This window comes from Lithobates pipiens, unplaced genomic scaffold, assembly GCF_037356315.1.
Source record: "Lithobates pipiens isolate NorthernLeopardFrog02 unplaced genomic scaffold, aLitPip1_a1.2 Scaffold_23, whole genome shotgun sequence".
NCBI classification, from domain to species: domain Eukaryota; kingdom Metazoa; phylum Chordata; class Amphibia; order Anura; family Ranidae; genus Lithobates; species Lithobates pipiens.
In genome coordinates, this window is record NW_027507785.1 from 290,628,873 (window position 1) to 291,205,588 (window position 576,716).

Consider the following 576,716-nt stretch of genomic DNA (forward strand, 5'->3'; position numbering starts at 1 on the left):
GCAGAGAGTATGACAGAGGACATTATGTATGGTAGATGAGTGCTAAGGGTATGACAGTGGACATTATGTATGGTAGAGGAGTGCAGAGGGTATGACAGAGGACATTATGTATGGTAAAGGAGGGCAGAGGGTATGATAGTTGGCAGTACAAGCAGCCCCTGGGTTATGAACAAGATTCTGTAGGTGTGCTCTTAAGTTGAATTTGTATGGAAGAGGAGTGCAGGCGGTATGACAGAGGACATTATAGTAGAGGAGTGCAGAGGGTATGACAGAGGAAATTATGTATGTTAGAGGAGTGCAGATGGTATGGCAGTGGACATTATGTATGGTAGAGGGGTGCAGAGGGTATGACAGAGGACATTATGTATGGTAGAGGAGTGCAGAGGGTATGACAGAGGACATTTTGTATGGTAAAGGAGGGCAGAGGGTATGATAGTTGGCAGTACAAGCAGCCCCTGGGTTATGAACAAGATTCTGTAGGTGTGCTCTTAAGTTGAATTTGTATGGAAGTTGGAACAGGTACATTTTTTAAGTGAAGTCAAAAAATATTTTCAAGTTTAGGATAGCATAGGGAAGAGTGAACTCGGCATGCAGTGATGTGGGATTGCTGACAGGTCTGCCGAACAGTAGGTGGCAGCATTCGATGAGCAGTAAGATGGACGTTGGCGGTTTTCAGGAGATCACGCTGCCTCCGTTCTTGAAGTGATACTAAAGTCAATTTTTCTTTAAATGTAAAAATAACAAATATGTTATATAGAACAGCCCAGATCCTCCTCTTCTTAGGTCCCTCGCCGGCGCTCCTAGCCCCTCCCTCCTTCTGAGTACCCTCAAAACAAGCAGCTTGTAATGGGGGCACCTGAGCTGAGACATTTCTTGGTGTGTCCATTCAGACACACGGAGCCACGGTTCGACCCTGCCCCCTCTCTCTCCTCATTGGCTAACTGACTTTGACAGCAGTGGCGCCCCACTGCTGTCTCAGCCAATAAGGAGGGAGAGTCCCGGGCAGCCAAGACTCTTACAACATCGCTGGATTGAGCATGGGGCTCAGGTAAGTATTAGAGGGGCTGCTGCACACTGACGATTTTTTATCCTAATGTATAGAATGTATCAAGATAAAAAAACTTCTGACTTTAGGACCACTTTTTTGTCTTTTAAATCAAGTAGGTTTTTTTAATTGAAAAGATGCAAGGGGCTGAAAGTGCGGGGCTGGTGACCGAGGGGGGGGGGGGGGGGTAGGGGGGGAATGGTCGCATGGGTGTGGGTGCATTGTTTGCTGCCCCCCCTCAAAAAAAATATACCACCAAATAGCACTGGTAAAGATTACACAAGATTATACCTATAGGGGGAGTATGTGCAGGAGAGAAGTGTGATAGTTATGACTATGGCCACTATCAGCAAAAGAGGAGTGCAGAGGATATGACATTGAATACTATGTGCAGGAGAGGGGAATGCAGATGCTGACAAGGGGGAGGTGTGTGCAGGAGAGGAGTGTAAAGGATATTATGGGGGTTAAATGTGCAGGAGAGGAGCGTAAAGGATATTATGGGGGCTAAATGTGCAGGAGAGGAGTAGAAAAGTAGGACAACCAGCAGAACATTTCATCTTTTGGGTAACAAATGGTAGCTCCTGATTCTTCCATAATTAGCAAAACATGAATTTATGTATATGGCCATAATCACAACTGTGTAAATGGCAGGGAAGTGCTCCCCATAATGCAATTAAGTGTTAATTCATAAAACTGACTAAATATAAACTAATAGCATGATATCCAAGCTCATGCTTGACTCACGTGGGGTTTTACAGAAGAGGAATAGAGGTTAAAATCAGTGTCCAGGCTAAAGTTGAAGCAGGTTATTCTAGGACAGTGGAAGTGGGAGGAATGTGTCAGCCGTACTGTGGTCCTCATAACTGACACATTCCCCACCACTTCCACTGAGGTATTCCTCAGACTGTGAAGGTTGTGAGGAGGACTCAGAATAAAACAGGAGTGTGTGAGTAGAACTGGGGACAATGGAGTTTTGAAAGGTCAACAGAGTGTGGTTTCTGCAGGTGATGGTACAGTGGAGCTAAGATTCCCACTACAATAAAGTCTATGGAACTGAGATTAATATTTGGTGTGTCCTCAATAAATGTGAGGGATTATCTCAACTGTAATGGAACAAAAATGAAATAACTACTACCTACCTCAAGAATGTTTCCCAGCTACCACTGAAATGTTTGATATTAGGTTCCTTTCATCTAAAATAAAAAGTGGGATTTCTACGCTGTGTGTAAAATATTGTCTAAAATCTAGGCGGCTAACACATAAGCAGTATATAATATTTACAGCATAAATAATAGTAGAAGTGTAGGGCCTTTAAACACAGGGGTGCCAATATTCAAACACAAAACACGAGTATTTTTATTAGATTAAAAAAGACAGTCCATGTTTAATGATTCCGTCAAACAGGTAGTATTCCATGATAGAGCCACCAAATGAGTGAGTATACCCTGACGTCAGTGCCAATGGCAAGCCCTGGCACGTTTCACCTGGAAGGACGTTGTCAAGGGGTTCCTTAATCTGTTTGGTCACTTTTGCAGCCAAAAGCCAGCCTTGAATATTGCACAGTGTATGGATAGGCTACAATTCATGTTTGAGTACCAGCTTTCGAGAGCTATGCACTCTTCATCAGTACTACTTTTGATCTGATAAAGAGATTGCAACTCTTGAAAGTCTGTCTAGAAAATGAGACTGATTAACTTGTAAGACGTTACTCTACACACCAGTAAGACTCTCACTTCACTCTAAATTCTTTATAAGCCCTATACGTTTTCTGCAATGATTCATGGCTTCGGCTATTTAACAAGCTCCCCAACAATCTTCCCCTTATAACTGTGCCACCTGCCAACATTGCTGCCAAAGACCACACCTTGCACATTGAATCCACACTATGCTATTTCTAGGCTCTACCATTTTTCTAAATGATATGTGGCTTTCCTAAATACTTGCTTATGTTTTCCCACAGTGCCACCAACCAACGTGACCTCACCTTGTGGACACAGTTAATCCACTTTATGGTATTTCTAGCCTCTCTGACTTCACTCTTAATTATTTAAAGATTCTATAACTTTCCTAAAATACATACCTGGACAACCTGTACTCTTTTATGGCAATTGTTCCAGATCAACACTGGCTCCACTTGAGAGACCCCTTTAGAACCACTAATAGCCAGTCTTAAAGGGGTATTCCTCCATTCACATATATTTCATGCCGCTATGCTCTATTCCAAATGGTGCTGAGCATATGTCCAGCTAGGGGGATATCTGTCCCTACACAACAGGGGTACCGGTCCCCAACACACATTTCTTTTTTCTTGGGCCACTGCTCCAGCTATTTACCAACCTTTCCTTATCACGGTGCCAACCACCATCACAGCTGCCAAAGGCCACACCTTGCAAACACATTGGCTACCCTATGGCATTTCTAGCCTTTCACTTTTCTAAAGAAATTTGGCTTTCCAAAATACTTCCTTATGTTTTCCCCTAACTCTAACAAGGTTTAACAGTAATAGAACACTACAAGCCTAGTTCACATAGATGCTGAAAGATTGTGCAGGGATAGCTTTTCCCAAACATCAGATCGGAAAAGTGACATTTGCATGTTCATCAGCCTGCATTATACTGATCTAAACACTGCATGTAGCTTTTGAGCTTCACTAGGCATTCACTACAGTGGCTTGGGGGCAATAGCAGTGTGACCTGAATGCTTCCTGGATGCTCTTTACCTAAGTATAAAAACAGAACAGTACAGATGAAGTCAACAAGTTTAACACTGAAACAAGATTTTGTGTGGACTTATTACATGCACTCACACACAGTGGTTTTATCCTACTCCCCTCCGTGTACCCATTTAAATTCATGAGAATGACAGTAATACACTTTTAGCACAACTTTAAGTGGTTGTAACCCGAAATAAATAAATAATAAAATGATCCTGTTCCTTTAAAGCACAATATATACAGCACAGTGTTTCTGCAGTGTAATTTATCCAATTCTATGCTTTAAATTACCTGGTTGATCCTGCCTGTTCCTGTGTCCCCCTAAGTGTGCTGACCACAGAAATCATGGCTGCTGATCCATGATACAAGAAACGAACAGAACTCTGGACAGCCGCACTCCGGATTAAGTAAAAAATGAAAATGCCTTTATTTCTTCAAGTGAAAGAACTCCATGTCACACAAAACATAAGTAACCTCTGGCACAAATGATATTTTTAGTTACCTTTAAGAAGGAAATTCTCCAAATATAAGGAGCATTATTCCCAGTGACCATTCTGATAATAATCTGTGTAACCTTAGGGTTCCTCCAGAGATTGCTAGGGGTTCCTTGAGAAATTAGCAATTTCTACCTCTTGATAAATAACCCCTAACACATAATTCTTCCCTGTAACCATTACACTAATTTATTGTGAACTGTAGATATAGTAATAATTAGCATGAGTTCCCAGAGTCCGGAAAGTTATTTCAAGGGTTCCCCCCATGTTCTGGAGGTTGATAAATGCAGCTATAGACCAATGATTCTCAACCTGATTGAGACCAGAGACCAGTACATTCTTCCAAAATCTTCCATACCCCTAAAATTCCGGGGCTGATAGGGAAAAGTTTATACTCAAAACATTAAAAGTATGTGGCTGCAAAATATGTATTGAAATGTTGGAAGCCTTTGGATGGGGCTGAATGTCACTGTAGGGGAGATGGGGGCTTTGAAGGGGGTTAGAGGACTCTATAGCAGACTTGCTAGACCTGTAGGTGATGATGTTTCTGGAGGGAGCTTAGGTTTCTCCAAAAGGCTGGGGGCTTTGCAGGGGCACTGTTGGAGACTGGAGGGAACTGCAGGGGCTGGAGTCAGTTGGGATACTGCTGGTGGTTGAGAACAGACTGGGGCCACTCTATTGGGGGAAACCTAATGTAAGGAGGCACTCTGATGGGAACCTAATGTATGGAAGTACTCTTGCGGGGACACCCGATGTAAGAGGGAACTCTGATAAGGGCACCTGATGGAAGGGGCGCACTCTGATGGAGACACCTGGTGCAAAAGGGAACCTTGATGGGGATAACTGATTATATGTAAGAGGCACTCTGATAGGGACACTGATATAAGGGGAAGCTCTGATGAAGAAATCCAATCCAAGGGGTCAACTCTGATGGGGACTCTGATGTAAGGGGGGGACCCTGGTGGGGAAACCTGATGTAAGGGGGCACTCTGATGGGAACCTAGTGTAAGGGGACATTCTGATGGGGACACCTGATGTGAGAGGACAATCTGATGGGGGCACCTGATGTAAGAGGGCACTGTGATGGAGACACCTGGTGCAAGGGGACACTCTAATGGCAATAACTGATCATATGTAAGGGACACTCTGATGGGGAAATCTGATGCAAGGGGACACTCTTATGGACACCTTGATGTAAGGGGACACACTGATGGGCATAAACAAAGAAGTCAGTGCTACTACCCATACATCACATAGAAAGCAGAGCTCCCAGGTGCTCAAACGACAGTCATTGGCTGAGTAGAGAAATTAGGAAAAGATGATCCGCACTCTGGTGATTGCTCTTAAAAAAATGTAGTATTTATTAACAAGCCACAGTGACCAAACGCAAATAAGAAAGGTTACATAGTTAGTAAGGTTGAATAAGAGCCCATTCACACAGGGGCAACACGACTTGTAGGCGACTTGAGTCAGGCAACTTGGACACGACTTGAGTTAAGATCACAGCGCGACTTGGGACGACTTCAAAACGACTTGTGATGACTTCAAGCCCGACTTGGGACGACTTACAAGTCGCCCCAGGCCAGGCGACTTTTGCCGAGGCCAAGCAGAGAATGAGCTCAAGGGGGAACTCCACGGCAAATTTCTGAAAAAAATTTGGCGTGGGTTCCCCCTCCGAGAGCATACCAGGCCCTTAGGTCTGGTATGGATTCCAAGGGGAACCCCCTACGCCGAAAAAACGGCGTGGGGGTCCCCCCCAGATCCACACCAGACCCTTATCCGAGCACGCTACCCGGCCGGCCAGGAAAGGGGGTGGGGACGAGCGGGCGGCCCCCCCCCTCCTGAGCCGTACCAGGCCGCGTGCCCTCAACATGGGGGGGTGCCTTGGGGGAGGGGGGGCGTGCGGCCCCCCCACCCCAAAGCACCTTGTCCCCATGTCGATGAGGACAAGGGCCTCTTCCCGACAACCCTGGCCGTTGGTTGTCGGGGTCTGCGGGCGGGGGGCTTATCGGAATCCGGGAGCCCCCTTTAATAAGGGGGCCCCCGGATACCGGCCCCCCACCCTATGTGAATGAGTATGGGGTACAATGTACCCCTACCCATTCACCTGTGGAAAAAAAGTACAAAAAAAAAACACAACACAGGGAAAAAATATTTTATTGCACAGCTCCGGTGGTCTTCCGTCTTCGGGGGTCTTCTCGCCGGACTCCTCCGCTATCTTCTTGTAGCTCTTTTACTAGCGGAGGAGTCCGGCTTTCTTCCTCCCCGCCGCCGGCCTCTTCTCCCGACTTCGGGGGTCTTGTCCCCCTCTTCGGTTCTTCTGCCGGGCCACCGCGCCTTCTTATAGCTCTTTTACAGGCGGTGGCCCGGTCTTCTGTCGTCTTCAGCGACTTCAGTAGTGTGCATTAAGACGGCTCTCATTCACTTACATTGCTTTTTAAATGTTGTCCGACCTGAGGCGACTAGGGGCGATCTGAAGTCGGATCAGGAGTTGCCCCTGTGTGAATGGGCTCTAAAGACACCAGCCCATCCAGTTCAACCTGAGTGAGTGTCTGCAATTGTCCCTATCTCAGTACATTGCACACGCACATTGGTCCCTACCCTTAAGGAGCTCATAATCCAAGGTCCCCATATACTAGGGCCAATTTGGGACAGAAGCCAATTAACCTACCTGCATGTCTTTGTAGTGTGGGAGGAAACCGGAGTACCCGGAGGAAACCCACACAGGCACAAAGAGAACATGCAAACTCCAGGCAGGTAGGGTCGTGGTTGGGATTCAAACCAGCAACCCTTTTTACTGCTAGGTGAGAGTGCTAACCACTACACCAGGTTGATGCGTTTCAGCCTATAAGGACTTAGTCATAACCACTGATGGGCACCCCGATGTAAAGGGGTATTCTGATGGCGATAACTGATCATATGTAAGGGACACTTTGATGGGGAAATCTGATGCAAGGAGACACTCTGATGGAAACCCTGATATAGGTGGGCACTCTGATGGGGAAACGTAATGTAAGGGGGCACTCTGATGGAGACCCTGATGCAGGGCTGTCTTTAAGGCAGGGCAAAAGGGGCAGCTGCCCTGGGCCCTGTCATTGTTGTGGGGCCCAAAACAGCTGCCTCATACTTGCCAACTATCCAGGTTTAAATTCTGGTTAAATTCTGCTGCTATTAATAAAGAAAATTAATGCTGCCCATCCCTGCCCTATTGTTGTGTGCAGGTGACTCACCTGCAGACCCTGTGTTTACATGAAAATAACCGGCATTCATATGTAAATAGCTGCAACAATACTAAGTAAATAGCCGCGGCATTGATATGTAAATAAAGGTGGCATTCTTATGTACATCATGCTCCCCTGCTGTGAGGAGGTGATGTGCTGTAACCTCTAGCAACTAATCAGTGAGCCGTAATGTGTGCTGTAACCTCTAGCAACTAGTCAGTAAGCAGTAATGATATGCTGTAACTGCTGGCAACCAATCACAATTGCTGCCTGATCTGATACAGAAAACTGATTTTAAGTCTAGCTGCTATGTATTGTATGTCTCAGAGTAGTTGGAGAGGGAAATTGCATGGGGGGGGGCCAAGAAAATTTTTGCCCAGGGTCCAATCTATATTAAAGACGGCCCTGCCCTGATGTAGGTGGGCACTGATGGGGAAACCTAATGTAAGGGGGTATTCTGATGGGAACCTGATGTAAAGGGGGCTCTGATTAGTACTCATGATGTAAAGGGGGGCTCTGATAAGGACATCTGATATAAGGGGGCACATGTTCTGTTTAATCACCCTAATCTAATGACAGCCTACTACATACAAGGTGTTTTTCTGGGCGGTGACACCGTGTTGAAATCAAGCCCCTTGACTTTTTTTATTTTTTTTTTTACTGCACCCCCTGGGGAAATAGGCTAGATCGGACCCTGCTAGGAGGACCCGGGGCTGGTGGTCTCAGCTGATCCTCAAGAACATGTGGAAGATCCTTTCCATTATTTGCACATCTGCACTCCTTCTGCCCCGGAATGTATTTAACTTCCATGCTGCACACTGAATAGCCTCCAAGTCAGCCCCGACTGTACAGTATGCAATGAGTGGGCTGAGCTCCCCCTGACATACACACACAGTGCCATATAGTACACAGCAGCTGCTGATGTCATCAGGAATCAGTGTGTGCTGAAATCTAACACCACTGGGCAGGATCGTCTCGCAGTCACAGGCGATCAGCACTGAGCGGCTCCTTCTCTGCTTTCTGCCACTTCTGTCTCTCCCCGACTCTCTCTGCCCGGCTCTCTGCCCGACTTTCGCAGGAGCGGAGTCAGCTGCGCGTGCCATGTGTAGGGACTGATGGGTGCCGGTGCCGCCAGCCTGCCAGCCATGCAGAGGTGCCGAAGTGCCTGTCACCACCTCCACCTCTCACTCGCCTTCTGATTTCGACTGGATCCTCGCTGCGCGGACAAATGCAGACAAATGCATTTAGGAGCCCAAAGGACAAGGAGTGGATACATCTCTCCCACTGCAAAAACGTAAGTCCCTGCTGCTCGGGGGGAGGCTGCAGACCCTGGAATGCCCTGACAGCACTTGCTGGGACCTGTAGTTCCCCCCTCCAGTTACTGCTGTATACCCCCCTCAGGGTTGGCTGTGTTCATCCCATGGAATGTCAATGTTTAATGACAGAACATGAACTTTTGGTTACATCTGATAAGTTGTAATTATGAATGTCTGGCTTACATGAGCTGTGTATGGGACTTTGCTCTGACTTGCTGCAGCAAGAGAGGGGGGCTATTTATGAAACTGCAGCCTCACAGCTGGCACCAGGATGAGGAGGGGGCATTGGGACTTTAAAGGGTGCAAATTCTATGGATAGAAGACTACACAGGGCTTGATTTACTAAAACTGTAGAGTGCTAAAATCTGGTGCAGCTCTACATAGTAACCAATCAGCTTCCAGGTTTTATTGTCAAAGCTTAATTGAACAAGCTGAAGTTAGAAGCTGATTGGCTACAGTGCACAGCTGCACCAGATTTTGCGCTTTCCAGTTTTAGTAAATGAACCCTGCTTGTGCAATTTTGTACCATATTCAAGGGGCTACTCATAGCAGCACTCTCGGTCACCTAAATTATTTTGCACCCCTGTGTCTCCTAATGATGCCAGATTTAAAGATATTTTGTATATTTTTTAAAAAAGAAGCAAGAAATCAGGTTGCTATGAGCAACTGGTAGGCTCTTGTTTTTCATTATTATTGAGGCTTGGGTTCCCTAAACCACCAGATCCTGGAATGTGTCGCTGAATTAGAAGTTCTCTGATTTGCTGCAGCAAGAGAGTGAGATTATTTATGAAAATGAAGTTCCACAGCTGGAGCCAGGGTGAAGAGGGGGCATTGGAACTTTAAAAGGATGGAAATGCTATGGATAGAAGTACAGGCATACCCCACTTTTAAGTACATAATGGGGTTTATATACTAAAGCTGGAAAGTGCAAAATCAGGCTTACTTCTGCATAGAAACCAATGAGCTTCTAACCCCAGATTGTTCCATTAAGCTTTGGTAATAAAACCTAGAAGCTCATTTGTTTCTATGCAGAAGTGAGCCTGATTTTACACTTTCCAGCTTTAGTAAATAAACCCCATTGTATACATTGTTGCAATTTTGTATCATGTCCAAGTGGCTACTCTAGAAGCACTCTCTACTATGTATTTTTGGGATAGTGAGGCCAAAATAATTTTTCACCCCAATGTCTGCTTATGAGGCTTTGAGGAAGTTTGGATATTTTCTAAGCGAAGCAAGAAATCAGCTTGCTAAAGGCAACCAATGGGCGCTAGGTTTTCATTATTGTTGAGACTTAAGTTCCTTAAACCACAAGGTCCTGGAATATGTCACTGAATTAGAAGTTCTACTAGCTTCAGCAAGTTAGGGGGTTATTTATGAAACTGGAGTTCCACAGCTGGCACCATAACACTGGCCAGGTTAGAGGGTACTTTGTAACTTTAAAGGATGGAAATGTTATATTTTGGGGGATCACCTAATTAATTCTGTACCCTAGTGTATCCTAAAGACATTGGTTTCGAGGAATTTGGGATATTTTTAGGGTTTCATTCTTGTTGAAGCTTAGGTTCCATAAACCACCAAATCCTGGATTGTGTCACTGAATTAGAAGTTCTTCTGACTTTCTGCAGCAAGAGAGGGGGGTTATTTATGAAACCAGAGTTCCACAGCTGACCTCATACACAGGCCAGGTTAGGGGGAGTTTGGAAATGCTATATATATAGGGGGGGGGGGGGGGTCACCTGATTCATTCTATACTCTAGTGTATCCTAAAGTTGTTGATTTTAAGGAATTTGGGATATTGTTTAGGCTTTCATTCTTGTTGAAGCTTAGGTTCCATTAACCACCAGATCCTGGAATGTGTCACTGAATTAGAAGTCCCTCTGACTTGCTGCAGCAAGTGAGGGGGATTATTTATGAAACCAAAGTTCTAGAGCTGGCACCATACACTCCCAGGTTAGGTAGAGCTGTGTAACTTTAAAGCATGGAAATGCTATGCATAGGAGGGGTCACTTAATTATTTATGTACCCTAGTGTATCCTAATGCGCTGCACAGACTGTTGGTGTTATATACATCCTATATAGAAATAATAATATTAATAATAAAGATGTTAGCTTTGAGGAATTTGGGATATTGTTTAGGTTTACATTATAGCTGAGGCTTAGGTTCTATAAACCACCAGATCCTGGAAAGTGTCACTGAATTAGAAGTTCTTCTGACTTGATGCAGCAAGTGAGGGGGGTTATTTATGAAACCAGAGTTCCGCAGCTGGCACCAGGGTGAGAGGGAGGCATTGTATTCTTTAAAGGATGGAAATGCAATAGATAGTGGGTTCACCTAATTCATTTTTCAGCCCAGTGTCTCCTAATGATGCTGACTTTGAGGAATTTTGGATATTTCTCAAGAGAAGTAAGAAATCAGGTTGCTATGGGCAACCAATGGGCTCTTGGTTTTCCTTATTGTTGAGGCTTAGGTACCCTAAACCACCAGATCCTAGTATGTGTCACTAAATTTGAAGTTCTTCTGACCTGCTGCATGCAAAAGAGGGAGGTTTATTTATGAAACTGGTGTTCCACAGCTGACCCCATACACTGGCCAGGTTAGGGGGGCATTGCAACTTTAAACTGTGGAAATGCTATGTATAGTTGGGTCACCTAATTCATTCTGTACCACCAGTGTCTCCTAAGGATGTAGACTTTAATGGTTTAGGTTTTCATTACTGTTGAAGCTTAGGTTCCCCTAATTGCACCCTAACCCAGGAGATCCTGGAATGTGTCATTGTATTGGAAGTTGCTGTGATTTGCTGCAGCAAGGGGGAAGGGGGTTATTTATTAAAAAGTTCTTCAGCTGGCACTATATACTGGTCTAGTTAGGGTGGGGGGCATTGTAACTTTAAAGAGTGAAAATGCCATGTATAGTGGTGTCACCTCATTCATTTTGTATCCCAGTGTTTCCTAAGGACGTTGGCTTTGAGGAATTTGGGATAGTGTTTAGGAGAAGCAAGTCATCTGTTTGCTATAGGTCTTCCTTATTTTTGAACCTTTGGTTTCCTAATTGCACCCGAAACCAGGAGATCATGGAATGTGTCACTGTATCGGAAATTCCTCTAACTTGCTGAAGCAAGAGAGGGGGGTTTATTTATGACACTGGTGTGGCCAGGTTAGGGGGAGCATTGTAACTTTAAAACATGGAAATGCTGTGTAAAATGGGGTCACCCAATTAATTTTGTACCCCACTGTCTCCTAAAGATGTCAGTTTCGATGAATTTGGGATGTTGTTTAAGAGAAGAAAGCAATCTGGTTGCTGTAGGTTTTCATTATTGTTGAACTTCATGTTCCCTAAGTGGACTCTACACCAGGAGATCCTGGAATGTGTCACTGTGTTGGAAGTTCCTCTGACTTGCTGCAGCAAGAGAGAGGGTTCGTTTATTAATCTGGAGTTTCACAACTGGCATCATATAATAGACAGGTTAGGGGATATTTACTAACTGTGAAGAGGAATGGGGGGGTGGGGGGTACTTTTACTATGAAAATTCTAAGGACATCCAATTCATTCTGCATCCAAATAATGCTGTCTTGGATCATTTTTAAAAGAAGCCAGAAATCTGTTTGTTATGGGCAACAAATGTGCTCTTTTTCATTTTCGATAAGACTTTGCTTCCCTAATTTCACCCTAAACCACAAACTATGCAATGTGTTACTTTGCTTTGCTTCAGCAAGTTAGAGGGGTTTGACTAGTAAGGTCTCCTAATTCATTATGCACCCCAATGTCTTCTAATGATTCATAATTTGAGCACTTTTGGTTCTTTTTTAAGAGAAACAAGAATTCTGATTTCTATGGGCAACAGACACACTCTTGGTTTTCATTACTGTTGAGACTTATTATTAGGTTCCCTAATTGCACCCTAAAGCAGTGGTTCTCAATCTCAGTCCTCAATTACCCCCAACGGACCATGTTTTGGGAACTTCCCTTAGATAAAATAGTTCTTATCAATACCATATCATTAATATTGATTTAAAGCAGCTGTCTGTTGGGAGTACTTGAGGACTGAGGTTGAAAACCACTGCCCTAAACCACAAGATCCGCAATATGCTGAGTATAGTTGGGCCACCTAATTAATTCTGTACCCCAGTGTCTCCTAAGCATGTTGGCTTTGATGACTTTGGGAAATCGTTAGGGTATCATTATTGTTGAAGTTTAGGTTCCCCTAATTGCACCCTAACCCAGGAGATCCTGGAATGTGTCACTTGTATGGGAAGTTTCTCTGACTTGCTGCAGCAAGGTGGGGGTTAATTTATGAAACTGTAGTATTAAGTCTGGCTCTATATATTGGCCAGTGTAGGGGCATTGCAACTTTAAAGGGGAGGTATTCTTAATGGGGAAATGCTATATACAGTATAGTGGGGGCACCTTATGTGCCCCCCGTTGTCTCCAAATGATGCTGGCTACAAAGAATTTTAGAAAACCTTAGGAGACATAACAGGTTGCTATAGGCAACAGATGCATTTTTTTTATTATTTAGATGCCCCTTGTGCAGCTTAGGTTCCCTAATTGCACCCTAAACCACTAGATCTGCAATATGTCACTGTATTGGAAAGTCCTCCGACTTGCTAATGCAAGGTCTGGAAGAGGGGCTGTTATGAAATTGGGGTATCACAGCTGGCTCCACATATTGGTCACGTTGGGGGGGGGGGGGGGGGGGCGATGAAACATTAAAGGGAGGATATTCTTGCTATGGAAATGTTATGTATAATGGGGACATCTGATGCATTCATACCATCCCAGCATCTCCTAATGATGTCGACATTGTGGAATTTTGGATATATTTTAAGAGAAATACAAGGAATTTGGTTGCTATAGGCAACAGAGGCGCTTTTATTTTCCATTATTCTTCAAGTCGCCAATGTGCGGCTTAGGATCCCTAATTGCACCCCCCAACACAAGAGCCGTAACGAGTCACTGATGTTTGGAGATGAATGAAGAAATGTGTAGAAGCAAACATAAGAGTGACATCAACTTTGCTTGTGCAGGTCCCGTGTCCGTGGTACTCGCCCTCTCCTGGGGCCTTTCTCTCTCTTTCTTTTTCTTCTTTCCCCTTTTTATTGCTCCTCTGTCTTTCTTTTCCTCTTCATTCTTGATATGATGGCTATTATATGAAGACTGGGGGACAATACAGTATAACTTGTGCTATTTGCCTTACCTCTGCCCTGACCCTTTTGGGTCTTGGCAACAGTTTAGAGTTATGTTAATCATTCTACGTACATACACTGTTTCTTTTGTATGTGCCTGTTCAATATTGCCCCTGCGTGGGAAAACCATAGCTTGTCATACTCTTTCGAAACTTAATAAAAATTTTGAAACAGAAAAGAGTGACAGCAGAAAAAAGAACAAGCGTTCCATTCAGTCTGCCCCTATTTTGCTTGTTTTGTTATTGTTTTTTGTTTTTGTTTACTTTTCTTGTCTGAGTATTGATCTATGTTTGTCCCAAGCATGTTTAAATTAATTTACTATTGACAGGCTCATTACTTCTGCTGGAAGCCTGTCCCAAACATCAACTACTCTTTTGCCGCGTACACACGATCGGAAATTTCAGCTCGCAAAAGACCGATGAGAGTTTTTCGTCTGAAAATGTGACCGTGTGTATGCTCCATCGGTCTTTTGCTGGCTGAATTCCAGCCAGCAAAAGATTGAGAGGATGCTCTCAATTTTTCGGTCGAGAAAAGTTCCTATCCGAAAATGCGATCGTCTGTGGAAATTCCGATGTGCAAAATTCCTACGCATGCTCGGAAGCATTGAACTTCATTTTCTCGGCTCGTCGTAGTGTTGTACGTCACCGCGTTCTTGATGGTCGTAATTTCAGCAAACTTTTGCGTGACCGTGTGTATGCAAGGCAAACTTGAGCGAAATCCCGTTGAAAAAGCCGTCATATCTTTTTCCGACCAGAAATCCGATCGTGTGTACGCGCCATTTTAGTAAATTAATACTTTCTATTAGTTGTCTGTAGCAACCAATCAAGGTATTGTTTTATTGTAAATTTTTGATACATGGACCTCTCCACATCCACCGACTGTGTCTGATTGGATTGTAGATCTCAATAGGATCATTCTCTTTGAAAAGCATACATATTCCCCAAGGAACTCCCTGAATAAGTTTGATGTTATCTGGTCTAGATGGCTTCAATCTATGACTTAGGTATCATGTGAACCAATGGGTAGTATGTACTTTGTAATACTGGATATTGTTATTCTTTTTTTTTTCTTCTTTTTTTTTGTGTGTCATATATACTCCGAGTGAGCAGGGGGTGGTGGGATGGTGGGGTTTGATGAAGGGGGTGGTCTGTTCTTTTTTTTATTTATTTATTGGGGGTTTTGGGTTGGTGTGATTTCTATTTTTGTGGTTTTGTCTTTATCGTGTCAATGTTGTTTTCATATAAAATAATAAAAAGGATTTGATTAAAAAAAAATGTTTTTGATACATGCAATGGGTTTACTCAGAGTGTGGTTACCCATAGCAACAAAACAGAATGAAATCTAGTTATCAGTGGCAGTGAAATTAATCTTATAAGCTTGCCTTGGGACATTGCGTGCGGAAAATTGATGTCATTTTTCCTGATATTCTTCCTGAATAAACCCAGTGGGGGCCGTGTAAGAAATCTTGCATGCAAAATAACGATGCCATTGCCAGTAGCAATCAAGTCTTCCCTTGTTTTGATATTTTCCAGTGCAGGTTTGAGAATGGAATCTGTAATGTGTGTGGTTGCTATGGGTAACCATCCTTTTTACTCTTAACAAATCCTCTGTGTTGTAATTGAAACCCTTCTATAATGGGATTCTAATGCCGTGGTACACTGACATGGTGTCCACACAACTAGTACAATCAGTCCTTTTCAAGACCTGTTCTTGATAAGGGGAATAACCCTTACCAACCTATCAGAATTCATTCTGCTAAAGTCAGACAAGTCCATGGTGGACTCTAAATGGTTGCTATGGCTTAACGCCAAGCTCACAGCGCATGTTGCAATCTGATTATACCAATCAGATCCTTAAGGGCCGATTTACACTGGCCCCCACTCAGTAAATTGCAGCATTTTACTGTGCGGACTACATAATTTAAAGTGTAACATAGCATAACTTCATGCATATCTCTGCACAGCAATGCAGCCATCCAGTGCACTATGGAAAAAGGCAGATATGCTAGCATTGTGGTGTGAACATGGCACATAAAAATCAAGTGTTTTCTATATGACTTTCTGGTGACTGCCATTTATCCAGTGCGGGAAAAAACGTCAGTTACCGCATATTGTGTAAATGAGCTCTTAGATCTACCAAGTATGTAGTATAAGGGACTGCCTGATTGTATGCAGATTGATTGAATACTTTCAGTAGCTCCTTATAGTATATCGCTTTGTTAAATCTAAAGTTGATTTTAGAGAGATTGTATGGTCAGATTGTATTGTGCATGGTGAGCCATATTAGCTAAAACCAATGGTAACCAGTAGTGTTTTGTATTTTTCTTCGGGTGGTATAGTGACTAAATGGGTGTCGCTCCTCCAGTTTTGGGGTTCTGGGTTCGATTCCCACTAAGGGCACTATCAGTGCATCTGCTCTGGGTGCTACAGTTTTTGTTTTGATGTTCCAAAAAGTTGGTGTTTGGTTAGCTGTCTTCCACCTCAACTGATCCTAGTTTGTGTATTGGTGTACTCACTGGCGTCACTAGGGTTGGTGTCACCTGGTGTGGTAATAAAACACGGTGTCACCCCCCCATGGGGCTCTAAAACATGGTGTCACCCCCCCTCACGTTGGGCTCTAAAACATGGTGTCACCCCCCCTCACGTTGGGCTCTAAAACATGGTGTCATCCAAACCCCCCCCCCCCCCCCCCACACCCCGCCCCCTGCATTGCCATGGATGGGGGTTATACCATTGGGGTCAGATACCACTTCCTCCTTGATGGTGTCATCCCTCTGGCGGGTGTCACCCAGGTGTGGTCTGCACCCCCATAGTGATACCACTGAATGTCCTGGTACATTGGAGAGGCAGCTCCTTCAACTAAGAGATTGAGTTCCGGTGTTCTCGGTAGTTCTGCAGAATTTTTCTGCACTAAATAAATTAGCACCTCCGGATCAGAATGCAAGATCTGGTGGTTCTCACTGACACTAACTGGGCACATTCCAAGTGTTCAGGCTTCCTTGGCCACCTGGGATTGTATTTACAGAATGAGAGTGACTCTACTTCCAGCTTGCTGTGACTAACAAATCATCATCTGCAGGAATCATTTGCTTGTCTATGGGCTCGGCTAGCCGGCTTTAGTCTCCAAACTTTAGCGTGGTTACTCTAAAAGCGTACAAGGTGAAATTTGTATTTGCCTGGTAGAGCGATGATAACCCTCTTGTTTGCCAAACATGGAAACCAGTGATTTGTAAATAAGGTAACACAACGGAAAGGGGTTGATTTCATTCTACTAAGCTATTTAAAACCTCAGCTGTGGCTGAGCCTCTACTCCAGCCTTTCTCAACCTTTTCAACACAGAGGAACCTTTGAAATAGCTCTCCGGTCTCGGGGGGAACCCCTGGTAAAAATTAGAAATCTACAACTCAAGATACATTAGTGTGATGGTCAGTGGGAAGAAAGGTCCTTACACTTGTGGTCATTGGGAAGAATTACTTACCTACAGATAGTTAAAAAGATCAAAGGTGACAGTGGGAACTTATCTGAGAGGGAGAAATTGTCCAATGATGAAGGAACCCCTAGCAACCTCTGGAGGAACCCTGGTTGAGAATCCCTGCTCTAGGCCAAGATCACTAACCCACAGCAACCAATCACCTTCTGTTTTATGGAATTAGAATCAGAGGTGATTTCTGATTGGTTTTTGGGTAAATGCAGGGTGCATAATCATATGTTCCGAAGGTTGAACCACCACATTATATTGCACTTTTTTTTTTTTTGCTCAAACAGGAAAAAGGAACAGATTCCTCCATCCACACAAGCAAGGTGGATGGAGGAATCTCCCTGCTGAGATGAGGGGGTTATTTACTAAAACTGCATGGTGCAAAATCTGGTGCAGCTGTGCGAATAAACCAATCAGCTTCCAGGTTTTATTGTCAAAGCTTAATTGAACGAACCTAATTTAGAAGCTGATTAGCTACTATGCACAGATGCACCATATTCTGAGTGCACCAGTTTTTGTAAATCTCCCCCATAGTATTCTGACAGTAAGGCCGCGTACACACGCGGGGACTGTTCGCTCAACTTTGTTCGTCAAACAGTTTCAGCGGACAGTCCGCTCAAAATTAGCATGGACGGACTTGCCCACACACGACGAACGAACAGTCCGCTGAAACCGTGCGCGATGACGTGAACGGCATGTACGACGGGACTAGAAAACGACGTCCTATACACTGCAATGCAACCTTCGGCATGTAAATTCTTTCTGAGCATGCGCGAGACTTAGTTTGACGAACTAGCCTACACACGGGCGGACTGTCCGCTCAAACCAAGTTTCAGCGGACAGTTTTTCGGAATTTCCGAAAAACTTTGTTCGTCAGACTGTCCGCTGAAACTGTCCGCTGAAGCCCACACACGAGCGGACTGTCCGCCGAAACACTGTTCAGCGGACAAAGTTGAGCGAACAGTCCCCGCGTGTGTACGCGGCCTAAGACTCTCGACAACAAACGGTTTCCATCGTTCTAATGATTGACTTCTCTCAAACAGAAACATGCACATAATGGAAAATTTGGCTGGTCCCTGCTGAACTGGTCGACTTTTGATTTGTCTATGGCCTCTCTTTAGCCTTTAAAGCTGATATGTTATATATGATACACACAATAATGCAGCTATGTAAGCATTAAAGGGTTTGTAAACCCTCGTGTTTTTTCACCTTGATGCATCATATGCATTAAGGTGAAAAAACACCTGGCACTCACCTTGTCACCTCCTCCCATGCTCGCCTCCAGGATTTCTCCAGAGCTTCTCCCATCCTTTGGAACTCCCTACCCCAATCTGTCCAACTGTCCCCTAATCTATCCATCTTTAGACCATCCCTGAAAACCCTTCTCTTTAAAGAAGCCTATCCTGCTTCTAACTAATACACTGTTTTACTTCCTCCATCAGCTCATCGCCCACAGCTATTACCTTTTGTATCAATTGACCCTTCCTCCTAGATTGTAAGCTCTAGCAAGCAGGGCCCTCCGATTCCTCTTGTACCAAATTGTGATGTAACTGTAGTGTCTCCTTCATTTTGTTAAGCGCTGTGCAAACTGTTGGTGCTATATAAATCCTGTATAATAATAATATATAATAATGCTGATAGGAGAGAAAAGAATGGAAGAGAGAGACAGACTCCTGACTGTGCTACATATCCAATCACTGTCCAGTCACATGTCCAGGACAACCTGGGCTCAGAAGAATTGTGTTAAATGCTGTTGTCATCAGACTGAGGACATCTAGTGGCAAAAAAAGGACATCTCTGGATTGAAGGTGAATATTGCAGCAAAAAGCTGGTGGTATTGGTATTGCATCTTTTACAGCTCATTTACACTTTGTTGGTAGGAGGTTGGGGTGGTAAAAACACATGGTTGAGCCACATTTTTACTCCTCCCAATAAGTTGCAAAGGCAGTAGACAGTGTTGTACACATGCCAAGTCTGTAATGCTTTGCTTTACGCCTGTGTCAAAAATGATCTCCCCTTGCAGCACGGTGCTGCGGTATTAACCACTTTCAGACCGGACCATTTTGCTGGTAAATGACCAGAGGTCTTTTTACAATTTCGCACTGCGCTGCTTTAACTGGTAATTGCGCGGTCATGCAATGTTGTACCCAAACAAAATTTGCGTCCTTTTCTTCCCACAAATAGAGCTTTCTTTTGATGCTATTTGATTGCCTCTGCGATTTTTATTTTTTGCGATATAAATGGAAAAAGACCGCAAATTTTGAAAAAAAATGATATTTTCTACTTTTTGTTATTAGAAAAATCCAATAAACTCAATTTTAGTCATACATTTAGGCCAAAATGTATTCAGCCACATGTCTTTGGTAAAAAAAAAAGTCAATAACTGTATATTTATTGGTTTGCGCAAAAGTTGTCACATCTACAAACGAAGGTACGTTTTCTGGAATTTACGCAGCTTTTAGTTTACGACTGCCTATCTCATTTCTTGAGGTGCTAAAATGGCAGGGCAGTACAAACCCCCCCAAATGACCCCATTTTGGAAAGTAGACCCCCTAAGGAAATTGATAAGTGGCATGTTGAGCCCATTGAATATTTTATTTTTTTGCCTCAAGCGATTGAATAATGACAAAAAAATATATATATTTTTTTTTTTACACAAAGTTGTCACTAAATGATATATTGCTCACACATGCTATGGGCATATGTGAAATGACACCCCAAAATAAATTCTGCTGCTTCTCCTGAGTACGGGGATACCACATGTGTGGGATTTTTTGGGAGCCTAGCCGCGTACGGGGCCCCGAAAGCCAAGAACCGCCTTCAGGTTTTCTAAGGGCGTAAATATTTGACTTCACTCCTCACTACCTATTACAGTTTTGAAGGCCATAAAATGCCAAGATGGCACAAAACCCCCACAAATGACCCCATTTTAGAAAGTAGACACCCCAAGCTATTTGCTGAGAGGCATGTTGAGTCCATGGAATATTTTATATTTTGCCACAAGTTGCGGGAAAATTACAAACTTTAATTTTTTTTTAATTTTTTTTCACAAAGTTGTCACTAAATGATATATTGCTCACACATGCCATGGGCATATGTGAAATGACACCCCAAAATAAATTCTGCTGCTTCTCCTGAGTACGGGGATACCACATGTGTGGGTTTTTTTGGAGCCTAGCCGCGTACGGGGCCCCGAAAGCCAAGAACCGCCTTCAGGTTTTCTAAGGGCGTAAATATTTGACTTCACTCCTCACTACCTATTACAGTTTTGAAGGCCATAAAATGCCAAGATGGCACAAAACCCCCACAAATGACCCCATTTTAGAAAGTAGACATCCCAAGCTATTTGCTGAGAGGCATGTTGAGTCCATGGAATATTTTATATTTTGCCACAAGTTGCGGGAAAATTACAAACTTTTTTTATTTATTTTTTCACAAAGTTGTCACTAAATGATATATTGCTCACGCATGCCATGGGCACATGTGAAATGACACCCCAAAATAAATTCTGCTGCTTCTCCTGAGTACGGGGATACCACATATGTGGGACTTTTTGGGAGCCTAGCCGCGTACGGGGCCCCTAAAACCAAGCACCGCCTTCAGGCTTTCTAAGGGCGTTACAGTTTTGAAGGCCATAAAATGCCAAGATGGCACAAACGCCCCCCAAATGACCCCATTTTGGAAAGTAGACACCCCTAAATTTAGGGGTACACTAGTGAGACTAGGTAATAAATGGCGGGTGCCCTGAAACTATAAAAAAATAACTAACCAACCAGCGTCACCTGTAACCGTTATATGGTGATCACTGGTGAAAGGGTTAACTAGGGGGCAATCAGGGGGCTTTATGCGGTAGTATATGGGGGTCCCTGGCGCTATAAAAAGCTGCGGCGAACCTAAATACCTACCTGCCTAACTAGCGTCATCTGTGACACTAATACAGCGATCAGAAAAACGATCGCTTATTAGGCTGGGTTCACACTGGAGCGATGCAGGAACGCCACAAATCCGCGGCGGGTTCCCGCATCGCATGCCTCCCGGTGGCAGTTCACACTGCCCTATGCGAACTGCTGGGAGTGTCAGTGAAATGTTAATGACACCCCCAGATCAGTTCGCATATCGCAGTGCGATCTGCAAACTCGGATCGCATGGTGTGAACACCCATGCGATCCGATTCTGCTGCGGACCAAAAAAAGGGTCCCGTGCGAGTTTGCGGCGGGTGCGGCGGGTGCGACGCAAATTCAGCCATACTATCTGTATGGCTGAACTCGAATCCCACAGAGATCGGATGTGATTTGCACTGCAGTGCGGTGCGAATCACATCCGTTCTCAAACCGCTGCAATGTGAACCCAGCCTTAGTGACACTGGCGACGGGGGGTGATCACGGGGTTAAACCTTTATTGGGGGGGTTAGGGGGGTACCTTAGAACTAAAAGGGGCTAACCCTAACTGCCCTAACAGTTATTACAGTCACAAATGACACCCGCCGGGTGATCAGGGGGTTAAACCTTTATTAGGTAATAAATGGCGGGTGCCCTGAAACTATAAAAAAATAACTAACCAACCAGCGTCACCTGTAACAGTTATATGGTGATCACTGGTGAAAGGGTTAACTAGGGGGCAATCAGGGGGCTTTATGCGGTAGTATATGGGGGTCCCTGGCGCTATAAAAAGTTGCGGCGAACCTAAATACCTACCTGCCTAACTAGCGTCACCTGTGACACTAATACAGCGATCAGAAAAATGATCGCTTATTAGGCTGGGTTCACACTGGAGCGATGCGGGAACGCCACGAATCCGCGGCGGGTTCCCGCATCGCATGCCTCCCGGCGGCAGTTCACACTGCCCTATGCGAACTGCTGGGAGTGTCAGTGAAATGTTAATGACACCCCCAGATCAGTTTGCATATCGCAGTGCGATCTGCAAACTCGGATCGCATGGTGTGAACACCCATGCGATCCGATTCTGCTGCGGACCAAAAAAAGGGTCCCGTGCGAATTTGCGGCGGGTGCGGCGCGAATTCAGACATACTATCTGTATGGCTGAACTCGAATCGCACAGAGATCGGATGTGATTTGCACTGCAGTGCGGTGCGAATCACATTCGTTCTCATAAACCGCTGCAATGTGAACCCAGCCTTAGTGACACTGGCGACGGGGGGTGATCACGGGGTTAAACCTTTATTGGGGGGGTTAGGGGGGCACATTAGAACTAAAGGGGGCTAACCCTAACTGCCCTAACAGTTATTACAGTCACAAATGACACCAATGCAAAAAAAAAAAAAATATGCAATTGGTGTCACTGTGACTGGGGGGGAAGGGGTAATTGGGGGGGTGATCGGGGGGTAAAGGGGGGGTGTGAGTGTGCCTGGCATGTTCTACTGTACGTGTGGTGTGTTGGTGCAACTCACCGATCCTCTCTCCTCGGTGCCGGAACGAAAAATACCGACACGGAGGAGAGATTACATCACTTCCTCTCCTGTGAGGAGAGGAAGTGATGTCACGGAGCATTTCTATTCGTCGGGAGCGATCGCGAGGGGGTGGCCATGAATGAATGGCCGTCCCCTCATCCCGGATCACTCCCGAACGAATGCCGACCGCCGCAGGCACCGGGGGGGGGGGCCCGATCGGGCCCCCCACCCGCGGGAAGGCAGGGACTTATATATACGCCCATATGCCTACCCGTGCCATTCTGCCGACGTATATCGTCGTGCGGCGGTCGGCAAGTGGTTAACAGGTGATGAGGAGGCAGCATATCACCTTCACGGTTGGACTGCTACTGCATCACTGGAAGCTGCATGTGTAAACATACAGGGGCTCAGGAAGAAGCGACATGTTTTCAAACACGTCCCTATCTCCCAGCGCAATCTCAGCGGTGTCAGGCACCCTCTCCATCCGGCCTCTGTCTTCCATCCTTGGTCGGGTTGTCTCCCTGCAGCAGCAGCTCCCTCCTGCCTGTGCTCTACTCTCCCTGCTCACGGCCAAAGTTGGGGTATTCCTCAGCGGCCCCAGGCTCCAGAGGCAGCAGCTTTAACTTTTTCCGCTTTGTGCAAGCTCCTCTTTGTCAGTGCGTTTTCAACTGTTTGCCGACTGCCCCACGTACATGTACTGAGGAGTGGCAGCTTCTCTGGGCAGAATGACGTACACAGAATGACGTACACGGATCTCTGTCTTCCCACAGTTAAAGCACAGTTAAAAAAAAGCACTCCCTAGGGACACTTTTAACCCTTTGATCGCCCCTAATGTTAACCCCTTCCCTGCCAGTGCCATTAGTACAATGCCAGTGCATATTTTTTAGCACTGATCACTGTATTAGTGTCACTGATCCCCCGCTATAAGTCGCTGATCACCGCCATTAATAGTAAATCAAACAAAAAAAATCCATAAAAATATCCCATAGTTTTTGGACGCTATAACTTTTTGTGCAAACCAATCATTATACGCTTATTGTGATTTTTTTCTACTAGAAATATGTAGAAGAATACATATTGGCCTAAATTGATAAAGAAATTAGATTAGAAAAAAAAAATGGGATGTGTTTTATAGTAGAAAGTAAAAAAAAATTATTATTATTTTATTTTTTTTTTCGAAATTGGCGGTCTTTTTTTGCCCACAGAGCAAAATATAAAAAGGTGATCAGAAAGCTCCAATTTTTGGAAAAAAAAATAACATCAGTTTTATTTATTTACAGCGCCACATGACCACGCAATTGTCAGTGCTGTATCGCAAAAATTGCCTGGTCATGAAGGGGGATAAACCTTCCGGATGTCAAGTGGTTATTCATGAATAAATATTGTTCACCTTGTTTACTACACTATGGAGGTTGCGCTTGTCTTTTCCCTTTTGTTTTTCGCATTGTGTAAACATAACCTTAGTGGTACATTAGGGACGTGCAACGTAAAAATGTTGACATCCGGGAAGCCCAGGTGCTTCGTACAGCCGGCCTTAGATTGGACTTCATTGGTGTGAAACATGTTATTTTTGGTGTGAGGAATTTTATCTGGACTACTCATTATTGTTTTGATGTTTTTGGTTGGGGTTCTGCTTTCAAAAAAGGAGTGAGAGACTCTCCCTTATCAGGATGGATTTCCAAGCCCCTGGCTGCTGCCTGTCCATTCATAAGACTGGTGTCACTGAATCCCTTACGGTTATGACGAGGTTAAAGATAAATGCACCACTTGTGGTAACTTGTCGCTTTCAACTTCTCTCGCTCTCCCCCTCGTCTCCTTGGTAGGACGGCTTCTTAAATAAGACAAATATTTGAAAGAGATGACAGCAGATGAATTTGTTTGTATAGCAGCCTGCAAATACACCCCAGAGAGCCATCACAGACATGACAGAGTAAATAGGGACTCACGGGCCCCTCGGGGCTGGAACTGACGGGCAAGCTATGGATGGAAATAGCTGGGAATGAAAGTTTTGGAGGACAAAAATGGGAAGCCTAGGGACCTGCGGTCAGAACACACACCGGCACAGTGTAAAATCTATTTGTGGAGGACAGTCGGTGTCAGTCATATCCATTCTTAGCCCATCTATTTGTGACAGGAATGACACCAGGGTTTGGAAGTCCGGAGGGACACAAGCCCAAAGCCCCCCATATGTTAGCAGTTTTCGAGACGCCATGATTCACATATTTGTATGAACTTGTTGTGAGAGGAACATGGGCTTCAACCACTGGGGGCTTCTCTGATCGTACTATCCTGGAGTCACATTACACACACGCTCCACAGGAACACATACATATAGCTATATGGAAACCCATGTAATGGTCTATAGGAGGTGATTCGTTTAACCACTTCAGCCCCTGCTCAATGACCAGGCCATTTTTTGCGATACGGCACTGCATCGCTTTAACTGACAATTGCGTGGTCGTGTGACGCTGTACCCAAACAAAATTGAAATTGACATCCTTTTTTTCGCCACAAATAGCGCTTTCTCTTGGTGGTATTTGATTATCTCTGCGTTTTTTATTTTTTGCGCTATAAACAAAAAAAGAGCTATAATTTTGAAAAAAACACAATTTTTTGGGCTGTAATAAATAGCCCCAATTTCTTTTTTAAAAAAAAGCTATTTTTTTACTCACTTTAGGCCGATATGTATTCTTCTACATAATTATGCTAATAAAAATTGCAAAAAGTGTATATTGATTGGTTTTCGCAATAGTTATAGCGTGTACAAAATAGGGCATAGATTTATGTCATTTTTATTATTATTATTTGTTTTTACTAGTAATGGGGGCAAACTGCGATTTTTATCGAGACTGACCGCAGGTCCCTAGGCTTCCCATTTTTGTCCCCCAAAACATTATGACAGACTCATCGGACACCTTTGACACATTTTTGAGTCGATTGACAATTATACAGCGATCAGTGCTATAAAAATGCACTGATTACTGTATAAATATCACTGGCGGGGAAGGGGTTAACACTAGGGGGCGATCAAGGGGTTAGCTATGTTCCCTGTGTGTGTGTTCTAACTGTGGGGGGATGGGACTGACTATAGGAGAGGAGAGATCGTGGTTCCCAGCTCGTAGGAACTCATGATCTCTCTTCCTCTCCTCACAGAACTAGGATATGTGTGTTTACACACACATGTCCCCGTTCTGCCTCTAGTGCCCAGGATCACTCGTGGCCAGCGGTCATCATGACTGCCCGTCACAAGCATCGGCACCCCTGCTATGCAGCGGGCGCAGGTGCCTGATATCCCACTTGAAGGGACCGACGTATAGCTACGACAGTTCGCGGGATAGTGCCAACCTGCCGCAGTATAATGAGGGCGGTTGGTCGGCTAGTGGTTAAAGCTGAAATCCAACTAAGCAAATGCTATCTAAATACAAGAGGGTTGTGTCCTTCTTGAATCTTGGTATGCTTTGTGTATTTATTCAGTATCTGTGCAGTAATCCAGTGTGAAGCTTTTCCTCTATGCAGGAGCTTCTTGTTATAAAGACCTGTTACTGTTGCTCTCTCTCCTTTTGCAGGATGACTGGTCTTGTCTCCGCCCCCTCCTGTAGTTAAATATACAACAAAAGCCAGACAACCAGGCATACAGAACAAACAAACAACACAAGACAGCAGCACAAGGCCATCCGTATAACTCCAAGGCTAATACAAATCGCATCTAACACAGTTATATCATTCAGATTCCAACAAAAAATGTATTGAGGATAAAATAGGTATTAAAATCGCTCATCAAGCCACTACAAGTGGCTGCAATCTTAAACCTCCCACCTCTCCCTGATTTCGAGGGACTGTCCCTGATTTGGAGCAATGTCCCTCTGTCCCTCATTCCTCCTCATTTGTCCCTCATTTTGGTCTGATCCATATAGATGTATATAAAATGCACTTTGTATCTAACAAAAAGTGTTTCCCAGTGCTAAACCTTTCATCTGATTTCTAAATTGCTGCATTTGTAAATTCCAAAAGCCAATATAAAGGAATAGTAGTGGTAAAAAAAGCACTTGTGGGTTTAACCAATCTTGTTTTTGTGCACAATTCTCCTTTAAGGGGGCGTGGCAAGGGGTGTGTCCTATGCCTGCATACTTTTGCTGATAGGTGTCCCTCATTCCCATCTCAAAAAGTTGGGAGGTATGCAATCTCCCAGCTTTACCAAAACCTCTAGCTCAAGAAGGACCTCACCAGGGTCTCCGCTGGCTGACCCATTTCGAAGGATGTCCTTCTTTATCAGAGCCCTCTGACGAAGGAGGACATTCGAAAAACACAGCCACTTGTAGTGCCTTGATAAGCAATTTTACTACCTACATTTGCCAGTAGTTACAGTGTGCCCTCTGTTTTTATCTATATCTATCTATATTTTCCACAGTGTTACATAGTTACATAGTAGGTGAGGTCGAAAAGACACAAGTTCATCAAGTCCAACCTATGTTCTGAGGACAACCCCAGTCTTAGAGGGCAGCAAGTCTTTAAAGTAACATCCACTTCTGACTACATAGTTCTCTTCTCATTTGGACACACCTATACGCAGGAGAATATCGTTGATATCGTTCGGAATATGTGAGTCCAAAAATGGTCATAACAGTATTGCAATTTGCCGGCTCCCATACCCAAGAATTACATACTGTACATAAGACAATGACTATTCACACGCCACGTGAACAGTTTATAAATAGTCCCCACGCAGTACGCTGGACATACAGTACATTTTTTACATTAAAGCAGATCTTCACTGCATCTGAGCACCACAAGCCAAAAACAGTATTGCATTTATTTTTTATATTCAAAGCACACTACCCTATCCATCCATGTCTCTATACTTTATTTTGTTAAGAAGTCACTTTGAAAAACTGCCCCTAGCATTTCTGTCTGTGGCCATCTTGAGTAAAAGCAAATGATTCATGTAGCATTTACTTCCTGGAATCCATTGGCCCTTAGCTCAGTCATGCATGCAGGAGGGTGTTATTAGCTGAGAAAACCCCTCCTCCTCTCCTCCCCTCCTGAAGACTCCTGGGATGCATGACATCACTTGCCTAGGCAGGCAAACGGGAAGTAACTGATGTAAAAAAAAAAAACTTTAAAAACAAGTAAATATGATATACTTTCCTATCTATTTACTAATGCTACCGTACCAGCATGGCGATTAAAAATTATGAATGTTGATTGGGAGAGTGAAGTTCTACTTCAGTGCAAGGAATGCATTAAAACATACCCACTAACTTTTTGAGATGGGAACGAGGAACACCTAAAGAAGGACATCCTTCCAAATGGGTCAGCCAGCAGAGACCCTGGTGAGGTCCTTCTTGAGCTAGAGGTTTTAGTAAAGCTGGGAGATTGCATACCTCTCAACTTTTTGAGATGGGAAGGAGGGACACCTATCAGCAAAAGTATGCAGGCACAGGACACACCCCTTGCCACACCCCCTTAAAGAAGACGTGTACAAAAAAAAACAAGATTGGTTAAACCCACAAGCGCTTTTTTACCACTACTATTCCTTCATATTGGCTTTTGGAATTTACAAATGCAGTAATTTAGAAATCAGATGAAAGGTTTAGAACTGGGAAACACTTTTTGATAGATAAAAAGTGCATTTTATATACAACTATATAGATCAGACCAAAATGAGGGACAATGAGGAGGAATGAGGGACAGAGGGACATTGCTTCAAATCAAATCATTTAGTCCATTATAATAAGTAATTATCAAAATATAGCCACTGTAATCCAGCCCAAATCGCATATTACTTACTGTTTAAAGAAACTTTAGAAAACTTGTTTCCAGGGGTTAGGCAGCGCCATCTTAAGTATTGTTTTCTGAGTCCACAGTGGAGTGTATTTCTGCCCTTACATTGAGCACTTCCTGTACTGTTAACCAAGCCTCCTTCTCAATCCAAAGTTTCTATGGCAACCCTGTTTCCCTGTTCATAGCTGATTTGTTTTATTTCATAGTATTTACTTGTGCCGATTGTCTAATGTTTGCCTTTGTCAGTCTTATCAGCTTCAACTCATAAGACTGCAGTAATGGCCAGGTTTACACTGCATGTGATGTCACATGGTCACATGGGGGTGTAGGAGAAAGCTCTGAATGATTCTGCAGCCTCCTGGGATATCAGTGGTGTGCCGTAGGAAGTCCTGATTACAGATAAAGAAGCACATAGAGAGAGTGCCATAAATCAGGGGAGAGAAAAAGGATTACAACAATACTAAGCAAGTAAGGAGATATCTACAAGCAGGGTTTCCTTAGGGTTTTTTATGCTGATTTACATGGGACAAAGTTGTGGGGGAGAGTTTACAACCACTTTAAGATAACAATTGATTTGACTTTATGACATCTTTAATACATCATTAAATGTATATTTTAAATATGAGCATTATAAATAGGTGAATTTGATCTGGTATCAACCTCTTTCAGTTCCTGTACAGCAGAGCTGGAGTGTGAGAGAATAAAGAAGCACAAGGAACCATTTAATCTATGTGCAGACAAGAAGCATACTGATGGGAGGAGAGAGCAGAGTGACAAAGTGATGAGTTCATCACTGTGCTGCTTCTCCTTGCCCTATCTACTCACAGGCTGTGGCCTTCCAGGACGACCTGAGCTCAGAGGAAGTGGATGAATAATGCTGGTAATTAGGCTGAGTATATCTAGTGGCAAAAAGAAGTACTGCATGGGAAATATTGTAGCAAAAGCAGGTTTTGATTAATCTTTTATTGGGCTATTCTTTTTTATCTTGTTATTTTTCTATGGAGTTCTCCTTTAAATTTTAGGTACTGTTCCTTAGCAAGGAGGGGAGATAAAACTGTTAACTGGCTTTTTTTTAAAGTGATTTCAGCTACTTATCATTGAAGACAATGTCTTGCTTTTCCATCAGACAGGAGTCATTTTTTTAGGTGGCAGTTTCATTTGGTTTCTCCCACTCTTTCCTGGAGTTGAGACACATTCCAGATCGTGCATTGAAGGGCGCTCTGGATACCCCTTGGCGTGTCATGAAGCAGGCACCCATACAAACACAGCTGTAAATAACCCTTTCTAATGGCAGGCAGTTAAAATTCTGGAATGAGTGAACAATGTCTGGCCGTTATTATTATACATTATTATACAGGATTTATATAGCTTGTGCTGATTTATGAAGCTGGGTTGCAATGTACATTTCATACAATCTTGGTACAAACTTTCAAGTTTCCTGGAGCTGGTCTTGAAACCTGTTAGGGCAGACAGTGTGCACATCTAGTTTACAGCTGATAATGAAGATCTGCCAGCACAGTACAGGCCATGAATTGTGGTAAACATAACTCCCAAGCCCCCTCAGCATTTTTTGTTTTTCTTAAGTTATGTGAATGTAAACAAAAACATAAACAATATATAAAGTAGGTACTCTCCCACTTTGTCAGCAAAAGTTAATATACACCTTAACACTTGCTGACCACCTAACTGGGAATGAACGGAATGAGCTTGTTGCCATAACCCCAGTATCTTTTTTACCCTTTAGGCGGCGGGCTTTCAGATAAAATTGGTCCCATAAGCGGTGGGAGAGGTTCCCCCTCCCACCACTTCCCGGTTGTTTCCGAGCTTACCGGAGCTGTTGGTAAGCCCGGAACTGATCCGATGTGGCAGATAGCTAGGCAGGAAGTCGAATGAGCCTCCACTTGGCTCTATGCCCTTGGAGGACCTCACTTCCGGGGCTCAACTACTTCCCGACCAGCCACCGCAGTTTTACTGCAGCAGAATGGCACGGCTGGGCGAAACAATGTTATGTTACTTTTCCCTGTGGCCACTAGGGGCGCGCGCACGTCCGCTGCTCTCCTCGGAGCCGATGCGAATGCCCAGCAGGCGCAATGACCGCTGGGCTCCCAAAATCGATTGTGACACAGCGAGAACCGGGATCTGTGTGTGTTAACACACAGATCCCAGTTCTCTGAGGGGAGGAGAGACTGATCATGTGTTCATAGGAAGTACGAACATCGATCTCTATCTTCCCCTAGCAAGTCCCATCCCCCTACAGTTAGAACACAGAGAGGGAACCCATTTAACCTCTTGATCGCCCCCTAGTGTTAACCCCTTCCCTGCCAGTGACATTTTTACAGTAATCAGTGCATTTTTATAGCACTGATCGCTATATAATTGTCAATGGTCCCAAAAAATGTGTCAAAAGTGTCCAATTTGTCCTCCGTAATATCGCAGTGCCGATAAAAATAGCAGATCGCTGCCATTACCAGTAGAAAAATAAATAATAATAAAAATGCCATAAATCTATCCCCTATTTTATAGACGCTATAACTTTTGCACAAACCAATCAATATACGCTTATTGCATTTTTTTTACCAAAAATATGTAGAAGAATACATATCGGCCTAAACTAAGGAAAATAAAAAAATTTTGAAAAAAAAGTGGAATATTTATTATAGAAAAAAGTAAAAAATATTGGGTTTAATTTACTAAAGGCAAATCCACTTTGCACTACAAGTGCACTGCAAGTGAACTTGGAAGTGCAGTCGCTGTAGATGTGAGGGAAGGTTCTGAAATGAGTGGAAGCTCTGCTGATTTTATCATCCAATCATGTACAAGCAAAAATGCAGTTTTTTATTTTCCCTGCATGTCCCCCTCGGATCTACAGAAACTGCACTTCTAAGTTCACTTGCAGTGCATTTGTAGTGAAAAGTGGATTTGCCTTTAGTAAATAAACCCCAATTGTGTATTTTTTCAAAATTGTCACTGTTCTTTTGTTCCACAGAGGTGACCAAATGCCACCAAAAGAAATCTCTATTTGTGGGGAAAAAAGGACACAAATTTTGTTTGGGTACAGCTTCGCACGACCGCGCAATTGTCAGTTAAAGAGACACAGTGGCAAATTGTAAAAAGTGCTTGTCAGGAAGAGGGTAAAATCTTCCAGGGCTGAAGTGGTTAAGTGTCAAAAATGTTTTTTTTTTTTCTTTTGCTTTTAAAGGTAAATGAGAGGTCTGGGATCTTTTTGACCCCAGATCTCTCAATAAAGAGGACCTGTCATGCTTATTCATTGTAAGAGGAATAAAAGTAATAATAAATAAATAAAGGGACAGTGTAAAAATAAAAAGTTAAATAAATAAGATTTTTTTTTTAATGCCCCACCCCTCCGTGCTCGGGGGAGCAGAAGCGAAAGCTTATGTAATTCGCGCCCGCATATGTAAAGGGTGTTCAAACCACACATGTCATATATCACTGTGATCGCTCTTCCTCTGTAACTCTAAACAGGAAACCTGTAAACATTTTTAAATCGTTGCCTATGGAGATTTTTAAAGCAGAGTTCCACCCAAGGGTGGCAGCGCCACTTATCGGACTCCTCCCCCTCTGGTGCCACATTTGGCACCTTTCGAGGGGAATGGTGGGAGCGGGTACCTGTTTTTGACAGGTACCTGTCGCCACTTCTGGGAGATCGGGCCGCAGTCACACTCCTCCTTCTCCTGCCGCCGGCCCATTCAGAAAGCACAGCGAGCTTTGCGCATGCGCAGTAGGGAACCAAATGTGAAGCCATAAGGCCTCACTGCTGGGTTCCCTTACTACGAATGGCGGCGGCAGCACCCGAGAATGCAGAGAACACTCCAAATCGGTATACAAAATACAATCATATAAATACAGCACAGCAAACATGTAGACAATTTATATTTTTGTTGCCTCAAAACGTTGTAGTTGAAAAGGAGTATACGTTTTAGAATGCTTTGAAATGAAGTTGTGTTTATCAGGTGTGATTCAGCCGATAACCGATGCTGATCAAGCTGCTCCTGTGCAGACACCGCCGTCTCAAATCCCTGGCGATCGACAGTTGATGTCAGTATCCCCATTCTTGGCACTCCATTATCTCATGTGTTGTGTCAGCCAATAGGAGGAATGGAGCGCCAATTCTACTTCCCAGCCCCGCTGACAGTTTAAGTAGGAGAGGCCAGGCAAGTATCTGTATTAACTATTCCCAGGCCAGATTCTACAGCAATGTTCAGAAGCCTAATAACCATTTGGTATTTTTTATTTCTTCACTCATCTTGTATCTACAACCATAATGTTTTTATTTGTGGCATGTTTTTATCGCTGTTTGCAGCAGATTTACCTTCTCTATTTATGTTGGCGACCACTATCACTGGATAGAAAGCTATGGAAAATCCAAAATTCTACAGCTGTCACCAGAACAGGAGGTGAGGGATCATTTTCTAATGGGGACATCTGTTCCAATGGCATTTGTCTAAGAGGGGACTTCCTGTTGTGTCTATTAGACAGGAAGTGAAAAGAAATTTCCCAAAGGTACAAAATGAGGGGTTTTAATTATTTATTAAGATCTGTTGTACAAAAAATACCTGTTGATCTTGTCAGAAATGTAGCGAGCGGATAACTTCCCGTGCTCTCTGTGTCTAATGATCAGTACGCATTTTTCTCTACGTTATAGAAAAGAGGAGATGGGGAAATGTTTGGTGTAGCTGCTGACTTTTAATAAACAGACACTCACCTGTCCCACGGGACAGAGATGTGGGCCCCCTACGCTCCTCTCCCCCTCCTCTCTGTGGCGCCATCATAGCAAATGTGGGCACCTGGCCGTGATGCGCCCCGCTGCACTCTGCTATTGGCCAGGCAATCTTCTGGGACCTGTGATGTGTCCAAGAAGATTTCTCGCAGGGAGGGGCCACCCAGGGTGAGAGGAGGAGTCGCCTAGGTGGCCGTGAAGAGGAAGGAGAAGGCACCTACTCCCCCCCCATGCCAAATGACATGCCAAATGTGGCATGTATGGGGGCGAGGAGTGCTTAAAGCGGAAGTTCCACATTTGGGTGGACGCCGCTGGGATAACAATGCTGCTCCTCTTTAGATACAGTACAGTTAGTGAGCATTGTCACTTTAGGACAGGAAGTGTGTTACTGTCAGGATTGCCAGCTGAAAGAAAAAAAAAAGAGGCATGAAAAAAATAAAGCCAACACAGCCACCACTTGTTAGGAGTGATATATACCACATTTTTGTTCTGTTTTGTTGTTGTTTTGTTGTTGTTTTGTTTTTGTTCTTGGGTGCGATTGCCATTAACTTTCATTCTATGCATTAAGGGCCGGTTCACACAGGGGGCGACACGAGGCGACACGACTTGCCGTGCCGCGACCTGACAAGTCGCCCCCGTTCTGTACTACGGAACCGTTCTAAGAGGTGCGACTCGAGTCGCTCCGACTTAGAAAAAAGGTTCCTGTACTACTTTTGGGCGACCTCGGGCGACTTGCATTGACTTCTATACAGAAGTCACCGCTGAGGTCGCGGCACGGCAAGTCGTGTCGCCTCGTGTCGCCCCCTGTGTGAACCGGCCCTAAGGTAAAAAACCTTCTCTGGTGCAGGATTCCCCCTCATTCTTACCTGAGCCTGATCTGATCCAGTGATGTGCATAAGAGCCGCTGTCTCCCTTCTCATTGGGCAGATTAATAGCAGTGAGAACCATTAGCTCCTGCTTCTGTCCATCAACTCCAGTCACGAGGGAGCAGGGGGCAGGGCTGAGTCCCGCTGTCTGTGTCAACTGACGCAGCGGGCTCAGAAGTGTGGGAAGTGGCTTCCCATGGGGGGGCACTAGACAGATAGGAGGAGCCAGGAGCACCAGCGGGGGACCCAAGAAGAGGAGGTTTGGGGCCGCTCTGTGCAATTCAATTGCAGGTAAGTATAGAGATTTTTTTTTTGTTTTTCGTTTTCCTTTCCAATCTCTTTAAATAGACTCTGCCTGACCTAAGATGGCCACCAAGGTCATGTGGGGCATGTGAATCCAATCGCATCACTTACCGATAGCTAAAAAGATCATTGGTGTCAATGGGAACTTATCTGAGAAGTAGAAATTCCTAATAACTCGAAGAACCCCTAGCAAGCTCTGGAGGTACCCTAGGGTTTCATGAAACTTTGGTTGAGAAGCGCTGACTTTGAGTTTTCATTTAGAGTTGATCTATGAGCTATCCTCCCCTTCACTATATTTTACCCAACCACCCCCCTCTAGCTAATCAACCAATTAGATTAAATAAAAAAATAACTAAAAGACCAGAATTCTTACATAAAATTCTAGGTCTGGAGTCTTCTCTTTTATGGACTGCAGTATGGGAAGGTCCTCCTTCAAGCGCTCATTCTGCTACCTGGTAACATGGCTGCTATTTATTGAGTGTAGTATAAGGACATCATGACAAGGGGTGGCAACAAGACCAGCCTGCAGGCCTGGACTGCAGTGGCAGCTCGCCAGTCTTTTACTACCAGAAGAGGTCCCACATGTGTCTTAGAAGTTTATATTTGTATTATTGTGAATGGGTGGGATGGGTTAGGAGATTTTCTTTTACCAGAGATAGGATGTTCTGTCTTGAGCTTGGCTGTGAGATGCAGTATGCATAGCTAGTAGAAGAAATCTAGAAATGTCTTGTAACAACTTTGTGTGAAATCACTGATGGTGGATTGATGTGGTCATAGAATGACAAGTGTGAGCCCACCATAACAGTTTTTTTTAGTGAATGAATGCTGGAAAAGCACACAATGATCATGATGTGTGAAAAGTGTGTCAATGGTAACTTGCACATTGTAGTCACCTTCCTGCCGTCCTATTTAAAGTCAAAGTTTAAAAATAAATATTGGAATCTGATTGATTGCTTTAGGACTAAGCTTGCTGTTAAAAAAAAAGAGGATGCTGACAATGGCTGTGGTTCACATTTATGGGTTTCAGGGTGGGCACCAGATCAAATTCAGTATTTTGTTCCTTTGGTTTGTGTTTGCTTATGAATAGCTCATGAGTGTCTTCACATTGCTTCTTAGTAAGGATGAGCCGAACACCCCCCCCCCCCCCCCCCGGTTCGGTTTGCACCAGAACATGCGAACAGGCAAAAAATTTGGGCGAACACTGTTAAAGTCTATGGGACACGAACATTAAAAGTCAAAAGTGCTAATTTTAAAGGCTTATATGCAAGTTATTGTTATAAAAAGTATTTGGGGACCTGGGTCCTGCCCCAGGGGACATGTTTCAATGCAAAAAAAAAGTTTTAAAAACTGTAGTTTTTTTCGGGAGCAGTGATTTTAAAGGGGTTACTTCAGGTCTGGTATGGATTTTAAGGGGAACCCTGCGCCAAAATAAAAAAATGGCGTAGGGGTCGCCCCCAAAATCCATACCAGACCCTTATCCGAGCATGCAACCTGGCAGGCCGCAGGAAAAGAGGGGGAGACGAGAGAGTACCCACCCTCCTGAACCGTACCAGGCCACATGCCCTCAACATGGGGAGGGTGCTTTGGAGTAGCCTCCCAAAGCACCTTGTCCCCATGTTGATGGGGACAAGGGCCTTACTCCCACAACCGTTGCCCGGTGGTTGTGGGGGTCTGCGGGCTGGGGGCTTATCGGAATTTAACAAGGGGACCCCCAGATCCTGGCCTCCCCCCCATATGAATTGGTAACGGATACATTGGACCCATACCATTTCACAAAAAAAGTGTCAAAAATAGTTAAAAAGACAGGAGACACTTTGGGACAAGTCCTTTATTAAAAGATAAAAAAAATGTAAATGTCCCGTGATGTAAATCCATCTCACGCTGCAGCCGAGCCGGAAAAAAGAAAAAAAAAGCCGCAATAGCTTTGGGAGGCTCTAGCCGAGTGATGCTTCTTCTCGGTGACAGCTGTTATATGGCTGAGAGTGGGGCCACTCAGTGATGTAAACGGGCGTTCTCGCCTTCCTCTGATGTCCTGTTTATTTTACCAGGTGACCCCGCCCTCAACAGCACACTGGGCTCTACCGTGAATGACTCTGCAGCAGGAACTTGTCAGGACAGGCCTGATCATAGCGCTAACACAGATAGAGAACTAACCACAGTGTGCTCTCCTGCTTAGTGTGGTCAGTTTCTAATAGGAAATCAGAGGGACTGGCAGGAACATCTGGGATTGAACACAAAGTAAACAATACAAAGAGAAAAGTACATGGTACAGCAGGCACATATCAGGAATATAAAATGCTGGGACAACAAACACTTTGAAGTTATGCATCAGCCATCAGCAATCACATTCGTTTTATCGCCTTAGGCCCATTTTACTCTTAGGCTGCATTCACACCTGAGCGTAGCGTGTTCGAACGTTTTTACCGGCGTTTTGTCGCGCGACAACGAGCGTTTTGTCACACTACAACGCGCGACAACGAGCGTTTTGTCACACTACAACGCGCGACAACGAGCGTTTTTTAACTTCTGCGTTTTTTTTAGCCAATAGGAAAAATATTTTTCATCTGCTTATTTTTTCTTGAGCAGATACAGCGTCAAAACGCCCGTAGAAACGCTCGTTGTCGCGCTAAACGCTCGAATCGAGCGTTTCCATTAGTTTCTATGGGAATGAAAACGCCCAAATCAGCCCAATTCGCGCGACAAAAAAGGGTCCGGAACTTGTTTGAGCTTCAGGCGTAGGGCTTCAGGCGACATGGAGTGGAGATGTGAACCATCTCCATTGAGAATAATGGATTTTTTCCCCTCCAGCGTTTTGTAGCTTCAGGCGTAGGGCTACAAAACGTTCAGGTGTGAACGGGCTGTTAGCGCAAGTGTATTCAGGTGATTTTCATGCTTTTTTGCATTTTTTTTTCACACTACTTTAGAAGCGTTTTTTCATACAGGAGCTTCTTTGGGACAGAATTACGCATTTGACCCCATAGAAACGATTGTTTCTTTGGTTAGTGTTTGCTTATCATTAGCTTATAAGTTGCTTCATATTGCTTTATAGTTGATTTGAGCTGCTTCAAACTGTTTCAGCTTTGAGCTGTTTTTGCATTTTTGTTGACTTGCATGTTTACAAAAAAATCTTGCCTGCTGCATTTTTGGTTTGATTTCTAGCAAGGGATAAATACTAGTAAGAAGCATAAAACGATGACTGCTAGTAAGAAGCATAAAGAAAACTACCATTGGTAACACAGAGGATTGATATGAACATGTGGCACTTAAGTTCATCTTTCATCCAATCACAGAAGTTTTTTTTCCGCCTTATGCCGCGTACACGCGATCGGATTTTCCGGCGGAAAATGTTTGATGGGAGCTTTTTGTCAGAAATTCTGACCGTGTGTAGGCTTCATCGGCATTTTCCATCGGAATTTCCGCCACACAAAATTGGAGATCTGGATCTCAAATTTTCCGACAACATTATCCGTTTTTGGAAATTCCGATTGTGTGTACACAATTCCGAAGCACAAAGTTCTACGCATGCTCGGAATCAAGCAGAAGAGCCGCACTGGCTATTGAACTTCTATTTTCTCGGCTCGTCGTACGTTAACAGCGTTCTTGACGGTCGGAATGTCTGACAACTTTGTGTGGCCATGTGTATGCAAGACAAGTTTGAGTCAACATCCGTCAGAAAAAATCCCATGGATTTTGTTGTCGGAATGTCCGATCGTGTGTACGCGGCATTTACTCAAAGCGTAAGTGTATGCCGGTGATTTTGAGGCTGTTTTGTTTGTTTTTCTAAATTTTTTTAGGGGAATTGTGCTATACAGGACCTTCTTTGTTATGCATTTTTGGTCCCAAGGATTTCTTTGATTTTTGGTATTTCCAAACATCAGTGGGGTCTGTGTTATGCATTTGGTAAAGTGTCCTCCACTCAGTTCATCATGGACACAGTATTAGATATGCTTTTCCACCAACTTTTAGTGCAGGTCAAATGTTTTACACAACATATGTGTGTCTGTTAATCCACTTTACCTATTCACATGACCAACCCACTTCAACATCCACTGGATCTGTTTGTTGTGATAATGCAGTAGTAAATCATGGTCACCTTTGATCTTTTGACCCTTTGGTATCCTCTGCATCTATGGTCCATGCAGTCACCATAACATACACATTGAGGAAGATGCCAATAACATTTTCAAAACTTAAAAAAAACTAGTGTACAAGTATGGGAAGGTCAGCTACAGACACTCAATGGGTGCCACCCACAGTCTACAGTAATTAAAGGTTGTCATATTTACCTTGGCCACACATGCATTCACATGTATTGGTCAAAACAATTGCAAATTTACTTTTTTAGCAACAACCTTTGGGGGGAACAAAAGCAATTCCCCCTTCTTGGGGGAAGAGAAAAGCAATTGTTTAGAAAAGTCTATTCAGGTAAATTGCCGGCAATGGGTTGCATGAGTGTTTAAGCCATCTAGAGATATCTGAAACAGGAAAATGTTCTTGTATACCAGTAGGCACTTATGAAATGTGTTATATTAAAAAAATTACTCATAGACATGGCATAAAGGTTTGGCAGTCTGTTGGCCTGGCACATAACTACTGGTCAAATGCATTCAGATGGAAACAAACCATTGGGTCAACAAACCATTAATATTCTCTAGTGCTTATATGTTTAGAAACTTCTTATTAAAGGGGGCATATAATGTTTTTTTTTTCTTTAGCCATTAGTTGGTCCTTAGGACTAATAACTAAGGACGTGCAACAGTAAATGGAAGGAAATCATTACAAAATGAGGGGAAATGCCCTCTTAGACAATTGTCAATGGAACAGGCTTTATCCTTACTTCTTGTTGTGGTCGACAACTCCAAAATTTTGAATCCTCCATCACTTTCTGTCCTTGCGACAATGATCAGCAAGACAAGCTAAGAGGGTGAATCTTCCCTGTGGGGACAGAAATATATACCTGTCATAGGTTCTAATCCTTCAGGCTGAACTCCAGGAATTATATTATTTGCATACTCCCAGCTTGCCTTGATAAGTATCCATAGCTGATATCCAGAGGGCTGCTGGTGATGCTGAAAATCACTGTAGTAGTCCACATTACATACCCCCCCTTCTGTACACTGAACAAAAGGGTTTGCTTGCTCGGCAACTGTGCCATTTATAGAATATTGTGTTGTGTTTTTAAAAATGATTTAAAGTGGATGTAAAGTCAGAAGGTTTTTCATCTTAAAGTTTGACCAAGATGGAGAGAGGGCCAGATGATATCCCAGTCTCCAACTCCACCAATCAGAGAGCACCTTGTATTCATGGAAAAAATACAAGGTGTTCTCTGAATGGTGGAGGTGTCAAGTGTGTGACACCCCCATTATCAATATGTAGAGAGGAAGCCACTCTTATGCCGCGTACACACGATCAAACTATCCGGTGGACTTGGACAATCCGCCCGTGTGTGGGCTCCGGCTGACTTTTTTCCCCCAAAAGTCAGGCGGACTTAGAAAGTAGTTTTGACTCAAAAATCATCCGCCGGACAATCCGGCCGTGTGTGTGCTAGTCCGCCGGACTTTTGAAATGAACGGACCTTCCCGCACATGGAGAAAAGTCTGTTTATTTTGAACGCGGCTCCAGGTAGACGGAACTAGCGCAGGAGGTCAATGTCGCCACCTTCGGCGGTGAGATTGACGCGTTGCTGGCCCTGTCACCTGGTATGGACTTAAAGGGGAAGCCCTACGCCAAAAAAACGGCGTGGGGGTCCCCCCAAGGTCCATATAAGACCCTTATCCGAGTACGCAGCCCGGCCGGTCAGGAAAGGGGGTGGGGGCGAGCGAGCGCCCCCCCCCCCTCCTGAGCCGTACCAGGCCGCGTGCCCTCAACATGGGGGGGTACTTTGGGGAAGGGGGGGGCCGTGCGACTCCCCACCCCAAAGCACCTTGTCCCCATGTTGATAAGGACAAGGGCCTCTTCCCGACAACCACGTTGTCGGGGTCTGCATGCGGGGGGCTTATCGGAATCCGGGAGCCCCCTTTAATAAGGATACTGGCCCCCCACCCTATGTGAATGAGTATGGGGTACAATGTACCCCTACCCATTCACCTGGTGAAAAAAAAAAAAAATCACACAAGGGTTTAAAATAATTTATTGCACAGCTCCGGGGGTCTTCTTCCGTCTTGGGGGGTCTTCTCGCCGGACTCCTCTGCTATCTTCTGCTAGCTCTTTTACTGGTGAAGGAGCCCGGCTTTCTTCTTCGTCGCTGCATAGGGTCTTCTTCTGACTTCGGGGGTCTTGTCCCCCTCTTCGGTTCTTCTTGCCGGGCCTCCTCTTTCTTCTCCCAGCTCTTTTACTAGCGGTGGCCCGGTCTTCCGTCACTGCCGCCTTCTCTTCTTCTTCCTTGAGATGTTGACTCGATGCTGTCTCTGGCGGCGACTTATAAAGGGGCAATAGGTGGGGTCACTGGGTGATGTCCCCGCCCCTTATGATGTCACAGTCCCAGAGGATGCTGTGGCCCCCCTTACCCAAAGCACCCCCCATATTGAGGGCATGCGGCCTGGTACGGCTCAGGAGTGGCGGGGCACTCGCTCATCCCCACCCTCTTTCCTGACTGGCCGGGTTGCGTGCTCGGATAAGGGTCTTACATGGACCTTGGGGGGAACCCCCACGCAGTTTTTTCGTAGGGGTTCCGCTTTAAGTCCATACCAGGTGACGAGGCCAGTGACGTGTCAATCTCGGTGGCGACATTGACCTCTTGCACTAGTCCTGTCTACCTGGAGCCGCATTCCTCCATGTGTGGGCAAGTCCGTTCATTTTCAAAAGTACGGCGGACTCCCGACATACGCCGGAAAAATCCGGTTGTGTGGGGGCAGGTCCACTCATTCGGAAAGTCCGTCGGACTTTCCGGCGGTTTGTCCGCCAGACTAAGTCCGCCCGATAGTCTGATAGTGTGTACGCAGCATTACAGAACCCAAAAGATGAAAGCATAAGGCAGGCCATAGATGATGCGATTTTCTTTCCTTCAATCTGTGAAAATCGCTCGATTCCCCCATCAACACAGTCAGTGTCCCTGCCAGAATTCCTCCTGCAGAGCTAATTTTGTTCTCCTGGTCTTGGGGAACAGGGAGCCATACCTGCCCGGAGAACACAATAATTATTGCTAGCGGCGATAATCATATGCTAGAAATCCAACATTCTGGTTGTACCCAAGTCGATCGACACAATCAGCCTGCCCACACATGGAGCAAATCTCAGACAATCCCTGCTGAACCGACCAAGATTCAAACCATCTATGGCCAGCTTAAAGGGGTTGTGAAACCCTCATAGAATGCATTAAGGTGAAAAACCTTCTGTAGTGCTACAGCGCCCCCCCCCCCCCTCAGCCCCCTGGTTTTACTTACCTGAATGCTATCTTCCTCTGGCCGGGAACAAATGCACCAACTCTAGCTGGTGTCTCGTGTCTTGATTGAATAGATTGATAGCATGGTGCAGCCATTGGCTCCTGCTGCTGTCAATCAATCCAGTGACGTGGGCGTCGGGCGGCAGGCCGTGAATACACGCAAAAGCAGGACTCGGGAGAGCGCCCACACAGCTGTCCACCAAGGAGAGCGCTTCTCCAGCGTAGACCAGCCTTTTTCAACCAGGGTGCCTTGAGGTTTCTCAGGGGTGCCTTTGCAAAATGACTACAAATTGGCAAAAAATCATATACAAGTCAACGTGTGGATGAAGACTGTATTTAGTTACACTAAGCCACACGTTTTCATTGTGCACCATTACAACCTTCTAGCTGCCAACGTCCTAATTACCAGTTTATAAGGAGGATATCATTCGCTTCATAGAATACTTGTTTGACCCTCCCCTGTCCCACTCCATCAGCAGTGGGGTCACACTAGCTGAGTGATGGAGAAACATTGGAATACTAGTTAGTACCAGTTTGTAAAAATATTTAAATACATAAATTAGCTTTAGAAGAATAAATCATCTCCAATGTTGGGTGTCCTACTTGGATTTGTGGATGTTGATGCATTATGTAAAACTATTGGAATAGTTTTTCAATTTTAGAATGGGGTGCCCTTGAGGCTGTCCATCATTTTTAAAGGGTGCCTTGACTTAAAAAAGGTTGAGAAACACTGGTGTAGACTACTACAGTGATTTTCAGCATTCCCTGCTGCCCTTCGGATATCAGATACTTACATTGAGTAAAACTGGCCCAATGTAAATATTCAAATAATATAATTTCTGGAGTTCAGCTTCCAATAATGTATCCAAAAAATGTTTGTGCTAAATATACACTTTAAGGAAAAACCAATGACTATTTAGGTACCTTATCTTCTGGCTGGGGGTTTAGATACACTTTTCTATTATCTTTCTAGATATTTATTGATACCAGCTTTATATTTAGACTTTTTTGTTATACAGGACAGACAAATAATTTTAATTAGTGGTATTATCTTACTGAAATTACAGCATTTGTTTTGTATTTTATAGGCAAAATAGTAAAAAATTACTTTTTTCCAGTTTTAACCACTTCCGGAACACTCACTGTCGTTATACGTCGGTACTTTGACGTCAAATCCTGGGGCTATGCCCAGTTATTTTCTTTAACGGCGTGTGATCCGCTTTATGATAAAAGTGGTCTCTGCTGCAAATTCACCACGAGATCACTTTTATCGGCGGCGGGAATGGGGCACCCTCGCCACGTTCCGGTTGTATCCACCGCTTACCAGAGCCATTGGTAGCGGCCGAGATGATCCGTTCCTTTCCCCTTAGAGGAATGATGGTCCCCACTCAACTCAATGAAGTTGAATGACGGAAACATCGTCAAAGGTCATTTTCGTCCAACGAAAAAAAATTACTTATTTTTTTTTAGTTATTATTTTTTATTGCATTTAAGTGTAAATGTTAGATCTGAGGTCTGAGGTCTTTTTAACCCCAGATCTCATATTAAAGAGGTCCTGTCATGCTTTTTTCTCTTACAAGGGATTTTTACATTCCTTGCAATAGGAATAAAAGTGATTCCTTGTAATAGAAATAAAAGTGATTAAAAAATAAAAATAAATAGTAAAATAAATAAGAAAACTTTTTTTTTAAAGTACCCTGTCCTGCCGTGCTCGCACGCAGAAGCGAACGCATGCGTAAGTCGCGCCCACATATGAAAACGATGTTCAAACCACACATGTGAGGTATCACTGCGATCATTGGAGAATTAGTGATAGTAAAAGACCTCCTCTGTAACTCAAAACTGGTAACCTGTAGAAATTTTTAAATGTCGCCTATGGCGATTTTTAAGTGTCAAAGTTTGTCGCCATTCCACGAGCAGGGAAATTTTGAATCATGACATGTTGGTTATCAATTTACTCGGCGTAAAATTATCTTTCACAATATAAAAAAAAAATAATTGGGCTAAATTTACTGTTTTCTTATTTATTTATTTTAAAAAAGTGTATTTTTTCCAAACAAATTGCGTTTGTAAGACAGATAAGCAAATACAGTGTGGCATAAAGTACTGCAACGACCTCCATTTTATTCTCTAGCGTTATTCTCTAGGTTGTCAGAAAAAAATATATAGGGGGGATTCCAAGTAATTTTCTAGCAAAAAAAATAAAAATTATTTTAACTTGTAAACAAGTTTGAAAAATAGGCCTGGTCCTTAAGTGGTTAAACAGGTGGGGTTTTCAAACAATTTTGCAAACAATTTGTTGCTGTTATGTTGCTTGTGATTAGCAAATTCCGGCCAGAGGGTAACCACTATTTGAAGCAGATTGTTTTGCAGTTTCCAGTGTCACTTCCTATTCTCTACTCAGTGGTCAGGAGTGCCCTATATGGTTTTTTACACCGAGGCCCTGAAGGCTCTAGTTACGCCTCTGGCTCTCAATGTGTGAACTTGTTAGGATGACAGCACTGTGCCATGAAAGAACCTGATTAGTTCATGGCACTGACACGTCCACTCCCAGCCTGATTTTTGGTGTGCAGGGTGTTAGTATAAAGGCAGATTTCAGGTAATTAAACATTAATTATTTAAAGCCCACTCCTCTCTCTTTGCAAAAACTAAAAAATAGGTTGCCCAGAGGGTGTAAGTCTTGGTTAACACCTATGAGTTTTTTAATACTTTTTTTTTTTTTCATATTTTATCTTTATTCAATTTCAAAGGCTTGAAATAAAAAAAACACCTATTGGGCATTCCCAGGCTCAATATAATACATAGAATAAAAAAAACAGACTATATATCCTAAGTAACAATTAAATAATTTTCTTCTTTACCTAGTCAACCAAAAAGAAAAAGGTTTTAAAATGAGTTACCTTTTTTTCTATCTGACGTAGAAATTCATCGTTTATGGTCTAAGGGTCCATGCCTCAATAGGTTTGTATTGCTTGTGGTGAAACACAGCAGAATCCCATTGGTCTGCCAACTCTCTTCCCCCTCCTCTACCGCTCCCCCCCCCCCCCCAAAGGAGAGATAAAGGGAGGGGGGGGAAACATCTTTCCCTCCCCCCCGCCCATTTTTCTGTCTCCTCTCTCATATCACATCTACTAAAATGCCATACTTTCCAAAGCTGCTGTACCCAAACAGATCAATGGTCAACCAGCTCCCAATATTTTTTACGGAAGCAGGCTTCTTGTTTATTTAAAAATACCGTAATTTTCTCTGTTCTCATGATTTCATTTACCGCTCTGATCCATTGACCTATAGTAGGAGGGGTTGGGGTATTCCAATGTGTTGGCACACAAACTCTAGCCACATTCAAAACATGCCTCACCACTGATTGTTGATATTTACTTTTTGAGAGAGAACTAAGATGTAGTAGACAGGCTGTTGGATTATGGTCACGTGTTAGGCCAGTAAGATCCTTAAAGTGGAAGTAAAGCCAAACTAAGAAAAAATAAATAGACCCTGCAAGGCAAAGGCATAATGAGCTAGTATGCATATCATACTAGCTCATTATGAATAACTTACCTGAGATGGAAGCCCCAAAGCGACCCTCGTTGTCCTCCTCCGACACCGCCATCTATCCCGGAGTGACTTCCGGTTATCGCGGCTCCGGCAATGTGACTGGCCGGAACCGCGATGATGTCACTCCTGCGCATGCGTGCGGGAGCCACCACTAACGGCATGATTGATGTTAGCAGTGGCATGCTCAGTGCGCCTATCTACAGTGCATGCACTGTAGATAGCGGTGCCTGTCCTTTGCAAATATCTCCTAAACCGTTAGGAGATATTTCTTGCACCTACAGGTAAGCCTTAACCTAGGCCAGTGATGGCAAACCTTGGCACCCCAGATGTTTTGGAACTACATTTCCCATGATGCTTATGCACTGTGCAGTGTAGTTGAGCATCATGGGAAATGTAGTTCCAAAACATGTGGGGTGCCAAGGTTCGCCATCACTGACCTAGGCTTACCTGTAGGTAAAAGTGGTCTGTAAGGGTTTACAACCACTTTAATTATAATACAAATATTTTGCCAGTAGGGGTGTATTTGATGGCATGTCCAGAATATATAGAAGAGGTTTCCCCTATTTGTTCCACAGCGCCAGCAGGTAGGGTCTGCATTTGGAAACAAACGATGCAGTTTCTCTGGTGATCTATACCACCTAGTCATCAACTTATATCCTGATCCTTGTATTCTAGAGGATATGGATGATTTATGTACAAAATGGAATGTAAAATCTCTCTGTTGAACGGAAACTGTTGTGTTTAAGTCTTTTTCCCATGCGCCAATATAAGGTGGGGTGTAATGTGTCCTGGAGAGACACCGCCTACCTGTTTGTCCAGACATACATAGTTGCTCAAAAGTAGTGGGTGTGTCTGCTGTCCTTGGGACAAATGATAGTGAATGATAGTGAAGGTATCATCTTATTTGGATTGCCTGCCACAGTGGAAGGGCTGGTGTAAGCATTAATTGTATATCAGTTATAGATTTCCATCCTCCCGGTCCCTAAATCTTATATTCTTGTAACTGCTTATAAAGTATTAGCTTGCATTTGACTTTAATCAAGTTAGTCAAGTCCATCTAAATCTCCTAGTGCATTTAGCATTACCCAGATTCGGAAATGTGATCCCCAATTATCTTATGGGTAACAACACTACCTAAAACAGTGTATCATGAACCAACATAAATATAACTTATATATAATAGAATGCATTGAGGTGAAAAACCTCTTGCAGTGCAGCAGCCCCCCAGTGCCCCCATTTTACTTACCTGAACCCTCTTTTTCTTGTGCCAGGGATGAGCACACCAGCTCTAGCTGGTGTCTCATGTCCTGATTAGCTAGATTGATAGCAGCGCAGCCAGCCAGCTGTCAATCAAATCCAATGACGCGGGGGCAGGGCTGAATCACACATGTACACATACTATGGACACCGAATGCTGGACTCGGGAGCGCGCCCGCAAGGTAACCCCCTCGGGAGAGCGCTTCTCCTAGGGGGATGTCTGATGGGAGGAGGAGCCACGCGAGCCGCAGGGGGACCCAAGAAGATCAGGATCAGGGCCACTCTATACAAAATGAGCTGCACAGTGGAAGTAAGCATGATGTGTTTGTTATTTAAAAAAAAAAAAAAAACAAACCCGATCGCCGGACAATCATCCCGTGTGTGGGCTCCGGCTGACTTTTTCTTTCCAAAAAAAGAAAGAAGTTTTGACTCAAAATTGTCCACCGGACTCGCCAGACCCTAGGAGAAGCGCTCTCCCGAGGGGGTTACCTTGTGGGCACCCCCCCCCCATGTTGAGAGCACAACGCTTGGTACGGCTCAGTAGGGGGGGCGTCCTCACCCCCTTTCCTGACCGGCCAGGCTTCACGCTCGGATAAGGGTCTGCTATGGACTTTGGGGGGACCCCCACAACGTTTTTTCGGCGTAGGGCTTCCCCTTTAAATCCATACCAGGTGAGGGGGCTAGCAAGGTGTGAATCTCGGCGATGGAGGAGGCAACATTCACTCCTTTTGCTAGTCTCGGCTACCTGGAGCCACGTTCAAAATGAACGGACTTTACTCCGTGTGTGGGCAAGTCCGTTCATTTCCCGCCATAGTCCGGTGGATTGTCCGCCGGAAAAGTCCGGTCAGGTGTGGGCAGCTCTGCTCGTTCGGAAAGTCCGGCGGGACCTCCGCTGCACAGTCAGATAGTCCGATCGTGTGTACGCGGCATTACAATCACTTCAAATTGCATCCATAGCATGGGTATTTTTGTTGATGTTTACCTCTCTCTAGATTGACAGTGCTGCTGTCTAAAGGTGTTTGTGTAGGTCCTCCATCCAGAGTGGATACACTCTATGGCAAGAAGTGTGTTACTGACCAGATCACAGGGTGAAAATACATTTAAAAAGCCTGAAAAAGAAAACCAATGTAGCCATCACATTTAGGGATTATGCTGAAATATACATTATAACATTTTTGATTTGAGATTTAATACCGCTTTAATCAGCTGATTTGTTTGAGCCGTTTATATCTGGCCAGAGTTCAGCTTTAATACATAGCTGGGTCGAAAGTTGGCTTTTCATACTTGCCTGAAGTTCTGCTTGAGTAAGCCCGATAATGTAATTAGTAGAGTGTCTCCCTCTGTTTGGCACAAGTTTTTCTTTCTACATGAAAGTTTGCGGATGGAACGCGCCTCTGCCAGCTTTTTTTTTTTTTGCATCGACATTCCTTGCTGGGAGGCGTATTATTTCTCGAAAGTGTGCATTTCATTAAACATCAGCCCCGGTCAGAGGCAGAGAAGAGATATATGTTGAGGTCTCTATATGTAAACAGCAGACAGCAGAGAGTGATTAAAGCCGCATGTGTGTGCGTTTCATTAGCTTTTTAAGATCAGAAGCTGACTCTGGGATATGTTCCATGGCTCTAGAAATAGCACAGAGTGAGAAATATGCACTTAGTGCTAATAAAATCGACTTCTGCACAAGGCTCTGCAGACCTATTCTATCGTCATCATGTGTATATAGGACTCAGATATTTGGATGGGCCGTCTTGGTAAATTTAGCTTTTCTGCCAGCTGAGGATAAAATATATTGTAAAAATATTCCACTTCCTCTGTTTGTCACCATCCAAGCATGTGACAATCCTACCTTTAAATAGCACCTACAGACTGCAATTAAAACGAGTGAACTGGTAGCGCTATTAAAAACAGCCATTGTACCTAAAGCTATAGTGGAACTAAGGCCAAAATTGCTTTTCTTTTTTCATTTTGGATAGAGTAGGGAAAGGATATAACTAGTGGAGGCCATATGCTGCTCAATAAATAATCAAATTCTTTTTCAATCGATCAATATACAGTAATCGATTTATAGTGGACAACACAAGGGGGAAGTAGAACTCAATTGATAGTTGGAAGTGATCTTAAAGTGATTGTAATGCCGCGTACACACGACCAGACTTAGGTTCGACAGACTTTTGACGGAGTTCTGACGGAGTTCTGACAGAGTTCTGACGGACTTTCCGAATGAACGGACTTCACACACACAATCACACCAAAGTCCGACGGATTCGAATGTGATGACGTACGACCAGACTAGAATAAGGAAGTTCATAGCCAGTAGCCAATAGCTGCCCTCGCATCGGTTTTTGTCCGTCGGACTAGCACACACACGAGCGGATTTCTCGGTAGGAACTGGGTCCGGCGGAGTTCTGGCGGAAAAATTTGAAACATGTTCCATTTCTAAAGTCTGTCAGACTTTTGCAAATCAAAAGTCCGCTGCAGCCCACGCACGATCGAATAGTCTGCCCGGAATCATTCCGTCAGACTTTTGATGTTGAAAAGTCTGGTCGTGTGTACGCGGCATTAAGCTTTCATTTTTTTTCATTAAAATGATAAACATGTTATACTTACCTGCTCTGTGCAGTTGGTTTTGCACAGAGTGGCCTGTATCTTCCGCTTTTCGTGTCCCACGCTGGCGCTCGTGGCTCCTCCCTCCTGTTGGGTGCCCCCAAAGCAAGCAGTCTGTTACGGGGGCACCCAAGCCGCTACTCTGTATGTCCATTCACACACGGAGCCTCAGTTAGGCCCTGCCCTCCCTGTCTCCTGATTGGCACACTGGCTGTGATTGACAGCAGTGGGAGCCGCTGCCAATAGCCAATCAGGAGTATGATGAAGGTAAAAAACCTTGTGTCTACCAATGAGTTGAATGAAAGTTAGTAGAGTGAAAGATCCTGTGTAGGTGATAGAAATACATATAAGCTGTTAAGAAGTAATTATTAAACGAGCATAAAGACTTATCTTATAGGGTTGCAAAGTTATTAACCTATTGCTTGGATGGAAGGTCTAAAGTAACAATGAATTCATAATCTGAAGGTTGCATAGTCTATTAGGATTTTTTTCTTTTATTTATTTAATGTAATTTCAGTTGTTTGGTGGGCATGTATTGTATGTATCAGTATTGGTATGAATTGGAAATTGTAAAAAAAACTTTATCTAATAAAAGTATCTGATTTAAAAAAAAAAAATCTTGTGCCATTACAACCACTTTAAGTTATCCATTGTATCTCTGTAACTCTCCTGTTCCGATTGATTGAAATATGATCAAATTTATGACCAATTCATCTTGGTGCTGCCGACTGATGGAGATTGATTGATAATTTTCTGACTTGACAGATTGATTGAATCCAAACTAAATATAGTCTAATTTGAACAGAATGGAAGTTATGTCTATTTGATTGGTTTCTGATTCAGTTGTTTCGATCAAATCGCACATTGGTTGGATAATAAAATCGAAGTGTGTATGTCCACCATATGGATGAGCTTGGGTTCAATTCTAACCCATGTTTGGCTGAACACACATGCAAGATAATGGCAATGCAAGCCAATAATGCGATCAGGGCCGGCAAGAACTCTCTGTTTCCACTCACTGTGCCTGACTTGCAGTCTCCACTGCACAACACAAGAGTCCTTTGCATTTAGATAAAGTTGGCCAGTTTGGGTGAGTATGGCGATGGATCCCTGGACAGGTAAGTGTCATTTTATTAAAAGTCAGCAGCTAAAGTATTCGTAGCTGCTGACTTTTATTTTTTCTTTCCCTTTTAGGGTGAAGATTTGCTTTAACTAGTGCAGTGTACATTAATTACCTAAGACTAGGTTCACACAATATGCGGCTCTGCGAGACATGTTTTACGCAGGCACGGCAGCCCATTCATATGAATGGGTTTGCATGCCTCCTGAACCGCAGGGAAAAGGTCCCTGCAGCATTTTAGAAATCGCAGCCCACATGGGAACTGCAAGTGCTGTGTGGCTCCCAGTGCAGGTGCGATTTCCAGTGCTTGCGGTGTGCCATTAGGATTAATTGCACCTCCGTGCATCAAGTGCGTTTTTATGTGCAGGTGGTTGCGGCTGCGGGAACAGATGCCGACTCGCACAGTTGTGAACCTAGTCACACTCCTCATTCTTGTTTCTAGACACCTCTTCCTAAGGCCCCATTCACACTGGGGTGGGAGTGGCAGTAAAACGGCGCTCGTTTTAGCACCGCTTTGCCGTAGTTTTAGCGTCGGTTTTCGCCTCTAGCGGGGCGGTTTTACCCCCTGCTAGCAGTCGAGAAAGGGTTAAGACCATCGCAAAACACAGCTGCAGCAGCGCTTTGCCGGTGGTATAGCTATGCTGCCTCATTGATTTCAATGGGCAGGAGCGGTGAAGGAGCGGTGCTAGATGCTGCTAGCAGGACTTTTTTTACCGTCCTGCCAGCTCACCACTCCAGTGTGAATGCCCTCGGGGCTTTCACACTGGAGACACAGCAGTGGCTGTTTCAGGGCGATTTGCAGGTGGTATTTTTAGCGCTGTAGCGCCTGCAAAGGGCCCCAGTGTGAAAGGGGTCTAAGCCATCCTGCAGTGTATGGCTTCATGTACACTGGCAGCTTCTTAATTTGAGTTTAGGAGCTTTTGGCTTATTTTTGGGGGCAAAGCTCCTAAACTCAGCTCCACTTCACAAAGAATACCCATTTACATGCAAGGAAAATAAAAAAACACAATTTTTACTTACACATGATTGGATGATGGAAGTCAGCAGAGTTTCTGCTCATTTACTAATCTCTGGAGCAGCTTCACTTTGCAAAGTGTACGGTCTGTTTGCCTTTGGTAAATCAACCACCATATGCCAATGTACACATAGAAAAGTGAAAATCTGAAAGTGCACTTGGAAGTGCAGTCACTGTAGATCCGAGGGGGACATGCAAGGAAAATAAAAAACAGCATTTTAGCTTGCAATTGATTGGATGATAAAATCAGCAGAGCTTCCTCTCATTTCAGATCTACCCCTTAGATTTAGAGCGACTGCACTTCCAAGCACACTTGCAGGGCAAAGTGGATTTTCCTTTCGTAAATAACCCCCATAGGCTTTTAGCAGAGTTTAGGAGCTGCTGCACTTAGGTGAGGTTCAACCTCCCTAAACCTCCCCCTCCTGAACAAGGGAGAATCGCTTTCAGGATAGGACTGTTTTGACTTCTGACCACAGGCGTATGCAAAACCGCTGCAAAATTAGATTTGTGTTTTCCCGCAGCAGCGGTAAATGACGGTCAAGTGTACATGAATCCTAATGGGTCCAAGTTACAGTTTTACTATATGAGCTGACCTGATTTCCTGCCCAGCCCTGCTCTTTATTTTCTTGCACCGGTCCCCTCACCACAAGTTCTTTTGCCTCTGCGGCCTGGGAGAGAGGACTCGGCCGCTGGGGGTGTTGCCTCCACCAATAAGAGATGTCCATATCATGCAGGCAGTGATGTGGACACCTGTAGAAAGACCCCAGGAAGTAAACAGAGGAAGAGAGAAGGATTGTCACATGAGGTAAAATGGTAAAATGTAAAACAGGGCATTTGGAGGTTTTTTTTTTCCATACCAGAGTTTATTTAGCTTTAGGTTGCTACTATCCTGGAGTTGGGATTGAAGCACTTGTCATTATATGGCGGCAGGTCGGCTCTATTTCGCAAATCGTCGTAGGTGTATGTCGCTCCGTGCAATAGATACACTGGGCGTGCCACCAGCCACCTGCAATAGCTCCACAGAGGGCCAGAACGGGGATCTGTCAATGTAAACAAACAGATCCCCGTTCAACATACGCTTATCGCAATTTTTGTTTACCAAAATATGTAAAAGAACATATATTGGTCTAAACTGATGAAGACATTTTTTTTTTACTTTTTTGAGGGGTATATGTATTAAAAAAAGTCAAAAATATAGTTTTTTTTTTTTTTTTTTAATTGTCTGTCTTTTTTTGTTTATAGTGCAAAAATTAAAAACCGCAGAGGTGATCAAATACCACCAAAAGAAAACTCTATTTGTGGCACGGCCGCACTATTGTCAATTAAAAAAAGGCAGTGCCATATTGCAAAAAATGACCTGGTAATTAAGGGGGCAAATCCTTGCGGTCCTTACATGGTCAAAGAGGAAGTAAAGCGCTGGCTTTTTTTTTTTTCCCCGACCTGCAAAGTAAAGGCATAATGTGCTAGTATGCATCGCATACTAACACACTATGTGAAACTTACCTGCAAACGAAGCCGAAACCACGTGACTATAGGCTTACCTATAGGTACAAACAATCCATAGAAGTTTGCTTCCACTTTAACTTTGATGTTCTCCCGCACCACAGTGTTTGTTGGAGCCCTTAGACATACTTGGTGTTTTCATTAATAATTCAGCATTTGACTTTCTCCCATCATGTGTCATGTGGGGGTCATTTATTTATTTATTACAGCTATTTATTTAGTGCTGACAATTTAGACAGCACTTTACATACTGTACATTTAATGATCTTACAATCTAAAGTCCCTACCTCACATTCATACATACATACATACATACAGGGCTTTTTTTCCAGCAGGAACGAGGGGGAATGCAGTTCCCGCGCCTTCAGAACTGAATATATGTAATGGATTGGCAAGGGGCACTGGGGTGTGCTGTAGGATCTGTTGATGCTGGCTGCTGGGGAATATTGTTGCTGTAGGGCAGTGGTCTCAAAAACTACGGCCCTTTGCTTGCTTTTATCTGGCCCATGCATTATTTCACTCCACTGTCAGTAACAGAGGGGCATAATTCCTCCCATTGACACCAATGATGGCACACTGTTCTTCCCATTTATACAAAAGAAGGGAAACTATTACCCCCCCCCCAATACCAGTCATGGGGCATTGTTTACTCCCTCTGACAGAGGACATTTTCTACTTCCACCACCCACAGTGCGGCCACTCCCAGAGTTTGAGGGGCAGAAAACTGGCCCTTTGTTTAGAAAGTTTGGAGACCCCTGCTGTAGGGGATCTATTTTTGCGGGGGGGGGGGTGTCTATTGTTGCTAGGGAGGTCTTGTGTTGTTCCTGGGGTATCTATTGTTGCTGGGTGGGTCTTGTATTGCTGGGGGATCAGTCATTGCTGGGAAGGATCTACTGTTGAGGGAGGAGTCTTTGTTGCTGGATGATGGAGGGTCTATTTATGCTGGCTACTGGGAAGTCTATTGCTGCTGGAGGGATCTATTTTTGCAGGGGGGTCTGTTGTTGCTTGGGAGGTCCATTGTTGCTGTTGGGAGATCTATTGTTGCTGGGGGGGGGGTTATGTTGCAGGGGGTCAATTGTTGCTGAAAGGGATCTACTGTTGTGAGAGGGGTCTAATGTTGCTGGCTGCTGGAGGGTCTATTGATGCTGGCTGTTGGGAGTCTATTGTTGCTGGGGGTCGATCTATTGTCGCTGAGGTGTCCATTTTTGCTAGATCTATTTTCTATTGCTATGGGGGCACTCAACAACAGCGAGGGGCCAGAAACGCCAGTAAGGGACCCGAGAAGTGAAGCATCAGGGCTGTTCTGTGCAAAACCAACGCACAGAGCAGGTAAGCATTGCATGTTTGGTATTTAAAAAAAAAAAAAACTGCCTTTAATATCACTTTAAACATTGTCCTGTGTGATGTGAGTAATTTCTATTGGCTGTCTAGCAATGGTTCTTCTTAGGCTAGGTTCACACCATACAAGTGTGTCCGAGCAAGTGTGCATTTCTGCATGTTTTCTGCGCACACATCCCAAGTAAGGCAGCCAGTTAATTGCAGTGGGCTGCCCTATGCGCAAGAAAGAAGCAAAAGAAGTCCCTGATCCTTTTTTCAAAATCGCGCTGCATTAAAACCGCATTGTTTACAGGAGTTACAGCAGTCGCATGGGGGTGCCTTTTCTCAATTAATGGTACTGCCATATGTCTGCTAAAGGGTAGTGCGTTTTTGTGTGCGCCAGAAAAGTGCATACGTTTGTGTGTGACCCTAACCTCAGGATCCAGCAGATGACCTCAGGACAAGGGGACTGGTTGGTGCAGGCACAGACTGCAGCGCTGGATCACTGGCCTCAACATCTGGGAGAGGTTCTAGCAGCGGACATGGGTGACAGATGCAGGTAAGTTGAAAACAGCTTTAGAAGAAATTTATAAAAAGGTTATGAACCAGTGGGAGGGAGACATGGGTGAGGGGAGTTATTTGTGCGGAGATGAAGGTTGAAAGTAGCCTAAATGCGATTCTCTCCCTCAGATTGCAGGCAGAAAGGGCAGCACTGAGAGCCAATAAGACTCTACTTTAGTGAAAAGTAAATCTGACACATGCTGATAGGAGGAGTAGATTGTGGAGAGACAGTTTCCATATACACTATACCAGTGGTGTTTGTGGGAACATCACTGCGCACCAGTGCACAAAGCAAGGTCCATAAAGACATGGACGAGTGAGTTTGGGGTGAAGGAACTTGACTGGCCTGTACAGAGTCCTGACCTCAACCCGATAGAACACGTTTGGGATGAATTAGAGCTGAGACTGCAAGCCAGGCCTTCTCGTCCAACATCAGTACCTGACCTCACAAATGCGCTACTGAAAGAATGGTCAAACATTCCCATAGACACACTCCTAAAACTTGTGTACAGCCTTCCCAGAAGAGTTGAAGCTGTTATAGCTGCAAAGGGTGGGCCAACTCAATATTCAACCCTACGGACTAAGGCTGGGATGGCAGTAAAATTCATGTGCGTGTAAAGGCAGGTGTCCCAATACTTTTGACTATATAGTGTGTGTATTTCAGTTGTGTATTGAATTGTGTGATTGAAATTCAGCTTTAAACAAACTCTGTATTTTTTTTTTTTTGTTGTTTTTTTTTCAGTTCTGAAAATCCATTACAGAGCAGTTTTTAATGCTATAATTCCCCGTTCTTCATACATAAAATTACAGAGGAGGTTGGTGATGACAGTATGTAGTCAGAACTGTATATCCATACTAAAATCTGTGTGAGAAAGAAAAACAAAGCAGCTATTTCTGTTGGATCCTGTGATTACTGGAAAGGGGAGGCTCTGCCCCAAGGCAATCAATGTGTTCTTTCATCTTGACACACAAAATATTTGTCTGATAATTGTATTTCACATTCTTCATTTCCGTCTCTGTTATTTGTATGTAGTTAATATAACCCTTTCATTGAGTATGAGTATAGCAATCTGCTTGGATATTTGTAGCTACTAGGGGCCTTTCAGCTCTCCATTATTGCTAATTATATCATCATTGTTATGTTAGTGACGCAATGACATCTGAAGCTAAGGGAGAAGGATGTATTCTGTATTACTCTGTGTATTCATTATATTTAGTTTATCTTCACCCGCCACTCATTAGCCTGCAGTGAGAACTACAGCAAAGAAGAATTCTAGGTATGGCATTTATTATATAGTACAGCTTGGACCAATATAATTATGCATATGCCATACATTTGGTATCCACCTAGAAGAGGGGTGTCAAACTCAATTTCAGTGCAGGCCACATCAGCAGTGTGGTTGCCCTCAAAGGGTCGGTAGTATCTGGAATGCACTATGTACAGTGTGCAGAGTTCAGGAGTGCTTTACATACAGAGTGCAGAGTTCATGATTACGCTACGTGTAGAGTGCAGAGTTCAGGAGTGTGGTACGTACAGAGTGCAGTGTTCAGGAGTGCGTTATGTACAGAGTGCAGAGTTCAGGTGTGCCCTATGTACGGTGTGCAAGGTTTAGGAGTGCACTACATACAGAGTGTGAGGCTCAGGAGTGCGTTATATACAGAGTTCAGAATTCAGGAGTGTGCTACATACAGAGTGTGCAGTTCAGGGGTGTGGCATGTATCTAGCATAGGATATTTGCTGGCCTTCTTCTAGTCTCATCTTATACAACTTTCTTAGTAGAAACAGCTTACTGTTGAGGCTTGAACGCTCATGCAGTTTCTGTAATGAAGTCCACATACCTTTGGCTGTTTTTTCTATCCTTATGGGGATAAGCTGGTCATCTTCCACTAGCAAGCCTATAATCGCTTTTGCTTGTCTATCCTTCCTATCCCATTCCTCCATCTCTCCATTTGTGGGTCTATATTCAGCACTTGCCACAAGTCATTCTTGTTCAAAATCATTTCTAGTTTAAAATTCCACAGCTGGTAATTGTCATTGTTCAGCCTTGCTATTGCAAACTTCACATCTGAACCGCTTGCTATCTTTCAGCTGCTTGCATACAGTACGCACAGGCTCACTGATTTGTAGAATTTTCTTTCCAGTGCCTGCGGGGTGCTTCTGGGTTTGTTACTGCTTGTAGTACCCTCTCCAATGCTTGGATGTGCCTGGGATCATAACCTATTAGCAGGTTATTGAATAATTATGCACTGAAAGCCTGTTGTATGCAGCAGAACACCTTTACTGTCATGGAGGATACATTACATTCCTTTTATCATAGAACAGAAAGAGAACACAAACACGTTCATATAACACAATAAGGATGGTACTTCCTCTGATTACCTTACCATAGATTACACACTATAACAATGCAGTGCCACCTACTGGTATAGATAGGTAGATATATATATATAGTTCACAATAGAGAAAGCTACTCGCTGTAGGACTAAGTCAACTGCATAGTCCGATCGTGTGTACGCGGCATAACTGTTTTCCATACAGTTTTTTAATTAATTGCAATGTCTTGACATGGGACAGGCAAAGTACATAAGTGGTCCATGCGTTTTTGGTTCACCTACTTTAGTGACTCAAAGTATTGAAACTAGACTCAGTCAAGTAGCTAGCACTTTAAAAGAAGGTCAGTCCTACATCGTTCTCTCAGTGTTCTCAAGTGTTTTTTAAAGAATACAATTGATCAACTAATATTATTATTGCAATATTACTACGATGCCAAAGATGGAAAATCCAAATAACCTTCCTTTTTCATTTAAATACTGTAGTCTCAAGTAGCCAGAATTAGGAGGCTTTTCATAGTAGTTTGAGCCTCTTGGCACATTTCTGTGCTAAGCAACCTCCTTCACTCAGAAGAACAGAGGGCAGTACTTTCAAACCGGGGACACATTGGCCTGGATATATAATGGTTTCATGGCCATCCAGTATATAAGGATAAAACCAACTATGGACTATATAAGGATACTGCCAACTGTAGAGGTTTAGCCCTTTGACGGCAAACACTGAAGGTCATCCAGGAGCAGATCAGTAGAAGCTTCTGTTGCTTCATGGAAGCTGACCTTTTCTTCCTCATGGTTACACCTGCTCAACGGTGACACCCTAAAGATAAGGATGAGTGACCAGAAATCCAAATAAAAAAATTAGGATGTATAAACTTGTACCTAGCTTTTTGAGCATGGGGACATGGGGACATCATGTACAAGATTTCCCTTGATAAGTTGTCATTAGTGTCTGCAGCCTGCCTTACTCTCTTCTCAGCATAGTCCAATCACCAAGGATAGGTAGGTAGTGTTTGGCATTTTAAGGTGTTTGAGGGAATGGGCAACATGCCCGCACCCATGGCTGCCCCCTAGTGTCCACAGACACATGCTCATTTTATTGCATTTCATATGATGTTTTTATTAGGTGCTTTTGTAATATGTAGAAATCTGGTGTTGGTTTTCATATATCAGTTAGTGCAACCTTTTTTGTTGTAAATGATTATGTTTTTTTCCAGAAATTTGTCTAAAGGTTGGCTCATAATTGAGCATTGGCATTTCTAAGGTATTTTTCAGGCGTAAGGATCTTTGTTTGAGCCCAATGGAAACCAGGTTGCAAGGAGGAGCAGATTAGTTGCGTTCCACACTTTTTAATTGAAATCTTGCTCCCTTTATTTCTTTGACATGTCAAGCGACAGGGCATAGCTCAGATATGAACATGCCCCATTGAATAAAAAAGAACTCTTATTGTTGAGCATTGTCACATTCCACTTATAACAGGGCTCGACAAATCCCATGGCGTAAGGTTGTCAAGGTGACCAGAAACCGCGCCCCCGCACCTGAGTCCCCGCCAGCTCACCCACTTCATCTTCTCCCCCAATCCCTGCACTCAGGGTCAGGACAAGAAGCAGGAGATGAGAGGAGTGTAAGCGGCAGAGAGGAGCGTTCCGGGAGGAGGTGCGGGCTCCCTCCCATCCTATCAGTGGAGCGCTCCACCAAACTGCGGATTAGGCGGGATTGGTTTTAGCTCGAATGGTACACGGCTTAATTATTCGCCCCATCCACATTTCCGGGAGATGATCAGTGTTTGGAGGAGATTGGGGACGGGTAATCAAGCTGTGTACTGTCCGATGTAAGAGCGATCTTTTGTAATCTGGAGCTCTGTTATGGCAGAAGGGGGAAGAGCATAGAGAGCCTGCATCTCCTTACAACTTCTAGAATTGTGAGATTCTAATGTCATATTTGAGCAGTATTTGAATTAAGTTTTGTAAAACAAAGAAAAGAAACCTTGCACATTACCCAAGTGGTATCTTTAATAATGTATAAAAATAGGTATACTCACAAACACATAAATGATAAAAGCATATCAAAGCCCATAGTAAAGCGACCAGGTCACCAAGACTGTTCCCCAGCAAGTCGGAGGACCTTCCAGATGGTTGACGCATTTCAAGAGGAGCTCCCCTCTTCCTTTAGAGCTCCCCTCGAAGCGCTTCAACCATCTGGAAGGTCCTCCAACTTGCTGTCTGGGTGACCTGGTCACTTGGCGTCTACAATGGACTTTGATATCTTTTTATCATTTATGTGTTTGCGAGTATACCTCTTTTTATACATTATTAAAGATACCACTTGGGTAATGCGCAAGGTTGGTGTGCCCTCTTTTCTTTGTTTTACAGTCTTTCCATTGGGTTTCTTCCCCAACCCTCAGAGGGCAGCAAAACTTGCTTTAATTTGAACCACCAAGAACCTGTGATACATCCAGCCCCTTGATCACAGGAGATTATTACTATTGTACAATTAAAGTTTTGTGCTTGAATAAAGACTTCTAACTGAATTTAGGATATGTTTCCCCAAGCAAATGGATAAGGTGGAGAAAAACGAACTACCAGAGAAACTATACTTTAAGAATTCAGCTTGTAGGAAGAATGGGGGCAGTGAAAGGGGTCATGTTTAGGGGGTTACAGGATGGCAATGAGACCAGAGCAAAGATGGACAGAGGATTCTACTAGAGTAGCTTCCCAACAGTGCAGTGTTGTACTTACAGGTAATGCTGGGGTCAGCAGTCAAAGACCACCCAAGACCAAAGCACACAACGGCCAGCACACAGAGGAACAAACGCCAAGGAGGGGGGTCGTCTGGGTTCAAATGCAAACTGAGGAATTTGGAGCAGCTCAAGTTCCTCAAAGATTCTCAAAACTCACTAGCTGGCTCCACTGCTAGTTTCATCACAGTAATAATTAGTCTCCACCAATCTGGATCGCTCAAGATTATGTTTCATAGAAACTAAAATAAAAAGGATATTTTTACCTTTATATTTATAATATCCTTACATGGGCTTGAGGGACTTTGTGTGTTCAGGCATTTCTGTTTTAAAGGAGAATCACTTCCACCTAAAAAGGTGAAAACTCTTCGATCCGGGTTTAGATGGCCTGTTAATTTATGGACTGGAACTAAGCTGTGTTTTTGGTTGAGGAGGCTTCCCCATTGTGCCTACATTGCTATTGGAGAGAGGATGTCAGAAGAATTGCCTGCTTATTCCCCATATGTATATACAGCCAATATACTATGTAACACATTAAGTACATACTGTTAGCTGGTCACATTATTTCTTGCCTCACAAGAATTTACATGTGCATACCACAGCCAAGGAAGTGGTCACAACATAAACGCTAGTAGGTCAGAACCCAAATAACCTACATGTTTTTGGACTGTGGACAGAAAGCATGCAAATACTGTAAAAAACCAGACCCCCATGCAGATGATGTATCTAGTGGAAGTAAACCCCGAACTCCGCAGTGTCAACCAGTGGATGAGGTGGAGAGGACAGGATGTAAGGTATCCTCTGAATTGCAACCATGTTGAGGGCACGACCAACTGTGGTTACTTTGCGAATGGCAGCTGGTTCACATGGCTCCCAGAAGACCATGGTCATCACTATAGTAGCTTGGGCTACTATTTTTAATTATTTATTACAAGTTCTTATATTACAGTCATTTATAACTTACACAACAGAGGCCAATCAGGTTTTACATATGCATAATTATATTTTGCCAAGCTGGAGCAATCTAATTATAATAATAATATATAATTTCTGGAGTTATATAATAAAGGATATCTGAGGTAATTCCACACCTCCAGCAAAACTGAGAGGTCTGAGAGTCCCATCTACTTAGGGGTAGTGATGGCCGAACGGTTCGCCCGGCGGTCGTTTCGCGGCGAATTTCCGACATTCGCGGTCCGCACGTTCGAACGCCTTTTTCCGTCGTTCGCCGCGGCGGACTTACGTGTTTAATGTATACAAGAACTTTAACCTTTGGTGACACGTTTATCATGTGATACAGGACAGCCAATTGAGACATGACAGCACATGGACACTTGTACATTCCCCCTAACCTATAAATACACCCGATCCGGTGGCCATTTTACATTCTTTCTTCTGTTACGATAGGGACAGGTTCCTGTGTGGAGTAGGGAGAGATAAACCACTAGCTATTTGGTACACAAAAGTTCTTTTCAGGACTGGTATAGGTGTTAGGTGTTGATAGGTTTGCTGTGCTGCTGATTCTTGCAGCAGCCTGAGTGTCTTTTGTTAGTTTAGAGAAAGGGAAAGGACGGTGTATGCTACAGGGACAGCCAGATTAGTCTTTCATCATCATCATCATCATCATCATCATTAGCTGTTACTATCAAGGTCCACAAAAGAGCTGTTCCAGTAACCACTAATCGTTCTCTTTTTTTGCCAATTTGTATAGGGACAGGAAGGAAGCAGTGTTGTCAGGCAGTGAGGGTAATTTTAAAGACTTGCTGTTATTATTAGTTCCACAAAGGTTCTTTTCAGGACTGGTATCAGTGGTACAGTAATAGGCTTGTACATGTATAATATTCTTTCTTCCAAATATAGAAAGGATATTATACTTGACTGCTGCCCTTCTGCTGCAGTCTGCTAAACATTCACAACTCACTTGTTCCACAAAAGTTCTTATAAGGACTGGTAACTTGGTATAGGGTGCTACGGTACATAGGCTTGAGTGCGGTACAGTCTGCTGTTCTGTAAGGACCGCTATCGGTCCACAATAGATAGGGTTGACGTGCACCACTGCTGACCGCTGCCCTATACTGCAGCAGTCCTTCAGCGGTATAGGGACTGACGTACAGTCTGCTAATCACTAACACACAACCTGCTTGTTCCACAAAAGTTCTTATAAGGACTGGTAACTTGGTATAGGGTGCTACGGTACATAGGCTTGAGTGCGGTACAGTCTGCTGTTCTGTAAGGACCGCTATCGGTCCACAATAGATAGGGTTGACGTGCACCACTGCTGACCGCTGCCCTATACTGCAGCAGTCCTTCAGCGGTATAGGGACTGACGTACAGTCTGCTAAACACTAATACACAACCTGCTTGGTCCACAAAAGTTCTTATAAGGACTGGTAACTTGGTATAGGGTGCTACGGTACATAGGCTTGAGTGCGGTACAGTCTGCTGTTCTGTAAGGACCGCTATCGGTCCACAATAGATAGGGTTGACGTGCACCACTGCTGACCGCTCACCTATACTGCAGCAGTCCTTCAGCGGTATAGGGACTGACGTACAGTCTGCTAATCACTAACACACAACCTGCTTGTTCCACAAAAGTTCTTATAAGGACTGGTAACTTGGTATAGGGTGCTACGGTACATAGGCTTGAGTGCGGTACAGTCTGCTGTTCTGTAAGGACCGCTATCGGTCCACAATAGATAGGGTTGACGTGCACCACTGCTGACCGCTGCCCTATACTGCAGCAGTCCTTCAGCGGTATAGGGACTGACGTACAGTCTGCTAAACACTAATACACAACCTGCTTGGTCCACAAAAGTTCTTATAAGGACTGGTAACTTGGTATAGGGTGCTACGGTACATAGGCTTGAGTGCGGTACAGTCTGCTGTTCTGTAAGGACCGCTATCGGTCCACAATAGATAGGGTTGACGTGCACCACTGCTGACCGCTGCCCTATACTGCAGCAGTCCTTCAGCGGTATAGGGACTGACGTACAGTCTGCTAAACACTAATACACAACCTGCTTGGTCCACAAAAGTTCTTATAAGGACTGGTAACTTGGTATAGGGTGCTACGGTACATAGGCTTGAGTGCGGTACAGTCTGCTGTTCTGTAAGGACCGCTATCGGTCCACAATAGATAGGGTTGACGTGCACCACTGCTGACCGCTCACCTATACTGCAGCAGTCCTTCAGCGGTATAGGGACTGACGTACAGTCTGCTAATCACTAACACACAACCTGCTTGTTCCACAAAAGTTCTTATAAGGACTGGTAACTTGGTATAGGGTGCTACGGTACATAGGCTTGAGTGCGGTACAGTCTGCTGTTCTGTAAGGACCGCTATCGGTCCACAATAGATAGGGTTGACGTGCACCACTGCTGACCGCTGCCCTATACTGCAGCAGTCCTTCAGCGGTATAGGGACTGACGTACAGTCTGCTAAACACTAATACACAACCTGCTTGGTCCACAAAAGTTCTTATAAGGACTGGTAACTTGGTATAGGGTGCTACGGTACATAGGCTTGAGTGCGGTACAGTCTGCTGTTCTGTAAGGACCGCTATCGGTCCACAATAGATAGGGTTGACGTGCACCACTGCTGACCGCTCACCTATACTGCAGCAGTCCTTCAGCGGTATAGGGACTGACGTACAGTCTGCTAATCACTAACACACAACCTGCTTGTTCCACAAAAGTTCTTATAAGGACTGGTAACTTGGTATAGGGTGCTACGGTACATAGGCTTGAGTGCGGTACAGTCTGCTGTTCTGTAAGGACCGCTATCGGTCCACAATAGATAGGGTTGACGTGCACCACTGCTGACCGCTGCCCTATACTGCAGCAGTCCTTCAGCGGTATAGGGACTGACGTACAGTCTGCTAAACACTAATACACAACCTGCTTGGTCCACAAAAGTTCTTATAAGGACTGGTAACTTGGTATAGGGTGCTACGGTACATAGGCTTGAGTGCGGTACAGTCTGCTGTTCTGTAAGGACCGCTATCGGTCCACAATAGATAGGGTTGACGTGCACCACTGCTGACCGCTGCCCTATACTGCAGCAGTCCTTCAGCGGTATAGGGACTGACGTACAGTCTGCTAAACACTAATACACAACCTGCTTGGTCCACAAAAGTTCTTATAAGGACTGGTAACTTGGTATAGGGTGCTACGGTACATAGGCTTGAGTGCGGTACAGTCTGCTGTTCTGTAAGGACCGCTATCGGTCCACAATAGATAGGGTTGACGTGCACCACTGCTGACCGCTCACCTATACTGCAGCAGTCCTTCAGCGGTATAGGGACTGACGTACAGTCTGCTAAACACTAATACACAACCTGCTTGGTCCACAAAAGTTCTTATAAGGACTGGTAACTTGGTATAGGGTGCTACGGTACATAGGCTTGAGTGCGGTACAGTCTGCTGTTCTGTAAGGACCGCTATAGGTCCACAATAGATAGGGTTGACGTGCACCACTGCTGACCGCTGCCCTATACTGCAGCAGTCCTTCATCGGTATAGGGACTAAGAGTTTTGTCACAGGGTCATTTAAAAAATGACAGGCAGAGGAAGAGGCAGGCCCTTCCGCAGGGGTGGTAGGGGTAGGGCAGGAGCAACAGGCTTGAGCCAAAGTGGGAAGTTGCAGAAGGTGCGTTCAATTACTTTAAAGGATGCACCAGACTTGGTTGAGTGGCTCGCTCAGCCTTACTCTTCTGCACCCTCCTCATCCTCTCGATCTGCACCCTCTTCTTCACTCTCTGCTATGTGCACCCCCAAAGACACTACCACCAACAACACGACCACCACCACCACCACCACATACCTTCCGCTTGAGTCACTGGAATTATTTTCCGATCCATATCAAGAGGACATTTCTGATGCGCAGCCACTCTTGGTATTGGATCAGGAAGAGGAGGTAGCAACAAGCGCTACTCAGCAGTCTGACGCCAGTACCCAGATCAGCCCAAGGAGGAGGTTGGTCCCCGGTGTTGCTGCCTACTCCGAGATCTCTACTTATAGCGGTGGGGAAGGTGACGTTGATGATGACGTGTCTAGTGATGTCACGTGGGTGCCCACAAGAGAGGAAGAGGAGGGGAGTTCAGAGGGAGATATGGACCAGCAGATAGGGAGGAGAAGCAGCAATGACTTACATTGCACAGCAGGGACAAAGCAGACTGCAAATGTATCAGGAGCGAGTCATCGACCATGTACGGTCACATCTGGCGCTCCCAGGACACCGGCACATGGCTCCGCAGTGTGGGCTTTTTTTAACGTGTCCGCTGCTGACAATAGCGTTGCCATCTGCAATCTTTGCAGTCAACGCGTTAGTCGCGGTAAGCCCAATACTCACCTAGGGACGACCGCCTTAAGAAGGCACATGAGCAGCCATCACCGAGCCCAGTGGGAGCAACGGAACACACAAAGCCACACTGCAGGCTCTCACCGTCCAGCCTCGTCTTCTACTTCTCCTTCTCCTCTCTCCTCACAATTGTCCTCCACTCCACCTTCCATCACGCCAAGCTCACATTTTTCTGCAAAAAGGCAGGCTTCCGTGGGCCTAATGTTTGAGCGTAAAAAAATGATGACGCCGGATAACCCTCTTGCCCAACGGTTGGCGGCTGGCTTGTCAGAACTCATAGCCCGCCAACTACTGCCATATAAACTGGTGGACTCGGAGGCCTTTCGCAAATTTGTGGCCATTGGAACACCACAATGGAAGGTCCCAGGAAGGAAGTATTTCTCAGAGAAGGGCATCCCAGAGCTATATGGCCATGTTCAGCGGCAAGTGAATGTATCTCTGGCACACAGTGTCGGTGCCAAGATACATCTGACCACAGACACGTGGTCTAGCAAACACGGGCAGGGAAGGTATATCAGTTTTACTGCCCACTGGGTGAACCTTCTGACGGCCGTCAAGCATGTAACCCGTGGCACCCGTGTAGATTTGGTTTTACCGCCACGGATTGCATGCAGGCCTGACTCTTCTTCTCCTCCTCCTACTCCATCCTCCTCCCTCTCCTCCTCAGCTGCCTCCTCCTTTTCCGCTGCTAGCGTCTCTTCCACTGCACCGCCCAAGCTCCCCAGAACCTATTCCACATGCCAGGTGAGACGTTGCCATGCCGTGCTGCGTCTGTTGTGCCTGGAAGCAAAGAGCCACACTGGCCCGGCACTCCTTTCAGCTTTGCGTTCACAGGCAGATGAGTGGCTAACACCGCTCAATTTGACAGTTGGTAAAGTGGTGTGTGACAACGGTGCCAATCTGCTTAGCGCATTGAAACAGGGCAAAATCACGCACGTGCCGTGCATGGCACACGTCTTAAACTTGGTCGTGCAGCGATTCCTTGTCAAATACCCTGGGGTCCAGGACATCTTGCGGCAGGCAAGGAAAATCTCGGCCCATTTCAGAAGATCTTACACGGCCATGGCTCGCCTTGCTGACATTCAGCGGCGACACCATCTGCCGGTCAGACGTCTTATTTGCGATTGCCCGACGCGATGGAACTCAACCTTCTATATGCTTGATAGGCTGCTCCAGCAGAAACGTGCAGTTAACGTCTACCTGTATGAACTCTGCGAAAGAAACGGTTCTGGGGAGCTGGGTTTTTTTTCACCGCGCCAGTGGCTGCTCATGCGCGACACATGCAGACTTCTGCGGCCATTTGAGGAGATCACCAAACTGGTCAGTCGCAGCCATGGCGCCATCAGTGACATGGTACCTTATGCCTTCTTTCTGGAGCGTGCATTGCGTCGTGTCATTGATCAGGCTGTGGAGGAGCAGGAGCGGGAAGATGAGGAAGTCGCAATGCTGGATGAATTCCCAGGGGGGGCTACTCTATCTGAGACAAGTCAACAACAGGAGTCTGATGAGGAGTCAGAGGAGGATGGTGCCGGGGCGGATGAGCAGGAGCAAGAAGAGCATGCTTTAAACCTTTCTGGGATCCCTGTTGTGCGAGGATGGGGAGAGGAGAATGAAGAGGACGACATTATCCTGGATGATGAGCAGGAGCCAGGCCACCACACCGCTTCCACTTTAGTGCAAATGGGGGCCTTCATGCTCCAGTGTTTTAATAGGGACCCCCGTATAAAAAGCATGAGGGTCAAGGACCAGTACTGGGTGGCAACGTACTTAGACCCCCGGTACAAACACAAAATGGCGGAAATGTTACCGCCGTCGCAGAGGGCTGTCAGAATGCAGCACTTCCAGGCCTTGCTTCGAGAAATGCTGCATTCTGCTTTTGCGTGCGCTGGCAGAGGAGCAATTCCCACTCCCAGAGAAGGATTTGCGGGTACCAATCCAACAGCGCCTGCAAGAAGAGGCCGGTTTGAAGATGTGTTGGTGACTTCGGATATGAGGTCATTCTTTCAGCCGACCCATCGACAGGTGTCATCCGGATCCAGCATCAGGGAACGCCTAGACCGTCAGGTGTCCGACTACATTGGGTTAACGGCCGATGTGGACGCTCTGAGGAGTGATGAACCCCTAGACTACTGGGTGGGCAGGCTTGACCTCTGGCCAGAGCTTGCCCAATTTGCAATCGAACTGTTGGCTTGCCCCTCATCCAGTGTCCTGTCCGAAAGGACGTTCAGCGCAGCAGGGGGGATTGTGACCGATAAGCGTACTCGCCTAGCTCACCACAGTGTTAACTACCTCACATTTCTAAAAATGAATGAGGCATGGATCTCGGAGGAATTCAACACATGTGACCAGTAGACCATGTATATGTCTATAAACTATTTTTTTAATCAAGCACACAGACCTTCTTAATTCATTTGGCTCACTTCCTTGACCCAAAAAAGCACACCGTACTATATGCCCCTACCCTCCTCTTTGAAGAGGCTGTCAGCGCTGTATGTCACGGTGCTGCTGTCAGCGCTGTATGTCACGGTGCTGCTGTCAGCGCTGTATGTCACGGTGCTGCTGTCAGCGCTGTATGTCACGGTGCTGCTGTCAGCGCTGTATGTCACGGTGCTGCTGTCAGCGCTGTATGTCACGGTGCTGCTGTCAGCGCTGTATGTCACGGTGCTGCTGTCAGCGCTGTATGTCACGGTGCTGCTGTCAGCGCTGTATGTCACGGTGCTGCTGTCAGCGCTGTATGTCACGGTGCTGCTGTCAGTGCTCTGTATTACGGTGCTGCTGTCAGATGCCTCTATCACGGTGCATGTGTCATTCCGGTATGTCACGCTGCTGGTGATCATCTCCTGCACCCTCTTCTTTGCCTACCCTGGTCCCTGACCTTCCCTCTCCTCCATTGCCTTCATTAGCTCCATAGTCCTGAATTGTTAGAACAATTTCCCAAATAAAATAAAAATGCTTGTAGTTATCGATCCCAAATTCACCTCATACATGTATTATGTCATTGTCCAGATGGTGGGACTACGTTTTACCCCCTAATAATTACCACGTGGCCGCAAATTCGACATGAAGGTTTGCAAAGTTCGCCTCCCATTGAAGTCAATGGGGCCCGCGGCGAACGTTCGGTTTCGCGAACGTTTGGGTCCGTTCGCATTTCGCTTTCGCGAAACGTCCCGTCGGAAGTTCGTCCATCACTACTTAGGGGGACTGGGTCCCTATACAGTCACTACCCGATATGTTAGTGCTAATAGAAAAGGAATGGGTCAGTTAGTCAAGAAAACACTTTACCCCAATCTGTTCGACTATCTCCTATTCTATTCACCTTTTGGGCGATCCCTGAAAACCCATCTCGTCAGAGAAGTCTATCCTGCCTTTAACTAATAAACTGAACTTTTACTTTCCCCATTAGCTCATCCCCCACAGTTATTACCTTTTGTATCATTTGACCTTCCCTTTTATATTTCAATTTGTTTTAATCATTTTTTTTCAAACAATACAAAGCAAATGCTCCATGAATGTTACAGAAAAAGTAACATGGTGAACATCTCCTATAAGTAAAGTAGGGATACATTACGTAGCACCCTATAAGCAGGTCAGACACCGCCATAATTACAGCACTCATCATACAGCATGTGCAAGGTATGAACCACAACATATCAAGACCTAACAGGCCCATACTTAGGATAATAAACATATAGGTGGCCCTAACCTCAAAAAGTCCCCCAAAGGCACCAATTAAAAATCAATATCCACTAGGATAGAGTTGGATCACATCCAACAGAAAAGAGGTGGAGAGGTTGGAAAAAGAAGGAAGGAAAGAAAAAGAAGAGAGGGTGTCCCAACAGCGAAAGAGATAAGGGGGCCCGTCCACTCTCAGTTCACAGGGGAAATGTACTTAATCTATGGGCGACCCTCCTTTTTAAATTGCGAGCTCCAGGGAGCAGAGCCCTATAATTCTTCTTGCATTGAATCGTATTGTAATTCTACTGTTTGCCTCTATTTTGTAAAGTGCTATGCAAACTGTTGGCGCTATATAAATCCTAGAAAATAATAATAACAAAGAAAAATTTGAATCTGTGTTCTGAGATGAGACAGTTCAAATTCCCAGTGGGCCAAGTAATCTGGGCCACATATACTACAGCAAGTAGTAGTTTGCACAGTAGTGAGATCCCATAGGAGAACCCTGAGATGGACAAGAATAACCTTTCTAATGGGTTAAGGGAGTTGCAATGGATGTGGAAAGCTTTTGTTGAAATTGTGAAGTTGAAGTTGCTTGCACTCGTGCGTCACATAGTAATTGGATTTGATACATGTTTAGACTCTTATATGGTAGCCTTTAGTTGTACTTTAAGTCTGTTTCATACCTATGAATGCATAGGTGTGCACCTGCCACTGTGCACTTTAAATTACATGCAATAAAAAAGAAGCTTTGCAATGTGCTGCACAAGAAGAAAATCATTCAGATGCTTGCTATTAAGAAATGAATAGGAATGTTCTTGGAAATTAATGAAGCAACACAACTTGTGGTAACGGACATGTTAACATCTGTTAAAATGCATACACATAGATGTGAACGGGCCCTTACATGCTTAAATAACATTATTTGTAGCAGTATTATGTGAGTTTTTTGGAGATCATATTCGAAAACCATGGACAATAATATGGAATCCCCCACCCCTCCTTTGCGTATATAACAGTCTCCACTCTTCCAAAGACTTTCCACAAGATTTTGGAGCGTGTTGTGGGAATTTGTGACCATTTAACCAAAGGAGCATTTGTGAGGTCAGGTATTGACGTTGGATAAGAAGACCTGGCTTGCAAGCAGAATTCCAATTCATCCAATGGTTTTCAATAGGCTTGAGGTCAGGGCTTTGTGCAGGAGACTCAAGTTCCTCTATGCCAAACTCATAAAACCATGTCTTTATGGAGCTGGCTTTGTGCTGAGGGCCACAGTCATGCTGGAACAAAAAAAGGCCTTCCCCAAATTGTTGCGGTGGTTGGAAGCACAATTGTTTAAAATTGTGTTATGCAGTATTAAAAGTGCCCTTCCCTAGAAACAACTGAACTCATTAATTTAGAGGGGTATCTATCTACTTAATGTATAGTGTACATCAAAGCTCTCCACACCACAGCCTGTATCAAAATCCAGCCTGCTACAGGATTGCATAAGGCCTGCAGCAATGGATGTTCTTCTGCAGCTGTGCTGTGATCATCCTGCCAGTTCATTGTTAGGACAGCATACTAGCTACTAATAATGTACTTGCCCCAGCAGGTGGACAGAGCTTCCTTTGTCTATACCTGTTCTGCACCCCGGCCTGATGTTACACTGACTATTTGCAAGGTAAGGGTGAACTACTGATGGGAAATCTGAAATAAGCAGGGTTCTGACAGAGACTGTGATGTAGGGGGGCTCTGATGGGGATCCTGATGTAAGGGGGACTCTGGCAGGGACCATGATGTAAGGAGGGCTCTGATGGTTTCCATGATGATACGAAGGCTCGGATGAGGCTCCTGGTGTAAGAGGGGCTTTGATGGAGACCCTAATGTACGGGGTGTTCTGATGAGGTCTCTGTTGCGGGGGGGAGTCTGATGGGGAGCTAGATTAAGGGGGCTCTGATGAAGACCCTGATATAAGGGGGCTCTGATGGGAACATTGATGTAATAGAGGGTCCGATGTAACTGAGGCTTTGATGGGGACACGGATGTAGGGTAACGTTCTGATGGGGACCCTGATATGTATGGGGTGCTCTGGTAGGGACCCTGATGTAAGAGGGCTCTGATGGGGACCCTGATAAAAAGGGGCCTCTGATGTAAGGAGGAGTCTGATGGGGACCCTGATGTAAGGGGGATCTAATGAGGATCTTGAGATAAGGGGGCTCTGATGGGGACCTTGACATAAGTGGGCTTTGATGGAGACCCTGATGTAAGGGGGTTGTGATGGAGAGGATCTTTAGGTAAGGGGGCTCTGATGGCGATTGTGAAGTAAAGGGGACTTTAGTAAGAATTCTGATTTAAGAGGGAACTCCTAAGGCAGACCCTGACTTAGGTGGGTTGCTGATGGGGACCTTGATGTAAGTGGGCTGTGATGGAGAACCTGATGTAAGGGGGCTGTGATGGAGACCCTGATGTAAGGCGGTCTACGATGTATGGGGGATTATGTTTTGTTTCACTGAATCATACTATGCTATGCTTTTTGTGCGTTGATTCATAAAATGGCCTGCAAATATTTGAAAAATATTTACTGCGGACCTTGTACTAAAATCTTCGGAGACTCCTTAGTGTACATATTACATAATATTCATTTCTTTTAATGCCATTGGTAAGACTAGCTGAATATATGTACATCATAGTTGGCACCGGAATCAGAAGTATGTGGCTTGAATACATGATAGCTGGTGGTCACCCCATTATGCTGGAGGTACCTAAAACTTTGCAGGCAGACATAGGTAACATCTCTAGATATGTTTAACCAATTGTCCCAACTCTTATTTTTATTATATTTCTGCTTCACATTCATTACTTTCTCTGGACTGTACACTGAATATTTGCAGTAATTATTTGCAAATGATCTCAAGACTGCACATTTCCCTAATAATTGTCAGCTTCCTACAAATAGAAGCATAGATGGTATGAGTAGGATGAAGTCTGAATCATATGCAGTATGATTGGCCTGATTTTGGTGGGAATTGTGGTAACTTAATTCACTTAAATTCTCCATAATATGGAATTCCATTTTAGAATAACAATAACATCTGTTTGTTTTCTGAATTTTGTATATAATAACATCTGTTTTGTCCAGCTGCTGCCGGTGGATTATATTCACTTTGGTTTATGGCACTTCATAAAAAGTCTCCTTATTGTCAAGTTTGGCTCGTCGTTTTTGGGCTTTTTCCAAAATGCTCAGGAGGAGATGTTGACAGAATGGTATGCAGCAAACATCAGTCTCTGTAATGTAACATTTTACAAAAAAAATCCCCTAAAGCCCCATACACACTATCAGTTGTTCCTTCAGATTTATCAAAACCACATAATATGAGGTCAAACCTTAGGAGTTTCAATTTGAATGCAATCAGACAGGCCCTTGCACTACATGGTTTTGGGAAAACTCAGCAGAAAAACTGATAGTGTGTATGGGGCTTTAAAGTAAATGTAAATCCTGGACAACATATATTTTGTTAAAGTAGAACTGAGGATAAAACCTTTTTTTTTTTTCATATTGGAAGTAAGGGAGGATTATAACCCTTGTCATTTCCTGTCCTATAGCCAAAACATCCCTCGTTGTCTCCAGAGTGACCAGAACGTGTGTCCCCCATTGGAAGAATACCCCTCTATTCCTGTTTTGGTGACCACTTGCAATCTGCAGTGGGGTAGTGGGTAGCACTCTCGCCTAGCAGTAAAAAGGGTTGCTGGTTTGCATTTCAACCACCACACTACTTGCCTGGAGTTTGCCCGTTCTCCCTGTGCCTGCATGGGTTTCCTCTGGGTACTTCGGTTTCCTCCAATAACTCCAAAGGCATGCAGGTAGGTTAATTAGCTTCTGTCTAAATTGGCCCTAGTATATGAATGTGAGTTAGGGACCTTAGATTGTAAGCTCTTTGAGGGTAGGGACTGATGTGAATGTACAATGTATATGTAATGCGCTGTGTAAATTGACGGTGCTATAGAAGTACCTTAAATAATAATAATTTAGGCTTTTCTTTCACCTTCAATTTTGGTGATAACTGTCTCCAGGACAAATAGAAAGAGTGAATCTGGCAAAGTCTGATTTTCTTGTGCTGCAGTTCGGAAACAATTTTAGGTCTTGTCCCTTCCCCAGCCTGTTATTGGACCATGAAAGAAAAAGCAGCAGACAGATGAGCTCATCTCTCTGTCACTCTGCTCTCTCCTTACATCAGCATGCTCTTTGCACTTCAGCATACCTGAATGGCTTCTCCCTTCTTGCACTTTGGGTTCTGTTGTACTGGGACTCAGTGGACTCAGTGTGGCCCCTAATCTCCATACAGGGCGCTGGACGCATGAATTTCAATGTGTTTTTTTAAGCACATGATTAGAGCCTGAGGCTCTAATTGGCTTCAAAAAGGATGGGCTCGGGGCACAAAGCACTGTGCCCCAAGCCCACCCAGTTGTGTGACATTAGCAAACTAATTTGCTAATGTCTTCATGCTTCTCCTCCCGGCCAATCAGGAAGCGTGTCCTGGGACTCAATTGGCTGGGAGTCCTAGGACCCGATTGGCCAGGAGGAGAAGCGAGTGACAGGACTCGGGAGGAAATACAGGGGGGGTATGCCGCCGAAGCCGTGACCTGGTTGGGGTAAGTGCGGGGCCGGCAGGGGGCCTAACAGGCAATGGGCGAGCAAAGCAGCAATCGAATGGGCGATCGATTGAGTGGCAAGGGGAGGGTGGGTTGGTTTCTGGCTGGGTGGGGGCCACTCCCCCAATAAAATTGAGCACCAGCTGCCACTGCTGGAACTGCAAGAGCCTGATACCAAGCCAAATTCAGGTACCTTACACTGCTTACATTTAAAGTGGTAGTAAACTGCACAAAAAAAAGGCAATGGCAGTTTAATTCATAATGTGCTGGTATGCATCACATATGCATCGCATACTAGCACATTGTAACAGACTTACCTGAAAAGGAAGCCCTTCAGCAGCGCACTGTCACTGCTGAAGGCGCTTCCACCTTCACCTGGTCTTCCTTCTGGGTTCACGGGCTTTGGTGATATGAATGACCAAGCTGGCCATGACGTCACTGTTTACGGTATGGCTCTGAAGGAACGGTACGGGTATATCGTGCCTTCAGAGCACATGCGCCAGTGACATCACCGGCTGCTTATATATATATATATATATATATATATATATATATATATAGTAAATATCTCCTAAATGGTGCACATTAAGAGATATTTGCTGTACCTGTAGGAGAGCCTTATTATAGGCTTAGCTATAGGTAAAAATCATACAAGAGTGTTTACACCTACTTTAAAAAATATGTTTAAAAGTCTACTAATAAATACAGAGCTGCACTAATTTGTGTCTTTAAAGCGGTAGTAAACCCGCAATTTATTTATTTATTTTTTTAAACCTGCAAAGCAAAATGCATAATGAGCTAGTATGCACCGCATACTAGCTCATTATGAAATACTTACCTTAGAACGAGGCCCTGACATCTGGCCCGATCCACGCCAAGGGAGCTGACATGCTCCCTCTGCGTTTCTTCCGGGTATCGCGGCTCCGGCGCTGTGAGTGGCCAGAGCCGCGATATCGTCACTCCCGCGCATGCGTGCGGGAGATTTCAGTCCGGCCGGTCGGCCGCTGCCGGATTTTCAGGCCGAGAATCCCCTTGTGCGCATGCGCCGCTGCAGTCAGCGGCGCATACCGAGGGGAATATCTCCTAAACCGTACAGGTTTAGGAGATATTTTTTTTACCTACAGGTAAGCCTTATTATAGGCTTTCCTGTAGGTAAAAGTTAAAAATTTGGGTATACAACCACTTTAATAGCTACCTGGAGTTCATTAGGTTTTGGTGAATGGATCCTTTTGATTGAATAGTTTGTCAGTGTTTATCCCCGATTATGAATGAAAACAAAGGCAGTAGAAAGTACAGCCTGCTAGACGTTTGTGCACATCAGGAGGCAAGTTTGAGCAAACACCAAATCTGTCAAATCCATTGTGTGACTGTTAAACTGAGACTGTTGTAAAAGGCAATCACCATCAAATTTACAGCTGTTTATCTTATGTTTCAATGCACCCTATGCCCCGTATACACGATCTGACTTTCCGACAACAAAACCGCGTAATTTTGTTCGAAGGTTGTTGGCTCCAACTTGTCTTGCATACACACGGTCACACAAATGTCGGTCAACAATTACAAACGTGGTGACGTACAAGACGTACGACGAAACGAGAAAAAGGAAGTTCAATAGCCAGTCCGGCTCCTTCTGCTTGATTCCGAGCATGCGTGAACTTTTGTGCGTCGGACTTGTGTACACACGATTGGAAATTCCCACAACAAAGTTTTGTTGCCAGAAAATTTGAGACAACAAATGTTCGATGGAGCATACACATGGTCAGACTTTCAGCCAACAAGCTCACCTCCAACATTTGTTGTCGGAAAATCCGATCGTGTGTGCGGGGCATTACAGTGGCCATACATTGCAAGCAGTGTGGCAGAATAAGCAAGTATTGTAAGGATCTGGAAAAAAATTTAATTTAAGGATGATAATGGCACCTACGGTCATATACAGAAAGACTAGCATTGATTGTAATAATCAGACCCATGAGCTAGGAAAAGATTTACTTTTGCAGAAAAAAATAACAGGGATAAATGCTATCCAAGTTTAACTTTATTCAAAACAGCTTCATCTTGAAATTGGATTCCTGAGTATTTAATCCAAGTCGTATTGTCTGCTGTTTTATGTAGACATCAAGCTGACGTCTAACAATTAGGTAAAAGGCAGCTAAAAAGCTTCATTAACTTTTACTGGGTAGTTACTATGGCCCTGTCTAAAATTGTTTTATGAGTGTTCTTCATGCTGCCTGTAAGGGCTTGTTAACACCAGCAGCCGGGTTATACCGGTACATGTCCTCCTATTTTTTTCAACGCACACCACTGAAGCACAAAAATTAGACCTATCTAAATTACTTGTTGGTAATTATGTAGTCAGTAGTACCTGAAGTTCTAAACTGCAGCTGGAGTTGAAAATGTATGCAAATGTAAGCTTAAATAAAACAAGCACATTAGTCGCCATCAATATACACTGCTCAAAAAATGAAAGAAACACTTTGAAAACACATCAGATCTCAATAGGGAAAAATATCTATACTGATATGGACTGGGTAATGTGTTAGAAACAAAAGGATGCCAAAATGATCAACCTACAGAGGGCTGAATTCAAAGACAGCAATAAATCAAAGTGAAAAAGTGATGCAGCAGGCTAGTCCATTTTGGCTGACCTGCCAACTTTGTTGTTCAGTGGTAATTGCCAATCGATCTCCACGGTGCCTAGCAGTGAGCACAGGGCCCATTAGAGGACGCCAGTCCCTCAGACCACCCTCGTGAAGTTTGTTTCTGATTGTTTGGTCAGAGACATTCACACCAGTGGCCTGCTGAAGCTCATTTTGTATGGCTCTGGCAGTTCTCATCCTGTTCCTCCTTGCAGATACCGGTCCTGCTGATGAATTAAGGACCCTCTACAGCCCTGTGCAGCGCTCCTAGAGTGACTAAACCCTGTTTCTTGGAATCTCGTCCATGCTCTGGGAGACACAGCAAACCTTCTGGCAATGGCATGTGTTGATGTGCCACCCTGGAGGAGTTGGACTGACTGTGCAACCCTATAGGGTCTTCTATAGGGTCCAGGTATCTCTGCATGCTACCAGTAGTGACACTGACCCTAGCCAAATGAAAAAATAGTAAAAAATAATCAGAAAAGATGAGTTGGGAAAAAAATGTCAGTGGCCTCCACCTGTGAAATCATTCCTGTTTTGGAGGTTGTTTCAACGTTACCCATCTTGTGCACCTGTTGTTAATTTCAGTAACACCAAAGCAGCTGAAACTGATTAACAACCCACTCTGCTACTTAACCACTACAATACAGGGCACTTTCGCCCCCTTCCTTCCCAGCCCAATTTTCAGCTTTCATCGCTCTAGCGCTTTCAGTGACAATTGCGCGGTCATGCTACACTGTACCCAAATGAAATTTTTATCATTTTGTTCGCACAAATAGAGCTTTATTTTGGTGGTATTTATTCACGACTCCGTTTTTTATTTTTTGCGATATAAGCGCAAAAAAGCGGAAATTTGGAAAAAAAACAATATTTTCTTTTTTCTATTTTAAAAGAAATCCAATAAAATCAAATTTTGTCATAAATTTAAGCCAACATGTATTCTGCTACATGTTTTTGGTAAAAAAAATTCCGTTAAGTGTATAATAATTGGTTTGTGTGATCACGGACATATGTACGCAAATGATCATGTACATATGTGTGCAGGTGATCACGTACATATGTGTGCACATAATCATTGGGACAAGTGATTTTAGTGGGACATATGTGGGGGACATGTTTTTATTATTAGGGACATGTGTTTTTATTTTTTGGGGACATGTATGTTTTGGGGACGTGTGTTATGGGGACATATGTGGGGACTGTGTTTACACTGTGTGGTGTGTTGTGTGTTTACACTAGACTGAAGATCAGTGAGTAAAAAGCTGTAAAAAACAGCTCATACTCACTGATCATCAGCCGGCTGCAGCAATCTGCTCTCTTCTCCTCAGCGATGACTTCTGTGTGAGGAGAGGAGGAGCCGATTGCCTAGCAACCGGCTGTTTGTTTACATCACATGACGGCCGTGATTGGACACGGCCGTCATGTGATCAGGAGGGCCAATCACAGAGCCCTCCTGCCGATCTGAGATGGGCCGTGTCCCGGTGACACGGGCGCATCGGGATCGCGCCGCTGCGCGGGCACGCGGGCGCGCGATCCCGCTCCTCCTGATGGACGTTCCTGAACGTCCTATCAGGAGTAGACGGCTCCCACCCGGCCGTATATGTGCATTGGCCGGGTGGGAAGTGGTTAACTGACCAGATCAATATCCCAGGAGTTTATTTGATTTGATGCTATATTCTGATTAAAAAGTGTTCCTTGTTAATTTTTTTGAGCAATATACAATGTATATATATATGTATATATATATATATATATATTAGAAGGCCCACTCACCTGTGTTCCTTGTCGGTTCCAGTGCACAATACCCTCCCTCCCATCTCCTTTACAGGGCACTTCCTTCACATATCTCCTCTACAATCAACCATTTCTTATCTTGGGTATGCCCCTTTTTGGTGTACCGACCAGCTGACCAGGATACACCTCAGGTCTATGTTATGTTGTGATTCTTGTGGCGTCTTTATGTGGTTTCACGTCTATCTCAGTTGGAGGGCTCCGACCATAACTATATATTAATATATATATAGACTATATAGTGTATATATATATATATATATATATATATATATATGTAGCCCCATTATTATTAAAAACAAACAAACAAGGAAATACCTTTTTTGGAGATCTGAGGGACAGTAGCATGACTGTTCAGTCCCCCTTTTATCCACAGCTTAGTGGCCTTGGGTGGAGAGACTGTAGAGGATTCTTGCATCTTCTTCTGCTATCACTGGTCCCAGGAGACCTTTATCTCTATGGAAATTCCCAAACGGGGCAGGGCATCTCTAATCTGACTTCAAGACTACAGGCATGCTGTGCATTCGGTCCAGTGTTCTGTCATTCCCCAGTCAGAAGAGGATAAGAACAAGTATGTCACCAGCGGACCATGAATCCATTATCAAAAGTTAAAATGTTTATTTAAAGCAATGTGATGAAGAGACAAAAACTGCCAATGCTAGGACATATCTGCTTCTGTACCTAGCGTGGTCAGTACAAACAGGAAAGGATTATATGCTAAATGAACTGGTAGAATCACCAGGTATTTTATGACTTTAGACATCTCTTAGAGAATGCAGACTTTCTCTGAGATTACAGAGAGAATTAAAGGAGTAGTCCCCAATTTACTGATTGAAGATTAACATACACTTAACACTGCCAACAGGAAAGGTGCCAAGGAGAGATGGCTAAATCATTTGTGTGCATGATGCCTGAAACTAGTTTTACGCCGGCCACAGATGGAGCGATTTTCTTTCCTGCAAACACAGGTTACAGGAAAGAAATTGTCTCGATTCCTCTTTTAACACAGTAAGCGATGATGGGGGAATTCCTCCTGTGGAGCCATTTGGGGTTATTTACGAAAGGCAAATCCACTTTGCACTTGCACTTGAAATTGCATTGATAGTGAACTTGGAAGTGCAGTCACTGAGGGGTAGATCTGAAATGAGGAGAAGTTCTGCTGATTTTCTCATCCAATCATGTGCAAGCAAAAATGCTGTTTTTTATTTTCTTGCAAGTCCACCTCGGATCTACAGCGACTGCACTTCCAAGTGCACTTTCAGTGCAATTTGAAGTGCACTTTGCACTTGTAGTTTTCACTTGTAGCACAAAGTGGATTTGCCTTTCGTAAATAACCCCCACTGTGTTCTTCGGGAGTCAGAAGGAGCCATCTTCAACAGGAGAACACAGTGCCTACTGCTAGCGGTTATAATAGCCGCTAGCAATAATCACATGTAAGATCTGATAGACTGGTTGTACATTCACGTATCAAATCTTGGCCGGTCCCTGTTGAACTGGCTGGCTTTAGTATCTAAGGATTTAAGGAAAGCGGAGGACCCCCCAAGGTTATCTTATTAGTACTGCTATCCTATTTTAATGTAATGATATTGAAGTGGGTGATCTGATTCCCAGGGAAGCGGCTTCTACACCCCAGAGTATCTCCACCATTTCCGTGACTTGCAGTGTAATGTAACAAGCATGTGAATTGAAGCACTACACCATGGCTACAAGATCCAGATTCATCTTTATTCCAGTTAACTTCAGGGTCAATCAAAACGAGTACACACATATTTCAGGGGTAAAAAACACCTCCTTCATAAGGGTTTTTCCAGTGTGATTATCTGCACAGGTCTCGTCAGCAGCTAATGTGGCTGTGTAACATTTTTGGTAGTCAGATGCCTGGTCCTCCACTGAGGGTTGTGGTTCTACCCGGTAGTCACTACATAACTACACATTCCCTTTAATTCAGCAAAACGTGAAAAGCCAGGCATGTCCTGGTGTAGGCAAAAGCCACCTTACATTAAAAGAAAAAAATGAATTTAACCCTTATTTTAGTTGGAAATCAACTATAGTTTATGACCAACAAGATGTAACAGATGAGATGTCTAGAAGTCAATTTATCTTTTCTCTTCATCGTTAACAATGTTTTAGTTCTTCATGCCACAGTTGGTGACCATCAGTGGGATCACTTGTAAGCTTTTCCACGCATCTCTGTCTGCATACAAATTGTCTGTCTCAGGTATGGAGCAGATAGCAAGCGCAGGTCCTGCAAACCTTGTATGTTCAAGGCCAGCTGGTAATACTAGACGTATAGTATTCCCGTGACAAAAGGAATGTCAAGTATTTGAAGTGAGATTGACCAAACAGCCCGAGGTATGGTGGGTTTCTTAGTACATTTGTACTTATGAGAAGCCAAACATCTAGCTGACAATTTGTGAAATAAGTGGCATAAGCAGCTACCATAGCTCAGCTTCAGTCCTGCATTTCTGAGTTTGGATGAAGGTTGTACAGAAAACCAATGAGTTATATGCACAGCTTAAATCCCAAATCTGGGAAATCTGAAAATCCTCCCTTGCAGTGCAGACGCACTGCTTGCTTATTCTAGGGGAGAGCAAAAGCACTTTTACCTACCAGATCCACTCCCATATGCTTTGGCAATGGATTATCGCTCAGCATCATAACATCCAGTGCAGGGTTACAGACAGGCAGCACAGTGGTGTAGTGGTTAGCACTTTCACCTAGCAGCAATAGGGTCACTGGTTCAAATCCTGACCATGACTTCATCTGCCTGAGGTTTGCATGTTCTCCCTGTGCCTGTGTGGGTCTCCTCCCGCTACTCCGATTTCCTCCCACACTCCAAAGACTTGCTGGTAGGTCAATTAGACCTTGTCTAAAACAAATAAAAAATATTGGCCTTAATATGTGTATGTGTTTGTAAGTGTGTCAGGACCTTACAGGGTAAAAGGACCACCCAAATCCACAGATGGACTCTGGTGACAAGAAAGTGCTCTGAGGCAATTCAGTTTGCACAGGTAGAGCTATACAAGTCACTCACCGTACATGGATACCATGTAAAAAGGATCAATAAATCTAAAGGTATAGACAGCTTAATTTGTATGAAAATCTTAAAAGAGAAGTTTGAGAATACAAATAAACAAACATTTATACTTACCTAGGTGGATGCAGCATCGATCTGATGCTGCATCTGTTTTCCGCTGCTTCTAAGAATTCGAGAATTGAGCGATCAAAGACCATTGATCGCTTTGTTCTCGGTCTTCGAGAGACGTCACTGGCTTTTTGTTCTGCCCCTATAGTGCTCACTGGAGTGCCATGCTGTGAAGGCGATGTAAGTGACTGGCTCAGTCTCCCAGCTGCTTGCTGAGAGGCTAAGACAGCTGCCTGTCTAGGCATCTGGGTGGATCCCGACTGTAAACTCAGGATCTCTCCAGAGCCTGAACCAGCTCAGTGGCGTCAGCCAGCAGTGGACTTTAGCCCACTGTCAGCTGAAAATGGGTCACAGAAGTGCAGAACGAAGTGCAGTCCTGTTATCCTCAGGAGAAGTTGGGGCCACAAGAGCTTTGTACCTACTTCTCTTTTTAAGGACCCTTTCACACCATAGGTGATGGGTGGTGTTTCCCAACGCAGTTGCAAGGCATAGATGAGGCAATTTGCCTTATGTCTGATAGTTTCAGTTCACATCAAAGTGATGTGCTCTGGAAAAAAGTAGGACAGGATACATTTTTGTGCAGCATGTGCAGAATGTTGTGATTCACTACAATGCATTGTAATGAACTGTGTTTCTATCATGGCAATAAAGTAAAAGAAAAAAAATTGAAAAATATTGTAACAATGCATTGCACCAACCCTTTACATTGTACAGCTGTGTGCGCACGTTATCGGTATCAGTAAAATCTTATGGATTACATCACTTTGCACATCATTATAGCCACCTCACAATGTTATTTATGAGGTTTTCCATGTTCATCTAGGAAATATGAGACACCTCTTTTTGATGGTCTAACAATGAATGAGAGTTCTTTGCTCTTGAGCCCTCACCAAACAGCTGCTCTGCGGGTGAGATAAAACAGCTCAGAGCCGCTTGGCCTTTTTTTTGGCACATTCCAGCTTTTGGATTGGAAAGCCAGTGAAAGCCACAGCTTTCTGAAACTGGCAGAATAAAGCGGCATAGCTTCAAGTGAGTAGCTTTTTCAGGCCTCCAGAACAGCTGATCAGTGGGGGTGTGCGTGATATATCCGCTGGCCTCGACATTGAACCGCTATTTCTGTTTTGAACTAAAAGTAGAAAACCCCTTTAAATAAATATGGTACTGTTCTTATGTTCATTGGCGCAGTGTGTCATTCCTTCTTCTCTTCTGCTGAGTAATTTATCTGCATTGGTCAGAGTGACTAAAAAAGCGACATTTTTGCTGTATTTTGCAAGGGTATTGCATGGGGCAACTGAGGTAATCCTCTAATGGAAGGTTGACAGTATGCTTATGTTTGATATTCCTGGAATTAAAGCAAAACTCCAAACAAAAACAACAACATAAAAATAAATAGGCCATAAAAATATACAAATAACAAAACCTTTTCAACCCCCTCTCTGATTACTCCTCCATCCTTCTCTGCTCAACTTTACACCCAAAACCCCCTTCTCTGCTAAAGTCTCCACCCCAACCCCTCCCCCTGCTACCCTCTGTTCCCAAAACCCCATTTTGACCATCTCTGCATCCCAAACCCACCTCTTTGCTTACCTCTACACTCACCTTTGCACTCCAACCCCCTACCCCGGCTCACATCTACATCCCAACCACCCTCTCATTTAATCTCTGCACCCCTACTTCCCATCTTTCCTAACCTCTACACCACAACCCCTCTCCCTGTGCTAACCTGTGTATTGTCTTGTTGAGAACCTGTGAAGTATTGTTGAGTGTCAGGAAGCTAGTCGTTTATTAATTTGGACAGAGTATAACCCCCAATCCCCATTAAATTAGTGGATACGATGCCAGGCATGTGTGGAGATGCGTCTCGGTGTACCTCTTGTGGCATGTATGTGTTCCTTGATCATCTAATCGAGGCCGAATACTGCTGAGCAAAATGTAAGCACATTGTTTCCCTGGAAGCCCAGGTTCTGAATCTAGGGAAGCAACTGTCAACACTGCCATGGGCTAGGCCTTTTTTTCCCTCAGCCTCGGGCAATTTTTTTTACCAGGCCTCAGGGCCTAGCCGGTACACATGCACGCCCTCTATTTATTTATTTTTCTTCCCTCATGTTTGTCAATTTTTGTACTTTCGTTTGTGTCTTTTTCACTGGATATTGGGTATGGGTTTTTGGGCCTACCCTAAAGTCTAGGGGGAGGATGTGAACTAGGGGAGGAAGGTCTCTCTTTCCCTATAAAAATATGAATCATGTTATACTGCTCTGTTGCAGTGGATTTGCACAGAGCAGCCAGGATCCTCCTCTCCTTGGGTCTTTCTTTGGTGATCCTGGCCCCTTCCTCCTGTTCAGTGCCCCCACAGCAAGCAGTTTGCTATGGGGGCACCCCAGCTGAGTCACAGCTCCCTGTGTCCATTCAGGCAACAAGCCTCGACCCTGCCCCGCCCACTCTCTCCCCGGATTGGCTAGCCGACTTTGATTGACAGCAGCCAATCATGAAGGAGAATCTGGGATGGCTGAGGCATTCATGAACATCGCTGGATAGAGATGGACCTCAGGTAAGTGGGGCTGAGGGAGGCTGCTGAACATAGAATGCATTAAGATTAAAAAACCTTCTGCCTTTACACCCCCTTTAAACGTGTGCTATATGTGTCAAAATCTCGCATTAACTATATACTGCAGGTGCATGTTAGTGTCTGTGTTAGAATTTCTTGCAAATGTGAACAAAGCCTTAGAAAGTCTCCAGTGGAACTCACCAATTATCACATTTCCTGAACTCACTACCCAAGCCACACCTCTTTCAGAGGCCTCTCAGCCCATTTGAGGAGCTCTGTCTGGGGGAAGGTCCGATAAGGAAATCCTTGTCCCTTTCTTACGAAGCTCTACTAGATCTCCATGCGCAATCGGAACCTCCCTTTCTTTCCAAATGGGAAAAAGACCTTCAGGTCACTTTTACGAAACAAGAAGATAGGATTCTCTTTTTCGCTCATAAATCATCGATATGTAGTAAGTACCAGGAAACCACTTACAAAATCATGACAAGGTGGTATAGAACACCATCTGTACTAGCCAAACTATTCCCACAATTGAACGATCGATGCTGGAGATGTGATTCCCACAGGGGCACACTTTTACACATCTTCTGGGAATGCCTGGGCATCCAGCCATTTTGGCTGCAAGTCCTCCAATTGATCCACAAATGTATTTGCATCTCAGTGTCCGGAGACCCTGCAGCAGTTCTTCTTAACCTGACCCCTCTTTCATGGAAAAAATACAATAAATCATTACTTAAAGTGGTGTTGCACAGAAAAAAAAAAAATCATTGAAATTCCTAAAAAAAAAAAAAAAAAAAGAAACTTGAAAAACAATTTTTTTTAAATTCACCTCTAAATGCCTGTTGCTAGGGGGTCCCTTGTGGTCTGCCTCCTTCAGTGCCTGGGCTGGTGACATCACTTCCCCTCGGTGCAGGAAGGGCTCAGCTCTGCCCCCTCCCTCCTGTCAGTCATCAGGCACACGTGACCGGTCCCAAATGATTGTGCGGCCAATCACGTCACGTGGCGCCACTCGTGCATGCACAGTGGGTGCTCAGCTGTGAAGCCACAGCCGGTGCCCACAGTTAGAATGCCACCACCGAGCGAAGTGGGGAACGAGCGGGGCTTCGTTCCCCCGCATCGCTGGACCCTGGGACAGGAAGGTGTCCAATTATTAAAAGTCAGCAGCTGCAGTATTTGTAGCTGCTGACTTTTAATATTTTTTTTTTTAAGGGGAACTCCTCTTTAAACATTTACTTAATGCAGCTAGAGCATTCATTCCAGCCATGTGGAAACAACAGCCTCCTCCTACCCTCGCCCAATGGTTCGCCAGAATGAATGACATAGAAAGCATGGAGAATCTGACCTCCGCTCTTCGGGACAAATCAGAAGAAAACAAAACCAGATGGTTCTACTGGGATCAGTTCTGTTTTTCTGATGAATACTCTCAATACTTATGAAACCAATTTTTATGCCTATTGTGACCTAAATGTTGTGGGGCTGGCAGGGCACTGTCCGCATCCTCTTCCCTACCTCCCCCCACTTCATCCTTTTCTCCCCCCCCTTTTTTTTTTTCCCTTTTTCTTCTCTTTTCCCATTATAATTTTTTCTTAAGCTCAAAAATGTATGCACTTCATCACGGTCGAACGCCGTTTAAGATATAGTCCATCATCTACCAGTTACTACTTTCTCAAAGGTTTTGAAATCTTTATTGATTGCACAAAACTGCTTTTTTCAATTCTATATACAGATAATGTGATACACCATGGCTGTTTGTCTACCTGTAATTGTCATCTTTTGTGCATCTGTCAATAAAAAGATAATTAAAAAAAAAAAGTCTCCAGTGGTACCCAGACAGCAAAGGGGTACACAGGGTCAGACAGTTTCCCACCTTCATGCATATACTCGCTCTTGTAATGCAATGAGAAAATATAGGACCGAATAATTATACAGTATATATATGAACATACTGTATAATTATTCGGGTCCTTAAATGTAAATGGTTGCTTTATGTGTAACTGTTTAACTGAATATATTAATGCTATTTTTTCTTTTGTTTTGTTTTTATAGGATAAAACTCCTCATATTAATTGCATTATGCACAGCTGTTGGAATTGCAGAGAAACAAGCACAAGGTGAGAGTTTTTTTCTATCTAATACATGGGTATTCAGAGATTCTGCAGGCCAAGAATGCCAATCACCCAGTTACACAAAAACTTTTTTTTAGGCCTTAGGATACTGTGCTGCTTTAATATAAGACTTCAGTTTGCAAATTATTGCTAAACGCCCTCAGGGCCTTAATACACTTTTGCGATCAGGTGCCTTGCGGTAACGCGCATCTTCATTTGCTTTACCACAGTGTATGTTAACACGGGTTACTTTGTTACCATGTTATTGTGTCATTCATTGTGAGTGACAGAGAGATGAGCTAATCAGTGTGCTGCTTCTCTTTCACTGTCCAGTCACAAGCTGGGGGAGGGACAAGACGTGTAAGTGTTACTTAAATTAATATTAAAGTATTTTTTTTATTCTATTTTAAAAATAACAAACATGTTATACCTAACTGCTCTGTGCAGTGATTTTGCACAGAGCAGCCCCCGATCCTCTTCTTCTCGGGTCCCTCGCCGGAGCTCCTGGCCCCTTCCGCCTGCCGAGTGTGCCCATGCTTGCTATGGGGGCACCCGAGCCAAGCTGTTGCTCTGTGTGTCCATTCAGACACATGTGGCTTGGCCTCATCTCCTCTCTCTCCTCATTGGCTCACTGACTTTGATTGACAGCAGCAGGAAGGAGAGTCCCGGACAGCCGAGACTATCATGCAACATCGCTGGATAGAGACGGGCTCAGGTAAGTATTAGTGGGGCTGAGGGGGGCCACTGTACACAGAAGGTTGTACATAGAATGCAATAAGATAAAAAAACTTCTGCCTTTACAACCACTTTAAAGTGATATTAAACCTTAACTTTTTTTTTTATTATTAAAATAACAAACATGTTTATACTTACCTGCTCTGTGCAATGCTTTTGCATAGAGCAGCCCCAATCCTCTTCTTCTGGGGTCCCCCACTGGTGCTCCAGGCCCCTTCTGTTCAGCGGGTGCCCCCACGGAATGTCGCTTCTTGTGCACATTGCTGGTTTGGTTTGTAATCAACTGGGGGAGAGATGCAGCACAGAAGGTTTTTCACCTTAATGCATAGAATGCAGTAAGTTGAAAAACCTTAAGGCTTTATAACCACTTTAAAGTGTAATTCTAGGCAAAACTTTTTTCTAGTTTTGAATACCGTGGGTAAAGTTTTGCCATTGGGGAGATTCACCCTCTCTGTTTATACTGGTGACTATTGTTACAAAAAAAAGAAAAATGTGTGTGTGTTTGGGGGGTGGGGTGGGGGGGGGCGGAGTTAGTCCAACATTTTAGAGCTGTACCCAGAAAAAGAGAAGGAAAATCTTAAGCCACATACACACGGTCGGATTTTCTGATGGGAAATGTTCGATGTGAGCTTGTTGTTGGAAAGTCCGATCGTGTGTATATTCCATCGAACATTTGCTGTCGGAATTTCCGCACACAAATGTTTGAGAGCAGGCTCTCAAATTTTCCGCCAACAAAACTTGTTGTCGGAAAGTCCGATCGTGTGTACACAAGTTTGTCGCACAAAAGTCCACGCATGCTCTGAATCAAGCAGAAGGAGCTGCACTGGTTATTGAACTTGCTTTTTCTCAGCTCGTCACATGTGTTATACATCACCGTGTTCTCACAGAATTTTTGGCCAACATTAGTGTGACCGTGTGTCTGCAAGACAAGTTTGAGCCAACATCTTTCGGAAAAAAATCCACGGTTTTGTTGTCGGAAAATCCGATCGCGTGTACAGGGCATAAGAGGGAGATTTCCCTTACTTTGGTAGAGTTCCTCTCGCTTCTTGTTGCAACTCTGGGACGGCAAGTGAAGGAAAATGTCTTCAATGATACATATACACTTTATCTGCAGTAGAATAAAATCAGGTCTACTTTCTTGCCAGACATGGCATTGCTGTGTGGCAGAGCTGTGTCAATCTCAGGATAGAATGGGCAGAAATTATTTGCAAGGAAACAGCTCCTATAAAAAGTATGCATTTAATCCGTGTATTTAGTTGTTTTGCCCGGAGTTCAGCTTTAAATACAAAAAGGGCCGTTTTAGACACAAGTGTTGCTTACTGGAGACCTTCTTTAATTGTTACTTTTCAGCCATGAGAACCAGTGACTCAGTTAGCAGTTGTGACCTTTGGAAAATCTTTTCAACTTGTGACATTTTGTCCATTTGGCGTTCCGCAGCTGCAGAAAGGCTGTGATTGTGACGGCTGCCCCGGTGGGTGTTGTGGGGGTGGAAGTGACACTGTTGTCACGCTTTGAATGACATTGTATCGGAGTGTGTTATTAAACAAATGGAAAAAATAAATAAAGCCGCAGATGCGATTAGAATCATTACAAGGCCTGATTGTGCGCTTGATGATATTTTCCCGGAGATAATGGAATTCTTACATCATTATCTTTTTTTGGGTACCAAAATTTTTTAAATATTGTGATTTAGTCTGGTTGCAATTTTTTTCTGTGTAATTGCAAAAAGTTATGTTTAACATAGATCAGAGGTGCGCAACCTTTTGAAAAGCAAAGGCCACTTAAAGTGATTGTGAAGTCTCGTTTTTTTTTCCTTTAAAAATAACAAACTTGTTATACTTACCTGTTCTGTGCAGTGGTTTTGCACAGAACAGTCCAGGTTATCCTCTTCTGGGGTCCCTCTTCAGTGCTCCTGGCACCTCCCTCCTGTCAAGTGCCCCCACAGCAAGCAGTTTGCTATGGGGGCACCTGAGGCGAGCTGCAGCTTCGTGTGTCCATTCAGACACAGTTCAGCCCCCCCCTCTCTCTCCTGATTGGCTAGCTGACTTTGATTGACAGCAGTGGGAGCCAATGGTGCTGCTGCTGTGTCTCAGTCAATCAGGAGGGAGAGTCACGGACAATCGAGGCACTCGTGGACATTGCTGGAGAGACTTGGCTGGAGAGACATTGCTGGGGCATCTGCTGTACACAGAAGGCTTTTTATCTTAATGCAATAAATGCATTAAGATAAAAAACCTTTTGACTTTACAACCACTTTAAGTGATTTGGTAACCAGTCGTGGGCCACAGTGAACTAAGTCATTTTATGACCCCCCCAAACCACAAATATAAACGGGCCCTTACTGTCTTGAGCGCCCTATAAGGCTGCTTTCACGCTGATGTGCTGCGATTTACCTGCACCACGGGTGTAGTGCGGCTTTCCGCAGTGCACCTGCAGTTGGCTACATTTTTCCATAGACTTCTGTTACATCTTGCGGGTGTGGTAGACTTTCTGAAAGTGCACCAAACCTGCAGGATATAATAGAAGTCTATGGCTCAGTGCAGCTGAACCACAGGAAAGCCACAGGTGCACTGCAGCTGCGATTCAGTGTGAAAGCAGCCTAAGGCCCCTTTCACACGGGCTGTCCGATTAGGTTCACCTGTCAGTTTTTCAGGCGGACCTGTTCGGACCCTGCATGGTCCTCTATGGAGCGGCAGATGTCAGCAGACACCCGCCACCATCCGATCTGATCCTGTCCACCAAAAACAGACGGATGATGGTCCTTTTTTCCATTTGTCTGGCGGATTGGAACGCATAGAATCGGATGAAAATGGACACATGGTCTGTTTTTATCTGATTGCCCCATAGAGGAGAGTGGGACTGTGTCCGTTTCTGCTCTTCATAGCGGAGCAGACACGGACCTGTCATCCACCTGCTCAGTGGGGATCAGCAGAGAGATCCCCCACTGAGCAAGCGGACTTTGTTTAGTGGAGGCGCCCATGTGAAAGGGGCAATATAATACTTTTTTATTCAGAATACTTTATTAATCCTGAAGGAAAATTATCAGTGCTAATATGCCCATTACAAAAGTGCAGTGTATGTGATATTTAGTGCACTGACCTTTTCCTCTTCCTGCTTCTGGAAGCATAAAGGCCCGTACACAGGATCCAAATATCGTACGACAGATCGCATGACCTTTTTCGCTTAATAGTCGCAAGTAGAAATTGAACGGGTAAATAAAGTCACGAAAATTCTCGTACGGCAGCAAAAAAACTGGAAGTGATGTCGTGTTGTAATGTATTTGTATTGTATTTTTGGACGACAACTATACTGACTTAAAGATCTGGCATCGTACAAGGAAAATTTTCGTGCTTGTCTGGTCTAATAATTTCGGATGAACTGACGTGATCGGCTCAAGAAAGTAGTGTACACACGATCCGAAAATCGTACGAATCTTCCTTGGTCAACAGTTTTCGTACAATATTCGTATCGTGTGTACGGGCCATTACTCTCTAGGCTGCTAGTAAGGTGCCAGGTGACGTACACTTGGTATCACTCCACCTGGGACAGGGGCTGGCACTACAGAGGAAGCATTGGCTTATGTGACTCCCGCTCCCTCTGCAGTGACCTGCTTCCTCCTCTTTATCAGCTATTCTCCTGACTCAGACATGGTTTTCAGGTGTGTCTCTAATTAGTAACATACCTTTAAATAGCCTGTGTGGAGAACAGTTTAGTGTTGTGAACAAGCACAGTACATTCGCGTGAAATGTGTCAACTATTGCCGGGTACACACGACCGGAATTTCCGGCAGACTAGGTCCGACGGTCTTCCCGACGGACTTTCAGCGGAGCTCCGATGGACTTCCGAACGAACAGACTTGCCCACACACGAATGGACTAAGTCCGTTCGAAAGTCTGTTCATTTTGAACGTGATGACGTAAGAAGGGACTAGAAAAGTAAGTTCAATAGCCAGTAGCCAATAGCTGCCCTTGTGTTGTATTTGGTCCGTCGGACCAGCATACAGACGAACGGTTTTCCCGATAGGAATTGAGTGCGTCGGACAGATTTGAAACATGTTCTATTTCTAGGACCATTGGATTTTTTAGATGAAAAATGATTGGATTAGCCCACACACTATCGGATTGTCTGACGGACTGATTCAGTCGGACCTAGTCTGGCGGAAAGTCCGGTCGTGTGTACGCGGCATAACTGTAAAGCCCCAAACACACTATCAGATTTTCTGCTGAGTTTTTCCTTCAGATTTAACAAAACCACATAATATGAGGTCAAACCTTAGGAGTTTCAATTTGTATGCAATCAGGTAGGCCCTTCTACTACATGGTTTTGGTAAATCTGAAGGAAAAACTCAACAGAAAATCTGATAGTGTGTATGGAGCTTAACTCTGCGGATGGGGTGGATTTAATTTGAATCAAGTCAATTTAAATCACAATTTAAATCATGATTTAAATCACTAGTAAAAAAACTTGATTTAAATCAACTCGATTTATATCATAATTTTTAAAGAGCACCTGTCATCTCTGTCCCACAGCGACTCCTCCTCTGACCTGCTGTGAACTCACTGACAGTTCCATTCACTTTAATAGGACGGCTGGTGATGCGGCAGTGACACAACAGGGTGAGGGATGGGGCAGCAGCAGGTGAGTGGATGCCCGATAAAAGGCACTGCCATGGGTCTGAAATGACAGGTGCTCTTTAAATGTAAGGACTTATTCTTAGTGGTAGTTAGAATCTTTATTATTTGCAAATAAAATGGTTTCCTATTTAGAATAATAAGCTGTCAGGTTAGTAAAACAGCGATATCGGAACCGATTCAATCATACAGTTTGTAGTGTACATAGATTTGCAAAACAATGGTATAAAGGAATATTCCTGAACTTTGTTTTATCTCATGGTTACTGTGAAATTGTGTGAATGCATCAATCAATCAATAATTTTTTAGATAAAAAAAAAAATCATTGATTTATATCCACCCTGCTCTGCATGTTTGACTGGCATACGACAATAAAGCACTCCTTATCAAGCACTTTGATGGTCCGGTGTGAGACCCATTTCTTCTTTTTTCTTCACCTGCTTCCTCTGCTGCTGACCATGGCTCCATGCACTCTGATGCTCTGGGATGGTGGGTTGGCAACTCATTGATCGCGATCATGGGCATGCGCTTATTTGGTTTGAAGTCAAGGGCCACATCAGAGGGCCACGGGTCGAGCACCCCTGTCATAGATACAGTGAATGCACCTCTGTGGCTTTTACCTTAAAGTGTTGCTAAACCCAGGACAAATGCTCCCACCCTGTCCTCATGACCATAGTCATAACCATGGTTATGGTTATGACTAAGGCCTTATAGGCTGAAACGCCTTAACTGACTTACTCTGCGTTTGTTCACTGTGGCTGTTCAATAAAATGAAGACATTTTAAGAGCAACAACCGGAGTGCGGATAATATTTTCTACATTACTTTACTCAGCCAGCGACTGCGGATCGAGCACCTGGGATCTCTGCTATCTATGTGGTGTATGGGTAGTAGCACAGACTTTTCTGTTTATACTTCATAAATGTAGGCCAAAATGTATTCTACTACATGTCACAAGTGCTGGCAGTGATCAGGGCTTATCCTGCTTACACTGCATTTTTAGGGACACTATATTACTGTATTGGAGACACTAATATAGTTCTGTTTGTGATCAGGATCCTGATCTGTACAGACACTGTACTAGTAAGGGCAGTTATAGTATGACCGTGATAGTGAGGTGGGCAATATAGCGCTAACTGACACTGGCTGGGAGGGACACTAACTAACTGACACTGATGTCGCTAATACAATGATCAGTGATAATACTGTACAATGTACTAATGACACTGGTTGGGTAACAGGAGCGACCAGGAGGGCAACCAAAGGGTTAACTGTGTAACTAACAAGTGAATGCAAGAGGAGTTGGCAGATGGATTGTTTGCCCCCCCCCCCCCAAAAAAAAAGCGGGAACACAAATCTCTGTCTTCCTACAGTGCAACATCCATCACACAGTTAGCAAGCACTCCCAGAGAACACAGTTAACCCTTTGATCATCCCTGACAATGTCATTAGTGCAGTGACAGTGCGTTTCTTTTTAGCACTGTATTGGTGTCACTGGTCCCCAAAAAGTGTCACATAGGGGGGTTGATTTGTTAAAGACAAATAGACTGCAAGTGCAGTGTCTCCAGCACTTAGTAAATGAGGTAAACCTTCACTTTGCAAAGAATAGCCAATCATATGCAAGGGAAATGTAAAAAAACAGCATTTTTGCTTGCACATGATTGGATAATGGAAGTCTAGAGAGCTTCTGCCCATTTACTAAGCTCTGGAACAACTGCCCTTGCAGAGTATAACTGCACTTTTCAAAGTGCACAGTCAATTTGCCTTTAGTAAATCAACCCCTTGGTGTCAGATTCGTCACAGTTCCGCTAAAAATCGTAAAAAAATAAAAATAAATAAATAAAAAGTCCATAAATCTATCCCATAGTTTGTAGACACTATAACGTTTGCACAAACCAATCAATATACCCTTATAGGGATTTTTTAACCAAAAACATGTAGCAGAATACATATTGGCCTAAATTGATGAAGAAATTAGATTTGTTAAAAATGTTTTAATGGATATGTTTTATAGCAGAAAGTAAAAAATATCGTTGTTTTTTTCTAAATCTTCTTTTTGTTTATAGCGCAAAAAATAAAAAACGCAGAGGTGATCAAATACCACGAAAAGAAAGCTCTATTTGTGGGAAAAAAGGAACATAAATTTTATTTGAGTACAGTGTCGCATGATCACGCAATTGTCAGTTAAAGCAACGCAGTGCAGTATCGTAAAAAATGGCCTGGTCAGGAAAGAGTTAAACTTTCCAGAGCTGAAGTGGTTAAATACCACCAAAAGAGAGAGTTTTATTTGTGTAAATTTTTTTTATATAAATTTAATTTGTGTAAAGTGTTGCACGACCACGCAATTGCCAGTTAAAATAGCAAGTGCGGAGTAGTAAAAAATGCTCTGGTTATGAAGGGGGTTAAACCTTTAGGCCGGGTTCACACCGCTGCGATGTGGGAACGCCGCGAATCCTCGGCGTTTTCCCGCATCGCACACCTCCCGCCGGCAGTTCACACTGCCCTATGCGGACGGCTGGGAGTGTCAATGTTATGTTAATGACACCCCCAGATCCGTCCGCATATCGCAGTGCGATCTGCCGACTCGCACAGGAATCGGATCGCATGGTGTGAACCCCCATGCGATCCGATTCTGTTGCGGACCAAAAAAAGGGTCCCGTGCGAGTTTGCTGCGGGAGCGCTGCGAATTCAGCCATACTATCTGTAGCATCGCTACGGAGATCGGATGTGATTTGCGGTGCGAATTACATCCGGATCTCCCCCCCCCGCAGCAGTGTGAACCCAGCCTTAGGAGGTCAAATGATTAATCAGGCTTCATCAGATAAACAGGGTGAAGACAATTGAAAACTGCTTACCTCTAAACTTATCAACTGCTAATCTATGACAGTTGATGGTTGTTCAGGAACCAGGAAAGGAATGGGTCATGTCAGATGGGCCCGGGGCAAATGCCCTTTTTGCCCCTTTATTAAAATGACCCTAATGTAGACTGAGGGGACAGAGCCAAGATATATAGCAGTACGGTTTTTAACCCTCTTTCATGATGAACTGAATTTGACCTGCTGGTATAGAAGGAACAAGAAGTAAGTTAGTGAGACAAGCTGCAACATTATCAGAACGTGCCTGTTATGACGTGTACAGATTTCCTATGTATATTAACGAATGCACTAACATCGCTTCTGGTACTGTTGATGACTGAAATGATTAGAGAGATGTAATCGCTGTAATTTTATTCATCATAAAAAAAAAAATCTATATGCATTTCAGTTATTACACGTTTTAGTAAAGCAGTAAAGTATGGAAACATTTTTCATTTCAAAGCATTTTGAGATATTTGGAACAGAACTGAGGTATGGAGGTAATTCTCAGGTTATGTAAAAGTTACATCCGTTGCGTAAAATGGAAGATATTACTGATGGAAGGTTTAAAGTGGAATCTGTTTTAACAACTTCAGTACCTGTCTGTATATATCCCTTCCTGTCTAGGCCATTTTTTATTTTTCAGTGCTGTGATAGTTTGACTGACAATTACTCAGTCATTCAATACTTTTTGTGGTATATAATAACCACTGGATGTTTTTATTTTTTACTATATGTTTTAACGGAAAAGACTAAAGCCTCGTACATGCGATCGGATTGTTGGCCAACAAAACCGTGGACTTTTGTCCAAAGGACGTTGGCCCAAACTTGTCTTGCAAACACATGGACACACAATTGTTGGCCAACAATCACGAACGTGGTGACGTACTATGTAGTTTTTCAGCTCTTTAGCACTTTGGCACTTTAGCAGTTTAGGTCTTTGGGCTCATTTTGTGCTTTTCATTTCGTGCTATTCAGTTAGTTTCTGAGCGGCCGTTAGTCAACCAAACATGTTGTGGAATCGGAGGCGATAACGTGTTATTTATTTGTGGCCTATGAGTTATTGCTTTGACGTCATTTTTTTGGTTGAATAATGATTTGATTTGGTATATTTTCTATATTTTTGGATGCATAGAATGCACTTTTTGGTTAAGTTCTATTGGCAGATAGCATGTCTAATTTTATTTGTTTTCTTTTTTTAATGCACAATAAAAAAATTGTGGAGAATGATACTTGGCTATATGTTTTACTTCAAATGACAGTTTGGGTGTAGGCAGTTACATTTAAATAAATACAATGTAAAATTGACAAGGGACACCAACATAGTTGTATCTTTGATCTTAAAAACGACTGGATAATGGTGTTGTGGTAACTTGCCCAAAAAAAATAAAATAAATAATATCAAAATTTGTTTGCAATAACTCCATCGGTATCACCAGCAAATCAGCTTCATTATTATCCCATTAAAGAACAAGAGAATATGCGCTGCATTACGGGATTTCATAATTTGCCACGTCACGAATGTTAATTCTCCATTATGAATGCTAGTTTGCAAGACTGACCGATTCTGGCTCGTCCTTGCTTCCGAGCATGCGTGTTGTTACTTTAGACTTTTGTCCGACCGACTTGTATACACGCTCGGAAAATCCGACAACAGACATTTGTCTGTGGAAAATGTTAAAACCTGCCATCCAACATTTGTCCGCGGAAAATCCGACAACAATTGTCCAATGGAGCATACACACGGTTGGATTTTCCACCAACAGCCTGTCATCGAACATTTCTCGTCTGAAAATCTGATCGCGTGCACGTCAATTCAAGAGGAATCAGAAGGATCTGCTCTTGCCTAAGGGTGGATAGAATAGGAGATAGTCGCACAGTTCAGGGTAAGGAGTTCCAAAGGATGGGAGAGGCTCTGGAGAAGTCCTGAAGGTGAGCATGAGAGGAGAGGATGTGATGAGGGAACTAGAAAGCAGGAGGTCTTTGAGGACCGTAGAGAACAGTTTGGTTGGTATTTTAACCACTTTCAGACCGGACCATTTTGCTGGTCAAAGACCAGGCCACTTTTTGCGATTCGGCACTGCGTCGCTTTAACTGACAATTGCGCGGTCGTGTGACGTGGCTCCCAAACAAAATTGACGTCCTTTTTTTCCCACAAATAGAGCTTTCTTTTGGTGGTAGTTGATCACCCCTGCGGTTTTTATTTTTTGCGCTATAAACAAAAATAGAGCGACAATTTTGAAAAAAACTCATTATTTTTTACTTTTTGTTATAATAAATATCCCCCAAAAATATATAAAAAAAAACGTTTTTTTCCCTCAGTTTAGGCCGATACGTATTTTTCTACATATTTTGGGTAAAAAAAACCGCAATAAGCGATTATTGATTGGTTTGCGCAAAAGTTATATCGTTTACAAAATAGGGATAGTTTTATAGCATTTTTATTAATAATTTTTTTTTTTTTTTTTTTTTTTACTAGTAATGACGGGCGATCAGCGATTTTTATTGTAACTGCGACATTGTGGGGGACCCATCGGACATTTTTGACACATTTTTGGGACCATTGTCATTTATACAGTAATCACTGCTATATAAATGCAGTGATTCCTGTGTAAATGACACTGGCAGTGAAGGGGTTAACCAGTGGGTGGCAGTGTAGGGGTTAAGTGTTCCTAGGGATGTGTTACTAACTGTGGGGGGGTTGGGCTTTCATTTAGTGAACACTGATCTCTGCTCCAATCACATGGAGCAGAGATCAGCGTCACTAGTTGCTAGGCAAAATGGAGAAATGTTGTTTACAACGGCATTTCTTCATTCGGCCGCTCCGTGAGACGATCGCAGGGATGCCCGCGGCGATCGAGTCCGCGGGTCCCGTGACCGGACTCACGGGGGTCCCGACCAGCGCGGGAGCGTGCCGCCGGCGGCGCGCTCCCGATGGCAGGGCGGCAAATTTAAAGGGACGTACATGTAGGCCCATTTGCCTGCCCATGCCATTCTGTCGACGTACATCGTCGTGCGCTGGTCGGCAAGTGGTTAAGACAAGGTTAGTGATGTAACTGGTGACAGAGTTATGGATGGTTTTGTAAGTTGTTGTTAGTATTTTTCATTTTATTCATTTGGTGAGTGAAATGGAGGCATCAGTAGAGAGGGGTAGAAGACATTGAATGGCTGGTAAGGTGGATGAGTCTGGCAGCAGCATTCATGATGGACTGAGGAGGGTATAGGCAAACCATAGAGGAGAGAGTTGCATTAGTGGAGGGGAAAGATAACCAGGGAGTGAATTAGAAGCTTTGTAGTGTCGTTGGTTAGGAAGCAGCGTATTTTGGAGATGTGACGGAGGTTGAGAAGGCATGATTTAGACAGCGATTTGATGAAGGGCTGAAAGGAGGGTTCAGAGAGCAGGGTTACACCTAATACCCTGACATGTGGGAATGTACTAATAGTTGGGCCATCAATTTCGAAAGAAAAATCAGGGGAACGGGCACATGGAGGAAATATCATGAGCTCAGTTTTGGGTAGACTGAGTTTCAGAAAGTGATGTGACATCCATAATGATATTGGTGAGCTGAGGAGTAGAATGATAGATTTGGGTGTCGTCAGCAAAGACATGGTACTGGATATAGATTCTATCAGCTGAGCCAGGGAGGAGGTGTAGATCGAGAATAACAGAAGTCCAAAGACAGAACCTTAGGGCACCGCAACAAAAAAAAAGAAAAGGAGAGGAGAAGGTAGAGTTGTAAGTGATACTTAAAATGGAAGTAAACCCTTCCAAACAACTTTGACCTACAGGTAAGCCTAGATTAAGGCTTACCTGTAGGTCCAAGTAATATCTCCTAAACCTATATGGTTTAGGAGATATTTGCCCGAAAATGGGCACCGCTGTCTACGGCGCATGCGCCGTAGACAGCGGCGCGCAGGCGCACTAAATGCGGCAAGTCCAAGAATGGATTTGCCAAATTTGTCTACTCCCGTGCGCATGCGCGGGAGTGACGTCATCGCGGCTCCGGCGAATGGCAGCGTCGGAGCTCCGAGACGCGACTCCCGTGCGCATGCGCGGGAGTGACGTCATCGCGGCTTCTCCGCTGTCATTCGTCGGAGCTGCGAGAGACGCCACAACCAAGATGGATGCGGCGGACTACAGGTAACAGCGGCGACTTCGCTGGCTCCTGTGTCAGGTAAGTGACACATAATGAGCTACTATGCGATGCATAGTAGTCCATTATGCTTTACCTTTGCAGGGAAAAAAAGAGGAAGTAAACCCATCAGGGTTTACTTCCTCTTTAAGCTGAAGGGGGTTTTCTGAGGAGAAGGGGTGATCAACTGTAATAAAGGCTACAGAGATATCCAAGAGTAAGAGTACATTGGTTTTAGCTGTTAGTAATTGCTTGTGAGTTTTAGGAGAGCAGTTTCTATGGAGCGTTGCGGGGCAACATCCAGACTGAAGGGGATCAAGAAGGTTATTCTCAATGAGATGGCAGCTCAGGCGGTTGTAAGACAAAGATAGGCTGGACCACCGCTCCAGGTGACAGACTAGGCATTCAAGGAGTTTGTAGGTAAGGAGATAAGTCTTAGCCCGGTCGGACATTCCGACGGAAAAGGTCAGATCGGACCGTGTTGTTGGATAATCTGACCGTGTGTGGGCTCCATCGGACTTTTTCCGTCGGAATGTCTGACCAACAAAGTTTGAGAGCTGGATATAAATTTTTCCGACAACATGATCTGATCAGACTTTGTCCGATCGCTTGTAGAGAATTTCGATCGGACAAAGGGCCACGCATGCTCAGATCAAATTACGAGACCAAAGCTATTGGCTACTAGCCGCAACATAGTCCCATCGCAACGACCAACCGTTCTGAACGATCGGATTTTCCGACAACTTTGTCCGACCGTGTGTATGCAACACCACTTTCGGACAAAATCCGTCTGAAAAAAATCAGACGGATTTTGTTATCGGAATGTCCGACCGTGTGTACAAGGGCTTAGGGTGTTAAGATTGATGACTTCCAGTGAGGGCTTTTATTGAGGGGATTAGTGCATGTTTTATAGAATTCAAATTGCAGCCCTGGGGCCAGATGCGGGCCTTTGCTTGCCTTTATCCAGCCCTTGGGGATTGTTCCTCCCACTGATACTAGGCACTATTCTGCAAACTGATGTCAACAATGGGTGCCATTTCTCCCACTTACACCAACAATGGGCCACTATTCCTCCCACTGGTAACAAATGTTGTGATATTTACTCCCACTGATGCCAGAAAAAATTCCACTCCCACTGGCCATAGTCTAGCCCCCTAAAGTCTTAAGGACAATAAAATGGCCGTTTGTTTTGAAAGTTTGGAGACCCCTGTTTTATAGGTACAGTAGAGAGGGTAAGATTGAATGTATGATAGAGCTAGAAGGTGAATATTTATGAGGGAATGAGGTCCAGAGGGCAGGTGGTTAGGTAGGCATTAGAAATAAATTTACCGATTTCCTCTATAGTAGCAGGGTTAAACAAGGGAAGTGTGCAGTACGGTTATTTCTGAAGTGATTTGCGATCTCCTGGGTAGTAAGCCGGTTAGAGGGTGAAGGTAACGAAGGACTAAGTAGAGAATTAAAGGTAGAAAAAAAGTTGATGGGGCTGCCTGATAGGGTGTTAATGAGAGTAATATGAGAGTTAATGAGAGTAATAAAATAGGGTATTGGGTGAAGTATTACTGGGGCAGGAGAGTGGCTTTGTTTTTTGAGACTTCTGGTGATGTCTATTTGTCAGGGTTGTCGCAGTCAGGCCTAATTCTGTGTGTAATGAGTCAGTGTGTACAGGGAGGATGACAGAAATTGTTGCAGATAGAAGTAGATGGGTTGGGGAAGGACAGGGGTTAGAATTTGTCATAGAGGCAGTCTGTTGTAAAAAAGAGAAGGGTTACGTGGCAAAGATTTCTACTGGTAACTGTATAATGCCCCTTTCAACGGTCTTTCCGATCAGGTCCATCTGTCAGTTTTTCAGGCGGACCTGATCGAACGTTCCATTCACCTCTATGGAATGGCGGATGTCAGCAGTGACGTATCCGCTGACATCCGCCATTATCCATCTGATACTGTCCGTGAAATCCAGATGGATGGTGGTCCTATTTTCCATCTATCTGAAGGATAGGTTCGGATGGCATCGGATGAAAATGGTGGTTCGTTTTCATCCAATCTCACCATAGAGGAGAGCGGGGCTCTGACAGGTCTGTCTCAGCGCAGTGAGCGGAGATGGACCTGTCACCCGCCTGCTCAGCTGGGATCAAAGCAAAGTCCGGGCACACCACCCTTGAAAGAGCCCTTAGGCAGTTGGAGGGAAAGGAGGAGAATGACAAGGAGAGAATGAAGCTAAGAAGTGATGTAAAAGGGGTTTATGGAAGGAAAAAACACAGCAAGCAAGCATTAAAAATACTTCAAGAGAAAGTGCAAGAAGTGCACATTTTTCAACATATTTCTTAGGTTTCTAGTTTTTAGAGTAATTGGACTTTTTCCAGCTGTTGGTGCTTTGAGTAGTAGCAGATGCACCTGACCATTAAAGCTATATAAGCTTGTTTGACATCACATTTCAAAAACATGGGCATCAATATGGAGTTGCATCCAGGCTATGACGGCCTCCTCTGTTCTAGGAAGGCTCTAGAAGGCATAATGCCCCGTACACACGAGCGGACTTTTCGACATCCAAACTCCGACGGACTGAGTCCGGCGGACTATCCGATCGTGTGTGGGCTGCAACGGACTTTAGCGAAGCTAAAGTCTGACGGACTTTAGAAATGAAGCATGCTTTAAATTTTCCCGACGGAACTCCGCCGGACCCGGTCCCCTTTGAAAAATCCGCTCGTGTGTGTGCTACTCCGACGGACTAAAACCGACGCTAGGGCAGCTATTGGCTACTGTCTAGGAACTTCCTACGTCGAATCCAGTCGTACGTCATCACGTTCGACTCCGTCGGAGTTTGGTGTGATGGTGTGTGGTCAAGTCCGTTCGGTCGAAAAGTCCGCCAGAACTCCGTCGGAACTCCGGCGGAACTCCTTTGGAGGTCTGTCAGACTTAATTCCTCTCGTGTGTACGGGGCATAAGAGTTTTAAGTGTTAAGCTGGCCTTAGATGGATCAACTCTCAGCCTGTTCAGAAGGGACCGTCCGATATTCAATCCATCTATGAGCAGGCTGGTTTTACTGAAGTTGATCCATTGATCGAATCAGTACAACCAGCCAGTCAGATTTTTCTTATGCAATCACTGCCAGCAGTTATAGCAACCAGCAGTAATCATTGTCTTCCTGCTGGCACAGAAGTTTCCCCCCCTGGCAGAACACAATAGTGCTGCAGGAGGCATTCTCCCATCAACATTGACTGTGTTGATGTGGGAATTGAGCAATTTTCTTTCCTTCCACCTGTGTGGAAGGAAATAAAATTGTATAAGCTATGGCCTGCTTAACTGTGGGAATATGTGCCCCAACAGCCCAAGGAGTATCTGTGAGATCAGGTGCCAATGTTGGACCAGTAGACCTGGCTCGAAGTCTGTGTCCAGTAGGGTTGAGGTCAGGGTTCTGTAAAGGCCACTCAAGTTCCTCCACACCAGACTCATCAAACCATATCTGTATAAAGCCGGCTTTGTATAAAAAGACTTTGTATGGTGTAGCACTAACAGTACCATCCAGTGGAAATGCCTGAACTCCATTTTTTTTAGTTTTTCAATCAATCATTTTGGAGAGAGTAAGGGAGGGTTATAGCCTGTTTATTTTTTACCATCCCTGTCCCAATGCAGATATTTCCCTTTACTTCCTTCCCCATAGCCAAACAGGAAGTGAGAGGAAATCTATGCAAATTAAGGGAATCCATTGCCCCCCCCAGGTCCTCAGAAGTAGTGTCCCAACTCGAAAATTTTAGGGTGGGTCTTGGACATCATGGGGTGTGGCCTTGACAGGAAGGGGTGGGTCATATTTAAATTAGGGGGTGTGCGAGTTTAGTCAGGCCTAGGGCAGCACAAAACCTAAATACACTACTGGCTGGAGGGGGGTGTTCACAGGCTGCAGCAAATTTAATCTGGCATGTTGAGTTGCAGGAACACATGCCTTTAAAGCGGGAGTCCGCCGGGACTCCGCGTTTTTTTTTTTTTTTAAAAGCCAGCAGCTACAAATACTGCAGCTGCTGACTTTTAAAATAGTGACACTTACCTGTCCAGCGCGCCCGCGATGTCGGCACCCAAAGCCGATCTCTAGATCGTCTCCCGGGTGCTGCCGCCGCCATCTTGGGTATGGGAATCAGGAAGTGGAGCCTTTCGGCTTCATTTCCCGGTTCCCTACTGCGCATGCGCGAGTCGCGCTGCGCAATAAGGATGGACCCGCTGCCTCTGGGATCTGTGTGTTTCCCAGCAGGCAGTGGGGGGACTTTCGGAAAGGGGCGTAATCTACGCCCCTTTCCGCAGAGAGCTATCCCGGAAGTGGGTGCAGATACCTGTACTGTACAGGTACCTGCACCCCCCTCCCCCCTGAAAGGTGCCAATTGTGGCGCCGGGGGGGGGGAGGGTTCCGATGAGCGGAAGGCCCCCTTTAGGGTGGACCTCCGCTTTAAAGTCAATGGGGCCGCACTGCAACTGCAAGCCTGGCTTGTGGTTGTGGCACATTGCCCCCCATTGAAATTTGCCGCTCAGCCTAAAAAAACAGGCATTCAGGAGGTGGCGGGAGATTTTTTACACAGATTGTTTTTTTATTTTTTAGAGAATATACAAGTGTGAACCTAAGCCTAAATTATTTTTTGACAATTTCTCCCAAAATTGCCCCATTTATAGTAAAGTGGTTTACATTGATTCAAGTCTGATTCTCTTCTAACAATAAATGGTTGGGGAAATATCCTTATAGCATTGTGTATTGGTGTAAGTGGCAAGCGAGGAGTACAGAAACTGGATAAAGGTATACATTTGTTTGTTAGCTCATTGTATATACAGAATGATAAATCACTGTAAAAAAATGCTAAACTCTCCCGTAGTAAACACAGCTAAACAAAGTAACGTTTTGAGGTTAGTATTCTTTTAAACAATCTAGTTTTACAGAGTTTGATGAGTGCTTTTTAAAATAAGTATAGACAAGTATCCCAGGATGTTAAAGCTGAACTCCGGGATAAGTAAATACAATCTAAATACAAGAGCCATGTGTAAGATTACTGGAATCTTGGTGTGCTTTTGTTGCACCAAAAGGCTGCTGATTCACATGGAATGCTAAGTTGAAGGGGTTATGCCTAGACTCCAGTTTAGACCAAAATGTATATTTGCATGTGGTGCATGCATAGCTCCCACCTGTCCCTGATTTCGAGGGACTGTCCCTGATTTCGAGGGACTGTCCCTGATTTCGAGGGACTGTCCCTGATTTCAAGCAATGTCCCTCCCTCCCTCTTTCCTCCTCATTTGTCCCTCATTTTGGTCTGATCTATAGTTGTATATAAAATGCACTTTTTATTTTTCAAAACGTGTTTCCCAGTGCTAAACCTTTCATCCAAATTCTAAATTGCTCCATTTGTACATTTTAAAAACCAATATAAAGGAATAGTAGTGGGAAAAAAAAGCCCTTGTGGATTTAATTAACCTTTTTTTTGGGGTTAATTCTCCTTTAAGTGGGTGTGGCATGGGGCGTGTCCTATGCCTACATACGTTTGATAGTAGGTGTCCCTCATTCCCATCTTAAAATGTTGGGAGTTATGGTGCATGTGTCAGGTTTAGGTACTCCCAGGGTATACTGCAGAGGAATTCTGAGAATTTTTTTTTTTTTTAATTGCAGCTTTTGCGTGTAATGATGGTTTAAAAATAGTTTTCTAACAACAACAACCATCTTCAGTTTTGGTTAAAAATGACCTAAATTAGCCCATGCAAAAAAAAAAAAAAAAACTGACAGGGGTGAAAACTTTCCCTGACTCCATCCAAAATGAAAAAAAAAAGTTTTGCTCATAAGTTAATATTTTTCCTTTTCAATCTGCTGTCAATTTAATTTTATGTAAAGTGCAATATGGCAACTTGGAGGTGTTCTGTACACCACTGTACAGAACGCACCCAGAAATGTATTTTTCTGCTTTTGCAATTGGATTACTTTATTTTCTGAATGTTTACACTAAGATATAAAAAATTTTAGGGTAAAAGGGTTAAATACTTTAAAAAAGGTGTAGATACTTCATCTTTTCCGATTAGAATGCTAAGCGTGCACCAGGTGATTATAATGAACCTCCCTCCCATTTAGATTTATGCAGGTCATACATGGGTCAATTTCCAAATAAAATTTTTGAAAACCAGAAATTTTGTGCGTTTTGCGATCCGATGGTGCCACCTTTGATTTGGAAATTTGACCAACCAAGCCTTAAATTTCACTTCATGTTGCTACAGATAATAGTTTTTGTGGCCAGGAATCTACTTTTCTTTCCGGGAATTTTATTTTCTTGCGCTCAAGAGTATTTATTTTTCGATTTTATTTCTCCCATGAGTCTCCCATCATTGTTTTTTTTTCAAAAAACCTTCAACATGCCTGATCATTTAAATTCGATGGGCACACAAAAATCGCCCATCGCTGCGGCCCACTAATGGTGTAAGATTCGAACGAAAGTTCTAATTTACGGTTTTCAAAAGAACGTTTTTTCGCAATTCGACCGACCTTTAGTCTGCAAAGGACTTGGTAAAACAAACAGCTATTTCTTCAGAGCAGATAAAGGTAGAGAAAAAAAAAAAAGTCTGCAAAAAAGTTTGTTAAAAGTTCTCACAACCAGCATAGATCACTTAGAGGGGATAGTTATTTTTTCTCAACCAAAGTGGAATTATACTTTAAAATGTTACTAAACCCACAACAGTAAAATCACTCTGTATATGCAGTAAAGCATGCTTGTTATAGTCACTGTGACCTAAGGGGTTAATCCTCTGCATTGTGTAAAAAGGCTGTTTGATTCTTTCTTCTCTGATCCTGCCCTTATTTTACTGTCCCAAATCCATCTCCTGATAGAATAGAGTCTTGGGGGCACTCTGCACATGCTCAGTTTGGTGTGTATTGTTAGAGAGTTTTTTTTTTTCTTGGGAGGGTGCATGTGATCAGCACAGGGCCAATCAGCACTGTCCAGACAGAGGGTCAGGCATCATGCAGCCTCATAGGACAGTCAGCGTAGAATGAAAACTCCTCCTACAAGCTTTAACCAGACACTAATAGAAGTCACAAGACTACTATATACTTCTGATGAGAAAAGGTGTTTAGCAGTTTATATTTACTAAAATAATTGCATTTCCATGTTCTGTGTACTGTGGGAGACCAGATATATTGAATGCAGGGTCCTGGGTTTAGTAACACTTTAACCAGTTGCCGACCGCCGCACGCCGATGTACGTCGGTACAATGGCACGGGCAGGCATAAGGACATACATGTACGTCCCTTGCCTCCCGCGGGTCGGGGGCCCGATCGGGCCCCCGCCCGGTGCCTGCGGCGGTCGGTATTCGTTCGGGAGCGATCCCGGACGAGGGGACGGCCATTCATTCATGGCCACCCCCTCGCGATCGCTCCCGACGAATAGAAATCCCCGGTGACATCACTTCCTCTCCTGTAATGTAAACACAGGAGAGGAAGTGATGTATTCTCTCCTCCGTGTCGGTATTTTTCGTTCCGACACGGAGGAGAGCGGATCAGTAAGTTGCACCAACACTCACACACACAGTAGAACATGCCAGGCACACTCACACCCCCCCTTTACCCCCCGATCACCCCCCCAATTACCCCTGCCCCCCAGTCACAGTGACACCAATGTCATTTTTTTTTTTTTTTTTTTTGCATTGGTGTCATTTGTGACTGTAATAACTGTTAGGGCAGTTAGAGTTAGCCCCCTTTAGTTCTAATGTACCCCCCTAACCCCCCCAATAAAGGTTTAACCCCGTGATCACCCCCCGTCGCCAGTGTCACTAAGGCTGGGTTCACATTGCAGCGGTTTATGAGAACGAATGTGATTCGCACCGCACTGCAGTGCAAATCACATCCGATCTCTGTGTGATTCGAGTTCAGCCATTCGCCGCACCCGCCGCACCCGCCACACCCGCCGCACCCGCCGCAAATTCGCACGGGACCCTTTTTTTGGCCCGCAGCAGAATCGGATCGCATGGGTGTTCACACCATGCGATCCGAGTTTGCAGATCGCACTGCGATATGCGAACTGATCTGGGGGTGTCAGTAACATTTCACTGACACTCCCAGCAGTTCGCATAGGGCAGTGTGAACTGCCGCCGGGAGGCATGCGATGCGGGAACCCGCCGCGGATTTGCGGCGTTTCCGCATCGCTCCAGTGTGAACCCAGCCTAATAAGCGATCATTTTTCTGATCGCCGTATTAGTGTCACAGGTGACGCTAGTTAGGCAGGTAGGTATTTAGGTTCGCCGCAGCTTTTTATAGCGCCAGGGACCCCCATATACTACCGCATAAAGCCCCCTGATTGCCCCCTAGTTAACCCTTTCACCAGTGATCACCATATAACTGTTACAGGTGACGCTGGTTGGTTAGTTATTTTTTAATAGTTTCAGGGCACCCGCCATTTATTACCTAATAAAGGTTTAACCCCCTGATCACCCGGCGGGTGTCATTTGTGACTAATAACTGTTAGGGCAGTTAGGGTTAGCCCCCTTTAGTTCTAAGGTACCCCCCTAACCCCCCCAATAAAGGTTTAACCCCGTGATCACCCCCCGTCGCCAGTGTCACTAAGGCTGGGTTCACATTGCAGCGGTTTATGAGAACGGATGTGATTCGCACCGCACTGCAGTGCAAATCACATCCGATCTCTGTGCGATTCGAGTTCAGCCATTCGCCGCACCCGCCGCACCCGCCGCAAATTCGCACGGGACCCTTTTTTTGGCCCGCAGCAGAATCGGATCGCATGGGTGTTCACACCATGCGATCCGAGTTTGCAGATCGCACTGCGATATGCGAACTGATCTGGGGGTGTCAGTAACATTTCACTGACACTCCCAGCAGTTCGCATAGGGCAGTGTGAACTGCCGCCGGGAGGCATGCGATGCGGGAACCCGCCGCGCATTCGTGGCGTTCCCACATCGCTCCAGTGTGAACCCAGCCTAATAAGCGATCGTTTTTCTGATCGCTGTATTAGTGTCACAGGTGACGCTAGTTAGGCAGGTAGGTATTTAGGTTCGCTGCAGCTTTTTATAGCGCCAGGGACCCCCATATACTACCGCATAAAGCCCCCTAATTGCCCCCTAGTTAACCCTTTCACCAGTGATCACCATATAACTGTTACAGGTGACGCTGGTTGGTTAGTTATTTTTTTATAGTTTCAGGGCACCCGCCATTTATTACCTAGTCTCACTAGTGTACCCCTAAATTTAGGGGTGTCTACTTTCCAAAATGGGGTCATTTGGGGGGGGTTTGTGCCATCTTGGCATTTTATGGCCTTCAAAACTGTAACGCCCTTAGAAAGCCTGAAGGCGGTGCTTGGTTTTCGGGGCCCCGTACGCGGCTAGGCTCCCAAAAAGTCCCACATATGTGGTATCCCCATACTCAGGAGAAGCAGCAGAATTTATTTTGGGGTGTCATTTCACATATGCCCATGGCATGCGTGAGCAATATATCATTTAGTGACAACTTTGTGAAAAAAAAAAAAAAAAAAAAAAAGTTTGTAATTTTCCCGCAACTTGTGGCAAAATATAAAATATTCCATGGACTCAACATGCCTCTCAGCAAATAGCTTGGGGTGTCTACTTTCTAAAATGGGGTCATTTGTGGGGGTTTTGTGCCATCTTGGCATTTTATGGCCTTCAAAACTGTAATAGGTAGTGAGGAGTGAAATCAAAAAATTACGCCCTTAGAAAGCCTGAAGGCGGTGCTTGGTTTTCGGGGCCCCGTACGCGGCTAGGCTCCCAAAAAGTCCCACATATGTGGTATCCCCGTACTCAGGAGAAGCAGCAGAATTTATTTTGGGGTGTCATTTCACATATGCCCATGGCATGCATGAGCAATATATCATTTAGTGACAACTTTGTTAAAAAAAAAAAAAAAAAAAAAAAGTTTGTAATTTTCCCGCAACTTGTGGCAAAATATAAAATATTCCATGAACTCAACATGCCTCTCAGCAAATAGCTTGGGGTGTCTACTTTCTAAAATGGGGTCATTTGTGGGGGTTTTGTGCCATCTTGGCATTTTATGGCCTTCAAAACTGTAATAGGTAGTGAGAAGTGAACTCAAAAATTTACGCCCTTAGAAAGCCTGAAGGCGGTGCTTGGTTTTCGGGGCCCCGTACGCGGCTAGGCTCCCAAAAAGTCCCACATATGTGGTATCCCCATACTCAGGAGAAGCAGCAGAATTTATTTTGGGGTGTCATTTCACATACGCCCATAGCATGTGTGAGCAATATATCATTTAGTGACAACTTTGTGTAAAAAAAAAAAAAATTTTTTTTTTTGTCATTATTCAATCGCTTGAGGCAAAAAAATAAAATATTCAATGGGCTCAACATGCCTCTTATCAATTTCCTTAGGGGGTCTACTTTCCAAAATGGGGTCATTTGGGGGGGTTTTGTACTGCCCTGCCATTTTAGCACCTCAAGAAATGAGATAGGCAGTCGTAAACTAAAAGCTGCGTAAATTCCAGAAAACGTACCTTAGTTTGTAGATGTGACAACTTTTGCGCAAACCAATAAATATACAATTATTGACTTTTTTTTTACCAAAGACATGTGGCTGAATACATTTTGGCCTAAATGTATGACTAAAATTGAGTTTATTGGATTTTTCTAATAACAAAAAGTAGAAAATATCATTTTTTTTCAAAATTTGCGGTCTTTTTACGTTTATATCGCAAAAAATAAAAATCGCAGAGGCAATCAAATACCATCAAAAGAAAGCTCTATTTGTGGGAAGAAAAGGACGCAAATTTTGTTTGGGTACAACATTGCATGACCGCGCAATTACCAGTTAAAGCAGCGCAGTGCCAAAGTGTAAAAAGACCTCTGGTCATTTACCAGCAAAATGGTCCGGTCTGAAAGTGGTTAAGTGAGCACAGTACTTGTTTTAACCGACTGTAAGGATCACAGGACCGTTTCTGCGCCTTGCTTTTGTATATCATACGATCAATTCAGATCAGTAGGGGATTGATGTTGAACTTATCTAACGTGTTAAAATCACTGCAGCATGACAACAATTTTGCGTATGTGGGGAAAAATGTAAAGGGCACAAACTTTACTTAATAAAAAGTCAAACCCTATACACAGTAATCTACGGAAAACAATTAGAAATGATCTGTTGTTGTTCTGACTATTCCTAGATTTTCGATTGGTTGCTGCAGATAATTGCACGCCACTGCTCCTTCTATTATTAAAGACATATTTCACAATTAAGTACCCCTGACAGCTCTTGACTTTTATTTTAATTGTGTTTATTGCGGGTTTGATGAATATCCCTCTATGGGACTTTTTTCTGAGTGCGCCACAGATGGCAATATTTACATGAACCTGGCCACCGACAAGAGGATTCGGGAAGATGGAGGTAAACATCCTGGAAATGGTATACACAGCATCATGCAATTATTGATAAGGCAACAGATAATGATGGCTTGTTTTATAAACAGTTTTTTGCCAACCTAATTTTCACTGGACAGAAGAGAAGATGAAATATAAACTGTTTGAATATTTTCTGCTCAGCAACGTCTAGACCTCAACACAAGAGTCTCCATCAAGTGGAGGGGACATGTAATATTTATATCTAAAGAAGGACTCTGCTAAGCACTATGTTTAGAATGTTTTTATATCACATAATCCCAATGGCAATCTCAGATAAACATCAAACCATTGGAAAAAATAACCCCACAGCTGAATGAAATCATAACTCACAAACCATAGTCAGAAGACTCTAGTATGCCTAAGTAGAGGTGCTCAGAATGGACTTTATGGGGTTGATTTACTAAAGGCAAATAGACTGTGCACGTTGCACTCTGCAAGAGCAGTTTCCCCAGAGCTTAGCAAATGAGGAGAAGCTCTACTGACATCCATCATCCAATCATGTGCAAACAGAAATGTTTTTTTTTTTTTCATTTTCCTTGCATGTGATTGGGTATTCTTTGCAAAGTGAAGCTTTACCTCATTTACTAAACTCTGGAGCAACTGCACTTGCAGAGGGCACAGATTTGCCTTTAGTTAAAGCATAGCTCCACCCTAAAGTGGAGCTTCCGCTCATTGGAACCCTTCCCCCCTCCGGCGCCACAATTGGCACCTTTTAGGGGGGAGGGGGGTGCAGGTACCTGTACAGTACAGGTATCTGCACCCACTTCCGGCATAGATATCCGCAGAATCTACGCCCCTTTCCGCAGAATCTACGCCCCTTTCCGCAGGTCCCCCGCTGTCTGCTGGGAAACACACGGATCCCAGAGACAGCCCGGGGACCATCCTTATTGCGCAGCGCGACTCGCGCATGCGCAGTAGGGAACCGGGAAATGAAGCCGCAAGGCTCCACTTCCTGATTCCCATAGCCAAGATGGCGACGGCAGCACCCGAGAGACGATCGAGAGATCGGCTTCGGGTGCCGACATCGCGGGCGCGCTGGGCGGGTAAGTGTTCTTATTTTAAAAGTCAGCAGCTGCAGTATTTGTAGCTGCTGGCTTTAAAAAAAAAAAAAAACGGCGGAACTCCCGCTTTAAGGTGGAGTTCCACCCCCCAAAAAAAAGAAAAAAATTAATGTGCTAAAAAATAAAATAAAAAAAACATTTGGAGAAAATTTTATTTTTACTCACCTCTAAATGCCTGTTGCTAGGGGGTCCCTCGTAGTCTGCCTCCTTCAGCGCCGGAAGGGAGATCACCTCTCCCCCCCTCCCTCCAGGCAATCATCTGGGACACGTGACAGGTGAAATATCATTTTTTAGGGAAGTTAGCAAAATGTAAGCGGTATTGCGCAGGACAAAAGTCCAGCGGGAACAGTGCCATTTTTTTGGTCAGTTCTTGTACTTTACACCAGAATGGCTGAAGAATCAGCAGCAATCAGAGACAGAGGGGAAGAATTTATGCATCAGGTCTGGCGTTCTGTACCAGTGAGTTTTCAGTTTATATCCGTTCTCCTGAACAGAAACATTGAGGGACCCTTTATGGATGTATATGTAGATGGATGCGGTCCCAGCTCTCCTCGTCTGTCTCAGATCCCAGCGCGGGTTCCCAGTAGGAACGTTCCGAGTGCAAGAGTGTGGAAGGTTCTGCGAATAATGACAGATAGAGCATGGAGATGACATGACATTGGGGGGTCGAACGAGTACAGAGCGACTCCAATGTTGTGGGGAGCTTTGTAAAGCCTTGCTTGTGGGACGGGTCCTCTAGGAAATGTTTAAGCTGAATATAGGGCCAGAACAGGAATGCACCCGTGTTAGGAAGTTTAGCAATATCAGTTTGTCCTAGGAAGCGATCTCTTTAGAAGAAGTGTTTAGCTAACATTTCCATCTGTGTCTACTCGGCTCTCAGGAAGAAAGTCAGAGAGTCCTGGGGGAAATCCTGGATTACCTCTTAGGCCGCGTACACACGCGCGGACTGTTCGCCCAACTTTGTCCGCTGAACAGTGTTTGGGCGGACAGTCCGCTCGTGTGTGGGCTTTCAGCGGACAGTTTCAGCGGACAGTTTGACGGACAAGGTTTTTCGGAAATTCCGTAAAACTGTCCGCTGAAACCTTGTTTCAGCGAACAGTCCGCTCGTGTGTAGGCTTGTTCGTCAAACAAAGTTGCGCGCATGCTCAGAAAGGATTTTCACGCCGAAAGCTATAATGCAGTGTATAGGACGTCGTATTTTTCGTCCCGTCGTACGTGCCGTTCACGTCATCGCGCACGGTTTCAGCAAACTGTTCGTCCGTCGTGTGTGGCCATGTCCGTCCATGCTAAGTTTGAGCGGACTGTTTGCCGAAACTGTTGGACGGACAAAGTTGGGCGAACAGTCCGCGCGTGTGTACGCGGCCTTACTGGAGTGATGGGGCAGATTTTAGCTGAGACAGCATGTGCATTACATGCCCTGTCAAATTCATGTAGAATAGCTACTACCAGGGGATGGGTTGAGGTTTGTGGAGAAATGTGTCTTCTAGAATGCCAGGGTGCATGATATAAATCTGAGTTCATCACCAGATATTCTAAAGAGACCCTGTCTTTGCATTGACTGTGTAGTCCCGACATATTTTATATGTTACGGAAATGAGGGAGCAGGGAGGTTGTTGGTAGCCCTAACATACTATTGGCGCCCGCTGCTGTCCATCAAAGTCAGTGAGCCAATGAGGAGAGAGGGGGGGCAAACTGTGGCTCCATGTCTGAATGGACACAGGGAGCAGTGATTCGGCTATGGTGCCCCCATAGCAAGCTGCTTTCTGTGGGGGCACTCAGCAGGAGGGAGGGCGAGGGACCAGAGAAAAGGAGGATCTGTGCAAAACAACTGCACAGAGCAAGTAAGTATAACATGTTGGTTATTTTGAAACAAAAAAAAAACAGAGACTTTAGTATCACTTTAATAACACTCTATTCATCCAAGAAACAAAGGAAGGCTGCTAGCACCGTAAAAAGGGCACCACAGTGTTGTACATTATGCAAAACCACTAATATATATAATAATAAATGGCAATAAATCAGACTGTGTGATAAAAATGCATACTATAAAAAAGTAAATCTTATACATAAACCACATAATGTATCCAAGACAAAAAAAAGCATGATAATGAGAATAAGTCCTTAAATTTGACTGGCACAGGATCGGTGAGAAAAATAAATCCTATTAGAATAAAGCCATATGCACAGAGACACCACCACATAGCACAGACTGACAAAGTGTTCCTTCAGGTCACGGGAGATCCTCCAGCACTCTCCCGATGTATAAATATGATACTTAGGTTATAGGTGGAACCTGATGGGATGTCATATCTTGGCTTATCTGATTTGTGTAATGGTTTTGTGTAATGGAGTAGCTCAGATTCCCCTCTTCTTGGGCCCCTCTATGGCATCAACCCTGTCCTTAAAGCCCACTAACAGGCCAGGTTTGCAAGATAACTGAAATACATCACAGGTGATATCATTTGCTGCTCAGTGATTGCAGTATTCTAGTCTGCATCTCCCCAAGGTAATACATAAAGCCTGGCCTGTTAGTGGGCCCTGAGGACAGGGTTGATGACCAATGCTCTATGGTACTCCTGGCCCCTCCCTCCTGCCAAGTGCCCCCATAGCAAGCAGCTTGCTATGGGGGCACCCAAGCCAAGCTGCTGCTGTCTCCATTCAGACATGGAGCCTCAGCTCGGCCCCTCTCTCTCCTCATTGGCTCACGGACTTTGATTGACAGCAGTGAGCGACAAAGGCGCCCGCTGCTGTGTCTCAGTCAGTCAGGAGGGAAAGCCCCAGATAGCCGAGGCTCTTGTGTAAAATCGCTGTATTAAGATGAGGCTCAGGTAAGTTTTAGGGGAGCTGAGGGGGGCTACTGTACACAGAAGGTTTTTATTTTTTATCTTAATGCATAGAACGCATTAAGATAAAAATCCTTCTACCTTAAGAACCACTTTAAGTCCCACAAGGAACAACAATTAACTTAAGATTTTATAATGAAAATCATAACAGTTATCACATCGAAAGAAAATGCCACTGTCCAAGTAGGTACGCAATCAGTGCCTGCCTTTAAATCAGTGCATACCTGTCTCTCAGTTAACCATTAGAGATATGTCAAGTGATCATACATAGCTAGGAGTGCAAGTACAAGCGCATGGACTGAGTAATTTGTTATACCCTTTAACAGTGAAAAATCTGCAGGGACACTAAAGCCAACAGAGCCAGACCTGGGGTCTGCAACCATGCATCCCACAGCTTTTCAAATCTGCGAGGGGTACCCCTTTGTGGAAAGATGTGGTGTAGCAATAACCTGTACGCACCACTCAATGTTAGGGGGAAGAGGAGACAGCCATTTAGAGGCTTTGCATTTATGTGCCAGAAATATCATTCTGGAAAGAGAGGTTCTAACATATGGGGGGAAAACTTTTTCATCTTAAAATCAAGGCAATAATTTGATGGACTGTGTATTTTCATGGACTGTGTACAACACCTCAATATGAATAATAATATGTATAAAGTGATTGTAAAGGCTCGCTTTAAAAAAAAAAAAAATAACAAACATGATATACTTACCTCCTCTGTGCAGTTGGTTTTGCACAGAGCAGCCCAGATCTTGCTATTCTCAGGTCCCTCTTTGCTGCTCTTGGCCTCTCGCTCCTTTGAGTGCCCCTCAGCCAGCAGCTTGCTACAAGGGGCACCCAAGCCATGTCAGAGCTCCATGTATCCATTCAGATGGAGCCCCAACCTGGTCCGGCCCCCTCTCTCCTCTGATTGGCTGACTTTGATTGACAGCCGTGGGAGCCAATGGCGCCACTGCTCTGTTTCAGGCAATCAAGAGGAGTGTACTGGATGGCTGAGGGGATCGTGGACATCGCTTGGAAAGAGAAGGAGCTCAGGTAGGTAATTGGGGGTGATCGGGAGGGGGGGGGCTGCTACATACAGAAGTTTTTTTTTATCTTAATGCATAGAATGCATTTAGATAAAAAAACCTTCTGCCTTTATAACTCCTTTAATTCATTACTTAGAATACTAATATAGAGAAGCTTCTTTCATTTCATTTTATGCTGCGTACACACGACCAGACTTTTTGACAGCAAAGATCCGACGGAACGAATCCGGTGGACAATTCGATCGTGTGTGGGCTCCATTGGACCTTTTCTGTCCAAAAATCTGACGGACTTTAGAAATAGAACATGTTTCAAAATTTTTCGCCAGAACTCCGTCGGACCCAGTTCCTATTAAGAAATCCGACAGACAAAAAACGACGCTAGGGCAGCTATTGGCTACTGGCTATGAACTTCCTTATTCTAGTCCGGTCGTACATCATCACGTTCGAATCCGTCAGGCCGCGTACACACGCGCGGACTGTTCGCCCAACCTTGTTCGTCAAACAGTTTGACAAACAGTCCGCTCAAAATTAGCATGAGCGGACTTGACCACACACGATGAACGAACAGTCCGCTGAAACCGTGCGCGATGACGTGAACGGCACGTACGACGGGACTAGAAAAATGATGTCCTATACACTGCAATTCAACCTTCGGCGTGTAAATTCTTTCTGAGCATGCGCGAGACTTAGTTTGACGAACAAGCCTACACACGAGCGGACTGTCCGCTCAAACCAAGTTTCAGCGGACAGTTTTACGGGATTTCCGAAAAACTTTGTTCGTCAGACTGTCCGCTGAAACTGTCCGCTGAAGCCCACACACGAGCGGACTGTCCGCTGAAACACTGTTCAGCGGACAAAGTTGGGCGAACAGTCCGCCCGTGTGTACGCGGCCTCAGACTTTGGTGTGATTGTGTGTGGCTAAGTCCGTTCATTTCGGAAAGTCTGTTGGAACTCCGCCGAAAGTCGGTTGGAAAGACAGTCGGACCTAGTCCGTTGAAAAGTCCACTCGTGTGTACGCGGCATTAGGTATTTTTTGTTAAAAAATCTACCTATAAAAAAAAAATTGAAATCTACATGTGTGTTTTTTGTTTTTTTTATACATACGATAAGTAGCTAGAATCATTTTTTTTTTAACACTTTGGTAAACATATTGGGCCATGCTTATAAAACTATGCATACAAATTAGTAATTATTGACTTTTCTCATTATTGTAGGCATACAGACCGTTCAACAGTTACATCGTGGAGAGAGAGAGTCAGTATCATCAAGACCAGTGACAGCCAGGCCGTGGACAGCCGTTCCAGAAGGTCAAGGTCTTCAGTTGGCAGAGTCTGGGGTTGTTCTCAAAGGAGATACAGTCATCGAATATCTTCTAGACAATGATATTCTTTCAAAATTCAGACTCCCATTTTACTTATTAATCAGTCTTCGTTCGGACAGATCAAACAATGCTTTTCTTTTCAGTATTAGAAATAAAAGTAGGCTTTGTTTTGGTGTCCAATTGCTGCCGAGAAAGGTAGTTGTACATACGGGAGGAAAACAGTCTGTTACATTTGACTATTCAGTTCAAGATGGACAGTGGCACAATTTTACCATCGGTGTTGGAGCCAAGTCCATATCCTTGTTTGCAGAATGTGGAAAGAAGTACTTTAGCAAGGAGTCTGTATTTGATATACAGACACTTAGTCCAGGCAGCACGTTTACTTTAGGAAGGATGGCACCTCAATCTGTTCCGTTCGAGGGAGCAATATGCCAACTTGAGATTATGCCTTCGGCAGAAGCATCTGCCAATTATTGTCTTTATGTGCGGAAGCAATGTCGTCACGCTGATACGTATCGATCTCAGCCTGAAGACCTAGGGCAACCATTGTCATCTGCCCATGGGGGGAATAATGTAAATACAAAGGATGAAACAACATCTAAATCGGCCACTGACAAACAACCAGATCTGTTAACAAATGTTACCTCACTACATTGGCAGCAAAATGAACCCCTTAAGAATCTTTCAACGGGCCATGGTGAATCATCGTATGAAGTTGCCATTGATCAATCAAGAAATAACAAAATATCTAATAGTAAAATCCAACAAATGAACCATCGGAAACCAGTAGAGACCATGACAAACTATAGGAATTTTTCTCTAAATGCTACAACACCGTTAGAAACATTGGCATATGAAAAAACATGGAACAGCACCCAAAAGCAAATAACAAAAGAACTACAGGAAGGAGGAATGGAATTTGTGAAGATCTATAACAGAACGTTGTATCAGGAAGAGAGTGACACACACAATGAATACAATGAATATGATCTTTGGGAGGATCCTGACATTGATGAAGGAGATAACTATGAGACTGGAAACAGCTATGAAATTGACATGGAGAACTATGACTACGACTATGAGGAGTTGAATACGCTGTTTGACATGGATCATTTGCATGGAGATAAAGGGGACCCAGGGCCTCCAGTAAGTACATTTTTTTATTATTATACAGGATTTATATAGCGCCAATAGTTTGCACAGCACTTTGAAATATAAAAGGGAGACAGTACAGAAACAATACAATTCAATACAAGAGGGTTAAGAAGGCCCTGTTCCTGGGAGCTTACAATTTATTAACTAATTTTCAAAAAGTTGGACCTGCAAGAGAAGAGACTTTATACTCACCTGTCCTGTCGCCCATTTTTATGATCATCACTGTGTTCAAGAACTTGGGTCCATCTGAAGAATCAACACTTCCAGGAATGTCAGATGCCTGTGTCCCCTGCTGCATACCTTGGTTCTTTCCATTGACCACATTACCACAATGTACTGTAGGTACGTCATAAGGAACCGCAGACTGCAGTTATGGACCCAGCATGGGCATACCCAGAAATGTGTCAGATATGTCAGAGCCGTTGGTCTGCAAGACCATACCTCCCAACTTTTGAAATGGGAATGAGGGGTGCCTGTTAGCAAAAGTATGTAGGCATAGGAAACATCCCATGCCATGCCCCCTTAAAGGAGCATTATACAAAAAATAAAGATTGTATTGTTTTTTCAGGGCAGATACCGATTATTGCCTTTCAGGCTGATAGCCAATAACAGGTGCCGATATTCTGTACATTTAGTAGTTTCCTCTGCCCCCCCCCACACACACACACAAACACAAACCAGTGTGTAGGTAGAACTCTCCTACCTTACCCAGGTGTACAGCAAAGCAGTGACCAGCCAGTGTCACAGTACTGGATGGAGGCGGTAGCTACCGGAGTTAACTTTTCACACTATCACTATATATTTTCACACTGGTGATTGGTTGCTAGGATCACCTGCCAACCAATCACTTGCTGTTTAATGTGAAAAGTTAATGCCAGCATCTCCCGCTCCCACCCCCATCCAACCCTGTGATACCGGCCACTGTCTAGTGAAGGGGAGAGCAGCGGAGGCTTAGGGAAAGGACTGGCAGTACAGGGCTGCCTTTGATATATCCATTGGCTGCCCGTGACCCCAGTTCTACCTAGTGTTGGGTGCAGGAGCACATTCGGCACACCGCTGCGCCTAGCAAGTTTAAGGCACAGGTGATCTGTGACCCAGGATCACAGTCTGTGAGCAATGTGAGTCGGCCCCACTTTGTCCCAGCCCTGCCCACGGCCATGGCCCACCGGGCAAATGACCAATATTGATAATATGGGTTAGTTTTACCAATACTGATTATTTGAAAAACTTTGAATATCGGCCCTAAGAATCCTCCACTCCGATAATCAGTTGACCCCTACTTTTTAACTTCCTGTACACTGAAGTGATATCTCAAATAATCATATTAGTTTACTCAGCTAGCGTACAAAGAATGCCCACCACCATATGTAAATCAGAGAGCAGCCTAGAGTGACAACCATTGCCCCCTCCATAGATACAGTACAGTAAGGGAGCGTAGCCACACTAGGATAGTACGTTTTTTTAGTAGCAGGATCACCAGGTGAAAATAAAGGGAAAAAGGCCAGAAAAAAGGAAACGAGTGAACCAACACATACTGTATAAAGAGTTATAAACTACAATATATAACACTTTGGAGAATAGATATGCTGTAAATCAGCAACAGAGTCACTTTAACTTAATCCTAGAGGAAACAGTTTTGAAATGTTTAATATGTGACAGGGTGCTGGCTTCTGTTCAATGTAGCATCATTATTGGCTCCACAAAGAGATAGTAATTTTTTTTTTCTTTTTGGAACGTTAGTTCAGATGTCTCATATCTCCATGCAGTTGTGCCAAGTATTTCAAGAGGCAGTGGAGCATTTTTCATTCTTAATTTATGAAGCTCAGATTAAAGGGAGTGCATAGCGCCAGCTCCACACTATACACTTCTCTGACACAGTTTTGTCATTTCGGGGAATGTGTGAAATTATTACTATAATGAACTGCAGAACAAACAATGACTCGTACAGTCCAACACCTCCTTTCTGCCCCTTCCCTTTTGATAATTATCATTGGGGTGGCCTTGTTTTCGGGCTGCTTTAGAAAGAGCCTGCCAAATTTTCAAAATAGTTTTTTTTCTCACATATGGAGGTGCCAAAATCTCCACAATGTAAAAATGTACAGCGTTAATTGTATAAAGCTGATAGATATAAGATAAATTACACATCGGGGACCCTTTGCTGTTACGTGAAGTCCTGAATCATGACCTGCTTGGCTTTACCTCTCATCACCTCATAATGTTCTCCATCCTGGAAGCTCCATCCTAAAGCCATAAAAGTTACTCTCACTTTAAAAAAAAAAAAAAAAAAAGTATTGGTACGGTTTTACAAGCTTTTAGAAAACAAGGGTAGTAGGCCTTTGAATGGTCATAATTTACAGTATGACAGATTTAGGCAACCTGCCCACCAATAAGATAAACACATTCCAAACTAGAGAGTGAGGCTCATTTAGGGTGAATGATAACTTCAGATACGATCTGAATCCTGCAAGAATTGGCACCTTTTCTTGTTGAGAGGTGGGCATGGACATTTTTCTTTTGCCCCTAGTATTTGCTTTAAGCTCTGTTTACCTTTCTTGCAACAAAGCTCTGCTGATTTTATCATCCAGTCATGTACAAGCAAAAATGCTGTTATTTATTTTCCTTGCATGTCCCCCTCAGATCTACAATGACTACATTTCCAAGTACACTTCCAAGTGCACTTGCAGTTCACTTGTAGTGCAAAGTGGATTTGCCTTTAGTAAATAAATCCCATTGTCTCACTTTCTTTAACAGAACAGAACTGTGGAAAACCGTCTCCAATCCAGTCCATACTATGGGTACCAGATAGAACATGTAATGACAGGAAATCCCACCATCACAAGTGTAGACGGCCATAAAACATTATAGTAGAGTGGGGGAGGTCTGGCACCTCTGTCAGAATTTTATTGCTGTTTTTGTCCCCCTGAGGGTGACTTTTATTTAGTTTTTGGCTAGGTGACAGGAGTCAAAAAGAATAGGAAGGGATGCAGAATCCGTTCTGTGGGAAAAATTACAATATTTTAAATTGGAAAAAAATTACAATCCATTTCCACTACTAGGGGGACCAGAGTTGGGCTTTAAAGCATCATTGCCCCCCCCCCCCCCCCAACCACCACCATTCTAAGCTACTAGACCTTCCCCAGATGCATACATACCTCCCAAGCCTATGCAATAGTTCCTCATAAGCATCTGGGGAGGGTGGATTAGTTTAAGGCTGAGTTTGCCTTTTCCTGAAAATAGCCTGCAGTGAAGAGTGAAGGGGCCTTGTAGGTAATAAAAAACTGTGTTTTGTAAATGTTTATCAATTTTTGTTTTCATACCTGTAGGCCATTTGGTCTACCCCAGAAGCCTGGCCAAAAAACTCCCAGCTTGCAATTCCAATGTCCTGCCTTGTTACTAGGATAAATAAGCCATTTGTTTTCAATCCTGTAATGCTAGGAATGAGTGTCCAGTAGTCTTCACATCCAAACAACATAGCAGGAAGTAGTGAGTACTGAGGAGTTTTTTTGTGTCAGGCTTCCAGGGTGGCCCATATGGCCTACAGGTGTGACAATGAAATTATTGAACATTTTACAAAGCTGCACTGTCTGTTTTTAACAACTAATGGGGCCCTTTGACTTAAATAGGGTTATTTCTGGAAAAGGTGAACTTAGCCTTTAAATTGGGCCTGTATCCTTTAGGTCTTGTGAATGTCGTCATCTGCAGTGTCACCTCCTTCATTATGGGGCTCAGTGGAATTTGTAGTGTTCACTATTCCCTTTCCTAAGAGTGGAGGAAAGAGCCTACATTGCGACTTTGTGCCTATATACTAATGCCCCGTACACACGATCGGACATTGATCGGCCATTCCGACAACAAAATCCATGCATTTTTTTTCCGATGGATGTTGGCTCAAACTTGTCTTGCATACACACGGTCACACAAAGTTGGTCGGAAATTGCGAACGGCAAGCACGCAGTAATGTACAACACGTACGACGAGCCGAGACAAGTTCAATAGCCAGTGCTGCTCTTCTGCTTGATTCCGAGCATGCTTGGAACTTTGTGCGTCGGAATTGTGTACACGCGATCGGAATTTCCGACAACAAGATTTTGTTGTCGGAAAATTTGAGATCCAGATCTCAAATTTTGTGTGATGGAAATTGCGATGGAAAATTTCCAATGGAGCCTACACACAGTCGGAATTTCAAAAAACTCCCATCGAACATTTTCCGTTGGAAAACCCGACCGTGTGTATGGGGCAATTGAAAATAAGCACTGTGGATTTGGTTATCTTCATAAGTACCCCAGAATTTAAGCATTGTTGTTTTAAATCTAATTCTGAAACACATACAAACATACCAGTCAGGGTAACAATTACCAGTACAGGTAATGTCACACTAAGGGCTGCTGAGATAAAGGACATGATGAAATAGCGTTGATCCTCAATGTCTACAGTGATAGGTGTGGACACTCTAACACTAGTGACAGGCCATAAAGCAATTATAATTATAGCTGAACAAGCAGCAAGTCAAAGCAGTCTGAGTTTTGGCTATTGAAATACAGGCAGAAACCTGAAAGCAGGGGGAAGACAGATAAATAACAGGAACCATGGAAGCAGAGCTGAGGTCAGGAGAATGAAGCTGACGGGACAGAAGGTGAAAGCCAAAACCTCTAAAAGACCAAGCCTAGAAACAGAATACAGAGGCTGGGTTGCATAAATTCTAGGTTCAAAATAGATGTGATCTTTTCCATTATTTATTTTATTATTGTGAGCTGCACAATTGGCAAGGTTACAGTTTGTAAGTTAGAGCCCCATGCTTTTCTCACTCTTGGATGGAGCAGCATTGTTTGTAATGCCTAGATCAACCATTCTCAAACAGGGTTCCTTAAGAGGTGGCTAAGGGTTCCTTCAACCGTTGCTAATTGACCTACCATCTGATGATGTTTATATAGTTCCAGGTCCAACACCACTTGGCAGAGCTATCACCATAACTGCAGGTGTGGTGATCTGACCACCATTGTAAGGGGGGAACATTCTTCCCACTTATCACTAATATCAGCCAACTTTTCCCATTGACTTTACCAATGAACTAGTATTATTTGGAGTTGCCAGAGACCTGAAAATTATTTCAAAGGGTTCTTCTAGAGTAGAATGGGTGAGAAATGCTGGCTTATGTGGTTGCCTGAAAACCACTGATCTGAAACACTGTAAAAGTTATTTTTCCAATAAAGACCGATAAATATGGAAAAAACTTGTATGTTATGGGAAGCTCAAGTCACGCAGTATTTGCACCTGTACTTTAGCTCTCAAACCAATCATTGTTTCTGTCTTTGAGAGCGGTGGATAAATACTGATTTTTTTTCTGGTGATTTGTGAAGGCAGATAAAATACAAGTTCAGCATGTGCCTAGCAGAGAAGAATGTATATGCGGAGACATAGCTCTAAGCTATATATCAGTATGGAATATGCAGGGGGATTGTGACTAATATCCTGTGTCTGCTGCCTGCATGACACCTGAATCAGGTTGTCTGCCAACACTAAACCTACCCCCTCTCATTGAAGGGAACCTGGACTGAGAAAATCCATTGGCTGGTATTACTGAACCCTCTTTTAGAAAATGCTAGTTGTTAGGCTGTTATATTGATTTGATGGCTCCAGTCAGTTTTTGAATCGCTTACTCAAAAGACTACACTTTTTATACAGTTTATTTTTGCTGAAGTTTAGGTATGGAACTGTTTACAGTTAAATGACTCAGCTTGGACCAATATATAAGCATGTATGTGCTGTGGGATCCCTGCGTAAGCTGGAAATCACTGTAGTAGACACCAATATATGGCAATTGCCGCTGGCTTCCCGGTCCCTTGCTGAGTGGCTGATCTGCTGCCTGTTGAACACAGGAGGCTGCCTGCTCAGCATGGGTGCCATTCATAGAACGCTTTGCATCTTCTCAGTGCATACAAAGTGTCCTCTGATTGGATGAGGTTGAGATCATGACTTCCCCGTATCTCCACCTTTTCCAATTAGAGAAAGCTTTGTATCCATTGAGAAATTGCAAACTGTTACCTAGATGGCAGCCATGCCAATTGAGTGGACTTCTGTGTTCCAAATGCAGCAGGGCAAACAAAACCAAAGAAAACTCCAAGTTCAACTTACCAACCAGCTGGAAACCAACCAAATGATTCTGTGTAACAGTATGCATTCAAAAATGGGTTTAGTTTGCACACACATTTGCAAATAAACGCGTTAGGCCGCGTACACACGGGCGGACTGTTCGCTCAACTTTGTCCGCTGAACAGTGTTTCAGCGGACAGTCCGCCCGTGTGTGGGCTTTCAGCGGACAGTTTCAGCAGACAGTTTGACGGACAAAGTCTTTCGGAAATTCCGAAAAACTGTCCGCTGAAACTTTGTTTGAGCGAACAGTCCGCCCGTGTGTAGGCTACTTTCGAAATGAGCAAACTGTTCCCGCTCGGAGGGAAGTCTGCTCATTTCGAGCGCGTGTGAAGGTAGGCGGGCCCGCGACGGAGACGTCGCGGGCTCCGCCGCCTGGAATGGACTTAAAGGGGAACCCCAACGCCGAAAAAAATCGGCGCGGGGGTCCCCCCAAAGTCCACAACAGACCCTTGTCCGAGCACGCTACCCGGCCGACCAGGAAAGGGGGGCGAGCGAGCGCGCCCCCCCTCCTGAGCCGTACCAGGCCGCGTGCCCTCAACATGGGGGGTGCCTTGGGGAAGGGGGGGCCGCGCGGCCCCCCCACCCCAAAGCACCTTGTCCCCATGTTGATGAGGACAAGGGCCTCTTCCCGACAACCCCGGCCGTTGGTTGTCGGGGTCTGCGGGCGGGGGGCTTATCGGAATCCGGGAGCCCCCTTTAATAAGGGGGCCCCCGGATACCGGCCCCCCACCCTATGTGAATGAGTATGGGGTACAATGTACCCCTACCCATTCACCTGTAAAATAAAAGTACCCAAAAAAAAAACACAACACACGAGAAAAAATATTTTATTGCACAGCTCCGGGGGTCTTCCTTCTTCGGGGGTCTTCTCGCCAGACTCCTCCGCTATCTTCGTGTAGCTCTTTTGCTAGCGGAGGAGTCCGGCTTTCTTCCTCCCCGCCGCCGGCCTCTTCTCCCGACTTCGGGGGTCTTGTCCCCCTCTTCGGTTCTTCTGCCGGGCCACCGCGCCTTCTTGTAGCTCTTTTGCAGGCGGTGGCCCGGTCTTCTGTCGCCGCTGTCGCCGTCGCCGCCTTCCGTTCTTCTTCTTCTTCTTGTTGTTCTTCTTCTTCTCCAGGAGATGTTGACACGTCGCTCTCTCCGGCCGGAATGCCAGAGCCGTGCTGCGCTGCCACTTATATAGTGACAATGGGGCGGTGTCACATGGTATATGTCACATGGGTTGGTCACATGGGTTGATGTCACATGGTGACCCCGCCCCCTTACGATGTCATAGTCCCCATGTGACATCAACCCATGTGACCAACCCATGTGACATATACCATGTGACACCGCCCCATTGGCACTATATAAGTGGCAGCACAGCGCGGCTCTGGCATTCCGGCCGGAGAGAGCGACGTGTCAACATCTCCTGGAGAAGAAGAAGAAGAAGAAGAAGAAGAACGGAAGGCGGCGACAGAAGACCGGGCCACCGCCTCTAAAAGAGCTAGAAGAAGGCGCGGTGGCCCGGCAGAAGAACCGAAGAGGGGGACAAGACCCCCGAAGTCGGAAGAAGAGGCCGGCGGCGGGGAGGAAGAAAGCCGGACTCCTCCGCTAGCAAAAGAGCTACAAGAAGATAGCGGAGGAGTCCGGAGAAGACCCCCGAAGACGGAAGACCCCCGGAGCTGTGCAATAAAATATTTTAACCCTGTGTTGTGTTTTTTTTTGTACTTTTTTTCACAGGTGAATGGGTAGGGGTACATTGTACCCCATACTCATTCACATAGGGTGGGGGGCCGGTATCCGGGGGCCCCCTTCTTAAAGGGGGCTCCCGGATTCCGATAAGCCCCCCGCCCGCAGACCCCGACAACCAATGGCCAGGGTTGTCGGGAAGAGGCCCTTGTCCTCATCAACATGGGGACAAGGTGCTTTGGGGTGGGGGGGCCGCGCGGCCCCCCCTTCCCCAAGGCACCCCCCATGTTGAGGGCACGCGGCCTGGTACGGCTCAGGGGGGGGGGCGCGCTCGCTCGCCCCCCCTTTCCTGGCCGGCCGGGTAGCGTGCTCGGACAAGGGTCTGTTGTGGACTTTGGGGGAACCCCCACGCCGATTTTTTTCGGCGTTGGGTGTCCCTTTAAGTCCATTCCAGGCGGCGGTGCCCGCGACGTCTCCTTCGCGGGCCCCGCCTACCTGTACACGCGCTCGAAATGGGCGGACTTGCCTCCGCCTTACGTGGGCGAGTCCGTTCATTTCAAAAGTTGAGCGAACTGTTTGGCAAACAGTTCGCTGAAACAGTCCGCTCAAAAAGTGCCGTGTGTGGCCATGTCCGTCCATGCTAATTTTGAGCGGACTGTTTGCCGAAACTGTTTGACGGACAAAGTTGGGCGAACAGTCCCCGCGTGTGTACGCGGCCTAAGCTGTAGAGCCACTACACGGCACCCCAGGATTATCTGCTAACTATACATTTTTGAGAGCCTCTACAGTGGAAGCATATTCATTATAAGGGATAGATAGAAGGCAGATGAGTCTGGAGGGAGCCCATTCCCCCTAAAGGCACAGGGGTGCAATGGACACTCAGCATTTAGCACAATGGCAGCAAAGGTGTCTAGTGCATCCCTTCACCAATATTTCAGCAGTACAAACAAATGGCTACTGCCGTTACATATAACTGAACTTTGCAGCAAGGAGCACATGGAAGGGCAACGCATTTCAAACAAAACCAAATAAAATGCCTAGCTCAACTTACTGACCAGCCTGCAATCAACGAATTATCCTGTCTAACAGTATGTGTTAAAAACAGGGGTTTATTCTGCACATATTTTCAAATACATGTGTAAGCTGCAGAGCCTCTACATGGCACCCCAGTACCGGTAAGCTGAGCTGGGAATTTCCCCTGGTTTTGTTTGACATGTGTCCCCCTTCCTTGGGCTCCTTTCTGCGAAGGCCAGTTATAGGTGGGGCAGTGGCCATTTGTTAGTACAATGCAGCAGGGCAGCTGCTCAGAACAGGACCCAGAAGCTTGTCAAAATCACTGGAGTAGCGGCGCCTACTACAGTAATTTCCAGCTTCCATGGGGATCTCTCAGGTCAGGCACATACAACTGGGCCAATGTAACTATGTCGAAAATGCCATTGCTAAATTTCAGCTTTAATAATTTGGTGCCTTTAAAGTCCCTTGTTTTGCATAATATGGTTATGATATGTTAAGGCCTACTTCACAGGGTTGATTACATGCATACACCAAATTCCAGGGGCAAGAATCAGTGGATTTTTGAGGCTGGGATGACAGGCATTTGCGAACAGCAGTGGCCGCTCAGCCTGTACAAAGCAATGACAGGCTGAGAAGATCCTTTGCTGTTCATATGTATCTTCACAACCAGCAGTTACATGTGGTTAGGGATGGATGTCCAAGCCTGGACGTGTCAGGGTCACTCATCTGTCCCTAACCGCACTTAACTGCTGAGTGTGCAGATACATGCGAACAACGACTGCTTGCAGCACTGTCATTGCTTTGTACAGGCTGATCGGCCACTGTTGTTCACATACACCTCTCATCACAACCACAAGAATCTGCTGATTCTTACTGCTGAAATCCAGTGTACGCATGTAATCACCCGTGTAAAGGAAGTCATATCTGGATTAAACTCCAGTCCATTTATATTACTTTACTCATAGCTCCCAACTGTCCCTGATTTCGAGGGACTGTCCCTGATTTGGAGCAATGTCCCTCTCTCCCTCCTTCCTCCTCATTTGTCCCTCATTTTGGTCTGATCTATACAGTTGTGCATAAAATGCACTTTTTATCTTTCAGAAAGTGTTTCCCAGTGCTAAACCTTTCATCCAAATTCTAAATTGCCTCATTTGTAAATTTTAAAAGCCAATATAAAGGAATAGTAGTGGTAAAAAAAAAGCACCCGTGGATTTAATTAACCTTTTTTTTTTGTTAATTTTCCTTTAAGGGGGTGTGACAGGGGACTTGTCCTATGCCTACATACGTTTGGTAGTAGGTGTCCCTCATTCCCATCTCAAAAATGTTGGGAGGTATGCTTTACTGCTGTTATAAACAAAACAAAATAACTTCCATTTTCCTTCAGAAAATGCTAGTTGCCTGTCTGTCTCTGGTTTCAGAACAAGCCTGCAGCAGATGAAGTCACAGCAGCTAATCTGCATACTTGTTCTGAGTCAGTGATTTCGGAAAAGCCGGGTACCCAACTTGACAGTCAGACAAGCACATAAAGTTATGAGTCAGTTAGAGCTGGCTATGGAATGTGTCTGGACCTGACACATGACCGTGTGTAAAGTAGAGGGAGATGGTGGGAGAGGTGCCTGTCCTCGCTCTACTCTCCCCAGACCTGCCAACATGAATAATTCAGAACCATTTTCTGAAGTGTCAGGTTTGAGATAGTGACCACTTTCTTCCTCGTCATTGTCTGCTTCAGTGATGCTGAACTTCGATCCTCCAGGTCTTCCAAGGGCATGTTTTTCAAATCTTCTTAAAGATCTCTAGATGAGATCATTTGCAATGTTTTCATGAGTTATTATTTAAAGCTGAACCCTTGGCAGCTATGGATAGATTACATATCATTAAAGCCTGACCCAACATAATTTTTTAAACTCCAGAAGGTTTATTGCTGTGTCAGACTTCTCGGTTGAGATTTCCTTCTGTCTACCAGTGACTCTCCTTTGACACCAGGAGAAAAAAAAGATGGGAATGGGATAACTGGAAAAACAAACATAAAAGAGGTTCTATTCTTTAAAAAAATGTAAAATATATAGAAAATGTGTTTTCTTTGTCGTCACTACATTGGAGACATTTAAAACTGACTAGCCTTCCCAGGACTGATTGGCTGCAGCCACTGATTGCAAAAATTGTCCAACATGTCCTTTTGACAAAAGTCAATTAAACAATCTATTTTTGTTGAGCGGGGGAGCCCTCACACTGATTAAAACTTGGCTGATCCCCTCTGGACTAGTTGAATTTTGATTAGTGTTTGGCCAGCTTTAAAGACTCTCCAAGTAGAGAAAAGTACCAGTTCAGCTGCCAAAAATTCACTTAGCTCCTAAACCCTGCAGTGGGCTGACGAGACACAAAATTATTGTTAACTGAATGGTGCCAGCCCTGCCCAGCATCTTTTTTATTAACTACTCAAGCCACTCCCACACTCAGATCTGTACAACATAAATACCAAAAATTATGTAGTCCAAAAAAGGAACTAGAGAGACTGATTGATATAACATACAAGTGTGCAAAGGTCAAAAGACAGGTCTGAATTTCTGGCAAAGTTAACAAACATTGAGCAAATAAAAGAAGTTCATACTTAGGATTTTCATACTCTTTATAGAAGCTAGTGTAAGTATCAGAATCGGTCTTGAATTTTGCCTCCTGTGATCCACTCTACAATAAAGCTTATACTGGGAGAGGAAGGGGGGGGGGGGGCTCTAGGAGGGAATTGTGCTCTGCTGCATCCACATGTGATGACGGGGAAAAGAGTAAATATAAGGAAGACCTCATCATTGTGCTGCTTCTCCAGTTAATAGGTTGGGGACATGTTCTTGACCATGCTGTGCTGCTGTGGCTGCAGTTCAGGTCAAGAACCTGGCTCTGCTGTTCTGCAGGATTTAAAAAAGAAAGCTGCGATGAAAATCATGTACCGTAAATAGTGCTAAATTATATCATTACCACCATAACAAAACGTATTTTCCACCATGTGTACAAAAATTATTGATATAAACACAAATAAGAAAGTTAAAAACAATAATAAAAAGGCAAATATAAGTAGTCCAAAAGTAAATGGGAAACCAATATTAGATATAGATGTAGGAGGATAAGGAGATAAAACTTCAGTCCACTTAGGTAACTCCGCACACAGCACCCTCAGAGTATGAAGCAAGTGCACCCAGGAAAGAATCCTCCGCCACTAGATCCAGTGAGGCTTACGAGCTAGCCATATCTCTTTTTAAAGTGGAGGGCCACCCTGAAAAAAAAAAATATATTAAAAATTACAAAAAAATCTAAAAAAAAAAAATGAAAAAACTTTTTTTTTTTTACTTACCAGAAGTGCCTGTTGCTAGGCACATAATCCTAATCTTCCTCTTCCTCCTCCGCGGATATCTTCTTTCTTCTCTCCTCCGTGCGGCGTCTTCTGGGTAATGGGTCGCGCTGTGTTCTGGGAACTGTGTGTTCCAGAACACAGCGCGTCCCATTCACAAAGCGCTGCGTGACTCGCGCATGCGCAGTAGGAAACGGGCAGTGAAGCCGTAAGGCTCCACTGCCTGTTTCCCTTACAAGGAATGGCGGCGCCGGGACCCGAGAGCCGAGGGACGGGTCGGCCTCAGGCGGCCGACATTGCGGGCGCCCTGGACAGGTAAGTGGGCTGATTAAGTCAGCAGCTGCAGTGTTTGCAGCTGCTGACTTTTTTTTTTTTTTTAAACGGCCCTCCGCTTTAAGGAGATCACACGTGCCTGTAATTTTAACCTCCGAACCGGACCTTTAAGAAACACCACTGATACCTTAAATAGGCCTGACCAGTGTAGCCCAGATGTCCTCAACCTTCTTCATACTGCCCAACCACTCATACTCCACCATCCCCCTTACCATTATCTACATTAACGTGATCACACCTGAATTTGGAGTATAAATGGCCATAGCAGCCTTTTTATTAACAAAATATTAATATTTCAAAACTTTTAACATATAAACATCTGTAAACGACAACTATCACTCAGTCTATTGGTCTTTTATGGGACCCCGAACTTAACACATATTCCACCTCTACACTGCGGAACCTTTCTCCATGATAGGCCTCCAGCTGTACCACGCCAGCTCGGAGACAACCCCCTTCCCACAGTGCAACCATTACCATATTCCAGCTAACCGTTCTAACTGGAATGCACCAGAGGAGCACATACTACCAATGAGTCCCCAACACTTCCATCTCGTATCTTTTCTGACACCACCAAAGACCAAAACACAGCCACAGCCTGCAAGATAACACCTTACCCTTAAGGGCCCCTCCACACCAGCAGGGCCTGCTGAATCCCATCCTGTAGACCCAGCGGCAATAAATCCATCCCCACTGTGGACAGGTGAACCCCATCTCCTCGGAGGTACAGGCTGGTATTAGATTACAACTCCACATGGCGTATGACCACGCCCCGATTCTGAGTAATAAATCTTCCCACCACCTTGTTCACCTTTATGTGAGCCTTATTGAGCCTCGCCACTGACCGTGCCATGCGCCAAGTTTTCAGAGCAACAATGTTGGACCACAACGCCAGCATGTCAGATAAGGCTTTGCGGAGCCTCAAGAAATCAGATTTGACGTCCATAATTAGCTCTGGAATAGACCAAACCCCCAAATCCTTCCTGCCAAATCTGCTTGCCTGGCCCCCCAAAAAACATATGAATGGCCCATAATCCAGACGAGGAGTATGTGCACTCCATCTGAAAGAAAAGAACAAACAAGCACCATGGGATAGCACCAATACAAAACACTGAACACTCACAACAAATGAAAAGAAAAGTACATAATGACATACACCCCACTACTATCCCTCCCTCTCCATCAACAGCTAATCCACCAACAACTGCGGAGAAATGTAGGTACGGAATCTCTTGGCTTCCCATCTACCTGGCCGCCCGATGCAGAAGGAGGGGAAGGCATATTGTGTGTGATCCAAAATCCTGAAATTTAGATAAAATAGACCCATCCCCATGTAACAAGAACGGCCCCTCCCTGATTGGGCGAACTGCCAAGAACTCCCCTACTGCCCCCACCGGGCAAACCGGGGAATCTGAAATGCACCAAAATGGGCTAAAGAAAATGCTGCCTTAAATAGGGAGACCTCGTAACTTGATGTACACAAAGACCCCAGTTGACCAAAAATGGCCTGCAAATTCAAAAAGGATATGGTCTGCCTAGTATGCTTGCACTTGTGTAGCTTCCGATACCCCTTAACTGCCTGCCGGACCCAAAAATCCTTTATCAAATCTTCCATGCCCCATAGTTTGAAGGAAAAGGCCAAGCCCTGCTCGATGGCAGACACTGACCCACCTCGCTCCATGTTCCTGGAAACAAAATAAAGAACCAGCAGCCTCATCTGACCGATCAACCCTAATAAGATTCCAAAAACGTGTGCCACACCTTCAATTCCTCTCGATGTTCCTTATTGAGATGGATAAAATGGGTCAGGGCTTTAACCCCTGCTGTACCTGCCGACAAAAACCCTACCAATAAGAATAATGCGACATGCAATGATTATAGCTTCCGAATCTGAACCTTGCCCTGTCCCAAAATCCCCTGAATCTCCATCTTGAGCGCCACCAATTTATTCTCCGGCAGGCGGCACTCCATGTCGCCGTAGTCTAGAACTATGCCCAAGAAACTGATCATGATAGTTGGGCCTTCCATCTTATCCGCAGCCAACAGACTACTGACAGGAGAATCGCACACATATTAGAGGAAGGCGGCCCCACGCAGAGGAAATTATCCAAATAATGGATGACAGAATCCAGACCTGACACGTCTCTAACCACCCATTCCACAAAAGAGCAAAATTTTTCAAACATGGCACAGTAAATGGAGCAGCCCAAAATTCCTCTTGCCAGCAGCCCCACAGCAGCGGAAAACTGTAAGCAAGCAGAAAGCGGATTCAATGTCAGATTTTGCCATCAGCAACATATTGTCCATATCAAGGAACCCACATAACAGCTGCGCCAATGTAAGTATATGACACCGTACAAGCGTTGAGATCTATAGAATCATTGACCGAACCTCCCTTGGGGAAAGACAGGGGGTGAATAAGGCAAACCTTGTGCAGTTCCTTCTTAGGCACCACCCCCAGAGGTGAAAAAACAAAATCCTGCAAAGGCTTAACCGAGAATGGCCCTCCCATGCGACCCAGTGGCACTTTATTCGCCAACTTCTCCGAAGCCACCCCAGGATGCTGCAGTGCAGACTGCAAATTCCGTGCCATAGGCGGGACATCGGTTAGAGAACAAGGGATCCTAAAACCCTCCAAGAATCCCATAGCCAAGAGCTTCGCCGATTTCTGGTCTGGGTATCTATTTAGAAAAAGTTGCATCCTTTCCCCCTTCACCGGTGTCATCCCTCTTGTTAGCAAACTCTGCAGCATGGCCTCCCTTACCTTTTTTGAAGCAGCGGGACACGGAGCACTCATGCTTAAAATGGCAGGCCCCCCCAAATGTACATGATGCCAGCATAGACCCCATTTCTATCTGGCTGGTTGTCCTGGGGAAGGTGCACCCCCGAAAAAACTGACTTTGGGCCCGAGCCGAGGACATCAGGCGCATCCAGAGGCTAATGTCTTTGTGATCCCAGCGAAGGGACGGACAGATGGCCCTGCGCTGCCTAAACTGCTCGTCGTACCTTAACCAGGCCAATCTCCCATAGGCGCGGTGAGCCTCTCCGATGCCATCCATGTAACAGAACAGAGCTGAACAATGTTCCGGGTTCTTCTCCCCTATAGCGCTCACCATAATGGCACCTCGCATTTTGCTGCATCAGCAATCCTAACCACATCTGTCCTGCCTGTGACCTCCTGCGATGCTTCTTTATCCCCAGCCTTCGTACTCACCAACACCAACATGTTCCGGGCTCTTCTCCCCTATAATGCTCACCATAATGGCAAATGCCTGCAACCAGTTAGCGAACGTCCGCGGAATCAATCTGTACCTCCTCATCCTCCTTGAAGTCGTCGTGCTTGATCCTATCCAAGTTTAATTTTTCTAGGGCCAGTAAGGAGAAGATCTCCACATACTCACCCTTGCAAATTTTTTCCCGCACTTCCTGTTTCAAATGTGCCCCCCCACGGCCATTCAAAGCACATGTACACCTCGCATTTTACTGCATCAGCAATCCTAACCACATCTGTCCTGCCCGTGACCTCCTGCGATGCTCCTTTATCCCCAGCCTTCGTACTCACCAACACCATGGGTGGGGGTGTTACAGTAAGCTCCATAGGGGCAGGTGGGACACCCATGACCTAGGAGGGGGTGGGGGGCCCCCCGTTCGACCCCGTCCCGCCACCATCCGCACTAGCCCTGCCAACTGATTGTACCCACAGTGACATTTACCAATCCTTACCATGCCATCCCCTTCCTTGCAAACTTCCCTGCTTTACCCCAATGTTGTCTCTACACGCTGTCATGCCTGGCCCTACACTACTTTCTCTTTTTACCTTTCGCTCCAGGCCTTACTTTCTGGTGTACACAGTTCAGGAGCTGAAATGTGATCCAGTTAATGGCCTGTACCAGTTACATTTATTTATTGATCTAGATAATATGTGAATATTGAAAGCCCACCACTTCCCTGCAGAAAATAAACTGGCATTCCACAGACCTCAATAGGGATCAGTGTGTTCTGTGTAGAATTGAATTCTTGGATTTTTTTTTTTTTCAGCTGAAAGTGGGATCTTTGAGTCTGCTCTCTGTGATCTTCCTGCAAGGCTAGAAGGTGTTGATAATTGATAGTTTGGGATTTAGACTTCGAGACACTGGAGCTTACTCATTCCTAGACTCTAACTAACATGCTTGTGTTTCTCTCTCTCAAGGGTCCTCCAGGTCCTCCCGGTTTACCAGGTCCCCCAGGGAAAAGAGGTCCAAGGGTGAGTAATTGGCATATCACGTTTCACATCTGTTTTCTTCGTACTACCTGCTAATAGATTTCATTTCATTTATCCTTGGTGAACAGGACACACTTACAGATCTTTCTAGAGATGAGTTTTTAAACACTGGAATGTATGACTTGACGGAAAGTTTAAGTGGTGACTGTGTGATTTCGGCATGTAAAGTTATTTTTTTTTCCAACATAAATTAAAGTTTACATGTCAGCAGAATGAGATTAAAAGTTTTTTTTAAAAAAAGGACCGCAGAACATAAATTAAACATTTTTTTTTTTAAATTCAAAGGTTTAGCAATATTTATGGATAAATATTTAAAAATATGAAGGAGCATACCCAATTGATTATAAAAAATGGAGGTCATAAAGTTGGCAGTAAAAATCTTTTGGTGAAATCCCATTGGTACTTGAACCAAACTACAAATGCCAAAGAATATATATATATATATATATATATATATATATATATATATATATATATTTATATATATTTATATATATTTATATGTATATAGTTTGATGGCACAACTCATACATACATTGATACTGGAAACCATTTGTAGCCCCATAGGATCCAATCTTCACCCAAGTGTTGCATTGAAAAAAGTGTCTCCTTTCACTCCAGTGTGAAAGCCCTCGGGTGGTGCGCTGGCAGGGCATCACAAAAAGTCCTGCCAGCAGCTTCTTTGGAGCAGTGAAGGAGCGGTGAAGTCACCGCTCCTCCACCGCTGTGCCCCATTAAAATCATTTGGGCAGCGCTGTGATACCCCCAGCAAAACGCCGCTCCAGCGGATTTAACCCCTTCTCAGCCCCTAGCAGCTGACCTCATTAGCATCATCCACCCACCCATTCCTAGGTGCAAGTTTTTTAAATGCAATGCAATCTGTGATCACCTTTCTTACTAAACAAACAATCAGATTGCATAGTGTATGGCCATCTTTATACAAGTACATAGGAGGGAGTGGACAGAAACACTCAGCTGTCAAGCCCTGTTCACAGCTCGGCATAGCGGGAACCCGCATTCCCAAATGCTTTTTGTTTTCTTTAGTGGGGGGCATTTTGGAGCATTTTCACTCATCACACATAGGGCAGCCCATCCACCTGAATTGTGTATTGTATATTGTATATCGCCCTTCCTTTGGCATTATACAGAGTGAGAGTTGTGCATTTAATTTACACTGAAGAGTACCTGGAGACATAGTGTATCTGTGGCAGGTGGTCAAAACTGCAAATTCCATTTGAAATGTCTTTCCACTGGAGTGCCCCATAGAGCCAACAACCAACAATCAGACTCAGAAATGTCTTGCATAAGTTAGACATCCACAGTTTAATATGATAATGTGAAGTAGTTCAACCAATCGCCCAAATCGTCCCCTCCGCTCCTCCCATGACCTCCTTCTCTCTAGCTCCCTTGTTATCTCCTCTCATGCTCGTCTTCAGGACTTCTCCAGAGCCTCTCCCATCCTCTGGAACTCTGTTATATTCGATCAGCCCCTAACCTGGCCCCCTTTAGGAGATCCCTGAAAACTCACTTATTCAGGGAAGCCTATCCCACACCCACCTAACAACCCCATCAAATCATTCCCCCATCTATTACCTTTTGTATCACCACCCCCTCCCTTTAGAATGTAAGCTCTACGAGCAGGGCCCTCCTGTCCTTTCTGTATTGAACTGTACTATAATTGTGCTGTCCCTCCCTTCTGGACAGCAGTCCGCGAAATATCGCAAAAATTTACGGAGCTCTCACTCCCGGACGACCCAGCTTTTTTCCTGCTGCATGTCTCTGCCATGCCCATCAAAACCTACAAAAAAGCCGTTCTCCGCCATTTGGTGAATGCAGCTAAATCCTGTATCCCTTTGCTTTGGAAACAACGACATCCACCAACTATAGCAACCTGGTTGCGAAAAGTTGAGGAGATTAATCGGATGGAAGATCTGATCATGACTGCGAATAACAGAAGGGAGGTATATCAAAAAACCTGGACCCATTGGAATTTATTTAAATACTCCCTGGAAGGCAGGTCCCTTATGGGAACCAGCCTCCGCGTTTAGGGACAATGAACGACGAGCCGACTCGCAGGATAGCTGAGTCCTGCCTGTCATGTCTGTGGCCGTTCCCCATCCCTTCTTTGCCCTTAGTTTCTCTGCCCTGCTACCCCCCCCCCCTCTCCTCCATTTCCCCCCCTTGCCTTTTGCTCTCTCTCTTTTCTCATGCTTTTTGTCTCTCTCCTTGTGGTCGGACCTGCAGGTTACCGAATCTTGATAGCAGACAATGCTCGGAGAGGAAAGTGGTATACTATGCTGGGCTACATACTATGGTTTTTAGGCGGTATATGTGTAGTACTTATGAGCCATTATCTCCTGGTCGGCTGACCTGGAAACGCTTGATCCTCTGGGAAAGGTATATGTATATTTCTGTGTACTGCTGTGCCAAACCATATGAAAATCCCACGTGTGGGCCCGACTGTTGGGAACTGTCTATGTATATCTGTTATGAAAACTCAATAAAATTATATTTGGAAAAAAATAATTGTGCTCTACATTGTAAAGCGCTGCGTAAACTGTTGGCGCTATATAAATTGTGAATAATAATAATAATAGTTCCATTCTTTATAAATGTCTCTTTACCATCAACCCTATAACTGCTTTATTTTCTCTTTCTCCTATTTTGGGTGTCTTTTTGGAGACATCCCCATGACTTTATTCCCCAAAGTGCCTATTGGATTCCTAAATTTAGAACATTTTGCCTCCACCCTGTATTTAGCACTGCTTGGTAATTGTGACGTTGTATAGTGAATTATAGTTTATGTTAATCTCCATTCAGAAGCCTGCTGTGTTTCTATTTGAAGTTAAAGGAAGTATACATCCCTACTGTAATTGGACCTCTTATATTTTCAGTGGTTGGGGGTTACAGTCCTCTCCTTGTATTTTGGTCCTCAAGGACCCTTGAACAGTGCGTGTTTTCAGCTCTCTTCATAGAACTCCAGGTGAAATAATAGGGCTCATTTACTTTTTAGTATATAAGGTAAAGCTGTGTTTACCTCGATCAACCAGTCCTGTGCTAGTTCTAGAAAAAATCATATTTTTTTTATAAGCTGAACTCCTGACAGATACACAGATAAGACGCATATAAGGGAGCTCTTCTACCTGTCAAAGTATTTAGTATTTTTGTCCATACATTTTGAGATTTACACAGCTCTGTAACACTGGCAGAGGTAAACAGTGAATTGGCCTGAAAGAAGCCAAAACCAAGTCAGTCAGGTACTTACACAAAAAAACTATATGAAATACCGTATATACTCGAGTATAAGCCAAGATTTTCAGCCTCTTTTTTGAGGCTGAAAGTGCCCCCCTCGGCTTATACTCAAGTCATCGCCGTCTGCCTGCCCGATCAGCGTGTCGAGCAGACAGACGGCGGACATTCTACTATTCAAAAGCCGCGCCTCCCTGTCTGTGATAGGCGGAACACTCAATTTCCCAGCAGTGTTCCGCCTATCACGGACATCCGCTCATTCTCATACTACGGACGAGGATGAGAGGATGTCCATGATAGGCGGAACACTGACTGCTGGGAAATTGAGTGTTCCGCCTATCACAGACAGGGAGGCGCGGCTTTTGAACAGAGGAATGGCCGCCGTCTGTCAGACGAGGAGAGCATGGCACACAGAGGCTGCAGATTGGCACAGGTAGGCAGGGATGGACGGGACACAGCAACGGACGGGACACAGCGACGGACGGGACACAGGGACGGACGGGACACAGGGACGGACGGGACACAGGGACGGACGGGACACAGGGATGGACACAGGGACGGACAGGACACAGGAATGGACACAGGGATGGACGGGACACAGGGATGGACACAGGGATGTCTCACCCTCGGCTTATACACGAGTCAATAAGTTTCCCAGTTTTTTTGTGGTAAATTGGGGGCCTCGGCTTATATTCGGGTCGGCCTATACTCGAGTATATACGGTATTGCATTTATTATTATTAAAAGAGAAGTTTGTTTTTTTTAGAAATCATACTTACCAAGGTGGATGCAGCATCGGTCTGATGGTGCATCTGTCCACCAACGGCTCTAAAACTGAGCGATCAAACACCACTGATTGCTCAGTTCTCATGAGCAGAAAGCTGGCAACTGGAGCTGAACCGATGGGAGGGCGGAGCAGTTGGCTCAGGCTCTCAGCAGTTTGCCGAGAGGTTGAGGGAGCTGGTGGTCCAGGCATCTGGGTGGATCCTGACCATGTGATCGCAATCTTCCCCCAACCGGCTCTGTGATGTCAGCTGACAGGGGGCTCCAGCCCGCTGTTGGCTGAAAACAGGTCGCAGCAATGCAGAACAAACTGCACTCTTGTGATTCACAAGGGTCCATTCACTAAAGTCAAATACACTGTGCATTTTGCAAAGTGTTGTCATCTGCAAGTGCAGTTGCTCTACAGCTTAGCAAATGAGGTAAGGCTTCACTTTGCAAGGAGTAGCCAATCACATGCAAGGACGATTAAAATAACTGTATTTTTGCTTGCACATGATTGGACGTCAGCAGAGCTTTTGCTTATTTACTAAGCTCTGGAACAACTGCACTTTGCAAAGTGCACAGTCTTTTTCCCTTTAGCAAATCAACCCCACAGGAGAAGTACAGCCAAACAAGCTTTGGCTGTACTTTTCCTTTAATACTACTACTACTAATAATATTAAACAGCATTTATATTGCACAGTTTGTGCAGCACTTTACAAAACAAATGGTGATAGTACAGTTACAATATAATTCAATATCAAGGTTCAAAGGGCCCTGTTCCTGAGAGCTTACAATCTAAAAACAGATCTTCCTTCACTTGTGTCTTTCAGATCTGCCTGGTGCTCAGTTTTAAATTTCCATCAGCCATGACTAGTTTACCATATTAAAGGCTTAGTACACTTTTGTAAAAAAAAATAAAAAATACAAAAATAAAAATAAATATTGAAGATAAAAAAAAGTGCATTAATTAATAAATTATTTTCTTAGGAGCCTGCAGAGCATTGCACCCATGATTGGCATATTATGGGTGCATTGTCAGGCTCCTGTAGACTCTCGGTACAGGTGCCTGTCTGTACCTCCCATTTGGGCAGGCAGTTATTGAAGTGCAGGAAGAATCCATGAACTACAAGGGCACTCATTGGCGCTCTCACAGTTCATTGGGAACTACAAGCTGTCTGCCACTGTGGAATACAGGACTTGTAGATCATTCATTCACAGAACCCTGTGAATAAATGATGCGGTTGTGTGGGTGGAACCCTGCACAGTCGCATTGTTTTTAAATTGTGGCAGCGGGTGGGGGGAGAGGATCCTTTGCCCGCTGTCACAATGAGGGATCGAGGGTGTGGGCTGCTACTTTAGTAACATGTTACTAAAGGTGAACTTATCCTTTAACAATTTCACTTTGTATAGTGAATGGCCTGTACTCTAATAAATCAACACCAATTAGTCTCTCCTAAAGCATCCAAGATATTAGACTGAAGAACAATACAATGTAGAGTACCCAAATGTCGCTTGAAAAATCGATCTGTAGAGATGGAAATTTTCAGGAATTTTTTTTTTTTTATCAGATGAAAAATGTTTTTGCACGTTTTCTTATATGTTCAAAGTGATTGTAAAACTTCTTTTTTTTTAATGACAAACATGTTATACTTACCTCCTCTGCACAGTTGGTTTTTCACAGAGCAGCCCAGATCCTCCTCTTCTTGGGTCCCTCCTTGCTGCTTCTGGCCCCTCCCTCCTATCGAGTGCCCCCTCAGCCAGCAGCTCTCTATGGGGGCACCCAAGCCAAGTCAGAGCTCTATGTATCCATTCAGACATGGAGCCCCGATCTGACCCTGCCCCCTCTCCCCTATTTGGCTGACTGACTTTAATTGACAGCCACGGAAGCCAATGGTGCCGCTGCTGTGTCTCATCTAATCAGGAGTGTCCCCGGATGGCTTAGACATTCGTGGACATCGCTGAGGAGAGAAGGGCCTCAGGTAAGTAATTGGGGGGTGATCGAGAAGAGGCTGCTACGCACAAAGGTTTTCTATTTTAATGCATAGAATGCATTAAAGTGGATGTAAACGAGATTTTTTTTTTTATTATTAAGGCTCGCACCTTGTACAGTATAAGATTTCATTTCATCTGTGCCCAGTTTTGACACAAATCGTTAATCCAGCTCTGAGCAGTCCTCTTATCTTTTTTCAGTGAAATAAAAAGGAACAGACAGAGAAATAGGAGTCCCGCCTTGCTGTGAGTGACAGGTGATTTACATATCTCATGCAATAGCCTGAGAGAGACATGCTGTGTACTTCAGATCCCCTCCTCCTTTCTTCTTCAGCTCTCCCAGGATTGGCTGCTCCACACCTCAGCATGATTGGGCATGCTGAAGTCATGTGGTGACTTTTCTGGGTTTTGACTGGATATTACTGATCATAGCAGAAGTTCAGTGTAAGAAATACACAGGAGAAAATTCATGTTGACAAGGGGAGTGTAGAGGTGGGCGGAGAGTCTACTGACATCACGACTGAGACAGAGGGGAGACATTCGACAGGTAAGGACAATGCAGGAGTCGTGTATATCCTTATAGATAAACACTATGGCAGTAGTTTAGAAAGGATGAGAGTGGGTTTACATCCACTTTAAGATAAAGAAAAAACCTTGTGCCTTTACAACTCCTTTAAGGTCTTGTGTCGATGGACCTTTGTTTGCTTCAAGCAAACATGCATTCAAGTACAAATCTATAGGAATGCAGGTGAAATGCAGGATAGAAGGAGGCCAACTGCAGATCAGATTGATCTCAGAAAAGTTTCAAACTGATTTCAAAGGGATGCCATCTACGTTAAAGGATAACTTACCCTATTAAACAAAAATATTATATATTACAGCTTTTTAGTCCATGTGATGGCTGCATTCATTTTATTTGTTCAGCCTAAGAACATTTTCAGCAAGTAAAGAAATGCCTTTTGATCTTACCAGAAATGCTGCATCCTTGTCACTTGCTGTGTGCTTCACAGGCAGCAAAAACAACCTCACCTTTCTTTTGTAAATGACTAATTCCATCAAATAAACAAAAGGCAGATATTTGACTTGTATCCTGGGTGACAACCACAGCTCCTTCCATAGACACTGTGGAAGAGTGAATGTAGCCACCCAGGGTGTGTTATTCCCAGGGGAAAATAAAGAGAAGACAGCCTAAAAACAGAAAACGCACACGGTGCGGGAGACTCCCGCAATTCTGCGGTGGCTTCCTCACACCCGCAAGCGCCTCCCAATCTCCTGGCAATGATTGGTGCGGCGGCTGTCCCTCCTGCTGCGCACCGATCATTCCCAGTTCTTCTGTGTACTCCTCCCCCATCCCCCTCCATGTCCTTCTCTGCCCCCCCCTCGTCCCCAGCAACCGGCTCCCCTCCTCTCCTGCCAACTGTGGGGGGAACTAGTAATAGGACACAGTGAGCTCCTGTGTCGTACGATTACTGATCTCAGTTTATGAATGGACAGGAGCCTCTGTCTTTCATCTTAAAGCGGGAGTAAACCCAATTTCAAAAAACACTTACATTCCTGGCATGCCAGAAATGCTAACTTTCACATTGGTTGTGCTCTCAACCAACTTTCAAACCATCCAATGGCTGGTGTCATAACTGACCACATGTGCAGCATTTTGGCAGTTGAAGAAATATTAGAGGCCAAGATGGCAGCTTCCTTGACTGAAAACGATAGGATGGTTTACTTCCACTTTAAGTGCTGAGAAAGGGACTGGGGAATGTGTCCTCAGTCCCTTTGTCTGTCTCAAAGGGGAGATGTCAGGGGTCCGTTTGGACCTCTGTCATCTCACCAAAGCCCCCCCAAAAATAAAAAATAAAATATTGTAAAAAAATTCTAAAAAATGAAAAAGTGTAAAAAAAGAAAAAAAAGCATTGTGATTTTTTTTAAACAAATTAAAATGTAAAAAATTCAATTATTAAAAGTAAAAAAAATGACTGACACCGTCCACTGCCACCCACCCACCACCCCCTTCCCCAGAAACACTGCAAAAACATATTGAGAAAGTGATTTAAATAATATTATGCCACCGGGGGTGGGTGTTTGCGGGCACATCTCACACAGTGTATGCCCAGACTCCCCTCCCACTGCTGAATAATGAAACAACATTTGTAACACAATGTGCCCTTTCTAAAGAGTGTAGAAAGCTGAAGACAGCACATATGCAAGTAAGACTTATGTAGGAAGATTTGCTTCATCCCTGTGTATCATTTGAGGCTGTTCACTTCACTGGGTATAGGAGAAGAGTTTACAACCACTTTAAAGAGTTCATGTTTCTTTTATTAAATAAATAAATACTAATTTACTTTTATGTTGCTTATTATCCTGTTTGATCTATTTCCAGCAGCTTGCAGCCCTAAAATATATTTCTTTTAAATAAGCCAGGTGTTCCCTAAAATCTGTTGTAGAAAACATAAGGAATTTGAGTGGGAGAGAGATGGAGAGACAATGCTGTCTGAATTTTGTGATCCAGTCTAGATGCATGCATATAATAGTAGTGAATGCTTTGAGAACTTGAAAGCCTGCTAATGATCTTTTGTAAATGTTATTATTCTGTTAGCTTTGGTGTTGCATCCATATCTTGGCCAACATGTATGACTACCCTTAAAGTGTCACTAAACCCACAACAGTCAGTAAAACCAGTCTGTATATGCAGTAAAGCTTGCTTGTTATGCCTACTGTGGGATCTAAGGGGTTAATCCTCTGCATTGTGTAAAAAAGACTTTGATCCTGTATGCACAGATCCTCCTTTTGTTCCACTGACCCAACAGGTCTGGATAAGACAGAGTTACTGGAGTCAGCTTGTTGTGCATTGCTAAATTTTTTTTTTTTTTTTTTGGGAGAGTGCCAATCAGCACTGTCCAGAAAGAGGACCAGGGGTCCTGGAACCTGATAGGACAGCAAGTGCAGTGTGAAAACTCTCCCTACAAGCTTTAACCATGCACTGATAGAAGTCACTAAATATACTGCTGATGAGAAAAGGTATTTAGCAGTATTTAATAAAAATAATTGCATTTCCGTGTTCTTTGTACTGTGGGAGACCAGATAAAGTGAATGCAGGGTCCTGGGTTTAGTAACAGTTTAAGTCTATAGACATTGATTTCTTGTCAAAGAATAACATATCAGCTGATGCAGGTATGGAGAAAAGCCATACCCTGTTTCCCCTAAAATAAGACCTAGTGTGATTGTCGGTGATAGCTGCAATAAAAGCCCTACCCCCCAAATAAGCTCTAGTTAAAGTCCTTGTAGGTCTTCTTTTCAGGGTAGGGCTTATTTTTGAGGAAACAGAGTAGGGCTTATTTGGGTGGTAGGGCTTATATTGCAGCCAACACCGACAATCACGCTAGGTCTTATTTTAGGGGAAACAGGGTTGTATTTAGGGCTTTTGTTCAGGTGAAAACTGCTTCTCTCCCCATTTACACCCATATCATCTTTTCGCAATCCTTTTAACATGGGGTAACCCTTGAAATAACTTTCTAGTTTTAGCGAACTCCTGCTAATAATTTCTAAATATTTAAGTCAAGGCACATTAATTTGGTGTTCAGCAGGAAAATGGTCTTTATATTTGCGGTCAGTGGGAAGAATCCTTTTACGGATAAAAAAGATCATTGATGTCCGTGGGAACTTATCCGAGAGACAGAAATTTCTCCTTGCTCAAAAAAACCCTAAAGCCCCGTACACACGAGCGGACTTATGTCCGACAGACTTCCGAAGGAGTTCTGCCGGAGTTCTGCCGGAGTTCTGACAGAGTTCTGACGGACTTTCCGAATGAGCGGACTTGGCCACACACAATCACACCAAACTCCGACGGATTCGAACGTGATGACGTACGACTGGACTCGAATAAGGAAGTTCATAGCCAGTAGCCAATAGCTGCCCCAGCGTCGGTTTTAGTCCGTCGGAATAGCATACACACGAGCGGATTTCTCAGTAGGAACTGGGTCCTGCGGAGTTCCGTCGGAAAAATTTGAAGCATGTTCCATTTTCTAAAGTCTGTCAGACTTTTGCGAATCAAAAGTCCGTTGCAGCCCACACACGATCGAATAGTCTCTCGGAATCATTCCGTCGGACTTTGGATGTTGAAAAGTCCGCTCGTGTGTACGGGGCTTAACAAGGTCTAGGGGAACTCTCTGGTTCTACAGAGCCCTGGTGGAAAAACTATGGTCTAAGGCAGGGGTCTCCAAACTATGGTCCTCCAGTTGTTCAGAGACTACAATTCCCATAATGCCTAGTCGTGTCTGTGAATGTCAGAGGTTTACAATGCCTCATGGGATGTGTAGTTCTACAACAGCTGGAGTGCCGTAGTTTGGAGATCCCTGGTCTAAGGGAATACAAAGTCATCTTAAAGTAGGTCAAACATAGGTTAGAAAGTCAACTGCAGGTCAAATGCAGTTTAGAAGGAAGTCAACAGCAGATCAGATGCACCTGCCAATGAATACTGATCTCAGAAGCATCACAAACTGACATCAATGCAAACCTATCAACAGAGTCTAAAGACCTGTCAACTCAGGCTTTTATAGAAAGGGAGATCAAGCTGACTTAGCACTTGCCGATTGGCTCACACCGATATTTGTTGGCAGAAGGGCACGTACAGTTAGCAGTATAGTCAGTGTTTATCTGGCGCTCCAGATGGAGTAATCCTTAGAGGTATAGTCTGTGGCTTTTATAGCTGGATGGTGATGTATCCATAGAAAGGGGTATTAAGGGTTAAAAAGAAAGGCAGCCATCCTTCAAAGTGTGTCCAGAACTCTGCAAGACATGTAAGGAAAAAACAGAGAGGGTGAGGCACCCACCTGAGTGTAGTATTAAAATGATGACTTTAAAGCGGAGGTCCACCCTAAAAAGAAAATTACATAAAAATGCTGCTAAAAATCGTTAAAAAAAATTGATTTGGTTTACTTACCAGAAATGGCTGTTGCTAGGATCGTCCTATTCTGCCACTTTCTACTCCGCTGTGATCTTCATTCTTCTCCTCCTCGCATTGTCTTCTGGGGAATAGGGCACGCTGTGTTCTGGGAACTGTGTGTGTCCCAGAACAAAGCCGGCCATTCACAAAGTGCCAATGCGACTCATGCATGCACAGTAGGAAACGGGCAATGAAGCCGCAAGGCTCCACTGCCTGTTTGCTTTAGTTCGAATGGCAGTGCCGGGACCTGATCAGATGGACGGATCGGCCTCGGGCGGCCGACTTCGCGGGCACCCTGGACAGGTAAGTGTGCTTATTAAAAGTCAGCAGCTACAGTGTTTGTAGCTGCTGCCTTTTAAATTTATTTTTTCAGCTGGACCTCCGCTTTGATAGGATAAGATTAAAAACACTTACAAGATGATAGAAGATGCATGCTGGTCAAAGTAAAGTGCAGTCTTGGCATTCCACATGGCTCTGTGGGTCCCACCACTGTTCTGGATAGCTGGAAAGACCTTTCATCACTGCAGCCCTGATTGACAAGATTCCAGCCCTGCCTAGGTCCAATCAGACGCCGGTGACATCACTTCCTGTTCCATGGTCCATGCTGGTCTGTGTGGAGCTGCTTGGTTTCTTTGCTTCTGGAGAAACACTGTGATCCATTCCAGCCAGCTGCTCGGATCCTTTCCAGCTATCTGGAACAGCGGTGCGACCCACAGAGCCATGTGGAATGCCAGGACTGCACTTTATTTTGACGAGCATGCATCTTCTATCATCTTGTAAGTGTTTTTAATCTTATCCTATTAAAGTAATCTTTTTAATACTACACTCAGTTCGGTGCCACCCTCACCCTGTTTTTTCCTAAAGGGCACATACAGGCAGATTAACGTACCTGTATGTTGCCCTTTAAGAAGCAGTTTGCGGGCGTGTGCACGCAGCGACCTCCATGAGTGTGATCGCGGGTCCCGCGGAATCGATGTCCACGGGGATACCCGCGATTGTTTCACGGAGAGGAAGAATGGGGAAATGCTAATGTAAATCAATCCCTAGGACACACTTAACCCCTACAGCGCCACCTAGTGGTTAACCCCTTCACTGCCAGTCACATTTACACAGTAATCAATGCATTTTTAATTGCACTAATCGCTGTATAAATGTGAATGGTCGCAAAATGGTCCCAAAATTGCGCCAAAAGTGTCCGATGTGTCCACCATAATGTCTTAGTCATGATAAAAATTGCTGATCGCCGCCATTACTAGTAAAAAAAAAAACTTATTTAAAAAAATGCCATAAAACTATCCCCTATTTTGTAGACGCTATAACTTATGCGCAAACCAATAAATAAAATTTACCAAATATATGTAGAAGAATATGCATCGGCCTAAGATGAGGAAAACATTTTTTTTAATATATTTTTGGGGGATTTTTTTTATAGCAAAAAATAAAAAAGAATGCGTTTTTTTTTTCAAATTAAAAACCGCAGAGGTGATCAAATACCACCAAAAGAAAGGTCTATGTGTGGGGAAAAAAGGACGTTAATTTTGTTTGGGAACCATGGCGCACGACCATGTAATTGTCAGTTAAAGCGACGCAGTGCCGAATTGCAAAAAGTGCTCCAGTCTTTGGGCAGCCAAATGGTCCGGGGCTTAAGTGGTTAAAGCGCTTTTGTTCTGTGCAATGCCTGTCTAATTGAATTGTGTATGTTATCACTGGGTAACCTCTGAGTAATCCTCTCAATTCAAAAATATTTGGGCAGGTCAGTTGACTTATATATGGAATGACCCTAGCATGCACATGTGTGTGTTGCTGTAGTAGTAGAAATTTTACGTAATAAAGTTCTGTGTGGCAGAGACTGAAATGAATGTGAAGGTGGAGATTTACGTATAACTTCAGTTGTCTATACCAGTGTTTCTCAACCTATTTTCAGACAAGGCAAATTTCAGCACAATCTCAAGGCACCCATTCTAAAATGTAAAAAACAAAAAGTAAGTGGCAGTTCACACCAGATGCAGTTATGTGTGTTTTTTTCTGCACAAAATGCATGCACAGTGTTTTCCATGTATTCCAATGGCTCTAGTTCATACCATGCAGTCAGTTTCCGGTAAGTTTCTGCACAGAACTGCATCTGGTGTGAACTGGCCCTAATAGTTTTATATACAGTAATGCGGCATGTAGGAAACTAACGTGAGTAATTCTTCCAAAGCAAATACACCTTTGCACACTGGTACTGACTATTTTTCCAATGTTTCTCTTCTCCCTCAGTTTCTCTCCTTCACCGAGTTAATGTAACCCCAGTGCTGACAGGTAGGGAAGGAGCAAACAAGGATGCTGTGCAGGCACCCAACGTCCTCCTTATCAACCGATGATGTAATTGATTGATAAGGGGGACATTGGTTGCCTGCACTGTTTTTTTTAAGGGCTGGCGGCTAGAAGGTTGTATTGGTGCACAATGAAAACCTATGACTTTGCATAACTAAAAGGTTGGCTTGATCCGCCCTTTGGCTTGTAAACAATTTTTGGGCAATTTGTAGGCACTTTGCTAAGGCATCCCTAAAGAAACCTCAGGACACCCCAGGATGCCTGGTCTATAACTTTGGAGTCAATCTTTTTGTATAACTGTTTATTTAGAGTATTTTTCATTTTTTGTTTCCAGCAATGTACAGGCCGAAAAAACATGTAAGTCAAAATAGATAGGAGCACGAGTGGGCAATGTCCAGGCCTCTCAAGGTGTTTACAGTGGTGCAAGAGAGATAAGTTATAAATAAGGAACAGAATAAGAACAGGAGAAGTATAGTCATGAAAGTCCAGGGGAAACAACGGCAACAGTATATGTCTTCAGGGCAGTACTGAAGGTTCCAGGATTTCCATATATTGTCTAAAACAGGGGTCTCAAACTGGTGGCCTTCCAGCTGTTGCAGAACTACAAGTCCCATGGGGCATTGCAAGGCTGACAGTAACAAGCAAGACTCCCACAGGCAGAGGCAAGATGGGACTTGTAGTTCCGCAACAGCTGGAAGGCCACCAGTTTGAGACCCCTGGTCTAAAAGGTTAGGGGTGTTATGGAGTTTGGCAAGTAGGCAATCCATTGATTGAATCTCTCCAATACGTGTATAGATGTCATTTTGTAATAGTGGTGTCGTTTTTTTTGTCCCAATTAGACACTTTGAAGCAGTCAGAATATGGGCTATACTTTGATTAATCTTAGAGGGTACACTGTACTCCTAGAAGATAATGCAAAGGTTTGGAAGATTATACAATCCAGGCCATCACTGTATGCCACAACTGTTCACGTTTGTGTCAAATCCATAAAGATAATTTAAAGTACCCACTGCTTTTCCACACCTCCAGCACAAGTTGGAGGTTGATGAGTAGATTGAATAGATATGTTCTAAAATATAGGGCCACCGAGAGATAATTTTGAATTCATTCTCTTGGTATAGCCAGCCCTATCACATATGGTTTGCCATGTTTCATATTGAAGTTCGTAGCCTAAATTTGTTTCCCAAGTAAAGTGTGTATTCATGTTTTGGGAACAGGTCAAATGGTAGGGCCACCAATAGTTTGTAAATATCTGAGATTAACCATTGTCTGGATGGCCCTACCATGCAGGCCCGCTCAATAGACTTAGCGATTGAAAAATCTTGGGTAGGAGAGAGTGTTTGAGCGTAATGGAAATGAATCCAATCTTTTTGATAGGCGGTAACAGTAACTTATGCGTATGCATTTTTTTAAAATAATATACAAAGTAAAAAAAAGGCTCAGCTTTAAAACAGGTGTTCTGAATGCAGCTTTCAAATGATATAAAGGCATATGCAGTAGAAAATGTTGCTGGTTAACTGGAACACAACTTTACAAATGATCAATACACACTTGTAGTACTGAGCATACACAATTGTGTGGAAAGTGGGTTGGGGGCAAAACATCCTTCTGCTGCTGGGCTGTTTCCTCGCTCATTACTATAATTTATGGCAGTGGTGAGCTGTAGAACTTCTCTCTTTGGCCAGCTGAACTAAGAAACAATACACCGAGCATCCACATTGATCAAAAACTGCCTGATTCTTATAGTCATCCCTTATGACCAGATGGCATTCCTATTGATTGTTTTGTAATTGAACATATTGAAGTTGTTTTGTTTCAGCAATTAAAATGGCCAAATTCCAGGTTGTATTTTGGGTTATTTAAGGAGATGGGGCCATTCAAGCCCAGCCAATTGTCTGTTTGGGATCACAAAGCATTTGCATATGTGCCAGTGACGAGCAGAGAATGCAAGTTTTGAACTTTAAAGGTGTACGGCCAAACCTAGCTGGAGAGGAGGAGTAATTGTAATGCAAACTGCTTAGGGCTCTACAGCAAGACCTGCGGTTCTTCCACAATACCTGCTCTATGCACTGCATGCCGCATATAAATGCCAACAAAGTAAAGATAGAATTTAATTATTAATTATGAGAGGAACAAAATCACTTGAAAGCAGCCTTTCCCAAGCTTTTTACCCCAGAGAAACCATTGAAAAAAATTAAGATCTTGGGGAACCCCTGAAATATTGCGGAGCATTAGATTGCGTTCAGAGCAAGACTTACTCTGCTTTGGTGTTCAGAATAAAGGCCACTTTGGTTTGGTGTTCACCGCAAACTTAAAGCTAGCCATGGACATTTAATAAATTTTTTTGTTCAGCCAGTAGCTGGAACAAAAAAAATAAAGATTCCTTCATACAAAAGAGGTGGGTGGAGAATTACCATTCTGACAATGAGACCTCATCGAAATTTGGCCAGTCCCTGCTAATCCAGCCCACTTTTGACCCGTATATTGTCAGCTTTGGAGTCTAGGTTCAGAGCAAAGCCCAGGCTCGTCGGTGATTGCAACATTTTCCTTTGACAGATGTCAGTCAGATGACTCCCTGCTGAACTGGCCTAATTTCGATCAGTGTGTGACCATCTTAGATGGAGTCTAACCACTAGAACTATGCAGTCCTAAAATGTTCTTCTTTGTTTTTCAAGGTTGCTGTGAGCTCTTCCATAACTTTGATTTAGTTAATTTTGGAAACCCACATTTTTATTGTTGTCCGTGATGCTGGAAAGCTGTAGTTTCCAACTTTTTTAGAAGCAATGCCTGTTGATCTCTGCTGGATTCCTGTTATTCTTTTGCATTACCATACCTGTGGTTTTTTCTGATCTTGTACATCAAGGCATTGTACAGAAGATGATAATGAGGTAGAAAACCTGCCGCAGCAGTAAATTACATCAATCTTTGGAAGTGACAGTTATGAGAGTTTTATGAGGGAATGGTCAGTGCAGAGGTCATGACTTGTTCCCACTTGCTGCTCTCATCTAGTTTCTAGAACTTTTTGGAAGAGGCCTTATAGATGTGTATGTTTTCCATTATTGTAATAGGCAGCTCCTAAGGGTAAAACCTATAGTACACGATAGCTTCCATAAAAAAGTCTGACAAATGTAAACCTTCTACTATGTGTTTTTCTGATACACATTTGTATATATATATATATATATATATATATATATATATATATATATATATATATATATATTCTATTGTTCAATAAAACACATATTGTGTATAGAAGAAAGCAAAAACATCCTTGCGCTCGCACTGCCAATTTCAAACAATGTAGTTCCTTTTAAGTGAGCACGATACATATAACACCAAAACTGCAATGTTTATCATCATGACACGTCACAGGAAGCACCCTCATGGCCAACAGAGGACAGAATTAGAAATAGACTTGAAAAACGTAACATTAATAAGTCACCGGGACCAGATGGCTTGCAGCCGAAGGTCCTTAACCTCCCTGACGGTATGATTATTTCAGATTTTAGGTGCTGAAAGCGGTACCATTATTTTGCATGGAAATCTGGCCTTTTATATTGTAGGCCTGTAATTCTTACAAATAATTCACTTAAATCCGTCCAAACAAGAGTCTAATAGACATCCCAAGTATGATAAAATTTGAAATACGAAATCATAAATGATAATATATATATATATATATATATATATATATATATATATATATATATATATATATATATATAATAAATAACTATAAATAATTATAACAAATAATAATACAAATTATTCAATAATGTAATCAAATCAAAAACACTGAAATGTGCTGAGTTGCAGAATTGTCACTGTCATTACTTTTAGTGTTTGATGACGAATTTCCCCACTAATTACTATCGATCAATTCTGCAAGTGATTCTAATTTATTATGACTGTTTTCTAGCTGGTCTAAAAGCACTTTTGATGTAAGCGGACATTTTTTGGTTGCTATGGACAATCTCCAGTTGCCTGGCATAAAGAATAGTATTTATAATCTAAAACTGCATGCAGGACACTGAACAAACCACTAGGGACAAAGGGGATGTGTACTTATTTGATACCGTACTGTTATCTGTAAGATTACAGTATACTGTATCGATACTGTGTTTTTTGCTTTTTGAATTTGGCGCCGAACTCCGTCCCTGTGAGTCGCAAAGCTCGCAGGGAATGGAGCTTGGCACTGTGACAGATTGATTGAGACACGGCGGCTCGCTGATCACAGCGGAGAGACATCGCTGGATCCAGGGGACAAGGTAAGTAACCCTTACATGGATCCTGCGATGGAATCCCGAGTCTGGCTCGGGAATACCGCTTATGGTAATGAAATCTCACCCCCGAGCCAGACTCGGGAATACCGCCAGGGAGGCTATGGAACTCTGTCAAGTAATTGCCAGATAATTGTTCCTAATTTTTAGGAACAGTCTACTGACTGGAATGGTACCAGCTGATTGGAGAAAAGCCAATGTAGCACCAATATTTAAAAAAGGGCCAAGATACATCCCTGTGAATTACAGACCAGTTAGCCTAACATCAATTGTATGTAAGCTCTTGGAGTGATGAAAGGGACTATATACAAGAGTTTAGTAATGACAATGGTATCATTAGCAATAATCAGCATGGATTCATGAAGAATTGTACTCGCCAAACCAATCTATTAACCTTTTATGAGGAGGTGAGCTGCCATCTAGATAAAGGAAGGCCCATAGACGTGGTGTATATGGATTTTGCAAAAGCATTTGATACAGTTCCCAATAAATGTTTACTGTACAAAGTAAGGTCCGTTGGCATGGATCATAGGGTGAGTACATGGACTGAAAACTGGCTACAGGGGCGAGTTCAGAGGGTGGTGATAAATGGGGAGTACTCGGAATGGTCCGGGGTGAAAGTGGGGTCCCCCAGGGTTCTGTCCTGGGACCAATTTTTTATTTATTCATAAATGACCTGGACGATGGGATAAACAGCTCAATCTCTGTATTTGCAGACAATACAATGCCAATCAGTGCAATAATTTCTCCGCAGGATGTGGAAACCTTACAAGAAGATCTGAACAATTAAAGTGGTTGTAAACCCTTACAAACCACTTTGACCTACAGGTAAGCCTAGATTAAGGCTTACCTGTAGGTCCAAGACATATCTCCTAAACCTATACGGTTTAGGAGATTTTTACCTGAAGACAGCCACCACTGTCTACGGCGCATGCGCCGTAGACAGTGGCGCGCAGGCGCACTGGGTAAGCCGCAGATCGCGACGATATGCCGAGAGTGTCGGCTCCCGTGCCCGTGCGCGGGAGTGACGTCATCTCTGCTCCGGCGAATCACAGCACCGGAGCAGCGAGACCCACGGAGACCCACCAAGAAGATGGACGCTCGGAACTACAGGGGACTGCGGTGACTTCGCTGGCTCCTGTGTCAGGTAAGTGACACATAATGGACTACAATGCGATGCATAGTAGTCCATTATGCTTTACCTTTGCAGGGAATCAAAGAGGAAGTAAACCCATCAGGGTTTACTTCCTCTTTAATGTGCAACTACATGGCAAATGAGGTTTAATGTAGAAAAATTTTAAATAATGATTTTGGATGGCAAAAATATGAATGCAATCTGCTCACTAGGGGGAGAACCTCTGGGGGAATCAAGGATGGAAAAGGACCTGGGGGTCCTAGTAGATGACAGGCTTATATATATATATATATATATATATATATATATATATATATATATATTGTTTATATTTTCACTGATCAGATATACTGGGGCTCTAACAAGCGTGTATGACCCCCGATTCATTTGAGGGGTCTACTGGATTCGATGAGTGCATACCCTAAGGGGGTATGAAGGTGTGAAGATTTAAGAAGATTCATTCACTATTATTTGGTGGATTTAAGAGTGATGGACTATTATATTTGTTTGGACTAAAATTTCTGCACATTTATTTAAATTTTGTTTAATATATTTGCACATTGATATATTTTTACCTTTTTTGGCACATATGTACTATAGAGTGTATATAATGATGAATTATTCTATATGAGTTAATATATATATTTAATATATTTATATATTTGCATTTAAGTGGACACAAAGATTTCATGCATTTATTTATATTGCTTGGAAGCACTTTATGTAGTTTAGAGTATTCTTAATTTTTACATCTTTTGTATAGTCTTTCTCTTCATATAGGCAGCCAGTGTTAGGTAACATGACCACCTCCACATATAATACTTGTACTCTGACAACCGATACTACAAGACTGACAACCACATCCTGCATTCCTCTACACCGACCCTCAGACTTAACTCTCTTCCCCAACTCCACTGAGCACAATCCTGCTCCCCAGTCCTCAGTCTTAAGCTATATTTTGAATAGATAACTGGGGGGTGGGTTGCGCTATGGAACCTTAAGAGTGAATATAGAAAAGAAAAGAAAAGTTGAAAGGTAAGAGCAGCCTCTATTGATTTCCACCCAAGGGTGGAAAGATGCAAAAACAAAGGGAGATAATAGATGTGGCGCTTATACCTATATGTGGGGACTAGTAGTGTGTTGATATATAAAATGTGAATAAAAGTGTGCTATGTTGTGTTGGTCAATTTTCACATGTGTGAGAATATATAATTCTTAAAGTGCTAATTGATTTTGGGCCAAAATATGTATAATATATATTTTTCAGCGTGCTGGTTCAAAAACCCAAAATTAAAAATTAAATAAAAATTAAATAAAAATACAATAAACTCAAAGTGCACAACAATAGCAACAGATCACGATATGGCAAAACCTATAACTTTCATGCTATATTTATCTCTATGGCAATATGCAGTTATTAAGGTGCACGTGCAAATAAATTCCTGTAAAACTATAAGTGGAGACTAAATGTGATACCTGGTAAACTAACCGTGAGAAAAGTATATTAAAGTATACTACGTATATTAAGGTGTCAAAATATAATAAATAAATACATATAAAATGTCACAGTGGTAGCATGAACTGGTCTGCTAGTGATGCTATACAAAAATTGATATAAAATTAATATAAAACCTAAGTACCATATACATGAAGCAAAAACGTGGTAAAATGATATAATGCAAAAAGATTAAAATAAATAAAGATAAGAATATGCAAAAAACGTGCAAAATTTGTGCAAGAAAATGTGCAAAAAATGCAGGCAAATTCTAAACATTAGACGTGATGGAGCAAGTCTCTATTAAGTGGCGGAAAAAACCGCAGGTGCAAAAAAGGAGGGGAGTGATGTTTTCCAACTGTGTTCTTCACATTCGGTGGCTTAAAAGGGTATTAAATTATTATGCTCTCACCAGAAGGAGGACCCCATCCGGGGTGGATCAACTTTCACAATATTAGCTATTGTGTGGCTCTTTGGCTTCCTTCCGCTTTAAAGGTTAGGGATCCCTCGTTCCTCCGTGAGTGCAATAAGCCCCGTTTATATAGAGTAGAGAAGAGGCACATCCATAGTGTGATACCGTTTTAAAGAATTTTTATTGCAGTAAATAGATAGAAAATGACTCACAAACAAGTAGTTTAAAAGTGCGGTTGTATGTACAGCTTTTAAAATTCCCGCTCTGCAATCTCCGTCTGAGCTCGAGGTGTACGCTGCTTGGCCACGCCCTACGCGTTTCGTCACACGGACGTCATCTGGAGCGGCCATTTTCGTACACCTTTCCTGCTTTATAGGGTGTATTGTGCCTATCGCGCATGCGCGATCAATCGGCGCCATTTTAAGTAAGGGAAATGCCCTCATACAGAGGTACTGCTCGACAGGCACTATACGCTTGGAGAATGGAGACACTACAGCGAACCAATATCGGACGTATATCGAAAATTAGACATAATAAAATGAAATTCAAATACATACTGGTGTATACACTAGGATTCGTAACAGGTGTGGGAACATTTATACCGGCACATAGAATGAAGAAAGTGGATAGTGTTAAATGTGGATAGTCTGAAAATGAATAGAGGCAGATGTAGGGACATGGAGAAGGTTTGGTGCATTACTCTTTCAGAGTGAGTGAAGGTTGATGAAATAAAGAGGATTAGTGTGGATACGAAGTGGGAAATTGGCTGGTGGTGGAATAGGAAGGGGGGACTGTACTTAAAGTGAAATTATAAATGGAAATTCAAATATATAAAGTAAGAAGACTTATAATAATATAGAAAAAATTGTATGTATATACAAATATGTGTATATGCTAATAAGAGTTGCGAGCCTATATAAAGATTAGTATGCGCCTATATGATAGATACAAAAAATTATTAATGGGAAAAATATGTTAAAATCTGAGAAAAAAATTCAAGTTTAATAAGATATGTATTAAAATATATATTAAAATATAAGAAAAAGACATTATGATATGGGAAATAAAAAATATAAAATGTAAAAAAATTTTTAAAATTTTTTAAATTTTTTCAAAAGGGGAATGACAGATTTACAAGGGGGAGCGGATGTGGAAAAGTGAGAGAATATCTTACGAGGGGGTATGTGTTCTAGTTGTATATATGAAAAATTATTTCTTTTGTGTGTTAGCGAGCTATGTTTGAGGGGGAACTTCCAGAGAATTTGTTTTCGTTTGAATAACCTTCAGCCTTATTTGCAAGCTTCTTGCCTAATTGTTGTATTAGGGGAGATGTCAAAAATGAAAAAAATCTCAAAAAACGTAATGAAAAAATGTAATGAAAAATGGGAGAGAATAATGGGAAAAATGGGAAAAAAATGAATAAAAATGGAGTAAAATAAATAAAAATAAAGATAAAAATAGAAGTAATAAATATATATATGTGAAAATGAATGAAAATTAGTGGATAGTGTGATAGTCATAGTGGCTATCTATGTGGACCTCGGTAGGACAAATGGAATGTTAAAGCCCCGGTAAAAGTCGGGAACTCAAATAAAATAAAATCAATTTGAAATCCACATTCAACATTTTTTCATTACGTTTTTTGAGATTTTTTTAATTTTTGACATCTCCCCTAATACAACAATTAGGCAAGAAGCTTGCAAATAAGGCTGAAGGTTATTCAAACGAAAACAAATTCTCTGGAAGTTCCCCCTCAAACATAGCTCGCTAACACACAAAAGAAAGAATTTTTCATATATACAACTAGAACACATACCCCCTCGTAAGATATTCTCTCACTTTTCCACATCCGCTCCCCCTTGTAAATCTGTCATTCCCCTTTTGAAAAAAATTTAAAAATTTTAAAAAATTTTTAAAAATTTTTTAAATTTTATATTTTTTATTTCCCATATCATAATGTCTTTTTCTTATATTTTAATATATATTTTAATACATATCTTATTAAACTTGAATTTTTTTCTCAGATTTTAACATATTTTTCCCATTAATATTTTTTTGTATCTATCATATAGGCGCATACTAATCTTTATATAGGCTCGCAACTCTTATTAGCATATACACATATTTGTATATACATACAATTTTTTCTATATTATTATAAGTCTTCTCACTTTATATATTTGAATTTCCATTTATAATTTCACTTTAAGTACAGTCCCCCCTTCCTATTCCACCACCAGCCAATTTCCCACTTCGTATCCACACTAATCCTCTTTATTTCATCAACCTTCACTCACTCTGAAAGAGTAATGCACCAAACCTTCTCCATGTCCCTACATCTGCCTCTATTCATTTTCAGACTATCCACATTTAACACTATCCACTTTCTTCATTCTATGTGCCGGTATAAATGTTCCCACACCTGTTACGAATCCTAGTGTATACACCAGTATGTATTTGAATTTCATTTTATTATGTCTAATTTTCGATATACGTCCGATATTGGTTCGCTGTAGTGTCTCCATTCTCCAAGCGTATAGTGCCTGTCGAGCAGTACCTCTGTATGAGGGCATTTCCCTTACTTAAAATGGCGCCGATTGATCGCGCATGCGCGATAGGCACAATACACCCTATAAAGCAGGAAAGGTGTACGAAAATGGCCGCTCCAGATGACGTCCGTGTGACGAAACGCGTAGGGCGTGGCCAAGCAGCGTACACCTCGAGCTCAGACGGAGATTGCAGAGCGGGAATTTTAAAAGCTGTACATACAACCGCACTTTTAAACTACTTGTTTGTGAGTCATTTTCTATCTATTTACTGCAATAAAAATTCTTTAAAACGGTATCACACTATGGATGTGCCTCTTCTCTACTCTATATAAACGGGGCTTATTGCACTCACGGAGGAACGAGGGATCCCTAACCTTTAAAGCGTAAGGAAGCCAAAGAGCCACACAATAGCTAATATTGTGAAAGTTGATCCACCCCGGATGGGGTCCTCCTTCTGGTGAGAGCATAATAATTTAATACCCTTTTAAGCCACCGAATGTGAAGAACACAGTTGGAAAACATCACTCCCCTCCTTTTTTGCACCTGCGTTTTTTTCCGCCACTTAATAGAGACTTGCTCCATCACGTCTAATGTTTAGAATTTGCCTGCATTTTTTGCACATTTTCTTGCACAAATTTTGCACGTTTTTTGCATATTCTTATCTTTATTTATTTTAATCTTTTTGCATTATATCATTTTACCACGTTTTTGCTTCATGTATATGGTACTTAGGTTTTATATTAATTTTATATCAATTTTTGTATAGCATCACTAGCAGACCAGTTCATGCTACCACTGTGACATTTTATATGTATTTATTTATTATATTTTGACACCTTAATATACGTAGTATACTTTAATATACTTTTCTCACGGTTAGTTTACCAGGTATCACATTTAGTCTCCACTTATAGTTTTACAGGAATTTATTTGCACGTGCACCTTAATAACTGCATATTGCCATAGAGATAAATATAGCATGAAATTTATAGGTTTTGCCATATCGTGATCTGTTGCTATTGTTGTGCACTTTGAGTTTATTGTATTTTTATTTAATTTTTATTTAATTTTTAATTTTGGGTTTTTGAACCAGCACGCTGGAAAATATATATTATACATATTTTGGCCCAAAATCAATTAGCACTTTAAGAATTATATATTCTCACACATGTGAAAATTGACCAACACAACATAGCACACTTTTATTCACATTTTATATATCAACACACTACTAGTCCCCACATATAGGTATAAGCGCCACATCTATTATCTCCCTTTGTTTAAGCTATATTTTGCACTGGTCTGATAGATTTACCCCACTCCTCAATTCATGGATTGACAGCCCCTCCTGCCTTCCACAAATCAGCAAACACACCAAACACGCTAAAATGACACCCGCTTCCTTCACTCCTGTCTGTACCCCAACAGGCTTATACTCATCACATATGAAAAGCATATACAGTTGGGTAGAAATGGTAGTGCTTACATGGATAATCTCATTGGCATAATACTCTACATCATTGGTATTTCTAGTGAGCACCAATTGGCATCCACTCAGATCAGTTTGAAACTGGTTAAAAAGGGGCAGGGCAGTCACCAAAAAAATACAAAAAGGTCCCTAAGGCCTGATTCACACCTATGCAGGTTGCAGTTTGAATATTCCAGGTGCATTTTTGAGTTTTTTTCAATACACATTTTTGATCCTTTGATTTCTATGGTAACAAAAGCCAGAAAAAAGTCCCTGGCTCTTTCCATAAAATGCACAGATGTGAACGTGACCCATAGGAAACCATGTTAAATGGACTGTAGTGTGTTTCTGCAAAACTGAATACGCACTAAATTATGCATAAGTGTGAACCAGGCCTCATAGGTGATCTGCTGCTTCAAGCGGCAGTGTGGCTTTAACATGTACTGTATATGCAATTGTATGCATTAAAAACCTCAGTTGTTAACCTTAGTATTGAAACCGTTTTTTTTTTTTTTGCTGGCTAGCTTGGAATTGTAGTAGCATAGATTTTCGGTAAAACACGTCAAAAATGAAAATGAATGAATAAAAAATGATGCAGATTAGACTGCGGTGAATCATTTTCTTTCTTACTGATTTGCAGGAGTGCAATGAGCCAGACCAGCTCCTGGCTATAGCCTGTAGCGCTAATCGAGAGGGTGGTTGATCAGTGGAATCGACTTCTGTTCAACTACAGTGGGCACCCATGGCTCAAAATTTCAATCCGTGTATGGCCAGCTTTAAAAAAGTGGGGGTGGAGACCACGGGGGTGGGGGGTCAGCAGGTGGCAGAAAAACAGTAGTACATTGATCTTCCCCATGAAGAACTGTGCAAGGGGATGTGTCAGCACAAGTCTAACCATTGGAGTAAAGGCAGACTGTGCTCCCAATTAGAACTGTGCTCCCAACAAAACTGACCACACTGGGATGACTATGCTCTCATGCCTGTTGTAGGCAGTTTGAAATAGAAAAGCAGAGGGACTGGCAGGGACACCAGGGATTTCACACAGAAGAAGCAGTACAAAGAGAACAGGATACTTTTTAACACAAGTACATGGTACAGTAGGCACAGATCAGGTATATGAAATGTTGGGATAACACACACTAACAGACTTTTTTGCACAGCGACTTGCCTCATGAATGCACACTCCAAACAGAATAGATACACACTTGCAACAATTTGGACCTGAAACGCACCTGATTCGGTGCACAGGGACATACTGGACCCCAGGCATGAACCCGCAGTCGCACATATATGAACCCGGCCTAAGCCTTTGTACAAACGGTTGGAAATTACGACCACAAAATCTGACAGAAACTGGTGTTGCATACACACGGTCAGACAAAGTTGTCGGAAAATCCGATCGTTCGGAACGTGATGACGTTAGTTCGTTACAACGGGACTACATTCGGGCTAGTAGCCAATAGCTTTGGTCTCCTAATTTGATCTGAGCATGCGTGCCACTTTGTCCAATCGAAATTCTCTACAAACGATCGGACAAAGTCCGATCGGATCGTGTTGTCGGAAAATTTAATATCCAGCTCTCAAACTTTGTTGGTCGGACATTCTGATGGAAAAAGTCAGATGGAGCCCACACACGGTCGGATTATCTGACAACACGGTCCGATCGGACATTTTCCATCGAAATGTCCGACTGTGTGTATGGGGGCTAAGAGTAGTGAGACACCGTGGGGTTGATTTACTAAAGGCAATAGACTGTGCACTATGCAAAGTTTAGTTGCACTCTGTAAGAGCAGTTGCTCCAGATTTAGTAAATGAGCAGAAGCTTTGCTGACTTCCATCGTTCAATCACATGCAAGCACAAATGCTGTATTTTTTTATTTTCCTTGCATGTGGTAGGGTATAATGCATAAAACATTTTAGGACGTTTTGGTGTATTGGAAGCCCATTGATTTCATCGGGCTGCCTTTTGCAATTCACATTAACACTTGTGTGAAAGCTTGTGCATTAACATAACATATGTGTGAATGGACCCTCAATGAACACGGGCCTGCTTTAAATTGTCTTTTATATCTGTCTTGAACTTTTACAAAAGGAAAAGACAACTGTTTTTAACAAAAATATTGCAATCCCGCAATAATTATTCCTCTGTAAGAATTTTATTTGGACTTTAATTCTGGATTTTGTCTTGCAGGGAATGGTTGGACCTCATGGCAATCCTGGATTACCTGGCCCACCTGGTCCAAAAGTAAGTGAATCTAACACAACAGATGCTCAAGCTGTCGCGATTTCACATGATGCTTCTAAATCATAATACTGTAACTTCAGTGCTAGAGGGGAGTTTTTTTTCCACATTGTAAGATATTAACTAAATTACATTGGAAAAGAGTTTCAAAGCAAGAAAGTTTTGTTTTCTCTTAAACCCTGCCAAGTAAAAAGGTGATGATATCGGGGAAAACTGTCAAAAAGCCCCCAAGCTTTCACACTCTGGAAGAAGTTCACCTTACCTAATACATTCAGTATGCCGCTAAGTGTATTTACTTAAAAAAAAAAAGGATAAAAAGAAATGTCGCCTGGTAACGAGCCTAGACAATGAGGTACATTTACGAAAGCTGGAGAATTCAAAACCGGGTACAGTTTTGCATGGTAGCCAATCGGCTTCTAACTTCAGCTTGTTTAATTAACCTTTGACAAAAAAAACTGGAAGCTGATTGGTTCCTATGCAGAGCTGCACCAGACTTTGCACTCTCCAGGTGTGTTGCGCTACAGTGATTGATAATAAAAATACTGAAAAAGAAAAATAAACAGTAAAGAAAAATCAGTCTCTCAAATGGACCATAATGGTGAAATGGTAAACTCCATTATTCAACTTTGGATAAGGTTATCCAATCCCTTCACCAAGTGAACACGTGACAACCACAATAGGTTGGACTCTTACCAGAGAGCCTAGACCCTTTATTATGAAGGGTCCAACAGGCTTGATGAATATGTCCCAGTAGGGGTCATCGGCAGGGGATGGAACAACGTCAGGAACAGCTCCAGAGCATCCAGAGGATTTCTTAATAAGTTCCTTATTTAGTATGATGGCAAGAAATAATGCTCATGCTCCGGAAGAAGTCCTTTTATCAGCAAAACCAGGCGGGCTGAGCAGTATGTTCCTTCTATTGTGCATTTTACATGTTTGCCTTCCTTTTTTACCATGCAATGCTGTTTTTACTATGGATACATGTACGTGCAATACTTTATATTAAATGCAACCCTGAAGAAGTTTTACACTATCCAGCATTTTATGTTTTATTTGGATCTGACTACACGTTCGTCGTTTGGGCGGAGTCCCCTGGATGCTCTGGAGCTGTTCCTGATGTGGTTCCTTTGTACATTCCCTGCTGATGACCCCTACCGGGACATATTCATCAAGCCTGTTTGACCCTTCGTAATAAAGAATCCAGGCTCTCTGGTAAGGGTCCAACCTATTGTGGCGGTGGCCTGTTCACTTGGTGAAGGTATGAGATAACCTTATTCACAGTTGAATATGGAGTTTGCCATTTGACCATTATGGTCCATTTGAGAGACTGATTTTTCTGGACTATTTTTTTTTTCAGTATTTTTAATACTTTTTTATGAATCATTTTTTGGTTATTTAAGTATTATCTTTATGACTACAACAGTGTTACTTTTTATTCAGCTAAATATGAAATATTGCACATGGTTATTTTATATTTACCACATGCAGCCAGTGGGTAGCAATCTCTAGGTGGGAGCATCAACTTGCTGTAAATAGACAGGAGAGATCAGATCATTCATAATACTGCATGACCTAGAAAGTTACACCTTCCCTTCCTCATGCCTAATAGTATTCAGTTATATATCATCTGCCTGTAAGCATACTGATAGTGCTTGCTTTTCCTATCAGAATTTTTCCAGCTTCTTGGAATATTTTGATGATATTATGTACTCTAGATAATTATACATTTAAAATCTTTGCAATTTTATGTTGAGGATCATTATTCTGAAATTGTTTGACAATTTTTGGAGACAGCTTTTCACAGATTGATGAAGCTCTGCCCATCTTTACTTCTGAGACACTCTGGGGCTGATTTACTAAAGGCAAATATACTGTGCTCATTGAAAAGTGCAGTTGCTCTCTGCAAGTGCAGTTGCTCCAGAGCTTAGTAAATGAGAAGAAACTTTGCTGACTTCCATCATCCAATCATGTACAAGAAAAAAAATTTTTGTTTTTTTTTCATTTTCACTGCATGTGATTGGATACTCTTTGCAAAGTGAAGCTTTACCTCATTTACTAAGCTCTGGAGCAACTGCACTTTGCACAGTCTGTTTGCTTTTAGTAAATCAACCCCTCTGACTCTTTAAAAGAGAAGTATGTTTTTTTTGTTTTCTTTTCTAGTTTTATACTTACCTAGGTGGATGCAGCATCGATCCAATGCTGCATCTGTCCCCCAGTGCCTCTACACTGAGAACCGAGCAAAAGAACATCGCCAATGGATCGTTTCTCACAGCTCCCCGAGCAGAGAGTGGCTGCCTGACAGTCAACAGCTCTCTGAATTGCACTCCTGTGACCGATAGGAAAAGCCCAGCCAAACAAGCTCAGGCTAGACTTTTCATTTAAGATGCACTTTATTTACCTAATCATGTTACTGACCTGTTGCAAAATGTTCTTTCAGCTCTTTCTTGTTAGTGCAACTTACTTTGTTGCCCTGCCCAATTTTTTTGATTCATGTTGCTATCATCAATTTCAAAATTACCATATTTTTTTCTTAAAATGGTACATTACAGTTTAAACATTTGATATGTTTTCTAATTTCTATTGTGAATAAAATACGGGTTTGAGTTTTGCAAATAACTGCATTCTGATTTTATGTTGACTTTACAGAACTTTTTTGGAACTGTGGTTGTAGTTTTGTTGTGCAAGGGCTTATCTAAAAGTTTTTGGACCATCACACTGCATTTCCTTAGCTTGCAAATTTTGGGTTTTCTTGGTAGTACAGGTAACAGTGATGATAAACACAGTAGAACAACACATAGAAAATCAACAATTCCAAATCATCTACAATACTTGGCCAAAAGTGGAAGGGCACCATTCCAAATTATTGAGTTCAGGTGTTTCCAGGAAAGGATTCTCTTGATGGTACAGCATACAAAGATATTTTAGGCAAGTTTTACTTCCAACCTTGTGGTAACCTTTTGGAGAAGGCCCTTTTCTGTTCCAGCATGACTATGTCCATGTTCACAAAGCCAGATCCATATAGACATGGTTTGATGAGTTTAATGTGAAGGTACTTAACTGGTCAGGACCTCAGCCTTACTGAACACCTTTGGGATGAATTGGAATCCCAATTTAGAACTAGGTCTTTCCATCATCAGTTTCTGACATGTTTAATTGGACTTGTTCTGTAATGTTAAAGACGGTTCATAGCTTCTCCAGGAAATGGCTTGGAGCAGCTATGACATTTCTTCAACATTACAGAACAATCACTGTCCGGCCAACAATTTTTCATCCATCTCCTTCAAATTTAGAAGTTAGGTGTTACCGGCAAGGCAACCCATAGATCGAATTTTGTCCGATTCAGCAGAAAACAGACGTAATTCAATCTCTGTATGGCCATCTTTAGGCTTAGGTTAAAGTAAACCTGTACTAAGGGGATATAGGGAGGCTTTAACCTTTGATCTCCTTCTGAAAATGCAAGTTGCCTGATGGTCCGTGGCTTCAGTACTTCCTGAATCACTGACCTAAAACAAGTATACAGCAAGCAAAGTTAAAATGTCTAATTTGCATACTTATTCTGAGTCATTGATTTGGGAAGTACTGAAGCCACTGGGTCGGTTTGCTTGCCAGAAAAGTTAATTCAGCAACAGCAGTTTCAGGATAATGATAACACATTACTTCTTGATTGTCCTTTTTGGGCTTCTTTCAGTGGTGAATTTTCTGAATTGTAAAAGAATTGGGCCAAATTATTCATAATGAAAATAATGTATCATTAAAGTAAATTGTTATGGGTGAAATATGTATTCTGCCTTCAAAAATTCGAATTACCCGGCTGTTATACTGGTAGTATAGTTTTTCTGCTTAAGCCTCGTGCACACTAATGCCTTGTACACACGGTCGGACTTTCCAACATAAAATGTGCGATCGGAAATTCTGATCGTGTGTGGGCTCCATCTGACTTTTTCTGTCCGAATTTCTGACGCAAAAAGTTTGAGATCTGGATATAACATTTTCCGACAACAAAATCCAATTGTTTAAATTCCGATCGTGTGTAGACAATTCCGACGCACAAAGTACCATGCATGCTCAGAATAAATTATGAGACAAAAGCTATTGGCCTCTTTATAGTCCCGTCGTACGTGTTGTATGTGACCTCGTTCTGAACGATCGGATTTTCTGACAACTTTGTGCGACCGTGTGTATGCAAGACAAGTTTGGGCCAAAATCCATCGAAAAAAATCCGATGGATTTTGTCGTCGGAATGTCCGACCGTGTGCACAGGGCATAATAGTTTTTTTCCATTCAACCCAGTGGGCTGAACGAAAAAAAAAAAAAGCAGCTCAAGTCAGAGCCGCTAAACTAACAATCCAATTGTTGATACACCGATCTCCCCTGAGGTTCTTTTGTATTCTGACACGGGAACTGCCCACCTGCCAGAACACTCCAGTCAGAGCTCTCAGCCATTGGATGAGAGAACTGATTGGGAGCCGATCGGCAGACCTTTTTCAGCCATGCTACTTTGACAGAAGATGATGAACGTTTTCTATTGAGCCAGCCAATGCCTCCTGAGATTTGGCCCGTGTGTACTAGGCTTAGGTGAGTCTAGTAAGTGAGAGACCTGGAATATATGTGCAGGTCTCAAGTCCTGAGTCCCTCGGTTAGGATTGTTTTGGTTCATTGAACCACCAAGGTGTGAATTCTAAGGATCAACGTGAGAGCTAGACATACAACATTTTCAGAAGAAAAAAGTACAAGTTAAGTCAATTTTTTTAAGGTATTAAGGGACTGATTGATATTTTATTGGGGACCAATCACTGATTAAATAAGGGCTCCCCTCTTTTTCTGCAGCACTGAAAAGTGCTGGTTCATAAGACTCAATCTAGGGTGGAAACAGACAGCGACTTTGTTGTGGTTTCTGAGACATATGTCTTCATTTCATTCACTGAATTGCAGCCAGTCACAGTCAAAAGCTTTGAAGTTAAGTAATTGTGTTGTCTGGCTATTGGAGAGCAATGTGTCGCATGTGCTTGTAATAATAAGCCGAGCATGTGTTAAACAGCCGTATCAAAGCTCTCAGCTCACAGATCCCTAATACAAAAGGGTTTTTTAAGTACACCAAGATAGAAATATTATAACTTTACATGAAGTCTTCCCATGTGAGATAAAACAGCTGTTTCAGTATGTGAACTAATCTCCTATGTAATGCGATTAAACCCTTTCCACTTACCTTATCTTTACGTTCTTGTTGTAAAACTCACAAGGGATCATGAGCTTTGGCTGGAATTACTGCTTAGCAAAGTGTGAAGCAGTTTACTGGGGTGCTGTCAGGTTCATCCCTGAACTGTCAGATACGGGGGATTGTGCAGTTGTCTGAACTCTTTGTCCGGGCCTTGACTCTGCAAACCCGCCACAAAATGCTATACAGTACAGCATGCTCACACGTCAGTGAAGGTTTTAATTTATCCAAGTCATGGTATATCTAGTAGAAGTTAATTGTAATCACCTGGACTTGTTCTGCAACGTTGAAGCTGTTTGGTAGCTTGTACAAGCCACTTTCCCAGTTCTTATGAGCATCAGGAAACTACTCTAGCTTTAGGGGTGACCTTGATATCCAGGTCCTGGTATATCCAGTAGTAGTAGGTAATTGCATGCAACTGGGCTTGTTCTGCAATGTTGATGATAATTGATAGTACATCCAAGCCTCTTCTTCAGTTGAGTCAGAAAAATACTCCAGCATTAGGGGTGAGCTAGGGCATGTTCGAATGCTCTTCCAAATCCATGTGGCTGAGCCCGCCAGGCAGCTGTCACCTGTAATGGGCCAATTTCTGGCCTGCTCCACAGCCGCACGTATATAAGTGGCATGTATATATCATATGGGGCAAGGAATGCCTTGGACACAAATGATTTGCCCCTTACAGGTGGCAGCTGCCTGGTGGGCTGGACCATGTAGGTTTGGAAGAGCAACCAAACACATCCAGCATTTATATCCACATGGGTAACACCTTGATCAAGTCACCATGGAAGTCTAACAAAAACACAGGACCATCAAACAGAAGGGAGATGCAGAACACACAAAGTAATATAGTCATCCTTTCATGTAGGGGGAGTGTTAGAACTCGGAAGGTTCTTTAACAAACATTGCACCCCTGTGCCTTTTAAGCCCTGCAATGCAGGCTTGTACGTCCAAAAGACTCAACACCCAAACATAAGCTAGGTATATATGTAGTCTAGTAGTGTGAGCAATGCAAAGGCCTATATACTGGTGAGATGAAACAGCCTCTCAACAAATGAATAACCCAACATGGAATGGCACGTTCTACAAGTCAAGGGTAAGCAGTTTTCCTACTCCCTAAGGACAAGGTCTTTTGAGAACAACATTTTGGACATAAAGGACAATGTTTCCATAAGAGGTGTGAAAGAGGCCTTCTACTTCAAACCAAAACAACCATCATTAAACAGGGGTGGGGGCATTCAACATAATCTGTCTTCCACATACAGTGCCTTGAAAAAGTATTCATACCCTTGACTTTCCACATTTTATCATGTTACAACCAAAAACATAAATGGATTTTATTGGGATTTTATGTGATAGACCAACACAAAGTGGCACATAATTGTGAAGTGGTAGGGAAATGATAAATGTGTTTCAAATTGTGTTACAAATAAATATGTGAAAAGTGTGTCTGCATTTGTATTCAGCCCCCCCTGAGTCAATACTCTGTAGGACCATTTTTCACTGAAATTACAGCTGCAAGTCTTTTTAGGGATGTCTCTACCAGCTTTACACATCTAGAGAGGGACATTTTTTCCCATTCTTCTGTGAAAAATAGGTCAAGCTCTGTCAGATTGGAGGGAGAGTGTCTGTGAGCAGCAATTTTCAAGTCTTGCCTAAGATTCTCAATTGGATTTAGGTCTAGACTTTGACTGGACCATTCTTATGCCTTGTACACACGTCTGTTTTTTCCATCAGAATAACCTCTGACGGTTTTTCTGATGGAGTTCTGACGGAGTGCCGCTGAAACAGTCTTGCCTACACATGATCACACCAAAGTCCGACCGTCTAGAACGCAGTGACGTACAACACATACGACGGGACTAGAAAAAGGAAGTTCAATAGCCAGTAGCCAATAGCTGCCCATGCTTCGTTTTTGGTCTGTCGGAACAGCATACAGACAAACGGTTTTCCCGATAGGAATTGATTCCGTCTGAAAGATTTAAAACATGTTCTATTTCTAGGTCCGTCAGAATTTTTGAAAAAAAAAAGTCCGATGAGGCCCACGCACGATCAGAATATCTGATGAAAAGATTTCTTCTGACTTTTTCTGCCGACCGTGTGTACACGGCATAACACATGAATGTGCTTTGGTTTAAACCAATCCATTTTAGCTCTGGCTGTATGTTTAGGGTCACTGTCCTGCTGGAAAGTGCAACCTCCGCCCCAGTCTGCTGCCATCACCATGTTTCACGGTGGGAATTGTGTGTTCAGGTTGATGTTCAATGTTAGTTTTTCTCCACACATAGCGTTTTTCTTTTAGGCCACAAAGTTAAATTTTGGTCTCATCTGACCAGAGCACCTTCTTCCACATGTTTGCTGTGCGCCCCACATGGCTTCTCACAAACTACAAACTAGACTTCTTATGACTTTCTTTCAACAATGGCTTTCTTTTTGCCACTCTTTCATAAAGGCCAGATTTGTGGAGTGCACGACTAATAGTTGTCCTGTGGACAGATTCTCCCATCTGAGCTGTGGCTGCAGCTCCTCCAGAGTTACCATGGGCCTCTTGGCTGCTTCTCTGATGAATGCCCTCCTTGCCCAGCCTGTCAGTTTAGGTGGATGGCCATGTCTTGGTAGGTTTGCAGTTGGGCCATACTCTTTCCATTTTTGGCTGAATAGATTGAACAGTGCTCTGTGAGGTGTTCAAAGCTTGGGATATTTTTTTTTTTTATAACTTAACCCTACTTTAAACTTCTCCATAAATTTATCCCTGACCTGTCTGATGTGTTCACCAAGGTTCTCTAACAAACATTTCTACTGAGATTAAATTACACACAGGTGGACTCTATTTACTATTTAAGTGACCTCTGAAGGCAATTGGTATCACTATATTTTATTTAGGGGTATCAAAGTAAAGGGGGCTGAATACAAATACATGCTACACTTTTTCAGATATTTATTTGTTAAAAAAAAAATTGAAAACCATTTATCATTTTCCTTCCACTTCACAATTATGTGCCACTTTGTGTTGGTCTATGACATAAAATCCCAATAAAATACATTAAAATTTTTGGTTGTAAAATGACAAAATATTGAAAATTTTCAGACTTTTTCAAGGTACTGTACGTATAATGCTATTTTAACATCTGTACTCCCTCTCTACCACCAAGGATTTTGCAACTAGTACAGGGTGGTTCCATAATTTTCACACCTCCCATTCTGTTCTTAGACAATACCATCAGTCTTTTCATGTTAATTGGTTCAAGGTGTCGGTACTAACTTTTTGGATATAAATGCTGGGGTATTTTCCTGACACATTAGAACTGAAGAAGTGGCTTGGATGAGCTACAAAACATCTTCAGCATTACAGAACAAGTCTAGTTGAATCTGATGAAATAACTACTACTAGACATGCTCACAAGCTTAAAGGAGAAGTGTGAGAAGCGATGAATGTCAGCCATCGCTCTGTTCTCTGCCTCTCCAGAACTCACTGGAGCCCCAGGCAGGAGAGGGGGCGGGTGCTGCTAATTTAGGCTCTTGGCTCAGCTCAGGCTCTCAGAAAAAAAACCTGCGTTGATCACTCCTCTCTACCTGATGTAACTCCTCTAATCTTCTAGTGTACCACTTTGGCTGCTTTCATCACAATGGGGGTTATTTACGAAAGGCAAATCCACTTTGCACTGAAAGTGCACTTGGAAGTGCAGTCGCTCTAAATCTAAGGGGTAGATCTGAAATGAGGGGAAGCTCTGCTGATTTTATCATCCAATCATGTGCAAGCTAAAATACTGTTCTTTATTTTCCTTGCATGTCCCCCCCGGATCTACAGCGACTTTACTTCCAAGCGCACGTTCAGTGCAAAGTGGATTTTCCTTTAAATAACCCCCAATGTCTGAATGAGCGCTAAGTCTAGTCATAAGGAGCACATTTTTAAAGGTTCATCGCAAAAAGTGGTGGTAAGCAGAACTCTGGATTGATTGTTTTTTTAGACTAGGTAATGGACTTGGATTTGGGAAAACTAGGAACAAGCTGCTTCTGAGTTGCACTAAGATGCTTCTGAGCTAATGCTGAATAGAATCAAACTTTTGCTGAGTTGCTTTTGTGTTCACCTTTAAGGTCCCTTTCACACTTCTACGACCTGAAAGTTGCGTGATTTTGATGCTGTGACATGAAGCAATGTCTATGGACCTCAAGTCGCATCAAAGTCGGACCAAAGTAGCGCAGGGAATACTTTAAAGTCACACGGATTTGAATGGTACTCATTGGAAATCATGGCGTACGACTTGTCATGCGACTTTAGAGTCGCAGGGCAAGTTGCAGAAGTGTGAAATGGTCCTAATGGGGAAGAAATGAAGCTTAGACACAACAAAGTGTATATTTTAGGGTAATTAAATTGTGATGGTAGGGGGCGCTAAGTGAATAACACTCTAATAAATTAATAATACACGTTAGGACCATTCAACATGGAATGACAATGTGAATTTAAAATATAGTGATAAAAAAGAAAAAATGCTAAAAATTATATATTCAGAATACATCCATAGTCCATATATCTTCAGTCTAAATCTTGATGAATAAAAACCTTAGAAAGTCTTTTACCCCTTGACAAGAAATGCAAATCACACCCAATCTGCTCAAATGAAAAACCTGCTCACCAGATTTCCGTGACCTCTTTAATTAAAAAGAAGGTCTGGAAGCGCTAGAGAGGAAATCCTGGAATAGATAGACTGAGGAAAATTTCAATCTTCTTTGCTATGGTTTCCTCTCCACCAGTGGTGACCAGTCACGTCACTTCTGGGTCCAGGCTTCCGGTTTGTCTCTCGAGAGGAGTGGAAGGCACGCCGATCTTGCAGCGTGAGCTCAGTGGTGAGCGGCTCCCACCAACGATCTTGCAGGTTATCCCCAGTGCCAGAACAAGGCACAAATAAATGTAAGCAGGCATTTTTGTTTATATTTACCTTTTTAATAAAGGCAATATTACACCATTGGTTCTCCCTTTGTTTTTTATCCCGGGCATTGTGGTGAAGAGGAAAACATAGCCTAGAAGTTTGAAATTGTCCCCAGTCTATCTATTCCAGGATTTCCTATCTAGCGCTTCCAGACCTGGGGATAACCTGCAAGATTGTTGGTGGGAGCCGCGCACCACTGAGCTCACGCTGCAAGATCGGCGTGCGTTTTACTCCTCTCAAGAGACAAACCGGAACCCCCGATCCAGAAGTGAGGTGACTGGTCACCACTGGTGGAGAGGAAACCATAGTCTAGGACAGTGATGGCAAACTTTGGCACCCCAGATGTTTTGGAACTACATTTCCCATGGTGCTCATGCACTCTGCAGTGTAGTTGAGCATCATGAGAAATGTAGTTCCAAAACATCTGGGGTGCCAAGGTTCGCCATCACTGGTCTAGGAGATTGAAATTTGCCCCAGTCTATCTATTCCAGGATTTCCTATCTAGTGCTTTTTTAATTAAAGAGGTCATGGAAATCTGGTGAGCAGGTTTTTCATTCGAGCACATTGGGTGTGATTTGGATTTCTTGCCAAGTGGTGAAGGACTTTCTATGGTTTTTATTTATCAAGATTTTCACTGAAGATATATGGACAATTTTGTATTCTGAATATATCATTTTTTGCATTTTTTCTTTTTTATCACTATATTTTAAATTCACATTGTCATTCCATGTTAAATGGTCCTAAAGTGTATTATTAATTTATTCGAGGGTTATTCACTTAGCGCCCCCTACCATCACAATTTAATGACACATTGGCTTGTCTACATTTTGGGGAGAAGCTATATAGATATCATTATTTGATCACTATGGTGCAAGGTTGTTTTATTTTTCTATATTTCAGGGTAGCCTGCGTCTAGGCGACATTTTTTTCGGTTATGGGGAAAGTGTGGAAAGCTTAGAAACTTTGTATGGTTTTTAATGCTGTTAGTGTCAGAATGCTTGCATTAAAACGTAACTGTGTAAATGGGCCCTAAAACATTTCAGTGGTCCTAACCTTTGCCTGTTGTGACTAAAACAAAATTGGTTTTAAGACTTAGGTGTTAGCAATTGGGCCCGTGCTAAGGGTTAGGCGTTTATTTTGGAATACAATTATTTTACTATTATATTTTTCAAGTTAAATAAATGTGGTTGTAACACCTCTATTTTTTCAATCATTATCACTGTTTCTTGAGAGTCTAATTTCTTAGTGCTCAAGATGCCCTAACTATACTATTGTGGTTAAAGTTGAATTTAACCTAAAAAAAAAAAAATGGCCCCTGGGAGCTTTATGCCATAATAATAATAGAAATAATATAATATACTAGTATGCACAGCATATTAGCACGCTATGGCAGATTTACCTGCAAAATTATCCCCTCCAGCGCTGTCTTATCCCAGTCTTTCTTCCAAGTTTGGACTACTCTTCGGCTGCATAATTGGTTGGACCGTGATTATGTCACTCCCATGCATGCACAAGGGAGTCACATCATCATGGCACAGGGAGTTTTGGCGGAAATGTAAGCTGAGCTCAAAATGAGTGGCTTAGTGTACATTATTGCTGACAGGCAGTTACGAAAGAAGTGACCAATAAAGTTTACAACTTTCAATGCTGCTGCCTTCTACTCTCTCAGTGCTGCTTTCCTGGATGTGCAATCTTCACAGGAATGAGTTGGCAATGGACAGTGCAGTCTGGAGTCAGTCTGTTAGCCTTGAGAAAGAATGAGGAGGGAAGAGCAGAGGAGTTTATTACCATCATAGGCTATGGGGCTGTGTTTCTGTTGATGCACAAAACGTTTGAAGACACAAATCTAGTCCCTGTATGCAAGGATGTCCCCATAGGATTCTGAAAAAGAAAGGAGCCACCCTGAAACAGCAAACCTGAGGCAGTGGTCACCGGCTTAAAGTGGATGTAAAGCCTCTCCTATACCCTGCGAAGTGAACAGCTTCAGATGATGCACAGAGATTAAACAAATCTCCCTACATAAGTTTTACATGTATATCTGCTGTCTTCAGCTTTCTATACTGTTTAGAAAGTGCATATCCTGTTAAAACTTTCTCTTCCTGATCCAGCAGGGGGAAGGAAATCTTGCCATACACTGTAAGACAGCTGATTGGAGGAAAGGCACACACCCCCTCTCCACATAGGCAGAGACTTGCAGAGCTGTGCTGTGAATAGACCAGCTGTCTGCTAATCTATTTATAGCACCTGCCCTGACACAAATTTCAGGCTGGTTTTATCAGGTGTTCGAGAACTTGTCAGAAGTTATCATGCTGATAAAAGAAGCACGGAGCAGGAGACAGCCAAGGGACTTAGGGCTTTGGAGAGAGATAAGAAAACACTGCAGATCCATGTGCCCAGCTCAAATTTCATGAACCTGGTTTTCCTCCACTTTAAAACTCAAACATATATACACAGTAAAACCTTGGATTGCGAGCATAATTCTTTCCGGAAACATGCTTGTAATCCAAAGCACTTGTATATCAAAGCAAATTTCCACATAGGAAATAATGGAAACTTAGATGATATGTTCCACAACTATTCACATGCCTTTCAGTTTATGGTCCATATAAAAAGATTATAGCAATGTGATATGTTGTGTAACCATAAAATGTCAATCCACAAATGGAAGCCTCCACAAGGGGATTAGAAGTAAAATCCAGCAGGAGCTACAGAGTATAAAAGAGAAGAGAGGCAGCTCTAAGTGTAGCAATATGGTTACATTTAATGAAGGTACAACATTTAGCAACTCACATGGTTGATGGATAAAAGAGGTGCATCTAAGTATGCAGGCATCCGGGGTAAAGCTGTCCACATAGACCATCCTTCACACCGCCGGCTCTCACTGCTGTCAGTCTGCAATTGTGACCGGGAAGACTACCCTGCAGTAGAGTGATCTGAAAGCGAGGCTTGAACCGCTTGTGGAGCGCATCTTGGAAGGGATGATGTTGATGGCTGTGCAGAGGACGGTCTATGTGGACATCTACCCCAGATGTCTGCATACTTAGATGTGCCTGTTTTAATCATCAACCATGAGTTGCTAAAAGTTGTACCTTCATTAAATGTAACCATATTCCAGCAAGCTCTTTGTTCCTTGCTGCAGCTCCCTGTTGCTCCGGCCACCGGATTGGGCCCCTGTCTGTCCTGTCCCAGACTACACCATGCAGACAGGCACACCTTCCGCCTCCTCCCTTGTACCCACACAGACTTCTTGGGAGGGTGGAGCCCAGAACCCTAGTCCCGACTTTACAAAAAGCCCAGCACACACCTGCCCAATTAGTTTGCTGGTGGTTCTAAAAACCATGGCCCCAATTGGAGAAGTTCCGAAATAGATTTTGCTAAACAATGTGGAAACTGAAAAGCCAATTTCCTCTGAATGACAAAAGCCCCCTGGAGCTCTTTTTACACTCTGGCAGGGCACCACACTGCCTCAATATGTGATGTATGTATGTGTATGTGTGTATATATATATATATATATATATATATATATATATTGAACGCGTCACAGTTTTTCTAGGTAAACATATTTCTAAAGGTGATATTGACATGCAATTTCCACCACATGTCCGTAACAACCCATGCAATCCATACATTCAAAGACACCAAAACAAATAAGTTCAGTAATGAAGTTATGTATAATAAAATGGGATGACTAAGGGAGAAAGTATTGAATACATGAAGAAAGGGAGGTACAAAAAGGGATCGAAAGCCAAAACACCAGCTGAAATCTATCATTAATTAGAAAGCAATCCTGCCCCTAGTCAGTGCAAATTAATATCAGCTGTTTCAGTCTAAATTGATGGCCTATAAAAAGGTGTCTCATCACCAAGGTGTCACACAAGAAACATCTCATGATGGGTAAAAGCAAAGAGCTCTCTCAAGACCTTTTTAACCTTATTGTTGCAAAACATACTGATGGCATTGGTTACAGAAGGATTTCTAAACTTCTGAATGTTCCAGTGAGCAGTGTTGGGGCCATAACCTGGAAGTGGAAAGAACATAATTTCACCATAAACTGGCCACGACCAGGTGCGCCTCGCAAGATTTCTGACAGAGGAGTGAAAAGAATTATCAGAAGAATTGTCTGTCCAAGAACCAAGGGCAACTTGTGGAGAGCTTCAGAAAGACCTGGAATTAGCAGGTACAATTGTTTCAAAGAAAACAATAAGTAATGCACTCATCCGCCATGGCCTGTATGCACGCTCACCATGCAAGACTCCATTGCTAAAGAAAAAGCATGTTGAAGCTCGTTTAAAGTTGCTGCACAACATTTAGACAAGTCTGTGAAATACTGGGAGAATATAGTCTGGTCAGATGAGACCAAAATGTAACTCTGTGAATGTCATAATGCACACCAATGTTTGCAGGTGAAATGGCACTGCACATCACCCCAAAAACACCCCCATACCAAAAGTGAAGTTTGGAGGTGGGAGCATCGTGGTGTGGAGCTGTTTTTCAGCATACGGTACTGGAAAACTTCATGCCATTGAAGGGAGGATGAATGGGAAAAATGTACCAAGACATTCTTAATAAAACTCTGCTGCCATCTACCAGGACGATGAAGATGAGATGAGGGTGGACATTTCAGCAAGACAACGATCCCAAACAAAAAGCCAAGGAAACTCTGAATTGGTTTCAAAGAAAGAAAATAAAGCTGCTAGAATGGCCCAGCCAATCACCTGCCTCAAATCCAATAGAAAATCTAAGGAAAGAACTAAAGATCAGAATTCATCGAAGAGGCTCATTGAACCTTCTAGATTTGAAGACTGTGTCGAAGAATGAACCAAAATCACACCTGAGCAATGCATTATGATGAGTTTCTCCATACAGGAGGCATCTTGAAGCTGTTCTTACCAACAAAGGATTTTGTACCCAGTATTAAATAAATTTCAGTTAGCATGTTCAATACTTTTTCCCTATGCCATTCCATTTTGTTACACATAACTTCATTTATGAATTTATTTGTTGTGGTTTCTTTGTATCTATGGGTTGTTACTGACATGTGGTGAAAACTTCATGTCAATAGCACCTTTTATAATATATTTACCTAAAAAAATGGTGATGTGTTCAATACTAATTTTACCCACTGTCTGTCTATCTATCTATCTATCTATCTATCTATCTATCTATCTATCTATCTATCTATCTATCTAGCTATCTAGCTATCTAGCTATCTAGCTATCTATATATAATATATATCTGTATGTACCGTATTTATCGGCGTATAACACACACTTTTTTCCCCTTAAAATCAGGGGAAAATCGTGTGGTGTGTGTTATATGCAGATCCTCCACTATTTTGGAGCCTCTGGGCGGCTTGTAGCCGCCTTCGGCCCTTCTCGGCGGCTCTCAGCAGCTTTCGGCCGTTCTCGGTGGCTTTCGGCCACCTTCGGCCCTTCTTGGTGACGCTGACGGCTGAAAGCTGACGAGAAGGGCAGAAGGTGGCCGAAATCCGACGAGAATGGCCGAAGGCAGCCGAGAACTACCGAGCACCGCCGAGATACACAGGACATTTAGGCGGCGCCATTTTTAAAAATAAAGCCTGAAAATGAAACAGACAAGGCTGAAAATCACACTGACAAGGGGACAACGATGGACAAGGCTGCATGACAATGCTGCAGTGATGGACAAGGCTGCAATGATAGACAGGCTGCAATGATGGACAAGCTGCATGACAAAGCTGCATATGATACTGACAAGGCTTCAGATGGACACTGATAAGGCTGCATTGATGGGCATTTAAATGTAAGTTTTATTTCCTTAAACTTCCCTCCTAAACTTGGGGTGCGTGTTATACGCCGATAAATACGGTATCTATCTATCTATCTATATATATATATATATATATATTATATGCGCACATCATTACAAAGCTCCAGATGGATGTTCCACCATTCTAATATGCAGGTGTCTGCAAACACCCACCACAGACTAGGCTCGTGCACTATATTAAATATTTCTGGTTAATGCAAACTTCTCTCTGTGGTATGTGAGAAATTTCCTATTCAGGTATAGCTTCATGTTCTGTTTTTTTTTTACACTCAAAAAATAGTTGGAAATTTTGTGATGATTCTAAGTGAAGCGAGCTGTGAAGACTGCTGTGTGTAAAGAGCTGGAATTTGGTATTTGTAGTGGTTTTATGATTGCAGAGTGCAGAATAAGTAACAGCAGTAAAGGAATTTGGAATGTATTCCTCCTTTCAGTGTCTGTGTTTATTCCTAGAAATCCTTTTTTTAAAGTTTCCTCCCATAACACATTACCTAAAAATAAGTGAAAATAACAAGAATTTTTTTTGAGTATATAAACCTTGTTGATGTGGTAATAGATGCTTGTTTTATTTCAAAGGTACCCTGGTGGCACAGCAGATTAGCAAAATGTATTTTTTTCTAGATAAGTTAAAAGAATATCAATAATTTTTTCTAGGTTTGAATAATGTTGAGTTAGACCCTCTGTCAGATTTTTACTACTGTCTATGTCCATGCTAGGGAGGTTCGCTCTCCTTATTTGTCCTGATGACCACTGTAGTCAAAATGTGATGGTACAATTTTGAAAAATAAATGAGACCAATGCCCCAATATTTCAAGTCACTGATGTTTAAAAGAACCATGCTTCAGTTCTGCACATCTCATTCTCTCCTGGTTCTGGCCCCCACTCTTATGGGTTGAATGAAGTGCCATCGTTTAATTTAGCCTAGTCTTAGTTCTTGAAGTGCCATTCAACCCATTTCCTGTGAGCTCAGAGTGTCATGAATCTATCCCCTGGGTCATCAAGGTTCCCTGAGCTTATAGAAAGTTGAAAGGGAGAACTTCACTCACATTATTTGGTTGATGGCACTGTTCTCTGCATTGTAGAATACCACCAATTGCGTCTATGACAGCTCAAAAAAGGCACTTCTGATAAAGACTGAAAAAAAAAAAAGTTTTTGCAGGAATTGGCTTTAAAATGAATATATGCCCTGACTATGGACAATATACCGTACTATTTTCATACATGACCATTGAAAAAAGTACTCACTCACCTCTCTAGCTGTATGTATTGTGAACAATTCATTCCCAAGGTCCTCAGAAATCATGATAAAGACTCTGAAGTTGCTTAGAAACATCTGTTGCATGTTTACCGCAAGACAGCCAAGCTTCTGCTCTCAAAAAGATTCCTGAGATTTCAGTGCTGTTGAGAATTTGAAGATGCATTTCTCCACAATGACTATAGCTACAGAGATGAATGAAGGCTTGTTTTAAAGCGCTTTTACTGCTTGTTTAGAATTTGTGCATAGTGTTCATTTTAAGCACTTTCAAAATCACTGTCCCAAACTAATTTAGACTTGGTTCACACTGCCGCGACTTGAGAGTTCAAAGTCCCATGACAAGTCGCACCCCACTAAGTGCAATGAAACCACTGTAATCGGTGTGACTAAAATTGCAGCGACTTAGTAAAGGTTCCTGTACTACTTTGGGGTGACTCCATTACAACTTGCATTGACTTCTGTTAATGAAGTCGCAAGCAAGCCACAATGAACTTGGGTGGCAAAGTCGCACCTTCATTTGCTCGACTTTTCCAGTGTGATCCGAGCCTTAGTTTGACTTAATTTGCTACATTATTCTTTCAGGTCAGTGGTTTAAAAAAATATAGGTCAGCAATAACAGCTTCCATATTTCTCCTAGTACGTCTCCTTTTATAGAATGTCATAACCTACCAAGATATGTTCAGTACATAGTTTCAACAGCAGATGACATTGCAGGTGGAATGGATGATAATTTTTATGGAAAAGCTGGGCGTCTTTTGTTAGGCCCCTGTCCTATCACCCGTATAAAAATTGGAGCAAAGAAAGGCATCTGTATAGTCTGATAAATAACCAGTTAGATGCTTACAATATTTTGCTGATTTATGGTGACAAAACATCAGTGAGAAACACATACACTTTAAATAAAAAAAAAGTATATAATGAAAGCGGTAGTAAACTGCATTTTTTTAAAATCTTGTAAGACAATGGCATAATGTGCTAGTATGCATTGTATATTAGCACATTATCAAATACCTATATACTCAAGTATAGGCTGACCCAAACATAAGCCGAGGCACCCAATTTTACCACAAAAAACTGGGAAAACGTATTGACTCGAGTATAAGCCTAGGATGGGAAATGCGCAGCTACTGGGCAAACAATGCCCATTTGCAGCCTCACTCTGCCCATTTGCAGCCTCACTCTGCCCATCTGCAGCCTCACTGTGTCCATTTGCAGCCTCACTGTGTCCATTTGCAGCCTCACTGTGCCCATCTGCAGCCTCACTGTACCCATCTGCAGCCTCACTGTGCCCATCTGCAGCTCCACCTGTGATAACTAAAACAGCAGGTGTCTCCTGCTGTGTCATGCAGTCTGTTCAGCGGCCGTCCATTGTAACAAAGCCTCGCCTCCTCCTCGTCTGTGATAGACGGAACACTGATATAATTTCTCTGCACTGTATCAGTGTTCCATTCATTATGGACAAGGAGGAGCCAGGGCTTTGTTACAATGGACATCCGCCGAATAGACTGCATGACACAGCGGGAAACACCCGCTGTTTTAGTTATCACAGGTACAGCTGCAGATGGGCACCCTCATTCGAGTATAAGCTGGGGGGGGGGGGGTTTCAGCCTAAAAACATTTGATTAAAAACTCAGCTTATACTCGAGTATATACGGTACCTTAAAATTAAGCCCTCTAGCGGCTTCCATCTTCACCCGATCTTCCTTATGGGTTTGCATCCTCCAGCCATCTGATTGGCCACGCTGCGATGATGTCACTCCCACACGCACGGACTGCGGCACGGAGCTTTGAAGGGATGGCACGGGTATGCCATCCCTTCAGAACGCATGCGCCGGTTAAGTCACTGGCTGCATGCAGTGTGAATATCTCCTAAACCGTGCAGGTTTAGGAGATATTTACTGTACCTACAGTTAATGCTGCATAAACACGATCGGAATTTCGGCCAGCAAAAGACCGATGAGAGCTTTTCATCGGAAAATGTGACCGTGTGTAGGCTCCATCGGCATTTAGCTGGCCGAATTCCCCCCAGCAAAAATTTGAGAGCATGTTTCTGACGGCAACAAATTTCTGAAATTCCGATTGTGTGTATGCAATTCCGACATGCAAAAACTCACGCATTCTCAAATTCAACTACGAGATGGATGCTATTGGCTACTGGGTATTGAACTTCCTTTTTCTAGTCCCGTCGTACATGTTGTACATCACCGCGTTCTTGACAGTCGGAATTTGGTGTGACCATGTGTATGCAAGACAGCTTGAGCGAAATCCCGTTGGGAAAACCATCAGAGCTTTTTCCGACCAAAATTTCAATCGTGTGTACGTGGCATAAGGCTTATTATAGGCTTACCTGTGGATACAAGATCAAAAAAAGGGGTTACTTCCACTTTAATTCAATAGATATACAAAGGGAACCAAGCTTATTGCAGAGTATGCAGTGTGCTCCCAGTATAGAGAATTCTCTTGTTTACAGCTTATGAAAAAGCAATTTATAGAGCGAAGGAAAAAAGAGCTGCCGATCCCACATCACACATGTAATAACTGGGGATAGCAGTTCCACAACTATGATGTGGGAATAGCTACTTTCTTGTTTTTCCACAGAAGCGTTTCTTAGAAGTCTTTTCATGAAAGAAAACATATACAAAACAAAAATAGATGCCAGTCTTTTAACTTGTATATTTATGGAGAGTCTTTGATCTTTTTTTTTCAGGGTCCAAAAGGGGATCCCGGATTATCACCTGGACAAGCCCCACCTGGCAACAAGGTAATGACGCATATATTTGCTTTTATCTTTACAATCATTTTTAGTGTTGTGTGTATTTGCCCTTGCTTGTTATTCTTCCCATTGTTGTATAGGATCATTCCACACAAATAATAACGTATTCACGAGCAGTAGTTCAGGAACCAGGGCTGCATGGTTACAACAGGGATAGGGTTTCGGGAAAACAAAGGGTCCACACTGCTAACCCCCCCCCCCCCCCCCCGCACCTACACTGATCACATCTAACTGAATCATGTATGCACCAAGGCCGAGGTGGAAGAAACATACACTAGTGCTGACCAATAAAGCCCAACGCCTGCTTTTGTAACCCCCTTTTCTGAAGTTTATCCCACCATACCAAAAATAATAAAAATAAAAAAATCCCTTTTTACATACCCTAAAGCGGAGCTTCACCCAAAAAGGGTAAATTCTGCTTTAAGGCCTCCTCCCCAGCTCCTGTTTGTGAAATTGAGCTTTTGGGGAGAATAGGGGGAGCGGGTAACCGATTTTGACAGGTACTCACTTCCACATTTCCGCTTCTATTGCCTTAGGTGATCAGAAGTGGAAGTTCTCCTACCCCCCTCCCTCCCTGTAATTCCCACATGACAGGTTCCAGAAGACTTCGGGGCCAGCGCCATTCGCGCATGAGCAGTGGGCACCCGTCTGTGAAGCCACAAGCTGTCACGGCAGGGTGCCCATGCCGGCGAGGGAGGACACAAGGAGAATACGACTGTGGTGAGCACACCACTGGATTGTGGGGCAGGTGAGTGGCTGTTTATTAAAAGTCAGCAGCTACAGTTTTTGTAGCTGCTGACATTTAATTTTCACTTCAGAGACTGGAGCTTTGCTTTAAAGTGTTACTAAACCCACAACAGTAAAATCAGTCTATATATATGCAGTAAAGCATGCTTGTTATACTCACTGTGGAGCCTAAGGGGTTACTGCTCTGCATTGCGTAAAAAGGCTGTTTGATCCTGTCTTTGTTGCAGGGGATGCCCAAAATCTGACATGTATCTTAGTGCAGACTTTTGGGAAAATCAGTAAGCCAATCACGCAAGCAGGAATTACATTTCTGGGGGGTGTTCCATATACTATCTGTGTATAGAACACCTACAGGTAGCCATATTGCATTTTACAAAAAATGACAGCACTGCAGATTGAAAAGGAAAGGTCATTTTTAATAACACTCAATTACTATACGACTTGTAAAGATTTGCTAGAATAATGGAATTTAGAGGCATGTATAAAATTTGACAATTTATTAGTCTACACATAGTTTTGACATGATACAAAAATAATAAACAATAGGCAAAAAAGATCTAAAATATTTTTTGGACAATACTGGCCCCCCTTGAGGATATGATACCATATAGTACAGTCATACAGATCTAAGTATCTTCATTTCTTAAAAGTCTTCAAGACTGGGGGTACCACTTGTCCTCATATATGTCTTTGCGCTAATATGTCCCGCTCTACATGTTTCGTAACCATACGTCGCTTCTTCAGGAGATTTGATATATCTATTCAGTTAAAAACATGCATTTATTCGCATACAAAATATATAAAAAAAAATGCAAAAATGATTACAATAATTCAGATAACCCACTTCATTGCATATGCCATTCACACTAAACACTCACTTGCATCAGACACTAAAGTCAAAGGTGCCTTGAGGTTTCTTCAGAGATGCCTTGGAAAAATGGCTAAAAAGTTATCAAAAATTGTATACAAGACAACAGGAGCCTTTTAGTTACACAAATCCACAAGTTTTTGTCATGCACCATTACAACTTTCTAGACGTTGGTATCCTAACAACCAATAACATCACCAGTTAATAAGGAAGATGTCTGTTGCCTCCACAGCATCCTTGTTTGACCCTCCTGTGCCCCGCTCCCTCAGCACTTGGGTAACAATTGAGGAAGAGAAACATTGGAATACTAGTCAGTACCAGTGTGCACAAGTGTATTTGCTTTGGAAGAATAAATCACCTCTAATGTTGGACATCCTACGTGTGGATATTGCTGCATTGTGTAAAGCTATTAGAATAGACTTTTACATTTTAGAATGGGGTGCCTTGAGACTGTCCATAATTTTAAAGGGTGCCTTAAATTGTCTATAATTTTAAGGGGTGTCTCGACTGAAAAAAGATTGAGAAGCACTGCTGTAGATAATGACACCACATAAAAAATTATATAAAAGCATATAATTTACTGTATTATTCACAAGATTTTAAATCACATATAACACAGTTCCCTTATAGGGTTCACACATTTTTTCATCCAACAATCCACATGTGGATTCAACGTGTTTCAAATGATCTTCTTCAGGAACACATGTGAATGATATCAATATAATGGAAGCCGATCTCTTAACCACTTACAGACCACCCGCCGTTTTACGGCGGCTGTTTGAAGGAGGATATCGTTGTTATGGTAGCAGCTAGCTGCCATAACCCCGGTATCCCCTTCTTCAGCGGGTGGTCCGCTACAAGATAAAAGTGGTCTCTGCAGCAGATTCGCCGCAAGATCACTTTTATCAGTGGCAGGAGAGGTCCCCCCTTCCCCTCACTCATCTCCATACCAGGCAGGAGACAAGACGCGATCGCCTCCGCCGCCGCCTCCAGTAAGCGGTGGAGGGCACGGATCGCGGCGGCGGAGGCAATCGCGTCTTGTCTCCTGCTTGGTATGGAGACTAGGGAGGGGAAGATGGCCCACCCGTCTCCATACAATTGCTGGGTGGAAGCGACATCAAAACTCATTCACCCATAGCTCTTAAAGGACTAATTTTCTTAAATGATTTTTTTAAATTACTATTTTTTTTTTTATTGCATTTTAGTCTAAATATGAGATCTGAGGACTTTTTAACCCCAGATCTCATATTTAAGAGGACCTGCCATTCTTTTTTCTATTACAAGGGATGTTTACATTCCTTGTAATAGGAATAAAAGTAACAAGTTTAAACAGTGTAAAAATAAAAGGTAAAATAAATAATAATAATAATTAAAAAAAATGTTTTAAACACGCCCAGTCCCGCCGAGCTCGCGTACAGAAGCGTGAGTAGGGCCCGCATATGAAAACTGTGTTCAAACCACACATGTGAGGTATCGCCGTGATTGGTAGAGCGAGAGCAATAACTCTAGCCTTAAACTCTAGCCTTAGACCTCCTCTGTAACGCAAAACATGCAACCTGTAGAATTTTTTAAAGGTCGCCTAAAGTTTGTCGCCAATTCCACGAGCGGGCGCAATTTTGAAGCATGACATGTTGGGTATCAATTTACTCGCCATAACATTATCTTTCACAATATAAAAAATTGGGCTAATTTTACTGTTGTCTTATTTTTTTATTCAAAAAAGTGATTTTTTTCCAAAAAAAGTACTCTTGTAAGACCTGCGCAAATACGGTGTGAAAAAAAGTATTGCAATGACCACCATTTTATTCTCTAGGATGTTAGAAAAAAAAAATACATAATGTTTAGGGGTTCTAAGTAATTTTCTAGCAAAAAAAAAAACTGTTTTAAACATGTAAACACCAAAACCTCAAAACGAGACTGGTCCTTAAAGGGGAGGTCCATCCTAAAAAAATGCATAAAAAGGCTGCAAAAAAATAATAATTTTCACTTACCAGAAATGGCTGTTTCTAGGCAGATCGTCCTAATTTGCCTCTTTCTATTCCACTGTGATCTTCTGTCTTCTCCTCCTCGTGTTGTCTTCTGGGTATGTTGTGGGAACTGTGTGTCCCACAACACAGCGCGCCCTTATTCACAAAGCGCTGCACGGCTCGCGCATGCACAGTTGGAAACGGGCAGTGAAGCCGCAAGGCTCCACTGCCTGTTTCCCTTACTTTGAATGGCGGCGCAGGGAGCCGAGAGCCGAGGGACGGATCGGCCTCAGGTGGCCAACATCTCGGGCACCCTAGAAAAGTAGTTGCTTATTAAAAGTCAGCAGCTACAGTGTTTGTAGCTGCTGACTTTTAAATTATTATTATTTTTTTGCTGGCCCTCCCCTTTAAGTGGTTAAAATAAAAGAATGTGCAAGATCTGAAAAAAGGGGCCACAAAAGAGTGGTGAAGGACTGAAGATCACCAAATCCCTACCCAAGGACACCACCACAAAAGCACAACCCCGTATTGTTCCATTTTCCAAAGGGGTGACTCCCCAATATTAACAGTCAAGTAATGGTATAACGCTGTCTATAAGGGATCCAAGGTAGACAGGGCACATAATCAATCATATGGTACAGCAGGTCATCCAGTGTATCCAAACAGCATCCCGCAGCAGACCAATTATGTGCCCGCCACCTCTTATAAGTCAAGGTTATTAATTTTGTTCTGTTACTATTATTAGGCAATGATTTTGTAGATATTAATCACTGTTCAATATGTGCATGGTACTCAAGTTCACCAATATGCTTTCTGTGTTGTAGGGAGATCAAGGACCCATGGGATTGATAGGAGATCGTGGACCAGCTGGTCGGCAGGTAGTACACATTTTTAGAATGATAAATGTTAATTAATGTTAATCATTTTATATTATAAAGAAAACATTGCATAAAATGTATAAACTTCAATAATCCTCCTTGGTCCTCCATCTAAAGCTATAATCACCTAATCCACCTATGAATGGAGCAATATAGAAAACAGAAAAATTCTACAGCATACGATCCTACTAGTCATCACAACACTATCTAGTTTTACCTTTGAGTGGTTAAAGAAGAATTATTGTTATTTTTTACTGTTCTGTCTCCTATGGGACAATGTACATTTAGTACTTTGTTCCATGTTGCTAGGTGCTTTCTAATTCTAGTTAGTCTAGTCTAGATCTAATCCAGCCTGCCAATCCCCCTTTTCCTGCTGCAGCAGATCCGACAACAGCTAGGAAGGAGAAGGCAGCTTACCTTGACTCTGAGCACTTTTCACAGACAAGCAACAGCAAGAGGAATGCAGAGACTGACACCCTCCTATCCCTCTGCTTTCCTCCTACTATTGCTTGAGACTGGTCCTTTTTCCTCTTGGAATGCGCGACAGCGGGCCAAGCACATTTTATTCTTGCCTTGTGGGAATTGAAAAAACAGGACCGGCGGCCTGTCAAAAAGAGGTACCCTATACTCTAAAGAGGTACCCTAAACAAAACTATAAACAATAGGCTCAGCAATGGCATGCAATGTCACGCTAATCAAGGTGAGTAGAAAATTCTGGACAGCCGCACTCCAAATTAAATATCTTGTGCCTTTATTAGAACATCAGGAACACACTGTACATGTCACAGCAAAGTAATACAGAACCAAAAACAGCTAACGCGTTTCACACTAAACATAGTCCTTACTCATAGCTTGAGTAAGCACTACATTTAGTGTGAAACGCGTCAGTTGTTTTTGGTTGGGAACTTGAATTGTACTTTCTGAAAAATCTGATGATATCAGGTGGTGAGAGAGTAATGAGGTTTAAAATCTGTTTTTAAAAACGGAAAATATAGTGAATGCCTATTGGCATCTAGAAAGGTGTTCCAGAGAAGGAAGCAACATGAGGGGTGACCGGGGCATCTAATTAGAAGTTAATGTCAACCTGCTTAGATAGTATTGATGAGTAGGGAGCAAAGCAATAAAAAATCCCTGACTCTTATGTCCCATACACACGGTCGTGAATTCCGACGGAAAAAATCAGATTGGATTATGTTGTTGGAAAATCCAATTGTTTGTGGGCTCTATCAGACTTTTTCTGTTGGAAATTTGTGATGGAAAAATTTTGAAAGCTGTGTCTAAAATTTTCCAACAACAAAATCCGATTGGACTTTTTCCGATCGTGTGTAGAGAATTCCGACGCACAAAGTGGCACACATGCTTAGAAAAAATTTGGAGACGAAAGCTATTAGCTACTGGCCTCTACGTAGTCCCGTCGTACTTGATTTACGTCACCTCGTTCCGAACAATCGGATTTTCTGACAACTTTGTGTGCCCGTGTGTATGCAAGACAAGTTTCAGCCAAAGTAGGAAAAAATCCAACGGATTTTGTGGTCGGAATGTCCGACCATGTGTATGGGGCATAATAAGTGTATATCGCTGTAAATCCTTATGGAAACAAAATGTATTTACATGTCTCATTCTATCAGATATCCCCAAAACAAGAAGATTATTCTTCATTTCAGGACAGTGCCATACAAATCATTGCTTTACACCCTATTGGCTAGATACACATCCGGAACCTTTGGTATATAGTGCAAATATAGCCTAATGCCATAGAGCCAATTTATTCCAAACTCCATCCAGCAGTTCCAGTCTTTTTGGCCATCGTCAATGCAGTGTATAGGAACCATGGCTTCTATGGAGTAGGGTTTGGGACCCAACATGACAGTATAACCATACAGGTTAGCCCTCTCTAATCACTGCTTATCAAGAAATGGTAGTTTTGTTGTGAAGGCTAAGTGAAGATTAATTTGAACAGAGCAGATAGTCTCCCTTTCTCAAATTTTTACACATTATGCCCATTATATGTTAACAGCAATCATTTTAAGGTCTACTTGACTATCTGATCTCTAAGCCCCCATATACACGGTCGGACATTCCCATGGAAAATGTCCGATTGGACCTGTTGCCGGATACTCCGTCCGTGTGTGGGCTACATCAGACTTTTTCCGTCGGAATGTCTGACCAACAAAGTTTGAGAACTGAATATAAAATTTTCCGACAACATGATCCGATCGGACTTTGTCCGATTGTTTGTGGAGAATTCCGATCGGACAAAGTGCTGCGCATGCTCAGATCAAATTACTAGACCAAAGCTATTGGCTACTAGCCTGAACGTAGTCCCATTGTAACGAATGAACATCATCACGTTACGAACGACCGGATTTTTGACAACTTTGTCCGTAACTTTGTGTATGCAACACCAGTTTTGGACAAAATCTGTTGGAAAAAATCTGATGGATTTTGTGGTCGGAATGACCGACCGTGTGTACGGGGGCTAACAGATGAATCAGATGAGATGGGATCAGTTGCCTTGGGTGGATGCACAGACGCATGATATTTGTGCATAACCCGCACTGCGTGTGTGTCTTCTGTGGAATACAATAATTTGTTCTGTTGGTAGGAGTGTCAAGATAAAAGGTGACATGACAAATCACTTTCCAGTACGCTAAGGTAACACAGAGAGAGCATGTAAAGGCAGGGTTCAGGAATGTTAATTGACCATGATATCGCTTTTGAACATGTTTATGTTAACATTTGAGGGCAATTACATATTAGTCTAAATTCTTTTTTTTTTTGTCCTGGTGTATCCAAATCTGGACTGACTATAAATAGCACTTCCCTTTATGATCATGCCTCAAACGCTATTATTGTCCATGTGTTTATGACATGCTGTATATGCTGAGCATCTGTTTTAATGCGGTAATTTCTCATTAACTGGAGAGTGTTAGTCATTTTTGTTATCTCTCTTAGTCCTCCTTCTCACTAACAGACCCAACAAGCCTTTTTCTGGATTCTTTAGCACAGGCAAAATGCTCAGACATGCGAAAGTTCGTTTTTTAGTTTTTTTTTTAAAGGGAATGTATGTGTTTTGCTGTGTTTTTTGAGTATACAGTACATGTAAAAGAAAACAGCTAAATGTAAATCATCTAATCAGTGTACATTATACAATTTTCTAATTCATTTTCCTTTACATTTACCTTCAACAAAGTAGTTCAAGGGCTGGACTGATTGCATACCAACTCAAAATGTTTAGGTTTGACTCCATATTATGAGTTTGGTAAATCTAAAGGAAAATTGTGCAAGAAAACTGTAAAATGTATGGCCAGACAACAAAATATTTCCCAGCACACTTACCAGCTAGCCTGCAAACAAACAAAATTACCCTGTCTACAAATGTATAGGACCAAGCCTTATTTGGCAAGTTTTAAATCTGTATTTTTTGCTAGAAAATTACTTAGAACCCCTAAACATTTATATATATATATATATATATATATATATATATATATATATCTTTTTTTTAGCTGAGACCCTAGAGAATAAAATTGTGACCATTGCAAAACAGGATGGGGGTCCTTTTACATTTTTTTCCTCTTATTTATTTTATTTTTCTATTTTTACACTAATCTTTTACTTTTTTTTTATTTTTCCTATTACAAGGAATGTATACTTCCCTTGTAAAAGAAATAAGTAATAACAGGTCTTTATGGAGAGATATGGGGTCTATAAGAACCTCTCCTCTACCTTTTAAAGCAAATGATCAGCAAAAGATCAAAAAAAAAAATAGTTTACTTCTGCCCTAGACTGGAAATAACATTGTGGCATTGCTCTGATCCTCCAAGATCATAGAGGTGGAGAAAGACGATCGGGTCTCTCATCACCTCTGTGACCAGCCACGCGAATCGTAAGACCATTCCCCAGGCTTGTCGGTAAGAACAGTAAGCCTGAGAAACACAGGCAAGTGGCGTGGGTGGGTTGGAGGATAAACCTCAATAACCTCAGTAAAGCACTTCAAAGCTGCAACATATATATATATATATATATATATATATATATATATATATATATATATATATATATATATATATACGTATTTCGGTCTTTAAGATTAAAAACAGAGGGTTTAGTTGCACGCATTTGCAAATATTGTATCTCACAAAAGTAAGTACACCGTGACCCCGCACATTTTCTGTTTTCTTGGTGGCTATGGTCTCAGCTGCCTTGAGATCAATGACAAGATTCTCCCATGTAATTCTGGGCTGATTTCCCACCGTTCTCATGATCATTGAGACTCCACAAAGTGAGATCTTGCATGGAGCCACAGACTGAGGGAGATTGACAGTTATTTTGTGTTTCTTCCATTTGCAAATAATCACACACACTGATGTCACCCTCTCACCAAGCTGCTTGGTGATGGTCTTGTAGCCCATTCCAGCCCTGTGTAGGTCTACAATATTCTCTCTGACATCCTTGGACAGCTGTTTGGTCTTGGCTATGGGGGAGAGATTGGAATCTGATTGATTGATTCTGTGGACAGGTGTCTTTTATACAGGTAACAGGCTGAGATTAGGAGCACTCCCTTTAAGAGAGTGCTCCTAATCTCAGTTTGTTACCTGTATAGAAGACACATGGGAGCCAGAAATCTTGCTGATGAGGGATAAAATATTAATTACACTCATTAAAATACAAAACAATTTATAAACTTTTTTAAATGCATTTTTCTGGATATTTTTGTTGTTATTATGTCTCTTACTGTTAAAATAAGCCTACCATTAAAATTATAGACTGATCATTTAAAATAAACCTACCATTAAAATTATAAACTGATTATTTCTTTGTCAGTGGGCAGATGTAATCAGCAGGGGATCAAATACTTTTTTCCCCTCACTGTATAAGGTTAGACATATTTGATAAGTACACATGCAAGTACTGCATCCTGCTTTGTAGTGATGGTACTCATTCCAGTTTTTCTTTTAATGGCCAAAATTTCTGTTTAAATCAGCTAAGTAAAAATCAAGGAAATTGTTGCACGTTTTGAGCTATGATGTGCATTGGAGAAAATATAGAGTTTGTGACATTGCATGTTAATGATGTGCTATAACACATGAGTTTATATGCATTTCCACAGAAAATCTTCATGCAATAGGAAAAATGCATAGATGTGAATTGGCCCCACAATTTGTCTACTTTAGAAAGCAGCCACAACTGGCCACAATCTGGCTGAGTCAGAGCTACAACTCTATAATCAGCAAATCTGCAAATCCCCTGTTGATTATAGAGATCTAGCTTTGACTCAGCAAGTGGGTATATAAGACTGTTGCAGAGAGACCAATGAGTAACCTGACTTCCTTGGTTGCTTAAGAAGTCCAGCAGAACATCATGGTATGGAAGCTCTGAGAATTGTGGTGAGAATTCATCCCACCAGAGGCCACTACCACAGTCATGTTACTTACATTATATTATTGTTTTTAATGCCCCCATATACTACTGGGACAAAAAATGTTTTGTTGCATTGATAGTCAAGTTTATGAGGAATGCCTCCTTACATTGGTGGTGAGTAGGAGGACGAATTCCCTCTTACATTAGTGGTGAGTAGGAGGAAGAATTCCCTCTTACATTGGTGGTCAGTAGGAGAAGGAATACCCTCTTACATCAATGGTCAGTATGAGAAAGAAAAAGAATGATCCCTTACGTTGGTGGTCATTAGGAGAAAGAATACTCCCATAAATTGATGGTCAGTAGGACAAGGAATGCTCCCTTACATTGGTCGGTAGGAGGAAGAATATCCTCTTTCATTTGTGGTCAGTAGGAGGAAGCATGCCACCATATGTTGGTCAGTAGGAGGAGGAATGCCCACTTACATTGGTGGTCAGTAGGAGGAGGCATGCCCCCTTACTTCGGTGGTCAGTAGGAGGAAGAATACTCCTATAAATTGGTGGACAGTAAGACAGGGAATGCTGCCTTACATTGGTCAGTAGGAGAAAGAATATCCTCTTTCATTTGTGCTCAGTAGGAGGAAGCATGCCACCATATGTTGGTCAGTAGGAGGAGGAATGCCCACTTACATTGGTGGTCAGTAGGAGGAGGAATGCCCCCTTACTTTGGTGGCCAGTAGGTGGAACAATGGCAGCCACATGGGCCATGTATGGTATCTCAGTCCCCGTCTGGAGCCTAACGCCCCGGGGGATCAGGGTAAGGTCCTTCCTTGTGGAGGACAATGGTACACCCGTTGCACATTTTTTTGTTCACTCTTGATGTGTGTGCACTTTTTTTGGCACCGGTTGGAAGCTTTTGGATGTGTTTCGCACGCCACAGGCTTTTCAATAGAAAAAAAAATGGCCCTTGCATTTTGGTGGTCAGCAAAAGGAATTATGCTCCTTACATTGACCAGTGGGAGGTGTAAGACTGTTAACCATGTAAGTGAAGTGTAGGTGTAGGTTGTGTGAATATTTTTATTATTACTTTAAATTTAACATGTAGAAAATACTGTACTTTGTGACTTTAAGTGGTATACCGGGATGATGCCTGCAGTTACATATACATCATCCTGGTATTGTTTTTTACAGGAGGCAGTTGGCTTTTATATAAGAACCATTTGAGTGGCTAATTAGTTGCTGGATTCCTTTTAAAGGTGGCTGGAGGGGTCATCCCTGCCGCCTGCCAGTGCCTCTCCATCTTTTATATTTTGCCAAAGAATTAGGTATTATATTGTGTTTGTGTGCATTGAATGTAACTGATTTGGGAAACAGTGAAATCAGTGGGTTTAGTTCCACTTTCATGTCAGCCTACTATTATACCCTGTACTTAGACTGGGAGAAACAGGAGCAGCACTCTGAGCTAATCAGGGCACAAGCACTTATAGGAAAACATGCTTACATGCCCTTCTACTCCTCCGCACCAAACCAATATTGTCCTTTCTTTCTTTTTTTAAATTGTGGCATATATGGGGCATATATAAAACAAATAGACAACTTTGCATTGCATATAAACTGTGCAACAATTATACAAACCGATTGCATGTAAGTGAAAGAAGCCACTCAGTCAGGCTCACTCCACTAACTGAAGTCTAATATAGGGTAAATTTTAAGCTTCTGTTCCCATTACTTTTTGTTTTTTAATTGAAAAGGAGAGATGGAAACGGGGAAGGAGAGGCAGAAAGAGAAAGAGAGGGAGGGAGAGAGGGGGAGAGAGAGAGAGAGAGTGAGAAAAAAACACACAGGGGGTGGGGGGGGGGGGGACGTTTGGGAGGTGGTTTTGTTATGGGATGGGGGGAGGATGGCTGGATCACCCCCAGGGAGCCAAGATCGACAGCATTGAACTGGCGATGGAAGTCCTAAATGTTGGATCCCAACATGTGTTGGTGGAACTCGTCAGAGAAGCGAAAGAGATCCCAATAGAACCATCTGGACTTATGTTCCTCTGACTTATCTCGCAAAGCAGAGGTCAGATCTTCCATTTGCTCAATGTCCTTCACTCTTGCAATCCATTGGGCTACCGTTGGCGCTGACTGTTGCTTCCAAAGAGGTGGGATGCTGGCCCGCGCAGCATTAAGGAGGTGCTTGAGAAGGGATTTATGATAACGTTTCCTTAATAAGGGGGTGAGGTTAAGGAGGACTGCAACTAGGTTATCATGTAGGGAGATATCTGTGAGTTTCTGTATGAGCTTGAGCACCGGCTGCCAAAAAGTTTGGCGCACAGAGAAATCCCAGAAAATATGTAAGAGGGTACCTGAGAGTAGGACACAGTGCCAACAATGATCAGTTTGTAAAGGAAATATCTTAGTCAGCACGGAGGGGGTTCTATACCAGCTCTTCACTATTTTATATGTGGTCTCCTGATATTTGCTACATAGCAAAGATTTCTGTGCGAAAAAGAGTATGCGTTCTTTTTGGGGTTCTGTGAAGGTGACATGAAAGTCCCTCGGCCTTTCTTTCTTATACATCAACATGCACAACGCGTCATATCCAGCTGCCCTCTAAAGTTACATTGATTTTATTAGATGGTTCCTGCTTGGGGCTTCCATTTATAATACCGTCTACACTTGTTTACATAAACAGGAAATTATATCCAGAGTGTAAGCAAGAATCTGCTTCTAAATGGCAAAAACATGTTATTTTAGAGGTACCTGTAAATCCTTTTTGATAAAAAAAAGTCTTCAACTGTCCGTTTCCTCTTATCTTGTTCCAAGTGTTTGTACTGACACACTATATGAATTTCTAGAGAGAGATTGTTGTAAATCACATACTCTCTGCTGAACCAGATGATCTTCATGCCATCTTTCCTCAACATGACTTTTCTCAACATTTGTAACTTATTCCTATTTTGTAATGATATATAACCTATTTCTGAGCAATATGGTTGCCTTCTGAACACTGGAGGGGCATTTTCATGCCTGGTACTCCTTAGAGCATCCCATGTCTGGAACATTTCATAACTCAGGGTGATGGTAACCCAACATGACCTTCGAAGAATAACAAGGAACAGGTTATCTACATCTTTAGAGTCAAAATGCTTGTCTGTTTGTACCATCACTATAACTTACAAGTTATGAAAACTGTAGCCCTTAATGCAAAAGAAAATGCATATGTAGCATAACTTTCCATTATTGGGTAACAACTATCTCACAGTTACACTGCTGCATTGTCACCCTGTCACATGGGCCACTTGTAGTGATTACAAGTGGCTTTGCTGACCCACATTGTGCAATCATGGTCTACCATTGTCACTATTAGTAAATCTGTCCAAAACAATGATGTAAAGCTGATGCTGGAGTGAATGCATGTGCACTAACAATGGTTTTGTTCCACAGGGCCCTAAAGGTTATCCTGGACCACTAGGCCCACCGGGAGAGAAGGTAGGTTTTAATTTCCTATTAGATCCTACTGTTACCCATGATAAATGCTTAAAGTGATTGTTAAAGTGGGAGTCCGCCGGGAGTCCGCGTTTATTTATTTTTTTAAAAGCCAGCAGCTACATATACTGCAGCTGCTGACTTTTAAAATAGTGACACTTACCTGTCCAGCGCGCCCGCGATGTCGGCACCCAAAGCCGATCTCTCGATCGTCTCTCGGGTGCTGCCGCCGCCATCTTGGGTATGGGAATCAGGAAGTGGAGCCTTTCGGCTTCATTTCCCGGTTCCCTACTGTGCATGCGCGAGTCGCGCTGCGTAATAAGGATGGACCCGCTGCCTCTGGGATCTGTGTGTTTCCCAGCAGGCAGCGGGGGACTTTCGGAAAGGGGCGTAATCTACGCCCCTTTCCGCAGAGAGCTATCCTGGAAGTGGGTGCAGATACCTGTACTGTACATGTACCTGCACCCCCCTCCCCCCTGAAAGGTGCCAATTGTGGCGCCGGAGGGGGGGAGGATTCCAATGAGCGGAAGGTCCACTTTAGGGTGGACCTCCGCTTTAAGTCTTGTTTTTGTTTCTATAAAAATAACAAAAATGTTATACTTACCTGATCTGTTGCAGTGGATTTGCACAGAGCAGCCCAGATCCTCCTCTTCTTGGGTCCCTCTTCTGTGCGCATAGTCCCTCCTGTTGAGTGCCCCCACAGCAAGCTATGGGGGCACCCAAGCCGAGCTGCAGCTCTGTGTGTCTATTCAGACACGGAGTTGCGGTTCCGCCCTGTCCCTTCTCTCTCCTGTTTGGCTAACTGACATTCATTGACAGCAGCAGGAGCCAATCAGGAGAGAGAGAGTCTCAGACGGTTAAGACACTTGTGGACATTGTTGGACAGAGATGTGGCTCAGGTAAGTGTTAGGGGGGCGGAGGGGGGCTGCTGCATACCGAAGGCTTTTTATCTTAATACATAGAATGCATTAAGTAAAAAAACCTTCTGACTTTACAACCTCTTTAAGGGTCCCTGCTCAGACTATCAAGGTCTGATGAGTTGGTTTCTACACACTGCAGAAGTAGGAAGTGAGCCTGGCCACCGCACACCTCACATGGCCCGAGTGGTTAGTAGGTAAAAGCAGCTTCCATTAGATCTCTCTTTGATCTTAGTTATAGTTTTGAGGATATTAACTTTTTTTTGTATACTGTATATTAAATTGTTTGATAAGAAACGTAGAAGTGGTACACCACTAGTGACTGGTCTCTGTCTGAGTGAACCCCATTCAGTGGACATGCAGTTGGCTAAAGAATAGATACCAGAGTGTGCTTATAAATGGTGTTCACTCGGAACAGAGACCAGTCACTAGTGGTATACCACAAGGCTCTGTACCAGGTCCTGTTCTATTTAATCTCTGTGTAATGTTATAGCTAATGGTTTGTTGGGCAAAGTATGTCTTTTTATTGATGATACAAAGGTGTGTAATAGGGTTGATATCCCTGGAGGTTTCTGTAACATGGAACATGATTTGGCATTGCTGGAAGATTGGTCAATGGAGTAATAATCACAGTTCAATGTTTCTAAATGTAAAATAATGCACCTAGGGAAAAATAATCACTTGAGAGAATACAACATTGGGGGTACAGTGTTACACAGCACTTCAGAAGAAAAAGATTTGGGGGTATTTATTTCAAATAATTGCAGAATGAGCAAACAATGTGACCAGGCAGTGGAAAAAGCCAATAGAATTCTAGGATACATCACTAGAGGGATCACCAGCAGGAGAAAGGAGGTTCTGATCCCTCTATATGGATCTTTAGTGAGACCTCATTTAACCACTTACAGACCGGACCATTTTGCTGGTCAAAGACCAGACCACTTTTTGCGATTTGGCACTGCGTCGCTTTAACTGACAATTGCGCGGTCATGCAACGTGGCTCCCAAACAAAATTGACGTCCTTTTTTTCCCACAAATAGAGCTTTCTTTTGGTGGTATTTGATCACCCCTGCGGTTTTTATTTTTTGCGCTATAAACAAAAATAGAACAACAATTTAAAAAAAAACGCATTATTTTTTTACTTTTTGTTATAATAAATATCCCCCAAAAATATATAAAAAAACTTTTTTTCCCTCAGTTTAGGCCGATTCGTATTCTTCTACATATTTTTGGTAAAAAAAATCGCAATAAGCGATTATTGATTGGTTTGTGCAAAAGTTATAGCATTTACAAAATAGGGGATAGTTTTATGGCATTTTTATTAATATTTTTTTTTTTTTACTAGTAACGGCAGCGATCAGCGATTTTTATTGTGACTGCAACATTGTGGCGGACACATCGGACATTTTTGACACATTTTTGGGACCATTGTCATTTATACAGCAATCACTGCTATATAAATGCAGTGATTCCTGTGTAAATGACACTGGCAGTGAAGGGGTTAACCAGTGGGTAGCAGTGTATGGGGTTAAGTGTTCCTAGGGGTGTGTTACTAACTGTGGGGGGGGGCTGGGCTTTCATTTAGCCGGCGGCGCGCTCACGATGGCAGGGCGGCATTAAAGATTGGACGTACCTGTACGCCAATATGCCTACCCGTGCCATTCTGCCGAAGTACATCGGTGTGCGCTGGTCGGGAACCGGTTAAAATACCATGTTCAGTTCCTGGAGACCTCACTTACAAAAAGATATTGATAAGATAGAAGGAGTCCAGAGACGGGTAACTAAAATGGTGAAAGGTCTGTGGGATAAAACATATTGAGAACGACTTCAGGAACCTAATATGTACAGTCTGGAGGAAAGAAGGGAAAGGAGAGACACGATTGAAACCTTTAAAAACATAAAGGGGGTGAATTAAGTTCAGGAGAGCAGTTTTGTCAGTATGAAACAAAAATCAAGAACAACGGGGACATGACCTCAAGCTAACGGGAGGAAAGTCCAAAATGAATTTTAGACAGTATTATTTAAAGCGGAGGTCCACCCTAAAGTGGGTACGCCCCTTTCCGCAGAATCTACGCCCCTTTCCGAAGGTCCCCCGCTGCCTGCTGGGAAACACACGGATCCCAGAGACAGCGGGGACCATCCTTATTGCGCAGCGCGACTCGCGCATGCGCAGTAGGGAACCGGGAAATGAAGCAGCAAGGATCCACTCCCTGATTCCCATACCCAAGATGGCGGCGGCAGCACCCGAGAGATGATCGAGAGATCGGCTTCGGGTGCCGACATCGCGGACGCGCTGGGCGGGTAAGTGCCATTATTTTAAAAGTCAGCAGCTGCAGTATTTGTAGCTGCTGGCTTTAAAAAAAAAAAACGTGGATTCCCGCTTTAACTAAAAGGGTAGTTGATGCTTGGAACAAACTTTCAGTAGAGTAGTGAGCCAGTCAACAGGAAATGCCTTCAAATATACTTGGGACAAACACAGATTTATACTCTATAAGTTAATGAAACAAATGAAAAATAAACAAAAAAAATTGGACAGACTCGATGGACTACTCAGTTTTGTTTTTCTGCTGTCACTTTTCTATGACACACCCTTCAATCTCCTTCCCTGCAGAATCAGCAGCATAGAATGAATGGACAGGAATAGCTCTCCATTTATTCAAAAACTAAAGCACAGTAAACACAGTTCACTATGCTTCAGTTATGAATGGACAGTGATCAGTACATTCATTAGAACAAGGAAATTACACATTTACTGGCCCCTTCTCCACTCTCCATCCTGAAAGCATCCTCTGTAGCCGCCAATGGAAGAGGGGAGGGGGGGGGGGAACCTGACAGCACTGCAGGTGATGAGGGGGGGCCAGGGGAATACACAGGAGCCCCGATCACAGCAGGAAGTGGATAGAAGGTGCACCTGGGCGGCATGTAGAGGAACCAATCCCCTCCATTTTTCCTCCTGCAACAGCTGTGACCCCTGCGACCCCTGTGTGTATGCCCCTGGGTAATCTCTTCAATGGGACACAGACAGGAAAAAACCTGACAGGTGCCTTAACCATTCCCTCCTGTATCCAGAACTATTCAAAGAAATCACTACTCCAAAAATTAGGGGGTTTTCATACACTTTAAGGAGACTCCGTCAGTAAATAGCTGGTCTATTGGTGGCTGTTATGCAGTGCAAGGTGTAATCTTTTCCTGTTTACGGGTTTTCAAGCAGTGAGTTTTTCATCATATCCACCAATTGGATTAAAATTTTCTTGTGAATCCGATTGGTGATAATTCATGCAAAAAGAAAAACACATTCAGGAAACAGACCCAACTAATACCACGGGGGGAGCGGTGTGGAATCATACTGCTGCAAATTGCTTAAAACTCAGATTAGGGAAAATTGAAGTAAGTTTCTGAGTTTTATCACTGCTGAAGTCTTTGTTTTAGGACATTAACAGTTCACTTTTTTCTGAAACTGCCATTTCAAAACTCAGTAGGTGGGGCATCCTTAAAGAGGAAGTAAAATCTTCCTTTTTAATTGTACCTACAGGTACGCATATAATAAGACTTACCTGAAACTGTAAACATCTCCTAAACCTGCACCGTAGGAGATATTTACTATATACACCACCACCGACGTCATCGGTTAATGCGCCCTGAAGGAACTGCCGCCTGTGCCGTTTCTTCAGGGCCCTGTGCCAAGGTTGGCAGATCCAGCACGCATGTATGGGAGTGACGTCATCGCAGCTCCAGCCAGTCACAGCGCCAGAGCCCGCAATCCCGGAAAAAAATCCAGGAAAGATGTCAGCCGTCTCAGCGGTGTGTGGGTGCCGCTGCGGGGGGCTTCGTTCTAAGGTAAATATTTCATAATGAGCTATTATGCAAAGCTCATTATGCCTTTGCCTTACAGGTTTTTTTTAAATCAAGGTTTAAAAGCTCTTTAAGGCAAAGATGTACCGCTGCCCATTCAGGAAAGAATAACTGGCTTATGTAAAAAAAAGGAAGCCCCACCTGCTGATACTTACCCTTGCTGTGCCCTGCTGCTGCTCTATTGTTCTATTGGAGTCCTTGGTAATTACCTGTTCCTTTGGGGTATGAAGAAGAACATGACCTCTTCCTAGGGGTATGTGCTTGGGTCTAAGCAGCCAATGGGCAGACCTGAACACCACCATGTGAGCAGTAGGATCAAAAATATAACCCTGTGTCAACAGGCTTGGACTCAACATACCCTGACATAGCAAAAATGCGTTGAGGGAGTGCAGGGAAGGTAAGTATGGGTAGATGGGTCTTGTAACAAGAAAACCTGTCACTTTGCCCTTAAGTGACAGAGTCTCTTTAATGACCTGCAAGAACAGGATTATATACTGATGTATTTTCTTAGTTTTGAGAGGGTCATTTGCTTATTGTTAAACAGCAACTATTATTATAGCATGGAAATACTTTTTTTTTTTTTTTTAACTAGAATTCCTTTTATGCTTAAATATTTCTGGCAGTAATGGTCTTTTTCACATGAGAAATAAAATCTGTTTGGACTAGGGTGGGTGTCGCCAAACCCCTAACTGTAATGTTCTTTCCTGACATATATACATCCGATGCCTCCCTTTTCCAAGTTTTTTCAGTGTTAATTTTTACTAAACATTATTGAAAAATGTATGTTTTTATCAAAAGCGCTTTTAGCAATATCTTCCAGTATGTGCTATAACAAGTTGAGTTGTGCTTAAATTAATATCAAGGCAGACGTTATTAAAATGATTTGGCAAGCAGCTGCTCATAGCCTGGAGTGGTCTGTCTCATTTTTAGGTTGATAAAATAAATTAGCGCCAAGGTACTTATTAATGTTCTGAATGGGTTACAGATCTGACCAACAGCCCATTGGGGATGAGACATCCTTATAAAACCAGTCATGCTGATCATTAACCCTGACCTAGTCTAAAAGTAAACATTGTAAAGTCCCATGGGTGTCCCCAACACATCGCCAAAGAACTAAAAAGACCGTGCATAAAAACCTTACATTGTAAGAATAAATATTAAGGCCAACTCCAGTCTCAGTGATTTATTAGTCAGCTGAAGGCAAATGGCATGATGATAGTTAAAATGATGTATTCTGTTCTATACTTACCTTAGACTTTGTGCCAATCAGATTAAAGGCACCCATTCTTCCCCCATGTCTCTGCTTTCTTTCCGGATTGAAGGACATGCATCCACTTCTTCCTTGTTCCCGGGACAGTGTACGTTGTGGTGCATTTTTGGTGTAGTCTGTACAGAAAAAATACAATAGGTTCTACTTTTGTTTGCTACACTGGAACTGACGGCACTAGTGTGAACTATGGCCGTTAGAATACATGGAAAACACTGTGCGTGCATTTTTGATGCAGATTAACAACCTGTTGGACTGCATCAGGTGTGAATCAGCCCTTAAAGTGACAATTTAGTTTGCCCATGCAGGAAATTTTAAAAGGCTACCTAGGCACTGGCCGATTGACAGCTCCAGTTCCCAGTGGCGACAGTAAATAAAAAAGGGGCGGGGTCACCTGTTATCAGACGCTGGGAGGAATGCAACAGACGCTGATTTTGTTTTGTTTTCTGGCGGTGTTCATCGTTATTGATGCTGGATTTACTTTGGGGGGACATTGTTTGGCTTTTTTAATGAAAGAGTCAAAGTCAAAAGTGGTCTCTGTGTTTTTATAAATTTTTTACACTTTTTTGGGCAAATAAGTACGGGCACAACGTACCCCATATTCATTCACATGGGGAGTGGGGATCTGGGGGTTTCTTGTTAAAGGGGGCTTCCAGATTCCTACTTGCCCCCTGCCCACAGATCTCCACAACTAGCACTCGCTTGCCCCCCCCCCCTTTTCCGGCCTGCCGGGTGCATGCTCGGGTAGTGGTCTGGGATGGATCTTGTGGTTTTTAAAAACATTTTGGTGTGGGGTTCCCCTTATAATCCATACCCAAAGCGCCTGTATAGATTGTGGGGGGTAAATAAAAAAGGGGTGGGGTCACCTGTTATCAGACACCGGGAGGAAAGGAAAGATTTTTTTGTTTTGTCTTCCGGCGGCGTTCATCATTATTGATGCTGAATTTACCTTGGGGGGACATTGTTTGGGTTTTTAATAAAAGACTTGTCAAAATGGTCTCTATGTTTTTATTCATTTTTGACACTTTTTGGGTGAATAAGTAGGGGTATAATGTACCCCATATTCATTCACATGGGACGGTGGGGATCTGGGGGTTTCTAGTTAAAGGGGGCTTCCAGATTCCAACCTGCCCACAGATCTCCACAACTAGCACTCGATTGGTCCCCCCCTTTTCTGACCTGCCAGGTGCATGCTCGGTTAGGGTTCTGGGATGGATCTTGTGTGAGACCCCACACTGATTTTTAAAAACATTTTGGTGTGGGGTTCCCCTTATAATCCATACCCAAAGCACCTGTATAGATGGGGGGGGGGGGAGGCATGCTGTTCTTTTAAAGAACATTACAATTCCGGCATTGGTTTGTTTCTGACACCAGATGAGTCATAGTTGTTAAGGACGCAGTGGCCATGATTCTACCCCTACAGCTATTATCAAATTCATTTGAATCATTTGTTTCATTTGGATGCTTCAAACATTTGAATGAAACAAATTAATTGTCATTTACTTTGTTAATGTTTTCTTTTGATTCTTTGAAATTCATTACTGTTGTATTTGGTAATTTGGATGCAACCGAATTTCTGAATAATGGAAATTTTGTCCGAATTTAAATCCAGAATGAAACAAATCGCACATATCTACTGAAGCTGGGTTTACTAGGCAAATCAACAAAAATACAGTAGCAGCCACAATAACCATCCTATACTTAACTTCAACTATCCCCCCTTACTGCCTGCTAAGCTATGAGAAATAATCAGATATAGGAGGAACACTTGAAACCCCTCCCTTGCTCACCACAGGGTGCTTAAAGGGGTTGTAAAGGTTCATTTTTTATTTTCTAAGTAGGTTCCTTTAAGCTAGTGCATTGTTGGTTCACTTACCTTTTCATTCGATTTCCCTTCTAAATATATTTTTTTCTTAGTTTTCTTTGTCTGAATTTCTCACTTCCTGTTCCTCCTCAGTAAGCTGTTCAGTAAGCTGTTCAGTAAGCTGTTCTGGCTGACTAAGCACCGCTCGGGTGATGGTGTGAAGTTTACTGAGGAGAAACAGGTAGTGAGAAATTCAGACAAAGAAAAAAAACATTTTAGAAGGGAAATCGAAGGAAAAGGTAAGTGAAACAACAATGCACTAGCTTGAAGGGACCTATTTAGAAAATAAAAAAACAAAGCTTTACAACCCCTTTAATTTACATCCTGTAAAGAGAACCTGTATCTTTTCCCTTTTATGTTTTTCCCTTTTAAGTTTTGGTTCTGTTTAAACGACTGAGTTTGTTAATATAAACACACAAAGTACTTGTATATACCTACCTGAAACACTACCCAGAGCATTCTGGGGAGTATTCACAGACCATTAGGTTAAGCTGGAAAAGTAAATTATTATTTTTGAAAACATCATGAAATGAGCGGTTACATGCAACACTTACATTACCCAAAACCCTTAACATATTTGCTGATTTTCCATCATTTCTGCCATTCTGCCAACTAATACTGTGGGTTTACATTAGGCTCCTGTATTTTTATGTCTCCCAGTAAACATGGCAGCACATTAGAAAAATACAGACATCCCTATGGACGGCACATTTCACCGGAGATCCTGTGTAACAGTAGCTTGTCGCTTTGGTGTTTCATTTTCCATTTACATGTCTGCTGTGCACTTATTAAATCAACCACATTAGCTGTGGCTTGGCAGTGTCTTTGGAAGTTAGAGAGATGCCAAGTCTAACAGAACATTATACACAGCACCATGCCGCCAGATTCATAATGTTACATACTGTATGTTTCCCTGCTTCATGTTCATGTATGAGAGGGGGGATTTATCGCACCTATCGTCTGTTGAAAGTAAAAGTCTGCTGGGCATTTGGAAATTGCTAGTAAGCAGCCCCGTAAAATTCAGCATGGGCATATGAGGAACACCAGGCCTCATCAGAATGTGCTAAGATCAGCACTAATACTTAAATGATAACTGTACTATACACATTTGCACTTTTATTATATATCCATTGATAACAATCAAATACAACATTATAATTTTTGCCTTTTTTTCTGTGCCAGTATAAACATTGCTTTATTTATGCATTCAGCTCACCTATCTGAGTAGTGATGGTCTGTAGGTCATGACTGAGATCAAGGAAGAGATCATTGTCCCACTTGAATTTGTATTTTGCTTTCCACAATTACCCTTCTGGAATCAGATGTAATGGGGGAATGGGCAGGGTCTGCTTGCTTCAAGCAGTTTGTGATATCCAGTGATTACATCAGTGCACTGCACCATTGAAATATATACTGTATTTATTTACGTATAACATGCACTTTTTCACCCTGAAAATTGGGTGAAAATAGTGTGTGTGTATTTTATACGCTGATACTGCAATTTGGGCTACCTAGGAGGGCATGGGGAGAAGGGCGGGGTACAAGTGCCTTCAGAATACATACAGCGAGAATCTCCTGTTTACTCAGTGGCCTCTGTAATAGGAAGTCCCGTCTCCTGGGCCAGCATTGGACCAGTGTTCTGTCTATCATAGAAGCCAGTCCAGGAGGTGGGAATTTGTAATAAAGAGGCCGCTGAGTAAACAGGAGATTCTCGCTGTATGTAATCTGATGGCGCTCGTCCTGCCCCCTTCCCTGTCCCCTCCAAGACAGCAGTAATCTGAGGTGAGGCTGCAGATGGGCATGGATAAGGCTGCATTGATGGGCAATTGTGAGGCTGTAGATGGGCATTGATCGGGCTGCATTGATGGGCAATTGTGAGGCTGTAGATGGGCATTGGTCAGGCCCGCATTGATGGGCAATTGTGAGGCTGTAGATGGGCATTGTTCAGGCTGCAGATGGCATTGATCAGGCTGCAGATGGGCAACGGTGAGGCTGCATTGATGGGCACTTACCCTTGTTTTGCTTCAAAGTTTTTTATTTAAAATTAAATTTTTTTCCCTGAAACTTCCCTCCTAAAATGAAGGTGCGTGTTATATGCTGATAAATACGGTAGTTAAGGCTCCTGGAAGTTAAGACACAGACTCAAACAGGCATGTAGATCCTTTCTTGTCCTTACTCTTTTTTGCAGTTATAGTGCAGATGCAGACAGGCTGAATGTAAACAGAGCCATGTTGACATTGACAAGGCCTATGACGACAGCTCTAAAACTGCAAATAAAGTCAGAAATGAAAGACTATATTTGCAAAATTGCTTGGTGTCCTTGGATGTTTTAAAAGAATGATTATATTGGAAAAAAATGTTTTTTTTGTGAAGCTCAAAGAAAATGTAAAAAATATCTGATAACTGATTATCGTTGCTGCATACTTGATCTTATCACACTTGGACAGTTTGGTATTTATACACCTGCTTTGAGTAGAAAAAAGTGTGCTATCCATAACTAGATACAGAACTAGCACAGACATCTTCTATTTCACTTGGTAAACCCTGTACATAGCCTTATTTTCAATCTCACATCAAACTGAGCATATTAAATAAAGTCATGGCATGTAATCAGTCTGCATTTGTAGATCGGTGGTATCTGAGTAGCTAGGCTGGGTTCACACTGATGAGAATTGGATGCAGGCCTCCCCACATCTAATTTGCATGACAGAAGAGTGTGACTGGCTCTCAATGGAGCTGGATCATGTAGCTGCGGGCGGCCACGGAGCGGACTGGAAAAGGGTCTTTGGCTTCGTTTCAGGTGCAAATTCAGGCAAAATTTCCAACCCGATTTGCTCTGAAAACAGTGAACAAGAACACACCAGACCTCCTGCTGTGACACCCCAGGCCGTAGCAAGTATGAACCCAGTCTCAGCTGTTATACCAAGTGGCAATAGGCTATGGGCTTGGTTCATGGCATCAGCTTGAAATCAGTTTGAGACGCTAAAATCATTCAGTTTATTGATGCGTGCATTTGACCTGCTTCCAGGAGGTTTTGCACTCTGATAGACTTGTATGGCAATGCAAACCCTGCTTGAAGCAACCATAAGACCCTCTAGACAGGCCTCAAGGCTTCGGTAGATGGCAGAGGATCAAGACCATATTAAGGTCAGAACAAGACCAAAGGTTTTATTTAAAAATGGGTAAGTAGCATGTCGATGAATGGTGGAAAGAAGGAACCAGGAAAAGCAAAATATAAGTCAGATTAAACTTCAGCTTTAAAGTACCATTACATTTAAAGTAAAAACTTGTAATATTTTTTTTGTTTTTTGTTGCTTGTTTCCGCATTTATACACGTACATTTATTGTTGCTTATTATTTTTAATTTCGTGTTCTTGTTTTTCAGGGACTTCCTGGCACAGATGGCAATGCAGGGGCTCCGGGTTACCCTGGCAGGCAGGTGCAGTAACTGTGCTTAACTGTTATTGGCTGACAAGTGAACAGCCGCCACACAGAGTGTACAGAGAAATTGTCCCGCAGCTCAATCCACACTCTATACAATAGGAACATTTTCTGTGGCCTTAACAGGCATAAAATAATCCTCTAGGAGCTTTTGTACGAATAGTGTGCTGACAAGAACATTTCTTATTGACATAGTAACCAATGAGGGTCCTTGTTAGATTATCAACTCATTACTGCAGACATCACTGTTGGAAGCTTTTTGTTAGAACACTTTTTGTACATACGCCTCCATCTTTTTTTTGCTTGATTAGCAGTGTTAAAAGCAACTACAAACCTTTAGGGCTTGTACACACATGCATTTTGCGGTAATGTGGAAATGCACAGTACGTACATTGTGATGTCATTCATTTCCTGGGTCTGCACACCAGCTGTGGTCATTATGAGGGTGTTCCGACTCTCCTGAGGGCTTTGTAATTTGCTTTATAATATTGTGAATGCAACAGGAGGAGCCAGAACACTCAAAACTCCCAGGTGGACAGGAAGAGAGTCAGGAATTAGATGTCATCTACAAATAAAATGTCACATTTGGATAGAATGACCCTTTAAAGGGGGGACTCAAACTGGTTGTCAGCCTTATGTGAACTCCCTGAAAGTAGCTACATTCAGTTCCTGTGTGTGTTTTTGTGTGCTTTGGTTATCTGGAATTAATTTTACTCTGAATCTGGTATTACATTAACCTGTCAGGCGTAAATTTGATGATTAGCAGATTCATTGTTGGCTCTTTTCAGTTGCATTTTTTTCTCTTGGGGGTTATAGGACCTCCGTTCTCCTCCTCCTTCACCTCCTGTGAGATGAAGACTGGGGTCAAGGAACCTTGTATAATAAAAACTGCTAGTAGACCAAACAACGAAATACGTGTTTTACAATAAAAAAAAAATGAATAACAAAAGTGTATCTAGACCCAAAGCTTTTAATATTAGTTTTGGATAGAGTGGAAAAGCGTTAGCAACACTTTTTGTTTTTTTTATTGCTCAAGTAGAGGAAAGGTATGGGGTGTTGGATCTCCTAAAGCAGGGTGTTCTCTTAGGTCATAAGCACTCTATGCCCTTGTACACACGGTCGGTCATTCCGACAACAAGATCCGTCAGATTTTGTCCAACGGATTTTGTCCAAAACTGGTGTTGCATACACATGGTCGGACAAAGTTGTCGGAAAATCCGATCGTTCAGAACGTGATGACGTTATTTCGTTATGATGGGACTACGTTGAGGCTATTAGCCAATAGCTTTGGTCTAGGAATTTGTTCTGAGCATGCGTGGCACTTTGTCCGATCGGAATTCTCTACAAACGATCAGACAAAGTCCGATCGGATCATGTTGTCGGAAAATGTTATAGCCCAGCTCTAAAACTTTGTCGGTCGGATATTCAGACGGAAACAGTCCGATGGAGCCCACACACGGTCGGATTATCCGACAACATGGTCCGATCGGACATTTTCCGTCGGAATGTCCGACCATGTGTACAAGGGCTAAAGCAGTTCTTCTTTGGCATCTCTTCCATAAGTGGTGGCCAAAGGACAGCTCTTTGCGTGAAACGCATATATTATAAAAGGCCAACATGTGTTGGAGGGTTCAAAAAGTCTCCTTTCATCAGGACTTGGTACTGTTGAACAAAGTTGACTGATAAAATTGGAGGGATACTGAGGGGTAGTTAGTATGATTGCTCCAGATACTGGTTGATCTTTAAGCCCTGATAAAGGTGAACTGTTTGAACCCTCATAACATACCTGTCAGGAGCAAAAATGCATGTGTGTAGAAATTAAACTTAAATGAAACACTGATCATTCAGCAAAAAATGAAATACATTCATTTGATATTCAAAGATACATATTTCAAAATCTGTGCCCCCTTCCTAAAGGCTGGAAGATTTTGCATTGGTAAAACTGTAGTTAGCAAATATCAGAGCCAGTTGGACATCCTAGCAATGCCACTTATAACAGCAGAGGCACAACATTATGAGGTCATATTGCTTTAGACCTAGTGGAACAAAGGTGTGCATCTGCCGTATGCCAAGTGTCTTTTTCTGAATAAGTATCATAGACTTTTATGTAATGTCTAAGCCCTTGTACAGGCGGTTGGACATTCCAACGGAAAATGTCCGATCGGACCCTGTTGTCGGATAATCCGACTGTGTGTGGGCTCCTTCGGACTGTTTCTGTCAGAATATCCAACCGACAAAGTTTTAGAGCTGGGCTATAATTTTTTTCCGACAACATGATCCGATCAGACTTTGTCTGATAGTTTTTAGAGAATTCCGATCGGACAAAGTGCCACGCATGCTCAGATCAAATTCCTAGACCAAAGCTATTGGCTACTAGCCTGAACGTAGTCCCGTCGTAACGAAATAACGCCATCACGTTCTGAACGATCGGATTTTCCGACAACTTTGTCCGACCGTGTGTATGCAACTCCAGTTTCGGACAAAATCCGATGGATTTTGTTGTCGGAATGTCCGACCGTGTGCACAAGGGCTTACAGGTTTTTTTTATATAGAATAACCAGTGATTGCTTAGAGGTTCATGCAAATTCAATAAGAAAGCATCAAATGGTCAAAATCTGTACAGTAGTACAAGTAGTACAGTAGTCAATGGGTTTCGGTGTCAAGATATCACCATTCATCGGCATTTGGGCTTTAAATCAGATATCTTGGATGGACTTTAAATAGCTCCTGAAGAACAATCTTTGTTCAAAAAAATAAAAAAATTACCAGCTCAGTTGCATTATAATGGAGATCCTGGCCTGATCTGCTCAAAGGTGGAGTCCACCAAAAAAAGTTTAAGGAAAGACAAAGAGACCACATGCTCCCCAACATTCATTCATGTAAACAAAAGTAATTTTTAAGCTCCAAAATGTCAAATTCTGTGTTTATTACCGATTTCTTTTTTTATGCCATTTATTGGACATCTGGACATTGATAGCAGAGTCATTTCCCTAAGCTGAGTTATAGGTTCGCCCTTGGAGCTCCCTCATGAATGAATACCCAAGTGCATCCTCATTTATGAAAAGCATGTGACATCATGGATGGATTGGGGCGATGTGGGGCATGAAATCTAGCCAACCAGGCTCGTCCTATATCTAAAATAGCATTTCTTGGTGTACTGATTCTTAGAACACACCATCCAGCGGTCTTGTAGGGGCCGTACCTCTTTTGGATCCAGCACTACCTTTCCCTTACAGTTGCCCTTTTTTTTTTAGGTCTGATGCGTTGGTTTGTATAATTGAATGTATTGTTGAAAAATTGTTTGTATTCTAACTTTTGTCAGCATTTTTCAATGTAAATGATTGCATTGCTTATTTTCTCAAACGGGGGAAGCAGTGATGTTATCCATTCTAAATGTTTATTTTCCTTTTTTAACTTATTCCAGAAGCTTGGAATTTGTTTGCTTTTGTCAGCACTTTTTTTTTTCTTTCAAAACAACTAACAGTATTTAATTATATATTGAGTTTAAAAGTTTATTTATTTATTTTTTTGGGGGAAAAACATAAACAAAATCTGTTTAATGCAAATGATTTAATTATCAATGAATTTTGATATTTTACAAACCTTATGTGCTTGAGTCATCTATAAATATACAGTATCTCACTAAAGTGAGTACACCCCTCAAATTTTTGTAAATATTTTATTATATCTTTTCATGTGACAACACTGAAGAAATGACACTTTGCTGCAATGTAATGTAGTGAATGTACAGCTTGTATAACAGTGTCAATTTGCTGTCCCCTCAAAAATAACTCAACACACAGCCATTAATGTCTAAACTGCTGGCAACAAAAGTGAGTACACCCCTAAGTGAAAATGTCCAAATTGGGCCCAGTTAGCCATTTTCTCTCCCCGGTATCATGTGACTTGTTAGTGTTACAAAGTCCCAGGTGCGAATGAGGAGCAGGTGTGTTAAATTTGGTGTTATCATGCTCACTCTCTTATACTGGTCACTGGAAGTTCAACATGGCACCTGATGGCAAAGAACTCTCTGAGGATATGAAAAAAAGAACTCTTGTTCTACATAAAAATGGCCTAGGCTATAAGAAGATTGCCAAGACCCTGAAATTGGTCAAGACCATACAGCGGTTTAACAGGAGAGGCTCCACTCAGAACAGGCCTCGTCATGGTCGATCAAAGAAGTTGAGTGCAGGTTCTCAGCGTCATATCCAGAGGTTGTCTTTTGGAAATAGAAGAATGAGTGCTGCCAGCATTGCTGCAGAGGTAGAAGGGGTGGGGGTTCAGCCTGTCAGTGCAGCCTCAGATCATACGCTGCACACTGCATCAAATTGGTCTGCATGGCTGTTGTCCCAGAAGGAAGCCTCTTCTAAAGATGATGCACAAGAAAGCCTGCAAACAGTTTTCTAAAGACAAGCAGATTAAGGACATGGATTACAGGATCCATGTGCTGTGGTCTGATGAGACCAAGTTAAACTTATTTGGTACAGATGGTGTCAAGCATGTGTGGCGGCAACCAGGTGAGGAGTACAAAGAAAAGTGTGTCTTGCATACAGTCAAGCATGGTGGTGGGAGTGTCATGGTCTGGGGCTGCATGAGTGCTGCCAGCACTGGGGAGCTACAGTTCATTGAGGGAACCATGAATGCCAACATGAACTGTGACACACTGAAGCAGAGCACGAGCCCCTCTCTTTGGAGGCTGGGCCGCAGGGCAGTATTCCATCATGGTAACGACCCCAAACCCCCCTCCCCCAAGATCACCACTGTCTTGCAAAAGAAGCTGAGGGTAAAGGTGATGGACTGGCCAAGCATACCTCCAGACCTAAACCCTATTGAGCATCTGTAGAGCATCCTCAAACGGAAGGTGGAGGAGCGCAAGGTCTCTAACATCCACCAGCTCCATGATGTCATCATGAAGGAGTGGAAGAGGACTCCAGTAGCAACCTGTGAAGCTCTGGTTAACTCCATGCCCAAGAGGGTTAAGGCAGTGCTGGAAAATAATGGTGGCCACACAAAATATTGACACTTTGGGCCCAATTTGGACATTTTCACTTAGTGTACTCACTTTTGTTGCCAGCGGTTCAGACTTTAATAGCTGTGCGTTGAGTTATTTTGAGAGGACAGCACATTTACACTGTAATACAAGCTGTACACTCACTACTTTACATTGTAGCAAAGTGTCATTCCTTCAGTGTTGTCACATGAAAGGATATAATAAAATTATTACAAAAATGTGACAGGTGTACTCACTTTTGTGAGATACTGTATATCCATGAATCTATGTTTCTCTGATAGCCCTGAAGAAGGGGGAGTCTCTGTTCCCCCGAAACTCGTTGGCTTAGTTATTCGTTGCTACTTTCAATAAAATGATTACAAATTCACCTTTCACTTTGCTTCTCATTGGATATCGGGTGCTCCTTTTACCCACCCTTACAAGTATATGCGGAAACGACCCCAAGGCAGTACCCAGAGGTAGCAGCCCAAGCCCCCAAAAAAAGGGCTCACCGCCACCCTTCTGTCATGTTGGTCCGGAATCATCGGGAGAGAACACTTCCGACCTGCCCCCACTATTACCCACTCACAAACCCTCAACAGAGTAAATCAGTCCAGCACGACCTACAACCCTAAAGAGCTATTTGTATACTATTGTAAAGATTGAAAATTGAACAATAAAGTTCTATACATTGGTAAGGCAATCAAACAAAAGGGTTTAATTATGTTTTTAAATGAAATTTGTAAACTGTCATATTCAAATGCTTTTACTGTTCAGAATTTCATATGAACATTCAAAAATCGAGCCAAGTATGGGCAAATTTTATTTCAGCTGTCAGACGTGCCAACTGTACCAAATGACATCCAGATAACTGCTGGAGGCAGAATCTCTAGATCTGTATATGATATCAGATATACAGTAATCAATATATAAGACAGCAATGTATCAAATGTACTGCCAGGTGAATGTAATATTGGTACAAAATTTGTACACCCTGAAAATCTGTTGTAACCATTGTGGTTTTCTCGTACTGTTGATGGTGACGCTGTAATAGGCATGTCTTTATGATGATTGAATGGCCTTTCCTCTCTAAAATAATGCAAGTATGACAAGGGTGTGGAAAGGGCATTTTTCCTTACAGAGCCAACATCAGGTGGCCATTTTTCCCATTTCACAAAAGCTGGAAGGAATATGCATGCAGCCTTTCCCTTACAGACGTACTAAAAACAAAACTTTACATATTTTTTTGTAAGTTCTCCCCTGCCTCCCCCCCCCCCCCCTCCCCTCCCTTTTACACATTAGTTAATAAGAAAAAAATATTTAAGAAGTAAAAAGTTTTTTTCTATGTTCCTAAATCCTGGCCTAGGTCTGGATGACATCATGGCCCTTTTGCATGCGCAGACATGCTGCAGGTCTGGCAGAGACCCCTGCGGTATGTCTTGGATGAAGCAGAGGTTGTCCCTTGGCTCTGGACAAGAAGTAGAGGTTCTTGGCACTGGATTAGAAGGACAAAAAGAAAACCTCTGATTCATCCAAGACAACACTGAACTCCATTGTCTGGTAGGTAAGTAAATATATTTTTTTTACATTTTGAGACAGGGATCAGTTTTAGGGATTTTATTTGCAGGAGGGAGAGGCAGAAAGAGGGACGTTCCTCTGTTGTCTCCGAAAAAAAAAAAAAAAAAAAACCCTGGAAAGTTTTAAACTTACCTTGCCAGCCCATGTCTCTGATCTTCAATCTATTAAATCGTCTGTCAAATTCTTCATTAGTCAACACTTCTGGGAATGTTGAATGCCTGTGTCCCCCAGCACTCATTGGTTCCTTCACCAATATTGTGTTCTGTAGGGGCCAGGGATGGGACCACAGAGGATGGAGGGGGCATCCAGCTGTATCGCTTCAAGAGACATTTGCTGCCGAAAACCCCGTACACACGATCAGATTTTTTGACGGGAAATGTTGGATGTCAGGCTGTTGGCGGAGAATCCGACCGTGTGTACGCTCCATCGGACAATTGTTGTCGGACTTTTCGGCAACAAATGTTGACTAGCATGTCTTCAAATTTTCTGCCAACAAATGTGTATTGTCGGATTTTCCGATCATGTGTACACAAGTCCATCGGATAAAAGTCCAAAGTACAAAGATGCATGCTCGGAATCGGTCAGTCTTGTAAACTAGCGTTCGTAATGGAGAATTAACATTTGTGACGTGGCAAGTTATGAAATCTCCGCAGCGCAGAATTCTCTCCTTCTTTAATGGGATAATAATGAAACTGCTTTGCTGGTGATACTGATGGAGTTATTGCAAACAAATTTTCAAAGGCTAAAAGATATTATTATGCTTTTTTTTTTGGGCAAGTTACCACAACATCATTATCCCGTAGTTTTTAAGATTAAAGATACAACTATGTTGGTGTCCCTTGTCAATTTTACATTGTATTTTTTTAAATGTAACTGCCTACTCCCAAACTGTCATTTGAAGTAAAAACACATAGCCAAGTATTATTCTACATCCCGATAATAGGTACGTATAGAAGGGAGTTTGGGACTTTAAAATGAAGCACTTGGATAGTGGAGGTAGATATTAACCATGTTTAAATGTTTATTGATTAAAGAGGAAGTAAACCCTGATGAGTTTACTTCCTCTTTCATTCCCTGCAAAGGCAAAGCATAATGGACTACTATGCATCGCATAGTAGCCCATTATGTGTCACTTACCTGACACAGGAGCCAGCGAAGTCACCGCAGTCCCCTGTAGTCCGGTGCATCCATCTTCTTGGTGGGGTCTCGCAGCTCCGCCGCTGTAATTCGGCGAAGCCGCGATGACGTCACTCCCGCGCATGCGCACGGGAGCCGACACGCACGGCAGCTCCGTCGTTGAAAATGCCGCACTCAGTGCGCCTGCACGCCGCTGTCTACGGGCAAATATCTCCTAAACCGTATAGGTTTAGGAGATATTTCTTGGACCAAAGGTAAGCCTTAATCTAGGCTTACCTGTAGGTCAAAGTGTGTTGTAAGGGTTTACAACCACTTTAAGTAGAAAGAGGTAAAATGTATCAAATTCATAATATCAATTAATAATTTAAATTCATGATGAAATTATGAAATTAATATGGTTCCGTATAAAATGTAGCTGGGGCAATAAATCAAAAGATCAAAAGAGCTTTTGATTTGATGCCTCAGCTACATTTTATACAGAACCATATTCATTTCATCATGAATTGATTTTTTAATTATATACTAAAAATCATTTTTGTTTTACACCTAGTGGATGCATACTTACCATGTGGGTATATCTATTGATATCGGGTATGCTGTCATGGGCACCATTATGCTACACTATTCAATTTTTTTTATTATTATCATGTGCTGTTGTATGTATATATTATATATCATGCTTCTACTGTATTGATGCCCTTACATATTATGAATTTGATACATTTTACCTTTTTCTTCTTAACAATCAGTAAACATTTAAACATGGTTAAAATCTACCTCCACTATCCAAGTGCTTCATTTTAAAGTATCAAACTCCCTTCTATACGTAAATAATAAATAACACGTTATCATCTCTGATTCTGCAACATGTCTGGTTGACGAACGGCCGTTCAGGAAAGAACTGAAAAACGTGAAAATAAAAGCGTGATTCAACACTCACCAAACTTCTACTAACATGAAATTAGCAAAAGGAGCCCAAAGGGTGGCGCTAAAGAGCTGAAAACCACACAGTACGTCATTAAGTTCGTAATTATTGGCCAACATTTGTGTGACCGTGTGTATGCAAGACAAGTTTGAGCCAACACCCTTCGGACAAAATTCCACAGTTTTGTTGTCAGAAAGTCCAATCGTGTGTACGAGGCATAAGAGTTTTTTTTTTTGTTTTTTTTATTTGGTCCGTTTTTTGCTATTCCACAACATTGGGAATTATTTTCTAAAGGCAAATAGTCTGTTCAGTTTGGAAGGGAATGTTCTCTAAGCTTAGGAAATTAGGTGACATTCTGCTGACTTCCATCATCCATCAGTCATTTGCAAGCAAAAATATTGTTTTCACTAAAATAAGAGAAAAGTCCCTGCAAATTGAAAATTCCCTTGCACACTGCAAATTCCCCTACAGGATTTGTAATTTGAATTTGAATTACTATTGTAATTGGAGTTGTACTGGAAAAAAACAACATATATAAAATATACCTGCAAAAGTAGTATTTAAAAAATACTTACAAAAGGGAAAATTTTGCTATGCTTACAGCTTTAGATCTTGTCACCAAACCATTAAACAACAATCACCATAAAATCATACAAGTATTTAGTGTGTTTTATGTAATTTACCAGTAAAAGGCTCCTTGTGTAGACTTCTGAAAGGCCGGGAGACCCAGCAGGCTTAGAGCTGGCATGCAAGTGACCTTCTATAGTATTCCCTTTCACTCCTTCCCCAGCAGCTTCAGTGCCTTGAAAAAGTATTCATACCCTTTTCACATTTTATCATGTTACAACCAAAAACGTAAATGTATTTTATTGGGATTTTATTTGCTAGACCAACACAAAGTGGCACATAATTGTGAAGATGAAGAGGAAAATGATAAATGGTTATCAATTTTTTTTTCTTACAAATAAATACCTGAAAAGTGTGGCGTACATTTATAGTTAGCCCCCCTGAGTCATTACTTTGTAGAACCACCTTTCGCGGCAATTACAGCTGCAAATCTTTTTGGGATGTCTCTACCAGCTTTACACATCTAGAAAGTGCCATTTTTGCTCATTCTTCTTTGCAAAATAGCTCAAGCGGAGAGCGTCTGTGAACAGCAATTTTTAAGTCTTGCCACAGATTCTCGATTGGATTTAGGTCTGGACTTTGACTGGGCCATTTTAATAGATGAATATGCTTTGATCTAAACCATTCCATTGTAGCTCTGGCTGTATGTTTAGGGTTGTTGTGCTGCTGGAAGGTGAACCTCTGCCTCAGTCACAAGACTTTTGCAGACTCTAACTAGTTTTCTTCTAAGATTGCCCAGTATTTGGCTCCATCCATCTTCCCATCAACTCTGACCAGCTTCACTGTCTCTGCTGAAGAAAAGCATCCCTGCAACATGATGCTGCCACCGCCATGTTTCACGGTGGGGATGGTATGTTCAGGGTGATGTGCAGTGTTAGCTTTCTGCCACACATAACATTTTTTTCTCATCTGACGAGAGCACCACATGTTTGCTGTGACCCCCACATGGCTTCTCGGAAACTGCAAATGGGACTTCTTATGGCTTTCTTTCAACAATGGCCACTCTTCAATAAAGGCCAGATTTGTGGAGTACATGATTAATAGGTGTCCTGCAGCTCCAACAGAGTTACCATGGCCATGTATTGGTAAAAAGAGAAGGGATATATTGCTCTAACCTTAAAAAAAGAAAATAATAAAGCAGCTACACATGAATGTGACCAAATTCATACAAACAGAAAAACTACAATGTAGTGCTAAAAGTAATAATGTGAAAAAAAGAAGAAAAAAAGTGTCCAAATCTCAAATTAATGAGTCTTTGAAGTTCTTGACGTGTAAGTGTCATGCTCCAACGTGATAATTCATGCAGAGTATATACCAAAGGTGAAAATGTGTTGTATCACACAAAGTAACCACAAAAAATGATCCGGGACAGGCTTAACTTCAATGGCATCGAAATAAGAAGAAGTGGGTACTCTTACCAGAAAGGCTGGACCAGTGCGTGAACACTAGGTCATATAGGCATATAAAGATGGAACCCCGATAGGTCCACACCAATCTATCTGCCACTAGAAGGACTGTAGATCCTTACGTAGATCCCATCCTCCGAGCAACCAGGGAATCTGCATCCAAATCCGTAATACCGCAGAGACTCCGATCCTTCTCTCCAGGAGATGGAAAGGCAAAAAAGGGGCGATTCCGACCAGTAGTAAGGCAGTGTGTAGAGCCAGACTCCTGATAAAAATCATGTAAAAAATAGAAAAGAAAAAAAGCTTCCCATAGTGTAGGTTTGAAAGAATATAAACTGGCTGTTTATTGGCATAAAACCAGCATAAAAAAAGCAAAGAAATTAAATATAAAAACGTGATCACATATTAAAAAGCAATACAGGGAACGTGATAACCTACGCCCTACGCGGTTCGTCCGAAGGGACTTCAACAGGGGCATCATGTATTGGTAAGTTTGCAGTTGTGCCATATGCTTTCCATTTTCGGATGATGGATTGAACAGTGCTCTGTGAGATGTTCAAAGCTTGGGATTTTTTTTATAACCTAACCCTGCTTTAACTTCTCCACATCTTTATCCCTGACCCGTCTGGTGTGTTCCTTGGGCTTCATGATGCTGTTTGTTCACGAAGGTTCTCTAACAAACCCCCGAGGGCTTCACAGAACAGCTGTATTTATACTGAGATTAAGCTACACACAGGTGGACTCTATTTACTAATTCTGTGACTTCTGAAGGCAATTAGTTCCACTAGATTTTAGTTAGGGTTATTAAAGTAAAGAGGGTAGAATACAAACGCATGCCACACTTTTCAGTTATTTATTTGTAAAAAAAAATTGAACACCATTTATCATTTTCCTTCCACTTCACAATCATGTGCCACCTTGGTGTTGATCTATCACACAAAATACCAACAAAATACATTTACATTTTTGGTTGTAACATGACAAAATGTGGAAAATTTCAAGGAGTATGAATACATTTTAGAAGCACTGTATTAAAAAATGTATGTAGGTAGATGAGGGGAGAGGTAGGGGAGTTGGCCATCACAGTCATTAATTGGACTTTCCCAGAAGAGGAGTGCAAGGGTAAAGGGGGCTGTGCTAGGAAATTGACCGTTCTTGAAGTGGCCAAATTTCCTAGATAGATGTAAAAGGTTTATATGTAAAGGAAACAATGTGGTAAATAAGCATTTAAAAAATATTTTTTGTGCTTTTAACTGCAATTTTTTAAGTTGGTGACAGGGTCTCTTTTAATAACCTGGAACTGCAATGTGTGTGATTTTTTTTTTTGTAGCAGACTGCTGTAGTGTCCCAGAGCTCCTCACGGGCTACTGACATCTTTGACGAATTGTCTTTTGCGCACCGGTCCTCTGCCATTTTCATAGGGTGGGCCAAGGTGACGTCACTCCCTTGCACGTGCGGGAGTTTATCCATCTCGGCTAGGGTTGCCACCTCATCCCTTTAAACCTGAACACATATGAATTACACAGATTCTGTGGCTGATTAAGGTGGTAATTAAACTCACTCAGTGCCTTATCTGCATTAAACTAGCTTCAGAACCTGTGTAATCCATATGTGTTTGGGTTTAAAGGGATGAGGTGGCATCCCTGATCTCGGCATTGGTGAAACTGTATACTGAGCTGCGTGGGCATACAGGCAGGAAAGAAGCTTTAAAGCAGAGTTCCACCCAAAAGGGGAACTTCTGCTCATTTGTCTCCTCTCCCCCTCCGGTGCCACAATTGGCACCTTTCGGAGGGGGAGTGGGGACAGGATACCTGTCAAAGGTATTCTGTTCCCACTACTGGGAGTCCGGGCCACGTGGGGCTCCCTCCTCCTCTCCCTGTCGCCGGGCCAGTATAAAAGAGGAGCGGGGGCCTCGCGCTTGCGCAGTAGGGTTCCCGGCCTGAAGCCGTAAGGCGACACTGCCGGGCACTCTTACCCGCAATGGCGGCGGCAGCACCCGACAGCTAATGGAAACATCAGCTGCGGTGCCAACATCGCTGGACTCCAGGACAGGTAAGTGTCCTATTATTAAAAGCCAGCAGCTTTTTTGTGCGGAACACCGCTTTAGTGCAGAAAAGACATAGGGAGAGATTTACTAAAATGGGTGCACCCAGAATCTGGTGCAGCTGAGCATTTTGGCCAATCAGCTTCTAACTTTAACTTGTTCAATTAAGCTTTGACAATAAAACCTAGAAGCTGATTGGGTACTAAGCACAGCTGCAGCAGATTTTGTGCCCACCACTTTGAATAAATTCCCCCTATAGTGTGTCTCTTCTACAATAAGAAATCCTGTCTGTTTGCCAATTTTTTCACTAAAGTTCCACTTTAAGAAACAAAAAACAAAAGGAAAAATGCTGCATTTCTGGTGCATTGACACTTTCCACGAATGACCTTGCAATGTAGTGTTATGTATGCATGGTAAACCTATTGGTACTAGGGGGAAATAAAGTTGTCCACAGCAGCCAATTAGCAGCCAGCTGTCATTTTTTTTTTTTTAACTAATACTTGATTGGTGGCTATGAGCATGGCAACTCCTTATCAAACAACTCCTTCATGTAGCTTAATTAGAGACGCTGAATGGGTTAAGCATATTCCGAGTCTTCGTTCTTCCTAATGAAGTATTGCAATTACACAGAGGACATTCTTGGCGTGCTGTGTTAAATCTTATTAATTTGTTACATGTGAGGTACCTAAATATTCCACATTAGATAAACCAAAGCAGCATGCTTTTCAGTTCAGTCAACTCACAAATAAGGAAGAAGCTGTTTGCGGGTTAGCGGTGAAAAAAATTCATTACTAGAGGCAAAACACAAAAACTCCATGCATTGTATGCAGGAGACAATAAGAGAGGCGTCTCAATGGGGAGCTAACATCTCTCTCTCTCTTTCTTTATCACAGGGCTTAGCTGGACCAGAAGGAATCCCGGGCCCTAAAGGGGTTAGAGTAAGTCACTGCATTTTTGGCTTGTGATGTGTAGACATGTGATGATGTGTTGCATGTGACTGATCGCAGCTCCTGATTGGTGACTGCCTGTCGAGTGTCAGGGATCTTTCCCCACAACACGCTGTTTACATGAAGGCAAACATTATTTCAGAGGTGCGCACGCTTGCAGGATAAAGCGATCACGTTTACATTTCCCTGAAATGAATGAAGTACATTAAAAACGTGAAGAGAGAAGTGACATTTCCTGCCTGGAGCATTTTGTGTAACTGAGGTTGTCAGCGTTGAAGGAAGGTTCGGCAAGCTGGGTGAGAATTGCTGCAAGAGAATTTATGTGCAATCACCTGACTGCTTTAAGTGTACCTGTCATTGGTATAAGTGGAGTCTTTCCACCATCACCTTATAATGCATATCTCCAATTTGTAACTGGAGAACTGGAGTGCCACACTCTCCACTTTGGCCACACTCCACTTGGGTAAACCTGGGTAAACTTATCAATATTGTTATTAGAACCTAAAAAAGAACCTATAGGCTAAAAAAAAATAGTGATCACCCCAGTTTATAATTAACTTTTAAAGCAAGGTGCACAAGGAAGGGCTTTGCACATAGCAAACAAAATATAGCGATACACGCGAAAGAGCCGTTGTAATGAGGGCACAGTCACTGCACAGTCACTGCGGATGACCAGAGTTCTCCTTCACTCCTTCACACACACCAAGCACAGTTCAGGCACACTGACACAGAAAGCAGTCTAGGAAATGTCTTTTTGTGATTTTGATATTAAATAATTTTGAAGGGGGTGCAGGATAGTACAGGATTTTCCACTAACAATACCAGAGGACACACTTCTCTATGTGCCAAACTTAATGAACAGATCTTCTACTAAGTTCAGCATATAATCCTCCCATGAGAGATCAGAGGAGGCTAGAGGTATGAACCCCTCAGGAGAGGAACTACTTGGCCTCAGTTCAAAGGATGATTCTCCCACGAGTTTACTAGGGAAGGCCAGGGGTATGAACACCTCAGGAGAGAAACTACTTGGTCCAAGTTTGAAGTACAGTCTTTCGAAGGTCCACTTGACCCAGATATCCCAATAGTACGCAGACACCACAATCTTTGTAGGAGCGTGGTACTCATGAGGCCATGGGAGAAGCTGTGCCCATTCAGCTTCTTCTAGTTGCCTGCTAGTGAGGCTATGCATACTGGCTCCTTAGGCAGAGCCTCAGGGTGACCGAGAAACTTTCTGGAGTAGCCCAAGCCCCCCCCCCCCAGCTCTACCACAGCCAGGACCTTGATGAACAACTGCTTGAATCAGTAGAATGGCTTGAGCGGGAGGGTGCCCTGACAGGTGGAATCTCTTGAACATGAAGACACTGCTGTTCTAAAGGTCAGATTATTTATGTGCTTCTCAGCCACCTTCTGGGCCCACTTTCCCAGGAAAAGGGCTGCAGCACCATAAATATTCATGCTGCCTATTTGCCTTGCTCCACTCCCTATGTTCTAGAGCTTACTAGAAGACAGGACAGAGCAATGAAACCTGCAGCCTGTGAAATCCAGTACAGACAAAATCAAAAACTGCTCCACTGACTACAGAGAAGCCAAAGGGACTAAATTTACCTAACATCCTAGCAACCTGATTGGCTACCATGCACAGCTAAACCAGATTCTGTGTGCTCCAGTTTTAGTAAATCTCTCCCAAAATGTATTTCCCAGCACACTTACCAGCTAGCCAGCAAAAAAAAAGGCAAAAAACAAATGGCACTCTCTAACAATTTGCATTAAAGACAGAGGTTTTAGTTGTAAACATTTGCAAATATATGTGGAAGCCACACTGCCTCATCAAGGCCTCTCTGTATAGTGCAGTCCTAATTGTAATCTATGAGAGTCTCCAAATTGCCACATATATAGCATTGGATAAAATAAGGGTAGATATGGCTGGAGGGAGCTACACTTTAAAGGCGTAGAGACACACCGGAAGCCTATCACAGCTCAAGAGCAGCTGAAAGCATCTTATTTGCACCATTTCCAACAAGGTAAACAAAATTAGCAACCCCATTTATACCAGCTTTTAAAGTGGTTGTAAACCCTTACAGACCACTTTTTACAGTAATAAGGCTTACCTGTAGCTACCCAGGATATCTCCTAAACCTGCACGGTTTAGGAGATATCCCCTGTATTTGCATGTGCCAATTTCATCGGCACATGTGCACTGACACAAACTGAAGCAATGGCACGTATGTGTCGTTGCTTCAGTGAGTGTGCCGTTACCGCGCGCATGTGCGGGAGTGACGTCATCACGGCTCTAGCCAATCACAGCGCCGGTGCTGCGATACCTGGAAGTAACCCCCCGGGGGTGACGTCGACGGGCAGTGCTGTGTACAGGCATCGCAGCGAGGGCTTTGATCTCAGGTGAGTATTACATAATGAGCTAGTATGTTATGAATACTAGCTCATTATGCCTTTGTCTTGCAGGTGTTAGTTTTTTTTTTTTTTTTAAAGTGAGTTTACACCCATATTAAAGCAAGGTGCACATGGAAGAGCTGTGTACACAGCAAACAAAACATTGGATTTCCCAGCACACTTACCAGCTAGCCGGCAAAAAAATAAATAAATACACTGTCTAACAATTTGCATATAATAGAGGTTTTAGTTACACAATATTTAGACCTATAGACATCTGCACATGTTTTATCTTTCAGAGTGCTGTGCAGATACCAACACTATAACTATACTTCTGCTATATTAACTTTACAAACGAGAGAATACAGGCAACCCTTATTTGGGGTAGGAGGATGATAATTGATTACAGTTGAATTGGTCCATTGCTCCACCACGATAATGCTGTAGTATTGGAAGGATGCCTTGCTATTTTTGTATATAGATATGTACTCTGCAATGCAATGGCAGCATGCATATTTATGCACAGGTCAATAAAATCAGAGGACCTCCTTTTGCAGAACTTTTTAATTAAGCACTAACTGCCTCTACACTAAATACATGATATAACCCCTATATAGTCTCATGAAAGAAAGACGGTATCATATGGCTCTGTGATAAAAATAGGATAAGTGGGGGGTAGGGGAGAGAGGGGTCTATTCTCAGTATGTTACAGCTGAGCAGAGTTAAATCAGGAACAAAAAGTTCTCTTCCCCCATGAACGTTTAGCGGCTTTCCTTTCCGGTGCTTCATATGGCAAGAATTTTGAGGGAGGGAGGGCACAAACACAGCATGGCTACCACTGACTGCCAATGGTTTTAATGCAAGATGGGTACAGGCAGCAAACTAATCTAAATAGCTGGTTTGCCTATTAAACTCCCAAATTGTTAATACATTACATTTGGAAATCTGGAAAGCTCTACCATTAGAGAACCATACAATTTTTTGGGGAATTTTTTTAATATCTACGGCCCAAATTAGCTATAGGTTCTTGTGCATCACAAGCCAAAATCCCATTACCGTATTGCTGAGTAATCTTACATGGAATGAGTAAATCCTAGATTACCTTTATTAAGCATTGCACCTTACCGCACTCACTGTACAACGAATCTGTCATTCGAGGGATTACTTAGCCGCACATCAGAAGCGGAAACTCAAGCAAGTTATGGCAAAGCTAAACTGTGCGTGTACAAACACAACAATCAGAAATCAGACAGAGGGAGTGATGTCAGAAGGATTATTCTGAATCCAGAAGCTTAGTAACATATTTGTCAAGGGGAAGTTTTCTACAAGTGACGAATAACATCTCATTTTGGTCTCTGGGCCTGGCAGCTTAAAAACCACAGCAGACATCGCCGGGCAAAGAGATTCTGTTTCCAACAAGTGTCTTGTATGAATGATGCACATGAACAGCCCCACTCAGCCAGCAGATGTGACTTTAAATACCTCCAGGTCATATTCATGCATGACTTGTATATTCGGTTCTATATTTTCCACTAGAGTTTGACAAGATCCTCCGCTCTTAAAAAATTGTTTTAGAGGCTCCAATAGTTGACTGCTCTGTGTTTGTATGTTTAAACTTGTAATAAAAGAAAACCTCTCTATTTATTTTAAGGGCTTTATAGGAATAGCTGGGTTGCCAGGACCTCCCGGACCTGAAGGAGAACGAGTAGGTCTATTTTACTTATTTTGAAACTTGAAAGACCTAAAAATCTGCTGCCAGTGGGACCTCACAATTTTCTGACTACAGTGACTTGGGGGCCATGTACTGTACATATTTGGTGTGTTATGAATTGTTTTCGGTGGTACACTTGTAAGTGGAGTGCAGCTTGGTGCGGTGACAACAATCCTGGTGGGAAGATTGCCCAACCAGGTACACTTGTGATTACAACAACGTGAACAGAGCAGGTTTTGGCCAGAATGACAGCATCAGTAAAGAGGGGCAGAACTAGGGTTACCACCTATCCGGGATTAACATGGGCAGTTGGGGTTTTTTAATTATGTTAATTTTTCAGACAGGAATGTGGCTCAAAGCAGGGCCTGGCAGGAAGGTGAAGGGGCACTGTGTGCACTACATTACTATTCTCTTTGGAGTGCCCAAAGGTGTCCCAGGTCTGTTACAATCTTATAGTGTATATTAAAAAAATAAAAATAAATTGCTGTGCACCGCTAAAGTGTTTGGGTTTGGCTTAAAGAAAAAGTGGCAAGCAACCTTAGGCAGAACGCGGGCCGGCCATTCCGTGCCCAATTGAGGAAATGTCCACATGAGTAGTGACCTATGTTTTCCCTCCGTGTAAAGAAACTTTCCCTACTGCTAGTACTTTCCCTGCACTATCCAGTCACATAAAGCATGTCAAACCCAGGAGATAGGGCCTTAGATTAGGTTCTGCTTGACCCAAGGTGGCTTCCTGAATCACATGGGGCAACAGCACCCAACTGGATCGCTTCCCCAGTGACCCAGGAAACCATAGAGGAGCCAGGTTCCTCCTGACTTCCTCTCCCACTGCAGAGCCGCTGGGGATAAGCAACACCTGCAGTGGAGAAAATAAACTGCACCTGCCTACATACTGTTTCATACAGTGAGTTTTTTTTACAAAATGGTGCTTGATGACCAAGTGCCCAGTGCCACTTAGCACGTCATAACCCCCCTCCACCTAATAAAGCATACACTACTGGACCTATCCTTTCGACTTCCAACATAGTATGGGTCCTCCCAAGCACTCTGGATCCACTTATGATTAGCCAATATTATGAACTAACAAAGTTGACTAGACTTTGCGTGTTTATGGCCTTGCTTTTTGTAATATGTATCAAATATGCTTTAAAATCTGTTGGACTTGGATGATTTAAAATGCTGTCTTACTTTTGGCATGTGCCTAATTTTTGCTCTTTGCATTTGTTAAAATGAATACATTTCTAAAGAAAAATAAATGGTGTTTGGTGCCATTCAGCTGCAGTTTGCAGAATGTGTTGTACCAAAAAAAAAATACCAAAATTTCACCTCACAATCTCCATCTATAAAACACCCAAAAAAAACTAAACTCAAAATCTCATGTTAAAAACAGACTCTTAAATATACATGTGAAGCCACACTGCCCTGTCAAGGCATTTGTCAAAATGAGTTTGCTAACTCTAAACTATCTGAGTTCCCAACTAGTTGACATAGGACAATACATTAATTAAAAGCAATGTACCAGGAGGAACACCCTTCTCCTTAAAGGTACAGCAACACACCAGAAACCCAACAACACTCAAGACGGATGAAGAATCCCATTGAGTGTCTTCATCAAATCCAACAAAGCACTGCATGTAAAATGCCCTTAAAGTGGATGTAAACCCTCACATATACCCAGTGAACTGAAAAAGCTCAGATGATACACAGAGATGAAACAAATCTCCCTATATAAGTTTTACATGTATATCTGCTGTCTTCAGCTTTCTACATTCTTTAAACCAGTGTTCCTCTACTCCAGTCCTCAAGGTGCCCCAACAGGTCATGTTTTCAGGATTTCCCTTCGATAAAATGGCTGTGGTAATTACTAAGGCAGTGAAACTGATCGAATCATCCGTAAAAAATAATGGAAAGCCTGAAAACATGACCTGTTGGGGCGCCTTGAGGACTGGAGTTGAGAAACACTGCTTTAGAAAGTGAATATCATGTTACAAATCTTGTTTCCTCTTCCAGCAGTAGGTGTGGAGTCTGGGCAAACACTGTGTGAGAGCTGATTGGAGGAAAGGCACACACACCCCACTCCACATAGGTATAGGAACAAAGGAACATGCAGTGCTGTACTGTGAATAGACCAGCTCTCTGCTAATCTACCTCTAAGCTCCCTCCCTGACACAAATTTTCATCAACTTTCATCTCGTGTATCGGAGAACTTGTCAGAAGTTCTCATGCTGATAACAGAGGAACGGAGCAGGAGAAAGACACGGCACTTAGGGTTTAGAGAGAGATAAGTAAACACTACAAATATAGGTGCCTAGGTCAGATTTCATGAATGAGGTTTACAACCACTTTAAGTGGACCTGTAGCTCTGCCATACTGAGAATATCAGTTGCCCAGCTGCCTCATTTTTTACTTTTTGACTGACCTGAACAAAGTAATGCCTTGTACGCACGGTCGGACATTCTGACAACAAAATCCGTCTGATTTTTTCAGACGGATATTGTCCTAAATTGGTGTTGCATACACACGGTCGGACAAAGTTGTCAGAAAATCCGTTTGTTCGGAATGTGATGACGTTCGTTCGTTACGACGGGACTGCGTTGACGCTAGTAGCCAATAGCTTTGGTCTCATAATTTGATCTGAGCATGCGTTGCACTTTGTCCAATCGCAATTCTCTACAAACGATTCGAAAAAGTCAGATCGGATTTTTTTTTGGGAAAATTTTAGATCCTGCTCTCAAATTTTTTCCATCAGAATTTCCGACAGGAAAAAGTCCAATAGAGCCCACACATGATCGGATTTTCCGACAATATAATCTGATCGGACCTTTTCCGTTGGAATTTCCGATCGTGTGTATAAGGCATAAGTCAGAACTCTGGATCTGCAAACTATCCAGCATGTTAAGGTCATTTATTGCATGCTACACAATAAGTGGTTAATTTGACTTGAGCACTAAGCCTGGGTTCACACTATAGCGATGAGGGAACCAGCGCTGGTTTCCGCATCTTTCCCACTGCCCTCTGCAAACCGCAGCGAGTGTCAATACAGTGCTAATGACACCCCCCAGATTGGTTCATAGATTGCAGTACGAACTGTATATTCAGACAGGAATAAGATCACATGGGTCTGAACAACCATGCGATCCGATTCCAGTGCGGGAAAAAAAAGTCCTTGCACCTTTTTTTTACGCGAATCCAATGTGAACGCAGCCATACAACTGTATAGCTGAATTCGCATTGCACAGACATTGCATGCGATCGGCTAAGATGACAGGTTTACTTAACCATAATAACCCAAAATGAAATCTTTTTTAAGACAGAGACCTTTTTGTTAAATACTCATTTTATGTAACAAGCATTCATAAAAATGAAACCGCATATCTAACGGAAAACATTGCTAATCATTTTTTTCTCCCTTAGGGAATGCCAGGACCACCTGGGAGAAAAGGATCGAAAGGCGCACAGGTGAGAGCCAAGTCATGTACAGAGAATGTGTTTTATTGCAAGGGGGAAATTGTGGTTTTACAGATAATGATTTAATCCGTTAATAGGTGCTTAGTGATTTATTCGTGTTTTCAAATGCTCTGCAATTAAATATATAGGAAAATATAATAATGAGGAAGCAATGAATGCCAAAACTGCAGTTATAATTGCTAATGAAGGCAATTTAAAGTGAACCTGTCATATACAAATGAGACTTTATTTCCTAACAGTGAGCCCCAAAAGTGCAAGTAATTGAAGTTTTTTTGGTGTTAGTCCAAGGAGTCCTTAAATATGGGCACGGTTGTTACATGAACTTCCAACTTTAGATGCAAATTTGACATGCTTCCACCTTGGGTTAGCACTTTCCACAAGCCTCAGTGATCAATAGAGAGAAACTCGTTGGATAATAGGACAGAGCAGGAGTCAGAGCTGAAAGTGATACTAAACTCTTGTTTTTTTTTGTCTTTAAAAATAACAAACATGTTATACTTACCTGTTCTGTGTAATAGTTTTGCAAAGAGCAGCTCAGATCCTCCTCTTATCAGGCCCCTTTTCAGCGCTCCTGGCCCCTTCTCCTGTCAGCTTGCTATGGGGGCACCAAGCTGAGCCGCAGCGCCGCGTGTCCATTCAGACATGGAGCCGTGGTTCGGCCCCATCCCCTATCTCGCCTCATTGGCTAACTGACTTTTATTGACAGCAGCGGGAGCTAATGGCGCCGCTGTCTAAGCCAATCAGGAGAAAGAGTCCCGGAAAGGCACATCACTGGATCTTGGTGTACTTTGTGGGGTGGTTTGTAACCGCTCTCTGTGTAAAATCATCCTCACACAGAGAGCTGTCGCAGATCTGCAGAGAGCTATCACAGATATGCAGATCCCCCCCCCCCCCCCCGAGCTCTCACTGAGCTCGGCGGGGAGAACTGTCACAGAGACACGCATCTCTCTTCACATTGTGACGGCTGTGATTGGACACAGCCGTCAGGTGATTGGAAGGGCCAATCACAGCGCCCATATCCTGATCTCTGCTCAGCAGGATCCTGTGATCATAATGATCATAGGAACGAGCCGAAGTGCGCCTCGTGGCCGCGCTGTGAGCACTCGATCTGAGGGACATTCCTGAACATCCAATCAGAACAAGGAAAGGACCACCCGGCCGTTTATGTGCAGTGGCCAGGTGGGAGGAAGTTAAGCTAAAAAAAAAAAAAAAAGTCTGCCTTTATAACCACTTGAAGTCTACAGCCACTTAAAGTGAACATAATCAGACCTAAAACATTGCTAAGGTAACATTATTGCGGAAGTTCAGACATGTAGTTCAGACATTAAATTGATCCATTCAGAGCTAGCTTGGACCCTAAGGGTATGTTATATATGAGGCTTTGGCTTTTGTCAAAGGCTTTTACTTTCCCAGTCTAAGCACCACCTCTATAATTCAGTTGCAAAATGCCAGAACTTTAGTGGATAGTAGAGGCTCAGACATTTGACAGTTGAATGACAGGGAGCAAGATTTAGCTCTGTGAGTGGTATGTCTTAATCTCAACTTCAAAAACTCTTGTTACCTTAGAAATGTTTTTTATCCAGGTCAGGTTCTCTTTAAAAGCACTGAAGTTCAAGAGGTCGGGACAGTGAGGGAGATTTACTAAGAATCCATTCACACATGGGCAACTTTGAATCTGACTTGAAGTCGTTCCAAGTTGCCTCAAGTCGCGCAACATGATGAAATCAATGTAAGTGAATGAGAGCCGTCTTAATGTGCACTACTGAAGTCACTCCGACTTCAGAAAAGGTTCCTGTACTACTTCAATCTGACTTCTAGGCAACTTGTACCCATTGATTTCAATGGAAGTCGCCTCCAAGTCAGATCCCCTGTCTTAACTGAAGCAACTTTCCAGGAAGTAAAAATTGTTTTCTAGGCAAACCCCTCCCTCCCACAGAGCTGATTATTATGTGATTGGCCACTGGCAAAGCCCCCTGTCCTGGAGACAACTTAAAGTTGCCTTGTAAGTTGCCTCAAGTCGTGCTGAGATTCATACTCAAGTCGTGTCCAAGTTGCCTCTCTCGTGTCCCAGTTGCAAAGTGTCGCTGGAAGTCGTGTTGCCCCTGTGGGAATGGACTCTAAAACTGGAGCACTCAGAATCTGGTGCAGCTGTGCGTGGTAGCCAATCAGCTTCTAACTTTAGCTTCTTCAATTAAGCTTTGCCAATAAAACCTGGAAGCTGATTGGTTTCTATGCAGAGCTGCACCAGATTTTGCACTCTCCAGTTTTAGTAAACAACCCGCATTGAGTCGCTTGCAAGCAAACACTGTTCCCAAGAGGTAAAGTGTAAGAAATTGGTGAGCGTCCTGCCTTTCCTCTATCCAAACCTGGAATAATTCTTTTTGACAGAATAACCCATTCAGATTCAGTTCTTTTATACCAAAGTACACATCTGATGAATAACACAAATGTGATTGTAGGTCAGTAAATGTTCCACAAATGTTACAGTTTCAGCAGCGGACCTCATGGCGGAATGTAATAAACCGGATAACAGAGGGACCGTCCACCTCAGAAGTGCTTTCCAAACACATTCTGCAGTTACAAGGATCTAAAAACTGCGATAATTGGTTGGGATCCAGTTTCACTGCACTCCTGAGTTATTTTAGGTTGCCTTGCAGCACCTCTTTAGAAAACACGCACACGGACAACGAGCATTACATCATTCTGGCCTTGTATATAGAGCATCACAAACATATGGCAATATAAAGCCTGACAATGTAGCCAAGCTGCAGCTTTTAAAGACTGGACTTTGGCCCAGACAGAGATTTTGCTTTCCAGCGGCATGCTTTATGGAGCTACATGGAAATGTTCATTAAAAACTGGTGTTTTAATTCCAAGAGGGGTTTTTGCATAAAGCCGTACCATCGGATATTCCTTTTCACTGGTCTGGCTATACAAGACTGCTAAAAGCAGAGTAGTTGTGAAATTGTATTTTCTTGGCGCTATATAAATCCTGTATAATAATAATAATAATAGGGAATCCAGGCAGATGCAAAATAAACGGTTATATTCATGATAAAATCACAACTTATATTTTTAAATGCAACCAGTTTAAGTACCTAAATGCTGGCAGAATACGGAAATCGCAGCGCTATTTTGTGTTCTACATGCACCTGTGATAGGAGGGGGAGCAGAGTTACTATGTGCTGCTGCTCTTTTACTGTCCAATCACAAGCTGGGGCGGGAGGTAACCTATTAGTATTGTTTAACTACAATAGGGAAAGTCAGGTCACTAACCTTTCTCTCCCCTCTCCCATTCCTGTGTAAATCTCAGGGCTGCATGGAGAGAAATGCAAATCTTTTGGCAGGTAAAAGAGTTCCCGTATATAAATTTCAACTTTGTATTTAATTGTCGCCTGAAATCCAGCTTTGAATGTTTGTTACTATAGGGAAACTACAACCTATAGTCAGGCCTTTTTTTCTCAAACAATAGGTGCTGGAACTCAACCTCGACCCCCCAAAACCCTTCCACCCACTCACCCCCCCCCCCCCCAATCACATCAAATAGTGGCTGTGGTCATTAAAAGGGGCATTACATACCAGGATTGCATTACATACAGAGTGCAGAGCTCAGGGGGGTTACTGACAGAGTACAGAGCTGTCACTTGTAAACACAGAAACCGGACTTCTGTGTTTACAAGTGATTGTGGGGAGCAGCCCCCCCCCCCCAGGCTCTGATCCAAGTTCCCCCTGAAAAAAAAGCCCTGACTATAGTTACTATAGTATAAAATATCCTTAAACCATTCAAAGTACAATGTATCTAAAATTCCTCATTGGTAACATAAATATATCAAGGTCCTATACAAACATGAGATATTTGTAATATTTACTGAGCAGGTAATTGAGCAGGAGGGTATACTGTGAGTCAGCTCCCATTGCCACAGTCTAACATACACTGTATTACCAAAAGTATTGGGATGCCTGCCTTTACACGCACATGAACTTTAATGCCATCACAGTCTTAGTACGTTGGGTTCAATATTGAGTTGGCCCACCCTTTGCAGCTATAACAGCTTCAACTCTTCTGGGAAGGCTGTCCACAAGGTTTAGGAGTATGTCTATGGGAATGTTTGACCATTCTCCAAGAAGCGCATTTGTGAGGTCAGGCACTAATGTGGATCAGAAGGCCTGGCTCACAGTCTCCACACTAATTCATCCCAAAGGTGTTCTATCGGGTTGAGGTCAGGACTCTGTGCAGATCAGTCAAGTTCCTCCACTCCAAACTTGCTCATCCATGTCTTTATGGACCTTGTGCACTGGTCCGCAGTCATGTTGGAACAGGAATGGGCCATCCCCAAACTGTTCCCCTAAAGTTGGAAACATGAAATTGTCCAAAATGTCTTGGTATGATGACGAGTTCCCTTCACTGCAACTAAGGGGATAAGCCCAACCTCTGAAAAACAACCCCACACCATAATCCCCCCTCCACCAAATGATTTGGACCAGTGCACAAAGCAAGGTCCATAAAGACATGGATGAGCAAGTTTGGGGTGGAGGAACTTGACTGGCCTGCACATCCTGACCTCAACCCAATAAAACACTTTTAGGATGAGTTAGAGTGGAGACTGAGAGCCAGACCTTTTCATCCACATCAGTGCCTCACCTCACAAATGTGCTTTTGGAAGAATGGTCAGGCATTCCCATAGACACGCTCCTAAACCTTGTGGACAACCTCCCCAGAAGAGTTGAAGTTGTTCTAGCTTCAAAGGGTGGCCCAACTCAATATTGAACCCTACAGACTAAGACTGTGATGCCAATAAGGTTCATGTTTGTGTAAAGGCAGGTGTCCCAATACTTTTAGTAATATAGTGTATTTTAGGCACTATGACATGATTAGAGAAAATTGTATGAGGCCACCAACAATATGATAGTCATTCATATAAATCAATATCCTATATTCATACCCATAACGCAGGTGATATAAGAACTGCAAAGCTATGGTGGTATATAGTGTTTTCGTCCTGCTCTAAACAGTTGTATGGGGTATGTGATTCACAAGAATGGATGAACAGAATTAAAACGAATTAAGCTGTTTGTTGGCAGTTCCGCTTTAAGAGACATCGGTAGTACGTGTACTATTTTTTATTCTGCTGAATGCGTTTTATGCAGCACATGGTTTAAATCAAAAGAGAAGACGTGTTTTGTTACATTTTTCCGAAGCATCACCTTAGTTCGTGAACCCTGGAGTGTTATTCAGACCTTCCCAAAAGTGTTGTTTCTTAAAAAAGAAATTCTTTGTTTTCACACTAAGAATGAAAAAATTTGCTGTGGAGATTGCAGATGTGGGTGTGTTGGGATTAGCAGTAGCATCTTTGTGTACAAGGGAGTTCAAAAAGGGGATTTCCATGAAAAAAGTTTACCCTTGCCAAAAATGATTATAACTTTGAGGGTGCTCTGGTTCCTATAGGCCTTTTGTACACAACAGTAGGACATGTATATTGTGACCAACACAATGTACAGGTCCTACTGTTGTGTACAAGAGGACCATAGGAACCGGAGTACCCTCAAAATTCTAATCATTTTTGGCAAGGGTATTTGGCATCCCAGTCTTAGTCCGTAGGGTTCAATATTGAGTTGGCCCACCCTTTGCAGCTATAACAGCTTCAACTCTTCTTGGAAGGTTGTCCAGAAGTGTGTGTATGGGAATGAGTGCAGACTGAAGTCCACACTACTGGAAATACTGTAACCCTTCCTGCAGATTCAAACATAGTTTGCAAGGCAAAGTCAGACTTTTAATTTAAAATCCCCTTGCCTTTCCTGCCCCTCCTGAACTAACTAGCTCTACCAGAGCCCCCACTCCAACTTTTTACTTACCGTTACAGCAAAGTTCCATCCTGTGCACTGTTTATATACCCATAACAAAAATTCTATATATTGATCTCTTGTAGACTTGTATAAGGGCCAACCCAAGATGCAATGCCAGTGTCCAGGATAGCCTTATACAAGTATTTAGGTGTTCAGTGCATAGGTGTGCCCTGCACCAAAGAGGATCTCTACCCAAAGTGAAGTAAACATTGCACAGGATATGATCCTGCTGCAGAGAGGTAAGTCAGAAACTAAGGTGGGGAGTGTTAGTGCAGGCTGGTTCAGGAGGGTGGATAATTTAGCCCTGATTCATACCTGAGCTCTTTGTAGCTTGAAGCTCATAGCTCCAACACACTCAGCAACCTAAATCCCATGCTTTTAAATTGTCCTGTTCCCATATGAGCACTCGTTGCCTGTAGCTCGACACCTGAAGCTTAAATTGGTACATAAGCTACTTTTGAAGCAGAATGGGGCATTTTTTGGCCCCACGGGAGCCTCTTAAAAATGTCTACAAAATACCGGAAGACCTCCTCCTAGTAACTAGCTTTCCATTGTTGAAAAAAAACGCTCATGCCTAAATATGCCAAAAAAAATCTAAGAAAAAAACACTCCAAAATTACCTGAAAATGGTCACGTCTAGGTGTGGTAGCTTAAGGGTTGAAAGTAAGGTTGTCCTTTAAAGTTGACCTCTGGGCACAAACATATCATACTATTATTTCCTTAGAATAATAGTTTATATTATACCCTTTAAAGCACTATTGAGCCATCTGATTCCTCACCATGCAAAATCTGGTCTCCAATGCCCCCCAGTGTGCCTTAGGACCATGGAACAGAGGTTTTGACATGCTGTGTCATCCATTGGTGTTACAAGGTGCTGGGTACCGCCACTTAGTACTGTATTTATTGGCGTATAACGTGCAATTTTGTCACCCTGAAAATCGGGTGCAAATAGTGTGTGCGTGTTATACGGCGATACTGCAATTTGGGCTGCCTAGGAGGAAACGGGGAGGGGGGGGCGGGACGAGTGCCATCAGATTACATACAGCGAAAATCTCAGATTTACTCAGCGGCCTCTGTAATAGGTCATAAGTCCCGTCTCCTGGGCCAACATTGGACCAGTGCTCTGTCTATCATAGAAGCTGGTCCAGGAGGCGGGTCTTGTATTAAAGAGGCTGCCGAGTAAACAGGAGATTCTCGTTGTAAGCAATCTGATGGCGCTCATCCTGCCCCCCTCCCTGTCCCCTCCGAAGCAGCAGTAATCTGAGGTGAGGCTGCAGATGGGCATTGATCAGGCTGCATTTGTGGCAATGGTGAGGCTGCATATGGGCATTGATCAGGCTGGGTATTGATCAAACTGCATTGATGGCCAATTGTGAGGCTGCAGGTGGCATCGATCAGGCTGCAGATGGGCAATGGTGAGGCTGCAGATGGGCATTGGTGAGGCTGCATTGATGGGCATTGGTGAGGCTGCATTGATGGGCATACTTATTTTGCTTCAGTGTTCTTTATTTAAAATGTAATATTTTTTTTCTAAAACTTCCCATCTAAAAGGAAGGTGCGTGTTTTACGCCTGTGCGTGTTATATGTAGATAAATACTGTATTTATACATTAACTCCAAATGAGTAACTGATGGTAATTCCTGCTCAGTTTAACAACCCAGGTCATTTTGATCATATCCAGTTTTGTTTTACAGTTCTTGTCCAGGACGAAAATAAACTCACTGTCAGCACACAAGCCCTAACGAAAGGGAAAGTTTTGACCCCCTGAAACCCGCTGGATTTCCTTTTCCTATGTCATGATAAAATATGATATCTTGTGATATCTCCAACTTCATTGCCTTTAAAAAATGAAGAAAGTATATGAATGACATGTAAATGGCATGCCCTACATCACTGGCTTGTACCAGAGGTCCTGCAATGCACTAAACTCCCCAGAGTAGCATTTCATCAGTTGCCTTTGGGTCTGCAGTGTAATGGTGGCTATACCTGCTTTGACTTTATCATTTCATCGATGTGTGATTAATTTAAAATGATCGAATCTAAAAACAATCAAATAGCCATAACTTTCTATACGAGAAAAAACATTTATAACTTTAAAAAAAAGGGGGGGGGGCAGACTCAATGGACCACTTGGTCTTCTTTTCTCTGCTATCACTCTTCTACGTTCCTGTTTTACAAAACATGTATGGCCGCCATAACAGGGAGACACATTCTAGTTACAGAAAGGGACTCGTACATTATTGCAAATTATTGAAAATTCTGTTTAGTGATGATTGTCAATGATTGGTGCATGGAGTTTAGCTTTAACTAAAAGTGTTTCTCCTAAACATGTAGCATTATCAGTAAACAAGCCAAGGCAAATCCCAATTTTGCACATTTTTGCAGTATCCCTGTTTCCAATAATCAGCACTTCACAGGATAAATTCTCAAAGGAAGACATACTGAGGACACTGGGATAGTGATCTGCAACAGCTGTTCGCAGGCTGAGAATCACTGCGTCTTATCAAAGCGAAGGGAGTGATGTCATCTCTGCAGTGCAGAGGATGAGGAGGAAATGGATGCTGAGACTTCCTTGCTGTGCATTTGTTTTCCTGTAAATGTTCCACCAGATTAAACTAGATTAAGAGCCAAAAGGTTTCAAGTAAATATAAACGCAATTTCTAAAATCTCATATAAGCGCAAACAAATAATTTTCAATATTTTTAACCTGCAGCTTTCACGAAATGTATGTTTGGTGATCTTGCCATCAAGGTCAATGTTTACTTCCTGGCATAGAGTGATATGCTGTGTCCATATCTCCCAATTGTGTTCTTGCATTGTCACGCTGTCACAGGGGCCGTCAATGGAAACTCTGAGGCCGCGTACCACGCGGGGACTGTTCGCTGAAACTGTCCGCTGAAACCAAGTTTCAGCGGACAGTCCGCTCGTGTGTGGGCTTTCAGCGGACAGTTTCAGCGAACAGTCCGCTGAACAAGGTTTTTCGGAAATTCCGAAAAACTGTCCGCTGAAACCTTGTTTCAGCGAACAGTCCCCTCGTGTGTAGGCTTGTTCGTCAAACTAAGTTCCGCGCATGCTCAGAAAGGATTTACACGCCGAAAGTTATAATGCAGTGTATAGGACGTCGTATTTTTCGTCCCGTCGTACGTGCCGTTCACGTCATCGCGCACGGTTTCAGCAAACTGTTCGTCCGTCGTGTGTGGCCATGTCCGTCCATGCTAATTTTGAGCGGACTGTTTGCCGAAACTGTTTGACGGACAAAGTTGGGCGAACAGTCCCCGCGTGTGTACGCGGCCTAAGTGGCTATTGTATTCCTACTTGAATCTTGGTATCCTCTGGTTATTTCTTCCAGATCTGTGCAGTAATTCAGTGAAACTTTGCTTCTGTGCAGGAGCTTCCTGTAATAAAGACCAGTCACTGCTGCTCTCTCTGCTTGTGCAGGGTGACTGCTCTTGTCTCCTCCCCCTCCTGTCATTTTCTGCAGGCAGCCTGTAGTGGGTGGAGCTTGCTGGCTCCTCCCACAGTTTTGCTTCCTGCACAAGCTATGTACAGCAAAGAGATATTTTCACTGCTTTTTTTTTACAAATTTATATCTGTATTTGTAAATGCAATTTTGTGCACACAAACTTGATTTTGATCACTTTTGGCTATTTTAAAATATATTTACTGGTAAAACAAAGTTTTGTGCCTAGTTTGTGTGTTGAGTTCAACTTTTAGTGCCCAACCCAGTGTGCGATCAATATTTAACAGGATTATATATTATTTTAATACTTTCTAAAATTTAGTTTATTTATATATATATATATATATATATATATATATATATATATATATATATATATATATATATATATATATACACTATATTACCAAAAGTATTGGGACGCCTGCTTTTACACACACATGAAATTTAATGGTATCCCAGTCTTAGTCCATGGGGATCAATATTGAGTTGGCCCAGCCATTGCAGCTACAACAGCTTCAACTCTTCTGGGAAGGGTGTCCACAGGGTTTAGAAGTGTGTCTATGGGATTGTTTAACCATCCTTCCAGAAGGGCATTTGTGAGGTCAGGCACTGATGTTGGACGAGAATAGTGCAGGCCAGTCAAGATCCTCCACCCCAATCTTACTTATCCATTTCTTTATGGACCTTGCCTTTTGGTGGGTTTTGCATTTCCATAGACATGTATAGGAATGCAACACCCATTTAACCACTTGGCAACCACCCAATATAATTTTTTCACACAAATGGAGTTTTCTTTTGGTGGTATTTGATCGCCACTGGGGTTTTTATTTTTTATTATAAAAAGGAAAAAATATTGAAAATGTTAAAAAAAAACAACAACAATATGTTTTACTTCCTATTATAAAACATATATATATATATATATATATATATATATATATGCTACATTTAGGCCAAAATGTTCAGTATTCTTCTACATGTCTTGTTTAAAAAGAAAAAAAAAAATTATAATAAGTGTATATTATTTAGATTGTGCAAAAGTTCTAGCATATACAAACTGTGATTTATATAATTGATTTTTTTTGCTGCTGTAGAGGCTATACTGCAATGGTGGTGATCAGCAACTTATAGTGTGACCTTGATAGGGTAGTTGTCAATCTGGCGCTAACAGACACTATTTAGGAGGGTCACTAACTGACAAAGATGTTGCTAGCGACACTAATACAGTGATCAGTGATAATACTGTACACTGCCCTTGTACTAATGACACTGGCTGAGAAGGGGTTAACTTCTAGGGGCAATCAAGGAGTTGAATGTGTGGCTAACAATGTATAATGTGTGCTGCCTTTACTTTCTGATTTGGCTGTTTTTTCTCCCTGCTTTTCAGGGAGAAGAAACAGCCAGATCACTGTTTATATGCACACAGAACTCTGTGTGTGATTGGACACAGCCAATCAGCTGATGTCAGCCAAAATCATTGTGTCAGGACAGGTCTGATCATTGGAGAAGAGCACACTGAGCTGCCAGCATAGATAGACAACTGACCTCGGTGTGCTCTCCTGCTTAGTGTGGTGAGTTTTTAAGTGGAATGCAAGGGAACTGGCAGCAACGCCATGGATTTCACATAAGGGAAGCAATACAAAGAGAACAGGCTACGTTCTCATACAAGTACGTGGTACAGCAGGCACATATCAGAAATAGGAAGTGTTGGGGTAACAAACGCTTTAAGCAAGAAGCAGGGAACTCTCTCTGGTGGCAAAGTTATTAATACCATAATTTAATACAATAAGAAAAATATGAAATTGTATATTTGTAAAAATGAGAATATCATAAACATACTGTAATTGCAATTATAATTCAAAATAAGGAAATACAATACGCCTTTCATTTAAAGTAGGCAGTGCAGATTATTTTACTTGAAGGCTTCTAGTTTCTTCTTGGCTGCTTCACTATAAGGGGACTAGTTATACTATATTGCACAATGTGTATATTTTTCAACTTGCAATGTTATGCATGAATGCATATGTCAATACTGGCCATACTTCTGAACAATCCTTTGTTTTATGTCTGTGATTCCTCTAGGGTTTTCTTGGAGACTTGGGTGATAGAGGGCCTCACGGACCAGATGGGAGCCCAGTAAGTATCTGCTTCATTTACAGAGCCTCAGTGTACTGCTGAAATACTAAACCTTAAAATTGGTAACACCAGATTGTGTTTGTATAACAATTTGTAAGCTTAACTTAGCTCAGGGCAACAGGAACATAATGTCCCCAAAGGCTTTGAAAGGTGCTTGTGATGAATAATTAAGTCAAGGCAATAGTACGGTAATTCATTTATTCCATTTAAGCAATTCCTTTAATTGGTTCACCAAATCAGTTCCGTACATCCATCATTAATCTTCATGAAAAGATATGTTTCTTTTTAATGTCTGGTACACTTTCGGATCCTAAGTGAAATTACAGACTGATAATAATCATGTAAATGACTCATTTATCATATTTTAAATATGAAGTGAACCCTACTTTTAATCATACTTGAAATTAATGATTTGATTCTGAATGCCATAAGACTTTATTATTAGACACGTTGTCTGTGAAGGTTCCTATCCAGGTCATAATATATCTAGTAGTAGATAGTCCTGTTCAGTGTGAACTAGTTGTATTTTTGTGTCACTACAGTTTGATGTATTTGTCATTTGTTTTTCTGTAAGTCTTTTAGAAATAGGTCGGTAATTTGACAGTTCATGTATTTGCCAAATGGACTGGTCTTCTGAACAGTATTTGGACTTTTGTGAGTTCCTGTGGGATGCATTGAGCATGACTTTCAAAAAAAATCACTATTCACTGTAATTTGGGAGTATTTACATTGCTGCCAGGAAGCTTGGCAAAGATTGATCGCAAACTTCATTTTATAGAATGCCAAGTACTCAAATTTACTGTTAGAGGAAGTAACACATTTGTTACAAGTATTTTTGGGTCTATTGTGATGTTTAAGCACATTCAACAGTATGTATCAGTGCTTAGGATGGTAGGATAGGAGAGGACAGAACCAATGCAATGCATTACAACTTCTTTGTTCTCTTTAACAACAAAGCATACTTTCAGTGGAACTTTGCTGGCTTAATAGTGCCAGGATTACACATCATAGAGACCTATTGTAGAAATTACCTTAATCCAGGGCAAAGGTGATAAAACTGTCTAGCTTGCCTGGTCTATGTAGTACCCGCTGTCTACTGGGGCTTTGCCCATTCTCACAAGTATATAGATCATGGCCAGGTAGATTACACATTATAGGAGAATTTTATAGATTTTACTTAAATCCCTGGCAGTAGCTGTGGAACTTCCTGTTCTACACAGTGTATTCTACTTCCAGTGCTCCATCTACCTTAACATGGGTATAGATCAAAGGCAGCCTGACCAATCAAGAACCAAGCTGCACTGATTTATAATCTTGACATCACAAATACCCACCTGCCATCAGAGTGAGCAGTAAGTACTACATTTGACATCTGTGTAGTTCAGGTTTGGCCCTGCTGAATTAGGAAAAGTCCAAAAGAAGTGAACTTTTCTTTTTTGCCTTGCCTGGTCATGTCTGGACACTTGTGGGCAAATTCAGCAAACAATTAGGATGACAAGGGGGGAAAACTGTTTAGAATTGGAAGTATATATAGTAAGGTTAGATTTTTTTTGGCCATATTTGACATCACCCATTCTTGTTTCGTAGGGAACTGTTGGTGGTGTTGGACCTCCTGGGTTTCCGGGTTTGAGAGTGAGTATAATTCTTCAACGTTTGTCTAATATATTTTTTTTTACGTTTTAGATATTATTGTAAAGCCAAAGTAATTCTTATGAGCATGTGGCAATGGGGAATACGTTATACCTTGTGACACTGCAGGGCTAGACTAGCAAATTGAAGAGGACATCTACAGCACTCCTGTTCCTCTTTCTACGCCAACAGCTGCCAGGGTGGACTGCCATTCAGCCACTTGTGGATCTGAATAGGGGTGCCAGGGGTTTCACTTGAAAGATTTAGATAAAATTAACATTTCACCTGAAAAAAACAAAACTAAAAGCCTATTAGAAAAAAATAAGAAAACCAACTTTGGTACAATAATCACCTTTAGTCCAGAAGTTTCCCCCGACAACATTTTTTCTTCAACTACTGTAGATATCCTCACTCTGGTGGCCAGCAACACTCATCCCCTCATCCCCACATCCCTTGAACCTAGCCCTCAGCATATGACTGGACAGTGAAAAGAGAAGCAATGGAGTGATAAACTCATATTTGTCACTATGCTTTCTTTTTCTATCAGCATGCTCCTTATCAACACATCAACTTCTTGGCTTCTTGTGCTGCTTTTTCCTTTTACGCTCCAGCTCTACTGTACAGGGACTGCATGAGATAGATATCAGTTCAAATATAGTTACATACACTGCTTGCACTTAAGAAATACATTCTTCAATGTATTAATGGTCACAAAGCTGCATTAATTTGTGTTTTTAATATTTGTGTAGAGGAGACTCTCAAATGAGTAACCACTATCAACAGTGATCTTTTTAGCTATCTGTATATGAGGGATTATTCCTATAATCACAAATGTAAGGAGCATTTTTTCCACTGACATTAATGTACTATGACCTTAGATATAGTAATTTTTAGCAGGGGTTCCCAGAGCTTTGAAAGTTATTTCAAGGGTTTTAGCATGTTAAAAGGTTTGGGGAAAGCTGGCCTAGTGATTTGCTTTACGGAAAACCTGCTATTAATGCTGACCGCATCTTCTGAAAGTTCCAGCTGTCTGGCTATCTTGCTAATTCAGTGGTTTCAGTACTTTCTGAGATACTGACAGCAAGTACAAGTATGCAGACCAGCAGTCCTAATTTCACCTTCTACATGCTTATTCTTGTCAGTCACTGTGAAAGAATTGAAACCAGAAAACTAGCATTTTTTTTTTAGAAGATCTGAATTGGCAGCCTTCATATTTTTTCAGTAGGAGTCTCATTTAAGGAGTTTGTATTCATAAGAGTTGGTATTTGTGAAAAACACTTGACATTGAATTACGTTCAGTTAAGTCGATATGTAAATAGTCCTCTAGTGGAAGGTGCTGACTGCTCCACAGAGGATTTGTACAGAACATTATCTTTTTTCCTGTCCACAGCGGGTTCTGCCAGCTGGCCGCCTGCCCTCTAGCTTGCTGGACTTTACACACAATCAGCCTGGAACATTTTACTAGTTTGAGACAAAAGAGTGTTACTGAGCTGCCAACACAGAACTTCCATCACAGCTGTAGAACTCCGGCTCATAAGAGCCCTGTGATTTATTACAACTTACAGTTCTCAGCTACTGAAACTCAAGAGGCTTGTCCAGGACTCAACAAATGAATGGTCCTTACATTTTACAAGCTGATTGAAAGATGAATTCCAAGCAGATACAAAAACCCAATGAATGCAGGTATATATAATAAAACAAATCACACAAAGTACTTTCCCAGTTTGGCTATCCCTCTCTGGACCTTAGTTAGCCCACCCTTTCCAATACTAGCTGCATTTTTGCCGGGTTCTTGCAGCCACAAGCCATCGCAATGTTTATATCCATCCGAAAACCCAGATCATTTTTACGCTCTCCATTTCTGCACAGTTGATCATCTTAGCTTTCTATGGGGCCATCTTCCAAGTAAGAAGTTTCCAACCCACCCTTCCCAACCCTAGCTTCATACTTGCTGGGTCCTTACAGCCATGAGCCATTGCAGTGTTTACATCATTCCAGGCCTGGATATTCTTACCACTCTCTATTTCTGCACAGTTGATACTCTTAGCTTTCTGTGAGGCCATCTTCCAAGGAAGATGTTTCCTTGTGCTGACAAGGAATATGTTGCCAGTAGGAGAGAGCCGGTAGATGATCTAATCAGTGTGATGCTACACTTTTACTGTCTAATCACGGGACTGAATGAACTGAAATATAAATCCTTTGGTAGGTAGGATAGGTCCCATAGATGTATTTAAGTTGTGTATTTATTTCTTGGCTTGGAGTTCAGATCTAAAGGTTGTCCTGGTAAAACACATAATTTTGTCCAAATTTTGTTACAAAGTGTAAAACCATCAGTATCTATGGCCTAGATTTACATGGATTTTCATGATCATTTACATGATTTTCTGCAGCCTAAATATGCTGGATTTACTAACAAATGTGGTTCGCTATGGAGTGTATGCTCCAGTGTTTTAACGTGTGTTAAATAAGTGATGGCATAATATCCATGGTGACACAACAGCATCATTCAACTTGGAAGAAAGGGGACATCCGGTAAGTGTAGGATGTCATGGAGCTATTACTTGAAGGGGTGTAACCTTGGTACCCTGCTCCCCCAGTGTAATGATGCATAGAGTGGCATAGACATCATCAAGTGATTAAGGACCAGCCAGCGGTGTAAAAGAGGAGCCCTGTATGTCATGTGACCAACCTAAAGACATCTAATAAAGGTGAGTATAATATAAATTATAAAAGAAATATAATTATAATATAACTATACTATAATATACTATAATTCTAATATAAATATAAATACAGCCAGAGAAGCCTCCGGGTGTGGGATTGAGATGGAGCATAGCCTGGGGTTAGGGTTGAATTTTTTCCGATTGTATTATTTGAGGTTGAATATTTTACTATTTAGTATGCAAGGGAATATTTGAAGCCTTCTGATACTTTGGAATGAAAAACTTGGCAGACTTTGTATCTTGTTAATTATCACAGATTCCTGATATGAAAACATTTCATTATATATATATATATATATATATATATATATATATATATATATATATATATATATATATATATATATACACACACACAAAAATGTGATCCAATAGGAAGGATTTTTATGGATTTGGCTATGGTTATCAAAAATAATCTTATGATCTTTTAATACAAAACTGTAAAGGGTGGGGCTGTAAACCAATCTTTAATACTTGATTATCTTCCTTAAACTGATCCCACCCTTGTAAAGGTTTTGAATTTAGCTTAACATCTCAAATTCTTTGCCACGCATGAAAATATGTATTATATACATGGTGCCAAATAAACTATTTTTCACAGTCAATTTTCTTACTGTGCATATCAGTTGTATTCTCCATATAAACTTACAATAACATCTGATAAACATGCAAAACTCATTCTAAATATATATTTAAACGTATAATATGCACAATGTATTACAAGAAATGCAAACATGTGTAAGCACTAAAAGTAGATCTGTAAATATATATGCCTGTTATCCCTCATGTATACAAATGGCCCATTCATGGAATTGATACACCAAGCCAAAGCAGAAATATTTACAGACAAGTTAGATTTTCCAACAAGCTAACAGATGCGAGCAATTGCAAGCAATATCCAAACATAAATCAAACGTTATATTTAAAGCTGAACTCCAGCCTTAACATTAAGTATTGCACAGTTGTAAAGGCCCCTCTCCTATACTGAAATTGCTTACTCTGCACACAGTGAGCATCTCATAGTGTTCATTAGATGCTGCAGCAAGTCAGATAGACTTATTATGTCTTATTCCTTGGCTGGAGGATGTCCAGTATCATCTAGCCTTTTCATCCCAGCCTTACTGTCCCTTACATTCATTAGATTTCACACAATGGAAGCTGCTTCATACGGGACGCAGGAGTGCCGCCTCCCTAATCCATGCGCCTGGCGCCTAATCTACATGCAGGGCACCGGATGCATGGATTTCAATGGGGTTTCTTTTTTAAGCACATGATTAGAGTCTGAGGCTCTAATTGGCTTCAAAAAAGGGTGGGTTCGGTGTGGTCTCTCAGCTCTGCATTGCCACGTGAGTACCGCCCAAACCTGGAGGCTAAGCATTACATCTGAGTGTTATCCAAGGCACTCTACCTCCTCTCAAGAACCAGCCCACTGTTTCACTAAGGGATGAGGACTCTTGATAAGAGCACAGAGGCATGGAGCTGTTTTTAGGAAGCTATGTGCAGCACCATAGCTTCCTCCTCCTGGGCTTTACGGTGGCTTCCCCTGTGTCTCCTCCCTTCTCCTCGGCGGCCAGTAGGATCACTTCTCCTCTCGGCCAATCAGGTAACAGGTCTCAGGATCCGCTTCCTAATTGGCCGGGAGGAGAATCAGGAAGACAATAGCGAATATTAATTCGCTATTGTCACACAACTGGGTGGGCTCATCCTTTTTTGACGCCAATTAGAGCCTTAGGCTCTATTCGTGTGCTTCTAAAAAAATAAATAAAAGATAAACCCCATTGGAATCCATGCGTCGGGCGCCCTGTATGTAGATTAGGGGCCGGGTGCATGGATTAGGAGGCAGCACCCCATATGGACGGGCCGCCACTGTGTAGCATCCTACTGGCCCCATCCCACCAGTTTACTTACCTTTTTCCCTGCTTCTGTATCGCAGAGGATGATTTCACCATCCTTCTACCAGGTAGACCAAATCTAGTGAGCTGATGCTCCAGCATAGTGCAGGAATGACTTCTCGTTAGATCTGGGCTACATAGCATTTCTCAGGTTCTCATCGAGAGAATGGTGGATGATGCCACCCCTGCCTAGATGCCATGGGGGACTGTATATATTCTAACTTTTCTTCCCACAGGTACATCTTTGCAATACTGTTATACAGCAAAAATTAGAGGGCAGGAGAACCTGATCTAATGTGTAGATCTTGTTATTTTACTGTGTATTTGGCTTAAAAAAACAAACAGATTCTGCATATTTACTTTGAGAGTGTCCAATTGTTAGTGTTCCCTGCCACGTGCAGTGGTTCCATTCTCTCATCCTGACAATCCTGGAATTGTTGAATACCAAAGAGACTGATGTATCTGCAGCTCTGAAACAGATGGGAGGAAGGAGATACGGGCCACTGGAAAGGTGGGTATGATACCTCTTCTGAGAGAAAGAGCTGGGAACACTCCACTCAAAGCCACCTGTGAGGATCTGATGAGCTGCTGAAAAAATCCGGGTGCCTGCCTGGTCCGCAGCCAGGGAAACCCAATGGAAACATTTAAATCAAAAGAATTTATTGAAAGTCCATAAAATCAAGCGAACATGACAAACATCAATCCAAAAAAGGTGCTCACGGACGCATCGCACACAGACATTCTTAGCCCTTGTACACACGGTCGGAGATTCCGTCGGAATGTGTCCGATCGGAGCGTTTTGTCGGATATTCCGACTGTGTGTGGTATGCATCGGACTGTTTCCGTCGGAATATCCGAGGGACCAAATTTTCCAACTTGCCGGAAATATTTTCCGACAAACTGCTCCGATCGGACATACTCCGATCATGTGTAGAGAATTCCGATCGGACAAAGTGCCACGCATGCTCAGATCAAATTCCTACATCAAAGCTATTGGCTACTAGCCTGAACGTAGTCCCATCGTAACGAAATTACGTCATCACGTTCTGAAAGATCGGATTTTCCGACAACTTTGTCCGACCGTGTGTATGCAACAGTTTCAGACAAGATCCGACTGACAAAATCCGACGGATTTGGTTGTCGGAATGTCCGACCGTGTGTACAAGGGCTTACTCTTCACTGAGTAAGCACGTCTGTGTGAAACGTGTCCACTGAGTTTGTCATGTTTGCTTGATTTTATTGACTTTCAATATATTTTTTTGATTTTACTTCTGGATGTGCCGCCATTCTGCTTTGTTTCCACATGATACTTCTTCTATTGCATCTTGCGTTTTTGGGAGAAGGTGATGAGGGAGCTAAGAGGATGGTTTGTGTAATATTTTCAGATGAGGTTGGTGATGTAGCTTGGAGCAGAGCTATGGGTAGTCTTGTATGTTATATTATTTCTAATATTTTTAGTTTGGCAACTGTACACCATTGGAGGGACTGACAGAGTGGAGTCGTGGGCACTAAACAGTTGGTAGGATGAATGAGTCTAACAAAAACATGATGGACTGAAGAGGGGATAGTCTGTGTAAAGTAGGCCAATGAGGAGGGAGTTACAGTAGTCGAGTCAAGAGATAAAAAGGGAGTGAATGAGTAGCTTGGTATTGTCATTTGTATAGAAAGGGCATATTTTAGAAATGATACAGAAGTGAAGGCTACAAGAATTAGATATGGTTTGAAATGGGGGACTGGAAGGAGAGGACAAAGTGCAGAATTTCACCAAGCACCCTGGTATGAAGATGGGAGTGATACTGGGAGTTAGTTATGAACTTCAATGTAAAAGTTAGGTGAGGAGGCACTGGGGAAGAAATATTATGAACTCAGTTTTGGAAAGATTGAGTTTTAGAAAACATCCATACTGATATGTTGGTTAGTATTTACTCATTTTATAACAAAGTGTTCCTTTAGCAATGCAGAGTCAGTGATGGACAGAAACCCAGAGCGGCCAGTCATTATTCATTTTTATTACCGTAGCTTAGAGTAGGCAGACTAATGAAAACTGTGGGTGCTTTTTGTATGTATGTATCTTTGACCTCAAGTATCTGCTGCTTTCTTGAAGAGCGAAGAGGCTTGTATTTCAAGTGTGCTGATAATTTTATCAATGTTTGTATATGCATATATGAAATATATACATATATAGGCTCCATAGGCTATCCCCTCTTCAGTCTAACATGAATGCTGCTGCCAGACTTATCCACCTTACCAAACGCTCAGTGTCTGCCAACCCTCTCCTCCAATCACTACACTGGCTCCCAATCACCCAGTGAATTAAATTCAAAATACTAACCACAAAATACAAAGCCTTTCACAACTCTGCCCCGAGCTACATCACAAATCTTGTCTCCAAATATCACCCAAATCATCCTCGCCGCTCTTCTCAAGACCTCCTACTCTTCTCAAGCTCTCTCATCTCCTCCTCCCATGCTCATCTCCAGGATTTCTCCAGAGCCTCTTCCATCCTCTGGAACTCGCTACCTCCACTGGTCTGGCTATCCCCTACTCTTGCTACCTTCAGGCGATTTCTGAAAACGCATCTCTTCTTCTTCCACTTCCATCAGCTCATTCCCCACAGTTACAACCTTTTGTACCCCCTGCCCCATCCTATTAGAGTGTAAGCTTTCCTGAGCAGGGTCCTCTTAATCCTCTTGTATTTTATTGTATTGTAACTGTATTGCCTGCTTTTATATTGTAAAGTGCTTCATAAACTGTTGGCCCTATATAAATCCTGTATAATAATAATAAAATATATATATTTATATATATATATATTTATGTTAGGCTACAAGTGGTAGATGATCAGGCAATAGTGAGAGGTACAAAATTTTTACATATCCGTTATTGTATAATTTTGCGTACATACTATAGTTCTCTAAATATTACCTTTACAATGCAAGAAACAGGCTCTTTAGCACCACCTGTTGACCATGATGATGTTACACATCCAGCTCTGGTTGGTTTGGCCTATATTTATATCAAGCCTATCATTTTTTAATATCACAGATAGGGGTTGCTAATGTATATAGGATTATATACAGAAGGTAGCCATGGTCAGATATTGTTGACTGTTTAATAAAACCTGTCACATGTGAGGCAGGATGAGTGTTGTAAAGACCCCACTGCAGGAATAACCTTTAGGGTATGCGCACACTAGATCCACAGGTTTGTTTTAGTATGTTTTTTTTAATTAAAGCAAAAAATGCTCCCTGTAATAGAAGACTAAAGGTATACTCATAACAGGCATTGCTGCCTTGCACAGTGCCCAAGTATGATTGTCTCCACTTCCCCTCTGGTCTGAGCTCGCATTGTGCTGGGCCTGTGCATGCTTATTTCATTAACATTTGCAGCCAGACCACAATGATCCCTGCTTTTGTGGCCTGTAAGTGCTCAGTGATCAATGAGAGATTCATGCTCGGGCACGGTTAGCGATCACCCCTAGGCGTCCTTTGCCAAGGTCTCTCTAAACCATGACCCAGACCACCTCTTCCAGGCGGTCTGGGGTAAGATTTACTGTACTGTGCCTGAGCACTCTACAAAAGCAGTAACACTACACAAACTAACCAGGCTAACAATTCACCTAATGTGAGTACACCCTTACTGCCCAGCCCCCTCCTAAGCACTGTAGTTCCATCCAGAGGCCATTATCTCACTGCAGGATACAGCAGGCAATGGGGAACCAGATATCCGGCACACCTAGACGTGTGTCAGAGGGAGAAGGTTCTACTGCAGTGGTAACATTTCAAGATAGTGGATATTTCTGAACAGGTAAGTATTACAAGTGTTCAGACTGAGAGAAGGAGAGTAAAGGAGAGCTTAGGGATGATGCAATTAATCTTTTTTTGCCCAATAATAGACTTGGGGCATCCTGGACCATGCTTTAGCTATAGTATAGCCTGCAGTGTAGAGTGCAGAATCTGGCTATGCAATGTGGCAGGAGTGACGGACTTTACTGAATGAAGTGGATTAAAAGGCCTTTAGAAAGTAAAACTAGTATAATATTTAGTAATAACATTTCCTGATATAAATATACAGAGAGCATTTACAAATGTTTTTTTGAAATGCAGTCTCAAAAATACAGAACTGTAAACAAAAATATAAAAAAATACTTTCACGTAAACATCATCAGAACAATTTTTAAGTAGTTAACTCAAAATGTACTGCAGCTTCCCTTTAAAGCACTTTATAAAATATACTATAGAGCTTTTGGTTATGTTTACACATTATGATGCGGTCCAAGAGACAGACATTTCCCCTGTGTGAGAGAGAACTTCCTCTCATGGCATGGAAATTTATAGTTGATCGTTTTAAAAGTTACAGGATACTATTCCAAGTTTTATGACCAGAATGTGGTTACATTTTGTTATTTTACTAGCTAGAAAAGTTACATAATCTTTCTGGTAGTAATGTATCAGGCTTTTGTTTCTTCTGTAATACACTTTGTGAATATCTCCAATATGAATGATTTAATTCCTGAATTAACAGAGTCACTTTAGCTAGACGGCATTAAAGCACTAACCTCCCCAAGCAATATCCAATCTCCAGTTTCGCTCAACCTGTCCTCTTTGCTCATTCCCAAGACTTTCTTCCCCCGAACATCCTCATCTCCTCCTCCCATTCTCATTTCCAGGACTTCTCTAGAGCTTCTCCCATCTTTTGGAACTCTCTGCTTCAATCTGTCTACCTATCTCCTACTCTGTCCACATTTAGGTGATCCCTGAAAAGTTATCTCTTCATGGAAGCCTATTCTGCCTCCACCAAGAAAACTGTACTTCTGCCTTCCCAATCAGCTCATCCTTCAAAGTCATTACCTTTAGTGCCAGGTGCCCCTCCGTCTTAGATTGTGAGCTCCCATGAGCAGGACCCTCCTAATCCTCTTGTATTGAATTGTTTTGTAATTGCTCTGTCTCACTTTTTATTTAAACACTGTATTATAATGATAATAAGAATAATCCTTAAATACATACCTTTTTGGCAGGTGTCTTCAGTCTGGTCACATGATGGGGTCATCTTCCTTCTTTTTTGTCCTCAGCAGTGGGTGGGTTCTAAAACCTGTAGAGTACAGTTCTAGGACATGGCACCCTTGTCAACAGCATTCTCCTGTGAACCAAAAGCAGTTTCTTAATGCCACCCCAGAGGATTTTTCACTACAATCTGAGCACACAGAAAGAGGGCTGAATAATGCTGGGTGTCATTCAATATATAAGAAAACTGGGTGCTGGACATTGGTGCACTGAGTCTTTGGAGGAAAATGCCAGAGATAGGGTGGATTTTGGAGCCTTCACAATGCCATGATTGACCACATGTTTGCTCTGACAGACCTAACGCTCAGAGAAGGGGTGTTTTTTTTTGTAGTCTGAACTAGGCCTTTAGAGGCAGAAAGAGGCCAGCATATTTGACCTTATATTTTAAAACCTGCTTTGTTTGAGGATCACTTCCATATTTCAGTAATCTCCACTTTGGAATTGATGTGGTTGTCCTGATTTTATGCCTTTAAGTGGAACTCTGGCCTTTTCCAGAGGTCTATATTTGCATGCTTGTTCCAGGTCAGTGACTTTAAGTCTTGAAGTTATTATATTAGAATGACAGCCAAATAACTTGCATTTTTAGAAAGAAAGGTCAACAAAGTTAACCTCTTTACTTCCTCATTATAAATTACCTTAAAAGGCCATACAAAGCTGACTTCCTCCACCTTGTTTGACATTTGATTAAAGGATAAACTTTGGGTAGATATTGGCAAGGTTTAATATTTCTTACAGACTCAACACCTGTATTCCCAGCTCCACCCTCCTGGTTTGGCCAGTACAAAAATGATACCATTCCAGAAGAATTTTTTGTTTAGTTTACATTGCAAGGAATATAGATTTTGAGATCTCCTTACAGAGAAAATTGAGTACTGTCCGTGATACTTTTTTTATTTGCACTAACATACAATTTTTCAGGACAAGCTTTCGGGTATGTCCCCTTCTTCAAGGTCCAAGCAGTACTGATTTACAAATTTTTAAGCAGAATGTAAAACCAAAAAAAAAAAAAAAAAAAAAAAAAAAAAAAAAAAAAAAAAACACCTCTGAGGGAAAGAAGAGAGAAACAAAAAAAAAAAAAAAAAAAATGTAAATCAGTACTGCTTGGACCTTGAAGAAGGGGACATACCCGAAAGCTTGTCCTGAAAAATTGTATGTTAGTGCAAATAAAAAAAGTATCACGGACAGTACTCAATTTTCTCTGTCACAATTGCACTAATACGGCTACAATCACATTAAGTGAGATCTCCTTACTAAATGCATAGGGGGGATGCGGCCAACAAGCAGCCTTAACATCAGTTTTGGTAGACTGATCCTTTAAACTCATTGTCTGTAACCATGTGACGACAGATTATTATTGTTCGATCTCTTGTCATGCAGGGAGAAGTTGGACCAGCAGGCCCATCTGGACCACCAGGGATTCCTGGTCCTCAGGTATTATAATACAATATCTATATGTGATAATTACATGTAGGGTTATGCCAACAACAAAAAAAATCATTATTTTCCCTTTTAGGGCCTTCCAGGAATTATGGGACAGCTTGGACTGAAAGGTGATAAGGTGATCTAAATATTTCTATTATAAAAGTGACATATTATTACACATTAAACTCACACTTGTAATGTTAATCACATTTGTTGAAAGAATAATTAGCAACAAAGCCTTTTTGGTATGACATACTTGGCAGAAGTTTGGAATTTTAATTCTATTTAATTCTTGAGAATTTATACAGATATTGCTGCCAGAGAACCTGCAGAAGTGTTGTTGTTATATTATGACTTACAATGATATATTATGTAGGGTGAAGTTGGATTCTCAGGTGAACCAGGAGAGTCTGGCTATCCAGGAGATAAGGTAGGTCATGCATAACAAATTAACATGTAGATTATGTTTCTGATGAAAGCTCTGTTAAGATATAATAGTCTTGGACTGAGAGCTGGCCACAATATTTCAAACAACATCCAAAGCACCCGCTGTAAAATCTTTTGGAATTAAACTGTGATTCCAGAGATGCAGTTTGACACCCAGTATATCAACAGAGGTGAATGGGAGCATCATGGACATGCTGATAAATGCAATCCATTGGGTTTCAAGAAATTGCTCCAAATAATGTGGTTTAATGCTAATTGGCTCAATTTCTTAGGGACACAGTTTGCATAGCAAATATATTATTCCCATGTAGGTTGGATACCTCCACATATAGATTAACAGAATTCTGTACAAACACTATGGGGGTTATTTACTAAAGGAAAATCCACTTTGCACTGCAAGTGCACTTGGAAGTAAAGTCGCTGTAGATCCGATGGGGACATGCAAGGAAAATAAGAAACAGCATTTTAGCTTGCACATGATTGGATGATAAAATCAGCAGAGCTTCCACTCATTTCAGATCTACCCCTTAGATTTAGAGAGACTGCCATTTCAAGTGCACTTGCAGTGCAAAGTGGATTTGCCTTTCATAAATAACCCCCTATATGTTTATGGGATTCAGGTGTAAGTACCTTTTGAGCATACATTAATGTGGAGAACTCTGTAGAATATGTTGATACATAGAAAAATATGGGTTGTTAGTTCATTTTAAAAGAAACACACACACATACCCAAAGCAAAATATCAGCCCCGCACTGCTTCACATGCCTTTTATTGTGAGGTGTCAAAAGAAGTCCCTAAAATACTTGTCTTTCATAAAGAGCCCTAGGGCCATCCTTAATGGGAATTTATAAAACCGAATTCTGATATTTAATCTCATAATTCTAACTTGAAACTTTTAATGTCGGAATTCTGACTTCTAATCTCAGAATTGTTACTTTAAAACTCAGAATTTTAACTTTGAAAATCAGAATTCAGACTTTAACCTTAGAATTCTGCCTTTAATCACCAAATTTTTTAATCACCAAGTTTTTTTTTATTAAGTCAGAATGCTAAAATAATAAAGTCAGAAATCTGAGTTTTAATCTCAGAATTCTAACATTTAAATTTAAAGTTTTGACATAATTATCTCAGCATTGTGATAAAAAAACTGAGAATTTAGTTGGTAAAGGCAGAATTGTGAGGAGGTTAAAGTCTGAATTCAAAGTTACAATTCTGAGTTTTAAAGTCAGAATTCTCAGATTAAACGTTTTCTGACGGATTTATGATTTTTAAAGTTAGAGTTTTGAGATTAAAAGTCAGAATTCAATTTCTTACATTTTCTTTAGGCTAGCCCCAAGACTCTTTATGTAAGACTCTATTAATCAGAACTCTGATTTTTAAACTCAAAATTCTGGTTGTTAATCTGAGAATTCTGACTTTACAACTCACAAGTGTGGAGGTTTAGGAGATATTTCCAGCACCTACAGGTAAGCCTTAATATAGGCTTACCTGTAGGTAAAAGTGGTTGTACAGGGTGTAAAACCACTTTAATAAAAACCTCAGAATTCTCTGATTAAAGGCAGAATTCTGAATTTAAAATCAGAACTCTAAGTTTGGTAGTTACACTTGTTACAATAAAGCCGATGTCTATGGTGCATGCACACTTTAGAAAGGGCGGATCTAAAGGGGTCATGCCGTGACTGGCGACCCCTGTGCGCACACGCGGGAGTGAAATCACGTGACTCTGGCTAGTCACAGAGCCAGATTTTGCGGCCCTGGAAGGAAGAGGGGTGTTGAAGGCTTCGGTTTCACGTAAGTGACACATAATGGGCTACTATGCGGTGCATAGTAGCGCATTATGCTTTACCTTTGCAGGGAAATAAAGAGGAAGTAAAACCCATCAGGGTTTATTTGCTCTTTAAGACAAAATGCTGAGATAAAAATTCTGAATTCTGAATTTTAATCTCAGAATTCTAACCTTAAAATGTTACTAAACCTAAAAACGTTTTTTACCTTAATGCATTGCTTGCATTAAGGTAAAAAAAACTTTCACTGTCTCTGTACCCCTCCCCCCCCTTCCCTGTGTGAAGGGGAAGAGAAGGGAGAATAGATCAGCGTGTGCAGGGCTACATCTTTTCTCCCCTTACTTCCTCTTTACACTGCATTCGAGCAGCAGTAGGAGCCATTGGCTCTTGCTGCTGTCAATCAGAGGAAGTGAGGGGCGGGCTTAAGTCCCCCTGTGTAAGTCTATAGAGAGCAGCTCTGTAGACACACAGCTCAGGAGTGCAGGGAGTACCTCGCCACCATAGCTAGTGTCTTGCTATGGTAGTCCCGCAGAAGGAGAGGAGGAGCTGAGAGGAAGAGGAAGATGTGCTAGAATGCATCACATACTAGCTCATTATGAAATACTTACCTTAGAATGAAGCTGTTGCAGCTACACCGCTGTCACCGGCGAGGTGTCTCCCAGAGTTATTTCCGGGCTCGTGGGCTGCGGCGGTTTGATTGGCCAGAGCCGCGATAATGTCACTCCCGCCCATGTGCGCTGGGATACCACCAGTCACAGCACAGCTACTGAAGAATCGTCACGAGCGAGCCATTCCTTCAGTGCACATGTACCTAAGGTATCGACACATGGGGATAGAGTGAATATCTCCTAAACGGTACAAGTATAGGAGTATAGGATATTCACGGTACCTACAGGTAAGCCGTCTTATAGGCTTACCTATAGATAAAAGTGGTAGTAAAGGGTTTACAACCACTTTAAAGCTCAAAATCACCTGTCCTTACCCATCAGAATTTTCTTATGCTGTAGAGTGGGATAATTAGATCTGTAAATTGTTTTTTAGTAGACATTTTCCTCCCATTTCCCGTGGTCTATTTTGAGTGGAAAAAAATGTCAGACTTTGTACTTCCTGCCACATTCACCAACAGGGAAAGTGAACTGCAGTTAGGAAACCCAAGTACTTAGAGCAGGGGTCTCAAACTCAATTTACCTGGGGGCCGCTGGAGGTAGATTCTGGGTAAGGCTGGGCCGCATCAAGTTTTCCACAAAAACCTTTAGGGTGGGCACGCACCTGTCTGGTTTATAAAAATAGCACTCCTCCACTCTGCTGTGCCCCCCTGTATATTTCTTGCCCTGTATGCTAATACTGAGCATCAAGGAGGAAGAGACGCCGGATTTTCTCAATGGGCGTCTCCTTCTCCATGTGCCTCAATCCAATCACAGTGAGAGTCACAGCCAGGAAGAAAAAAACTCCTTGTCTGTGACACTCTTTGATGTGATTGGATCACAACACAGCCAGGGAGAAGGAGACGCCCATTGAGAAACCCCTGCGTCTCCTCCTCCCATGCAGGGCCTCCAATGGCAGAACGTCCTGTCGCCTGAACGGGAAAGAGAAGAAAAAAAGTGAGGCGTGGAGAGCGTGACTGACAGGCTGGTACTTGCCTCTCCGTGTCCCTCCCATCGAAGAAGATGAAGTCGCCGCTCTGAACGCACTTGGTGCAGGTCAGCGTCCGGCGGTGTTACACAGCGGGCAGCGCTCCACCGCCACTTACTCCCCCTGGTGAGACGCCGAGGTACTGTACTTGGCGGTGGAGCGCTGCCCGCTGTGTAACATCGCCGGAGGCTGACCTGCACCAAGTGCGTTCAGAGCGGCGACTTCATCTTCTTCAAGTACCGGAGGGAAGGTGGCTAAGTGCTTTTCCAGGCGGGGGGCCGCAAAATATTGTCCCGCGGGCCGCAGTTGGCCCGCGGGCCGCGAGTTTGAGACCCCTGACTTAGAGCATAAAGGATTTGTTTAATTGTTAAAATTGATCTTAGCACATATAGAAATCTCTGTGACACTACGTTCATTCAAATTGTTATTATTTTATCACGTTTTATGTTTCTTATGATATTATCTGAAATTAAAATGTATATATATATAAATATATATTTATATATATATATATATACAATATATATATATATATATATATATATATATCTATTGTCTTGTTGTTGACGCTTTTTTTCTCAACAGGGAGTGATAGGTTTGCCAGGGCCACCAGGACCGAAAGGAAAACAAGGACCCCCGGTATGTCAGCCTGTTTTAGTTTACAAGTAAGATCAACAATAAGAATGCTACTTAGAATGTTTTTATGTAGAGTTGAGGTTTTACTTGGTGTTAGTTCATGGAAATCTCATTCAGCAATTTGTGAGAGAACTGTGGATGAAGAACTTATATTTATAAAATACAAAGAACAGGGTTCCCTCCTTATGGGATTTTAATGGCCCCAGTTGTGATATAACAACCATAAACAAAATACGTATTATATATAAAAATAGAAATGTATTATGCTATAAATGATTACAAAAAATACATGACATACAGATACTTGCTGTAAAAAGAAGTGGCTAATATAATTACATGACAACATGACATAATGACTGGATGTTATGAGGGTCCTGAAAGACCACAATATAGAATGCACGCTTTACATCCAACACGTTGCAGAAATTACTTTCTTCTTCAGGGAGGTATCAATAGATGCAGACATTCATACTATAAATGCAAATGGATAAGGTTTAAACCAATCCACCACTGGGGCCATTAAAATCCCATAAGGGGGGACCCTGTTCTTTGTATTTTGTACACAGGGATGTTGGCCCACACTTAGTCCTCTCTATCTCAGCTCTCTCTCTGTATTATTTTTTCTTATTATATTTATAAAAGAACTTTGCTGTCAACTAAGGGCTTCTTCACACGGACAAGTCTGTGTACGGAGCCCGCTGAGCAAGCAGATGACAGGTCTGTCTCTGCACTCTGTTCAGGGATGGACCTGTCAGAGCTCCACTCTCCCCTATGGGGGATTGGATGAAGATGGTCCGTAGAACGCGTTTTCATCCAATCCGCAGGCGGATGGAAAAGAAGGGTTTTCCTCCGTCACACTTTTTCGTATCGGAGCGGGTCGGATTTCAGCGGACATGTCACCGCTGACATCCGTCGCTCCATAGAGGTCTACAGGGTGTCCGTTCAGGTCCGACCTAAAAAACTGACAGGCGGACCTGAAGGGATCATCCATGTGAAAGAGGCCTGTGTACATGTTATCAAAATAATACATTTTGGGAACTAAAGGCTAAATATCGGAATCTATAACACCCTATGGAGGCAGGCACTTAAAAAAACTGCAGTGGGGAGGAAGTTGTTCAGTCTGTATTGTACAATTGAAATAGTTGTCGATGGATGCCTTGCTCTTCTTTTTAGAGGCAACTCAGTTATCAGTAGCAGATATGTGCACCTGGGCAGAGAAAAACTTTAATGTCTTGAAGTGAAACCGTGATCAACTTACACATATTCAAGTATTTTACATATTAATAAAGACTCAAGGATGGGGAGCAGAGTGAGCTGAGCTGCTGAGTCACTGCTTAAAAGAGGGGAGCTGGGTGAGCTGAGCTGCTGCAAGAGCAACTTGGGTGCCTTCAGTGCTTCTGTAGTGAAATTATCTAATGGATTTCTCCACAGCAGCTGCAGTTACAGAGGGCAGTGGAGACTTGTTTTAACATTCACTTGTTAGGATTATGTAAAGATGTGAATGTCTATAGCCTAGCCCCAGTTCACTTTACTATCTCTATTAGATTCTTTGCAGAGTTGCAAGGGGTAGCACCAAAAGAGGGTAGAGATTCCTGCTAAGAAATTAAATTCTATAGCATTGTAACATGGAATGTCTTACAACTATAGCCAACACTACCAGCAAGAACTGGGTCCATGATCATATTGTTAGTTATAGCTACACGTTAAGGACCAAAAATACTTAATGTATGTCTATTTTTGAAGCTCAGGCATTGTTAGTATTTAAATGCAGTTGACATTTCAATGAAAGTATTTGATGATGTAGTTAGGATCAGTGTTAAGCCCCAATAACTAACAGAGCAAGTTTATTTATGAAGTGAAAGAGAATTCCTAATATAAAGAGAGGATTGGAGAAAATATTTAAAAGGGGATTACTATTTTCATTCGTTGGGAATGAAAATGGAAAAGTGCTCTGTAAAGAGGCCGCTTATGTCTGACATGGGAGTTTAAACATCTTACCCAGTTAGTCAGCAGTCTTTGCGCGAAAGAGCTGGAGCTGCTCAGTTGTTTTTTTATACTCACAGTTTTTACAGGTTGGATCATTATAAGATAGAATTATGATATAGAAAGTCACGTGGGTACCATAGCTTTTCACTTAGCTTAGTGAATGAGGTTAAGCTAACTGACAATTATGCACAGCTTCAACTTATTCACTTTTGAAAAGTAAGCATGCCCTACTCCTTTAGTAAACCAACCCCTTTTTGTCTGTGTTGTTGCTCTGAAGGTTTCCCTTTAGCAGAGGAGTATCCTGAATAATACAGGCTTCCCCAAAATGGAACCCCAGTAAAGGGTCAAAATCTGTGAAAGGGGGGAAAGTGAAAATTCTCAGCGATCAGTTTGTCAAATGGACAATTAATCAGTTATTTAACTAATTTTTCTAGGCAGGTTTAGTTTACAATTTTTTCGGTAGATGTTAGAAGGTTAAACCACCTAATGGCCCATTTTGCCTAAGGGTTTACAGGAATGTTTATTGTTTCCAGGTTGGGCATTCTTAAAAAGTGGTTCCACTTAAACAATTTTTTTTAATGTATTTTATGTTATAGCAAATTGCAGTATAAGATTATTAAATCTCAGGATGGGAGGGGATATGTGTAAAGCTGATTATTCTTAATTACCTGCTAAAGTTCACTTAGCTGGTGGCCCTGTTGACAACCTCCCGCCAGACACTATTTAATTCAGAATTGTATGGAAAATTGTTGGCCTACAGCGACTGTATCCTGCGGGAAGAACAAACAAACATTACCACTTGATGGCCAACTTAAGCTGGGATACTCACACTTCAATGTGTGGGTGCTTGCAAATATAACTGTATCATATTTATAACATGATCATTATTAACATACATTTTTTTTTTCAGGGAAAAATTGGCGATCGAGGACCACAGGGGTTGCCAGGCCCTCCTGGACCTGAGGTAACAACAGCATTAACCAAACAAGCATAACCATTATTTGTTGTGTTTGAAATATATTACCATTTTAACATTTTTCAATTACATTTTTAACTCTGTGTTTGTTAGGAAAAGTGATTTGTGCATTGTTTAACAGTAGGGTGTCCTGTCACCAAATACACAAAAATAATATATGTATATGTAAAAGGTTTAAAAACAAAAACCTTCAATAATTAATTACTCTGCATAACAGAGTTTAAAGAGGAAGTAAACCCAGTATGTTTTTTCTTTTTTTGTAAATATATGTATACTTTAAAGTATTGCACATCAAAATCGGCAAAAAACGAGCTTTGAAAATACCTTATTTCTCTTTTATATTAGTTTGTGACTTCCGGGTATTGGCCCTGCCATTTTAACTCCTATATGTTGAATAGTTTGTGGACGTCATTTCCACCCTTACTATTTTTCCTTATCCAAATCTCGCGCATGCTCCATAGCCCCGAAACCGAGCCTCTAGCTCAATTGCCGTTACTAGAACAAGAGGTAAAGAGAAATATTTTACTGTGGACTCCTGTCCACAAGGACAGCTGTCTTAGAGAGGGTTCATTTTAAAGATTTACTTTCATTTCCTGATGCTTTTTTAGGACAGGAAGCGAAGGGAAATTTTTCATTTAGACAAAGAAAACAAAACATTAAAAATGATAGGGGATATGGCTGACCATTGCCTTTTGTTCTTGATTGTTGTATGCCTGTTGGGCTGGTTGTCCAAAAGACTTGAAGGTATCTTAGCTACTTGTTGGAACACAGGCTTTTCCCTCCCAGGGTTCCCTTATATAGTCAGGAGACAAAAGTTTCCTGTTATGGCCGAATGTTGTGGCCTTTTTTTTGTCATTTGCCTTTTGATTGTACACTAATGTAGCTTCTCTTGGCCAAATGTTAGTGCCTTACAAATGCCATTTTCATTTTCTTTTACCAAATATATAGGTGTTTTACTCTTCTCTAGACCATCCAAAACTAAAGTGTTACATTTTGGTTAAAGTCATGTTAACCCATAGCAACCAATTACCAGTCTACAGATCATCGACAAATAAAAATCTAGTGGGCTATTGGATTTTTGTATTTCATTGTTGCTTTTTGAACTGGCTTGAAAAAAACTCTTGTAGGGTTTTGGCTACAGTTACCTCTTAATAGTTGAGCCAAAGTAACCAAAACGACATGTTTATACTCAGCAAAAAACACTATTAACACCCATTAACCTTTGCTATGTTAAATTACATTATTAATAATGACTGATTACTGTTTACATTGGATAATCAGGAGCTTACCCTGCTTGATTAGAAAGTACACCACTCCTAAGAAAATAGGCAAAGCATACATGAAAAAACACTGGAAAAGATTTTTGATGTATGAGCGACTTTTAAAATAGTAAATTGATCATACTATGTTTTTCTAGTAAAAAGTAGGGTATGGTGAAATCCCAACTAAATATATACTATACGGTATATATAATAAAATGTTAATTTTAGCTCTTTTGTTTCTTTTGGAAACAATTTTTGTTTCCTTTATTTGCACCTGTTGATCCTGCCAGTAACACACTTGCTTGTCCATAACATAGAAGAGAATGGTCGGATTTCCTTTATTAGTTACAGGCATATACAAAGGCTTCCTCTAATTTATGTAGCTATGAAGAAGATACTAATTATTTGCAGGGGTACCCTGGCTTTATTTCTATAACATACTTACCATCTGTTTCCTTAATCCCCTCAGGTGAGTCCATTACAGTAAGCATAGTAAATCCAGGTCTTCCTGTTCTCATCACGTTTTCCTACCAGATCTCCTATGTGATGAATTGTCCTCTGTGCCCCTTCTTTTGTCCTGGAGCAGGATTTGAATCCTAATAGTTTGCAAACCTCTCAAAGGAAGAGGAAAATCAATACCAGACAGCTTCAGATCATCTATGACCATGATAATACACTTGTTAAGTGTCTTGTGCTGACCAAATTGACAGTGATCTTGGCTGTGGCTCTTAAACACATGGCAAAATGTATACTTGAATAAGTATTAAACATGACTAAACCTTGAGCAGGTTAAAAGTTAAATCCACTGTACATCTGAGACCCATGTTACAATTTGGAAAATGTGATTAGGGATGGGGGAGAGAGGTCAATCCTAAATCTCTATTGAAACCAGAGTTATCCTTCAAGGCTATACTTCAGTACAACTCAAAATGAAATACCATAGGGTCTTATTTGGAACTACCCTTGATTTTAAAATATCAATGTTGGATTCCTCTTCTACATCTTAGTTGCTACAGGTTACTACTATTACTATTAAGCACAAAATTGTTTATAAAACCTAATCATTTATAGTTTTTATTTTTTAATATGCTTATCTACAGTTTTGAGACCACCAATTCTGTGCTTTTGCTAGGCAGGTTTTCACAGCTTCACCCAATTTTGGCCTCCTCCTTATAAGGCAAATATGTATTTGTCAGGACCACCGCTCTCTCAAGCATTAAAGTGGAAGTTCAGTCAAATCCCAACTACAACCAAACTTGCTCCCACCCCCATTCTAAGCCTATTCTAACTACTCTTTGAAAGAAAGGATGTGTATACATACAGTATGTCACAAAAGTGAGTACACCCCACACATTTTTGTAAATATTTTATTATATCTTCTCATGTGACAACACTGAAGAAATGACACTTTGCTACAATGTAAAGTAGTGAGTGTACAGCTTGTATAACAGTGTAAATTTACTGTCCCCTCAAAATAACTCAACACACAGCCATTAATGTCTAAACCGCTGGCAACAAAATTGAGTACACCCCTAAGTGAAATGCTGCAGCTCAGTTTCAGGGTCTTGGCAATCTTCTTATAGCCTAGGCCATCTTTATGTAGAGCAACAATTCTTCTTTTCAGATCCTCAGAGAGTTCTTTGCCATGAGGTGCCATGTTGAACTTCCAGTGACCAGTATGAGAGAGTAAGAGCAATAACACCAAATTTAACACACCTGCTCCCCATTCACACCTGAGACCTTGTAATACTAACGAGTCACATGACACCAGGCAGGAAAAATGGCTAATTGGGCCCAATTTTGGACATTTTCACTTAGGGGTGTACTCACTTTTGTTGCCAAGTGTACAGTGTACAGCTTGTTTGTTATACAAGCTGTACACTCACTACTTTACATTGTAGCAAAGTGTCATTTCTTTAGTGTTGTATTTACAAAAATGTGAGGGGTATACTCACTTTTAAGAATGAAAAGAGGATGCACCAACCTTGCACATTACCCAAGTAATATTTATTAACCATTTCAATACCGGGCCTACTCTGGCACTCCTGTCCTACATGTAAAAATCATAATTTTGTTGCTAGAAAATTGCTCAGAATCCCCAAAAATTATGTCTTTTTAGCATACACGCTAGGGAATAAAATGGCGGTCATTGCAACTTTTTATCTTGCATGGTATTTGAGCAATAATTTTTCAAACACCCTTTTTTTGGTGAAAAAAATTTCATGAATTAAAAAAATAACAAAATAGTAAAGTTAGCCCAATTAAAAAAAAAAATAATAATTTTTTATATATATAATGTGAAAGATAATGTTACGCCAAGTAAATAGATACCCAACATGTCATGCTGTAAAATTGAACACACTCATGGAATGGCACCAAACTTCGGTACTTAAACATCTCCATAGGCGACGCTTTACATTTTTTTACAGGTTACCAGTTTAGAGTTACATGGAAGGTCTAGTGCTGGAATTGTTGCTCTTGCTCTAATGCACGTGTGGTTTGAACGGTGGTCTCACATGTGTGGTGTGAATGGTGTTTACATATGTGGGTGGGACTTACGTGTGTGTTCGCTTCTGAGTGCGAGCTACCAGGGACAGGGGTGTGTTAAAAAAAATATATTATTTTACTTTATTTTTTTATTTTTACACTTTTACAAATTTTTATCACTTTTATTCCTATTACAAGGAATGTAAACATCCCTTGTAATAGGAATCAATCATGACAGGTCCTCTTTGTGGAGAAATGTGGGGTCAATAAGACCCCAGATCTCTCCTCCAGGCTGGAAAGCATGTGATCGAAGAAAAAAAATTCAGCAATCTCATGCTGACAGCCGCGATCACAGCTTTGTTTACAAGCGGGGTCTGGGAGTGACGTCATAACATTGCGCCCGGGCATCCGACGGTCATAGAGATTACTGGTGACCATCTGGTCACTGGAAATCTCTATGGTCATCATCAGAAGGCATCCAATTCTTTCTCATGGCACGGGAGAACCCGGAGAAGCACCGGATGGCGGCGGGAGGGGGGGGGGGGCGTACCCTCCTGTCACCTATAAGAACGATCAAGCAGTGGAACTGCCGCCATCACCGCTCTTATCATGTACAGAATTGCTGGCTGCAAATAATGATATCTGAATGATGCCTGTAGCTGCAGACATCATTCAGATATCCCAGCATAAAGTCAAGGACGTCATATGACAGAGTGTGGTATTTAAGTGGTCCAAATCAAGAAGAAGGAAACATACTCACAAACAAGTGGATAGTAAAAGCATAATAAAGTCCACAATGGACAAAAAGCAACCAGGTCACCAGGACTGTGTCCGACACGCTGGAGGACCTTCCAGATGGCTGACGTGCTTCGAGGGGAGATCCCCTCTTCCTTGGAGCCCTCAGTGTTCCCGTTGGTTATCCCCTGACCCTTGGAAGGCAGCAAGGCCTGGGTATGTACTGGGAGCCATGGGAATTCCAGGCTTCTTCCACTGGCATCGCACCAGCGTTGAGCGCAGGAGATTTTGTTTGACTGTGTACTCGCTTTTGTACCTATACTGAGGATGCTCCGGTTTTGTCACATGATTGTCTTCAAGTGGCAGCTTCAGTGTAGAGAAGGAACATCCGATAACAGATGCTCCATAATAAGCCCGTGGGTGATGGCACTGCATAGGCTCTGCAGCCGTTGATGGCGAACTCTTCTCTTCACTTAATCCAGCCACTGGGGAGATCATTTGATCGGACCAGAGCACCTTCAGAATAGGTAAGTATAGACATCTTTCCTTTTACAGGGTAGTTAGAATAGTCTGTGGGTGGGATCAGGTTTAAGTATAGTTAGGATTTAACTGAACTTCTGCTTCAAGAAAATGTATATTTTTTTACCCCTTCTCACATATAATCATTAATGCTATTTTTTCTTCCTGTGCTCTCCTTTGTAACCACAGAGTAATGTGCAATTGAAACCACACAGCCATATGTGCACTGTATCTAAAGATTTAGACAACATTTTTTTATTACTTTTGGACCATACCTTCTGCAGCTCTTTAAAGTGTATGTAAAGCCAAAATAGTTTTTTAGTTCTGAGTAGAGATGGAAAGAGAGTTAACAATGTCCGGCTTTTATTGCATTCTGTGTCCCCTCGGGGTAGGTTTATTATTATTATTCACGATTTATATATCATCTCAATTTGTCCTGGTGTCCATTGATACTGGGACTGAAATTGTATGGGAATCCCAAATTTGTATGGTTATTAACAGAAATAGAGGGGAGTAGAGGGGACATTTGATTTGGCAACCACCAAGAAATTGGTAAATTTCCCTCACTTTGAAGAGGGTTTTAAATCTCTCCCACTGACATTCTGCTTTAAAAATACCCGTCCTGCTGCCTCCAATGTTAAAGTCCCCTGTAGTGAAGAGCAGACCAACCTAAATAATGTTCAGCATCCGCCACACTTCAGGGTGTGTTGGATTCTTGTTCCCTCTGCTCCTCTTTGTGGTTCCTTCTGCTCCTACACTACTTCTGTGTCCTGAAGTGATAAAGGAGATGTTGGGTAAAACCACAGGGTGCAGTAGGGAATGTTGGCATCTGACACCCCTGGAGGTTTTTACAGTAGATTCTTTCCTTAAAGCGTTTGTCAACCCAAAAAAAAAATCCTGATCCTGTTCCCTTAAAGCATGTTATACAGCACAGTGCTTGTGCTGTGTCATTTGGCCCCCTGTATACCCTAAAAAACGTAGCTGATCCTGCCTGGCTATACCCTCCCCCCTGCAAACAGACCACGATAATCATAGCCGCTAAGCCCCTGATACCGTGGTTTGTTTGAGTGATTCCGTCAGCCACAGCTCTCCCTGTCTATGTCCTCTGTCCTCCTCCTCCCTCACCTCCCTCCTCATATCTGGGCCGAACCCCCTCCCCGCTCCTTTCGTACCCATAATAAATCTTCCTAAATCTTCCTATCCCCTCTGTATCATTAGAACATCTGTCCCTGTGCTTGTGTAATGTAAAAACTCCACTGATCTGTACCTGTATAAACAGCTCCTGGGGCCCAGCTGATCGTCGGCTCTCTCTCTCCCGCCTCCTCAGCTGACGTCAGCAGGACCGCCCGCAGCTGTGAGCCGAGACAGACAATAGGAGAGCAATCAGCTGTGTGCCCGGAGCAGGGCTTATATCATTACAGATCCGCAGACTTTTTATATTACACAAGCACAGGGACACATGCTCTTATAATACAGAGGGAATAGGAAGATTATATTACAGTGGCTTAAAGTAGTTGTAAACCCACAAAAACAAAACAAAACAAACAAAAAAAAACCTGCAAGACATAGGCATAATGAGCTAGTATGGATAGCATATTAGCTCATTATGTATTACTTACCTTAGATCGAAGCCCCCACAGCGGTCCTCATTCACCGCTCCAGCCGGCGACATTGCTTCCAGAGTTACTTCCGGATATCGCGGGCTCTGACGATGTATTTGGCTGGAGCCGCGATGACGTCACTCCCATGCATGCACATGGGAGCCGCCGGTAAAGGCACAGTCTAACTGAGGCAATGGCATGCACATGCCATTGCTTCAGTGCACATGTGCCGATGACGTTGGCACATGCAGATACAGGGTTTAGGAGATATCCAGGGTAGCTACAGGTAAGCCTTAGTATAGGCTTACCTGTAGCAAAAAGTGGTTGTAAAGGGTTTACAACCACTTTAAAGACAGTGGAATACGGGCAGCAAGACAGGTAAGGGTTCTTTTTTTTTTTTACTGACAAATTGTTATCATTTACCTGGTTAAGTCTAGGTTTACGCTGTATTTCCTGCTAAGTTTAAATCAAGCAACCTTCAAACTAACTTCTATGTTAGACCAATTTATATCTGTAAATACTGCTAAATTTCCTGCATTTAAGGTCCATGATGCAAACAGTCCAGTTTCCCATCCTTGTCATCTTGTTCATTATCACACTGAGAAAGTTGGTGTTGGCTTAATAGATTGGCCGTAGATACCAGGATTTATTTTATTTCCCAGGCACTTTTCTCAGAGTGCAAATTAAACAATACAGATATAGTTGCAATATTATTATATGTCTAATAGTGTTCCAATCATGAATTCCAAGACAAGCAGAGTGTTGGCCTGTGGCAGGCTACATAAAATATATAAACGCTTGTGCGCACTAATAAAGTTATTAGCATAATATACATAATCAAATCCCCACAAATCACTTCCAACTATATGAAAGAAGTCATGTATAAATACTCCAGTTAAACGTATATATTAACCACTTTCAGACCGGACCATTTTGCTGCGTTGCTTTAACTAACAATTGCACGGTTGTGCAACGTGGTTCCCAAACAAAATTGATGTCCTTTTTTCCCCACAAATAGAGCTTTCTTTTGGTGGTATTTGATCACCCCTGCAGTTTTTATTTTTTGTTCTATAAACAAAAAAAGAGCGTCAATTTTGAAAAAAAACGCATTATTTTTTACTTTTCGCTATAATAAATATCCCCCAAAAATATATAAAATATTTTTTTTTTCCCTCAGTTTAGGCGGATACGTATTCTTCTACATATTTTTGGTAAAAAAAAATCGCAATAACCGATTATTGATTGGTTTGCGCAAAATTTATAGCGTTTACAAAATAGGGGATAGTTTTATGGCATTTTTATTAATATTTTTTTTTTTACTAGTAATGGCGGCGATCAGCGATTTTTATTGTGACTGTGACATTATAAATCGGACATTTTTGACACATTTTTGGGACCATTGTCATTTATACAGCAATCAGTGCTATACAAATGCAGTGATTCCTGTGTAAATGACACTGGCAGTGAAGGGGTTAACCAGGGGGTAAGTGTAGGGGTTAAGTGTGTCCTAGGGGCGTGTTACTAACTGTGGGGGGCTGGGCTGTGTGTTAGTGAACACTGATCTCTGCTCCAATCACAGGGAGCAGAGATCAGTGTCACTTGTTCCTAGGCAGAATGGAGAGATGCTGTTTACATCGGCATCTCCCTGTTCAGCCTCCCCGTGAGAAGATCGCGGGTATCCCTGTGGCGATCAAGTCCGCGGGACCCGCGACCAGACTCACAGGGGTCCCACCCGGCACACGCGCACGCTGCCGGTGGCACGCACGAGATGGCAGGGCGGCAATTGCAACTGGACTTACCTGTACGCCAGTTTGCCTTGCCGTGCCAATCTGCCAACGTACATTGTCGTGCGCCATTTGGGAACTGGTTAAGATCCAGGCAAAATAAAAATGTATTAATCATATATAGGATTGTTGCTTGGGGAGTGTGGCTGCCCATGGAATGAAAGACACAGTGACAGTATAATACGGACAAGAAAATCTGGGTTGTAGGATGTTCATATTTTTGACTGAACGGCATGCATAAAGTTTAATGATACAGATGGGTGCAGCCTGTCAATTCCAGTACATAGAGTTAACACTAATGGCCCCAGCAGGTGGGCGAGCTGGAAATTCAGGTGCAGGAATCTTGCCTGCCGGATTGATAAAGTTGACGTGGGATTGAGGCCGGGTTCACACTATACTACACGACAGTAGTACGACTTTCATCCTACTTTGCTCTGCGACATCTGTCCTACATTGGTCCTACATCCATCCGACTTTCATGAACAGGATACTACTTTGATCCGACTTTTCAGATAGTACGACTTGTCCTTTGACCAATCAAAACTAACACACAATGGGAGGGGATACAGAAGGGGGCAGGAAATAACACAATGTCAGATGCCAAAGTCGTATGGTTAGGACAAGGATCCCACTTTGATCCTACTTTAATGATAGTCAGTGGGCTGGAGTAGAATCAAAGTCTGACCAAAGTAGTACAGGGAGCATTTTCAAAGTCGGACCAACTTGTGTCGGACCAGTTAGGACTGATCCCATGGGGAAACATTGATTTTCACATGTCATGTGACATGAGCTCCCAATGTCGGAGCGTTTGTTGTACCGGTGTGAACCCGGCCTTAGACCACCAGAATTTACCCAAATTAGACCAGTTTTTAGTGCTGTGACCCTTTTATACCTGCTTGTTTTTGCTTTGTCTCATTTCTTCAGCAACATCATTTTTTTTTTTTAACAAGAAATTTCAGCAACATCATTACCCATTTAAAAAAGTAAGGTACTAGTGCGCACAACCCTTATTAATTAACTAATTCCTAATAAAGGGCTAATTAACTAAAAAACCCAAGGAAGCTGCCAACACAAATAATGTTCTCAACACTATCTAAAAATATGCATATAAAAGTGTGCGGCGCTACCTTAAAATACCAAACTATGTGAAAAAAACAAAGCAAGCTGAAAACACAATAAATGTGCAAATAGCAAAACTCGATGCTAAAAGCACATACACCACAAATGTGTATACTAGCTGAGAAGTGTAAATCACCTATAGTAATATAGTAAATCACAATCGCATATAATGTGCAAAGAATCACATAACGTGTACACAGAATCGCAGAATAATGCAAAAAATATATAAAAAATATCCTAGAAAATGTTCAAACTGCTGTTCCAGTGTTTACAAAATAATGGAAAATAAATACAATATAAGATGTGCAAATCACCTATAGCAATGTGATAAATGAAGATCACATACAATGTGCAAAATCGCATAACATGTGCAAAAATCGCAGAATAGTGCTAAAAATATAGAAAAAACAAAGTGTCCAATAAAATGTTCAAGCTGATGTTCCAGTGCTTAGTAAATAAATACAGTATCCAAACGTGCTGATAGGAACATGCCGTATTCACTCGGAAATAGACGTGCTCCACAAACCACCTTCAGTGCTCCACCAGTGCACCCCCCGTTTCCCCCAGCCTCTCACCTTAATGCTAGACCCCGCAGGGTCAGATACACATGTAGGGGGAATAGATGAAATGGTTCCTTCTCTGTAATCCTCACAAGATAGTCTCACAGGGTAATCCCACAAGGTAATCAAGTGCCAGTACTCATAAGGGAAGAAAGGGGACTTTCATGTGTAAAAACGTAACTTTTATTAAATAATAAACAATATCCACTCACATGAAAATTCGAATATTGCGCTGGTACAAATAGGAACTTCCGGTCTCGGCCGCGGCCGGAAGTGACGAACGTAACACCTGGCTCCTCCCTGATGCGTTGCGTCACAAACACGTGACTTTTTCAATTACAGAGAAGGAACCATTTCATCTATTCCCCCTACATGTGTATCTGACCCTGCGGGGTCTAGCATTAAGGTGAGAGGCTGGGGGAAACGGGGGGTGCACTGGTGGAGCACTGAAGGTGGTTTGTGGAGCACGTCTATTTCCGGGTGAATACGGCATGTTCCTATTAGCACGTTTGGATACTGTATTTATTTACTAAGCACTGGAACATCAGCTTGAACATTTTATTGGACACTTTGTTTTTTCTATATTTTTAGCACTATTCTGCGATTTTTGTTTTCCATTATTTTGTAAACACTGGAACAGCAGTTTGAACATTTTCTAGGATATTTTTTATATATTTTTAGCATTATTCTGCGATTCTGTGTACACGTTATGTGATTCTTTGCACATTATATGCGATTGTGATTTACTATATTACTATAGGTGATTTACACTTCTCAGCTAGTATACACATTTGTGGCGTATGTGCTTTTAGCATTGAGTTTTGCTATTTGCACATTTATTTTGTTTTCACCTTGCTTTGTTTTTTATCAACAACATTGCTCAGCACTGAAAGAGTAATAAAAAAAACATTGTATCACTCTGTTCTTTTAGAGACCGAAAGGGATGAACTTCAGTCTGCAAATGAGGTCAATTTAAAGAGGAACTGCAGTCTGCTCACATAATTTGTAATAAAAACATCTTTGCCATTCTGAACTTTCATATATACTATGATTCTGTATTTGCCAAATATGCTGCATAAATCTCCCTCCACTGAGTCTGGCTGCATCCATTTTAACTGTGGGCAGCTGAAGCTGCTGCCTGTTCACTTCCTGGATTACACAGACACACAGAGGCACACCTTCAGCTCTGCAGCTCTCATTGGCCCTCTTATGACTCCCCCCAGACTAAGCCTTTTTTCTGATACTTGTTGCTTACAAGTTAAATTAGTATTTTTTGCTAGAAAACAACTTAGATCCCCCAAACAATATATATATATATATATATATATATATTTTTTTTTTAATAGAGACCCTAGAGAATAAAATGGCGGTCGTTGCAATATTTTATATCACACTGTATGTGTGCAGCAGTCTTTCAAATGCAATTTTTGGGGAAAAAATACACTTCAATTAATTAAAAAGAAACTAAACAGTAAAGTTAGCCAAAATGTTTTTGTATAATATGAAAGATGATGTTAAGCTGAGAATCATGATCTTTATTCTAAGCAAAAAAATCATGATTCTCATTTTATCCAGAATTGTGCAGCTCTAAGACCTACAAGAGGCTATTTTCTTTTCAGGAGGGTTATAGACGTTATTTGGCTGGATCATTGTATTTTACATTAGTTGATAAAATGTGAACGCTTTGGTTTAGCAGTCATATGACCGGAGTTTTGATGACTTTCAGTATCAAAGCACTGTTTCTCATGCAAGCATCAGACGCTCATCTCATAAAATCATTTGCTTTAATCTTAGTAGATAAGTCCTTTGAAGTCTGCCAGTGAAACTAGTTAAAAGTGGATTATAAATAGAATTCCTGAGCCTCCTCTGGAAAAGGATTAAATGAAAGGAAGAGTAAAGGAATAGTAAAGTTGGGGCTGTTACTTTATAGTGCAAGACCAGTGCTGTGTACTAACCCGCTGGTTCAGCAACATACAACAGTCCGTTCTCACCAGCCATATTAGTTTAGGAGCTTCCGACCCCAGTTATGCTTGTGTTGCCCCCTCTGAATGTGTCACCTCGCCATACTATGGGGGTTATTTACCAAAGGCAAATCCACTTTGCACTGCAAGTGCACTTGAAAGTTCAGTCGCTCTAAATCTAAGGGGTAGATCTGAAATGAGGGGAAGCTCTGCTGATTTTATCATCCAATCATGTGCAAGCTAAAATGTTTTTTATTTTTCTTGCATGTCCCCCTCGGATCTACAGCAACTTTACTTCCAAGTGCACTTGCAGGGCACAGTGGATTTTCCTTTAGTAAATAACCCCCTATGTGTAGAATACAGAGAATCACACCATTCACGTCAAGTCCAGCAGTCAAAAAGCCATTCATTTTGAATTGGTGGAAACACTGGCAAACATCCCACTTCCTTAGTTAAGCACATTGTGCAGTGCTAAAGGCATTAGTGTGAAGGGAAGTAGAGTGAGATGTTTGTCTATGTTTCCACTGATGCATAATAATTGGCTTTTCGAATACCGAACTTGACGTGGCTGGTGCGGTTCTCTGCATTCTACACAAAGTCTTGGAAACACACAAAGCTGGATTTGAACATCCTGCACCAAGAAGGGGCAGAAACAGAGCCAGGAATAGAGCACACACGCTAACACATGGTATGGCACCAAAGCACACATTCGATAAAAAGAAAATGCATCTGCATTATGTTAGTTGTGGTGCTCTGTGTTTCCCCAAAGGTAATGCAGGTGCGTTTTGTTATTTTTTCATCCTTTGAGGCCTGTTGAGGGGACCTTTTCAAATTAAAGGGACTGCCTCAACCCAACATGCCACATGTCTCAACACACAAAAAATGCATGGTAACACAAACAAATTGGGGGTTATTTACGAAAGGCAAATCCACTTTGCACTACAAGTGCAAACTACAAGTGCACTTGAAATTGCTCTGAAAGTGCACTTGGAAGTGCAGTCGCTGTAAATCTAAGGGGTACTGAACTGAAATGAGGTGAAGCTCTGCTGATTTTATCATCCAATCATGTGCAAGCTAAAATGCTGTTTTTTATTTTCCTTGCATGTCCCCCTCAGATCTACAGCGACTGAACTTCCATGTGCACTTTGCACTTGTAGTCGGCTCTTGTAGTGCAAAGTGGGTTTGCCTTTCGTGAATAACACCCCTTATGTCATTACCTAAAGTGTAAAGGGAAATTTGGATTTTGAGAAATACAGAATACTGCAAACTTACACACACACAAAAAAAACAAAAAAACAATTGACCTTTATTTTGAGGGTTGAAAAAGTCTGAAATGGCCAAAATTTTAAAGTTAAAAACTATTTTAAGTAACAAAATAACAAAACGGCTTGCATGGCAAGTATAGTTTTTAAAGTTGTTGTAAACTCAGAAAACAGAAAACCTGCAAGCAAAAGCATAATGAGCTAGTAAGCACTGCATACTAGCTCATTATTAAATACTTAGATCAAAGCTGTTGCAGTGGTCCTTGCACACTGCTGTGACTGGCGACATGTCTCCCGGAGTTATTTCGGGGTTCCGGGCTCTGGCACTGTGATTGGCTGGAGGCTTGATGATGTCACTCCCACGCATGCAGTCACGGCACTGCTACTGAAGAAACGGCTCAAGTGTGCATGTGCTGATGATGTTGGCACATGGGGATACAATGAATGTCTCCTAAACAGTGCCAGTTTATGGGATATTCACGGTACCTACAGGTAAGCCTTATTATAGGCTTACCTATAGTGAAAAGTGGCGTAACGGGGTTTACAGACACTTTAACAAATTGTATTTGGCGAACTATTGTAATATTTACAGATAGAAAAAAATATAAGAAAACAATTATTAGAAAAAAATATTAAGCAAGCTTTTGGTCTTTTGTCTTCACTGTGTATGTTTTTAGCATTCTTCAAATCCGTACTTAATTCTTATTTTATTTCTTTATTAGGGGTTTCCGGGAGATATTGGCTTGCCTGGGGTAAATGGACCTGAAGGACCAAAGGTAGGACTGTCGTTTTAAGATATTATATGAACTCATAGCTCAGAACTGTTTAAATCTTCTGATATACCTTAACAATTTTGTATCAGTTTCTTGAGCGATCATTAAAGATACCAAGAATAATTGACTAGTTGTGCCCACCGTGGTTAAAAAATGATTTGGTACTCACTGAGAGGTGTGTCTGTGCCCGTCTCCATGATTACATCATTGTGTCTGACGGAAGCATGAACGTGAGAGTTGAAAGAAAAGAAGAGAACAGTGAGATGGAGTGTTTCAGGCTTGTCTAGCTTTAACGTGACAAGGAAAATAAATGGGCAAAATTTCTTGAAATATTCCTTATGTTTTAAAAATGTACAATTTTAAATTCTTATGGTTTACAGCATTTATAATTTCCATAATACAATATTGTTTTCATTTATGAGATTGCTTTAAGGTCCATAGAGAAAATGGCACACATGCAGTGTGCTGCAGCCTACTGTGGCCCTTGGATGAGTTTCCCTGAAGATCTGAGGTCTATAGTGTTTTTTTTGGGGGGGGGGGGGCGGAAAACAACACCCCCCCAAGTTGGTCAGTCGGTCGGCGGCTCCCACCCCCTACCCTGGCACTTACCCCATCGGTTGCAGGTGGGCAGGCTCCTACGGGCGGCGGGCAGTGGCTGGGTTGCGAGCTCTTGTGGGTGGGTTGCGGGCTCCTATGGGCGGGGGGCTCCTATGGGAGTGTTGCGGGCTCTTAAGGGCAGTGGGCATCACGACAGCTTCCACCGTGTGGCTCCTCGCCTGTCCTTTCAGCCAATCGGGTGACCGGTGTCAAAACCCACTTCCTGATTGGCTGGGAGGAGAATTTGTTGTTGTAGAACACCTGGGTGGGCTCGGAGCACACTCTCTGCAACCTAAGCATACCCTATATTGAAGCCTATTAAAGCTCATGGCTCTAATCAGTGCTTAAAAAAACAGTCCCTCTGCATTGGAATCCATGCGCTGGTGTCCTGAAAGGGACCGGATGCATGGATAGGGGAGGCGGTGATGGAGGGGGGGGGGCAGTACCCGTGCACCATTAATGGATGGCCTGCCCCTGTTACAGATGGCATAAATGAAATTAGATGATGAGGACAATTAGGCTAAAATAATGCTATCTTTTAAGACAGCCCGCCTGTGATATGTACCTACATTAAGGTGGATGTAAACCCGATTCATGAAAATTGAGCTGGGCACATATATCTGTAGTGTTTACTTATCTCTTTTCAAAGCCCTATGTCCCGTGGCTTGCTCCTGCTCCATTCTTCTGTTATCAGAATGATAACTTCTGACAAGTTCTCTGTCAACTGAGATAAAATCATGCTGAATTTTGTGTCAGGGTGGGTGCTATAAATTAGCAGAAAAGCTGGTCTATTCACAGCACAGTTCTGCATTGTTTCTTTCTTTTCCTGCCTATGTGGAGAGGGGGTGTGTGCATTTCCTCCAATCAGCTGTCTCACAGTATATAGTAAGAATCCACACCCACAGGTGAATCAGGAGGAGGAAATTCTAACGGTACATGCACTTTCTAAACAGTGTAGAAAGGGGAAGACAGCAGATGTAAATGTAAAACTCATGAAGGGAGATTTGTTTCATCTCTATGTATTATCTGAGGCTGTTCACTTCCCTGGGTATATGTGAGGGTTTACATCCACTTTAAGTCACTCAGCTGTTTGTGTAAACTAAGCTCCCGTTTTCTTTTTTTTTTTATAATGGAGGTGTTCTTGTGAGTAGCATTAAAGCTTATGCTCCTATTTGTAACATGCTGTTTGATGGCTGCAAGTGGAAAATATGACATTTTTATATGTACAGTATAGTGTCTCATTTACCTGATACTTGTTTAGTACCGAAGTAAATAAACTATAAATACATTTAAATTCTTCCACGTGTGTATGATACTGTAGGGGTGCAAAAAATATGGTGCTGCTCTGCATAGAAATCAGCTTACAGTTTATTTTTTTATCAAAGCTTAATTGGCCAAGCTGAAGTTAGAAGCTGATTGGCTACCATGCACAGCTGCACCAGATTTTGCACTTTCCAGTTTTATGAAATCAACCCCATTGTGTTTGTGAATATTCCATTGTCACTTAGACAAATCACTTTTGAAAAAAAAAAGCATGGCTGCCAGCTAAATTTTAACTTATTCTATTGTACTTATTAGATACCATAAAAGCTGGACAAGGCATAATAGAACAGTTGATAATCAATACCTTATATTATATTTTCTTACTGGTGTGCATTGAATTTATGAGGACAATGAAAGCCGAAGTGAAAAATGAAGTTACCGTACCATACACTTTTATATATATATATATATATATATATATATATATAAAACCCTGATTATAATATTTTAAGAGTTCTGTATTTCTATAGGGGCTTCTTGGAGACAGAGGGCCTCCAGGTCCGCCAGGTCCAAAAGGCGTGGAGGTAAGTTTGGGGCATTAATATGTTATGATAATATAGAGAACCAAAACTCTATCCAAAACGAATCTATTTCACCCTTCCTTCACCCTACCCTATCCCCTTTCTGCAATCCTTTCCTTTCCATGTATGATTGTTACTTGTCAGCAGTTCTAGGATCTCTGCAGCTGCCAGCACCCATACGACGCCACTTGGTGGAAAATATATTCTGCGTGTTTTAGCAGAGTCACTCAATTGATGGCTCTTTCTGATCAGAGATGCTCCCCAATGGCCCTCAGACATGACCATATATTCTACTGACTCAACTGTGTTTGGGGTGAAGCAGCCAAATGGAGGTTGAACTATGTGATGGTTAAGTAAATACAAAGGTGTTAGCACAATGGTGCTTATTTCTGCATTAACACAGCTTTATTTATTTTAGTGGTGTTAGTACAACAGTAGGAATTGGTCATGGTTAGGTTAAGGTTTTTGTCTGCTTCAGAATTGTTCTTGAATCAAGGGTCAACAAACTGCTTGTGCTGCTTGCTGCCAGTGCCACTACACTGGAAGAAGACAAAGGGGTTAGAGGTGGGTACAGGAAGACCCAGATGGCCACAGTAGTAGTGAAAAAAAACAATAAAGATCATGTGACCTTTTGTTACTTGAAAGACAAATATATTATGTCGCCACAAGAACAATATCATTAACTTCAAAAGAAACAGTTTATATCCTCTATACCTAAACATTCTAACAAAACAGATCCCTCTTATGGTTCTAACAGTTTTCATACCCCCACAACTTTTGCACACAAATGTTGCAAAACCCACATGCCCCATTGTTTTCTATGTGACCTTGCAGTGACCTGCGTATATCCAGTGCTGCTGGACCAAAGGACCCCTCTTTGGGGTTATGTGTACTTCCCCCTCCACCTGGCTTAATCACTCCTATAACCCCTCACTTTTGCCCCTTCCCTTCATGCAAATCCTTCAGCTATTCATGTCATAGCACCCCCCCCCCCCCCATCCTTTTATTTCTCATCACCTTTGGTTTTGGGTCATGAATAGCTAATTTCATTGGACCAGGTGTAAATTACACTGGTGCTGATTGTTATTTAATGATAGTTATGTTTTTGTTTCTTGTACACCATTTCAGTATGGATCTCTATTTTACAGGGTGAAGAAGGACCACTTGGACCTCCAGGGGGTCTTGGACCAATGGTATGTGCGGTTCAACTTAGCATGTTTAACTATTGTGCTCACACTTTGAGAACATGGGATGGATTTGGGTAATAAACCCCTGATCTAACATGCATTATATTGTATTGATATACAGTGTGCCATGGAGCAAGCTGATAAAAATAGATGTAACTTGTGTAACACAAAAAGTGTGAGCTGGAATGTGAAAAATAAATTAAGCCACGTGGGAGTAATTACTGGTGAGGTGGATTTGGGGCATTTATCTTGCTGTATGATCAGGACCTCATAATATACTGCATCATGTGTCTAATACATGTAATGGAGGCAGACATTGAGCTGAACAAATACAGTATCTATGACAACCAGCTATGAGTAAGCACTAGCCTTAGTGCGAAACGCGTCAGTGTTAGCATATTTCGCTGTGATGTCATTTGCTTTATCTTAAATATTATTTGAATAAAGCATTGTTTTAGCATTGGAGTGTTGCCGTCCAGAGTTCTGTCATTATCCACATTATCTGCATGCTGTGGCTCACACCCGGATCCCTTCACCTGGAGCAATTATCTCTGAGTTCCCAGGACCTGCCTTTTAGTGGTGGTGTATATCTCAACAGTATCTATGACCTTTATCCAAACTGAGTCAAGTTAATTGAAAACTGTATGTCCATGAATCTAGAGGTATAAGCAGTTGAAGTTATGCAAATCTTGACTTGTCCTTTTAGAATTCTAGCTTGATCCCTCCTCCCCCCAACTCATACACCTTTCTGTTAGTACTTTAATATAATAGGTGGAAACGCTGACCAACAGGGAGGCTTAAGAGGCATAAGGGCAGGACCAAGGTTAATTATTATGTAAAAAAAATATATATTTTTTATATTTGATTTTTATAAACAGGTATTTTGTAATTTAGCTATCTAACTGTTTTCATGTGTGGTCTTTACTGAATGTATATTCTACATTTAAGAATTCTGTTCCCAGGTGGCATTGCCCAGGTCTGTTACCAGTTTACTTGAAAAAATTTACAGAATTGTCAGCCAGTAGCTGAGGGTAGAGAGAGTTGATAAACAGGTATGACCAGTCAGATGGCTGGCAGACAAAAAATGAACTGAGGTTATTACTTGGGTTGCAGACATTATAGACTCGGGTCCAGATATGGCATGCAGATCTGGATACACAGATAAGGATTGGTAGTTGCAGACAAGCTTAAAGGGGATGTAAACCCACGCTCATCATTTACAAAGTAATGGCATACTATATGATCTATATGTAATATACATGCCTCCTGCATGTACCCCTACCTTTGAATTGTCACCCCCTTCTGCATTTGGAGCCCTGCAACACTCGGAATCGGTGGGCGGGTCTATTTTCCAGTGCTCGGTGGGCAGAGTCGTAAAGTCACCAGACTCCCAGCCCACCTCTACACTAAGCTTGGCCAGGCAGCATCACAGGGTCGAACCTCGCTTCTGTAGAGTGAAGGAGAGCGCGTGCCCTGTTATATACACTCCTTCCTGCGCATGTCATACACTCGGTGTCATAGACACACTCTGCTCTCATACTAGTGCATGAGATAAGGAAAGCAGATGTCAGTCACAGCAGTGTGGGAAGTGGCTGCACAGATTTCTCTGTTTCCTTTTTTAATTCAGTAAAAAAAGACAAGAGGATTGCTCAGAGCTGAATTTACTTTCCGTGGCAAGGCTGGGCACAGATGAGTTGACATCCTCTACTCTACCAGGTAGAAGTCTTCATTAAAAAAAAAAAAAAACTATTCGGGTTTACATCCACTTTAAGTCAAGCTGGGATAAACAGGTATACATATTTTTGATGTTAATTTTTTTCAAATCTAGACTGTAATAATACATCATCATGAGTACAGCCATACTTGTGTGTTACATTAATATGCTTTTAGAAGTATTGTGCTGTGATATTGCTTATCACTCCTCTTGTATGAATACAATTCTGTCAGACTGCTTAGACATAGAAAAAATATTTAATTTAAATATCATCTCTAGGAGGCCTATTCTTTAATTTTATCACATCTATAATTTGGCCATAATGCTAATTGCTATTACTTACCGTCAGTCACTCCTGACAGCGTAGCAAGGCAAGCTAAAAATACTGAGAACCTGAAATAACAAATTTACTTAAAGACAAACTTTACAACAAAAGTTATCAGATTTAGGCAATAAACTTCCAGTATGTTTTCAGTTGAAACCTGGTAGGATAAACGTATTTATAAGTCAGGAGCACAGTACAGTAACTAATAACAATCATTCAGAGATCTCTTGATGAAGTTGTACTTATACTAGCTGGATTCTCCCTGCTTGGCATGAGTACCACATGTTGTATTTTGTTCTTTGCACTGTTTTATTGATTCATGATGATTTCTGATTATTGTATAAAGAATTGGTCTCTTTTCCAATGTAAAAGTTTATGAGTAACTCAAAGTGACTCTCTTATGAGAAACGTATGGGGGGTGTCATTGCAGATCTCTGCTTTGAAAATTATATTGAAGTATTTAGGTCAGACACAACCAGGAAACTAGCATTTGCAAAGGAAGGCCGGAAGTGGCAGCCCCCATATTTTTCTCATGACACAAGGGTCACTTAAAGCATAGTGTCTCATAAATGAGTAGGCAGATGTTACCAACTGTTAAATTCCCCATGTTACAACTGTAAAATAATCAGTACAGTCATGATTCACCAAAAAAATATCTTTCTCATTTTTGTCAGGGAAGACCAGGACGTAAAGGTTATGCTGGAGAACAAGGGCTGGAAGGCTTGAAGGTGAACCTGTTTATATAGAACCTTTCGTCTCGTAGAAGAAAGCTAAGTAGGAAATAAGACAGACATAGCTAGGATGAGTGGATGAGCTCTCCATCTGGGACATGACATAGTCTCTTCCTCCTTAGCATTTCTTGGCTGAGATGTCTCTGCAACCTTATGGTTGCCCAATGTGGGATTACAATTAGAATGTTTTGTTTTTAATTAATATTCAAGCTGTGCGTACTCTAAGCACTTTACTTACACAAAGGCACATTCTACAAGGTGTTTTTGGGTAAAAGACTGTCTGTCTTGCTTAATAAAACAAAAAGCTGTATGCAGACTGCAGAAATCAAAAAGCAACTTCTCAGAATTGATTCATTGTACCGTTTAATGTCAGTAAATTGAAATTTCAGTTGCTAAATGACAGAAATCTGTTTTTTTTTTATAAAGCTTTACTCCAGACAGACATATAAAAGACACAAACTATTCATTAATACATTGTATGTATTTTTTTTAGAGCTGAAATCCAGGTATGGTTTTTATTTTGCATAGTCGCATTGGTCCAACCTGGACTAAGATAAGTATTTTATATTCCATAGCTAGCTGATCCCTAGCCGCCGCTATTACAGTGATCTTTGCTGTCTTCTGTGTTTTGTACTAAGTGGCTGCCCTGCTGCATAGTAATTACAGGGGTTTGCCCACATGTAATTGACACCATTCAAATAACGCCTTGTATTTTTAAAATGTAGACATGGCTTTATCTGATTGGATGAAATTGTAATGTTATCGCCCGTCTCTCCATCTAATCAGAGGACTCGGCATTCATTGAAAAAAATGCAGGATGTTCTCTGAATGGTGTCTCTACCAAGCTACCATCTGTCTTCACTATTCAGAGGGACAGCCACTCTGCATGGGTCTTAACGAGGATCACTGTAGTACTGGGGTGCCCAACCTTTTGATGAGCGAGGGCCATCGAAGCAACTTGGTAACCGGTTGTGGGCCAAAATAAGTGTAATGAGCGGATGACAGGTCTGTATCTATGCTGCATATGCAGAATGGATATGGACACAGCCCATGCTACTCTATGGGCCCTCCAATTCAATCTGATGGAAGGGGACGGTTCCCCTTCTGTTTTTTTTTGTTTTTTCAGCATATTGGATTGAAGGTGAGCAGGGGTAAATGGACATAGAGGTGAATAGAGGGTCCAATTGGGTCCTAAGGCTGCTTTCACACTGATGCGTCATGCGCACCTGTGGCTTTCCTGCAGGTTAGACGACACTTTGCCATAGACTTCTATTATATCCTGATTGTATAGTGCACTTTCTGAAAGCGCACCAAACCCACAGGTAATAACAGAAGTCTATGGCTCAGTGCTGGTAACCTGAAGGTGCAGGATTAGTTTAACAGCAGCCTTGTAACCACTGAAGAACAGATATGCCCATATATACACTGATTTCAGTAACAAACACACCTTTAATAACAGTCTTCCATTCAGTTTTCCCCGGCTTTTGCTGTCCCAGGCAGAGTGCATTTGGTATCGATTGTAACAGGAGGTGGCGCTATACAGGAAGCATCAGCTTATGTGGCTCTGCTCTGCAGCTTCTTGCTTTCTCTACCGCCGGCTTCATTCACAACACTGATGCTCTGGGATGGTGGGTCGGCAACCTGCGATCTGGGCTTGTCAAACCACCATCCCAGAGCAGGAGGTCGCGGGCCACATCAGAGGGCTCCGCGGCCCACATGTGGCCCCCGGGCCACTGGTTGGGCACCCCTGCTGTAGTATCTGCAGAAAGTGACTGGTCAGGTGTGGAATATGTAGTCCTACATTGGTCCAATGTAACTATGCTATTAAAAAAAAAAAATGAGAACCCCTCCCCCCCAGAATATAGCTTTTGTATGCAAGTACCTGAATTTGACCTGGTATTAAATACGTGCAATGCCCTAAGCAGCAGAGCTCAAACTAGGAGAGGTAGAAACATCACAAGGACCTGAGCTGAAGTGATCATGTGCTAACAAAGAACGAGCTGATAGAAGAGAGCCGAGAGATTATCTCATCAATCTTCTGTTTTTCCTTTCACTGTCCAGCCACAGGCAAGGGGAAAGACAAGGCCTCTAAGTGCTAAGTGAAAAATCAGGTCTCCTGCCCTTTCAAATAGGGCTATGCTATGTGGCAAAGCTGTGTAAATCCCAGAAATGGATGAACAGAAATACAAAATCTTTGGAAGAAATACTTGGTACTTTTGGGCATAAAGCAACATGTGAGACTTCTCTGCCACCCAACAATGCAGCTCTCAGTGCCCAAGAGGCATGTCGACAGGCCCCAGTGCTGTCTTGTGTGGGAGAGTTTACATAGCCGTACATTTCACTTCATCTGTGTTCTACAGGAGAAGTTAATGCAGGGTATACATATTGCTCTGAATGCCCAAAGAGCAATATCCAAAATAAGTCAATCACATTTCATCTTTTTTTTCTATGTGGCAAAGTGAAATCTGGCTGCTTAGTATAATTCAAAAAATATAATCATGAATATAACTCTGTACTTTATCCTTATCTTACTAGGGTGAAGTTGGAGATATAGGAAACATCGGAAAAGTTGGTGAAGCAGTAAGTTTTGTTATTTTGTGAGTGATATATTAGAACTAACACTAAATTAGGCCACCTTGTACAGTAACATTTATGTCTAAAGCATAAGCTTTTGTTAAACTTCAGCTAGAGTGTGGAAGGGTCGAAGCCCCAGTCAATAATATTTTGTTCTGTGGCCCATTGGAGAGATTTTCCTTCAGTTCTTGTGTTGTAAACACAACAGGAGGCGAGAGGAAATCTCTCCAAAGTGAGGGGAAAGCCCCTTTTAAACAGTTGTCGCCATGTCCCATTTGAAGGATTTCCCCTCTATTCTTGTTTTGGTGAGAGCTCTGACTTTTGGATTTTCCCTCACTTTTATTCCCAGCATCCGTGTTCACCAGGATAAATAGAACGATTTTCCCTAGAATGGACACAGAAAAAAAACTTGACAGGGTTGCTAACTCTTCCCTAGTCTATACAAACAAACAAAAAACTGTCCGGGCTGCAGAGGAGTGGCCAGGCTTGCCATGCCTGGCTTTCCCAGAGGGGGTGTTCCCTGTACTAACATCAGGCTCTCCACTCTATCTGCTCTCTGATGTCTTCGTCCTGTCCTCAGATAAGGGGGACCGTGTGTGTGCGGGGACTGATCCCAAGTCACTGATCTACTGAGAGGATACTGAGATGTTCAGGAGAGAACCGAGTACACAGACCACTCTGCTGAAAGTTTATGGAGAGTGATCGGTGCTCTGCAACAAGTGGAGTGTTCTGCAGTGTATAGATGATCTGTGTTCTGCAACATGCAGAGGTGCAGTGTTCTGCAGGGTGCAAATGATCAGTGTTCTCCCAACAAGTAGAGGTTGAGTGCTCTGCAATGTGTACATGATTGGTGTTCTGCAGGTTATAGGTGACCAGCCTACTCTACCCTTACCTGTCTATATACTACCCTAGCCTGTACATTTACTACCCTAGCCTGTCTGTTTACTACCCTAGCATGTCCATATACTACCCTAGCCTGTCTATTTACTACCCTAGCATGTCCATATACTATCCTAACCAGTCTATATACAACCCTAGCCTGTCCATATAGAACCCTAACCTGTCCATATACTAACCTAGCCTGTCCATATACGACCCTAGCCTGTCTATATACTATCCTAGCCTATCCATATACCTGTGGACCATGGCTGCCATGAGGAAGCGAGCCGATGCCGCCATCATTTGTCTTCAGGTCGGGTCCAGAGGCGCAGGTGTGGGCCTGTGGATCACGGCTGAAGAAATAGATGGAGAGGCTCCACAAAAATCTCCACCCTGCCACCTCCACCGTATACATGGGCAGGGCAAAGGGAGTCAGGAGCAGATCCAATTTTTTGGGAGCAAAATTAGGTTTCACCTAGGGTGTTAAAAATACTTGCACCATCCCTGCATCTTGGCATGTACCAGGAAGGTGGCTTGCTGCCAGTGTTTCTGGATTTCCATGGCAAAGCATATTTATGGTCAAAATGTAAAATCCTGTATTAATTTCCACATTGTGTTTCAGTTATTTATATCCTACTCATATTAATCGGAACGATCTTGAAGTCTGTAAACGTACTTTTGTGAAGATCCCCAAACATTTACTTTTTGAATTCTATGACACATATTCACTATATCTTGTGAGTAGGCTCTGCTTTGTCATACATTTCACACAGCCTGCCTTCTGAACTACAGATGTGCTGAGAGGAGGAGTTTCACGGGGAGAAGTCAGTACAGGAATCACAGCTTGCAGGCAGCAAGATACCATGGGATATGTAGTCCTTAGAATTTGTAAGTGAACAGCCGAGGGGAAGCTACAGTATATAGGGAATCCAGAAAGTTGTGAAAAGTGATGGCCAGAAGACAGGCAGCACTCCCATGACGAAAGGAAGTTTTTTAAGCAAGCTTATATTTGTATTGCTATAACAATGTTGATGTTATAAAATGTAAGTGTATGCTTTAACTATAGAACTCCTTTAACAATTCTGAACTAAAGGATACTGACTAGCACCTTGTAGTGTCTACTATTATTTCCAAGCCCAATTCTAATAGTGAGACATACTGTGAAGTGTCTTTTATAGCTGGACACTGCATATTGCCATTTACTTAGAAGCCAATCCTTTGGATATGGGGTATAAGAATGCAGAACTTAAAAAAAGTGCTTGAAAATGAAGAGAGACAAGTTTCTGCTTTGAACTTACCACTTCATTAAATTTTTTTTACTTCTCTAGAGTAATAACAATAGCTAAATCACTAGACAGTGAGGTAGGTGGCTTGCTTGGGTTCTTGATAGTTGAGTTGTGACAAGGTCATAAATGGGTACACTGCTCCCTGGGACACCTTTTGATATTATTATGGCAAGCTCCCTCATGGCCTATAAATAAGTGTTGAGTCTGTGACCTCTACAAACCCATATTGGGTACAGGAGGAAGTGACTGGTCCCTCACATGACATACCAGTTTATTTGTATTTTGACAAAGACTTACTCAGAAGTTGAAGAGAAATTTTCGGCGTTTTAAAAGTGAAGCTCACTTTTCTGACCATGTTTTATGTTACACCCAACCAATCCTTTAAAGAATATGGAGGCTGTTCTTCTGGGCTCCAGCTCCTGTCATTGTTTGCATTGAGCATTGCTTTGCAGGGTTCTTCCCACATATTTTCGTCATTTATTCACAGAAATCTATGAATGAAATAATTGCTGCTGCGTCAGAGGGATCTGTAGTTGTCAATGGGGCACAATTGTGTTGACGTCAGGACACTTCCATTGATACTTCATCTAGCCCTGTAACTGAAGGTCCATACCTCAGTACAGACCTGAAGGTGTAGGAATCATTTGCAGGAGGCAGGGCATTGTGTCCGGATCCACTGATAACAGTTTCAATGCTTAGTAGAATCAAATGCAAAACAAAAAGATGCAAATTTTTTAAATTATTTTATATATATATATATATATATATATATATATATATATATATATATATATATATATATATATGACTGGGGACCTTGGATTGCGGGCTCCTTGAGGGTAGGGACATGTGAGGTGAGTGTGCAATGTACAGGGATAGGGGCAATTGTAGACACTCACTCAGGTTGAACTGGATGGACTGGTGTCTTTATTCAACCTTACTAACTATGAAACTATATAGCACCAACAGATTGCGCAACGCTTTACAACATGGCGGCAGGCGGTACAGTTACAATAAAATTCAATACAGAACGATTACAGCTCATTACAGCCTACAATCTAAAGGAGAGAGTCAAGTGATACAAAAGCTAATAATTGTGGGGGATGAGCTGATGGAGAAAATAAAAGTACAGTTGTTAGATGTAGGTAGGATAGGCTTCTCTGAAGAGAGAGGTTTTCAGGGATCGCCTAAAAGTGGACAGAGTAGGAGATGGTTGGACAGATTGGGGTAGGGAGTTCCAGAGGATGGGAGAGGCTCAGGAGAAGTCCTGGAGATTAGCATGGAAGGTGGTGACAAAGTAAATAGAGAGCAGGAAGTTTGGGGGGGAACAACCGGAAAGATTAGGTTAGTATTTTGAGACTACATTAGTGATGTAGCTGAGAGCAGCGTTGTGAATGACTTTGTACTTGTACTTGTATTTAAATAGTAATTTTGTATTTATTAAAAGTCAACAGCTACAAAAACATTTTATAAACACACATTCACCTGTCCCAGGATGTAGCGATGTGCTCACCCAAGCCATCCCTTTGCTCGGTCTTCTCTCCAGCATCTCAGCTGTGGGCACCCGGGTGTGGCAGCTTGCAGCTTCACAGACAGGTACCCACTGCGCATGCACAAGCTGTGCTGCTCTTTTAATGGTCCTGCAGTCTTCTGGGACTTGTTATGCGTCTGAGATGACTGCGGGGAGGGAGGGGGGAAAGAGGCGATCTGAGCGGAAGTGGAAAAGTGTACCTGTCAAAACTAGGTACCCCCACCCCCCTTAATAAAAAAAAGTGCAATTTAGAGAAGAGGAGTCGGGATGTGGCCTTAAAGTAACACTAAAGGTTTTTTTTTTTTTTTTTAAATAACAAACAAGTTTTACTTACCTCCACTGAGCAGTTCATTTTGCACAGAGTGGTCCCAAACCTGCTCCTCTGGGGTCCCTCTGCGGCTCTTGGGCTCCTCCCCACATCAGATAACCCCCTAGGAGAAGCGCTCTCCCGGAGAAGTTACCTTGCGGCCGCGCTCCAGAGTCCAGCATTCAGTGTCCATAGAGGCTGAATGCAGGACTCGCCCCTGGCGAATGCGTCATTGGATTTAATTGACAGCAGTGGGAGCCAATGGCTTTGCTGCTATAAATTTATTCAATCAAGAGCCGAGAACCCCCGGGCAGAGAGAGAGCAGGTCCCTGTGGGTCAAGTTTGAGGGTTCAGGTAAGTAAAATGGAGGGGGGGCTTTGAGGCCAGTCACTGACAGATGTTTTTTCACCTTAATGCATAGGATGCATTAAGGTGAAATAACACAAACCATTACAACCCCTTTAAAGTGGAACTTCCCCTTTTGGGTGGAGTTTGTAATTAGTTGGGTGAGTGGCAGCCAAGGAGGGATTGGCAGAGAGGGTGCAATTATTTTTATTTTTTTTGCAAAAGATGGAGTTGGCCTTTAAATGTACTTTTTTTTTGCTACTAAATGTAAATATGTAATCTGCAAGATTTATCTTGATAATGTTCCTGATAACTTGTTATGTCATCAGAAAATCTCACAATTTTTGTGACAAAGACGGATGTCTTTTTGATGTTGCTTATGAAGGTTTTTAGCTACAACAAAACACGCTTTTTTCATTTATATAATTTGTAGCATAATGTTGATAGAGGAAGAGATAAAGGAGCATTTTTATGCTCAATAATTGGCTATAAGCAAACGCTTTCCTGAGTGAGGCCCATAAAACAGTGGTAGTCTGTCATACTCCTGCTGTTAAAGGGAAACTATTTCCTGCTCAGTATTTCAGGAATGTCACCATTTTCGGAAAAACCTCAAGCAGGGGATGATTATTGAAAATATTTTCTTTTTTCGCAGTTTTGACAGTTTAATGTTTTGCCATCACTGGCTATGAGATTTTTTGGAAGATCAGAGGAATGTAATGTCAAATTCGATAAAATGATAGGGGTCGGTTTATCTTTAGAAATATGTATTGTTTACAAAGTTAAAGAGGTCCACCTGTGTGCGGGTAGATGTGGAAATAATTCTGTTATGTTCTCTCTACAAAGTTGACGTCTATCTTACCAGCAGGTCTGGTGTTAAGTGGCTTACTTTCTGTAAATGGCAAATCATATATGTCCTCTATACATAACGTTTACCCGGCTGTCAATATAAGGCCATGTATGTCCTTGCCCAGGGCAGCAGTGTGATAAGAACTAACCTTGCCATTTGGATGGACTACACCACATTAAAAAATTATACCAGCACTTACCTTAACAATGGCAAAAAAGTAAGCATTAAAAGAGTGAATATAGGGTTTAAAGTAGGGGTCTCCAAACTATGGCTATTCAGTTGTTCTGGAACTTCAACACTGGGATGTGTAGTTCCCCAACAGCTGGAGGGCCGTAGTTTGGAGATCCCTGGTTTAAAGCATGCCCTAAGCATTGAAAACTTTTCATAGATAAGAATAGAAAAATTTTTATATACAGGGTTTCTACTGCCTCTTTGCAGTGTGGGGGTGATGTCCTTACTGTGTATAGGACTCCTGTTGTTGTTTCCCTTTGGTTGAAACTAAAGAGCTAATTCCTGATCTAGCTACAACCTTACTCAATAAAAACATTAGCTATGACTTTGCGACAATTCAAACTTCTCATGCAGGTCACTACTGCCGCAAAGCAAACTATAGCCAAGGCATGGAAAACTCCTCACCTTAACATTGTGCAAACTAAGAATAGAATTACCAGAGCCATGATATATGCAAAGGTCAAAGTAATCCTCATAGATATGGTTAAGAAATATGAGTGCCTGTGGAAACCCTGGTAGGATCATTACCTCCCTGTTGACTTTGATAATATACTACTATCCCCCTGACTATCTCCAATATAGTTAATCAGAGCTCCCCTTTTGGGATTCTCTGCATTCCCTTCCCCTTTTCCTCTTCCTGGGGCTGGCCCTAGTCTCCCCTTGCTTCTCTGATCCTCCTTTTTTCTCTCCCCTTATCCCCTGTCTACCTCCTCTTTCCTCTTCCTTCTCACAACCTACTTATTTTCATCTAGTTTCTATTTACTAGGGGGTCTATCCTATTAGTATGGGCCCGCTAGTATACACATCCTTGACAGGATACCAACCACAACTGTTTTACAAAGCCAAAGGTTCTAGCTAAGTATGGTAGACACCTCCCCTATTCCCTGGTTTTCATCACCTGAGCCCCTAGTGCGCCCATTCTTTTCTTCGTACTAGGCCTGATCTCCCTTGACTTTTATGCTATAAGATGTTACTCAGTGATTCTGTTGCCAAACGTATTTGTAATTACATGACACTGTTACCTGTCCCCTTTCTCATCTGTATGAAGTATGCTGTTTGACAGTCCTCCTGCATGTATCCCTTCACTTACCCTATACCTACGTGGGCTGTCATTGTACTGTATCATTGTACATCCTGTTTTACCCCCTTTGCCATGGAGATAGTTCCTTTTTGCCCTCTACCTATGTATACCAATTGTATTATTTAATAAAATGTTTGAACAAGAAATGAAAGAGCTCATGTTAATTATTATTAACGAAACAGCAGCTCTTTCACAGGTAATAGTGTATCCTGTTGGCAGCAGTAGTGCAACGTTTTACATTCTCCCCTTGTTTGCAGATTTAGGTGGCTTGTTTCACCACCTCTCATACATTCGTCCTTGTAGGCTTGGCCCTGCCATCTGCTGGACAATACCATGTACTGCAGTGGGGTCACACGGCTGTTGCACACTTGGCTTCAATCAGCAGCACCTAAATCGGCATTATAGAACCCAGAAAGGGTGTAATCAAAGTTTCTGTATCTTGACCGCCAAACTGCTTTCTGTGCACTTTTTCCTGGTTACTTGCTGTGATTGGCTTGTTTTTGTAATTTCAATCTACTTATCTGATATTTCCCACTCCTAGTTGCCTTTAGTTATGACTATGGCCTGTTGTCTATTTCTGTCTGCCACCTGCCCAAATCTTCTGCCTCTTAATTGACTATGCCTGTTTGCTGTCAGATGTAACCTCCAGCTTGTTCCCCACATCTTATTAATTAAATTTAGTCTACTCTGGACACCTACTTCAGTACTACGGTTTTCCTAGCATAAAAAGCATTAGGCACAAAAAGTATTTTTTGTTACATGCACATCAATGTCACCAAATATATCAAGCATAGAACATTCTAGGTTGCATATATTGGGGATATTAAAATTCTGAGAGATGAATTCAGTGACATGTGACCAGAAGGGTCCAATTTTGACACAATTCCATAACATAGTTACATAGTAGGTAAGGCTGAAAAAAGACAATAGTCCATCCAGTTCAACCAGTGTTTATGCTGAGTTCCCATATCCCTGTATGTTGTGTCCTTTAAGATGTATATCTAAGAGTCTTTTATCAATTGTATGAGAGAGTTCCACATCCTTATTGCCCTGACAGTGAAGAACCCCCTATACAGTTTAAAGTTAAACTGCTTCTCCTCCAGTCTCATTGTGTGGCCCCATGTCCTTTTACACTCCCTAGGCCTGAATAGTTTATTTTTCTATGCTGGGATCCCCTGGAGTGTCTTCTCTCAAGTGAGAATAAACGTAGTGTTTGCAGCCGTTCCTCGTAAGTGAGGTCCTCCAGTTCCCTTTTGTTGCCCTTCTTTGGACTCTCTCTAGCTCCTTCGGAGGACTGGTGACAAGAACTGAACAGAAAACTCCAGATGAGGGCTGACCAGAGCATTGTACAGTGGCAGAATTATAATTTTGTCCCTGAAGTATATTCCCTTTTTTATGAATGCTAATTTTCTGCCTGCTTTGATAGCTACAGCTTGGCACTGCATGTTGTTGGTCAATCTGTCATCTATTAGCGCCCCTAGATCCTTATTCATCCTTGATTCATCCAGCTGTTCTCCACCTAGTGAATATTTTTCATTAATGTTTTTTGACCCCAAGTGCATGACTTTACATTTCTCCACATTAAACCTCATTTTCCATTTGTCTGCCCATTCTTTAATTATCTTCAGGTCGTTCTGGAAATTTCTAAGTCCAGATGCGAGTTTATTACTCTGCTTATCTTTGTGTCATCCGCAAAGACTAAGACTGAACTAGTTATCCCATACTCTATATCATTTATGAATACATTGAATAGAATTGGTCCCAAGACAGAAGCTTGGGGTACCCCACTCACCACTCCAGACCAGTCTGAGTACTTGTTATTTATTACTACCCTTTGGACCCGTCTCTCTAAATTTTTTTACCCAAAACCCTATGGTACAAGCCTGCGGACCTCAGCTTGTAAATTAAGCATCTATGGGGGACTGTATGAAATGCTTTTGCAAAGTCCAGATACACCACATCCACAGGCCTCCCTAGATGGCTGCTTGCATCCTCATAGAATGTTAGCAGATTGGTCTGGCAGGAACGTCCTCTCATAAACCCATGCTGATTACCACTAATAATATTCTTCTCCTCAGTAAAGCTTTGGATATAATCCCTAATTATCATCTCCAATAATTTACCCACTATTGATGTTAGGCTGACTGGCCTATAATCCCCAGGAATATGTCTCTGCCCTTTTTTTGAATATTGGTACCACGTTGGCTTTTCTCCATTCAGCTGTGGAGAAGAAGGCATTTAGTACAGTTGCCTTCTTTGTGCCACCTGTAACACATAAAGAATATCTGTCCAAAAAGGTACAGTATCTCATAAAAGTGAGTACACCCTTCACATTTTTGTAAATATTTTATTATATCTTTTCATGTGACAACACTGAAGAAATGACAAAGTCGTGTGCAGTGTACAGCTTGTATAACAGTGTAAATATGCTGTTCCCTCAAAATAACTCAACACACAGCCATTAATATCTAAACCACTGGCAACAAAAGTGAGTACTCCCCACACACAAGTGAAAATGTCCAAATTGGCCCCAAAGTGTCAATATTTTGTATGGCCGCCATTATTTTCCAGCACTGCCTTAACCCTCTTAGGCATGGAGTTACCAGAGCTTCACAGGTTGCCACTGGAGTCTTCTTCCACTACTCCATGATGACATCACAGAGCTGATGGATGTTAGAGACCTTGCGCTCTCCCACCTTCTGTTTGAGGATGCCCCACAGATTTTCAATAGGGTTTAGGTCTGAAGACTTGCTTGGCCAGTCCATCACCTTTACTCTCAGCTTCTTTAGCAAGGCAGTGGTCGTCTTGGAGGTGTGTTATGGGGTTGTCATCTTATCATGTTGGAATACTGCCCTGCGGTCCAGTCCCCGAAGGGAGGGGATCATGTTCTGCTTCAGTATGCTTGCAGTACATGTTGGCATTCATGATTCCCTCAATGAACTGTAGCTCCCCAGTGCCAGCAGCACTCATGCAGCCCCAGACCATGACACTCCCACCACCATGTTTGACTGTAGGCAAGACAAACTTGTCTTTGTACTCCTCATCTGGTTGCCGTCACACACGCTTGACACCATCTGAACCAAATAAGTTTATCTTGGTCTCATCAGACCACAGGATATGGTTCCAGTAATCCATGTCCTTAGTCTGCTTGTCTTCAGTAAACTGTTTTTGGGCTTTCTTGTGCATCATCTTTGGAAGAGGCTTCCTTCTGGAACAACCATGCAGACCAATTTGATGCAGTGTGCGGCGTATGGTCTGAGCACTGGCGGACTGACCCCCCCCCCCCACCCCATCAACCTTTGCAGCAATGCTGGCAGCACTCATACGTCTGATTCCCAAAGACAGCCTCTTGATATGACGCTGAGCACCTGTACTCAACTTCTTTGGTCGACCATGGCAAGGCCTGTTCTGAGTGGAACCTGTCCTTTTAAACTGCTGTATGGTCTTGGCCACCGTGCTGCAGCTCAGTTTCAGGGTCTAGGCCATCTTTATGTAGAGCAACAATTCTTTTTTTCAGACAGATCCTCAGAGAGCTCTTTGCCATGAGGTGCCATGTTGACCGTCCAGTGACCAGCTTGAGAGAGTGAGAGCCATAACACCAAATTTAACACACCTGCTCCCCATTCATACCTGAGACCTTCTAACACTATTATGAGTCACATGACACCTGGAAGGGAAAATGGCTGATGGGCCTAATTTGGACATTTTCACTTAGGGCTGTACTCACTTTTGTTGCCAGCGGTTTAGACATTAATGGCTGTGTGTTATTTTGAGGAGACAGCAAATTTACACAGTTATGCAAGCTGTACACTCACTAGGTTACGTTGCAGCAAAGTGTCATTTTTTCAGTGTTATCATGTGAAAAGATATAATAAAATGTGAGGGGTATACTCACTTTTGTGAGATACTGTACATTCATGACAGGTAGGTGTGTCCCATTTTCCAAATATATATATATTATATAATCTAACAGGCGTAAAATATGCCATACGAAAATATTACAGCTGTATGAGTTTGTTTTTCAGAAAATAGGAATTAGGGAATTTCTACTCGACCTTGTTCTGTTACGTCAGGGAAATATTTACATTGTTCCTGAATATGGGATAATTTAGAGGGTTGGAATGGTTCTTGCTTCAGGAAGGAGAACTGAAGCACAACATTCCCCCTACATATCTATATTGTAAATATCTAAAATACCAGATGTCAGATATCCTGTTTTAATGAGGATTTAAATGAACCCTGGGAGTACAATTGATGTAGATATTTCAATCCTACTTGAGCCCACTAAGGGCCATCGGGAACAGTTAGGAAGTGTTTTAGTTCTGGGTTAAACCAAAGAAACAGTTTGCAATATACGTGGGAGCATATGAACTAACTGGACATTTTTAGAGACATTAATAACATAAAAGTGAGTTAGTATGCAGAGTCTGCCTGTGTTTATAGTTTTAAAGTATTTCATAGAAAGAGACCACTTGTCACGGTCGTTCCACTACCCCGATCGTACAGAAGAGACGTACCTGCAGGGTTCCTGTACGACGGGATCTCCGACGCCCTCGGACGCGGGTCGACGCGAACAAACACGCGCGGGTGCACGCAGGTCCCAACAGACGTTCGCAGGTGCGCGCCGACACAAGCGGGCGTTCGCACCGTACGGACGTGCGCGGGGTCACGAGCGTAACCACGGCCACCTGCGGGGGTACGCAAACGGGCCGTACGACCAATCCTGTTGCCCAATAGACTATTTAAGGCCACAGCTCCTGCTCCTCGGCGCTGTTCGGTCTACAGCGTTCCTGAGACTTCTGCTGTTTGTTCGTGATTGTGTTCCTGATATTATACCCGACCTGTTCCTGGACTCTGCCTGTATTCCGCCTGCCCTTGACCTTTGCCTGATTGACTACGCCTCTGCCTCCCGCTTCTGTACCTCCGCTGCCAGATAGTTGCCGACCCTGCCTGACTGACCACGCCTCTGCCTCTCGCTTCTGTACCTCCGCTGCCTGATAGTTACCGACCCAGCCTGATTGACTACGCCTGTCTGCCCGAAGTCCGGCACCCATTGACTCTGCCACCTTGCCGGTCCACTTGTGCCAGCCGCCCAGCAGTCCTTGACTGACATCCAACGCCAGGTGCACCTGCCGTTCCTGTTACCACCAGTTCCAGTTGTATCCGCTATCTGCTATCCGGCTAGGCACTTGTGTCCTCCGGGCTCCTGAACCCCTGTCTCCATCACCAGGGGCTCGAGAGCCGGTGGTTTACGAGGCGCCGCTCCCTGCACGTCGGGGCTCTCTAACCAGGTACGTGACAGTACCGAACAGCCAGGATGTCTGAGCCCTCGCAGGGAGCGTCTCCCATGGATGAACTCTGCCATCATCTAGCCGGCCTCACCCAGGCCGTGAAGAGCCTACAAGAAGGCTACGGACGTTTGGAGGAACAGGTCCAGGCCCTATCTGCCGCAGCCCCGGCTGCCTCTGGGTCTCCAGGCCCACCATCAGTGGTCATGTTGCCGCCAGAACCAAGGGTACCTACACCAGACCGCTTCTCCGGTAACCGGAATAAGTTCAGGGCCTTCCGGAACTCCTGCGAGCTCTTTTTCGCCCTCCAACCCCGGACTTTTTCTCTTGAGGCAACAAAAGTGGGGTTCGTCATTTCTCTATTAACCGACGAACCTCAGACCTGGGCACATCGTCTCCTCGAACGGAAGGACCCCTCTTTGGATTCTTTGAACGATTTCTTCCTAGCCATGTCCCGACTGTACGAGGACCCGCAACTCGCCGCCACTGCAGAAGCAGCTTTGCATGTACTCCAGCAGGGTCGCAGGCCAGTAGAGGACTATGTGTCTGAGTTCAGGCGTTGGAGTGCCGACACAGAGTGGAATAACTCAGCCCTTCGCTACCAGTTCCGCATGGGACTTTCGGAGGCATTAAAGGATGAATTGGCTCGCGTGGGAACCCCTGAAACCCTCGAAGCCCTCATCGATCTCTCGATTCAGATTGACAGGCGTTTGAGGGAACGTCGTTTAGAGCGCTCAACTTCCACTTCTCGCCCAGTCTGGATGATGCCGCGGGTTCCAAGTCCCAACCCTCCGGTCCTTCCTGCTCCACCTGCTCTGGATCCTTCGGAGCCTATGCAACTGGGTCTACTTCGCCCTTCCTTGACGCCCGAGGAGCGCCAACGCCGGAGAACTGGCAACCTTTGCCTTTATTGTGGGGAATCTGGACATTACGTTCGCACCTGCCCCGCCAAGTCACGTAAGTGCCTCCTTGCACCTTCTGCTTCTCCTGCCATTCTGCCCAGCACCAACACCATCTCTCACCTGGTTGTACCTCTTCTCCTACAGTTTTCCGGAGGGACTCTCAGCGTTGACGCCATCATAGACTCTGGAGCTTGCAGCGGCTTCATGGACCTGTCTTTTGCCCTGAAGAATAACATCCCTCTTCGGCCTAGGGTAAAGGGACTTTCAATCTTTCTGGCCGACGGCTCCTCCCTTAAATCCGGACCCGTTACTCAGGAGACGTCCCCGCTTTTCGTCACCATAGCCGGAACTCATCAGGAATTCCTGAGTCTGGATATCATCAAATCCCCCCTGTTTCCTGTGATCCTGGGCATGCCCTGGTTGAAGGCCCACAACCCTCTGATTAACTGGTTCACTGGAGAAGTAGAGTTCCCGTCTGCATATTGTCATCAAAACTGCTTCCCAGCCGCCAACACAGATCCTGCCTCTTCTTCTCTGCTCTGCATGGAAACAGACACCGAGCTCCGACGGGTTGTGCCCGAAGCTTACCACCAGTTTTTAGATGTATTCAGTAAAAAGGGCGCAGAGACTTTACCTCCCCACAGGCAATACGATTGCCCTATTGACCTACTCCCGGGAGCGGAGATCCCGTTCGGGAGGATCTTCCCCTTATCTGAAACCGAGCTGGGTGCTTTAAAAACCTACCTGGACGATAACCTGAAGAAGGGTTTCATACGACCATCCACTTCCCCAGCAGGCGCAGGGATTTTCTTTGTTCAGAAGAAGGACCATTCCTTACGGCCCTGTGTGGACTACCGAGCACTCAACAAAGTTACAATTAAGAACCGTTATCCTCTACCGTTAGTGCCCGAATTATTTCAGAGACTGGGGTCGGCCAAGGTGTTCTCCAAGTTAGACTTACGGGGCGCGTACAACCTCATTCGCATTCGCAAAGGCGACGAATGGAAGACCGCCTTCCGTACCCGCTTCGGACATTATGAGTACCGAGTTATGCCCTTTGGACTTTGTAACGCTCCCGCTACATTTCAACACTTTGTTAACGATGTCTTTAGAGAGTACCTTGATTTGTTTGTTGTTATATATCTCGATGACATCTTAATCTTCTCTTCCTCTTTAGCTGAACACCGGGAGCATGTGAGAAGTGTCCTGGCCCGTCTCCGCCTCCATGGCCTTTACGCCAAACCGGAGAAGTGCGTTTTCGAACAGCAGAGTATCCAATTCCTGGGCTTGATCATCTCCGTAAACGGCATAGAGATGGACCCACAGAAAATTTCAGCCATCATAAACTGGCCCGCTCCCTCGGACAAGAAAGGGGTCCAACGCTTCGTGGGATTCGCAAACTTTTACAGAAAATTCATCAGGGGATTTTCTTCCATTATTTCCCCCATCACTGAGCTGACCAAGCAGAACCAGAAATTTCAGTGGACCCCTAGGGCTCAGGAGGCCTTCGAAACTCTGAAAAACCTGTTTATCTCTGCCTCAATTCTCAAACACCCCGACGCCTCGCTGCCTTATATCCTAGAGGTGGACGCTTCGGAAGTGGCCGTCGGGGCAGTACTTTCCCAGAGACAGGGACCCAAGTCACTTCTGTACCCGGTGGCTTTCTTCTCCCGCAAACTCTCAGAAGCTGAGCGCAACTACGATGTCGGTGACCGGGAGCTCCTAGCGATCAAGGCAGCATTGGAGGAATGGCGCTATCTCCTTGAAGGCGCCTCTCATCCAATCCTGGTCTATACCGACCATAAAAATCTCGAGTATTTGAAAGCAGCCAAGCGATTGAAACCTCGGCAGGCCCGGTGGGCACTTTTCTTTTCCAGATTTGTGTTCCACATCACATACCGGCCCGGGTCAAAGAATGTGAAGCCTGATGCTCTTTCCCGGATGTACAACGAAGCTGTGGAACCTCATACCCCCGACACCATCCTGCCTCCAGGAAACTTCCTTCTGCTCCAGGAAGGCCTCCTATCTCAAATTAAACAGGCTTCCAGCGATCCAGCCATCCCACCGGACATCTCCTTAACCTCCAAGGACGGACTTCTCTGGCACCTGGACCGAATCTTCGTCCCCCAAGAGATCCGCACGGCGGTCCTCAGTTCCTGTCACGACCATCCATTGGCCGGTCATTTTGGGGTGTCCAAGACCACGGACTTGCTCCAGCGCACGTTCTGGTGGCCCCAGATGAGGAAGCATTGCAGGGAATATGTGGAGGCATGCACCACCTGCATCAGGAATAAAGGTAGCAAATTAGGGGCTTGGGGCTTGTTGAGACCTTTACCCATCCCGGACAGACCATGGAAGATGATATCTATGGACTTTATAGTGGATCTGCCCCTCTCTGAAGGCTTCTCCTCTATCCTGGTAGTGGTAGACAGGTTTACCAAGATGGCCCACTTCATACCGATGAGGGGGACCCCGTCGGCCACAGAAACGGCCAAGGCCTTTATTAAGGAAGTAGTAAGGCTCCACGGTGTTCCTGCTGACATTACCTCTGACAGAGGAGTACAATTTACGTCTAGGTTCTGGAAAGCCCTCTGTGAAGCCCTGAAGATTGAGCTCCGTCTCTCCTCGGCCTATCACCCTCAAACCAATGGCCAGACCGAGCGAACCAACCAGACGTTAGAGCAATATCTGCGTTGTTTCTCCTCTTTCTCTCAGGATGATTGGGCATCACTTTTACCGCTTGCAGAGTTTGCTTATAATAATGCTACTCATTCTGCCACTAAACAGTCACCATTTTTTGCAAATTTTGGTTTTCATCCGTCCTTTTTGTCCGGTAGTCTCCCCGAATGTTCTGTACCTGCAGTCCTGGAGGACCTTAATTTTTTTTTGAACAATAACAAGCTTCTTCAAGAGACCCTGGCGAAGACCCAGAAATGCTATAAAGAGGCCTTTGACAAGAGGAGAAGAGGGGAACTTGACCTCCAGGTCGGGGACCTGGTCTGGTTGTCCACACTAAATTTGAAGCTAGCCTGCCCATCCAAGAAGCTGGGCCCGAGGTTTGTGGGTCCATTTCCCATCGTAAGGAAACTAAATGACGTGGCCGTCGAGCTGAAACTCCCGGAGTCATTCAGGATACACCCGGTCTTTCATGTCTCGCTACTGAAGCCTGCGGTTCCTGATCCCTTTGTTGACCGGAATACCAATCCTCCTGAGCCCGTGACAATTGATGGGGAACTGGAGTACGAGGTCGAGTCCATCCTGGACTGCAGGAAGAGACGGAACCAGATCCAGTTCTTGGTAAAGTGGAAGGGCTACGGCCCTGAGGAGAACTCGTGGGAACCAGAGTCCAACCTGCATGCTGCAAAACTAGTCCAAGCCTTTAAGAGGTCCCATCCTGATAGGATGATGCAGTTGGGCATCCGGAGGTTGCCCTTTGGGGGGGGGCAATGTCACGGTCGTTCCACTACCCCGATCGTACAGAAGAGACGTACCTGCAGGGTTCCTGTACGACGGGATCTCCGACGCCCTCGGACGCGGGTCGACGCGAACAAACACGCGCGGGTGCACGCAGGTCCCAACAGACGTTCGCAGGTGCGCGCCGACACAAGCGGGCGTTCGCACCGTACGGACGTGCGCGGGGTCACGAGCGTAACCACGGCCACCTGCGGGGGTACGCAAACGGGCCGTACGACCAATCCTGTTGCCCAATAGACTATTTAAGGCCACAGCTCCTGCTCCTCGGCGCTGTTCGGTCTACAGCGTTCCTGAGACTTCTGCTGTTTGTTCGTGATTGTGTTCCTGATATTATACCCGACCTGTTCCTGGACTCTGCCTGTATTCCGCCTGCCCTTGACCTTTGCCTGATTGACTACGCCTCTGCCTCCCGCTTCTGTACCTCCGCTGCCAGATAGTTGCCGACCCTGCCTGACTGACCACGCCTCTGCCTCTCGCTTCTGTACCTCCGCTGCCTGATAGTTACCGACCCAGCCTGATTGACTACGCCTGTCTGCCCGAAGTCCGGCACCCATTGACTCTGCCACCTTGCCGGTCCACTTGTGCCAGCCGCCCAGCAGTCCTTGACTGACATCCAACGCCAGGTGCACCTGCCGTTCCTGTTACCACCAGTTCCAGTTGTATCCGCTATCTGCTATCCGGCTAGGCACTTGTGTCCTCCGGGCTCCTGAACCCCTGTCTCCATCACCAGGGGCTCGAGAGCCGGTGGTTTACGAGGCGCCGCTCCCTGCACGTCGGGGCTCTCTAACCAGGTACGTGACACCACTGCTGCCTCCTTGGCTGTGACCCATTATTTAATTGTGGAAATAACCACCAATGTATGTCTTGTCATCTTGAAGGTCTGAAATTAAAGGTCCTCTTGGCTGGAGGGGAGCTGTAATGTGGATAGGGAGAATTTGGGAGGCTTAGGATGCCAAAAAAGAAGATATTAGGGAGTTTAGTTATTAGAAAATGAGCTTAGAAATATGAACAGGGGAGTTTAAATAAATTGGTTCTTCCAAGGAGAATATTAGAGAGTCGTACTCAGACCGCTATCTTGCGTTTGAAGGCTGTAATAATAGGAAGTAGGTTGGTTTCTGTATACTTTAATAGGAGTAGCTGTATTTCCACCCCCAGGTACACTATCTACCAAATGTTAAGGTCAGAGGACAGCAATGTAATGAAATCCTAAGTCTGTTCATTTATATATCGGGAAGACGTGATTTTGCCTAATTAAGTTTCAAGCAACATATTGTCTGTATATAAGAAGGCTCTTTCTTCTAACCTCATTCTGCTGGGTTTTCATAATATCAGCAAGTGACTCTATGGCAAGGGAAAAAATATGCAGGGACAAGGGGCAGTCCTACTATGTTCCCTGCTTTAATTTAGACAGGCCAAGTTGTGTATAAATAATTGGTGTTCAGGGAATGAATGCGTGACCAAAGACACATTTTTAAAGTTTGCTGGTCTGGAAGGGCCATTTGATTTAGTAAAAGGTTTTGTGGGTGTCCAAAAACAGAATGGCTTTTAGAGCAAAATAGGAGGGCTGTATTTGTGGCGTTGGTAAAATACTGTGAATTCAAGTTTGATTAGCGTTAATAAGGGTAGGAATCAAAGAGTTTATATGTCTTGCTATTATTTTAGCTAAGATTTTAACATCAGTATTCATCAAGGAAAACAGTGTATAGGAATTACAATATAGAGGGTCTTCATTAGGTTTGAAGATTAATACAACTAAAACTTCTCTAAAGGAGGGCCTTAGGATTTCTTGAAATATATCATTGTATAGGATTCTGCATGGATAAGACCTAACACATTTCTTCTTCAGTAATTTGGGATTGTAGAAATTCTCTTAGCTAGGGAGTGAGAGATCTAAGGCTAAAGGAGTTAGGATGAGCTTTCAAATTGGCTGGGCCATTGTGTGTTGTGTGTGCGTTTGTGTTTTATAAAGTCTAGCATAGAAATGCAAAAAGTCCTCCAGAGCAGTGTTATTTTTAGGACGTGTTTTTAGTCATAGATTCTATGTATAGTAAATTGAACTTGTTCTGGTTTAGCCAGTCAAGTGTGAAGATGTCAGAATTTATCCCCAGATTCAAAAATGTATTTTGCCTGATTTAGGGGTGTCTTCTAGTTCCCTCTGTTAGGGCTATTTCATAGGATCTTTGGCAAGGATTTTTAGGACCAAAGAAAAAAACTTGTCAAAGTAGCACTTCTTTTTCAGTCTTTTTTATTATGGCTCAATAACCCAAAAACATTTTTACAACTTTAGTTTGTATTGAAAATTTGCTAAATAAAGAGTGTTTTTTAAGATAAGTTAGCCGCTCTTCCAGAGATAAAGAAAGCAACGCATTGTTGAGCAAAATGGGATATATTGGTGAGAACGTCTTGTTTTTTTGGCTCTGAGAATCTGGAAGCCAAGTTAGTTGAAGACAATGTGTAAATGAAAACAGATGACGGAAGCTGGGATGAAGCTGTGACTCATGGATTATGCTGGATTCTTATATTACACAAGTACAAAAATGCCAAGTAGCATGTTTCTGTGCATTTTTTACTGAATTTTAATGAAGTAGTCATATTTCCTACCTAAAACGTTTATTGGGTGTTCTTTGTTTGCCCTGTAAATCCAGGCTAAATATTATTGTACATTTGGATTCCTGAATCTAAATCAATCTCCTATACCCTGGAAGTTTTTTGCCTGTGGCTTCAGTAACCTGAATTCACCCTAAATTCACTGTCCTGAAGGAATAAAATGGAATGAAATGTTTAAAATGTGCTAACTCCAAATTGAAGCTAATTCAAAGTAGATGGAGCTAGCCCTCAGCTCCATGTAGCGGGTGAACCTCAATGGAAAACAAATTAATCATGATCCTAAATGTTTAATTTATTTGTGGGATTAATTCAATTAATCCAACATATTATGGGGCAATTAGTGTCCACTTCTTCAGGGCTGCATAGAATTGGTTCTGTGGAAACCATGGGAAAATGTGGCTGTAATTGCTGCTGGATTTCCAATGTATTTAATCCTTAATCCTGGCAATTTAACTATTTAGAATGCTTAAAGTGTTTTTTTTTCAGTCCAGATCGTTGCACAGCTATTTACACATTCTGATCAAGCAGTAGCAGCACTTTATACTTTGCAGCCAGATTGAGATAACACCTTTATATTTGTTATACAAGGAAAAATTAAGAAGAAAGGATTGAAGAGAGGAGGATACCACATCCCAAAATTCTATATAGAGGACAAAAGAAGGGGCAAAAACGGGTTGGAAAACGACAACCCCGGGATTTTTAACGGTATCAGATCAACAAAGTATACAATCAATTACAAAAATATTTTTATTATTATTCAATCAACATCCAAAGATGTGCAAAACAAACAATATACAATCATAAAAATCAATGGTGAGGCTGGATTAGGTGTAGATCATCTCCAAAATTCCCCCACATTGATGCATAAAAACAAGAACGCTACGCTGCGATTATTTAACAAGTTTCGCTCGTAACTCGAGCTTCATCAGGAATTGGCGCAGCAGCAGATCATAGCAATTGCATCAGAGTCGCCGCAGGTCTATGCATATATTTGCTGTTAATAATGAGTAAGTAAGGAATTGAAAAGAAGGTGCAATCAATGCACCTGCTGACCAGTGGCTGCACAGGCTGGGTAGTGACGCATCAACCAAAAATCAGGTCTGGATGGTTAAATTAATAGGATTGCAGACTGGTTGCAAATGACCAGTATGGGGAAATGCCAGCAATGTTGCCAGATAGCTTATTGAAATAACGCGATCAGTATGTGTACAGAGACACCTGTTGTGAAGTAGCCTGTTCAGCAGTTCATCCTCCTTCAATTGCCAACTCTTTCTACCTATTCCTGCAATCCCTGCATGCTTTGCAGATTCTCCTCTGCTGTTTACTATCAAGAACTACATATCCCATGGTACCTTTTTGCCTGTAATCAGTGATTCCTGTACTGCCTCCGCCTCCTGAAACTCCTCCTCTCAGCACCTCTGCACTTCAGGCAGGCACTGTAAAGTGTGTGACACATCAGAGCCTACTTAAAGGACATACTGAATAAGTATCTCATAATTCAAGGAAGTAAATGTGTGGGAATATTCACAAGATACGTTTACAAACTACAAGATCATTCAGATTAATAGGAGTAGTCTAGAAATAATTGAAATGCAGTGTGGAAATGAAAATATGATTTGAAAAAATCATAATATTAAAAATACAAATATAATTCTAGTTATGTTTTTTTTACAAAGCTATCTAATGTAAACTATCAGCAAGCTGCTAAACACCCACTGAAACCAGCTTCAGAGTATTTGTTGTGATCTTTGTGGAACTTTGAGAATTATTCATTTCACTTTAAAAGCAGCTAGAGAGGTCAGTGAAAGTTAAAGCTATGTTACTGTTGTTAAGAATTTGTAACTAGTTTAATGTTCATAGTATGAACAGGCCCTTTCTGTGCGTCACAGTATTTCTATACAACAAATCAAAAAAGACAACCACTCAGCTTAATTTATAACTAGAAAATAGAAGGGTGCACATGGGGGGGGGGGGCATTCACAGAGCCATCCTTACCAACAGCTAAAAACATCATTGATGCTATGCTGCTGGCGCTGGCAAGTGGCATTAATCACGGAATTATCCAGGTACCATCAGATGGGAGGTCAGACAGTCACAGTTCATGGACCCCTAGCAAACTTTGGAAGAACTCTAGGGTTCTATGACTGAAAATGACTAGTTTAGAGGGACTGAGGGAGCATTACTCACTAGCTAATACTAGTAATGAAGAACACAAGGAAGGGTAGTTGCAGCAAAGGACATTCCAAAACTTTGAAATTGTAGGCCTGATCTGAGCCATCATGGAAGGAAAATATTATAGAAACATTAAAGCATTGTTCTGAGATGTGTTTGCTTGTATATCACTGGCACATTAGTGAACAAAAATTTCAGGAAGTAGTTAGGGACGGAGGTAGGGGCTTAGCTGTTGACTTTTGACAAAAAGTCAACATTTGTATGAATAATGGCAGCACAGTTTGTTCAGCTTAGGCAGGAGTGAGCAGGCATGTGATTGAAATAGGTAATTAAGTGGATCATGAAAGTTCCATTATGTTTCTATGCTTGGGTAATGAAAAAGTTCACTTTACCTACCCTCCATTCATGTTCTTCCACTTTTCTTTGCTTTTCAAGTGTTTCCTGCTTTCACGTTTGGTGATCTAATAGCTATTATTGTACACACAGGAGTTCTTGTCTGTAATTCAAAATTGCCATTTGCATCACCATATCTTGATTCTAACTTTTTAAAGAGAGCAGCTGACAGCATCCTCAAGAGTGGCAATGCATGTTGAGAATTCCTGGCGCTGTTACAGAATCTTTGTCCCACCTGAGTTAAATTGCTAAACAAATGTATGAAGACCTGGAAAGCTATTTTTAAAATATATTTTGTGAGGAATAAAGTAATCTATGAATCAGTGTTCTAGTGGTCGTTGGCCACAATACAGACACAGAGCTGAAGGCTTCAGTAAGTTCTGAGTAACAGATTGTACAATTTTAATTAGGGATTTGCTGAGGATCTGGGTTTGGACAAGGTTTAGATAAATGAAATCTGGTTTCTTTCTTTGTCTTAAACCTTGCACATTGTTAAACATCGATCTGGATTGTGACAAAACGTTTATTTTGTCTGCTCTGTTTCCTGTGAAATAAAGCGGCTTCTGTTGGAAGAATAACTGGAATTTGTTTTTCAGGGTCCGGAAGGTTTGCCGGGAGAAGTTGGGCCACCTGGGGAACCTGGAGAAAAGGTACAAAGAATGCCTCAAAAAATGAAATTATACTTATTAAAGTTATTGCTGTTTGTAGTAACAACTATTTTTATTTCTCTTACTGAAGTATTGCCTAATACATGATGTAATGTTGGCTGACCCATTGGTAGGCTATTTGTCATATTCATTGAAGTGTCATTAATATTCAGTTCTGAAGTGGAATTAGAAGAAGGCTTAAAGTGAATGTAAACTCTCTTTTTTTTATATAAAAATAACAAACATGTTTTACTTACCTGTTCTGTTGCAGTGGATTTGCACAGAGCAGCCCCGACCCTCCTCTTCTCGGATCCTTCTTCTGTGATCCTGGCACCTTCCACCTGTTGAGTGCCCCCACAGCAAGCAGCTTGCTATGGGGGCACCCAAGCTGAGATGCAGCTCCATGTGCCCATTCAGACAGTCTCTATAATGAAATCTCTACAATGTGAAACAAAAAACTGGGAAGACCATCTACAAGGAAGTGATAGCTTAGATGGAGCTTTATGGGAAGAGTGGAGGGAAGGAAAAATATACAGAGAAATTTCACCAAGAGGTTTAAAGTAGATCTACACCCAATCACATATAATTCACATATACTTTAACACCTTGGTGCCCAACACGTGGTCCGAGGCCCAAGTATTTGGAACTTCTGTGAGCCGTTTGGCCCCAGCAGTCTAGAATGGCTATGGAAGCCCTCTTTTGCAAAGCGATAAAAATAGTGATCTCTACTAGAACCATTAAACTTGCCCCCAGTTTCTTGCTGTCTTCAGCATGTCTCCAGTCTCCAGCCAAACCCAAAGCATGGCTTTGACCACCATTTTCATTTTTCAGAGATGAAAGAATAAATACTTTTGCTTGCAGTGAGTCTAACAGGAACCATTATACTTCTTCAGCAAAGCTTTACAAGCCCTATTTAGGAACAATCCCAGATCCTGCACCTCCCATCTAAACCCTTCCTAGCACTAAAAATTTGACAGAGATTCTAACCCTTACCCATGCTATCAAAACAAAACATTTTGGCTATTGATACACAGGAAACCTTGACTGATAGCAAAACTCTGGGCATGTAAGTAAAACTTAGAAACCATTGATTGTTTTTTTTTTTTTTTCTTGCATGCTAACTCTGCACAATCATTCTCTGTGTTCAGATATTTATCAAACACATCTGTATGAAGTTGGAGGGATCCTCTATACATGCGGAGTCCGCTCTCCTCCGGTCCTCATGGATCTCCAGCCAGCATCAGGCTGATGATTTATGAGAGGCTGAGTCCCGGGGGAATATAATGTGCATCCTCCTGTGGTGTCAGGTTAGTGTATCTTCAGCTCTACCCTCTCCGTCCTCTGCTCTGATTGAAGTGTAGCGGAAGTGAGCAAGAGGAGAACAGCCCCAGCATCCCTTTAGATGGGACTCCTCCTGGGGACCGCTAATTGGAGCTGAAGGTGTGAAGGAGTCAGAGAGTGACATGCGCGGCTTTGTCTCATCCATGGGTGCCCTGTGCGTCAGAGCACAGTGGGCCCCCTTCCCTCAGGGACCTCACACATTCCCCCATGGATGATATTCCACATTTTCACTGCATTAAGGTGAAAAAGGTTTTGCCACTTGCTGTGCAACCACTAAACATTTACCTGAGTCCTGTATCGATCCAGTGCTGTGCCAGGCTGCAGTTCTTGCTTCTCTTTCTCTTCTCACAGGATTTTCATGAAGCAGTGGGAGCCATTGGCTCCTGCCACTGTCTGTCAAATCCTGTGAGCAAAGAGTGGGGGACGGTGGCAAGCAACACTGTGGGGGTTATTTACTAAAGGCAAATCCACTTTGCACTACTTGAAAGTGCACTTGGAAGTAAAGTCGCTGTAGATCCGAGGGGGGCATGCAAGGAACAGCATTTTAGCTTCCACATGATTGGATGATAAAATCAGCAGAGCTTCCGCTCATTTCAGATCTTCCCCTCAGATCTACAGCGACTGCACTACCAAGTGCACTTTCAAGTGCACTTTCACTTGTAGTGCAAAGTGGATTTGCCTTTAGTAAATCAAGTCCTGTGTGTCTATAGAAGCACACAACCCATCTTGAGAGTGAGCCCACGTGTCTGCCCCATTGCAAGCAGCTTTCTATGGGGGCAGACACTGAAGAGGAGGTGCCAAGATTGTTGGCAGTGGACCTCGGAATAGGGGGTTTGGGGCCTCTCTTTGCAATATCATTGCACAGATCAGGTAAGTATAACGTTAATTTAAAGTGGTTCTAAAGCCTAAACATTTTTTTGCCTTAATGCATTCCTTGCAATAAGGTAAAAAATATTTAGGCATCAGCTTCCCCCCTCTTATACTTACCTTCGATCCAGTGCCGTGCACGTCTGCAGTTCTTCTCTCCCCTCACTTCCGTGTCTCTGGTTTTCCTGGGGCAAGAGAAGCCAGTGGCTCCCAGTGCTGTCAATCAAAGCTAGTGACGAGGGAGCCAGGGGGCGGGGCGAATTGGGAGCGAGCATTGGCAGTGGTTTTCCATGGGGACACTGGACAGGGAGAAGGGGCCAGGGGCACCAGCAGGGGACCTGAGAAAAAGGAGGTTTGCGGCTGCTCTGTGCAATTCCATTGGTAAGTATAGACATGTTTTAAAAAGAAAAAAATGTTACAATCACTTTCATTTTTAAATAATGCCTTTTTTATTCTACAATGTATATTAAAAAATAATTTTTCATATTTTTAAATCTATAGTTTTTTGCAAAATAATTAATGAATCAGGCATGGTCCAGTGTTGTCACCATCAAGTAAACTGAAAAATATCATGCAGGCATAGCTGCAGCAATACATGAATACATAAAGTGGCTGTAAAGAGGCTACAGGTCAACCGCAGCACTAAGATACAACAAGAATGAAAAAACAGGAAATTTTTTAATTCCAATTAAAAGAGCGGTTGTTAATGATACACAAGCCAAATGTCATTTAGTTAGTGTTTATACTTGAAATAAGCACTAGGGCTCAACTTTTTATACTTACTACATAAAAGTTTGTTGAGAATAGATCCCAGCAGAGGTTCTGCCTCCAATGTTAGGTCATCACTCCTTAGACTTGTGACACTATTCTTTATTGTTGCTTCAGTTTGGCAATTTTTGTCATATACTGTTTCTGGAGTGTTGCGGCTGGTACAATGGTAATTAAATGTTTTTACCATGCATGAGCAGCGATGTTTCTATTTTGCCTCTCTGGAAAAGTTTTAGTTGACTCACATTGCTTTAAAAAATATATATATGCAGCGGTACCCCCATAGGGTTGCTGAATGATGTGGTCCAGCTGTCTCCCTACCCAGACCGGCATTCACTTCCCAATCACCTTGGAGACCATGAACAGTCCATGTGCTTGTTTTTGTGTTTTTATTGAGGGATTTGAACTTGGATAGGGATGGCAAATATATACAGAAAGTTGCCCTGGGACTTTGGATGAGGTGAGCATAGTCAGCCACTAAGTAATAGAAGTAAGTACAGTATGAATATTTATTCCAAAAATTGCATACATACATGAGTGATGTAAACAATTGCTGAGCCAACAAAATTGCACATAATACAAACAGCATTGATACATTAATGTCATACAGTATGCACAGGCATCAAGAGACCCAATGCGTTTCGTGAGACCATAGCTCGCTTCTTCAGGGGTAGATGCATGTTTGATGTATCTAAATGAACAAATAAATATGTGACACAGTGATAAATATTGGGGGAATTGGTAGAAGGGGCCAGGGGTAAAGCACCCCATATCTACCAACTGACAAAGCCAGAGTGCCATTGACTGAGTTTCCAAAGGGGTGGCAGAAACACATGTGTAGCATGGGAGCTGAGGGGGAGAAGCTGACCACAACCAGAGAACAATTGGACGGCAGACATGGCATGGGAGAGAGTGTGTGACCCTAGATGTCTCAGAATCTAAATGGGTAAGTATCAGCTGTAACACAAATACATGTCAGTGAATGCCAAAAAGTAGTAGAGTAGACATAAAAATATAGTATAATTGTATATGGGAAAGCATATATGCTGTAACACAAATATAATTATCAATAATGACTAAATTGGCAAAATAGACAAAGATTGTATGATTGTGTGTGTGAAAAGCATGTACAAACTAACCTGATCCAATAATGGAACAGATATGAAGGGTAAGTGTAAATGATAGATAGATAGATAGATAGATAGATAGATAGATAGATAGATAGATACAAACAGACAGACAGATACAGAGACCTGGTGAAGGTGAGGATATACTGTAAACCATGGCTGTAGCAGAACATGTGTAATGATGAAATGCTCCAGCACATTGTCGAGTGAATGGCTGAAGGTTGATTCCTGGGCACAGAAGAAGCATGGCACCATCCCCCTCCCTTTCGCCATCAGTCCAATCACAGGATCACAGTACGAGGTGCTGCTGTATAGTGGACAGACTCTGACAGGGTATCAGACTCACTGCTCAGATCACAGTACCTTGCTTCTTCATTCACGATCACAGAGCCGATTTCCCACTGGCACAGAAACCAGAAGTGACATCACTGCCTGGGGAAAGCACCCCCCTTGTCCTATGGCTGTGCCAATCCACAGAAAGACATCAAGTAGAATGGCACATGAGGCAGTGTAGAGGCGCTGTGCATTGCACCACAAAGCCTCACAAAACTGCGCAAATGAAGTGTCTCGCCTGCAATCAAGTTATTGCATTGGCATCATGCATCCCATAGTGCCCTGTGTCCGGCGCCCGAGCACAGTGCACTTAAAGGACTTTTTATATTTTTTTTAAAGGCCCATTTTTTTTGTGTGACTAGCTGTGTTTGGGGGCGGTTCCACTGTGCCCCCTATGGACAGGCTGCCACTGGGTGCTGCATATATGAACATGTTAATTTACACACCTTTTGTATAGATGGTAATGTATTCAAACTAATGTAACTAACCATCACTGTTTGCCCCCTTTTTGTAACTAATCATCACTGTTTGCCCCTATTTATGCATTCTTTATTTTAAGAAAGAATCAGGAAATAATACAATGTACAGAAAGTATATAGTCTATAAGCAATTGTAGTACAAGTTACACTTGAAGCAGATAACTAAAACACAGCAAGATGTAGATTAATAGACCACTGAAGTGTAACCGCGGTATCACCTGATGCTAGACTTTTAAGTAATTAGGAAGAAGAAACTAAGCAGCAGTGGTCATCAACCCTGTCCTCAGGGCCCACTAACAGGCCAGGTTTTATGTATTACCTTGGGGAGATGCAGAATAGAATACTGCAATCACTGAGCAGCAAATAACACCTGTGATGTATTTCAGTTATCTTGCAAACCTGGCCTGTTAGTGGGCCCTGAGGACAGGTTTGATGACCACTACTCTACAGGACTACTATAAAAGGACAGCTTGGGCATGAATATGAAAGAATGGTATTGGTCTCATTGGCAGACATGGTTGGAGAGGGATGGGGGCCAGCCAATCTAGGTAAATCAGGGGGGGAGACTGGGTGTAGAAAAGGAGGAACATGCCAGATATGGTCACCCAAAGGGGAAAAAAACATGGGGGAAAGGGAATACAGGAGGGAGGGAGAGCTTAAGTTTGGGCTTAAGGAAGCAAAGAAAAGACTGTAAGAAGTGTAAAGGAGATAAAGATTAGAAAGTGGATGGGCGAGTTGATTTGGTGCTGCTTTGTGTAGAAGACACTTGGGCAGGATTAGACAAAAGTGGACTGGATGTAAGCTATTTGTATTCCTCAGTAAAGGGAAATCTATCCAGTAGTAACATGTGGTTCATAGTTCCACCTTTTCCCCTTGTAAATTCATTTTAGGCTTTTTTTTTTCCACATCTGACCTGAGGAGCACATGCATGGCTTGATAAAAAGACAGATTAGGTCCACTTTATCCCATCCCATATAACTGGTATAAGATTTCTTTGTACTTAGGATTACATAACCACAAGTTTGTTAAAACATTGAAGCCATCAGAAAATCACCCCATTAACGTGCTGTCATTAAAATGTAATTTCTCCCTATGAAATTCCTCTTTTTTTTCTGTAAAATAATACATGTGTACCGTGACCGTACAAGACTTAGCTCTTGTTCTACTTTATAGGGAGGACGTGGGAATCCTGGACCTGAAGGACCTTCTGGTGAAAAGGGATCAATTGTAAGTGTAAAGTATTAAATACAACTTACAGCTGAACAGTTGAAATAGCTATGTGAGCTGTTTAACCTGAGGAACAATTTGCAGTTCTGTTTAGTCACTCTTGTGATCCAGTTTTTCTTGCCAGACAGCATAAGCAGCTCTCGCTGAATGGACAAGGAAGGAGCAGCAGCGCATTGATGAGTTCACTCTCCTCTTGTACACATGGTCGGACATTCTGACAACAAAATCCGTCGGATTTTGTCCAACGGATTTTGTCCGAAACTTGTGTTGCATACACACGGCCGGACAAAGTTGTCGGAAAATCTGATCGTTCAGAACGTGATGACGTTATTTCGTTGGTCTAGGAATTTGATCTGAGCATGCATGGTACTTTGTCCGATCGGAATTCTCTACACACAATCAGACAAAGTCCGATCGGATCATGTTGCTGGAAAGTTTTATAGCCCAGCTCTAAAACTTTGTCCGTCGGATATTCCGACGGAAACAGTCCGATGGAGCCCACACACAGTCGGTTTATCCGACAACATGGTCCGGTCGGACATTTTCCGTCGGAATGTCCGACTGTGTGTACAAGGGCTTACAGATCCTAGGACTTTACAGACATTATTTCTAGATAGGATGCTACACTTTATTCTTTTTTTTTGTAGATGCACAGCAGCCATTATGTATACTTAAAGAGGTAGTAAAGCCTCCTTTTTTTTCTTTTCATAAAAAAAACAAACATGCCTATACTTACCTGCTCTGAGCAATAATTTTGAACAGAGCAGCACCGATCTTCTTCTTCTGGGGAGCTCTGCCAGGGCTCCAGGCCCCTCTTCCTTATCGGATGCCCCCATGGAAAGCTGCTTTCCCTGGGGGTACCCATGCCGGCTCGCACTTGAGTCCCACTGCCGTGTCCATTGACACAGACAACGGGACTCAAATTGTATTGTATATTGCGTCAGGTTGGCTCCCCTGCGCGAGCTGTCGTAGCTATACATCAGTTCGCAGGATAGCAGGCACGCGCCCGCCTCACAGTGGGGGTGCCGATGCTCGTGGCTGACGGTCACGATGACTGCCGGCCACGAGAGATTGCAAGCATGAGGACAGAACACGGAAGTGTGTGTGTAAACACACAAATCCATGTTCTATTCTGAGAGGAGTGACAGGATCGTGAGTTCCTATTAGCTAGGAACCACGATCCGTCACTTCCTCTAGTCAGTCCCCTCTCCCTTCAGTTAGAATCACCTCCCAGGGAACACAGTTAACCCCTTGATCGTCCCTTAGTGCTAACCCCTTCACTGCCAGTGACATTTTTACAGTAATCAATGCATTTTTATATCACTGATGGCCAAATGCCAATGGTACCAAAAATGTGTCAAAATTGTCCGATGTGTCCGCCATAATGTCGCAGTCACGATAAAAATTGCAGTTCACTACCATTACTAGTAAAAAAAAAATAATAATAATAAAAATGCTATAAATCTATCCCCTATAACTTTTGTGCAAACCAATCAATATACAGTTATTGCAATTTTTTTTAACAAAACTATGTAGAAGAATACATATCGGCCTAAACTGAGAAAAAAAATTAGCTTTTTTTTTAAAAAAAAATGGGGATATTTATTATAGCAAAAAGTACAAAATATTGTGTTTTTTTCAAAATTTACGCTTTTTTTTTGTTTATAGTGCAGAAAATAAAAACCACAAAGGTGATCAAATACCCCCATAATAAAGCTCTATTTGTGGGGAAAAAAGAACGTCAATTTTGTTTGGGTGCAACGTCGCATGACCGTGCAATTGTCAGTTAAATCGACGCATCGCCGAATCGCAAAAAGTACTCTGGTCAGGAAGGGGATAAATCCTTCTGGGACTGAAGTGGTTAAACTCTGGGTATACAGAAACATGTTAACATCCAAAAAAAGGACAATATGTGAAAATAAAAAAAGCTAAAATTCAGGCAATAAGCTCCATTTAGCTGAGGGTAGCAGTCTGACCGTGTCCTGAGCTCAGTACAATATTAGTGTTTCTCCGTGTAGCAGAAGGAAGACATTTCCTCTGGCAAAGCACACTCATTGTGAAACTGGTACCAGAAACTTATGTAATGATTGTTTTGTGGTTTCAATGGAACTTGCAGATTTTCCGACTTTTCTGCTGAGCTATTCAAGAGCAAAATTATTTTCCATCATTATAACTTATGCTTTAAGCAGTTGCATTGACCACCAGGGTAACATTACAAGACTTATTGCATGGAAATGTAATTTAACATCTTTTCAAGTTGCCGCAGGATATATACAGCTAGAGGAATGTGGAAAAACAGCAGAATCTAGGCTGCTGGAACTAAGTATCTGTGATTTCCCAGAGTCCATATAGACATCACCTACATGTGGTTCACCACAACTATGTACACTCTGCCCCAGATACTACAATTCATGTTTTTCTTTAAGTCAAAGTGTAATTTGTAGTGTCAGCACCCAAACACATCCTGTCTGTCTGCAGGCCTCTGACATCCAAATACAACCTGCCTTCCTGCACCCAAATAACATGCCTACAACCAAACAACTTCTTTGGCCTTACCCAAGTAGTGCCTACCTTCCTGCACCTCATTTAGAGGGACGGTCACTCTTTTGGAACTACACTATATTACCAAAAGTATTTGCACACACATGAACTTTATTGGCATCCCAGTCTTAGTCCGTAGGGTTCAATATTGAGTTGGCCACCCCTTTGCAACTATAACAGCTTCAACTCTTCTGGAAAGGCTGTCCACAAGGCTTAGGAGTGTATCTATGGGAATGTTTGACCATTCTTCTATAAGCACATTTGTGAGGTCAGGCACTGATATTGGACGAGAAGGCCTGGCTTGCAGTCTCCACTCTAATTCATCCCAAAGGTTTTCTATCGGGTTGAGGTCAGGACTCTGTGCAGTCTTTTCCACACATAAAACGTCTGTCTGCAACCAAACACAACCTGGTTTCCTGCACCCAGATACCACCTACCTTCCCACACCCAAATAGTCTCCTTGTAACCATTCAGCACCTGGCTGCTTGCAGCTAAACATGACCTTTAGAAGCTCAATAATGGCAGCTCCTAAATATTCTTTTTTTTTTTAAATTGGAAAAACCAATTTTATTGAAAAACATATGCATTGTACATAAATCGATACAGACCAACATGGCCAAAACAATAGTACATACATGAACACATTGAAGTATCTGTATAGCATAAAGCAAAATACCCAATAGAGGTGAAGCCATCACACAGTATATATGTATATAAAAAATAAAAAGGGGAAAAAAGAGAAGGAAAAGAAGAAACGAAAAAAGGAGGCGAAGGGGGAGATGAGGGGTGAGCATATCAAGTACACGTTTCACCACCTGCTAACCATCTACTCCAGACCTTTTCGTATTTCAGCGAACACCCTCTGTGCACATAGATCAGCTCTCCCAAATATTATTAAGTACAGGATTTCTTTAAATAGTTATTCAGTTCAGCAATTGAATTTACTGATATTTAAATGTTAAATTATGTTGGCTTGATGAAAACTTTTCTATTAACAAGACATGTTATTTTCAGGGCTATGTTGGACCTCCGGGAATACCTGGACCAATTGGTCTACCAGGATTACCAGTAAGTAAAAACTAGCACATCACAACTGTTATTACAATGCATTGATTTGATGTCATAGACAAAAAAGAAAAAATCTCTCAACCTTATTACAGGGTCCTGCTGGACAAAGAGGATCACCTGGAATACAAGGTCCAAAGGGTCAAAGAGTAAGTACAGTGGTCTCTGAAAATTGCTCTGTATTTATCTGTTTGTTAGAGAACTGAGAGTATCAGCATTCGGCTTCACTGAATACACAACGCTTTTTACACCTAACCTGGCAGAGACTATAGATTTCGTAAACCTTTCCTCGGGATGAAGAATAATAAATCTTGCATGCAAATGATTTTGTCCAAGGAGTAGGTACATGATATAAAGCTTTCCAGTGAGGGATATGGAGTTGAAAGCATCACCTGACATAGAAATATAGTAATTGTAGAATTTTGCCCTTTTTGGGCAATTGTATCCATAGCTTAAGCAAGCAGTGCAATTCTAATGAATCAGATGATTATGAGAGCTCTACAATGACCAATCAGTAGGACCACCCAAGCTTGGAAGGTCTATGGTGATGACTCAGACAAGAATGGGCTACTTTGCTTCTTTGGTTCTTTAGGCTGGGGATTGGCATGAGGTTGATGAATCCGTCCTGGGAAAATAAAATGAAAACGGTAGTTGCAAAGCCTACACAGAAGGCCAACACGCTTGCTGAAATAAAAAAAAAAAAAATATATATATATATATATATATATATATATATCTCACAAAAGTGAATACACCCCTCACATTTTTGTGAATATTTTATTATATCTTTTCATGTGACAACACTGAAGAAATTACACTTTGCTACAATGTAAAGTAGTGAGTGTACAGCTTGTATAACAGTGTAAATTTGCTATGCCCTCAAAATTACTCAACACACAGCCATTAATATCTAAACTGCTGGCAAAAAAATGGCTACAACCCTAAGTGAAAATGTCCAAATTGGGCCCAATTAGCCGTTTTCCCTCTCCGGTGTCATGTAACTCGTTACAGGGTCTCAGGTGTGAATGGGGAACAGATGTGTTAAATTTGGTGTTATCGCTCTCACTCTCTCATACTGGTCACTGAAAGTTCGACATGGCACCTCACGGAAAAGAACTCTCTGAGGATCTAAAAAGAAAAAGAATTGTTGCTCTACATAAAGATGGCCTGGGCTATAAGAAGATTGCCAAGACCCTGAAACTGTGCTGCAGCATGGTTGCTAAGAACATACAATGGTTTAACAGGACAGGTTCCAGTCAGGACAGGCCTCGCCATGGTTGACCAAAGAAGTTGAGTGCACGTGCTCAGCGTCATATACATAGGTTGCCTTTGGGAAATTGGCGTATGAGTGCTGCCAGCATTGCTGCAGAGGTTGAAGGCGTGGGGGGTCAGCCTGTCAGTGCACAGACCATACGCTGCACACTGCATCAAATTGGTCTCCATGGCTGTCCTCCCAGAAGCAAGCCTCTTCTAAAGATGATGCACAAGAAAACCCGCAAACAGTTTGCTGAAGACAAGCAGACTAAGGACATGAATTATGGGAACCTTGTCCTGTGGTCTGATGAGACCAAGATAAACGTATTTGGTTCAGATGGTGTCAAGCGTGTGTGGCTGCAACCAGGCGAGGAGTACAAAGACAAGTGTGTCTTGCCTACAGTCAAGCATGGTGGTGGGAGTGTCACGGTCTGGGGCTACATGAGTGCTGCTGGCACTGGGGAGCTACAGTTCATTGAGGGAACCATGAATGACAATATGTACTGTGACATACTGAAGCGGAGCATGATCTCCTCCCTTCTGAGACTGGGCCGCAGAGTAGTATCCCAACATGAGAACGACCCCAAACACACCTCCAAGCTGACCACTGCCTTGCCAAAGAAGATGGGGGTAAAGGTGATGGACTGGCCAAGCATGTCTCCAGACCTAAACTCTAATGAGCATCTGTGGGGCATATTCAGATGGAAGGTGGAGGAGCGCAAGGTCTCTAACATCCAAGAGCTCTGTTATGCCATCACAGAGGAGTGGAAGAGGACTCCAGTGGCAACCTGTGAAGCTCTGGTGATCTCCATGCCCAAGAGGTTTAAGGCAGTGATGGAAAATAATGGTGGCCACACAAAATATTGACACTTTGGGCCCAGTTTGGACATTTTCACTTAGGGGTGTACTTACTTTTGTTGCCAGTGGTTTAGACATTAATGGCTGTGTGATGAGTTATTTTGAGGGGACAGCAAATTTACACTGTTATATAAGCTGTACACTCACTACTTTATATTGTAAATTATATTGTGTAATTTCTTCAGTGTTGTCACATGAAAACATATAATAAATATTTACAAAGATGTGAGGGGTGTACTCACTTTTGTGAGATACTGTGTATATATATATATATATATATATATATATATATATATACATATATATGCGGAAAGTACAGATCAATCTAGTGCTGGCATATGCCGCGTACACACGAGCGGATTGTATGGCGTACTTAGTCCGTCATACAATCCGACGGACAATCCGTCGTAGTTTCCACTGAACGGACTTGACCACACACGGATACACAAACAATCCGTCGAAAGCTTGCGCGATGACGTGTACAGCACGTACGACGGGACTAGAAATAGGAAGTCCAAGACACAGCAAAGCACCCTTCCGCCGTGTAAATCCATTCTGGGCATGCGCCATTCTTAGTCCGTCGAACTAGCATACTGACGACCGTATTGTCCGCTGAAACCAAAGTACGACGGACAGATTTTTGGAAAAACCAAAATTCTTAGTACTCCGGACTGCACGCTGAAAAAGTCCGCTGAAGCCCACACACGAGCGGATTGTCCGCTGAAATGTGTGTACGCGGCATTACTCCACCAAGGTCCCTCCAGAGGATTCATTAAGCTGTAGCTCCTTAACTTCCCACTTGTTGGTGCCTGCCTGATTTTGGGGCCAGTGCCACTTTTAAGAGCCAGTGGCACAACACCAATGCTGTCTTTAAGGGTGCCATTTTGACTACCAGTGTTAAGGTAGCATTCGTCCAACTGGCCACCAATGAATATTTTTTTAGCAGGGTTTCCTCTGGACCTGAAAATTATTTCACTGGTTCCTCTGGGGTAAAATTGACGCTCTAGTGGGAATATTCCATTTTTGTGAAATAACATTTTATTTTTATGTTTGCTATAAATAAAATTGGTTTTGTATCATCATGTAGAATTTGAGGAAATACTATATTACAGTTCTGTTTGCATTGAGGTTTGTTAGTATTGTTGTATGTATTAAAGTTAAAATATATATCTTACATTTGTGCTTCTTTGATCAAGGATATTTAGTAACATGCTTAGGTGATAACGTGAAATACTACATTCCCTTTTGGAAACATAAGCCCCATACACATGATCAGAAATTCTCCCAGCAAAAGTCGGATGTGAGCTTTTGGTCAGAAATTCCGACCATGTATATGCTCCATCAAACTTTTGCTTGCAGAATTCCAGCCAGCAAAAGATTGAGAGCAGGTTCTCTATTTTTCGGTCGGAAAAAGTTCCGATTGGAAATTCCGATTGTCTGTACAAATTACGACGCGCAAAATTCCTACACATGCCCGAAAACAATTCGATGCATGCTCGGAAGCATTGAACTTAATTTTCTCGGCTCGTCGTAGTGTTGTACGTCACCGTGTTCTTGACGGTGAAAAGTTCAGAGAACTTTTGTTTGACTATGTGTATGCAAGCCAAGCTTGAGCGGAATTCCGTCCGAAAAACCATCCAAGTTTTTTCTGATAGATAGGGCAATAGAGCTAACTTCCTAGGTCACCAGAGTGCTGGGATATGAGCGTCTCTAAAACTTCTTATGCCGCGTACACGCGACCGGACTTTCCGGCAGAAAAGGTCAGACGGTCTTCCCGACTGACTTTCTATGGAGTTAAGGTGGACTTCTCGACAAACAAACTTGCCCACCCAAGAATGGACTAAAGTCCGTTCATTTTGAACGTGATGACGTACGACAGGACTAGAAAAGGAAGTTCAATAGCCAGTAGCCAATAGCTGCCCTTGCGTTGTATTTGGTCCGTCGGACCAGCATACAGATGAATGGTTTTCCCGATAGGAATTTAGTCCATTGGACAGATTTGATTTGAAACATGTTCTATTTCTAGGTCCATCTGATTTTTTTAAAGAAAAATGATCGGACTATCCCACACATCACATGATTCCGTCGGACCTAGTCTGCCAGAATGTTCACCTTTTTTGCTTTACTTATTATGACGCCAATGACTTTAAAATGTAAGAATCAGACTCTACCTTCATTTTCACACTCCTTGCCCTACCTACTAGCCTCCCAAAGTTCATGATAGTATCAAAAATCTGAGTTCTAACTGCAGATATCTAATATTTGATATTGTTGGTGGCATTTAATGGGATCAGGCAGTTGACAAGGCAGCAAATGTCGTACTTCAGGTGACCTCTGACTCCTGACTCTCAAATTGGAAAGTCAGACTTAGATAAAGTCCAACAAATATAAATAAGGGAGCAAATGTAATATATTATAAGTAATCCTGCACAATTCAGTTACTTTAAAACATAACTAAAGTATATATTTTTAATACAAACACTGACATTGCAAGGTAAAGTTGTGCATGCATGCATTCTTGCAAAGCTATATGATAAACAGTGTGGACAGAGGTATCTGAATAGCCAGCTGTTGTATTCTGACAGCCAGCTCCTATGACTGTCAGAATTAGGAGTGAAATAAAATACTAAGAGGGAGGTGTGGAAAGCCTATGACCTCTGGGCTGTGCAACCAGAGGAGCTGAAACCAAGAGGTCATAGAAAATCCCAGGTCCTGCACTGTTCACACACAGCAGCAGGGAAACCTTATGGAAAAGTCACAAGATGCATTGTTTTGCAAGTGTGCATGCATGTACTATTTTTATTAGCAACTTTTACATGTTTTTATTAAATAACAAACTTTTGTTATGCTTTAAAGCCCAACTCCAGGAAACCTAGAAAAGATCCCTTTCAGTGGGGCTGCATAGTTGCTTGTTTAGGTCTAGGGGACAGAAAAAAACATCTACGTACCCGCTCCTTCTCCTCTTCGCACTGCTAGACTGGCCCCCTCAGCTTCTCCCCCCCCCGTTCCACCAGTCTAAGGTCCTGGTATTATCAAGACAAATGCAGGGTCCATAGCTCTCTAGGACAGTTCATCAACAAAGTGTGAGGGAGTATTGTCAGGGGAGCAGAGGATCAAGTAAGCTAAAATGCAAAAACTCTACCATACACTAAACAAGCAGTTACTTTTGTAATTTCTTGGAGATGAGCTTTAAAATTGTATTAAGGTTTTGTCCATAAATGTAATCATGACTGTTTATTGTTTTTGTCTGAGCTTATATTGGGTCGGGCAGGCAAGGGGCACCCTATCTTGTGTAGAGGAAAATGGGTCTGTATGAGGCAAGGATCATTCCACCATCTTGTTTATGAGCCATTTATCAATAAAAGGGATGTTTTGTTTTCCACCACAAACATGTTGAAGAACAAAGCATTGCCACACAGCCAGGCACCTTGGAGGGATTGACGGAAAACATCATAGGAGACCATTTCTTTGTTTTTCTTGTGATTATCTAATTACGGACTACAGCCTCTTTTTGTGTACTTTTTCCAATTTTGTCTGTGTCTATTCCTATAACTAAACATGATTAGGAGTCAGCTGTAAGCTATTTGTACCCAACAAACAGTGCTAGCGGTGGCCCAGCAGAAATTGAAATACTGAAGTATTTGTTTGTGAAAATGTTCTGTGAAAAGTCAGAGAAGAAGAACCTAATTAGACCCAGAGTACACACTAATTAAATGACCTTCTCTGAAGTTAGACAAATGAAACACTTATGAGCCATAAAATTAGAAATAGCCTCATCTAAAAGGAGACGTGTACACGGCGCATCTGATCCAGATGTTATGAGAAAGACACGCCAATGGCAATGGATACAGGAGCGATAGATTCAATGGCTAGAAACACTCGACCATGGTAAAGACCTCAAAGGAGAACCAATGATGGAAAGCTCATAAAACATGGCATCCCCCATAAAAATACAATGCACCCTTGATTTGTAGTGGAACTTCGGAGAAACTGCAGTTAAATATACAGTATATATAAGTTTTAGACAACAACAAAAAAAACTACTGAGGCTTTTGAAGGATAAGTACAGTTTAAAACAAGTTGCAATTACTATATCCTTTTTGCCTCCCCCTTCCTTGTTCTAACTTAGCCCATCTTCTCCCTCCACAAATGCATGTTTATGTCCATACGATGGCAAGTATTTTAGCCACGCCTGTACAATAGATCCCTATAGCCTTTCATGGGGCCATCACCCAAGGAGGAAGATGCTTGGGACCTCCCCATAGATGTTTATGGTCCCAAGCATCTACAGCCTTTGGTGCAGCCAGGACACTGAAGGCTTGTGGCACTTAAGCACTTGAGGCTGCACCTGTCAGAAGTAAATATTCATGTGGGGAAGGGAGGTTGGGCTAGGTTATGTCAGGAAGGAGGTATAACATGGATAGGGGTACTTTGCTTTGGCTATACAAAAACATTAGCTTTTCCAATAAAGGGAATCACTTATACTGTGGATGACATATAGTATGGTATAGATTGGTTCAAGACTTTGCTACAAGATAGGTCAATATTATAATAAGATGACTTCTACACATGAAGAAGTGTCCAAATCATATTTAGCCTTGAATAGGTGCTTTGGACTGAAGGGATGGTTACGTTCCTGGAGTGGTTGTAAGAACCTGTTATCATTTAAAGCGATAGTAAAGGCAGAAGGTTTTTTTTTTTATCTTAATGCATTCTCTGCATTAAGTGTAAAAAAAAAACTTCTTTTTTTATGCCCGCCTCTTATATTTACCTGAGCCCGATTTTGATCCAAAGCTGTGTCTCTCTTTCTCCTCATTGGACATGGAGGCAGCAGCGGGGTCCATCGACTCCTTGTACAGTCAATCATAGCCTGTGAGGAGAGACTGAGGGGTGAGGCTGAGCGCGCTGTGTGTGTCAATGGACACACAGAGCCCAGCTCCATATTAAGCTGGCACGAGTGTCCCTATATCAAGTGGCTTGCTATGGAGGCACTTGGAAGGGCATAGGAGCCAGGAGTGCTGACAAAGGTCCCCCAAGAAATTGGGCCTGTTCTGTGCAGAGCATTTAAGTATGACATGTTTGTTATTTAAAAAAAGGTATAATTTGGATCTCGTGATAGAATTTTAACTGTCAAAGGAAGACCCATACTGAAATGTTAACATGCTGCTTATGTTAAAAGCAAACAAAACCCTCATATCCTTTACAGCCAAGGAAGCTGGCACCTTGGCCTCTGTTTGATCTTCAACTGCAGTGGTGCTGCACATGTTATTAGCTATAACAGCATCCTTTTGATAGTTTGGTTGAGTGCACAAGCAACTGTGACTATTAATACGAGTATTTAACAGCGTGCCTTAAATATAACCATTTTGGAAAACAGTTGATGGGTTTAGTTACTCTTTATTAACAGTCATGACACATTAAGGGAAGACCAGGGTTCAGATTGTAAATATCCTTTAACAGCTATCTATGAAGGTAATCTCTCTCACTTTAGTGATGCTGGGGACTGGAATGTTTTATTATTTTCCCAAACTGAAAATTGCCTATATGTGAACCCCTGGACTCCATCATCATGTTATTACAGTAATTCTATTAGTGATGCAAAATACTAATCACTTTCATACTGGTCATTTAGAGGTTCCCAAACGTATCTTCTAAATACTATTACCAACTGCCTATATAACTTTGTAACCAAAGAGTGCTGGTCCCTATAGCAGTTGGATAGTCTGCAATAGATCTAGTTTCAATTTCATACACTGCCTAAAATGTTATTGATATATCTACTTACCTTTTTTTTCAGGGTCCACGGGGCCCTGATGGTCCACCAGGAGAAGAAGGCCAGCAAGGGGTGAAGGTAGGGGAGTTTTATGAAACATTCACTGAATTGTCTGTTGGCAGGTTAATGTGTGATTAATCTCTGCTCATCCATTTTCCTTCCTCCAGGGTGAAAGCGGTGATCCTGGCAAAAAAGGACTGCCTGGTCGTATAGTGAGTACATTTAAGTGACTGAGATCAATTTTATCTGTTTCACACCAGTCTTAAAGTGGAGGGCCACCCTGAAAAACAAAAGTACAGTAAAAATTAGCAAAAAATCAGAAAAAAAAAAAGATTTTTTTTTTTTAACTTACCAGAAATGCCTGTTGCTAGGCATATCATCCTAATCTGCCTCTTCCTCCTCCGCGGTGAAGTTCTGTCTTCTCTCCTCCGTGCGGTGTCTTCCGGGTAATGGGTCACGCTGTGTTCTGGGAACTGTGTCCCAGAACACAGCACGCCCCATTCAAGAAGCGCTGCTCGACTCGCGCATGCGCAGTAGGAAACGGGCAGCGAAGCCGCAAGGCTCCACTGCCTGTTTCCCTTAGATAGAATGGCGGCGCCAGGACCCGAGAGCCGAGGGACAGGTCAGCCTCGGGCGGCCGACATCGCGGGCGCCCTGGACAGGTAAGTCTGCTTATTAAAAGTCAGCAGCTACAGTGTTTGCAGCTGCTGACTTTAAAAAAATTTTTTTTTAAAGCTAGCCCTCCTCTTTAACAGTAAACACTGTCTGGTAGAGAGATAAAGTTTGTAGACTGTGTTGAGCAAACCTGAAAATCCAAGTTAGATTGCAGTAAATCATGAAAATGTTAGATTTAAACTTTCTTAGAGGATATGGTTGATCCATATGGCTATCTTTAGTTAATAGGCTGCCCCGACTCTAACCCTTTGTAAAGGCAGGTCAAGATTCCCAGTTTCCAAGCACCCTCTGCTGTAGTTCTAGAGAAGTAGGTTGCATGGCACAGAACCTGTGCAGGGGGTTAGAGACCCTCCAAGAAGCACCATGGAAAGCCTTGTGAGTCTAGCTGCAAAGCTCAGACTTAAAGTGTAGCCATTTTTTATTTTTGCTTGAATCTCCATTGCTGAGATTTCCCCTTCTTTCTGTACTGGTGACCACTGTCTATGGGATGAGATGTAGGGGTTATCTCCCCAGTAGGGAGGAGCTTGGTAGTGTTTAGACTAGTATCCAAACTCACGTGTGCCCACCAAGAAGCTGTCACCCAATCAAGAGGCGTGTATACATGCAGCTGTGGGGTATAGCTTTCCCCTGCCACAGATGATTGGCCCATAGAAGTGACAACTTCTTAGCGGGCTCACAAGCAAGGGTTTAAATCCTAGTCTGAACACAGCTAATATCATCACTGGACAACAATATAAATATTTTATTTATTGGGATTCTATGTGGTCAGTCATATCACTGTTAGTTTTTTCAACCCAACAAAGTGAAATAAAGTGTGTCAAAATTTCCAACTCTGCAATGCTGCAAGAGATTAAACTATTAATGCTTTTGATATAATAAAACCTAAAATATTCAATACCTTTTTGCAGCTATAAAAATCTGATAGAAGTTCTGACTTGCCCATGTTGTATTAAAAAGTGTTTTTTGTTGATGAATGCCCATTGGGGAGCTTCACTGCCTTGGTAACCACTGTTACTGGGAAATATTCACCACCGAACACAGGCCACAATAGATACTATACCTCACTTTATCGCCATGGGTGCTATATGTAGCTAATGTTTATGTTGACATCTGGTGGAATATATCTGCAGCAGTGACTATTGTAATGCTTTAGGCAGCATACATTTTAATTATTTTGATTTTCCTGGATTAAGCAAAGGCAAAAAATGGTTAAGGCTTGGCATAGATGATCAGGTCTTTACAAGAGTTGGAAAATCATGCTGAGTGATAATAAGTCGTTTCAGATGCCTGAAGCATTGGTTATCACCTAATTACATGTAGATATTGAAGTGTTATTCTGTAATTGGGGAGCCACACTTTTAATTATCAGTTTTTACTGTGGCTCGCTTTAATTAGATCCACCCCCTGATGATGATTACTGTATAAGACTCAAATAAAAGGTGCAAAGCTGTTTATCTCTGAGAATAAGTGCTGATAATAGCAGCATACAAATTGATTCCTGAATTTATTCGTAATGTTCTAACACAGTGATGCAGCTTCATATGAAGCAGAATAGTAGTCATAAAAATATAATATTTATATGAAAATCACATTGGTGACAGAAATATATCTTATTTCGTGTTTTATTGATATGTATATAGGGGAAAGTTGGTAATCCTGGAGAGAGAGGCGAACAAGGAAAACCTGTAAGTATGACTTTTTTTTTCACCAATAATACCTAGGGGTTAGATTTGCAAAAAATGGACCAATGATAGCAAATTTTTCTAGCATTACTTCAGATTTTTTCCTTGTTCTAAGGGACAGGTAGGCTTTTAAAATTGGAAAAATACCCTCATTGACTTTATAAGGCTCTCTTGCCTTCAGTTCATTTTGGCATGGAGAGTCTTCGATCCAAATGCCAGACTGACACTCCTTATATTGATGATGAAGACTGGGAAGATATGTGGGATTACCCATTTTCACACTTGGTCGCTAGTCGAGACAAATTGATCCAGTTTAATATACTGCACAGGATTTACTCGATGCCATAGAATTTATCCCAAGGTATCTTCCAGATGCTGGAGGTGCCATAAGGTTTTCATCCCAAAATGGAAATGAAAGGATTCAGCTATCTTGAATTTCTGGAAATATTTGACTAATACCGTTGTGCCCCTTTACAAGGCCACCTACTTGTCTCGTGGGTGCCTCAAAAAAAGTGTAGGACATTGGACTTGATTTCCCTTCTACTAACAGGTAATAACTTTATGGGTTTTTTACGCACAGCTTTTTATTGGCAGTTGAGTCCTTTTGGTGTTAGGTCACAAATGCTTCTAAAGCCTCGTACACATGATCAGTTTTTCAGGCGACCGTTCGTTCATTTTTTGTTGCATGCTAGTCTCATGTCGAAAAGTGAAGAGGTTACTTTAGAAACGACATAATGTGTTGAATAGTTTTGTATGTATTCTTTTGTTTCTGGGCATGCGTAGTCTTACTCTTACGTTTTTTTTTCGGACAAAAAACGTACTAATTAAATGAAAATCAGATGTTGAGTTCACATATGACAAAAATGTTATAGTCTGTACATCAGGATTTTTTCATCTGAAAAGTCAGAATCGACTGTCAAAAGGGCCATACTAATGATAAGATTATCTGATGATCGGGCGTCGTCCGAAAATTACTGTACGAATTTCGGATTGTTTATTTTGAGCTGGGTAATGCCCCCATGCTCTATTTTTACCACCTACTTACTATACAAAAAAAATACCAGTCTTGCACCTGACCAGACGTCAGGTGCATGACCTTGGCCAACGTTACATTTTTGCAGTGCATTGTGGGATGTTTGGATGGGCAATTCCAGACAAACATCCCAAAAGTTTGGATTAAGCCCACATTTCTAAACAGGTGAAATTCAGCTTAAATTTGGAGCTCATTTCTATTTACTAACCCATATCTGAAACAAGTCAAAAGTGCCTGTGTACACTGACACTTATGCATGATAAACACATTACACTGATGGAGGCCTATGATTTGAAACCAGCCTGATGGCCACAGTACAGTTAACACACCACCATCCAAAAGAGTTGACAGGTAGCTGAAACCTCCATTTTACTGTATGGTGTTCCCCACCACTATCCACAAGAGATGACAGCTATCAGTTACTCTGTGGTGCAATATGAAACAACAAGACTTTGCATAACTAAATAAATATCAGTATGTGAAATAAGAATAGTTTGCTGCTGAAACTTGGACCATGAGCATCATTGCAATGCTATGGTGTGAATGGGCCATATAAAATGTCCTTCCCATTGCTTTAATAGTTGCATATGACTGCAGTAATTTGTGTGTACAGGCATACCCCACTTTACGGACACTCACTTTACGTACACTTGCGAGTATGGACATACCCACGAGTATACATAAAGTGCCTCACAAGTACAAACATTCCCGTGCCGTGCAGCCTCAGTAGAAGGAACTGAAGCTCTGAGCACGTAACCTCCAGTGTTCCAGTGTGCTCTACCTATGTGTATCCTGGCCTCTTTCCCATCTCCGGTGACATCACATCCACACGGTGGTTCTACCAACTTCCCTGTCAGCCACAGAATGTCTTCCAGCCTCTCCACAGCAGCAGTGTCCTCTGTGCACAATGCAATGTCCAGGGGGGTGGATTGGAGCGACCCCCCCCTGCATCAGATGATCCTATTTACATTTTCTTTCTTTGAGTGTTCCCCTGACACCCCAACTACAGCCCATGATGCCCACTCTACAGCCCCTGACGTCCCCACTACAGGCCCTGACACCGCCACTACAGCCCCTGACACACTGCGGCCTAGAAGTAAAAAAAGGTATCACTTCACTTTAAGTACATTTTCGTTTTACATACATGCTCTAGTCCCATTGTATACTTAAAAGTTGGGTATGCTTGTAGTTCAGTGCCATTTTTTCTTCTGTTTAAGCAGGGGGTCACATAAAATGTTTGCTATGAAGCACTGTGGATTCTAGTTATGCCCCTGCATGGCTTCATTGAATCCAGGGGGCATAGTAACTTTCAATTTACGGTACATATCTATTTCATATCATGTTGCAATATAATGCAATCAAAGTTTCTTCGATTTAATGTCATCCAAATGTGTATCCAATCTAATGTTACAAAGGTATGCAAGAAGGCTCATAATGATGATAATGAGCTGCATGCCTACCAATGGGAGATCTCCAAAACTAATGGAATATACATGCTCATGATAAGACATAATCTAGGAAGGGGTAGCAGTTCTATTTTTATGTATGGATACATTTTGGAGCCTAACTTTTTAGAATAGCCCAAAAATGTTTGTAACACAATATTCTTATTTTCACACAATAAAATTGATTTATTTTAACTGATGTTTATGTAGTTATGTAGGTCTTGTTGTAGAACTATTAAAGTCCCAACATAATGTGGACATTTTTATATTGAGCTATAGATGCGATGCTGATGCTAATATTATAATTCATGACTTCTTGAGGTCCATACCCATTAGTTTATCATTACTGTATGGTGTTTCTCACTGCTGTCCATGAGAAACAACCAATGTTAATGTCTGTAGACACAGGCTTCTGTCTGGGATCTCCATTATGCCCTATAGTGTTTGGCCTGATTGGTCTTTTAACAAGGGTGATGAGGAACCGGGCATGTCCGGTGTAGAAGTAAGTCAGAGCTGAGGCTGGATTTTAAGAGTTTTAATGAAGAACTTAGTTCACAGGTAAAAAGAGAGGCAACACACAGATAATTCATCAGCTTTGCTCAATTGGCTTTCTCATTCTGTCTGCATGTTTCCTTTCATCACATGTGCATCATGTAGGACCTAATTGGCTCCCAGTGCTGCCCCTCCCTCTCCCAATCTGAATGTCGCTATGCAGGAGATGGCGGGGCTGATGTGAAAACTATTACTTATGCTAGTTGTATGTAAAAAAGCATTTTATTAAAAACATTACAAAATCTATACTTTCCCTTTAAAGTTTTCACACAGATCATCAGTAAATGATAAAAGTGTTTTTTTTTTGGTTTGTTTTTTTATCCTGATAAATCAGATACATTTAAGCATCCTTCCCTACATTAGGTCAATGCAAACAGTTGTTACATGGCACTCTTCTGGATAGGAAGGTTGTACACAAGAATGGAAAATCCCCACATTAGGTTTGTAATTAAAAAGCAAACAGATCACTTTTCCTTTTGGACTCTCTAGAGAGAAGGGATGTGGAGGAAGGACAAATACATGCACATGTGCTGCAGACCAGTAGATGGAATACTGTTCGCTAAATTACAGAAACATCTGATATTCAACCATGTGTAGCACAGCTGAGATGATATCATGATATGATGTGTCATATTGGGGAAGGCCAGTTGAACAGAAATTGCAGACACAGCCATTGCACTCCTGTCAGGCATGGAAATATGGCATTCAATATACAGCTGCAGTGTACTTACCGCAGAAGGTAGTGGCAGGTAGTTACAGGCCCATTCAAATATGTTTAGTGAAGAGCTGTGTTTCACTACTAATCACAAGGCCGCAGAGCAAAAGCTTAATAGGATCTCTCTGCTCAACATCGCCCCTCACATAGACTTTTCTTTGCAGCAAACTCTGCATTTATGGTCATCGGCAAACTTGTGCTTCTAAACAAATCTCCCTTTACTCTGCTGCTCAGTGGTGAATGCTTTTTATACTTTATGATAACACCAAGCCCCCCCCCAGACTGGTGATCTGTGGTTAGCTTGCCTTTTATGTCCCCCTTGTCTTATGTTGCTGATCAGAGATCAAGGACTTTAATACCCCCCCCCCCCCCCAGGACCCTCTCTTCATTGGTGGTCATGTGGTAACCTTTTATGTTAACTAGTAAAGCCTCCATTATTCCAATGGTCAGTAGTGGTTGCCTTTTATGCTCCCCATCGGAAAAGCATCCTCTAGATTGGCAGTCAGCAGTTATGTGGCCATTTATGTGCCTATTTAAAAAAACATATCTTATTAGGTGGCTAGTAGAGGATGCTATCTATGCTTTATGATAAAAAGCCTGTTATAGATCTTTGATCGGCAGTTAACTTACCCCTAATAACCTCCCACCACCATAGTCAAAGGTGGCCTTTAATACTCCCACTAATGGGGGCCCTCTCTTTATTGGTGGTCAGTGGTAACCTTTTATGTTCCTTAGTAAAACCTTCATCATTCTTGTGGTCAGTAGTGCCTGCCTTTTAATGCTCCCCATAAGAATAGCCTCCTCTGGTGGTAAGCAGTTAAGTGGTTATTTATGTTCCTAATAAAAAAGTATTACTTTTTATGGTCAGCTGTTATCTCCCTAAATCTTTAAAAACTTGTTATAGCCAAGGTTCCTGTTCAGAATATCTTATGCTTCTGGATAGGGGGGAACATGTGACCTGAGAGGGTATAGGGGAGCCTGAGAAATGTCACATGACGGAGACTATGTCAATGCTGAGTCTGGGCTCTGACATCAGCCAAGGACAGTTATTCTGGTCGCATTGGAAGACAGGGGAGCTCTGTAGTGGTAAGTATCATTGGGTCACAGGTGGCTTTATATAGAAACTGTCACTTTTTCCTGAATGGGTAAAGTGACAAAGGGTATTTTTAGTTTTTTTTATATTATATTATAGATTTAGGAATATTCAAGTATTTTTTGGGGTAATGTTAGTTCTTAAGGGTTACTGGGGTTGATTTACTAAAACTGGAGAGTGCACTATTTGGTGCAACTCTGCATAGAAACCAATCAGCTTCCAGATTTTTCTTGTCAAAGCTTAACTGAACAAATTGAATTTAGAAAGTGATTGGCTACCATGTACATCTGCACCAGATTTTGCACTCTCCAGTTTTAGTAAATCATCCCCGCTATGCTCTAAACAGCAGCAGTTATATGAATGGAATGAATGTGATGTTCCCTTTTAAAATTCCTAGATGACTCATAATTAGAGTCAGATTTGTCACCAAACTAGTTGGAGAAATAGTCACATGTGCTTGTGACCGGCGAACTTTTGCACTGTTCGAACGAAGGTTGGTAATGACATATCCAAGACTTTGCGATATGTATAAGATTGATTTCTGTATCATAAAGTCAAAAAAGTCTTCAAGTTGTATATTGGGGAAATCAGTCACATTCCTTGTCTTTCAGTGCTAGCTCAGATATGGAACTGATGAAAGCACTGTCTGGGTTAGAATGAATTCCAGCGAGGACAAAATGATAAATTTAAGTATGATATAAAACAGACATTGTACCCAAACCCACATTTAATAGATTCCTCTTATTTTTGAACAGTGGAGTCTTAATGTTCTGATTTTGATACATTATTTGCTATACAAGTTATAGGGAGCACCTGCCAATCTGTCTCCAGATACTTGATGAATTTCATCTTCTGCTATGTGTACAAAGCGAGACATAACTGGCTTAAAATTTCCAAGACATCTTAAAGCTGAACACCGGGCAAGCAGTTGACTGCCTAAATGATATATACACACCGTTCATATAGAAATATGTATTGCATCTAACCAATTTGCCGAGTCATTCTTTTGTTGCTTGATCTTCTGTTTCCCATGGCTATTTTTATATAACACTTTTTTTTTTTTAAACTTTATTTATTGAAGGAAAAAAATGCATGTACAAACAGTGCATGACATATCGGTACAAAAACATATTATAGTCCAGACTTGTAACAAACAAGGCTTATATAGTAGGACAGTTATACAGCACTTCTGGTGTATTTTTTTCCCTTTACGTATAGTAAAAAGTGTAATGGTTATGAAATAAATGTTTGTTGACAAATGTGTAATGCTGTATGACAATAGATTTTATTTTCTTTCCTGCATGTTCATCCAGGGCTCAGCTGGTCTACCTGGAGGCAGCGGTGATACAGGACCTCCTGGAGAAGCAGTATGTTCCTAATATGAGTTTGGATATTATTCTCAGTACATATTGATTATCGAATAAGATGGGCAAAGCTTCTTTAAATTTACCAAAAATGGAAACTACTTTAACATCCATTAGATTTGTAATAATTGAGAGGATTCCAAAAGCAAATTGTAAGGAGTGTGGACACCTTTACGGTAGAAAATCATTTAAAAAAAATGTCATGGTAGTCATGTTGATCAATAGACTTCAGTACTTCTTTGGTCAGCAACCTGAAAAAACCTCCCACAGATGATAAGTCATGTTTTGACCACGATTCCAGTGAGGCAACCATAATTTCCAGAAGAAGGTCATGAAACGATTTCCTTAGTATCGTTTCTGTGAGTTACTTTTGGATCATTGGTTAAGTAAATACTACCCTGCAAAATCCCAGTGCGCAGGGGCACGTAGCACATACACACAACATCATTAAGCCGCCTAGCATTCTGCGTCTGACATTCTTCCTTTGCCTCGCCTTGATACTCCGAGAGGTACGTCAGGCAGCCACCCACCCACAGCAAGGTACCAGGCCACTGAGGCTAGCCAGCAGCCATCCAGCCACAGCAAGGTTCCAGGCCAGCCAGAAGCCACCCACCCACAGCAAGGTGCCAGCCAGCAGCCATACACCCACCCATATACAGCAAGGTGCCAAGCCAGCCAGCAGCCACCAACCCACAGCAATATTAAAATAATATTGGCAGGAGAGGTGGCCGATCTATCGGTATCTTAATGGCACGGAAAAAAACATATCGGATGATCCCTACTGTGGTCACAAGATTATATTGTCTACAGGCATACCCCACTTTTAAGTACACAATGGGGTTTATTTACTAATGCTGGAAAGTGCAACCCCAGCTTGTTCAATTAAGCTTTGGTAATAAAACCTGGAAGCTTATTGGTTTCGTTTTGCACTTTACAGCTTTAGTAAATAAACCCCATTGTGTACATAGTGGGGTATGCCTGTATTAGGCTGGATTAATACTGCTCTGGGTGTGTTACTTCGGGCTTGGTGACTGACATGCATTGGTGTGGATTGGGCCATATACTTTATCTATAGCCTCATAGGAAAGAATAGAAATGCATTTTTATATGGCAAAATGGAAACATTTTTCTGTATCAAAATGGACAAAGTGTGAATAGCCCCTTAAATCACATGCTGTTGGATGACTCCACTCCTAAGATTCTAAGATCCTAATGTAAACAAGCATCTCCCAATTCTGCCTAGTGACAATGTCACTGATCTCTGCTCCCTGTGATTGGGAGCAGAGATCAGTGACGTGTCACACACAGCCATGCCCCCCACAGTTATAAACACACCCCAGGACACACTTAACCCCTACACTGCCACCTAGTGGTTAACCCCTTCACTGCCATTGTCATTTACACAGGAATCAGTGCATTTGTATACACTGATTGCTGTATAAATGACAATGGTCCCAAAAATGTGTAAAAAATGTCCAATGTGTCCGCCATAATGTCACAGTCATGATAAAAATCGCTGATCGCCGCCATTACTAATAAAAAAAAAAAAGATGAATAAAAATGCCATAAAACTATCCTCTATTTTGTAAACACTATAACTTTTGCACAAACCAATCAATAAAGGCTTATTGTGTTTTTTTTTACCAAAAATATTTGGAAGAATACGTATCGGCCTAAACTGAGGAAAAACATTTTTTTTATATATTTTTGGGGGATATTTATTATAGCAAAATGTAAAAATGAATGCATTTGTTTCAAAATTGTTGCTATTTTTTTGTTTATAGCACTAAAAATAAAAACCACAGAGGTGATCAAATACCACCAAAAGAAAGCTCTATTTGTGAGGAAAAAAGGATGCCAATTTTGTTTGGGAGTCACGTCGCACGACTGCGCAATTGTCAGTTAAAGCGACGCAGTGCCGAATCGCAAAAAGTCCTCTGGTCTTTGGCCAGCAAAATGGTCTGGGGCTTAATTGGTTAACCTCCCTGGCGGTAATCCCGAGTCTGGCTCAGGTTGGGATTTTACTAACAAGAGCGGTAACCCTGAGCCAGACTCGGGATCGCATCGCTGGATGCAGGGGAGGACACAGGGAGAGTTAAGCCCCATACACACTATCAGATTATCTGCTGAGTTTTTCCTTCAGATTTACCAAAACCATGTAGTAGAAGGGCCTGCCTGATTGCATACACATTGAAACTCCTAAGGTTTGTCCTCATATTGTATGGTTTTGGTAAATCTGAAGGAAAAACTCAGCAGATAATCTGATAGTGTGTATGGGGCTTTACTTACCTTGTCCCCTGGATCCAGCGATGTCCTCCGCGCTGTGTGATCGAGCTGTCCTCCGCTCGATTTACAGTGCCGAATGCCGCCGAGCTCCGTTCCCTGCGACGTTACAGCGCACGGGAGCGGAGAACGGCGCCAAATTCAAAAAAGTAAAAAGACACAAAACACACACAGTACCGTAATCTTACAGATTACAGTACTGTATTAAAAAATACACACCCCCTTTGTCCCTAGTGGTCTGTGCAGTGCCCTGCATGCACTTTTATGTTATAAATACTGTTTTTTCTGCCTGAAATTTGGAGATTGTCCATAGCAACCAAAAAGTGTCCCTTTTTCAGTGTTTTAGGATTTGATTACACTATTGAATAATTTTTATTATTATTTATTATATTATAAACTTTATCATACCCGGGATGTCTGCTAGACTTTGGTTTGAACAGATTTAAGAGAGTTATCCCTAAGAATTACAGGACTACAATATAAAATGCCAAATTTCCATGCAAAATAATTGTACCGCTTTCAGCACCTAAAACCAGAATGAATCATACCGCCAGGGAGGTTAAAGGATCTGCTACTGACAGCTTGGTGCCAGATACCACAGCATACCTTCAGAAGTCTAGTGGAGTCCATGCCTCGATGGCTTATGGTGGGTGGTCATAATGGTATGGCCAATCGGTGTAGTTAACTGAAGCCTGGTTGGCTGCTATGCGTTACCACACTGTGTTCATTATCATTGCTGTTTGTGTTGCCTTACTGGATATGTCTGTATACACACAATAATATTTTATATCATATATCTATACAAGGAAGGTCACAATGTTATGTTGGCCTCTTGTTACACGATTCAGTAAGTTCTCTGTAGAGGCGTGCTATTTTGCCACTTTGTGACCCCTACAATCAGATAGGTTAGTACCCCATTTGTAAAACATTTCTTGGTTTTCATAATGATTTACACAACAATGGGCCTCTATATGCGATTCACAAACCATATTGGGTAATTCAGAGCAGATTTACATAAGTCATTGAAGTTCATTTTGCCAGGATTAAAGCAGATGTTTATAATTTGTTCAGTTACAAAGAAAATGCACTTGGGTTCAAACCATCAGACCCCACATGACTGCCTCCAAATATGACAATAAATATGAGCTTGACTGCAGCGCTGTGTTTATTCTAACCCCCTGTGTGCTGCATTACACAGGCCAGCTCCTAGAGTTTAATCATTTCCGTGCTGACAATTTTTACTACATTATATATCTTTCTGAATAATTAAAATTCTTTCCTGGGTTACTAATAGATAGATATATATATAAATTTATTTTACTTCCATTTGTTAGGGACAAAGGGGGCCACAAGGAGACGCGGGTCCACCTGGAGAAACAGGCCCTGAGGTAAGCTCTGGCTAGGTTTGGCACATGGCCTTTTTATGCTTTTGTTTTTATTTCTAAGTGCATGTTGTGATATCTGTTGCCTGATCATTAAAATTGAAATAGTAACCCATAACACATTTGTAGAGGGAAAAAAACATTCACCATTGGGTGATAAATGTACATTGCTAAGATTTTACCAAACTTTGTTGAAGATTTCTACCGTTTGTTATTCTAAAGAAATAGCTGTTTGTTTGTCTGTGTCCATGTTCAAAGTGAATGTAAATGGGAGTGGCTTTATAATTAGCAATCAGCTGCTGGACTTTAAGGGTTCTAATGAGGAAAGTAACAGGGTCTGCATCCCTTTAGAAATGTTTTCCCTTGGAATATATCTCACCAAAGATTGCATTTTTATTGCAGGGGATGCCCAAAATCTGACTTGTTTCTTAAAGCATACTTCTGAGAAAATCAATAAGCCAATCACACAAGCAGGATATGACATATCGGGGGGGGGGGGGGGGATATTTTACATAACATTCAAATTTGATTATGACCTATGTAGCAATTGTAGATACTAAATATTTTTTATTGGCTTTTTTTCCCCACAAACGTTTTAGGCAGGTGTAAAGAAATGCTGTAAAGCCGGGATATGCAATTAACGGACCTCCAGCTGTTGCAAAACTACAAGTCTCATCATGCCTCTGCCTTTGGGTGTCATACTGGTTGCTGTCAGAGACTTGCTATGCATCATGGGACTTGTAGTTCTGCAACAGCTGGAGGTCCGCTAATTGCATATCCCTGCTGTAAAGTAACACTGCTTTCTAAAATATATATTTTAATTGTTTATTTTTATCAGTTTACAAAATGCAAAGTGAGCAAACCCTTTGGCTTCAAACCAGCATCAGTTCTTCCGCGTTTATACACTTGCACAAAGACAGAAAATGTTTAGGATTAGAGTCAGGCATATGATTAACCAATTATACCATGCAGGTGCTAAGGATCATCAATTTCATATGAATAACGTCCTTACAGGATGTCTCCAATTTACAAGCCATCCTCGATGCTCTGTCTAATTGGGCTACTATGTGGCAGATGAGGTTTAATGTTGATAAATGTTAAGGTTTGCACTTGTGGGTGTCACGGTGCTACTTACAGTGAACCCTCAGGTGAGCAGGTGACACGGGATCCCCCAGGGCGTGGAATCTAAGAGTCAGACGGTGTTCCGCCAGTGACCCTCTCACGAAGGTTTGGACTTAGCTGCGTGCTGACCCCAGGTCACGACCCCCGGGTTCACCCTGCTCGCTAGGGAAGTACCAGAAGACACTGTAGACAAGGATGGATGGATGAAGCAAAGAAAACCAGGTAGTGAGCCAAGGTCAGGGCGGGCTGCAGACAACGTAATCAGAACAAGCCAGGTCAGTACACAGAAGATCAGTTCACGAGAAGTCAGGTAAAACAGGTTACACAGGGGAGCTTCAGAAACAAATGTTGCTCAAGCAATGGTAGCTAGTTAGGAAGTAATTTAAATAGAGAAGCACATGAGGGGCTGGACAGGAAGTAGCAGGAAGGAAACATATATCAGGCAACAGGTGAAGGGCGGTGACACCCATAGCTGCAGAGTGCACAGAGCTGAACACCTGACAGTGGACAACAGATGCCAGCCGACCCACTACAGTAAAGGTGAGACACAGATCAGCTCCACAGCTGATCTGTGACAGTGGGCTAAGAATATGCATCATACATACTCGGGGTAGTCCAACTAGGGAGATCCGTAGTGGAGAAGGATCTGGGGATTTGGTAGATCATAAGCTCAATAATAGCATGCAATGCCAAGCTATGGTTTCCAAAGCGAGCAAAATCATTTCTTGTATTAAGAGATGTATGGACTCCAGAGCGAGGGATATCATTTTGCCCCTGTTCAAATCATTAGTAAGACCTCATCTGGAATATGCAGTTCAGTTTTGGGCACCAGTTCACAAGAAGGATATCTGGGAACTGGAGAAAGCGCAGAGAAGAGCAACCAAACTGATAAGAGGCATGGAGGAGCTCAGGTATGAGGAAAGATTAGAACTGAATTTATTGTATCTTGAGAAGGGGTGATTAAAGGGGGATATGATCAACACGTTTATATATATATAAGGGGTCCATATAGTGAACTTGGTGTTGAGTTATTCACTTTACAGGCAACACAGAGGACAAGGGGGCACTCTTTACGTCTGGAGGAAAAGAGATTTCATCTCCAAATACGGAAAGATTTCTTCACAGTAAGAGCTGTGAAAGAGTGGAATAGACTCCATCCAGAGGTGGTTCTGGCCAGCTCAGTAGATTGCTTTAAGAAAGGCCTGGATCCTGAATGTACATAATATAACTGGGTACTAACATTTATAGGTAAAGTTGATCCGGGGAAAATCTGATTGCATCTCTGGGATCAGGAAGGAATTTTCCCCTGCTGTAGCAAATTGGATCATGCTTTGCTGGGGGTTTTCGCTTTCCTCTGGGTCAACTGTGGGTATAGAAATGAGTATATGAGATTATGTGATGTTATTTATTTTATTTTTATTTTGTATGGTTGTTCTTTTTTCAACCTGACTAACTATGTAACTGCTTACTTTCTCACAGCTGCATAGTCAAGATTTTTTTGTTAGTGGTATCTTTCCATATTAGGCCCGGTTCACACCGCTGCGGGGGGAGATCCGGATGTGATTCGCACAGTAAATCACATCCGATCTCCGTAGCGATGCGAGTTCAGCCATACAGATAGTATGGCTGAATTCGCAGCGCTCCCGCAGCAAACTCGCACGGGACCCTTTTTGGGTCCGCAACAGAATCGGATCGCATGGGGGTTCACACCATGCGATCCGATTCCTGTGCGAGTCGGCAGATCGCACTGCGATATGCCGACGGATCTGGGGGTGTCATTAACATAACATTGACACTCCCAGCCGTCCGCATAGGGCAGTGTGAACTGCCGGCGGGATGTGTGCGATGCGGGTAAACGCCGCGGATTCGCGGCGTTCCCGCATCGCTATAGTGTGAACCCGGCCTTAAAGATCTTTTTTTTTCTGCTAACCTTAATATTTACTTTTAATTTGTATTTTCTAGGGACCATCTGGGACTGAGGGGGAGACTGGAGCTCAAGGAGATCCGGGAATTAAGGTGAATATTAGTGTGACCTGAAATTGTACACATTGCTTATACACATGGGAAGCAGACATTTTTTGGGCTGACCAATTTTTTGGAGGATACAGTTTACAGACACAAATGTATTTAGGACATGGGAAATTGATAATAAGAGTACAGAATATCTGAGGCAATTTTTTGGTTTTGCATAGAGTAGGGGATGCTTAAGCCCTCTATCAGTGATTTTTTCTTTGCTCTCCTACTGGGGAGATCAACTTTTACTTCTGTCTTTGAGGCAAACAGAGTAGAGGATAGCCATACTGAAGGAATCATATGGAAGGGGATAATGGTAAATAAAGAAATAAAAGCTGGCCATTTTAAGCACCTCTGTCAGTAATAAATGGTTTGTCTCTGACTGCTACATCTGCAAGAGAGCTTGCTCTGTTGAAAAACAGAATTGCTGGCAGGATCACCAGATGAAAATAAGGGAAAAAGCCATAAAAAGAAAACGAATGCAGCTACCACATCTAAGAATTGATAAGCTGCAATATGATAAATATTTGCTTTTGGGTTTAATAGAATTGAATAGAGGGGATGATGGAGATACGGGTCCTAGTGACAATTGTCTAAGCCAGTGATTCTCAACCAGGGTTCCTCCAGAGGTTGCTAGGGGTCCCTTCAGCATTTGGCAATTTCTGCCTTTCAGATAAGTTTCCACTCACACCATTGATCTTTTTAGCTATCTGTAAGGAGGTAATTCTTCCCAATGACCACAAGTGTAAGGACCATTCATCCCACTGACCATCACCCTAATGTATCATGAGTTGTAGATTTCAAATTTTTAGAAGGTGTTCCCCGAGACCAGAGCACTATTTCAAGGGTTCCTCTGTGTTGAAAAGGTTGAGAAATGCTGGTCTATGCCCTTGTACACACGACAGAAAATGTCCGATCGGACTGTGTTGTCGGATAATCCAACCGTGTGTGGGCTCCATCGGACTGTTTCCGTCAGAATATCTGACCGACAAAGTTTTAGAGCTGGGCTATAAAATTTTCCGACAACATGATCCGATCGGACTTTGTCCGATCGTTTGTAGAGAATTCCGATTGGACAAAGTGCCACGCATGCTCAGATCAAATTACGACACCAAAGCTATTGGCTACTAGCTGCAACTTAGTCCCGTCACAAGGTACGAACGTCGTCACGTTCCGAACTATTGGATTTTCCAACAACTTTGTCCGACCGTATGTATGCAACACCACTTTCGGACAAAATCCATCGGAAAAAATCCGACGGATTTTGTTGTCGGAATGTCCGACCGTGTGTACAAGGGCTAAGAGGGATATTCTCTAATTTAGGAGAGATTTCCTCTAATTTCCTTTTGTGTTTACAGGATTTCCCTAATGGTGTGCAAATGAGAATGAAAAAAAAAAAAAAAACTTGTAAAGCCCCATACACACTATCAGATTTTCTGCTTGTTGTCTTCAGATTTACCAAAACCATATAATATGAGGTCCAACCTTAGGAGTTTCAATTTGTATGCACTCAGGCAGGCCCTTCTACATGGTTTGGGTAAATCTAAAGACAAAAATCAGCAGAAAATCTGATAGTGTGTATGTGGCTTTATGGATTTTATATGTTCTCTACTCTATCCAAAATGAAAAAAAAAACAGCAAAAGTTTTGGCTTTAGATTTTTTTAATAAAGTGGAATGGTGGAGATTATCTTTGCTAAATTAGCACAGAGTTAATTTTTATTTGATTTCAGGGAGACGATGGGCCTATGGGAAATGTTGGGGAACCAGGAGAGCCAGGCATACGGGTAAGTTCATTGTGTTGTGGGTCCCTTGTAATATAAGGATAGATTTTGCATTGTCTTATTTACATTGTATTATTTGGTTTCCACAGTGGTTGCCATAGGGGAGCAGCTGATCTGGGCTATTCAAATGACTTTTGGCCTACTGACAGATTCATGCCCTTGCTTGTAAATTCCAAGGCACTTCAAGACTGAAGTTAATAATTGTGTTTATTTCCCATATTTATACTGTATAGTGCTTTCTTATGTGGCATTCTGCAAAATACATAAATAGAGCCAATCACATCAATCCCTCTAGTCCCATTCGAATATTTTATCTAGTGATTTCCACGCTTACCCCAGTAGAAGTTCCAGAAGTATCTATATAAAAATACTCAAAATGCCTCAAACCAGCTTTTATAGATTATGTATAACCTGATTATCAATACAAAAATTAACCCCTTATTGAAATAAGAAAATTTAACTGTAACCTAAGATTACAATGTTATATGTCATACCCTTAAAAAAAAAAAAAAAAAAAAAACACAGCACCCACATTATACCTATCTAAAGATCTTCATTCAAGATATTTCTTCTAAACTCTGCTTTTTAATTGGGCAAGCTGGGCCAGGCTCTAACTGCAGCTGTCTTCAGTTGTTCTCTGTCTGTGGGCCTTTCTGCCTTTAGTTTTACCTTCAGCAAGTGAAATGCATGCTCAATTGGGTTGAGGTCAGGTGATTGACTCGGCCAATGCAGAATATTCCACTTCTTTTCCTTCAAAAGCTCCTGAGTTGCTTTTGCAGTGTGTTTTGAATCATTGTCCATCTGTACTGTAAAGCGCCTTCCAATCAACTTTGCTGCATTTGGCTAAATCTTGGGCTGACAGTATATCTTTAAACACTGCAGACTTCATCCGGCTGCTTCTGTCACATCATCAATAAACAACAATGACCCAGTGCCACTGGAAGCCATGCATGTCCATGCCATCAAACTGCCTCCACCATGTTTTACAGATGATGTTGGGTGCTTTGGATCATGAGCTGTTCCAAGCCTCCTCCCCATTTTTTTCCCCGTCATTCTGGTACAGATTAATCTTAGTTTAATCCATCCAAAGAATACTTTTCCAGAACTGGCCTGGATTTTTTTAAATGTTTTTGGCAAAGTCTAATCTAGCTTTTCTATTCTTCAGGCTTATGAATGATTTGCACCTTGTGGTGAACCCTCTCTATTTGCTCTTGTGAAGTCTTCTCTTGATTGTAGAGTCTGACAATCCTCCTGGAGAGTGTCCTTCACTTGTCTGGATGTTAGGAATGGGTTTTTCCTTTACCATAGAGAGGATCCTGTGATCATCCACCACTGTCTTTCATGGATATCCATGCCTTTTTATGTTGCTGAGCTCACCAGTGTGTTCTTCTTTCCTCAGACTGTACTAAACTGTTGATTTGGCCACTCCTAATGTTGCTGTTAGCTCTTTGGTGGATTTGTTTCATTTTTGAAGCCTTACAATGGCCTGTTTCACTAGCATGGACAGCAACTGTACCTAACTGTATAATTTTACCTTATAACACACCAATAACACACATTTCAACAAGCCCTATTAGTTTCTAAAGAATCACCCCACTTTTAAGTAATATGTGTGCTTTAAAGGGAGCCTAGTCGGCTGGGTCAGCCACAGGCTTTTATATTTCTTAGATACTTCAGCATTGAGATCTTCTTGCTGTAATTCCTGTCCCCTGAGAGTTTTGGGTGGCCCAGTTCCACCTGATGCATTCTCCATAATGTACAATAACTAACACAGATCCAATAGGAAAAGAGAAACACTGTTAAATTGGTCACAGCATGTGTGCAATCCCAGGAACCCAAGGGCAAATATTTGACCAAAAGAGTCCCAATCCTATTTTGAATGTGTCAGGTGGTTTAACTCTCCAGCATGTGCCATGAATTGGAATTTAAAGTATATGTCAAGGCAAGATAAATTAAGACATGTGCAGTACATATCTGCAATACTTGCATACGTCCTGTGTTTATCCCTTGCAAGTACAGTAAAATACCTGTTGTTCTGCCAGAAATGCACTCAGCTCTTAACCATTTCAGCCCTGCAAGAATTTACCCCCTTCCTGACCAGAGCACTTTTTGCAATTCGGCACTGCATCGCTTTAACTGACAATTGCGCAGTCGTGCGACATTTCTCCCAAACAAAATAGACATCCATTTTTTCCCACAAATAGAGCTTTCTTTTGGTGGTGTTTGATCACCCCTGCGGTTTTTATTTTTTGCGCTATAAACAAAAAAAGACAATTTTGAGAAAAACGCATTATTTTTTACATTTTGCTGTAATAAATATCCCCCAAAAATATATAAAAAAACATTTTTTTCCTCAGTTTAGGCCGATACGTATTCTTCTATATATTTCTGGTAAAAAAAAAATAAGTGTGTACTGATTGGTTTGCGCAAAACTTATGGGGGATAGTTTTATGGCATTTTTATTAATAATTTTTTTTTTTTTACTAGTAATGGCGGCGATCAGCAATTTTTATCATGACTGCGACATTATGGCAGACACATTGGACATTTTTCGGACCATTGTAATTTATACAGCAATCAGTGCTATACAAATGCACTGATTCCTGTGTAAATGACACTGGCAGTGAAGGGGTTAACAACTAGGGGGCAGTGTAGGGGTTAAGTATGTCCTGGGGAGTGATTCTAACTGTGGGGGGGGGGCATGGCTACGTGTGACACGTTACTGAACTGTGCTCCTGATCACAGAGAGCAGATATCAGTGACACTGTCACTCTGTCACTAGGCAGAACGGGGAGATGCTTGTTTAGATTAGCATCTCCTTGTTCTTCCTCTCCGTGACGCGATCGCGGGTATCCCTGTGGACATCGAGTCTGCGGAACCCGTGACCCGACTCTTGGAGCTCGCTGGCCGCCTCTTAAAGGGCAACGTACAGGTACATTAGTTTACCTGTACAAGCCCTTTCTGCTGACGTATATCGGTGTGAGGCGGTCGGCGAGTGGTTAAGCTCTGTTGTGGGCTGACAGCACACAGCAAATTTGTGGACTGGGTGGTGTCAGCCCTGCTCAGTGTTTTTGGCTAAACTACTCAACCACTCCTATTCTTAGATCTCCAGAGCATAAAGGTTAATAATTCTGTAATAGATAAGAACTAGGGGGGGCTCTTTAAGATAATACAGGAAGTGTGCAGGGGACACATGACAGCTCTACATTTCTGCCATAATAAACATTTATTTTTTATTTTTAACGTACTAAAAAGATATAACAAAATACTTCCAATGGTATATTAAACAGTCCAAAAGGGAAACAAATACTGTAAGAGAAGTTCAATGTTAGGGTTATGTTAACTAACCCAAAACCATTCAAATATGTTTGGCTTGTGTTAACTATACACCTTTTTATTTTTGCACTAAACAGGGAGAACCAGGTCCACCAGGGGAAGAAGGTGTTCAGGGAAAAGATGGCCCAAAGGTAAACTCATGCCATCATGTCTGTCTTCATATGACATTTGTTATATTACACAATGGGGTTGATTTACTAAAGGCAAATAGACTGTGCACTGTGCAAAGTTGCAGTTGCTCCACAGCTTAGTAAATGAGGTAAAGGTTCTTTGTGCAAAAAATATCCAATCACGTGCAAGGAAATAACAAAAAAATGCATTTTTGCTTGCACATGATTGGATGATGGAAATCAGCAGAGCTTCTGCTCATTTACTAAGCTCTGGAGCAATTGCATTTTGAAAAGTGCACAGTCTCTTTGCCTTTAGTAAATCAACCCCAATGTGTCTTTTTTTTCCCTTCAACTCTCTGTAAGTGTGGCATGTACATAAGTGCTCAAACTTGTTTTAAAGGGAGAACCAGGAGATGCTGGCCTTCAAGGAGAGACTGGTGAAAAGGCAGAGGCCGGGATAGCAGGAATCCAGGGATCTGTCGGAGGAATTGGCATAATGGGATTACCTGTAAGTAGATTTTCTGCAGTTTTATGAGCAGAAGCTTTGGTTTCTCTTATCTAATGCACCATAAATACACAATAATTACACAGACCCCCTATGAGGATTAGTACTCATTGGCTGAGGTTTATTTTACAACCCAAAATGGCACACTCTACCAGTTTTATTTAGTTCAACCCCAGCAGGATGAACGAAAAGAAAGCTGGCAGCTCAGGGCGAAGCCGCTGTACTAACAATACAATTTTAGTACAGCAATTTCCCCTGCTGTTCTATTGTGTTCTGACAGGGGGACAGCCCCCCTCGCCAGAACACATCGGTCAGCACTCTCAGCCGGTTAGCAGACCTTTTTTCAGTCATGCCCCTTCCAACGGCCAACCTCTCTGTCAGACCGGATGCAGTACAAATGTTTGCCAGTTTCCATTTAACCAGCAAATGCTGCCCAACATTAAGCCTGTGTGCACTGGGGTTTAGGGGTCTGTATATAGCAGAGATCAGATACCGCTATCTGCTTTTCGCTGAACATAGCACCTACATTTTACAAGCCATTCACAAAATGTTTCTCCTTAATGGGAATTTTTTGAGTGAATATTAAAATCCTGTTTTTAAGAAATGTTTAGTCACCTTCAGGCCTTTCTTTTTTACTTTTGTGATTTACTAATATTTTAATGTTTAATCATTTCATTTCTCTTTTATGAGCAAACAGGGTCCAGAGGGCAAACAAGGAAATCCAGGGATAAGAGGTCGTCCAGGCAGAAAGGTGATTTCTTTATTTTATGGGAAAGTAATTATTTTTGATTTTTAGCAGAACATTAAATCATACAGTGCCTTGAAGTATTCATACCCCTTGAAATTTTCACATTTTGTCATGTTACAACCAAAAATGTAAATGTATTTTATTGGAATTTTATGTGATAGACCAACACAAAGTGGCCCATAATTGTGAATTGGAATGAAAATGATAAATGGTTTTCCACATTTTTTACAAGTAAAAAAAGTGTGGCGTGCATTTGTATTCAGCCCCCCGGAGTCAATACTTTTTAGAACCACCTTTTGCTGTAGTTATAGCTGCAAGTTTTTTTGGGGATGTCTCTACCAGCTTTGCACATCTAGAGAGGGACATTTTTGCCCATTCTTCTTTGCAAAATAGCTCAAGCTCTGTCAGATTGGATGGGGAGTTTCAATTTTCAAGTCTTTTCATAGATTCTCAATTGACTTTAGGTCTGGACTTTGACTGGGCCATTCTAACACATGAATATGCTTTGATCTAAACCATTTCATTGTAGCTCTGGCTGTATGTTTAGGGTCATTGTCCTGCTGGAAGGTAAACCCCTGCCCCAGTCTCAAATATTTTGCAGACACTAACAGGTTTTCTTTTAAGATTGCCCTGTATTTGGCTCCATCCATCTTCCCATCAACTCTGACCAGCTTCCCTGCCCCTGCTGAAGAAAAGCATCCCCACAACAGGATGCTGCCACCACCATGTTTCACGGTGGGGGTGGTGTGTTCAGGGTGATGTGCAGTGTTATTTTTCCACCACACATAGCGTTTTGCTTTTAGGCTTCTTGTAAACTGCAAACAGCACTTCTTATGGCTTTCTTTCAACAATGGCTTTCTCCTTGCCACTCTTCCATAATGCCCAGATTTGTGGAGTGCACGAATAATAGTTGTCCTGTGGACAGATTCTCCCACCTGAGTTGTAGATCTCTACAGCTCCTCAAGAGTTACCATGGGCCTATTGGCTGCTTCTCTGATTAATGCTCTCCTTGCCCGGCCTGTCAGTTTAGGTGGACGGCCATGTCTTGGTAGGTTTGCAGTTGTTGTCATTTTTACATGCTGGATTGAACAGTGCTCCGTGAGATGTTCAAACCTTGGGATTTTTTTTTCTATTATAACCTAACCATGCTTTAAACTTCTCCACAAGGTTATCCCTGACCTGTCTGGTGTGTTCCTTGACCTTCATGATGCTGTTTGTTCACTAAGGTTCTCTAACAAACCCATGAGGGCTTCACAGAACAGCTTTATTTATACTAAGATTAAATGACACACAGGTGGACTCTATTTACTAATTAATTGCCTTCTGAAGGCAATTGGTTCCATTAGGGGTATCAGAGTAAAGGGGGCTGAATACAATTGTATGCCACACTTTGCATTGCTGTCACTCCCCCCTCTCTGGGTTTGCTGCCACTCACATCTAGTTGACATTTGTCTCCTTGTGAGCAGCATGGTCAAATGTTGCAGTTGGGGTGGGGGGAGCTGTCAACCACTCTGACTTAGCCACCGCCCCACAGATTAGAACTGGACCAAGTACTATCTACACTTGTGCAGCTGCTGTCTTTACCCTCTATACCAGGGATATGCAATTAGCGGACCTCCAGCTGTTGCAAAACTACAAGTCCCATCATGCCTCTGCCTCTGAGTGTCATCCTTGTAGCTGTCAGAGACTTGCTATGCCTCATGGGACTTGTAGTTCCGCAACAGCTGGAGGTCCGCTAATTGCAAATACCTGCTCTATACCCTTCATTTTTAATTTACATCAGACACTGGGGCATGGGTGTTCATTTTGTATATATTACCTACACTTAATCCCCTAGGAAATGCAACTACAATTTTTAATTTGTAGGGATGCTTTTTTTTTACAGGTAGGAAGAGATGCTTTATAAAAGTATAAAAAAAAATATTAACATGACCCTGTTTCATCAACACCTACGAAAATATTTGTTGATTCCTTATTTCCATGTTGTGCCATATAGACACAAATGCAAAATGGCTCCAAAATACTACAGATGTGAACTTAGTCATTTCTACACTGCAAAGTCCTTTCATGAAAGAAAGCCTATGAAAAAAATATCAACCCTCACCATAACTATCGCATCATTTCTGTCCACAGGGAGAAAAAGGGCAAATGGGGCCAGTTGGAGAAATTGGAAGCATCGGTGATCAGGGACAGCAGGGCAAATGGGGCCTCAAAGGGTCGCGGGGAACACGAGGACCAGTGGTAGGTTTTCACAAATGTGAATGAGGCTTGCATCATCTTTGTGCAATCACACACATTATGTTTACAACATGCAGAAGCTGGCCCTGTGTTTATCTGCCTCTGTAAAGTAAATTCTGTGTTTAGATCAAAGAATGGCAATTATCCTGTGAGCTAAATCTTTCCTCCCGGTTCCAGAGGGCATAGCTAGTTAAGAGCCCACTATCTTCCCACCCGATCACACAGGAAGCTGTCTTATTTTTTCCAAGTGGGATAAATAAAAAGCTTTTGATAATCAGATGTCTGAATATCCTGTACATCCCAGCACAGGAAACATAGGGGTTGATTTACTAAAACTGCAGTGCAAAAAATCTGGTGCAGCTGTGCATGGTAGCCAATCAGTTTCTAACTTCAGCTTGTTCAATTAAAGTAGAACTATAGGCAAAACTTTTTTTTTCATTTTGGATAGAGTAAGGGAGGGTTATAACTTCTGTCATATTTTTTTTTGCCATCTGTTTTACATTGCGGAGATTTAATTTCACTTCCTGTCCCATAGCCAAACAGGGAGTGAGCAAAAATCTCTGCAAATTAAGGAAATTCCTTGGGGACCCCCAACTCACCAGAACTAGTGTGCCCATTGGAATTTTTCCCCTCTATTACTTTTCTGGGGACAGCATGAAATTTGGGATTTTCTTTCCGTTCACTTTTAATAATAATAGTAAACAGGACAAATAAGGAAAGTGACTCTCCCTAATCAGGACACAAAAAAACTAACAACCTCTGTACAATATCCAAAATGAAAAAAAAGTTTTGCTTTTAATTATGCTTTAAAGAGGAACTGTTCAAAACACAATGTGTAAAAACACATTGGGGGTTATTTACTAAAGGCAAATCCACTTGGAAGTAAAGTCAATGTAGATCTGAGGGGTATATGCAAGGAAAATAAAAAACAGCATTTTAGCTTTCACATGATTGGATGATAAAATCAGCAGAGCTTCCACTCATTTCAGATCTACCCCTTAGATTTAGAGCGGCTGCACTTCCAAGGGCACGTGCAGTGGAGAGTGTGGATATACCTTTCGTAAATAACCCCCATTGTGTTTTGAATGTTTTTTTGCGCATTCTCCTTTGTGTGTGTGTGTGTGTGTGTATATATATATATATATATATATATATATATATATATATTTATTTTTATTTTTTTGAGTATGTCATTCTTTCAAGAGATAGCAGCACTTGTACCTATTTTTTAAGTATGAATAGTTTATCACTTTTTTCACATAAATTCATTATATCACTTGCACTGTTGGTCGGGCAAGGGCAGAATAATTAAATACATTTAAAGAGGAATTGCAGTCTGCTTACATAATTTGTAATAAAAACATCTTTGCCATTCTGAAGCGTCCCTCCAACCACTATTATTATATATATACTGTGATTCTATACTTGCCAAATATGCTGCAGAAATCTCTGTCCACTGAGTCTGACTGCAACCATTTTAACTGTGGGCAGCAGAAGCTGCTGCCTGTTCACTTCCTGTATTTACACAGACACACAGAGGCGCACCTCCAGCTCTGCAGCTCTCATTGGCCCTCTTATAACTCATCCCCAGTTGTGCTCATAAGTTTACGTACCCTGGCAGAATTTATCATTTCTTGGCCATTTTTCAGAGAATGTGAATGACAACACAAATACCTTTCTTTCACTCATGGTTAGTGTTTGGCTGAAGCCATGTATTATCAGTTAACTGTATTTACTCTTTTTAAATCATAATGACAACAGAAAGTACCCAAATGACTCTGATCAAAAGTTTACAAAAACCTAAAACACTTAAATAATCATACAAAAACACATAACATGTGAGTGAATTGGTCCATGTGAATCAGTTGTGTTAAAAAGTCCCAAAAAAACACAAAAATAGTTTTAAAATAAAGTGACAATGAAAGCAACGTCTAATTATTGTGTTAGAAAGTCCCAAATCACAAAATAAACTTGAAATGAAGTAACAATAAATGCAATTTCTGGTGCAGCACCTAGAAATCTGCAACGGTAACTGGTCAGTACTTTATATCCAAAGGGAGAAGTAAGCTAAAAGCCAGATGGCCTCTTCCACACAATGGACCCCAAATTATAGGGATCAAGCTTACCTGATATCCACAGTAATCAGCTGTGATGTCCCACCTGGTCCACTCCAAACACTAGACACTCTCCTCCGTCAAGGACAACGAGACGTTTTAGTAAATTCACCACCTTCCAGTCACTCTGCCCGATGCTGGAAGGCAATCGAACTGTATATTTTATTTATTGTTATAAAACAGGAAAGGGATATAAAAAGATATCCAAGGAACTGAGAATGCCAATCAGCAGTGTTCAAACTCTAATCAAGAAGTGGAAAATGAGGGGTTCTGTTGAAACCAAACCACGGTCATGTAGACCAACTAAAATTCCAGCCACATCTGCCAGGAAAATTGTTTGGGATGCAAAGAAAAACCCACAAATAACTTCAGGTGAAATACAGGACTCTCTGAAAACATGTGGCGTGGCTGTTTCCAGATGCACAGTAAGGAGGCACTTGAAGAAATAGGGGGGGCTGCATGGTCAAATCGCCAGAAGAAAGCCATTACTACGCAAATGCCACAAAGTATCCCACTTACAATACACCAAACAGCACAGAGACAAGCCTCAAACCTTCTGACGCAAAGCCATTTGGAGCGATGAGACCAAAATTGAGCTTTTTGGCCACAACCATAAACGTGACATTTGGAGAGGAGCCAACAAGGCCTATGATGAAAGGTACACGAAGGTGGATCGCTGATGCATTGGGGATGTGTGAGCTGCAAAGGCACAGGAAATTTGGTCAAAATTGATGGCAAGATGAATGCAGTATATTATCAAAAAATACTGGAGAAACATTTGCATTTATCAGCCAGGAAGCTGCGCATGGGATGTACTTGGACATTCCAACATGACAATGATCCAAAACACAAGGCCAAATCGACCTGTCAGAATAAAGGGAAGGCTTTGGAGTGGCCATCTCAGTCTCCTGACCTCAATATCATTGAGCCACTCTGAGGTATCAAACATGCAGTTCATGCAAGACTGCCCAAGAATTTACAGGAACTGGAGGCATTTTGCCAAGAGGAATGGGCAGCTTTACCATCTGCGAAGATAAAGAGCCTCATCCACAAATACCACAAAAGACTTCAAGCTGTCTATGATGTTAAAGGGGGCAATACACTGGGGTATGTAAACTTTTGATCAGGGTAATTTGGGTAGTTTCTGCTGTCATTATGGTTTAAAAAGAGTAAACACAGTTGATTGATAATAAATGGCTTCAGCCAAACACTAACCATGAGTGAAAGAAAAGTTTGTGTGTTATCATTCATATTCTCTGAAAAATGGCCAAGAAATCATAAATTCTGCCAGGGTATGTAAACTTATGAGCACAACTGTACATTGATTTGTATGTGTTTGTTTTTATTTTATTTTCCTTTCGCTCAGAGATTGTGTTTTTCTTTTCTTTTCTTTTCCTCCAGTATCATATATATATATATATATATATATATATATATATATATATATATATAAAACGGTTGTATCTTTGTGTTTTGACAGGGCCATCTAGGAGCCATGGGGCCGGAAGGAGAGCCTGGGATCCCAGGATATGGGGTATGAATGTAATCCATTACTTTAGTAAACATACACAACCTAAAGTAGCCAAATGTTTCTACGATTCCTATGCAAATCTGGTGGTGAGAAATGTACTTCTCAATTTCTTTCTGCAACCAGCTGTTGTGGCTGTTATCTCAAAAAAATGTATTGAAAAATGTATTGAAAATTAATTTGAGTTCCCCCACACCACTCACCAAGGGCACTGTAATTCTGGAGCAGAAAGTGACCTTCCTTAAACTGTTGCCACAACTAGTAAGGTTGCAATTATCTAAAATATCTTTGTATTTTGTAGCATTAAGAATACCCATCTGGAAACACTTGAATTCGGTCATTTGGAGGGTAGTCCACATACTTTTGACCATACAATGTACATTTTTTTAGTAGAGTTTACTAAAAGTTGCTCATTTGTGTATTACCATCCCAACCATTGCAGTGCTGGTGTGCCAACCATACTATTCAGCAAACTACACCAACTGTCACCAAATTACACTCTACCACCCAGTTGGGATACTAGGGTTGACTTGATTTACTAAAACTGGACAGTGCAAAATCTGGTGCAGCTCTACATAGAAACCAATCAGCTTAAAGGTTATTTTTTGTTAAAACTTAATTGAAAAAGCTGAAGTTAGAAGCTTATTGGCTACCATGCACAGATGCACCAGATTTTATAGTCTCCAGTTTTAGTAAATCAAAAACACTGTCTGTCTTCTGCAAAACATTCAGTGGGACGCATACCACCTTACAAACTCTTTCTATTTCATGTGCCACCTGTTATTGGTAGCAGAATGACATTGGTAGCTGAAAATAGTTCAGTAAGCATTGCATTATAGAGAATACATAAACTTCAGTGCCTATGCCCATTGTCTGCTCTGCCAGCAAACAGAGAAATGACCTTTAGTAAAGTGTAATGATGTCATTGGGGAATATCTGGAAATCTTGTTTTACTAAAGCTAAAAAGCACATGGTTCTATGTGTAAGTGATTAGTGCAACTGAAAACCACTATGTACAGTCTTGTAAAGAATAATTGGGCTTATTCAGTAGAGAGTTCCTAATTCATAACTGCTAAGGCCAGCTAAGTGCAGTCCCTCTTATTAGTTTCTTGGACTTGAGCAGAAGCTTCTTAAATTTAAAGGCGCTGGAGGGCTTCATTCTAGGCTAAGTTTCTCTTAATGTGCTAGTATGCAATGCATACTAGCATATTATGTCATTGCCTTGCAGGGATTATTTTTTAACCAACTGCACATTTAGGAGATATTTACTGTACATATAGGTAAGCCAAATTATAGGCTTACTTACAGGTAAACATCATACATGGGAGTTTACTCCCACTGTAAGGCTTAATGTTAAGAAAGCAGAGGAACCTTCAGATTGGTAGAATCCAATGAAAGAACTGGCCTGTTTAAAGTTTTATTATGAAGTTCCACTTAGCTTGTAAGTTTGGGTAGAGTTTTTTCTTAAAGTACATATGTACTTTTATCCAAAGCTAAGCCACCCATCTAAGCTACCAAGCCAATGTACACTAAACATGCAGCCCCCTGTTGGTGACCACTGACCCTAGTGTGGTAAAATACACCAAATTGTTTATGGCATACTCTACCTACTATGCCCGTAGGGAGATTTTGTTGAGATGGAAATCTGGGGCGCCGCCCACCATCACCACCTGGAGGAATACCCTGAATGCTGTATTGCCTCTATATAAGATAACATATATTAATTGAAATTGTCTGAGTAAACTTGACAAGATATGGTCCTCATGAATAGACTCCTGGGGATCCCTGCCATTGGAGGTATCTCCACCCAGCCCAGAAGCAGACTCTTAGCTCAACCCCTATGGGGCTTGGCGGATCACAAACCAGGAACCGTATGCATATGCTCCCCCCTCTTTTTCCCCTCCCCCTTCACTCCCCTCCTTCCCTTCCCCCCTCCCCCTATGCCCTTCTTCTCCCTCTCACCCTGCTTCTCACCCCCCCCCCATTCTTCCCTTTGGGGAAACCCATTTTATCGCAACTATTCAGAACTCACTGGTTCCGGTGAGGGAGTTCTCCTGGTAGAGGCCTTCTAACCATAATTTCCAAACTCTGTTGAATATTTGACGGCTGTTGATAGTACGATTACCTGTGATAAAATTTTTGTAACCATATCAATACTCTAATTCATGTACATTATGCTGTAAACTGACATGTGAACAATGACGTTGAATAAAGTTTATCTGCAGCCCCTCCTCTATTGTGTACAGTCTGTCCAATGGAGATCTCTTCTGTTTACCTGTGTACCTCGTCCAATTTACAATCTGTTCAAGCCTATAGTGCCAGTGCTAAAGAAATTAATATCGAACAAACTTAAAAAAAGAATTAAACATATAGCTGTCCTTTAAGGACAAGAGAATCATACCAGTGCTAATTGGTTGAACATATTTGGATTATTATTGGTAGGAACTACTAAATTGCAAATGTATTGCCTTTGTATTTAGGGTCATCAAGGCCAAACAGGACCACCCGGACCAGCAGGGCCTAAAGGAGAGAAGGTAATGGTTCATATCCATGATGAGTATTGGTCACTGTATGCATTTATTTTTAGTGACCCATGTTTAAAGACTGATAGAGAAGCCTGTGAAGGGATTACCATGGAGGCCGTTATAGGCTATAGTAAAAGCAGTTGCCAGTACTCACTGACACTTTACTGACTGGTGGATACATATAACATAACTCTATGTCTGAGACACTGTAAATGATTTCCAAATTGAGCTTTACCACCTGCAACTGATACAATGATTTTGTTTTGGTGGAGGAGGAGAAGGGAGATGTTTGTCAAGCAGACTGACAGGAGTTATAACCCTCCCTTGTAGAGCAGGCTTTAGAAGTGAACAGCAGGCAGGCAAGCGATGGACAGACCAACCAATTGTACTGTATGTATTCTGCTCAACTTACAACCTCTTGGTGTGGATATAACATTTATTTGCTACAATTATGGATAGAAGAAAAATGTATACAATGTACGCTGTTTCTAAGTTGCTTGCATTTGATATTTTTGGCAAAAAAGATTATTCATCACCTAATGTCATACATGAAGTTGAACGTGCGTTCATTTTGGCACAACTTCTTTAAATAATGACATTCAGTAGGATTAAGAACAAACTCCACTTACATTTCTCTATACTGTATGTTTCTTTTGCAGGGTTATCCTGGTGAAGACAGTACTGTAATTGGACCACAGGGACCCCCAGGTGAACCAGTAGGTTTTTCTCTAAAGCACTTTTGTTTTAGGCAATATGTTGAATGATTTTTCAAGTTATACCTTGGAAAACTACAGCGTAATGTTAGACAAATATGTACAGTAAACCCTTTTTTACCCAATTATGTGTTAATTTAAAGGGTAACTCCACTTTCATGGGGAAGAAAATAGCAAATAAAGAAAAAATAATATAGTATATACAATTACGACACAAGTCATATTGTAATTGACTGTTATTAAAAATTACCTTTCCTTTTCAATCTGCAACCACTGTAATTTTCTGAGAATGCAATACAATATGGCTACCTGGAGGTGTTCTGTACACAGAGTGTGTACTGACCACTCCCCAGAAACATCATTTCCTGCTCGTGTGATTGGCTCACTGATTTTAACAGAAGTCTTTCTAAGATACAAGTCAGATTTCAGGCATCCCCTGCAACAAAAAATTTCATTTTTGGTGAGACACTCCCAGTAGGAACGTGTCTAAAGGGATGCCGGCCCAGCAGATTTCCTCATAAGAGCCCTGCAGGTGCACACCTGATAGATAATTATGAAACCACTCCCATTAGACTCACTGAGCACTGAGGCTCAGAGAAACATACAGGGATTACTTCAGAATAACAAAAGGTAAGAATCTGCAACAAAGGTTGTTATAATCCTTGCAATGTACACAGATCACCCAGAGGGGAATGTTTTTTTTCTCAACAAAAGTGGAAAATCATTGCATGCATTTGTAGCCTCCCTGGCGGTATTCCCAAGTCTTGCTCGGGGTGAGATTTAATTACCATAAGCGGTATTCCCGAGCCAGACTCGGGATCGCATCGCTGGATCCATGTAAGGGTTACTTACCTTGTCCCCTGGATCCAGCGATGTCTCCCCGCTGTGATCAGCGAACCGCCATGTCTCGCTCGATCTGTGACAGTGCCGAGCTACGAGTGTTGTGACGCACGGGGACGGAGTTCGACGTCAAATTCAGAAAGTTAAAAACACAATATAGATACAGTACTGTAATCTTACAGATTACAGTACTGTATCAAATAATTACACATCCCCTTTGTCCCTAGTGGTTTCTCCGGTGTCCTGCATGCAGTTTTATATTATAAATACTGTTCTTTATGCCAGGAAACTGGAGATTGTCCATAGCAACCAAAAAATGTCAGTTTACATCAAAAGTGGTTATAGACCAGCTAGAAAACAGCGATAATAAATTAGAATCACTCGCAGAATTGAGCGATAGTAATTTATTATATATTTGTTATAATTATTTATTGTTATTTATTTTATTTTATATATATATATATATATATATATATATATATATATATATATATATATATATATATATATATATATATATATGTTATAATTTATGATTTCATATTTCAAATTTTATCATACCCGGGATGTCTATTAGACTCTTGTTTGGACAGATTTAAGTGAATTATTTCTAAGAATTACAGGCCTACAATATAAAACACCAAATTTCCATGCAAAATAATGCTACCTCTTTCAGCACCTAAAATCTGAAATATTTATACCGCCAGGGAGGTTAAGTACAGCTAATAGAAATGCCTAAATTGGTCTTGATGTTAGCCTTCTGCAGTGCCCTGAACAGCAGCATGCAGAGTGGGAGAAGAAGGGCAGCACTCTGAACAAATCAGAATTGTATTTCTTTGCACATTGCTGTCTCTTGCATAGTGAATTTGCTCACAGGAGGGGTGGGAAAATCAGTGCCAGCTGGCGCTAAACTTTTTGGGAGGCTGGCAAACAAACCCCCTCAGAGGTCCGCCCGCATTCAGCCTCTCCACAATGACTGCCCGCCCACACTCAGCGCCTCCACGGTGACAGTCCCCCACACTCACCCCTCCACAGTGATTGCCCCCCCGCACTCAGCCCCTCCACGGTGACGATCCCCCTGCACTCACCCCTCCACTGCTTATTCAGCTTCTCCTCCCAGCCAACCCGATCCGCCTCATGTCCCGATGGCCAGGAGGAGAAACTGAAAGACAACAGCGAATATTAATAATTCGCTAGTGTCACTAGTGGGTGGGTTTGGGACACAGTGCTCTGTACCCTGAGCCCAACCTTTTTCAAGCCAATTAGAGCTTGAAAAAAAAAACACATAGAAACCTATGAGTCCGGCACCCTGCAAGGGGGTGGTGCCCCTAATAGACCAGCCACTCTTTTGAAAAATGATAAAGACATCAATGTGATAATCCTTCTTCATTGTCCAATCAGAAGCCTGGACTACCTGTTAAAAAAGGCTGCTGGGGACAGAGAGGTGACTTAAAGAGGAAGTAAACTCTCCCACTCTGATGCTTCTTTTCATTTAGTCTATTATAATAAGTCATTATCAGACTATAGCCACTGTAATCCAGCCCAAATCGCATATTACTTACTGTTTAACCTCCCTGGCGGTATGATTCAGTCTGGAAAAAGGTGCTGAAAGCGGTACAATTATTTTGCATGGAAATCTGGCTTTTATTTTGTAGTCCTGTAATTCTTAGGAATAACGCTCTGAAATCTCTTCAAACCAGAGTCTAGTGGACATCCCGGGTATGATAAAGTTTATAATATAATAAAGAATAATAAAAATTATTCAATAATGTAATCAAATCCCAAAAAAAATTAAAAAGGGACATGTTTTGGTTGCTATGGACAATCTCCAAATTCCCGGCAGAAAAAACAGTATTTATAATATAAAAGTGCATGCAGGGCACTGCACAGACCACTAGGGACAAAGGGGGTGTGTATTTTTTAATACAGTACTGTAATCTGTAAGATTACAGTGCTGTGTGTGTTTTTACTTTTTTGAATTTGCCGCCGTTCTCCGCTCCCGTGCGTCGTAACGTCGCAGGGAACGGAGCTCGGTGGCATTCGGCACTGTGAATCGGGCGGAGGACGGCTCGATCACACAGCGCGGCGGACATCGCTGGATCCAGGGGACAAGGTGAGTAACTCTCCCTGTGTCCTCCCCTGCATCGAGCGATGCGATCCAGAGTCTGGCTCGGTGTTACCGCTCCTGTAATTAAAATCCCAACCCGAGCCAGACTCGGGATTACCGCTAGGAAGGTTAAAGAAACTTTAAAAAACTTGTTTCCAGAGGTTAGGCAGCGCCATCTTAAGTATTGTTTACTGAGTCCACAGTGGAGTGTATTTCCGCCCTTACATTGAGCAAGCCTCCTTCTCAATCCAAAGTTTCTATGGCAACCCTGCTTCCCTGTTCATAGCTGACTTGTTTAGTTCATAGTATTTACTTGTGCCTGATGTCTAATGTTTCCCTTTGTTAGACTTATCAGCTTCAGCTGATAAGACTGCAGTAATGGCTGCAGTTTAGACTGTATGTGAGGTCACATGGTGTGTAGGAGGAAGCTCTGAGTGATTAGCAGAGTTCAGTAGTGTGCCGTAGGAAGTCCTGATAACAGATAGATAAGACATAGAGAGTATGCCTTAAATCAGGGGAGATCTGGGCATGCTCAGTGACTTCATTCTACAGAACAACAAGGATTACAACAATACTAAGCAAGTAAGGAGATATCTACAAGCAGTGTTCATTAGGGTTTTTTATGCTGATTTACATGGGACAAAGTTGTGGGGGAGGGTTTACAACCACTTTAAAGTGGAACGTAAAGCGTAACGAAACCCTCCTATCCTTTTCAGCCAAGGAGGCTGCCATCATAGCCTCTGTTTGATCTGCAACTGCCAGAATTTTACACATGTGATCCGTTATGACACCAGCCATTTGATGGTTTGATAGTTTGGTTGATAACACAAGCAAATATGACAGAATTCCTGGCATACCGGGTCTAAAATTGATGAGTTTAGCTCCACTTTTTACAAGAAGTCATTGAGCAGATAGTTGAGTGCTATTACCATGATTTCAGGAGTTAAAGGTGTTGAAATTAGCACATGGAGGATGGGTGCAGCTGGAGTAAGGCATACGGTATAATACATTTAGATTTTGACTTTTGTCACGAGTTCTCCTTGAATCCCCCTTTCCCCTATGCATAACAATATGGTAAAAATGTAAACTATATGTCTGGACTTCCATATTGGACAATCTCAATTCTGTTCTGTTATCTGGAAGGGGGAAAAAAAAATCTTGGTTGCTTAAAGTTACCAAATTACCTTATCTAATAATGGCTATAATGGACATCCCAACTTTTTTAAAATCCACACCCATATTTGATTGAAACTACACCCACCTTCTAAAGCCCTAGTGTCCAATATCTGGTCCATATGTTCATAAACCTTTTAGACATCTCAGATAGTTGAGCAAACAAAAATGCTGGAAATTTGAAAATGCTGGAAATTTGAAAATGCTGGAAAGTAGCAGCTATGAGTAAGCACTAGCCTTAGTGCGAATCGCATTAGCTGTTAGCATCTTTCGCTGTGATGTAATTTGCTGTGTCCTAAATATTATTTGAATAAAGCATCGTTTTAGTATTGGAGTCCGGCCATCCAGAGTTCTGTCATTATCCACATTTAAAAAAAAAAAATTATGCTTTTTGGCCATCACCAGTGCGGTGCGTGGAAACCATTGCTTCTATGGAGCAGGGTTTGGCAGCCAACGAGACAGTATAACTATACAGAAGGAAATAAGCAATCAAAAAGCCCTCCTATTGAATCAGTGCGTAGCACAGTAAAGCCTTCTTGGCACAGAAGATCTGATTGCATCATGTATCCCAAAATTGAGAGGATTAAATCCTTTGTGAATGCCAAAATCCAGCCCTGATCATATGTGAATTTCTTTTTTTTTTATTATCTGAGCATAGATACTAAATATTTTTTGTTTGTACCATTTATTGCATGCACACCACAAGACTTGAGTGTTTTTTGCCAAGTTTTGGACTTTCTTTGTATATGTATCATAGGATGCATATAATTAAAGTGATTCTAAAGGCTCGCTTTTTATTTATTTTTGAATAAAAAATCATGTCATAGTTACCTGCTCCGTGCAATGTTTTTGCATAGCGCAGCCCAAATCCTACTCTTCTCAGGTCTCTTCTGGTGCTCCTGGACCCTCCCCCCTGCCTAGTGCCCCCATAGCAAGCCACTCATGCCGGCTTGCTCCCAAGCCAGCTCTGTGTGTGTCCATAAGACACGCAGAGCATGGGTTGGCCCCTCCTCTGCACTGCTCCCTCCTCACTGGCTGTGATGAACAGCAACAGAAGGCAATGGCCCCCACTGCTGTGTTTGAGCCAATAAGGAGAGAGAGAACCGAGAAAGCCTCTACTCTTGTGCACATTATTTTATTATACAGTATTTATATAGCGCCAACAGTTTGCAGAGCACTTTACAATATAAAGGGAGACAATACAGCAACAATACAATTCATAACAAGAGGGTAACGAGGACCCTGCTCCAGAAAGCTTACAATTTAATAGGAAGGGGCTAGTGGAACAAAAATGTAATAACTGTGAGGGATGAATTGATGGGAGAAATAGAAGATTTGGTTAGCTGAAGGCAGGATAGGCTTCCCTGAATGTATTTTCCGTGTATTCAGGGATCACATTAAAGTAGACAGGGTAGGCTATAGACAGACAGATTGGGGCAGTGAGTACCAGAGGATGGGAGAGGCTCTGGAGACGAGCATGGGAGGAGGAGACAAGGGAGCTAGAGAGCAGGAGGTCTTGAGAGGAGCGGAGAGGACGGCTTGAGTGATATTTGGAAACAATTTTTGTGATGTAGCTCAGGGCGGAGTTGGCTTTGACTTGTATGTTATTGTTAGTGTTTTGAATTTTCATCTCTGGATCAAGATCATACTCAGGTATGTACTTAGGGGGGCTGAGGGTGGAACTGCTTGCAGAAGATTTTTTACCTTAATGCATAGAATACATTAAGGTAAAAAAAAAACATCTGCCTTTAACCACTTGCCGACCAGCCACCGCAGTTATAATGCAGCAAGACGGCTCTATGGCGCGAATCGCAGTGACGGTAAGGAGCTTCGTGTAATAGATACAGCGGGCATGTGCGGCACCAGAGCTGATGCGTGTGGCCTGCAAGCACGATGTTCTGTCAGGGGAGTACAGTGTGAGTACAGTGTAATGGTCTGTTCCTAGTGATTAGGATCAGCGATCTCTCTGTACTCCCAGTTAGTTCACTCCCCCCACAGTTAGAATCACTCCCTAGGACACACTTAACCCTTTGATTGCCCCCTAGTGTTAACCCCTTTATTTCCAGTGTAATTAATACAGTAATCAGTGCATTTTTATAGCTCTGATCGCTGTATCAATGTCACTGCTCCCAAAAAAGTGTCAAAAGTGTCCGGTCTGTTTGCCGCAATGTCGCAGTCCCACTAAAAATCGCTAATCTCCGCCATTACTAGTAAAAAAAAAACAATAATAAAAATGCCATAAACCTATTCCCTATTTTGTAGACGCTATAACTTTTGTACAAACCAATCAATATACACTTATTGTGATTTTTTTTACCGGAAAATATGTAGAAAAATACATATCAGCCTAAACTAATGAAGAAATTTGTTTTTTTTTTTACTTTTTTTTTTATGATTATTATAGCAAAAAGAAAAAAATATTGTTTTTTGTTTTGTTTTTTTCAAAATTGTGGGCCCTTTTTTGTTTATAGCGCAATAAAATAAAAACCGCAGAGGTGATCAAATACCACCAAACGAAAGCTCTATTTGTGGCAAAAAAATGACATTAATTTTGTTTGGGTACAACGTTGCACGACCGCGCCGTATCCTTAAGAAATGGCCTGGTCATTAAGGGGGTAAATCCTTCCGGGGCTGAAGTGGTTAAAACCACTTTAAGTCTGATCTTAGTTTTTTTTTAATGCTTTAATACGTGTCCTGCTCTGTCATAGATTAGTGTAAACTACACAGTACAGAGATGCATGGTGTGTAGCTTGCTATAGATGTATGTATTTCTCTTTTATTAGAAATAGATTAGACAGATCCTTATGCTGGCTCGTGGGGCCGAGTGCCAGAGAATTTTGTTTGAAATTGCGCATTGATTGAATTATCCCTCCCACTGTGCGCCATTCTAGTTTTATATTGATTGAGGAGCTGTCTTCTTCTTTTTTTGTTGTTGTTCGCAGCACCTGAAGTATTCCAGGCTGCTCTGTATGTGCCTGTTGGCTGCTATTCATTTTACTTTGTCACTTTAGAATAGATGAACACTGCTCAACAAAGTCTATATTGAAATAATTACCGTAATATTTTTTTTACCTAAGCGACTTTTTTCTTGTATATAATCCCATTGATTGTATGCTTTATTACCTACGAAACTAAAATGTATATCTTGTCTTATTCAACAAAGGGCCCTGCTGGAGAGCATGGTGACCGGGGAGAGTCTGGAGATGAAGGATATAAGGTACTAAGACATGTTCAGAAATTATAATTTTTTTCACTTCTTGTATGATAGCTGTGGAAACAATATGTTTATTGCGTATTGAAAAAACTTGTCTTATATGTCTAATGCCGCATACACACGATCGGAAATTCGCCCAGCAAAAGACCGATGAGAGCTTTTAGTCGGAAAATGTGATCATGTGTATACTCCATCGGACTTTTGCTGACCGAATAGTTCTCAATTTTTCGGAAAGAGTTCCTATCCGAAAATGCGTTCGTGTGTATGCAATTCCGACACGCAAAAACCCACGCATGCTCAGATTCTATTACGAGACGGAAGCTATTGGCTACTGGCTATTGAACTTCCTTTTTCTAGTGCCATCGTACGTGTTGAACATCACCGTGTTCTTGACGATCGGAATTTGGTGTGACCGTGTGTATGCAAGAATAGTTCCCCATTGTTGATGTCAGTGGGAGGAAAAGTGCCCCATCGTTGATGTCTGTGGGAGGAATAGTGCCCCATCGTTGATGTCAGTGGAAGGAATAGTTCCCCATTGTTGATGTTCCCATGGCCCCATCGTTGATGTCAGTGGGAGGAATAGTGCCCCATTGTTGATGTCAGTGGGAGGAGTAGTTCCCCATTGTTGATGTCAGTGGGAGGAATAGTTCCCCATTGTTTATGTCAGTGGGAGGAATAGTGCCCCGTCGATGTTAGTGGGAAGAATAGTGGTCCATCATTTGTATCAGTGGAAGGAATTGTGCCCCATCATTGGTATCAGTGGAAGGAATTGTTCCCCATTGTTGGTGTCAATGAAATGAAATGTGCCCCACTGGTGGTGTCAATGAAAGGAATTGTGCCCTGTCATTGGTGTCAGTGGGAGGAACAGTGCCCCATTGTTGGTGTCAGTGACAGGAATTATACCCCATTGCTGGTGTCACTGGAGGATGTCAGTGGGAGGAACAGTGCCCCGTTGATGTTAGTGGGAAGAATAGTGGCCCATCGTTGGTATCAGTTGTGCCCCATCATTGGTATCAGTGGATGGAATTGTTCCCCATTGTTGGTGTCAATGGAATGAAATGTGCCCCACTGTTGGTGTCAGTGAAAGGAATTATGCCCCATCATTGGTGTCAGTGGGTGGAACAGTGCCCCATTAATGGTGTCAGTGGATGGAATTGTGCCTGAAAAGCAGGATAAAGGAAAGCAAAGGGCTGCATCTGACCCCCAAGCCACAGTTTGGAGACCAATGATACAAGGGAAGGAAGGAATAGGGGGTTATTGTATGTATGAATGCAGGAACCTAGAGCTGCCTGCTATACCTGCATCAGCCTGACAAATTTTCCTGCCCTGCCCAAAGCTTAGGCTTTACTGGCCAGCAGGTTACAGCATGAAAGATTGGAATTTTGCATGAATTTTAGAAATATTGTGCTGATATCAAGATTTAAGTTGGCCATACACTGATAAAAATTTGGTCAGGTCAGCAAGGAACAGACAAATTGTGATCAGTGTATGAATGAACAAATGACTTGTATAGTGCTACCTATATGAACTGAATTGCCTCAGGGTGCTTTTCTTGCCATTGGTGTCCAACTGCAGCTATTTATGTGGGCCTATAGAGTCCTGACACACTTACAACATTGACATACACAAACACATATTATAGCCAATTTTTTTTGGACAGGGTCTAATTAACCTACCAGCATGTCTTTGGAATGTGGGAGGAAACTGGAGTACCCAGAGGAAACCCACGCAGGCACAGGGAGAACATGCAAACTCCAGGCAGATGGTGTCGTGGTCAGGATTTGAACCAGCAACTCTATTGCTGCTAGATGAAAGTGCTAACCACCACACCACTGTGCTGCCCTTGTATGGCAGTCCCCATTGTCAAAGTGACATGCTGCAAAAATGTCCCTAATCAGTGGCTGCAGCAGTGAGTCCCGCTGTCAGAATACAATGTCCTGCTGATGGGGGGGATTCTTCTATCCACCTCGATTGTGTGGATGGAGGGTTTTTTTTTTTTTTCATTCAGTCCACTGTAAATGTATTTATTTATCTTTACTGTTAGCAGTGTTTAATGAAAAAAGTTCAGTTAGGTGATAAAGTTGCTTTAAAGTCATATTAAAGTGGCTTTAACATACGAAATTCACACATTCTTGCTGATTTATAATTCCATATTTGTGGAACATAAATAGATTTTTGGATTTTGCTACATTCCTTCCATTTTCCTAAAAAAAAATATTAGATATTGAGGCTAATTTACCAAAAGAGTTGAGAATCTTCATTAAAATAATTGTGTAACTATACAAGGTGCTTTCTACATGATGGTCAATTGAAGTGAATTTTCACAACTTTTTTTTTTTTTAGAGAAGATTCTCATTTAATTTAGTAAATAAGCCCACAGCCACTTAGCGAATGTATTTCTTCTAATCAGGTAGACTTCTCTGGTAGATATGAACAGCAAGAATGACACAACAGCTAAACATGCAGCACAGCCTGCATATCCAAAGAGCAATTGTGATGGCCCCCATATGTATGTAATGTATACCTGGAAACTACACATAGAAAGAAGAGGTTTCAAATATGAATACAGACTGATAACAATTACGTAATACAGGCATACCCCACTTTTAAGTACACAATGGAGTTTATTTACTAAAGCTGCAAAGTGTAAAATCAGGCTCACTTCTGCATAGAAACCAATGAGCTTCCAGGTTTTATTACCAAAGCTTAATTGAACAATCTGGGGTTAGAAGCTCATTGGTTTCTATGCAGAAGGGAGCCTGATTTTGCACTTTGCAGCTTTAGTAAATAAACCCCATTGTGTACTTAAAAGTGGGGTATGCCTGTATATACAGTATTAAAAAAAAAAATTAAAATGGAAAAAAAAGTGTGATTGGATTCTATAGCTCAGGTCCTGACCCAAGCTCAGTCATTCACTACCCGGCTAATAAAGTCACTCTTAAATATTGTACAATATTCCCAATGCCAAAACAGTGATTTACAAAAGTTTTTCCCCTTTTAATGATGATATAGCATCTTTTACTAAGTTATGTGAAAAAATAACAGAATGGTTAAATGTGGTCTTATCTTAGGGTATTGTTGGTGTTGTTGGACCAAGAGGAGCAATCGGTCAGCAAGGCGCACCAGTAAGTATATCCACTGGGTATTTTCGATGCCCACATGCTATGTTATCACAGTATAAATTTTGCCATTTTGGTAACAACAGCCATTTTTGTGTGAGGATTTTGCATCAGAGCTGACTTGTCTGTTAGGATTATTGGTACCTGCCGAAGAAAAAGCTGCAGTCCATCCTCAGTAGATGCCATTCTTTGACATGTTCTAATGCCCTGTACACACGGTCGGATTATGTTGACGGAAAATCCGATAGTGTGCGGGCTTTATCTGACTTTTTCAGTCGTAAATTCAGACAGAGAAAGTTTGAGAGCTGGATCAAAAATTTTTGCTTTTTCCGATCGTTTGTAGAGAATTCCGACGGACAAAGTGCCACGCATGCTCAGAATAAATTACGAGACGAAAGCTATTGGCTACTGGCCTCTACGTAGTCCCGTCGTACGCAACGAACATCACCATGTTCAGAATGATCCGATTTTCCGACAACTTTGTCCGACCGTGTGTATGCAACACCAGTTTCGGCCAAAATCTGTCGGAAAAAATCTGACGGATTTTGTGGTTCGGAATGTCCGACCGTGTGTACATGGCATAAGACTCCATACACACTATTAGATTTTCTGCAGATTTTTGTCTTCAGATTTACCAAAACCATATAATATGAGGTCAAACCTTAAGCGTTTCCATTTTTATGCAATCAGGCAGGCCTTTGCACTACAGGGTTTTGGTAAATCACCAAAAACCTGAGAAGCTGGTTATACACAAGTTGATAAATAGATCAACTTGTGTACAACCAAGGTGCCCAAACATGTATCAAAATGTGTCCAGTGCTTGCTGAACCGGCTGAATTTCAATCTATGTATGGCTGGCTTTAGTCGCATGGCTTGCTGTGCAGCTGTCGGGTTCCCAAGAACCAGTATGCAAGCTCTATAAGCACCCAGACCTGCCTTTATGTTAGATTCCTGTACAAAGACATAGAGGAACTGGTGGCTGAGGGAGTTCCAGCAGTGTGAGTTGTCCGAAGCTTGTTGAGAGTACAGATTGATGACCCCATCAGTGTATGAAATCTGCTTTACGAGTATAACAGTTGTGTTTTTTAAATGTGTATTTAGGTAAGGTTTGGATTACTAAGTAAAATGATTATCTTTGATGAACTTCTGGCTTGTGTGCAACCTCCAGCTGGAGTTGGACTCTTCTGGTTTATGCTGAGGTCCTAGTATGAGTCCAGCTTTCCTGAGGGGCAGGGTATCGTGTCTTTTTTATAAATGTAAAAGGGCTCAGATTCCCAGTGCTTCATATATTGTTTTATATTATAGACTTTTTAGCATAGCCCCAGTGTGATTTCTCACTTTATACATTGTCATTGAACAATCAATGAGGATGTTTAATACAGGGCAAATATAACAAAATCAATAACAGTAACGGATTGTTATGGAAAAAAAAAGCATCAGTTCAAAAAGATGCAGTACATTTCTGCATTACATGCACATTGTTTTATCCCTTCAGAGGCCCTGCAAGTACAGACAGATACCCATAGATTCGCCAGAAATGCAGTCAACTTCTAAAGCCCCGTACACACAATCGGACTTTCCGATGGGAAATGTTGGATGTCAGGTTGTTGTCAGTAAATCCGACTGTGTGTGTGCTCCACCGGACAATTGTTGTCAGACTTTCAGCCAACAAATGTTGTATAGCAGGTTTTAAAATTTTCCATGGATTTTCCGAGCGTGTGTACACAAGTCTGTCGGACAAAAGTCCAAAGTACAAACACGCATGCTCGGAAGCAAGGACGAGCCAGAAGCGGTTGGTCTTGTGAACTAGCGTTCGTAATGGAGAATTAACATTTGTGATGTGGCAAATTATGAAATCTCCAGATGCAGTGCACAATTCTCTTCTTCTTTAACCCCCCTAGCGGTAATCCCGAGTCTGGCTCGGGTTAGGAATTTACTGATAGGAGCGGTAACCCCGAGCCAGACTCGGGATGGCTTTGCTCGATGCAGGGGAGGATGCAGTGAGACTTAGTTACCTTGTCCCCTGGATCCAGCGATGTCCTCCGCGCTGTGTGATCGAGCTGTCCTCCGCTCGATTCACAGTGCCGAATGCCGCCGAGCTCCGTTCCCTGCGACGTTACGGCGCACGGGAGCGGAGAACGGCGGCAAATTCAAAAAAGTAAAAAGACACAAAACACACACAGTAGTGTAATCTTACAGATTACAGTGCTGTATTAAAAAATACACACCCCCTTTGTCCCTAGTGGTCTGTGCAGTGCCCTGCATGCACTTTTATATTATAAATACTGTTTTTTCTGCCTGGAATTTGGAGATTGTCCATAGCAACCAAAAAGTGTAAATTTTTCAGTGTTTTAGGATTTGATTACATTATTGAATCATTTTTATTATTCTTTATTATATTTTAAACTTTATCATACCCGGGATTTCTGCTAGACTCTGGTTTGAACAGATTTAAGAGAGTTATTCCTAAGAATTACAGGACTACAAAATAAAAGCCAGATTTCCATGCAAAATAATTGTACCGCTTTCAGCACCTAATTCCAGACTGAATCATACCGCCAGGGAGGTTAATGGGATAATAATGAATCTGCTTTGCTGGTCATACTGATGGAGGTATTCCAAACACATTTTCAAAGGCTTTTATTTTCTAGTGATATCAAGAATAATATTATTATGTTTTTTGTTTTTGTTTTTATTCGGGCAAGTTACCACAACACCATTATCCCGTAGTTTTCAAGAACAAAGATACAACTATATTGGTGTTCCTTGTCAATTTTACATTGTATTTTTTTAAATGTAACTGCCTACTCCCAAAATGTTCTTTGAAGTATTATTCTACACATTTTTTTATTGTGCATTAAAAAAAAAAAATAAGACATGCTATCTGCCAATAGAACTTAACCAAAAAGTGCATTCTATGCATCCAAAAATATAGAAAATGTACCAAATCAAATCATTATTATTCAACCAAAAAAAATAATGTAAAAGCAATAACTCCAAGGCCAATAATAAATAACACGTTATCTCCTCCAATTCCCCAACATGTCTGGTTGACGAACGGCCGCTCAGAAACAAACAGAAAAGTGCGAAATGAAAAGTGTGAATCAACACTCACCAAAATTCTACTAACTCGAAATTAGCAGAAGGAGCCCAAAGAGTGGCTCTAAAGAGCGGAAAAAAAACATAGTACGTCTAGTACGTCACTGGGTTCGTAATTGTTGGCCAACAATTGTGTATCCATGTGTATGCAAGACAAGTTTGGGCCAACGCCCTTTGGACAAAATTCCACGGTTTTGTTGGCCAACAATCCGATCGTGTGTATGAAGCATAAGTCCTGTTTTGGACTGACAGCACACCTCATTTTGTGGACTCATGGGTGTCAACGCTGCCCCATTGTCTTTTGTTAAACTACTCAAACGCTCCCCTATTCTATTCTTTACAAAATGGATACTATTTGTTCTGTAGTCCTAGATATACACTAGGAGGGCTAACTAGATTACCTGAGATAACACTGAACATTTGTACAGGACACAGGACAACGCTGAGGCCTATTTCACACCTATGCATTTTTTTAGCTTTTTTTTTTTTTTCAGTTTTACAGAAACACACTACAGTTCATTTCTCATGGTTTCCTATGGATCATGTTCACATCTGTGCATTTTATTGAAAGGGCTAAGGGCTTTTTTCATTTTTTTTTTGATTCCATAGACTTCAATAGACCAAAATTGTGTATTGAAAAAACACAAAATGCACCTGGAATATGCAAACTGCAACCTGCATAGGTGTGGACCAGGCCTAAGGCTGGATTCACACCTATGCATTTTTAGTGCTTTTTTCATTTTGCAGATTTGCACTACAGAACGTGTTCCATAGGAAACCATGTTATATGGACTGTAGTGCAAACCTGCAAAAATGCAAAAACCACTAAAAATGCATAGGTGTTTATTGATAAAAAAAAAAAATACGCATAGATGTGAATCCAGCCATCCTGCACAGTTTATGAGTGGATAGTCTTTGCGGTATGTACTGTATGCACTAAGATTTTTATTGTTTTAAGTTTTTATCTTTTCATCTTCACAAACTACCTATTCCAGTTCTCTTTAACTGTGTGTAATCTTGGAATGTTTCTTATAGGGCGAACCAGGTGTGACTGGTGAACAGGGGCAAAAAGGAGAGCGCGGACCAACAGTAAGTACAGACGTTACTTTCCAGCTTTAATATTAATATTAAGGTTTGCATCCATCATGCTGGTGCGGAAAGGAAGCAAATTACATATCAAACCTGCACACGTAATTGTTAGATGGTTGAGGCACAAAAATGATTTATTACCATTTTCTTCATATGCAAAGTAGAGGACGTGAAACTGAATTTATGGGTCATCGCCTTGTCTGTCTGACCCATAGACAAAACTTTCCATACTTCACAATCCTTTCCTATTACTTGAGCTTAAAACCGAAATCTGCAAGATGATTGTCTACGCTGTACATATACAGTATCTCACAAAAGTGAGTACACCCCTCACATCTTTGTAAATATTTTATTATATCTTTTCATGTGACAACACTGAAGAAATGACACTTTGCTACAATGTAAAGTAGTGAGTGTACAGCTTGTATAACAGTGTAAATTTGCTGTCCCCTCAAAATAATTCAACACACAGCCATTAATGTCTAAACCTCTGGCAACAAAAGTGAGTACACCCCTGAGTGAAAATGTCCAAATTGGGCCCAAAGTGTCAATATTTTTTGCGGCCGCCATTATTTTCCAGCACTACCTTAACCCTCTTGGGCATGGAGTTCACTAGAGCTTCACAGTTTGCCACTGGAGTCCTCTTCCACTCCTCCATGACGACATCACAGAGCTGGTGGATGTTAGAGACCTTGCGCTCTTCCACCTTCTGTTTGAGGATGTCCCACAGATGCTTAATAGGGTTTAGGTCTGGAGACATGCTTGGCCAGTCTATCACCTTTACCCTCAGATTCTTTAGCAAGGCAGTGGTCGTCTTGAAGTCTTGAAGGTGTGTTTGGGGTCGTTATCATGTTGGAATACTGCCCTGCGGCCCAGTCTCTGAAGGGAGGGGATCATGCTCTGCTTCAGCATGTCACAGTACATGTTGGCATTCATGGTTCCCTCAATGAACTGTAGCTCCCCAGTCCCGGGACCACTCATGCAGCCCCAGACCATGACACTCCCACCACCATGCTTGACTGTAGGCAAGACACACTTGTCCTTGTGCTCCTCACCTGGTTGCCGCCACACACGCTTGGTACTATATGAACCTAATAAGTTTATCTTGGTCTCATCAGACCACAGGACATGGTTCCAGTAATCCATGTCCTCAGTCTGCTTGTCTTCAGCAAATGGTTTATGGGCTTTTTTGTGCATCATCTTTAGAAGAGGCTTCCTTCTGGGCCGACAGCAATGCAGCCATGCAATGATGCAGTGTGCGGCGTATGGTCTGAGCACTGACAGGCTGCCTCCCCACCCCTTCAACCTTCTTTTTTTAGATCCTCAGAGTTCTTTGCCATGTTGAACTTCCAGTCACCAGTATGAGCATGAGAGCCATAACACCAAATTTAACACACCTGCTCCCCATTCGCACCTGAGACCTTGTAACACTAACGAGTCACATGACACCGGGGAGGGAAAATGGCTAATTGGGGCCCAATTTGGACATTTTCACTTAGGGGTGTACTAACTTTTGTTGCCAGTGGTTTAGACATTAATGGCTGTGTGTTGAGTTATTTTGAGGGGACAGCAAATTTACACTGTTATACAAGCTGTACACTCACTACTTTACATTGTAGCAAAGTGTAATTTCTTCAGCGTTGACACATGAAAGATATTTAAAAAAATTTACAAAAATGTGAGGGGTGTACTCACTTTTGTGAGATACTATATGTGGCAGGCTAAATACAGTATATGGAATACACTGTACCAAGAACTTAGCTAAATATAAATGATGCATTCAGCACACATTGCAAATATCAGATGCGCTGCAATAAAGAGTGTACTCCACCAGACATTGTCATTCAGCTCCATACTTTTTTAAGTTTGATTAACCAAGTAATGCCCACACTCTGTATGAGAAAAAGGGAAATGCACCTACAGTGCCACATCTGTATATATCAAGGGGAACAAAAGGGGAAGATACCAAATAGGTACCAACAGTCTGACTTTTAAGGAATGGAAACAAATGAGAAAATATTGTTTATTAATGAAAAATACATAGTGTCATAACAGTGTTCAAAATAGATTAAAAATCATATAAAATGATACATTTTGTACATTGAGCCCTTGTGTGTCACGTCTACGCGTTTCACCGTAAAGGCTTCCTCAGGACACAGAAAAAAGTTCAAAGACATAACAAGAAAGAGCAGGATAAATCTCACTGTCTTCGGATGGGTTACGGCTCAAGTACAAATGTCACAGAAGCCGAAACAAGTCCTGTGCCTGAGAGGGCAGCATGCCCCCCTTAGGCTGGACTACACTTAGGCCCTCTCAGGCACAGGCTGTAATGTGGAGGCTTTAGGTGGACACCCTGAGGGGTGAATGCTTAGAAGAACCTGACTGGGGGAAGCTGTCTGCCACAAATCTGTCTGGTATCAATGGAGGGCATCGCTTGGAAGATTGGAAGGAGGCATCCATCTGTCCTTGGACCTTGTGGGTACAGGCATTGGAAAATATCTTGGGGACCTTGTGCTCTAGCTACCCCTCTGGTGTCTGGTTATAGTCAGCTGTGGGTCTTTTAAAGGGGACACCAGTTGGTGTCCTGAAGATCTCTGTCCAGATATTTGTACACTAAGCGGTTAGTACTTCTGCCTTGCCTTGGTTCAAATTCTGGCCTGGATACTATCTGCATAGAGTTTTCATGTCCTTCCTGTACTTGCGTGGGTTTCCTGCCACACTTCTGTAGCGCTATTCCTGTATGACCCGCAGAGATTACATGTCCAGGTCTTTCCAACTGTAGCCCCACAGCCAGGCACACAACAGGCTAATTTCCATTTTTTTCTCCAAAGACCAGTCTAGGGGATGTTGTTTTTATTTTTGGAGAACTTGGTTAGGGATGAGGGAAGTGATGGGATACTCCAAGAATAAGAACTATGGGCTGGGGACTTCTTCCCTTCGGCTTTAGACCCCTTTCACACTGAGGCAGGTTTTCAGGCGTTTTAGCACTAGGAATAGCGCCTAAAAACTGCCTCCCATGCCGCCCAAATATGAAAGCCCGAGTGCTTTCACACTGGGGCGCAGCACTTGTGGAACATTAGAAAAAGTCCTACAAGCAGCATCTTTGGGGCGATTTAGGAGCGCTGTGCTTCCAAAGCGGCTGCAAATCGCGTTGGAATCGCCGCAACGCGGGCCGTATTAACCCCTTCTTCGGCCGCTAGTGGGGGTTAAAAGCGCCCCGCTAGCGCCAGAAAGGCGCTGCTTAAACATCGCTAAAGTGCCTCTAAAATGAGTGGCACTTTAGCGCTAACGCACGGGCGGCCCCAGTGTGAAAGGGGTCTAACTCAGAAAGTACAGTGGTTGTTGAGGGTACTAAAGGATGAATCAACAAGACACCAGTGGCAGCCCCTCATATTCCCATATACAGCTTTAAAGGATAACTATACCCTAGAACTAAATTGTAATATTTCATCTTACAGTCCTTAGATGCGGTGACATTAGTTTTCCTTTTTCAGGCTAAGAACATTTTCAGTAATTCCATAAAATACCAGTTGATCTGGCCAAAAATAACATGTCCTTATCACTTCCTGTGAACTGAACTGGAATCATAAATTAATGTTATCTCCCTTATGTAAACTCCTAATCTCTCCACCATGTAGAGTTGATGAACAAAGTCAAACTTGTTTAAAGCTTGGGTGGCAACCATGACTCTTCCATAGACACAGTGGAGGAGTGAAAGTAGCTAGCCACCCAGGGAAAGGAAAAGTGTTGTTTGCTGGATTACCCGGTAAAAGTAAGGTAAGAGAAAAAGGTCTAAAAAGTAAAATGAATGCAGGTACCTTATCTAAGGACTGCTAAGCTGCTATATATTTTTTTACATCCCAGAAACTTCCTTTGGGAGATCTCCCATGGTTTGTCTTTGCTGCCCAATTCATCAACTCTCACTTCTTCTGCCGCAGCAAAAGGATTTACATCAATCTTGCTGTGTTAAGCAAAAAGCCCAACAGGGAATGGCCATAGCTGGAAGCACAGGCATAAAGTTTTTATTTATCACAGGTATTTATACAGCGCTGTCAATTTACACTTATATATTGTGCATTTACATCAGTCCCTGCCCTCAAAGAGCTTACAATCTAAGGTCCCTAAAGCTGGCCATACATTACACACTTTTCTTATTTAATTTCCTTTAGAATTACCTTCAACTATGTCGTGCAAGGGCCTGCCCGATTGCATACAAGTTGAAAGTTTTTAGGTTTTGACCTCATACTGTATATGGTTTTGATAGATCTAAAGGAAAAGGCCAGTCTAACTCACATTCATACACACACACACACACATACACATAGGGCCAATTTAGACAGAAGCCACTTAACCTACCATCATGTCTTTGGAGTGTGGGAGGAAACCCACGCAGGTACAGGGAGAATATGCAAACTCCAAGAAGGTAGTGCCGTGGTTGGGATTCAAATCGATGACCCTCGTGCTGCCAGGCAGAAGTGCTAACCACTTACCCACTCTGCTGCCAGCCTCAGCCTTTTCTTGCTGGAGCCTTCAGTGCCATAGGTGACTGAGCCTTACCAGCATTTACTGAACTGAGACTGTATTAAAATGGAATTCTAATATTTTGACATAGCTTCCTACTTGTATTTGTCACCAATTCATTTCTCTCTGTGTTCTCTGCTGCACTGAGCCAATGTAAGATTTAAAGGGTGTGAATCTTTGGTTGACCTAACTTTACAAACATTTATATTTTAGGGCTCTAAGGGGAAGAAAGGATTGAGAGGACCACCTGGCAAGCCAGGAATTCCCGTGAGTAGCTTCGGCATTTTCCTAGCAGTAGATATCTCAGCTTTAGATTCATTTGAACTCATCCATGCTGGAGCGTCCATTTATTATCAGCTGTGATACCACAAGGCTGTGCGCAGTCCCAGCAGGCAGATGTTATATTAATGCCAGATGCTCTCTGTTTCGTGGATTTTTCCAGCAGCCTCAAAAGTGAATGTGATTTATCTGTATGATTATTAGAACCGGCTTTCATCTTATATGGACAGGTCCACAGGAAAAAAACCTTTGGGAAGCAGGTAGTTGATCTCCTTCGGGATGTAATGGACTCGTCTCTCCTTTCAGATAAGGGATTTTGTAGCAGAAGCAGAATCTCTGGTTATTTTCATTGATTTGTAGCTTGCAACAGATTTCTTGCTGTAGCTGGATATGGTGTGTGCAACTACAAACCACTGGTGTGACTTAGTGTTCGTTCCACAGCTGCATGGGATAACTGAAGTAGTTATTGAAGTTGGCTTATCTTGCAGCTGTAGACAGTGCTGGGACAAGGTCGTCCAGTGCCCAGGGCAAGGATGCCAAATCGCGCCCCCCGCAACCATTCATGATGTGCAAGCTTAGAGGATCCTGCACCCAGTATACCATTGCGCCCAGGGCAATCTTCCCTCTCGCCCACCCCTTGTACCAGCCCTGGCTGTAGACACTGCTAAAAGTCAATTGCTCAGTCACAAATCACTGAAATCTTTAAAACTCCTTAAATTTCAATGGTCCTGTTCATATTTTTCTTGCAAGAAAGATTCTTATGGGTCTGTAGCTTTTACAAAATCACTTGCGTGGCATCGCTCCAAAGGTGAATGCAATTGTGGCTTCTAGTTTGATTTAAACCTTTTTAAAATGTGTTTATTTTCACATTTTTGAAAAATAGTGTAATGTTGTTTGATAGTGTAATAGAAGATTAACCTCAATTTGGAATTTTTTATTTTTCCTTCCTGCTGTGGCAGGAACTGCATTGAAACCACTTCAGCCCCGGAAGATTTTACCCCCTTCCTGACCAGAGCACTTTTTGCGATTCGTCACTGCATCATTTTAACTGACAATTGCGCAGTCTTGCGACATTGCACCCAAACAAAATTGTCGCCCTTTTTTCCCTACAAATAGAGCTTTCTTTTGGTGGTATTTGATCGCCTCTGCGGTTTTTATTTTTTGCGATATAAACAAAAAAAGAGCGTCAATTAAAAAAAAAGCCAATATTTTTTACTTTTTGCTATAATAAATATCCCCCAAAAATATATATAAAAAAAAAATTTTCCTCAGTTTAGGCTGATACATATTCTTCTACATATTTTTGGTTAAAAAAAATTGCAATAAGCATATATTAATTGGTTTGCACAAAAGTTATAGCGTCTACAAAATAGGGGATAGTTTTATAGCTTATTATAATTTTTATTTTTATTTTTTACTAGTAATGGCGGCGATCTGCGATTTTTTTCAGGACTGGGACATTATAGCAGACACGTCAGACAATTTTGACACATTTTTGGGACCATTGGCATTTTTACAGCGATCAGTGCTATAAAATTGATTACTGTGAAAATGTCACTAGCAGTGAAGGGGTTAAACACTAGGGGGCAGTGAAGGGGTTAAGTGTGTCCTAGTACGTGTTCTAACTGAAGGGGGGGATGGGACTGTGCACGATCTGTCTTTTCTCCCCTCAGAGAACAGAGAACCGGAAACTGTGTGTTTACACACACACATCCCGGTTCTCGGTGTGCCCCGAGCGATCACGGGAGCCTGGCGGTGATCGCGACCGCCGGGCACTGGCATCGGTTCTGTGGGCGAGCAGGGGGCGTGTGCGCGCCCCCTGCTTGCCCACGGGGCCGATGCAAGTGCCCTAGGGGCCATCTGTGGTACCGACCTAACATGACGGCGATTCGTGCAGCCGAGCCATGATGCCACAGTATAACTGCGGCGGCTGGTCGGCATGCGGTTAGAAGAAACACTTATACAAAAAAAAAACCTAAGATGGGTTTTAAATACCCCCTACTCTGTAAAAAAAATAGAAAACAGTTTTCATATTTTACAAATATATTGATGAGGGATACTAAAAAAAAAGTGGAAAGTTTTCCCTGTAGGTATCCAGAGTAGCTGAGGGCAATACCTTTGGTAATGTAAACCTGTTAGGGGAAATGTGGAGGCTGACCGCCTTTGAAATATGCTAAATGCCTGACTGTTATTCTATTGGGTTTTAAATACTTTTTGGGTCACTGACTATGAATAAGTATGCACAGCTACAAACTAAGGGATACACCCTGAAGTTGATTTACTAAAACTGGAGAGTGCAAAATCTGGTTCAGCTATGCATAGAAACCAATCAGCTTCCAGTGCTTATTAAGCTGTCAAAGCTTAATTGAACAAGCTAAAGTTAGAAGCTGATTGGTTACACCAGTTGCACCAGTTTTTGCATTCTCCAGTTTTAGTAAATAAACCCCAAAGTATGCCTTTTCTGCTTTAAAAATCCTGCCTGATTGCCATTTTTTCCTACTCGAATGAGAACCAGTCACCTATGGAACTGGCTGTGAATTCAGTAGTGATCACATGGCAATTAAAATGGATTTTTAAATGTGATTCCAAAATGTATATTAGAATAAACCTGATGAGCTTGAGATTAAGTTAAAACTCAAATTGGAACTAATTTGTTTGTCATATGGTGCCCAAGCTGGGTTAAAGAAAGAAAAAAAGGAGCTTGGTCTTCAATACCTTCAAGCTTGCCCCTGGAGTACTTCTTTTCTGCCACATACTGCCAATACTGGGAAATACGCAGGGGGTCACAACAGCACCCATCATTAATTTTGTATTGATGCAAAGATGTGGTGATATCAGGGCCACTCTGAATAAAGGAGGACTGCCCACTCATGGGAGAATAGTGAAGAGGACAAGCACCCAGCACATTATGACTGTCCTGAAAATTTTGGAAAAAGGTAAGTATTTTTTAAAAGCATAAAATATTGTTATGGGGCCCTTAGGAGTGGAGGAGGTGAGGGGCTGAGCCCGAAGTTGGACTTCAAGGTGCTGTAAAAAAAATAAAAAATTGACAAAGCGATGCATAGATTTTATTTATATAAGAACATGTTGATTTAAATTATTCATTAAAAAAGACAGTTTTTACCTTTTTTAATTCATTGGAATGATGATGAATTAACTAAAAGTCCGTAATTGCATGTATGTATGCATATGATGGTATATAAAAAAAAAACATAATGCATTCCCCTAATTGAAAGTGCACTGGCCTTGTATTTGCTGTATTGTAAGAACTGCACTTGTTGGTCATTAGTGACACCATGTAAAAAATGTTGATAGTCAAAGGCCAGGTTCCCCCATACGATGACAAATTTGTGTTTTAGGGAAAAACAGGTCCACTGGGACTGAGAGGTGCAAATGGTTTCCCTGGCTCTGACTCTGTGATTGGATTCCCTGGAAGGCCTGGTTTACCTGGAAGACCTGGACTACATGTGAGTATTCATACCTTGGGAGATATGTGCATGAAATAGGCCAATCTGCTAAGCATTGATTGCATCTAAACTGACAAGTTATAGTAGCATAACCTTAATGTCATTTTGGAAAACATAAAAACCTTTTCATTTAAATGGAATATTGGTCTTGAGTTTTCATGCATCTAACAGTCCCGTGGAGTTGTATGCAGTCAGTTCTGCACCTTTTTAAATCAATAGAATATTGCTCACATTTGTCTGTAGGTGACTCCTACATCAAAACTGGCTTTCTGGTTTAGGAGATCAGCTAATTTGAGTATTGCCCACCGTTGCAGCTTCGGAAATTGAGTTTGACCTTTTAAAGCCTACCTGTGCTTTGCCCATGAAAAGTTCCAACAGCAGCTTATACTCACCTTCCCTTTGCACTCCTACAGTTCTGTTTGGCCATTGGGATTAAAGTGAGGAAGACCTGTATTCAGCCATTAGAACAGCCATTCTCTACTGGGGTTCCTCCAGAGGTTGCTAGGGGTTTCTTGAGCAGTGGTTGATTGGCCTCCTATATACAAAACTTAGCAAAATGACACCAAGGATCTTTGTAGTTGACATTCTGACCACCACTATAAGGGGAGATTTTCCCATTGACCCCTAAATTGGTTTTATCAAGGGTTCCTTAAGCCCTGAACATTGTTTTAGGGATTCCTCTGGGTAAGAAGGTTCAGAAAAGCTGGATTATAGGTTTAATTTAAAGGGTATATGTATAAAATGTTTACTGTGTGGACATGACAAACTTCTGCATGATCAGACCGAAAATTGCCATATTTCCTCTAATATATGTAGTTCCTATATCTCCACCACCACCTAGTGGTCATAATTGTTTTTTTTCCAGTCATACCTCTGAAACTGGAGTCAACATGCTAGCTGGAAACTGGTGTCCCCATGAGTCAAAGCATATATCTCCAGCACACCATAGATCTTGAAAATAACGTCCAACTGTTTATTAAAGTGATCACATCATAGTTCTGAATGTGCATTGTTTCAAAATCATGCAGGACCCCTTCATCAGGCTGTGATTGCACCAAATTACAGCCTGATGAAGGGGTCCTGCACTTTCACCGCTATGTTGTGATCACTTTAAAACAGTTGGACGTTATTTTCAAGATCTGTGGTGTGCTAGCATTGTACACTTTGACAACATAAGAACCACACACAATAGAGGAGGTACGACAATTTTTGTCACAACAGACGTTTTATAAATAGACCCCTAAGTGTTAAAGGGTAAATATAGGTGTTATGTCAAATTTTAGGCTTGGTTATATAGAGGGTTAAGTGTTAGGGACTTACTTTTCCAGCATTTCTCTATTCAGGGGATTATTTAGAGATATCTCTTAAAAAGTAACAAATGACCGCAGTACCACAGTAATGCTCTGTACACACGGTTGGAAATTCTGATCATGTGTGGGCTCTATCGCACTTTTTCTGTCGGAAATCCCAACGGAAAATGTTTGAGAGCTGGATCTAAAATTTTCCGACAACAAAATCCGATCTGACTTTTTCCGATCGTTTGTAGAGAATTCCGACGGACAAAGTGCCACGCATGCTCAGATTAAATTACAAGGACCAAAGCTATTGGCTACTAGCCTCTACATAATCCCGTCACCTCGTTCCGAACAATCAGATTTTCCGACAACTTTGTCTGACCGTTTGTATGCAACACAAGTTTCGGCCAAAATCCGTCGGAAAAATTAGACGGATTTTGTGGTCGGAATGTCCAACCGCGTGTACAGGGCATTAGGCTGTTATCACACAGAGCAATTTTTCCTCAGTTTTTACCTTGTCATAAGCTGAAGAAAAATGTATGACTATTAAATCCTATGAAGCTCTTCACGCTGGTCAGTTGCATCTTTAAAAGCCCTGTATTTTTGGTGCAATAAACAAAACACACCAAAAATGCACCTCCCCAATGAAATTATTGGAAAATGCATCAAAAATGCACCAGCGTTGCAAAACACCAAAAATACACCTCCCCATTGAAATTATTAGAAAATGCATCAAAAATGCACCAGCGTTGCATTTTTTGTGTGTTTTTGGAGTCGCGTGTCCTTTTCTCACAGGTATAAAACACACTGGAAACGCAGCAGACACACAGTAAAAACGTGGCAAAAAAGCACATGCTTTTTTACAGCGTTTTTGCAATGGAGCAGTGTGAAAGTATCCTAAGGAAGTATAAAAATCCACAACGACTCCAAAACATTTTTTTCTTCTGTTTGCAGAAAGGGTTATTGAGTTCTGAATTCACGGTTGTGTTATGTGGTCAGTTTTCAGAGTTCTTCCCTAACTGGAGTGCTTCCTCACATTTTTTTTATATTCATAAAAAAAGAAACCAAGTAGCAAATGTCTCTAATGCGCCTTCTATTATCTGTTCCAAGACCTATAAAATCACTATTTAATATGTTTTATCCTTGGCTGTAACTGAGACATAAAAACATGCTTTTGCTTAGTGTGATTTTATTGCCTCAATATCTGACGCAGATAGTTCATATGTTATGTGTATAAAACAATATCAGATACATTTGAGTCTTCTTTAATGTTTTGCTTGTTTGATGTATCCATAAAAATATACGATAGTAAAAAGATTTTTTTTTTTTCTTCTTTTTCCTGTCCATTTCATTGTTTTTTGCCTCACAAGGCCAAATTAATCCCAAACTGGAGCTTTTGAAAAATAAAAGGGAAACCTGAATTTTATTAACAGCTTTGCCAGCACATCTGTACGAGACATGGAGCTGTGTGTGGTTGCTTTATATGACTATTTATATTTCACAAATTTTCAAGTTGACGTTATTGATTGAGTCAGGGCGGTTGAGTTCAGTTCTGTGCCGAGTTAAATAGAAGCATTGTGGATAATGCGGTGGCTCAGAGGTTAGTTCTGTTACTGACCCAATGTCTGATTGCATTAACGACTTGACGTGCCCAGAATATGTGAGCTTGTTACCATTTTGTTCAGTACACATAATTTAGAATGCATGAACGTGGCATGAGAAGATATTTTATGTAGGATTCTTCCTAGAGTCCCCAAAATATTGATACATTGATTTGGTTCCAGTGAAAAATAGACCCTCTGTTCAGGTGTGGGAGTGTAGAAGGGACATTTGATTTTAAACTTTCTCAGGGGCAGGGACCTATGTTGTTGCGCTTCAGTGTTCTCTGTAAAGCGTTGTGAAAAGTGTTAGAGCTGTATGTGCAAATATAACTAAGAAACATATAAAGAAATCTATGTTTGATTAAAAGGTTAGTCAACCTCAAACTGATTTCTCAATTCTTGGTGAATGCTGGAGCGTCAAACTGTCTGACAGTTTCATAGATCACTCTGGGATTCTATTGTTGAATCCCGAGTTGAATCCCAGAGTTGAATCTAATCTCAGTTCCCAGGTCTCCACACCTGCTGTGCCCATTATGATGGACTCCCACTATCCCTGCACTGGCTTCCCAGGTTTCCACACCTACTGTGCCTATTATAAGGGTCTACCGCCATCCCTGGACTGGCTTCCCAGGTTTACACACCTGCTGTGCCTATTATGTGGGGCTACCACCATTCCTGGACTGAGTTCTCAGGTTTCCACACCTGCTGTGCCTATTATTAAGGGCTACCACCATCCCCGAACCATGCTCCCAGGTCTCCACATCTGCTGTGTACATATGCTGTGCTTATGAAAGACCATCACCATCCCTGTACTGAGCTCCCAGGTTTTTACACTTGCTGTGCCCATTATGAAGGGCTACCAACCTACCCATATGGAGATTCCAGGTCTGCACACCTGCTACAACAATTATTAGGGGTTCCCAATTTGTCTTCCACATGATAATCTATTTTAAATAAATTAAAGTAAAATATCACTTTCAGTAGGACTGACCCTTTAATTTACATAGTACTACTTACACTTGTCCTGTTTTTAGAGTGACTTACAGTTTACTGCCCCTAACACAGTTGTAAAAAGACAAAGATGTTGTATCCTGGCCTAGGCTGACAAGGCCTGGCCTAGGGCAGCACTTTGCAGGGGGGCAGCATGGAAAGAGTCTCCGCCAGCTTGTGCTGTGTAGTGCCAGTCTTATGGGGCGGACTGGGCTTAGAGGCAAATAAGTCTAGCACCCCCATAAAGTGGCCACACTGCTTCCAATATGCAGGCAGCTGACATTCCGCAAAAGTGTGGGGGGGGGGGGGGTGCGCCGCTTCTAATTTTGATTGTCCTATCATCCTGGACCACAAACTTTCCTCACTGTGCTATGTTTTCTGCTGCACCATTGGCATGGTTATATCTTCTTAGTCCTCTCCATAAAATTATCCGAAATTTGTGCTTAAAGTAGAACTATAGGCAACACTTTTTTTTTTTCATTTTGGAAAGTGTAAGGGAGGGTTATAGCCCCTGTCAGTTTATTTTTTACCATCCCTGTCCCATTGCAGAGATTTCCCTTCACTTCCTGCCCCATAGCCAAACAGGAAGTGAGAGGAAATCTATGCAAATTAGGGGAATCCATCCCCCCCCCCGCCCTCACTCAAAAATTTCAAGGTGGGTCTTAAACAGCAAGGGGTGTGGCCTTGACAGGAAGGGGTGGGTGCACGAATTTAGTCAGGCCTAGGGCAGCACAAAACCTAAATACACTACCGACAAAAACACACATTACAATAGGGCTGACTCTTTCCTTATGAATGGAAAATGGAGCACCTGAGAAGACCCACACAAACTTAATAGTGGGAACTAAACCGTGGATCCCCGTGCTCCAAAAGCCACAATGTAACCGCTTAGCCACAATGCTGCACATGCCATCAACCAACTATGTTTTTTTGTCTTTCTGAACATTAATTTCTGCAGGGTGAAAAGGGAAATCCAGGGCTTCCTGGACTGGCTGGATTACCTGGTGGACAGGGGGAGAAAGGCATTCTTGGTATCCCAGGCAACACGGGAGCACCAGGACCTAAGGTATTAAAATATATATGCATGTATATTTTATATGGGGTATTCGATTACATTAATATTAAACTGATAATTTGAGTTATAAATACTAGGATTGCATGGGGTGTGGGGGTATTTACTAAAGCTGGAAAGTCTCTACATAGAAAATAATCAGCTTCCAAGTTTTAGCCCAGGTTCACACTGAGCTGCTGGAATGAAGTTCACTCCCGCATGTCAGTCTTGATTTTGGATGCGATTTCAGAGAAATCTGTGCAGGTTTCTACACAGATGTCAATGTAAATCGCAGCCTGAAATTGCAAAAAGTAGTACAGAAACTATTTTTTGAAATCGGTGTGGCATCAATAAGACCCCATATCTCACCTCTAGGCTGGGAAGCCTAAAATAAAAAATAAAAAAACGATCACGGCTTCCCAGCCAAGGTGGCGCGGTTATTTGAATGCAGAGGCCGGGAGTGACGTCATAACATCGTGCCCGGCCTTCATACGATCATAGAGACTCCGGCAACCATCTGGTCTGCCGGAAATCTCTATGGTCATTATCCGGGGGCCGGCGGATCCTGTGTCCGACTCACCGATGGAATCGGTGAGTCGGTAGAAGCACCGGAGCATGGCGGGGGGACATCCCCCCCGCCACCCGTAAGATGTCTGTGAATTCAGGCCTGATATGTGGGAGTGAAATCATGCAAGTTCAGCTGAATGAGCACGGCTTCATTCCCACAGGTTAGTGTGAACCTGGGATAAACAAGCATGTACAGTGAGGGAAAAAAGTATTTGATTCCCTGATTTTGTACGTTTGACCACTGACAAAAAAAATTATCAGTCTATCATTTTAATAGTAGGGTTATTTTAACAGTGAGAGACAGAATAATAACAAAAATATCCAGAAAAACGCATTTCAAAAAAGTTATACATTGATTTGCATTTTAATATGTGAAATAAGTATTTGATCCCCTATCAATCAGCAAGATTTCTGGCTCCCAGGTGTCTTCTATACAGGTAATGAGCTGAGATTAGGAGCGTTCTCTTAAAGGGGGTGCTCCTAATCTCAGCTTGTTACCTGTATAAAAGACACCTGTCCACAGAAGCACTCATTCAGATTCCAATCTCTCCACCATGGCCAAGACCAAAGAGCTGTCCAAGGATCTCAGGGACAAGATTGTTGACCTACACAAAGCTGGAATGGGCTACAAAACCATCGGCAAGCAGCTCGGTGAGAGGGTGACAACAGTTGGTGCAATTATTCGCAAATGGAAGAAACACAAAATAACTGTCAATCTCCCTCAGTCTGGTACTCAATGCAAGATTTTACCTTGATTTTACCAATGATCATGAGAACAGGGAGGAACCAGCCCAGAATTACACAGGAGAATCTTGTCAATGATCTCAAGGCAGCTGGGACCCCCTGATCAAGAAAGCATTTGTACAGGCCCATCTGAAGTTTGCTAATGAACGATTGAATGATTCAGAGGAGAACTGGGTGAAAGTGTTGTGGTCAGAAGAGACCAAAATCAAGCTGTTTGGATTCAACTCGCTGTGTAGGGAGGAGGAGGAATGCTGTCTATGACCCTAGGAACACCATCCCCACCATCAAACATGGAGGTGGAAACATTATGCTTTGGGGGTGTTTTTCTGCTAAGAGGACAGGACAACTTCACTGTAAAAGGGATGGTGGACGGGGCCATGCACGTCAAATCTTGAGTGAGAACCTCCTTTCCTCAGCCAGGGCATTGAAAATGGATCATGGGTAGGTATTCCAGCATGACAGTGACCGAAAACACACTGCCAAGGGAACAAAGGAGTGGCTCAAGAAGGAGAACATTAAGTTCCTGAAGTGACCTAGCCATTCTCTAGATCAGGGGTCTTCAAACTATGGCCCTCCAGTTGTTCAGGAACTACAATTCCCGTATTGTCTGTGAATGTCAGAGTTTTACAATGCCTCATGGGATGTGTAGTTCTGCAACAGCTAGAGGGCCTTAGTTTGAAGATCCCTGCTCTAGACCTTAATCCCATAGAAAATACGTGGAGAGAACTGAAGGTTTGAGTTACCAAATGTCAGCCTCAAAACCTTAATGACTTAGAGAGGATCTGCAAAGAGGAGTGGGACAAAATCCCTCCTGAGATGTGTGCAAACCTGGGGTCCAACTACAAGAAATGTCTGACCTCTGTGACTGCCAACAAGGGTTTTGCCACCAAGTACTAAGTCATGTTTTGCGAAGGGGTCAAATACTTATTTCACTCATTAAAATTCAAATCAATTTATAACTTTTTTGAAATGCATTTTTCAGTTTTTTTTTGTGCTGTTTTTCTGTCTCTCGCTGTTAAAATAAACCTACCATTAAAATGACAGATTGCTCATTTCTTTGTCAGTTGGCAAACATAAAATCAGCAGGGGATTGAATACTTTTTTCCCTCACTGTAGATCAAAAATGTTTAAATGAATTCTTAATTCTGAATGAAATGAATGTAATGAAAACTTAATTGGCACAGTTTTTTCCAGAGTCAATGGGGTTGCTTTACTAAAGGACTGTTGACTTGCAGAATTTTTTGTTACTTTCCAAGGTCAAGTTTTGACTTTATAGGAATGCAAAACTCACTAGGAGCAGGTCAAAAGGAGGTCAGCTACAGGTCAAATGTCCCTGGCAATGAATTAAACTGATATCACACTGATGCCATTCATACAAGCCCAAGGCTCATCAACATAGGCCCTAACATGGTTTAATTTGTTGATATTTCCATTGTACACTTCCTCTGCCTTTTTTTCTAGTTACATGCTTGAGTGATATGATTCATTATATAACCATCCTTGTCTTATCTGAATGTAGAAAGAGTTATTCTCAAATACGTAGTTCGTCTTGTACCACTAGTTTGATTTGGCCTAATAAGAAGCCTGGAACAACTTCTTCCCTGCATTTCCTCTGGGCACACCATTGCCAGTTGGCACACCATTGCCAATCATATGTGCAGTCTGCTTGTCTGATTGCTTTTACCTTGGCTTGCTATTTTGTATACTTTAAAAAATGTTATAAAGAAAGATTAAATACAAAATGTATTTCCATTTTACTTTTTCAGGGTGAATATGGACTGCGTGGTCATCCAGGAAAGACAGGCTCAAGAGGTCTCCTTGGAAGTCAAGGGGATCAAGGGCAGAAGGGCGAGCCTGGCTTGAAGGGTCTTCTTGTAAGTGTAGCTTATTTGTCTGTTACAGTATTGATGATCTGGGATAGTGTTGGTTGTGCATTAAACCCCTCACGCTGTGTAAACCTTTAGGCCCTGATATGTCCTGCAGACAACATTCTTTAGAAAGACAAAAGCACCACAGATTTAATTGAGAGTCAAGTTAGTGTTTATTAATCAATTAGTGACTGTAAGAAGCAAACATGCATTAGGGGCAATCACTGCTCCCACTTCATCAGGGATTTGGTGTTAAGAAAGAGTTGATAATTGGACCGGACTCTGTTAGGACTCAAGTAAATGTTCTTGCATTTGTAAGGACTCGATATGATTCCCAGAGCTGTTAGAGCAGTAACTTGACATGTGAATAAAATAGTAATGATATCATGAAAACATGTAATAAATTGTGGTTTTATAGGGAGAAGATGGTGACCAAGGCCTAATGGGTTTTCAAGGTTTTCCAGGACCAAAGGTATGGCTAAACATCATCATCCTGTTGTTTTAGTTCCACTGCTGTTGAAAAACTTTTTTGATTGATTTTGCATGAAGATCAACTACATTTGTGTCCAGTATGAAAACCCTAGGCCGGTATAATGGTAAAAATGGCAGAATCAAGGAGGGACAAATTCCATGTTATGCCAAAGTCAACATACACAGAATGATTGTATCTCTGCTTATCTTCCTCATTACTTATTCTGTCTTCCAGTATGTCAGCTATTACTATTGCTGTAACATATATTTTAGGTATTATTGTATTCTTTAAAAGTAAATTATTTTAACTTTTTCATATTTAAATGCTTTTTTGTGTCATATTTCCATTATTACATATAATATATACACATTTTTAGATTAGCCAGTAGAGGGAGATCAGTTTTCACTTTAGTCACTCAGCCTCCTGGATAGGTAACTGTTGAGATAACGAGACTGATTCACTAAAGAAGTTTAGGAATCTTCACCTAAAGGGTAACCCTGCTTTCGTGGGATAAATATATAGCAAATTTAAAAAATATATATACAGTATATACCATATATATAATTATAACTTACCTTTACTTGTCAGTCTGCAGGTCTGTAATTTTATGTAAAATGCAATGCAATATGGTAACCTAGAGGCGTTCTGTAAATGGTTAGTGTATAGAACTCCCCCCGGAAATGTAATTTCCTGCTTGTGTGATTGGCTCACTGATTTCAGCAGAAGTCAGTACTAACATACAAGTCAGATTTTGGGCATTCTCCCTCAAGAATAAGCAACTGAGATGCTCCTAAAGGGTTGATCACTTCTAAAGGGGTGAAGACCATGGAGCTTTCCTCAATAGAGCACTGCACCAACTGTTAAAAAATTGAAAAAGTCACTCCCATTTGGATCAGTATTCAAAAGAAATAGAAGAACAGACAGCTTTTTCTTCAGAGTAAGCCCTTGTACACACGGTTGACATAACGACAACAGAATCCGTCGGATTTTGTGCAACGGATTTTGTCAGAAACTGGTGTTGCATACACAAGATCGGACAAAGTTGTCGGAAAATCTGATCGTTTGGAACGTGATGACGTTTGGTCGTTGCGACAGGACTACGTTGCGGCTAGTAGCTAATAGCTTTGGTCTAGGAATTTGATCTGAGCATGCGTGGCACTTTGTCTGATCGGAATTCTCTACAAACGATCGGACAAAGTCCGTTCGGATCATGTTGTCGGAAAATTTTATAGCCCTGCTCTAAAACTTTGGCGGTCCGATGGAGCCCACACACGGTCGGATTATCCGACACCGCAGTCCGATCGCACATTTTCCGTCGAAATGTCCGACCATGTGTACACAGGCTTAAGTCCAACCTATTGAACAGAGTAACCCAGATCTTCCTCATCTGGAGTTCCCCACTGGCGCTCCTGGCTACTCCCCCCAGTTGAGTGGGCACACAGTGTGGCTCGGCCCTGCTCCACCCCCTTCCTTGTCACTGGATTCGATTGACAGCAACAGGAGCCAATAGCTCCTGCTGCTTCACTGAATCCAGTGAGGAGGGAGAGAGAGCAGTGCCGCTGCTCTTGGGCACAGAGCTGGTTTGAGATCAGGGTCAGGTAATTATTTCGTGGGGGGAGGGGACTGGCAGAACTGCGCTTAAAGGTTTTTTTTTACCCTAATGCAGAAAATGCATTAAGGTTAAAAAACTCTTTAGCCTTTACAACTACTTTAATAAATAGGGAGTTCATTGTTTTACATGAGTCAGAACTTAATGAGGCTGAAATTGAGGGAAATGAACAACAGTATGGTACATCCAATGTGATGCACTAAAAGTAGGAAGCAGAGCCTTCATATGTAATGAGCAAATATGGCTGTTCCCATGTACAAATGTAGTTACAAACTATATAAAGAAGAAAGGTTTTATGACACTAACACACACACTGAAAAGATGATTTTTTTAAAGCTAATCATTTTCACATGTACGGTATGTAATGTAATATGTAATGTACGGCTAAAACGACATTAAAAGACTATAGCTTGCCATAGATGTTGACCTAACTATTGCGTTTTCATAAACAATAAAACAATCATTATAATGAAAAGATTTAAAACATTGAGCATACATCAAAAATAAAATTGGCTAAGATTATCAGACCATGGGTGATCATCACATCGCATATTAAACCACATAAAACTTTTATCAGGACCTCTTGGCTGGTTGTCCTGTTTTTTTGGAAGAATGTTAATAGCAAGCAATCAGATTTCACATTCCACAAAATTAATTCTGTTTGTTCGCTTTGGGCAACAACAAGTTTAACAAAACAGTACCATTGGAAATGTTTTTACTTCTTATTTCTTCTGTATATGTGGTTTTGTGTGTGTTTTTATTTACATGGAACTTTATAACTCATATTTCCAGGGGCCAGATGGTGACATCGGTCTAGTTGGCATTATTGGTCCCAAAGGTCCAGCAGGGCAAATTGTAAGTAACCCACAATGTTTTTCCTTCTATAGAATCATAGACACTGTCTTCCTTGTTGCTTATCAGCTGGGATAGATAGAAAAGTACACAATTATTGTTATTATTATTATTATACAGGATTTATACGCCAACAGTTTGGGCAGTGCTTTACAAAGGGAGTCAGTACAGTTACAATACAATTCAATGCAAGAGGGTTAAGAGGGCCCTGCTCCTGAGCATTTACAATCCAAATCTAATTTATATATCCATTCTTCTCTCATTGGATTATTATGCTGATGTGTATTTTTCTTATTTTGTACAGGGGAACAGTGGTCCACGTGGACCTGGTGGTATAATTGGACCTACAGGTGCTCTGGTGAGTATCACAGCATCAATTATCTGTATTTTTTTGCACAAAATGTTAGAGACTGGATGTGGATAGCATGTAGTTATAAGAAGACTGGTCTTTACTATTCAAAAATTCCTATATAAGATCATACTTTGTTGTTCCTAAGGCCCCATTCACACCTGAGCGTTTTGTAGCTTGAAGCTTGAAGCTACAAAACGCTGGAGGGGAAAAAATCAATTATTCTCTATGGAGATGGTTCACATCTCCACTCCAAAACGCCTGAAGTCAGAAGCTCCAAAACACCTGAAGCTCAAACAAGTTCTGGACTTTCTGCCTGAAAACGCTACACTCAGGTGTGAATGGGGCCTAAAAGTGGAGGAACTGGACAAAATTGGCTTAGTGAGTGGCCCTGGCGGCTCTGCTCCATTCGCCAAGAGTCAAGTGTTCGATCAACTTTTGTTGAAGGGACCTACCGGACTTTTCAATCGGATGCATCAGTTGTTCAGGGTTTTTTTTCTTTAACTGGTGAGTTGTTCAGGTATTTTGACAGTAGGGCTAGCTGTCAAAAAACAAAAGCTGCAGCATGTACAGTGTGGACGGAGGAATCTGTGGGCTAAATGAAAAATATGTGAGTAGCCAACTTTAGCCATTAATCGGGTTCCTGCTTTTACTTTTACCTTCTAATCTACACTGGAAACTTTTAAATTCTCATTATTATACGGTAATTTGCAAAAATATTTCCCTTTTTCTTATTTTTTTAAAGCTGAACACTGGGCACAATATACAAATGTACCACTATTACTGTATTCATTAAATACATTTTCTAAGATTGAACTAGCTAAGGTACCTACATTTGACTTGATATCGGCCTCCTGCAATCCCTGGAGGCCAGTCAAATGTGTTAACGAGGGGAACATGCTGATAGGAGGGGAGAGCAGAGTAAATAGAGGGATGAACTCATCAGTCTGCTGTTGCTCTTTCTTATGTCCAATTAAAAGACTAGAGAGAGGACACCACTGCATTCCTTTACTGTACGTGGCATCATCCACCGGGCTGTGCTGTGTGAGGGCTGTGTAAATTTCAGGATGAACAGAAATACAAACCATTTGTGCATTCTGCTTTTTGTCTTAAGTTCAGCTTAAAAAAAAATTGCTATAGCAAATGTGTTTCATATTCTAATAAACCAAAATATTTCAAGTGCGGAATGCTGATAATGTTAAACAACATTTTATTGTTATAGCGTAATATAGCAAGGGGGACTAGGAATGTAATCTGTGTATACATATAATGACATATTGATTGTTTCCCTGACAATGTGGAACAATTCAGTAGCTAAGTACAGAGTACACTTATTTGGCATAGTATTTCACTCAGAGTGCAGTCTCGACATACTTCTTGTACAACGTACATAGTTGCCGCTCAGATGGTCCAAAATGTTTCACAATAGTATTCACACATTGCCATTGACATATTTCACCTGTGATAGACAGTGTTTCTGGATGGATTGTATGGTGCAATAGTTGAATAAAAGTAATATTTTATTTAGAATATGTTGCATGCTTCCCACTTTGTAGCAACTGTACATATTTCTGCACTTTTTAGATATTTTAGATCTATGTAGCGTCCTTATACAGGCTCATAGACTGCTGTTAATGGCATCCTTTCACCAAAATATAAAAGTAAACCTTGAGATTCATATGTAGCACCCTCCTAGATAGGCTGCTAGGTATATTTCATTTTTGGCTTCTTCTGCAACCAAGGGAGCAGTAATTACTTGTTCTGGTCAGTGTCCCAAGGTTGGGTGTTCGGTTGTTTTCCCCTGCCTCCGGAAGAAGCTTCCACAGTTTATGGAGGGAAGTTCAAACCCTCAGTCTAAATATTTATCATGCCCTGGCCAATCCCTGGGGAGAGCCCAGAAGGGGGTTTGGGAGCTGATAATAAATAGTCTAGAGCAGAGATGTCAAACCGTGGCACCCCAGATGTTTTGGAACTACATTTCCCATGATGCTCAACTACAATGCAGAGTGCATAAGCATCATGGGAAATGTAGTTTCAAAACATCTGGGGTGCCAAGGTTTGCATTCTAGAGCATTGGAGAGCCTGGTCTTTCCACATCAAGGATAGTTCCAAGCCTCAGGGGGGGTTTTGCCCTTGAAGCAGGCTCTAGACTGTGCTGCTGTTCTGTGAGGTCTCGGTTGTGGCAAAACCCGAAGACCTAGATCTATTCTGAAACTTACTGCAGGACTTCACCAAGGGAACCTGAAACAGAGAAGGCTAACCTCACTCGCTGGACCGTATGCTTCAGAAGCTGGAAGGTGGCAGCTCTCCTGGAGACTTGCGAGTTCTGACCTTAAGGGAATTCCTGATGTACAGTGGTGTGAAAAAGTGTTTGCCTCCTTCCTCATTTCCTGTTCCTTTGCATGTTTGTCACACTTAAGTGTTTTGGAACATCAAACCAATTTAAACAATAGTCAAGGACAACACAAGTAAACACAAAATGCAATTTTTAAATGAAGGTGTTTATTATTAAAGGTGAAAAAAAATCCAAACCATCATGGCCCTGTGTGAAAAAGTGATTGCCCCCCTTGTTAAAACATACTATAACTGTGGTTGTCCACACCTGAGTTCAATTTCTCTAGCCACACCCAGGCCTGATTATTGCCACACCTGTTCACAATCAAGGCATCACTTAAATAGGAGCTGCTTGACACAGTAAGGTCCACCAGAAGATCCTTAAAAGCTACACATCATGCCGAGACCCAAAGAAATTCAGGAACAATTGAGAAAGAAAGTAATTGAGATCTATCAGTCTGGAAAGGGTTAAAAAGCCATTTCCAAAGCTTTGGGAATCCAGCGAACCACAGTGAGAGCCATTATCCACAAATGGCGAAGACATGGAACAGTGGTGAACCTTCCCAGGAGTGGCCGGCCGCCCAAAATTACCCCAAGAGCGCAGCGACGACTCATCCAAGAGGTCACAAAAGACCCCACAACAACGTCCAAGGAACTGCAGGCCTCACTTGCCTCAGTTAAGGTCAGCGTTCATGCCTCCACCATCAGGAAAAGACTGGGCAAAAATGGCCTGCATGGCAGAATTCCAAGGAGAAAACCACTGCTGAGCAAAAAGAACATCAAAGCTCGTCTCAATTTCTCCACAACACATCTTGATGATCCCCAAGACTTTTGGGACAACATTCTGTGGACCGATGAGACAAAAGTGGAACTCTTTGGAAGGTGTGTGTCCAAGTATATCTGGCGTAGAAGGAACACTGCATTTCATAAAAAGAACATTATACCAACAGTAAAATATGGTGGTGGTAGTATGATGGTCTGGGGCTGTTTTGCTGCTCCAGGACCTGGAAGACTTGCCGTGATAAAAGGAACTATGAATTCTGCTGTCTACCAAGAGATCCTGAAGGAGAATGTCCGACCATCTGTTCGTGTACTCAAGCTGAAATGAACTTGGGTTCTGCTGCAGGACAATGATCCTAAACACACCAGCAAGTCCACCACCGAATGGCTGAAGAAAAACAAAATGAAGACTTTGGAGTGGCCTAGCCAAAGTCCTGACCTGAATCCTATTGAGATGTTGTGGTATGACCTTAAAAAGGCCGTTCATGCTCGAAAACCCTCTAATGTAACTGAATTAGGACAATTCTGCAAAGATGAGTGGGCCAAAATTCCTCCAGGACGCTGTAAAAGCCTCATTGCACGTTATCGCAAACGCTTGGTTGCAGTTGTTGCTGCTAAGGGTGGCCCAACCAGTTATTAGGTTTAGGGGGCAATCACTTTTTCACACAGGGCCATGATGGTTTGGATTTTTTTTCACCTTTAATAATAAACACCTTCATTTACAAATTGCATTTTGTGTTTACTTGTGTTGTCCTTGACTATTGTTTAAATTGGTTTGATGTTCCGAAACACTTAAGTGTGACAAACATGCAAAGGAACAGGAAATGAGGAAGGGGGCAAACACTTTTTCACACCACTGTATGTGTAAGAGCCAGAAGCAGCTTAGACTGGGACAGTTTCCCTGTGGATTACTGGACCTTCAGTGTTGAAATCCTTCAAGCAACAAATCTCCAAAAGACATCCTCTAGACTGTTTCACTGGAGCCAGAGTGTGTGGACTGCTTGGGTGACTGATGGCCTCTGTACTGTTGGGGAAGAACTAGCTAATATCAACGGCCCCTTTTTGGAGGTAGTTCTACGCATCAGTGAATATAGCCTATCTGCTCAACACTTCTAGTTTCCATTGAGGCATTAAGGTTTATCCCTTTCCCTTTATCCCTTTTTGCTGGTAATCTGGTGATCCCGGAACATACATTCTACTGATACAGACAAAATAATTTTGTCTCTGCAGCCTTTGGGTTCCCAGTCTGCCATTGAAGCAGCCTCATTACCGAGAGCAGTTGCTTAAGAACTTTTTAAATGTACATATGACCTCTGTTTTTCCAATTTCCGATTTATCACTTTGACTGATTTAACCAATAATAGCCAATATTTGCTGCATACATCCTCTACAGCTAGTAGGTTTTAGCACTGAGTTGCACACTCCAAGTGTGTTTTCTCCTCTTTTGATACATTCTGGGGACGCTGGAACATCTTTCTTTCTGCTTCTCACATATAGAACCCTAAGGTAAAAAAATCCTAGTACTTTTTTTTTTTTTTGCTACCACCAATCAGATTTAGTGGTCCAGTCCAGTCTAAATTTATCTAAGCCTAATGCCCCATAGGCCCATGCACACTATCAGATTTTCTGCAGATTTTTGTCTTCAGATTTACCAAAACCATGTAGAGCAAGGGCCGGCCTGATTGCATACAAATTGAAACTCCTAAGGTTTGACCTCATATTATATGGTTTTGGTAAATCTGAAGGAAAAAATCAGCAGCAAATCTGATAGTATGTATGGGGCTTAAATCTACTCCCACCCCCATTATAAGCCCTATTTTAACTACTCTGTAAAGGAAAGATGTATATACTTACTAATTTAGGGTAGCAAATTGGATCATGCTTTGCTGGGGTTTTTCACCTTCCTCTGGATCAACTGTGGGTATAGGATTGTGTATATGGGATTGTATGATATTATTTTTTATTTATTTATTTTTACGGTTGAAGTAGGTGTCTTTTTTCAACCTGATTAACTATGTAAGGGTGCTTCTGGTCCAGTCACATGATCTCCCAGGTGGCCAGCTTCAGGGGACAACAACTGCTGTGCCTGCGGGGTGATGCCACTCATAGACTTACAATTGGGCATCTGTTGTCCAATGTCCCTTCTCTACACTGAAGCTGGCGCTGGGAACCAATCACATGATCAGACAAGGGTACCTTTAGATTAGGTAAGTATACATATCTTTCCTTTACAGGGTAGTTAAAATAGGGCTTAAAATGTGGGTTGGGAGCAGATTTAAACTTAAATTTTGACCAGACTTCCACTTTAAACATGCCTGCCTTGGAAAGTTGAATGTGATTCAAGAAGCAAAAAGAAATGAAGTTGCATAGCACTTGCTTCAAGAATTACACTCCTGTTCGCCTCTTCTGACCCTGTGAGGTAGTTAGTGTCTGCTGTGGATGCATTAGGTTGATACAGGACTCAGAATATTGAAAACTAAGTAGACTTTCTGATTTTGGCACAGGCGGGTGTGGAACTGGAAATACATTAGCAGCTCACTTATTGGTTTTACTTGTTGCTTGTAAGGGCTGTTTAATCATGAAATAAGCCCTCCTGTCCTTTTTACAGCAAAGGAAGCTGCCATCTTGACCTCTGTTTGATCTGCAGTTGCTATGGTGCTGCACATGTGATCAGTTATGACACCAGCCATTTGATGGCTTGACAGTTCAGTTGAGAGCACAAGCAATTGTGATAGTTATCAGTCATGGCATGTCTTAAAGAGGAAGTAAAGGCTATTTAAAAAAAAAATGCAACCTGCAAGGCAAAGACATAATGAGCTAGTATGCATAGCATACTAGCTCATTATGAATAACTTACCTGAGAACGAAGCCCCCGAAGCGGTCCTCCGTCTTCATCTTCGACGCTGCCATGTATCCCGGAGTGACTTCCGGGTCTCGCTGCTCCAGCGCTGTGATTCGCCGGAGCCGCGTTGATGTCATTCCCGCGCATGGGAGCCGGCATGGGAGCCAGCACGAGTGTCATATCGCAGTGATCTGCGGCCTGCCCAGTGCGCCTGCGCGCCGCTGTCTATGGCGCATGCGCCGTAGACAGCGGTGCCTGTCTTTTTGTAAATATCTCCTAAACCGTATAGGTTTAGGAGATATTTCTTGGACCTACAGGTAAGCCTTAATCTAGGCTTACCTGTAGGCCAAAGTGGTTTGTAAGGGTTTACAACCACTTTAAATGTAACTGTTTTTGGAAACCATCGATGGGTTTAGTTCTGTTTTAAGATACCTGCTCAATCTGGATGCAGTCTAAAAGCCCTGAGTAATAGGAGAAATACAGCTGCTGAGTCCATGCAAAAAAAAACTGTGTTGAACATAAATTATTACCCTTTGGTTTCAAAGAAGTATAACATTTTTATTATTTATTTTAGGGAAATCGTGGCGAAAAGGGCTCCAGGGGGGAAATGGTAAGCAAACACATTTGACAATGTGATAATAAAATAAAATCATCTATAAGAAAGTAAATTGTAACAAATCTGTGTAAGCAAGGGCTTCAGAATGGAGAGCATAAAGCCTGCTGAATGCCATAAATCATCACTATTTGTTGCTGTTATGAATACTGTTGAAGACTTTAGACTTCGAAGACTTTAGTTGCCTAACTACAACCCCAAATCCCAAAAAGTTGGGATGCTGTGTAAAATGTACATAAAAACACAGAGATGAAGCATGACATCAAGTGGCACCACTTCCCAATATACATGAAGAAAAAAGGAAAAAAATAAGAAAATAGAGATTTTACAGGTGTCAAAAGAAACTTCAGGAAAAGGACTCACAACAAACGTGTTAAAAATAAGAACATTTTATTGATTACAAGGGTAAAAAACTACGGGAGTAAAGCAGTGATTCTCAACCAGGGTTCCTCCAGAGGTTGCTAGGGGTTCCTTCAGCATTGGGCAATTTCTCCCTCTCAGATAAGTTCCCACTGACACCATTGATCTTTCTAGCTATCTGTAAGGAGGTAATTCTTCCCAATGACCACAAGTTTAAGGACTATTTTTCCCACTGACCATCACACTAATGTATCACGAGTTGTAGATTTCTCATTTTTAGCAGGGGTTCCCTGAGACTGGAGAACAATTTCAAGGGTTCCTCTGTGTTGAAAAGGTTGAGAAAGGCTGGGGAAGAGCATTGACATCCCCACGCATTGACATCCCCACAGAGGAACCCTTGAAGTAACTTTCTGGTCTTAAGGAACCCCTGCTAAAAAATACTACATAATGCAGTAGTGTGATGGTCAGTGGGAAGAATGCTCCTTACACTTGTCATTGGGAAGAATGAACCCCTTACAGATATTTATAAAGATCAATGGTGTCAGTGGGAAGGTATCTGAGAGTGAGAAATTTCATATTGCTCAAGGAGCCCCCTAGCAACCTCTGGAGAAACCCTAGGGCTCTAAGGAACCCTGGTTGAGAAATCCTGCCCTAATATATATCACTGTTAGCTTCTGCTGGCAAAACAGACCTCCTATTACTAATATACCAATATCACAATATAAATAGGACAAATACAAAAAACGCTGTATGTGGAAAGGAGGTATTTCACTATTTGTACTGTACAGATGAGTAATCAAGGGTCCCACCGTGTTTCGCAATCCGTTGCTTCTTCAGGAGACGATAAAATACAATACTGTATAACCGGGACCCATTCTACACCTTAACCAGATATGACTCGTGCCTTCCAATGAGGCTGCGGTGTTTAGTGGGATCAACAAAGTGGATGGTAAAGAGCCCACCCAAGAATGCCACCCCAATCTGTCACAGATGTAAAGATTGCCAATATGGCTGCCCAGGATGTAAATAATTAGAATAGTTAACACCATCGCCAAAGGCCAAAAAAGACAGAGGAGTAGCCCTCCAGGAATAAGATAATAACAGCCCCTGTCTTGAAACCACATGAAGCAATCCTGCATGCATGTTTACAGAGTGTTGTTAAAAGAAGAGGGGATGCCACACCGTGGTACGGATAGCCCTGACCTGGTGCTGCCATCAATTTCAAAATTACCTTATTTTATTTCTTAAAATTTTATATTTTCTTAGTTTAAACATTTGATTCCTTTTCTATTTTCTTTTGTGAATAAAATAAGTTATTTAAGATCTTAAAGTGGTATTAAAACGAAAAGCAAATATTTATTATATTGCAGCTTACCAATTCTTATATGTGATGGCTGCATTCATCTTCATTTTTAAGCTTTCTTTCTTCTATTTTAATCTGGTGATCCAGCCATTAAAGGAGTTGTAAAGTTAGACGGTTTTTTATCTGAATTCATTCTATGCATTAATCTCCCTGGCGGTATGATTATTTCTGATTTTAGGTGCTGAAAGCGGCACAATTATTTTGCATGGAAATTTGGCGTTTTATATTGTAGGCCTGTAATTCTTAGGAATAACTCTCTTAAATCTGTTCAAACCAGAGTCTAGCAGACATCCCGGGTATGATAAAGTTTATAATATAATAAATAATGATAATAAATAATAATAAAAATTATTCAATAATGTAATCAAATCCAAAAACACTGAAATTTGCTCATTTGCAGAATTGTCAATGTCATTAGATTTAGTGTTTGATGACGAATTTCCCCACAAATCGCTTTCGATCAATTCTACAAGTGATTCCAATTTATTATCGTTGTTTTCTAGCTGGTCTAAAATCACTTTTGACATAAAGGGACACTTTTTGGTTGCTATGGGCAATCTCCAAATTCCAGGCAGAAAAAAACAGTATTTATAGTATAAAAGTGCATGCAGGGCACTGCACAGACCACTAGGGACAAAGGGAGTGTGTATTTTTTTTATACAGTACTGTAATCTGTAAGATTACAGTACTGTATGTGTATTGTGTATTTTGACTTTTTTTTATTTGGCGCCGATCTCCGCTCCCGTGCGTCATAACGTCGCAGGGAACGGAGCTCAGCGGCACTCGGGCACTGTGTGAATCGAGAGGAGGACAGCTCGCACACACAGCGTGGAGGACATTGCTGGATCCAGGGGACAAGGTAAGTAACCTCTCCCTGTATCCAGCGATGCGATCCCGAGTCTGGCTCAGGGTTACCGCTGGTGGTACTGAAATTGCAGCCCGAGCCAGACTTGTGATTACCGCTAGGGAGGTTAAGATAAAATGCCTTCTGTGTGCAACAGCCCCCCTAATACTTCCAGCGATGTCCAAGCATGTCTCCGCCATCTGAGACTCTCCCTCCTGATTGGCTGGGACACAGCAATGGCGTCATTGGCTCGAGCTGCTGTCAATCAAAGTCCGTTAGGCAGTCAGGAGAGAGAGATTGCAGGACCGGGCCGTGGCTCTGTGTCTGAATTAACTCAGGGAGCTGTGACTTGGCTTGGGTGGCCCCAGAGCAAGCTGCTTGCTGTGGAGGCACTCGACAGGAGGGAGGGGCCAGAAGCACCAGGGACCCAAGAAGAGGAGGATATGGGCTTCTCTGTGCAAATCCACTGCACAGAGGAGGTAAGTATAACATGTTTGTTATTTTTATAGAAAAAAAATCACTTTAAGTATGTTTTTCAAAAGAATCCAACAGAATGTATCAGTTACAGAGATGAGGCAAACCATTTCACACAGGTGTGCTTACAATGGTCAGCTTTTATTTATGTAAAAACTTTATACCAAAAGGATAAAAATGTTTGCTGTAACTGCTTATAAGGTGTTAGCTGGAGTTTGGCTTCAATTTGTTGGTGTATCTAAATCTGCTAGTCCATCTAACACTCCCCTCTCCCCAGACTGCCAATGCTTCTGTCCAAAAGTGGCCCCTGTGCTCCGTCATCCAAAGGGGGATCACTTTAATACAGGAGGTGTGTTACTGTCCAGATCACCAGGTGAAAACACAGGGAAAAAATGCCCTAAAAAACTAAATAATGCAGCCACCACATCTAATGACTGTTAAGGGTTTGGGTTTAATACTGTTTTAATTGTCAATAATTAGCCAATGTATGGGCTTTTACTGACCTTTTGGCTATCAAACAGCCAGGTATGAAGGTCAAATGAGGACAGTGTTGGCATTTGTTTGCAGTACTCAACCACCTGCTGTTGCTGTTCCTTACACAATGTGAGTTTTTGCTGTGCGTTCCAAGCACTCATGGATGGCAAAAACAGTTGCAGATTTGCCCATCGGTTATCAGTCGAAAATCTTGAGTTGTTGGGTTGCCCAATCTTTCTAAGTACTGTATGTTCAGCCTAATGTTAAATGTGATAAAGATCTGCCAGATCTGAAATAAGCATTAATATCTGAAAATTCCCTGTCTTTGATTCTTCGCATCTCCATTATCATTATGATCATTAGATATTTATTACAATTTATGGAGATCATTCTGTTTGTTTTCTGTCTTATTAGGGACCTCAAGGACCAAGAGGGCAGCCCGGTCCTCCTGTAAGTATAACATACCACATAATGGGCATCATACCGCTAATTATCAGTACACTCAGCTGTCTGGGTGGTCTCCCAAACAACCCACCAGACTTGTCCTGGAATTTAAAACTTGGAATTGGATTGGGTGTTGTGAGGCAGCACAGACAGAACTAACACTGTGAGATTTGTGTACAATAAGACATCAGTGAAGTGAAGATATATCTGCCCAGCAGGACGCAAACAGTAAAAATAGCCCAATGAATGTTAATCTTTCCCTACTCTATCCAAAGCTGTTTAAAAAGAAAACTTTTTTCATTATACGTACGTTGAACATGTGTCTTTATTGTAGCCCAAATCGAGATTCTATTTGCAAATATTATTCAACAGTTATTAATAGTTGATACATGCATTTTCTTTAACCATGTATCTTCTTGTTTTAGGGTCCACCGGGTGCTCCAGGACGAAATGTAAGTTAAGCGCTAAATGTCAAAACTTCAATTTAAATCGGTCAAAACTGAATACAGAATGTCTTCTTCTTTATTCCTTAGGATTCCTTTACACTGATGTTGCCCTCCTGAAAAGTGATCCACAGTGGGTCGCTTTCATTGGGCAATTAAGCAATTGGGAGGTGATATGTCACCTCCTGGGTGCCTATGTTGACCCTCAAATTCCTGCAGCACTGCAACTGTATGCATTACAAGCAGTTGCAGGGTGGTTGTCATGTACCTTATTCACTTGAATGGGTCATGGTTGGTGGTGGTACTGGTCTGTTTAATGCAACATAGGGTAACATATGAATCAGGAAGGCTGACAACTTGGATGCTCTTGAATAAAAGTACTATATTTGTTACATGGATACACGGATACAGGCTATATACTGATGCTTTTCTACTATAAAGCCTTCATCATGCTTTGATAAAGGCTTCATAGCTGAAATGCGTCAGCACATAGCTTGTACCCGTGTATCTATTTAACAAATATAGTACTTTTATTTAAGAGCATCCGAGTTGCCAGCCTTCCTGATTCAAATATTGCACCTGTGTGGCCAGAACGCCTTGGCTAGAGCACCGGATCACAGTTCGTGGACTTTTATATTGGCAGTAGAGCTGGGGTAACATTTAGTTTCTCCTTCTTTGATAGGGTAACATTTATACCACCCCCTTTGGCTGTCATGTTAGCTTAAGGTGGGCAGTTAGTAGCTGGCTCAACCACCTATTTTTACCATCTCTTGTCCGCAAGTGAGAACGAGGCTTCAGAATTTTTTTTGCTATGTCCTGAAACACAGTTGCTTAAAGCTGGACTTCTTGTAGATATAAAAGACACAAATGAATGAGACTGTAATCCTTAGTACATCATTAATGAATGTTGCATTGAAGTACCTAAATTTGACCTGGTATCAGTCTCTGTACAGTAGAGTTCGAGTGTGAGAGGAATAAGCAGTAACAAGGAGCCAATCAGTTCATGTGCTGACAAGAAGTATACTGATAGGAAGAGAAAACAGAGAGATTAGCTTATTACTGTGCTGCTTCTCTTTTCGCTGTCCTGTCACAGAAAGGTTTCCGAAAGAACTGGGTTTAGAGGAAGTAGGCTGTGTGATGCTGGCCATGAGACTGAGGACATCTAGTGGCAGAAATAGTACTGTGGTAGAAATCTCTGTATTGAATTTGATTATTGCAGCAAAAGCTGTTTTTTTTTTTTTTTTTTTAATAGGCTATTTATTTTTATATTGTTATTTTTCACTGGAGTGTTGCTTTAGGCTGGGTTCACACTATTGCGAATTGGATGGGGGTTTTCCAATTTGCATAGCAGGAGATTGTGACCTCCTCTCTATGGAGCCGGTTCACACATCTCTTCAGCGGCTCCGGTGCAAATTGCACAGGAGCCCTGTGCGTCTTTTGGTCTGTTTCAAGTCCAAATTCAGCCCAAAATTCAGGATGAAATTGGACCTGATATGGTGAATGGTATGGTATGGTGCTGTGAGCCGCTGCGTTCTATAACTGTGAACCCAGCCTGAAATAGAAGTTCATATAACAAATTGTGTATGATTTTTTAAAATGTGCACCTTTACTTATAAATTTGACATTATTTATAAGATTCAGACCAACCATAAACAGCCCAATAAAAATAATGCTTGATATGTTTTTATCAATACAATAAGCTGCACGTATACCTATATGCCTATACTCATTGGAAATAAAATGACACATTTTGGGGAATTCTACATGTGTACAGTAAATCAGTATCATATGTTAACCGATTCCGTAAATGTATCTTGTACACCATTTTTGTGCTATTTTGTAGGTACAGTATTGTTTAATATTAAAGAATTGTGTTGCCTCTTCATTACAGAGACTGGTGGATATGAATTCTGCTATTCAGGCCCTGATGGAGTCACATTCAGCACTGCGGATGGAGGTAAGATGCTAGTTTATAAATTTGTCGTTAGAATTTGTAAGTATTATAATTTAACTGAATGGGGAAAAATTGATGTCAGTTTTAGCTCTAACTAAACTGGGAATCAGTTACATAGTTTGGATAACGGTTCATTTACACCTCATTGGATAATGGCTCATTTACACCTCATTGGATAATGGCTCATTTACACCTCATTGGATAATGGCTCATTTACACCAAATGCAGTCAAACGTGCAGTTTAACCGTTTTAAATACTCTAGTCATCTGATATCTCCACATTTTCTCTTATCTGGGATTCTTAACAACCCTATGTCCCCCCCCCCCCAGCCATGGAGGATTCCGAAAATTTAATTTGGTGGCTTAATAAAAATTTTAAATTTATATGTCACCTCTTATGGTTAGAAGGGATCAAAACACAATCTTATATTTAGAAACATTGGCATCTTCCTCTATCAGAATCATCACGCATAATTCTAATTACAGGTTTTATAAATACCCTTCTCTCTCCTTCTTCCATAATCTGTCTGACCCTCTTAACACCTTTTGAAAAAAATATGCAAATTAAATCCACATTCCCCTGGTATTATTTCTCTTATTTACGCTTCAAAAAATTTCTTCCCAATCTATTAATAAGCCTGCCTATGCTCTTGCTTGAGAAGTTGATCTCGGAGATTCTTTAGATATCACTGAATGGAGTAAAATCTGGACCAATGTAGCTAAATGTTAAATTAATGCTCTAGCCCAAGAGAATGCATATTAAACACTCCTTCGCTGGTATATGACTCCAACAAAATGATCGCATATTTCCCCTTCAATCTCCCCTTTTTGCTTTAGAGGGTGTAATTCTAGAGGAACTTTATTACACATCTGGTGGGAATGCCCTATTGTCCGGAAACTATGGACACAAATTTATGATATGATTAACAAAATTATGGACCCATGGGAAGCCCTACTACATAAACCACACCTGAGCTTTAGAAAACCAGAGAGAAAATGTATCTCTTTTATTTTTTTTGGCCACGTGAAAAACTATTGCCAAAGCCTGGAGAACTCCATCTCTGAATTTTAGAGAAGTGAAGCAAAGAATTATGGGCACCATGGTTCATGAAAAATTAACATGTATCCTACTTGATCACCATTCTAACTTTTTACAGATCTGGTCTCCATGGCTTGACTTTACCAACACATTTAATATTGATAATTCTTTACTTTCTCTCTCTAAGATTGTAAGGTTACATCCACCAGTCATGTAACACCCAGCATATCTCAATCCACCTTTTCTTCTACTCTTCTTTATTTCTTCTTTTTTTTCCTCCCTTTCTCCTTCTTTTTATTTTTTTATTGTTGATTACTATTTCCAATATATTTAATTGTATTGTATATTTCTTGATGCTTGATGTTATTTTATACAACACACACACACACATATATATATATATATATATATATATATATATATATATATATATACATACATATATATATATATATATAAATATATATATATATATATATATATATATAAATAATACACTGCAAATGCAACAAAAATGGATTGCACGGCTCTCTCTCCCCCTTCTCAGTGTGTGATCAGTGGGAGCTATTGGCCCTTGCACACACAGCCCTCAACTTTTACACTCGCCTACTCACATTTTGCGAGTGGAAAATGAGGTTTGGTGAGGAGCTGGGCTGCCTCCTGGGAGCAGGGGGGGGGGAAAGGGCATCGGGGGGTGGGGGTGAATGGGAGCCATTCTCCCAGAGAAAGAGAGTGTGGAGGAACAGAGGGGGCGGCTGGTTCATTATAGAGGAAGAGAGCGTGGAGGAAGAGGAGATCCAGCTTGATCATAGAGCGGGGTTTGCCCACTATAACAGCTTACATTACTATTGCAGTCCATGCACCGTCACAAACAGCCCCGCCCTCCTGACCCCGCACCTGTGACAGACAGAACACAATGCCAGGGCACATTCTGTCTATCACAGGGGCAGGGTCAGCAGGGCAGGGCTGTGTGTGACGGTACATGGACTGCAATTGTAATGTAAGCTGTTACAGGGGGCAAACCCTGCTCTGTGATCAAGCCGGCTCTCCTCTTCGTCCATGCTCTCTTCCGCTATAATGATCTGGCTGCCCCCTCTGAACAGGTGAGGCTGCAATGATGGACACAGGTGAGGCTGCATGGGTGAGGCTGCAATAATGGACACAGGTGAAGCTGCAATGATGGACACGGGTGAGGCTGCAATGATGGAAACAGATGAGGCTGCCATGATGGACACGGGTGAGGCTGCAATGATGGACACGGGTGAGGCTGCAATGATGGACACGGGTGAGGCTGCATGGGTGAGGCTGCAATGATGGACACGGGTGAGGCTGCAAAGATGGACATGGGTGAGGCTGCATGGGTGAGGCTGCAGTGATGGCCACGAGTGAGGCTGCATGGGTGAGGCTGCAATGATGGACACGGGTGAGGCTGCATGGATAAGGCTGCAATGATGGACACAGGTGAGGCTGCAGTAGTGCGCACTGGTCATGCTGTATTGATGGGCACGGGTGAGGCTTAAGGCCTAGCTAGTAGCTCAGGACTTGAAATTTTGAGCCTGTATATATATATATATATATATATATATATATATATATATATATATATATAATGCCTGTGTTGCTTGATCCCCTTAGTCCCTTAGTGATGCCAAGTCAGGCACTTATATACTGTATATACTGTATCATGAGTTTTTGTTTTTTTTAATGTTAATGCATATCAATGGGATCTCAGTTTATGTTTACTGGCTTTTTGACAAGACTTATGACATCATACCATGTCTAGGGGTGGGTGGTACCTTGTTCTTGCTTGTTCCTGATTGGTGGATGTCTATTTAAATATTTAGCACAATTGCTGTACACTTATCACATGATAAGGGGGTCTTGCGACACTCTGAAATATTGCACTCTTTTGTTTGTGATGTGATCATACTTCAATAAAAAAAAGTTTGAATGCAACTTGAAGATCCGTGGTGTGTGGGCAAATATCTACACTGTGTAAACCCGGAATAAGTTGCATAGTTTGTATGATGACACGTTTACACCAGATGCAGTCAAACAATGGGATTTTTATATACAGCTTACCTGTAAAATCCTTTTCTTGAGAGTACATCACGGGACACAGGAGCTTCATTACATAGTGGGTTATATAGGCACCTCTGGTGATTGGACACTGGTTGACCCTAATTAAGGAGAATTCCTCCCCTATATAACCCCTCCCATCCGGGAGGCACCTCAGTTTTGTAGCAAAGCAATAAGAACCACGTAAAACCCAAGAGGGGCGGGAGCCCTGTGTCCCGTGATGTACTCTCAAGAAAAGGATTTTACAGGTAAGCTGTATATAAAAATCCCATTTTCTTGATCATACATCACGGGACACAGGAGCTTCATTACATAGTGGGATGTCCCAAAGCAATGCTCAGGTTGAGGGGAGGGAGACACAGATCATAAGCATAGACCGCCAGGGACCTGAGGACCTAAACTGCAGCCTGCAGTACACTGCGCCCGAAGGCGATATCCTCTTGCCCTCTGACATCCACCTGATAGAATCTGGTGAATGTGTGGATTGATGACCAAGTCGCAGCCTTACAGATCTGAGCCAGGGAGGCCTGGTGATGCACTGCCCAAGAAGCACTGATAGCCCTAGTAGAGTGCGCTTTCACCTGAAAAGGAGGAATCTTCCCCTTTAAGCTATAGGCCTGAGAAATAACCTGTCTAATCCATCTCGAGAGAGTGGACTTTGACGCTGCCTGACCCCTTCTAGGGCCTTCTGGCAGAATAAATAAGCAGTCAGTTTTTCTTATCTGAGCAGTTGCTTGAAGATAAAGACTGATTGCTCTAACCACATCTAAAGTGTGTAAGGATTCTTCCTCTATGGACTGAGGATTTGGAAAAAAAGGATGGTAGGATTATATCTTGATTCAGATGAAAACCTGAAACCACCTTAGGTAGAAAGGACCTGTTGGGACGCATAACCACCCGGTCCTTATGGATAATTAAATAGGGCTCTTTACAAGAAAGAGCTGCCAATTCTGATACCCTTCTAGCCGTGGATATGGCTACTAGGAAGACTAGCTTCTTTGTCAAGAGGACTAACGAAGCAAGATGCAAAGGTTCAAATGGTTGGGCTACTAAGGCCGAGAGAACCAAATTCAGATCCCATGGGCATACCGGAGGTCTGACTGGCGGTCTCATCCGCATAGCCCCCTGGATAAAGGCCCGTATCAGGGAATGTGATGCAAGCGGTCTTTGAAGAAAGACCGACAGGGCCGAAATCTGCACCTTGATGGTGCTTATGGCCAGATTCAATTCAAGGCCTGATTGGAGAAAGGCCAAGATTCTGTTAATGACATACCTTCTGGGATGCCATCTCCTGGGTTCACACCAGGAAACATATGCCCTCCAGATCTTGTAATAGATACGCCTGGAGGCCGGCTTTCTGGCATTGACCAGAGTGGAAAGGACTGGCCCCGAAAGACCACGGTCTTTTAAAATGTGGGTCTCAGCAGCCAGACCGTCAAATTCAGACTGCGTAAAGCAGGATGGTAAATTGGGCCCTGCGAGAGCAGATCCGGCCGGAGGGGGGGGGGTCCATGGCCTGCCCACTGCTAGCTTCATGATTTCTGCGAACCATGGTCGCCTGGGCCAAGCCGGGGCCACTAGAAGGACCGACTTCGCCTCCCTCTTGACCCTTCCCAGGAACCGTGACAGTAGCGAGTTCGGGGGGAAGGCATAGATCAGATTGTACTGATTCCAGGGAACCGTCAGAGCATCTGACCCCTGAGCAAGTGCATCTCTTGTCCTTGACACAAAGTTGTCCAGTTTCCTGTTGAATCTGGACGCAAAAAGATCCACGTCTGGAGTGCCCCATTTGTAACATATGTCTCGAAACACATCGGGGTGCAGAGCCCATTCTCCTGGGCACAACTGCTGGCGGCTGAGATAATCCGCCTGCCAATTCTCCACACCTGGGATGAAGACTGCAGAGAGGCACGGAACATGCTCTTCTGCCCAGACAAGTATGCGATTCACCTCGTTTTGGGCCACCAGACTTCTGGTACCGCCCTGGTGATTGATATAAGCCACCGCGGTGGCATTGTCGGACTGAATCCGAACCGGGAAGCCTCGCAGTCTGTGAGACCACTCTCTGAGTGCCATGTAAACTGCCCGAAACTCTAGGATATTTATGGGCAACAGACTTTCGGTCGCAGACCATTTTCCCTGCGAGCATGTTCCCTCTAATACGGGTCCCCAGCCTGTCAGGCTGGCATCCGTTGTGACAATCTTCCATGAGAGGGGAAGAAATGTTTTGCCCTTTAGCAAATTTCTGGTTTGTAACCACCAAACAAGACTCTTGCGTGCCCGGGGGGATAAACGCATAGGAAGATCCAGGGATTGGGGCTTCCTGTTCCAAATCGCAAGGATGCATCCTTGCAGGGCCTTGGGTGGAACTGGGCGAATGGAACGGCCTCGAAAGAGGCGACCATTTTTCCCAACAGTCTCATGCACAACCGAATGGAGGAAGATCTTCTGCCCAGAATCAGGCGCACCAGATCTCCAATGGCCAAGGCCTTTGGCTTTGGAAGGAACACCCTGCCTTGAGCGGTGTCGATAATCAGACCCAGGTAATCCAACCTGGTGGTCGGTTGTAAAGATGACTTTTCTAGGTTTATAAGCCAACCTAGGTGGCCCAGATGTTCTAGCGTTTTGGTGACGCTGCGACTTAGGCATGTTGCAGTTCTCTCTACGAGAAGTAAGTCGTCTAGGTAAGCCATGACGGCTATGCCCTGAACTCTTAAGATTGCTAAGAGAGGGTCTAGAATCTTCGTGAAGACTCGGGGGGCCGTGGCTAGGCCAAACGGCAGGGCCACAAATTGAAAATGGCGCTGCTCTGCCGCGAACCTCAGAAACTTCTGGTGTGCGGGAAATATTGGCACATGAAGATATGCGTCTCTGATATCTATTGATGCCATGAATTCTCCTCCTTGTAGGGAGGAGAGCACAGTGCGTATTGACTGCATCCGGAAGGTCTGGATGTGTAGAAACCGGTTTAAGTCTCTCAGATCCAAGATAGGTCTGACACTTCCGCTTGGTTTTGGAACGGTGAAGAGATTCGAATAAAAACCTGAACCCTGATCTTTCGGGCTCACTTCTACTATCACACCCTGGGATAGTAATTGATCTAAGGCCACAAATAGCGGTTTCTGCTTTATCGGATCCCTGGGGATCCTTGACCTTAGAAAACGAGAAGGTGGAATCTCCTGAAACTCTAGCCTGTAGCCCAGAGACACTGAAGAGATCACCCATCTGTCCTGAATCTCCTCCCGCCAGGCGCCTGCAAACTGCAGGAGCCTTCCCCCCACTCGGCCGAGCGGGGGCGCCCCTTCACAAGGAGGTCTTGGAGGTTTGCTTGGCAGGCTTCCGCCCCCAAGTCTTTTTCTGTCCCTGGGCTCAGCCCTGAGGCTTTCCAGCCGAGGAGGGCTGGGAAGGCCGTCGCCACTGTTTAGAGCTTGATGCTTCGGGAGAAAGAGTACGCCTGAATGAAGGACGTTTACTCTTCTTGACTGGAAGGAGTGTAGATTTACCTCCCGAAATATTTTGGACGAATTTATCTAATTCCTCTCCAAACAACCGTTCCCCTTTAAACGGGAACCCAGCCAAATGCTTTTGCATGACATCTCAGCAGCCCAATTCTTTAGCCATAGAGCCCTTCGTATGTGTACCAACATGAGGGACAAACGTGATGCTTGTTGGACAGAATCCAAAATCGCATCAATTATGAAACATAAGATGTGAGGCATTTCTGCATATTTCTCTACTTCCTCATTGGGAAGGAGTTCAAACATCTGTTTAACCTGTTCCTTAAGGAACTGACACAACCCCACGGCTGCGACTGTAGGTTGCACCACAGCGCCGGCCATGGAAAGGGAGGCTTTTAACAAGGTTTCCAGCCCTTTGTCAGCTGGATCCTTAAATACCTGCGCATTATCCAAAGGACAAGTTAGGTTTTTATTCACACAAGAGATAGCCGCATCAACAGATGGGGCCCCCCATTTCTTGGTGAAACTTTCCTCCACGGGATAATACATAGAAAACCTCTTGGGAGGAGAAAACAGTTTATCGGGATGTCCCCAGTCCTTATACATCAAGTCAGCCATTAAAGGATGAATTGGAAAGGAACAGGCAGTCTGTGGGGCTTTCCTGACTCCCAGGGAAGAGACAGAGGATGTAGCGACTTCAGTAGCAGGCATTCTGAATGTGGTACGCACCAATTCAGTATAATACTGCACCTGCTTTCTGAGTGCCTGGGAGGAGGGGACTAACTCCTCATCCTCTGACTGATCCGACTGCTCATGATCCCTTTCTAAAGATAGGGATCTCTCCTCATTTTCAGAGCAACTGTCTGAGAGAGGGATTTCAGCAGAGGGAGGGGATCTACCCCTTTTTCTGCTATCTTTTAGGGAAGCAGAAATAAAATTCATTATCCTCCCTTCAAAACTCTCCAATGTAGCCCTAAGGGAGTCCTCAGTGACATCCTAGGCGGTGACCTGCCAGTGCTTTTGTTACCTGCCCCTGAAACCCTCTTACGAGGAGACATAGTACTGAGCTACAAAGCAGAGTTACTAATGTAAAATGCAATCACTTATTTGTGCTTAAAGTCTCACAATAAATCAATATTAGCTTAACTGCACAATATGATGCCGAGTAGGTGTCTTAGGGTTTGCCTGGATCCAATCCCACGGATGCTTACAGCCCACAGCTCCTGTGCCTCACCTTACAGTCCCCTGACGCTCTGGGCTTTTAAATCGGCCGTTTTGGCGCCTGCATTACAGCATAGAGCACCTGATTGTGCACAGCTGGCAACCACACCCCCCCCCTTTCCCCAATAGGCCGGGAGCGCGCCCGGCGTGCGTGCACGCGCCCGCGCGCGTGCACGAGGACCGCGGGATCCGGGGGGGGAAGGGGAACCCAAAAGGAGTAACCTGGGACCCCCTGATCTGCGTGGGACCCCTTTTTTACCTTTATTGTGGCAGGGACTGCAAGGAGACGTGAGAGCTGGAGAACCAGGCACTTCACTGAGCGTGTTAGTATTGAAAGGCATGTAAGTATGCATCAGGCTGCTCTTACTCCATCTAGTGGTGGAAACCAGGTAAGACATACAACTACTCACAGTGAAGAAATCCATTCATATATTAAATATATAGGATGACTTCCCCTACCTGTTCCCCGCCGCAGGAATTGCTGTGTTCAGACCAATTCCAGCCTTCACCCATCACGGCGGGTATTGTTAGCCAACCTTCAGGCGTATCTGGGGTTCTTACGAAAAGATCCTCCTACCTGGGCCTTGTAAAAAACTCTGCCAGAAACTTACGGGCGCCCTGAGTCAACAGTACCCCAAGTCTGGTTGTCCCAGAGTCCAGTCTTCCAATGGAGAGGACTTACAGGCAAAACCTTGTGTCTTCGGCAAACGAGGCCCGGGTACCATACCATCTTGGGAGTCAAATATCGGCCCGAGGTATGGATCCGGTTTGTTGTAGCCCTTCGGCCCTCGCCGGGACCCGCATAGAGCTAAGTTTTACGTGACCATCGACCAGACACTGGCGAAAAAACTGAGGTGCCTCCCGGATGGGAGGGGTTATATAGGGGAGGAATTCTCCTTAATTAGGGTCAACCAGTGTCCAATCACCAGAGGTGCCTATATAACCCACTATGTAATGAAGCTCCTGTGTCCCGTGATGTATGATCAAGAAATGCAGTTTTTTAAACGCATTATGAACGCATATACAAGAAAAATGAATGTATTTCAATGAGCCTAGTTTACACATTGCTGTGCTTTAATGTGTATTTGAAAAGTACAGAATGCTGCATTTTTGCAGCAGTAAAATTCAGGAAAAAATAAATAATTTTATTTATATATATATATATATATATATATATATATATATATATATAAAATAATACACTGCAAATGTAACAAAAATGGATTGCACTACTCTCTCTCCCCATTCTCAATGTGTGATCAGTGGGAGCTATTGGCCCCTGCTGCTGTCAATCAAATCCAGTGACTAGAAAGCAAGAGGTTGGGCAGAGACACAATGTGTGTGTCAATAGACACATACAGTGCGGGTTGGGATCAAGCTTGCATATGTGCCACCATAAGAAACAGATTCCTGCTGGCACACAGAGAAGAGACGTAGTCCAGAGCATTGACAGGGAACCCCAGAACAGGAGGACTTTTAGTGCTTTTTTTGGAAGATGCACCAAAACTGCCTGATCTAATAGAGTCGTTTTGACAATGATAGGATGGGAATTTGCAGGTGCCATTTAAGTCCACCAAAAAGGGAAGTATAAAAAATATATATTTCATTTATACAAGGAGTAGAAATCGTAAACAATCGTTTTTACATTATACTGAGTCCCAAGCACACTTTAGTCCTCTACATGTTTCACCACATTGACTTCTTCAGGAAGTATTAAAGTGCTACAGATTCACATCACATACCAGAAGTTGCACCCGAGATAGCCGCCAAATTCCAAGAGTGGGCCCCAACTGTGCCTATACCCATGCAGGGGGTCAATCACAGAGAGGGTACACTAATAGGGCAATATAAGAGCTACAATGTAAATACTATGAATAAGTATACTTCTAGAGACCCAGATTCCAACAAGTATGTTTAAATAAAAAGTATCCATATACTTACTAAAAAACAGATCAGTAATGAAAAAAACCGGGGGGGGGGGGGGATGGAACACACTAAAAAGCATGTGGCACAATCATCCAATCGTATAGAAGTCCAAATTTAAAATCATGCAAGAAGGATAAAGAAAGCAGTAGAGGCCTAAAGAGATTGTGTTTGTTTATATAACATGAACCCCAAAAGAGAATGATTATATCTCCCTGTGGAGTAGTTGCAAGTGTTTTGCATTATGTATAATAATTGGACAGTAATTGCTAAAATGTCCCAAGATAGTAGAGGTACTAGTGTGCCAAGATTCATGTAATTCCATCTAGAGCCTCTCTCCAAGAGGAATTACTGACTTTTACTGATCTAATAGAAGTCTAATAGCAAAGTGCAGATAACTCGCACAGAAACAGTAGGTACGCTAAAACCGCAGCGGATTAGCGTGAAGCCCCCCGAAAATGTTACAATTGTAATCAAAGGAAAAATGAAGTGTCTCACCGGGGACAATAACCCTTCTCTAAAGTCTACAAAACAGGAAAAACTTCTGGGCTGCATAAAAAAGAAATTCACATCATGTAAAAAATTGATTGTGGTATTTCTATATATATATATATTCTATTTTATATATTTTATTTATATTCTAATTAATCTTTTCTCTTTTTTTTTCCCCCAAAATGTTATTGTCAACATGGTCTTCTTCTTCTTCTTCTTCTTCTTCTTCTTCTTCTTCTTGTATGAACTTAACTCTCCTCTCTTGGATTCTATTAAATTATTTACATTATGCACCTCCTGGGTTGCCTTCCTGTTTGACTTCTGATTGGTCTGGCACACTTCTCCTTTATGCCATGTTTTTTTACCCTTGCTTACCCTCCATTCAACACTGCTTCTACTGACCAGAGCTATCAGAATACTGAAGTATCGATACTGGATTTCAGCACAGAGATCTTTAAAACGCTCCACTACCTGACAGATTTGATGCACAGTATAAAGAACCCGCCCGGGACCCGGGACAATCCAGCGAGAATTTGCCGTGATTTGCTTGACTGTGAACGCAAAGTGGCAGATGGTACGTATTCAAGCCTGTTTTGTCACATCCCAGCTCACTGAAGCAAACTTCTAGTGTTTGCTCCCTTTTCATCTGTTAAATATACCATTGAAAGTGTTTGTCCGCATACAGAAAAATACTTGCCTGTTCTTGAAATAAATCTTGTAAACTTGTAATTCCCAGTGATCTCTGCCTATACTGCACTCTTGGGCCTCACATTGCTTTTAAAGTAGTTGTAAAGGCTGAAGGTATTTACCACGCATGAAGGTAAAAAACTTCGGTGAGCAACCTCCAATGCAGCCAGGTTCACAAAAGTTGCGGCTGTCCCAAAACTCTACTTCCTCAGACAGCAGCCTATTGGCTCACTTTGCTATCAATCACAACCAGTGAGAGCCAAGGAGGAGAAAGCTGGGGGGGGGAGGCCGAGCCGCGGCTTATGTGTCTTATCTGTCTATAAAGTAGCAGCTCAGGAGCAAGCACACGCGGTGCCCCCAGGGAAAGCGGCTTTCTCTGGGGGCACCGCTCAAGGGGGTGGAGCCAGGAGTGCCAGCGAGGGACCCAAAAAGAAGGGGTCGGAGCTGATCCTTGCAAAACCACTGCACTTGCAGGTAAATATAACATGTTTGTTATTTAAAAAAAAAAAATCAAAGCCACTTTAAGGGTGTTTGGCATTTTTTTTTCTGCTTCTAATCACCCCTCTGTGTTAGCCTTTGTGTCCATGTACACATGGGCAATTACAGGTGTATAGAGGCAGGACAAAAATTATCACTTGTGCATTCAGGAGAGGAGCATTTCAGTAGAAAAAACACCCAGTGTGCCTAAACGCATGTAAACACGCTTAAGAGCTAGGGGCTTTTAGTGATTGAGCATTCATTCAATTCAATGGCCAGAATAAATTAATATTCTGGAAATAAATAGTTATTTATAAATATTATTTATTTCCTCATTAGCACAGAATAGGAATGTACCAAGCTAGCCATACACCAGTAGGTTTGTGAACAAATAGTACGAACGTTTGTATGAATATTCCTACAAAAACTCTCATTAATACATTTGAAGACATGACCAAAGTCCTTTGAAAATACTTTAAATAAAGTATGCTTTTAACATTTGATTTGGGAATGAATGGACTTTCCAAAACAAAAACCACACAGACTGTTAGAAATTAGTTTGCTGGAGAAAATTTTTCCACCCTGCTCCTTCAAATATTCTCGCCACTGTGGTTGAAAATGAACACCAGTTTGACCTCACTAATGATTATAAATGCAAATGAATGTTAAAAAGAACATCTTCACACCAAATTCTTTTAGTGTAGGCCAGCTTAACTAATTTTTCTCTTTAAAGAATATGTTACCTAAACATTTCATATTCCTGATATGTGCCCGCTGTACCATGTTCTTGTGTTAAAAAGTATAATTTTCTCTTTGTATTGCTTCCTTTGTGTGAAATAATGGTGACAGTAATGCATGCAAGTACTTATCATCAAACATTACTGTCACCATTATAGTTAATTGCTGGAACCCTTCTGTGATCTGTAAGACTGTTTCCTTTTATCCATAGAAAAAAAATAACCTTTTCTTTTATTGTACTGTATGTAGCCTGGTAACCAACATTGCAAATTTCCTATCACCATTGATGAGTGGTCTATAAACAGTGTGTATATAGAGTATATGTGTGTGTGTGTGTCTAACCGTTCAGTTGTATCCAATTCTGTGGGCCAGCTCTTTGGGCACCAAGTCTGATATATAATGGAAAGCCTTTTTCCGTGGAACTATAGAATTTTTTGGGCCAATGTTTTACAAAGTAGGTAGTGGGGGGCTTTTCTCAAATTTTTACACACATACTAGGGACAATTTAGACAGGAGCCTGTTGACCTACCTATTATCCCCTTTTAGGATGCCGGACACATGGATTCCTATGGTGGGGTAGTACTTTTTGAAGCACCTGATTAGAGCCAGAGGCTCTAATAGGCTTCAAAATAGGGTGGGCTCCTGGGGGGGGGGGGGGGGGGGAGGACTGCGGCCTGATCCCACCCAATTGTGTGACGATAGAAAATAAATTTTCGCTATTTTCACACTAACCTTCCTCCCCGCCAATCAGGAGGCAGGGCGTCAGACCTATTTCCTGATTGGCCAAAGTGGCTGCATTTGATGGGCACAATGGCTGCATATGATGGGCACAAGTGGCTGCATGTAATGGGCACAGTGGCTGCATATGATGGGCACAAGTGGCTGCATGTAATGGGCACAGAGGCTGCATATGATGGGCACAAGTGACTGCATATAATGAGCACAGTGGCTGCATATGATGAGCACAATGGCAGCATATGAAGGGCACATGTGGCTACATATGATGGGCGCACGTGGCTGCATATGATGGGCACACGTCGCTGCATATGATGGGCGCACGTGGCTGCATATGATGGGCGTACGTGGCTGCATATGATGGGCACACGTGGCTGCATATGATGGACACACGTGGCTGCATATGATGGGCACACGTGGCTGCATATGATGGGCACAGTGGCTGTGCTTGATGGGCACAATGGCTGCAATTCATCTGCATACAGGCTACATTTGATGGGCATAGGGATGCTGCTATTGATTGGGGTTCAGTATTTTTCAGTTCGTTTGTGCCCCCCCAAAAAATTTTGAGCACCAGCCGCCACTGCTACTAGCATGTCTTTGGAGTGTGGGAGGAAACTGGAGTACCCAGAAGAAACCCACGCAAACTCCTACAGATAGTGTCCTGGCCGAGATTTGAGCACTACATGGCATAAGCACTAACCAGTAAGGCTGGCCATACATGGAGGAGATTTCTTTCCTGCAACAACCGGCATGCTGGTTGTACCCAAGTTTATCGATCATATATTCAGCCTGCCCATACACGGTTCTTGGCCGGCTGAGATTCAAACTGCGTATGGCCTGCCTAAGCCACTATGCCACCAATAAACAGTATATGTACACACTTTTTTTTCTAAACTATGCATTTTTTTATTTTTTTTAGGAAAGTACTGGATTGACCCGAATCTTGGCTGTCCATCAGATGCTATAGAGGTCTTCTGTAACTTTACAGCTGGAGGACAGACATGTTTATCACCAGTTACTGTGACAAAGGTAAAATATCCACTTTAAGACCAGGCCTTTTCTGACTTTTTGTTTACATATAAAAATCCATATTTTTTGCTAGAAAATTACTTAGAACCCCCAAACATAGTGGTTTTTGAATTTTTTATGTCACATGGTATTTGCACAGCGGTTTTTCAAACACAAATTGTTTGTAAATAATACACTTTAATGAATTTTAATGCAAACAAACACAATATAATAGCCATTTTTTTATAAAATATAAAAGATGGTGTTACGCCGAGTAAATAGATACCTGACATGTCACTCTGTAAAATTGCGCATGCTTATAGAATGGCGCCAAACCTACAGTATTTAAAAATCTCTGTAAGCAATGCTTTAAAAGCCTTTACAGCAGGTATGTCCACAGTCCGGCCTGCATTCTGGTTTGATGTGGCCCCCACTTGGAATTTGCATATATATACACCTATGGCCCCCAAAGCTGGAGTGTGTTATGTTTTTTTATGCTGATAATATATCTATCTTCTTTAGCCTGACAAATCCAGAGCGCCACGCTCATTCTTAGTATGAGCTGGGGCATGTAGCTAGACGTGTTCACAAGTCTATTTGTCCAAGCTGCTATGAAGCTGACGGTGCACAGAGCCAATCACAGGCACTGTGACTATTCCCGATCTCTGCATCTGCGGACTGCAGATGCAGAGATCGGGAAAATGTTACAGTGCCTGTGATTGGCACTCTGTCAGATTCCTTGCAGGCTCGGGCACATAGACTTGTGAACACGCCCAGCCACACGCCCGGCTCATACTAAGAATGAGAGCAGCGCTCGGGATTTGTCAGGCTAAAGATGATAGATATATTAACAGCATAAAAAACATAACTCGCTCAAGCTTTGGGGGCCACAGATGTAATATATATATATATATATATACCGTATATACTCGAGTATAGGCCGACCCGAATATAAGCCGAGGCCCCCAATTTACCCCCAAAAAAACTGGCAAACTTATTGACTCGTGTATAAGCCGAGGGTGAGACATGCCTGTCCATCCCTGTGTGTGTGTCCGTCCATCCCTGTGTGTCCGTCCATCCCTGTGTGTCCGTCCATCCCTGTGTGTCCGTCCATCCATCCCTGTGTGTGTGTCCATCCATCCATCCATCCCTGTGTGTGTGTGTCTCCATCCATCCATCCATCCATCCCTGTGTGTGTGTGTCTCCATCCATCCATCCATCCATCCCTGTGTGTGTGTGTGTCTCCATCCATCCATCCATCCATCCCTGTGTGTGTGTGTATCCATCCATCCCTGTGTGTGTGTGTGTCTCCATCCATCCATCCATCCGTGTGTGTGTGTCTCCATCCGTGTGTGTGTGTGTGTGTGTGTGTGTGTGTGTGTGTGTGTGTGTGTCCAGCCTACCTGTGTCCCGAGCCTTTGTCCCGAGCCTCCGTCCCGTGTCGTGCCTTGCCTTCGTCCCGTCCCGTCCCGTCCTGTCCCGTGCCATGCCGTGCCTTGCCTTGCCTTGCCTCCGTCCCGTGCCCTCTTCGTCGGCGGCCATTGTAAAATTCAAAAGCCGCGCCTCCTCCTTCGCCTGTGATAGGCGGAACACTGAATTTCCCAGCAGCCTGTGTTCCGCCTATCACGGACGTCGTATCATCCTCGTCCGTAGTACGAGGATGAGACGATGCCCGTGATAGGCGGAACACAGGCTGCTGGGAAATTCAGTGTTCCGCCTATCACAGGCGAAGGCGGAGCCGGAGGCGCGGCTTTTGAATCATAGAATGGCCGCTGTCTGTCTGCTCGACACGCTGATCGAGCGGGCAGACAGCGATGACTCGAGTATAAGCCGAGGGGGGCACTTTCAGCCTCAAAAAAGAGGCTGAAAATCTCGGCTTATACTCGAGTATATACGGTATATATATATATATATATATAAAGAGAGAGAGAGAGAGAGAGAGAGAGAGAGAGAGAGAGAGAGAGAGAGTTAGAGATTTATATATATTTTTTTAAACATAACACGCCTGAGCTCATCGTTACCCTAAACGAAGAAGAGAAGATATTTATATTATATACCATCATATATTGTCATCAATGTTATGAAATGAATAGTATGCCGTTTGCAATAAACTTTGCATAAAATATTTCATTTGCATTTAATTTTAATGGTTCAAAAAATGTCAGGCAAAATGGTCGGCCCTCACATATGTTCACTTCATGAAATCTGGCCCTCTTTGAAAAAAGTTTGGACACCCCTGGTTTACAGTATACCAATTTAGAGTTATCTTCTTCAAGCCGGCGGAACACACATGTGCAGCCTCTTGGCATGTGGGCCTTCATGCCGAGCGGCCTCATATATGCAGCTCTTTGCAAACCACTTGCAGTGCTGAGAGTGTGCTCTGTCCTAACCAATATTTTCTGTTTCAACCAGCTGGAGTTTAATGTGGGTAAAGTGCAGATGAATTTTCTCCATTTGCTGAGCTCCGAGGCTGTCCACACCATCACCATCCACTGCCTGAACACTCCGGTCTTAGGAGGAGACACATCGCTTACCTTCAAAGGATGGAATGACCACAAATTTGAAGGAAACAAATTACTTGAAAGAAATGTGATTCTGGATGAATGCAAGGTAAAACTTACTGGATTTGCACAATGAAGTCATTTTTATAGCATTTTTTGTGAAACGTTAAAACACAATGTACATTAACATTAACAGTTAGTCCCCACAGGCGTTTTGAGTGGACATGCTAACTTGGGATAACCATGCCTTAAATCTGTATTAAACCCAAAAACAAAATTGTAATATATTCCTAGAACATAAAGTAATTTGCACAGGACTGGTTATTGGCAACATCCCTTTATACATTAAACATGCAAAGTAGATACATTTCCCGCTCCTTCAGTGAGTAACCCAAGGGATTGCAAGACAGCAACAGATCACCAGGGGGCTGCTTCTCTGGTCAGAAGGTGATGATCTATGGTCTGGAGCATACCTGGGGTATTCCTGGGGAAGGTCCTTATGGGCCTGGATGGACCAGATTAGAAGCACCTTGATCTTTCTTTTAAGTATTGGTTGATGTAATAGTTGACATAGTGGAGATAACTGACATGCCTGTTCCCTGATGAAGATATATGAAAATAGTATTCAAAACATGTTGGTTCAACAAGTGTAAGGTATACCCCAATGGAGTGACAGGACTGTTATTCTATCATTTAACACTATTGGATGAGCACTGTGCAATGTAGCTACATGTATTACTATAAGCAGTGGCGGCTGGTGCTCCATTTTGGGGGGGGGGGGGGCAAAAAACCCTCCACCCCCCCACCCGCACTTACACCAGCCTGCTCACCCATCAGCCCTGCACCTACCGCAGCCCGTTCTCCCACCAGCCAGCCCCGCTATTACCCCGGCTCACTTGCCCACCAGCCAGCCCCACGATTACACCATTCAGGTTTGCGGGCGACTTCCCCGTCTTCTCCTCCTGTCCGGTCGCTTCTCTCAACCCCGGCCAATCCGATCTTAGGACCAACTTACACCGGCCCACTCACCCACCAGCCCTGCACCTACCCCAGCCCGCTCTCCCACCAGCCAGCCCCGCTCTTTCCCAGCTCGCTCACCCACCAGCCAGCCCCGAGATGACCCCATTCAGGTTGTGGGCGGCTTCCCCGTCTTCTCCTCCTGGCCAATCCGGTCGTTCCCCCCCCCCCCCCAGCCAATCCAGTCTTGGGACCAACTTCCTGTCCTGACTGGCCGGGAGGAGAAGCAGGAAGACAATAGCAAATGTTTATACACTAATGTCACAAGTGGGTGGGTTTGGGGCGCAATGCTCTGTGCCCCGAGCCCACCCTTTTTGAAGGCAATCTAATCATGTGCTTCTAAAAAAAAAAAAAAGAGGAAGTAAACCCAGTAAGTTTTTTCTTTTTTTTCTTAATATATATATGCTTTAAAATATTGCAAAGCGATACACATGAAAATCGCCAAAAAAAAACCTTTGAAAATACCTTATTTCTCTTTTATATTATTTCGTGACTTCCGGGTATTGGCTGCGCCATTGTAACTCCTGTATGTTGAATAGTTTGTGGATGTCATTTCCACCCTTACTATGTTTCCCTGTCTAAATCTCGAGAATGTGCCATAGCCATTGACTAACAAATTACAGCCAAACCCCAGCTAACAATTTGTGGGGAGTTACAGAAACAGTCTTTGTAAGCACCACTGTAACTGTTAAATGTTTTTTTTACCAGCCCTCTGACACTTTTGTTTGAAAGCTTGGTCTGTTACCCAATTTCTGCCTGTGCTATAGCCGAAATAGGGCTACAGCGTGGGCTTCCAGTGATGACCATAGACGTCCTCCTGTAATCACGCTGCTCGAGCGCCAACCCCCCCGCGGCACATCCTGTGATTGTCGAGTCCATTGGGCTCGGCTGATCACAGAACAGGGTAAAGGGCCAATCACAGCAGCCCTTAATCACATGATCAGCTGTCAGCAAAAGCCAGCTCATCACAGAAGTAAACAGAAGCCAGTTAATGGCTTTTTTTTTCTCCTCACGATCAGCGTAAGGAGAACAGAAGAAAGCTGGTAACTGGCTTCTGCTACAGGGACATCAGTCCCTATCTGTGCCCACCAGTGATCCTAATCAGTGCCCACCAGCATTAACCTAATTAGTACCCCTCCAGTGCTGCCAATCAGTGCCTTTTCATCAGTGATATCTATCAGTGTTGCCTATTAGTGCCGCCTACCAATGCCTATCAATACCCACAGTGCCACCTACCAGTGCCGCTTGTCAGTGCTCAGTGCCACCTATCAGTGCCCATCAGTGCCACCTATCAGTGCAGCCACATCAGTGCCTCCTCATCAGTGCCCACCAGTGCTGCCTCATCAGTGCCACCTATTAGTGCCTCCACATCAGTGCCGCCTCATCAGTGTCCATCAGTGCAGTCTCATCAGTGCTACCTCATCAGTGCCTATAAGTGCCCATCAGTGCAGCCTCATCAGCACACATCAGAGAATTAGAAAAATTACCTGTTTACAAAATGTTATAACAAACTATGAAAAATTATTATTTTTTCAACTTTTTTGTTTCTTTAGCAAAAAATAAAAAACCCAGTTGTGATTAAATACCACCAAAAGAAAGCTCTATTTGTGTGAAAACAATTATAACAATTAAATACGGATACAGCGTTGCATGGCCGCGAAGTTGTCAAAATGCTACAGCGCTGAAAACTGGAAATTGGCCTGGGCAGGAAGAGGGTATAAGTGCCCAATAAGCAAGTGGTTAAAAGGTAGAAAAATACCAGAACATAAATGGAAAGTCTAAATACTGTACTTCCCTCTCCGTTAATGGTCTTATGCCCCTAGCCACCCATCTTCTTCTGGGTGCCTGGCTGCTGTCATCTTCATAGGTTGGCACAGGATGACTTGTTGTGCATGCGCAGGCGTTCAATCATCTTGGCACACAGGTGCTGAGCCAAAGGAAGATTGCAAACAGCTAGATAGATTTATTTTATTGCAGAAGGGACACTGCATGTTTCTTCTGCAATAAAGACCCTGCCTGTTCGCAGTCCTTATATCTTGGACTTTAGTTCTGCTTTAAGCTGACCATAAACGGTTAGTTTTATTTTTGGTCAGCTAGTGGGCAGAAAGAAAAAAAACTAACAGATTTCTCCGTCCACAAAAACGAGAACATTCTGTTCTGCAGCCCATTGTTCATCCAGAAAACTTGCTGGTTCATTTGTCCTGTGTGAGTTGAAAGCTATCCATCTCTATTCTATGCAATTTGAGGCTATGAATTCTGAAAATGCTGCATTTTGCCCACTAGATGGCACTGAGGAGCATACTTATTTCTTATACTGCCATCTAATGGTCATAATGCAGTATTTATCACATTCACATGTTTGAAATGCAGAGAATATAGCCAGAGAACATTCAATGTTGACACATGTGCACAGAACTAATTTCCATGCAGTTTTGATGGACAAACAACTTTGCAAATGTTTTTTATAAATACACCCCTTAATGTGTTCATTACATTTTATATAAATATAATCTAATTCAAATTATTTATATTACACCATAGACAATTAATAAGCATGTCTCCCCATTAATATAAAAAAAAAATACAGGAAATACCATTGCTTAAATCAGAGTCACTTCCTCTCTTCTCTCCACAGCTTGAGAGCAGGGACTTCTGCTCTGTTGCTACTGGTGTGACTAATGGCTAGGGCCTGGGAGCTTGATAGTAGTGCAGGCTAGGCTATGAACATGTCAACCAAGCTGACTATGGAACTGCAGACTCATTGCTCTTTTGCAAAAAAAAATATAAAAAACAGGACTAAAAAACATTTTTTTTAATGGAAGTTTTTTGTTTTTTTCATTAACATTCACTTTAATTGGTTATATTTAGTGTTAACAGTTAAATCAATTTCTTGCTTGGCATTTATCTTTACTGGAAACCTTTGTTCTTTGCAGATACAAGATGGCAGCTGGCACAAGACACAGTTCACGTTTCACACCCATGAAACAAATCAACTTCCGGTCGTTGAAATGTCTCGATTGTCTCCTCCCCAGATAGGACAGCATTACATAGAAAACGGCCCCGTCTGCTTCCTCTGAAAGCAGTACAGATGCCTTGGGGGCACCTGCTTAGTGCAAGTCTCTTTTCTATAAAGAGCATTAACATTTAAGAAGGTAGCAGTTTTGGCAACTGCGTCACAAAGCAATGTGCGATCTTCTAAAGAAGCCAGAAGAGACTTCCTCCTAAGAAGGACGTATGGCATTTTAGAAAGAACTTCAATATTGATAGAGTATTTAATTTTTTTTTAAATAATCATTGATGTTTTTGTATAAATAAAATATAAATAAAACTTTGAGTTTGAATATGAACAAGTGAAAAGCACTGTACAAGTCCCCTTCGAGGAAGCAGTTAGCTTGCCCTGGAGCAGTACTGGTTACGGCTCTAAGAAGTGCAATAACATGGTTGAAAGCAAATTTTCTTGTTTATTGTCTCATTTTTTGGTAAGAAAGAGTCAGCGTGCCCAGAGACAGCAAAGGGATGAAACACTAAGTCGGATTCTGGTCCTTTGTGGACAAATACCTCTTTAGGTGATACCCTACCTCTTACGTGTTGCCTGCTTCTAAGTGTTCCTGTAATCTAGACTGGAGGAGGTTGTTTTGCTGCATAGAGAAAAATATCCAACCTAATAAATGTCTAGGAATTAGTGACACCATTGTGTTGGGTCTAGAACATAACTGTATGGGGTGCAAATGGGGCAACACGTGCGAAAACTGCTCGTGGGCCATGAGGTCAAGTAGGCCCATCATGACCAACATTTTCCTTTACATAGCAGCTGTAGGTCTATACAGCTTAACTACTGTCTGTCCAATATGTCGGCCTTCTCTATTCCCTTTCCTGCATTTCAAGTATAACTCTTTTTTTTTTTTGTTTTGGATAGAGTAGAGAGGGATTACAACAGCGGTCAGGTTTTTATTGCTGTCTGTGTCCCCACAGAGATTCGCCATCCCTGTTTATCTTGTTTATCACTGAGAGTAATGCCGTGTACACACGACCGGACTTTGACGGACTAGGTCCGACTGACTTTTGGTGGAGTTCCAATGGACTTTCCAAATGAACGGACTTGGCCACACACAAGCACACCAAAGTCCAATGGATTCGAGCGTGATGATGTATGACCAGACTAGAATAAGGAATTTCATAGCCAGTAATCAATAGCTGCCCTAGCGTCGGTTTTCGTCCATCAGACTAGCATACAGGCGAATGGATTTTTCGACTGGACTCGAGTCCGTCGGAAATATTTGAAACATGTTTTATTTCTAGGTTCGTCTGACTTTTGGGGAAAAAAAGTCCGCTGGAGCCCACACATGATCAAATTGTCTGACCTAGTCTGCCGGTAAGTCCGATCGTGTGTACGCGGCATAAAAGTGAAGGAAAATCCCAAATTTTGGGTGGTCACCAGAACAGGAATAGATAGAACACCTTCCAATGGGGACTATAGATCTGGTGACAGCCAAGAATTACCCTCAACTTGGAGGGAATCCTCTCCCTTCCTGTTTTGGCTGTGGGAGTGAAAGTGAATCTCCCCAATGGGACGCAATGCAAAAAAACTAACAAGGGTTGAAACTCTTCCTTACTCTACCCAAAATCTATTCTACATTAAGCATTCAAAAGGTTAATGTTTAAATGTTTTTACACTTTGAGCATTAAACTGGTTGTGAACCCTTGCAGACCACTTTTACCTACAGGTAAGACTATAATAAGGCTTACCTGTAGGTACTGGAAATATCTCCTAAACCTGCACAGTTTAGGAGATATTTACCATATACGCTTGCGCCAAGGTCATCGGTGCATGCGCACTAAAGAGAGGGCACGATCATGCCGTTTTTATAGTGCCCATGCCGTGACTGTTGGCTCGTGCGTGCATGCAACGGAGTGACGTTAGGTGACTCAGGCCAGTCAGAGAGTCAGAGTCCATGGCCCCAGAAGGAAGAGGGGTGAAGATGGACGCAGCCTCCAGCGGGGACATCATGGACATCGCGGCCTTTGTTTTCAGGCAAGTGGCACATAATGGGCTAGTGTGCAATGCATACTAGCCCATTATGCTTTTACTTTGCAGGGGAATAAAGAGGTAGTAAAACCCATCTAGGTTTACTTCCTCTTTAAAGAATAGGAAAGTCCATCATTTAATTTTCTTTACTTTCTTTCCTTCTCTTTGCAAGTTTGCAAAAAAAAAAAATTATACTGTGCACATACATAAACACATATACACTCACACACACATTTTATGTCTTCTGAAGGTCCATGGTCTATGCCACAGAAAATAATGAATGGAGAGCCTCTATATAATTTTCACCAGAAACTTGACTTTTAGGTCAACAAAACAGCCTCCTCTTTTCTAGGTACCTGACACATCCCTTTTTATTAACCAAGGTGCTAACGGCTTTAGCTGAATTAATCCTGATCTCTATATGTACTGGCTACATCAATATTTTCACCACTACAAGTCCTTCTTTTTTTTTTAACTGCTCAGTCCACCATTTCAGTAAACCTTTATTTATATGAAAAGGATCATCTATTTTTGTGATAACCATTCCTAGCCCAATGTATATGGTGCATATAAAACCATCATGTTTTTACGATGAATAAAAAAAAAAAAAAAATGTTGCAGAACAAGCTTCGCCTTGTTTGGGATGTACTTTATTTTTATTTTCAGACATCAAGTGGAATCCATGTTGTTATTGTGTGTATATATTTTGTAACATGTATTAAAATTTAAAAACAGCGGATATTTTAAAGTGCTGATGTTAAATTATAATAATTGTAATCGGTTCAGAAGTTTAGAGACGTTTTTGCTATATTAATAGGTGCTATTTTTTATTTAATTGAAAAATGTTTAAGAAAAAAAAAAAAAAAAAAGAGATCCATGTTTTCATAAACATGTTGTTGCAGAAAATAAATATTATATTAAATTGGCTTTCAGCTAACATTTGACATGGAATTTTTTTCACTTGTGAATTCTGTATTTTAATGTATTTTTAGTACATATGGGAAAAGGATCGGTATCAGCAATGTATATCAAACTTGATTTAGCATAATGTATTCAGGGCTTAACAAAATTCTATAAAATAACAAAAATATTCATACAATATTACAAACATACTGTTAAACTGAGATAGAGCAATGGTTGAAATATAAAAACCTCTGATATAAAAAAAAAAAAATTGTGCTGAAATATGGAGTATTAAGTCAACCCCTTTAGGTTTTTGGTCAGGAAATATCAAATTATCATATCAATCAGAGCCTTCATTTGATTAGTTCTTTAGAAAATAGGATAGCAGAGTGAGATAAGTGACAGCTGGTTGGATTGGAATGGTGGAAGAATGTTCTCTTGCCTGTGGGAAGAGAGGTACAGGTATACCCCACTTTTAAGTACACAATGGGGTTTATTTACTAAAGCTAGAAAGTGCAAAATCAGGCTCCCTTCTGCATAGAAACCAATGAGCTTTCAGGTTTCATTATCAAAGCTTAATTGACCAAGCTGGGGTTAGAAGCTCATTGGTTTCTATGCAGAAGTGAGCCTGATTTTGTACTTTCTAGCTTTAGTAAATAAACCCCATTGCGTACTTAAAAGTGGGGTATGCCTGTATGTGGGACACAAGGATAGATGGAAGGGCACAGGTAATAGAAGAAATGGGTAGCAAGCTAAAAAGTGGGTGGGTGGGGGCTTGTGCGATCGCACTCACAAATTCCACTAACGTTTACATTCCTGCATTTTGGTAAAGTTTATCCAATGAAGCCAAGTGTTACGAAATCTTTTAGTAGTGCCCTTAAGAGAATTGGTAAGGTTCTTCATGTTTTAATGTAATTTATTATACTTAACTATTGTTGTATTGTAGGTGGGTGAGGACAGCAAAACATGAGTGGGGTTTACCAACTGCATAACTTTTTTTTTTCTAAGGAAGGGAATTATGAGGCAAGAAAAAGCAAACAGGGTCTTTTGGAACTGTAACGGCAGCAAATTTATGCATAATGGTTTGGACCTCATCCCAAAAATGTGATAGTTTGGGGCAAGACTAGAAGACATGTCTTCAAATGAGAAGCCACGACACCAACAAACATCAGTAGAGTTTAGAGAAAAAGAATGAAGTGTGTGGAGGATCCTAAACCATTGTGTTAATATCTAATATTCACACTCCTGGTATGTATTATTAATAGGGGATTTCAAGATAAGGATTTTGGATGTCTCCTCAGACATTAAGTGTAAGTTTAGGTCCAGTTCCCATTTTTCAAGGAAAGGAAGTGGGGATTCATTTAGGGAGTAATAATTTATAGAAAAGGGATAGGTTTTCGGTTTTGATTTAAAGCATTCCTGCTTGTAAGATGTAATGCATCGGTTAATAATCTTGGTCAAATGTAATGATGAGAGGAAAGTTGATAACTGGGCAGCACAGTGGCTAAGTAGTTAGAACTTCAGCTTGGTAGCACTGGGGTCATTGGTTCGAATCCCAACCACGGCACTATCTACCTGGAATTTGCATGTTCTCCCTGTGCATGCATAGGTTTTCTCCCACATTCCATAGACATGCTGGTAGATAAATTAGTATATTATAGTTATAGTATATGTGTGAATGTGAGTTAGAGACCTTAGATTGTAAGCTCCTTGAGGGAAGGGACTGATGTGAATGTACATGTAAAGCACTGTGTAAATTGACGGCCCTATATACAGTATCTAACAAAAGTGAGTACACCCCTCATATTTTTGTAAACATTTTATTATATCTTTTCATGTGACAACACTGATGAAATGACACTTTGCTACAATGTAAAGTAGTGAGTGTACAGCTTGCATAACAGCGTACATTTTCTGTCCCCTCACAATAACTCAACACATAGCCATTAATGTCTAAACCACTGGCAACAAAAGTAAGTACACCCCTAACTGAAAATGTCCAAATTGGGCCCAATTAGCCATTTTCCCTCCTCGGTGTCATGTGACTCGTTAGTGTTACAAGGTCACAGGTGTGTTAAATTTGATGTTATCGCTCTCTCACTCTCATACTGATCACTGGAAGTTCAACATGGCACCTCATGGCGAAGAACTCTCTGAGAATCTGAAAAAAAATAACTGTTGCTCTACATAAAGAAGGCCTAGGCTATGAGAAGATTTCCAAGACCTTGAAACTGAGCTGCAGCATGGTGGCCAAGACCATACAGCGGTTTAACAGGACAGGTTCCACTCAGAATAGGCCTCACTATGGTCAACTAAAGTAGTTGAGTGCACGTGTTCAGCTGTCTTTAGAAAATAGATGTATAAGTGCTGCTAGTATTGCTTCAGAGGTTGAAGGGGTGGTGGGTCAGCCTGTCAGTGCTCAGACCATACGCTGCACATTGCATTAAATTGGTCTGCTTGGCTGTCATCTCAGAAGGAAGCCTCTTCTAAAGATGATGCACAAGAAAGCCTGCAAATAGACATGGATTACTGGAACCATGTCCTGTGGTCTGATGAGACCAGGAGACCAATAAGATAAACTTATTTGGTTCAGATGGTGTCAAGTGTGTGTGGCGGCAACCAGGTGAGGAGTACAAGTGTGTCTTGTCTACAGTCAAGCATGGTGGTGGGAGTGTCATGGTCTGGAGCTGCATAAGTGCTGCCGGCACTGGGGAGCTACAGTTCATTGAGGGAACCATGAATGCCAACATATACTGTGACATACTGAAGCAGAGCATGATCCCCTCCCTTCGGAGACTTGGCCGCAGGACAGTATTTCAACATGATAACGACCCCAAACACACCTCCGAGACGACCACTGCCTTGCTAAAGAAGCTAGGGGTAAAGGCGATGGACTGGCCAAGCATGTCTCCAGACCTAAACCCTATTGAGCATCTGTGGGTCATCCTCAAACGCAAGGTCTCTAACATCCACCAGCTCCGTGATGTCATCATGGAGGAGTGGAAGAGGACTCCAGTGGCAACCTGTGAAGCTCTGGTGAATTCCATGCCCAGTAAGGCAGTACTGGAAAATAATGGTGGCCACACAAAATATTGTGACACTTTGGGCCCAATTTGGACAGTTTCTCTAAGGGATGTACTCCCTTCTGTTGCTAGCAGTTTAGACATTAATGGCTGTGTGTTGAGTTATTTTGAGGGGACAGCAAATTTACACTGTTATACAAGCTGTACACTCACTACTTTACATTGTAGCAAATGTCATTTCTTCAGTGTTGTCACATGAAAGAATATAATAAAATATTTGGAAAAATTTGAGGGGTGTAATCACTTTTGTGAGATACTGTAAGTACCTGTAATAGTAAAAAAATAACTGTCTCCATTTATAGTGTCCCAAGGGTGCTAAGTGAGTATCTGGAGGCACATCTGCAAAATATGTCACCCTGTATTTGTCCATTGTTAATAACTGAGTAAAGGCTGAGTCTTATGCCGCATATACATGATCAGAATTTTCAACAACAAATGTTCGATGGGAGCTTGTTGACCATGTGTAGGCTCCATCGGACATTTTTCCGACAACAAAATCTGTTGTCAGAAATTCTGAACGTGTGTGCACAATTCCGACGTACAAAATTCCATGCATGCTCGGAATCAAGCAGAAGAGCTGCACTGGCTATTGAACTTAATTTTTCTCGGCTCGTCGTACGTCTTGTACGTCACAGCGTTCTTGATGTTTGGAATTTCCGACAACATTTGTGTGACCGTGTGTATGCAAGACAACTTTGAGCCAACATCCGTCGGAAATAAATCCAGGATTTTGTTGTCCGGATCATGTGTATGCAGTATTAGAGCCCAGACAGGAAGTTGGGTTTCCAATGTTTGAGAGAAGTTGAGAAGGATGTTCAGAGATATGCATAGTAGAAAAGACCCTCTAAGTGGTCTTCTAGGTAAGGCCTATAATCCAATGAAGATCAGTTGATTGTGGGATGGAAAATGGAGGATCGGAAGCTCCAATGCAGAGCTCAGAGAGGAACTGTAGATGAATAGCAGCATGGTATAATTTGATATCTGGTAGGGCCAAGTCTCCTTCATTCTATGTTGTAATAGTGTGTTTTATTCTTGCTGGTTTATTGGCCCAAACACGTTTGTTAGGTAATGACTGCATTGAAGTCAAAGCAGATTGAGAGATAAAGACAGGTAGTGTTTGCATGAGATACAATGATCTTTTTAGAATGTACTGTTTTAGAACATTGCACCCACATGTCCAAGAATGGTGTTCATGGACTAAACATGTACAGTAGATCATTCTTTGCCTTCTGTAGGGCTTGGTGCAAGCTGAATGGGAATGTTTGAGCTGGATCCTTGGGCAGACAAAAACCTAGGTATTTAATGTAGTGGGGAGTCCATTTTTATTTAAAATGTTATTGTAGACTAGTAAGTATTTAATGTGGAAAAGAGGGATTCAAGGCTTCAGATTCATTATAATTGATACGCAAATTGGAGAGCTCTCGATATTTCTGAAATTCTGACAAGGTTTGGGATAAGACTATTCATGGTAGAAAGAAAAAAATCGGAAGTCATCTGCATCGGCAGGAAACCTATGATAGTGTTGATCCATACAGGTTCCCTTGATATCAGGATTTGCCCTAAAAAAAAGAGGAGTACCGGTCTGAGTCAGTATGAATAGAAGCAGAGATAGGGGACAACTATACCTAGTCCCATTGGAGATGTTGAAGGGATCTGATAAGAAGCCATTAATGTAGCCCAAAGCTGAAAGGGGACAAGTAAAATGACATATCCCAAGTAATTATGTGGGGGCCTAGGCCAATATATACCAGAATTAGGTGGATAAAGGACCAGTCGAACCTGTAGAGAGACTTCTCTGGATCTTTACCAAGTAAAATGTGCTGAGTTACTTTTGATAAGGTCGAGTGTTTTAAAAAAAGACCAAGAATTATGGAATATTTTTGTTTAATTGTGTTGTAAATCTTTCAGCATTAAAGTGATAGTTTTTTCTTTTTTTTTAAATAACAAACATGTACTCAGCCCCGAACCTCCTCTTCTCTAATCCCACACCAGTGCTCTTGGCTCCTCCTCCCTTTTTGAGTGCCTTCATAGGAAGCCACTTGCTATGGGGGCACTCGTCGGGGCCTGATTTTGAGCCACACTGCCTGCGTCCATAGACACAGCTGCTCCCTCCTCACAGGATTTGACTGACAGCAGTGGAAGCCAATGGTTCCTGCTCCCTCAGCAAAGCCAGCGAGTGCGGGTAAAGAAGACAGCGCTGGATTGAGTAAAGACTCAGGTAAGTATAAGAGGGGGTGATAATGCTACTTAAACATTATTTACCTTAATGCAAGAAATGCACTAAGGCAGTGATGGTTAACCTTGGCACCCCATATGTTTTGGAACTACATTTCCTATGATGCTCTTGCACTCTGCAGTGTAGTTGAGCATCATGGGAAATGTAATTCCAAAACATCTGGGGTGCCAAGGTTCGCCACCACTGCACTAAGGTAAAAAATGTTTAGGCTTTATAACCAATTTAATGCTGAACTCCAGACAAACCACAACGCCTGTTGCAATGCCAATCATTATAATTACACTCTACCATGTATATACACCACAGGGCACTGATGTGATTGCTTTGTGCTACATCAAAGTGCACTGACAGCTCATTCAAATGAAATAGGCTTACGTAATGCATTTCAGTGCACATTTTTGCACTGAATTGTGGTATAATTAGGCTCCAAAAGCTGCTCAGCTCGCTACAGATTTTTTCCTTTGTAAGCCCTTGTACACACGGTCTGACATTCCGACGGAAAATGTCAGATTGGACCGTGTTGTCGGATAATCGGACCGTGTGTGGCCTCCATCGGACTGTTTCCGTCCGAATATCCGACCGACAAAGTTTTAGAGCTGGGCTATAAAATTTTCCGACAACATGATCTGATCGGACTTTGTCCGATCATTTGTAGAGAATTACGGACAAAATGCCACGCATGCTCAGATCAAATTCCTAGACCAAAGCTATTGGCTACTAGCCTGAACGTAGTCCCATCTTAACTAAATTACGTCATGACGTTACGAACAATTGGATTTTCTGACAACTTTGTCCGACCGTGTGTATGCAACACCAGTTTCGGACAAAATCCGTCGGACAAAATCTTGTTGGAATGTCCGACCGTGTGTACAAGAGCTTAGAGGTCTGCCATAAGATACTGCAAGACATGAGATGGTTATTGCCTAGTGTGGAGCCCCCCAAATGAAGATTGCGAATACATGAAACAATATCAGGAGGATGAATATAAATATAGTGTATGTGCGTGTCCACTTTTTAAAGGAAAATTCTGGATGTTATTATTTCTTTATTTTTTAATCTTTTTATTTTTTGTATTACTTGGAATGCAGTAGTACAATCCTGGATACGGTTTTTAAAACACCATTTCTTAATATTATCTTTTGAGACTCCAGTGCTCACAGAGATATATTGTTCATACTATATGGAAGAATATCCATTGGTGCTAGATATAAAATGGTTACATCTCACAGATCAGTACATCACATAGAGGAGTATTTATTATTTTCTGTTGCTTTTTGTATTGTTTGTATTTCTAAGGGGTGATAACATCAGGTCTGCATTTGGAACGTTTGTATGGCCTTTTTTTTTTTGGTATATTTATTCATCTTCATATGGCCTATAATAAGCGTGTCTTCTGATGTGAGTCTTGTTAACCTTCAAAATCTATATTTCTGATTTATTAATCAGAAGATATGATATGGGTTGAAAAGAGAATCCTATTGACCAGGAAAAGAAAGGTTTAACATAACACCCTTTATTAGAGTAAGTTACAGGTCTATATACACAGAAAATATCTATAGTCTAAGGTCTTACATCAAGGAAGAAAATACTAGGTGGAAATATACTAGTTACATGCAGTAATACAAAGTATATTCTCTAAGACAGTATATTTAGTCACAAGCATACAAGCATATTTAGTTACAAGCATCACCTTACCCATAATTACCCATCCTTACAGAGTTCCACCCTTGACCACTGGTTTCCGAAAAAAAGCTGTCCCTCACCTTGGCTTTGGGTAATATGCCTTCATGCTGATTCCCCATTGGCTGCCTTAGCTTGGATCATGATTGGAGGGCTCACTACATAAGTCGGCCCCCTTTCATGCAAATCCTTGTGACTAGTCTTAAAGAGAAGACTTAATTGGATTTCCTCAGGAACTTAAGCAAGGTTTATGGTTGGACACTCCTCATTGTCTACCCCAGCATGGGGTCCTTTTGAAGTGAGTAGGTGTAGAACAATGGGAGTGGCTCTCCATATGGTGTATACAAGTCACGGCTCCGCATTGTCTGCTCTTACCAAGCCCCTGGGGAGAGACCTTTTACCTGGCTTTCATAAATGAAAGCCAAATGAGATCTATTTCTAATTACAATATTTTACCGATATTAATGAAGATTTCACATAAACTCATAAGGCAACAGATGGCCCCTTGTGGCCAGTTGAGAGTATGAGACTCGGCCACACAAAGAATAATGATTTAGGTGCAATCTTCTTTAATATTTGGAAAGTTTGTCTTTGCCCTCTGAAATGAAATAAAACTCTTTGAGAAGAAAAAAAAAAAACGTTTAAACTCTCCATCTCTACAGTTCACATTTCTGGATCCTAGTATCGGTAGTCCTCCCTTGTTCTGAATGTAATAAGTCCATAATAAAAATCATAGGATACAAAATACAATAAAAAAAAAACAAGAGGGATAATAATAAAAAAAAAAACATGAGGATCCTTGTTCTCAACCGTCCAATAATGATAGTGCGAAAGTCAATAATGTCAATCTGGTCATGTTGCCCTTGCTTCTGGGACAGCCTTCCATGGTGATTCCCGTTGGATACCGCATACAGTAATGGCCTTTGGATCAGTTTTCCCGGCTAAGATTATACTTTGTTAAATGTGGACAGAGGTATAGAAAGAAAACCACAAGTACATTTGAGACACATGCATTCAAATTAATGCTTGCCTGGTAAGTCTGAGCAGTTAGGACCTTTTATTAGAATTACCATAGATATACTGCGACATACTGATGAGACCCCTCTCTCAGTGACATGTGTAACAATTTAAGTACGCCCTTCAGCCAGGTGTCTGATTTCCATCCCCCATCTTTCTTCCTCCATGGTCATATGCCTGCAAGTAACTCTGTTCTGCCTTCTGCGGTACCACTGTGTGTCTGTGTATGACTCTTCAAGTGTGCAGGGGGTTCTTGTTGCCATCGCAACTCACCACTAACTCCTGTTACTGAAGCTATGTTCAGTGCTGGTCCCAAACCTTGGGCACCGTCCTTGGCTACCATGTGTAGCTACTGCACGAGCCCTGCCTTTAGCAGGCTACGGAAGAGGTCATCACTTTAAGAGTTCTCATTGCAGATTAGGCAGTGTCGCCTACGCAGACAAACATGACTGGATTTCAGAATACAGATAGGTGTGATGTCACCAGTCACTAGTGGCTTCTGGAAAAATCTAAATACAATACTCTTAAGTACAAATGTACTATACTCCCTGCTATTTTCCAATCACTATGAGTCTCACCAGTCCCAGTATATCTATATGATATTGACGCAATGCTCTTTGAACTTATTATGGCACAAAAAGAAAGAAATGAAAAAGAAAAATATATATCAATGACCACATCTGATGACTGGCCAACATTAGAACTGTAGAGAGGATTGTATGTCACATATACACAGAAAATAGTCACATGGCTGTTGCTAAAGCCTTATGTTACTATTGTCATGATAATAGCTACAATGACCTAAATTATATAAAACAATTATCCAATGTCATAAGAGAAAAACAAAAACTGTTGGATACTCGACCCATCCCCAAAATGCTAAAGGGAAGCTTTTAATATTCTATATCAACATTTGTAATTGCTTTAAATGTTCTCCATATAATGTTCCCCATACTCCCCTCTTTTTTTTTTTTTATTTCACCATAGGCAAGCCAAACTGAAGAGTCACCAAAAAATTAAAATAAGGTGATATAGGCAGTAAAGGAGAAAAAAAAAGTTTTCTTTAAGAGAAAAAGTTGAAGGAGAAAAAAAACAATAAAGAAAAAAAAACTATTCAGATTGAATGCTGCCTCAACCTTTAATTTGTTAAAGAGCCTTGAATCTGTAATTGTGTTAAACAAAATGATTGAATCTGCTTTCAAACATTGCGCCACACCCTCTCTCGGTGGTGATTAACATATTAATTGACTCTTAGTGCAAAACAATTTGCAAGTCAAGCAGGCCACAAAAATTTGTATTAGAGAGAGCAGGACCTCTGTTTATTGACACAGACCGCCCTAAAGAAGTTAGAATTTAGTAAGGCCTGACTGTAATTAATTCCATTCAAGGCTTCTCCTTAAAACCAACATAAAATTGTTTTAAGGTCCTCATCTGTGTTTCACAATACTTTGCCCGTCTGCGTCCGATCATCCATCCTTGTTTGGGCAATTACCCTAAAATACAAAACTTAAAAATCATTAATAACACCTCACTGTACCTCTCTGAGAGGTTCATAATGGTCTACAATAGTAGTGGATGCTTGGAACAGACTTCCAGCCAAGGTAATGGGTCCATTAACCGTAAGTACAGTCAATAATGTCCAGGACCCACCCCCATATCTATACTCGGACAGACCAAAAATTATGGAAAAACTGGGAGGGTTTGTAAATACTTAAATTCTAAACGACAACATGTAGATCTATAACCTTCACACATATTGGCATCACATGAGTTAATTTGGAAGGAAAAACAAAACAAAACACAAGACCTACTGAATCCATAAGATGCCACAAGGTGCAAAGTAATGTATCGTGGTAGTTTCCGAGTGTCAGAGTGAAAGAACCTTCACTCTAAACCACAGGAAAGGAGAAAACAAAGTTATACACAACATCCCTACAGTTCCTCATAGTTATAAGGATTGAGATTTAATATTTGTGCATAGGTTATTTATTCGCAAGTACATTTGAACTTGTAATAAAAAAAAAAATTATAACTTTAAACTGGTACCAGTATTGAGCTCATTTCCAATGAAAAAAAAAATTATAAAATAATCATAAACAGTACAACGCATGCGCATTAGTGTGATCACACTTATTTATGGCCATAAAGCAATGTTGAGTATACCCCCTAAGAGAAAAAAAAAAATAATCTTTGTTTACACATGGACAGTTCATACCCATGCATTCCATCACTCACACATACACATTCATTTCGATTGCATCCCATACATCCTGGATAGCCCTTTGGTATTTGCAAATGAATTGTTAGGCGTTTCTGGCCTCTGGGAGAATACAAAGGAAAGTGAGAGGAAGAGAGAGAAAACAAAAACAAAACAATGGACTGTTATACCATACCTTTGTTAGGCGTGTATTTACGCATATGTACAGCCAATTTGTATGGACATATACTTTCCTGAATTCACTTAAACCTGAAAACAGATTACTTTGTAGAAGACAGTTATTAATCTTTCCCCTTTTTTTATTTATTTAACCTATTTAAAGCAAAACAAAAAATTAAAAATACATCATTCTTATGTGTACATTGGTAAATGGACAATGCCATTCCCACTTTGATCTTAAGAAACTAAAATGCCATAGACCTCTAAAACGAATTTATATGTTGTATTTCATCTCCGCTTTTAGTGTACTGTTTTGGTTTGCGGTGGACGAGTTACTCCCTCCATTTCTCAAATTCAGGGAGTCAATGATGTTTCTTTTAAAAGATTGGAATTCTTTCACAAATTCATCCCTTTCCTGTTTAATTTGCCTAATCTCCTGCTGTAAGGTCTCATTCTCAGCCTTAATAGTTGAAGGGATGTATGATTTTGTATTTTCATATTTATTACTCCTGGGCCCTTCCCCCCAGCGTGGTGAGTACACTTCTATGTCCCGCCTCCTTGTTGTATATTGCTTCTGTTTAAATATCATTTCACCAGAAGACACACAAAATTGAGAAATGTGGCCTAATAACCCACAGGTATAGCACTTTATCTTTTGTAAAGTATTAAAGCGTCTCTTAACAACTGGTGTGGTTTTGGGCTGAGAATTTTCAATGGCTAAAACCTGATGAACTGCTTTTCCTGTCTTCATAATAGATCTAGGGGTACTTACAAAAGAACTCTCACCTTTCAATGAGTTGTTGAAATTAACGCCTACTCTAGGCGGAGCTAGTTTTCTGTTGTCTGTAGGAATACTAAAAATGGTTGCATTACAATCTATGTTATGTGTAGATTGCCCCCGCTGCTCTGGGCTGGGAGATGCCTTAACCTGATCACTATGCCATCTCACACCTGAGAGCTCCCCCCTCTGTTGCACATTGGTTGCGTGTGAAATAATGAGTTCATTATTTTTAATTTTGCCAATGTTGGGGAACTTATCTTGCTTCTCATTTGTGGATATCTGGTCCCCATTGTCTGGTGGGTATGTGACCATGGTGCATTCTCGATTTTCTTGTGGCTCTGCGATTTCTCCCATCGCCACAGGAAAAGTAGAATTAGGATCGATATCCTCCTTTCCCTTATACTTTTCATATTCTTTAATGTCCCCAATTTCATAGGCACAAGTAGGTGCCATAGTATTACCATGTTCGCATCTGCTGGCCATAGCTGCCTGTCCTTTAAGGATAGAAATTGTTTGTAGCAACTGTGACATTGTAATATTGTTATTGTAGATTGTAGCTTCAAATTGCTGTATTTTAGCATTCATAGCCCTGCCAGCTGCATACATGCCTGCCAAGGCTAGACCTTTGAGATTTTTCTTTTTGGTTTTTTTAGCTTGTTCCTCAAATAACTCCTGGACATAAGTCCAAGGAGATGCTTTTAACTTAGCATCACAGGCAAATTTATTGCTCTTGTGTTTAAAAGTATAAGTTGCTACAAAATTTCCTAGACAAGACATGGCAGACATTGTCAAGCTATACAATGCACAATTTGTACGCTAAATTAAGTTAACTGTTGCCCTGTACTATACAATCACTTTGAGATTACCGTAAAGAAGTAGGGAAAACAAACAGAAACTCCCATTGAATAAAATTCAGAAAATGCAGTAAAGTGGAGAGGATAAATAAAAAAAATAAATAAAAAATATATATATATATATTTTCAGCTCTCACTACAACAATCCTGTTATATTACTGGAGACACCCCAAATCTACTCACAATAGTTTGTAGTTTTTTCCTTATCTGAGCCTACGCCCGCAGAACAATAGACCCGGGGAACAATAGGAACAATACTAAGCCCACAGGTATCAACTAGGGTGAATAACGCTTTCAGTTTACAATAGAAAGGTACACACAGCCGTGTTTACACCAAAGTTAAACCCAATTCAGTTTAAAATAAGAGAAAAAAAAAAAAAAAATGAATCTACCACAAACTCGGATTACCAAATTTGTGGTAAGGTTTCATCCTTAAACCAAAATTTCAAGGTATAATACAGTATGCTAGATGCATCTTATTTTACCCTATACTAATAATCTTTCTCAGATATTAGCTTCAGCATTCAGCAACAAGACTTCCACAGTTCTGTACTGTAACTGAAAAGCATTAGAATATTACTGCTTGTAAAATTCCACAGCTAAAATAAACAAACTACTCGCTTGTAGCTAGTTTCACTGTCCTTATACACAAATATTATGCCTTTAGTGGACAGACCATGACAAAAAAAAAAAATCTGTTGAACCTTTTCAACAAAACCAAGACCGCACTCCAATTGGCGTCTTTCCAATGAAACCCATGTGCTCCCCATGCAGCACACTCAAACAATTGTTAGAGAGAGCAATGAACCTCGGTGAGCACCAAGGAATACAATAAAATAAAAATTAAAAATAATAACAAAAACTTTTCCCGCTAAGTTACTTCCTCCCCCTGACATGGACCGGAAATGTCAAGGTACATCCAAAGAACTTTTTCAATTATAATTACGGGATATTAAGCAAAACAAAATATGTGGTGTATCCTCCCTCATTGTTAGAGTTCATCTGATACCCACTGATACAAACGAAACATTTACCTGTATTTTTCCCTATATAGATTGGATAAGCTGACTCAGCTTAAATTCCCCCTAATAACCTTTTTATCTAGATATATTGAATAAGCGGACTCAGCTTAAATTCCCTTAATAAACTTAATCTCTAATACATAAATTGTGGTATTATATTAAATACTTTCAGTCCTGTACTCAACTTCGTGGTCGCCACTGTTAACCTTCAAAATCTATATTTCTGATTTATTAATCAGAAGATATGATATGGGTTGAAAAGAGAATCCTATTGACCAGGAAAAGAAAGGTTTAACATAACACCCTTTATTAGAGTAAGTTACAGGTCTATATACACAGAAAATATCTATAGTCTAAGGTCTTACATCAAGGAAGAAAATACTAGGTGGAAATATACTAGTTACATGCAGTAATACAAAGTATATTCTCTAAGACAGTATATTTAGTCACAAGCATACAAGCATATTTAGTTACAAGCATCACCTTACCCATAATTACCCATCCTTACAGAGTTCCACCCTTGACCACTGGTTTCCGAAAAAAAGCTGTCCCTCACCTTGGCTTTGGGTAATATGCCTTCATGCTGATTCCCCATTGGCTGCCTTAGCTTGGATCATGATTGGAGGGCTCACTACATAAGTCGGCCCCCTTTCATGCAAATCCTTGTGACTAGTCTTAAAGAGAAGACTTAATTGGATTTCCTCAGGAACTTAAGCAAGGTTTATGGTTGGACACTCCTCATTGTCTACCCCAGCATGGGGTCCTTTTGAAGTGAGTAGGTGTAGAACAATGGGAGTGGCTCTCCATATGGTGTATACAAGTCACGGCTCCGCATTGTCTGCTCTTACCAAGCCCCTGGGGAGAGACCTTTTACCTGGCTTTCATAAATGAAAGCCAAATGAGATCTATTTCTAATTACAATATTTTACCGATATTAATGAAGATTTCACATAAACTCATAAGGCAACAGTCTGTATGTAATCTATGCTTTTACCAATTACCAGCAGATGCTTTTGATTGTGTCAAAGCAAAATTAAATATAAATAGTGCATTTTGAATCCATTACCTTACTGCTCGATCTTGATTCCAAACACCTCTTCCTAAGCCATCCTGCAGTATAAATCCCCATACACACTATCAGATTTTCTGCTGATTTTTGTCTTTAGATTTACCAAAACCATGTAGTAGAAGGGCCTGCCTGATTGCATACAAATTTTAATTCCTAAGGTTTGACCTCATATTATGTGGTTTTGTTAAATCTGAAGGAAAAAATCAGCAGAAAATCTGATCGTGTGTATGGGGCTTATTGGTTCAAAGTCACAGTTCCCTTTATGAGCCAAGCTGACTTCCTACACTTGGGGACAGACATTTTTTCCTGCTAGTTATCTTCTTGGGCACTGGTCCCCTTACTGTCCCCATGAGTTCTCCTGCCTATGAGAGAGGACCCTGCCGCTGTAAGTTTTGCCCCCACCACCAATAGGAGTTGTCCTCATCATGCAGGCAGGATCACAGGACGTAAGGAAAAGAAGAGAAAAGCATCATCATATGACAAAATTTGTAAAATGGGTATATGGGCATTTTTTTTTCAAACTGGCAGTTAAAGGAAGTGGAAGAGGGTTTCTAATATCTTGGAGTTGGTCTTTAATTGTATTCCATGGATATGAATGCCCCCCCTTCTCTAGCCACACCCAAATCTATGACTAAAGCCAGTCATACATGCATCTAGATGCGATCCATGTATGGGTAGGGTACCAATCAATCTCCGTACAACTGCCCTGTTAAAATGTATGCTCAATCAGTGCTGCCAGCTATAAAAAAAAATAATCATCTATGGCAGGGATATGCAATTAGCTGACCTCCAGCTGTTGCAGAACTACAAATCCCATGAGGCATAGCAAGACTCTGACAGCCACAAGCATGACACCCAAAGGCAGAGACATGATGGGACTTGTAGTTTTGCAACAGCTGGAGGTCCGTTAATTGCGTATCCCTGATCTATGGGCTGCCCAAGCCCAATCAAGGTGAAATGTATCAGAGGGATGTGGCTGTGGCAGGGACTGCCAGATACGAGAGCAGTGTGCGGCACAGACATTAACTGAAACAATATCTCATCAGGAGGAAATATTTTTAAAATTGGATTAATTAGAAAAATTCTTTCTTAGGCAGCAGACATCGCAAAAAATGTCCCAACTGGAACACCTCCCTTCTATTTTTGTTCTCGTGGAAATTAACCTGGAAATTATTTTTATGACAGAAGAGACCCTACTGATCTTTTCAGCCTGTCGGCTCTAATGTACACTGAGCAGTGAATGCGCAGCTCAGCATACTCTGTGCCATGATGATGTGCCTCCCAAGTACATGCATGGGATTGATGTCATTACGGCCTGGCCAATCAGGAGGCCAAATAGTCCGAACCTGGAAGGAAGACTGGGAGAATATTGAATTACCAACTCTGGAGGGCATCGTTTGACAGATACTGTATGTCTGCCATAACATGCAGTGCATACTGGCACATTATGGATAACAGCTCCTGGGTGCCAATTTAAAAAAAAAAAAAGTTTAATTCTACTTTAACGTTTTGGATTCTTCCCCACTTTCAGTCCCAGTAACAATGGTCAGAAATAGAAAAGAAAAAACAGCTTCAAATTCCTACCCTCTCAGATTCACTTTATGTGATTTCTAAACTCATATTTATTTTTTCTTGTTTTACTGCTGGTGGATATAAAACCATAAATGTACATCTGTTGCAAGTAAAACATTGATTGTCTTTTTGCTTGCGCTTCCTAAACAGTAATGTGCAGGGGGGCGTGTCGGGACATTTGAGATCTGGACGCCTGCGCTCTCTCTCTCCTGGCAGCATGCAGCTTGCACAAGTGACTGGCCTCTAGTGCTGCTTCACCCTCTCTCACTCTGAGCTTTGCTGTACAGGGTATTGCAAGAGAACAATGCCAAGTTAAATTAAGGTACTTAAATACAGATGTATTATTAAGTACAGAGCTGCATATATTTGTATTTTTTTATCTGCATGTACTCTGAAAGCAGTTGAAGAATGAACATTGGTGTGGACTGATAAAGGGAAATGGACAAGAGTGAATGGGCCTATGTAGGAAACCAGTCATGAGAGAAATACAATGGCTGCTATTGCTGATCTCTTTCTGACCATGATTGTTGCCTGGCTGTTATGCTAAATTATTGGCTCCAATAGTCTGACCCAGAACTAAAATGATTTGGGAGCTCTGGTATTCACTGAAGCCAAAGATGGCCAAACAACTAGCATTACCAGATGGAGGTCAACAATGGCAACCCACCTATTTGTACAAAAACAGCAAATTCTCCTGCGCTCTGGTTTCTTGGTCTTTAAAATGTGATATATACAGTTTGGAATGGTGTAGTCACTAAGTCTTGCAGCCCTCCTTTAGAACATTGGGTGTTCAAATACTAAAAAGAGAAAATACAAAGAAGGGGAAGGCGCACTGACCTAGTGCATTACCATAAAACAGCTTTATTTAAAATTGAATCAAATAGCAAAATGGCTACTCACAAACGAGTATTGATCACAGGCAAAATCAATACAAATAAATCCATCGCACCAAACGTTTGGCGACTCCAGACCAGATGTCCGAGGAATTTGGTGAATACCTCTACGGAAATGGCTAACGCGTTTCGGGAGTGACCCCCTTTCTTCAGAGCCAAAAAGGGCAATGGTCTCAAAAGAGTGCGATGGATTAACCCACCTATTTGTCCCATGGCAGATTCCCTTTAAAATGTTATACTTCACAAACAGGTTCCACATGAAGACATCTCTACACAACAGTGTATTGATAGTCATACGAGGGTTGAGGAAATGTTATACTTCACATACAGGATCTGATTGAAGATATCTCTAGGCAACAGTGTATTGACATTCATACGAAGGTTGAGGAGCATGGCACCATGGTCAGGGTGAACTGGGTGATCTGCACCCATGTACGAAGCTCCACTGAAATTTAAGATGGTATGCCTGGGGGTTAATATGTTAGAGAAAGTACTCCTTCAAACAACCATGGGCAGAAACCTACAAAGCTATGGCTGTAGCATCTCTGGCCAGAAAAATAGTTTTGGATGCAGCCACCCAGCTAACAGAGGAATGCCACAAAAAGTTCTCCATAACTCTACACACCATGGAAGAGATGATCGCAGAGACACTCATATAAAAACCATACAGTGAAGGACCACCTAGACGAGGGGTTTTCAAAATACGGCCCACTGCAAGATTTTTGTAGCTGGGGTCAGTGTCCTCTAACCAATGTCCTACACAGGTCTTCAGGTCAGCCTACTGTCTTTGTTCATCCTCATCCACATACTCCTCACCTCCCTGTCCATTCTCCATCACAGGTTCCCATAAACTGTTGGTGTTCTAACAACCAATCATGTGTCTTGTCCAGCATTCCCAGGAGGAATCCTCCACCTTCACCTGCTGCTACAGCCATGGCCCTCCAGGTTCCCAACTTTGCTAAAATTATGTGAATTATAGTGGAATCTCATGTAAAGGGGGTATCTGATGGAGACCCTGATGTAAGGGAGGACTTTAATGTAAAGGAGATTCTGATGGAGACTCTAATGTAAGGGGAAATATAATGGTGACTCTGATGTAATGCTGGACTCTGATATTGTTTAGAATGTTGTTTTCTTACTGAGGTTCTTTTCTCTGTTGCTCTAAATCATATCATGCTAGTTACAAAAAAGCTCAGCATAAAATGTATTCATTCACTGAAATTTCATTAATACTTTTATGAAACAGATTTTATTTGGCCAGGAAATATTTGTAAAGTATACCATAAGGCCCTCGTACTGAAAAGTTTGGAGAGCCCGGACCTAGTTTTACTAAGCAGCTGCTAAACAGTATGAACATGGGTAATGCAGAGGAGCTAGTCAGCATGTTGAAGAAAGCTGCAAAAGCCATTGCTGCAGTGTGCCTGATGGACAGCAGTTTGTGTGCCTGTTCTGCGCAGATCCGGGCCACTTACTATGAGGCAGGCTGAATTATACCTGTTCCCAGTCTCCATGTAACACCTGTAACCTGGATTTTTCAGAATTTATTCCAAACGTGATATATACAGATATAGCATTCTCATAGTTAGGTGCTGGGCTGCTAGGTAAATGTAGTCTTTCTTATGTGGCTCTCCTGTAATCAGTGGAGCAGCTGTTGATTGTGTGGGCTGATCAATTTCTCTTAGGGTGCAGACTTGATTGCTTCTTCCTGCCCTCTGGAAGGTTCCAGAACATAGGACTGGAGCAAGTTAAGTGAGTAGCCTGAATATTTATGGGTCCCAGCCAATCCCTGGGGAGTTGTGCCCAGGAGGTGGCCGTAGAGCACATAGCCTGGGACCTGGTACATTCTGATTCTTGTCCAAGAGAAGAAGTTCCCAGCCTGAAGAGTTGTTGCCCTTCTGGGCAGCCCACCTGAAAGTCTGCTTGTGTTCATTGGGGTCCCAGCTGTGGCAGAGCTGGTGGGCCTGTTCTGTTAAAAAAGGACTAAAAAGTTAAGCAAAAGATTTTATTGAGGATCCTGTCTGGAAGGCTCACTGAGATATTGTCTGACTAACATTGGAAGGAGGCATCCAGGTATCCAGGGATACTGTGAGTAGAGACCTGACTGAAGGATCCTAATGACTGTTGCTCCTGGTAAGCCTAGCATAGCCATACTAGCAATTGCCTGGCCTACTAGGACATCTCGGTTTTGTCCATGTTTGGGCCTTTTGATGGAAGAATTATACTAAGAAGCAATACAATATCACAGAGAAAAGCAGTACCGGAACAAGTCATCTAGAGCCTAAACATGCCAAACTGCACCCCCCTCGCCCAAGATGTATGGGCATTATGTGTCAGCAAATTTCCCCCACAAAAACACTGAGCATTATTCTGCAAGCTTACCCCCTAAGTCTAAATCCCCTCCTCCTCCCAAATCTGCTCCCCTGCTGAAATCCCCCCTCTCAGCACAAATCTTTGCCCCCCACCCCCCAAATCCCCCTAGCTCAGATGCCAACCCCCCAAAAAAACTCACCCCTCCTAACAAAAATCCACTACTCCGAAAATTTCCCCCCAAATCTCCCCCTCCTAGCACAAATCTTCTTACCCAAAAATGCCCCCTCTTAGAACAATACCTACCCCCTGTCACCCCATAAATCCCTGCTCCCAACACAAATTCCCTAAATCATCACTCTTAGCACCCCCTTCAAACTTCCTCTCCTAGAACAATACTTACCCCCTGCCCCCCCTACAAATCCCCCCTCCCAACACAAATCCCTTGAATCACCAGTCTTAGCACCCCCCCCCCCCAAATTCCCCCTTCTAGAACAATACTTACCCTTTGCCACCCCAAAAAAATTCCCCTTCTGACAGAAATCCCCTCCCCCGTTCTCCCTTGCCCCCCCCCCCCACACACACACCCCTTACAAATCAATTGCTGTGCTGCCACTGACCACGTTCAGGGGATCAACTAGACAGAAAAATCTGAGTAAATCTCTCCAATGGGTACACAGAGAGCAGTTAAAATTACTAGTGCTGAACTAGCAGTGGAGTTATACAGTGTTATTTATCACAGCACTTAGACCCCATTAACACTTCGCATAGCGTGAACGCGTGTTCCTGCTCGTTTTGTTCTCCGCACGCGTCTGCTAACCGCTTCTTGGGGGCTATTAATTAATAGCACCACAAGCATGATGTGTGTTTGTAGCACATTTTTTGAATGTAAGTAAAAAGCAAGTTTCTTTGTATTTTGTCGCATGTTCAGGGAATGCAAAGTGTGAATGCGGCCATAGTAAATTAGGTCTTTTTGGGCTTTTTAAACCCCTTTAAATTAATGGACAATCTGTGCCCGCACTGATGGGTTTTCTCTTTGTCATCATCACACCATTCGGTCTTCTAGAGACAAGGAGAACCCTGCTGCTGGACAGCCAATAGGAAGTATTCATGTCACCTAGGCACCAACAGAGAAGGATCCTCCTCCTGCAGTGAAGAAGATAGAAGACCTGGGAGGTGGCATGTGACATAACCACTGGATTTATCACCAGGCCCAGAGAGTGATGAAGTAGGCATGGCTGATTTTAAGAAGAAGCATGGTCAGTCTGAATAAAAGGCATTTTTTTAATGTAATGGACTTAAAAAAAAAAAAAACATAGAGTGACCAAAAATAAGGTTTGGGTCGGTTATTAGCAGACCTAGATATGACTCCCTTGTAGATAGATATGACTCCCTTGTAGGCATCACATGCGAGGATCTCAGATCGTGCGGCTGTGGTCCCTCTTTAGCATTTCTATGTAAAAATGACAGCTAGGCCTAAAGGTCGCTTATTGACTTCTATGGTGACTGCTTGGTCCTACAGCCACTCATTTACTGCCATGGCGCAAGCCTTGGCCCAGCAGCAGCCACTTCTATGTCAGGACTATGGGGTCCTGTTTGAATATGTTTGATTACTGTCTGTGATACTTTTATAATTTGCACCAACATCCAAATATTTAGGACAAGTTTTTCGGAGTGTACCCCAGGGGCGTAACTATAGAGGGTGCAGCAGTCGCGACCGCAACCGGGCCCTGTGCTGCAGGGGGCCCATGCAGCCCCCTCTACATATGGCCGGCAGCAGCATAGGCAGCTAGGGGTACCAGTGCACCATGCACACGGGTGGGTGGAGGGTGACTAGCAGAGCTCCATGCTCAACTATCGCACTGGCTGCTCTTTAGTTGTGCATTCCCCGCATGACCTGTGTCCTCGGCCGGCTCCTCAGAGTACCCCTCTCCTGCTCCATGCATTGCCGCTCAGTCCGATGTCTGTTCTCCCCAGCCAGAGTCCCTGGGGGCAGTAACTTCATCTGCCCTGGAGAAAGGGACCTCATCTCTTCTGGGGACGGGGATCCCATCCTGTCTAGGGACAGTCCCCCAATGGGGCACCTAAAAATAAAAAAATAATAATAAAAAAACTACTGATGCCAGTGGTGGAACTACAGGGCTCGCAAAGTTCATACCTGTGACCAAGCCCTGGAGTTCCACCGCCGGACTTGGAGGGAAGGGCCCTGGCTTGGGTTCAGGGGGGCCCTTCATGGTTTCTTGCATTGGGGCCCTGAAGGTTCTAGTTACGCCACAGGTGTACCCCCTTCTTGAAGGTCCAAGCTATCAAGTTGTTCAAATACAGGAACAGTCCTTTGCACTGGCATATATACTTTGTACTAAAATGTGTCCTTCTTCATGCCACAAATTTGGGAGGTATGTTTACAGGGTGCCTGACAATCAATGCCTAAACTTTTCAGGGGTATCTAGATAAAATGATATGCACTTGGAAGCACATGGCACATACAGTATGTCATAATACAAAGGTGTACTTAAAAGTAGAGTACTTTCAAAAATATATATTTTAATTGTTTATTTTAATGAATTTACAAAATGTAAAGTGAGGGATCAGAAGAAAAATCTAAATCAAATCAGTATTTGGTGTGACCAACCTTTGGCTTTAAACCAGCATCAATTCTTACACTTGCACACTTTGTATACTTACACAAAGTCGCACAAAGTCAGGGATTTTGTAGGATTAGAGTCAGGTGTATGATTAACCAATTATACCAAAAAGGTGCTAATGATCATTCATTTCAAATTGATATCATACAGTCATTAACTGAAACAGGAGGCTTAAAACTGGGTGAGAAACAGCCAAACTCTGTTACTAAGGTGAGGTTGTGGAAGACAGTTTCATATCACAGGTCATACACCATGGCAAGACTGAGCACAGCAACAAGGCACAAGGTATTTTTACTGCATCAGCAAGATCTCCCCCCAAGAAAGATTTAAAATTTGACTGGGGTTTCAAGATTAACTGTGCAAGCTTTTTTGAAGAAGCACACAGAAACCAGCAACACTGAAGACCAAAGAGGCAGTGGTCTGCCAAGGAAACAATGCAGCAAATGAAAGACATATTAGGATATTATGGTGATATACCCACGCTATGGTAACAGTGTTAATCTAACTATGTTCATCCAAACAAAAATTATAAATTATAAGACTGCTAGGTTATAAAAACCTTCATGCACAGTTTTAACTTTAAAAACACAGCACAGCTCCTAATTGCATACATAATTTCATGTGCTCTTATAAATACATCAACAAATATATAAAACATTTCTGAATTCAAATATATAAAGTGATCTTGTGCATAAATTCCTGTGCTTTTATAAAAAAAAAATTAAAACGCCTCAATTAAATACATATGAATCAAAATCTTATATCCAAATATGAAACTATGAAAAAGTGAATACGTGAAAAATAAATTGATCTCAAGTGCACTAATGCAAAACACAGTTCTTAACCACTTCAGCTCCGGACCAATAAACACCTTAAGGACCAGAGGTCTTTTTGCAATTTCGCACTGCGCTGCTTTAACTGGTAATTGCGCGGTCATGCAATATTGCACCCAAACGAAATTTGCGTCCTTTTCTTCCCACAAATAGAGCTTTCTTTTGATGGTATTTGATTGCCTCTGCGATTTTTTTTTTTTGCGATATAAATGGAAAAAGAGCGAAAATTTTGAAAAAAAAAGATATTTTCTTCTTTTTGTTATAAGAAAAATCGAATAAACTAAATTTTAGTCATACATTGAGGGCAAAATTTATTCAGCCACATGTCTTTAGTAAAAAAAATGTCAATAAGCGTATATTTTTTGGTTTGCGCAAAAGTTATAGCGTCTACAAACTAGAGTACATTTTCTGGAATTTACACAGCTTTTAATTTATGACTGCCGATCTCATTTCTTGAGGTGCTAAAATGGCAGGGCAGTACAAATCCCCCCCAAATGACCCCATTTTGGAAAGTAGACACCCCAAGGAAATTGCTGATGGGTATGTTGAGCCCATTGAATATTTATTTTTTTTGTCCTAAGGGATTGAATAATGACAAAAAAAAAAAAAAAAATTTTTTTTTACAAAAAGTTGTCACTAAATGATATATTGCTCACACATGCCATGGTTATATGTGGAATTGCACCCCAAAATATATTCCGCTACTTCTCCCGAGTATGGGGATACCACATGTGTGGGACTTTTTGGGAGTCTAGTCGCGCATGGCACCCCGAAAACCAATCACCACCTTCAGGATTTCTAAGGGTGCAAATTTTTGATTTAACTCCTCACTACCTATCACAGTTTCGAAGGCCATAAAATGCCAAAATAGCACAAAACCCCCCAAAATGACCCCATTTTGGAAAGTAGACACCCCAAGCTATTTACTGAGAGGCATGTTGAGTCCATGGAATATTTTATATTTTGCCACAAGTTGCGGGAATATTACAAACTTTTTTTTTTTTTGCACCAAGTTGTCACTAAATGATATATTGCTCACACATGCTATGGGCATATGTGAAATGACACCCCAAAATACATTTTGCTGCTTCTCCCGAGTACGGGGATACCACATGTGTGGGACTTTTTGGGAGTCTAGTCGCGCACGGCACCCCGAAAACCAATCACCACCTTCAGGATTTCTAAGGGTGCAAATTTTTGATTTAACTCCTCACTACCTATCACAGTTTCGAAGGCCATAAAATGCCAAAATAGCACAAAACCCCCCCAAATGACCCCATTTTGGAAAGTAGACACCCCAAGCTATTTACTGAGAGGCATGTTGAGTCCATGGAATATTTTATATTTTGCCAAAAGTTGCGGGAATATTACAAACTTTTTTTTTTTTTGCACAAAGTTGTCACTAAATGATATATTGCTCACACATGCTATGGGCAGAAGTCAAATTACACCCCAAAATAAATTCTGCTGCTTCTCCCGAGTACGGGGATACCACATGTGGGGGACTTTTTGGGAGCCTAGCCACGTACGGGACCCCGAAAACCAAGCACTGCCTTCCGGATTTGAATATAAAATGCTATAAAAAACAAACTAACCAGAGTCACCCGTAACACTTATACGGTGATCAGTGGTGAAAGGGTTAACTAGGGGCAATCAGGGGGTTCAAATTTTTATTAGGTAGTATATGGGGGTCCCTGGCGCTATATAAAAACCTGACGGGGAACCTAAATAACTAACTGGCTAACCAGCGTCACCAGTGACACTTATACTGTGATCGCTGGTGAAAGGGGGTGAAAGGGTTAACTAGCAGCAATCAGGGGGTTAAAACCATTATTGGGTAGTATATCGGGGTACCTAGCGCTATAAAAACCTGGCGGTGAACCTAAAAAAATAACTAGCTACCTAGCGACACTAGCGACACTGATGCAGCGCTCAGAAAAATTATCGCTTAGTGACACTGGCAAAAGGGGGTGAAAGGGTTAACTAGCGGAAATCAGGGGGTTAAAACCATTATTGGGTAGTATATCGGGGTACCTAGCGCTATAAAAACCTGGCGGTGAACCTAAAAAAATAACTAGCTACCTAGCGACTGTAGCGACACTAATGCAGCGATCAGAAAAACGATCGCTTAGTGACACTGGCAAAAGGGGGTGAAAGGGTTAACTAGCGGCAATCAGGGGGTTAAAACCATTATTGGGTAGTATATCGGGGTACCTAGCGATATAAAAACCTGGCGGTGAACCTAAAAAAATAACTAGCTACCTAGCGACACATGCAGCGATCAGAAAAATGATCGCTTAGTGACACTGGCAAAAGGGGGTGAAAGGGTTAACTAGCGGCAATCAGGGGGTTAAAACCATTATTGGGTAGTATATCGGGGTACCTAGCGCTATAAAAACCTGGCGGTGAACCTAAAAAAATAACTAGCTACCTAGCGACTGTAGCGACACTAATGCAGCGATCAGAAAAACGATCGCTTAGTGACACTGGCAAAAGGGGGTGAAAGGGTTAACTAGCGGCAATCAGGGGGTTAAAAACATTATTGGGTAGTATATCGGGGTACCTAGCGATATAAAAACCTGGCGGTGAACCTAAAAAAATAACTAGCTACCTAGCGACACATGCAGCGATCAGAAAAATGATCGCTTAGTGACACTGGCAAAAGGGGGTGAAAGGGTTAACTCTAGGGGCAATCAGGGGGTTAAATCTTTATTGGGGGGTGATAGGGGGCTACCCTGGACCTAACACTAACTGTCCTGACAGTTTTTACTGTCACAACTGACACTGAATGCATTGATCAGTAAAGAAATGATCAATGCAATCAGTGACACTGTGACTGGGGGGGGAGGGGGGGCGGGGGGGATCGGGGGGCGATCGGGGGGGGGGTTTGTGTGCCTGTGTGTACCTACATGTCAGTGTAGTGTTGGTGCACACTTACTTTTAGTCTTCTCCTCGTAGTCCGGTCAAAAAGACCGCCCCGAGGAGAATGACATCACTTCCTCCTTCCTGTGTAAACAATACACAGGGGAGGAAGCTTCTCATTGGCCAGGAGCGATCCAGAGGGGGTGGCCGAAAACCAACGGCCATCCCCTCATCACGGAGCGCTCCTGGACCGAATCGGACCGCCGTAAACAGCGGGAGGGGGTCCGATCGGACCCCCCACCCGCTGGAAGGCAATCACGTAGATGTACGTGATTGTGCCTGCCTGTGCCATTGTGCTGACGTACAATGGCAATACGGCGGTCCTGAAGTGGTTAAAGTCCACAAATACACTTATATAAAGTGATAAGTGCAGTTTCAGAGTACTGTTGAAAATATTCCTTTTCCGTGTAGGTTCCACAGTGGCATGCTCCCCTCCTGTGTTCCCCAGTACTACCCAGGGATCGGCAACCACCAACATTTTTATAATCTCTTTAATATGGAGTAAAATCGTGTTCCAAAATGTTTTAATCTTCGGGCATCTCCACCATAGTGCCTGCCTCTTTGCACCCATGGCAACACTCCCCTGATCTATCTGGTTGAAATTTACAATTCTTATCAGGCGTGTAGTACCATCTGGTCAGACATTTATAACTCATCTCTGCTGTTTTAGAATCTACAGACGATCCATGGACCAATTTGAACATTTTACCTATCGTTAAATTGTCTTTTTGTGTGCCCAATTCCCTTTCCCATTTTTTGATGAATGGAGGCACTCCCAGTTCCCCCCCCCCCCCATTAACAGCAATTTGTACCACCTTGATACAATCCCCTTGGGATAGTCCGTTATACATAACTTTTCCAAGGGGGTTAGTTCTCCCGCCGAACGGATCAGCTGCGGTAGTTTTTCACAAAGAGGGAGAGCTGGGTATACCTCCACCCATCAATTACCATCATATCCTTTTTTTTTTAATTCGTGAATTGGTGCTAATACTCCATTTTTAATTACGTCTTTCAACTGTGCTTCTTCCTTCACCCAATTGCCCCCTATCTCCTTACAACCTAATAAAAAATATTCGTTTTCCTTTAATGCTATAAGAGGTGAATTATATTTCCCGTTTAATTGCTTATAGACCCTATCCCATATTCTAAATGTGTTACGTGTTGTGTTATTTCCCTCTAGAACCATTGTCCTCTTACGGGGGGGATTCCAAATTTGCTTTCCTAATAGTGCCTTACAACTTTAGTGCTCAAGATTTACCTTTTTCAGTATTGTCCCGCTTCGTCCATTCAGTCGTTCTTGACAGGACGACCGCGTCATAATATGTCTGAACATCTGGGATCGCCAACCCCCCCTTTTTTTAGGTTGTCGCATACTAGCAAAGGCTAATCTGGGTTTTTTGTTCTTCCATACATATTTCATTATCACAGATTTTAATTTCGTAATACGCCTGTGGTAGTATTATCGGTAACATCTGGAACCTGTACAGAATTTTCAGAAATATTATCATCTTTACTGTATTTATACGCCCTAACCACAATAATGGTCTATTTCCACATCTTTTACACTCTGCCTGAATTTCATCGAGTAGCGGTATATAATTCATTCTGTACAATTTCTTCTCGGAGTTCGCCAGCTTGATGCCCAGGTATTTGAGTTCCTTCCGCCAAGGGAATCTCTATTCCCTCTGAGAAATTCGCTGCTCGGCTTTGTTAATATTAATGTTTAATATCTCCGATTTAAACCGATTTATTTAAAAATTTGAGAAGTCTCCGTATTGTTCTAACATCTTTATTAAGTTTGGCATAGTTTCCTTCGGATTACTAACATAAAATAATATATCGTCCGCGAATGCAGCAAGTTTGTGTTCCTCCTTCCTAACTTTTACACCTATTATATCAGGGTTTCCCCGAATAGACGCCAGGAGGGGTTCCAACGACAGCACAAATAGGAGGGGTGACAGAGGACACCCCTGCCTTGTTCCCCTTTTCATTTCAAATTGGGACGACTCGAGCCCGTTGACTTTTATCCGCGCCACTGGTTGATGATACAAGATTTTCATCTTCTGAATCATTTTTGGGCCTACCCCCATTGTTTCTATCGTATGAAACATAAACCCCCAATCCACTCTGTCGAAAGCCTTCTGGGCATCCGTCGACAGAAGTAGACCGGGGGTCCCCCTCCCTTGCATCTGCTGGAGTAGGAGAAGAGTTCTTAGCCCGTTGTCTCTTCCCTCCCTGCCTGGTACAAACCCCACCTGGTCCGGGTGGACTAGTGTAGTCATTAGACCCCTCATCCGCCCTGCCAGGACCTTGCATATAATTTTGTATCTGTATTAAGCAAAGAGATCGGCCTGAAACTAGTACATTGTGTTGGATCTTTCCCCTCTTTCTGGATTAGGGTGATTGTAGCCAGTAGGGATTCACTACTCTTTTTATACTCCTCTCCCAGCCCGTTCATATATCGACACATTTTTTGGGATTAAAATTTCTTAAAATTTTTTGTAATAAAACATTGTAAACCCGTCGGGTCCAGGGGATTTTCCCGGGGCTGTTTCTGACAGTGCCCTATTAAATTCCTCCTCGTTATGAGACTTTTGGGGGTCTCCCTATCTTGGCTACTTATTTTAGGTAGTCTAGCATTTTTTAGAAAGGTAAGGATGTTTCTTTCTCTAGTCTTGTCCTGTGTCCCCTGATGTCTATCTGAGTATATCCCCTCATGGTATTTTCTAAAAGTTTCCACTATTTCTTTTGTTGTATATACCATGGTACCGTCTTTATTTAACATTTTTCCGATAAAATTTATTTTTTTATTTTTTGCGTAGCATCTTGACTAAATATTTGCTCGGCTTATCGCCCCATAGGTATCATTCTCGAGCCAGGCCATTGAAGGCCCTTTTAGTTTCTTGTTCCAGCAGGCCCTTGAGCTCTTGCCTTTTATTCACAAATTTTTTATACAGCACTTCTTTTTGATTCTGACCTTTTTATGCTCTTGTTCCATTTTGTATATCTCCTCCATTAATATTTTGATATTCTCAGCCCTCATTTTTTTTTTTACCCTAATGCTATCAGAATTCCCTTGATATGTGCTTTATGTGCATCCCATAGTGTATGTCCTGCTATTCCCGTGGTTTCATTTATTTCGAAGTACTGTTCAATTTCGCTACCTATCTTGGTACTACCATCTTCATCTCGTATCAGGTCTTCGTTAATCCGCCACGACAAGGGCATTTTCCCACTCCTCGGGATATTCATTCTGATTTTTACTGGGGCATGATCCGAGAGTGTCATCACTTCTATACCAGCTTCTACCGCATAATCCAGGATTCAGTGGTCTATGAATATGTTATCAATTCGGGAGTATGTTCCGTGAACCGGAGAGTAGAACGAGTAGTCCAGGGCCTTCGGGTTCATGACTCTCCATCCGTCCACCAATTGGCTAGCATATAGTTTTTGCCCAATCTTTTTTAGCTGTTCGTTTCTCATCCTTGATGCCCCGGATGTACTGTCCACTCTCGGGTCCAAACAGAAGTTTATATCACCCAGCATGATCACATATCCATTTTTGAACTCCATTAATTTCCTTAATATTTCATTTAGGTACCTAATGGGATTTTGATTAGGGGCATAGATATTGGCTAGTGTACAGTCCATCTCGTCAAGTTTACCTTTCAAAAACAGATATCTCCCTTCCGCATCACTCATTCTATCTGATAATTGAAATCTAATTTTTTTCGAGAAGCCTATTGCTACCCCTCTACTTCTTGTAGATATCATATCACTATAATACCAAATAGGAAAATTCTTGGAATATAATCTGATGTTTGATGCCAGGGAGATATGTGTTTCTTGCAGCGCAACAACGTCTGCTTTATATCGTTTTAACTCGGCTAAAATCTCGTGCCTCTTTGTTGGCGTATTTAATTCTTTCACATTATAAGTCATGACATTAGTTCCTATCATTTACTTTTTTACATCCTATTTGGCTAAAGCCTTCTCCTCCCACATCCTGGTGCATTGCTATGTTGCTCAGGTAGTCTACGATTAACCCCTTATTCTCCTTTCCCGCCCACCACCTCCCCACCCCTCCCCCTCCTGTTCCCCCCAAAATCCCCCTCCCGCCCCTCCCTGCGGCCAGATCTCGGCCCTAGATTGGTTGATGGTCGTGTGTTCCTATACCATCTCTCAATCACCTTGTTGTGGGGCATGCCTCCACTCACCTCCTCCTTTTGGGGGAGGTGAGAGGGTACTTAACCTGTCTCCCCTGCGGTCTCCTGATTCCCCCGACCGTCAGCCCCCCCCCCCCCCTACTCCCCTTCTACCTAGCTCTGGCTAATAACTCCTGCTGATATTATTCCCTCGCTTCTCCCATCCAACCTGGGAGATCTAACATACGCAAGTCCAATTTGTTACAAAAGTCCGTCAAATCATCCGGAAATCTCAGCCTCGCCGTTTTGCCATCTTTCACCCCCCACTAAACATGCCGGGAACCCCCAATAATATTTGACGTTCTGAGTGCGCATCTCCTCCAGCAGTGGTTTCAAGAGTCGTCTTCTTGCTAACGTTTCTGCAGATACATCTGAGAAAATTTGTAAATCCACTCCGTTATACTGAAAAGGGGTCCTCCCCCTTAATTTTTTCCAAAGCATTGCTTTTTCTTCAAAGAAGGTAAATCTAACAATTATATCCTGTGGTCTTTCTGCGTCTACATGTCTTGCTTTCCCTATTCTGTGTATCCTATCGATTTCTTGGAAATCTGCCATCTCTTCGCCCCAGCAGGGAGAAAAAATGATTTCAAAGATTTTCCTCAGATCTTCTCCTTTTGCCTCTGGAACCGACCGGATCCTTAGATTTTTCCTTCTGCTCCGGTTCTCCTGGTCTTCCAATTTATACATAATTTCCCTCTGTATTCGTTGTGTTTCTTTTATTTGCTCCTTAATTTTACCTAATTCCTGGGCTTGTTGGTCCATTTGGTTCTCGGTAGCCTCTACTCTCGCTAATAGTCCCCCCAAGTCCTCCCGTAGCCCCTTTATATCGGCTTTAATCGCATTTTCGAGTCTTAGCAACATCTCCAGCATTTCTCCTTTTGTAGGGGGGTGGTCTTCAATCCTCGATTCCTCAACTTTGCTACTTTCCATTTCGCTGTCTGTTGTTATATCCTCTCTAGAATGGTGAACCGTCCCCTCTTTATATTTTTCCGAGCCTTTTTTCTTTTCCAGCATTAGCTGCTGTCTCTTCCCTACTCCAGGATTTTTAGGGCTTACTCCTTGGGTCATATATTGTTGGATCGTGCTATCCGTTTCTTTCTCCTTTGGGGTCTTCGGAGCCCCGCCCTTAGAGGCTTTATTTACCGATTTACTCATGGTGTCCTTCTTAGATCGTTTTTTATGTCTCCCCAGTTTTTACTAGTCCCAGCTTATGCTCCTCCTGCTAAACCTGTATGTAAGATATTTCTAATACAGCGTGGCCTTCTCGACGATTCCCTGAATATTCCAGACGGAGCACTTTAAAATGTTGCAACCTTCTGCGATTCCTGTATATATGAAGTAGTTCCCGTACAGCATTACCTTAAGGTCTTTTCACTGATTGTTATGAATATTATGCGAATTATAAGCAAAACACTTTCGAAAGTTATATCATTATCTGGTTGGATTCCTTCTCCTAGGAATACTTTCCTGCCGTAGATTGTATACTTTTCCCAGAGCTGACCGTCAGAGACAGCCCTGAACACTCCTCTTACATGCAAGAGAATTCCCCTACATATATATGAAGTGGTTTAGTACAGCATGGCATTATAAGCGTCTCTCTGAATCTTTTAAACACCGCACATTATGCTGTTGCAACCTTGGCCAATTCCTAAAGATATATATGAGGTAATTTCCTTACAGCATGGCCTTAAGGGCTTTCCTCTGATACCACCAGCATCTCAGTTTAGGAGGTTACATCGCTGTTTAGCTGTACGCCCTCCCATATATTTATACCCTCCTATCATAGATTACATCCTTTTTCCCAGGGGTATCAATCCAAGACACATTTGTAGACTCAGCCTTCATACAAGAGGGTTCACATACATGCGTATGGAGTAGATCCAGTACCATGTGATCTTATAGGCGTTTCTCTGCATTTTACACACAAGGCACTTTAAACTGTTACATCGTTGTCAGATTCCTAAACATGTATGTGAAATACATCCAGTATAACATGGCCTTGTAGGCTTCTCTCTGGGTATTGCAAAAAAACTGTTTAAAATGTTACGTCGTTATCTGACTGGATTTTTCTCGTACGTATACCTTCCTGTCCTGGGTTACCCCCTATTCCACATGATGTATATCTAGGATATTTTTAAGAACTTAGCATTTCACACAGGCGGGTTCCCCACAATATCTGGCTGGGATCTTTCCTATTAGAAATTCCTTGCTGTCAAGTCTTTCAGCTTATCCAGGGATGTCTGTCCGGAACTGATTGAATAAACTCTGCTTTCATGAAGGAAAAGTTCCTATATGTATAGGGAAGGTAGTTCCAATCCAGTCTGACCTTATTCAATGTTACTCTAGATATTACAGACCAAGCACTTTAAGAAAAACAATTGTTATCGTCCTTTTGTCCTTTCGCTCAGGTTCTTCCAATCCTGCACAGTCTAATGAGAAGTTCCAGCTAGCCTCTTCTAAGCAGAAGGAGAGGGGTGCCTATACAGAGGGGGGCTGTCGGCCGATCGATCCATTACCTGCCTACGACCGGCGGGAATACAGGGCCGCACAGGTCCGCGCGTTACCGAGCTGCAGCCGGGGGGAGCCCTCGTCTGCCCGGGTCGGAGCCTCTCACCTCTCCTGGCCGCGCCACGTCCTCCATCCCTTGCGGGCTCGCACGCCGCGGTAAGCGCTGGCTAGCCCCTCCCCCTCAAGGCGGACGCTACGTCCTCGCGTCCTGCACTCCGCCCAGCATCGGCTCGGAGACCCTCATCTGGTTTTAATACACCATTTTCTATGAGCATAATAGCTTTCTGTGTGTACACATACAAGTGTTTACAGATGTACACACATAACATACACTATATTACCAAAAGTATTGGGACACCTGCCTTTACATACATAGGAACTTTTTTTTTTTTTGGTTCCCTGACCGGGAATCAAACCCAGGCATTCAGAGCGCTGAATCCTAACCACTAGACCACCAGGGACACGCACATGAACTTTAATGGAATCCCAGTCTTAGTCCGTAGGGTTCAATATTGAATTGGCCTACCCTTTGCAGCTATAACAGCTTCAACTCTTCTGGGAAGGCTGTCCACAAGTATTCTGACTGCGATTGTTGTGAAGCGACTATCCCTTGTGAGACCTCTATGTCTGGCCTGTATAAGATATAATCACTGAGCACAATTCTCATCAAATAGTTTGAACTCGCCAAATAACGATTCAATCCACAAGATGCTTTTATTCTGAACATCAGGTTACAGCAGATGACAGGATACAAACAGATGAAAAGGTTGTAGTATTTATGTGGTCAAAAGATGATATTGTCTGTAGCTTACAATGCAGAATAGAGATGGCCTTGCGGTTCGCCCGGCGGTTGGTTCGCAGTGAACTTTGCTTGTTCGTGCTTTGCCAAACCGGCGGACTTCTGGCTCTGTTCGCGGCAGACATATTTGTTTACATTGTGAAGAACTTTGACCCATGACACATCCATCATGGGGTACAGGACAGCCAATTGAGACATTTCAACACATGGACATACCCCCTACCTTATAAATAGACCTGATCTGGTGGCCATTTTACATTCTGTCTTTTGTCAGTGTAGGGAAAAGGACGCTGTGTGGAGCAGGGACAGTAAGGCTGTAATCACTAGCTATTACTATTAGGTCCACAAAAGTCCTTTTAAGGACTGGTATAGGTGTACAGTATATAGGGTTATAATACACTTATAATATACTTTCTTTCAAATATAGAAAGAATATTATAGTGCACTGCAGTGCTGAAGTGATCGATTCTGCAGCTGTCTTTTGTCAGTGTAGGGATAGAGTTTGCTGTTTGTAGCAGGGACAGTCTGTAATTCACTGGCTAGCTACTATTAGGTCCACAAACGTCCTTTTAAGGACTGGTATAGGTGTACTATTTGGTGTGTAGTATATAGGGGTGTAATACAAGTATAAAATACTTTCAAATATAGAAAGCATAGTATAGTGCATTTCCACTGTGCAGCATTGTGACTGCTGAGCGGTTCTGCAGCGATACTACAAAGAGTGACAAACGCAATTAGAAAAAAGTATTATAACTGGTGTGATAGACCAGTGGCCCCCCAAAACGACAGATTGAAGCGGGGTGTTATATACCTTCTTCCACATATACTGTCCTTCTCTAGAGACTTTTGTCACAGGGTCATTTAAAAAATGACAGTTAGAGGAAGAGGCAGGCCCTTCTGCAGGGGTGGTAGGGGTAGGGCAGGAGCAACAGGCTTGAGCCAAAGTGGGAAATTGCAGAAGGGCTCTCTATCTCTGTGCTGGTGTCAGTGCTCTCTATCTCAGTGATGGTGTCAGTGCTCTCTATCACGGTGCTGGTGTCAGTGCTCTCTATCTCGGTGCTGGTGTCAGTGCTCTCTATCACGGTGCTGGTGTCAGTGCTCTCTATCACGATGCTGGTGTCAGTGCTCTCTATCACGGTGCTGGTGTCAGTGCTCAGTCTCTATCACGGTGCTGGTGTCAGTGTTCTATCTCAGTGCTGGTGTCAGACAGTGAGGGAGATAGCAGCAGAGAAGCCAATCAGCAGGCAGTGCCAGCATCATGGCTGAGGATCAGCACTGGACTGTCACCTCCGGCCAACCGCAGTGGAGCCCTGCATAGGTGGGGGTAAGGGCCGGGCAGAGGGAGGGGCTCAAGCACAGGTTGGCACACTGGGACACTGGCACAGGACTGCACTGCCCTGACTGTGGCACTGATCATCTCCTGCACCCCCTTCATAGCCTGGCCTGACCTTGTCTCTCCTCCATGGCCTTCATGCGCAACATGAGTCCTGAATTGACAAAATTTCACGGATAAAAAAATAATGCTTGTCGTTGTCGATCCCAGATTCACTTAATACTTCTGGTATGTCAGTGTCCATGTTGTGGGACTATGTGTGCACAGCTAGTAAGTATTTTGTGGCTGAAAATATGACCTGGAGGTTTTTAAGGTTCGCCTGCCATTAAAGTGAATGGGGTCCGCTGCAAACCTTCGGTTCGCGAACATTTGGGCACGTTGGCCGATTGCGTTCGCGAAACGTCCCGTTGGAAGTTCGTCCATCACTAATGCAGAATAAATGTGCCCTGCTACATGTGGCTTGTAGTTGCATCCATGACACATGCAGGAAGTACAACCACAGGAAGAAGGGTGGAGCATTACATATAAAGGAAGTGTGACATAAGGGAAAAAGAACATAATAAAACAAGTGCATTACCACAAAAGGTCACTAGATGGCAGCATGTGAACTAAATATAAAAGTCCATAGAAAATGGTTAAGAAAACAATCTATATAAATTCTACGCCCGATTGGGGCAGCACAACAAGGTTTGGAGTGTGTCTATGGGAATGTTTGACCATTCTTCCAGAAGTGTATTTGTGAGGTTAGGCACTGATGTTGGATGAGAAGGCCTGGCTTGCAGTCTCCGCTCTAATTCATCCCAAAGGTGTTCTATTGGGTTGAGGTCAGAACTCTGTGGGATGGCATTAAAGTTCATGTGCGTGTAAAGACAATATATTGTGTGTACGGTCCTTTTTGTTTTTTGTACGCCGCACATTTTCATTTGTAGACGCTGCTGTGTATAGCCCCATTGTTTCCTATGGTGTTGTGTTTAAATGTGTACAAAACTATACTCTGTATGCAATATAAATGCAGCATTTTGGATACCTGCGTGATTCAGCTCTACATTTATATAAATGAATAATAATAAAAAATATATACGGTATTTATACTATATAGATATGTATATGAATCCATGTAAAAGTAAATATCCTCTCTATACATTCATATATTTATATACATTTTTTTTTCTTGCTTTTTTTTTTGTACGTTTTTCTTGCCCCTTTTCCAGCTAGATAGGCTAAAAAAAATCCTTTGCCATCCACAACATGGCCGCCCGAATGGCAAGTTTCGCCACACCCGACATGGCCGCCGCTCCTTCCTGTTTCTATGACACCAGCCTATCTTGCTAACACCGGAAGTGGTTCCCACGTGTGCTCCAGAGAGCTGCCATGGACTCTCTGCTGCTGCCCGAAGCTCAGGGGCTGGATGGGGAGCCGGAGGTGTCTTTGCAACCCAAGAGGAAGATATCCCTGTGCAGGTGAGGGGCACTAAGCTGGGCTGTACCATCATGTATTGAGGGGGGTTTCTATACACTATGCTGAATGAGTCACCCCCTGAAAATGCTGGCTGGGGTCTGCCATGTAAAGTAATGAAATCCTCGGATTATAGACTGTACAGTGCAGCATGTTCATGGTACAAGAGGGGCTTTAACCCTTTCACAGCTGGGGCAAATGCATTAATTTCCGCCTAAAATGTGTAGTTTTGGATAGAGGATTGATCCATATTTTCTGAAAGAAGAGAACTTGTAGAATAAAAAGAGATGGTTGCTGTGTTTTTTTAATTATTATTATTTTTTTTTTTATGTTGCACAACATTTGCGCAATTGTTTATTAACTGCTTCCATGTACATATACCGTGGCAGGGCGGAATTGTGAAATCGCGTACCTGTACGTGATTTTGATTTCCGGGTCTGGGGCGCGCACTTGCGCCGCCCAGCAACCAGCTCTGATTGGACACAGCGGGAGCCAATTGGTGGGTCGGCTTTTTTATTTTAGCACGGAATACTGTATTGGTGTCACTGGTCACCAAAAAGCATCACTTAGTGTCAGATTTGTCCACCGCAATGTTGCAGTTCTGCTAAAAATCGCTGATTGCCGCCATTACTAGTAAAAAATAAATTGATCTTATAGTTTGTAGACACTCTAACTTTTGTGTAAACCAATCAATATACACTTATTGGGATTTTATTTTACCAAAAACATGTAGCAGAATAGATATTGCCCTAAATTGATACATCTTTTTTTACTTTTTTTTTTTTTTTTTTTATATGTATTAAAGCAGAAAGTACGCAGAGGTGATTAAATACCACCAAAAGAAAGCTCTATTTGAATAAAAGTCGCACGACCGCGTAAATGCCAGTTAAAGTAACGCAGTGCCGCATTGCAAAAAATGGCCTGGTTGGGGGGGGGGGGGGGGAGGACCTTCTGGAGCTGAAGAGGTTAAATGTCAGTTTCCAGGGCCGGTTCATGCTGTGTGTTTCCTGCGCGTTCCTGCACTGTCTGGTATTGGGCTGCAAAACGCACCAGAACACGGAAGAAGTAATGGTAGTGCAAGCACTCATTTTGTTTCAGATCGCACTGCATCAAACTGCGCTGTACTTCGGTGCCATTTGATGCCCACAAATGTGCTGGGGAGGTCCAGTCTGAGCTCGTTTGGCTGTACTTCTCCTATTGGTCACAGGAATTCAATTTGTTTTGCACTCCTGTGACCCGTTTTCAGCAGAGGTCTGAAGACCGATCCAGGCACCGCGTACTACTGACAATGAAGTCTGGATCCGCCATGTGCCAGGACTGATGGCAGTCTCAGCCTCTCAGTGAGCCACTCCCCTACACAGCTCAGCGGCCCACTGAGTGTGGAGGAGAGATGCTGACTGACAGTCAGCAGCTCTCTGCTCGGGGAGCTGTGAGAACCGAACCATCGGTGGTGTTTGATTGTTCGGCTCTCAGTGAAGAGGCGCCGGAGGACAGATGCAGTATCGGTCCCATGCTGCATCCACGTAGGCAAGTATAATGGGGGATAAAAACCCCCATACTACTTTCTTAACAATTTGTTGACACTCACGCTCTCGCTCAGGCAGCTTATTCACCTGTACTGTGGTGTGGGAAATACACATGAAGCATGTGTCCTGGACTGTGCTTTAGGCCCCTTTCACACTGAGGCGCTTTGCAGGTGCTAGAGTGCTAAAAATCACCCCCTTAAACAGCTGCTGCTGTCTCTCCAGTGTGAAAGCCTGAGGGCTTTCACACTGGAGCGGTGCGCTTGCAGGACGCTGAAAAATGTCCTGCAAGCCGCATCTTTGGAGCGCTGTAGGAGCAGTGTATTTACCGCTCCTAAAGCGCCCCTTCCCATTGAAAACAATGGGGTAGCGCTCCAAACCCACCTGCGGGCTTTGCGGGCGGTTTTAACCCTTTTTCGGCCGCTGGCGGGCGTTAAAACTACCGGGCTAGTGGCAGAAAAGTGCCGCTAAAACGACGGTAAAGCACCGCTAATTATAGCGCCACTTTACCGCCAGCGTGCCCAGCGCCTCAGTGTGAAAGTAGCCTTAGTGTGGGAAAAAAATACCCTAAAATGACTTTCAGTGCACAAAAGCTCAATGTATTTCACCATTCCAGCAAACTTCCGGATGAGTTCACTGTTGCAGCGGGTACCTGTCCAAACCAGGTACCCGCTCCCCCCCGAAAGGTGCCAAATGTGGCAGCAGAGGGGGCAAATAAGCGGAGCTTCCCCTTTTGGATGGGGCTCTGCTTTAAGAGTTTGTGGGGTGGGTTGCTGATATTGGTGCTGTAGAAAACTTCTGTGGACTGTTCTGACCGATCTTCTCTCTCCTGTAGCTGTGAGACCTGTGGAAGTGAAGAAGCGAAGTATAAATGCCCCCGCTGTATGAAGTACTCATGCAGGTAAGCTGACCGTATTGTCTCTAAGGGCTTGTTCACACAGGCAACTGGGGGGGGGGGGGGGGGTTGGGGACCGGTGAAACCAGGCGGTTTAGCTGTGGTTTTACCACCTCTGACCACCCACATAAACTAGGGCAGTGGTCTCCAAACTGCGGTCTTTTGCTTGCCTTTACCTGGCCCTTGGGGCACTATTCCTTTCACTGACTTTAACAATGGAACGTAATTCCTCCCACTGACACCAACAGTGGGGGACTGTTTCTCCCACTGACACCAACAGTGGGGGACTGTTTCTCCCACTGACACCAACAGTGGGGGACTGTTTCTCCCACTGACACCAACGATGGAATTCTAGAATGGACCATTGTTACAGATGCCAGGACATTTTCTACTACCGCTGGCCACAGTTCCGACCCTTTAAAGTCTGAAGGATAGTAAACTGGCCCTTTGTTTAGAATGTTTGGAGACCTCTGAGCTAGGGCATGCAACTGCTCAAGGCTTGTAAGCGGGAGGTTGTGGAAAAAATGAAAAAGAATGTTGCGTCTGGTATGCATTATTGCTGCCAAATGCATCCGACTCATTCAAGAGCGTTGGGCTGTCAAATGGGCTCTGGAAAGCGATCCACTGCAGATCACTTTTCAGAGGATCGGCAGTATAGTTGCATGTGTGAATAAGCCCTGAAGTGCGTACTTCTTACTGATTCTTTTCCTTCCTGCAGCTTACCCTGTGTAAAGAAACACAAAGTGGAGTCTGCGTGCAATGGAGTCCGAGACAAGACTGCTTTTGTGCCCCTAAATAAATTCGGTGACATAGACCTGCTGAGCGGTGAGTGATGATATGTATACCTGGACTGAACGACAAGTTATCGCAGTGCGGACAGAGGAGGGGCTTTGCGTTGGGTTGTTTTCAGTCTATTAGCATGTTCATTATTTTGTTGAGTTAGGAAGGGGGTCTATACGCTGGGACTATTAAGGCTGGGTTTTACACTGCAGCATGGAGCATCTCACAGCAGGGGTCCGGTGCATCCTCGCCCACAGTTTCGGGTCCGCTCTCGGTCTGAATTTGCACCTGAGCCGCTGCGGAAATGTGTGAACTAGCTCCATAGAGAGCCGGTCACAAACTCTTGGTATCCGAATTGGATGCAGAGAAATCCTGCATCCAATTTGCACTAGTGTGAACCCAGCCTTGAAGCTGAAGTCTAATCTGCTTCTAATTTTCTTCCCCTAGTGTCCTAGCACGTTTGTTGGTTTAGACACTTAGTAACCAAGCAGCTTCTAACTTCAGTTTGTTCACTTAGGCCCGTTTCGTACTGCTGTGAGTTCCGTACGACTTCTTTAAGACCTCTTTCACACTGGGGCACTTTTCAGGTGTTTTAGCGCTAAAAGTTAGCGCCTGAATAGCACCTCTCAAGCCACCCCAGTTTGAAAGCCCGAGTGCTTTCACACTGGGGCGGTGCGTTTGCGGGACGAGAAAAAATCCTGCAAGCAGCATCTTTGGGGCTGTGTGGGAGTGCTGCTCCTAAACCACCCCCTCCCATTGAAATCAATGGGCAGCACTGCCAAAGCGCTGTTTTGCGGGTGCTTTTAACTAGGGCTGCAACTAACTATTATTTTCATAATTGATTCGTTGCCGGATTTATTGTTTCGGTTAATAACCTTAAAAAAAAAAAAAAGTGTGGTGTATAATTTAGTTAATATGTAAAGTTTAAAAAAAAAAAAGCAATTTAATTAGCTACAAACACTGCGCATGCGCGAGTCGCACGGCGGTTTGTGAATGGGGTGTGCTGTGTTGAAGGACACACAGTGCCCCATTCACCAGAAGACAGCGCGAGGAGAAGACCGAAGATCACCGCGGAAGAGGCAGATTAGGACTATATATATATATATATATATATATATATAATTTGGGTGGACCTCCCCTTTAAATCTCTCTATGCAGTGGTAAATAACCAATTATATGATTGGGAAACAAAATCTCTAATCCACTCTGAGAACAGACAGAAGAGATGTACTGTATATACTATTAGAGGAGAGATATACTTATTATAATTTTTTTATTTAAAAACAATGTCTTCCTTCAAAAATATGTCATTTTAAGAACGGTTGTTCGCTTTTTCTGATCACTAGTGGGGTCAAATTGATGTTCATTTTCAACCACAGTGACGGGAAAATTTGGAAATAATAGAAAACTTCTTAGTCAAAGGAATTTTCAGACAATGTATGTGGTTTTCGTAACAGAATGTTAAAAACAAGTGAAAATTTCAAACCACATTCTTTCATTCAGCGAATGTACAAAGATTTTTGCAGTTTGCTTTTTATCCGTTTCTGCTGTGATTTTTGCTGTGTGTTTTGAGTTTTGCGCACGTGATTTAGTTCCTTTTTGCATTTTTGTTTTTTGGCCAATTTGTTTTTGGGAAGATTTAAAAAAAAAAAAAAAAATTGCTGCAAAAACGCATTACATGCATTTCTGCAGCTTCAGCAATGAAATATATTGAACCAAAAAAAGCACCGTTTTGCGTTTAAAATAAAAAGGGGTTAAACTAAAATGAGCCCTTTAAAGTACAAAAAAAGCAAATAATCATTGCTGTAAGTGGGTTCATTTTTATTTATTTTTTTTTTTTTAAAATTCTCCTCTCTGTAGAACTGTGAAAGTATTGTTTACAGTAGCGATTATTTGCTCTTTTTGTACTATAAAGGGCTCATTTTTTTTTTTTTAAACCCCATTATGTTACTGACTGATTAATCGATTATGAAAATAGTAATTTCATAATCGATTAGTTGACGATTAATCGATTTGTTTCAGCCCTACTTTTAACTCTTTATGTGGCCTCTAGCAGGGGTTAAGGGTGCCGAAAAGTGCTGGTATAACAGCAGTAAAGCGCCGCTAACGCCCAGAAGTCAATGCAAGTTGTGCCGAAATCGCACCAAACCTTTTTCTAAGTTTGAGCAACTCAAGTCACTCCTATTAGAACGGTTCAGTTGCACTTAATGGGGCGCGACCTGTCATGCGTCATGCTCTCAAAGTCAGAGCACGTTTTGCACCAGTGTGAACCGGGCCTTAACGTTTGACAATAAAACCTAGAAGCTGATTGGTTACTATGCACAGCATAATTTACTGCCTGTGTGCTACAGTTTTAGTAAATATACATCCAAAAAAGAGCAATTACAAAGTAATGCAAAAAACAAAATATGCCCCACAAGAAGTCACATCCTCTACATAACAGAAACAAATGCAAATTTCACCAACGCAACTTCAGGACAGAAATGGAGAGTTTTCTATTCGGTGAAGATTCCTCCACTCATATTTTGTCTCTCTGAGGACAGAATGGAGAGCGGCCAGGGTCAGGTTTGAGAGACATTTTGCATGACTGATGAAGGGAGACTATAAACTGTGCCACGTGTATTCCTTGTATTGTAAGGTTCTCTCACTTTTTTTTTTTTTTTTCATACATCAGATTATCGTTTTCTGGAAGATGCCGGAAGGGTGTCAGATCGCAGTTTAAGAGATTCAACGTTGCCAAGAAACACAACCAGTAAATATGTACGTTCATTGTTGAAGTAATTGACAATTACAATCAGCATTTAATCCTTTTGCTGCCAGGCTGCTTTTTTTTTTTTTTTTTTTAATACATGTTTAAAAATATAATTTTAGGCTGCAGATTTGTGGTTGTAAAGCCTTAAGATTTTCCACCTTAATGCATCAAGTGTTACTAAACCTAGTAATATGAAAATAGTTAATCTGCTCTCCCGCAGTGTCCACAGCGTATAAATCTTATTTATACATGATTTATATAGTGCCAACAGTTTGCGCAGCGCTTTACAACGTGGGGGCAGACATTACACTTACAATACAAAATAATACAGGTGGGATCAGAAGGCCCCGCTCGTTAGCGCTTACAATACCTTTTTGGCTGATCTGTTTTCTACGATCATGATAAACTGCAGGATCTGCTGAGTGTTCAGGTAGGAGGAGATTTTCACTATAGCCTGTGTCCTCATGCTGTTATGAGAGGCAGATCTTCTGTCAATCAAGATGTCACATCTCGCCCATTGTGTTTTTTTTTTGTTACTGGACATGGAGGAGGGAGGGACTGGGCTGTCATTTAGGATCTGTATCCACGCCCACATGTGTGATGTCAATACCATGTGACCTGAAAAGCTCAGCAAGGCGATATTCTCTCCAGCAATGGAGACCAAACTGAGCATGTGCAGGGGGACCACTCTGTGTCTTATCTGGCCTTGCCCAGAGAGACTATGCAAGAGGGGGAGGATCTGTGCATACAAGATCAAAGGGCCTTTTTACACAATGCAGAGTAATAACCCCTTAAGTTTACAGTGAGTATAACAAGTATGCTATTCTGCATATACAGACTGATTTTTACTGTTGTGGGTTTAGTAACACTTTAAGGTGAAAAACCTTCTGTGATGCAGCCCCCCTGCTTTGTGCAAAAACCAGTACAGAGCAGGTAAGTATAGGCATGTTAGTTCTAAAAAAATAAAATAAAATTTACAATCACTGTAAGACCCCTCAAATATTTTCTGCCATCAGACACACTGGAGAAGAAAATGGTGTTGGTTCCAGTTTTTTATGCTCCATAATATTAGCACAATGGTTTATGAAGTACAAATTTTCAACAAAAAATTCACTTGGGGCCCATTTACATTAGGTGTGGTAAGACTGCATTAGGCGGCTATTCCAGCACAGTCCCTCCACAAGAAAAGGCAAAATACCTGATCAGGGGTGCGCTGAAAAAAAAAATAGCACACACTTTTTTTTTTCCTGCAAACAACGGCACATTTCAGTACCCCAAATTTTCTCTTCAACCCCTTTGCTGCCAGACCCTGCGCTCCACTTTTAAACTGCGTGGCCAGACCATTTTTTAAATGTTTCCATTGCTTTTTTTATTTTTACTTTACATCTGAGTTTGTGAAAGACACCCCCCCCCCCCCCCCCAAAACCATACATTTTATGAAAGCTTAAAGAGGGATTCCGCCCAAAAAAAAAATATTAAAAGCCAGCAGCTATAAATACTACAGCTGCTGACTTTTAATAAATGGACACTCACCTGTCCCGGGTTCCAGTGATGCCGAGGCCGATCGACCGCTCGGGCCTCGGCTGCTGCCGCCGCCATTCGAGGTGAGGGAATCAGGAAGTAAAGCGAATCGGCTTCACTTCCCGGTTCCCTACTGCGCATGCGCGAGCTGCGCCGCGCAATAGGAAATCTCCGCGCTGTCACTGGGACCCGTGTGTGTCCCAGCAGACAGCGCGGCAGGGCAGGAAATGGCGTAGACTCCCGTGGGAGTCTATGCCCGGAAGTGGGTGAAAATACCTGTCTTTGACAGGTATCTCCACCCCCCTCCCCCCTGAAAGGTGTCAATTGCGACACCGGAGGGGGGGGGGGGTTCCGATCAGCGGAGGTTCCACTTTAGGGTGGAATCCCGCTTTAAGTGGTTGTAAACCCTTTAGAACCATTTTCACCTACAGGTAAGCCTAGATTAAGGCTTATCTGTAGGTGCTGGCTAGTAATATCTCCTAAACCTACACGGTTCAGGATATATTTACAATTCCCTATACGATGAGTTGTTCTGCCCATGTGCCGATGTATTTGGCGCATGCGCACTTTAGAAAGGGCACGCTGGGGTCATCCTGTGATTGGCGGCGTGCACGGGAGAGGAAACAAAGAGGAAGTAAAACTCATCAGGGTTTACTTCCTCTTTAGGACCAATAGAATAAAAGGAAGGTATATTTTTTTTTTTGTCCCTGTGACGTTTATGCAAATATTTATTAAAACAAAAATGCACTTACATTTTTAAGCACGTTTTAATTAGAGGTCGACCGATATATCGGCCGGCCGATATATCGGCCGATATTTGCCGTTTTTTAAATAATCGGCATCGGCCGATTTGTGCTGATAAAAAGCCGATTTAGAACTACAGCGGGACTTTGAAATGACTTCTGTATAGAATGGTCTAAGTTGACTGAGTCGTCATAGCAACCCTTTCCTCCACTCTGGGCAGGCTGCCAAGAAAAGAACTAAATGATACAATGTTTACACTTGAATGAATGAAATCATCTCTGTGTGTAGAAGTTCTCAGTTTAACCATTTAAAGACTAAATCTTTTCTGACACTTGTTGCTTACAAGTAAAAAATCCTGTATTTTCTGCCAGAAAATCACTTAGACCCCCCAAAAATTATATATATTTTTTTAGCAGAGATCCTAGGGAATAAAATAGCGGTTGTTGCAATATTTTATGTCACACGGCATTTGCACAGAGGTCTTTCAAATGCATTTTTTTGGGAAAAAAATACACCATTTAAAAAATAAAAATAAAATAAAAACAGTAAAGTTAGCCCATTTTTTTTTTTTTTTTTTTTTTTTTTTTGTCCAAAAGTTTTGACTACCTGTTTTTATTTATATATATATATATATATATATATATATATATATATATATATATATATATCTATATCTATATCTCTAAATCATACATACAAGTAAACTGATTGGAGGTTTGTTTTGTTTAATAAATGTTTAAGTGTAAGAAATTTTCTGTATCACGTATGAAGGCCGCTTTCACACTGGAGCGGGCAGGCGTTGATGGTAAAAACGCAAGTTTTAGCGGCTCTTTACCATAATTTTAGCGGTGCTATTTGGCTGCTAGTGGGGCACATATAACCCAGCTAGCGGCCAAGGAAGAGGTTAAATGCGCCCATGAAGCACCGCTGCCAAATCGCATTGCATGCGCTTCGGCAGTGGTGCCCATTCATATCAATGGGCAGGAGTGGTGGAGGAGCGGTATACACCACTCCAAACATGCTGCTTGCAGGACTTTTTTTAAGATCCTGCCAGTGCATCGCCTCAGTGTGAAAGCACTCTGTCTTTCACACAGACTGCAGGGGAGCCATTTTACAGGCGCTATTTTTAGCCCAAAAGCGCCTTAAAACGCCCCAGTGGGAAAGGTGTGTTAGATCAAGGGGGATTAAAAATAAATAAATAAAATAAAATCGGCCTAACATATCGGCCCAAAAAATCGGCATCATATATCGGCTATCGGCCGCCATGATTTCTAAATATCGGCATCGGCATCGGCCAGAGAAAAACCCATATCGGTCGACCTCTAGTTTTAATACATGGCAATATTTTCATAATTCTTGCTAAACTCCTACTAAGCATAAAAGTAAAAAAAAATGTATTGAGTTAATAAACACATATTTATATAAAATTTTAAATTCACCATTTCACAAAAAGGCGCAAAACTGAAGGTGTGCAAAACTAAGTGAAAAACAATTTACAAAAGAAAAAAAATCTGGCGGTTACTATATTTTGCTTTAAGTTTGTAAAAGACTCCCCAAACCATATATTTTCTTAAAGCACATAGAGAGAGAAAATAAAATGTGGAATTAATGATCTCCCTCCAGCATGTGCGGTAACGTGTAATCAGTGTTTTTGTATGTAGGCGTCCCCAGCAAGTGTGTTTGTGTGCATGTACAAGGCAATGGGATGGCTCAACTTTCTTTCTTTTTTTTTATTTTTTATTTTTATGGGGAGGATTTAAGTGCTTACACCGTTACATTTGTTAGAGGTTAAAAAAAACACTAGTCCATCTAGTTCAACTAACAGGAAAAAGTGCTTGAGTTTAAGTTAATTTTTTTTTTTTTTTTTTTTCTCAACTTGATTTTTATTTTATTTTTTATTGCCTGGGGATCAAAAGTCCACTATGTGATAGCATTTTGCTGTAACGGGTTCCCTTTAATGAGACATCAGGACTAGGGATGAGCTTGGGCGTGTTCGCACACTCCATTTGCAGAGCCCGCCAGGAAGTCGGCACAGCACCTTGTCGACTTCCTGGCGGGGCTTTGCACGTGGAGTGTGCAAACACGTACGAGCTCATCCTTAATCAGGACTGGGAGTCTATGTAAAACCTCCCACTGCTGCCAATGTATGACGCCGATGTAAACCAGGTGGTGATAGATTCTGTACTTCAACAATTGGGTTAAACCCTGATGAAGATGGTTCTCTGACTCCTGAAATGTGTTCATCATAAAAAAGCAGTACAGTGCAGATATTTAAACTAAAATGTTAAAGTTAGGGATGCACCGAAATTTCGGCCGCCAAAACATATCGGCCGAAAATGCCCTTTTTGGCAATTTGCCGAAAGAGAAAAATGGCCGATAATGGAGCTGAAAATGGGGCGGCCCATCATGGGGGGTGTATAGCGCAGGAGAGCCGCCTCCGCCGCCTGTTTGATCACAGCGCCGGGAACATCACAGCTTTCATTTCAATATCTGCGTGTTCCCGGCCGCGCCGTCACACACAGCCCCTCCCCCTTGTCTGAGCACTTTGATAGACAGATCACCCGCAGTATTGGACGGATGATCTGTCTATCAAAGTGCCCGTTTGGTGCACCCCTAGTTAAAATAAATAAAATACAAAAGACAGTCCATTCTCTTTAAACTGAAAGATGAAAACTATGAAATCACCTGACTTATCCAGTAAGTCAGGTGAACTATACATCAGGTATGGTGACTTGAGTGACACCCTCCACCACCGGAAGTAATGGCCGCTCACCTCAGGATATGGACCCCTGAATGAAGCACAGGTCAAATACAGCAGTCCCTTTCAGGTGCGCCTCCTTGGGACGTAACGCGTACGCAAACCACGTGACTGCCATTGTGACGTCACCCGCGTCTTTACACGCTGATCCTTGTGGAACACTTCGATTCAGATTCGTTTTTTACCTAAGCACTGGGGTACAGTACGATCGTTGTGGGTGCACTCTTATTTTATATAAAATATCGTTTTATAATCAGAGAGCACTAGATTTTTCTGCTTTTTTTTTTTTTTTATTTTTTATTTTTTTCTGCTCGTTAACTCATCCCCTGAAAGAGACTGCTGTATTTGACCTGTCTGATTCATTCAGGGGTCCATATCCCGAGGTGAGCGGCCATTACTACCGGTGGTGGAGGGTGTCACTCAAGTCACCATACCTGATGTATAGTTCACCTGACTTACTGGATACCTTGGGGCTTCTTTGCTGATTTCGTTTTCATCTTTCAGTTTAAAGAGAACGGACTGTCTCTTGTGTTTTAATGTTTTAGTTTAAATATCTGCGCTGTACTGCTTTTTTATGATGAACTATTCTGGGATTTGGTAATTTGACCCTCAGTGTTTTTAGCTGTAGTTTTAGTTAAGGATTTGTTATTTAGCACTGATTGATTTCTGCTGTTTGTCCTGAAATGTGTTGACATTTCTGATAAAGATTTATTCCAAGGCAAGGATTAAATATGTTATCTGGATGATTCATTTTTGGTGGGGCACTAATGTTCTCTATTTTTACTATACCGTATATACTCGAGTATAGGCCGACCCGAATATAAGCCGAGGCCCCCAATTTACCCCCAAAAAAACTGGCAAACTTATTGACTCGTGTATAAGCCGAGGGTGAGACATGCCTGTCCATCCCTGTGTGTGTGTCCGTCCATCCCTGTGTGTGTGTCCGTCCATCCCTGTGTGTGTGTCCGTCCATCCCTGTGTGTGTGTCCGTCCATCCCTGTGTGTGTGTCCGTCCATCCCTGTGTGTGTGTCCGTCCATCCCTGTGTGTGTGTCCGTCCATCCCTGTGTGTGTGTCCGTCCATCCCTGTGTGTGTGTCCGTCCATCCCTGTGTGTGTGTCCGTCCATCCCTGTGTGTCCGTCCGTCCATCCCTGTGTGTGTGTGTGTGTCCATCCATCCATCCATCCATCCCTGTGTGTGTGTGTCTCCATCCATCCATCCATCCCTGTGTGTGTGTGTGTGTGTGTGTGTGTGTGTGTGTGTCCAGCCTACCTGTGTCCCGAGCCTCCGTCCCGAGCCTCCGTCCCGTGCCTTGCCTCCGTCCCGTGCCGTGCCTTGCCTCCTTGCCTCCGTCCCGTGCCGTGCCTTGCCTCCGTCCCGTCCCGTGCCGTGCCTTGCCTTGCCTCCGTCCCGTGCCTTGCCAGGATCGCCGCTCTTCGTCGGCGCCTCGGCGGCCATTCTAAAATTCAAAAGCCGCGCCTCCGCCTTCGCCTGTGATAGGCGGAACACTGAATTTCCCAGCAGCCTGTGTTCCGCCTATCACGGACATCGTCTCATCCTCGTCCGTAGTACGAGGATGAGACGATGTCCGTGATAGGCGGAACACAGGCTGCTGGGAAATTCAGTGTTCCGCCTATCACAGGCGAAGGCGGAGGCGCGGCGTTTGAAGGGTAGAATGTCCGCTGTCTGTCTGCTCGACACGCTGATCGAGCAGGCAGACAGCGATGACTCGAGTATAAGCCGAGGGGGGCACTTTCAGCCTCAAAAAAGAGGCTGAAAATCTCGGCTTATACTCGAGTATATACGGTATATGTATATGTGTGTGTCCTGGAATTGATATCCATATTGAATCATTTTTTTTTGGCTGATAGAACTTCTTTCTGAACTCATGCAGGGCTTTAGAGCGATGGATGTTTTTGCACACTTTACCTTTAAGCACTCATTGTGGGATTGCTGAAATGTTTCTGTACAGCTGTCCTGGTTTTGTGGTTACAGGCCTTTGCAACCATTATTTACATGTATGCTTAAAAACATCATTATTTTTTTTTTTTTCTTTCTCTAGTTGAACTTCTTAAAGAATAGAGCTCGGAAACATTGCATAGATCTGAAAATTCTTCCAATTGGATTTTCAAAAAGAAGAGAAAATTCTACATTTTATCACAAAAAGTAAGCTTTTGTTTTGCGAGCTGACACTTTGACATTCAGTCTGGTTTTACTTGGGATATCCTGTATGCCAGTAATCCTTGTCTGTGACCTAGAACTAGGAGTGTGGGGTTTTCCATGTACACATGCTTGTTTCAGGTCAGCTCCCCGGATAGTGATATCGGGATCACGGCCATGCAATTTTTTCCTGAGCGGTTCCCTGAAAATGTGATTCACTTCAGTGCTGTCCATAGTCCTCACAACATAGTGCTTAGGAAATTATGTGAATGTTATAAGATCCTCTGTCCACCCTTAAGCCATATTCAGACAGCTGGTTACTTGCGTTTATCGGATGCCAGTGGCAAGAATCGGCAGATTCTTGCAGCTGGTTAGCAGCTGCCAGCCTGCTAGTAGTTTAAATAGGCTGAGCAGCCGCCACTGTTTACATGCAGCCACCCACACCGAGGTTACCTGTGGTTATGGCTGAATGTCCGAGACTGGACACAGTCAGCAAGTAACCGGCTGTGTGAGAGAGGCCACAATGTGTTGCTAAACCCAGGACCCTGTATTCACTATATCTGGTCTCTCTCATGGTATGCAGAACATAGAATTGCAATTATTTTAGTAAATACCTAAAATACCTTTTCTCATCAACAGTATATAGCAGTTTTGTGGCTTCAATCAGTGTCCGGCCGAGCACTGGTTAAAGCTTTTAGGAGGAGTTTTCATTCTCCTCTGACTGTCCTATGAGGTTTCATGACCCCTGGCCCTCTGTGTGGACAGTGCTGATTGACCCTGTGCCGATCACATGCACCCTCCAAGAAAAGAAAACGAAAAATTCTAGCAAGACACGCCAAACTGAGTATGTACAGAGTGCCCCCAAGGCTCTGTACAATCAGGAGAAGGATTGGGGACTTTGGAAGAAGGGTAGGATCAGAGCAGACTGGATCTAACATAACAAGCCAGCTTTAATGCATATAAAGACTGATTTTACTATTGTAGTTTTAGTAATACATTAAGCTGAGCTCCGGAAAAACAAAACAAAAAACATTGCAGTGCAAAGGAGAACTCATTTATGTGTAGGAGGACCATGTGCAACAGTATTATTTACGTGACTCTCCACATCTGTAGGTACTCTGCACTGCTAGACAGGTCTGAGGTCCTTCTGATGTCATCAAGACCAATGCAGTGAGTCAGTTGGCTGCTGGTTTTCCAGCATGCACGTCCAACAGAAGCCTGCTGAATGGTCAGCTTCTGTTGGACAAACTGACATACACATGGGCAGAATGTAGGCCGGTATGTATTTTTTTGTACCAAAAGTCTCCTGACATTCTGCCGATTGTACTGGACATAAGGAATAGAAGAACATGCCGTACAACACTGGATAGAGGAAGGTTCAACGTTTTATGGTCCTTGAGGTTGTGTGCACTCTATGTGAGCACTGTGTTGTGTGAGAAACATCAAACGGTAAACCATTTCTTGGCACACAAGAATTATCTGTTTACTAGCTATTGAATTCTCAGCTTCAACAATTCAATGTCTTATGCGATCTTGAACAGTTGCAGGCATAGGTGGAGCAAACGCCCTTTTCTTTTATGTACCCCCACAAATATAAATCTTGGGGGGTGGTAAGGTCTGGTGACCTGGGAGACTACAAAAAAGATCTTGTTGTCCACCTCTTTCAATCCATCATCCTGGAATGGTGGTGTTCAGATAATGCTGGACCTCAAAGTGGAGGTGAGGCAGGGCCCCATCTTGCATAAAAATGAAGACATTTCAATCTTCTTGAAGTTGGGGAAACACCCTGGCCAGATCTGGAAATGTTGTCACCATTTGCTCAGTAAAAAAGGTCCATAAACTTTGCCTACAGACAGAAATGACGCAAAATACATTCAGCTTCGGTGTGTCTGTTTGAAGTTTTGACTATGTAAGGATTTTCAGAGCACGTTGTACTTTATATTGACATTAAATTTATATTGAGTGTAGCAACATAATACCAGAAAGTGCTGATTGTCTTTGGTGTAAAATTGAGTATTCAACACAACTGTTGCCCAGAAAGTGTTAAGACTAAAGCATGTTTTGGCCACTGGGTGTCTCTCTAAGCATTAGAACAGCCAAGAAAAAGACATTGTATTGAAATAACTTTTAGTTTTGGTATTTCTTGCATTGGAAAAAACATTGCACAAGTAATATAAAAATGACTACCAAGGTGAGCAATATCATAAGCTTAATAGCATGCCACTTAATTTGTTCCTATTATTTATTTAATTTCCTCAAAGCAGTTTACTTCTTTGCGGCACTGTATCAGTTAAAGCATATCTAAACCCAAAAGCAAAAATGTAATATATGGCAGCTTATAAGGCTTTTTAAATAAGGTGGCTGCATTTAGTTTTATTTTCTTTAGTCTTTTTATTTTTCCCCTTTTATTTTCACCTGTTAATCCTACAAATTTCCTGTCCCTGGGTGACTACGCTTACTCACTCCACTGTATCTTTGGAGGAAGCCATAGTTGTCATCCAGGCTGGACTTCAAACATGTCTTCATCTCTACACTGCAAAGGTGGTTTTTGTTTTCATTTTCAAGTTGGGCTTTATTTTAGCCTTTCTAATCCAGGGTTCCTCCAGAGGTTGCTAGGGGTTCCATGAGCAATTTTTGCCTTTCAGATTAGTAGTGACTGATATATATATATATATATATATATATATATATATATATATATATATATATATATATATATATATATATATATATATATATATAATTTTTTTTTTTTTTTTTTTGAGTCATTTGTATTGGAGGATGGAAAGGGGGGTTCTTCCCAAAGATCACGAGCATAAGGAACATTCTTTCTATTGGGCATCATTATTATAGGAGTTACCTGAACCCATAAAGTTTATTTCAGTGGTTCCTCTGTGGTAAATAGTTTGGGAAAGGCTACTTTAAAGTATAACCAAATCCAAGAACAAAACTGTAAAATGCTCTGGTGTGGTGCTTAGTCGATCTGCAGTGAATAAAAAAAGTGAACCATGATATCACAGCACACAATAGTGTTTGAGGGTACAGAAAAAAAAAAAACAACCTCCAAAGAAAGAGGGCCTCAATTTATGAACCTCAGTGGGTGCAGGGCTCCTGACAGGGACAAGGCACTCTGCTCTACCTAGGCCAAAGCCAGGTGTCCCTTGCTCCTAAAGGACCTGCTGATGCTGGTTCTCCAAGTTCTTGATGACCAGAGCCTCCCGGTCCAGAATTGGAAAAAGACAGAGGGCCGTAGATCCTTTCCCTGACATCAGAGAAGGACACGACAAACCTACACCGTCTGGCTCTGTGCAAAAAAAGAAAAGAAATGGAACGTGCATCTGTGATGGGTAAATGCAATAAAGTGGCATGTGCATTGCACAAGATGGGCCTTCCGGCTGGTATGAAGAGTGCTCTGTGCTAGCCAGAAGGCCTGCCCAAGAAGTGTGTGTAAAGTAGAAAAGTGACACATCCTAGTGCTGGTGAAACTCAGTGGAATCCCAAACCATAGTGCATTTCTGGAACCCCTAGGGCGTCAACCCCCAGAGGGTCACATCACCAGGGGCTCTTTGTGCCTCCCAGCCCCTGACCATACACATTTTGCAACCTTCCATGCCAGAAAGGCATTAGCACTTATTGAGAGCCTGCCTGCGACTGGGGATAAGCCTAGCATAATACATTAGGTATTACTAACCGGCACCCCTTCCTGGGATCCAGAAAACATATATAAGCGCATATTAACCAAAAACAAGAAGGGTCCTGCGAGCCTCCACTCACCAGATGCTCGGTGAAGCGTAATAAGGATAGATGGTAGCGTTAAACACGCCTCTCAAATTGTGCAAATATGAAAAAAATCAAACATATACGCTGCACTAAACTGTAATGCATACCTCATCAGTGTGAATACTGAAGTGCATGCATAAAAATATAAATAGCATGCGAGTTGCCCTGAAAGCATAAAACAATGTAATCTTTATACATACTACGAATGTAAATCTCCCCCCCCCCCCCCCCCCCCCCAAAATAATGGACAAAGGTTCTGTTGCAAGGGTAATTTTGTCTTGAGCCCGGAGTTGATCTTTAAGGTTATGTAGACCTGATTATGTAGCTTGTACTATAGAAAGTTCAGTGTTTATCTTCTTTTCATGCATTTCCTTGAAGCTAGACTTCTAATGCTCAGATTACAAAATGATTTGCATGCATGTACTCCTGAGCTCTCGAGTTGATTAATTCACCGACTGTAAAGTCTAATCATTTCCTTCAGTAGCAGGAATAAGGATATGTAAACATCCTGATCATTTACCCTGAGCAGTATGTATTCATGCATTGAGCTCTGATGAATTCAGTCTGGTTCGGCCCGATGTTTACTCTGCGTCTGTTTTGTGATTGTCACTGGAATTCTGAATGGCGTGTAAGTTGTATCACAGTTGGTCGAGACTATTCACACCTCAGCGAGGCATATATTAAGGTGTAGTCTGGTTAGCGGAGAGTAACCCCAGGATGTGAAATGTAATGGTCCTCTGCCAAATTAAACTGAATTGACAGTCCATTCTTTTTCCACGCCGCAGAATGTGTGTGCCTCTGTATACTTCAGCCTAATGAAAACGTGAAAATTCCTGGCTCGGTAAACATAGTCCTTCATTCACATGCAGAGAGTCGGAGTGGCACATCTTGGAGGCAGTTCAAGGAATGGTGGTAAACACAGGACAGCTGATGGTACAGACTAGAGAGGGGTGTCTGTGGCTGCGTATGATGTGGCAGGATGTTGCTTTGGGATTCATGCAGCTATGTACTCAGGTGCAGAATGGCCTTGGCTCTCTGAAGTACGTCTGTCCTCTGTGAGGGAGGTAGTCCACTGAATTACAAACTACTAGATACTGTGCCCAGAGGTGTAACTTCTAAGGTATTAGAATGTTTTTATTTTTTCTTAAGCAGCCCATAATTATGCGATTTTTTTTTTTTTTTTCTTTCATGGGTGGAAGGTAAAAAAAATCGTTTGATTTTCCCCCCATCAACACAGTGTTGATGGCGAGAATCCATCCTGCAGCGCTTTTGTGTTCTGCTGGTGGAGAGCTTTCCCGGCTGGCAAAATGTAATGATTACTGATGGTCGTTATAGGTGCCGTCAGTAATTGCATTTAAAAAAAATCCTACATGCTGGCTGTACCTAAAGTTTATCGATTTGGGTACAACCAGCCTGCCCGTAGATGGATCAAATATCTTCTGGTCCCATGATTCGATCCAGCTATGGCGAGCTTAAAGTGATTGTTTTATAAAGAAAAATGTTAATAAAAAATTAAAATAAAAAGTTATACTTTCCTGCTCTGCCTTTCTGTAGCCAGTCCTTCTAACTGCTGCTGGATCTCCAGCACTTCCATCCTGGAGTTGGAGCCAACTTCCCACTGCACATGCACAAGATTGAGTGGTGCAGGGAGACTGGTCCTGCAGTCTCCTGGGATGTGTGACGTATCACAGGAGACTTCAGAATCGGTCTCCCTACACCACTCAATTTTGGGCATGCGCAGTGGGAAGCCAGCGGTGTTTCATCAGGAAGGTACAGCTCACTCCAAAATCGAAGACTACTACAGGCAGGTTAGTATTAAGTGGGAGCCGGTAACAACTAAAAAATACTCATCCCCAACCCCCCCCCAGCCTTGTATACTTGCCACGCCCTCTCGTCACCTTCCTACTGGAACATCCATGCCTGTCTATGCGCTAGTGTGGAAGCCTAGACCAGTGTTTTTCAACCAGGGTGCCTTCAGGTTTCTTAAAGGGTTGCCTTTGCAAAATGCCTAACAATTGCTCAAAAATTGCACATGGATCAAGCCTGCCTTTTAGTTACACAAAGCCTCAGGTTTTCATTGTGCACCATTATAACCACCTACCTGCTGGTATCTTAACAATCATTGACCTCATCGGTTGATAAAGAGGACGTTGAGCCCCTGCAGAGCATCCTAGATTGCCCCCTCGCCTGCCCCTCTCTATCAGTACTGGGGTCACATTAGTTGAGTGAGGGAGAAGAGAAATGTGGACAACTAGTCATTACCAGTGTGCAAAGGTGTATTTGCCTTGGAAGAATAAATAACCCATAATGTTGGGTGTCCTACGTGTATGGATGTTGCTACATTGTAAAAATAGGGTGCCTTGAGACTTGTGTAGAACGTTAAAGGGTGCCTTGACTGAAAAAAAGGTTGAGAAACACTTGTCTAGATGGGGACGACAATGCTTGGGTTAGGTGATTTGGCTTCTCTTTTTACATCCTAGAAGTTTTTTTATTTTTTGCTATAAGTACAGTAAATGCCCTATAGTCATAATATACCATAGACAATAGCAGAGTATTTGGTTGGAGTCCTATATAATTCTTCTGTTCAGAAATTGGAGCAATCATGTCCATTGGCTGCTCTATAGGTTCACTATGGTGCTTTTGATTACTTGCTAGATTAACATTTTAACTTGTCATCCTTATGCACCAGAAGCAGCCCACATTGTCCATTGTTTCCTCTTCCATTTTGGTTGGGATTTTTATACTTGACTAAATTGGGATATGGTCCTCTGATGCGGACTCCCTCTTCACCCAAGTGAGCATTTTGTGCGAATTCTGCTGGAAAGTTTCTGTGTACTTTGCAGCTTAAACGTCTCTCCTTCTCCTTTTACACCCAGTAGAATTGTAAGGTGGTCTCACTTAGTGCCCTCTTGTTGGTTTTCGTTGATCTTAGGTGAGGAGTGTCGCTGTTTATGCAGCTTTCTTTGTGCCCAAACGTTTGATATAGTTCCTTCAACTTTGAATAGCTTTATTGCTTCCCAATACCAAGTCTAATTTTCAATATACCATGAAAGGTCCACTTCACTGTTTTTGTTGTCGCAGCATTTTTGTGGTCGCGAGCCGTGCTAATAAACTGTTCCCCATAACACATTCTTTTTTAAGGCAGCACACTGCCCAGGGCCTCGTCTTCAACCAAGAATTGGTTTCCACTAACCACATCAAACAGGCCATCGCTGCTCGTTTACTATTCATCTGGCTTCCAACCACAGACTCGTGTTTGTATAAGTGGATGTGGCCAATGCATTAAGATTCAGAGAGGAGGGAAAATTGCTATGTTTATATAGAAGGGACTGTTTACTCTGAAAACCAAGGATGTCCCAAGTTGAAGTAGCCGAGTCTGGTCAGACACGTACATTTTTAGTCAGCAAAGGCGAAAAGCTGCACGTTTGCTTGGTAAGCTGCAGCTCTCCAAACCAACACGGACATCACCATTGAGCTGTATTTTGTTCCAAACTGAAAACATCTACCACATTTATTTATTACAGGTACTTGTATACCGCCGGAAATTTACATATACTGTACATTCACATCAGTCCCTGCCCTCAAGGAGTTAACAATCTAAGGTCCCTAACTTACATTCATAGATACTAAAGCCAATGTAGACAGAAGGCAATTAAAGAGGAAGCAAACCCTGATGAGTTTACTTCCTCTTTCATTCCCTGCAAAGGTAAACCATAATGGACTACTATGCATCACATAGTAGTAGCCTATTATGTGTCACTTACCTGACACAGGAGCCAGCGATGTCACTGCCTCTAGTCCACCGCATTCATTTTCTCGGTGGGTCTCGCTCCTCCGCCGCTGTCATTCGTCGAAGCTGCGATGACGTCACTCCCGTGCATACGCACGAGAGCCGCCACTCGCGGCATATCACCATTGACCGCGGCGCGCTCAGTGCGCCTGAGCGCAGCTGTCTATGGCGCATGCGCCGTAGACAGCTGTGCCTGTCTTTCGGCAAATATCTCCTAAACCGTGTAGATTTAGGAGATATTTCTTGGACCTACAGGTAAGCTTTAATCTAGGCTTACCTGTAGGTCAAAGTGTGTTGTAAGGGTTTACAACCACTTTAACCTACCAGCAATGTCATTCAAGTGTGGGAGAAAACCGGAGTATCCGGACGAAACCCATGCAGGCACATGGAGAACATTCAAACTCCGGGCAGGTAGTGCCGTGGTTGGGATTCGAATTGAGGACCCCAGTGCTGCTAGACAAAAGTGATAACTGCTTAGCCACTGTGCTACCCTGTGCATTTTGTTAGTTTATCTATAGCCAATATGTCTGTTTTGGACCAGTTGGACTGTTTTGAACCTCTTGGTTTTTGTTTTTTTTTCATTTGTTTGCTAAACTGCAGCTCTTCAAACCAACATGGAAGGTTACAATAAGCCATATTTTTTTTTCTAACTGAAAATATCGGCCACTTTTGGTTAGCGTATCTATACTTAAAACATTCACACAGTTACAAAAGAGAATGATTAGAACCTTTTGGATTTTTATTTTGCTGTTCATGTCCTGTTCTGAAGACGCCATCAGAAGTGAGAAGTTCCTCCAAAAGTAAGAGGAAATACTCTTAGTAGTTTTCAGAACAGGTGTCCCCTTTGGAAAAACCTGACAGATGTCCTAACCCTTCATTGGTGTATCAAATAATGGCTAGAGATACACGCTGAACAATACATAACACATAATCATATGTATTACCATATTTATCGGCGTATAACACGCACATTCATTTTAAAAGGGAAGTTTCAGGAAAAAAAACAAAAATTTTAATAAGGAACTTTGAAGCAAATTAAGGGTCAGTGCCCATCTGCAGCCTCACCATTGCCATCAATGCAGCCTTATCAATGCCCATTTGCAGCCTCACCATTGGCATCAATGCAGCAACCTCACCATTGCCATCAGTGCAGCCTGATTGATGCCCATCTGCAGCCTAGAGGGGGCGGGATTAGTGCCGACATTACATACAGTGAAAATCTTCTATGATAGACAGAACACTGGTCCAATGGTGGACCAGGAGACTGGACTTCCTATTACAGAGGCTGCCAAGTAAACAGGAGATTCCCACTGTATATAATCTGATGGCGCTCGTCCTGCCCCCTCCCTGTCCCCTCCGAGGCAGCTAAAATGTAAGTATTGGTGTGAGAAGGTGAGTGTTATATGCCAATAAATACAGTATATCAATTAGGCCATTTTTTTTATTGTAAAGAATGTCAACCCTGCATTCTATGTTCCTGATATGTACCTGTTGTACTTGTATGAAAACGTATCCTGTTCTCTTTGGATTGCTTCCTTTATGTGAAATCTCTGGTGTTCCTGTCAGTCCCTCTGCTATCCTATTAAAAATTGACAACACTATGCATGAGAACATGGCATGGTCAGTTCTCTAGCTATGCTGAGACGTTGGCTTGCTCCCCTCCAATGATCAGACCTGCCCCCCCCCCTTACACAGCCATTCACTAGGAAGATCAGTGTGTTGCTGTTTCTCCTCCCTGAACTCCTTATGCAGCTGAGAACAGAGGGTGATGTGATCAATTTAAAAAGTTATTTTATATTGTGTATTTTTCTAGATGGATATAGATCCTAGATGCACATACGCATGCATGTTTTGCCTTTTTTCTTTTTTACACTAAATGGGTTGTTTTACAAGGTGAGGGTTTTACATATAATAATTGAAAATAAAGTGTGCTGCATTAGTATTTGCACACCAAGCTGACCAAGTCTTATAGATAATGTGGGATAAATTGACTGTGTGCCTTGAAGAAAACACTACTCATCAGTGATGCATTTAAAAAAAAAAAGAGCAACAAATCCATGATATCCCTCAAAATGTTCTGCTCAAACCTACAATTATCAGGTCACATACACAGGACCCTAACAACCTTTGAGGAGATGTGTGGTCTCTCACAGGTTCCCAGACACACTTTCTATAATTTACAAGGAAATCCTCTCCCACACATAACGTCCCCCCCCCCCCTCCCAACCTTCACACAAAAATGGTCCAGAGACCTGGACATGGACATTTCTCCAGGGGAGTGGCGGACCTCTTTCACATTCACCCACAAATCCTCAATCTCCAACTTTGCACAGTAGAAAAATTAAAAGCTACTCTCCAGGTGGTATAGGGACCCGGTCTCGGTTCACAGGATATTTCCCAGTGCTTCTGATGTCTGCTGGTGCTGTCATGGAGGACAAGGAACATGCCTTCATATCTGGTGGGAACGTGCTCGGATTCACCCCTTCTGGAAAGGTATATTCACGATTTATAATGAAATATATGAAATCTCCATGGACCTCTCCTCTAAAATAGCCCTATTGTCGATACTACCGGGATCCATTTAAATCACAGAAAACCAATCTTCTTAGGTTTTTTCTATCTGCAGCCAGACAATTGATCACGAAATACTGGAAATCTGAGGCCCCCCCCCCTCATAGGTGGATCACCATTCTCAATGAGATTGTTAATGGAGGAGATGCATGCCAGAGAGGGAGACTGGGATAAACACAAGATACTGTCGTATGTCTGGGTATACTACTTGGCATTAGATAGACTATTGAATAGACTTACTAAAGGATGAGCTGAACAACCACCTAGAATTGACAGCCGGAAAAATACCGGTGTAGATGGTCCAGATGTCTTGATGACCTCACACAGGTGAACGGCCATCTGAGCTCGTCCATGTCGGGGAAAACTACCACAGTGGCACAGAATGTGCATCTATACCCCACCCCACCTTCCCTCTTTTCTATTTCCCACTTTACCCCCCCCCCCCCACACCTCAGGTTTATGGTAATTCTGTATACCTGACTACTTAGATATGTTACACACCTGAGATATTTATTGCAACCTCTACATTATGATACCTGCATTTTATAAATTGATTCTATGTACTGTAAATGTGGCGGTGGCTTTCAACCACCACCTTATATACCGCCTGTTTTTTCTTTATTCTGTACCCCCAACTACTTTTTTTATTTTTTTTTTATTTTAGAGAAAAGGTGAATAAATATATTGAACCTTAAAAAAAAAAAAAGGGAAACAAAAAACACTAATAAAATTCCACAATGAGAACGAAACCGTGATGCAAAAGCATATAAATTGTATGCAAATATTCTTAAATATAAATGTCACAATTAATATAAAATAAATTGTTTTAAGCAAGAAAAGTCCCAAAATTGGCTATATTGGTGATTGATAACAACCAGTCAGATGGTCCCAAATCGTATTGAATTGGTGCTGAAATTATGACATTTCAATAGCCTTCAAAGCTCTGAGGGCATCGCCACTGTGCGCAAGTAATAAAGTAGCCGCTTACCAGATACCAAGGGTCAATGCGCATATATGCTGATCACAGCGGAGAACACCGATCTGTGTTGCCACATGTATGGAACTTCCAGTAATCAGACTCCCAGCTCACAGGTGGATATAAAAATGAAAGGACTGAGGGTGCATTATCATTTCAAACAAAAACTTAAATAAAACTGCACCTACAGACTATTTTCTTGTAAAATAGCACAGAGTGTCGTAGTGGCACGGGCGCCTGCAGTACACTTCGTGTGCGCTGATGTCACCGCTGACTCCGCCCAATGCGTTTTCTCCTCCAGAAGGCGTCAACTGGGATTGGAGGTTTACATATACTTTAGAGCTGTACACAAAAAAACCCCAGAAAAAGCTAATTTGAACTTGGATTTGTATTTCTGTCCATCCAATCCTAAGATTCAGAAAGCTCTTCCCCACAGCACAACCCTGTCTTGTAGGGTAGAATGCTGCATCTTTCTCTGCCCACCACCACCCCTCTGGGGTCAGGAGATAACATATTGCTTCTGAGCTACCTGTCAACTGCCTCTAAAAAGTGATCCGTTGTGGAATGCTTTTTGGTGGGGCAACAAATGTTATTGCACATGTAAATCTGGCCTAAAGTAAAGTCTTGTCCCTTCCTCGGCCTGTGGCTGGTCAGTAAAAGGAGAGGCAAAAGATTGAGAGTATCTCTCCGCCATTCTGCTTTCTCCCTCCTATCAGCATGCTCTTTGCACAGCGTCTCGCCTGATCATTTTTGTATATATGTTATGGTGTATTAATGATTACCAAGCTGCATTCATGTGTGTATTTTATAATTACCTGGCGTTATCAAATTACTTTTCCATTTTAATTTGCAACTTTTCTCAGTTACAAAATTATAAATTCTTGTCTCTGCAAAAATTGCAACACTACTTTTCTATGATAAGGCACCCGATGATGTGAAATGTCAAACTTTGTATGCCCTTTACTGTAAAGTAATATGGAAGCACAATGATTGGTGTGTGGACTCCTTGATCTGTGTAGTATCCCATCTCTAAACAGGATTTCTCAGAATACTCCTCTCCCATTCCTGTAATTGTCTCCCTTTCCCAGAATTATACGCCTAACTTCAGTGTGATTTACAGGTAGCCTCTTGCAGGGTTATGTCATCAGCGATGTCCTTCGGCTTGCTGCAGTGCAAGTTTATTTCATGTCTAGAGGGATGCTGAGGGTACAAAGTCCCTTACTGTATCATTGGGACTAGTCATATAAAAAATAGTCCAGGTAGAAGATCTCACTTTGCTTTCATATTGAAAATATTGTAGCAAGTGTGTGTAAAAACTGTTTATCAGATGTAGCGGTAATGTGACATTATATTTCCCAGAATGTGGCACTCCATGTAAAATTGTGATTCATTGGCCTTAGCACAAATGTCTGCATTGAATTGGGTCTAACAATCTCCATTTACATATTCGTGCATCCAATTTCCTGTTACATCAGTTGTGCATGGTCTCTAAATACGACTGTGTAGTCTTTTAGGCACCAACTCTAATCCATTAATAAAAAGAACTGGTCAAACCTGCCCCCTTCCTCGTCTGTGTAATGACACTTGTATTCAGCGGTGTGGCTTTTACTCAACCAGCATGGGTCACTGCAGTGTGAGGGCTGAAAGCAGTATTTTCACTAACAAAGGTAACACGCATTACAATTTGATCATACAATCTGCAAGTAACTTTGTAGTGCAAGGGCCTGTATGATTGTATACAAATTGGTTGGGTAATTTAGATCCTCATTTTACATTTGCAGAATTATTAGGGGATGAGGTACCTATAATAGTAATGTGTTTCTGGGATAGTGTGGACCAACTTATTTCTCTCATTTTACATAGTTTTGGTAAATTTTAAATTTGATCACACAAAGGTTGTATGATTGAATTGTAACATAGTGGCGGCATGCAGCCCCATTGGGGCCCCAGGAGTGGCGGCATGCAGCCCCATTGGGGCCCCAGGAGTGGCGGCATGCAGCCCCATTGGGTGCCCAAGGAGTGGCGGCATGCAGCCCCATTGGGTGCCCAAGGAGTGGCGGCATGCAGCCCCATTGGGGCCCCAGGAGTGGCGGCATGCAGCCCCATTGGGGCCCCAGGAGTGGCGGCATGCAGCCCCATTGGGGGCCCCCAGGAGTGGCGGCATGCAGCCCCATTGGGGGGCCCCCAGGAGTGGCGGCATGCAGCCCCATTGGGGGGCCCCCAGGAGTGGCGGCATGCAGCCCCATTGGGGGGGCCCCCAGGAGTGGCGGCATGCAGCCCCATTGGGGGGGCCCCCAGGAGTGGCGGCATGCAGCCCCATTGTGGGCCCCGAGAGTAGCAACGTGTGCCCTCAGGATTTGCGACGTGCAGCCCCAAGAGTGGCGACCTGCCATAATGGGTAGCTTCCTTGCGACAAATTGTGAAGTGCAACCTCCTTGAGGCTGCAACATGCCTGTGTTTAGTCTTCAGATGGATTCCTTTTTATTTCTGTGAAACCCCCTTAGGTCCATATGGGGCCTATAACTTCTGGCCAAATTGGATTAAGCCGGTACCTTCCTGGGGCTTTTATTCTGCCATGTTGTCCATCTTTTGAATGGCAGACCAGAGCATCTGAAGCCCACTGAAATTGTTGCCTTTCACATTGGAGATGGGAGTGGGAGGTAAACGCATCAGGCGGGAGCAAGGTTTAGTGCTGGCTGATGAAGAGACCCCTTGTACAGTCTAGGCCTGGAATCCAAGGTGGTCCATAGTCTATAAATCCATTGATGTATTGCTAACACAGATAGTTGCAGCCACCACAGCACTGTTACCTTTGAAATGTTTTAGGGCAGAATAGGTTAATTTAAATTTGTTTTTATTTATTTTTTAATCAAACTCTTCCACTACAGGTGGCACCGGCAGAGAGGGAAGTTTCCATTAAAGCCATTTTACACTAATATTTGTGTCTGCAATCATAACAGCAGCTGTTGGTCAGTTTTAGCAGTTTTGCAAATTAGTGCAAAAATAAGGACCTCCATTCCGGTGAGCAGTTTGTTCAGATTGTAAACGGATATTTAACCTTTTGAAGACGTATCTGACAGCAAATATAGCAATTGTGTTCCTGTGTCGCTGATTTCATTTTCTATAATATAATTTTAGCAAATGTGAACTTTGCAGCTTCAAAGAGGTGTGTGTGTGTGTGTGTGTGTGTGTGTGTGGTGTTTTTTTTTTTTTTTTTTTCAGTGTTTTCCTTCATTCCAGGGGCGGAAACCAAATGGAAATCAGTGAGAGATTTTCAGCTTTTTGAGGCTCCAAGTTATTGCTTAACAAACATTACAACTTTCCAAAGGAATCTGAAAAAGGCCAACGGCAGCTCACACTCTCCCCCGTGTTCTGCACCCCGCGAGCGGGCGGCTCACACAGGCCTCTTGTACAAGCCATGTTTGTTCAGGGAAACGGACTTGGAATCAAAACATTGGATCGAGTGTTTAAAAGATGTATTTTGATTCAAGCAGCCTTTGCCGTTATGACTGCCTTCGCCTTAATATTTACTGACAAAGCTTGCTTGTGCTGGCTGTCCCAGCTTCCCCCCCATTAGTGGATTGGCCTGGTTTGTTTGGTTGGTGTCGGGCCTGAGTGGAATGTGGACATTCAGAAGCTGCGGTGTTATTATACAGCGTAACCTAGAAGTTTGCAGCACTGCGCTCTATAAAGTCGGCAGTGGTCGGGCATGGTTTTATTGACCGTTTTTGGAGGTTTTCTGGCTTCCTTTCCTTCAGGGTTTATGACATATTTCCACATTATTTTGAACCGTCTGCTGAAACATTCAGATTAGGAATGGCTGAAAGTTATTCAAAAGAATGAACGTTCCTTGAAGCTTAACGTGTCTTAGGTAGCTAGAGGGAACTGGTTACAACTGGAATTGTGCAAGAATCTGAATAGTCTGTCTTGCATAATCCATAATTGAATGTAACTGTGCACATAGCATACATGTGGGACCCCCACTGGATGCAGGTAATCACTCTAATAGACTGCTACTCCAGTGATCTCCACTAGCTTCATGTTGTCATACTTGTGATGAACTTTGACATGTTCAGCACAGTAAAGCTAAAGGATCAGATATAAATATTTAAATAATGAGTATGGATATTGTTACAGTTACATTGGTCCAGCCTGGACCTAAATCCCTATGCATGTATCATACCTGTAGGGTCCTATGCCCAGTGGTGCCCTGCTGCTCTGTGAACACAAGAGGTGCCACTGCTGGGTATGGGTGCCATTCAGAGTCCCATGCGGCTGCCCCCTCCATATCTCATCCAATTGGTGAACCATTTACATTTATTGAGAGAATGCAAAGCATTCTCTGAGTGTTGCATGTGCCAAGTGGGCGACCTATCTTCACAATGCACAAGGACAGCCACTTGGCACAGGACTTTGAGTGATCTCTAAATAGCGCCCATGCCAAGCAGTGGACTTCCAGTGTTCAGAGTAGCAGGGCACCACTAGCCACAGGACCCTACAGGTATGATCTATTCATAGGGACATAGGTCCAAGCTGGACCAATGTAACTGAAAATATCCATACTTGTTGTTCCACTTTAACTTCCTAAAGAGGAGTCAATCCCCCCCCCCCCCCCCCAAACACATAGTGTAGCTGCTGACTTTTAATATTGGGACACTTACCTGTCCTGGAATCCAGCGATGTCCGCACCCCAGACAATGTTTCTATCGGCTCTCGGGTGCTGCCGTCACCATTCATAGTAAGGGAACCCATCAGTGAAGCCTTTCTGAATGTCGTGGCGGGGGAAGGAGGAGGGGGACCAAACTATCCGAATGATGTACCTGTCAAACAGGTGCCAAATGTGGCACCAGAGGGGGGGAGGAGGCTGATAAGTGGAGCTTCCACTTTTGGGTGGAAGTCCGCTTTTTAAGTATTTTCAGCTGACTGTTTTGCTTTACTTACTGCATCTGTGCTGAACATGTCAAGTATTACCACATGAAGGTTATAGTCTACAAGCTATGGTGCCAATCATTGAAAATTGATCACACCTGATGTACTGATGGCCTATCATTTCTTGAGACACTAACAAGCCAGGAAAGTACAAATACCCCCCCCCCCCCCCCCAAATGACCCCTTTTTGGAAAGTAGACATTCCAAAGTATTTAGTAAGAGGCAAGAGGGGTGTGTTTTTTTTTTGTTTTGTTTTTTTTGTTTTGTTTTTTATTTATTTTTCTCTCTCTCTCACATGGCGTATGCATGCTTGCAACTACACCCCAAAACACATTATGCTACTCCTAGAGTATGGCGATACCACATGTGAGACTTTTTCACATCCTGGCCATATAGAGAGGCCCAACATGCAAGGAGCACCATCTAATTTCTTAACCACCTATTACTTTTAAAGGCCCTGGAGCACCAGGACTATAGAAACGTCCGCAAAATTACCCCATTTTGTAAAGGAAACGCCCCAACATATATTCTATGAGGCATAATGAGTCTTTTGAACGTGTCATTTTTTTTTCCAACAAGTTTTTGAAATATGTGGAAGCAAAATGAAAACACTAATTCTTTTGCGATACTAACGGGCGCTGATGAGGATCTACTGATGAGCACTGTAGTGGCACAGTAGGGCACTGATGAGCATTGTAGGGCACACCAAATCCAGCCCACTAACACTGCTGCTACGTGTCTCCTTCCCCCTCCTCATACACTGTATCCAATGTGAGGAGAGAGCTGAACTGGGCATGACACCGGCTTGTTGACAAAGTGATCACGTGGTAAAGTGGAGCTGTGATTGGCCCTTTACCTTAATTCGTAATGCGCTGGCTCACTCAGACCAGCCACCACGGACCCATCTGTATGCGCACTCCAGGGGGCGAGCAGGAAGCGCAAGCAGCATGGGAGGATGGAAATGAATGCCCTCCCAGAACTAACTGGCTGTGCTGTAGCTCTCATTCAGCTATAGTGTAGTTTGGCAAGTTTTTCATTAATTTTTAAATATTAAAATCAAACTCCCCCATCTATCCATGTCTTTTTGTTGAAAAATCGCTTTTGAAAAACACCCCTTGCATTTCTGGCCATAGCCATCTTGAGTAAGGGCAAATTATTCATGAATCATTTACTTCCTGGAATCTCTCTGCCCTTAGCTCAACCATTCAGGCAGGAGAGTGTGCTTGGCTGAGAAAACCCCTCCTCCCCTCCTGAAGACTCCTGGAATGTATGACATAATTTGCCTTGGCAAGAAATCCGGAAGTAACTGAAGAAATGTGTGTTAAAAAAAAAAGTTTAAAATCAGTAAATGTGATAAACTTTTCTATCCATTTACTAATGCTAGCAGCATGAGGATTAAAAAATAAGCAAAGTTGATAGGGAGAACCACTTTAACAGCTTGGGCTTGTAGGAGTGGGTTGAATGACCCTGGGATTCTATCTTGCCCAATAAAGGACTACTGGGCATTGTATCTTTCAGCAGTGGGTCTGTGTGTGTGTGGGGGGGGGGGGGGGCAGGGGGCACAGTGCTGGAAAGAAGATAAGTGTTGTAGCCAAAGCTTTATTTTTTTTATATTTAGAGCTGCTAAACAAAATAAATACTTTTGTAATGCAAAAAGTGTATTTTGGCTTCAAACCCACCTGCATGCAAAAAGATTGGCCTGACCAGTCGCTGTATACCATACATACATGTAATACGTTGTAGGCAGTCTCCACAGTTGCAGGATTGACCTACCTGACGCTCGAATAACCTTTATGATTGTTTTCCTGTATCATTGACTCATGTTTGTGCTCTTTTGTTCCCTTTTATGTGCTCTGCACAGCATCTCCTGAGTGAGGTGAGCACGTTTGTTTCCTGACCCTTGTATTTTCAAGTGGGAAATACATTGATAATGACTTGCACATGTTTTTTTTAATTGGCCAGTAATCAATGTTGTTTTCTCTGATTTGTATTTTTGGTTGTTGTAGATGGAATATATTACTGGATAGTGGTTGACTTCACATTTTAAAAAACATCTCTTATGAAACGTTACACACTTATTGTACAGTTCCCACCTGACGCTGTTTCCATAGAAGCTCACACATGGAATCTTCCTGTAGTCCCTTCCTAAACTTTGAGCATAAAGGTCCTCCATGATGTGGTCAGTGATCCTGGCAGAGGCCATAAGTGTGCTCCCACACCACCTGCCACAGGTTCTGTATCTGATCTTCGTGATGAGTTGGTTTTCTTTCATTACTCCCAAATTAAGAACCCTTTCAGCTTTTATTATTGCAATGTTCACCACTCTGAAACTAGATGATCAAAGTGTTGCCTCTACAAGTGCTAATCCCAGTTTTGGTCTTTTAGGGTGCTTAAGACATTCCCTGTGCACCTGCTGTTCTAAATCTTCCCTACAGAGATTGGAAACACCCTGACAAGATTGTTGCTCCCCTCAGCGTGCTTATTAGCCTTGTACCTGTATATAGATGACTTTGTTAAAGAAGTACAGCCAAAGCTTGTTTGGCTGTACTTCTGTTAATCACAGGAGTGCAGTTTGTGCTGTTGGCTGATGTCACAGAGCTGGTCCAGGCTCAAGCAAGATTGCAGCAATGAAGTTGGGATCTGCTTATATGCCTGGACTAGCACCCGGCTCAGCTCAGGGAGCTCAGAGTACCGAGTGATCGGCGGTGGTTGCTCGGTTCTGAGTGTTGGGGCCTGCGGGGGACAGATGCAGCATTGGAGCGACGCTGCATCCACCTAGGTAAGTATAAATCGGCAAAAATAAAGGTCCATACTTCTCTTCAAAAAGAGGCCTGCCTCTGCTGTTCATCCGGCAGTGTTCTGCTTTAACCAAGAGACTACCATACTGGAACAGGATGAACCTGTCTTTGAAGACTGAGCTAAAACATGATTCAAACGCTTCTCTAGAGCCGTGTTCTTGCAGACAGGCCCTGCATATCATCCCATCTGGTTTGTTACTTTGGATGACTAATCGTTCTCCTAAAAAAGATCTTACTAATGCTGTGGTTGATTCTTTGGTTTTAGAACATTTGGAGCAAATGGTTGTACCTTTTTTAAGCTACAGTTGTGATTTGCTTCTGAAGGCTTCCCAGCTCCTTTCCTTCATGGGCCTCCTGTCCGTGCACACTTGGGTTGAAGTGCTGGACTACGAAACCCACATCCTAAGAAGCAGCTGATCCACAGAGCATCTGAGGGACAACGTCTTTTTATACCCTACCGTACCATTCTCAAGGACGCTACTGATGCATGCCTTTTTTCTCCACTCTCCCATCATACATAACAAGACCCACCCATGTTTGGCTACTAGTCCACCCACAATATTTGAGGCTTTAAAGTCAATTAAATCCATAGACAGACAAACCTTCCTAGGCATGGTATGCCCCCTGCTTTTCAGAATGGGGGAAGGTTTGTTAACCTTTGTGGAAACTTAAATTGTTTTCATCTAAGATGTCTGGATGCAGGAGGTTGTATTCTAGTTCTACAAGCTGGAATTCTGCTCTGCTCCTTCCTCAGGTTCTCACCTCCAACCTTCCTTTTACCTCACTGATTACCAGATCTTTGTCAAGCCAACTTGGGTCTTATTAATGAAGCTATCATTGCCCCCGTTTCTGTGGTAAAACCTTTTGAGGGGTTTTACTCCCACTTGTTCACATAAAAAAAAAAAAAACAAAGGTGACGTCTGCCCCATCTAAAAGCACAGGAATTTTGTACGTAATCAAGCAGTGGATGCTCTGGTGACTTTATAGGATCAGTACATCCTCCTCCTCCATGCATTTTCTCCTTTGAAACTTCTTCCTCTTTTTTGCTATTTTTTTTTTCCTACAGCCTCATCCATGCATTTCCTCCCTTGAAACTTCTCCTTATTTGCTATTTTTTTTCCTAAGTGTTCTGTCATGTTTTTGCATGTGGGTGTTGACCATTTACTTCATATAATTTTTAAATACATAATGGGAAATATTAATGAAAGAATCAATGTCTTGATTCTACCCACACCAGTTGACGTGGTCTTTCATTCATCATCCTGCCCTGGAAAAAGGCAAGGGAGGATCTGATTGGCTATTATGGTGAAAAATTCTTCCCTCTTAGGCTTTAATAAATTAGATCCATTATGTTGGCAGACAAGCCTCATGACCAATCGTGGTAGAGGTCCAGCCATTTTTCAAGGCGACAGCTTGTAATGGGCTTCAGACAGGTTGGGCCTAAACTGACATCAATCCAAAAATGTCAGCATTTTCCAGACATATATTCAGGACATAAAACTATGGGTGTTTCTTTATCCTGAGCCTGGGTAATACTAGTCTAAGAAAATATAAAAAGCCGTTTGAGTATATAGAGAGACAAATCACGTTAGTGACGTGGTAGAATTTCACAGGGACGGAGCCAGGAGTTGAGGCGTGTTTTTTATGAAACATTACCAAGAGTTGTTTCTTGGATGAAAATACAGTCTCTATCCAATAAATACACGCTTTTTGTTTTATGTAATTCTCAAACGTAGTGATGTGACGGCTTCACAACAAACCAGCTTAGCAACCAAATATTTCGAAATTAGCAGGTTTCAATGTTCAGGGCAGGAATGATTCTCACAAACTGTCCTTATTTCCACAATAGGACTTATCTAGAAATAATATGGTGCTTCACATATTAAGTAGCCTGTGAAGTGTGTGTGTGTGTGTGTGTGTGTGTATGTATGTATGTATGTATACAAATATATTGTGTCTGGATCAAAGTTGCTGAAATAGCAAGATTCATCTTTATTCTTTTTTTTTTTTTCTACATTTTAGAGAGCAAAGATTCTTTTGGCACCTGAAGATTGTGTTTCCTCAATGTAAAGCAGAATACACAGAAAAAAGGTATGAATTCTACATGATCTGCTTTCCTAGATACTGATCTGGTCTTAGAACTTTATAAAGTCCTTGGAAAGCATAAGTATATAGAAACTGCAAAATTGGTATCATTACCATGAACTTGTCCTAAACAGACTGTGAGAAATTACAATTTCTACTTTTGTTTTGGGGGGGGGGGGACCTACATCATTATATAAACTACAAGCCTTTTAACAAATCTATATGTGAAAATACAAGTGTTGAACTTCAAATCCTGAATTAAAGGATAACTAAACCTAAGAACTAAAAGTAAATGTTGACTCTTCGCGGCTCTAAATGGGGTGGCTATTCGATTTTTAAGGCGAAGGACATTTATAGCAAGTACAGAAAATACCTGTGCTTGCCAGAGAATCCTTGTAATTTCCTATGATATGAACTGGAAGCTGAAACCATTGTGTATCTATCTTGTGTAAAATCCAATTACCCTGATATATTGGAGATGGGCATAGACAGACATGTTTAAGGTCCAGCCTTGGCAACAACCATTGCTCCCTCCATAGAGAACGGTAAGTGAGCATAGCCACTCAGGGACAGGAAGTGTTTTATTTACAGGAGTACCAGGTGAAATTTAGCAAAATGGTCTGGAAAAAAAGAAAACTGATCCCACATCTAGGAACCAGAAGATGCAATATATTCCTTTTTATTTTTTGTGTTTTGGATATGCTTTATCTAAGTATTGGATTGTCCTAAATTTGTTGTAAAGGCGGAAGGTGGGGGGGGGTGTGTGGGGGTGTGTTCCCATTAATGCATTCTATACATAAAGCCAATGAGGTGACAACAGGTGGGGGGGTGGCGGCGGCAAAGGTGCAGCTCTGTGTCTTACGAATGCATAGAGCAGGGCTCAGGAGCAGGCACGTGCCAGTGCCCCCATAGCACACAGCTTGCTATATTGGGGGCACTGGTCAAGGGGGAGGAACCAAGAAGATGATGATCAGGGCTGTATTGTGCATAACCATTGCACAGAGCAGGTAAGGGTGTTTTAGAATCGGTTTAATTGTATGTTTATGGCAAGCTACCAGTGCAGGTGTTTTAGGTGTTTGATTTCTGATTTTATTTGGTAGGGTTCCAGATGACAGAACACTTGGCGAGATTCTAAAACATTACATTGATCCGACAGAGTCCGATTTAACTATACGACAAAGGTAACCAGCTTTTTCTTTTGATAAGCCTTTTTCTCCTCCACCAACAGTTTTAACATTTCCTCTTCATACGTTTTTTTTTTTCCCCCATTTAAACAAAGGGTTTTATTGAAAAAAAGTGCATACACATTAAGCACAACCTACATACAGTTATGCCTTCTTATTTTAAGGTAGGTATACAATGCATAGTACAATTATTGGTGTCAGTGAACTCTTATGTGATTGTCCTTGTCACATGGTACAAAATAAAGGAATACAACATTCTCCGAAAATTGATGTGTTTGTATCAGGAGTTTTTTTTTTTTTTTTATTAGGCACAAGTTTCAGATTCCTGTAGCCATCGGTTCCATATCCTATTATATTTATCTGGGCATCCTCTATTAATGTAAAGGAATTTCTTATAGGGGAGGGTTGCGTTTATGTCCACCTTCCATTCTGTGATGTCTGGGGGTGTTGATCTCATCCATTTTCTGGCTATGATTTTTCTGCCTGAGAAAAGAGTTTCGTGGAGAAATATTTTTGTATATTTGTCTGGAACATCGAGAAATATCCCAAGTAGACACTGTTTTGGGTCTAGTGATAGGGGGTAACCCATGTTGTCATGTAGAAAGGTCACAACTTGTTTCCAAAGGCCTTGTATTTTTGGACAAGACCAAATGAGGTGAAAGAATGGGCCTGTTTCGAGGCCACACATTGGGCATGTGGTGGATTGAACTCTCTCTTGTATCTAGCCACTCTGAGTGGGGTGAGGTAAGCCCGATGAAGTATGTATATTAGAGCTGCCACGACGCGTCGACTACGTCGACTAAGAAAATACGTCGACGTGCGTGCAGGGCGTCGATGCGTCACAGTGGGGGCAGTGCTTAGCATCTACTGCTCCCCTCCGTGCCGCCGTCCCCCTCTTCTCCCCCTCCGTGCTGCCGTCCCCCTCTCTTCTCCCCTTCCGTGCCGCCGTCCCTAGGGGTGCAACGGATCGTCACCGATCCGTGCGCACATGCCGCGATCCGCGGAGCGCTCCGCGGTCTCGGCCTTAGGAGAGGCTTCGGCCTAGCTCCGAAGCGGCGGCCATCTTTCTACACCCAGGCGTTTACAATGTGATCGCTCCGATGGAGCGATCACTTGTAAACAAACTGTTTCTCTCTCCCCTCTCTGTACTGATCTGTGCAGTGGAGGGGAGAGGTCGGATGGATGCAGCCATCCCTCCATACTCTGCAATACTCATACTCTGCAATACTCATACTCTGCAATACTCATACTCTGCAATACTCATACTCTGCAATACTCATACTCTGCAATACTATACTCTGCCAGCCAATGCAATACTCTGCAATACAATACTCTGCCAGCCAATGCAATACTCTGCAATACTATACTCTGCCAGCCAATGCAATACTCTGCAATACAATACTCTGCCAGCCAATGCAATACTCTGCAATACAATACTCTGCCAGCCAATGCAATAGTCTGCAATACAATACTCTGCCAGCCAATGCAATACAATACTCTGCCCGCCAATCCAATACTCTCAAGGTTATCCAAAGGATTAATTAGCTAATAAAAAAAAAAAACCACTAGATTCATTAAAAAATAAAACAAAAAAATAATAATCGGATAGTCGTTGACTAATCGAAGAAATAATCGATAGATTAGTCGACAGACAAATTAATCGTTAGTTGCAGCTCTAATGTATATTTGTGTCAGCTTGTCTGAGAGCTTGGGGGATGCATCGTTGCAGGTTTCCATCGCCTCCTCCCACTCCTCATCTTCCATTGGTCCTCCTCCCTCCTCGTACATTTCAAGTGTGATACAAAGAGTTTGGTCATTGAATAGGGTGGTCTGCTCTGATGTTTGTCTTGTTTAGTGAGGAAAACAGGCAGGTCCTATAACACTGCTTGGGATTTCAGTGCAGCAATGTTGTGAGCTCAAAGTTAGGAGCTCCCTGAATTTTTGGCAAGGTTAACGTGTATTTTTCTATATTTGCTGGGTTCTTAAAAGGATAAAACATGGAAGAATGTGCATGTATTGCAGAGATGTACTGTATTTTTTATTTTTTTTATCAAAAGTATTTGATATCGTGTCGTCTTTAAAATATTGCATACTGAAGGTTGGTCTGTGTATTGCCACTGAGTATGAGCGCCATGATCTTTTTGATCTGGTGTAACTATTAGTTGGGTTTTATTAGTGAGATACAGCTCCCGACATATAATTCTGTACAGAAAATTCAAAATGCAGCCAATTTAGCTTAATACCATATAACCTACCGGTATGCTTTTTTGTTGTGGAAGGCCTACAAAAAAATAAATAAAAAAAAATAAAGAACTTCTGTATATGTATGTCATGGCACTAAACACCCTAGCAGTAGGGGATAGTAGTTCAAACCTTGTGCAGCTGATTATAACAATAGTCTATGAACACAAGAGTGTCGATCAAGAGAGGCGACCTGCATCTTGGATCCCAGCGGTTCTAACTACTTACGGTGGCAGGGTGCGTTGCGGGAGCTCTCGCTGTGTAGGGTGGAACAGACTAAAAAATCTATGCTACACGCTAGGCAGCGGGTCTTTGAATTCGGTGATAGGAATGGGCGGCTGCTGGCCTGGCTGGCAAAGGGGCAGATGGGATCCACGCATATAGCTCAGATTCGGGATGTCACTGGGGATCTGCTGTCTTCCCCTGCTGCCATTAATCTTCGGTTCCTTGAATTTTTTAGAGGGGTCTATACTTCTCGTGCTGGGCCTGACTCAGCAGAGACGCGGAATTATTTGCAGCAGATCCCCTTCCCTATGTTATCTCAGACGGACAGGGATATGCTGGATGGCGATATTACCTTGGAGGAGGTACAGGCGGCGATTGGGGTGCTTCAGCCAGGTAAGGCCCCGGGTATGAATGGGCTACCATCGGAATTCTATGTACAAAATATGGAGCTCCTTGCCCCTAAACTTACTGCCCTTTTCTTGGGGCTCGGGACGGCGGATGCCCTTCCTGAGTCCATGGAAGAAGCGGTCATTGTCCTTATCCCCAAACCGGGTAAGGATCCGCAGGAGTGCTCCTCCTACAGACCCATATCTCTACTAAATGTAGATGCCAAAATACTAGCGAAGGTTCTCACATCGGTCATTTCGAAGTTTATCCATGCCGACCAGACTGGTTTCATGCCTGGTAAAGGCACGGACATCAATATACGTCGTCTTTTCCTTAATCTTTCTATCTCGCATGACCATAGTGGCTCCCGGGTGGTGGCGTCCCTTGACGCAGAAAAGGCATTTGACTCTGTGGAGTGGGGATACCTTTGGGAGGTGCTTCGTTGCTTTGGGTTTGGCCCTGTTTTTTTGCGTTGGCTGCAATTGCTCTACAAGGCGCCCCGGGCTAGGGTGCGCACCAACGATCGGCTCTCGGAGCTGTTTCCACTCCACAGAGGCACGCGTCAGGGGTGTCCTTTGTCCCCCGGGTTATTTGCCTTGGCCTTGGAGCCCCTGGCGATTTACATCAGGGAGTCCCCGGGAGTTCAGGGACTGATAGTGGGTGGAGTGGAAGAAAAGATTTCGCTGTATGCGGATGATGCCCTGCTCTATCTGAGGGATGCTGGCCCCTCATTAGGAGCCGCCCTACGGATCTTCGACCAGTTTGGAGCCCACTCCGGTATCCGTATTAACTGGTCGAAGTAGAGTTTGCTTCCCTTGGATGGAGGGGTGGGTGATGGCTTGGATTCCGGCCCTTTGGAATGGGTATCGTCCTTCAAGTACTTGGGGGTGCTGGTATCTAGAGATCCCACTCATTATTACAGACTTAATATAAGCCCCTTACTTCGTTTTGTCAAAGACCGATTTCGGTCGTGGGCTGGGTTGCCACTAAACCTCTTGGGTCGCATTAGTATATTTAAGATGGTGTTGCTACCCAAACTCAACTACATTTTTAGAAATAGTCCGGTGTGGGTTCAGGCCTCCTTTTTTCGTGAACTGGATGGACACCTTACCTCCTTTTTGTGGAATGGTATGACCCCTCGTCTGGCCAGGGCTACCTTGCGCCTTCCTACACACTTGGGGGGACTTGCCCTCCCCGATGTGCGGACCTATTATTGGGCGGCAATATTGGTTACAGCGCACTGGTGGTTGGACGGGAGTCGTTCTAATGCTGCGGTGCATGTGGAGGCAGCGCGGGTGGGTACCAGACGGGATCTTCAGGATCTGGTGTATAAAGGGGCGAGGGCTCACTCTGACAAAAACTACATTGAAGGCGTGGGTTGTGGCTAGGCGTAGATTCTCGATTGCCGCACGATGGTCTCCCGCTCAGCCACTCTGGGGTAACCCCAATTTGCAACACTTTTGTATGGTTCCGGACCACCGGGTGTGGGCTAGGTATGGGATAATGACACTTAAGGATATTATGCCTAACGGCACCCTACTGACTTTTACACAGCTGACTGGGAAACATGATCTACCAGGTTGGATGTATTTCCGCTACATTCAAATACGTCATGCAGCCAGGGCCCAATTTCTGGTTCCCCCCCCTGCTCCAGTTGGATCCAGTGGAGGATCTTTTATCTGATAGTGAACTACGAAAGCCCCTCTCCTCCTTGTATGGTACTTTACTGCCAAAGGATATTCCCAGGATGGCTAGGTTGTGGGAGGCATGGCATGGTGATATACCGTCGCTCACTCGGGAAGATTGGGAGCACTGTTTACATCATGGTCCCAGGGTGATGATAGCGGCGGGTGACAAACTAATGCAGATTAAATTCCTTCATAGGGTGTATCTCACTCCGGTTAGATTATCTAGGATGTATGCGGACAGGGACCCGTACTGCCCCCGTTGTAGGACGTGTCTCGGCTCGTTTTTACACATGTTTTGGGAGTGCCCATCCTTGGCGCTCTTCTGGGAAGGGATTTTTGAACAGATGAAAGTCCGTATGGAATTGTCGGTCCCTAGGACCCTGGAACTTGCTCTCCTGGGAGTACAGGGGGATGCTCAGAGGTCACACCACAGTAAGATCCTTATCTCTATCCTTTGTTTTTATGCTAGGAGAGAGATTCTGGTGAGATGGACATCCCCAGTTCCGCCTAGGGTGTCTGCATGGGAGAATAAAATCAATGCTGTGTTGCCCCTGTACAAATTAACTTATCTAAGTAGGAGATGTCCTTGGAAGTTTGACAAGGTATGGTCCCCTTGGACTGGACCTACCCTTGGATAATGGGCGGAGAGTGGCGAGGTGCCCTGTGTCTTCCCCCTCTTACATTTTCTTGCTTCTTTCTGGTGAGCTCCCTCTCCTCCCCCCCCCCCCCCCCTCTCTAGCTTCTCCTCCATCCTTCTCTCTTCTCGCCCCCCCCCCCCCTTTCTGTTTTCTTTTCCTCCTTTCTTCTTCTCTTTTTCTGCTATCGGTTGTCTTGCCTCCACCCCTTTTTCCCCCCCAAGCGGGTTATATCATTGTCGTAGCTATCCTTTGGCTCACGGATCCTCAGTGTTCATTATGATTGTTTTTACGACCTTGGCACGATGTTAACGGTATGCCTTGTATGCAGATTTTGTATTATATGTATGTTTAACCACTTGCTTACTGGGCACTTAAACCCCCCCTCAGTCCCAGACCAATTTTCAGCTTTCAGCGCTGATGCACTTTGAATGACAATTGCGCGGGCATACAACACTGTACCCAAATGAAATTTTTATCATTTTTTTCCCACAAATAGAGCTTTCTTTTGGTGGTATTTAGTTACAGCTCGGAGTTTTATTTTTTTCTAAACAAACAAAAAAAGATGCAAAAAAAAAAAAAATCATGTTTTAATAGTTTGTTCTAAAATTTTGCAAACGGGTCATTTTTCTCCTTCATTGAAGTGCGCTGATTAGGCGGCACTGATGGGCTGCATTGGTGGGCACTGATGGGCTGCATTGGTGGGCACTGATGGGCTGCATTGGTGGGCACTGATGGGCTGCATTGGTGGGCACTGATGGGCTGCATTGGTGGGCACTGATGGGCTGCATTGGTGGGCACTGATGGGCTGCACTGATAGGCTGCACTGGTGGGCACTGATAGGCATAGTTAAGGCGGCACTAATAGGCACAGATAAGGCGGCACCGATGGGCACAGATAAGGCGGCACCGATGGGCACAGATAAGGCGGCACAGATAAGATGGGCACAGATAAGATGGGCACAGATAAGATGGGCACAGATAAGATGGGCACAGATAAGATGGGCACAGATAAGATGGGCACAGATAAGATGGGCACAGATAAGATGGCACGGATGGGTGGCACGGATGGGTGGCACTGATAGATGGGACTGATGGGCACTGATAGGTGGCTCTGATAGGTGGCACTGCTGGGCACTGATGGGCGGCACTGCTGGGCACTGCTGGGCGGCACTGCTGGGCACTGATGGGCGGCACTGGGGTGCAGCACCTTTTAGGCAGATTGTGGGCACTGTGGGTGGCACTGTGGGCACTGCTGGGTGGCACTGACGGGGGCACTAACTTTTATTAAACTGGCACTGCAGGGGGCAGGTGGGCACTGGCAGGGGGCAGGTGAGCGCTTAGATTATTGGCCGTGATCGGGACTGATGTCCCGATCACGGCCGCCGGTGATCGGCTTTTTTTTTTTCTCCTCGCGCTGTCAGCGCGAGGAGGAATAATAGCCGATTACCGGCTCCGTTCTATCACATGATCAGCTGTCATTGGCTGACAGCTGATCACGTGATAAGGGGTCGGGATCGACCCCTTTCACGGATCGGTGATCAGGCGAGTCTCATGGACTCGCCGATCACAGAGCGCGCCGCGCGCGCCCCTCAGGGGGCGCGCAGGCCGCTCGTACACGGGACGACGTCAATAGACGTAGTCCCGGAAATTGAGATCCGCGCTGTAGACGTCTTTTTACTATAGCGCGGATCTCAAGTGGTTAATAAAGCACTCCTGATTGGTAAAATAAAATTTTGTATGCTATCATAATAAAAATTTCAAAACTGCTTGTTTTGCAAGAGTGTCGATCAATGTAGCGCACAAAGGTATGCAAGAAGGTTGCGCAAATCATAGGTGGTCCATGTGAAGGCGTAAACCATATCACTGATAAAGGTGAATAGGTCCACTTTAATAGTAAAAGACGTAAAATTAAAAGCAATGTGTCCAATGTCAACCTCTTCACCCTGAGACCTGCTGCAGCACCTTGGGATGCTGTTAGGCTTGGCTGATGGGGCTCAACATTACCCATCCTTGGGGCCAATGAAAGCTGGGGAAACCAAAACCAGGGAGCTGCAAAACTATCAATGTCTGGGCTGCTGGATCGAAACCAACCAGATGGCGGCAGTGTGCATCCCCAGGGAGCTGGCCTCAGTGGAAGTCGCATTACCCAGAAGTTATGTCTACACTAAAGCGTGCGGCTGGTATAGGAGGAGAAAAGGACCACTCTGAGTCTCCCAGTGGATTACGCATTTCAAAGCGGATGCTTCTTTGTCAAATCCCTTATAACCACAAATGATATACATCCACTTTGTGTGCCTCATGTGCCTTTTAACAACTCAGATATTGACTTGTATATGTAGTGGTGTCTATCACTGTGCTGCACAGCCGTTGGCAAAAGCAGACCTGTGAGAGGGACCTAACAGGTGTGTAAAATTACACTGACCTGCACTGAAGACTAAATGTTCTTGTCATTTGTCTGTGTAGCTTATTTATCTTCTAGGTTATGAAAAACACAATGACTGTAAAATTCTGCTTTGAAAATTTTGGTGACTATAGTGCATTTAGATTTGTCGGGACGCCTCCCTTTTCCCCCTGCTATACCACCTTGATGCTAATGTGCCCTAATAACCTCGTTATCTTTGGTATTCTTCAAGAACCAAGGGCCCCATTCACACCTGAGCATTTTGTAGCTCGACCCTCCAAAATGCTCAACATCCAAAATCCCATAGTTTTAGGTTGGTCCTGATATCACCTGAACATAGTGTCTTTAATTTTGTAACTCTGTGTTTTTGGGCCCAAAAACCTTTTAAGGTGGTTCTAAAGGCAAAAGGTTTTGTATCTTGATATATTAAGATACAAAACCTGTGTGCAGAAGCCCCTCTAGTTCTTACCTGAGCCCCATCTCAATCCAGCGATGTTGCATAAGAGACCCGGCTGTCTGGGACGCTTCCTCCTGATTGGGCCATTGCCTCCTGCTGCTGTCAAAGTCTGTGAGCCAATAATGAGAGAAAGGGGGCAGGGCCAAGCTGCGGCTCCGTGTCTGAATGGACACAGAGCAGCGGCTTGAGTGCCCCCATAGCAAGCTGCTTGCTGTGATGCCCTTCAACAGGAAGGAGGGTTGGCAAAAGCAACGGCAAGGGACCCAAAAAAGTGGAGAATCTGGGCTGCTCTGTGCAAAACCACTGCACTGAGCAGGTAAGTAACTTGTTTGTTATTTTTAAACCAAACACACGTGCGAAAATACTCAAATGTGTGTATTGTGTGTGGAGTCCCCCCCCCCCTAGTAGCTAGTTTTTCTGTGGGCTAAAAATAATTAAAAATATAAAAAGGAAAAATGATCACAAAAAAAGCCTGCAGAATCAACCAAGGCGAGAAGCTGTTTTGTAATTTGTGTTAAATGGACTCTTATTGTCTAGATTTATGAAATCAATACTACCCCAGGTCTTTCAAGCTTTGGTTGCAGTTTTTTTGAGTGTGTTGTGATTCCAGAACTTGGTTTTACAGGTTAAAAGCTTATGTGGGATCTTCTTGTGATGTGAAGGTCTTTATGGAGGCAGAAAAGAAAGCACCTGGTCCAAAGAGGTAAGCTATAGCAATATGTGACTTAAAAACTGTGAGGTGAGCATGTCATAGGTGCGACCCTGTTAACCAACTTTTAATACCGGCCAATTCTGACACTTCTCACATGTAAAAATCAACTTTTTTTTACTAGAAAATTGCTTAGAACCCTCAAACATATATTTTTAGCAGAGACCCTATAGAATAAAATGGTGATTATTTCAATATTTTATGTCACACTGTATTTGCGCAACTGTCTTTCAAACGCAATTTATTTGATAAAGTTATCCCATTTTTTGTTTTGTGTAATGTGAAAGATGATGTTACACGGAGTAAATGGAAACTTGTGGCAAAATATAAAACATTCTATGGACTCAACATGCCTCTCAGCAAATAGCTTAAAGTGTCTTTCCAAAATGGGGTCTTTTGGGGGGGGGTTGTTCTAGCTTGACATTTCATGACCTCCGAAACTGATGGGTTGTAAGGAAGTGAAATCACCATTTTACGCCCTTAGACAGCCTGAAGGTGGTGCTTGGTTTTCGGGGTCTTGTACGTGGCTAGGCTCCCAAAAAGTCTCACACATGTGGTATCCCTATACTCGGGGCTAAACATGCCTCTCAGCAATTTCCTTGAGGTTTGTACTGCCCTGCCATTTTTAGCACCTCAAGAAATCAGATGGGCAGTCATAAATTAAAAGCTGCATAAATTCCAGAAAATGTACCCTAGTTTGTAGACACTAACTTTTGCGTAAACCAATAAATATACGCTTATTGACTTTTTCACCAAAGACGTGGCTGAATACATTTTGGCCTAAATTTTTTGGTCTTTTTGCGCTTATATTGCAAAAAATAAAAATCGCAGAGGCAATCAAATACCATCAAAATAAAGCTCTCTTTGTGGGAAAAAAGGACACAAATTTTGTTTGGGTACAGCATTGCATCACTGACTGGTGAAGAAGACATATCGTTGTTCCTACTTACTAGGAACAAACAATATGTCTCCTCTCCCCTGACAGAACAGGGATTTGTGTGTTTGCAAACACATTCCCGTGCTGGCTCTCGTACCCGCGATAGCGCCCTCTTAAAGGGAACAATGTACTCATACAATGTTTTGTGCAGCCATGCCATTCTGCCAACGTATAATGGCATGAGCCGGTCGGCAAGTGGTAAAAAAAAAATATATATATTTTACAGTGGGGACTGAAAGTATTCAGACCCCCTTAAATTTTTCACTCTTTGTTATATTGTTGCAGCCATTTTCTAAAATTATTTAAGTTCATTTTTTTTTTCCCTCAATGTACCCCATATTGACAGAAAAACACAGAATTGTTGACATTTTTGCAGATTTATTAAAAAAGAAAAACTGAAATCTTACATGGTCCTAAGTATTCAGACCCTTTGCTCAGTATTTAGTAGAAGCACCCTTTTGATCTACTACAGCCATGAGCCTTTTTGGGAAAGATGCATCAAGTTTTTCACACCTGGATTTGGGGATCCTCTGCCATTCCTCCTTGCAGATTCTCTCCAGTTCTGTCAGGTTGGATGGTACACATTGGTGGACAGCCATTTTTAGGTCTCTTCAGAGATGCTCAATTAGGTTTAAGTCAGGGCTCTGACTGGACCATTCAAGAACAGTCACGGAGTTATTGTGTAGCCACTCCTTTTGTTATTTTAGCTGTGTGCTTAGTCATTGTCTTGTTGGAAGGTAAACCTTCAGCAAAGTCTGAGGTCCTGAGCACTCTGGAGAAGGTTTTCGTCCAGGATATCCCTGTACTTGACCACATTCATCTTTCCCTCAATTGCAACCAGTCGTCCTGTCCCTGCAGCTGAAAAACACCCCACAGCATGATGCTGCCACCACCCTGCTTCACTGTTGGGACTGTATTGGACAGGTGATGAGCCGTACCTGTTTTTCTCCATACATATCGCTTAGAATTAATGCCAAAAAGTTCTATCTTGGTCTCATCAGACCAGAGAATCTTATTTCTCACCATCTTGGGGTCCTTCAGGCGTTTTTTTTTGGCTGCTCTTTCTTGTAAAGAGCCATATTTAATTATTTACAAGGATAAAGTTGTATTGTGTCCTCATCCTATCCTCATCCTAATTTTCTACCTAGAGTAGTCTCAGGCAGATTGACTGTCAGCCTGCACTGATAGTAATTGGTTAATCATTGAGAGACCAGTTTAAACAGGTGTTCAAGGTTATCCTCAGCAGGCTCAGGATCTGGCAAGCTACTAGCAGCTTTATGTTTGCAATAGTTGCTATGAGAGATTCTATCCTTCAGGCCTTGCGCCCTTCGCTAAGCACCATGCAAGAAGTTCCTGGCTAGTATTCCTTTTGTGATGGATATTTGGGGATGATTTGGATAATACATCCAAAGAAATTCTAGGTGGAAAAAGTACCCCTTTGCCATTTACGAAAAGGATTAAATGTATTTTCATTTTAAAAACTCCAGGCAGTCACGACGGCCTCCGCCGTCAAGTTCAAAAGGTAATTCTGAGAGTCAACCCCAGGGACAAAAAAGGTCTTGGGGGGAGGAAACCTAAAAAATACTGAAGCCTCCTTATGAGGAGGTGCCACCGCTCGCTCGAATAGGGGGAAGTCTTCTGAATTTCCCAAGGATCTGGCAGGAAGAGTTTCGAGACAAATGGTGGAATTCCTGAATAGCTCCAAGGTACAAACTGGAGTGCCGAGAGTTCCCATCTCCTCGTTTTCTCTGATCAAACGGTCCTAAGGATCTAGATAAAAAGAAGTCTTTCTGTCTTTTGGGAAAAAATGATCATAGTGGTCCACATGTAAGAGCAGAGGTTGGGATTTGGTTTAAACCTTTTTTTCCAAAACTGAATGGACATTCTGGATCTCCAAAATCTAAACTCAATTCCTGAATATAACTGCTTTTTTTTCCCCCATTGAGTCAATCCAATTGGTTATTTCCATCCTACGAGGAGAACTTCTGGTATCAATCGACATCAAAGATGCATACCTCCATGTGCCTATTTCCTCGCTCATTAGTAATATCTACTTTTCAAGGTGGAAAATCTTCATTTTCAGTGTGTAGCTCTGCTTTTCAGTCTAGCTACTCCACCTTGAGTGTTTACAAATTGTGTCTGACTCCAAAGCCTATGGCCACATCACCGTGAAAGTGCCCAATCTCCTCGGATCTTGGAGGCTAAGTAGGGTCAGGCCTGGTTATTGCCTGGATGGGAGATCGCCTGGAAATACCAGGTGCTGTAGGCTGGGTGCACCGGAGCCTCCGTTTATGGTTACAAACCAAAAATCTGCAAAGGGGAAAATCCTTCCTTCGATTACCTGGGAAGTGGTAACAACATATGCCAACTTTTTTTGGTTGGGGAGCAGTCCTGGAAGAGGCAACTGTCCAAGATCAGAAATGGCCTTGCCCATTAACATTCTAGAAATTCAGGCAGAGCACTCGGTCCTGAGGGCCTGAATGTTCAGTTTACGGAATTGTCCTGCCAGGATTCAATCCAACAGTGCCACAGCAATGGCCTATATTAATCACCAAGGGGGCACAAGAAGTTGTGCGGTCCAGAGAAAGGTGAATCATATCCTATCTTGGGCAGAAAACAATGTACTTTGCCCATTGCCAGTCTTCATTCTCGGACTACTTGAGTCGCCAGCAGTTGCTCCTGGGAGAATGGTTCCTTCACCATGATATCTTCATGTCAAAGATGGGGGATACCAGACGTAGATCTGTTTTGCGTCCAGGTTTAACAAAGAAATCGACAACTTTGTGTCAAGAACAAAGGATCCGCTAGCATGCGGAACGGATGCCTTGCTATTCCCGTGGAATCGGTTCTCACTGATTTATGCATCCCCCTCCTATTCTGCCTGCATCCACGACTTCTTTGCAGGATCAAGCAGGAAGGGAAGTCGGGGATTCTTGTGGCCCAGGAAATCTTGGTACCCATAGACCCTACCGCCACGGTCAGACCTTCTCTCGCAAGGTCTGGTATTCCAACCTACTTTACAAACGCTAAATTTAACGAAGATTGAGACCTGCATTCTGGAGAAGCGTGGGCTGTCAGGTTAAGTGTAGTCTGTTCTGGTTAATGCAAGGAACCCAGCGTCCAGAGTGATATATTATAGTCTGGAAGGCATATGTCTCCTAGTGTGAATCCAGGGGTTGGAACCCCAGGAAATATAGGTAGAATCCTTGACTTTCTACAGATGATTAGAAATAAAGCCAGTCTTGAGTACCTATCAAGGACCAGGTTTCTTATCGGTATTTTTTCAGCGACCACTTGCTTAACGCTCTTTTTGGTTCGTAGCTTTATTCAGCTTTATTATGACAAGGAAACTAGTTTTTCTGGTAGCCATATCTTCTGCAAGAGACGGTATCAGAGTTGGCTGCTCTTTCTTGTAAAGAGCCATATTTAATTATTCACAAGGATAAGGTTGTTTTGTGTCCTCATCCTAATTTTCTACCTAGGATAGTCTCAGGTTTTCATTTAAACCAGGATATTGTTTGTACCTTCATTTTTTTTTTTTTTCCCCAGAACCCCATTCTGCGTAAGAAAAGTCACTACATTCTCTTGATGTGGTGAGAGCAGTCAAAATCTATTTAGAGTGCCTGTTCAGATTCAAAAAACAAATGCTTTTTTTTGTGTTCCCTTAAGGTCCCAAGAGGACAGGCAGCATCGAAATCTACTATTTCTAAATGGATTCGACAAGTGATTGTTCAAGCTTATGGTTTAAGGAGGAAAGCTCCACCTTTTCATATTAAAGCACACCCCACTAGGGCTGTTAGTGCTTCGTGAGGGTGCATCACCAAGCTTCCATGGTTCAAATCTGCAAGGCCTCAACTTGGTCTTCAGTCCATACATTTACCAGACTTTATCAGATGAATGTAAAAAGGCATGAGGATATCGCCTTTGGGCGGAGTGTGCTACAGACAGCAGTATAACTCCTCTAGTCTCATGTTCCCCTAATTCTGTTGTCTCCCTCCCCTCAGTTGGCATTGCTATGGGACATCCCACATAGTAACTACTATGGCTCTCTGTCCCTTGACGTACGATAAGAAAATAGGATTTTTATAGCAGCTTACCTGTAAAATCCTTTCCTTTGAAGTACATCACGGGACACAGAGGTCCTGCCCCTCTTTCTAGCATACACGTGTATTGCTTTCCTACAAATACTAAGGTACTCCTAGTAGTGGGAGGGGTTATATAGGGAGTGGACTTCCTGTCTTAGGGTGTGCCAGAGTCCATCACCTGAAGGTGGCCTATAACCCACATAGTAACTACTAATGGCCCTGTGTCCCGCAATGTACTTCAAAGAAAAGGATTTTACAGGTAAGCTGTTATAAAAATCCTATTTTTCATGCATCAGTGAAACAATGCAAACACATTAAAGGAAATGTTATTAGAGAAGTGTGTAGGCTTCCATACAATGGTCATGATTTTAATGCTTGATTCCTTCATAATAGCTGAGGGTATGGTCTTTTATTCTGCATAATCCAGGAGACTTTTATACTTCAGGTTCTATGAGCTGGACACCAGTAAAAATCTGAGAGAAAATCTCAAGAACAAGACACTAATTGAGTTCCCAACTCTGTATGTGACATTGAAAGGTGAAGACATGAAGGTGGTAGATGAAGGTGGGTAGATTTGAAAATTTATTTTTGAATGGTTAGGACTCGTATACTGTGTTTAATTCCTACAAAGTCTGCAGGGAATGTGTCCTTCTCCTATGTTTTTATAGTATCAGTTATTGCTGATTGTTGTAGCTCTTTGTAAAGAGCTTCTGTATGTGTTTAGTATGACAGGTCATCCTGCCCACCAACCTCCAGAGCACTGCTGGAGCCCCTAAAGCTCCTCTGTCTATGTCAGCGTTTTTGAAATCACTTGCACAGGCCTCGGCATGTATTTCCCCCTTATGCAGAAATGCAAGTTCTTGATGTTTGGTAGCTCAGGCACCAAGTGCAGCCCTAGGGGAGATGGTATGCCTATTCTAGCTATACCAGGCACTTGAGACAATACTCTGGGTGGAGGGGGGGTTCTCCAACTAAAGCTATGCTGAGGAAACTTATGTTGCCTTCTATACAAGGCCTGTTTCCATTTTTATTGCTTGCATACAGCACAAGTTTAAGGTAAAAGCACGCCGTTCGCTGCAGGAAGGGTTGACAGTCTGCTTTTTGTATGTGTACAATGATGGACGTATGACCATTATTGTGGCAAAAGAGTGTAAGTAGTCAAATAGTATTTGTGCATGAAAAGCATTGAGGGTAAAGCAGGGCTGTCCAACGTGTGACCCCTGCTATCTATTAAGGGATTTTGCACCGTCAGACATGAACTGATAAACCAGGGGTGTCCAATCCGTGGCTCAACACAAAATTTTAAAGGAGTTGTAAAGTCTTGGTTTTTCACCTTAATGCATTCCATGCGTTAAGGTGAAAAACCATCTGTGCTGCAGAACCCCCCCCGACCCCCCCCCCCCCCCTCCCTTTTTTTTTTCTTGCCTGATCCCGATCGTTCCAGCGTTGAGGACGGGAGCCAGGGGACAGGGCCGAGTCCTACTGTCTGTGTCAATGGTTGCTGCAGCAGGACTCTGGAGCTTGCCCGCAGGACTGCCCCCATGGAAAGTGGCTCTTTGTGGGGGCCCTCGCTGAAGAGGAGGGGCCAGGAGTGCCGCCGGGGGAACACCAGAAAAGGAGGATCAGGGCCACTCTGTGCAAAACCCTTTAAAGCGGAGGTCCACCCTAAAGTGGACCTTCCGCTCATTGGAATCCTCCCCCCCCTCCGGCGCCACAATTGGCACCTTTCAGGGGGGTGCAGGTACCTGTACAGTACAGGTATCTGCACCCACTTCCGGGATAGCTCTCCGCTTTAATTAACCAAAATACTGAGCACCTTGAGAATTGCTACTACATTCATCCAACCAGATAATGTGTTAATCAAAATCAAAATCAAATATCACTCTAGTGACCATGTTGCTCTCTTTTACAACCAAATTTTTTTTGTCATTTTGTTTATTACTTAGATGGGTACATTGTGTATGTCAATGAATTTCTAACTTGTAAACGGCCCAAGTTTTTCTCTTCGTCAGTTATCCTTGTTTTTAGTTTTATTTTATGCAGGGTAGATGAAAATCAATAATTTTTATTTAAAAAATCAAAACAAATTTTTATATATATATTTTTTTTTTAAATCTGATTTTTTTTTTTTTTTTTTTTTTGATTTTTATCAAATTTTATTTTAATAAAATGCTTTTGGAGTAAAAATCTATATAATGATAGTGTTCTATTTAAGATACATTAATAATTTTGTTTATTCAGCATGAAATGGAGCTTAGTTATGTAGCATGTAGAAGGGAAATGCACTTATAGGAGAGAAGGAGGATGTTGTACACCCCGAATAGTGTCAAGAAAAGGGAAGTGTCCCCCAAGTGGGGTTTTCTGGGCAGCAAAAATTGTATTACTACATCGATTTAAAATTGTTCTATATTGATAACAACCATAAGTTTAGCAGTGTCAGTTCTAGTAAAAGCGGTGGTACAGGAGATATAAAAAGCCAACACAAACAGGGCTAAACACTATAATACACAACATTCATTGTCACAAATCCTGCCACGTTTCGACCTAACGTGGTCATCTTCAGAGGATTAGTGTGTTGTGTAAAAATTATATATTAAGATTCATAGTTGTAGACATAATAGTATTGTCAAAACATCTTAATGTGTAATTACCAATCTCAGTGTTATGGAAATTCTACTAGACCTGAAGTTTTTTTTCTTAGAGGACTTTGGGTCTAGTAGAATTTCCATAACACTTTGTGATTGGTAATTACCCATTAAGATGTTTTGCCAATACTATTATGTCTACAAAATTGAATCTTAATATATATAATTTTTCCACAGCACACTAAACCTCTGAAGATGACCACGTTAGGTCGAAATTCGTCAGAATTTGTGCATCATCAGCATTTTTGACAATTTAATATTGTGTATTATTGTGTTTAGCCCCATTTGTGTTGGCTTTTTATATTTCCTGTACCACAGTTTTTACTAGAACTGTTACTGCTAAACTGTTATGGTTGTTATCAATGAAGAGCAACAATTTTAATCGATGTAGTAATACTCTACAATTTTTGCTGCCCAGAAAACCCCACTTGGGGGACACTTCCCTTTTTTTGAGTTATGTAGCATGAGGCTGTATATTCTGCAATATTTACGGTTTTGGTAAACTTATTCAATGAATCCCAGCTCTGCAAGCAGAGATACCATGCACTGCATTGATGCATTCACACAATTTCACAGTAACCATGTGACAAAGTTCAGGAATATTCCTTTATCCCATTGTTTTGCAACTCTATGTACACTACAAACTGATTGAATCAGTTCTGATATCGCTGTTTTACTAACCTGACAGCTTATTATAAATGGGAAACCTTCATTTTGTTTGCAAATATTAAACATTCTAACTACCAGCAAGAATGAGCCCTTACATTTAAAGAGCACCTGTCATTTCAGATCCATCATGGCAGTGCCTGTTAGCGGGCACCCACTCACCTGCTGCCGCCACGTCCCTCTACTTGTGTCACTGCCGCATCACCAGTCATCCCATTAAACTGAATGGGACTGTCGGTGAGTCAACAGCGGGTCAGAGGAGGCGCCGCTGTGGGACAGAGATGACAGTTGCTCTTGATTTAACCCTTAACGTTCTGCTCCACTGTTTGGTAGAGCACATTTTGAGTCACGCTAACTCATTGAAAAATGTGGACTTTAACGGTTTCAGTCAAGCCTTTTTACTAGCGATTTAAATACTAATTTAAATTGACTTGATTTAAATCAAATCCACTCTCATTTTATGTGTGGCCAAAGACAATTCTTCTACCAATGTGGGCCAGAAAAGTCAAAAGGTTGGACACCTCCTGTAAAGTATATACATATGCAAAAGATTTTGGATTTTTAGTTTTAATTGGTGCTAGGTATACACTAGTAGAATTTTGTAAATATTTAGCATTTTAAGAACGTTTGTTTGAATTAACAGTTTTTTACTGCAGTGACCAGAAAATTTGAAGCAGGATAATGGGAACTCTCATTTGGAGATCTCCTTTTGGAGATGTTTCCTCGTTTCTTTTTGTGTCCAGACGGAACAGGAAGTGATGGGGAAATCTCCCCAGCAGGACACAAATGGCAATAAAAATATCCCAATATGGGTTTTAATGTTTTAGCACTCCAACCAAAATGTAAGAAAAAAATTGGGTATACACACACTATTTGGGAGGTTTGAACTCATAATAAACGCATTCCTTACGAACAGCCCCTGATAATAATCTATTTCTTCTCTTTCTAGAAAATAGACCTTCACCATCTGTTTTATGAAGAAGGGGTGAAAATTTAGTCCATCTCAATGTGTAAATAAGAGGCGGATTCTGTACATGTGTAAAGGAAATTGCTGTGTTATTGTAACTGGTTTATATGTATATTTGATAGGTTTATATTTTACTATCAGGGCGCCATTTCTGCGTTTCCCTTTTTTTGTAAATCTCTTTTATGCATTGGATAGACATGATTTATTTGCATTTTGTTTTATCATAAAGACCGTGGCAAAAACGTGCTGTATTCGTTGTCTTTTTTTAAGTGCAATGATCTTGCAAGAAGTACAGTGGCTGTACTGACATCCTTCAGTAAATATCAAAGTGTGATTTCAGCGCTTGTTATTAATTTTGAAAATGCATTTCTCCACAGTACTAGCGCCTATAGAGGTAAATGATGGCTCTTTTTATTGCTTGCTCAGAATATGTAAACACCTTATTGTCCACAATCTGGGCATGGGTGCACTTTCAGGCAGAAGCAGATCTCTAGCTTATGTTATCTGACCACCTGTGCTTTATCCAAAATAACCATCAACAGTGCAGCAACACAGTACCTGAATACAAGATATACTGGAAGTAGAAACTGCGCACTCGCTTCCCCCCCCCCCCCCCCCCCCCCCAAGAAGGCAACCCAGCCAAATGAATGGGCTACCTAAAAGTAATATACGTTAATACATTTGTTATTTTACATTGTAATATGCAGCACTGCAAACTTTTAACAGAAGGTTATTACATGTGTTCACTTCCAGTACAAAACCCAATAACGGGCAGCATTTTTTCGATGGTCACACTTATCAGTAATTTTTGCCTCTTTTAGGCATCAGTGCATCCACAACTGCTAAAGTATAGCACAGATGTAGACTGCAATTTTACCACCTCCCGACAGCCCACCTAAAGTCTACAATACAGCTGGAGTAGGCTGTTCACATGGTGTGGCCATGATGATGATTATTTAGGATTTATTGATTCTGTAAATTTATTGCGGTCTTCACAGGCAGCACTGCCTGCCAAATTAGAGAAGTTAAAGGAGAAGTCCAGCCTGAGCTCATTTGGCTGGGCTTCTCCTCCTCTTTCAGCGGAGAGTGGTCTGAAGTCTGCTGTCTGATGTCACTGGAATCAGGCCAGGTACCATTTCTTCCCGACAATAAAAGTCTGGATCCGCCACGTGCCTGGACTGATACCCGTCTCAGCCACTCTGCAAGCTTCTCAGAGAATGAAACGGCCGCTTCCCGCCCCTCCACAGCGCAGTGCTCCAATGAGCAAGGACAGGGGGCAGAGCGGAGAGCTGCTGACTGAAGGGCAGCAGCTCTCTACTTGGGGAGTTGAGAGAACCGAGCAATCGGCGGTGCTCGATCACTCGGTTCTCAGTGCAGAGGTGCCAGGGGACAGATACAGCATTGGGGTCCAATGCTGTATCCACCTAGGTAAGTATAATGGGTAAATAAATAAAAAAACAAACAAAAAAAAACCCTACTTCTCTTTTTAAGTCAATGGGGCTGTGGTACATTCGAGAGCCAAGCGCTTGGCTCGCAGCTGCAATGAATCAGTCACAATTTAAAGAACCGAACAAAAAACAGGCATTTAGGGGGTGGCAGTCACCTACTGACCGCCTGACAGCAAAGTGGTCCACTGCAGATCACTAGTATGAACTTAGCCTTACCAAGTCAAGTATTCCCAACTTGCAGAGGATGCAGCTGGAATAAATTTCAGCGTATGCAGATGATACGATGTTTTTACTTGCAAACCCCCTTATTTCTCTCCCAAATCTGCTATGCGAAATTGAAATTTATGGCGCGTTGTCCAATCTAAAAATTTATTTTATCAAATCCAAAGTGATGAGGGTCGTGTACCACAGTCCCTTCTCTCACACATCTAAGTAGTTTTAAATTGAAATAGACAGGGACCGTTCTGAAATATTTGGGCACGTTCACCCCCCCCCCCCCCCAAAAGTTTTCAAAACTCTTCGACCTAAACTTCCCCTCACTTCCAAAAATGGTCAGGACTCTGCTTAATACATGACACACTGGACTCCACTCGTGGTTTGGCCGCTGTAATATACTTAAAATGTGTATTCTCCCTAAATTTTTATACCTCCTTTTAGGCTTTACCCATCTATATCCCCACGAGTTATTTTAAACTGATGCACTCACTGTTCATAGAATATAATTAATTTGGCCCTGCAAACGACCACATCTAAGTAGGAAACTACTTTCCCTGCCCAAACATGGGCCCCCCTTCAATGCCAGATACACACATATTGCCACGCATCACATTAGGCTTATTGATTGGTGCTGCCTTTGTGACACCAAGCTGTGGCCTCAGAGCCTTATTTCCCACAAGGCCATCGTGGCCATGCCTCGGGGTGGCAGCGGTGCAGGGGCGGTGACTTCTCGCCCCCCCCCCCACACTAACATACATAGGCACCGGGACACTGCCGGGTCCAGGAAGAGATGGGAATGACACTACGCGACCGCGCTGGGCACTGAGATCCACGCCGAGCCGCTCGCTCTGTGTAAATGGGCGGGCGGCTCTTCTATCCTGGCTCTGCCTGCCTGCAGGGCTGTCTGAGTGGCGGACATGGACGGTGAACGCTGGGTCCCAGGATGAGTGTACACTCACACTACAGGACAAGTAAGACTGAGCATCAACAATTTGTATGTCAGGCAGGTCAGTCATGTATGTCAGTAGTCGGGTTAGTCTTGTATGTCAGTAGTTAGATCAGTCATGTATGTGTCATGGAGGTCAGTGGGGGCGAGCGCAGCCGGTGAGAATTGTAGGGAGTTTCTTACCGCTATAATCTTTAAAAGGCATTTTCTGCATTAGAGTATTTTCAGTCTGTACAATTAAAGCCAGTTATTTTCAGTGTTCTCATGTGTGGAGATATGTTCTTAATTGATCTATTGTAGCAGTCATCGATAAAGGACGAGAGTGGTGTGTGTGTGTGTGTGTGTGTGTGTGTGTGTGTGTGTGTGTGGTTGGGGGGGGGGGGGGGGGTGGCGTTATTGAAGGGCCCGGCCTTGGTGCGGCAAAGGGAGTAAATCCGGGCCTGTGTGGCCTCGATTAGAACAAGCCTGAAGTGTCGTACTCCTCCAAAGGGCACGTTGGTGTTATGCATCGCTACCCACCAATATTAAGTGAGACCCCCTTGTTGGCCCCACTCCGCGCATATGCACTCGTTTCTTCACCCAAGCGTCTTTCATCCTGGAACTCACCCTTATTCCCCATATTGGGAAATCCACTTTTCACTCTGGGACTCCGATGTAATCTTCCAGAATTTGATCAGCTCAGGCCACTTTCAAGTCTCTCATTTTAGGACCGCAGCAAGAAGGATGCCCATGCTAGAGTTTACAGATCCCACAGGTCCTTTCCAGTTCGATTTTTTGAGATCATTTCAGCTTCAGCATTTCTTAAAATCCATATTGCCTCCCAGTGCCTCTCACAACCTTTAAGGAATACTGTTCAGACACCGGGGTCCTATCACACGTGCTCTCCCTCACCTACAACCTTTTTTGTCTTTTGACTAAATAAAAGATTTAAAATAAAATCCAATAAAAACTCCAAACCAAGCATTTCCCAATATTTTTCTGGAAGCCCCTTACTGTACTGGGGGATGTCACAAAACTGATCCTTGTATTTTGTCATTTTGATTTTGGGGCAATTTTTCCCCTGCATCAAGGCGCCAAAGCGTTTGTGTGACTGTAGTTTAAAACTGCTCTCGTTTGCATCTTCTTTTTCAAAAAAAAGAAACTCTGACAACACGTGTCACTTCACACATGATTTTAGGGACAAAACTAAGATTGATCTAGTTAAGCGAGCCCGGGGGTCTTGCGCTGAAATATGAAGACAGGAAACCTCTTAACTGAACATGCGGTATGAATGTATGGAATTCTATTACTGTGCAGCTTGTGGAGACACTGACTGCAGGCTTCTGTCAGGGATTTGTATATTTAACATATCTGAAAATGTCATTTTACAAGCTTTTTAGTATATAAAAAGAATAAGGAACTTAAAGTGAACCTGTGTTTTGTCCATGCAGGGCAAAGCTACATGCTCACCTAAAATAGAGGCCTTGCATGCTGAGTTTTTACTTCTTTTTGCCACCACTGCAAGTCACAAAGTGGCGCTTACACAGGACTTGGGACTCTTCTTCTGCCCCCCATCATGTGACAGGGCTGGTGCCTGCTGATTGGCCACTTAGGCAGCCCACACATTGTGGAGAAAAATTAGACACAATGTTGCCCCCTTATACCTATTTTTTTTTTTAAAAAGGCAATATTTTTTATCTATCTATCTATATAAAAGGGGCCGGGTGCATGGCTAGGGGGGTGGTGCCCGTGCTCCCACAGTACAGCCCCCCCCCCCCCCCCGACTCTGGTGTACTTCCTATGAGTGGCACAGTGGTGTAGTGGTTGGCACTCTCACCTAACAGTAAAAAGGGTCACTGGTTCGAATCCCAGCCACGACACTACCTGCCTGGAGTTTGCATGTTCTCCCTGTACCTGTGTGGGTTTCCTCCGGATACTCCGGTTTCCTCCCACACTCCTAAGACATGCAGGTAGGTTAATTGGCATCTGTCCAAAATTGGCCCTAGTATATGAATGGGGACCTTAGATTGTGGGCTCTTTGAGGGTAGGGCCCGCTGTGAGTGTGCAATGTACAGGGATAGGGACAATTATAGACACTCAGGTTGAACTGGTGTCTTTATTCAACCTTACTAACTATGTATCTTCCTATTGCAGTGGTGCGGTCTACCATAGGAAGTGAAAGCACATCCATTAGTGCACTAGAGTGTTGTATGCGGTTTCACTGGAGAGTGTCCAACTTTACTAATGGTGAAATTTATATTGTGATTATTTGGTGTTTAAAATGTACTGTCTTTTTTTTTTGATTTTTCAAATTTTTTTTTATGAAGTTACAGTAAATGGTAGTTTTACAACATTTTTGATAGTTGGAGCGGTTCACTATATTACACACATGAGAATTTTTTTTTATCTGATTTTTCTAGATGACTTTGTTTTCAATGTCTGCAGACGGCTTATAAATCTGAAATATTTGGCATTCTGACCTAAAGCCTAGGGATAGCATTTATGAGCATCTAGTAAAGTTAATCGTTGAAATAACAGCAGTTTTTGTTTTCCGGATTTTTCCCTGTAACGTGTCTTTTTAAAGCTTAACTTCACCCTAAAGAGGAAGTCTTACTTTGCGCCTGCCCTTTTTTTGAGGTGGGGGGGGGGGGGGGGAGAGAGAGAGAAATGGGTACCATGACGTAGGTGCTTGTAGGACGTCCTCCAGGTGCTTGGCTCTCCGGAACCCCCTCGCACTAGGTCCAGCTTGCCTCCACCAATGGCTGCCGAGAGGAGACGCCCGGCTGCCTAGCGTGGAGAACATCCACCCACTGCGTTTAATGAGCGCGCCATACAGGTCTCGCTGCTTCCCCCCCGATCTTATTAACAGATCGGACGCTGGGAGAGACGCAGAGGAAGCACCCTAGGCATTATAGGTCCGGCTGTCCCCCACGAGTCTCAGACAGGCGAGTAGCCAGCAGAGAGACGCCGGCTGCCCGGATAGATGTTCTCTCCCCTCCAGTGGCGGAGGAATAGACGGAGGCTGAAACCCCACTATCTCCTGCTCTAGTGAGATGGCACCGCAGGACTGGAAATAGCGGCCCGTGTTCAATCACAGCAGCACAGCAATCTTGATCACCATTGCGATCACGGGAAATTCTTATTTTTAGGGTAATAGATACTAAGAATTGTCTGCTAAAGATATAAACACGTTAATGACAATATTGGAGCTCTGACGTCAACAGTATCTGAGATCTCCCAGGCTCCACATGCTGCTGCTATGGACGCTTCCACCATACAGATAAGACTTTTTGAGGCTCCTTATCGCTGTTTGAGACCTTATAAACTGTATTTCTAGTATTGCTGTCTCTGACGATGGTACTGCATTTCTGCACTCTTGCATCCCTCTATAATGTGTGGACTGATTAAAGCAACAACAGTAATACGGGAACTGACATTTATGCCTCTCTCACAATTCTTATAGCCTCTGCTTTGCATAAGTAAGCTGATATCAACATTAAGATTAAAGAGGAGGCAATTAATCAATGCTAGCACCAACGGTCTTATTTGCATGACCTAGGCATCAGATACTGACCCCAGATGGGACATCCCTACTAGGGATATGCTAATGGGCACTGCTACAGATTAGACTATCATCGCTGCTTTCTGCTTACTGCACACTGCTTCCTGCTAAGACTTTTTCCTTCCTCTTTTGTTTACTGAAATCATTATTGTCCTCAAATTCAAAGTAAAGCTGCCTGTGGGAAGCCTCCGCGGTCTTACGCTTCCCAGGGGATTTGAGGGGTTTCTGTGACTGCCTAGACATCCCCCCACCCCCCTACCTGGATGGGGAGAGGAGGGGGGAGTCAGGCCGCCACAGAGAAAACTAAAATGGAACAGAGTGAGAGGAGAAGGGACAAGCGGGAGGGAGGAGACAAAATAACATTAATCCGTAAAGAAAACGGGGGGAGTAGATGAGAACCAAGGAAAGATAATAAAGAAGGGGTGGGTGTGAGGGCAGGAAGTGGGTGCGGGGAGGGTCTTCTTGGACGGCCGAGGGTGGGAGCCCCCAGGCAACTATGGAGAGAAGGCGACATCAAGAGGATGCCAGCCAGGTCCATAGATTAAACAAAAATAGGAAACTCTGGCCAACTTCACGAGGTGTTTTGTTGCAGAGAGAGGGGGGCAAAGGGGGGTAGGTGGTAGATTATGGGGGGGCGGTGGGGGGTGTTTTTTGTGGGTAGTAACATATGGTAGTGATCAATATGATTACGTACAATGTAATGGGTTTAAACATACACAAAAAAAAAGGTATAAAATAAATAACGAACTCCAATTTTTGGGGGCCAATGTGGTATGTCTACAGGAGATGTATATCACACATACGGCAGGGATTAATTTAGCTTCATACCAATTTCCTGTTTGGTTATACACCATCAGCACACTCAAGAGGGGTGGCCATTGGCTTCAATAGGATAACAAGGTTTGAAGTAGAGGAGCGCCTGGTGGACCCAGAGGGCAGGTATCTGTTCATAAAAGGCAAATTGTTTGATAGGAAGTGTACGATTGTAAATGTGTATGCACCGAATAATAGTCCTGATAGATTCATTAAGAAAGTATTTAAAAAAACTTGATGATTTTAAGGATGGTAAACTGATTGTGGCAGGGGACTTGAACTGGACCTTAGACCCAAGTCTGGACACCTCAGGGGGAGAGACCCGAGTGACTGAGCAGAGACAGAGATCAGTTAAAAAAAAGCATTGGCTGACTGGCAGTTGCAAGATGCATGGAGGATATGCCACCTAAAAGAGCAGGACTACACCCACTTCTCCGCTGCGCATAGCTCTTTTTCTAGATTAGATTACATTTTAATAGAACACCAACTCGTATCATCTCTTAAAAAGGCAGAAATTAAACCAACTACCTTGTCAGATCATGCCACAGTGGAAATACAATTAGAGATACAAGGAGATTTGGGCTCGGGGAGAACTTGGAAGTTAAATGACTCACTGCTTCAGGATCAAGATTCGGTTGGTTAGGATTGAGCAGGAATTGACGACTTTTTTCAAGCTAAATGACATGCCAGAAATCTCCAGGGCCACCCTCTGGGAAAAAAACATAAAGCAATCATAAGAGGGATCCTGATTAGGATAGGAGTGGGGAAAAAGAAGGAAAGGGAGATAAAGAAAGCCCAGTTATACAGGGAGATCCAGGGACCGGAGCAAAAAAAACAAGACCCAAAGGGATCTTGGAAAGACAAGATCTGGCTAAAAAGAGAGAGATAGAAGAGTGTCTTGATCAGGAGAGGAAATCAGCATTTCATAATATAAACAAGGAGAGATATCAGTGGGGAAATAAGTCAAGTAAATGGATGGCGAGAAGGGTGAAGGAATATAAGAATAGGACCTTCATTTCGATGGTCAGAGATAGAAGGGGATAGATGTGAATCTCCACCCTGGACGTCGTGGACAACTTCCACACTTACTATAGTGCTCTCTATAACATAAGCCTGAGAGGTGAGGACAGGGGAAAATGGAATGAAGCAATAAGGGAGTATCTATGGGACCTGAACTTCCCGAGGGGCAAGAGGGAAGAGATGGAGGCACTGGAGGCCCCCATATCGAAAGAGGAAGTCAAGAGAGCAATAAAAAGTACTGCCCCGGGGGGAAGCCCAGGCCCCGATGGATACACCATTCTATATTACAAGAAGTTCCATAAGCATTTAGCCCCTATATTATGCCATTACCTCAATGCAGTTGGAGTAGGTGAGAATTTTCGTGAGGAAGCACTCCTAGCTCACATCACACTAATACTGAAAGAGGGCAAAGATCCAGCAGCCCAGGAAAGTTATCGACCAATTTCATTATTAAATGCAGATATAAAGATCTTCGCAAAAATAATAGCAGAAAGACTGAAAGTGTATCTTCCGAAATGAATCCATAGGGATCAGGTGGGGTTTGTCCAAGGGCGGGAGTCAATAGTGTTGGTCCAGAAAGCCATCAGGAGGGGTTCCCCCGCAGTTCTCATGTCAGTTGATGCCGAAAAGGCTTTTGACAGAGTCGACTGGGGGTTCATGTTCGAGACATTAAAACATTTGGGGCTGGGTGAGAGGATGATGGCATAGATTGAGTCCCTTTATTTCCACCCAAAGGCCAGAATCAGAATCAACGGCTCCCTGTCTTGCCCCCTTGAATTATTCAATGGGACAAGACAGGGATGCCCACTCTCACCACTTTTATTTATAATTATGCTGGAACGCAATATGGAAAAAACAGGATATCCAAGGAATTCAGGTTGGGGGCAGGGAATATAAGGCGTCCGCATTTGCCGACGACTTATTGTTATATATATGTCTAAGCCCAGAATAACAATCCCGACAATCCTGAAGGAATTAAAACAGTATGGGAGATTATCCGACTTTAAAATAAATATGACTAAGTCCGAGATTTTGAATCTGACCCTGTCAGAAGCAGAGCAGAGAGCAATCTCAGCTCAACTTCCGTTTAGGTGGTGCAAAAGAGAACTGGACTACTTGGGCATAAAACTGAGAGCACAAATAGGTGATTTATATGAAGCCAATTATATACCCCTACTTAATAAAATTAAAGACCAACTGGGCAGAATGCAGTACAAAGCACTTTCATGGACGGGAAAGATAAATGCAATCAAAATGTTTATATTGCCTATGTTAATCTATACGTTTCAAATGTAAAAGTAAATTAAAATCCATGGTGTTGAAGTTCATATGGGCACGTAAACATCCCCGCATTGCTTATAATTTATTGGTAAGAGATAAAGATAGAGGGGGATTAGCAATGCCAGAGCTTAAAAATTATTATGAAGCAATAGTGATCTCTAGATTAACGGATTGGCTGCATAATAAAATGGAGAAGAGCTGGGCGGAATTAGAAACCACCTTGAGTAGAACGGATATTGGGAAAATGATGGATACCACCTCAATACCGAGACTTAGGAGGAAACACGAACACTTTAACACATAATACACTAAAGATTTGGGACAGAATAAATAAGAGACACAAATGGGACTATAACTCACCACTAATGTCACTTTTAGATACAAATTTTTTCTTACCGGGGAAGGATGAGCGATTATATTTTAGTAGGTGGGCTAAAAGGGAGGAAATAGCACTACACGAAGTGATGAAATGGAATAGAATATACACGTATAGTGAAATTACACAGGAATGGAGACATACTCAAATTCAGCACAAACTCTGCCCCATCCTCTACGAGGTAGGAAACAACTGAGACCTTTAGAGGAATTGCTGAAGTCACCTCAAAGTCTAGAGAGAAGGATATCAAAAATATATAAAATATTAAGGCGGATTATGAATACCCAGCGTATTTGGGAAAATAGGAAAGGTAGATAGGTCCCCTAAGAAACGACGAGCATAGGAACAAGATAATTAGATTGACGCATTTAGTCGCAAAAGATACACAAACGATTGAAATATCATACAAGTTGCTTGCTAGGTGGTACGTGACCCCAGGGCCGTCTTTAATATTGATTGGACCCTGGGCAAAAATTTTCTTGGGGCCCCTATGCAATTTTACTCTCCATCTGAAACATACAATAAATAGCAGCTAGACTTAAAATCAGTTTACTGCATCAGATCAGGCAGAAATTGTGATTGGTTGCCAGCAGTTACAGCATATCATTACTGCTTACTGACTGGTTGATAGAGGTTACAGCACACATTACGGCTCACAAATTAGTTGCTAGAGGTTACAGCACATCATCTCAATGCAGGGAGGCATGATATATATATGAATGCCACCTTTATTTACATATCAATGGTGCAGACTGCAGCTATTTACTTAGTAATGCCGCCGCTATTTACATATGAATGCTGGTTATTTACATGCAAACACGGGGTCTGCAGGTGAGTCATCTGTGCACAACAATAGGGCAGAGCTGGGCAGCATTAGTACCAGCACTTCACAGATATCAGGACACAGCACGGACTAAAACTTCAAGAGACAAGGGAATTTAAACTAGGATAGTTGGCAAGTATGAGGCAGCTGCTTTGAGCCCCACAACAATGACAGGGCCCAGGGCAGCTGCCCCCTTTGCCCTGCCTTAAAGACGGCCCTGCGTGACCCTCCCAGAGAGCACATAGTTTAAGAGGAGATAGCCCGTCAACTTGCTGGAGAGGCTGCACTGCATTAGGGACTTTCTCACATCTTTGGTGGGAATGCCCTAAAATTCAATCCTACTGGGACAAAATAATAGAAATAATATTTCTCATAACAGGGAAAAGAATTGGAAAACATCCATGGGTTTGTTTGTTCCATGACTCAGAGAAGGAGGTGGCACAATATAAACTCACATTAATCCCATACTTTTTAAATGCAGCTAAGGCCTTGATCTCACGCCTCTGGAAAACTCAGCAGGCCCCGACAATAAAAGAATGGATTGAGAGGGTTGAGTGGATAAGAATCATAGAATCTAAGAGAGTCTATACATATGACGGAAGATACTGGGGAAAAATATCAAAGGGTATGGCAACGGTGGCTGGTATTTAGGAAAACGGACAGGTACATACGACTACTAGAGGGTTAAAATCAACAGAGAGGGAAGTGAGCGAGAGAAGGGGAGTGTTGGGTAAATTATATTGTTGCTTTTTTTTTTGTTGGGGGGGATATAAAAAACGTTGTGTCAAATGTAACTGTAAACATGAATGTTTAAAGCGAAAAGTATTTGTATGGGTCCTTTCACACGGGGCGGATCAGTGCTGATCCGCCCCGTGGATATCCGCTTGCTCAGCGGGGATCGCCAGAGCGATCTCTGCTGAGCAGGAAGATGACAGGTCTGTCTCTGCACACTGCGAAGGGACGGACCTGTCTCAGCGCCGCCCTCCCCTATGGGAGATCGGGTGAGGAAGGACAGCAGTGTCCGTCGTCACCCGATCCGATCCGATGACGGATGGAAAAATAGCTTTTTCCTCCATCACACTTTTTCGGATCGGAGCGGGTTGGATGTCAGCGGACATGTCACCGCTGATATCCGACGCTCCATAGAGCTCTATGGAACATCCATTCAGGTCTGCCTGAAAAACTGACAGGCGGACCTGAACGGATCGGTAGTGTGAAAGGGGCCTATAACTGTCTTAAAAACTAAAATAAAGAATATATATAAAAAAGAAAGCAGACCTGCAGTCATTTTTCATCTTTCCATCTATTAAATCTTCTGCCTTTGTTGTTTTATCTTTGGATAGTAAAAAAATTAAATTTCTGCACATAAATACCCTATACAGCCCACTTCCTGTTTCTTGTCTGGTAATTAACCTAGGCCAGTGATGGCGAACCTTGGCACCCCAGATGTTTTGGAACTACATTTCCCATGATGCTCAAGTACACTGCAGAGTGGATGAGCATCATGGGAAATGTAGTTCAAAAACATCTGGGCTGCCAAGGTTCGCCATCACTGGCCTAGGCTAATGACATCATACACAGCTCTTTCCCTCACTCTAGTAAGAGTTTGTCAGTAAGGAAGGAGAGAGGAGGAGTGATGAGTCATAGGAGAGCCAAGGGGGGGGCTGGAGAGGGCTGGGTGAGGGCGACGATAACCGGACACTGCCGAGATCCATGTGTATTCATGGAGAGATGAGAAATTTGCAGACAAGCAGTGGTGTGCCTCTGTGTGTCTGTGTAAATCCAGGAAGTGAACAGGCAGCAGCTTCAGCTGCCCACAGTTAAAATGGTTACAGCCAAACTCAGTGGAGGGAGATTTCTGCAGCATATTTGGCAGGTACAGAATCCCAGTATATATAAAATAATATGCAAAGTGGTTGGAGGGAAGCTTCAGAATGGCAAAGATGTTTTTATTACAAATAATGTGAGCAGACTGCAGTTGCTCTTTAACTGCACATCAGAAGCCCCCCTTCACATCGTCCAAGTGCCCCTACACATGAGAGCCCCCATCATGGTCGAGTTCCCCAATCAGAGTGCAAGTGCCCTCTAAACATAAGAGCCCCCATCACATCAGAGTACCCCCATGACTCTCCCCATCCCAGAGTCCTCTTATCCATCTCTGATCCAGGACAAATGGAGTCTCGTGCTTGTGGCACCTTGGTTGAGAATAACTGTTATAGAGGTTGGACCTAGAACCTGGAATCATGCTAGCACTCTCAGTTGAGTCAATTCTATTTCCATATGTTTATTGTTTCAAAAATTAACGTAAGAATTCCAGCAAGCATAGGAATCTCCCACACAGGGCTAAATCATGGTTAATTATTACAAGTAGCGGTAAAGTGTAAAGTCATGTCAATTAAAGGAGTTGTAAAGTCTCAAGGTTTTTCACCTTAATGCATAGAACCTTCTGTGCTGCCCCCCCCCTTTTTTTTTTTACCTGAACCCGATCGTTCCAGTGACGAGAATGAGCCCAGCAGCTCCAGCCACTGTCTCAGGTCCTCATTAGATTGATAGCAGCAAGAGCCATTGGCTCCCGCTGCTGTCATTCAAATCCAATGACACGGGGGCAGGGCCAAGTCCTGCTGTCCATGTCAATGGATGCACCAGCAGGACTCGGGAGCCCCAATGCAAAGTGGCTTTCAGTGGGGGTACTTGATGAGGAGGAGGAGCGCCACCCCAGAAAAGGAGGATCAAAGCCTCTCTGTGCAAAACCCGTACACAGAGCAGGTAAGTATGACATGTTTTGTTATTTTAAGAAAAAAAAAAAGCAAACAATCACTTTAGGATAAAAGGGTTCTGAAACACAGGGATAATGTCAGAATATTGAAGAGGCAAAAATGCCACGTCCTCAAAGTCAATTGGCGCCATTCAATACTGGTTGTGCCTTCTGGTGTACAGGGTGTCATAGGAAGACAATATAAATATAGGATTTGTGTACTAATTCTACTGGGCTTTAATATTATATTTACCATGTTTTTTAATGGGTTGGAGGGGTTTAATTTACTGCTTAATCGTTTAAAAAACATATTTTGTGTGTGTGTGTGTGTGTGTGTGTGTGTGTGTGTGTGTGTGTATGTGTGTGTGTGTGTGTGGGCCAGCTTATTGTGCAGTCTTCAAACTGGCTTAAATGTTTGAAGTCAGTGTAAATTATTTCTGAAAATGAACTTGGCTATGAAAGTCTGTATTTGATGTACAAATATTTTATTGCATGCTTGCCAGCTGTGTGTCTCTAATAGGGTCTTTTAGTGTTTTTTGAAGGAATGTTGCCCTTTTTCCGTAGAAATGCGTGCTCTTTTCTATGTATGTCTGATCCGTGTGCTTTGAAATGAATGCCCTACTGAAATACTTTGCTCCATCTGGGAAATATTTTATTAGCTGCATGCGATCTTCTACAGTAATATAACCTATTATTGGCCGGCCAGCAGTGGTTATGCTGGGGAATTTGTTGTGGCCATAAAATACTTCAGTTACAATTAAAAACTATGCAAATTATTTGATTTTTGTTTTTCCTTCGTTATAGAAAATCATGTTTCCTTGTGATAATGACAATAATGAGGACAGGACAGGACTTTACAGCACATTCATAGCCAAAACAGTTTTGTTTCATTATGTGCCTAATTCATTTTATAACTCATTTAATATTTAAACCCAAGAACAAAAATGTAATATATTGTAGTTTACCCATCCTTAGATGTGGTAGCTGCATTCATTTTTATTTAATTTTTTCAGAACATTTTCAGCAAGGACAGAAAATACCCGTTGACCAGAAATGTCACGTCCTGTTCTGTGTATCAGACCTGGACAGACGTACACTCCACATGGAGAGCCATGCCGCTGACTGCCTGTCATTTGAACAGGCTACCTACAAGGGTCTTCACTGAACATCTGTGTATCCCTACATGAGTGAAGACTGCTTCAGTGCACGTGCGTGTACTAGAGCTGCACAATTAATCGTTAAAAAAAATCGCAATCTCGATTCAACCCCCCCCCACACAATCTTAATACAGCATTTCCTCGATTCAGTGCAGAGAGTTCTCTGCTCACAGCTGTCAAAAAAAAAAGACCAGGCAGCCTGCCAAGTTTATCACAACATTGTCAGCACTGGGAGATAACTATAAACAAAGTATCATTTAGTGCTTTTAGATAAAAAGAATGAACTTCAGTCTGTAAATTAGGTCAGTTTAACCACTAAGCCCTTGTACACACAGTCGGACATTCCGACGGAAGGTGTCCGATCGGACCGCGTTGTCGGATAATCCGACTGTGTGTGGGCTCCATGGGACTGTTTCCGTCGGAATATCCGGCGGACCACGTTTTCCAACTTGTCTATAAAATTTTCCGACAACATGATCCGATCTGACTTTGTCCGATCATGTGTAGAGAATTCCGATCGGACAAAGTGCCACGCATGCTCAGATCAAATTCCTAAACCAAAGCTATTGGCTACTAGCCTGAACGTAGTACCATCCTAACGAAATAACGTCATTGCGTTAAGTACGATCGGATTTTCTGACAACTTTGTCCGACTGTGTGTATGCAACAGTTTCGGACAATATCCGACGGATTTGGTTGTCGGAATGTCCGACCGTGTGTACAAGGGCTTAGAGAGGAGGTCCAGCCTGGGTGAAAAAAAAATGAAAGTCAGCAGCTTCAAATACTGTAGCTGCTGACTTTTAATATTAGTGCACTTACCTGTCCAGGGAGCCCACAATGTCAGCACCCCAGCCGATCTTCGGCCTGTCGAACAGCCACGGCCTGTCTCCTGGAGGTGGACCTATCAAAAACGGGTCCCCTTTTCCCCCTTGAAAGGTGCCAAATGTGACACCGGATAGGGAGCGGAAGTGTGTGTGTATATATATATAAAATGTTCCACTTTTGGGATTTCGCTTTAAAGACAACCTTTTTCTTACACCTGTTGCTTACAAGTTAAAGTCAGTATTTTTTGCTAGAAAATTAATTGGAACCTCCAAACATTATTTATTTATTTATTTTTTAGCAAAGACCCTAGAGAATAAAATGGCAGTTGTTGCAATATTTTATGTGTCACGGTATTTGAACAGTGGTATTTTTTGGGAAAAAATACACTTTAATGATATAAAAAAAAACAATAAGGTTAGTCAAGTTTTTTTGTATGATGTGAAAGATGATGTTACCCTGCTAGAAACGTGATCTTTATTCTAAGCAAAAATAAATAAATAAATCGTGATTCTCATTTTAGCTAGAATCGTGCAGCTCTAGCATGCACAGGTAAGTACGCCTGTGTGCATGAGTCCTAAACAATGGATTTTTTATTTTTTTTTAACTTCAAGCATTACTACAATGCATCTGAGCACCACAAACCAAAACTGCTCTTTGATTCATTTTTAATATTCAAAGCAAACTCACTCACTCACCCATCCATCCATGTCTCCATGCTTTATTTTGAAATCACTTTGAAAAAACACCCCCTAGCATTTTTTCCCATGGCCATCTTGAGTAAGGGCAGATGATGCATGTAGCATTTACTTCCTGGAATCCATCTGCCCTTAGCTGAAGCATGCAGACAGGAAGGTGTGCTTAGCTGAGAAAACCCCTCCTCCCCTCCTGAAGTCTCCTGGGATGTATGACATCATTTACCTAGACCTGGGAACCAGGAAGTAACTGAAGGAATGTAAAAAGGAAAGTTAAAACAAGTAAATGCAAAATACCTTCCTATCTATTTACTAAAACTAGCACCATAAGGATACTTCTGTTGACGTAATATCTGCTGCTTGGAACACAAACCGAACAGCATCAATATATGCCTATATACAAGAGGCGTATTGCGTAAGTGTGCAATCAGCTGCAACTAGGATATCTCCTGGTTATATTTCCCATAATACATGTTCATTTAACTATATTGTTGTTGGATAAATCTTTTTTTTTTTGGTTAGGTAGCTCTGAGTTCACATTATACAATTCAAAAGGCACCTACACCTTCCATCACAGCCACAGTCAAGTCTTTTGTCGCAGAATTACCGAAGTGCGGGGATCACAACTTTTACATTTAAAGCGGGAGTCCGCGTTTTTTTTTTTTTAAAAGCCAGCAGCTACAAATACTGCAGCTGCTGACTTTTAAAATAATGACATTTACCCGCCCAGCGCGCCCGCGATGTCGGCACCCGAAGCCGATCTCTCGATCGTCTCTCGGGTGCTGCCGCCGCCATGTTGGGTATGGGAATCAGGAAGTGGAGCCTTGCGGCTTCATTTCCCGGTTCCCTACTGCGCATGCGTGAGTCGCGCTGCGCAATAAGGGTGGTCCCCGCTGTCTCTGGGATCCGTGTGTTTCCCAGCAGACAGCGGGGGACCTTCGGAAAGGGGCGTAGATTCTGCGGAAAGGGGCGTAACCTTCTGCAGATATCTATGCCGGAAGTGGGTGCAGATACCTGTACTGTACAGGTATCTGCACCCCCCTCCCCCCTGAAAGGTGCCAATTGTGGAAATAAATAAATGCACATATGGTTGTGCTCATAAGTTTACATACCCTGGCAGAATTTATGATTTCTTGGCCATTTTTCAGAGAATATGAATAACACAAAAACATTTTTCACTCACGGTTAGTGTTTGGCTGAAGCCATTTGTTATCAATCAATTGTATTTACTCTTTTTAAATTAACTCATGCAGTTGTAGCGCATTTGTTGGCAACAAAATGGGATTAAAACAGGTGGTAAGGTGGGTGTAACATCACTTCCTCACCGCCTGTCAGTAGTCTCTGGAATGCGGATTGGGCTTCAGAGGCAAGAGAGATTTAGACGCACGTCTTAGGCTGCATTCGCACCTATGCATTTTTAGTGCTTTTTGCATTTTGCAGATTTGCACTACAGAACGTTTTCCTTAATGCCGCGTACACACGGTCGAACTGTTTGACGTACTTAGTCACACATTTCAGCGGACAGTCCGCTCGTGTGTGGGCTTCAGCGGACTTTTTCAGCGTGCAGTCCGGAGTACTAAGGCCGCGTACACACGGGCGGACTGTTCGCCCAACTTTGTCCGCTGAACAGTGTTTCAGCGGACAGTCCGCTCGTGTGTGGGCTTCAGCGGACAGTTTCAGCGGACAGTCTGACGAACAAAGTTTTTCGGAATTTCCGTAAGACTGTCCGCTGAAACTTGGTTTGAGCGGACAGTCCGCTCGTGTGTAGGCTTGTTCGAGAAACTAAGTCTCGCGCATGCTCAGAAAGAATTTACACGGCGAAGGTTGCATTGCAGTGTATTGGACTTCGAATCTCTCGTCCCGTCGTACGTGCCGTTCACGTCATCGCGCAAGTTTTCAGCGGACTGTTCGTTCGTCGTGTGTGGTCAAGTCCGTTCATGCTAATTTTGAACGGACTGTTTGTCAAACTGTTTGACGAACCTAGTTGGGCGGACAGTCCGCCCGTGTGTACGCGGCCTAAGAATTTCGGTTTTTCCAAAAATCTGTCCGTCGTACTTTGGTTTCAGCGGACAATACGGTCGTCAGTATGCTAGTCCGACGGACTAAGAATGGCGCATGCCCAGAAAGGATTTACAGGGCTTTGCTGTGTCTTGGACTTCCTATTTCTAGTCCCGTCGTACGTGCTGTACGTCATCGCGCAAGCTTTCGTCGGACTGTTTGGGTATCCGTGTGTGGTCAAGTCCGTTCAGTGGAAAGTACGCCGGATTGTACGTCGGATTGTATGACGGACTAAGTACGTCAAACAGTTTGACCGTGTGTACGCGGCATAAGAAACCATGTTGGATGGACTGTCGTGCAGATCTGCAAAATGCAAAAAGCACTAAAAATGCATAGGTGTGAATCCAACCTAAGGAATCATTTACACCATCTGCAGAGGCATGTAGGTCTCTGCAAGATACACAGAAAACAGTTGTTTTCTATGTGTCTTGTTCACACCAAAATGCAGGTGTAATGTTCTGTGCTGCGTGCGATTTTGCAGCATGCCCACATTTTTCTGCTCAGCTCTGCACTGGAACACAGACAAAAATGACAGACTTGCTCTGCATGACCCCGCAGGAAAGGGAAGGGAAAGCAGAGCGGTGCGCTGTGTCTTCCTGCCTACTTTCCCTCATGTCAGATCTTGGCTGGCATAATGCTGCAGTTCAGATATGTCTGGTTCAAGGGGGAATATGGCGGGGGACAGAATGGCAGGCACTGATGTCAGAATGAGGACATGGGATGAGATGTCAGTCTGAGCATAAAAAAGACGCATGTGAAAACTGATTTGAAAACTGATGTCAGCGTGCATGAAAACCCACTGAAACCCGCATTAAAACTGATGTAAACTTGTGTCTCTGCAAGTGAAACCTGTGCGCTTTTTCCATCAGTTTCCATGCATGTATGGTGTGAACAAGCCCTAAATGTTCTTAGAACAATATATGGGAGAGGTGCCGATGTTTCTGTTTGAACCAAGGTGGATGCACCCTGTTTGGTTAGGCACCGATAATGTGCGAAGATGAGCCAGAGGCCCTTCTCGAGCTGTACCTTGTACTGTACTAATTCTCTAAACTCCATATAATGGAAATGAGACAACAACCTATTCGTAGTCCAAATCAGGATACTTGCCTGGAGGCCAGCCATGACTTCCTCCATAGATAACACAGAAGTCTGACCATAGTCACCCTAGGGCAGGAAGTGTGGCATTTGCAGGATTACATGCTGAAAATAAAGAAAAAAAACCCTGAGAAAAAGAAAACGAATGCAGGAATATCATCTAAAGACACGGATGGTGCAATAAATTAAATTTTTGTTTTTGTGTTTAGATAAGCTTTAAGTGAGATGGACAGCATGATACATTTGCAATTTTTAACTTCTATGAAAGCAACATGAACTTGGAACAAAGTCTACTTACTGAATTGTTTGCCCTGATGTTCACACCCTGCATCTGGCTGCTGGATGGATAATTCTTATATTCAGAATGGCCCTGAAACAAAGAATGTGGGTGTTTCCTGGTTCCAGGTTCCACCCACCAAAGCCATCAGTGCATAGCAGAAAATAATGTATCGGGAATCATAAAACCCTACTGAATTTGGTTGCAGTTAACCACATGAGATATTTAAAATACATGTAGCAAGTTCTCTGGCCTCCTTCAATCTAATGAGAACCTCCAGGGCCAGAGATAGCTGACATCCTTCTGTATATGGTGGGTTGTGAGGCATAGTGGGTGCAAGGTGGATAAAGTTATTGGGCACGAGAGATGGGGGAAAGAGGGTTAGGGCCAGGACACCCTTAAGTAGTTGCAAGTTCAAAGAGCAGATTTCGAGACTTCAATAGGAGGACAGCTGTGCAGGGAAAGGCCTCCAGTAAGACGCCACATCTGCATGTGCAGGAATGCTATCTCCTATGGTAATAGTCTTTAACAGTTCCTAACACAAAGCGTAACAGTTCTTTCACCTTAACTACAACTTCTCCTTGTAGTTCTTCAGCCCACTGAGCTCCCGGTCTCTCATTAGACCCTCTGATTCACTGCCACTGAATCCCTAGAACTCCTCCAATCTTCATGGTGGTATCTTCCTCAAGCATTGCCCCCACCTCTCTGCTGAGTCCCTAGCTTGGCACTCACAGATACTTCTCAAGCTTCACCCCACTGGCCTGCTTGATGGCTGCTCTGCAAGTGTCACCTCCACTGGTTGGGGCCCTGACTTGATCATCACCTGAAGTTTCCCAATTCTCCATCGTGTCCGTTTGGCAAGAATACTGCTCTGGTACTTGCTTCAGATACTCACTGTGGTCCCTGGTAATAAGGTGGATGGTTTCTTAGTGGCAACAGTGTCCCTTCTACCTCTGACCATAACAGGTTCTCCGCCCTGCAGAACTGTCACTTCTGGTTGGCCCGCAAGATGCAATCCCAACCCTGTGCTGCTCCCCTGCCTCTGAACAGGCAGCCCAGCAGCCAGATGCCCCCGGGATGGGCCCAATCTCCAACCTAGCTGCCCGGGGCAACACGACACATGTCCACCCAGACAGCCGTCGAGGTGGCACAGAACATAGATCACCTGACTCCACCCATACCCATAACTTGACCTTGCATTGCCCTTCTCATATCTAGCACCACCAAGTACCCGGCTAGTGGTAGTAGAGACTAGTGCTACCAGGCCAAACTTAGGGAAGAATCAATAGATCTCCAACAATCAACCAGGGTAACTACTCCTGGCAAATACATTTGTAAGTAGCTCCCTGCCTAAACTGCAGGGTGCTACATACATTTTACAGAATAAAAAAAAAAAACATTCTAAATGGTCCCTTGACATCAGGAATTAATAAAATCACACTAGTGCAGATAATGTACAGGCGCATCTCATCAAATTAGAATATCATTGAAAAAGGTAATTTATTTCAGTAATTCAATTCAAAAAGTGAAACTCATATATTTTATATAGATGCGTTACACACAGTGATATATTTTAAGCATTTCTTTTAACTTTGATGATTATGGTTTGCAGCTAGTGAAAACCCAAAATTCAGTATCAGAAAATTTGAATATTGCATAAAATCAATAAAAAAAAGTATTTTTAATACAGAAATGTTGGCTTACTGAAAAGTATGTCCATGTACAGTATAGTATGCACTCAATACTTGGTCAGGGCTCCTTTTGCATGGATTACTGCATCAATGCAGTGTGGCATGGAGATGATCAGCCTGTGGCACTGCTGAGGTGTTATGGAAGCCCAGGTTGCTTTGATAGCACCCTCTACCAGGAGGTTCTATAGTACTTCATGCTTCCCTCTGGGAGTTATGAACGTTTTTTCATGGTCATCATTATCCTCTCCTATATGCAGTCATATAGCTGCTTTATATAATGTTGCATCTGTTCTTCATCAAACCAAGGAGGTAGTTGGACTCTGGGCAGGGGTTGGCTGGCTGGCCTTGTACATGACTGCATTTTTTGTATACCTGAAGCCCCTTCACATCCCTAAAGCTACAAAATTCCAGGCAAATTCCTTGCAGAAGACAGGCAGCTGTTGCCCTGTTACTGCTTAGGTAAAATATGGATCTAATCTTTTTGTGACGGCATGGCTGTTGATAATTAAGCCTGTGACATTCTAATAAACCTCTCCAAGGGTGGCCAAAAGTATTCAATTTACACAGTCAGGCTGATCTCAAACTTGCAACACAGCCCACAAATTAGGTCTTCCCTTAGGGGCGATAACAAGAGCCTCTGACGTTGAAGAGGAAACAAGGGTATCACTATAGGTGCGCAGCTCTATGCATTGGTTACATCAAAAGTGGGCTACAACAGGTCAGCACTTTGCTAATAATTCAGAGAACAGATGATTCACAGCCCACCTCTCTTGGTGAGACGTCAACCCATGTGTAATTAGCTACTTATCCTTTCACTGAATGGCAATATATCTTACTCTGCATTAGCTAAGTTTGTCTTATTTGCATGACAACAATCTTTTCTGACACAAGATGGCGCCAGGCAATGATGCAATTACAACACAATTTCCAAGGAATTTCAGAAAGCATAAACCATGTGGAATGGCCATGTTATAGAACAGAGAGGGCCTCTTTCACCAAAGTGCCTGCAGAAAGCTCAGAAATTCTCTAAGAGCTCCATGAGACTTGTCCTCTCTAGGCCACTGTTCTAGCATACATCATGTTGCACATTGGCTATCATTACGTTAAGGCAGCCCATTCAAATAAATGGGCTATGAATGCATTGGTAGGGATGAAACAAATCAGACATCCACCATTTTTCAGATGCAGTAGAGCACAGCGTGCATGGCAGTGTGTTACCGTGCATTGTGGTGTATTGTTCTTGCATTGCTACAATGCTCCACAACTGACATTTCTAAATAGGTTCTTACTCAAAGATAAAAAGGGGCATTCAAAAGCATCAACAGCTGGACCAGCGTTTCTCATCCAGGGTGCCGTTTGGGTTCTCCTAGGGTGACGCAAACATGGGACACAATTTGCCCTCGATCAGCATCATGCCCTGCCATTGTGGTGGCTGGCCACAAGCACCATAACAATCGTTTAGATCTAGAGCCAGGACATATGGGTGGTTATTTACTAAAACTGGAGAGTGCAAAATCTGGTGCAGCTCTGCATAGAAAATAAGCAGCATCCAGGTTTTATTGCCAAATTGGACAAGCTGAAGTTAGAAGCTAATAAGCTATCACATACAGCTGCACCATATTCTGGGTGCACCACTTTTAGTACATCTCCCCCATGGTGTCCCTTCTACAGTATGGTAATCCACAGTGCTGATCCAGGGTGGGTGGCATGCATGGCTGCCCCCAGGATTTATGAGTGAACAGAGTGGACCTCCATCCATACCTGTTCCACCTCTGGCCCTCTGCCATGCTGCTGGAGTACGATCAGACGCTGATGGAAATAGATGGTGGGACTTTGATGTGTTAGGGGGTACCTCTGATGTGAAGTTCATTTCATCAAGGTGGTTGTGTGCATCGTTCAAGGCTTAGGTTTCCTATAGATTTAATGACATTTACATATCAGGGGTGCCTCAAGATATAGCAGGCCTTTAAAGGGTGCCAGACCGAAAAAAAAGTTTGAGAAATGCTGAACCAGACCATCATGGTAAAAGAGTGATTATGAGGTATATACACCTACTGCTCTGCTAGTCAAGCTTGTAGGTTTATTTCCTGTGTATACTCTCCTGATGCAGGTCTGAGCCCTTGTACACACGGTCGGAGAATCTGTCGGAATGAGTCTTATCGGACCGCGTCGTCGGATAATCCGACTGTGTGTGGTATGCATTGGACTGATTCCGTCCGAATCTCCGTCTGACCCAATTTTCCAACATGTTGGAAATATTTCCCGACCAACTGGGCCGGACGGACCTAATCCGATCATGTGTAGAGCATTTTCATCAGACTAAGTGCCACGCATGCTCAGATCAAATTCCTACATCAAAGCTATTGGCTACTAGCCTGAATGTAGTCCCATCGTAATGAAATTACGTCATCACGTTCTGAAAGATCTGTTTTTTTGCCAACTTGGCCCGACCGTGTGTATGCAACAGTTTCGGACACAATCCGTCGGACTAAATCCGACGGGCAAAATCCGACGGATTTGGTTGGCAAAATCTCCGACCGTGTGTACGTGGGCTAAGAGCAATGGAACAATAGAGATTGTATGAGAAGCTCCATCCTCAATGATCAGTTATTCCTCCCAAATCAATCAGCCCAGGGATCTCTTCACAGATTGGGCTTATTTGAGAGAAGTAGTTTTCTCTTATATTCTTATAAACCTAAGGTGTTCCCGTATCTGACTTATTTTGACAAGTTAATTTACAAGGAATGGGGGCGACCGCAACGGACCTTTTCGGTTCCCAAATACATGGAGGTGCGTTACCCTTTTGCGTAGAGACTTCCCAAAAAGTGGACGGCTCCTCCAGTCGTGGACCTCCCAGTATCCAGGTTAAACAAAGTAACCATGATCCCAGTAGAGGGGACTCCTGCATTTAATGATCCCACGGACAGGAAGGCCGAGGCAGTGGCTCGTTCCTTGTTTACGACATCCGCACTTGTGTCACAGACATTGACTGAGTGGCCAAAACTGTTGCACCACAAATTGGGTGAACATGCTTCCCCTGTCTGCGTGGAGCTAGCAGACCAACTTGTGCAAGGCCTTAAGTAGGTTTGTGACGCGGCCCTGGATACTCTCCCCCTGTTATCCAGGGCTTCAGTATCAGCAGTGGTGCTGAGGCGCCTGATTTGGTTGAAATGCTGGTCTGCTGACCAGACATCTAAAAAAGCCCTGACGGATCTTCCCTTCCTTGGCGACCGTCTCTTTGGAGCCTCTTTGGTTGACATTATTAAGAATGCCACAGGTGGTAAGAGTACTCTACTCCCACAGGCCAGAAAGGCTAAGGAGCCACGCCGTAGGCAAGGGCCCTCTTTTTCCGCTCACAAACGGCTTTTTCGTCCGCCCGGAGCTTCGGCTAAACGTCCCCAGCCCGACAGGACAACCACGGAAGGACAGAAACGTCCCTGGAACCGCAAGCCTAACAAGCCTGCGAACAAAAGTGCTACTGCATGAAGGTTTGCCCCCACCCATGTCTCGGGTGGGGGGTCGCCTTCGGGAGTTTGCAGTCCGGTGGTCCTCTTGACTGTCCGACTAATGGGTCTGCGATCTGATTTTCACAGGCTACAAGATAGTTTCTTTCTTGGCCGCCAAAGAGATTCTTCCCCTCCAGCATACCCGTTTCCCCGGCTCGCCGGGAGGCCCTCTTGGGGGCAGTAAGGGACCTGCTGAATTCGCGGGGTGACTGTACCTGTTCCAGAATCAGAATGTTTCCAGGAGTTCTACTCAAACCTGTTTGTAGTTCCCAAGAAGGAAGGGGTTCGGCCAATTTTGGATCTAAAAGCCCTCAATCACTTTGTGAAAGTGCAGAGGTTCAGAATGGAAACAGTTCGCTCAGTAGTCGCTGCACTCCATCAAGGGGACTTCCTGGCATCCTTAAACATCCAGGATGCGTACCTGCACATACCCATATGCCTCCGGCATCAAAAGTTTTTGCGGTTTGCAGTCAGGGAAGCCCACTATCAGTTTGTGGCTCTCCCTTTTGGTTTGGCATCAGCCCCCCGAGTCTTTACCAAGGTATTGGCTCCAGTATTGGCGTTGCTGTGGCAACGTGGGATCGCGATCGTGGGATACCTAGATGATCTCCTCCTGAGAGCATCTTCTGCCTCAGAGTTAGAGGAGGATGTGACAATCACCATGCAGACCCTGCAAGAGTTTGGGTGGCTAAAGAAATCGGTGGTAGTACCGACCCAGCATTTGGAGTACCTAGGCTTGCTGCTGGACTCCAGGGAAGCAAGAGTTTTCTCCCTTCAGACAAGCTGCAGACTCTCAGAGCCGCGGTAAAGCTGCTGATGAACCGTAAGTGGTCGTCGCTTCTGCATGAGAGTCCTGGGTCTCATGGTGGCCTCCTTCGAGGCAGTACCGTATGCCCAGTTCCACACCAGTTCTGCAGAAGGAGATTTTGTCGAAATGGGACAAATCTCAGTTGACCCTGGATCGGTAGATCCAGGTGAGCCAGCTAGTCAGGGATTCACTGATCTGGTGGCTGAGGTCCCCGGTGCTTCAGTCCGGGAAGTCGTTCCTTCCTCTAAAATGGACAGTGATCACAACGGATGCCAGCCTATCCGGCTGGGGTGGAGTGGTGGGGGTTCAGTCGGCTCAGGGCCTCTGGTTGACAGAGGAATCCAAACTGCCGATCAATCTGCTCAAGCTGAGAGCGATCAGGCTATGCATCTCCACATGGTCGATGAGACTACAAGGGCGTCCGATCAGGATCCAGTCAGACAACGCCACTGCGGTGGCGTATGTCAATCACCAAGGAGGAACAAGAAGCTCAGTCGCCGCACGGGAGGTCGCTCACATACTTCGGTGGGCAGAGTGACATGTTCCCGCCCTGTCGGCCATTTATATTCCAGGAGTGGAGAACCGGCAAGCGGACTATCTGAGTCGCCAGATGCTGGACCCTGGAGAATGGGCGTTGCATCCGTGTTCAGGCTACTGTATCTGTGGCGGGGCACACCAGACGTGGATCTTCTGGCCTCCCGTCTCAATCGGAAGGTCCCAAGATTCGTGTCCAGGACAAGAGATCCTTGGGCAGACGCGTCAGACGCGCTGGTAGCCCCATGGGGTCATTATCAGCTGATCTATGCCTTTGCTCCGTTGAAGCTACTACCACGTCTGCTCCGCAGAGTGGAAGTCGAGGGGATTCCAGTAATTCTGGTCGCCCCAGATTTAACGTGGGACCTGGACAGACTGCACTACAGCTACTATCACTGAAGGGGCAAAGCCTGGCTTAACGTGGGACCTGGACAGACTGCACTACAGCGACTATCACTGAAGCGCTGGACGCTTCAGTTGTTTGTCTGTTTTAATCGACTTAAATGTGAGTGGAATTGTTTTTCCTTAATAAATTGGGCATCGTTTCTTAAGATATTTGCACAATGAGCGTTGTTATTTTTCTCTATCCACATGACTGCTGAACTGCATGGGAATCAAAATATCTGTTCATGATTGGAGAGATTTCTGGTTCCAGCGTACTGCTTGTGAGGAATAGTGGAGCAGAGTGGTTTTTCTATTTGTACATTATCGTTGCACTGATGGTAAGGGTCTGTCGTGTTGGGTCACGGTGATGGGACCCTTACTATCCTTATCTCTGCTGAATGAGGTGGAGGGAGATCTGTTGTGGATTCACTGAACTTTCAGTACCTGTTTTGGACTTTTACACATGAATGTGTTACTTTAAATGTGTTTATATATAATTGTTTTGCTTTGTGCGCCACATTTTCCTTGTTTATATTGTGCCTATTGTTCCCTGCAATATAGTGCGAGCTGCCATTTTGTTTATTTTATTTTTTGTTTTATATTTTTTTTTGAGTCAGTGCAACAATCTTTGTTTGTATTTTTATCATCGCTGGCTTTAACGACATGGCTATTGAAAGCCAGGTGTTGAGAAACAGGGGTCTGTCGGACTCAGTGATCCCCACTATGTTGAGAGCACGGAAATCCTCTTCCAGGAAGATTTATCATCATACCTGGAAGGCCTACATCTCCATGTGTGAGGAGAAAGGATGGCATCTGCGCTCCTTTGCTATATCCAGGATCCTGCTGTTTCTTCAGCAAGGAGTAGACCAGAAGTTGGCGTTAAGCACCATTAAAGGACAAATATCAGCCTTGGCTGTCTTTTTTCAACGACCCCTGGTGTCTCACTCACTGGTGAGTACCTTTGTTCAAGGGGTGCGACGTGCGTCCACCGTTACCCCCGAGGGATCTGAACCTGGGGTTATCGGCGCTGCAAAAACTGCCATTTGAGAATATCAGGGAGATCCCTCTCTTGACTCTTTCCCAGAAATTGGTCTTTCTAGTGGCCATTACATCGGCCAGGAGGGTTTCGAAACAGGCGGCCTTGTCCTGCAAGTCACCCTATCTGGTTATCCACAAGGATAAGGTGGTGTTGCGTCCTCAACTGTCTTTTCTGCTGAAGGTGGTTTCGGCATTTCACATCAATGAGGACATTGTGTTACCATCTCTGTGTCCTAAGCCGACACATTCTAAGGAGGTGGCCCTTCACGCTCTGGACGTGGTTCGGGCTCTGAAGGTGTATTTGTCTGCCACGACTCCCTTTCAGAAGTCCGATTCGCTGTTTTTTTTCAGTGGCTGGTCCAAAGAAAGGCATGGCGGTCTCATCGGCCACCATTTTCAGGTGCATCAGACAGATTGTTGTACAAGCCTACGTTTTTCCGGTCATGGCCCACTCCACAAGGGCAATCTGAACGTCTTGGGCCTTCCGACACCAAGCGTCTGTCGCTCAAGTGTGTAAAACGGCGACCTGGTTGTCTGTCCACACGTTTACATAGTTCTACAAGATAGGCGTCAGTGCATCGGCTGATGCCCATTTTGGCCGCAAAGTTTTGCAGGCAGCCGTATAGTTGCAATTGAGTATGCAATACTTTTATTTTTTCCTGGTTTTTCCATAAAAACGCAGTACCGTTAGTTAATGCACTGTTGCATTACATTCTGAAGTTTTTGGTGCGGTTGTGGGTAGTCACTCCTGTTTAGTTTACCCTGGTTTTGTGGTGGATTCACTAGTTCCCACTTGCCATGGTGGTTTTTATGCTGTTTTCCCACCCCTCGTTTGGCACTGCTTGGGGACGTCCCAATGGCTAAGAGAGGAGCTGTGTCGGTTGGTGAATATAAGAGAAAATAGGATATTTTGTACTCACCGTAAAATCCTTTTCTCTGTAATTTACTGACCGACACAGCACCCGCCCCTCCTTTTTCTCTTTACGTTATACTGCTTGTTGACGTACTAATGACTGCATGGCAGGCTGGAGGGTTGGTACCCGGGGGACCGCCCCCTGGGCGGAACAGGAAAGTCCTGTGTGTTACATAACAAATAATGCCTAGTATTCTCCTAAAGGTGGGCGTAACAACCCAATCGCTAAGAGAGGAGCTGTGTCGGTCGGTCGGTAAATTACAGAGAAAAGGATTTTACGGTGAGTACAAAAAATCCTATTTTGCTTATCCCACTGTTCTACTGGTTGTTTTTATGTCTATGAGCATCCTCTCACCAATACTTACTGGCATTGTGGCATAATGAGAATAGCTACAATTGTTGAAATGAAATGGCAAATTGTTTATTGATTTAATAGTATACTTACAGATATTCATAGAGTAATCGATGTTCCTCAAAAGTCTGGCTTTGACCTGTGAAATGTGTTGAACAAGCAAGATAACCCTGTCTGGCAAAATCCAATTAGGGGCTATTGACTCTATATATGTCTGCATTATTACGACATGCTACGTATAGCATTTTATATGTATGGTCGAACAAAATGTGCAACTATTTGATGGGATTTTAATCTTTATATGAAGGAATAAAATATCTGTTATACTTTTTTAACCATTGGTGTGGTACCTTTAACGTCCTGTTTAGATATCTTTGTAAGGGTTCCTTTGGCATGATATTGGAGGTGGTCATTGTGCCCCAAATCCCCATTTGTTTTGTTTGTAATTAATGAAAATACAGTGCCTTGAAAAAGTATTCCTACCCCTTGAAATGTTCCACATTTTGTCATGTTACAACCAAAAACGTAAATGTAATTTATTGGGATTTTATGTGTTAGACCAACACAAAGTGGCACATAAGGAAAATGAAGGAAAATGATGGAATGATTTGCAATATTTTTACAAATAAATATCTGAAAAGTGTGGATTAGTATTCCCCCCCCCCCCCCGATTCAATACTTTATAGAACCACCTTTCGCTGCAATTACAGCTGCAAGTATTTTGGGGCTGTCTCTACCAGCTTTGCACATCTAGAGAGTGAAATTTTTGCCCATTATTTTGCAAAATAGCTCAAGCACTGTCAGATTGGATTGTCTGTGAACAACAATTTTCAAGTCTTGCCACAAATTCTCAATTGGATTTAGGTCTGGACTTTAACTAGGCCATTCTAACACATGAATATGCTTTGATCTAATCCATTGTATTGTAGCTCTGGTTGCATGTTTAAGGTCGTCGTCCTGCTGGAAGGTGAAGCTCCGTCCCAGTCTCAAGTCTTTTGCAGACTCTAACATGTTTAGTTCTAAGATCGCCATGTATTTGGCTCCCTCCATCTTCCCATCAACTCTGACCAGCTCCCCTGTCTCTGCTGAAGAAAACCATCCCCACAACATGATGCTGCGACCGCCATTTTTCACGGTTGGGATGGTGTGTTCAGGGTGATGAACTCATGTTTATCAATGTCAATCAATTGCCTTCAGAAGTCACCTAATTAATAAATACAGTTCACCTGTGTGTAATTTAAACTCAGTATCAATACAGCTATTCTGTGAAGCCCTCAGAGGATTGTTAGAGAACCTTAGTGAACAAACAGCATCATGAAGGCCAAGGAACACACCAGACAGGTCCAGGATAAAGTTGTGGAGAAGTTTAAAGCAGGGTTAGGTTATAAAACATATCCAAAGCTTTAAAGATCTCACGGACACAACTGCAAACCTACCAAGACATGGCTGTCCACCTAAATTAAACAATAAATAAATCAAGAGAAATCACCAGAAATTGCTTCTATCCCCTACTCATACTCCTACCCATACAATCCCTTTAAGGGCATTCTGTTTTCCAAATTGTCAACCTAAAATAACAGGCCGGGCAAGGAGAGCATTAATCAGTGAAGCAGCCAAGAGGCCCATTGAAACGCTCAAGGAGCTCCACAGCAGAGATCCACAGCACAGATAGGAGAATATGTCCACAAATCTGGCCTTTATGGAAGAGTGGCAAGAAAAAAGCCATTGTTGAAAGAAATCCATAAATAGTCCCATTTGCAGTTTGCGAGAAACCATGTGGGGGACTCAGCAAACATGTGGAAGAAGATGCTCTGGTCAGATGAGACCAAAATTGAACTTTTTGGCCTAAAATCAAAATGCTCTATGTGGCGGAAAACTAACACTGCACATCACCCTAAACACACCATCCCCACCGTGAAACATGATGGTGGCAGCAGGACAGGAAAGTTGGTCAGAGTTAATGGGAAGATGGAGGTTCACCTTCCAGCAGGACAACGACCCTAAACATACAGTCAAACCTACAATGGAATGATTTAGATTGAAGCATATTCATGTGTTAGAATGGCCCAGTCAAAGTCCAGATCTAAATACAATTGAAAATCTGTGGCAAGAGTTGAAAATTGCTGTTCACGTATGCTCTCCATCCAATCTGACAGAGCTTGAGCTATTTTGCAAAGAAGGGGGCAAAAATGTTCCTCTCTAGATGTGCAAAGCTGGTAGAGACATCCCCAAAAAGACTTGCAGCTGTAATTGCAGCAAAAGGTGGTTCTACAAAGTATTGACTCAGGGGGCTGAATACAAATGCACGCCACACTTTTCAGATATTTATTTGTAAAAAAAAATGAAAAACATTTATCATCTTCCTTCCAGTACACAATTATGTGCCATTTTGTGTTGGTCTCTCACATAAAATCCCAATAAAATACATTGGCGTTTTTGTTTGTAACATGACAAAATGTGGAAAATTTCAAGGGATATGAATACTTTTTCAAGGCACTGTACATACTCTCCTTAAATGACATTACCTTGAAATCACCATAAGTGCTGTTTGTAGGACACGTATAAATATATATATTCTTAAATTCTTGTATCTGCAAGGAGAGACTTGAAAAAAATTGAAAGTAAAGAGAGCCTAACACAGTCCTCTAGTTAAATCCTTATTTATATTTTTCAGACACTGGCCTAACTGTTTCTCCAGACTGAATATGGAGGGAGGGCGGGTGACATACCAGGGCTGCACGAAGAGGAGATGTGGAGCAAAGTCTTGTGTTTATTAAGAGCGGAAACCCATAAAACACAATTTCTATTTTTGCTGACCTTACTCATGCCAGTCTCATCTTTTATTTTCACATTACAGGCCCAAAACCTTTAGAAGTGAAATGTTAATTTTCCTTCTGTCAGCGGGTGCAACTGTTATGTCCATGTTCCGGTGCTAGCTGCCACTGTATTTAAAGAGCACTTGTCAGTAATATAAAAAAACACAATTGTGGCTCATAACAATAGTTTTCTCATGGGAAGGAACCTAAATCTTTGCAATTTCCTATACAAAATAGGTTACACTTCCTAAGTAGGTAAGGCTGTCCAGGCTCACCTCCTCCTAATGCCGCGTAGACACGACCGGACTTTTCGACGGACTAGGCCCGACGGTCTTCCCGACAGACTTTCGGCGGGGTTTCGACTGACTTTTCAGAAAATTAACGGACTTGGTCACTCACAATCACACCAAAGTCCGACGGATTCAAATGTGATGACGTACGACCGGACTAGAATAAGGAAGTTCATCATAGCCAGTAGCCAATAGCTGCCCTAGCGTCGGTTTTCATCCGTCGGACTAGCATACATACGAGCGGATTTTTCGTCAGGAACTGGGTCCGGCGGAGTTCCGGCAAAAAAATTTGAAACGTGTTCTATTTCTAAAGTTCGTCAGATTTGTGAACAGCAAAGGTCCGATGGAGCCCATACAATTGTCCGACAGATTCACTCTGTCGAACCTTTGCTGTTGAAAAGGTCGTGTGTACGTGGCAATAGACCTTTGCCAGGCACAGTTTTTGGTGTATCATCCATCCATGAACCAGTATCCAGATTAACTGACCTATATCTGAGCTCTACTGTTCTTCTAAAACCAATCAGTGGCTGCAGCCATTCACACACCAGTCATCAGTGTCTGCTGCCATTCCTTGACCAGTCACCAGGGTCTACTGCTGTCCAACAACAAACCATCAATGCGATTCACGAAGATGCCATCATGGCTCATACTTTCCATAAATAAGATGCCAGATTCTGCTGTCACATGGGACTCAGACAATAAGGTCTGTTGACATATTCTAGCCACCTCCCTTTGTTTTCCAATATGGCTATATTATAGTGTTGGAATTCTTGATCTGTTTATAAGCTGGTCATGAGTGTCTGAAAAGACTCGTGATGCCATCAGAGACAACAGCCAACTAACATGCAGGACATTTCCCAAAAAGTACAGTGTAGGTCTGCAGACAGCAACAGAGTCATCAGGCTGATTGACAAATCAGATCCAAACATAAATCCCAATCATAGTCTTTGTTCAAGACAAATAGACAGAGTAAGAATTTACAACAGCACAGTTAATAAACCAATGATCGGAATAAGCTAAGGAAAAACGCAGTCCAAACAATTTTCCAGAGTAATCAAGGCCATGAAAACAAAGTCATGCAGACAGACTAACCTGTTGATCAGACACAGATGTCCATCTAATGTTCAGGAGTCTGCTTAAAGTTTCCTAAATAAGACAGGTGTGAAGTGCAGAGCTGTAAGACCCCTATAACACTGAGGCAGTTTTCAGGCATTTTAGTGCTAGAAATAGCACCTGAAAACTGCCTCCCATGGCGCCTGAATGTGAAAGCCTGAGTGCTTTCGAGCTGGAGCGGTGCGCTTGCGGAAGTCCTGTAAGCAGCATGGGGTGGTTTGGGAGCTCTGTATACAGCACTCCCAAAACACCCCTGCCCATTGCAATGAATGGGCAGTGTTTCCGAAAGCACCTAAAAAGCGTTTAGAAAGCTCCCCACAAAACGGGCATTTTTAACCCCTTCTTTGGTCACTAACAGGGGTTAAAAAGCGTCCCGCTAACGGCAGAAAAGCGAGCGGCACTTTAGCGCTAACGCACCAGTAGCCCCAGTGTGAAATGAGTCCAAGAGACATGAAGTGCTGTGAAAAGACCAGCAAATGACAAAAGCTCAAAGTGATAGTAAAGGCTCTTTTTATTTTTTTTTTTTATTTTTTTACATAAAATAAAAAAGAGATTTATACTTACCTGCTCTGTGCACTGGTATTGCACAAAGCGGCCTTTTACCTCCCCTTTGGGGTCCCCTGGTGGTGCTGTCTGCTCCTCCTCTTCTCCGTGTGCATCTGAACATGTGAACTTGCTCCCATTCCAGGTTGTGTATGTCCATAGACATTTACAAAAATGTGGGATGTATGCCACTGAGTGAATACCTGCAGAAAGTGGCCTCCTTTAACCACTTGCTTACTGGGCACTTAAACCTCCCTCCTGCCCAGACCAATTTTCAGCTTTCAGCGCTGATGCACTTTGAATGACAATTGCGCGGTCATACAACACTGTACCCAAATGAAATTTTTATCATTTTTTTCCCACAAATAGAGCTTTATTTTGGTGGTATTTAATTACAGCTGGGAGTTTTATTTTTTGCTAAACAAACAAAAAAAGATGCAAGATAAAAATAAAATAAAAAATCATGTTTAATAGTTTGTTATAAAATTTTGCAAACAGGTCATTTTTCTCCTTCATTGAAGTGCGCTGATAGGCTGCACTGGTGGGCACTGATAGGCTGCACTGTTGGGCACTGATAGGCTGCACCGGTGGGCACTGATAGGCATAGTTAAGGCGGCACTAATAGGCACAGATAAGGTGGCACCGATAGGCACAGATAAGGTAGTACTGATGGGCACAGATAAGGCGGCACTGATGGGCACAGATGGGCACAGATAAGATGGCACGGATGGGTGGCACGAATGGGTGGCATGGATGGGTGGCATAAGGGGCACTGATAGGTACCACTGATAGATGGGACTGATGGGCACTGATGGGTGGCACTGATAGGTGGCTCTGATAGGTGGCACTGATGGGCGGCACTGATGGGCACTGGTAGATGACACTGATGGGCACGGATATGTGGCACTGGGGTGCAGCACCATTGTTGAGGCAGATTGTGGGCACTGATGGGTGGCACTGTGGGCACTGATGGGTGGCACTGATGGGTGGCACTGTGGGCACTGCTGGGTGGCACTATGGGCACTGCTGGGTGGCACTGACAGGGGGCACTTATTTATTAATGAGGTGGCACTGGCAGGGGGCAGGTGGGCACTGGCAGGGCTGGCCGTGATCGGAACCGATGTCCCGATCACGGCCGCCGGTGATCGGCTCTTTTTTTTCAGCGCGAGGAGGAATAATAGCCGATTACCGGCTCCGTTGTATCACATGATCAGCTGTCATTGGCTGACAGCTGATCACGTGGTAATGGGTCGGGATCGACCCCTTGCTCGGATCGGTGATCAGGCGAGTCTCATAGACTTGCCGATCACAGAGTGCGCCCCTCAATAGACGTCGTCCCGGCAAAGGAGGTCCGCGTTGTAGCCGTCATTTGGCTGTAGCGCGGATCTCTACTGGTTAATCATTATACAAGAGAAGAACACCACTGATATTTGTAAAGAAGCATGCCATGGAAAGGAATTACCAGCATACATAGGAGCTGAGGGAGCAGTCAAGTAAGTACTGGAGAAGCCTATGCTTGAAAGGCATTGCTAAACAATATTGCTGCAATGGCGCTACAGTAGGTGGCACCTGTAGCTCAAAAAGACCCTGGACTGTATTGTCAGCAGTATGTTTACTAGTATGATTTGTGAAGGTGATAAAACTGCATTATCAAAATGATCCCAGAACCTCATGATTAGAAACTATGAATTTTCAATGATATATGAAAGCTGCAAAATACATTTTTGTTGTTAGAGCTTTAAAGACGTTTGAGGTAAAACTCTTTTTAATAACTCTCATTCCTTGTCAAGGGAAAACATATAGTACGTCTTCCATCACAATCTGTTTTTAATACACACTTCAGAAATAATCTGGTTTGCCATAAATGTTTGCATTTGCTCCTAGAAGTATTTCCGGACTCCAGAAACGTTTCTTAGAAAACATCACATATGATGAGAGCTTGGATGTGACCAAAGCTCTTAGCTCCAATTGCCTATCTTCCCTCTGGACCAATAAACTGGAAATTTGTCAAGTGGGACACAGTGGAGATTGCTTAGTAATGCTGCTTTATTTTGGCACAAATTACCCAACTTCTTGTAGCGATGGGAGGATGACATAATTGTGTTCAAAGAGAAGTAGGTCACACATGTAAAGATAAAAGCATAATAGTTGGTGGCTGGATCCAAGCACGCAAGAGGTCAGCCAAAGGGCATGAGTGTGAATTATTTGTAGAAGATGAAATGGAAAATAAGAAGTTGGGAGGAAGGCCTCAATAAGAGACCCTCAATAAATAGACCATCTAGGTCCGGTACCTCTTCCTGGACAATGATATACAAAATAGTGGACACTAACAAGCTAAATATAAGGACTTTAACGATACCCAAATTTGATAAAAATTTACAAAAAATATTTATTGCTGTATGATAAAAAGATTCACATATATACCGTAGGTATCAAAAACATACAAGACACACAAAAACTGCACATAAAAATTGTCAAAACCATCTGGTGCTCCTTAAGTATAGGTTCTTGTTGGTTCCACTACAGTAGAGCACAGTGAGTTGTTGTAATTTCAACACAGTTTGCATTTCGCAGGAGATAACCCGCTTCTTCAGGAAAAGTTTCAGCAAGAACAGTCATGGTTAATAACCAAAACATCAGGATAGAAACACATTAAATGGTCCTCCTACAACCGCTCATTGTCACCCACACAATGCCAAAAGACAGTCCTCGTTTTCCAAAATAATCATAGGTTCCTATGTAGTTAGAGGTAGATATCCATAGTACAGTCATGTGGTTTGCACTTGGTGGTGTAGAGCAGGGTTTCTCAACTCCAGACCTCAAGGCGCCCCAACAGGTCATGTTTTCAGGTTTTCCATTATTTTGCACAGGTGATTTGATCAGTTTCTCTGCCTTAGTAATTACCACAGCCGTTTCATATGAGGGAAATCCTGAAAACATGACCTGTTGGGGCGCCTTGAGGACTGGAGTTGCGAAACACTGGTGTAGAGGATATTATGTTAGGTAGGTAGAGAGGCTCTCATCATGTCATTCCTTGGAACAGCGTAGAGTAAGATGCCTGCACCATGGTCGACCAAAGAAGTTGAGTGCACGTGCTCAGCGTCATGTGCTGCCAGCATTGCTGCAGAGGTTGAAGTGGTGGGGGTCAGCCTGTCGGTGCTCAGACCATATGCTATACGCTGCATCAAATTGGTTTGCATGGCTGTCATCCCAGAAGGAAGCCTCTTCTAAAGATGGTGCACAAGAAATCCTGCAAACAGTTTGGTGAAGACAAGCAGACTAAGGACATGGATTATTGGAGAGAGATGAAACCAAGATAAACTTATTTGGTTCTGATGGTGTCAAGCGTGTGTGGTGGCAACCAGGTGAGCAGTACAAAGACAAGTGTGTCTTGTCTACAGTCAAGCATGGTGGTGGGAGTGTCATGGACTGGGGCTGCATGAGTGCTGCTGGCACTGGGGAGCTAAAGTTCATTGAGGGAACCATGAATGCCAACATGTACTGTGACATACTGAAGCAGAGCATAATCCCCTCCCTTCAGAGACTGGGCCACAGGGCAGTATTCTAACATGATATCAACTCCAAACAAACCTCCAAAACGACCACTGTCTTGCTAAAGAAGCTGAGTGTAAAAGTGGACTGGCCAAGCATGTCTCCAGACCTAAACCATATTGAACATCTGTGGGGCATCCTCAAACGGAAGATGTAGGAGGAGCGCAAGGTCTTTAACATCCTCCAGCTCTGTGATGTCATCATGGAGGAGTAGAAGAGGACTCCAGTGGCAACCTGTGAAGCTCTGCTAAACTCCATGCCCAAGAGGTTTAAGGCAGTGCTGGAAAATAATGGTGGCCACACAAAATATTGACACTTTGGGCCCAATTATGACATTTTCACTTAGGGGTGTACTCACTTTTGTTGCCAGTAGTTTCGACATTAATGGCTGTGTGTTGAGTTATTTTTAGGGGACAGCAAATTTACACTGTTATACAAGCTGTACACTCACTAAGTTACATTGTAGCAAAGTGCCATTTCTTCATTGTTGTCACATGAAAAAATATAATAAAATACTTAAAATAATGTGAGGGGTGTACTCACTTTTGTGAGATACTGTATATATCGTACATTTACATCAGTCCCTGCCCTCAAAGAGCATACAATATAAGGTCCCTAACGCACGTTCATGCATACACATACTAGGGGCAAGTTAGAAAGGAGCCAATTTACTTACCAGCATGTTTTTTTTTCCCCCATTCTCCCATGTTCCTCAACTCAATAAACCCACAAATAATGACAGTTATCACCTAGGCTTCTGTGGAACAAGGATTAGATATATTTTTTCTGTTTCAAGTGTTTTTATTTTTGAAGAGTAAAGAAGGAACATTACTAAGCAGAGCAGTGAGCAACCATTCCCGCTAAACTGTACATTCAACAACATAAAGTACATAATAGAAAAAAATGTAAGAGGGGACGGAGAAGGGCCATAGGAAATAGGAGGAACCGACCATGGTGTCCCTTATATTCCCCTACAAAGAGGGAGAGCAAACATATGTTGAATAGACCAATAATGCCCTAAGGAATGTAAGAGGGACATCGTGGAGACAGCTTATCAGGTCCGCCTGTGATATACGTAAAGACTATGAGATTTAAAACATCAAAAATGCGTAACCTCTATGAAGAGATCTTCAGAATGATAAAACTTTTGGCTTATGTCATATAATTCAAATGCACTCCCCATTGTCATGCAACATTTTAGTAATTTATGAGGGATACAACTCCCCACTACTGACAATTTATTGGGCATAGGTAAAAAAAAAAAAGACAGGGGGTGGGGGGACCAGTCACAGGATCTGCCACCAATTGTTCCTGGAGTCAACACCGTGTGTCTGGAACCTGCAAATAGGCGAGCTAAGGGGACCATAATTTATCGAAGAGGGGTTGTTTGTCTCGCAAGACACTATGTATTTTTTCATTTAACATGATCCACGTAAGTTTACATTTAATTAAAACTATGTCTAATGCCCCGTACACACGAGTGGATTTTCCGTCGGAAAAAACTTGGATGGTTTTCCGACGGAATTCTGCTCAAGCTTGGCTTGTATACACACTGTCACACAAAAGTTCTCTGAACTTTTGACCGTCAAGAACGTGGTGATGTACAAGACTACGACGAGCCGAGAAAATGAAGTTCAATGCTTCCGAGCATGCGTTAAATTGTTTCCGAGCATGCGTAGGAATTTTGCGCGTCAGAATTTGTACAGACGATCGGAATTTCCAAATGGAACTTTTTCCGACCATAAAATTGAGAACATGCTCTCAATCTTTTACTGGCCGAAATTCCGCCAGCAAAAGTCCGATGGAGCATACACATGATCGCATTTTCCAACCAAAAGTTCTCATTGGACTTTTGCTGGTGGAATTTCCGATCGCGTGTACGATCGATAAGGCTGGACTTTTCCAAGCAATTGTAATAGCAATTTTGGCTGCTAAAAACATACAATATATTAGGGTCTGTGTGTGTCTTGGGACATTCTCCACTGGTTTGTTCAGCAGGGCAATGCTTGCATCTTTGGTAATATTCACCATCATAACTTCACTTTGTAGGCAGCCTCGATCAGAACAACGTTTTAAATAGCTTTATAAATGTGTGTGCTCCATTTACACCAATCCTCCGCCTCAGGGGCTATGTCCAGATCTCTCTCCCACGCTGACTGGTAAGATAAACTAACTGAGGGATTGGAAAATAATTTATACAGCATGGAAACGCCCCCCACAAGGAGGCATCCTGCATGCACCTGTTCTCAAACATTATACGTACTGCTAGGTCGAGCTGTTTTTCTGTAATGTTTTAAGAATAGATATATTTGATATGTTACAGCATTAGTAAAGTCACTTCAGAAATGTAAAGAAATGGGCCTCCCTACAGTTTTAAAGTGATACTAAAGTCTTATTTTTTTTGTTTAAAAAAACAAACATGTCATACCTGCTCTGTGCAGTGGGTTTCCATAGAGCAGCCCAGATCCTCCTCTTCTCAGGTCCCTTGCCATCTCTCCTGGCCCCTCCTTTCTGCCGAGAGCCCCCACAGCAAGCAGTTTGCTATGGGGGCACCCGAGCTGAGCCGCTGCTCTGTGTTCATTCACAAACGGAGCTGTCCCCTTTCTCTCCTCTTTGGCTCACAGTCGCCACTGTGTATCGGGAGGGAGAGTCCCAGACAGCCGAGTCTTTTGTGCAACATTGCTGGATCGAGATGGGGGTCAGGTAAGTATTAGGGGCACTGCTGCACACAAGGCTTTCTATCTTCATGCATTGCGGATAAGGGAACCCGGCAGTGTAGCCTTACGGCTTCACGCCGGGAACCCTACTGCACATGCATGTCAATGATTTTCATTATCGAATAGTTGGTCCACACCTTCCTCCCTGCCAATCCGTTAGAATCCTCCTGTGTACAAGTCGGAGGTGCCCATGTGACCAGGCACGTTCGCGCAGCACCTCCGCATCTCTCCTCCTTGCTGACGTCAGCTCCCCCCTGATATTCTCAGCCCCACCCGCCCGTCAGTACAGTACATTCATTTCTGTGATGACAAGTGCCCCATGATCCTAATTATTTCCAAGGGGAGGGGGGTGCCCCATCATTGGTGTTCTGGAGGGTGGGTGGAATAGTGCCCCATCATTCCTGGGGGGGGATAGTGCCCCATTGGTGTTCCTTGGGGGGGATAGTGCTCCATTGGTGTTCTTGGGGGGGGGAGGGGGGAATAGGGCCCCATCATTGATGTTTCTGGGAGGAATAGTGCCCCATCATTGGTGTTCCCGGGAGGAATAGCGCCCCATCATTGGTGTTCCCATGAGGAATAGTGCTGCCCCATCATTGGTGATCCTGGGAGGAATAGTGCTGCCCCATCATTGGTGTTCCCGGGAGGAATAGTGCCCCATAATTTTCATTATTACTTTTAATAAACGATAAAATTGCATATTACGTTTTTTTTTATGATTTTATCCGATTAATCAATTAATTGAAATCAGCCAACTAATCGATTATGAAAATAATCATTCGTTGCAGCCCTGGTAGTTTCACAACAGCTGGAGGGCCACAGGTTGCCTACCCCTGCTTTAACTAAGCCCATTCAATTTTAGTCTACTTAAATGTACTGGTGATTTTAGTCGACTAAAATACGACAAAAATTAAAATGGCATTTTAGTCAAAAGACTATGACTAGAACTAAATCAAAATTTAACATAAAAAAATGAACACTGCTTGACATGGCAAACAGAACCTTGCGGCAATCACTGTAGCAGCTTCCACCGAGATCCTACAGGTATGACACATACATACTTATATTAGACTAAGCTGGACCAATGTATCTATGTCAAAATTGCCTAAACTTCAACGTTATTTGTACAAAGCTGTCATACTGGTGGGCATCGGAGAATATGGCAGCTGCATCTCTCTTTGACATACAATATTTTCCACCTGCAATGGATGATACTATTTTCTGCTCCTTCTAAAAGTTTGTGGAATGTTCTTCTGCTTCAGGGAGTGGTTCGTAATTTCTCCAACTTGTACTGTCATGCTTTTTTTTCCAGTGCCTTTTTTTATATTATTGATGTCCCACAGCAAATATTTCATTTTTCTTCGTTATGGAAATGAACGATCACATTACATTATTGTATGAGATAAGAGGAGTATGCAATACAAAATTCGAATATCTAAAGGATGCAGTAAAAAAATGTCTTTTGCTGCTTTTTGTCTTAGTCATTTACTTACAGTACAATGTGAAGAATAATTTCACAAAGATTAATAAATTCTGAACTCATTTTCATGACACAAACCATGACAAATTCACAATAGTAACAAGATGACAGAAAAAGTAAAAGAAAAATGATTGATTTAAGAACTCATCTTTGTTACTTTTTTTTTTTTTCATTTTAGATCAACAATGGAATGGTTAGAATGTCTGTTGGGTTTGTATTAGTGTCTGTGTCCCCAATAGGGAAATATGTCGTTGCTTCCTGCCCAAGTCCAGTCTGGTAACATGATCCCCTGTGGCACCCAGTGGCGGCTGCCTGGGAGAGAGCGATTGACAACAGCTGCAATGCCAGAATGGTGACATCACCCATAGGTTTACTATGATCCATCCATGTGATGCATAATGGACATTAATTGGGACCTTTAACGAAGCTCTGGCCTGGTAAGGTCATGTGTTTCCATCCCACGGGACTTTAAATGAAACCATGGCCTGGTAAGGTCATGCGTTTCCATCCCTATTGTATTCAAAAAAAGGGGGAACAAGGGGGACATTGGGACTTTACATGAAGTATGTGGTAGCAAAAAAGTATAAGGTGAACTACTAGGAATTTTATTAATCGTTACAGTTGGATTTACAAGAAATAAATACAATGATAAACCGAGTAATATACAATACATGGTAATGGTAATAATAATAATAATGGTACAACATGATAATCCATGTCGGTGCTCCCTACTCTCCCCTGAAGCTGCTGCTAGCTGACACAGGGGAGCACAGGACTGGACTGGAGTTCCCTGAAAACAGGTAAGGTATACAGATCTTTCTTACAAAGGTTAGATAGAATAGGTGTTGGGAGGGGGAGGGAGCATTTTAAGGCATACAGTGGCAAAAATACTTATTTCATCCCTTGCAGATTTTGTAAGTTTTCAAAGTGTTACAAAGAAATGAAGGGTCTATAATTTTTTATCATAGGTGTATTTTAAATGTTAGAGACAGAATATAAACCAAAAATCCAGAAAAAAACACAAATGTTATAAATTGAGTTGCAGTTCAGTGAGTAAAATAAGAATTCGATCCCCTACCAATCAACAATAGTTCTGGCTCCCACCGACTGGCTGCAATATGTGCTCATGTGGCACACAGATTAGTCCTGTCAATTTAAAGTGGAAGTAAACTCCCCTATCGTTTTCAGCCAAGGAAGCTGCCATCTTTGCCTCTGTTTAAGCTTCAACTGCTATGGTGCTGCACATGTGATTCGTTATGACACCAGCCATTGGATGGTTTGATAGTTTGACTGAGAGCACAGCCAATGTGCAGTTAGCATTCCCGGCATGCCTTTTTTTTTTTAACTGTTTAAATCCATGGGTTTACTTCCACTTTAAGAAGGTGCCCCTAACGACAACTCGTTATGTGCATAAAAGACACCTGTCCACAGAATCTCTCTTCCATTCAAACCTCAGCATCATGGGCAAGGCCAGAGAGCTTTCAAAGGACATCAGGGACAAGATTGTAGACCTGCACAAGGTTGGAATGAGCTACAAGACCATCAGCAAGAAGCTTGGTAAGAAGGAGACAACTGTTGGAACAATTATTTGCAAATAGAATGAACACAAAATAACCATCAATCGCCCTCGGTCTGGAGCTCCATGCAAGATTTTGCTTCATGGGGTAAGGATGATCATGAGAAAAGTGAGAAATCAACCCAGAACTACACGGGAGCTTATGAATGATCTTAAGGCATTTGGGACCACAGCCACCAAACAAACCATTGGTAACACAATACGCTGCCATGGATTGAAACCCTGCAGCACCAGCAAGGTCCCCCTCCTCAAGAAGGCACATGTACAGCCCCGTCTGAAGTTTGCCAATGAACATCTAAATGATACAGAGAAGGATTGGGGGAAAGTGCTGTGGTCAGATGAAAACAAAATTGAGCTCTTTGGCATTAACTCGACTCGCCATGTTGAGGGAAGAAAAATGCTGACTATGACCCTAAGAACACCATCACTACAGTCAAGCACGGAGGTGGAAACATGATACTTTGGGGCTGTTTCTCTGCTAAAGGTACAGGCCAACTTTGCTGCATTAAGGGGCCAATGGACGGGGCCATGAATTGTAAAATCTTGGATTAGAACCTTCTTCCCTCAGCCAGAACACTAAAGATGGGTCCTGAATGGGTCTTCCAGCATGACAATGACCCAAAACATAACGCCAAGGCAACAAAGGAGTGTCTCAAGAAGAATCACATTAAGATGGAATGGCCTAGCCAGTCTCCAGACCTTAATCCTATAGAAAATGTATAGAGGAAGCTGAAACTTTGAGTTGCCAAGCGACAGCCAAGAAACCTTAAGGATTTAGAGAAGATCGGTAAAGAAGAATGGACCAAAATCCCTCCTGAGATGTGGGTAAACCTGGTGGCCAACTACAAGAAACGTCTTACCTCTGTGCTTACCAACAAGGGTTTCTCCACCAAGTACTAATTCATGTTTTGCTTGATCAAATACTTATTTTACTCACCGAACTGCAACTCAATTTATAACATTTGTATTGTGTGTTTTTCTGGGTTTTTGGTTGATATTCTGTCTCTTTCATGTAAAATACACTTATGATAAAAATGATAGACCCTTAATTTCTTTGTAAAGGGCAAACTTACAAAATCTGCAGGGGATCAAATAATGATTTTCTTCACTGTATCCACTGTATGATATTATTACACTGTATGGTATTATTTTAAGCAGGATTGTATTGCTGTCTGTGTTCCTGTTGGGGAGATTTTCCATGACTTTCCATTAGAGCAGGAAGTGATGGTAAATCTCTCCAATGGGGATACAGACAAAAAAACAATCTGCATGTTTTTTTGAGACAGGAATGATTAGAACTTTAATATTTTTTATTAAAACCTGTGCCATTCGATCATGGTGACAGCTGCAGCCACTATTTTTTATACAGGTGTCACAGGTACAGGAAGTAAGGGAGAATCTCACTAATGGGGTCACAGACAGAAACAAAAATCGGACGGAATGTTCTTTCTCGGTCCACAACTAAAAGTATAAAATATTTTGCTGGAGTTTAAATATGTCACAAGTTACTCAAAAACCTTCAGTACTGGAACATACACCTCACACACATTGTTATGTTTATTCATACAGGTGCACTTTAACCAGAGCCTCCCTGTGAACTCAGCAGGATAGGTTCAAAGGGTCATCATAAATAGTATTCGTACTATAATCACGTGCTTAGCTCATTTGCCGGGACTTGTCGGCCACACAGCAGGGAGCACGTTGACAAAAAGCCCCTGGAATCCCAGCTTTGGGGGCCCCTATTTGGAAGCGATTGAAGTGGATCGAGTTGTGTACTGATTTCTAAATCGAGTCACATCTGGTTGAGAGGACCAAAGCACATCTGTTAACCCAAAAAGCTAATTTGATGGACTTTAGCCAGTGACAGGAATGAGTTAGCAGGAGAAATATCTGGAAGGCTTAGATAGTTTCCACTTCCAAACAGAAAGGGGATAGCTACAACTACACAAAACAATGGCAGCCTTCCATTCACTTTGGATCTCAGCTACACTAGAACAAATTATCTTGAAAGTGGCTGCCCTGCGCGGTTTTTGTTTTTCTTGCTAATCTGTACTGGTGGAGTTTGTACAGGGCAGATGGGATAAGATTGTGAAACTGGCAACAAGGGTCTGCAGGGATAGGGAATAGAATAGGGACACATTTACACTTCTGTGCTGCAGTAATGTGTGCGTCAACGCAACATGCAATAACCCATCTGTCATTCTTTGCTATGTTAATTCTGAATAGCACCCCAACACACAAAGGCGGGGGGTCTCTAAACTTTGTAAATAAACTGCCAGTTTACTGTTTTTCAGACTTCATGGGTGCCAGAATGCGGGTAGTGGGAGTAGAAAATGCCCCAACGTCAGTGGGAGTAAAAAAATTACATAGAACCTGTGGTCAATAAGAGGAAGTATAGTACCCCATCACTTTTCTTACTGTCTGGAATAATGCCTTATCATTCTTGTCAGTGGAAGAAATAGCGCCTGGTCATTGGTGCCAGTGGAAGAAACAATGCCCTGTTGTTGATGCCAGTGGAAGGAATAGTGCCCTGTCATTGGTCTCAGTGAAAAAAAAAATGTGCCCCATCTTTGGTGTCAATGTGAAGAATAGTACCCTGTTGTTGGTGTCAGTGGGAGGAATAGTGCCCATTCATTAGTGTCAGTGGTAGGAATAGTGCCCCATCATTGGTGTTAGTGGAAGGAATAGTACCCCATTATTGGTGTTGATGGGAGGAATGGTACCCTGTTGTTTGAGTCAGTGGATGGAAAAGTGCCCAATCATCAGTGTCAGTGGGAGGAATATTGCCCCGTCGGTGGCAGTGGGAGGAATAGTGCTCTGTCGTTGGTGTCAGTGGACAAAATAGTCCCCCATAGTTGGTGTCCGTGGGAAGAATAGTGCCCCGTCTTTGGTGTCAGTGGATGGAATAGTGCCCCATCGTTGGTGTCAGTGAAATTAGTGGTGCCTCGTTGTTGTCAGTAGGAAGAATAGTTCTTTATAGCAGAGGGAGGAGTTGGCTGTTTAGGTCTGAGGGACTTCTTAAAGAAGATTTACTTACGCCATCTACCACTCCTCTATGTTGTTAACTGATATATGTTGTAATATGTTGCCTGATTTATGTAGGATATTATATTATTATATATATGTACACATACAGTACAATATTAACATACTGACGAGACCAGAATTGAGTTTACAACGGTTGAGTTGTCCAAGCCAACTCAATTTTAACATATCAAAGGGCAGCTGATGACCCTTTGATATGTTAATCTTATGCAAGTCTACCTACAGTAGGTATGTGAGGTGTGGCCTGTTAACCTAATTGAACATTTCCAAGGGTACATTACTTGCATACTTAAGGACGATAAAGGACCATAGAAGAAGTATTTATTGATGGTTAATTACAAGTAGAGTCTTTTCACATTGATTACCAATAAGATCAAAGAGTATTTTTGGATTGACCTAGCAGAAACCCCCCTAATGTATTAGTATTTCAGGGGGACGATTCAAGCTGGCAATCAGTCTTATCATTCTCCTTAAAGGTGACAGAAGGAATTGGGTTCTCTGAAGGTGTTCGAATGCTGCACAAATAGCCTGTCACCTATTTTATATTTACTCTCATTCTCTCATTATAAAAATAACTAAATTAATTTTTATCTACCTACTACTACATCACTACACTCTGCACTGTCAGACTGGTCCTCTGCACAGTGTCTTCTCCCCCATACCCCAGCTTCGTAGAGTCCCGACGTAATCAGTCCACTGCCAGGGAGTGGGGAAGCGGAGGATCAGGTTAGTAAAAGTGCTTCTTCTCTCCCCTAGAATAAACATGAAAATAACCGTTGCAGTGCAGGCGCTGTCCCACTGCACGTAATTTTGACATTTCCTTTGTTGGGCCTTAGCACAAAACACGTTGACGCACCACAGATAAGTAAATATTATTTAACCACTTCAATACAGGGCACTCTCACCACCTTCCTGCCCAGGCCAATCTTCAACTTTCAGGGCTGTCACAATTTCAATGACAATTGCCCGGTCACGCGACCCATATGAAATTTTTATCTTTTTTTTCACACAAATAGAGCTTTTTTTTTGTGGAATTTAACTACCACTAAGTTGTTTCTTTTTTTGCTAAATAAAGGAAAAAGCCTAAAAATGTTAAAAAAAAAAGGGCAAATTGTATTTTGCTACATTTCTTTCGTGAAAATAACCCCGATCAGTGTTTATTATTTACCGTATATACTCGAGTATAAGCCGAGATTTTCAGCCTCTTTTTTGAGGCTGAAAGTGCCCCCCTCGGCTTATACTCGAGTCATCGCTGTCTGCCCGCTCGATCAGCGTGTCGAGCAGACAGACAGCGGCCATTCTATGATTCAAAAGCCGCGCCTCCGGCTCCGCCTTCGCCTGTGATAGGCGGAACACTGAATTTCCCAGCAGCCTGTGTTCCGCCTATCACGGGCATTGTCTCATCCTCGTACTACGGACGAGGATGATACGACGTCCGTGATAGGCGGAACACAGGCTGCTGGGAAATTCAGTGTTCCGCCTATCACAGGCGAAGGAGGAGGCGCGGCTTTTGAATTTTACAATGGCCGCCGACGAAGAGGGCACGGGACGGAGGCAAGGCAAGGCACGGCACGGGACGGGACGGGACGGGACGGGACGAAGGCAAGGCACGACACGGGACGGAGGCTCGGGACAAAGGCTCGGGACACAGGTAGGCTGGACACACACACACACACACACACACACACACACACACACACACACACACACACACACACACACACACACACACACACGGATGGAGACACACACACACGGATGGATGGATGGATGGAGACACACACACACACAGGGATGGATGGATACACACACACACAGGGATGGATGGATGGATGGAGACACACACACACAGGGATGGATGGATGGATGGAGACACACACACACAGGGATGGATGGATGGATGGATGGAGACACACACACACAGGGATGGATGGATGGATGGACACACACACACACAGGGATGGATGGACGGACACACAGGGATGGACGGACACACAGGGATGGACGGACACACAGGGATGGACGGACACACACACAGGGATGGACAGGCATGTCTCACCCTCGGCTTATACACGAGTCAATAAGTTTGCCAGTTTTTTTGGGGGTAAATTGGGGGCCTCGGCTTATATTCGGGTCGGCCTATACTCGAGTATATACGGTAGTCTGTAAGAAAGTTACAGAGTCCACAGACTATGATACATATACTGTATATGACTGAAAATTTACGAATCCTGATGTACTGACGCCTATCTCATTTCTTGAGGTCCAAAAATGCCAGGACAATACAAATATCCCCCGAATTATCCCTTTTGGGACAGTCTAAGGTATTTATTAAGAGGCATGGTGAGTTTTTTTGAGTTGTAATTTTTTGTCACAATTTTTTGAAAATTAAAGAAATTTTAAAACATTTTTATTGTCACTGTGCTTGATTGGCTAGCAAACACGCCTGACCTAAACCCCATAGAAAGTCTGTGGGGTATTCTCAAGAGGAAGGTGAGAGACACCAGCCCAACAATGCAGGTGAGCTGAAAGCCACTATCAAATAAGCCTGGGCTTCCATAACACCTCAGCAGTGCCACAGGCTGATCGCCTCCATGCCACGCGGCAGTAATTCATGTAAAAGCAGCCCAGGCCAAGTATTGATTGCATACTATAGTGTACATGGATATACATTTCAGTAAGCCAACAGTTCTGTATTTAAAATCCTTTTTTTCTTATTGGTCTCATGTAATATTGTATTTTTCTGAGATACAAAATTTTGGGTTTTCACTAGCTGTAAGCCATAATCATCACCATTACAAGAAAGAAATGCTTGAAATATATCACTCTGTGTGCAACGCATCTATATAAAATATGAGTTTCACTTTTTGAAATGAATTACTGAAATAAATTAACTTTTTGATGATATTCTAATTTTCTGAGATGCACCTGTATAGATATTTTTTATTTTGCTTTGAACAGACTCTCATTTTTATCACTATTATTTATTAATATCCTATTTTTTCACTTTAAAAAGCTGTTTCTGCTTCAAAGAATCCATTCCATGTATAAAAGTATTTTTTTTTACTTACACTTCCTCTGTCGCATTCTGCTGCTAAACTCCTATGTCTCCATGTAAAGCAACAATCTTTAAATTCCTTCCCCCTGGCCATGTAGCATCTCATTCTTTATAAAGTAAAATAATATCATTTACAAAAAAAAAAAAAAAAAAAGCATAACTGAAATATATATCATTGTGCTGCTGAAAAAAGACCATTATACTACCTATTATGTTACAAAGCTCACCTATGCAATCACATTCCTAGGCACTTACATAAGTTATAAGACAAGATGAGAAATTTTCTTTACATTTCTTTTTTTTCATGCTTTTGCCGTATAGCTTGCAATGGCAACCAGTGGCTGATGCCAATTCACATTCAGGTACTTACATTGGTCACATTTAAAAAATCTTAAAACAGCATACATACCTGCTTCTACATAGAGAGCAAGGTCCCACTATGAAGCTGCTGGTAGGGGGGGGCGGCTTTTCTACTCTACTGGGGCTGCTTTAGAAAGAAAACAAGCTGTAAGACAATGAATACCTTTTGTTATGATGTACCAAGGTTGTATGTAGTTAACAAAACTGAGAATTAAACTGATTGTCAACATCTTTGATGGGTTACGTCACTATTTGGCTTCTCCATTGAGGAGATTTTTATATTAGATTATATATATATATACTATATATATTAGATTTCTATATTCTGGATCCTTTCAGATGAAGGGGGTGTGTGGGACATGTTTGGAGATTAATTCTTTGGCTGTATATACTGTAATGGAAAGGGTGTAACTGATTTTTAAATACTTTGATCAGGTGAAATGTGGAACAGTGTGAGCCACAACTTCTTGCCAAACTATGAACTTTTAATTAGGCTTGTCTGCTTTTTGTTTTACATAAACTATCAGTCAGAGAAAATATATCCCTTAAAGGTTTGGTGCTGAAGTCAGTGCATAAAATGAAAACCTACTCTTCAAACTGCATATACCACAGAGATTGTGGGGCTTCCAAATTATGCTTGTACTGTGTAAATGAAGCAACCACAGCTGCTTTATAGATAAGTCTTAGGTACATTTAGAAAAAGAAATAAAAAAAGGAGAGGATGAGCATATTTTCAGTTTATTGAATTTGTCCTTTTAAATGCATAGGAAGTACCATATGGAATATTAACACCTGTAAAAAGAGTAAAGAAATGTTTGCTTTGAGAAACAATCTGAAATTCACTTGTATTTCACAAACTGTTTAAAAGTTATAAACATGTAAGTCAATACTTTGAGCAAAATGGAAATTGCTCTGGATATAGGACCCTTGCACACTCCTTGCACATGGGGCTGTCCAGCTGCAATGCATCCCTCCCAACACCTATCCCTGAAGGCACAGGGCTCTAAAGGCTGGTACCATCGAGTATAACATTCAACTCTGTCCAATCGCAGCCCATTTTATGCCCCGTATACAGGATTGGATTTTCCGACAACAAAACTGTGGAATTTTGTTCGAAGGTTGTTGGCTCCATCTTGTCTTGCATACACACGGTCACACAAATGTTGGCCAACATTTACAAACATAGTGACGTACAAGACGTACGGTGAGCCGATAAAAAGGAAGTTCAATAGTCACGTGATATCTCCATTTCAAACGCTAGTTTTACAAGACCGAGCGTTTCCGGCTCGTTCTTGATTCCGAGCATACGTGGACTTTTGTGTGACGGACGGATCGTGTACACACGATCAGAAAATCCGACAAAAAAAAATTGTTGGTAGAAAATTTGAGAACCTGCTGGCCAACATTTGTTGGCGTAAATTCCGACAACAAATGTTCGATGGAGCATAAACACGGTCAGACTTTCCGCCAACGCGATCGGAAAATCGTGTTTACAGGGCATTAGACTTTGCTAGGCTACTTGTAGCAGGACTGGACGTACACTGGAGGTGCCCATGAGCAAGGGGACTTAAGGTGGAAATAAATCACTTTACATAAAGGGTAAATTCACCTTTTAACAAACAATTAAAAGGTGAACTAACTCCAATTATCTGAACACCCCCCCTGGACCCCACTGCATATAGCGGCTATGATACTCTGGCTTTCCAATGTAGCAGTCTGGCGCTGTGTATTGCAGTGTACAGAGTGATTAGTCATCATAATGCTCACAACGGCAAGTGCTCATTGGTCAGCAGAGCCACATGACCACACTAACCAATGAGAAGCGCATCTGAGGCTTCTTTTTCTTGTAAGGTGCCCCAAGAAGGCATTCAATTCTGTGGAATGGGGCTACTTATGGCAAATGTCACACAACCTCAATTTATTAAATTGCTACAACTTATCTATGCCTCTCCCGTGGGCAGAGTATGTGTTAATGGTGGACACCCTCACAAGGGGATGTCCCCTTTTTCCCCTCTTGTATGCCATTACGATAGGACCTCTGGCTATTTGACTTAAGAAACATCCAGATATGAAGTGTTTGAAAGTTGCAGCACATGGTGAAAAAGTTGGACTATATATTGACAATATGATTTTATATTTAGAGGACTCAGACCTTTCATTTAAACTGCTTGTACAGATTAATGACTGATGATTATTCAAACAATCACAAATTTTTCCTATTAATTCCTCCCCTATTGCCGTAATCAGGCCCCACTTCCATAATTGAACCCCTCCTTACCACTGTTAAGATTGGCATATGAGCTAATCTCCTGATTGGTATCACTGGGCATTTTAACCTCGTTAAAATTATTCATCTCCCCAAAATCCTTTATATTATTTGTCACTCCAATTTATTTGCCCCTAAAATTTTATTTTGGAGTGTTAGATTCTGTACTAACATTTTTATCGGGAATTCCAGCAGACACAAACTGACCTGGTCCACTCTGAAGCCTCCTTAGGATTTGGGAGACCTGGTATTGGCCCCTGACAGAATTATTTCCCCATACCCTCTTGCTAGCATTAATTGCAGTTTAGAAAGGTACATGCTCCTATAGTCATCCTAGTTGATGTTGACCCCAGTGTCTCAAATTAGGCATCTTAGGTAGCTTTGTATAGTGCCACATCCTGAGCGCTGGCATATACATGGTATGGCTCAGCTCAGATCTTAACTAGTGAGCAACTCAAATCCTTTTTGAACCAAAAACCAAATAAAATTGATACCACTCAAATGCCCAATCTGTTATGGCAGCCAACAGGCCACAATGGTAGCGGTTGAATACTGGCTTATCAAACACATTGATGACTACAACAGAATGGCTCCTGTCTACACCATGACTTGATATATAGTGAGCTCCTTTTAATAAAAAAATTCTTCAGCTTGGTCTCCTACACATTGGAGAAAATACCCTATACAGTGAATCCCTATTGTGAAAAACATGTTAGAGGGTGTTCTCTCATGAGACCAAGCTGAAGCCATTTTTACTAAGAGGAGCTCACTATATGCTGGGGCAGTGTGCAGACATTTTGTTGTAGTCAAATTCTTCTTGGATCTAAAAGAAGAACTTAACTTGCTGAATTCTATGCTTTTCCGAAACCTTCAGCTTAGACTGCAGTTGCCTGGAAATTTGGGCCCATATTACCTGTGCTTGCAGATAATAATTTGGTTGCTACCATGGTTAGAGCTTCTCCCCAAACAAATTATTTTGGAATTCTAATCAAGTTCTAACTGGCTACCGATTACCCACCCTGGAAATTGATCAACTTACCTATTTATCTATTTATAAATGATTGTACCTATTTGACACCAGTTCGGTTGGCAATATATACTCTGTCTTCTAATCCATTATGGCCTAAAGTGTCAAGTGTTTTTTTTACCTGTTCTGGTCCTGCCCACAGGTACCAGCCTACTGGAAGCAAGTAATAAACTTTTTGCATGGTGTAATGGGTTCCCCAATACAATTAGACCTTCTGCTATGCCTACAGGAGTCCTTATAATTAAACATTGGTCTTTGCATTTTTTGCATAAGGTATTGTTTATTTCCAAAAAGCTTATAGCTAAGATGTGGTTCCAAGTTGAGGTGCCTACCTTACAACAATTAAAATCATTGATTTATAAAGCACTCTATTGCCTTGTACACACGGTCAGACATTCCGACAACAAAATCCATCGGATTTGTTCCAATGGATTTTGTGCCAAACTTGTCTTGCATACACACGGTCGGACAAAGTTGTCAGAAAATCCGATCGTTCTTAATGAGGTGATGTTCGTTGCGTACGACTGGACTAGATAGAGGCTAGTAGCCAATAGCTTTGGTCTCGTAATTTAATCTGACCATGCGTGGCACTTTGTCCATCAGAATTCTCTATAAACGATCGGAAAAAGTCTGATTGGATTTTGTTGTCGGAAAATTTTAGATCCAGCTCTCAAACTTTTTCTGTCGGAATTTCCGATGGATAAAAGTCCGATAGAGCCCACACACGATCGGATTTTCCGACAACATAATCCGATCGGACCTTTTCCGTCAGAATTTCCGACCATATGTACAGGGCATATGACTACTGAGGTTACCCGAAAAAATATAAGAAAATTTGGGATGTGTAACTAGCAGAATCCACTGCTTTCTGTCTATCAGGCACAGCTCCTTCTGTCTGTGCACCCATTTGGGAGATTCCCCCTCTCCATTTGTCCTGTTAACCATTATCATTGAACGAGAAAATTAAAGAAAAGCCAAAATTTTGGGTTGCCTCCAGAAAAGTAATAGAGAGGAAATCTTCCAATGGGGACACTAGTTCTGGTGACCTAGGGGTCCCCAAGGAATTCCCTTCATTTGCATGGATTTCCTGTCACTTCCTGTTTGGCTATGGCACAAGAAGTGAAGGGAAAACTCTGCAATGAGACACAGATGGTGAATACAAATCTGATGGATTATAACCCTCCCTTACTCTATACAAAATGGAAAAAAAATACGTTTTTCCCATAGTTTTACTTTAATCGTTTAGGTCCAATGTACTTAGGCTACAGTTCTATATACTGATTTGTTATTGAATATGTCTAAGGGTGCTAATAAGTTCCAAATATCCATTCATTTGAGACAGCATACAACACTTCCAGTTTCAGTTTTCGTAGTTTCTCAACCAATTATATTTTAATTTTATGGGCTTTGCTGTATTATTTTGCACTTTGCAATTTGATAGCTTGCAAATTGTCTACGCAATGCATTCCTCCTGTGCATGCTATATTGCAGAGACCACAAATTGTCCAACAACAGGGTGGATATGGGCTCAACCACAGATGTCCCAACTAATAAATTCTATTGGTAAATCAGTCTCTGAAGCAGCGGGGACACCCAGCAAAACCGGTCAGGCTCCATTATCATCCAGCTACCTGCTCCTGCTCCCATGACCCCTGGAATACAAGGCACCACCCAGAGAGAAGGATTTACAAGCGAATGATACTTGCCTGATAAGTACCTCATGTGTTTTTTCAAAGACATGCTTTTACAAACACTAGCTTATATGATAATTTCTTAACAGCAGCTTGCATGGTCTTAATAGAGATTTTCTCTTTATTCAGCTGGATTTGCATTTTAGAATAAAACTGTATTGAGCAATCATGACCATATACAATAATACACACAGCATAATATATGCCAACATGCTGGATGCCACTCCTTTGACGGTCCTGACACTGTGGAAAATATGTTTTGATATATCTTTTGTACTCTCTCGTACGAGGGAAGGTGTAATGTCTCTAATGTGAGATTTGAATTATTTACACATTTGACCTCCCCTAGACCATATATCAGTGTATATAGAATCAGGACTGCACACATTTTGTATTTGTGTGAAATCCAGGACTGTTTTCTCATTAAATTTTTTATGAACAATACAGATGGCACAAATTTGACCCCGATCAAAAGTTTACATACCCTGGTGATTTGGGCCTAATAACATGCACACAAGTTGACACAAAAGGGTTTGAATGGTTATTAAAGGTAACCATCCTCACCTGTGATCTGTTTGTTTGTAATTAGTGTGTGTGTGTGTAAAAGGTCAATGAGTTTCTGGACTCCTGACAGACCCTTGCATCTTTCATCCAGTGCTGCACTGACGTTTCTGGATTCCGAGTCATGGGGAAAGCAAAAGAATTTCAATGGATCTACGGGAAAAGGTAGTTGAACTGTATAAAACAGGAAAGGGATATAAAAAGATATGCAATGCAAGAAAAATTATTGCGTTAACCTGTGGAAAAATAAATAGAACAGCTGCTACACACGAATGTGACAAAATGCATATACAAAGGAAAAGCAACAATGTAGCGCTAATAGTAAGAACAGTACCAATATACTGTAATACAAAATACAAAAAATGTGTTCATACTAGAGACCGTGATAAAGTAACTAACACCAAAACAAGTGCAACAAAAAAGTCTGTGAAGACTAAAAATAAAGATAAATCAGTCCCAAAAATCGATGAATAAATCACAGATACAGTGGTTCGTATAGTAAAAAGACAGAGGATGATCCAAAGGGCATCTGAAGACAGTGACATCAAACGAATATACAGAAGATGGATACTCTTACCGGAGCCAAGGGACCTGTGTGTGGGCAACACCAGGTCTACTGAGCATGAACTTATAAATCCTCCATCTTTCAGGAACAATACGGCAGGTCACAGATGGTCCTTCAGCCAATGGAGGAACTGTCCGCGATTACCTCAGGAGCTCCAATCTTCTCTCAAAGGTATCCGAGGGTGAAAGGGTAGTGTCCAAACAGTGAGTCAACAATGGATAAAAAAGTCTCACAGAGCAGGTCCTATGTAAAACAAAAAGGTACAACGACTTCCCATAGTATAGGTCAAAAAACATAATTTATTGGCATAAAACAAGCATATAAAGTAAAAATCAAAAAAGGAATAAAAATAGTGATCACATTGATAAAAGCAATATAGGGAACATAGAAACCACGACCCACGTGTTTCGTCCCAAGGGACTTCTACTGGGGCATAGTTACTTTATCATAGTCTCTAGTATGAACACATTTTTTGTATTTTTTACAGTATATCAGTACTGTTCTTACTATTAGCGCTACATTGTTGCTTTTCCTTTATATAAAAAGATATCCAAGGAATTGAGAATGCCAGTCAGCAGTATTCAAACTCTAAATCAAAACGTGGAAAATGAGAGGTTCTATTAAAACCAAACCACGGTCAGGTAGAACAGATAAAATTTCAGCCACAACTGCCATGAAAATTGTTTGGGATTCAAAGGAAAACCCATAAATAACTTCAGGTGAAATACAGGAGTCTCTGAAATCACATGCAGTGGCTATTTCAAGATGCACAATTAGGAGACACTTGAAGAAAGATGCATGGTCGAGTCGCCAGAAGAAAGTCACAAAGCATCCCACTTACAATATGCCAAACAGCACAGAGACAAGCCTCAAACCTTCTGGCACAAAGTCATTTGGAGTGATAAGACCAAAATTTAGCTTTTTGGCCAAAACCATAAACACTACATTTGGAGAGGAGTCAACAAGGCCTATGATGAAAGGTACACCATTACTGATGTGAAACACGGACGTGGATCACTGATGTTTTGGGGAAGTGTGACCTACAAAGGCACAGGAAATTTGGTCAAAATTGATGGCAAGATGAATGCAGTATGTTATCAAAAAATACTGGAGGAACATTTGCATTCATCAGCCAGGATGCCATGCATACGTACTTGGACATTCCAACATGACAATGATCCAAAACACAAGGTCAAGTCGACCTGTCATTGGCTTCAGCAGAATAAAGTGAAGGTTCTGGAATGGCCATCTCAGTCTCCCGACCTCAATATCATTGAGCCACTCTGGGGAGATTTCAAACGTCCAGTTCATGCAAGACAGCCCAAGAACTTACAGGAAGTGGAGGCTTTTTGCCAAGAGGAATGGGCAGCTTTACCATCTGAGAAGATAAAAAGTCTCATCAAAGACTTCGAGCTGTCATTGATATTAAAGGGGCAATACATGGTATTAAGAACTGATGTATGTAAACTTTTGATCAGGGTCATTTGGGTAGTTTGTGTTGTCATTATGATTTAAAAAAATAAATAAACACAGTTGATTAATAATAAATGGCTTCAGCCAAACACTAACCATTAATTAAATGAATTTTTTTTGCATTATAATTTATATTCTCTGAAAAATGGGTAAGAAATCCTAAATTCTGCCAAGGTATGTAAACTTATTATGAGCACAACTGTATATTGTAAAGACTTTGTCTTATCTATTCCTTTGACTGATGTACAACTCTTTTGGATTAGATAAAAAATATTAGTTTACTTTTTTTCCATTTTCCAAAAAACTGGTCTGCAATCCTACTTTGTACACTCATGCTCTTTCAAATGGTGCTAGTTTGTAGGAGTTTAGTGTTGGCGGACCTTGACAGCTCTATAAGTATTCATGCAGCCTTAAATAAATATTTTTAATGCAAGCAATGTAAATAGCTGAACTCAGATTGGGGAAAAAATATGTTGCACAAGTAGCTTATGTTGCAATTTAAGGACTATGCTGAGAGAACAGAGAGATAAGAGAGCAGAGTAACAGAAAGATGATTATTAGTCTTCTGCTTCTCTTTTCACTGTCCAGTCACATTCTGGGGGAGTTATTTAGCTGGTTGCCTGGAGATCAACTTTAGGTCAGATGCCAGTAAAATGAGTAAAATGAGTAGCTGCCATATAATTTATATTTATTATAGCACATGCCCCTAGCAGTATACTGGGGCTTTCTATAAGACACAAGGGCAGTGCTGGCCCATCCATACAAGGGTGCATCTTCCTAATCCATGTGCCTGGCCCCTAAGCTACATGCCATGGCACCGGACGAATGAATTTCAAGGGGGGGGGGGGAGGGTTTAAGCACATGATTAGAGCCTGAGGCCCTAATTGGCCTCAAAAAAAGGTGGGTTTGGGGTGAAGAGCACTGCGCCCTGAGCTGACCCAGTTGTGTGACAATAGTGAATTTTAATATTCGCTATTGTCTTCCTGATTCTCCTCCCAGCTAACCAGGTATTGTGTCCTGAGTCCCCAATTGGCCAGGGAGTCTGTTCGGCGGGGAGGAGAAGCAGCACCCCCAGAGCGAGGAGTAGCAGGAGTGAGGAGCAGCAGCCCTACCCGGATTCCTGACATCTGCCCCCTAAGGTAAGGAGGCCTCTGAACAATGATTTCCCGGGTGGGTGGCATTGGTTTGCTGCCCCCCCCCCCAAAATATTGAACACCATCTACCACTGCACAAGGGGGAGATTTACTAAAGCTAGAGCACTCAGAATCTGGTGCACCTATGCATGGTAGCCAATCAGCTTATAATTTCAGCTTGTTGAATTAAGCTTTGACAATAAAACCTGGAAGCTGATTGGTTTCTATACAGAGCTGCACCAGATTTTTCACCATTCAGTCTTAGTAAATAACCTCCAAGATCACATCAGTGACCATGCTGTCCCTTTAGGAGGACCACCCTGCAGACATTCACCAAACAGATAAAGAGCCCACACTGACTGTTAAACCAAAATTAAGTAATTGCTGAATAGAACACACATAGGAATATGTCCACAGTTAAGCTCTAAAGGCTTTTCTGCAAGAAATATGGCATTCGTCATTGCATACTTCCTTGTGGGATGGATTTATAACCAAAATACAGAAAACCCATTCCAATCAGTCACAAAAAGATTCTGAGATAAATATTTGCTTCTTTGAACTGCAAAGGTTACTGGAAAAGCTATTGAGTGTCTTTTGGCATATTCAATATTTTGAGAAATATAGTGATGAACAGTATAAACCTTTTGAGTTACTCATCCAAATCTTTGTTACAAAAAATGATCCTGGCTTTAAGCAGCTGTGGGGGGAACAACTTTACAAAAAACATTCCTAGAATATGTTGGAATGACTTATTGGATATTATAGGAAGGACTAACTTGATATTGACCAGGAAATACAACAGCTATATTAGCAGAATGTGAGAACTCTCCCATTGTTAGGAAGAAAATAAAAATAAATGAGAGAGCATTTGGAGAGAGATATAAGGATCAATATGATCTAATCTTTAACCTCCCTGGCGGTACGATTAGTTCTGATTTTAGGTGCTGAAAGCAGTACAATTATTTTGCATGGAAATTTGGCGTTTTATATTGTAGGCCTGCAATTCTTAGGAATAACTCTCTTAAATCTGTTCAAACCAGTGTCTAGCAGACATCCCGGGTATGATAAAATTTATAATATAATAAATAATGATAATAAATAATAATAAAAATTATTCAATAATGTAATCAAATCCAAAAACACAGAAATTTGCTCATTTGCAGAATTGTCGCTGTGATTAGATTTAGTGTTTGATGACAAATTTCCCCACAAATCGCTATACCTCAATTCTGCGAGTGATTATAATTTATTATCGTGGTTTTCTAGTTGGTCTAAAATCACTTTTGACATAAAGGGACAGTTTTTGGTTGCTATGGGCAATCTCCAAATTCCAGGCAGAAAAAACAGTATTTATAATATAAAAGTGGATGCAGGACACTGGACAGACCACTAGGGACAAAGGGGGTGTGTAATGTTTTATACAGTACTGTAATCTGTAAGATTAAAAAAGACAAAACATATCTAAAGGGATAAAATGGCATTCGTTGGAGGTCATTAGACTATGCAACATTGCATAAGCCCATACTAACTGAAGGAAAGTTTAAAACTAATCTTAGAAAGTAATATTTTACTGAAAGGGTAGTTGATGCTTGGAATAGACTTCCAGCAGAGGTAGTGAGACAGTCAACACTAAATGGCTTTAACCACTTGCCGACCGCCGCACGACGACGTACGTCCTATTTTTGAAGAGGGATAGCTCGGTAACGGCAGCAGCTGCTGCCACAACTGAGATATCCATCTCTTCAGGCGGCGGTCGGCTGTACGATAACGGTGGTCTCCGCGGCGGATTCGCCGCGAGATCACCGCTATCGGCGGCGGGAGAGGTGCCACCCCCCCTCCCGCCGCCCTCCCGTCGCTTACCGGAGCCGTCGGTAGCGGCGGAGGCGATCGGGTCCTTTCGTCTGCTGGGCATAGAGACAAGTGAGGCTAAGATCACGTCTCTATACCATAGGAGGGCGGAAGCGACGTCAAAACGTCACTTCCGCCCATACCTCTTAAAGGTATATTTTTTTAGATGTCAGATTTTCTTTTTCTTTTTTTTTTTTTTTTTTTGCATTTTAACCCAAATATGAGATCTGAGGACTTTTTGACCCCAGATCTCATATTTAAGAGGACCTGTCATGCTTTTTTCTATTACAAGGGATGTTTACATTCCTTGTAATAGGAATAAAAGTGATCCATTTTTTTTTTAAAACAGTGTAAAAATAAATAAAATCAATTAAAAGAAAAAAGAAAAAAAAAATTTTCTTTTTAAAAACACCCCGTCACGAAGAGCTTGCGCACAGAAGCGAGCACATACGTGAGTAGCGCCCGCATATGAAAACGTTGGTCAAACCACACATGTGAGGTATCACCACGATCGGTAGAGCGAGAGCAATAATTCTAGCCCTAGACCTCCTCTATAACGCAAAAAATGCAACCTGTAGAATTTTTTAAATGTCGCTTATGGAGATTTTTGAGGCTAAAAGTTTGACGCCATTCCACGAGCGGGTGCAATTTTGAAGCGTGACACGTTGGGTATCAATTTACTCGGCGTACCATTATCTTTCACAATATAAAAAAAAATTGGGCTAATTTTACTGTTGTCTTATTTTTTTATTCAAAAAAGTGAATTTTTTTCAAAAAAAGTGCGCTTGTAATACCGCTGCGCAAATACGGTGTGAAAAAAAGTATTTCAATGACCGCCATTTTATTCTCTAGGGTGTTAGAAAACAATATAAAATGTTTGGGGGTTCTAAGTAATTTTCTAGCAAAAAAAACTGTTTTAAACATGTAAACACCTGAAAAAGAGGCCTGGTCCTTAAGTGGTTAAACAAACTTGGGACAAACATAGATCTAAAAAAAAGTTAACTAAAACCCCCCCTAAAAAAACACACAATAGAAAAATACAAAACATGTATAAAAATAAAACAAACTGGGCAGACTCGATGGACTACCCTGCCTTTTTTTCTGATGTAATTTTTCTCTATTTATAACAATCAGGACAGCTAAACTTGAAATCTTAGCTAAAGATGAAAATAAATCCTATTCCCTGTCCCCATTCTTTGTCTTCACAGTCTGTACAACAGTTGCAGAATAATTTGGATGATTATATGCGCACAGGACACAAAAGAATTAAAGATGGTGGGCATGATACATGGCTAGGTGACATCAAACAATGGTATATTACTCTACTAAAACAAAACACACATACAATAAGGTTTCAACAAAATGTAGGACATGGGCTGCAATGGCTGCAATGATGGACATGCTGCATGACAAGGCTGCAAATGACACTGATAAGGCTGCATTGAGGGGCATTTAAATGTAAGTTTTTTTTCCTTAAATTTCCCTCCTAAATGTTTTTTTCCTTAAAATTCCCTCCTAAACTTGGGGTGCGTGTTATACGCCGATAAATATATGATGAAGAACACAGTCCTTTAGCATTGCAGTTTGAAAGGAAGGGACAATGGAAGGATTTTGACATGTGGGAAATATCTGATGCAACTTTTAGAGGAGAATGATAGGGGCAAATCTTCTAGAGATGCTGATGCTTGATAGTTTTAATAATATGGCCTCCAACCAGGAGGAATTGGAACAGTTACATGATAGCGATATATGCCTTAAAAATATAAAAGAAAATCTATCTCAATCCCAACTTTAATCATAAATGCTAACATCTGTGCTTTTGTACAGCAAGTCACTAAAGATATTCAACTATTGTTAAACAAAAAGGGACTGATGAATTTAACCAGACATTAGAGACAATCAGTGCTAGCCCTCCAAAAACCATCAGATAGTAATGAAACCATCAGATAACGGAGGGTATGTAGTAGCTATGGATAATATTTGATATAAATATGTTATGATGTCATGGTATCTTAGGAAATAAGAAATGGTACTTTCAGACCTCTTTGAAATGTACTAATAACTTTTGAAAGTAAATTGCTGGAAATTATACATAAAGCATTATTGTCTGCTCTGATTGACAAGAGTACATTGGAATACTTGATTATTGAGCATCCCTGTATGCCAATGTTTTATGCTTTGCCAAAGACATATTAGAATCTAAGGAATACAGATGGTGGATATTGCTTTGAGGGAAAGAGAACAAAAGTTTTGGCCTTGCAATTAGTTTTTTTTGTAATTAATACAAAATATATTAAGGCAAAATGTCTTTACATTACAATACATTACACATAAATTCATAGATCAATTCATTATTAAAAGAGGAGTTCAGGATAAAAAAAAAAAAAAAAAAAATTATACTCAGCTAGGTGGATGCAGCTTTGTTCCGATGCTGCATCTGTCCCCCGCCGGCTCTGCACTAAGAACTAAGCGATCAAACACCTCTGATTGCTCAGTTCTCCCCCTCTACTCAGAGCAAAGAGCTGTGATTGCCAGTCAGCATGTCTCTGCTCTCCCCTCCAGCGCTCACTGGAGTGCTGGGCTGAGGAGGTGGCAGGAGGGGCTGGCTCAGGATCTCACGGATTGCTGAAAAGCTGAACCAGGTGCTGATTCAGGGTTCTGGGCAGATCCCAACCATATGGTCGGGATCTTTTCAGAGCCTGAACTGGCTCTGTGATGCCAGCTGACAGCAAGTTCAGCAAATTGTAGGAGTGCAGAATGAACTTCACTCTTGTGATCCATTGGAGAAGTATGGCCAAAAAAGCTTTGGCTATACTTCTCCTTTAACTATTTTAATCTTAAATTTTCTATTACCTCCTTTCTCCTAAAGAACCGGATTTACCATCTGTGAAATGTATTGAGACATCATGTCAAGTATCAGCTGCAAAACTGAATTATAATCCAATAATTATTCAGTATCAAATATATAATCTGCATAAGCTGATTAGGAAGTATTTTAGACAATTGGAGATTATTGTTTTCATGAGATAATAGCTTCCAAACAGAAGCAATGTGCCGTCATTAAGTTATTGGGAAAGGAGGGATGCAGACTGTCTGACATTGATGGCCTCCCACTGTGTGGTTTGCCTTCAATGCTGGTTTCCCCTTCTTTAGCCTGGGTTCACACTAGTGTGTGCGAAAACCGCTTATGAGTCACACAGGAATCGCACCGCATTCCTGTGCATATCACATCCAATGTCTGTATGGTGTGATGTGAGCCATACTCAGTCATGGCACACAGCTCTGAAGGAATGGCATGGGAGTGCCGTTCCTTCAGAGCGCATGCGCCTGTGACATTTCCGGCTGCCACTCGCCTAAATATCTGCTAAACGGCGCCTGTTTAGGAGATATTAATCTTACTTACAGGTAAGCTTTATTACAAGCTTCCCTGTAGGTAAAAATCACAAATAAGAGCAAATAAGAGTTTACTAGCACTTAAATCCAGAAACATTGGGCAGCCTTCTGTGGATGTCAACAGCCTGATCCCCTCCTTCCTCTAGAACTTAATGACAGCACATTGCTTCTGCTTGGAATCCATTATTTATCTGTACAGTAATGAAAGAAAAGAAGAAGAGTTATTATAGAGGAAGAGTTTCTCTACCAACATGTTATGCCCACTTTTCCATAACTTTCAGCATAACCCTCTAAAAAAAAGTTTTCCCCCTGTTTAAGTGTAGAAAAATAATGTCAAATATGATATCTTAAAATATGTTTTTTATGTAAACAAAAAAGTCTGTAAGTTTTTAACTGCTTCCTAACTGGTCAATGGTTATTGTTCTGGGAGGACATACCCATATAGTACATCCTCCCAGAAGCAAGCTTCGTGCGCATCCCATGGGGCGCGCAGCAGTGCGATCAGTTACACTATTAAACAAAGCTGTCATTCCTGATGCCCTGTTTACTACTGTGTGATCTCTGTGATTGGTCACAACGATCACATGGTACCAGGGCCAGTCACAGCAGTCATCACTGTAGGCCAAGTGTAAGTGCTGCCAATCATTGTCTCTGATCACTGCCACAGCAGTACAATGTCACCAGATCAGTGCTGCCAGTCAGTATGCATAATCTTTTTTTTTTTTTGTGCTGTGACGGGCGGCCTGAGTCCCACAGTTCTCTTAACTCTGGCCGCAGCCACCGCCGATTGGCTGGCTCAATGCTGCTGCCCAGCCTGCGCTGCATTGTGGGAGTTGTAGTCCAGCTGCGCTAAAGCTCCTGAAGGTGTGAGTGCAGCAGACTACAACTCCCACCTCCCAGGAGTCTCAGAGGCAGGCCAAGTGTGTGTGGCACGTCAAGGGAGGGGACACCAGGCATCAAGAACGTCACGTCGCACATGACCTGCTGGGAGGAGTAGCTAGCTGCAGTCTGCAGAGAAGACGAGACCTGCTTCATCACCCCCACCCCCGAAGAGTGGCAAGGACCTGGCGCAGTGTCTCCAGTGCTCTCAATCAATGCTCCCCAGCCTGAAGTAAGGTATCTGTAATAACCTTCACAGAATGGGAAAAGTTAGTCATCATGACAATTTAAAATTTTGGCAGTGGCAGCGTGTTTTTTTTTCTAACACCCTCTCCCCCCCACCAGCGGACTTAACCCACCTTCCCCCCACCAGCAGACTTAACACCCTCCCCCCCATCAGCGGACTTAACAGCCCCCCCACCAGCAGACTTAACACCCCCCCCACCAGCGGACTTAACACCCCCCCACCAGCGGACTTAACACCCCCCACCAGCGGACTTAACTCCACCAGCGGACTTAACACCCTCCCCCCCACCAGCGGACTTAACACCCTTCCCCCCACCAGCGGACTTGACACCCTCCCCCCCACCAGCGGACTTAACACCCTCCCCCCCACCAGCGGACTTAACACCCTCCCCCAAGCGGACTTAACATCCTCCCACCACCAGCGGACTTAACACCCTCCCCCCCACCAGCGGACTTAACACCCTCCCCCCACCAGCGGACTTAACACCCTCCCCCCCACCAGCGGACTTAACACCCCCCCCACCAGCGGACTTAACACCCTCCCCCCCAGCGGACTTAACACCCTTCCCCCCCACCAGACTTAACACCCTCCCCCAGAGGACTTAACACCCTTCCCCCCCACCAGCGGACTTAACACCCTCCCCCCCACCAGCGGACTTAACACCCTCCCCACCACCAGACTTAACACCCTCCCCACCACCAGACTTAACACCCTCCCCCCACCAGCGGACTTAACACCCTCCCCCCTCCAGCGGACTTAACACCCTCCCCCCCACCAGCAGACTTAACACCCTCCCCCCCACCAGCAGACTTAACACCCTCCCCCCCACCAGCGGACTTAACACCCTCCCCACCAGCAGACTTAAAGAGGAAGTAAACCCTGATGAGTTTACTTCCTCTTTGATTCCCTGCAAAGGTAAAGCATAATGGACTACTATGCATCGCATAGTAGTCCATTATGTGTCACTTACCTGACACAGGAGCCAGCGAAGTCACCGCTGTCCCCTGTAGTTCCGAGCGTCCATCTTCTTGGTGGGTCTCCGTGGGTCTCGCTGCTCCGGCGCTGTGATCCGCCGGAGCAGTGATGACATCACTCCCGCGCGAGCCAACACTCACGGCATATCGCCGCGATCTGCGGCTTACCCAGTGCGCCTGCGCGCCGCTGTCTACGGCGCATTCGGCGTAGACAGCGGTGGCTGTCTTCAGGTAAATATCTCCTAAACCGTATAGGTTTAGGAGATATTTCTTGGACCTACAGGTAAGCCTTAATCTAGGCTTACCTGTAGGTCAAAGTGGTTTGTAAGGGTTTACAACCACTTTAACACCCTCTCCCGTTATAATTATCCGTTATAAAACCAGGTGGGCATGGATGGTGAGTTGATTCGGTGGTTCAGTGGGCCACTTGACTGGACTTGCCCCCCAGGCCTAAGGCTGCCAGCCCTCCCTGGTATCCATAATCACTGCAGTCCACTCATAGTATCCCT

The 576,716-nt window shown here is 42.5% G+C and overlaps 2 protein-coding genes across 3 annotated transcripts; both read left to right on the forward strand.

Annotated features, from left to right (window-relative positions):
• Nucleotides 1–8,278: 8,278 nt before the first annotated feature.
• COL24A1 (collagen type XXIV alpha 1 chain) lies at nt 8,279–422,162 on the forward strand. Its single transcript, XM_077450311.1, has 60 exons — nt 8,279–8,767; nt 85,746–85,810; nt 115,679–116,931; nt 133,635–133,688; nt 160,501–160,554; nt 180,461–180,514; nt 184,933–184,986; nt 193,781–193,825; nt 205,108–205,161; nt 218,764–218,808; nt 222,857–222,910; nt 226,331–226,375; nt 237,774–237,827; nt 239,415–239,459; nt 250,512–250,565; nt 250,648–250,692; nt 250,933–250,986; nt 255,006–255,059; nt 257,953–258,006; nt 272,031–272,084; nt 274,472–274,525; nt 275,671–275,715; nt 278,423–278,476; nt 281,015–281,059; nt 302,993–303,046; nt 309,132–309,185; nt 312,741–312,794; nt 312,887–312,940; nt 320,701–320,754; nt 320,844–320,888; nt 322,992–323,036; nt 329,185–329,238; nt 332,853–332,906; nt 335,985–336,038; nt 337,767–337,820; nt 341,231–341,284; nt 341,664–341,771; nt 342,466–342,519; nt 344,650–344,757; nt 348,349–348,402; nt 350,877–350,930; nt 351,581–351,637; nt 358,918–358,971; nt 362,040–362,093; nt 366,222–366,275; nt 371,010–371,063; nt 374,435–374,542; nt 379,387–379,494; nt 382,557–382,664; nt 383,077–383,130; nt 385,532–385,594; nt 385,896–385,949; nt 392,471–392,506; nt 396,439–396,474; nt 396,894–396,920; nt 398,803–398,868; nt 409,483–409,651; nt 412,637–412,746; nt 415,138–415,335; nt 419,177–422,162. The coding sequence occupies exons 1-60, from the start codon at nt 8,712–8,714 to the stop codon at nt 419,318–419,320; spliced, it is 5,007 nt and encodes a 1,668-aa protein (XP_077306437.1). The 5' UTR covers nt 8,279–8,711; the 3' UTR covers nt 419,321–422,162.
• Nucleotides 422,163–457,623: 35,461 nt separating this feature from the next.
• ZNHIT6 (zinc finger HIT-type containing 6) lies at nt 457,624–511,296 on the forward strand. Of its 2 annotated transcripts, none has more exons than XM_077450313.1 (10): nt 457,624–457,768; nt 460,122–460,187; nt 460,900–461,006; nt 463,636–463,721; nt 470,799–470,902; nt 491,763–491,831; nt 492,926–493,006; nt 501,671–501,748; nt 507,222–507,344; nt 511,044–511,296. In XM_077450313.1, the coding sequence occupies exons 1-10, from the start codon at nt 457,680–457,682 to the stop codon at nt 511,063–511,065; spliced, it is 825 nt and encodes a 274-aa protein (XP_077306439.1). In that variant the 5' UTR covers nt 457,624–457,679; the 3' UTR covers nt 511,066–511,296. The 2 variants fall into 2 exon arrangements, with proteins under 2 accessions (XP_077306439.1, XP_077306438.1); XM_077450312.1 differs by having other exon boundaries at nt 507,222–507,340; nt 511,037–511,296.
• The last annotated feature ends 65,420 nt before the right edge of the window (nt 511,297–576,716 follow it).

What these genes read in the sequence shown, in the direction of transcription:
- COL24A1 (XM_077450311.1), top strand. Translation starts at nt 8,712, where the DNA reads ATGCATTTAGGAGCCCAAAGGACAAGGAGTGGATACATCTCTCCCACT. An exon ending in AAGGACTGCCTGGTCGTATA is followed by an intron (nt 320,889 to 322,991) that starts GTGAGTACATTT and finishes ATATGTATATAG; the next exon opens with GGGAAAGTTGGTAATCCTGG. An exon ending in CTGGCAAGCCAGGAATTCCC is followed by an intron (nt 371,064 to 374,434) that starts GTGAGTAGCTTC and finishes TTTGTGTTTTAG; the next exon opens with GGAAAAACAGGTCCACTGGG.
- ZNHIT6 (XM_077450312.1), top strand. Translation starts at nt 457,680, where the DNA reads ATGGACTCTCTGCTGCTGCCCGAAGCTCAGGGGCTGGATGGGGAGCCG. An exon ending in TGACATAGACCTGCTGAGCG is followed by an intron (nt 461,007 to 463,635) that starts GTGAGTGATGAT and finishes TTCATACATCAG; the next exon opens with ATTATCGTTTTCTGGAAGAT. An exon ending in GAAACACAACCAGTAAATAT is followed by an intron (nt 463,722 to 470,798) that starts GTACGTTCATTG and finishes TTCTTTCTCTAG; the next exon opens with TTGAACTTCTTAAAGAATAG.